The sequence below is a fragment of the Hippoglossus stenolepis genome, chromosome 9 (assembly GCF_022539355.2).
Source record: "Hippoglossus stenolepis isolate QCI-W04-F060 chromosome 9, HSTE1.2, whole genome shotgun sequence".
NCBI classification, from domain to species: Eukaryota; Metazoa; Chordata; class Actinopteri; order Pleuronectiformes; family Pleuronectidae; genus Hippoglossus; species Hippoglossus stenolepis.
Genome location: NC_061491.1, coordinates 15,802,571 through 16,342,045, shown reverse-complemented (window position 1 = coordinate 16,342,045; position 539,475 = coordinate 15,802,571). Strand labels below are relative to the sequence as shown.

At 42.4% G+C, this 539,475-nt stretch overlaps 29 protein-coding genes and 1 pseudogene across 58 annotated transcripts; 11 read left to right on the top strand and 19 right to left on the bottom strand.

Moving 5' to 3' along the window:
* The first annotated feature begins 2,892 nt into the window (after positions 1 to 2,892).
* Positions 2,893 to 21,086, top strand: inpp5jb (inositol polyphosphate-5-phosphatase Jb). Of its 3 annotated transcripts, none has more exons than XM_035165799.2 (13): positions 2,893 to 3,381; positions 8,207 to 8,736; positions 10,858 to 10,965; positions 11,231 to 11,339; positions 13,899 to 14,015; positions 14,932 to 15,107; positions 15,649 to 15,760; positions 16,319 to 16,428; positions 16,627 to 16,834; positions 17,515 to 17,652; positions 17,757 to 17,840; positions 17,919 to 18,023; positions 18,185 to 21,086. In XM_035165799.2, the coding sequence occupies exons 2-13, from the start codon at positions 8,219 to 8,221 to the stop codon at positions 18,527 to 18,529; spliced, it is 2,130 nt and encodes a 709-aa protein (XP_035021690.1). In that variant the 5' UTR covers positions 2,893 to 3,381; positions 8,207 to 8,218; the 3' UTR covers positions 18,530 to 21,086. The 3 variants fall into 3 exon arrangements, with proteins under 3 accessions (XP_035021690.1, XP_035021693.1, XP_035021691.1); XM_035165802.2 differs by having other exon boundaries at positions 2,893 to 3,500; XM_035165800.2 differs by lacking the exon at positions 2,893 to 3,381 and adding an exon at positions 4,933 to 6,380.
* Positions 21,087 to 23,775: 2,689 nt separating this feature from the next.
* Positions 23,776 to 28,646, top strand: mat2ab (methionine adenosyltransferase II, alpha b). Of its 2 annotated transcripts, XM_035165806.2 has the most exons (9): positions 23,776 to 24,029; positions 24,701 to 24,778; positions 24,884 to 25,006; positions 25,102 to 25,214; positions 25,310 to 25,453; positions 25,539 to 25,757; positions 25,840 to 26,022; positions 26,147 to 26,280; positions 26,864 to 28,646. In XM_035165806.2, the coding sequence occupies exons 1-9, from the start codon at positions 23,936 to 23,938 to the stop codon at positions 26,964 to 26,966; spliced, it is 1,191 nt and encodes a 396-aa protein (XP_035021697.1). In that variant the 5' UTR covers positions 23,776 to 23,935; the 3' UTR covers positions 26,967 to 28,646. The 2 variants fall into 2 exon arrangements, with proteins under 2 accessions (XP_035021697.1, XP_047197357.1); XM_047341401.1 differs by having other exon boundaries at positions 26,147 to 28,646.
* A 7,076-nt stretch (positions 28,647 to 35,722) lies between these two features.
* Positions 35,723 to 37,751, bottom strand: c9h2orf68 (chromosome 9 C2orf68 homolog). The gene is made up of 5 exons (XM_035165808.2): positions 37,561 to 37,751; positions 36,810 to 36,933; positions 36,283 to 36,398; positions 36,042 to 36,187; positions 35,723 to 35,933 (listed from the first exon to the last, which is right to left on the bottom strand). The coding sequence occupies exons 1-5, from the start codon at positions 37,565 to 37,567 to the stop codon at positions 35,811 to 35,813; spliced, it is 516 nt and encodes a 171-aa protein (XP_035021699.1). The 5' UTR covers positions 37,568 to 37,751; the 3' UTR covers positions 35,723 to 35,810.
* usp39 (ubiquitin specific peptidase 39) lies at positions 36,434 to 43,030 on the top strand. The gene is made up of 13 exons (XM_035165805.1): positions 36,434 to 37,458; positions 37,755 to 37,833; positions 37,949 to 38,043; positions 38,127 to 38,263; positions 39,132 to 39,284; positions 39,376 to 39,601; positions 39,683 to 39,757; positions 40,744 to 40,811; positions 41,131 to 41,319; positions 41,460 to 41,602; positions 41,792 to 41,927; positions 42,057 to 42,143; positions 42,744 to 43,030. The coding sequence occupies exons 1-13, from the start codon at positions 37,383 to 37,385 to the stop codon at positions 42,795 to 42,797; spliced, it is 1,518 nt and encodes a 505-aa protein (XP_035021696.1). The 5' UTR covers positions 36,434 to 37,382; the 3' UTR covers positions 42,798 to 43,030.
* A 522-nt stretch (positions 43,031 to 43,552) lies between these two features.
* Positions 43,553 to 47,287, bottom strand: sftpbb (surfactant protein Bb). Its single transcript, XM_035165807.1, has 11 exons — positions 47,129 to 47,287; positions 46,928 to 46,980; positions 46,261 to 46,335; positions 46,010 to 46,132; positions 45,756 to 45,887; positions 45,584 to 45,664; positions 45,299 to 45,482; positions 45,047 to 45,189; positions 44,747 to 44,827; positions 44,080 to 44,182; positions 43,553 to 43,896 (listed from the first exon to the last, which is right to left on the bottom strand). Exons 1-10 carry the CDS (start codon positions 47,178 to 47,180, stop codon positions 44,105 to 44,107), a joined length of 1,002 nt encoding a protein of 333 aa, XP_035021698.1. The 5' UTR covers positions 47,181 to 47,287; the 3' UTR covers positions 43,553 to 43,896; positions 44,080 to 44,104.
* Positions 47,288 to 52,041: 4,754 nt separating this feature from the next.
* LOC118114982 (eosinophil peroxidase) lies at positions 52,042 to 64,246 on the top strand. The gene is made up of 17 exons (XM_035165798.1): positions 52,042 to 52,056; positions 53,221 to 53,312; positions 53,805 to 53,952; positions 57,969 to 58,192; positions 58,435 to 58,501; positions 58,779 to 58,866; positions 58,987 to 59,162; positions 59,255 to 59,387; positions 59,688 to 59,817; positions 60,018 to 60,224; positions 60,454 to 60,814; positions 60,917 to 61,077; positions 61,336 to 61,594; positions 61,799 to 61,969; positions 62,053 to 62,290; positions 62,405 to 62,604; positions 62,837 to 64,246. Exons 4-17 carry the CDS (start codon positions 58,145 to 58,147, stop codon positions 63,286 to 63,288), a joined length of 2,691 nt encoding a protein of 896 aa, XP_035021689.1. The 5' UTR covers positions 52,042 to 52,056; positions 53,221 to 53,312; positions 53,805 to 53,952; positions 57,969 to 58,144; the 3' UTR covers positions 63,289 to 64,246.
* A 4,281-nt stretch (positions 64,247 to 68,527) lies between these two features.
* On the top strand, positions 68,528 to 100,007 carry ebf2 (EBF transcription factor 2). 2 transcript variants are annotated; one of them, XM_035165804.2, is made up of 16 exons: positions 68,528 to 69,161; positions 70,903 to 71,059; positions 72,755 to 72,818; positions 74,343 to 74,398; positions 74,515 to 74,588; positions 75,909 to 75,977; positions 92,320 to 92,401; positions 93,879 to 94,020; positions 95,103 to 95,233; positions 95,466 to 95,592; positions 95,707 to 95,795; positions 95,914 to 95,979; positions 97,225 to 97,393; positions 97,485 to 97,664; positions 98,100 to 98,267; positions 98,454 to 100,007. In XM_035165804.2, the coding sequence occupies exons 1-16, from the start codon at positions 69,028 to 69,030 to the stop codon at positions 98,483 to 98,485; spliced, it is 1,740 nt and encodes a 579-aa protein (XP_035021695.1). In that variant the 5' UTR covers positions 68,528 to 69,027; the 3' UTR covers positions 98,486 to 100,007. The 2 variants fall into 2 exon arrangements, with proteins under 2 accessions (XP_035021695.1, XP_035021694.1); XM_035165803.2 differs by having other exon boundaries at positions 98,100 to 100,007.
* Positions 100,008 to 116,936: 16,929 nt separating this feature from the next.
* Positions 116,937 to 202,412, top strand: ank1a (ankyrin 1, erythrocytic a). Of its 5 annotated transcripts, none has more exons than XM_035165860.2 (44): positions 116,937 to 117,488; positions 167,287 to 167,388; positions 170,042 to 170,140; positions 170,358 to 170,456; positions 170,711 to 170,809; positions 170,985 to 171,170; positions 171,291 to 171,389; positions 171,466 to 171,564; positions 171,664 to 171,762; positions 172,204 to 172,401; positions 172,490 to 172,588; positions 172,721 to 172,819; positions 172,932 to 173,030; positions 173,596 to 173,793; positions 173,896 to 173,994; positions 174,081 to 174,179; positions 174,269 to 174,466; positions 174,562 to 174,660; positions 175,713 to 175,811; positions 176,150 to 176,248; positions 176,341 to 176,433; positions 176,592 to 176,664; positions 176,775 to 176,795; positions 178,981 to 179,101; positions 179,301 to 179,379; positions 180,306 to 180,418; positions 180,523 to 180,747; positions 180,895 to 181,049; positions 181,141 to 181,352; positions 183,531 to 183,735; positions 183,989 to 184,085; positions 184,239 to 184,467; positions 185,077 to 185,205; positions 185,343 to 185,462; positions 185,572 to 185,656; positions 185,796 to 185,870; positions 186,312 to 186,443; positions 186,897 to 187,052; positions 192,488 to 193,127; positions 193,321 to 193,663; positions 195,765 to 195,848; positions 196,101 to 196,253; positions 197,313 to 197,411; positions 198,688 to 202,412. In XM_035165860.2, exons 1-43 carry the CDS (start codon positions 117,363 to 117,365, stop codon positions 197,382 to 197,384), a joined length of 6,006 nt encoding a protein of 2,001 aa, XP_035021751.1. In that variant the 5' UTR covers positions 116,937 to 117,362; the 3' UTR covers positions 197,385 to 197,411; positions 198,688 to 202,412. The 5 variants fall into 5 exon arrangements, with proteins under 5 accessions (XP_035021751.1, XP_047197261.1, XP_035021752.1 ...); XM_047341305.1 differs by having other exon boundaries at positions 116,939 to 117,488; positions 180,303 to 180,418; XM_035165861.2 differs by lacking the exon at positions 116,937 to 117,488 and adding an exon at positions 160,659 to 160,861 and having other exon boundaries at positions 180,303 to 180,418.
* A 694-nt stretch (positions 202,413 to 203,106) lies between these two features.
* Positions 203,107 to 206,040, top strand: LOC118115008 (eukaryotic translation initiation factor 4E-binding protein 2). Its single transcript, XM_035165864.2, has 3 exons — positions 203,107 to 203,511; positions 204,885 to 205,061; positions 205,398 to 206,040. Exons 1-3 carry the CDS (start codon positions 203,376 to 203,378, stop codon positions 205,427 to 205,429), a joined length of 345 nt encoding a protein of 114 aa, XP_035021755.1. The 5' UTR covers positions 203,107 to 203,375; the 3' UTR covers positions 205,430 to 206,040.
* A 3,247-nt stretch (positions 206,041 to 209,287) lies between these two features.
* spaw (southpaw) lies at positions 209,288 to 211,641 on the bottom strand. The gene is made up of 3 exons (XM_035166066.2): positions 211,065 to 211,641; positions 209,859 to 210,655; positions 209,288 to 209,755 (listed from the first exon to the last, which is right to left on the bottom strand). Exons 1-3 carry the CDS (start codon positions 211,348 to 211,350, stop codon positions 209,603 to 209,605), a joined length of 1,236 nt encoding a protein of 411 aa, XP_035021957.1. The 5' UTR covers positions 211,351 to 211,641; the 3' UTR covers positions 209,288 to 209,602.
* A 134-nt stretch (positions 211,642 to 211,775) lies between these two features.
* On the bottom strand, positions 211,776 to 215,730 carry LOC118115108 (deoxycytidine kinase 2). The gene is made up of 7 exons (XM_047341344.1): positions 215,130 to 215,730; positions 214,433 to 214,542; positions 214,148 to 214,347; positions 213,668 to 213,815; positions 213,052 to 213,167; positions 212,510 to 212,609; positions 211,776 to 212,331 (listed from the first exon to the last, which is right to left on the bottom strand). The coding sequence occupies exons 1-7, from the start codon at positions 215,431 to 215,433 to the stop codon at positions 212,305 to 212,307; spliced, it is 1,005 nt and encodes a 334-aa protein (XP_047197300.1). The 5' UTR covers positions 215,434 to 215,730; the 3' UTR covers positions 211,776 to 212,304.
* ccdc117 (coiled-coil domain containing 117) lies at positions 215,294 to 224,168 on the top strand. 8 transcript variants are annotated; one of them, XM_035166069.2, is made up of 7 exons: positions 215,294 to 215,441; positions 218,629 to 218,788; positions 221,558 to 221,677; positions 221,767 to 221,817; positions 221,902 to 222,168; positions 222,942 to 223,082; positions 223,163 to 224,168. In XM_035166069.2, the coding sequence occupies exons 3-7, from the start codon at positions 221,583 to 221,585 to the stop codon at positions 223,404 to 223,406; spliced, it is 798 nt and encodes a 265-aa protein (XP_035021960.1). In that variant the 5' UTR covers positions 215,294 to 215,441; positions 218,629 to 218,788; positions 221,558 to 221,582; the 3' UTR covers positions 223,407 to 224,168. The 8 variants fall into 8 exon arrangements, with proteins under 8 accessions (XP_035021960.1, XP_035021965.1, XP_035021964.1 ...); XM_035166074.2 differs by lacking the exons at positions 215,294 to 215,441; positions 218,629 to 218,788 and adding an exon at positions 221,014 to 221,271 and having other exon boundaries at positions 221,561 to 221,677; positions 221,770 to 221,817; XM_035166073.2 differs by lacking the exons at positions 215,294 to 215,441; positions 218,629 to 218,788 and adding an exon at positions 221,014 to 221,271 and having other exon boundaries at positions 221,770 to 221,817.
* tcn2 (transcobalamin II) lies at positions 216,331 to 220,052 on the bottom strand. Of its 2 annotated transcripts, none has more exons than XM_035166064.2 (10): positions 219,910 to 220,052; positions 219,524 to 219,597; positions 218,861 to 219,050; positions 218,589 to 218,758; positions 218,065 to 218,217; positions 217,526 to 217,698; positions 217,239 to 217,413; positions 216,977 to 217,157; positions 216,773 to 216,891; positions 216,331 to 216,620 (listed from the first exon to the last, which is right to left on the bottom strand). In XM_035166064.2, exons 1-10 carry the CDS (start codon positions 219,915 to 219,917, stop codon positions 216,559 to 216,561), a joined length of 1,305 nt encoding a protein of 434 aa, XP_035021955.1. In that variant the 5' UTR covers positions 219,918 to 220,052; the 3' UTR covers positions 216,331 to 216,558. The 2 variants fall into 2 exon arrangements, with proteins under 2 accessions (XP_035021955.1, XP_035021956.1); XM_035166065.2 differs by having other exon boundaries at positions 219,524 to 219,594; positions 219,910 to 219,987.
* Positions 224,169 to 224,343: 175 nt separating the features above from the next.
* On the bottom strand, positions 224,344 to 230,819 carry LOC118115102 (rootletin). Of its 2 annotated transcripts, XM_035166063.2 has the most exons (21): positions 230,681 to 230,819; positions 230,492 to 230,567; positions 230,263 to 230,377; positions 230,043 to 230,135; positions 229,845 to 229,957; positions 229,582 to 229,699; positions 229,353 to 229,472; positions 228,813 to 228,926; positions 228,349 to 228,579; positions 228,098 to 228,193; positions 227,791 to 227,892; positions 227,527 to 227,709; positions 227,296 to 227,427; positions 226,971 to 227,203; positions 226,734 to 226,860; positions 226,573 to 226,656; positions 226,282 to 226,493; positions 226,073 to 226,099; positions 225,792 to 225,867; positions 225,496 to 225,684; positions 224,344 to 224,857 (listed from the first exon to the last, which is right to left on the bottom strand). In XM_035166063.2, the coding sequence occupies exons 3-21, from the start codon at positions 230,305 to 230,307 to the stop codon at positions 224,792 to 224,794; spliced, it is 2,361 nt and encodes a 786-aa protein (XP_035021954.2). In that variant the 5' UTR covers positions 230,308 to 230,377; positions 230,492 to 230,567; positions 230,681 to 230,819; the 3' UTR covers positions 224,344 to 224,791. The 2 variants fall into 2 exon arrangements, with proteins under 2 accessions (XP_035021954.2, XP_047197299.1); XM_047341343.1 differs by lacking the exon at positions 226,073 to 226,099.
* A 343-nt stretch (positions 230,820 to 231,162) lies between these two features.
* LOC124852384 lies at positions 231,163 to 234,471 on the bottom strand. The gene is made up of 8 exons (XM_047341265.1): positions 234,385 to 234,471; positions 233,719 to 233,786; positions 233,537 to 233,643; positions 233,393 to 233,447; positions 233,191 to 233,313; positions 232,395 to 232,916; positions 231,384 to 231,467; positions 231,163 to 231,281 (listed from the first exon to the last, which is right to left on the bottom strand). The coding sequence occupies exons 2-8, from the start codon at positions 233,783 to 233,785 to the stop codon at positions 231,163 to 231,165; spliced, it is 1,077 nt and encodes a 358-aa protein (XP_047197221.1). The 5' UTR covers position 233,786; positions 234,385 to 234,471.
* A 2,053-nt stretch (positions 234,472 to 236,524) lies between these two features.
* osbp2b (oxysterol binding protein 2b) lies at positions 236,525 to 280,381 on the bottom strand. 3 transcript variants are annotated; one of them, XM_035165721.2, is made up of 15 exons: positions 279,950 to 280,381; positions 273,364 to 273,572; positions 252,310 to 252,560; positions 248,624 to 248,822; positions 247,351 to 247,471; positions 246,155 to 246,221; positions 245,417 to 245,569; positions 245,085 to 245,330; positions 244,827 to 244,947; positions 244,163 to 244,266; positions 243,507 to 243,602; positions 242,941 to 243,125; positions 242,588 to 242,808; positions 241,445 to 241,462; positions 236,525 to 240,858 (listed from the first exon to the last, which is right to left on the bottom strand). In XM_035165721.2, exons 1-15 carry the CDS (start codon positions 280,108 to 280,110, stop codon positions 240,716 to 240,718), a joined length of 2,295 nt encoding a protein of 764 aa, XP_035021612.1. In that variant the 5' UTR covers positions 280,111 to 280,381; the 3' UTR covers positions 236,525 to 240,715. The 3 variants fall into 3 exon arrangements, with proteins under 3 accessions (XP_035021612.1, XP_035021613.1, XP_035021614.1); XM_035165722.2 differs by lacking the exon at positions 241,445 to 241,462 and having other exon boundaries at positions 279,950 to 280,376; XM_035165723.2 differs by lacking the exons at positions 273,364 to 273,572; positions 279,950 to 280,381 and adding an exon at positions 262,632 to 262,866.
* A 2,310-nt stretch (positions 280,382 to 282,691) lies between these two features.
* Positions 282,692 to 296,842, bottom strand: rasl10a (RAS-like, family 10, member A). Its single transcript, XM_035165119.2, has 3 exons — positions 295,693 to 296,842; positions 285,957 to 286,081; positions 282,692 to 283,861 (listed from the first exon to the last, which is right to left on the bottom strand). The coding sequence occupies exons 1-3, from the start codon at positions 295,906 to 295,908 to the stop codon at positions 283,591 to 283,593; spliced, it is 612 nt and encodes a 203-aa protein (XP_035021010.1). The 5' UTR covers positions 295,909 to 296,842; the 3' UTR covers positions 282,692 to 283,590.
* Positions 296,843 to 299,312: 2,470 nt separating this feature from the next.
* Positions 299,313 to 323,665, bottom strand: ap1b1 (adaptor related protein complex 1 subunit beta 1). 4 transcript variants are annotated; one of them, XM_035165824.2, is made up of 24 exons: positions 323,530 to 323,665; positions 321,035 to 321,095; positions 319,848 to 319,953; positions 319,627 to 319,762; positions 318,988 to 319,233; positions 318,571 to 318,761; positions 318,241 to 318,462; positions 317,947 to 318,067; positions 317,739 to 317,834; positions 317,114 to 317,229; positions 315,887 to 316,052; positions 314,935 to 315,033; positions 313,444 to 313,703; positions 312,892 to 313,090; positions 312,667 to 312,687; positions 312,352 to 312,438; positions 311,803 to 311,832; positions 311,574 to 311,714; positions 311,327 to 311,472; positions 311,108 to 311,237; positions 309,256 to 309,340; positions 308,667 to 308,753; positions 307,885 to 308,039; positions 299,313 to 300,800 (listed from the first exon to the last, which is right to left on the bottom strand). In XM_035165824.2, exons 2-24 carry the CDS (start codon positions 321,069 to 321,071, stop codon positions 300,726 to 300,728), a joined length of 2,952 nt encoding a protein of 983 aa, XP_035021715.1. In that variant the 5' UTR covers positions 321,072 to 321,095; positions 323,530 to 323,665; the 3' UTR covers positions 299,313 to 300,725. The 4 variants fall into 4 exon arrangements, with proteins under 4 accessions (XP_035021715.1, XP_035021714.1, XP_035021716.1 ...); XM_035165823.2 differs by lacking the exon at positions 323,530 to 323,665 and adding an exon at positions 323,220 to 323,475; XM_035165825.2 differs by lacking the exons at positions 312,352 to 312,438; positions 323,530 to 323,665 and adding an exon at positions 323,220 to 323,474.
* Positions 323,666 to 324,800: 1,135 nt separating this feature from the next.
* On the bottom strand, positions 324,801 to 348,712 carry gas2l1 (growth arrest-specific 2 like 1). The gene is made up of 5 exons (XM_047341396.1): positions 347,426 to 348,712; positions 337,494 to 337,601; positions 333,682 to 333,778; positions 332,075 to 332,381; positions 324,801 to 329,654 (listed from the first exon to the last, which is right to left on the bottom strand). The coding sequence occupies exons 1-5, from the start codon at positions 348,131 to 348,133 to the stop codon at positions 327,557 to 327,559; spliced, it is 3,318 nt and encodes a 1,105-aa protein (XP_047197352.1). The 5' UTR covers positions 348,134 to 348,712; the 3' UTR covers positions 324,801 to 327,556.
* A 3,862-nt stretch (positions 348,713 to 352,574) lies between these two features.
* Positions 352,575 to 361,396, bottom strand: ewsr1b (EWS RNA-binding protein 1b). Of its 5 annotated transcripts, none has more exons than XM_035165935.2 (15): positions 361,299 to 361,396; positions 360,830 to 360,866; positions 360,106 to 360,157; positions 359,662 to 359,806; positions 359,076 to 359,271; positions 358,718 to 358,977; positions 358,442 to 358,598; positions 355,208 to 355,245; positions 354,610 to 354,639; positions 354,367 to 354,482; positions 354,151 to 354,280; positions 353,918 to 354,028; positions 353,656 to 353,782; positions 353,204 to 353,560; positions 352,575 to 353,008 (listed from the first exon to the last, which is right to left on the bottom strand). In XM_035165935.2, the coding sequence occupies exons 1-15, from the start codon at positions 361,312 to 361,314 to the stop codon at positions 352,972 to 352,974; spliced, it is 1,809 nt and encodes a 602-aa protein (XP_035021826.1). In that variant the 5' UTR covers positions 361,315 to 361,396; the 3' UTR covers positions 352,575 to 352,971. The 5 variants fall into 5 exon arrangements, with proteins under 5 accessions (XP_035021826.1, XP_035021828.1, XP_035021823.1 ...); XM_035165937.2 differs by having other exon boundaries at positions 359,662 to 359,803; XM_035165932.2 differs by lacking the exon at positions 361,299 to 361,396 and having other exon boundaries at positions 360,830 to 360,900.
* Positions 361,397 to 362,202: 806 nt separating this feature from the next.
* Positions 362,203 to 364,742, top strand: rhbdd3 (rhomboid domain containing 3). Its single transcript, XM_035166743.2, has 5 exons — positions 362,203 to 362,714; positions 362,803 to 363,186; positions 363,572 to 363,698; positions 363,791 to 364,045; positions 364,207 to 364,742. Exons 1-5 carry the CDS (start codon positions 362,564 to 362,566, stop codon positions 364,373 to 364,375), a joined length of 1,086 nt encoding a protein of 361 aa, XP_035022634.2. The 5' UTR covers positions 362,203 to 362,563; the 3' UTR covers positions 364,376 to 364,742.
* emid1 (EMI domain containing 1) lies at positions 364,734 to 416,197 on the bottom strand. 3 transcript variants are annotated; one of them, XM_035166739.1, is made up of 17 exons: positions 415,461 to 416,191; positions 407,783 to 407,896; positions 406,798 to 406,901; positions 377,295 to 377,384; positions 377,117 to 377,178; positions 376,869 to 377,001; positions 375,538 to 375,582; positions 375,330 to 375,437; positions 373,156 to 373,263; positions 370,572 to 370,661; positions 370,170 to 370,222; positions 369,993 to 370,055; positions 369,852 to 369,896; positions 369,572 to 369,616; positions 369,405 to 369,416; positions 367,385 to 367,469; positions 364,734 to 365,981 (listed from the first exon to the last, which is right to left on the bottom strand). In XM_035166739.1, exons 1-17 carry the CDS (start codon positions 415,619 to 415,621, stop codon positions 365,848 to 365,850), a joined length of 1,452 nt encoding a protein of 483 aa, XP_035022630.1. In that variant the 5' UTR covers positions 415,622 to 416,191; the 3' UTR covers positions 364,734 to 365,847. The 3 variants fall into 3 exon arrangements, with proteins under 3 accessions (XP_035022630.1, XP_035022631.1, XP_035022633.1); XM_035166740.1 differs by lacking the exons at positions 367,385 to 367,469; positions 369,405 to 369,416 and adding an exon at positions 367,098 to 367,188 and having other exon boundaries at positions 415,461 to 416,197; XM_035166742.1 differs by lacking the exon at positions 369,405 to 369,416.
* A 5,829-nt stretch (positions 416,198 to 422,026) lies between these two features.
* Positions 422,027 to 442,960, bottom strand: LOC124852383 (annotated as a pseudogene).
* Positions 442,961 to 446,375: 3,415 nt separating this feature from the next.
* On the bottom strand, positions 446,376 to 447,110 carry LOC124852472 (V-type proton ATPase 116 kDa subunit a 2-like). Its single transcript, XM_047341450.1, has 3 exons — positions 446,997 to 447,110; positions 446,699 to 446,908; positions 446,376 to 446,557 (listed from the first exon to the last, which is right to left on the bottom strand). Exons 1-3 carry the CDS (start codon positions 447,065 to 447,067, stop codon positions 446,446 to 446,448), a joined length of 393 nt encoding a protein of 130 aa, XP_047197406.1. The 5' UTR covers positions 447,068 to 447,110; the 3' UTR covers positions 446,376 to 446,445.
* A 2,673-nt stretch (positions 447,111 to 449,783) lies between these two features.
* dnah10 (dynein axonemal heavy chain 10) lies at positions 449,784 to 476,421 on the bottom strand. Its single transcript, XM_047341263.1, has 78 exons — positions 476,193 to 476,421; positions 475,540 to 475,649; positions 475,301 to 475,409; positions 475,125 to 475,216; positions 474,845 to 474,968; positions 474,420 to 474,577; positions 473,875 to 474,105; positions 473,511 to 473,701; positions 473,210 to 473,408; positions 472,905 to 473,099; positions 472,563 to 472,733; positions 472,031 to 472,207; positions 471,790 to 471,948; positions 471,490 to 471,641; positions 471,002 to 471,153; positions 470,728 to 470,892; positions 470,435 to 470,642; positions 470,159 to 470,315; positions 469,572 to 470,051; positions 469,318 to 469,476; positions 469,118 to 469,234; positions 468,934 to 469,036; positions 468,633 to 468,811; positions 468,320 to 468,531; positions 468,070 to 468,226; positions 467,719 to 467,952; positions 467,517 to 467,639; positions 467,191 to 467,424; positions 466,855 to 467,078; positions 465,676 to 465,945; positions 465,410 to 465,593; positions 465,150 to 465,284; positions 464,645 to 464,797; positions 464,329 to 464,517; positions 463,856 to 464,002; positions 463,443 to 463,634; positions 463,194 to 463,312; positions 462,939 to 463,097; positions 462,679 to 462,814; positions 462,454 to 462,592; positions 462,254 to 462,375; positions 461,906 to 462,122; positions 461,447 to 461,566; positions 461,202 to 461,347; positions 460,973 to 461,125; positions 460,608 to 460,868; positions 460,338 to 460,510; positions 460,154 to 460,247; positions 459,857 to 460,024; positions 459,319 to 459,507; positions 458,757 to 458,928; positions 458,468 to 458,671; positions 458,304 to 458,384; positions 458,005 to 458,202; positions 457,745 to 457,906; positions 457,454 to 457,628; positions 457,005 to 457,186; positions 456,764 to 456,900; positions 456,455 to 456,672; positions 456,063 to 456,284; positions 455,763 to 455,910; positions 455,325 to 455,604; positions 455,003 to 455,232; positions 454,632 to 454,905; positions 454,431 to 454,535; positions 454,177 to 454,331; positions 453,932 to 454,086; positions 453,535 to 453,718; positions 453,200 to 453,400; positions 452,553 to 452,762; positions 452,344 to 452,439; positions 452,078 to 452,249; positions 451,853 to 451,984; positions 451,447 to 451,658; positions 451,185 to 451,352; positions 450,540 to 450,720; positions 450,321 to 450,466; positions 449,784 to 450,215 (listed from the first exon to the last, which is right to left on the bottom strand). Exons 1-78 carry the CDS (start codon positions 476,419 to 476,421, stop codon positions 450,069 to 450,071), a joined length of 13,614 nt encoding a protein of 4,537 aa, XP_047197219.1. The 3' UTR covers positions 449,784 to 450,068.
* Positions 476,422 to 477,308: 887 nt separating this feature from the next.
* LOC118115414 (V-type proton ATPase 116 kDa subunit a 2) lies at positions 477,309 to 489,084 on the bottom strand. The gene is made up of 20 exons (XM_035166543.2): positions 488,495 to 489,084; positions 488,137 to 488,215; positions 487,531 to 487,628; positions 487,191 to 487,328; positions 486,974 to 487,071; positions 485,862 to 485,988; positions 484,798 to 484,880; positions 484,565 to 484,658; positions 483,586 to 483,798; positions 483,068 to 483,218; positions 482,555 to 482,694; positions 482,271 to 482,428; positions 482,000 to 482,090; positions 480,501 to 480,619; positions 480,199 to 480,409; positions 479,949 to 480,068; positions 479,717 to 479,836; positions 479,491 to 479,608; positions 479,101 to 479,272; positions 477,309 to 478,986 (listed from the first exon to the last, which is right to left on the bottom strand). Exons 1-20 carry the CDS (start codon positions 488,609 to 488,611, stop codon positions 478,884 to 478,886), a joined length of 2,550 nt encoding a protein of 849 aa, XP_035022434.1. The 5' UTR covers positions 488,612 to 489,084; the 3' UTR covers positions 477,309 to 478,883.
* Positions 489,085 to 490,476: 1,392 nt separating this feature from the next.
* On the bottom strand, positions 490,477 to 495,553 carry tctn2 (tectonic family member 2). Of its 2 annotated transcripts, none has more exons than XM_035164885.2 (18): positions 495,411 to 495,553; positions 495,148 to 495,261; positions 494,533 to 494,603; positions 493,906 to 494,107; positions 493,710 to 493,813; positions 493,412 to 493,611; positions 493,193 to 493,313; positions 492,934 to 493,087; positions 492,758 to 492,841; positions 492,547 to 492,669; positions 492,361 to 492,435; positions 492,143 to 492,241; positions 491,911 to 492,028; positions 491,730 to 491,833; positions 491,448 to 491,595; positions 491,174 to 491,317; positions 490,972 to 491,060; positions 490,477 to 490,805 (listed from the first exon to the last, which is right to left on the bottom strand). In XM_035164885.2, the coding sequence occupies exons 1-18, from the start codon at positions 495,496 to 495,498 to the stop codon at positions 490,690 to 490,692; spliced, it is 2,154 nt and encodes a 717-aa protein (XP_035020776.2). In that variant the 5' UTR covers positions 495,499 to 495,553; the 3' UTR covers positions 490,477 to 490,689. The 2 variants fall into 2 exon arrangements, with proteins under 2 accessions (XP_035020776.2, XP_035020777.2); XM_035164886.2 differs by having other exon boundaries at positions 492,547 to 492,666.
* Positions 495,554 to 495,877: 324 nt separating this feature from the next.
* si:ch211-225b11.4 (thyroid adenoma-associated protein homolog) lies at positions 495,878 to 509,774 on the top strand. The gene is made up of 31 exons (XM_035165154.2): positions 495,878 to 496,056; positions 496,151 to 496,328; positions 496,412 to 496,498; positions 497,208 to 497,235; positions 497,317 to 497,465; positions 497,558 to 497,680; positions 497,771 to 497,891; positions 498,088 to 498,233; positions 498,318 to 498,402; positions 498,478 to 498,614; positions 499,388 to 499,585; positions 499,674 to 500,385; positions 500,684 to 500,836; positions 500,951 to 501,060; positions 501,152 to 501,312; positions 501,398 to 501,561; positions 501,643 to 501,807; positions 501,891 to 502,039; positions 502,646 to 502,783; positions 502,883 to 502,987; positions 503,061 to 503,261; positions 503,348 to 503,498; positions 503,940 to 504,192; positions 504,446 to 504,685; positions 504,810 to 505,014; positions 505,307 to 505,495; positions 506,312 to 506,574; positions 506,673 to 506,834; positions 507,099 to 507,365; positions 507,454 to 507,656; positions 508,040 to 509,774. Exons 1-31 carry the CDS (start codon positions 495,935 to 495,937, stop codon positions 508,285 to 508,287), a joined length of 5,613 nt encoding a protein of 1,870 aa, XP_035021045.1. The 5' UTR covers positions 495,878 to 495,934; the 3' UTR covers positions 508,288 to 509,774.
* A 1,270-nt stretch (positions 509,775 to 511,044) lies between these two features.
* On the top strand, positions 511,045 to 518,026 carry pik3ip1 (phosphoinositide-3-kinase interacting protein 1). The gene is made up of 6 exons (XM_035165157.2): positions 511,045 to 511,324; positions 511,514 to 511,642; positions 512,152 to 512,268; positions 513,824 to 514,012; positions 514,169 to 514,247; positions 516,303 to 518,026. Exons 1-6 carry the CDS (start codon positions 511,213 to 511,215, stop codon positions 516,544 to 516,546), a joined length of 870 nt encoding a protein of 289 aa, XP_035021048.1. The 5' UTR covers positions 511,045 to 511,212; the 3' UTR covers positions 516,547 to 518,026.
* Positions 518,027 to 519,053: 1,027 nt separating this feature from the next.
* Positions 519,054 to 537,413, bottom strand: limk2 (LIM domain kinase 2). The gene is made up of 16 exons (XM_035165156.2): positions 537,273 to 537,413; positions 536,939 to 537,035; positions 530,652 to 530,787; positions 525,715 to 525,824; positions 525,288 to 525,473; positions 524,858 to 524,963; positions 523,863 to 524,077; positions 523,555 to 523,741; positions 523,376 to 523,462; positions 522,983 to 523,114; positions 522,406 to 522,462; positions 521,950 to 522,015; positions 521,410 to 521,584; positions 521,270 to 521,325; positions 520,833 to 520,990; positions 519,054 to 520,277 (listed from the first exon to the last, which is right to left on the bottom strand). The coding sequence occupies exons 1-16, from the start codon at positions 537,286 to 537,288 to the stop codon at positions 520,064 to 520,066; spliced, it is 1,998 nt and encodes a 665-aa protein (XP_035021047.1). The 5' UTR covers positions 537,289 to 537,413; the 3' UTR covers positions 519,054 to 520,063.
* Between the last annotated feature and the right edge of the window lie 2,062 nt (positions 537,414 to 539,475).

Below are 539,475 nucleotides of genomic sequence, written 5' to 3'. Positions count from 1 at the left end.
AGGTATCATACTCAGAGGAGACATGGCACAGCTTTTACTGTCCTTTGTGCCAATGAAGAAAATTGCCTGCCTGAGTTCGATGATCTGGGACAAGTCCCTTTGTAATCTGGGACACTTGTATCAGACTTTTTAAAAAGCCTGAATCACCCTGCTCTATTCATGTCAAGCTCAATGTGGCCAATTTTTAAAAAGCATTATACAAAAAGGACAGAAAGCTGAATAAGAAAATGTATATTATTCATGTAAATATCATTAATTCATATAAATAATACATATAAAAGTCCTATTTTAAAGAAAATGTTAATTAATTTAAAACATTCTATTAAAGGGCTATCACATTTTTTTTTAAATCAATTAAAATTCAATCAACAGTAAGAATAACAGTTAATTAATTTGGTAATTTGCCATTCTATTGGGGTGACAAATTAACTACCATTAACTTCTGACTGACAACTGCAGATCATATGCTACATCTCTTTAGTCTATCTTTTTTTTTACTTCAGGAAGTCCCTTGATGTGTATTTCCCCCATTTAGAGAGAACCTAAATGACTGTCTCCTGAGACAAAACATGCTGTCCCACATTAACAATCATATGAAGTGGGACAACTAAATTTTGTATGAACAGGGAATAAACAGACTGAAGCTTGAGGTGTCCCACATTCCCCAATGTCCCAGATTGCCCAAAATTCACCCGATAAGCTACTTCTTACCAGTAATTGGATAAAAACAGCATCTTTGGAAGTTGCGCATATGCATTTGTTCCCTATTTGCTTTCTATATATTATATACATTCACTTTATTATATACCAGTTTTGGAAAAGTCTCACTGTTGTTTATAAATTAAAAAAAACTAACTATAAATATATAGTTGGTTCCAGTCATTGTACACTACATATACTACAGATATGCATGTAAGGGAACAGTGTGAATGTATTTTCATCACTTACTTCATATTGTTCATTTATTCCAATGTGCATCTTGAGATTAGTTAATAGATCTTCTTTTATGTTGACCCAGTTGTTGCCTGTATGTTCCTTTCGGGGTCGAGAGCAGAGATCCTTAGAATCAGAATTAGCAGTTTTCTTGTTTCTAACCGATCAATATAACTAATTTATGATCTAAGGTCGTGTAGCAGCTGGTGCTCCTTTTTTCTTTAACACGTGCAAATCTGTCAGCTACAGGGTGTGTGTGCACTGTGCAGTAAACATTCACAGCATCCTGCAGTATTTCATTTACTTCTGTGTATCACCAGTAGCTTCAGGAAACCCTCTTTTTCATCACATTTGCTGTAATACACAGCGAAGGGCACACACACACACACACACACAGGGATACAGTTTTGTCTCATTCATTTTAGAAAAGGCCGTAGGCATTAAAGAGGTCATGGAGAGTGACGAGGTGCCCTCAGGTGTTGCCACGGCAACATGCTTTGGCTCAGTGTAGAGGTGCTTTAGCTTCTGGACATAAAGTGGTGTCAAAGAACAACAAAGATTTTAAATTGCTATGTTTTTCATTTGATATTTATAAGTGTGCTGAAAATATAACAACTGGGATATAAATAATCTGCTTTTATCAGCTATATTACATTTAGTAATGGACCCCAGACACATAATAATGTAGTAGGTTTTTTTGTGTCTCTTTAGGGTTGTTCGTGTCTCCTTTGGATCATTTTGCTTCTCTTTGTGTTCTGACCTTTAACTGAGCTCTATGGCTTCCAAACAAGAATCATTAACAGTCACTTCATAGAGAGGCCCAGGAAGCTGAGAGCTCAGGGGGCCACTTGCATTTATGGCAGTAGTTAACCCACTTGGTCATTCATCCGTGGGATGGTTGACTAAATTTCATTTGTGTACTACATTAAGTAAATGTTACTAAAAAGGGTTATTCAATAGATGCAGGTGCTTCTATTTATTTATTTTTGGTTGGCAGGGTTTGGTTATGACCGATTACATGTTCTTGGGATTACATAATCAGATTAGAAATAAATATACAATCAACCCAGATTATATCTACCTGTAATCTGCATTAGCCAGCATACATAGCAAAAGTAAAACAAAAGTATTCAGATGCGATTATATTTTTGTAATCCAGTGGATTACGTTACTAATTACAAATACATTGCCACGTGATTTATATTCTGTAGCTGTACAAATGAAAATAAGTCTTTATTAAAATATTAAATATACATATAAATTAAGGTTAACTTAATAATATAAAAATATAACCCATATATACACGCACATACAGGTTTGCAGCTATCCTTATTCGGACTTTGTGTTGACTCTTATTCATTGTGGACACCCCCGACCAAAACCTTCTCCCTAACCTTAACCAATACAAGCCTAACCCAAATCTTAACCTAACCACAATCCATATCTTACCCCTAACCTTGACCAGGAGCCCAGGAATGAGGTTTTGCCTCAATAGGGCCAGGCTTTGGTCCCCATGAGGTCAACTGGAAAAGGCAACAAAGACGACCACACACACACACACACACACACACACACACACACACACACACACACACACACACACACACACACACACACACACACACACACACACACGTATATAATATTTAAAGTCCTCTATGTAATTAGGTGAGGCCATTTAACCCTGGCAGCTGTTCTCTAATTATACCACGTACTTCACCCTACTAACCACTAGGCGGCAGTAGTGTTTCGTCATAGCTTTAAACCACATAGAACAGCTGTTCACTTTGAAATCTACAGTTTAATTCATTCAGTCTTATGCTTGATGAAGACACATAATTTGATAAAATCGTGTAGAAAAAAAAATGTAAGCAATTGTGGAGTGTGGAGCTTTGATCTGTGCTTTGATCGCAGTGAACGGCCGCCATGTTCGTGTGTCATGGTGTGCGGTGTCTATGTGTTTCAGCTCTGCCTGCTGAGTGTAATCAGCAGCACAGCCTCTCGCTGTCAGTCCTGGCTTCTCGCTTCACGGAAGGGCAGTGGACGCGGCGTTAAATCCGAAGGACCCGCTGCAGCCCGTGTCTTTGAACGCACCAGGAGACGTTTGGTGTTTCACTGAGATGTAGACGTCTGCCCGGTGCATCTGTCTCCTGCTTCCCTGCTGAAGCAACCTGCCCCGGATCTCTGTCACATCTCCCCGCTGAGGAAGGAAGGGAGCAAGGAAGGGAGGGGGAGAAGGAAGGAGGGAGGGAGAGAGGGAGGACGGAAGGAAGGCGCTGGGATGCCGATGGTTTCAACTGGGAGGCGACTGGAGAGGAAAGTTGCGCGTGTTTTTAGTTAATGGTACAGTCCCATCGTGCACCGAGGCTCCGCGCTGACCGAGCTCTACCTCTGCAGAAACCAGATCCACCTGCTGTTCACATCCCCAGCACTGACCAACCAACCCAGGTACAGGTGATCACTCTTCTGCTGCACGCATGCGTTATTCTTAGCATTTATCGGTGTGTGAATCAGGACAGCTCCTGTCAATCCTCGTTACAGCTTCAGCACAACACATCACCAAAAAGGTAAATCACGTTGTTGTTTACTGTTGTTGCCACAGCTGTAAACATCCCTGACACACGATCCTCCTGCTGTGGATGGGTTTACACGAGCAGGGATGTTTATACAGTGTGTTACAGTGTTCATTTGTAACGTGAAACCACCATGATTAGACCGTTTCTCACCTTTTTGTCTTTGCCAGAAACCATGCTGATGATTCATTTTCACATAGTCACACATTAGAAATGCACACACACGCACACACAACCACATGCAACTGTGTGTGTGTGTGTGTGTGTGTGTGTGTGTGTGTGTGTGTGTGTGTGTGTGTGTGTGTGTGTGCATAGTATCTGATGAAAACGACCTTCATCCTCTCTTTTTCAGGACAAAAATGATTGTCCTTGAAGAAGCTGGAGTGTAATTAGCCCATATATATATATCAATAAATACTGGTGTCTACTGCCCCAACTTGTATGCCACTGTTTACATAACAGACCGGGTCAGATATCGTAGGACACATCCTGTCAAAAAGCCTCCCCTTGGTTGTCAGAGGCGGCTTCAGGCTCACTAGCTCATGCTGTAAATTTGTCATCTAACATATAGTGCAGAATAAATAACCATAAGAGCTTTACCCTCACAGTGCCATACATGTCATTGCTCGGCAGTATTCCGATTCTCTGCTCATACAATGTAGCATGATAGATGCACAGTGAGAGGATTTAGCATCTCGTAGCGTTTACGTTGAATTCACAAATGAATCTTGTAAATTGTAATTTCATTTTCTTGCAGAAACATTGATGTTCACTCCCCTAACAGGTTTTCTCTGTTGTTACTGGAGTCACAACCTCTTCTGCTTTTGCAACTTGTGGCAGCTCTGTGGCGGACACACAGCATTGTGGGTATTTCTTAAGTCTAATTTCGATGTGAAAACCGGTAACAGGGCAGGAAGGAACATGTGGACGATTAACTGACTCTTCACTACAGGGAGTCTACAGTACACAACTGGGCACTGGGCCTGTTTTCGTTTAGTCCAAGCTCTGTGAGTTTTTAAATTCACTTCTGCTTCCTACAAATAACGTTGGACTGAAAGTGTTTATCTTCATAACATGACACTGTGCAGTGTGTATGCATGTGAATTATTTGCTAAACTAGATGCTGCTCTCGCATCTGATAACCACAGGGCGACTGTTTTCCTCCACGAATGTTTCTGTTTGGCCGATTTATGTAATCGTTAATTGACAGAATCTGAAATTGCAACTTGCTGCATAATGTTGCAGCGCCGACATTACGCTGTGGGTTGTCAGCACATGTTGAGACTGTAAAGCAGAATCATTTTAACGTCCTCTAGCCTCGGCTGTGACCTGATCAGAAAGATGAGGGCCTCTGGACACGGGGAGAGACGGGCGGTGGCACTAGGACCTGGAGGAGCCATTTACAGCTGTGGCAGCAGTGGCATTTCTGTCCGGGTCATCATTAGTATCCCTGTCACAGGGGCATATGGCCCTGGAGGCCTCGGACACCAACACTCTGCGGGGCTGTAATTTTAACATTAAACACTGAAGAGGTGAAGAGACTGTGATCAACACTGTGGCTGGAATCTCAACAGAATGCAGCTGTGCAGAGCTGTTGGTTTGAGATGAAAGAAAATCCAGTTTGAGGATGTGGACGACTTTTCTTTATGGCGTCCCCTAAAGAGATGAGACATGAAATATGTCCGACTCAGTAATCTGTGTTGTTAAACGCCTCCATCACAGGATCCAAGAAGGTTGGCTCCTGTCTGCTGCTGTTTGGGTTAAACTACATCCTCCCTGGCTCTCTCGGCTCTCACCCCTCAGGAGGGTGCATGTAAACACCATGACACACTAGTTATTATCAAATCATTCCACTCTGTCCTCTGCGGACGTGAGAGGAATAAGAAGAGGTTGTCGGCTTTAACGGTTCCCGGAAAGGCTAATTTTTGGCTCTTGCTCAGTCATATATAAAAAAACTGAACTTTTATCCAATTAACTGCACTTTGCTTAGGTTTCGGCATTCATGTGTGTTGTCACGCTCACAAAATCCTTCACACTGAATCTCCCTGTTCACAGCTATTGTGCATTTTCTCTTACAAGATGATGCTCTCATGTTCACATCCTATTTAATTGTCACGTTTGTTCCATGTTACTGAGCACGGAGGCAGCATATTATGTGGCTGATCATGATCCACGTCTGGTTGTTGTGATGGAGGCACGTTGACGTCATCGACTGTGAGGTGGTTGGCTGAAGGAAACAATACCCTGCATGTCGGAGGAGGAGTGTCACCTCAGAGCGCAGGGGGAATAACTGAGGCAAGGAGAGGAGAAAATTTGAGGTCAGCTTAACGTGAAAGGAAAAATGCACGAGAGGGGAAAACTGCACTGGAGGAGGGATGAGCGCTTCAATTGGCGTGCAGTGGAGGTGGGTTTGATGGAACAACAGAGTCTGGGAGAAGATGGGGAGAGAGGGAGGATTATAGAAATGGGACGATGTGAGAGAGAGAGAGAGAGAAAGAGAAAGACAGAGGAGACGGATTAAAGCTTGGAAAAATAGATAGTGCCAGAGGGAAGTGTGAGAGGATCAATTTAGAGACGTTCTGCGGAGAGACAGTGTTGTCACTGAATGGGCTGTCTCACTCAGCTCCCTCTCAGCTCATTTTGCACCAACACAATCCCATGTGTGGCCAAACCCAGTCCACACACACACACACACACATATACACTCTAAATACTAAGTGCTATATATGGACCCCAGGAACACATTATGCCCAGCCAGGGTATTGGTGGCCTGAGAGACGAGCATGTTTCATGGCACATGTGAAGCACGGATGCAGCTATCGTCTCCGCGTGAAAGTCATGGTCTCCGTCTCTTCAAGGTCATGAGAAATAATGGTGAGAGAGCTCTGTTGTTTCTCTGTCCCTAACGTGTTAACCCAGTCTCCTCACCGACTAAATATATGTCCATATTGTACAGGACATGATTTCAGCTATAAAATATGATAAAGATTGGTGACTGTGCACAAGGTTAGTTTTACTCTTACTCAAAAAAAAAATAAGACATTGACATTTCTGGTCATCGCTCACATCTTCAGCCACTGACTGATTAGATTGATGGGTCAGGCTGCCACAGTTTTCTGCCTAAAATCTGCTCTTTTAAGGATCAGACAAATGTACACAAGCAACATAGATTGTGAGGTGTGGCATTTTTTTCATTTTGGAGATTTAACATCTGAGAAATCTTTGTTTGTTACCAACTGCAGCCGATTAAGTCCTGTCCGTGGACTCAATCAAGTGTGTAGTTGAGGTCAAAGTCGAGCAGAGATTGTAGATGGGTGTGGTGTGTAGTCCTGTAATGATGTTATAAAGACGTCTGAGTTCTCGCCTTGTCAGCATGTTGACGAGTGAGACAGTTTTTGTCTTGGTGAACTACAGTGATCCAAATATGTTCTTTCATTTGATTTGTGACTCGGTATTTTAGCAGTTTGAATTTCTAGTTTTCTATTTAGCTCTGTTAGATCTCACCATAACCACTCAGCCGCGTATTAGACAACAAATACAGATTTTGGGGATTTATGCCAATACTGATATTAGGAAGTAGAAAATGTCAAAAACCCGATATATGGCCAAACTGAGGATTGATATTTTACATTTTAACTATAAACTTTACCATGAATAACTATAAATAAAAAGAAAACACAAATACGGCAAAATACATAGAACTTGAATCTTTTCTGCACTGACAAACGCTGATACAAATGTTTGTCAAAGGCTCATATCCAAGTTTTAATCTACTATGGATAAAGTTTTCATCCAGTCACTGAAGCAGTTGCCTTTGATGTAAAACGTTTCACGCATTTTGCTTTTCAAAATCCTCAGCTTGATCTCTGTTGTGTTATCAGTCAGTCATAGGGGAACGTAAAGTAGATATTTATTCACGAGGTAGTTAAATGGATATTGAATCAGTCGGTTTATCTTCCTCCTCTATTCTCGCTGCTGTTGCTCTGATCTCTGCCGCTCCCTCTCTCTCTGCGTTGTTGTTTATTCTGTGTGTTGCTGCTCTGGACCGTGCAGCGGTTCCTCATTTCAGTGTATGGCAGGTGCTCTGAGCTGATATGAACTGACTGAGCATCTCCCTGGTAACTGGAGGAAGGCTCAGGCGGAACTAGAGGAGATGATCAACCGTGTTCCAGGATTATTATTTTTTTTCGTCTCCACCAAAGCTCCATTCAAAAGCTCTATGAGTTGAGGACAGCAGGAGAATATGTCTCTTCTTGTCTCGTCCTCCTCTCTCAGTTGTTTGTATGTTGTTTCTTTTTTTCCAAATGTCTTCTCCTGTCAGTACATGCAGCTGCGTTCAAGGCCGAGAGAAGACAGGTTAATTGAACAGTCACGATGGTGGGAGCCTGACTCACTCGGTTTTTCTGCTGGGTCGCACGACAGTCCGACACTCATCGGCTCTGTTGACTCGTCATTTTGTGACAGAGGCTGCATGTTTTGCAGTTTCAGTGGTAGAAATCCTCACTGTGCCTTTTTTTTTTTTTATTATTTGTTATCTTTATCACATTTTATCATCATATCAGAGACTGTGCTTCAGCTGTAGTTGTTATATAAATGCCTCCATGTGATGCTTCACTAGAGTATGAGTTAAAAATCCTGAAATACAAGTGTGCCTCTTGCAAGTGGAACCATTCCAACATTTTTCCTTTCCTTTATCACAGAAATCTTAAAAAATGGACCAAGATAATCAGAGCCAATGTCCGACTCAAGACGAAAACCCAAATGTAGGAGCAGAAGCTTCAACGACAAAAACAACAACAACTCCAGCTCCGGCATCAAATCCAGCGGCTCCACCCTCAGATCTGCCTACCGGCCCGCCCCGGGCCCCGGCCCCGGCCGCTGCCCGCCCTCGGCGACCCCAGAGAAGTGCCAGAGTGGAGGGCTCTGTTGACATCGCCGAGCCTAAAGCTGAGCCCAAAGCTGAACCCGCTCCCGAGGCTCAACAGGACGAGAGCACCCCTGACGGCGCTGTGCAGAGTCGCCCGAAACCCTTCCGCTCTGCAGCAGTCAAACCCTTAGGAGAGCGCAAAACTGGCCCCAAAGGCCCAGGGCACCACCCAGTCAGGGCCGTCTCTGTCCCCCACCCACCTGTGAGCAGGCCTGTGCCTCCTCACATGAACCCTCATGCACAGAGAGCCTTCTCTGTCGCAGGTACAGCTGACACTCAGGCCCAGACTCTGGAAGACTTCAGGCAAGTGTCCTGATGTGTGTGTGTGTGACGTTCATGTCTCAGCATGTCTCATTGGGCGTCTTGTTTCCAGAGAGCTGAGGAAGATTAGCCCTGGCACATGTAGTACTTATTCATATGTATCACACCATTGAGAGCACGGCTGCATGATTACTGCAAACATGTAGCACAGTTATTTGTTTTAGTGTCAGGAATATTTATGTTTTTAACTTCAAAGTTTACACAACCCAACATTTATCAATTAATATAATTTAGTTTATAACAGACTATAATATAGCCAATGTAACAAGTGTAACTCCTGACCCATAAGCGATCAAGCTGCACCAAATTTCACACACTCATAGATATCAATTGCCTAAACATAGTTTATATAGAGTTTATATTTAAGATCCAAGAATTATACCCTGTGAAAATGTCAAAAACACCCAATCTCACAATGTTAATGAAATTGAAAAACAATTAAAATCCCCTGATCTGGATCTGCACCAAAATTGAATGGCTCCTTCCCTTACCCTTACCACATCCGCCCACCACAGTTTGTGGAAATCCATCCTGTGGTTTTTGCGTAAACTTGCTAAATATCATTAAAACACAGAGGAAAACCTAACCTACTTGGCAGGGGTAATAAAAAATAGTTAAGCACAGTTGTACGAATATAAAATGTCTTCAAACAGACATCATAAATATTGACAAATACTCACATTAACATCCATTAAAAATCCCTCAGAGCTATTAACAGCTACATTTTAGTGTGTTATAAATTATGTATGAAATGTTTGTGTACTGCTTATAAATGATGAGGAAGTAAAGTGTTACCTTTACTCTTCCAGGTTCAAATTTATTTTTGTTTCCTGTTCAGCTGGTAGTGGATCCTTGTACACTGACTTTCAACACAATTTTGGGCCAGAATATTATCATGATGTCTTCTCTCCAAAATACAAACTCAGATACAAAAAAATAAGACATTAAACATAAAGAGATATAAATGATATGGGCAAATTAAAATATTGTGCTGGTATATACAGATTATATAGATTTGGTTCTGACGGAATCATTTTCAAAGTCAGGGCCCCGTCATAGAAAATTACAGTGTATTAGTAATAAAATGGTTTAAAAACTGATTTAAATCATTTACTGAATAAGACAACTAGCTGCTCACAACTTAAATAAACCTCATGCTTCTCTAATTATAGTATCTACTGTGAGGTGGGTCTGTTGGATGTTCAAACAAGGGAATGTTTAATCTTTACACAGCCCGTAAGTGAGCATAGTGAGCGCTCCATGTTTTATACAACATTCTTGGAATTTACTCGGGAGCTGAATATTTACAGCAAAACTTTGAAAATAGCTGACAGACACATGAGAGACATTTGATGCAGCCTAAATGTCCTAAATAATCCTGTGTTATCATGATTTGTGTCGTAAATGTTCATTCTCCATGGAAAATATAATTACACTGGCTTTTTAATTTGACACAGCAAATACTGTATTAATTTTGTGTTATGTGTGACATATTCATTGGACAGGCTGGGATGTAATGTTGTTTTAATAATTGTCTAAACTGCTTGGTTTCTCTTTGGATTGGATCGGCACATTGTGAACAACTGAGCTTTCAGGCTGTTTAATACACCTCACCTCACCTCACCTCACCTTCACCACGGCCCAACAGTCTCCTTATGAAACCACATTTAAATTCACGAGATCTTCATTTTTATTTGGATCTGCACCAAATGACACACACTCATAAATATCAGTCCCTTAAACATGTCTGATTTTATTCATCACGATCCATCAATTATTCTCTGAGAAATAAAGGAAGATATTGAAAAATGCTCCATCTCACGATGTTAAAGAAAGTGAAAAAAGAAAACACTGCATCTACCCCCTCATCCTGATCTTCACAAAAACGTAAAGGCTTATTCCATCGCTCATGTCTCACCCCTCCACAAAATTCCATGGAAACCAGTTTTTTTTTTGCATAATCCTTCTTACAAACAAACACACCAACAAACTAAACAAACTGACAGGGGCGAAAAACATAATCTCTTCAATGAAAACATAGAGGTCTGGAGGTTTTGTCTCTGAGGTGTGAAGGAGACATTATATAACGCCTTGTTCCAACAGGGTGCACATCATCACTTGGAACGTGGGTTCGGCCACTCCACCTGATGACATCACCGCCTTGCTGGGGCTGAACGTGGGCGACGGAAACACAGACATGTACATTATCGGGTGAGTGTGTTCTTGCGGTGCGGTAGTCATCCAGTTTCTTCCACAGAAAGGCTGAAGTGTCCCATTATGCTCTCTCCTCTCACATTAACGCTGCACACAATATCACTAATGAGCCGTCCGTGCTCGGCTTTGAATGTTTCCCCCTCCCTATGCCGACGATTGTCGTTTCATTTATTAACCCACCATTACATTTCCCGAGCTCCTCTTCACATCTGTGTCTGCTGTTGACCCGTGTGCCTCGTTGTGTGTCATCTTTTTCTTCAAGGCTGCAGGAAGTGAACTCTATGATTAACAAAAGGCTGAAAGATGTCCTCTTCACAGACCAGTGGAGCGAGGTCTGCATGGAGAGACTCAGCCCCTTTGGTTATGTGCTGGTCAGTAATGGCTCTTATTATAAACACATATGCACGCACTCAGTAAAATGCTAAACAACTCAGATTCATTGGGATTACGTGATCGCTGATGATTCTCTGCTTCCTGCCGCTGTTTCGTCTCTTCTTGTTCCCTGAGCAACGGATGGGGTGATAATTTATAACAGGCGTGTAATGTCGGCGTATCTGCTTTCCTCTGCTGCCAAGTTTATAATGCAAAGTCAAGCAAAGCACACACTTATAGTCTCCCTCTGTGTGGCTTCACGCCCGCAATGTCGTCCCCTTTTTCTCCATCTTTCTATTTCACAACGCCTACACACATACCCAGTGTGGAGAGGTAGTACACCAAGAAATCAGAGAGGATACATTCAAAAACAGCAGATAAATATCCCTTCAAATAAGACATTTGAAGCACGCCATACAAAATGTTTGTTTTCTTAATAAACTGCGTGGTGTGAATGGTTGCATGTGAAAACGATGCTTGGCTCGGTCGGCATGGTGAGCCAGAGAGCGTGAATCAGCTGTCGAGCTGAGGGAGCTAGACAAATGTCTCCCAGGGTGCTGTTTTATTTTTGGATGGCGTTGTTGTCAGTGTTGATGGGCCTCTGACAGTGAGACTGATGCTGTCCCCCGGTTATCTTGCGGTCTGCTACGCTAGCTGAAGTCCTCGTTAAAATCATCTCAATGTGACCTTTCAGTGGACTTCATGTGGATATGGATGCGGTGAGCATGTTGGGGGGGAATGTGTTGGTCGGAGTGGGTGTCAAGAGCTGAAGTAGAAGGAGATAGACGCTGGTGTCAGTGAGAATCTGAGCAGACATGACATGGTGGACGGACACGTAGTTAAAAGACACGACGCGCTTTCTTTCCGCTCAGAGATACTCGTCAGATTCATTCTGTAACATGCTGCTTTCTCAAATCAGCGCTTCACTCTAGCAACATATTGTAGCTGACACATTTTCTGGCTAATCACCCCACACTTCCTGATTGTCACCTTAATTTATGTTGGAGTAAGCTACAGCTTTAGATGCACAAATTATCCTTTCATAAAGGTTGGTCCGATGTCACCTATGTTAAAGGAGATAAGTTAGGAAGCATTGAAGCTCCTTTCCTAATCTCCTTCTCCTTTTGAGAATTCGAACAAGTCTCATAATGGCAGCCACTGAAATACTTCAAGGTCATTTCATTTAGTTAGGAAGGTTCCTAAGCAAACTGGACTATTCGACCGCACCCCCAATCTTTTATTAGGATTTTGATTGAGAGACCCCTAGTGGGCAGAGTTAAGTATGTTTCGTTTAAATACATTCTGTATGTCAATAAATCAATTGATCCAGAAAACGATGTCCCATATACATGCTGTGTCATAAGAAGAAGAGGATGTTGGTGTTTTTGTGTTTTTCAGTATCAGAGACTTGAATAAATAAGCTGTGGTTTTGCCCTGAACTCTAAAATCCATGGCTGCTTTAGTAACATCACACTTGTTACTCACAGCTTATTTCCTCAGTTGTGTGTACCACGAGGTCAAATATACACTGCTGCACACATACTCTCTCACACACACACACACACACACACACACACACACACACACACACACACACACACACACACACACACACACACACACACACACACACACACTTGTCTAGAGCTTAAATGTCTTTTTTCGTTCCCAGCCTAAATGTAGCTCGGCAGCCTTCAGGATCTCTTCCCGTGTTCACTCATGTTGATAAGAAATGCTTTTCGACCACAGGACACAGGCCAAGGTACATTCTCTCAGACTTCAGCCGAGCGCTCACACAGAAACGAATTGCTTCCGCACACGTACCACAAATATACTCGGTCCACTTCACGGTTCAGTAGAATCTATTACGCAACAAACTGGTTTAAATACCAATTTAGTATACAAGCAAGAGGGTCTATTGTCACGTGCAGACGTGTGCCTCCATTACTGCCCTCAGGACATTTCAGGCAGGGTGTTATCGTGCTTCTTCGGCCTGCGGTTGGGGGTTGGGATGTGTGGCCCAGTGGAGAGAGGGAGGGGTGAACATAAATATCTGGTGAGGGGCTTGATACGGCATGCAAATGCCTCGTCTTTCTCCACTCACAAATGCACTTCACGTTCCTGCTCCTCTTGTGAAGTACAAAAATAGTCCACAGTTGTCACAATCAGCTTGTTGTTAAGTAACATCACAAGCAGCATGATGGCGGAGGTCGCAGGGAAGGGAAAAGTCTGAGCATGAAGGTTTCCACTATAAAGCGGTTTGTTTCCACTGTGAGGGCAGACCACGAGCTTTGACCTCTTTAATGTGCAGTGCTTCATGTAAAGTAGTGGCAGAGCTGAGCCACAGGGCAGAGTGAAAATGTTAGGAGGTAGAAAGATGAAGAGTGAAAGAGGAGGAGGAGAGGAAGCAGAGCAGAGCAGCAGAAATTAATGCAGCAAAGCCAGACTTATATGGTCTTTCTTTCTCCTCATTTGTTTAATCTATTAATGTTTCCCTATCTTGATCTTTTCTATCTTCTGCCTTCGTCCTCTTGTCCCTTTCTCCTCACCTGTCTCAGGTGACCTCCCAGCGGATGCAGGGATTGCTACTGCTGGTCTTCGCCAAGTATTTCCATCTGCCGTTCCTCCGCGGCGTCCAGACCGAGACCACCCGCACTGGCCTGGGGGGATACTGGGTGAGACGGCCATGACACCCGCTCTGTGATCAGCACTGTGTTGTGGAAGCTTCGCTGTACCTCTCTGTGGGAGTGTCCAGGTGTACTGTTGCATGACTTTAACAGACGACCTGACAGAGCTTTTACACAATGCTTGGTTTGTGAACAGTTGATGATGTGGCGGTTGTTGAATATGCAAACTGTATTTTAGATATCTAGTGCGTGTTATCAGCTTTTCTTATTCAAATGATGTTCCATCTGGTTTTATGATAAAGAGATGGATTTTTGCATCTCTCAGCGAGCGGTTAGTAATGCTTGGAAAGTCAAGCATAACAAAAGTGAACCAGGGGCAACCTGCAGACTGAGGGGAAATTCTCATATTCACTTATTTTAACTCATTTTAACTCCAACATTCACATGTTGGAAATAGCTCAAATTGCAACATGTTAAAATGTCGGGATTCAAGAGAGAAGTAAGACGACAGAGGGGGATTTCTGAAAGGTTCTGTGGTTCCATGTTTTAAGGGAAATCCTGCTTCTATCCTCCCTGAAGAATATCGAGACATAAACACACATTCTTCATATTTTACACACAAGAGATTGTGTTTTAGTGGGTCACAGCTGTCGTGAGAAGAGTGGGAAGAAATCCACAGACATCCTGTCCCCCCCACTGTGCACTTGTCTTTTACCATTAAATATTGATGGTGTTTTTTTCATTGGTCCTTAATGAGTAAACTTCCTGTCTGTGGCAGAAACACAGCACTCAACACAGTGAGACCTGACATACCACTGACGCTCTCCATCACAGACCATATTTTATTCATTCCTTCATTTGTCCAGTTCTGCTTCAGAGAAAATGTCACCTTTCCCTCTCTTCACAGCAGTTAGTGCCTCCGTCGCTCTCATAATGTTTAACTTGGTTTTGGTCTGTGTCACAGGGGAATAAAGGTGGAGTGAGCGCCCGCATGTCAGTGTTCGGTCACACCATCTGCTTCCTGAACTGCCACCTGCCGGCTCACATGGAAAACTCTGAGCAGCGCATGGAGGACTTCGAGAGCATCCTGCAGCAGCAGCAGTTTGAGGGCCAGGCTGCCACCGGGGTTCTCGACCACGAGTATGTCAGCAGTTTATAAACACACGCACAGTGGCACACATATAGTTTGTATCTGCTGGATAAGAAGAAAAATATGCGACTGTACACACAGATGGACGACATGTCTCCACTTCCACCAACTATCCAGAAATGAAGCCAAAATACCACGTAAACTAACCTGCAATCTTGTGCCGATGACGACTGTTAAAGTAGTGATTGGGGAGGGAGTCGACTTTTCAACCTGTTTTTATAGCGTCAAATAACTAATCAAAACCAAACGTACTGGGAAAAAAAGAGGCCTTGAATAATGATGAATGATGTCCCATCCACTAACTTAGAGGAGGTGAGGTTAATGACCTATACTGCAGTCAGCCACCAGGGTCGGCTCAAGACGCTTTGGCTTCACTTTTGGGGAGCTGTCATGTCACCCATCTTTACAAACAGTCTGTGTTTCACTGTGAGAAGACTTATATTTTGTATTTCTGGTTTCTCAGGTAAATTCTGTCTGAACATTGAATTGAGAAAGTACTTAGAGTTCATGAAGTTACTCCTTTGTGTACAGTGTGGTGTTCTGGTTGGGAGATCTCAATTTCCGCATTAATGACCTGGATATGCAAGTGGTGAAATCAGCCATTGACAACAACAAGTATTCCATGCTGTTGGAAAAGGATCAGGTAAGAATAATGGTTGTGTATCAATATGGAGGACTGTGAAAATGAATGTGATTCCTCTGCGTACGGTTACAAATCCTCTGTCACCTCATCCATTTCCATAACAGTTTGGTTAATTTTCAATCGAGGTTTAAAATTTTCCCAAAACCCCTAAAATTTAGGTCAGAATGGTTGTGAAATCTTGTCAATTCTCTATGATATATATATATATATATATATATATATATATATATATATATATATATATATATATATATATATATATATATATATATATATATATATATATATATATATATATATATATATATATATATATATATATATATATATATATATATATATATATATATATATATATATATATATATATATATATATATATATATATATATATATATATATATATATATATATATATATATATGTCTTTTCCTCTGGTGGACCATGCACTGTGTCGGTGTGTGCACTAGAGGGCATAAGAGAAACCTCCTCACAAGAGCTGTTAGTCCTTTTCAAACCAAACTCCTCAGTGATGTGTGTTGATTGTTATTGTTTCAGCTGAACATGGCCAAAGACAGTGAGACGGTGTTGGAGGGTTTCCAGGAGGGGCCGCTGAAATTCCCTCCCACATACAAGTTCGATGTTGGAACAAACACATACGACACAAGGTTGGTGTTGCCAAGGGTGATGTTGTGAATTCTAGGCCAGATATCTCAGTGCTCAGTAAACTTGACTCTCTGAAAGGTCCTCACTTGCCCAGGGACACATGAAAGGGCCTCTTTTTTTCATTTTATTTTTTTAAACGAAATGTTTTTCAGGGAATTTCTCTCTCTTGCTCCATCTCTGTCTTTCTGTCCATGTCCCAGTGGAAAGAAACGCAAGCCGGCTTGGACTGATCGGATTCTGTGGCGTCTGAGAGCCACCGCGCCTGCCATTGCCGCACCTGGCGAGGGGAAGCGCGCCTCCATTTCAGGGCTGAGCAGCGGGGCCAAAGTGATGCAGCACTGCTACCGAAGTCACATGGAATTCACCGTCAGCGACCACAAACCAGTCTCTTCCATTTTTACTCTGCAGGTGAGAAACCAGAGTACAACGTGAAGACGACTGAGACCCATCAACCATAACGAGGGCTTCCATCTCTGTACTAATGTGATAATATCATATGTAGTAAAGTCAATAAGATATTGTTAAAGGTCTTTGTCTGTAGAGTTAATCTAAACTTCTAGTTTTATGTCTTGATTTATTAAGTATTTTATTGCACTCAGTGGAGCGCACATCTCCACCAAGGCCCAACACCTCCTTTATGAAACCACATTTAAACTCACTAGATCCAGATTTTTATCTGGAAATTGAGCAGATTGCACCAACTCAAAAACATCAGCCTCCTAAACATGTCAGATTGTTTCATCAAAAACCACAAATTATTCTCAAAGAAAATATAAAAAAAACTGCTGTAATAAATACCCGGACCCACCCCTTGATTCTGATCTGCACCTAAATTAATTGGCTCCTACCCAGACCCCTACCGCATCTTTCCACCAAGTTTTGTAGTAATTCATATTTCAGTAATCCTGCTAATTTACAAGCCGATTCGACCAAACTTATGTGCCAACTTTCCATACTTCAGTTCGGGTTTTGATGATCGACACTCTGGACACATTTTACTCAAAGACTCTGAGGTCCGATACCAAGCCCTCGTCATTTTTGCAATATTTTTGCACTTTGTGAATGTTTATGAGAAATGTTCTGTGCAGTTCCCTTACAAGGTGGATGTTCCCCTGGTCACGCTCTTTGTGGAGGATGAGTGGAATTGCATTGCTGATGCAATAGTCAAATTCAAGCTGACGGCCAACTTCGCACGCAGCTCCTGGGACTGGATCGGACTGTACAAGGTAACGTCTACCGTGTAAAACCATGAGGTGTAACAAATATTTCTGTGCATTAACAAGTTTTAATCAAGTAGTTACAGTTAGTAATTTTGCTGCTGCCTTCACAGGTGGGTTTCAAACACCACAAGGACTATGTGGGATACGTGTGGGCCAAGCAAGAGGAGACTGATTTCCAACGACAGGAACAACAGGTAACCTGGATACGTGCTGAATTCTCCTCAGATGACTTTATTTCACATTTAATCAATGTCGGACAAACTGTTTTCCAGGTAACCTTTACCGAGGAGGAACTGCCCAAAGGCTCAGGGGATTTTATCATAGGTTACTATAGCAACAACATGAGCACCATTGTGGGTGTGACAGAACCATTTCAGGTAATCAAAACTGTGACGACATTAAAAGCGTTGAATGCTGTTATTTCTGATGTTCCCATCTGCATCTTCACACTTTCTTTCTTTCCTTCTCCTGACGTTTTGCTGCTCTACTTCCTCATTTCCTTCCCACTCTTATCCTCTTTTTTTCCATCTCTCCTCAGATCCAGCTTCCCACTTCAGGCCTTGACGCCAGCTCTTCAGACAGCTCTGACTTCAGCTCAGAAGAAGACGGCACTGTCGTCCACATGAAGACGAGGTCCCGCAGTCCCAGTCCACGCAAGGGCAAACACCGCCGGCATCGCAGCGGCGCCCACAGCGGCGCCCACAGCCGCAGCCGCTCTGGCAGTCCTGCACAGGTCAAAGTGAAAGAGCGACACACCAAGAGTGGTCCAAAGTCCGGCACCAAAGCTGAGAGTGAGTCCGCAGGGCGTCCAGCAGAGGGCAGCAGCAGCCCGGCGTCCGCTCCTGCTGAGAAAGACCAAAACCCAGTGGATTCAGGAGTGTGATGCACCAGGTCCTTCTGTTGTCACAGGTCACATAACCAACTGTTGTGTGTTTTATTTGATACATCCACTTCGCCGTATGTTTTCTGTCGTGAAAATATACAGTTTGTGATGCCATCCTTTTTCAGGAACGGCCCTCTGGCTCGTCCAGAAGGCTCACTTTGCCTTCAGTTGTTTTATTAAGCTGTGCACATATTGTATGTATATTTTTTTATTTTTGAAACCTTTCACTTTGTTCTGTGTTTCTTGTATCTTTGTCCGTTCTCAGGTGTGGACAGTACAGGGAGCTGACACCTTGCTTTAGGAACTACTCAAGGAGTTCTGGTTATGTAAAATATAAGAGTGGTTACATCATACTCTTTAGAAACCTTCCTCCCTTTATTTCAACAGTGGATTTCAATTCTGCACTTACCTTTGCAGTCATGTCAGCAGGCTGCAAACAAGCAACAGAAGATAAACATATTTGATGCAGAGATAACTCACGGATAACTCAGTTTGCTTCAGTTGCAGAACAAATATTTTTAAGAAACAAATCTGCTCAAACCCGAAAGGACCACAAAGAAAGAGGGAAAGATCAGCATCACCAATCACTTGTATTGTTAGTTTGTATAAATCTGCATATGGGCATGCAGTTTGACTCTTGTGTATATTCACTATTTTGGAAATTCTGCATGATATTACATACGGGGAGCATTACAAATGATCCACCAATGGGATAGAAGTGGCTCTGGCCTGTATCTAAACAGAGGAGAGCCAATGTAGGTGGAGAACGAGTCTCGGGGGCTCGGCCACCAGCCTCAGCAGCAGATCACATGTCAGCATCCAGAGGGAGTGTGGGCGTAAGCGCCTTAAAGTGGATGTGGTTTGGTGTGAGAAGCTCGCTGTCAGCTGACAGAACGGTGCTGTCTCGTCAGAATCAGTTGATAAATTATTGGCCACTAACTCTGCTGGGCCTGCTCCAGTGATAATTATAGCAATATCTGCTCCAACATGTATTGCTTTTGACAACAATACCTTTTCTGTGAGTTAGTGGGCCTCATCCAAGGCAGGGAGGAGGTTAAGTTACTTTGTTTAGATGAGTTTACCCACGACACCAAAATCATTTTAGTAGTTTTTTCTTTTGATACCATTTCGCATATTTAATCATATTTTTGACTTTGTCTGTGATGATTTCAACATGAGGAAGACTTGATTTTCAATCTGGATGTCTCTGACAAATGTGAACATGAACTCTACTATGTAGAGCTACCACAGGGCTTTGTATTATACTGTGAGTAGTATAATACAAAACTGACATGTTCCACTATCATGAAATATCACAAGTTTATGAAATGGTCCTTACTTCTTTTACTTTTTGTATAATTTTGACTTTTTAGTTCTTCGTCTCTCTTGCTCAGATCCTTTCTTATGGATCCTGGTGATTAGCTGACAGCGACAACAGTCACAACAGTTGTGTTGATATGTTACCGTGTGACCTCTTATACACCATCGTAGACACTTCGTACCTTTGGGCTGTTAGCGTAGGACAGTGTTTACTGTTGTAGCTGTAACCTCAGTGTGTGTATGTGTTTTTATGGATGTGCGTGTGCGTGTGCGCGTGTGTGTAGCCTTGGCAGTGAATGGGGTGCGACTGTGTTGGCATGGTTTGCTGCTGGACATACTGTACATTCCGGTACTGTGATTTTTGTGCCGTAAAGTGCTGTTTTTGACTCCTCTTTGTTATAAACGTGGCTGTGACACTTGTTAGAGAAACATGTTAAGGACAGTATAAACATTTAACATCAGTGTAAATGTAGGTAAAAGAAAATGCAGGATAGTTAATGCTCCCATAAATCTGAAGCTGTTTGAATCATTTCATGGTGCATTCATGTATTTTATTAATTTTGAATAGGGATAATCTACGTTTGTTTAGAGTAAAGTTTTAAAAAGATTAAGATTGTAAGAACCTTGTCCTACTTAAGGTCATTTAGATAAGTATGATCAGTCCTGCAGCTCTGACCCGTGATTATATATTGTGAAACGTTTATGAAAAAAAAGCTCTGTCAACAGAATGTTATTGTTATGTAATTATGTGGCTAGAGGAATAGAGGAAAACATATATGAACATATGAAGTATGGTAAAAAAAACATTATATAGGAGACAATCTATGCCACAAAGTTTATTTTTACTTAAATTATGTATTTATTTTCTTATTTAACTGTTCAATGAGCCTGAATTCTGCTGGCCAGTGAGGGAGCATTATTTCAACGGAAATGTCAAAATGATATTACAAAAATATTGATTAATTTTGTATTTGGAACTATGAAGAGTTTAGATCAAATGTTGCTTTTAATGTCTGAAATGTAGATTGTTAAGTCTACAGGTGTTTGTATCGTGAATACATTTTTAAAAAATACAGCAAGCGAGGTGTGAGGTATCGATTGTTGGCACATGAGGATGGTTCATCTCTGTGAAATCATCTGATCGGTGAGGAGGATTTTTAAGGGTTGCTTGCTTTGTTCTTCAACCCCTGAAGTAGTGCAACACTGTCCAAAGAAAAAATATATACTCCCCTTCAAACTGTGGTCTGTCTGTTTCTTGAGTCTCTTCTGTTTCCTGTGTGTGTGTGTGTGTGTGTGTGTGTGTGTGTGTGTGTGTGTGTGTGTGTGTGTGTGTGTGTGTGTGTGTGTGTGTGTGTGTGGTGTGTGTGTGTGTGTGTGTGTGTGTGTGTGTGTGTGTGTGTGTGTGTGTGTTCCTTGACACAGAGACGGAAACTGTGAGTGTCTTTTGTATAATGTGGGTTTGTGAGGTAATATTTCATCAGCCACAGTATTATTTAATTATTTTTAATTTGACTTCACTCATATATTACCTGTATTCGATTGTCCCTCTAGTCTATTATCAGTCAGATTGGTGTGCTACATTATTGCATACAGTGGATGCAGTTTGCTATTTTGTGAATAAATGTGGGCAGTGAACATGACAAAACCTCCTATAGAAGGCAACAGCAGGTGCATCTTGCATCATGCTTTTGCCCTTTGAAAAGAAATTGTCCACCATGCAAATTCAAGCTGACTGTACCATTCTGAGGCAACACTGGTCAGGGATTGAGTTGCTTGGTTAACTGACACTAAACACCATGAGCCCAAGAATACAAACTGGTGAGTGAAGTGACTATAATGGTGCAGGTTGATAATATAAATGAGCTGTTAGTGTGAACAGTCATGTTTATTTTTCCATCAAAATTACAAAACAAAGTCAAAATTGACTGTTTTCTGAGGGCAACCTTTGATTTTTGACCTATGCGCTGTGTGTGTACGTGTTTGATATCAATGCCGCCTTTGCTTTTTATCTTATATGAAGACTATAAACATTCCCCTTAAAGCCTCTGTTGGGTACAGTATCAGACCTTTGTATTCTGTCTCCTCCCTCGGGGTCACACTGAACCTCAGGTCCTTGTGCCTCATGATGTAACATTGCACTTTGATTTTAACCCCATAAATGCAGATTAGAGATAATTTCAAAAAGTGTTATAATTAATAGATGTTGGATGTCAGATATTCTAACGCAGAAAAGCTGTGTTGGTGGAGCAGTGTGAGTCACACACGCTCTAAGTTTTGGAGAAATCTATATTTATTGACTAATACACAGCCAACGTGTGCTTTTAGTGAAAACAGCATTCCTAAGCTGAAGATAGAAAAATAAAATATATAAAATAAAAATAATCATCTTACTTTCAGACGTTAAGTCTTCTTAGATGTTTAAAATGGTCCTAAAACCCAGGTAGACCAGTACTTGTAGTGACATAAATTAAACCCATCTGCAGCCTACAAAGGAACAACATGTTCACAATCAGAGATTTTGATTATATTGCACAACAGGGCTTGAAGCAGAAGAGGAGGATTCAAGCTTTTTGAGTAAAGTGTAATCAAATTCATATCCCCAGCCCCTGCTCCTACTCTCAACTCTCTGCATTTCACTTTGTTGCAAATGTATCTCCAGGTCTATCTGCTTGTTTCACCAGGGGAGCACATGTTCTGATGTTCCTGTGATAGCTCAAATTAATACAACTGATCAGATTAGTTTTACCGGTATTGGCTTATAACAAACTCTAACGATGGTTTCAGGGAAACATTTATTTGTAGTCTGGTACTTAGACCTGTGATACAAAAACACATCACACACAAATACATTAGGTGTTTGTCATATGACGTTGTAAAGAGCAATGAAACATTAAAGCTACAGAATGAAGAAATACAAGACGGATGAGTGTGGACGTCTGATGCCATCGAGGAAAATGAAAATCATTCATAACAACTTTTATGATTTAAGAATGGTAGGGTTTATAGCCTGGGCATCAGATGATAAATCACAACACAGCACAAGGTCCAAACACCTTTACTGATTTATGACAATATTATTCAATTCCACCGTCAAACACTGACATACTCTTCAGAGGCGGTGAGGTAATTGCTAAGATAAAAGATGCAGATTGAACAACAGGAGTGTCAAGTCAGCGCAATATTGTAAGCGCATAAGGTCACCACTCTGCACTGTAGCACACTCCTGGGGGGTCTTTCTCAATGTATTGATTCTGATAATACTACATCTGATTGACATTCTTCCAGCTGGAGCCAATCCTAGTGGACTTTGGGCGAGAGGTGGGGTACAGCCTGGACAGGTCGCCTGTGTATCGCAGGGCCAACATGCAGTCCACCTCATTTTTGAAGATCAATATTAGTGTCACTGGGATTGAAGTTAGTGTCCTCCACTATTTCATCAAAGAGTTGAACTGTTGGTCCAAACTATGTGTTCTGTGGTCATTAAACACAGTGATGGCAGAAGGAAGTATCACGTGGATCTAATATCAGTAAATAAGAAGGATGTTCACGACTGTGGCAACAAAACCATCCTCTCCCCTCCTTATAATAATACTATAATAACACGTACTTTGGGCACAACATGGTCATTAGAATGTATTAAAATGTAGCCTGTTGATAAAGCACATATCTCAGTACATAAATCCAAATACACAAATTGCTTTTTATCAATATTAATAGAGCTGGTTGTAAAGCCCTTTGTCACTTGTAATGAATAGTGCTACACAAATTAATTATTATTATTCATCGCCCAATCTTTCCCTCTGGGTTACAGTTTTTTTTTGTATATACAGTCTATGGTTACAGTATTTTAGCTCCCCCCCCGATGGACTCGATGGTACGGGCCACCTTGCCGTGACGTCAGAGCAGTGTTATAAATACAGGGGCTCTGCGCCATGAGGCACAGGCACCAGGATCAACGCGGTGAGGTCGTTGTGCGTCTAGTGAGGAAAGAAAAACACACTCGTCCGTATTAAACTTGAACCAAAGCAGCTGCATATCAGCGTCATATCACTATTCACACTACGCGCCCAGAAGCCGCCGTCAACCATGATGAACGGACAGATGAACGGTTTCCACAACTCCCTCATTGACGAGGACTGCTTCTTGTTCACCTCAGAGTCGGTCGGGGAAGGACACCCCGGTAAGTCGCCGGCCTCACGCGAGCCTGTCCGGGCGAAATGTGCCGCGTTCACCGCTGTTTGTCCCTCGTGTTATTTCACTGCAGGCTGAGGGAAACGCTGTTCACGCTATTCACAGTCGAGAGTTACGGCCTTTCCCGCTACGTAAAATGTAGCTGGCTCGGTCCGAGGAGCACGCGCCGCTTGCTAACGTAAGCTAGCTAATCTTGGATGATGCTACCGCGTGTCCGGTCCACCGGTGATAAACACACCACCGTGTGTGTGTGTGTGTGTTCCCGACATTTACTGCTTTGTCACATCGCGTTATATTTGATTGCTTAATGAACGTAATCTTAAAAGTGTCGTATCCAGCCCGGTGACTGGCGAGACATCATCCTGCACATGGAACTCGGTGACTTAATGTTTTAACATCGCTTTATGTGATTAATTCAACGTAATGACGTTTCACGTTTCCGTCCTGTTTCCCGGTTAGTTGCCCGCGCTCCCTCCGTCCTCCACACACGTGCACATGCCGAAATGGCGACTGTGGAGGGGCTCGGGCCACTCCCACCGAGCTCGAACCGAGCCGGTGGCGCTAATCTGCCGTAGTTCATCTCCACACCTCGTGATCGGGTCTTTTGTGGCCGTCTGTTATTGACGCCGGTGTTCAGTCATGTGTGTTCGCTCTTTTCAGACAAGATCTGCGATCAGATCAGCGATGCGGTTCTGGACGCCCACCTCAAGCAGGATCCTGATGCCAAAGTTGCATGTGGTAAGTTCGATTCTGTCCGTCCTGTGTTTGTTGGCTCACCTCGGGTGTTTACATGTGGGGGTTTGTCTCTTGCTTATGTTTTCTCACATTTTTCTCTTCTGGCAGAGACTGTTGCCAAGACTGGGATGATCCTTTTGGCTGGTGAGGTGACATCTCGTGCCACTGTAGACTATCAGAAAGTTGTCCGGGACACCATCCGCCAAATTGGATATGATGACTCATCCAAAGGTATGGCATGTTTTCTGTTTTTTTTAAGATTTAAAGATGCATAATTATTTATCTTAATGACTGGTGTCTTGATCGGCTGCTGTCTCTTTGCACAGGCTTTGACTATAAGACCTGCAATGTTCTTGTGGCTTTGGAGCAGCAGTCTCCTGACATCGCTCAGGGTGTCCACGTTGACCGCAATGAGGAGGACATTGGAGCTGGTGACCAGGTCAGCGGAGACATAAACATCTTGATCTGCCGTGTTTGTTCTTGAGTTAACTGTCTTGTTCATTAAACACTGGGTATTTGATGCTTGCTCTACAGGGCTTGATGTTTGGATATGCCACTGATGAGACTGAGGAGTGCATGCCTCTCACAATTGTCCTTGCCCACAAGCTGAACGCTAAGATGGCTGAACTGCGCCGTGATGGCACTCTTCCGTGGCTCCGGCCAGACTCAAAGACACAGGTGGAGCTGTCACTCTTGTGCTGAACTACTGCAAATTATCTTGTCTGGGAAATTTTGCTCATTTCCATTTTTGCATCCTTCCCAGGTTACTGTGCAGTACCGCCAGGACCGCGGCGCCATGCTCCCGGTGCGTGTGCATACGGTTGTTGTCTCTGTGCAGCACGATGAGGACATTTGCCTGGAGGAGATGAGAGATGCCCTGAAGGAGAAAGTCGTCAAAGCTGTTGTGCCCTGCATCTATTTGGATGACGACACCATCTATCACCTGCAGCCTAGTGGACGATTTGTCATAGGGGGTCCGCAGGTAAATGTCAGAGGGGTGTGTCTTTCAGAAAGTGCTTATACTCTGTTAGTTACCTGCTTAACCCCCGTTCCCTCCATTACAGGGTGATGCTGGCCTCACTGGACGTAAAATCATTGTTGACACTTATGGAGGCTGGGGAGCTCATGGTGGTGGAGCCTTCTCTGGGAAGGATTACACTAAGGTTGACCGCTCTGCTGCTTATGCCGCACGCTGGGTGGCCAAGTCTCTAGTGAAGGCTGAGCTCTGCAGAAGAGTTTTGGTCCAGGTAAGAGGTTGTCACCGTTCACCTGTCTTCATATTAGAGAGTTGGGCTGCAAGAGTTTCTGTCTGAGTTCTTCAATTTTTGTATAGGCTTGATATATATATATAATAAATATGTGCTGTATTAGGTGTCCTATGCCATTGGAGTTGCCCATCCCCTCTCCATTTCTATCTTTCACTACGGGACATCCAACAAGAGTGAGAGGGAGCTGCTTGACATTGTGAAGAAGAACTTTGATCTCCGTCCTGGAGTCATCGTCAGGTAATGTATAACCCCCCGACACCAGCTGCTACCTCAGCTTCTGGCTCGCTACTTTCTCCCGTTCCTTGAATTTGCCTTTTTTATGTAGTTTTACTTAGGTAGTTGATTTAAAATTCAGATAGATTTATTGTGAAAAACTGCCCAGCTGATGTTTTCCTTTGCTACAGCCGGTGCTTTCACCTCTGATTGAAAGCTGAGTTTGCCATATTCCTTTCTACTTAAATACATGGCAAAGTAGGTTACTCACATGGGTATTAGTTTGGGCTAAAGTCTAATTATTTGGGGCAGATACAAATGTTGCCTGACTTAAAGAAGCCTTCTAGCTTCTAGTTAAATAAGCATTTTCTCCGTTGAGGGCGGTTTCCATCTGCAAGCTACAGTGTCCAGTTTGGTTGGCAGGGTAAGTGTCGAAGCTTCACATGTTTCCCACTTTACCAGCCGCTTTAGTAAACCCTGGTTTTTGTTTTGGTGGCTCTTGACACTCCCCACTGGCTAATGTGAGTGTAATGCCTGTGTGAGTATGAACGTGTGCATCTGCTGTTTCCCACTGACTGCTGCTAAATATGTTGATTATGTATTCCAGGGAGCTGGATCTGAAGAAGCCCTTGTATCAGAAGACCGCAGCGTATGGCCACTTTGGCCGAGACTCCTTCCCATGGGAGGTGCCCAAAAAACTAAAATGCTAAACCTGTTAAGCTTTTCCCCCCCAGGCTTGTTGGTGTATACTACAGAGAAGCCTCCAAGGTTCCAGGGGGTGAAAAGCCCTTATCTCTCATAATAATGGTATCATTTAACACATGACTCCTTCCTCTCACTCCACTTCCCTCCCTCCCTTGTCTTGTTTCTGTTTTCTGCTGGTCGCAGTATCTTGCTGGGTCCTAGGAGGCATGCCTCAGAATCTGTTAAACTATTGGATGGGTTCCATGAACCCATGCACTGTAGTACTTAATGTTCTCCCACGTCTTGAGGTTCCCTCGCTTCTCGTTGTGATAGGCCCTGAATAGCTGTGTTCTTTTGCTCTTTTGGCATTCCACACTCGTCAATAGTGTCAGCCTTTTAATCAGTGTCACGGCGGGAGCATATTGGGCAATATGCAACACCCCATGTAATATACTGGTGCTACAAAATTAATCTGCATCTTAAAATGTTCTCGTCCATTTAGAAGCAGAATTTGAAAGTTGGAGATCCTGTTATTTGGCATCTTCCCAAACAAGTTTAGCTTTTTTCTAAACATTCCTCCTCGTCAGTCTGATACAATAATTTCCTGACCCACTATTCGTTTTCCTTTTTTTTTGTTGGCTTTATTCCCTCGTCTTTGTGGAGGATGTTAGAATGGCACAATTAAAATTAAAGGGTTGTTGCTTGTTGTCACTAAAAATGCTATGCATTGCAGGCTATGGGGTGCGCCAAATTGTAATTATATAAGCTCTTACATGAGCCTAAAACCTCAGATGCCCCTACAGACCGTTGCTGTTTTCTGACGTAATACAGAAAAGTCAGAAGCTGCTATGTCACTGCTCTGGTCTGCAGAGGTATTGATTATACTTGACGATGGTAAAATTGGATTGTTTATGCATTGAAATTCAATTTTAAGTGAGCCCTTTTTAAAATGTAGTTTCACAAGCTTTTTTTATGGTTTGACTGAAAGCCCCTTTTACCCCTCTATGTATATAGATGGCAGGTGTAGCTACAGAGAAACCTGGCTCCCATCTGTATCCTTAAAGGGGTGTGTTGTTATTGATCTTATTGGCTAGGAATCAAACCTCGTCTATTTATTTGTTCTCTGAAACGCGGCGTGGATACAGAGAAGCCGATATTTCAGAAGGCAGCTTTAAAAACATTGAATCTTGAATTCCTCCTGACTTGATCAATTTTCAGTGTTTTGCTTGAGGCCCCAGAGTGTACTACAGAAAAGCTTTGGTCTGCCTCAAGAGAAAGGGTCACTGGCTACCATTGATGACGATTTTACAACCATTTTATTTTTTAGACTACAGATGTTGTTTTTAGGTGGGTTAGTTTAAAATCCCCTGAATGTCTGGTGCAATTCTCTGGCTCTGGCCTATCCTCACGAACGGGATGGCAACATTTGGTTGGTGTAGTACAGAGAAACCAGCCTTGTTTACATGGCCATCCCCGTGTGTTGGATAGAGTTGGTTTTTTGTTCCCTCTTACCACTCGAGAGCATCCTGTTGGCTACAGTAAGTTAAGAGTGCCTTTTCTATTTCCTCTACTCCTTATTTGCTTTTTTTCTCCTCCCACCAACATGCGTTAAACTTCCAGAGGAACAAGTAGCTCATACTGTTATGCTTCATGTCAAATGGGTAGTTTCTTTATGCTCTGTAATAAACAACTACTCCTTAAAAGTGTCTGTGGCTCCGTATATTTTCTTGTGAATAACTGGTATTGTCGTGATGAGTCTGTTTTTAACCAATTCTTATCACCATAGTCAAATACCACTATAAATAAATCCTATTTGCGTTTTTTTTACTAAATATATTTTGACATGTAACAGTAGAAAAGTGCTGGGAGGCATTGAATACAACAAAGCCACTGCAAGTCTACTTTGAAATGATTGTGCTTCTAAAAGTCAGTCAAAACATTTATTTCCCCTGTGCTGGATGTAAGACAATTGAAGTATCTGAAGATTTTGCAGGATGTAGGTGGGTTGAACATCTTCCTCAATCTGCTGCAGTTTTAAGCAATGCTGACGTCAAGAGTTTAACCTTCGACAGCTGCCTGCACCTAATAAAAGGGTCTGTTTAATTCTGGTTTGACAGGTGTCATGGCTCTGGGATGACTGGCACAGACAACTGTCCCGGGCAGCAGCCTGAAAACAGGTCAAATCTGCTGGTGCAAGGAATGAAATTTGTCATGGTGCTGGCATTGTGAAAGTTGTAGGTGTTCAACCTGATCCCAGCAACAGCCCAGAGGCCAAAACACCCTCGATCAACACACGCCATTTGGCTCACACATTATTTATTTATTCATTGAAAAAAAAATGTTGTTACACAGGAAAAACTACTCCGCTGCTCCATGACATTGTGGAGTGATTAAGATTATGAGATAGGATTGTTTTTCAACATGTTCCTTAATTAAACGATCTCAATGTAGAAAAACAGACTTATGGAATTTATATTTGTGTGTGTGCGCAATTTGATGCAGATCCAACTAAAAAAAGACACATTTAGTGAATTTAAATGTGGCTTCATAAGGGGACTGTTGGGCCTGGGTGGAGGTAAATGCATTTTACTTAGTGTCATTCTGGTTTTACTTTTTATTGAGCTCATTGTAAAGTTAGGTTTTAAGTACTTGTTTTTTTCTTCTGTGTCATGTCAATAACACGGACCTTGGGTGAGGTTATAGCAGAACTGTAAGTATTTAATCATCATGCATTTACATCAATGATCATTCTTTTCTTCAATAATCAGAGTCCAGTGTTTAAAAAGTTAGTAAATGGAGAATCCTGAAGCCCAAGTTAACAAAAGCATTTATTTTAAAAGCGGTGAAAGGGTTTTCAGATAGTAACAGCAGTTAATAGTAACAGCACCTACATTCTGTGTCTTTTAACAAGAGCTTTAACTTACTGTTTGTCAATAAGACCGTCATGTTCAAAAGGTTACTCTGACAGCATCTGAATGACCTTTTTAGATTACCAGAGGAATTCGCATGTCAGAGCGGACCTTGGATCAGTAGCAGAGGTTAGACATTACAGAATAAACACGCTCGCTCTTTGACTGGTCATTTGCAGCTCGCGTTGAACTTTGACATATTGGCATTGTAACCCAAGCACAAAGAGATGGTGAATCTCCAAGGCCTTGGTTTGGCTGTAAGCAAGCGTTCATGTATCAAAACAATAACAATGTAAATGTAGATGCGGTTTAAGGATCAAATAGCGAGGGATGAAAATGTTTCCTTTTAAGGTGCATTTCAAAGTGCTTTCATGTTTTATTGTGCTTTTGTTATTAGGTGTTTGACGTTCTGTATCATGTTGGTTTGGTAATGCTACAAAAGCCCAGGTAGAGAGTGTAAGATAAACAGTTACAACAGCCAGTAACCATTACATTACCCAGTACGGAATATATATACAGAGACAGTCAGGAATAGGGCAATGATCAATTTCATCTGAGGACGTGCAAGAATTTCATTATCACGACACGGTTATTACCAGTTAACACAGCATAATTCAGTAATTAAATGATAACCACCAAACAACTTCAACTATTAATAAAAATGAGTCTAAAATGTAATATAGAAGTAAATAATATTTGTGAAGGTCTCCCAACACAGTGGCTACAAAAACACATGATAGCAATGCTTCTGATGTTGACACAGTGATTGGAAAGTGTGACGATAGAAAACCAAACATGGAGGACTTCACTAGAATATTCTATCTGTGTGTGTAAACCTTGAACTGATGTATTCCATGTCCTTAAGGGACAAAATTTGTCACGGACAATATGAACAAAGACGTGTCTAATCCATGGGAATCACATGGAGTGAAGCCTCATGTCACCTTGGCTCATTTATCACAAAGATCAATAACTTATTCATCTTTTCCTGCTCATTCACATAGTGAGTCCAGTTTTGAATCATTATCTCTGAGCCTGGAATCATCTTTGGGAAAATGTCTTCGGGTTAAAATCTCACTTCACGACTCACTCTTAAATCCGTCATTCAGGCTCAACACCGAATTGATAATATTCAAGTTGAAGAACATGAATGAAGTTGTTTTCTGCGGGAGCTTTCTGATGCTTCAGGGTAACTGGTAATTTACAAAGAAATCTTCTCGTTAAATAAAACCTCAAAACAAAAATTATCAAAACCGACATGACTGGTATGATTGAACATCTTTTTAGATAATGTGTCATTGCCTAACTTTTTGTTAAGTTATTATTATTTTTTCCTATTATCTTTTATTGGGTTTTATTTTGGCAAATTTTCCATTAGATTTCGATGAGTTATACTAATTTATTTTCTTTACATTATACTTCCCCTGTTGTGATGCCCTCACGTTTCTATTTTTGTTGTATTCTATGTTTGTCAGCTATTCAGTGTTGAATAATGAAAAAAACAAAACCTTACAACAATGACGGATATTGTGTCTTAATGGATTTTTTTTAAAGTGACAAGAAGAAGAGACATGATGTGTAAATCAGAACAAATCTCTGTATGAGCATGGTAAATTAGACCAGTAGAGTTACAGATGTATTTCTTGGCATTTGTGGGCTTCGTGGAACTGTGAAAACGAATCAAACCTTATTCTGTCTTTTACAGTGGAATATCGGTGAACTGCTTTGTTCCTGAATTATCTTTACTTTAGATCTTGACTGAAACTCCTCAAGTTTCAGAGTTTCTCGCATCAAATCCTGTTGTTGCAGAGAATCTGTGGAGGCAGCTCAGGGCTGAAGTGCGAACCCAACAAACCTTTTCTGTATAACTGGATTTGCCACATTGACTCAGACAGCTTTGTGAGTGAATGAGTTGATTTGTGGGTTGTTCATGTGATCGTTGCACTAGGATTGCGGAAAATGAAATAACTGCATTGGAGATAATACCATCAAACCTGAGCAGTCTGTGGTGTTGCCCACCACTTTCAGTTTTTTATCATTATGCACAAGAAATACATGTCAAGAAAGAGTAAAAATAAAGTGCTCTGTGGATTTCTAGAATTATTATATCACAAATATCAAAATACACATCCATGATCTACACTGCCCATCCTCTGAGGGTCATGAGAGTTTACTTTTTAAGATCTCTCTCTCCTTGAAGCTGGTATTATATGACCTTAATGTCTGGAAGCAGTCCTTGTCTCTGAAAGCTCGTCTCATGTACCTCATGTAACTAATTACGTAACCGTAATTAGAACCTGTAAATCACGATATGGATACTCATTTCTACTAAGTCATCATATTTGGACCTTAAGTCAGTTGAAGTGACACAGCAGCTGTGCGTTTCCTCTGCCACACTGGCTCAGTCCAACATCTATATTTATCTCTGAATGGTGGGATCAGGTTGTGCTGAGGATTATGTCCCACAGCCTTGAATGGGCAAGATCCCTCACCCCTGCACCACTACTGCTGGATACTGAAGGGCACTGGGCAGCAATAATATAAGTGTGAGACTGTGCCTCGACAGCATAGCAACACATTCCCTGCACATTTCTGAGGCACCTCGAGCACTGCATCACTGCGGTCTTTTAGCTTTTTGGAGCATTTGGGCTCTGGGCTGATTCTTCAGACTACAACGATCTCCGAGGTCACCAACTGTGCAGCAGCTCACACACGAGACCAAACAATGCACGAGGGATTTCTTAAACAAAATGTCAAGACCAAATATTATTGGTCGACTGTCAGATAAGGTCTTTCTCACAGTGAGGGCAGTGGGATTTCTTCTTTGGATTGGGTGGCAGCTGATGCAATATATGTACGAGCTTGCTGTTGCACTCTTGCAGGAAGGGAAATCCACGAATTGCTCCTTCAGCATTTTGCTCATGTGATAATCGACTCCATTTCCTTTCAAAATGTTAGTGCACTTCAAACTGATTCGGATTCACAAGGAGAGTGAACAATCTGAATCTCACCATACAGAAAGAAACTAAAGATGTTTTTGCTTCAAATGTTTCCCACTATTTGTCTTGCAGTGCATTGTATTTATATGTAGGATATAAGCCGTGCATATATTAGTTTTTTTTTCACAATTATTTGAGTACATTGATACCACAGCAGAATGGAATGCAAGTGTGTTGTTTTTGTGTGGATGGTAGTTGTGAGTTTCTTTGCAATGTATATGTGTGTTTTGGGTTTGCGGAGTAATAAAAGGCCTTATCCTTATAACAATCTGCCATATTATGAAGGTCACAAATGTGCATCCAAGGACACACATACCTTTTTGTCTACCTGCGTCTCGATTACCATCACTGTTATGCAACATCGTTCTCAGTAGCTCTGGAGATGGGCCAAAATTCTATCCTAACTTTTGACAAAGCTGTATAAGACCCAATTTGTCAATATGCCCAACCCTGTCTAGATTCCACAGCAGGTTATGTAACAGCCGTCTCTGAAATCACTTTCAAAGGTTGAGAAAAGTCAAAGCAGGTGAAACATTCAAAAACAGGAGTGTGAAAAAGAAGTAGACGTGCTGATACTATTGGAAACTACGAAATGATTTGAATATCATGAGCATGTCAAGGGGCAGTAGGTTACTGATGCATTTAAGAAAGAAAATAATCACACAAGCAAGTAAAAAAAAAGAGAGAATTCAAGAGACAATAGAAGACAATGCAGGAAGCCTGGAGCCTCATTTAAATAACCTTAATAAATAAAAGAGAAAACAATGGATAAATATAAATATTTTTCTGCCATCAAAGTAACCAGAATGCCACAAACCAAACAGACAGAGGGGTGGCCGATATTTTGCACTTCTGTGTTTAACAATGGAACTTTGTTTGCAACATTTACATAAGTACTGAAAAGTTAAGTACCTCAATAAATAAAAAGGGCAGACTTTGTGAATGGAATTTCAAACGGTGAAGACTTGTGGTGAGTCGAATACGATTTTCGAAAGTTCTATTCTATTCTATCCTGTTCTATACGAGTATATGATTATCTACAAATGTGAGACACAGTTTTAATACAAATGCACAGCAATAGATGCTTAACAATGGTAACACACTTTTTAAGATGCAGTTTGGCAGAAAATGATAAAAAATCTGTCTTTCTAATTAAACAGTAACTGAAATACTCCCAGTCACAAAAGGTACTTCATTAAACTGCACATTTAAATCATACAAAACATTTGTTGTGTGACTGACAGAAGTACAGTTTCAGATTATGTAATTCGTTAATGTGATACTACAGTAAAGGGGGTAAAGGGGAAGGTGTGGGCTGTGATTGGTTCACACTGAGCCAATTGAGAGCTGGTGAAACAGCCGAGTAGGTGACCGTGTATTTCTCTGCTCATAAACGTCAGTCACATGCAGATTGGGGAATGTAAAGTGAGCTGGAGCAAGGCGTTGACAATCTGCTGGGGAGTGTCTCTGCTCCACCAATAGGCCGGCAGAACCTGCTCCTCCTTGACAAGCCTTTGCATAACACTGGGGATTTGGCCTGCCATGTGGCCAGAGGGTGATGTGTGCAAACTGTTTATGCATTTACGAAAACAATGAACTAATCTCTTACTAAAGACTGGATCAACAGCTAATCCGTCCAAATGTCAAGTCAACCTTTTTTTCCACAGCCAGGAGAGAGGTGTGACGTATCTACCTTTCGACACAGGCATGAAAACATGTTTGATGCAACAAACACCGTCATGTAAAAACTTAGAGAAGTTTTGAAGGGGAATGTGACCCTTTCACCACTTTTATCTCTGTTAATTAACTGATGGTGGAGAAATGACAGGAAATAAGGGGGCAGATGAGAACTGACATGCAACAAATGCGCAGATCAGGGATGTAATGGTTCATGTTCAGCACCAGACCATCAGAGCTCCTCAGATCTGGAGTCTTTTCCTTACATTCTTAACAAGAAAAAGTTTGAAGTTATATTTTATGAACTGCCTTCTTTCACAAAATAACATGGAAATGACATTGTATAGTCATGTTTATACAGATAAAGTGCTACTATGCACCTAGAGACAATACAATCTAATCTGAAAGTATGAGAACAGCAGGTCAGGCTCATGTAAAATACAGGCTATACAGGAATGTGCAGTTGAAAATGGATTCATAGCGCCACCTGCTGAAAACGTGGTGTGTAATATCAGTGTTTTACAATGTGTTGCTCTGTTATTTTTCCTTCTAACATTAAATATGCCAGCGATACATTGAGAAAAAGACACAGTCACATTTAGACAGTAAATAATGATTTTTATGTCACTGTACATTTAAAGATTTGTTGTCAAATATATTACAGTATCAAAAATAAGTCTTTCAACAACCCTGAATAAATTATAATACTGAAAACAACAAAACACAGTTGCCACACAAACACAGCATCATGGCAACATCCACTAAACTCTTCAACTCAATACGAACCAAAACTGAACTCTCACATTCACAACATAGGATCGGTGACAGGCTGCTATTCTGATCTTAACTTTTTACCAGAAACAGTTTCAATACAAAACCTAGATTTTTGTAAACAGAGGAAACACAAACATGTTCAGTGGAGGATCAAGGTTAACAGTGTTCTGTCAAAGTCCTTTCTGAAACAAACATGTATAGGTCCAGTCAACAATGTGTTCAGTCCTTGTATGAGGTAACGGTATAAGATGTGTAAAATGCAGTGAACGTGACCTCTCCACACCTCACTGTCTGTACCAACTGTGGTTCCTTCTCCTTTAATAACAGAAAACTTTGTTGGAGAACACATTGGGATCTCTGCTGACAGCGGCTGCACAGGACCCAGTTCCTCATTATTCCTCCAACAATGTGAACAGCGCTCACGGAAGAGCACAGAACTGTGAACGAAATATTATTCCACAGGGCTTTGCCTGTAGTGCCTTTGACATCACATTCTTGCTTTTGATATCACTCAGCGTTTGTCCCGTCTTTTGTCCATTTCCTTTCGAATCCGAGCCACCAGAGCTGCCCTCATGGCTGAATCCAAGCTGTTCTTTTCCGCAACACTTTCCACTACCATCTCAGGCTTATCATCCTTAACAAACAGAAAAAAACAGGGAAAAATGTTGAACCAACAAAACTTTAGAGGAAGAAATCACACAAAAGGCAAGAAACAATAGATAAAAAGGGGATGTGTGGGTACCTTGTGCACAAGGAAGGACGTAATGGCACCGGAGTCTGCCTGATAGTCGAGCCAGAAGAGTTCAGTCCCGTGCGTTTCAGTCTCTGTGCTCGACCCACTCTCGTTCCACTCCTCAGCCTCAGCACCAGCCCCTGGTTCTGATCCATCTGCAAAACAAGCACACACAAACCCTCTCTTCACTCGTATTCAGTGGCTGCACCATCAACAGCAGGAACCCAGGTCATGGGCAGCTGGATCTTACGTCTTCGCCGTGGATGGTACACTTGGATGTCAGGTCGACGGGGTCGTCTGGGGGTTGTGGTGTGCCTCCGCAGCTGCAGCTCTTTGGCTTCCTTCACCTTCTTATCATAGTCATCCCTGGAAGAGGCAGGGGATCAACATTTTGTTATTGCTCTGAGAAAGACACATGTCACCTTCTAACCTGGTTAAACACGAGCAGGTCATGCTCTAGTGTTACATTACATAATGATAACTGTTTTAAAAACAAGCTGCTCTTCAAGTTAAACTGTTTCATGTTGTTTTAACTTCAGAATTTTAAACTAAACATAACTTGGATCAATAGGCCTGTGCGACCTTTGCATGCACTTTCACTTTTGACGTGTTTTAACAATGATGCAACTTAAACATATGAATCTTTCTTCGCGATCACATCAACTTCTATTTAAAATCCGATAAAAGTAGCTTCAGCTCCAGATACTGTGGCTGGATGCTGTGAGCTGGCTAGCATGCTCTCTGCTAACACAAGCTAACAGCAGGTAAGGAAATCACCTAGCAATCTGGTTCCTCCGGATATGGTGCAGGAAGCCGTGGCTCATGTCCAAGCGCCCCGCGCGTTTGTATTTCAGCTCATCCTCTTCGTCGTCTCTCAGAATATCCATTTCAACCAGCAGCCCTGAGACGGGGACAGTATTTAGGAGCTAATGGCGCTAATGTTTGCTTCAAGTCTCAATCAGAGCACTGACAAAAAGCTACATGCTAGCCAACGGTAATTCGTTGGCCGACCGCAACACTCCCGGAGTTTGTAAATCTAGCCTAACCAAAAACATTGTTTTACATTGAATTTTACAAACGCATCACAACATTAAAACATTGAAATTGGTTCTAATAAAAACGAATACTACATATTTAACATTATACGAGTTGTCACGTTGGTTTTGGCCCCTGAGCAGCTCAAAGATCGATGTAGCTCTAAACTCCGGGATAGTTAATTTTGTTATTTTCGAACGGCGACGCACAAACACCGCGAGCGTCGACGCACACGTTGTGCGACTCATTCATCTGACCCACTCAAAGTTGAGCCTTTCTCTGTTAGTTTGACTTTACATTCGCAAGATTACAGTGATGATGGTTTCTCTGAAACGAGAAAGAGAAGCTGAGGTGGACGACGACGACGAAGAAGACGACAGCGATGACGGAGGTAAATATATTTACTGCTAACGTCTGCACGTCGTTTGATTAGCAGGTGGCTACTTTACGCACAGTTAGCTAAACATGCGTTGGATTTTTAACACTCGCTCACCCAGCATCAGAGACGGCTCGCTTGATATCTCTTCGTTGTCGTTTTTAACACCGCCCTTTCAGTGCACCCCGTGTATCAAAAGCACCATACCCATAAATATTACACGCTCTCCTGGGTTAGCTTAGCATGTTTAGCTAGCGTTCACCCAGCTGATTGGGCATTAACTGTATTGACTGTTTGCTTTTGTGTTGCAGCGGCAGTTAAAATAGGCCGAACACGTGTAGCAGAAGACCGGAGAAGTCGCCACTGCCCGTATCTCGACACCATAAACAGGCAAGAGAAAGTTCACTTGACTGTTCACTGTTTATGTTAGTGCTAAATGCTAGTTAGCTCAGTCCTGCTCCATTGCCCTGCAGCTGATCTCCCCTTCTGCCTGTTGATCCTACAGGAGCGTGTTGGACTTTGACTTTGAGAAGCTCTGCTCCATCTCTCTGTCCCACATCAACGTCTACGCCTGCCTCATATGTGGGAAATACTTCCAGGGTGAGTGAATGATCTGAGAGTCCACCACATTGAAACGCTTGGTTGTGCGGGGACTGACTTAACTCATGTGTGCTTCACTGCAGGTAGAGGACTGAAGTCCCATGCCTACACTCACAGCGTCCAGTTTACCCACCATGTGTTCCTCAATCTGCACACACTCAAGTTTTACTGTCTGCCAGACAACTATGAGATCATTGACTCTTCACTGGAGGACATCACTGTAAGTACAACCACAAGTGATGATGCTTTCTTTACTTGAACTTGAATTGCATTTATGATTGAGCACATTTTTTAGTTAAAGCAAACTTTGCAGTGAAAAAGACTGACTGTGGAGTGGAGAAATGAAATAGTGCATTGCTGATATTATGCTATGAATGGGTATATTTGTGAGATTGGGTATGTATACATTATATATTTGGATACAGCTTAAATATTGCCATTGTCTCGTGTGAAAGGTTACATCACATCAAGGTCACACCAAAATGAATCTCTGTAAACAGAGTCTGCATGTGAATATGCAGAATCTGTAGGTGAGGGACACGATTTGGGGGTTAGAAGCCTTCAGGTTCCTGTTTCTTGTCTGACCAATCACGTTTAAGCAGGCTTTGGTTGTCTGCAAGTTTGTGTGGAGAGCAAAAGAGGCGAAACACATTGACCAAAATGCACTGGCTATCAGCTTTTTATTTCATCTGCATAATGTAGATAGCTGTTTGCTAAACAGTGTTTAGCAAATGGAAGATGAAGTCTTGGTCCAGATATCTACTGTCTTCTCCGGAAGTCCCAAAATATCGGCCGTTGCCCCCAGAGGGGGGCAATTTTTCGTCAGATGAAGGCAGATTCCACTGAAATCAGTCGAGCGTCTTTTGTCAAATGAGTTCACCTGATTGGTATATGTATGTAATGCTGTGACACTCATGCTTTAATATCTGTTAGAGCATTGATCAAAGATTATTTTAAAGCACTATTAATGTTACTGTAACATGTCTCTCTCAAAATATAACATTGTCAATACTGGCACGTTTTATCATTTTATCGTTTTCAAACTTCAGTTTTGTGTCACTAATTTGTTGGCACGTCTTTTTCTACAGTATGTGCTCAAGCCTACTTTCACCAAGCAGCACATTTCAGGACTGGACAAGCAAGGAAAACTGTACCGAGCCTATGATGGTACGACGTACCTACCAGGCATTGTTGGGCTCAACAACATCAAAGCTAATGACTATGCCAACGTGGTGTTACAGGTATGACAAAACTGCCACAGTGGACATTATCTGGGCATAGTCATAAACTTAAAAATAACCCATCCTTTTTTTATGTGCTTCTTCTTCTTAGGCTTTTTCCAACGTTCCACCTTTGCGAAACTACTTCCTGGAGGAGGAGAACTACAAAGGAATCCGCAGGCCACCGGGGGACATCATGTTCCTCTTGGTGCAGAGGTTCGGGGAGCTGATGCGCAAACTTTGGAATCCGAGAAACTTCAAGGCCCACGTGTCTCCCCATGAGATGCTGCAGGCCGTGGTGCTGTGCAGCAAGAAGAACTTCCAAATTACCAAGCAAGGTAAGATTTGTGTCACAACGCATCCCAGTACAGTGAAGTACGGTAGGTTGTGGCTCTGATTGTTTGTTTTCGTTTCTGCAGGAGATGCTGTGGACTTTATGACGTGGTTCTTGAATGCTCTGCATGGGGCTCTTGGAGGCACAAAGAAAAAGCCATGTGAGTAGGAGAATTAAAGACGTTTCATGTACATGAACTGTTTTTTGTCATGTTAATAGTAAATTGTTAGGAGTGGAAGAACAAACTCAAATACAATTTTCTATTGAATTAGTTTATTTCTTTTTTTGCTATGGGAGCTAATTTGTCCTCATGTAGTGTTTCCAATTTATTATCTACACTTTGTGTACATACATATTCTAATTGGTCCAGCCACAGTTTCATAATGTGCCAAAACATGTTCTACATCTCTCATAATAACATTAGAGATCTCTAAGTTGGTGTGTGTAGCGCTATTTGCTGTGTGCTTGGTCGTGCTGTTCTGCTGCTGTGTTCGGCGATCGCTGCAGATGTGGCATCAATGCATTTATTTCTCTTACACGTGAACTTGTCGGTGCCCCTTGTAGTGGAAAAATTAACTAAGTATGGTTGACAAACTATTTGTATTTAGAAAGTAAGTTTTTGCAGCCTTGTCTAAAGACTTTTATGACCTGAGCTGTTTTATGGTCTGAACTGTTGATGACCTGAAAACTGCCAGACCCTTTTGCCACTTATTTACCCTCCAAAGAACGGAATGTATGTCTGCTTATCTCCTTAGGAAACACATGTAAATCAGTTGTTTATGTTTAGATTCCTCTCTCTCCTGCGCCTACAGAACCAGTCTGAACTGGTTCAGAGAGACAGCCCTTAGTTCTCCTATATAAGATGCTTGCATTTGAGTGTCCTGCATCTTCACTCTGAGATCCTTGTGACTCTCTGTGTTGATCCTTTCTGCAGAAAGCCCCTATTAAAATACACGTGGATAACTCTGGTGTTTCCAGCCTCTTGTATATCCAGATTTCCATCACACCCTTTTGTCTGTGTACCTGTTACTTGGAATCTATTGCACGTGAGAGCAACCTTTGGGCACGTATGCGTGCACCCCATTTCCATCATAAATGTAATTAATTCTGTGGAAAACGCTGCCTTTTGTCTTTCTTCCTTCATAGCAATCATTACGCAAGCATTTCAAGGCTCCATGAGGATCTTCTCCAAGAAACTTCCACACCCAGATTTAGTAAGTTTGCTATTATTTGAACTAATTAACTGTCATATGAATCATGTTATCAATGAAGTCAGATTATTTATATATGTGTGTGTGTGTGTGTGTGTAATGTATATACTACTTAAACAAAGTGCTTGACCAAAATTAAAAAGATTTATTTCTCTTATTGTCAAAATTAGAGGCCCAGTCAAAATTGTTCTTCAGTTTTGAAGCGCAGATATAAGACATGGGGCAGAGAGAATATTCTTTTTCACCTGCCACCTTCCTGTGAATATTTAATTTATATATATTTTTTTGATACAATTTAATTGTAACTGTAATTATTTCCCAGCCACCCGAGGAGAAAGAGGCATTACTTGTGACGGAGGAATACCAGGAACAGATGTCTGAGTCCACCTTCCTGTTTCTGACACTTGACCTCCCAACAGCTCCACTGTACAAGGATGAGAAAGAGCAGCTTATCATCCCCCAGGTCCCCCTCTTCCACATCTTGGGCAAGTTCACTGGCAGCACAGAGAAGGTACAGACTATTGTAAATGCTACAATGTGACCATGCAGTTGTCTTTACTAAAAGATATTCTGAGCTAAGACTGGATTGTAATTTAGATATTACACCTATAAATTATAATCTACACACGTTCCTTTCTTCTTTATATTCAGGAATACAAAACCTACAAAGAGAATTTTCTCAAAAGGTTCCAGTTGACCAAACTTCCTCCGTACCTCATTTTCTGCATCAAAAGATTCACCAAGAACAACTTCTTTGTGGAAAAGAACCCAACAATTGTCAACTTCCCCATCACGTAAGTGCTGCACATATACTGTCAGGTGGTGTTTGTAGGCTCTAATTAAAAGTGACTGCTGTAACTATGATGTACAGCGGTTGTCTTTGAATAAACTCTTGTAAAAAGTGATGTATAGGTTGTGTGTATTTTGTCTTCATGTATAAATATGCACTTGTTTATGTTATCACTTTTCAATTTCTTCAACAGGAATGTAGACCTTCGTGAGTACTTGACAGAAGAAGCTCAAGTTACAGAGAAGTGCACAACTTATGACCTCGTCGCCAACGTAGTGCATGATGGGAAACCCACTGAGGGAGCCTACAGAATACATGTTCTGCATCATGTAGGTCGCAAGGAGATATATTATAATTTTTTTCTTTGTTACAATAACCACAAACAATCTAAGAAAAGCATTAGATTTGATCATCGTTTTGCTGATCATCTGTTCTGAAGTGTCTTTTTGTTTAATCAGGGAACTGGGAAGTGGTACGAGATGCAGGACCTTCAGGTGATCGACATTCTCCCCCAGATGATCACGTTGTCGGAAGCCTACATCCAGGCAAGTCCTCCCACTCATTGTGGTTTTGTGTTGGAGAATGTAAATGGTACAGTGCCGTGACTCCATAATTCTCTATGCAACAGGTATCCCCTTTAATCCGATGGCATTCACAGTATCACACTTGTATGTCTTTCAATTTGTAGAGAACAGACGGTTGCAGAATATAGTTTTGGCTATTTAGGATGTAATTCTATGTAATATGAAAAATAAGGCCTTTACTCATTCATCCTCATCTGTATGAATTTACTGTTGTGAAATCATCCCTTTTGTAAAGATACAAATAAAAAATGTATACATAAACAATAGAATTTATTTAATCTGGTGTTTCAGCCATGAACTTGGTGATTTCAGAGCCTCTGACAACAATAAAGTTAGTGTGGGGAGAAATACTTAGAATTTCTTGGTGAAACTTGTGATGATGCATTTTGTTAGTGTCACTAGAAAGATGTTGATAGCAACTGGTTTTTATCTGAATCTTATTTCAAAGTTTTTAAATGATTATGAATCAAAAATAGTCTTTGAATTTAACAAGGAAGCTTAGATTGCAGATTTGTTTTGTGCTCCTTTTGGTACTAATTGTTTAATTTTAACCGTTTCTAGATCTGGAAGAGACAAGAGTGTGCCGATGACACAAACAACCACAAAGAGGCGTAAGCGAGCCAGGATTTTCTTTTTCACTGTGATTGGCCTGAAGTGATGTCACCATTATGAGATGAACTGGGTATTTAAGTGATTGAATTTAACAAAATAGAAAAAGAGTGGCAAGAGAGCATCAAGACTTTGTGTTTATAGTCACAAAAAAGCGAATACATGTAAATGTTTCCATGTTTTTTTCACTGTTTTATCTTTTTACTATGTGGAAGTTTCTAAATAAACAAGCTCCAGAACATGCGTCTCTGTCTTTTGAATTTTAAAAACTAAATTTGAAGAAAAACGTGGCTCCTTTGTTGTTAGTGGTGGCAGTCGCTGGCCAAGAGATTCAGACATAAGTGTTTACAGGACAAGAGTTTATAATAATGACTCTGAACAGCAATACTTCTTCAGGGAAGCCTGGAAGCTAGTGACTCACTATTGGAAAGTGACGCGTTGGGAATGTCCAAACTGGTTTTAGTTCGCATGGAAGCATGCTTACTTCAGCAGAAACAAAACAGGTTAGCATTGGTTTGTTTTCCACCGCTGGAGACCGCTCTTAGCGAGTGAAGACATGAAGTTCGATCTCTAACTTGCAATTAATGATTATAGGTTAAGTAAGCGGCTGATTAATGCTAAGCTGGCCATTTAGCAGCAGCCAACAAATAATACACGCAGCCCCTTTAATGACAAACCTTTGCTTTAATTTAAGGAGTATGTATTTGGACATTTGCACCAGGCGTCATGGAACAGCAGTGAGAGAAAAGGATAAGTAGAAATCAATTGTCCAAACTGTCTTTAATACATATTGAGGGTTCAGCTTACAGCTAAGCATTTTCACATTCATAGTGACATACATATTGTACTGTGCATTACATTTGACTAAACTGCCGTTTCAGACTGAATCCCGGCCCTGGTCTCACGACACAAGCATGCAAACCAGAATAGTTCATGATGAATATTTATGGCTGATTGAAATAGTGGGATGAATAATTTACCCAAAAGTAATAAAAAGTAAAGTGCAAAACTTTTAAGTGGAATCATTTGATACAAGAAAGTGATTCTTTGTGTACATGTAACTACAGTTTGGTTTAATCATCTTTCATGTGTTGTCACAGAAAACCTGTAAAGACAAAAGTACACAGACATAAAATATGGGAAACAAATTATTCACAAAATCCCAATTCTACTTAAAACTGCATCAGGTAGTGCAGTTGTATGTGTGACCAGTGCAGCTTCTGGCTGCTGAACAACATGCATGTGTTTCAGCTGTATTTCACTGCAATTTTCAGAAAATGGGACTGACCTGTGCATCACTGTTATCGGTTAAACTAACAATATGGTCCTTCAGTGCAACGACGCTTCCCCAGCGGCTCCGTCTTCTTCAAGGCAACACACAGATCAGCTCTCTGCAGATCAGAAGAGACAATTTGAGTGTGTGAGCATTTAAGAGGTTACACTCTTTGTGACTAGTGTTGCGTGGATGTGGGCTCATCATTCTGTGACACATTAAGTTAGTAAGTCAAATAAAGATTGTTCATAGTCATTTCACCTCTGGCGAAGAAGTCTCTTATACTATTACAAAACCACATCAATAATACTTCTTTGGCCATGTTTCATTTTCTTCCCTTCATTGACGTAGGCCATTGTACATATCCGTCCTGTCCCCTGGCCGCCACCTGTTTGACCCTCTGCCCTCAGGGAGGCGCTTTTTAAAACTTAGTAATCATTTCCCCCCCCAACAGCTATTCAAACTCTAAATAAATATGAAAAAACACTACAACTATTCTGGACTGAGCAATCTGCTGACGATTTTTTAATCTAATTTATATCTATATCTTTTTTACTTTATTGACTTGTTTATTATTTTTTAAATTGTATGCACTAACCAGGTATAGCACTGTCGGTAACGGCTTTCAATTTTATTCCATTCTATTCTATTTTATTCTATCCTTACAAAAGCTTGTTCTTACTTCACAAGCATGTGGAGCCTCCTTCTGGTTTCCCAAAACCTTCTGCAGTCGGGAGCCATAGATTTGGGTGAAAGCTTGGCACTGAAAAGAGCACGAGAGGAAATCGTTTTTATTGCAGAAAGACAAAAGAAGAAGTAACAGGATATGTAGAGGCACTATAGGCTGGGTAACTACATAAGATACCAGTGTGGACACAGATAAAACATGTTGACTGGCTGAACCTGTTTTAATGTTGTAGTGATTTGTGAATTTTGTTGTTAGAGTATAAAGAGTATTGGGAGTATAAGTTAAGGGCCAAACCTTTTGGATGGCATTGGGGTGAAGGACACACACAGACTGCAGGAAAGACGAGGTCTGAGGTTCGGTGGAGTTAGGAGCCAGGTGCAGTCGGCTCAGCACAGCCAGCGTGCGGCACGACTCGCAGTCCGAGGGGAGGAACGTCCCTGTGAAACCAGTAGAGTGTTAAATTAGTGACAGTGAGGAAGTGTATGGTTCCACACACATTAACCTGTAAACAAACTATGAGTGAGTGTGTTTTTTTTGGGGACTGACCTGGAGGAAGCTGCTCCTCAAACAAACACAGGTGCAGAAGAGTACATATAGTCTGAGGGGCAGCAGACGACAGGAGGAACTCTACTATCTCTACGCCGTATTTACTGATGAACTCATCACATTGGTCCTTGTAGCTCTCAGGTAGAAGGTCACAGACCTCTCCCATCAGCTTCATTAAAGCTTCCTGCAGGGCGAGACAGGTCAGACAGTGACATTTACATCATGTGATGCATAGTGAGGGACACGCGCCGTAGTCAATACACTGCAACATGGGGAAAAAGTCACCTCAGTCATGTTTTTAGGCAAAAGGGTCTCCAGTTTCTTGATGACAAACAGACACAGGGAGCAAGCTGGGTTGAACTGCTCCTAGAGAGAGAGGATTAGCTGGTGAGTGGGCCATTTACACACGTTTCACTTTTATACTTTTTGTGTCCCACTTCTACTGACTCATACTGACATAGCTGCTGATGGCTGTGCCAAGCGCAGAGCTGGAAATGTCTTTATCAGCGGCATGGTGGGGAAGTTTCAGCAGCTCCTCCTCCTTGTGGGCAGCACAAAGTCCAAGAGCCACACAAGTCTCGACTGGCTTCTACAAAAACACACACACACACAATATGACATTCAAAAAGTCATAGTCGTATCACTGAAGGCATTTGTGGTTGTTGTTTTTCCATGTATCTAAAAAGAAGCGTGACTAGAGGCTAAACTCACCAGGTGACCAGGTGTTTGATGCAGCACTTTGGGCAAATACGTCTTCACCTGTGAGTCGCACTGTGATGCCTGTTCACGCGGGAAGCGCTGGCAGAGAGCATGCAAGCCTTCATACACAGTTTCCTGCAAAAGCACAGTAGATAGGATACAGGACATTACAGGGACCCCAGCTGCTGGATGTGGCTGCCATTCTTTCAAATCAAACGCATGTGATCATCAGTAAAGTTAAAGTGAATCACAGACGTCCTCACCTTAGTGTCCCTGCTGGAGATCATGTTAGCGGACAGCTGGACGACCTGTCTGCATTCTGAACATGTGTCCAGTGTCTGGTGAGGAGAGGCCACAGGGAGAAGATTGTTCAGGCCAAGTACAGTCATGTTAAAACAATTAAATTCCAAACAAAGCATGAGATTGTCCGTGTCACCGCGTGCACATTTTAATAGGAGCCCACCAAAATATTTGCTGCTAAAGCAGACAGACTGTAAATATAAAAAAACCCCATCTCTAACAGTTTTGCTATTTAAAAAGAAATAAACACATACATGCAAAACAGGAGAATGTAGTGAGACTGACATTTTTCTGTTTCAGAGGACTGTAATAGTAGAAATACACTTTATTTATACTGCACCTTTCATAACACAGTCACAAGGTGCTTTACAAGTTAAAAATTCTAAATATAAAATGGAAACGGTTACAAAAAACAAACAATAAGAAAACAGAAATACAAAATTCAACACACGAGAAAAGAGTAAAATCAAGACAAAATAAAACATAATAAGATCAAAGTAGATTGTAAGATCAGAGCTATGAGCAAGCCCACCTATAAAAATATGTCTTTGAGAGAGATTGTAAGAGGAGGAGCCTGTATGTATTATTTTGAAATTAATGTTGAGAGATACGGGAAATAAGGAAGATTACCAGAGCTTCCTGTCTGATGAGAGACAAAGTGTCTGTGATGAACCTGCAGTCTCCTTTAAAACACACACACAGAGAAATCAGGACAAACAGTCACATATCTCAGCATCAATCAGAAAATGCGATACGAATCTGATCATGACCGAAGAATGTGAGCGGAGGCCGCTCCTCTGATGATGCGGGACGATGACGTAAATATCTTACCTGGACAAAGAGACAGCGCGAGTATCACCAGCACGAGCCCAGGTGAGGTCATTGTGAACGGGAGCAAGACACGATTGACAGTTTCTGGTCACGGTAAAAACATCAGTGCGGCTGTGTGGGTGGTACCGGAAATACAGGTCCATCGTCTCAGCCAATCAGAGCCGGAGCTGTGAAGCGCAGGCGCCATGGAGCAAACAAAACAACAACTAAATAAATAAATAAACAAATACATATACATTTATCAGGTGATCAGGTGAGGTTTGTCCCATTCTAAATAAAACAAACAAACAAACAAAAAATACTAACAAAGATTTCAATGAATGAATAAATAAATATACATTTAAACTAATCCTCACTGTGATCTGATGATATTCATACTATTCTAAATATAAAAAAAATACAAATAAAAAACATAAAAACTGAAATGACACATGGACATTAAACATGACAGAGACAAGATTCAAAAGAAATTATTTAAATTCAGACGCCCAGTTTGAAACACAAGCAAAATAAAAGAGAATAAAAGAGGTAAAGAGATTAAAAGTGGTTAAAGAATTATAACAGGGTACATCTGTATAAGGATTTAACTATAAGTTGAGGGTGAAAGTTAAAACAAATAAAGTAGATAGAAATGTGCAAAATTAAAAAATACAATGAAATTCAATAATGGCATGACCTTGTAAAATAAGTTGAAGGCACTTGTGAATAAAAAAGCTTTCTATCCAGTTGTATAATTGCAAAGGATGGAACATTCCAAAGATCACCAGGCGGGAATTTGGTAAGACCTGTGCTGTATGTCTAAACCAACCATTACACGTTGTCTATATGATAACTAATTTGTAATAAATACTGAATTCGAGTCCACAACTCATATGTGAAGTGAAAATAACATTTCACGCAGACCTCTGACCAGTAGAGGGCAGCAGAGCAGAGGTCACACACAGGGCATTAACCTAGTTTGCTCCCTACATCACTGACGCATGCTTTTATGTGGAGCAGGTTTCACTGGGATGCTCTACAATCTGGTCCACCCAACAACCTGATGGATCAGCTGACTCTGAGCTCTGGAGCCTGAATGCTGACAGGACCAGAAAAACACCTCACTCAGGCCTGGATCTAGACCACTCAGGTTTGGGGGGCCAATTAGAAATTTGGGGTGGGCAACATTTCACACAGTGAACTTGGTGTTGAGCGTTTTTTCTAATTTTAAGGATCGCGTCACATTAGTAAATTCAACCAGGCCTTGGTATAATAATAATAACAATAATAATAATAATCATTAATATTAATTATTTTTTATTTTTTAGATGTGCCATGCACAGACTAGCGCCACTGCACATTTTTAACGCCTGCACAGAAGCACACATGCAGGTGATGAGTTCCAGTAAGCAAGCTACAATGAAACCGCACTGAATATTGTTTTGATGACACAGGTGACTTTGATTTAAAATATGTTAAAACAAACATGTTGAACTGCCCGGTTTGCTTTGGTAAAAGAACAAACTGTGAACACCTGGACACTCTGACTTGGTTTTCCTCTGTGTAGTGTTTTTTTTATTTGACAGCACCTGAAGGCAGCACCAAAAACAAGACTTATTCGATACACGATTCAAATGGCACAGAATAAAGCGGACCATTGGGTGGGCAGAGTAGAAATTTGGGTGGGCATTGCCCACAAAAACGTTCAGTGGTGCTAGTCTGTGTGTGGCATGTGTAAAAAATAATAATTAAATATTATTATCGTTATTTTTGTAATTATCATTACACCACGGCTTGGTTGAATTTCCTTTTGCGACGCATTCTTTGAAACTTGGAAAAACTCTCAACTCTAAGTTCACTGTGGGAAAAGGTGCCCACATCAAATTTCTTATTGCCCCCCCAATCTGAGCAGTCTAGATCCGGGCCTGAACATGACGCTACTGCACTCTGCCCTTTTTACACTTTTTTGAGATACCCTTTCAACTTAGTGAAAAGGACATTTTTCCAATATAATTTCAACCATTTGATTCTTGTATGCAGGTGTTTATATGTCAATGCACTGTCTTTGACATGTAAGACCAACAGTTCAGGAGTCTCTCTTCACCAAGTGCTCAAAATCTTTTCAAACTCAAAGAGGCAGAATACAGTAAATAATAATAAGCATTACAGTAAAGAAAAAAAATGAACCGCATGGATTGAAATATAAATAATGAATAAAAGAAAGCGTCTTTGATCCATGCTTGCCAAGGGCAAAATGGAGGTTGCACATTTTATGACAAAGACTTTAACCCTAACCCCCAATTTCTGATGGAAGATTTGTGCAAGGAGCGTTCACCCAGGTGTATTAGAGATTTATACTAATGCAATAAATTTTGTAAAGAAGTTTGTATTTGAATTGAGTTGAGTTTTTGGTCTTAATCTGATTATGAGTGAAATATTATATAACCAAACACGACCTGAAAAAAGTCTCATATCCTCTCTGATTGGTCACTCATGCTTTCTCCTGACTGCTACAATATATCTCTGATATAAGGGCAGCATTAGCCACAAGAAGCTGTAAGTTGGTAAGCCGCTATCACAGCAGACTTTTTGAGTTGGTGTGACATCAACAGCACCGATGTCTGACACTCATCAATGTTTCCTTATCTGGGATTTGTTCTTAGGTAAGAACAGAATCTATGCACACTCCAAATAATCTGTTTTCTTTAATCTACAGTTTTATGATGAGTTTTTAATCAGGCTACAATAATATTGGATAATTTTTATACTAAAAGCGACAGGCCGGTTTCAATGCATATTTCTATTTCTGCAAGTTTTTATTAATTTCTTTAACTGTCAGAGATTTTATATACATGAATATGTTGAAAAAGAGAACACTCATTCACAAAAGTAGTCAGCCATCATTAGGTTTTACACGCTGGTTGTGTTAAATGTGTTAAACGTGTCACATGTTCCACAGTTTTCCTTAAAATGTTCTGTCCAATTGTAGCCTGTTAATTCTGAAAAACAAATTAATTTTTTACTTCAACTTTGTGACTCTCTCCTGATACAGCTTTCACTTGTTGTTTAACTGTATCCTATGTATGTTTCTTTTTGTTATTTTGTTTCCACTTCATTTTCTTAAAACGTCGTAGTTTCACATCAGTCGTAGTTTCACAGATGTTTTTGAGCTGTGGGACAGGAGACCTGTCTGTAAGTGCTCTGAGTTTAAGTCCTGTGCTCGACCCATTTATACCCACCTTTGCTTCCTACCAGCAAACAGAGCTGGGTGTGCCTCTTTGAAAATAAAAAAGTATTGCATGAGATAAGTCTGAGTCCGAGGAATCTGACAGCACAATGAGGAACTCCCATGTTTGATAAACAAGCAAGCTGTCGATCTGATCACTAACTTCCAGTAAAGAAAACCAGAGAGGTCACATGCAAGGTTCCACCCATTGGTTTTGAGGAAACTTGTACTTGTAATAATACTCTTATGCAGAGTTTGGAAATTACCAAGAATTACTTGAAACAAAGAAGGGTAAGAACATTTAAGGAACAGAAAGGTATGAAGCACAAGCCAGAAAGACAGCGATAGGTCAAATTTAAATGTAAAGATGTCGACATCAGGATCCTCGGGCAGGTTGTTCAAACAGCTTAGAGCAAAAGAACTAAAAGCTGCTTCACTTCAGGAGAACTGAAGTGGCCTTCTCCCATAGTTTAAAACAAGGCAGTGAGAAAATTAAGTGTGCAGGAAAGATTAGGGCCCTGGCAAAACTCTACCCTCACTGGGACGGAGAGAGACTCTACCAGGAGGCCCGCAAGATCATGGGAGCATACTTTCAGGTAAGAGATAAGCTTTGCCGTATGAACAGCACAAGTCTTGGATAACGGTTGAAAGAGTAGTATCCTGTGTGGTTCAGTTTTCCGTTTTGTTTTTCAGGTTCTCACCTACAGAGACTACTTGCTCCCTATTGTCGGTCCAGACTTAATTGCGAAGCAGCTGTCCACCTACCCTGGTTATGATGAACAAGTGGACCCCAGCATCTCCAATGTGTTTGCCACAGCTGCCTACAGATTTGCTCACCTGATGGTTCAGCCATTTATTTACCGTCTTGATGAGAAATACCAGGAGCACCGTGATTATCCCAGCCCGCTACTGCACAAAGCCTTCTTCACACCATGGAGGCTGATCTTTGAAGGTATGGCCACGATCCTTCATTTTTATTATTCAGCTCAATGGAAAATCAGCCTTTAACCACTTTACTGCCTTTGTGGAAACAATCGGCTTCAACTGCTGCAACCAGTCATCTACAGTGCACTACTCATGGATCATGACTTCCAAGAATTAAGTGCTCATTAAGTTCCTTGATGGAAGTATTGAAAAAAACAACAAACTAAAAAAACAACCTGTAATGACATGCGGCCAAGATTCTCAAATATTTATCACAAATGTAACTAAAGCTTTAAAATAGTCCATATTAAATTGTTCCTATCTCTTGTGTTCCTTAGGGGGTTTGGACCCAATCCTGAGGGGACTGGTGGGTCGCCAGGCCAAGCTGAACACATAGGATCACATGATGACTGATGAGCTGAGGGACCGGTTGTTTAAATTCTCCACTGAGCTGGCGTTCGATCTGGCCGCTCTCAACATGCAGAGAGGCAGAGACCATGGAGTGCCTGGTGCTTGTATCTCCAGGATGTTGTTCCATCTGAGCATTTTCTGGCTTTTGACAACAAGAACATTGTCCTACTTTTCACACTGCGTGCTTCCTTTTAGGTTACAACACATGCCGTAAGTTGTGGGCTGTCCCAACCTGGAAATCAGAAACAACTGGCAGGAATGCTGAAAAACAAAAAAAACATCGACGTGTGGATGGGAGGGAGTGGCTGAGCCATTGGTCAAAGGAGGGAGAGTGGGACCCCTGTTTGCCTGCCTGGTTTCCTCTCAGTTCCAAAGGATTTGCCAGGGGGTAAGCAGACCTGAATGACAATACAACATCACTTGCTCGCATCATCTGTGACAACACTGGTATCACTGAACTACCAGAGCAGCCCTTCCAGTCCCGGCCCACAGGGTCCGGTTACACTAAATGCAGGAACATCCCTGCCTTTGACCTCAGTCCATGGAGAAATTCTTGACATACCGTAGATCTGCAATGTCTAAACTCTGAAATAATATATTCAGTCATCATCATCATGTTTTCAGTAAAAGTAAAATCTAAATAAGTTGACTGATAACCTGTTGGATCTTGTTCTGCCAGAGCTCGAGCTATTGCAAATCTTATGTGTACATATGTGGATCTTCAAATTAGGATAAAATATGTTAAGAAGGCAAATTTATGCTACAGTATATGTCCAGTTTTTCCCTAGACATATACTGTAGCATCGCTCATAAGGAAGGGTTAAGAGACAAAAAAGCAGCACCCAACAGTTCCTCATAGTTTACATTGCACCCTGGCTGTGCAACCTTAAAATCACACAGAGTCACGCACATTTCAAACATTTTTCAGTGATGGATGGGACTACTAACTATAGACTTACCGTATCAGAGCTGAAAGGTTTCCAAACCATATAATCACAAACAATGTAGTCACATAACTGCCTTCCAAGCAAACCTTGCTTTGTTTACTGTCATACAAATGTGGAGAAGAATTCAAAAAGGCAAAAATACTTGTACATCCTGTAAATGCTGCTTTCAAATTCAAAATGTTGTCCAACATCATCAAAAAAGGAGCAACAAGGCGAAGTCACTTAAGATTGTAGGGTAACACGCTACACCACAGAATGTAGGCCTACAGTGTAAATATTCTGGATTCATGGAATAGTTTTTGTACTAATACTAATACAGTATGTTACAGTACTTCTATGTAGTTTCTGGGGAAAGAGTTGTGGAATAAGGGGGTAACAGTAAGGATCTTACAAAGATCTTACGGTATACTGTAGTGAGGATACCTATTCCATTATTCCAGTGTCCATTTGTATTTATTTCCTGGGACGACAGGAGGCTGTGGGCAGAGCTGTAATAAGTTAAGCTTGCACCTTGAGGAACTGTATGGTCAAATATAATATCCTGGGAGAAAACGTTCAACGTTTGACTTCAAAATTGTCAACATGTGATTTACACTGACACACAGGTGAGGCACTTCACTTCCAGATTTGGTGAACTCTGTCTGCTGACGGCCGGAAGAGCCACAAGGCCATAAAAGATCGTCCAAAAGCCGGTGAGGTGAGACAGTCTTTGGAGACCAACAGTATGCATGACAACCTGGGCTCTGTAGTCATTTTAAGCAGCCCTTCCCCAAAATTATATAGCAATACAGCATTTTGGCTGTTTAGAGCCAAGAAGAGAAAACACATTAGTCCAGTTCTAGCTGCTCTGCACTGGTTGCGTGAAACACACAGGACTGACTTTAAGGTTCTCCTCCTTACACATAAGGCTCTGAATGGGCTGGGCCTACACAGCTGACTCTCTAGTTAACTACAGTATGTTCCCTCAAGAACACTGAGATCATCTGCAGCAAGTTGTTAGAAAGAAAATTTAAGATTCAGCTTTTGTAGATTACTCTCTAAAGATGTGGAACAGACTGACACTACATATCAGAGAAGCTAGTTCAGTGAATGTCTTAAAAAGAAAACTTACAACACTTCTCTTTGCTTCAGCCTTTAACTAGATCTTGTACTTGCCCACAGTCCTGCACACTGATCATTTTCTTTTTAGATTTAATTGTTTAGGAGCAAGACCGGGTGACTCCCCTCTGGAATGTGATCAGACCAAGCTCATTTCTGATCAGGGTGGAGTCAGAAGAATGGCGAGTCAATGGCGCAGACACCCAGGGAGCCATGCAGGAGTTATTCTTAGCAACCAAGTAAGTTTCGTTTTTGGTGCTGCCTACAGGTGTTGTCCGAAAGCCAAAGTCACCAGGTGTTCTGTTTGTTATTCTACCAAAGCAAACCGGGTTGTTGAACTTGTTTTAAAAAATATTTTACATTGATGGCACATGTACGTATCATTAAAAAGTATCTTCAGCATCGTCTGGTTACAGCTTCTGTGTGCGCTGGTCTGTGTGTGGCACGTTTAGAATATAAAAATAAACGATTGTTATTATTAATATTATACCAGGGCTTGGTTGAATTTGTACTTGGCGAAACTCTCAACACTAAGGCCCAATCCCATTTCACCCTTAGCCAGTCCCCTCCTCTTAGTGGGTAGGGGCAGGGTATGGCTCTCCCATTCTCATGCGCACTGCCAACCGAATCGAGTCAGTGTGTGTGTGGTGCATTTCCTAAGCCACACTCAAACCAATAAACTATATTCAACTGAACTAATACAATTTTATGAAGTTCATGTCTCCTGCAACGCCATGCCACTAAGAGGAGGAAACTGAACATCTAGTATTCATATTAACATCATCTAGGCTGAAAATTCATTTCAGCACTTTATGACAAATAAAGACACTGGTGAGATGTGAACAGCTTTAAGCGGCACTCTATATCTCCACTCAGATTTCCATGGCTGTGTCCACATGAAGCTCTTTGAGTATGTGTGCGTGTGTGAAAGGCAGAAAGTCCTGGGCTAATTCTCGGGAGTTCCTTGGCATGACAAGTCTGAACAGCTGCGATGTCAGCTTGGCCTCCTGCCTGCAAATTCATTTTGTTATTTGAAAACGAGTCCTTTCAATGAAAATACCACAGCAGGGCATTTGGCAATTGGCAGGTCGGTCTACGTATAAGTGGACACTGCAAAGCTCCCATTCCATCTATTGTGTTTAAGATTGAAGCAAGACAATAGAAGAAAGTACAATGAGGGAAAGGTGTGACAGAGTCAACCGGTTAACAAACAGGATGCATGAGAGCATTCACGCTGAAAAAGCACATAACCATAGTGCAAAAATGATCTCCAAATCTACAAGTATAAAATGCTCCAATGACTTTATAAGGTTTACGACCTTTTTTTTTTTTTAGATGTAACACATTTTTTAAACACACACTTTTTGTCACACCAATGTCTGGTCCAAGCAGCCTTTCCCCCTTTGAAATCTCCTAAACTAAATGTATTTCACTGCGAACAGGCAACGTAGATTGTAGTTTTTGGTCAATATTAATATTGAAAAGTTTTAACACAGGATTATTTCTTTCAACAATCATCATATCATTGGTGTCACATTAAAAGCTTTGGCCCCACCAAATTGCACAAACCCTGCAGCAAGGCGACGCGCACCGTTTGCCACATTCGATCAGATGAGGCCCTCATTTGATGGCATTTGTGGAATGTTTTTGCTCCTGTAATCTGGATGCAGATCAAGCCACATTTGCAGTTTGGAATTTCTGCAATCTTTTCTATTGAATGGTCGATCATTTACAAGAATGACTAATTAGCTTTCTGGGAAATATTATTCAAAGCCACTTCCTGGGCAAGGCAACGTGATGAAAACAAAGAAGCAAAAGCTGATGTCCCCTTTCACCCTCTGTGGCCTTATACGAGCTCAGATTGATTAAAATATTATTTGAATTGAATACGTCTTTTGATGCCTATAATATTGTGTTTGACAAACCTTAAAAATTGTAATGCATGACATTAGGATGTTTTACCTTGAAACAGTCTTCATTCTTTTCTCTCTCTCTCTCTTCTCTCCACCCGAGGGGCAGAACTGAGATGTTTCTATTTTACTTCACGGTTTTTTTTTTGACTGTTTGAATGAATGTCGGACCAAGAATCTTCTGTCCACAGATCTACTGTATGTTGCAATAAGCTCAAATTTTCCAGCAGGGAAAGCTGAGGCTCCTCGAGTGAATAATTGTATTCACCGGTGTGAACACCAATTCGAAATTCAGCCATATTTCATCATCTGTGCAAAAGATATGTCGTCATAATTTAGCAACATAAAACAATCACAGTAACAATTCTTCATAGAAATGATAGTAGGTGGTGGTAGGTGTACACAGGTAGGTGTAAATAGTACAGACTCAGCTGACATGTGCTATTGAGAGTGAGAAGGTTCTGCAGTGTTGGAGCTAAACCCCTGTTTGTCTTTGGCGAGAACCGGGGAACCTTTAAATTATTTTGTTGCCAGACCTGAGAAGTCTTGATGCAGAATGAAATATGAAGAGAACCATAACATACATTATATAAGTAATTAAGCTGATGTAATACAAGACATCATATGCTAAATTCTACAATTATATGAATGTTGCATTGAATACGTAAGGAGGAGCTGCTGGTTATTGTCATTATTTGATGTCTCATTATTATATTCAATGAGAAATTCAATATTTCAGACCCAGGGGCATGTGAAATCAATTGGAATGTTAAACTATGCAGGGGAAATATTACAGCATGTTGTATTCAATTTTTATTTTCCAGGGATAATGTGCATGTCCAATTTTAATCCACAAAGTATTTAATGCTCAACAACTTTTAAGGAGCTGTCAATAGCACACATTTTCACCTACATACTTCACTGTCTTATTTACACCCTGTAATTATTACACGTGGAAACCACTCGTCACAAAATTTTGTTCTCATATTACTAATCTTTGTGACAGACAATGGCACAATATCATCTTAACACTGTAAACAATCACTGACAAGACAACAGCATTTTAATTGAATTAAGAAGGTTATCTGAACAAATTTATGGGAATGAAATCTGTTAATAATAATAATTATATATTATTACCACTGACAATCATTATTCTGCATTAGTTTTTCTGAGCCTAAACAACAACAATACTTTTTACATGAAGATACACTGTTCATCTAAGTTTGGGAACCTCCCGTCCAATGTTTTTATGTCTGATGTTTAATAAACACGCAAGCTGTCAATCTAATCACTAACTTCCAGTAAAGAAAACCAGAGAGGCCACATACCAGGTTCTACCCACTGGGTTTAATGAAAGGCTGGAGGAACAAGGTAACTTGTAATGAAACTCATATGCAGAGTTTGGAAATTACCAAGAGTAAAAGGTCAAATTTAAAGATGTTGACGTCTGGATCCTTGGGCAGGTTGTTCAAACAGCTCAGAGCAGAAGAACTAAAAGCTGCTTCACTTTAGGTTTTAGTCTTGACCTATAGAAAAGTCAAAAAAGTAATTTCATAGAACTGAAGTGGCATTCTCCCATAGTTCAAATTTTTTTTTATAGGAACAATTATTAAAAAAAATATATGGCTATACTTTTTTCTCTCAGACTGCTGTATCAACTCTGCCCTTTTGGGTGGGGAGCATTAAAGTGCTCCATGCTTTATTGAGAAGTCCTCCAACCAAAATTTCTTTTTTTAGCTTCTGTGATTAAAAGATGCCCTTCAACCGCATGCATTCAGCAGCCCTGTGTATATTTCATCAGCAAAGACTTACGGAAAACAAATAAAAATGACTAAATTGGATGAAATTAAGTGTATTGTGATGTGAACTGAGGACTTTGGTTAATAGGCCCCAGCAACAGCATACAGGTGATTGGCTCACGGCAAGCATGTCAAATTGTGATATGATAAAAAAACTGAGAACAAGATTGGTGGAACCTAGAAATAGTGGGAACTGTGCATGTGACTATGGAGGCCTGCTCATGAAGACAGGGTTCCTGACTGATCTTTGACTTAGCTTCATTAGTCTGATTCTAGGCCTTTTCCTGACATGAGGTTTTAGAGAACAAAAACAGATTTCCTGGTACAATATGGCTCAGGGTACAGGTAAAGGGTACACAGGTCGTCGACTAATCAAAAGCTCTGTGGTTCCATTCCCATTTTCTTCATAATAATTAACATAAAAGATTTAGTGTAACATAAGAAACAAGTGCTCCTTATGAAAAGCTTTGTGCAACACAATGGAGTCGTGCTTGCTTGGTGTAATTATCATTGATGTATTAATAACTTTGATGTTTTTTACAGCCACAACCACAGCCCTGTTCCCGTAATGAACACATTACTCAATTGAACTGCAGTCTCTTCTCCAGAGGAGGAATGAGGAAGAAGAAAAGGATTTCAGGAGGAGGAACCTGAGATGTCACGTCAAACTCAGCCACTATAAAGAAACAGACACCTCTGACATCTGACACTCAAGCTGGATGATACACACACCATTAGAGGACCCAAGCTTCAACTTGACTACAAAGGTTATTATTTATTTGTTTTTACATATGTTGTTTATTTTCATAGCCTACAGTAAATGTGCTGTAATTTATTAGATTGAATTAAACGTGTTTTCCATTATATTTTTCAAGCTGTTTAACGTTAATTCTGAAAATTATACTTATATATAAACATATGTATATAACTGAATAATTATTTTTTATAATTTGACGAGTGACTGCATAATGTGGTGAATACTTTTGCTTTTTATTTTCTTTTTCTTCAGATGAATCACTTTCTGTGTGTGCTGGCTGCGGGTCTTTACCTGTACATGCAATGTCACGTAAATGCAGGTGAGTTTTACCTCTATTATCACAGAACAGCTAAAAAAATGCATTATTGATCTAAATATTCTCAATTTATTCCTTCATTTTTGTCTTGAACACAAATGTTTTGTTCTTCAGTTGTTTCTATAAATGTTTTGTAAAATACTATGACTTTGTGACATGAATGAAATGTTAAAACGCCAGTGATAATGGTAACTAAATCATTATCATTAATATTTAAAATGTATTTTATTTATTTGTTCATTTATTGTTATATTCATTTCTCATCATTATTATTTTGCAGAATCTCGTTTGAGCAGGAGTGTTATTGAGAAAGCTGTGGTTGCGGCCAAGGCCACTGTGGACAATACTTATCTGACCTCCCGAAAAGAGTAGGTGTAAAAACTGGCTGGACTTGTGTATTGTCAATTATTCGCTAATTGAAAAATTAGATAAACATCGATCAGTTTTATAAAATGACACTGACGATATTCTGAATGAAATATATACAGGAGCATCGCACGTGTGAGGAGGAATACAGCAAATCCTTCGGACATACTGCGGTTGCTGAAGCAGCCTGCTGGGCTGACCCGCAATGCTGTGCGGGCTGCAGACTATATGGACATCACTGTGTCACTGCTCAAGGGATCTCTGCAAAGACGCCAAAAACGCTCCATCAACACCACAGGTGTGTAACCTTTCACACATTCTCCAACTTCACCTACAAATATTTGCCATTCGGAGAGAGCTGAGTTGCCATTTCTCTGCCCGTTGAATTAGATCTGATCTCTGAAGAGGATCTGCAGGTCATTGCTAAACTGACAGGCTGCTCTCCCCGGGATCGTGCCCCTTCCTGCAGCACCACTCCAAACTTAGACAAGTTTCGCACTGCGAGCAATGTCTGCAACAACAGGTGAGGCAGCTGCTGAGTAGTTCATGGAGGACCCAGGGAGAGCAAATCACAGACATGTTCTCAGCTAATTGACTGCTTAGTTTCTGCCCCTGGGGCCAATTTGTAACTTTCTTCCCAGTTCTGTCCTTTTCTTCAATTCATTTACCAAATCCAGATATTAAAATGATTGTGTATAATTGGAGCAGTAACATTCCTTTTGAAAAATAGCACCAGTAATGTCAAAGACCGGTAGCCTACATGTCAAATATGGTACAATCATGTAAAAGACAAAAAGACAACGAAGGATTTATTTTTTCTCAGAAAACACCCTCGCTGGGGGTCTGCTAACACACCTTTCACCCGCTGGCTTCCTGCTGAGTACCAGGATAATATCTCTCTGCCCAAAGGATGGGACCCTAAGCAGAAGATCAACAATCATTTGCTGCCATTGGTACTGTGGTTAAATATATATTTTAAATGTAAATAAATAGTAAGTAGTAGAAAGTACAGAGATGACCAGTGCTCCTGTAAAGAAAGGAAGCAGAAACTGAAAATGTAATCACATCTGTAGTGATGCTTAATGTATTTTCAAAAATGAGAGGTTGTCACAAATTTTCACCAAGGTGCTGATTGTCTGCATCAAATCCGCAGGTGAGGGACGTGTCCAACCGTATTATTAGCACAGCTAATGCTGATGTGGAGAGTGACCCATTGTACACTTTCATGGTGACAATGTACGGCCAATGGATCGACCACGACCTGACCTTCACTCCTCATTCTCCTGCCATCAGCTCATTCAGTAATGGTATCAACTGTGACAAGAGCTGCGAACGCACAGAACCCTGTTTCCCCATCAAGGTCAGTATCATTACAGTACAGAACAAGAGACAAGTTATCCCAAAAGTACACACACACACACACACACACACACACACACACACACACACACACACACACACACACACACACACACACACACACACACACACACACACACACACACACACACACACACACACACACACACACACACACACACACACACACACACACACTAAATGATAGCGGCCTCTTGTCATCAAAACAGATCCCCAGTGGAGACCAACGCTTCGTCAATCACTCAGAAGAATGCATGCCCTTCTTCCGCTCAGCAGCCGGTTGTGGTTCTGGCAACACAGGTCACCTCTTCGGTGCCAGCAATGTTCGTCAGCAAATGAACGCTATCACAGCTGTCATTGACGTGGGCCAGGTGTACGGTTCAGATCATACCAAAGCTCGCTTCCTCCGTAACCTTTCCAAAAAGAGCGGCCTTTTAAGGGTCAACACAAAGTACAAAGACAATGGCCGCGAGCTCCTGCCGTTCTTCGTCACAGGTGCCAACATCTGCGCGACACGAGCCCGCATTACTCAAAACGTCAATGCTGAGGAGGTGCCCTGCTTTGTGGCTGGTGAGTGGAAGCAAAAACGTTGACATACAAAGTGCATTGCAAGCTTCAATCACACATTGTGGTTGTAATTATTAAAACATTTTCCTATGCTTTGTCTCCCAGGCGATGAACGCACCAATGAGAACATCGCTCTGACCTCTCTGCACACACTGTTCATGCGTGAGCACAACCGTCTGGTACGTGCCCTGGCAAAACCCAACCCTCACTGGGACGGAGAGAGACTCTACCAGGAGGCCCGCAAGATCATGGGAGCATACTTTCAGGTGCTTAGTCACAACCCAGCACAAGGCTGCACAAAGGAGGGAAGACCACACATGAATTGTTACTAAAAAATAATTTTATTTTAAAGAAATGAAAAAGGAAATTTAAATAGTGACTACAATTACCAATATCAATATCAAAATGTAATGCTGCTGACTGCCACCAGCTTAGAGAGGGTTGTCACAGCTTAGCGGCATGAGCAGCACAAGTCTTGCATTTATGTCTGCTTCAACTGACTCAGTTTCTCTTTTGTTTTTCAGGTTCTCACCTACAGAGACTACTTGCTCCACATTGTCGGTCCAGACTTAATTGCGAAGCAGCTGTCCACCTACCCTGGTTATGATGAACAAGTGGACCCCAGCATCTCCAATGTGTTTGCCACAGCTGCCTACAGATTTGCTCACCTGATGATTCAGCCATTTATTTACCGTTTTGATGAGAAATACCAGGAGCACCGTGATTATCCCAGCCCGCTACTGCACAAAGCCTTCTTCACACCATGGAGGCTGATCTTTGAAGGTATGGCCACGATCCCTAATTTTTATGATTCAGCTCAATGGAAAATCAGCCTTTAACCACTTTACTGCCTTTGTGGAAACAATCGGCTTCAACTGCTGCAACCAGTCATCTACAGTGCACTACTCATGGATCATGACTTCTTAGTTGTTCCCTGAAGAGAGGTGAGATTCAACTGATCATGAAATGATTGTCCACGTTCCTTAGGTGGTTTGGACCCAATCCTGCGGGGGCTAATAGGCCACCAGGCCAAGCTGTCTTCACAGAAACACATGATGCCTGAGGAGCTCAGGAACAAGTTGTTCAAGTTCTCCAGTGATTTGGCGCTTGATCTGGCCGCTCTTAATTTGCAGAGAGGCAGAGACCATGGACTCCCAGGTATTTATTGTTTTTTTATACAGTTTGTATCCTTCATCTTTGTAAAGGCTTATGTGTCAAATTGAACATGTGGCTCTTTTTAGGATACAACAAATGGCGCAAGCACTGCGGGCTCTCGCAACCCAAAAATCTGACAGAGCTGGCAAGTGTTTTGAACAACACAGATATGGCCAAGAAACTTCTGGATCTCTATCACACACCTGACAACATCGACGTGTGGATGGGAGGAGTGGCTGAGCCGTTTGTCCGTGGTGGTAGAGTGGGACCCCTCTTTGCCTGCCTAATTGCCACTCAGTTCCAGAAGATCCGCCAGGGAGACCGGTATATTATCTAACTCATGTTTCTAATTATGTAGACATAACTTCACCTAACTGCACCTTTATAGTCATTTATACAACCAGAGACTCAAAATGATAACAAAGTGTCCAATTTCAGACTTTGGTGGGAGAACAACGGAGTCTTCACTGACGCTCAGAGGGCGTCCCTGAGGGAAACATCACTTGCCCGCATCATCTGTGACAACACTGGTATCACTGAGGTACCTAAAAGACCCTTCCAGTACCGACCTCGTGGGTCAGGATACACTCAGTGTAAGGACATCCCTGCCTTTGACCTCAGCCCATGGAATGAGGATGGTGAGTTGAGTCCTCTCTGTCACAGTTGACAGAGGATCATCGAAGGCAACATGAAGTATTTTGGAGATAACAGATTTCTTCCCTTGAATTTTCTTTAGATTCACATTGATTACCAAATAAATCTGCCACTCCCTGTTTGATAATCCAAAAATATTGAAATTGATATACTAGATGCCTTATTTTAAAATGGAATAGTTCTGTGGTTTGATTGTACCCATTTCTTTATTCACAGGAGTCCCAGCCACCCCGAAACCCACTAAACACCCTCACATTGACAACAAAGTTGCCTTCTCTGTGCGACTGGGCAACAATTTTCCTGAAGCTGGCATGCCAATTTCATTTCATGAGGTAATCTACAATGGACAGAATAGCTATGATGTATCGACAGGGTATTTCACCTGTGCGCAACCAGGTGTCTATGAGTTCCAGTTCCACTGCACAATCTTCCAGAAAGCTGCGAGCGTGGATCTGATTCATAACGGAAAACTGATTGTGCACTCATTCACCACCCGGCATAGCGGCTACATCACAGCAAGTGGCAACGCGTATATTAAGCTTCAGAAGGGAGACAAGGTCTGTCTGTTGGCCAACCATGATGGCAATGGTCTGACCAGTGACAGCTTCTTTTCAGGGCATCTGCTGTTCACCGAGTCAGAGACTGCTGACACAACTGCTTCTCCTTGACATCCTCAAAAGACTGCACCTTCGAGTGTAGTAGAGCAACGCTGAGTTTGTTGAAGTCGCAAATTTCTGTTCGGAACTTTGTTGACAGAAAGCAAAGTGTCTAAAAAAGCTTAAGTTTAAGACAGTTTAAAAGCTTTATATGGAATGGTCAAATGTAAAAAAAAAAGAGGTCAGTAGTTATCACACATTTGTTTATGTGTGATAACTACTTTGTTTATTTGTCTGTGGAAAAATGTGAAAAAAGACAGGACATTATCTGACTTGATATGTGTTACATCTGAAAAGTGAATCTAATAAGTTAATTAAGCTAAAACTGCAAAAGGCTGTATTTTTTGCTGATCTTTCGGGGCACTCTTTTATTTCTTCCAAAAGTAAGTGTATGACTTTGAGTCACTTTATTCCGGACATTATTCATTCTTGTTGTAGAGATTAACTTCTGCATCTGAAAGACAATTATGATGATACAGAACAAATGGAAGATCATGTTTGTAAGCAGGCCCAGCTGACGATGTCTGTAGGCAGACCAGCAGATGGCAGTGGCGTACAACTTAACAAGGACAGCAAGGCTGGCACAAGCATCATTTAAAGCTGCACTGTATACAAATGGTCAAGAAGAACTGTTTTACGGATTTACTGTATTTGCCAGCCAGAAAGTGGGTGAAAAGTTTAGCAAAATGATAATGATAATGAGTATAGGTGGATTTGACCTGCAGTACATCTGTGTTGCTACAAACTAGGATATGAATTAATTACAAAATAATTAGTAGGAAATACCAATTCTGAAGGAACTGCAGTGGGTTTGTTGCCTTTTGTAAAACCTGAAGCTAAACTTTGATGATGTCCTGGATATGTGTGAAGAGGCAGTTGAAGTTGTTTTAAGAGTTTGAATGTATGTAAACTGTAGTGTAAGCACTGTTGAATATCAAATAAAGGTAATATTTTGTGCATGTGTGAAAAAGTCTTCTGCATACTTGAGAGATATAATAGAGAATCTATAACAGAGAAATAATTGCACATGCGTAAAAGGCTTTTGCAGGTGTAGAAATGAATACTTTGTGAATGTGTATTTAAAGGTTCAGTGTTTCTCTCCTTCCAAGTGTGTAGAAGAATCTACAGTGGCCTTTAGGTAACGTAAAAATGCAATAGGGTCTCTCCAGACAAACTCCACACACTGGCTTTTCCTCTTAAAACAAATGCTCACTTCACAACGCAGACTGATTTACATGGAGTCACTTGTTGTTTTGGACAACAAAGACCAGAACGTAACAGGGCAAAATCTCAAAATGATTATTGTTAGACTTAAATCTGACCGTCAATCCAAACTATTGATATCTGCCACAGAAAAATGCTGAAATGTAAAAAACCAGACCATTGTGTGCACCCAAACCCTGGTAATAAAAAACCTGCATAAGGACGATAAACCCATTTGTTGCTGCTTCACTCACAAGCAACAGCACTACTCATCTCTTGAATCACATCAAGTAAAATCAAGATGACACGCAGCCTAGTAGCAAAACACTGCCTTGGTATTAACTGGGACACTATGTAGACAATAACATTACGCTTATTGGTAAGAAGTTCGTTTCCTGTCAGACAAATGCTGAACCACCTCTCGACAGTACTTCTGGAGTCTTGCACATTCAAGTGGGCACTTGCATGACACAATGAATAACTTAACTCACTTCAGTAAAAGGGGAAACATCATAAATGTCTTTAACTGCACATGTGCTTTTAATGTTATGTGATGAGACGGAGTGTGTGGTGTGAGAGGTTCAGCATATCAAAGTTTGGAATAATGTGCCGAGCAGATGCTAGAGGTAAAAAATATGTTCACCCAATTCTCCAGAAAACCAAAAATGTCTCACTTTATAAAACTTAAAAATCATTACACACTTGTAATAGTAATGCAGGTCTTACAGCGTGTGATATTCAGAAGTACAACAGTGAAAGTTTTATCATACATCAATAACTCTGACCAAATCCTCTTCAGGCTCCTCTCATGTAGCTGCCTTGTGTATTTCCCTTGGAGGAATTGATTTAAGTGCAGCTCTTGTATTGAGATGGATCCAAATGTGTGTTAAGAGTTTTGTGGATTTTAGTTTTTTTGGTATTGAGGAATGAGGCTAAATGTGGTCGCTCCCCCAGGGGATCCGAATCCCTTGCCTAAGTAAGTAAACAAAACAAAAACAAGAGCAATATATGGCGATCGATTGGGAGGGTGGTGGGCCGCAGCAGCTCTGTTGTATTCAGCGGAGGAGAGGAGGGACGGGGACCAGCTGCTGCGCCCCCAGAGCATCCCCCTGCAAGCACAGACACACACACACACACACACACACACACACACACACACACACACACACACACACACACACACACACACACACACACACACACACACACACACACACACACACACACACGCCACGCCCCCCTCTGACCTCCGTGGACACCGTGCCATCCTCAGAGAGTGGCTCCGGGTGTCCCATGGGAGCAGGGGAATGCTGGAGAGGACGAGCGGCACACGATACCCCATTGTTTGGTTAAGCAGTCACTGATCCTCTCCCTCCCTCCTCCACCTCCTCCACCCTGAAGCGCACGGGCTGACCGACTCAACGGGTTAAATTGATTAGAAAGACGTTTGTGGTTTGACTAATCCCCCCCCCCCTAATTTTCGCCCCTTGCTGCTCACAGCTTCGCCAAATGAGACAAAACCACACACTTTTATTGGACAGGTCCTGGCGGGTTGTGTGGATGATCAGGGCGCACGCATCCTCTCTGTGTCTCCCTCGCACCTGTGGAGAGACACGTGGACTGCCCACAGACTGTCATCCACTGCAAATCACACAACACTGTAGAGGAGAGAAGGATTTCTTCTGTTCACTTTTGCTGCACGACCAGTTTTTTCTGCCAAATCTAAAACTTTCTGTGAGTCTGAGCTTGAGATGGATTGCAGCCATAATGCTATAACCCTCTCTTTGTCTTTAGACAAATTAAATTATAATTATAATTTATTTAATTCATAGCCTGGTTAATACAAATAAATAACCAAAGTGGATATATGGATGAATACACCTTTTCTGAAATGGGATAAGTCCAAATGGCTTCTTGATAGAAAACAATCTCAGAAACCTTTCTTATCGACTTATTAATGACTTATTTCAAACTGACTCAGGATTTCACCACCATGACCTCACTAATATCAGTTGTGTTTTACACGCTGGAAAAACTGTTTCTAAAGCCTCCACCGCTGCGCAATGGTGCATTCCGCTCAATTCCAGCTTTAAATCTATTCTCTTCAATTTCTGCAACTTTTATTTTGCAGGGGAAGCTTCAATTTTGCGCACACGTCCGTCCACTCTGCGTCAATTGATGAGTGTTTTTCAACAAGGCATTAAACGAACCTTGCGCTGTCTGCACCGTTCAAGAGGTGCTCCTCCTGTTAAAGAACCAACACATCCATGTGCGCAATTTGAGAGCGCACGCCCGACCGGCAGAAGATTAGCAGCGTCTGGAGGAATTTCATATTTAAGTGTGTGTCATCATATTTAGATTTTTCACGGTTAAATGGAGCTGTCAATCATGTTTTTGGGGAAGTGTGTGAGGGACGGAGACAGGGCGGGGACTCGGGAGCATGGATTCCCCAAGACTGCTCTCATAATTGGGGGAACATCTGACTTTGTCCCGAGCTGGCAGATGGTGGGTTGGGGCGGGATCCAAAGGGGGGAGATTTACATTCATTGTCCGGGAGCACAAACTCCACACAGAGACAATGGTCTCGGTGAGGGGCGAGGAACCAAGGATGGAGAAGAAAAAAAACTTTCCTTTTCAACACCAAACGAACGGGAGCGGAAATTAATTTCTGGGCAGCAAAAAAATGCTCCAGAACATGGTGGAGCTTTAATTTCGTTTTGTTGAGGCTGAAAAGAAACCACAGAAAGTTAGAGAACAAAAGTCTGAAATTGAGTTTTTATTTATTTACATTATTGAAAAAAGAAAACATTGAGGTTGTGTAGCAAACACTTTTAGTTAGTTAGTGCAGTTTATTTTATTATTTTTCCAAGACCTTTTCCATGAAATGATCCAAATCAGCAGCTCGATTAACTTTGTCACAAATGATTACTTTTATATCCAAATACAGCACTTCCCATAAATATATATATATATATTACATTTTATATGTGGCCCCTTGACTGAATTCATGAGCAGTGTGGATTTGAGGAGACGCTTCTCCTGTATTGATTAAGAGCTCATTTCGGGCCCACTGTCAGGCTGCGCTCCGGACGCCAATCAGAGCGGGGCCCTGCGCGCTGCTGGCGGAGATTGATGGAGCAACCAGACGTCCATTGTTGCCGCTGACACTGATGCGATGCCTCCTCAGCGGAATCAGTGCGTTCAAAGCGGCAGACGGCAGGGCTGCTGAATGCGCGCCCGTCGAGAGCGCACTTGTGTTGAATGCTTGACTGGAGTGAAAAGACCAAACAGGATCTGCTGCTGCTGCGGACACTGTTCGGAGCCGAGGACAATTCAGTTCAATTTTATGTGCATATAAGCGCCAAATCATAACGTACATTATGTCAAGGCACTTTATATGTAGTGAGGCTGAGACCTTAAAAGTTATAGAGCAACGTTTCCACCAATGGGCAAACACATAGAGAAAAAAGACTTCTTCTTAACTGGAGGAAACCTTTATTAGAGCCAGACTCAAAGTGGGCGGCCACCTGCCTCGACCGGTTGGGTGAGCAATGAATGAAAACCACAATTAACAAGTGGCTTTGGGATTAATAAATAGATGTAAATACAAAACAATTAGTGATTGAAATACACACGTTATGAGCTTTACGCATTGATTGTGATGTTGAATAATGAGAATATTATTGATCTCAGAGGCTTAACCCATCTCTTGACATGCACACCCATTATTCACATTTAAATTTCAATAATAACAATAACAATAATAGTTGTACTTTTAATATATATTTCTTCCTTAAATGACTATCTGGGGTTTACACTTTCTCTATATAAACGTCAACAATTGTTTTCCCCCTGCCTGGTCACCCTGCTCGAAGTTAACGTGTGTGAAAAGTTTGCAGAAGGAGTCACCGGTTGGATGCTGAATGTGGCAAAAGTCCAAACAACGGATGCACTTTACACCAATGAGAGCATCCATTTCAACAATCGGTTCCCCATATGGCACTAAGGCCCCTCCTCCACGCTCTATCCCGGCAGAGGGTCTCATTCATGCTTCAAGACAGCGGTTCACTGCGAAGCTTCCTGGCCCTCGGATCAACTGTTTTGATCCGGTCCGGCCTCTTGACAAAGGGAGACTTTCTGCACACTGATATTTAAACATTATCCTGAGACGGAGCTGGAGACTGTGCGAGGAGTTCATCCAACCGAGCAGGTGATCGTTTGCGCTCCAACTGACGCAGGAGATTTGCGCGTGGACAATGCTCGCAATCAGTGGGGGAGTGTATTTATTATCATTGTTTGAGCCTTAAAAGAAACTCTGTGTGGATTCTTTTTTCTTTGAGACGCCCTGTGAAACATCCCACAGCACCGGTCATTTATCCCTCAAAGCTGCGTGCACTCTCTGTTTTTGTTGTGGCGCTCTGGAGGAGCGCAGATTCTTGGGGTGGACCTTCTGTTGTTTGCCAAAGTGCTTCAGCTCTCCAAACACAGTTTTTACATTTCCCCCTATAAGTTCATAAAAAGTGCACCACGCCATCGGACGGGGTTTAAATGTTCGGGATTCAGGAGCATCTGATACGAGAAGTGAGCGGATTAAAAGAGAGAAGTCTTGGAGAGGAGATGGATCCGATCCGGTCGTGGGTGCGTAATGTCGGGGTTGTGGACGCGAACGTCGCGGCGCAAAGGTACAGTACAAACCAGCTCATCTGTTGACATGTCAGCGGCTCATCATTTAGACTCAAGCTCTTCACAAACCTGACAAGCGTTATTTTCATCATCACAATATAGTTCATATTATTTGAATATTTAACGTGTGAACATGCGTCAGAAAAGAACCGTAAACTACTTGTTGCAAAAGATGACACGAGTCCTCTTTAATTAAACTGCTTGATATTGAATGGAAGAACATGTCTCTATTATTGTTATTATTATTTAAATTTTTTAAAGAAAGCTCTGGTTTTGTGAACATAAAGAAAGTTGACCCATGTTGCAAAACGTAAAACTAATAATCAGAACTTTTGACTTTGATTTAAAGTCATGGGATCTGTGAATCTCCTGATGTGCAAAAGCTCAGTTTAACACTTTTAGTTTATACAATTACATTTAAGATAATTCCCAATGTCTCGGTATATGTGACAGCATCACAGTATATTTTCCTAGGAGCAGCGATCTCAGCTGATGTTGCTGATGTTTTCCAGCTAAAATAAAACATCGGCCACTTAACATCTCTTCTCATCAGCAGATGTGAATCAATCTTCTTCTTCATCCTGTTTCTCACATTTCACTCGATGTTCGATCATCCTCTTCACATTTTTAATTTCTACAGCAAACATTCATCAGTGTTTTCATTCTACAAACCGAAGTGTAGAAATCGGCCATAAAAACGCTGCATGATGAGGAGAAATAAAAATGGCAACAAGTTAATCATAATAAATACTAATGATAATAAAATAGCAATTAATGACAGAACGTTATTATGGCGTAATTCGCACTGTAAGACGTTTATTTGATATAAACGATTCTACTTAACGTTATAATTTAAGGTAATTTGACAAAGGTAAATTGTTGCAGTTTCTATATGAAAAAATAAAATCCATGCGTTTTTTTTTCTTAAAAGAAATGTGGCTGTCTCAACAAAATCAATAATGTACTCAACTATGAATGATCTAAAAAATATAAAACCCTAAATTATATTTACAGAAAGACTCTCCTTTAGATTTAATCATGTTCTTTCATGTTAATCTGACGTAAAACACTGATTAAATGTGTTTTTTTTAATTCAACAGTCAGTGTCCCACTTTTCAAACAAGATGCTGCAACATCTGTCTCAATCCAAAGAGCTAATTCAACCTTCAACCTTTCTTCTTCTTTTTTTAGCTAAATCTTTAGTTTTGCTTTTCCTTATTTTTTCCCCTTTTTCCTCCTGGTCTTTGTGTAATTTCCTGGTTCATATTAAGCTGTTATATAGATGGGATAAAAAGGCCTTCAAGTTATAAGAAAACAAAGTATTCATAAATAATGTATTTTTTAAGTACAATATTGCATGGATAAATGTTTTAATAATTAGTTTGAGAGAGAAAACTTTGGAATTAATTAGAAACAATGTGATTTTAAAATCATTTATATATTTCAATAAGTGGCTTTACAGTGCCAGTAAATCAAACATAATTGAAATGCATGTTAATTTAGTTTTAATCATTTAATGCAGAAGAGGAAAATGTCTGGTCTTCAGTTAAATTAGTTTAATCTAGATTAAATATATTCAACCGCCAACAGATTGCAGGCCTCTGCATTGATAGATGCTAATTTAGTCAAAGACATCCTTTATATTCAGCAGTGTAGTTTATATAAGACTACATGAATGGTTTTTGATATCATGAAGGTGCATGTGAGCTGACTGTCTTTCTCTCTCTGTTGTGTTTTCAGTGGAGTGGCTCTGTCCAGAGCTCACTTTGAGAAGCAGCCACCCTCCAATCTGCGCAAGTCCAACTTCTTCCACTTTGTGCTGGCGCTCTACGACAGGCACGGCCAACCTGTGGAGGTGGAGAGGACCGCGTTTGTGGACTTTGTTGAGCATGACAAGGTGTGTGAATGTGTCTCTCAGTGTTTACCTCAGGATCTTATTAGCCCACTACACAGCTGTCATCTCCACAGTTTTAAACATGATGAGGAAAAACTGTGAATAACAACGGGACGTGTTGGTGATAGACGCGATATTTCAGCTGCACCCAGGTGCTCGACTTGTTCTTCCCCATCCCCAGAAAAGCCAAGCATATCGAACAGCTGACGGCTACATGTTTACACAAGCTTTACCCTCGATGAGCTGATGATGTGGGATTGAAAAAGAATATCTAATGACTAATTAGCAGCTTGCCTCATTAGGAGGACATCACTACTTTTTAAAATGCAAATTGTGCTCGCTCCTGTTTAGTTATACAGTGAACTAATCATCAAAGTGTCTTTTCCTCCCCCCCCCTCCCGTACTCTAAATACTGCTGTGGGGGGAACTGGATTCCTCAGGTTGGACAAGACTAAAATAAGGAAGGGGTGAAGTGTTGAGGTAGAAAGAGAGTGGAGAGGGGAGGCAGCCTGGAGAGGGAGCCTTATGCCCAGTGTTGATGGATGTTTTTGCCTTGTGGTGAGCGGAGAGGACCCCTCCTAAAGCGGCAACATCTCTCCCCCGTGAGAAAGACAAGAGTTCGCCAACCCCGAAAGTTCAAATATAGTTCCACTCTGAAGGAGGGTAAATGGAAGTGCTAATGCCAGGCCTGAAAGCTGTCAGTGGGCTCCCCTCAGTGCCACACAGGCCAGAGCAGAGTGATATGGCGGCAGCGGAGGAGTTCATTTTCTGCATGGTTACCCTGGCATCTGTTTTTGCTTTGTAATTATGGCGAGGTAGAGTGATGGCAAGGCGAAATAAATGTTCCTCTGTGTATATTTACAAAAACTTATGAAGCCAGGCATCCATTTATCTCCTGATGTGTCTCACTCTCGCTTCTGATATTAAGTTTTGAGCTCTGCTACTTTCCAACTCCTTGCATCTTAATTCCCTCACGCCTTCCCCTTCGTCTTGCAACTGTCTCCTTCTCCTGGTTCCTCCTCCTCCTCCACCAACATACTCGTTCTCGCTGCTGCTCTCTCGCTCTCGTCTCTGCGATGCCAGCCTCCTGGGTTATTGGACCAGAGAGCATTCCTTTGAGACCACTTAGAAAGACCAGGAGAGGTAGAGGAGGAGAAAGAAAGAGGGGGAACAAGAGACAGAGAGGGGGGAGAGAAGGAAGAAGCGAATGGCTAGTGGAGAGCCTGCGGGGAAGGAGGGATAGCAGAAAGGAAGTTTTTCTGTCAAGCTCGACTGCTGCTCAGTCTCACATACAGTACTTTCCACACTAGAACACACTTGGCACTCACACACACACACACATACACTCACATGCACATGTAACCCTGCCTATACTACCTTGTTGCTCTGAGGACCCCTGAATTTAAACACAAGGTTTTAGGAGTTCTTGTGAGACATGATAGTTCAACCTCTACAAAGAACATCCCACTCAAGGTTAAACACGCAGCTTGTGAGCACAACGCAGCGTCCCACACAGGCTTTGAGCCGACAACCCTCTGATCTCGATGCTGCTCCCGGGGAAGGGACGAGCTGCAGGATTAGGAGAGACTCAATGTGCTTAACACTGCATGGGGATGCCCAGCTGTACTTATCTGTGCCACAGATGTGCCTAACTGTATGCCCTGCGTTTTGTCTGTCCGCCCCATTCTCTCTATCAAGGAGCAGACAGGAGAGAAGACAAACAACGGTACGCACTACAAGCTGCAGCTCCTCTACAGCAACGGTGAGTAGAGTCAATCACGAGCTCATGGGTTGCAGGTCGATTCTTTGGCCTCTGAAGTGTCTAAATTCATACATATACATACAGTTCACCAATGACCCTGGTGCGCCAACCCAACACACATCGTTCCGAAGTAATCTTCCTCTGCATCCTCTCCTTCCTTAACTATTTTCTCCGAGCTCCTTCCGCTCATGATCACTGGGGTTTGTACAATTCAATGCTCAGCTGTGCGAGGAGCCGCTTCCAGGCTCGCACGTACACGGAGAAATGAGGTACATGTTGCTACCCCGCTCCCCTCCTCAGCCGCCCAACTCCTCCAACCCCCCATGGTGCTTCAACATCAGATCGGGGGGGATACACAGAGAAATTTGGTTCCCATGAGCCACTGCTGCCCCTACTCTGCCATCGCATTGGCACCCATGGGAGAGAAGATAAAAGACATGTTCTAGAGCAACCCCCTCATACACTCTCCATACACATACATACACACACATGCCCGTACATACAAGCACATGCACCAAAAGCACTTTCTCTACATCCCCTCCTCTCATCCCCTTCCCCCAAGCAATATCAAAGGCATCTCAATCGAGACTTTGATGAGGAGAACACATTTTTAAAAGCAATACTCTACAAAGTCTCTATAAAAATTCCTTGAGTAATGCGCTCCTCTCTCAAGAAGCAATTCATTACATGTCGTTTCCCTCTCCGGTGTGATTTACGTTGGAAGTTCCAGAGCATCCAGAGGTTCAGGTGATTCTAGGAATCTCACTCACTGATCACATAGACGTCAGAAACAAGCATAAAAAGTATAAATTAAGAAATGTAATCCCTCAACACACTGCTCGTTTGCTATTTTACCTGTTGGTGCACAACTGGTCTCACATCGGTCAATGGAACCTGACAATAAAGCAAACGTTTACACAGAAATAACCACAAAAATAACAAGTCTGACAAATCGTGAGAATCTGGTTGTAAATTCTGTCCTCAAAGCAGAACATGAGTAATAATCATCAAACATCAAATAACTCTCAATCCCCTCAGAAACCATCAGAGAGAAAATATGAACTGCATGCCAATCTTATTCCTCCATGTTTGCTGGACAGAGTTCAGTGCTTTTTCTGAGCGCTTGTCCTAAAAAATTTTTTATATCATAAATCTTTCCACTTCATTTTGAGAATATTCAGCGCATTGGACTTCTCTTTATTTGAGTGGGTTAACAAGTTTAGACACAAATACGTCTGCTTCTTTTATGGTGATACTTTATCATGACTGAAACAACTTGTGTTTTGCAGATTGGATTTAAGCCACTCAGCATTAATTTACTATGGTTCAATGATGTGAAGCTTATCTGCACAATAAAAATGTCTTTTTTTAACTTGAATTCACATCTACTCACTGAGTGCATATATTACATTTCTTTGGAAAATTAATTAAAGATAATAATTTGACATTAAAAAACGTACTCGTGCCCATACTAAACAGTTTGAGCCCTTATTAGCAACTCATTTCTGTGTTTTCTTTGTGCAGGGGTTCGAACGGAGCAAGATCTTTATGCACGACTCATCGACTCTGTCACTAAACAGGTTAGTAAACTTTCCTTAAGTCTTCTTGACGTGGACTCCACCTCCAGCTACATAAATAGACGTGTTATCGTCTCTACATGAAATTGAATCTGTCCCATTGCTCCCTCTCTTCTCAGCCTATAGCGTACGAGGGACAAAACAAGAATCCAGAAATGTGCCGAGTTCTGCTCACACACGAGGTTATGTGCAGGTGAGTGTTACACACGCAGAGGAAACACACGCACACTCATTGAAACTTCAACCCTGAGGGACCAAATCCAAATATCCATTACTCTCCTTCACTCTGCTCTGTCTCAGTCAGCTTGAAATGTGGTTTTGGGATGACGCTTGGGGCTCTGTAGGTTTTTGAAAACTAGACTGTGGTTGAACCTTAAGTCAAGGCTGTCCGTCATCATCCTTGTTACAGTGGTGGGCCCCTGCTGGTTTCTGCTGTAACGCAGCGTGTTCCCATCCAGCTCCTGTTTCTTCCCAGACCATCTTTCTCTTTCTCTTTGGCTTTTCAGAGTTTTTCAGATAGACCTCAGCTGACTGGCAGCAGACACACTTAAGAGGAATAATCCACCTTTTCCTCATCAATTCTGTAGCACCTCTCTCCAGTCGAGGCTGCATCTTTTGAACAAGTGTGTTGGTGCAGCCATTGTCAGAAAGTCCCTTTATTAGCAGAGCAAATTTAAGAAGTGTAATCATGGTTTAAGGACCAAAGGGGTTTTGGGTTAGAATATGGGTCTAATTTTGCCAATATGGATGGAGAAGAAGTTGAGGAGAGTGGTGTGGAAGTGGGGCAGTGACCCAGGATTCGGGGGCAGCAGGGGGAAAGGATAGGGGGCTGGGACGGGGCGAAATGGGCTTAGACGGAGTGGGCCTTGCCATTGTGTAGCCAGCAGATGCCCGAATGTGACTCACAGCTGGCTAATAACAGAGCCGAGGAGGCAGAGGGCAAGCGTCACAGCTGGGGAGTGAGGCCGTCTGACAGGGGGGCGGAGGGGGGCAGGGCAGGGCCAAGCTGGGACACGAGAGGGTGAGGCGAGGTGTAGGGGTGGCAGATGGTTAGGGGTGGGGGCACTTTTGTTATGCAGTGAAGGGGACTTTGGGGAGGGCGGCCAGCAGGCTCCTCGGACAGGACTGCTGACGAATGGTAGGATGTTGTGTGTGTGTGTGTGTGTGTGTATCTGTGCGCACGCAATAAGGCTGTGTGGGGGTTGAGTTTGATTTTGAAATCAATGTGACAGATTGCCTGGCTGGCTTTTCACTTTTGAATGGTCTCTCACTGTTTGTAGGGTGTGTTGTTGTACCTTTTCTTCCTCTTCTATTCTTTTGTCTCTCCTTCCCCTCCCCTCTCATGCCTCCTTTGTGTGCTGCTGGATCTTGGCCGACTGCGAGGCACAGTGCAGTCTGGGCCCGAGGATGTGGATGGGCCAGACAAATGATGGCTCCTCTTGTTTAATTTGTTTGTTTCTCCAACACTAACTTATTTCATTCCTCTTTTGTGTCTCTTTATCTGTCCACTCAGCCGCTGTTGTGAGAAAAAAAGCTGCGGCAACCGAAACGAGACGCCCTCCGACCCCGTCATCATTGACAGGTAATGAGATCAAACCCATGCCCCCTCACAGTGGCCGTCACCTCAAACATCATTGTCCTTCCTTTGTGTATATGCACCCACACACTCACTCACACACAGTGCCAGTGATCATGAAGCCTCTTGTGCTGAGATCTTACCAATCACTGAGAACAGCGTCAGGCTGTAACATAAAACATTTTCAGATATCACCTCCGGGTAAAATCTGGAGAATTTGCTATGGATTTTACCCGCCAGGTGCAGTACACAGAGACAGGAAGTGACCTATTAACTCTGCTGCGGAGATCACATGATCATGTTTACAGCACCCTGACACCGTTGTCACCTCTTATCACCACAAACTCTCTAGACATCTTCATGGGTGTCTTTTACATGTGTACAGATGCTTTTTCACTGGGAAATTTTTGTTTTGTTTTTGTTTTTTCATTTTTGCGTCCCCTGCTGTGTTCTCACATCGACTTCTCCTGGACATTATACTAGGAGGCCAGGTGGATAAAGTCCGCGAAAACTGCAGAGCCTCTCACTCAGACATTTGCGTTCACACAGACTGTGGAGTTCAGTGCTTGTCTGAAAGCAGCTTTACAGTATGTGTCTGTCTCCCATGTGTTCCTCTCTCTTCAGCTTTATGTTTATCTGTTGATCTATCCTCGGCCTTCAGGGATCTGTCTCAGTTTGGCCTCTCATTACGTTTAACAGCCGACATTGCACCTGAAACCTGTCAGGGGCATATATTTTCTTTTTATCCGAAGCATGTGGATCTTTCATACCATCAGACAGGCTCACACATGTAGTGAATGTTCACCCTGAAAGCCAGTTATCTGGCTTAAAGGCGGATGACCACCGCCATAATCAGCGTGTGTGAGGGCCTTCACGTCCGAGGGATTTCGGAGGTCTCGCGTGTCTGCCTGGCATTAACTAGTGTGATGAATGCTCATAAGCGGACCGCATGTGAAATACTTTCTCTGTGATGTCATGGATGCAACCTTCTTCACCTTTCCCTCCCTCAATCCCTGCTTTCCTCTCCCCCTTTACTTCCTTCTGTCTTTCCCTATGATTGTCTGTCTAGAAAACATTCACTTCATATACGTCAAGGACCCTTTTCTTTCCCCTCCTCAGTTCAAGCTGGCTGGCCGTTGACAGTGTGTCTCAGAGGATCTCAGCTGAAGATAGTTTTCATATAATGGAAAAATCGGGCTGTTGTCTTCTGAATTTTCCCAGAATACCTTCGGAGCAGCTGCTTTTCTCGTTTACTGTAGCACATTTCTCATCCAATAACCCCTCTGCGCTCTTTTTATACTTCCTCCTAACATGGCTAAACCTCTATGAAATGTGTTTGTAAGTGGCTGGGCAGCGTGCTGGTGTGGAAAGAACGATGTCAATCTTGGTTTGACTCTGTTTGTGTGTGTGTGTGAGAGAGAGAGAGAGAGAGAGAGAGGATTGATATAACTGGAATCATTGACCTACTGTACTCTCTAATCACACCAGGCATATCCCGATAGGGGCTTCTGTCCTGATGGGGGTTCTCCCTCTTGACTGGACTGCGAAATCCTCTCCTCAGGGAGCAGCCTATTAGCAGCCAGTTAATTTCTGATAAGCCAATGGAATTTTGCATGGCCCTGTGCCCTTTTATCCCACCTTATGTGCACTCTCTCATTTGTGTGTGTGTTTGTGTGTGTGTGTGTGTGTACATACAACATACACTGAAAACAAGAGCGAGAGCAGAAAGATTGACAGGCCAAGATGTGTGTGTATGTTCTGAGTATGTTTTTCAATGCTTGTGTGCATACAAACGGATGTATATTTTCGTGTGTGTGTGTGTGTGTGTTAGCATCCTTGCACGTTTATTTATGTATGTATATGGATGTATGTGCAATTGTCTGTGTGTCTGCATGACCCCTACTCTGACCTTTTTCCCTAGTCACTGTTTGGCTCTTAAATAATTCATGTGTATGCGTGGATATATGTGTGTGTGTGCAGCCTATGTCCAATTGTGTGTTTGGTGTTGTGTGTGTGTGTGTGTGTGTGTGTGTGTGTGTGTGTGTGTGTGTGTGTGTGTGTGTGTGTGTGTGTGTGTGTGTGTGTGTGGAGGAGACGGTCTGTTTCTGTGGCTCCAATAATCAGCCTCCTGCTCCCAGCCCCAACACCTGTTCTCCAATTAACATGCAGCGTGCTGGGGCCCACCCGCCCCAGTCGCCCAGCCGCCGCTTTCTACTCCTTTTTCTTCCTCTTTTCCTCCTTTTTTTCTCTCACTCTCAGCCCCATGCTCCCTTCCTCCCCCCCGCCTCAACTTGTGTCTGTACTTCTGCGCACCTCTCTCGCTCTTTTACATTTGCTCCCACATGCTCCTCCTGTGCACTTCTCCGCTCCCCGTTTCTTAATTCCCTTGCTCTGCTTCTTTTTCCTTCACGTTTACCATCTCCTCCACCGCCGCCCCCCAGCTTCCCTTTAGCCTGTCTAATTTTGCCATAATTAGGCGGTGTCATTAGGACACCTACCCAAGCACAAGGGAGTTTGCAATTCCCCAAACGGCCCAAACCCCCTCTTTTCTAATCTCCTTTCCATATTGTTTCAGTTTTCTCTACCCCCCCCCGCTCCTGCTGCTGCTGCTGTGAGCCCCTCCCTCATCTCCCCTTCTCCCTAATCCTGATTTGAGTGCAAGGAGAGAGAGGAGATCACAGCTGATCCACAGGGAGGGGAGAAGCGGTAAAGGGTGGAGGGACCGAGGGATGAAGAGGGCAAGGGCAGCCGTTGACAAAGATATCTAAAGTTGGGAGAGAATTGTCTGCCTCTCTATCCGCCCGCTGTGTCTAATAGCTTTAAGGTTGTAACACTGGTGAAGCGTTTCCCTCGCGGTCCTGATGTGACTCCTCTGTGTGGAGAACGTCACTTATCTTTGACTGATGGACTGGCCTGTGCACTGATTGGTTAGATGATTGATCAACAGACAGATAGGTGGATTGATTCCTCCCGGCTCACTACTATAAATCTTCACTAACTCTTCAAACTCATGCTGTGTTTCATGTTTCAGCCACAAGATTTTCTAATTGTGTGATGTTTTTTCACAGGAATGATCAGTTGATCAGTTGGTTAGTTGCTTATAAATGACAAAAATCTTGATTTGCTGCTTCCCTCAGTTTCACACATCTGGGTTTAGTCCTTGTTCCCTATCAGAAATCAACATAATGAAATATATATATATATATATATATCTAACCACCCCCATGTACAATACTGATATGCTGCTTTCACTGTGACTCTGAGTGTTCTCAGTATTAACCCAGGCAGATCTTTTAATGGCAGCATTATTGCCACGCTGACCTCCGACCTCTGAGAAACTATATTGGTTCTGGGCCAAAGCTGGCCTCTGCATTTATGAGTGAACCATGGGTTTACAATGGAGACAAGCAGATGTCAGTATTAGTATTAGACTATGTGGTTTGGATGTGAGGGGGTCAACTCTCAGTGTGTGAGCGTATATGTGTGCTTTTATATTTGGCTGGGAAGCTGAGATCAATAGTTGGTCATAAGGCATGTTGTGGAGGGATCCATCGTAAGGCCTGAGCCTTATGAGGCGGTGGGTGGGGGTTGGGGTGATCAATGGCAAGCACTATCTTGCTAATTGATTGTGTTTCCAAGAGGGGTCTTTTTTAACAAGCCGACGCTCAGAGAAAAGAAGAATAATCAATAGGAATTTTCCAATCTTGTCAATATGGCTCTTCCCTCCCCCAGACTCAAAAGAACAACTCGCAAAGACTCAGGCACACTCAGCTTTTATTTTGTTAAAAAACAAGATTCTATCTATCACAAATGCACATCCTTTTATGTGTTTTGCTTTTATTTTTAAAGAGTTAATTCTGCTTCTTGAGTTTCACTATCTAAACAATGATTAGTTGTCCCGGCCAATTGCTTGACTTCAGATGCTTGGCTCCAAGTGGAATCCATTACTCTTAATCTTAGGTTGTGGGTTGTATTGATCTGTTTGTAGTCTTGGTTCTAGTTATGTGCATGTATCACAGGTTTGTTCTCAACAAGTCAGTGCAGCGGTTTGTTTGTTTCTTATATTTGAAAATTATTATTCCTCTTTTTTGGGATATTGTAATAGATTTATAAGAAAAAACTGTCATATAATGCAGTCATTAGTTTTTAGTTCTTTATGCTGATATCAATTCTAAATCCTATTTTCCTGTGAAATGACATAAACAGACTCAATTCTGCAGTGCAGTAAAACTCCTTTTTAATAGTTCTTTACGGTTTAACTGTCTGGACAGCTTGACAAGAAACTATTCAGATATCATTTGTTTCTGCATGTATGTCTGGTCTGAGCCACTGTGATGTCTCTGAGAAGCAGTCCGACCATCTGTTACATGTTAGTCCATACACCTGCTTATTCCTGCTCATTTTCAACTAACTCAAAACATTACAAGAAATGACGAGTGAGGCCGTTTCCCTAGACGCTTCCTGAACGACATGTTTCACTGCTGTCAACCTGTTCTTATACAGCGGGAAAAAAACGTTTTTCCTTGCATTTGGGGAATGTCAGCCCCCTCATTCTTCAGCCCCAACTGAAAAAAAGTCTTTGGGAAAAGAACATTAAACTATCAGCCAAAGAATAAATGCAGCAACATTTTTTGTATTGTGTCAGGGGTCGAATTCCTCCCCTCTCCCAGATGCATACTCAAACTCTGCCGCCAACGCGCTCTACTGGGTCGTCATATATGAACTTGAGAGTTTTATGTGTGAGACAACATTGTCATTTTAGGAGATTGTTGCTCATTCTCTCCATATTATATTCTCCTGTAGCTGTGAGGTAGATTCCTCTCTCTCTCTCTCTCTGTTGATACTGGTGTGTTGTACTGCAGTTACCTTTTCTGTCACATTATTTCAAGATAGATTTTCTGAAGGTTAGTCAAGAGGTAAAAATCCTAAGGAGCAGTGCTGTGATTGGAGGATTTCTCATTTACACAATTACACTTTAATTATATATCATAAGACCAGCCCTTGTCAATAAATAAAAATCCAGCTTTAGTCTTTCTTCCTGAAACAAATGATCAGCAAGGACTTGATGTTCGACCCCAAACGGAACTGGCAGCAAAAGGGTCTCTGTAAATTGTGTATCACTCCTCTCCTTTATTATTCAACTTAACAAAGATGTGAAGGATAACATTTTCTTCCCTTGGTTTGGCTGCAGAATGATCTGCCGATGATTTTGGCAAAGTTGATGCAGACTGAAGAGCTGGTCTGTTGCAGGGAAGCCTCCAAATCAAATAGAGATGGATATAAATGGATATATGCTTTTACTTGAGAAGGGACTGAAAATAAACTGTGTGGCCCAAAAAATTAAAAAGGTTAAGGTCACCAAAAACTGAAAACTTATTTAATAGAAAACAGACTTATTCATGGATTGGGATGTTGCTTAACTCAGTTTTCCTGCGTCAATGGAAATAAATGAAGCTTTGAAAGTTAACGCACACAATTTCTACAGGTGCCCTAACTTCTGTTAATGACTTTAAATCCCTCTGTCTGTATGAGGGCAGTGTCTGTTGCATTGTTACGGCAATACTATACTGCAGAAGTAGTTCTGTAGGTCCTACTGTAGTAGGAAGTAATACAAAATGTTGAGAAAAGCTAAATAACCAAAGAAGACGACTGGTTGGCGAGGGTCTCATCTCCACAGAGAGATATAGACCAAAACCATTAGAGTTAGATAGATCTTTAAATAATCCTTATGATCAGGAACCCAGACATTAAAGAAAGTAAAGTGGTTAACTTTTGCATATCTTTGCAAAAGGAAAACAACACACACAGTGATGTTTGGGGGAAGAAATGTCTCAGAATGTGTGACTGTTTGTGAAGTACATACTAAAGCTTTTCAACATGTGCTGATATATATGTATTCTGTGTAATATAGTGTAATATACTCACTTTGTTTCAAACATCAGAAATGTATATTGGGTTTTGTGTACACTTATCCATATCATTAGCTAACTCTAAAGACACTGATCAGTTCAACTCAGTTTCATTTGTAGAGCACCGAACCACAACAAGGCACTTTACATCGTAAGGTTGAGAGAAACCCAACAGTTCCCACAATGATCACTCAGCGACGGCGGAGAGAAAAACACGGCACAGGTCGGAGAGTTGCTGGTTCACACTCACAATGATCCACATCACATTGATGCAGATATTAATATGCAAAAATTACCTGTCTGTCACACACATACATACATGCGACAAACTCAGAGACACTGGTCCCCTCAGTCTGCTGTCACAGGTCTCTCCCTGGTGGGCGAGCAATGTCCAGTCCCTCCAGACCCCCTGTCAGTGAGCCCCTCAGGCAGGGGGCCAGGCAGCGTGGCGACACAGCCCTGAGGCTCCAGTGCACACCACCTCACACAGGCTGGACCACTGAGCAGCTGGCACAGGACTGTAGGGATGGCTCCTCCCTTGGGGCGATGCGAGCGGGAAAATGACACAAAGACAGACAGGGAGAGACAATGCTATGTCTCGAATATCAAATTCACTGACAGGTACTGCTTTAAACAGCGAGAGCCACACTCAGGAGTTGGACTGGTGAAAATGAGTTCATGGGACCTTTTGGTGAGCCTCGAGCTCCCAGTGATGTGGTCTCATGTGAACTGGGAAGATCCAGGACTCTGTAGTTTGCACAGGAAGTGTATAATGAGTGGTGGGTTATGAGTCGAGTTTGTGTTTGGTCACCTTTGCTCCGCTTCGGCCGGTGTTGGCTGTTGTGGCTTGAACCCTTGACACCAGAAGTAGGCCTGGTTTGTTTTCTTTGAGAGCCTATGGAGGGGGCAGTCGGAAACGGAGTAAAGCAAAGAAATGTTTTGACAGGAAATGGGAACGGACTACCAATGGGCTAATGTGGAGGAACAGCAGGGGGACTTGTGTGAGTGGGTGGGATGCAGAGGGGATGGGGAGGGGGTAAAAGTTTTGAGTTGCAGCTCAATGGCGCACTGAAAGGCCTCGCACTCCCAGAGTATAGCCGGGGCAAACCCTCTCATTTGTCCAGCCGCTAATAGGGTTCACCTTTGGTTGAGCAGTTTAGAGATTAAGTAGGGCCACTCAGAGGATCAGGAGGGGGCAGATTAGTGTGATTTAGAGCCACTTCAAATTGCAAGCAAGTGAGAGATGTGTGGTTTTTGGGTGTGTGACTTTGTGTTTGCTTGTATGATTTGTTTTCCATGTGAAATTCATTTGGCATTTATATTTGGGAAGAGGATCTTGTATCAGTGTAATCAGGGTCCTGTGTGTATGTGTGTGTGGGTTGTGCGGAGTCAGAGGCCAGTTAGCATTATTGGTATTCAGGAACTGGGACTGTTTTCCTTGGCTGGGTGCTGCTGCCGTGGATCTGGGTGTGTGTGACTGTGTTTGTGTGTGTGTGTGTGTGTGTGTGTGTGAGACTGGTCCTGGTCATCCTCCCCTGTTAAGGTCTTAAATTTCACTAATGACTTAACAATGCCCCCTGGTGCTGGGTCGGCCCCAGGAGCCACCTTGTTTGTTTGTCTGTCTGTTTATCTGGAATCTGGACACACACAGTACTAATGTGTAGTACTTTTTCCCAGGAGTTAGATTTCTCTTAAAGTTCTTTCACTTTCTGAGAACATTTCCTATCACTAATATTTACACATTTGTGGTATTAAGTTAAATTTGATGATATATCCCCACTGGCTTACGCTTGAGGCAATCCTTCTTCCTCCTGCGGCCTAAAAGAAACATATCTATAACATTGTGTAGATATATTTTTTACGGTTTAATTACTAACAGAGGTATATGTACTGAACTGCAATATATATTAATAACAATAATACTATTAATGCTAATATTCATATAATGTATTTATGGCTTAGGGTTAGACCTTTCAATATAAAGTTACATAGTATTTAACAATAAAACAGATGATGCAAGTAATTAAATCCAAAACACAAGTTGAGACAAGATAAATTACTAGTTTCAATACATTTCTTTAATTTGTATAGCGTCCAATCACAACATACATTTTCTTAAGGCACTTTACATATAAGTTCTAGACCTTACCATTTTACAGTGAAACCCAAGCGCACCAGAAATTACCAGCCAATAGTTAAGAATATGCCACAAAAAAGAGATTTAAAGAAGATACTGAGCTTGCCTGTCTGAGATCTCCAGGCAGGAAGTAGGAGTATATATAGGATCTCAGGCAGTAATCAGGTAAAATCTTAGAATCAATTCTAAATCTCACACGTAGCCAGTGAAGGATTGGTGTGATGCGGTCACTTCTCTTAGCGCGTGAAAGCCTGGCAGCGGCGTTTTGTATAAGTCATAATCTTTGCATGTTTCTCTTGCTGATACCAGAGTAAAGTGCAGTGCAGTAGTTGAGCCTGGACAAGATAAAAGCAGGGATAACCAAGTGTGTAAGAGAAAGGGATGATCTTCTGTAATGAGCTGTCTCAGTTGGACTGCACCACTTTGGTCACTTAAGCATCAGAACGCTGCTCAGATATAAACTTCAAGAGAAGCGGAAATCATGGCTGTCTCTGTGGTGTTCTGCTGCCTGAATCGTTGTTTTCTTTCCTTCATGGTGGAAGTAAAGAAAAATGGGAGCAGCAATTTAACAATTTTAGTGTCACCATATTGTGTGTTTGTGTGAGTGAGTGTGTATGAGTGTGTGTAATGGTCCTGATGAATCTGTCAGGGCTGAGGGCAGGGGGTGATGTGACTGCTGACAGGCTCCCAGCATGCCTGCTGAGAGCCCCAACCGTCTGCGTGCCCTCCCCTCGGCCCCCTATCAACCCGGCTCCCCTTCTCCTCTCCCAGTCCTCAGCTCCGCACATTTGCTGTGTATTAGCCATGGATAGTAAATTACAGCACCCTGGACCTCTGAGCAATTCCATTCTCATCCCTTCGCACGTTCCACGTTCCTCTCCCTCTCCCTCTCTCCCTGCAGCACCATTATCCAGCTCACCTTCTCTGCGTCTGTCTGTCTCCCTCCTTTCTCTCATTTTGATCCGCTCTCCTCCCTCCTCTGTCTGTCATATCCGTCCTGGCTCTTCGACTCCCTCAACCCTGTCAGATTTCTCTCCCCTGTCTGTCTTTCTCTCACTTCTGTTATACTTCTCATCCTCCGTTCCTCCATTGTGTCACGCTACACAGCGTTCCCTCCCTTACACATCCCCTTCACTCCCCCTTTACTTTCTTACACGCAGGTCCCTGTAGTCTAGGCTTCACAGGTTTCTCAGCGGCATCTCCCTCTCTCTCTCTCTCTCTCTCTCTCTCTCTCTCTCTCTCTCTCTCTCTCTCTCTCTCGTCCTCCTTCTCATCCCTCTATCTCGCCCTCTTCTCTCCCCCTTTCTGCGCCCCCCTCTTCTCTGCCTTTCTGGAAACAGATGTTGTTTGTCAGATCTTATCATTACTGGCTAATTAAGAAGATATCTCTTCTCCTTCTGTTGTTGCTTCTCTTCCCTCTCCCTGCCTCTCCGTGGCATCCATCCCAGATTCATTGTTCTTCTCTGAGAAAAGGTTCAAGTTCTAAAGCTTTGATATTCGCTACGTTATTGATAATTCTGATTCGTGGCTGATTGATTGAAGAGTTTTGAAACCCGGGGATGTTGTATTGCAGATGACCTCCTGGTATGTTTGAAATCTATTCGGTTGTAGAGGGTGCTTTGCGTCTCCATTTGACAGTTATGAGAGTATATTTTGAATCCTCGTCCCTCAGGACACACCGAGCATGCTGGGAGAGGTCAGGCCACTGATGGGACTTCTATTCCCTGTCCTGGTTGTGAATTCATGCTCTCCAGCCTCTGAATATCTCTCCATATCCATCTATTTGGCAGGCTGACCACCGTCCCATGTGGCCCAGCTTTGTATGCATGTATCTATGGCTGAGCTAAGCTTGGGAGACTGAAACATTCATTCATTCTAAATAGTTGGAATACACATTTAGCAGCTAAAGCAAGAGGTTATGCAGTAAAACCCTTCAGCACCCAGGAGAAACCTCGCCGAAACACTCAAGGGCCTCTGGTGTACCCTTCCCATCATTCCCCTCTCCTCCGCCCAGCACCTCCTCTCCTCAGTCCCTGTTTTTGCGGTGGCAAGCCTGGAGGGTTTTACAGCACGACCAAGCTCTATAAATCAGCACTAGTGGTTTAAATGTTTGGCTTTGTCACAGTTCTCAAGTTTAGAGGCGGGACGGGCCAGGGCCGAGGTTGCAGGGGTGAAGCCAGCCTGGGAGGCAATGAACACGGGGCCAAGAGGGGCACGGCCAATTCACCAGGCAAATCCATAAAGAGCCCAGTCCCCCCCCATGTGTTTACTGTCTCCCTGAAATTACCTGGAGATGATTGACTCACTGATTCTCTCACCACTGATCGATTCGATGTAGGTGTTGGATTTCTTTCTTCTCAAATGTTATTTTTTCTACAAACAAACCACAATAAAATAACTTTACCTGATTATAATGAAGTTTAAAATAAGGTAAAAATATATTATGTAAATCAGAAATGATCTGATTTAAGAATGAGAGAACAAGAAAGTGTTCAGAGAAGTAAAAGGTGACCAGAGATATCTCAATAGTGGGGTAAAGTAACTCATTTACTAGGCTGCTTAAGGACTTAATTTGAAAGCGAGAGTTACACATAGTTTTACATTCAAAATACAAAATCACTTGATAAAACTTTTTCAGCTTTTATAGATTAAAAGTCACATATGCTGCAGATTTGCTTCGCCTCAGGAAGTGAATGTTTTATTAACCTCCGTGCTTGTACAGATTAGAAGTGAACGGAAAGTACACTTGCTTATTTGTGACTGTGCCTGAATCAACATTATAGAAAGTAATTCAGATGAACTGAACATGAAATTGGTTATTGCACATGTATCTAAAATTATAATCTAATAATTTGACGCATGTTATCTTTGTAACTTTGCAAGAGTGCTTGGTCTGATAATACTTCTGTGCTTTTGAGGGAGATTTTGAATGAAGGATTTTTACTTGTAGTGGAGTATTACTAGTGTAGTAGTGCTACGCTTGCGTTTGTACTTTTACTCAAGTAAACTATATGAATACTATAAACTTGGTTGTTTTGAGGTGCATGCTTGCATGTGGGATGTTTAAACTTTTACTACCCAGATTACAAGTGCTGATATAACTGAGAGACGTTCAGACATCAGGGTAATGTGATGACCAGTCACTTGCTGATAGTGGAGACAGCGGAGGTTTAAAATGTAATATAAACGTGTAGAGATCTAGCAAACCGGAGGTTTTTATTGACTGGAGTATTTTAAAAGCTGTTACAAAAATACACAGTCAGTTTGCCTCCGTGACGTTTGTTATAGTGAAAGGCGAGTGCAGCTGATGCCAGAGATTTCCCTGTATTTTAGGATGGGGGGGTCGTACAGGGAAGGCTGGTGTGAAAGGTCCTGTGGTGGTATGCGACAAAGGGGGTATCAGTTCGTGGAGGGTTTTCTGTGCCCCATTAGCAGTGTCAAAGGTCATGTGCCCCGGGTGTTAACCCTGGTGACCAGTCTAGCTTCCAGTCTGCCAGGGGACCCAGGTCCGGGGGTATTTATTACCAACCCCCCCTCACATCCCCACTCCATCCCCCAAACACGGCGCTCCCCATGGAGGAAAACAAAACACCTCCATCCCTCCCCCCCAGCCGCTCCTCGGCCCGAGTACATGTACTAATTGGATGCATATCCATACATTGATGCATGATGACCCATCTGTAGATCTCTGCCTTGGCGTGAAGCATTCTTAGGTCAACAGTGGTTTATCCGAATCCTTGTCCATAGCCATGAGCTACAGCGTGTTTTTGGCCAATTACCTTAATGTTTTATTAAAAATCAGCTCTCGCTTACATTCGTGTGACTTTCAGTCGTTTGTCTTTAAGGCGTCGTTTTTGCTAATGTGTATGATTTTGCATGATTGATTGTGCACACATGGTTGCTCGCAAGTCGCTGTTGGTCTTTGTGTATTTTCCTGTGAAGTCATGCATGTGTGTGTGGCCTGCACGGCCTGTGTGTGAGTCACATGCACGCATACGTGCATGAATCTGGGCCTGCTGTATGAGTTAGTGCTCTCAGTGTGTGAGTGTGGCAGAGGAAGGCCCTCAGCATGTCAGTATGTTTTAATGCTTCACATCTGGTTTCCTAATTTTCCTCCCTGCTTCCCTCCCTCCCTCAACCCCTGCCCTCCCCTCCGCTCCCCTCGGCTGCGATGTCAGGACACTGTTTTGTTTTTTCAGGGGTGATGGTGGTGGAGGGGAGGCGGGTGATGGAGGGGATGTCTGATGAGTGATGGCCGTGAATACAGGACGACAACATTCCCCGTCTCCTTCTCTGTCTCTGTTGTGCAGTCTCTCAGTATTTCCTACACCCACCAGCTATTAGGCTTCACAGAATAGATCAGGGGTTACATGTATTAAGAGGATGAAGAAGAGAAGCTCTTTTCTCTGTCTCCACCTCTTCGTCTTCACTCCTCCTCACGTCTCTCTGAGCAGCAGGGCATCTCCGTCTAGTGAAAAACGATGACAATCTCCTACTCCATATTTCTTTTTTCTTCCATATTTTTCTATCAAAGAATACATTTGTCTTCTGTGATGCACTAACTCAAAATTGGAAGGCCGAAGGCAACTCCAGAGGAGGAGAGGAGCAGTGAAAGTTTTTCTAGCTGCGCAACTGAATGACTTGAAATCTGGTTTTAAACCTTTCGCTCACTTGCTTCAAGAGCTGCTGCTACCAGTAAACCTTCATTTACAATGAGCACAGAGGGCGATGTGTTTTATGTCTATGTGAAAATGCAATTTATGTCAACAGTGATTAGTGCTGATGAATGCCTATGAACATTTTTGTTAGAGGGCCTGTGCTGCTTAGGTGCTCGCTCCATGATTAAATCCATATGTAAAACATAGTGAGTAACACTTATGTGTAACAGATGCCCCGTGGACGGAGAAATGTGAAACTGAGCATCCACCGTGAGGAGTAAAAATTGAGCAAAGCAAACAAATTAAATAAATCCATAACTTTTATTGTTTTTAGCGCCATGACTTGCGGTTTGGCTGCTGAACCAATTTTAGTTAAGCAAGTTGTCACCACTGGGACGGCCGCCTCGTGTTGTGAGGCCTGTGTTTAGTCTTGGGAACTGAAGCAGATGCAGACAAAAGGGATCGGAGGCCTTGACAGAGATGCAGAAGTGAAGACAGAAAAGGGGGAAAAAAAACAGACTCCCCGCGGTGCCGGAGTGGAAAATGATCCCGAGGTTTAAGACCTGGGTCTATGTTTTGTTTGTGTTTCCTGTTTTAAGTGCGTCTGTGAAGTTTCAGTGTTCGAAAGCTTGGTGTCTGGGGCTGACCTTAACAGATGTATTTTAAATTTAATTATTTCATTTATATTCAATATGGAGAAAAAAAATCACAACTAAATTGCTCTTATTAAGTTTTAATCTAATATTTATTAGAAATCAATGCCACTTCTCTTTTTCTTTTTAAGAGAATAAAACCTTTTTAATTCTTGTCCAGTTTTACAAAATGTACTTGCTAGCAATTATAAACAAAAGTTGAAACGCGTCTCCTGTTAGTTTTATTCCACTTCTAATCAAACAGAAAGGCCCTTTTACACCTGCCTCACAGAATGTAACATCTTGTCAATGCACAGAACAAGGCACACATCAAGGATAAACGTATAAAAAGCTGCCGGAGCTCTTTGAAAATAGCCTTTCTCTGCGATTTCCCCATGACATGAAGATCACCTCCGATTCTTTGCGTGTTCTCCTCATCTCTTCCCTGTGGGTGGGGAGGCGTGTGGGTGTATTACATTACCAAAACAAAAACAAACAACAGCAATATTAAACTTTTGCAACCACAATAGAGGAGGGGATAAAAAACAGAGGGCCCTCGACTTCTTATTAATTATGCAAGATTAGTCTAATTATAATTCAGCAAATGAATGTGTGGCAGAAGGTGCGAGGCGACGGGGCTGGGAGATTTGCATGTTAAGTGGGCAGGGGGAAGCGGCTAATGCATGCTAATATATGCGTCAATGTCTCGCTTTAATTTCAGCATTTGCAGCTGTGTGCGTCCGAACTGAGGGGGGTGAAAAGTTGACTCAATGGGTTTTTGGGAGGGGGCAAAGGTGGGGGTGTCAGTGTATTAGAGTGTGCATGCATGCATGTGAATGTGTGTTTCTGCGCGTGTGTGTGTGTGTGTGTGTGTGTGTGAGGCATCTGGTGTCATACAAACAGGGAGTGATGAGGAGAAGTCAACAAACAAGGTCAAGAACCCTCAGAAAGTGCTGCATGGATGTAGTCAATCTCTCAATTAGGGTTGTGATTTCACTATCGGAGGCGTCGTCACCGCTTAGATTCATCGTGTCTGTCAGTCAAATGAGTGATGACGGCTGGGTATATGAACTCTGAGTGGCCAAAAATGCAAATGGAAAGGAAAGTGGAGTCACCAAACCACAGCCAAACTGCAGAGTGCATGGTTATTAAACCAAAAATATGCTTCCCGTGTTGTTATGAGTTAGTCCCTTATGTACGACTGCTACATATGTCCCATAATATAAAAAATCATTGCCCAGGATATAATTTACATATTGTATCACCCTCAAAGGAGGCAGTAAAATGAAACTGAACACTTTTGATTTCTTATTTCAGACTCAAGTAACAAACTGTAACTTTCACTTTTACCGAATATATAGCGATTTAAATCCTGCTCAACTTCTGGACAAAGTCAGACGTCGATGAGGAAAGAAATGGAAGGAGGAAGTGGGAGAGGCGCAGATGTGCTAGTCTACATGTTTCCACTCCGCCCTGAGGTCTAGTGCAGCTTCGAGGTTGAAGGTCCATAAGCTCTCGCTGATAAATTATAATCACTCACTGCCAACAACAATATTGATTGTCCAAGTGACGAAACGGCTCAAATCAAGAAATATTGGACGCACTGTTGGAACCGAGAGCTGCTCGTGTAGGCCAGGTCCTTTTCGCCAGGGAGGAAGCTGGAGCGAGTGATGGAAGAACGGCGAGCAGAGGCTGACAGAATGAGGGAGAGGTTAACGTTTGATGGGAGGGTTCGGGGCTTTGGAGGCCAATATGAAGTTCCTCTCCACGCAACAGCTCTCTATTAAGTTGACTTATATGCGCAGGGATCACAGTGTGGGTGGGATTGGAGCGACACATGCAGCCCACCGCCTCCCTCTGCAGCATTTTTCTTCAGCACTATTGTTGTTTGTTTAATCAGTTAGTGATGTTTTTCATGTTGGACAGAGTTGTGTCGACTGTGAAGAAGTGGACATCTGGTTTGCGTCCTGAATATTCGCCATGATCAAATCCCAACCCTGCACCATTCTCATGCTCATTTTTTTTCTTTTCTTTCGCTTTATCACATGTCCTCTGTCCAAATTCTCTCCTCCGTGAGATTTGTGTGGATCCTCTCGCCCGCGTCCTGCACCTGCACTCTTGATATACTTTCCTGCATCTCACCTCGCCAAGTCTCCCTCCTCCCTCCTCGCTGTATTTCAGTGATGGAATGTGTTCTTGTTGTTGCCTTCTCTTTCCCATCGCTGTCTTTGCCTCTCAGCATGGGGACTTTGGGATTGCGGCAGAGCTTTGTTGCCATGGCAGCGGGCCGTGTTGCCGAACTGCGTACACCTGGGATTTGGAGTCTCTCTCCATAGTCTCCCTCACTCCTATTTATTCCACCTTTCTCTCAGATTTTCTTTGGTGTGGCAGGGGCTATCAGCACCCCTCTCTCCCTCTCTCTCTCCATCTCCTCCAAAGTCTATCACATTCAAAAGTATAAGCACACATACGTAATGAGACACATACACTTGAAAACAAAATTCATGTCCATACCAACGCCTGTGCCTCTGTCACTACCTTCCTCTTTCCACCTCCTCATTTCACTTTCTCTGTAGTTGTCTCTACTTCGTTTCCCACTCCATTCCCATGTGGGGGTTCAAATACAGCATTGCGGGATACCGTGCTCCCCTGAGTCCTCTGGCATACATCACTGTCTCCAGTTTACTTTGAAACACAGAAGCGCTTTTCACTGGACTGTGCTTCATATTCTCATCACTTGATTTAAAGTGTAATAACATTGACTTTAATGCTAAGCTAAACAGCTGGGATTGATGTCAGAGCTGTAATCATATCGCCATGCTGACACACACACGTACACACGTACACACGTACACACACATTCACCATCCAAAAGACCTGTCTCTGAAAAATAATGAATGTCCTCCTCGCCGACTAGTGTGATGAAGGGTTGCAAATAATCAGATACGTGTTTCTTTCATGTGATTTCAGTTGCTGATGTACAAACACGTGTCCTCTTATTTACCTTTGCAGGTTTTTCTTGAAGTTCTTCCTGAAATGTAACCAGAATTGTCTGAAGACGGCAGGAAACCCGAGGGATATGAGGAGATTTCAGGTATGAAGATGTAGAAAAAATGTGTTTGTGAGCAGAAGGTGGGAAACTGGCATTGTAAACTAAAATTATTTTACAGTCATGCAAACACCTTCTCTTCATGCCCCCCACCCTCCTAACAGATTAATTTAACAATTAGTTCCTTATAGCCTTATAGTCACAAATTCTCATATAGTGACGCTCTGGAAAAAAAGTTTATTCAAATGGAAGACATAGTGGAAGGAGTCAGAGGTGAAAGTAAAAAATCCATGAGAAGTCAGAGAGATGGAAAGACAAACGCAAGGAGTCAGATATGTGGGAGCCCCGGCCGTTGGGGTGCAGGAAATAGGTTGAGGTGTTTCAGGAAGTTGTCAAGAATTGAGTGATTGGCTCCAGATGGAGGAGGTCATGCTCCGTGACCCAGGAAGTGGTCACAGGGGACGCTCCCGCCTCACTTCCTCTGCCGTCTTTCAGCACCAGCGGCCCCTGTCTGGCATTCGCCTTCTCCCTGAGAACCCCTCTGTCCTTCTCCTCGTCTTTGTGCTCCCCCGGCCTTCAGCCGTGTTTGCTTTAACTCTTGCGCTCTGACACATGCTGAGAAGTTATGAGCACGCAGGACTCTCATCTCTGGGTTAAAAGGTGATCAGAGCTGGACAGGAATCTGCTGCTTGATCGATAATTTACAGTTATCTTCCCTGAGGTTCCCCCTTTTCTTTCCACCACCTATAGCACATGTGCTTTTTTCCCTCCATGAAGTTCCTTCACCTGCAAAAATTACTGCCAGGTGTTTATGGATTATTAGGAGTTCAAGATCTTTACTGCCTGATTTCCAAAAGAGACACATTATGAGATATTTATGGCTTACTATTTAATTTAAAATACTTTTTCTCCCTGACTTATTCCCACACACACACACACACACACACACACACACACACACACACACACACACACTTTAAATCATTATCATGTTCAGAAATTTTATCACATCAACAATCATAAATATCCGCAGCGAAGAACCTACACGTTTCCTCTCGTTAATTATCTGTGTGTCATCCATGTGAGGCAGATGTGGGAAGGGACACACACATGCTGCGGCCAGAAAATCAAATTAGGGTCACCATATATCATCCGCTACTTTAACGGGCGGCTAAAATGGGAGATTTGGTCCATATGTTTGGTGTCATTGAAGGATCAGGAGGAGACAACAATGAGCCTGCTGCATGCCGTATGAATCAAAAAGTTAGGCAAGAGGCAGTGGAGAGGCCATATGGAGACCTGATGGAGGAGTGGAGGGGTGCAGGAGCAGTGTCATCACCACAATGCAGACGTATTATGGAGATCCCAGAGATGTCACATTACATATTGAAAAATAGGACCGTCACCTGGGCGCTGAAGCAAATTGTAGCCCAGGGATTTGGGCGTTGTAACCAGATATTGTGACACGCGGCGTGCTGTCCAAGTCGTGCATCTTCACTCATGTATCTTCCCTCTCTGTTAGGTGGTCTTGTCCAGCACCGTGTGCGTAGACGGCCACGTCCTGGCAGTGTCTGACAACATGTTTGTGCACAACAACTCAAAACACGGTCGGAGAGCCCGCAGGCTGGAGCCGGGCGAGTCTGCGGAGAACACTATGGAATATGGTAAGACACAGACACTGTTACACCATGTCACTCCACATATATCTTTTTATTTTATACTACATGTCTGCTTCGTCATTCACAATCAGAAATATAGGACATCCTCATCCAGCACTAAACAGCAGGTACTCGAGTCGTCTAACTTCCATTTCTAATCACCATGATACAGCAAACATTATTGGTGATGGTACTGAGTTCATTAACTGAGCTAATTAATGCATTAATAAATAATTGTAATAATATATAATCTTAAATCTGATTTAAAACTAAACATAACCAATTATAGGTCAATAACTTGTGTTTATTTCTAAAATAAGAAATACAAATTACATTTACCTGTTTACCTGTTTTCTCGAGTATTCCCATTTTGTGGAGCATTTTGGTTTGCAATACATTTTTAGGGAAATTTAGTGCTTGTCATTTATCTGACAGCTGTAGTTACATTTCATGATATTTTATATAAATAACAAGTTGGATTGGAATTTTAGTTGTTTGCTTTATTTGCTTTCTCTTTTTTCTTTTATTGTCTTTGAGCATTGTTAAAAGCGCTATATAAAAAAGATAAATAATAATAATTATTATTACTCAATATAGGAATATAAAGTAGTTCAAAATAACTCCATACTGGGTTGCTACATCATTAAATCTTTGCATGCACTATTAACACTTATAATCCCATAATATGATCTACACAGAATATAACACTTTCCTCCTGTTTAACTTCTAATACCTTTATTTTCACTTAAGTAAGACTGCTTTTATTTTTACCCTTTTTAACTGTGTTGTTACTTTTACCAAATTAAATGATTAATGCTTCTTTCAACACCAATTTAACTGCCTTCAGGTTATGTGACTTCTTGACACTTTGTACAGACCTTTATGGACCTCATCCAACACCTTGTTCCTCATGTTTTGAGTTAATGTAGCTGTGAAGAACATTTGTCTTTAAACTGATCAGCACCTACAACACACTCCTCCTGCGACACTCATTACCACCATGTTTTATCGTCACTTTTTTTCTTTTTATTCCTGAACATCCTGTGTTGAAACCCTGTGAGTAACTCTCGCCTTGCTCCCTCTTGTAGCCACTCCGTGTATCAAAGCCATCAGTCCCAGTGAGGGCTGGACCACCGGCGGGGCCATGGTCATCGTCATCGGGGAGAACTTCTTTGACGGGCTGCAGGTGGTGTTTGGCAGCATGCTGGTGTGGAGCGAGGTGAGAATTCTCTTCAAAACATCTCACTAAAGATACCATCTTAAGCATATTTACAAATATAGCATATCCATATATATATAGCACATGGCTTGTCTCATTATGTAGATGATTTATGAGAAGGCTATATAAATCAATCTTTCCGCTGTACTGTGTTAGCCTAAATATTTACAAGGTACAGGGAGGAAGTGTTTGTTGCTGTTTTCAAGACACGATTTCTGTGCTGCGTCCTCAGCTCATCACACCGCACGCTATCCGCGTCCAGACGCCTCCTCGACACATCCCCGGAGTTGTGGAGGTCACACTGTCTTATAAATCCAAACAGTTCTGCAAGGGAGCTCCCGGACGCTTCATCTACACAGGTATGGAGACAATGCGTTGTCGCCATTTTAAGTGCAAATAGACTTTGAGGAGTTTTTAATGAACTGTGAATTAGATTTAATGTGCTGTATTCCTCTTTTTATTTATTTTTTTAGCCCTTAATGAGCCGACCATAGACTATGGCTTCCAGCGTCTTCAGAAGGTCATCCCCCGACATCCCGGTGACCCAGAGAAACTGGCCAAGGTGAGATACTTCAATATTTTTATTGATTTGACCATTCTCATCATTATTTTTCTAGAAACTGTGCACACACCACTCTTGATGTTATTGATGTTAAGGTAATAAATTGTGTTCTTTGCAGGAGATTCTCCTCAAAAGAGCAGCAGATCTTGTGGAGGCGCTGTATGGAAATCCACACAGCAATCAGGTAAACAGAACCAAATACTTGATACATGATACTGATGACATTTTTACCACCTTAAACGACACATACAACATGAAGATGTCTAAAAGGCTACATCTGTGATTTGGTTTGTTCCTATTAAATGTAAATTGTGCATACTTTATTATCTCGACCAATTACCAAACTATACCAAATTTATTGTCATGAGATTAAACCCTTTGAGATGTATCATCTCATTTTCAAGGGGGCCCAAACACTAACAAACAAAACAGTACAAGCGACAATAATATGGAACATAACAGTTACAAAACAAACCATAACAACAAACAAGAGAACAAAGTTTAGGACTAAAGACGAAAGTCATAACCTAAGACCGGACACAATCAGTAGAGAGAAAAAAAGATCAATCTATAAATAAATCAGGAATGAAGGAAATATAGGAAGTCATGAAAATCACAGAACGGTGACCTAGTTTCTAAAAACATAAGCAATTTGTTTTAAGATGAGAAAAAAAAACATCTTTGAATAAGCTAAATTATATTTAAAGGTAAACTTATTACAATCGGAAGGATCATGAAGCATGAAAACCTTTTAACCAACCTCCTTTAATGCAAAGGGGACAATAACAATGCTCTGATCAGAGCCTCTCAGTCGTTAGTTAGTTAGTTTGGTGTATAAAAATGGTTTAAACAATAAGGAAAGTTTTAACTAATGCATTTGAAAATAAATTGAAACCGATAAAAATTGATGTCTTATTTCTGGGGAGCCACCTGAGTGTTTCCAGCACTGAGCAATGGTTTATAGATTGATTGATGGCCTTCTATTAATTTCAGTCGAGTATGAAAATGAATCAAATCGACCAGATTTGAAAAGTCCACTCTGAGCAGTTAAATATTTGCAGCTTCGCCATCTGAGGTTTGACTCAGCTGCTGCTGAACACTCACAAGCTCATAAGATAAAACAATATGAAAACATTGTATGTAAACACTGTGCCGCACTGGTAGTTTGTAGCAGCCAAATGACTTTGGCAGCTGACGCTCAGTTCTCAGATGTTGGATTCTATAACAAACACTTTAATGCACCAGCCTGACTTGGAATAATGTCAGCAGTATCATAGTTCATATTTATATATATATTATAGGGTATAGCTTGTTCATTCCCTTCTAACGGGCCAAAGATCTAGTGTGTGAGTTAACCGTGGTAACATCTAACCACACTGCATAATCTTTCGTTGAGCCATCGCTGACTGCTGCATCTCCTCTCCTGCAGGACATGCTGCTGAAACGTGCAGCTGACATCGCCGAGGCTCTCTACAGCGTTCCTCGCCCTCACAGTCAGCTGCAGGCGCTGCCAAGTTCCCCGGCCCACGGCAGTGTCATGGGTCTGGGCTCCTACCCCTCTCAGCTAGGCGTTAGCATCGGGGAGCAGAGCAGCCAAGGTGAGCAGAAAGAGACAGAAGGTCATCACTGCTTCTGTTTATGTCACTGATGAAACTCAAGTCTCACTCAGCACTTTCATTTCCCCTCCAGGTTACATTCGAAACTCCAGCAGTTTGTCTCCCAGGGGTTACCCATCAGCCTCCACTCCTCAGCAGTCAGGCTACGGCAGCGGCGGGATGACCGGAGGCTACGGGACAGTTCCCATGACCAGCCTAGGAGTTCCTGGTTCTCCTGGCTTCAGCAGTGCCTCCCCCACAGGCTCTCCATATAGTAAGTCTCTCAATTCAGTTGTGAAGTTGCGACGTGTGACATCTGTTTCTGGGTCCAAGCTCAGGCTTATTCAGGATGCTGCAGTGCTGTGTCTCAGATAGTGGAATAGATTAAATACGACGCAAAACAAAGTTAGTTTTTTGCCGGCGTAGGCAAACGTAAACTTAGCTGGGCAGCACAGAAGCAAGTTTGAAGTGTGAAATAAAGTAGATTAATTTAAGTTCCTTTTTCATCGAACTGATGCCTCACTAAAAATGACGTGATGGATAAATTCAAAGCTTCTGCCATTGTTGTTTGCTTGAGACCTGAAGGTTTGGACCCAGATGTGGATGTTACGTCATGTGCAAAGTCACATTAAACAGGCGGATATTTCACCTCATAGTGCAGGTTGTGTTGTGACTGTCTCGAGACTGACTGTTGCTCTCTGTTCCACAGTCATGCCCTCCAGCCCAACCATCCCAGGAAGCTCCAGCTCCTCATCGTCTCTCTTGCCTTTCTCCTCCTTCCCGTCTGCTGCTAAACAGAAGAGTGCTTTTGCTCCCGTGCTCAGACCCCAGGGCTCTCCCTCCCCTGCCTGCCCTGCCTCAGGGGGGAGCTTCAGAGGTAGCCACCCATCTCACTATCTGACCCCGCTGTCTGAACTCACGAATGCAGTCTAACCCCCCCCTCCTCGTACTAACCCCTCGAAAAGCTATGACTGAACAAGAGAGAGAGCGGTTGCTGGATGTACATTAAATGCAAGAGCTGAGTGATTAGAATCATAGACTTTGTATATTTTTTTCTCTCCAGCGATGGCGGGCCTGGTTGTCCCCCCGATGTAGCAAAGCACCCGCCCCAATCTACCCCAGACCACTGCTTCACTTAGCCCCTCTTTTGGCACTGAGAGGGCGGGGGGGGAATGGAAAATTGATCACTACCATGTATAACTTCCCTCCCCAAGTCCCCCGTTCCCCCCCAACGCCATTTCTTAGTCCCTTTCTCATCCATGTGGATGAACAGGACGGGGTATGAAAATGTCCAAAGACCAGCCATCTTCTCCAGAGGCGGAGGAGTTTACTCCACCCACAGCTACAGACAGACAGACAGACCGTGCTCCTTAGCTACCAGCACCAGACTGGACCATATATACTGCACTGTGTTCAATGAAGGAAAACTGGTCCCACGTTCACCTCAAGCTTCTAAAGTGTCCGTGTCGACCTCTGGCCTGCTGCCACGTGCAGTGTTCGATCCTTCTAACACCTGCCCGAACCTCGGCCAAGAGACGTGCGTTGTGCGAGCGCTGTTGGACGACGGACAACTCTGACATGACGTGGCAGCTCTAAAAAAAGCAGGGTGCTATCTTGTCTGTGTATGGACACCTTTAATGGCATGTGTGTGTACACTGTCTGTGAGTTAGCGAGAGGTTGTTTTGTAGTAGACTTTTTTGAAGACAATTTACATTCCAGATAAAATAGACCCTTTATTTTTTGTTCTGATCTCTACGGTTTTACAAGGGAGAACTCTTTGTCTTAAGGGTTATTACTAAAGGAATTCATATATTGATTTATTTAAAAAAAAACAAGCAATTTAACTTATTATAGTTAGTTTAGGGAATAATATAAATGTGTTTTTATAAAGTGGTCCTTTTTCCAACTGTTACTGAAATGAAGTTATCTCAGCAATTGCTAGTTAATTCGGTAAATGATCCGAGGTTATGGGTTTTGTTTTATGGGAGAAGATAAAACTCTCCTGCAGGTTCTTTCATGACAAAATCCAAATGTTATGCCCACAGTTAAAGAAGGTTATTGTCCTTGTGTAAAGGAAAAATGTTAGTTAGCCTTATCCTTTTTGATTTCACTTATAATGCATGCTTTGTCACACCAATGCCCTGTTATTATTTCATTCCATGTTGCAAATTTAAATGTATATGACAACACCTTACCTATGTAACAGTTTCATTTTAAATGTCTCAGCCCAGTACAGGTCTCTAGTCACTATGCAGTAAACGGTAAACAAAAGCACAACTGCTCAGTAGTAAAGAACGTGGGCGTGTTCGGTGATCAGTAATTCATATCACGCTGTTCTTATTCCATGATTTCTGTCATTACAACACAAACTTCATACTCAGGACGTGAAAACAAAGAACACAAAGAGTAGGTGACATTTGCAAATTGTATTTTTTCTTATTTTTTTTGAGTTTGGTTTATTATATTTATTTAAAAAAATATTAGCAATTTTAATAATATGTTTTTTGAAGCCATTTTTCTTTGAAACAGTACAAAAAAATGGTGCAAATGTGGTTTGAATATCTCGAGTTGTAATTATATTTTGTCCTCCAAATAAAACAAGTGAGAAAAAGAAAAACCCCTGACGCTGATTTCAGTTGTTCTAATTGTAACGATGCATTAAATTCTGAAGTGTCACGGTGGCTTTTCTGTTTTGACATGTGTGCAGAAAAGTAAGTACTTTCCAACAGATTGTATTATCTAACAATTTCCAGGACATTTTCTTATAAAGCTCCACATTTCAGGGTTCTGCCGGATCTATTTCTGACTGCGCCCATCACCTGTGTGCTCGTGCAGTTTGCTACATTTCTTTTTTTTTGTATACATAGCTGATGAGCCGCAGCATCTTAATTGTGATGCAAGCGTTAAAGACTGAGCAGAGCATGTCAAGATAAACAACAACACTCCCCTCCCCAGCCTCCCAACACACACACACACACACACACACACACACACACACACACACACACACACACACACACACACACACACACACACACACACACACACAAACACACACACATCTCTCTCCTCTCCAATAAGCCTACTTTTCTCTGAGGACCAAGCCTCCAGGGGCCCGAGTGAGAACCACATGAGTCTCCCGCCAACGTGGTCTCCTTTACTCTGTCTCTCTCTCTCTCTCTCTCTCTCTCTCTCTCTCTCTCTCTCTCTCTCTCTCTCACGTAGGCATGAGCCTCACTATACTGCCTTGTTTTTCAGTCTTTGTTTGTTACCGCTTCATCCCGTCTTTCTCTCTCTCCTTTGCTCCCCTGAAATGCCCCTTCTCTGCTAATGTAATTAGCACTGGTAAAGAAGGGCAGTTAATTACCCACTCTATTTTGATCGGGTAATTAATGTAATGCCAGGAAACGGCAACCGTTTCATTAACATGGCGCTCAAAGCTGTGAGCGGGCAGGGTATGGCGCCCAGTGGCTGCATGTCTTCTGTGTGGATTTGTACATGTATGGACAAACGGTGAATCAACAACTCTGCTCGGTGACAGTGAGCGACACGGGGACTTCCAACGTGTGACAGTGTCCGTCTGTGACCTGACCTCAACAGGAAGTCACTGTTTCTGTCTGTGCCGTCTTTGTAGTTGTATTATCCAGTAGCACTTAAAAAAAAAAAAAAGAGGCTGCTGCCTCTTCCTCTTCACCCCCTCCCCCTCCCTCAACCTCTTTTTTGATACGCCGTTAATTTGACAAGTTAAAGTCAGCTTTGTTGCCGGCACCTCAGCATTCATCTTGCTGCAGTGCTCCTTCTGCCCAGTGGTGCCGGAGCCATATGCTCCTCTTCCACATGACTGTTCTGTTGTTGCTGTAGTGGTTTGCGGCGGCGCCATTTACTGTCTACTTGATCACAGTTTAGATAAAGACAGGATGAGATGGTGCCACCTGCCACCGAGCCGTTCCACATCATCACTTCAATAGAGCATGTAGCTGCTGGGCACACGAGAGCAAAAACCTTGTCATTCTTCATTATCGACGCGGCTGAAGTGCTGATGAGCCTTCGTGTTTAAGTTACAATACGGACTTCCTTACAATAGGGTGAGCGTGGACCACAAAATGCACCCTTCCCCTCTCACCTCTCCAGGGATGTGTTTGTGTTTATATACCCAATTAGCCCTCCGGCCACAGCATGGACATGCATTAGGCTGACATTAGCCCCGGGTGTATGTAACGTCTGTGTGTGTGTGTGTGTGTGTGTGTGTGTGTGTGTGTGTGTGTGTGTGTGTGTATAGTGGATGCCTTTCTCATCCGAGGAATAATTTCAGGGGTGTGCGTGCGTTATTAGGCAGACAGAGGCAGGGCTTGACAGGGGTGGCCCACTGTTTGTCAGATAGATTGGTAGGTTGGTTTCCTCACACCCAGCCGGTGTCCTGTGCCTTTGGCCCGTCAGTAAAACCTGCATTGTTGCCCATTAGACCACTGGACCCCGATTCCTCTTTTCAAAATGAATCCCAACCCCTTCTGCCGTTCCCTTGGGTGTCAGTAGAGTGGGGTGGCAGATGGGACAGACACAGAGCTGCCCCATGAGACCACCCCCCAACAAAACACACGCGCACACACACACACACACACACACACACACACACATAGACACATGCAAACACACACATTCACATATAGGTGCACACACACATACTCAGACATGCATGCATGCACAAATGCATAAGCAGCAACACACACACACAGACACACACACACACACACACTGTGCACAGCAGCAGCAGCAACACATAGCTCCCCCTGCCCCCAAACACAAACCTCATCTGTCAGCCTGCTGCTTTTGTCCGAACCTCAGGAGTATGTTCCGTGAACACGGAGTGATGTCTCTGTCCCTGCCTCTCAATCTGTGCTTTGTGTACCTGTGTGTGTGTGTGTGTGTGTGAGTGTTTGTGTGTGAAAGAGAGAGAGGGACAAAACTGCACAGCTTTAGTAGAGAGGTGTAACTAGAATGACGCCTCTGAGACAAATTACCCTGTAAAAGTGATTATGTTCCTCTCACAACATTCAGATCTTGATTTTGATCTTACATTGAAAACTTTATAAAACCTGACAAGATTTACAATGACAAATATTTCAGTTTTTCATTATTTATGTCACCTTAGATCAAACATTTATATCTTAATAATCTAAGTCAAGCAAATGCAGATAAAAACTCAATGTGTTTCTGATTATAACTTAACATAGCACTGGTATATATGCATATGTGAAACAAATATTAAAGCAATAGAAAACATTATACACTAAGATAGATAGATAAAATACACAATGCACAATGCAATACAATGGTGCAACATACAGCAGTGCAATGGACCGGTTAAACTAAAAGTAATGATTAAATAAATAATACCATAGAACAAATGTTAAGTGTACATGATGAAATGAAATAATCATGAATCAGTATTAATCATGTTCATATTATTTTGGTTTTATGTGGTGGTGCTGAGGTCATAACTCCGGGCCTAACTGTGGCCTGTTGGGTTCAAAATAAACATTAAGTAAAGCAAGTTAGTGGCATCCAATTACTAATTTAGAGTTTTATACATTTTTCTTCACTCTCTTTCTTATGCTTCCACTCTTATTTTGTATATTAGGTCTGGCCTTGATAGGAAGTCAGTGACACCAAACTATTAATCTAGACTTTTATCACTTTACTCACCTGTCTCTCATGGTATCATTCTTTATTTCTGTGTCAGAGGCACCCACTTATTAATTTAGACTTTTAAAATTGTACATAACTCTCATTCTTATGCTTTCACTCTTTATTTATTTTGTATATTAGGTCTGGCCTTATTAAGTCATTTGTTTTGGATTTTATCATTTTACTTTTCTCTCTCTCTCATGGTTTCACTCTTTATTTCTTTCTATCTTTGGTCAGTGGCTCCCAATTATGAATTTAGACATTTATAATTCTCCTTCCCTCTTTCTCATGGTTTCACTCTTTATTTATCTCCATCTCACTTTTGTTTTATCTCCATCTACTGTGGAGTGTACCTGCGGACGGGTCTCTCTGCTGGTGGAGTTTCTCTCCATCCTGATCCCTCTCCTCCTCCTCCTCCTCTGGGTACAATATTGACAATTAGCCAGATTAGAGGAGCGGGGGGATGTAATTTGGGCCAAACGCGCGTGTGTTGGCGGCTCGTGCGCGCGCGGCGGTGTGAGGTGAGGAGGCCCACGCTGGTGATTAATTACAGCCCGGGCCCCGGTGACAGAGGAGGGGGCTCTCCCACTGCTGTCTGCGGCCGGCACGCAGGGAGACCCGGCCCGGCTAATTGACCCGGCTTCTGTAAGGCCATCCATCAAGCGTGGCCCGAGTGGCCCCGTAAGAAACACATTATTCTGAGGTAAGTTAGTTAGTTAAGCAACTAGCGCTCCACAGACTCATTAATGCTATTAGCTGCCCCGCTGTGTCCCTCCTGCAGCCGGCGCGTCCCGAGCCGTGCGCCTGGCCGCGTGGAGGCAGCGGGCAGCCTCTCCACAGCCGGGCTTTTGAGTTTGGGTTTCACGGTCCTTTTGGTTGTGATGATTTCATAACTTAAACCCCGCCCGTGGCCTGGTAGTTGTGCAGCTAACCGCAGCTTCCAGGCCCAGTCACCAACAAACACACCCACTCTTGAGTCACGTGGAGCAACACCGAGCCCTGAAATCCTTCTCCCCACAGGTTCTGGGCTCGGAAATCCCACCGACATTCTTTGTGCAGGTAGATTTACAACTGTTGAAGAGAAAAACAAATAGTTTGAACAGCAGGAAAGCTTTGATTTCCACATTAGAGAAGTCTGTTTTCTTTTTATGGACGTCCACTTTAAAGGTTCAGTGTGTAAGATGTAGGTGAAAAGTATCTATTGGCAGAAATTGAATATGAAATAATCCAAGTGAAGTTTTCACTAGTGTGTAATCATCTAAATTGTATGAATAGTTTTCCTAAATACTTTATATTTACATCAGGAGCGGGTCCTCCATCTTTAAGGAGGCCGCCATGTTTTTTACAGTAGCCCAAACTGGACAAACTAAACACCTTTTGAGTTTTTATGACAACTGAAGCCTGCCACAGGTTCTCTTTTTTTTATGTGGAAGGGGAGGGGGAGGTGAGGGGTATTCAGCTGCACGGTCACGGTCAACTTTATTGTCCGTTCTGCCTCATGCACAGGACATAGACAGGATTGAAATGCTGTTTCTCTCTGATACCCTGTGTAAACATATAAGTAGACTCAACATATAAGTAACACAACATGTACAGGTGTTACATTGTAGTACACAACATAAGTCAACGTGTAGCTGTGACAAGTAATGTTTATCTACAGGATGTAAATTAGCAGCAGATGAAATTACGACAAATGTTTAGATTGAACCCCAGGTACTGTAGCCTCCTCATGACGTTTAAGTTGTGGTGAGATGTATTGAAGTGCGTGTTTCATGTATTTGTACTTATAGGTAGATTTATTTTCAGGAACTTTTCACTCTTCCACTACTACATATATTGCTTCACTAGTTGCAACATCCTCTGCCCCTAACGCTTGACTAGAGAGGAAAAACATTTTTTTTTTTTACAGGGGAAATGTATATATTTAAAAGGATTTAAAAGTAATCAATAGTGAGCATCGATCCATTGATCCAATCAGAGCAAGCAGGTAACAGTAGAGCCCACCTCCTGAAGATGAGAAAGATGTGGAAGAGACTCCGCTATAATGATGCAGTTGCATTAGGGAATAGGCCACACTTTTAAAACTTTAAGTTTATTTAAAGGCAACTCACCTTTTACTAAAGCTGAAAAGTAAATGTGGTACTTTTACCTTTTCTTGAATAGATTTTTGCTTATTTGTACTTTTACTTCAGTTAAATGTTTGAGTACTTCCTCCACCACTGTATTTAGGAGTTGTACAATTGATTGATTAGTCCAACATACGTAAATTGTCTCCTAAATGTGCCAAATAACACTTTATTTTCTAATGGACTGCTGTTACTTCGAGGAGGGACAGGTAGTGTCCAGTCCAGCTGTCAGAGCAGTGTCTGGGTGGTGTGGTTGCTGCTAAAGGTGAGCGATGGACAGGCCTGTAGGTCTGTGCTCCACACACACGGTCACAGGGCCCACATGTGCTTTCACTTGCCCTCCCAACAAAAAACGTCCCTCCACAAGGGGAGAAGACATATGGAGACGTGCAGTGAGCGGTGGGGATGCTACGGTGTGAGCACGGGGGAAAATGATTTCTCATCCCAGGAAGGGGACTTGTCATACTGGGTTCCCCCAAATAACTACCGCCCTCTTCCCTCCCTGCGAGTGTTGCAGGGCCAGAGAATAATTGCAGTTGGGTCACATCTAGTTGTCACAGTTGACCTTTTGCCAGTGATGAAGTTACAGCTCAGTATGTGCAGTGTGATGGTGCATGTGTTCGTGGGTGCGTGTGTGTGTGTGGGGGGTGAGTGTGCATGTGTTCTTCAAACCAAAACATCTTCAGACTCATAATGATGATCTAAAAGAATACATATTTTTCAAAAGCCGAGAGGATCAGCTTCATTCAGCAAACTGTGGCTCCTTGTGTGTGTGTGAGGCAGCCCCATAGCGCCACCTACCTGTGAGCTTATGCTTATGTTTCTTCTCCCTCAATCGGCTGGGTTTCTTCTACCAGAATCATTTCTCTGAAGTTGAAGCATTTCTTGTCATGATCTGTTGCGAGCAGCTTCTCGTGTATTTAAGTAACGCGTGACTTGATCAAACAGTTACGGTGCTGCCCTAGAGTCTGAGACCACATGGGAACCTCTGGGACGTCACTGGACGCGTTCGATTCTGTCACATGCCGTGTTGTAGCTGTGACATGCCAGCAGTAGCAACACTGTGATAACAACCACAAACAACCTTTTTTTTTTAATGTCTCGCAGTCCTCTGTATAGCAGCATGCATAAATATGCAGGACGAAATCTAATCAAATAAATCCATTCATTAGTAGAGCTGCTGGTATTTCTGCTTTTGCATTAATTACTTAGTCATTACCATATCAATTAGAGAAATCAGAGATCATGTAATTAAGGTTTAACCAAAAGCACCTGCTGCCTCGGAGCTGTGTGTGTGTGTGTGTGTTTGTGTGTGTGTGTGTGAGAGCTTCAGTCCTGATCTAATCTCCGTCCTTTGACAGGACTCCCCCTCATCAATCCCGAGCTGACGGAATTCAGCTTCTCTTTTTTTTGTGTGTTTTGTTTTTGTTTATAAGAGTGGGTGGCGACAGCGACAGCGGCGGCGGCGGTTGTGTTTGGAAGGGGGGGGTGTCGCGCTAAATGTTGTCATGGCGATCAAATTGATTGGCAGGGACGCCTGATTAGAAAGGAAGAATAGGAGACAGGTGGAAGGAGGCGGGGCTGTACATCTAAAGGAACAGATTGGGACAAAGTGAGGAGTCGCTGGGTGTCACGAGGGGAGACACTGGCTGCTTGGCTCCGGTTACACCTTGTAGAAGATAACCAGTAATTACTCCAACGGTCCACGGAGGCTATTCTCTACTCTGATGCTCCTGGGTTTGAAAACAACGACACCAGATGTTCTTGTTTTTGCCTTTTTTAAATGTATTTAAAGTGAATTGGATATTTCAGAAATTTGCTATATTGACAGATTCTTACCAACAAGTTTCAGAGAAGTGGTGTCTGTGATCTCAGGAGAATGGAGGGGAGTATTTTATTTTGTTTGTTCACCTGTGAGGAAAAGATGAATGGTGCTGAGAAGAGGATGGAATCGTTCTTTCATTAAGGAGTTAATGGAAGAACATATGAAAGGAAGAAAAAAAACACATAGGAAAAGAGAGAGGGCAGGAGAGGAGACGAAGAGTGAGAGGAGTGAGGAGTGAGAGGAAGGGAATGGGACTCAGGGGGATGGACAACAACCTCCGGCCTTCTCCTCCACCTCCTCCCCAGCACTTCCTGTTCCATTTCCTTTCTTCTCTTAAGTCTCCCTCTTCCCTCCTTTCACACTTAGTTACATCTTGGCTTTTTTTTAAATTGAGGTCAATCCCGTTAATCCATAAATACAAGATATACTGTATGATCATCTAGGTTTTTGCAGGTTTTAACCCTTAAAGTTTTTATTACGTTTCATATTAATAATATAAAATGATTACTACTGACCGTTTTTCTTTATTACGTCCACCATGGAGGTTATGTTTTCGTCTGTGATTGTTGGACTGGTTACTTAAAGACTTCTGGACAGATTACCATGTAACTTGTTTGAAGGATGTAGTGCAGGTCACCGAAGAACCCAATTCCTTTTAGGTCAGATCCAGGAATTATTTTCTCCTTCTTTAACATTGCATAGTCTTTAACATTTTTCCACATTTTTGTTGATTTCTCAGAAGAATTTATGGATCCGGAGTTGTTGTAGTTTGGTGCAGATGCTCCAAAGATATGGATGTAATGAATTTAAATGTGGTTTTATAAACTGACTGTGGGACATAGTTTAAATCCTACTTTGTGCATTTTATTTCCTTCAATCCGGGGAGCCATTGATTTATAAAGCTTGCAGAGACATAAAACATGAACATTTAGTTCAATTTCCTTTTATTTTCAAAATACATTACCAGCATTTAGCTACGCAGATTACAGACAGTTTCACAAACTTCTCCATGGTTGGTGCATTTAGTAGCTGATGTTAAGTGCCACATCCAGCACTGTTACTTAACACTCATTAAGTTTGTTTTTTAGATGCAAGAAATACAAGTTATCTGTCTCAAGCTGGTCTCAAATCTGTGCAAGTTAATTATGCCATAGGAAAAGTTCATATTGAAAGTACATAAGTTTACACATATTATTTCTGTGTCTTGGCAATGCGTTTGTGGGTATTACAAGACATACCTCCAGTATTACTCTTTTATTATGACTCTCAGTAGAGAGCATACCTCTGCTAACCTCAATAGTCCCACACAATTTTACACACTCATAGATATCAGTTCCTTAAATATGCATAAATTCTTTTCATCAAGGTTCATAAATCATATCCTGGGAAAATGTTGAAAAACACCCTGTATCAAAATGTGAAAGAAAGTGGAAAAAAAATTCCTGGATCCACACTAAAAGTTTATGGGTACTTCCCTGACCCTATACCACATCCTTCCACCAAGTTTCAAGGAAACCAGCTCTGTTGGTTTTGTGTTATCCTTCTATTAAACATACAAACCAACCCACAAACGGACAGAGGTGGAGACATAATCTAAAAAAGAAAACATTTTTAGTAAATGGCTCGAAATCCCCACCAATTTGCTGCATAAAGCAGAAGTTGTCTCCTTGATTTTCCACTGAACTGATGACAGTGATTTATCCCTCAAACACATAAACCTGTCCACCTGATAATCTGCAGTGATTCTGAGCAGCCGACCTTCAGGTTCTCGTTGTCTTTCCCTTTCGGTGCCAGCCGAGCGTTCGGGTAGTAAATCTTTTACCCCTCGTGTTCTCCTCTCACCGTCCTCATTACATTCCTGCATCCTCAAATCCCATGGACTTTGTGGCTCAGTTAGGAAATTTCAGTTTCAGAAATATGTTTTTACTGTAAAAATCTTGAAACACTTATGAACATTTTTGTATTGCATAAATCCGCTCTTTTTTAACAATGGGGCTTTTGAGTTTGAATTGAGGGCTTTTCTTTTATACAGTACCACTTAAAGACAACAGCCTAGTAAAGTATTGTTTACATGACAGATCACATTTAGTATTTTACCCATGAGTCAACGACTGTTTAAATCAGAGGGAAGACGTTATCCCTCAGCACTTCAGTGTCATCGGTTGCTGTTGAATTCATGTGCACTGTGACACCACTAGATGGCAGAAGAGAACTGGATAAATGTTGCCTTGCTATAGCTTCATTTGTCTCAGGACTCTACCTTCCTTTTTGTAATGTTCATTCGTCGGTCAGAGACTTTAGTGAGAGAACCAGGGAGTGAGCAAGGTGTTGTGGGTGTTACAGACTGAGTCTCTTTGTAGATCTGTCTCCAGAGGTTTTTATTCATTGACTGGAATGTATTGATATTAGACAACAGTGTAAGAGATAAAACAGCGTCACTGTTCCCATCTGACTACACTGGGAGAGCTGAGTATTTCCTGTGTTGCTGAACCTGCAGTTCTGCTTTCGTATTTCACTGATGGCAGCGTATACTGAATGAACCTGAATGATTTACAAAAACAAGGGATTTCACTCTGAGCTGTTTTTAAAGTTCCATCAACAGACTGTATATGGATGACATGAAAGTGAAGCCAAAAGCGTCTTTTTCGCCGCCTAGTGACTCCTCCATGTTAGAGCATGGGACATGGGCCAAACTAAAAAATCAAAGCACGTCGAATACATTTTTCTCAAAGATGGTTTTACTTTAGGCAGTTCTTATATCACAATGATTTATGTTCGAGTGCTCTTTCTTCCAGTAACTTTGGTTCTTATATGATGCCACTAAAAAACGTGGTGAAATGTCATGATTTAGAACTGACTGGTTCAGCGCGTTTATCGCTGGGACTTCATTAGGCGCCGTCCCCCGAATACAACTGCACAGGCTCCAAATGTGCGAGATAGCAGCGTTCATATATGAGAGGTATTGAGGTCATTTCTGTATAGTGGGAGGATGTGGAAATGCGTCATTAATTGTTTTTATAGGCTAAACAGATGTTGCAGTTATGTAATGTTATGATAACTAGGTAAGCCCATTTTTAACAACCAATACAGTTTTTTTATACACACTGCTGTGTTGTGCTTTTGTAAAGCAGTTATCATCAATCTGCCTGAAGCCATTGTCATTCCCAGCTGGTGTGACGGTGTTATTCACTGCTGACTCTGCAGATATGACACTACGCTGAACTGCTGTTCACACCAGCGAGCTGGTGGTGGTGGTGGTGCACCGTCACCAGCGCTGGTGTCATGTCTACACCGAGCTGTGTTCCACATACTTCCGTGGAACACAAAGCCAAATCAGATGAGCTCTTTAGATGAGGTGGCAGGGTGCCTGGGCCGCGGCACAGTGTGGACACGAAGCCTGCGCTTGGTTTGTTATCTGCCATATGGCTTTCCCAATCAGGGCTCTCTCTCTGGTGGTGCAGTGCCAGCACAGAGGGGGAGAGAGAGGGGGAGGTTTCTAAAGGAGCATTTCAGGTCTCAGAGCCAAACCTGTGCTGTCGTCCCTTTATTCACAACTAGTCAGATGTCAGTAGAGGAAGAATGACAGCAGTAACACCTGAAAATACACTTTACCTGAAGTGGACATCCAACAAACAGTAGTTTATCTAACTTGGTGTGATGTGGTCCTGCTTATCAAGACAGACTGGGTTGACATTTGTGAACAGAAATACACACTTTTAGTTTTATCTATACATTACATTGCATTCAACGCATTTTCAAGTTTTTGATTAATTGTTTAGTTACCTTCGGGGTAACTGAAGGTTTTATTTTTTACCTCTGTCTGTTTGCTCATAAGCAAAACCTCCAGGAAGGATTAACACATAACTTGGAGGGTTCTGTCTGGGTCAGGAAGGAACATATTAAATATTGGTGTAGATCTGGATCAGGGGGTGGATCAAGGAATTGTTTTCCACCGTCAGATACAAATACAAATTCAGATCTAGTCAATTTAAATGTGGTTTCTTAAAGGAATTGTTGGGCATTGGCTGATAAGATAAGATAATATAAGAAGTCCTTTATTAGTCCCGCAATGGGGAAATTTGCAATGTTACAGCAGCAGAAGACAACACATAAGTAGCATGCACTACTTTGGTGAGGGAATATAAATCACTCGGTGCCAGAGATCAAAGATACTCATAAAAAACCATCCCATAAATTTCCTGTAGCCCAGTTCTTTTTCTACTCTGTCTGACAAACAGTCTGAAACTCAAATGTTCCATTTATACCATTTAACCAATTATAGGCTACAAATCTGATCATGTGATAAGCTGGAACCTGTGAATCTCAGTTTTTATTGCCTTTTATAAATAACATTAAACATAGTTTCAGCCCTAATGATAATATTGATATCAGAGCTTATGTTCTCTATTAGTTTCATCCTGTCCATTTGGGCCTGTGATGATATATGAGCGGTGTGTTCTTATCAGAGCAGCTCTGTGCTGCAGTGCAGTTGGAGCTTTACTGTCTGTACGCTCACTTCAAATGCTGTGAGAGTTACCTAGGGGGGGCGCTATGAATATGCCCTTTTTATTCAGACATCAATCAAATTTGTGCCTGTAAGAAGACACATTTTTATGTCTGCTTCAGTTGTTTGCATTGATCCGAACAGGCCGACCTAAAGGTGTGATCTTACAAAGCATGCTCTGGAATCAACGTCACGTGTAACATGACTGCATCTAACATGTCTGTCCTGCCGTGACTGCTCTCGCTTTTATAAAGGCATTCATTCGGCTCTGACTACCTCTGTTGCCGGCCTTAAGACAGAACAACCCCCACCCCTTGTCCATGTTTGTACCTTTTTTAACAGGCAAAATAAAGGAGAAACTTGATGTCAAAGGAGCTAGTATTAGTCTCTATCTATCCTGATCCTGTCACACTTGTTGTCTCAGCTTTAACCTTCTGTGTTTGAAGAGTAATGTCTTTTTGTCCTTAAGCTGGTTGTTCATGACCAAAAGCTTCTGAATGAGCTAATTCCACTCACAGGTTATTACCAAGACCTTTCGTGTTTGACTGTAGACCCCCATGCATCCTATGTTCCCATACTTGTTTGTCGCAGTATATCCTACTCATCAATAGAGGGTGCTGTCTGACCTCTGTTTTTCCCTGCTCGGCATTTCTTGCCTTTCCAATTGATCTTCTGTGACGACCGACCATAATCTGTTTCACGTGGTTATAAGGGCAGTATTATTATCCTCTGAACTCCACTTGATGGTTCACAGTATTTATCCACACTGTAGTGGCACAAATGGAGCCAAATGTTTTCCTTCAACCCATCATCTCATTTTGGCTGACACTAACTAACGCTGCTGCTGAAATCACTGCTGTGAGCCCCAGTTGATGGTGCAGAGGATGACACAGGCCTGCAGAATACTGTATCTCACTTTAGACTGTGGACGTGTGCCAGCTTACACACTGGAGACTCACTGTATTAGAGCTGCTGAAGTTATTCAATATGAGCTCCTGTTGGCTGTATCAGTGCATGAGCCACTGCTGCTGCTGCTGGTGTGTGAATGCCATTGATGCAAAGCAATAAGGTGCATTATTAGCTTTCCTGTCATTATGACTAACTCTGTTTAACGAAGTGTTTGTGTTTTGGATATTCTCCAGACCTGTGCGCCCATGTGATGTGTCCCCGATGAGGCGAATGACTAAATTAGAGATGGGAATGAGAATATTGTCCCAGGAGTGTCACCTGTAGTGTGGGTGTAAATGAGGTGTAAAACCAATATTTGCCTTTATGAATGACTGGAAATGTCCTGTAACTCCTCACCCGTTAAAACACAATAGACGTGCAGGATGTGACATTTCAAGACACTAGTGCTGTGTCGGTTCTAAACATGCATGTTTGGAATGGGCTGTTTGACCTGGGGTGATGCTCGTTGCATCTTTCTCTCTGTAAAAGTGACCAGTAGTTAGTGAGCAGCTAAAGAGTGAATGCAGGTCTCAATTTACAGAACTCTGAATCTGCACCACTGCTGCTGCACAAAGAGCTGTTCACCTGTTCAGAATCAGTTGTCGATGTCGCACGTCATGATCGGCAACGCCATTTGTTTGAGTCCCAGCCGAAGCTGCCACAGAGCACTGGTGGTCCGTTTATTGAAAGTTTATAAATATTGAACGCATATTGTATACAAATTACACTACTGCACTACTTGGGCCAAGTGTGAAGCCGATAGGATGAACAATTCCGGAAATATGCCAGCCACATACAGAGATTTTTGGAATTGGATAATTGAAACCAGCATGTTTCACTTTAAGTTTCAGTCCGAGACATCTCACAGATTCCGGCTGCACTTACAAGACTTGAGTGACTGTGATGCTATCCTGAGGCTTTCGATTTGATAGTGTGGTTATGCTTCCAAGTGTTGAAGGTCTCTGCCTCTATTCAGTGTGTGTGTGTGTGTGTGTGTGTGTGTGTGTGTGTGTGTGTGTGTGTGTGTGTGTGTGTGTGTGTGTGTGTGTGTGTGTGTGTGTGTGTGTGTGTGTGTGTGTGCGCGCGCGCGCGCTTTCGTGTCCTCTCCACTGTTTTTAGAGGGGCAGCGGAGCGGTTAATGTGCTGGCTGTTATGCTAAAGAGAGCTCCGTCAGTAGCAGTGTGTTTCTTTCTCTCCTCAGGTCCACACAACCTGTCCCTTTTGTGTCCCAGGCAGGACCACCCCAGGGTCCGTCTATATACAGGACACTGGGTGCACTCTGAATCACAAAAACAGACTTACATGTGGTCTTTAGCGATGATTCCAGTGTTTTCACTTGCTATCGCAAAAACGTGCAGGACTATTGCCACCATTTGAGTTCTACTCTACATACACACAGTGCTCACAAATAATCTTTGGAGCTTGATCATATGATATCACATGATCCTAATTAGCAGATGTTGTTTGCTTGCTTGTCATGGAGTTATAGATGTTCTAATTGTGTTGAAGATGTTCATTAAGAAGTCCTCAAAGCAGTAAACCTATATAGTTGATGTAATGTCACAGTAATAGACCCATAAAATGGAAATTCTAACATCCAAAATATTAGTTTGAGGCCTGTTGCAACAAAACAAATGTGATTACTGTTTACATTCAGATCTCTAATGGTGTCGAAGGCACGTTGCACAAAGATAGATGCTCATAAATTAGTAATACATTAGTTATAATGCGATTTTTTGGGGGGGGATTAGTGAAATGAGTCAAAATGGACATTGAGAGGAATCAATCTCTTCTTTGAATTTTGCAATCAGATGAAACAGATCAGCGACTAAATTAGTGATTTCCAAAGTCTCCAGTTTTAACTAACTTCTTACACATTTGTCCAGTTAAACTATAGTCTAACAAGTTAAATATACCTGAGTCATTGGTTGGTTCATCTTCTGGTGTGATATCGCTATTTTAAAGTTACTTACATTATGTACCTCTGCCAAGGACATTCTTGTTTTCACCCGTAACCGGCGGTAAGTTTGTTTATTTGTTAGTTAGCAGGATTGTACAAAAACTGAGGCTCGGTTTTCCACGAAACTGGAAGGATGTGGTATGGGTCAGGGACGACCCCTGTCAAATTTAGTTGCTGATAGAAATCAGGGGGCAGATCTAGGGGCAGATTTTTTTCCCCACTTTCTTTAACATTGTGAGATTGGGGCATTTTTCAACATTTCACCATTTTCGCAGAGAATAATTCATGGATGTTGATAAATGGAATCGGGCACATTTAGAGGACTGATATCTATGATTTTGAGTAACTTGGTGACGGAACTGTTGAGCCTTGCTCTACTGTGTGCCATTCTAGTTGAAATAGTTTTGGTAAACTTTTTGTGGCTGCTCTCCTTTTCCAAACCAAAACAAATGTTTTCACATCGTTTTACCAGCCACTGGCTTTCATTAAATGGGTATGGAGCAGTAAGAAGCATCACAATACAACAGAAGTTACATCACAAATACATGGTAACAGTTACGTACTGATACTGTGAATACTTCTTCCAAGTAAACTCATGTCTTACAGGTGTTTGAACCTTGTTGTTCTGGTAAAATGTCTCTTTACTTGAACCGCCGGTGAATCTGTAGGTTTGTCAGTGATGTGAAGGTGGTGGGACGTCCTCTCCCCACAGGGTCTCTCCAGGCTCAGCCCCAGATGATCTTGCTACAATAAGTGGTCCCACTGGCTGTGTTAAAATCCATTGTATAACTACCCCCCTCCATTAGCTCAGCAAGAGTGTATCTTAACAAGACCAATGCAGTTGGCTAAGCAAAAAGCCTCCTTATTACCAGTGCAGTCAGTACCGCTGGTGATTCATTCAGGCACATTCCCCAGGAGCTCGATATTGTGATGGATCTCTTGCCACAAAGCTGTCAGCCCATCAGTATTTGTGTTTGTTTGTGTCATAGCTGGGGCCACATGAGCAAGGGATTTTTTGCAGTAACGTTGCAGACAGACGGCAGTATCACCAGTCCTATTCATTATGATGCAGCACAGACAGAAAAGGGTTGCCATCAGATGAAGGGAATTCTCGCCAGGAGAAACGGAGAGAGACGGACAGACATACAGCGATATGGACATAAAGCCGCGGCAGATGATGATGGAAATGAGGATATAGCTCAAAAGATGGAAATAATAATTTGGTGGTGTTTTTTTTTCATATTAAATAATAAATAAAAAAGCCTAGAATTCATCTAATTGCATTTTTTCATTCAAATTGGGTTCAATATCAAAATTTGTCCAACATAACTGTCAGAAACGACTTTACAGATTCTGATAATACGCTGCCTGTTCTTGCACGTTTCGTAAATTGGCCATCTGAAATAACTAATGGATGAAAAATGAGGCACAAATTAAGCTATTCAACAACTGTCGCTGTGTGTGTATATGTGTGTGAGTGTTTGTGTGTGTGTGTAAGACCGGCCATGCGTGTGGACTATATCTGTATGTGTATGTTTGAGTCTCGGTGTGAACTGTACGTGTGATGTATAGTGAGCCAAGCAAAGAGAGATGTTACAGGATCTTTTTTGCCTGCGTCAGCAGCATTGCAGGGAGGAGGAGAGAGAGAGGGAGGGAGGGGAGGAGAGAGAGGGAAAGAGAGTGAGTATACAGGAGAGAAATACCAGTAAACAGGTGCCAGCTCCATCAGCATCTCCCTTATTATAGATCATCCATAGAGTACATGAGCACAAGACATACAAATCATTCATACATTTATGTTTATAGCATCCGTTGTATTTTTATTGTATCCACAGCTGTAAGGAGAGATGAAGGAACGGAAGGGACCAAACCAGAAGAAGTCAATTAAGCAAAGCTTTTGTTGACGTTACTCTATCACACTTTATAATAGATGTTCAGGGAGTGCTGTGGACCAGCCTTATTGCTCACAGCCTCACTCTAATATACACCAGCACACTGCACCAACATCCTTGCACGGGTACCAATCCTGTGTGCTGCAGCGCCTGAACAGTAAAAAGGGAGGAGGGAGAGAGAGGGAGAGAGAGTAAACGAGTAAGAGGCAGTATTGTTTTATTTTTTTCCCTCATGCATGTTTTAGATTTTTTTTTATTTCCTCTCGTGCGTGTGTGTATGTGCATGTGTGTGAGATGGCGTGATTGGCTGTGGTGATGTCGGGTTCCCTGTGCAGCCTAGAGATCCTCCACAGATGGACACGCAGCAGGGATGTGAGATACTGAGAAATTAAATACAGGAAAACGAAACAAAATCAATAGAATGTGAGGATGGAGAGCTGACTTTGATTTAAAGCTGCTCGGGCTATTCCTCAACTCACTGTCAGTTCATTCCTTTTTAATTTTTGTTGATGGGGAGGCAGGGGGCTGGATGCAGATTTTCGGCTTTTTAAAGCAGTGGAGAGGAGGGTGATGTAAAGAGGAGAAACAACTTAAGAATAAGAAGGGAAACCTGTTTGTTGGGTTGTTTATCCATTTTCTTCCGCACAGGAGGAGGAGGAGGGAGGGAGACCAGAGTGGAGAGCAGTAACTGAGCGAAGTGTACATGAGCGATGGAGAGAGGGAGCCTGTGTGAGCATGGGGGAGAGAGAGAGAGAGGGAGAGAGAGAGTTGCGCTGCAGTAGCATCCCACAGCAGACGGCTGAGGACTGCCGATGTGTGTGTGACTGCACTGCTGAAGAGGAGGAGGAGGAGTAGGAGGCAGAGGTTGAGCACGCTCGCAGACTCCGCAGGAACACACGGCAGAGGCAGCAGCAGCGGCAGCGGCAGCGCTACTGTTGGCCCGAACCAGGTAGCCCCCCGCAGTCCCACCGCCGTTCAGGATCTGCACACGCCAACAACGACGCCGGCCCGACCCACGCCGCCACCAGCGCCATGGCACAGGCGGCCAAACATCTCCGCAAGAACAAGGATTTAGAAGCCCAGCTAGAGCAGGAGCGCAAAGAGAAGGAGGAGGAGAGGTTTAAAAAGAGGAGTCGCTCGCGGGATAAAAAGCGCAAGGTACTGGGACCCTTTCACAGGTGGGGTACAGTCAGGGGTGTGGGTAAGGTGATTTGGGGGGATGGGTTGGGGGGGGCAGGACGGTTGAGATGCCCCCCCTCCCTTCTGGTCTTTCTCTGTCATGCTAAGCTGTGGTCAGGGGGTTTGGCGGCACACATGGAAAGCCCAGTCTTGAGCGTGTTTCCACTGTGTGTACTCACAGTCTCCCTGCACACATGTATGTCCCGCACATACAGAACACAGGGAGACGGTACAACACACTGCATGCTCTCCTTCTCCCCCTCGACTGCTTTGTACCTGCTTTATTGACTGTCCTGTCCGAGTCGTCTGATAAGGCAGCGTTGTACTTTACCTCTCACCGTGTCTCTGTCCCTCCTCACATCTCTGTCTCTGTCTCGTCTCCTCTCTCTCTCTCTTTGTTTTCACTCTGCGGTATCGTGTCAAGCGATATAAATTTTCACCACAGCAGTAATCTTCCACGAGGAACGGTGAGCTTTTTTGCCTCTGCGTGGCATTGTAATGACCGCAGAGCAGCACCTGCAGCCCTCTCTCTGTCTGACCAGTCCCAGGCAGAGCTGAGCTGTGCTGGAGCGACTGGTTGTAAACAATAAATCTCTGTTCCGCCAGTCACAGACTGCGGGGACGTTGTCATCAAGTCTACTTTATCCCTTTTGGCCCTGCTTGTCGCATTTCACTCCAACTCATTAATGACAATGAGTCATCTGCAGATTGTGCTGTTGTGTATTGGCGGCAAATTGGTCCTCAGCAAGCGAGCACGAGTCCAGTCGCCCTGTGAGGCTGCGCTGTGCCAGGCTGGCTGTAAACCAATCTGATGCTGATGCAGTGGAGACACTGTTATGGACAGACGCACACAGTACCACTTCCACTTCCACCGGAGAGCAGAGGCAGGACAGAGAGGGCTGGTGCAGGGATTAGATTTTTCTTTATCTGTTGTACTTGTACAAAATGGAGTAAGAAGGTCAGAAGGTGTGTTGGAGCAAAAATCAAAGAGAGGAGAGAAAGAGGAGGAGGTGGAAAGGTGGTATGACTCAGATGTACCCGGGTGGTTGTCGCTCAGCAGGGATTTTCTCCTCGGCTCATTTTTGTTTTGTTTTGGCGTGTCAGACTCCTTTCAACACATTCACCTACATGCTTCCAGTCTCTGTGATGACTGACAACTCCTGAGTTTACATTTCTCCATATTTTTACTCAATGTTACATTTTAGCTTGAATCAAAACCAGTACATAGATGCCTGTGTGTAAAATGTGCAAGATCATAATTGAGTGGGGGAAGACCTGCAGCTCCTAACAGTATGGACGAGGCAGGGGATGAGATTTCTGGGGAGGGTACTTGCGCGGCAACTTAGACTGGAAGTGTGTGGTTTCAGAGGATCCCATATCACTTACGTAACCATGCAGCTTAAGTCTTTCAAATAAGCTTCCTGACTCCCCTCCAGCTCCCCCCCCTCCCAACCCCTCTCCTTTTTTTTAAACACCGGCTTACAGCCATTCCTGGTTTCTGGAGCAGATGTTAATACAGGGGGGATTCTCTCGTCTTTATCTCTCTGGTGCCCTCTTTGTTTCCTCTGCGGTGCCTGCAGCTACAAAATACAAATTCTACACACTGTAATTCATAACTGGTTAACCTGATTTTAGCTAGTTCCTCCATCCCATGTCTGGTGTATCGGCCTGTCTTCATTCTCGTAGTGTTGTCCAGGTCCACCTTCTACGACAGCCACATTTATTGTTTTAACAAACTATACATTTTTCTCAAACACACATTCATAAACTCATCAGTTTTGTGATTGGTCACAGGGAAACCAGGCTGTTGTTATTTAAGCTTCATTTCCCATGTTCACTGGAGGCATTTCAATCATTCATTGTGTACATCTGATGTGTTTTGTGTTATTACCTCTGCTGAGGAGGTTTGTCTGTCTGTGAGTTGGCAGCATTACACCAAAAGTACCGGACGGTTTACCACAGAACTTGGTGGAAGGATGTGGTATGGGTCAAGAGAGAATCCAATACATTTTGCTGCGGATCCAGGAATTTCTTTCACTTTTAACATTGCAATTTTCAATATCTTCTGAGATTTGTCAGGGAATAATTCTTGGATCTTGATGAAAAAGAAAAGTCAGACATGTTTAGGGCACTGATATTTCTGAGTGTGTGCAATTTGGTGCAGATCAAAAAATTTAATGTGGTTTCATAAGGGGACTGTTGGGCGTCAGCTGAGTTATGCAGTCTCTAAGTGCCATTCTCGTTATGTGAAGAATCACTGAGGCTTCATTTATTAATCTTCAAATTACTTTTGCAAACAAATATTTCAACTTCTAGTGCTTGATTTATTGTTGCTCAGGTCCCAGCAGTAGTCCCTTAAATGGATGGCTGTGTCTTTCGGTCAGCCGGCTACTTAAACCTTTGTCTGATTAATCTCCTCTGGTTGACTTCGGTCTAATGAGTATTACGGCCTCTAGGGGATGCTAGCTGCTGTTTTAGAGTCAAAAGCCTGATTCATATTCCAGTAATTATTTTTAATTTCGTCTTTTTTGAAGACATTTCTTGATTTGCTGATCCTCTTAATTGTTTTAATCCCTTTAATCTGCGGTTTGTGTTTTACATGATTATTTCCATCCCTGTGGGACATGAATCAGTGGCCGCTGATGAGCGTCCAGAGTCATAAAGCTAACAATTCGTCATCAAAGGTTGAGAGTGCCAGTTTAATTGGCTTCATGGTGTAGTGGTATTATACGGCACAGATGCTGAGCAGTGGATAATGTTGTCCTCAAATTACTTTTATTGATGAGTGGGCTCATCTTGAAAAATGAGCATTGTCAGGATGTGAAGAAAGACCTTTTTTTTCAGAGTCAGCAGCTATTTTCACCTTTGGTTTGTGTCCACATCTGAAGCTGCTTCAGAGTCAAGTGGTTAAAATGACAACAGTGGCTCTGAAGTATGAAGTGGTGATTTGTTTGGTCCATTGTTGGTCTCATATCGTTTGCTTTATCAAAGATTGTTCCAAGGTCACAGGAAATGTACATCTACCAAGAAAGAAGATGTATTAACACTCCACGGATACATGATTTCGTTTTTTCTGTTGTACTTGTGTCGTTGTTGTCCGTGCATTCTTAAGATAATCATCTGCTTAAAATCGAATGTATAAAGACAGAAAACTAGGCCAATATGATCAAACTCTTTTGTTTCTCATTATGATGAAAAAAAGACCTTTCCCAGTTTTCAAGAAAAGAAATTAAAAACCGTACAACTCAAAGTTTAATATCTAATTCCAATTCTTTAATAATAAACTAAATATGTCTGGGAGCTGATATTAAAAGCCATAAAACTATTTCAGTTTGACTCTTTATGATCGTATAGAGATCTGCTTCCTCTTGTTACCGGTTGTGTTAGTGCGACAATAGGGGATCGTTATTTGGTGAGGCCCCAGGCTGTTTTACAAATCCAATAGTCCCGGGTCAGGACGTATGTACAGAGCTGTATTTTTCTGTGCAATAATATGGATTTCTCCATGGTGTCATTTGACTTTTGCTCATTTGGTTGAATGGTTATGTTTTCTGTTACAGAGCACACTAAGCTTGGAACTATGGGGTTAGAAGAACTACTAGTGGTTCTCTCAGTAGAAATATTAAATCATTTAAAAGTTGTTGCATATTGATTTTTAGTTGATCAAATAATTGAAAATCACCCAAATGACTTCAAATTGTTCCGGCTCTGAAGATGCTGCTTCTCCCATTGCACACATTACAATTATGGTTTTTATCCTTCAATGAATAGTAAATATTAATGTAGAACTGGATTCTTTTTTATTACTACTTAACTTGACTGTTTGTTTGTTTTTTGATTAACCAGTCGATAATTTGATCTATGAAACAAAACCTATCAATACATTTGGGCTATTAAAGAACAAAGCACAATATAAATACCCTTCACAACTTACTGGAGTCCAGAGTGACCAAGGGATATTAAATTCCAGTAAAACAAAAAACTTATGACATAGTTTTTTGTTTTACTGGAATTTAATATTCTCCTGTGAGAAGCCGAAAACATCAGATGTTTGGTGATTGTTCTTAAAAATGACTTAATTGAAATCTGAAACCCTGACTTTCTGACAGTTAACTAATGTTTAATCCTATAGCTGCTTTCCCATTGAAGTGAATGGGTGTGTGGCCTTAAGAACCCCAATATATATAATTTGGTATCAATAAATGTAAGTCTGTATTTGCTGTGGCCAGAAGATCATTATTAGTTTTTGACTTGTCATGGCAGCTGAGGTCTGACCGGTCTGTGGCTCTGATTTTCAGACTCGTCAAACAATAGGTCGGGATCAGGATGCACTGCATGTCTCCCTTGTTGCTGTTTATTGTCTGGCCCTCGGTGCTGCTGTCTGCAGACCACAGTCCACCAGGCATCTTTTCTAAAACTTAAAAAACTGTCCTATAGATGCTCAGGCAATTAATCAGCCATGGTGCAGAACTGTGGAGCTAATATGGCTGCCGTTGAATATTGCGATGTTAAAAGTACTATCAGAAGTGCGATCTCCGTTTTCACATAAAGCAGAAGTGGCAGCACTGGATCAGCATTCCAGCCTCGTCTCCGTCTGCCCTCCAAAATCTCTTACCCTCCCCGCCTGAACAAGAAGTGGAGCCTGCACTGGGGCTAATGTGTCGATGTCTGAGACAGATTGGTACTGTAGTGCTGTCGAGGTGTTGATGCTGTGTGTGTGTGTGTGTGTGTGTGTGTTTCGGTGTGTGTGCTCAGGTTTGGTGCAGTGGATTAAGGGTGATGCGGCAGTGATTAAGCCCATTCGGAGCCAGCACTAGTTAGCCTCCTCATTGGCTGTGATCAGAGAGATGCATTTTAAATGAACCGTTCTCCAGGTCAAACCACTGGCAGATGATGATTGGTTTTATCATTGGCTGCTACAACATGTAAATATTTAGTTTTTAAAAGGGCCGTTATCATTCTGTTCCACGCTCAAGATAAATAAACAGTGGCAGCAGGTTTGCATTGTTTTTCTAATTGTGGGTTTGGCACATGGATTTTCAGTAAGTCTGACTTTTCTTGTTTTGTCTGAGCAACAATTAAAATCCAGAATTTTGTGTGATTTCAAAGTGACATAAAATGGAGAAAAGCCGAAAGGAGGAAATGTTTAAATGCAAATGCTTCATCAATTAATCAATAATCAAAAGTGTTGACTCTACACTTTTCGTCTGACCAATCAATAAGTCAACAAATCATCCAAATCCAGCAGCGTAGGTTTGGTCTTGGTTGGTTTCAGCTCTGTGTTTGTAAGATGAGGTTTTGATGGATGGAGGATAGAGCTGACTCAAAAACATTAATGTGTGAGCATGATGGCCCAAACCAACTTTCAGTGATGGAACTCTAAATGCTCTAAACATTAAGAGCCCGACCAATTCATGGATTGGCCCTTAAAAAACAGCCGATGCGAGCCTTGTATGGACATAACTGTATCTGCATAGGTGATTGCTGTTATGAAAACTTTTAAATGTTTACCTAAAGAGTTTTGTTGTATTTTTTCCCCCTTTTTTATTTAGTTATTTGTAAAAAGGTTTATAGTTTAACTTTAAAACATCAAGCCTCAATTTAATTAATTTCTCAATAGGGCTTTATATTGATATTGTTTAATATATTTAGGTATTGGAAATGTTTTCCTCCCTAATATTGATGTCTGTATTGTTTGAGTCTTTTTCAAAGCCACGTTACACAAAAGAAATGGGATTTGGTGTTTTTATGCTAAGCTAGTCTAACTAGTAAGCCCAACTTCACACCTTTGTGAAATTGGGGTTTTATTAGGCCAAAATGTGGCAACTGTATTATGTTATTTTATAGCACTTCCATAAAGATCTTGGGTTAAAGATTGGTATAGAGAGTTGGGATTGTGTGTGTGTGTGTGTGTGTGTGTGTGTTTGTATTTGTGTGTTTTTGTGTATGGGCCCAGGTGGCCCTGTGGAACCCCTCAGACAGATGACTCAGCAGCCTGGCTGAGGCACTCACTCATGCTGATGGAGCTTGAGAAAGAGTCTCAGTGAGTCCGGCCCCCGGCTCTACAGTAAGTGCTGCTGGGGCAGGTTGGCCGGGAGCTGCATCTCCTGTAATTAAAATGGGAATGGAAGGTGCACGTGAGGCCAGTCCGCCAACCCCCACCTTTCTCTCCTCCATTTACCAGGGCAACAGCATTTATTTATGAGCGAGCAGAGACTGAGTGATATTTTTTTTCAGAGCAGATACCCCACCCATTTAGGATTTGAGAGGAAAAGTCCATAATTTGTTAAGATATAAAAAGCAATGAAATAAACAAGCAGCATAGCAACAAGCATCCAGCAGACACTCCTTCTCTGCGGGGGTTCGGCTTCCCCCAAAACTCCAAAGCCTGAGGATATTTTTACATTGTGATGAAGACGTGGTGATTCATTCTTCCTTTGCTCTAAACACACGCGCCCGCTTATTTTCTGCTAATGTATCTGTAATGAAAGAAAGATCCATTGTTTTGCTTCTGCTCGTAAGCCTGCGAGACAGAGACGGTGATTGTAAATGAAGCTGAACCGACACGTAGGACTGCAGTGCTTCAAGCAAAGCATTCATCTCCGAGACAGGTTTGTGAAAACCTCCCAAAAAAAAGGAAGACCGTGACAGTAGCAGCATCTGTCTGAGCCGGTCCCTCCACTGCACGGTTAAAACGGCACATGAAATGATGTGTCACATTGAGAGGGGCTTCCTCAGATTTTCCTCCCAGTGCCTCCCTCCCTCCCTCGCTTCATCATCCTCCTCCGTCTCTCTCCTTGGCTGCTTGTGCTAATCTCTCCTCCCAATTGTTATTCTGATAGTGCAGCTGTTACGTAACTCCCTGAAACAAGAATTGAGAGATCAGGCTTATTGAAATGGATCCTCATCATGCCCAAATAAGAGAGAAAAGAGAGAGAGGGGGGGAGAGAGAGAGACAGAGTGAAAGAAAATGAGAAAGAACGAGGCGATACCTTCCTAGAGGAATTTGATAGGTCATTGCTGGACAGCTTGTTGTGAGAGAAGGATGGCTTTTGGTGTCCGTCCCCCAACCTGAGCTCTTTCCCTTAAAGAGTCTTATGGCTGATGAGAGAGGAGAGGACATACAGTGAAGGTGGGATGGGGGGGCTTGGTGCGGTTTGATGTCCAGGTACTCGGAGTCCTGCCTTGATATCATTGGACTCTGCAGCACCCCCCCCCCCCCACTGGTCCATACGATCGTTGTGTAGCCTACCAATTAAAATATTGATTTGCTACAGTAAAATGAAATATAAAATTACTTTTACTGACCTTATGAATTTGTCACTGTCATATGTTTTCTTTTCATTCATGCTTGCAAAGACCTTTGCTGTTTTTCTGAGCCTGCTACAGCTGCATGGTTCTGGGTATGGCAGTACCAGTCAGTCAGACGGTCCAGACTAGTTGAACATTTAATGCTCAATAACAGACCATGCTTCAAACTATAATAATTGTTACTAATTTCTATAAAATAAATGTTTCCTCAGTCAAAAAGGGAGTAATGTGGACACCATGTGTATCCGAAGCAGAGTGGATGCATTTTGGAATGAAATTGTAGGAGTGTGGATGTAGCACAAGTTCAGTCTCACAGTGTTGTTTGCATGGTGGAACACTCTTAAGGCTCATCAATGCTACGAAAAGAGACATGTCCATATCAAACGCATACTTCCACAGGTCCTTTACTTTGGCATGGTTGTTAAACAAAACATCCTCTAGAGGGCAGCGCAGAGTCGAGAGTTTCTGATAACAGTAAACATGGCGTCGGTGGAGGAGGTTGTGATAACCTGAAAGAGGAAAAAGTGTCCGCGGGCAAAGTCAAATCATATCGATGCCTGTAGTTTCTCACCAGCTTGCAAAGTCTTGTCTCAAAAAATGTGACATTGATCACATTTCCACCGTGTGTAATATGGTCATCTTGCCTAAACTGTCGGCTACACTGCCCCCTCTGGATTCCTGGTGGTACTGCTCCATTTTGTCTGTTTCGCCCATATCCGTAATAGTTTAGAAGACATACAGGAAATGAAGTATGGACAGAAGGAAGTGTCCGTTTTCGTAAACGTATCTAATGTTAAGCATAAATCTTAAGTTCTGTTTTCTTCGGTGGGCAACCTTTGCTCTTCAGGTGCAATTCTATATTTTTGCAAATGTGTGTGTCTGTGTGTTGAGCGAGTATTTAAGTAGGACTGCATGTGTGTGTGTGTGTGTGTGTGTCAGTGATTGTATGAGAGTGTTTGGTGTGAGGATGATTGCACAGGCTTAAGGAATGTAGCCCAGGGGTAGAGCCAGAGAAGAGGAGAGTGACGTCAAAAAGCACTGCAATATCAGGAGAGAGTGAGTGACCCCAGGGGGACTCTGCACCCTTCCCATTTGTATTGGGTGACGGGTGTCTTATTTACCTGATTGATGCCATGATTTCTTTTCTTTTGTGTCTACCGGAGGGAAGGGGAATAATTCAGTTCCAAACCCAGCATTACAGTAGAACAATCCTGCAGCACAGTGCCTTCCCGACTGTAACTCTCAGTTCCAGTTCTCCGAGTACGGACAATAGAGAGAACGTCTGATTCGTTTAATGCGATGGGCTGGAGAAGATTGAGTTCATGATTGGGGTCGGAATTTCCTGACTGAATTAAACCTGCATAGTTCAAAGTGGTGTCCAGAAATGCGTGTGTATATATGTTGCACCCGTTTACTGGAGCTTTTGAATAGGAGATTCAGATCGGAACAGTCCTTTACAGATGATAATATTGAATTAAAGCCTGGGCGATATGGCCAGAAATCTTAAGATAAAAAAATTATCTGTTATTCCTCTTCACTGCACTTACAATCCAGAAGCATTATATTGATAAATAGTGGACTTTAAATGTATTGCTATTGATGTCAATTATATAACAATAATTATTGATAAAGTTATATCGCAGAGTCCTAGTTTGGCCTTCGTCTGTGCCTCTGAGTTGCTCTCTGTTATCCCTCATGACAAATCACACTTAGTGCAGTGCGGATTTCTTGAGTCATCTAATCCTTGTGTCAAGTGTCATCACAGCGTCGTAGCATCATGGACCCGTTATTAAAAGCTTATAGCCATTTGTGAACCCGTTCATCTGAATCCCCTGGAGCCAGAGGTGGTGTCACTTTGATTTGATCCTCTTCACTTCTCATCCCACCCAGGACGAGATGCTCGGCTCTCCGGGAAGGCGGCCAATGAAATGTTGATCAGAGGATAAAAAACATGGCACCGGACATATTAAAGCCTTCAGTCATTCATCCGTTCCTCTGATCAACACGCCACATCTTGTGTAAACGTTGCTGTTGACATACCTGGGCTGGAATATTACCATGCTTTTAAAAATTCTTATATTTTCCTTCTGTAGACTTCAGTGTCAGTTGTTTCTGAGTCTCAACTTGGTAATGATTTGTTTAAACAACATAAGTACAACACCACTCAGAGCTCGGCTTAAGTACAATGGAGGTAAATAGAAATTAATTTGTGATGCTCTCAACATCGAAAACTACATTTATTTCTATAAACGATATTCTGGATAATCCAGATAAATATCCCAAAACATCACAAGGTCCACTCAGCAGTCATTCTGAAGCTTTTGATCATATTCAATTCAATACCTTGAAATGTCACTGCACAGTGTACAATGAAAAGTGTCCCGGTGATACATACATAAAGAGAAGCAGTCACGTTATAGTTTAATAAATAATTATAAAAACATACTATAAATGTGTATGCACTCAGCTATGTTGCACATAGTATAATTGCACCTTGCACAGTTTGGATAATCAAAGCTGATTATTGTATTTTTTAAAATTGTATATTTGTCACTGAGGAAATATTTATTTGATAGAAATTAGTTAAATTATTTGATTTAAAAACACAGTCTGTTATTGAGCAACATGGGCAATTCTTATTTCACTTCGGACTACTACAAATAAAATGCATAACAGCACAATACGTGTTGTCCGTTGTTGTGGAGGCAGAAAGAGATGTGGATCTCAAGACCTAAAAAAGATAAAACCAAAATGTTCTTCTTACATGACTGCGTGTGGGCAGATGTGTGTGTGTGTGTGTATAGTATAGTAGTAGTAGGTGTGTAGTAGTTTTGACTGAATACAGCCACGATGCAGCATACGACCATTTACCTCTTTGCCATTAAAGCAGGTGACCCTGGTACTTAAACCCTAAACTGTCCCTGTTTTAAAAATCGCCAGTCTCACAGTGTAATTACATTTTCTTCTGTGTGTGTGTCTTTACAATTCCCCGTGTGTCTGAGTATGAGCTCACACGTTCATTGAACAGAGGCACGTGGCTTGTCTTGTGGCGCAGGATTTACTAGCTATAGCTTAGAGGATAGTGGTGTCACCCAGCCTTTAATTGGCTGACCCCAGAGATTTTTCTCGATGCGGAGCCAGGTGCCCAACCCCTTCCTCCCTCTCCCTTTCCCTCTCCCTGCGTACATTCCTCCATTCGTCCGATAATCAATTCTGCTGCTTTAATATAGACCAGAACTCCTACCCGACCACCCACCCCCCCCCTCTCTCGCTGCCGCAGTTACTTGCAGCACATTGCAACACTGCAAGATCATGCCTTCAATTCTTAACACCTCCCTCGTTTCTCTCTCAGCACCAAACGTTATGGATCCACATTTAGCGAGCGAAAGAGCGAGAGAGAGAAACTAGAGAGATTAAGTGAGCAACAGAGAGAGACAGGAGGGGGGGGATGGAGCGTCAGTCATTTTTACTGTTCCACAAGCCCAATGTTTTCATTTGGCAGGGAAAGAAAACAAAATGGGAGTTCTGAGGAGTTAGATATGAAATCATCAACTTCCACCTTTTGTAAAAACATCTTTTGATGAATGTAACAGATATTTGGCCAGATACTGTTTCAGCTGCATTTCCACCCCCTCCCCTCCACATTATATCAGTTTCGATCGAAGAGGAGGGGGTCGGTCCTTGAGGACTGGGGCTGTATTGGCTCAGGATGTACAGTATGAGAATCCACATGTATGCAGCAGCTTCACAAGGTCAACCCTACCTAGCACTCCATCACATGTAAGCACACATGTATGTAGAGTGGGCACACACACACATCTCACTCAGCCAGTCCTTAGTCAGCACAGTGCTGCTTTGTGGGAGAGTTGGATGTCGCCACCTAGTGTTGACATAGAGGATCTTTAACACTGACATCATCTCGTTTACTCTCTCGTGTGTGTCCTCTCTCCCACAGTCAGATTCTCCGCTAATAATATTAGTCTCTATATATAATGTCATCTTTTTACTTACAGAAACATTCATACGAGTGTGTGTGTGTGTGTGTGTGTGTGTGTGTGTGTGTGTGTGTGAGTGAGTGATACACACGACCCTGACCCTGCGTAGCCCCTGACAGCTGGCCCAGCACCAGCTCTAATTATCTCCCCTCAAAAACACTGTCCTTTAACTGTTGCCTATACACAAACGGTATATATGCCCACACACACACACCCTTATTTGATTTCCTGTATGACCACATGCTGCACTAAAAATCCATTTGAAGCTCATTTACATTAGGTCACCACATTTGAGCGCTGCATCCTCTTTTAAAACAATCTTTTTCCAATCCAGTTTTGTCAGAGGGATCATAGAGAGATTGACAGTTTCAGAAAGATCCCCTGGTAAATTATTCATTTTTATTGACGGCCGGAGTTGGATCCTTTTTGCATTTGGCCGCGTTGCATCATGTCCTCATCTGTTTTTCTGCTCTTTTTCCAACTCTTGCATAAAGTAGCACCTCCTCCACCTCCTCCCTTCGCTCCTGCCGCCACTCTCCTTTACACCGCTGCCTCCCTACAGAGACTAAGTGACGGAGAATAGATAGTAGAGCTAGAGGCGGTGCGGGACAGATAGTCTGCTGGTAATGAAGAAAATGTTTGTCAGAGCATAGAGCACAGTGACTTTGGGCTCTGCAGCCCTGTAGGCACAGACCATCACACACACACACACACCCCACAACGCACACACTGGTGGAACGCTTCTGCATCTGACATAAATAGACGTGTGTTTGTGTTCAATCAATTAATGTAATTTGGATAAGATTTAATGGATGAAGATATCTGCATATCAGAATAGGCTTCAGTGATCTGAACATGGTGTCACATCTTCTGTCCTTACCCCTCGACTAGTGAGGAAATACCTTTTTTCTTAAAATTTTAAGAATGAATTTAAAGCAAATCAAGATTCTTTGAGTTGCAGACAAAAGAGGACATTAAAAGACATCACTGTTGTGTCTGAGAATGATGAAGATAATCAGGATATTAATAGATGATAAATCATTAGTTGCAGCCTTAAACATGTTGATGTTCTGTTAAATGCTCTGTCTCAATCATCTTTCTGTATCCATGGAGAAAATATCACTCATGTTTTACACTTTACAGCCTTATGGGCATTTCTTCCCTTCAACCATGTAAATTTTCTTTAGCGGAGTAAAACCCATATTATAAAATGTAAAACATCATCATCCACGCTCAGATCACACACACAATCTCTTCTGTCTCTTCAAGCAAACAGGGTTGTAGGGGATCAGTTTCTACCTGGTCAGGAGGCAACTAAAGCAACTTTCCTTGAAAAATGTTTCCCATCATTCATCAGTTTTCCTGCGCCACTTCCTCCTGTCAATCCGTTTCAGTCCTTTTTGCATTATTCTTGCTTCCTGCTGAGTCGGTGAAACTGAATACACTTAAACACTTAACTCACAGTTTTTATTTCCACCTATCTGTGAGCCCTCATGCTCACTTAGTCCATCTTCAATTCTTCACGTCATCTTCATCAGGATTAACTAAACCATATTTAACAGGAGCTGTGTGTATCATGATTTTAATGTAAGTTACACGCAGAGTTGGGTGATGTAATCATATAAACAATCTTTATTGCATACAGTCCACAACACCAGTAAATGTTTGAAAGGTTTATTTTGCAGCTTTCACCTCTCGTACAATTTGAACTTATTGTTTGAATGTAAACACATTTATTTCATCTAGTTGTGCACGTTATCGTTCCAGGAAACATTCTTCTAATATGCTTTCTTTGTTATTCATTTTTTTCAGGGTTATTTCTGTGTTTCACTTGCCTGGTTTTACACACTTGTGGTTGTTATGTAATATGCTCAGAATATCCTGATACTGAGCAGAGGTGCATGTGTGAGTGAGACATTTTGGCACGTTCGACCAACAGCATTCTGTTGAGTGAAAATCTTCCTTATTTCATCCAACAGATTTAATCCACTCTGTTAGTTTAGATGTGTCCTGTTGAGTGTCCTGTTGCAGCCATAAAACAAGTTTAAACATTTACGGCCTCATTGCCCCTCGTCACCTGTGTCAGCAAACTGAAACTGATGTGGATGCAAAATTGAGAGTAAGAAAAACATTTTACTGTCAGTATTAGTTGTACGAATTGGAAGAAGCATTCATGTCTTGGGTATCCAGACATGTGTTTCCCTGAACCGGAATATTATAGAGAAATGCTTAAAAGCTGGGATGAGCGAGGATGAGAGTGGAACAGTAGAAGTTGGAAAGAGTAAGTAGAGGAATGTGATGTCAAAACAAAAATGTCCTCTGAGAGACTGGTAACAATCAGTCTTTACTCTTGCATGTCTCTAAAAATGGTGTTTAAAACAGGTAAATATCAGAATGAATGTATTTCTTTCCTTTAAAGATGGATTGTTTGATAGATGCCTGATGAGGTGGTCTTGGCTCCCTCTGCTGGTCAGAGCAGGGTGTGATCTCATCTGTATTTGACTTGACTGGGACTTCGCTGACAGCACAGCATGATGCAGTCAGCGGGCTGACAGTTGGTGCAAAGGTCATCCACAGACACGGTCCTCGAGAGAGTCGGAGGGGAGAGGACAGGAAATGTAGAGGACAGAGCTTCACACTGCCTTCACAGGGAGCTGCTTGTGTTGTGTAGTGCTGTTTTGTGTGCGATGCCTGGAGGACTCCGTCTTTCTCCGACACACAGTCGCACAGTGCCCCAGATAGCAGCCGAGTGTGCAGTACACACACAGGCTGTGTTCACACCCGCCTCTCCCTGTGATCTAGTGCAGCAATTCAACACTGTTCTGCAATACTGTTACGCAGAGTCATCAATTATTCATTAAGGATATCTGCACTTGTTCAGTCATCGCCTTCATAGACCGAGAGATGGAATTCAGGGGTGACGAGGTTAAAAAAACTGATTTCGTTTTGCCAAAACCTCAATGAAACAGTGTATGTAGCCCATTACTCTTAAAAAAAGAATTCTGATCGTACTGTTATCCTAATGAAACACTTAGAGGGTGGGCAGATAGATGATGGTGCAACATATAATGATTTATTTGTCATGTGGGAAACATCTGTCGGGCCAATGAAGCATGGACATCTCTGCGCCTGCCTCATAAAACCAACAAATAGCTCCATCATCTCTGCACAGATAACATGGGTCAGGGGTGATTCTCAAGCTGGCTGCTTGTTAGAGGACACAATTCAACAAAGTCATCGAGCAGATCTTTGAGGAGCAACAGGAATTTGCAGGTTCATTAGCTCCTAATAAGTGGAGGAACATTTGGGCCAGGAGGGGGACGACCTTACAGGAGACGGGAGGACGATGGACGAGGGAACCCCCCTCTGCAGAGGCAAGGTCCTGTCATGACCCTCTGCGCAGCTCATGAATATGGACACGTGGCTGATCTATGGTGCAGGGAAAGAGGGACTGTCAGTGGAGGAGGAGATTTAGACATATTTCATGGATTGATGCTGCCACTGAGGGCAGCGGAGGATACAGGTGCACAGAGACACAAATAAACGCTGAGTGTTTGTGAGTGTGCGTGCCCGCTTGGATGAACATCTGTAATTGCTGTCTGCAGAGGCTGATTTTAGTGTAGAGCTTAAAACAGTGTGTCCAGTGATGTGTGTGTACTGTCAGAGCGGAGACACAGATTGGTGGAGGCAGGTCTGGCACGGTGTGGTCCACAGCACTGCAGGGTCATGAATGATTTAATGGCACAAGAGGTGAGCGCCGTCCTCCAGCTCTCAAGATGCAGAGGCATTTATGTGCCGCAGAACAGATTCATTTTCATGACCGAGCCAACCGTTGTATCGATACTCTGAATAAATTTCTATCAGTTATATTTATGATGATATGTGTTCAGCTGGGCTCCGCACACTGTGCTGTTGCTGCAGTTTATCAAGTTCACTCCTACAGTCTTGTGTCGATGTTATTCTCGCTCATTTTTGGTTGAAACTTATGTAAGTTACAAAAAACGTGGCGGAGGAGGATCTGCAGGCACACAATCTTAAGTAGTATGTTACAGAAATACTCCTCGTATCAATATTTTCCTACAGTACAAACCACACACACACAGTATCATTCTCACATGATAAGAATATTATATTACCCGGAGCTTATGTTGTAGGTAATACGACCCCAACATGGACCATTATGGTCATGTTACTTATGGACTGCACCCAGTGAGCGTGTTCATATACATTCATGAACACGGCTTTGTTCAATTCAGCCTCTTAGTCCGTTTAGTAAAAGTGTTGATGCTATTGTTCACTCACTGAAAGGTTAGAGGTTAAAACATCTCTTCACCTCCTTCTTTCTACTCTCATTTTCCAATTCTTTAGATCTTTTGGCTTTTCCTCTTCTCTCGTTTCTAATGGTTCAGTTTTACTGTGATATAGGTTTGAAAGGTCATTGCAAACGTTTAACCAAATGCATATCTAAATGTTGCAAAGAGATTAACCCCCCCCCCCACACTAAATATTTACAATCTCCAAGTGAGGCATGTAGATAGAAACTGAATTACGACACTACCTGCTAATAGATCATGTCCGTTTGTAGTTTAGTCCAATTTTCATCCCTTTCTGGTTTACTAGATGGAAAAAAGAGAACTCATCTGTAGAATTTGAGTTTCCAGATATTCTGTATTTTAGATAGTCCAAAATCAACAGTTAGTCTCTACTGAATGAAGGCTTCAGTCTCACAAAATGATTCACTAATAAAGAAAGTAATGGCAAATAAAATAGTTTTCTTAAAGAGCTGGGAAATGGTTGCATTTGTTTATTGACACATTAGATGCTCCTCCGGCAGCAGGAGAGTGAATGTGAGATGGTCTCAGAATAAACTACAGTGCCCACGTGCATGATAATGAAGGAGGATGTCACGGAGTGAAACAGCGTATTATTTGTGGTTTTAATAAAACAATGGAGCTTGGACGAATAACTGCATTATGCTTTGGCCACACACACACACACACACACACACACACACACACACACACACACACACACACACACACACACACACACACTTGTTAGTGCGAACAATCAATTGTTACTTTTGCCTGTTTGATGAGATCAGCTGGAAAACCCCCGCAAAAATATAAAGAAAATGACAGACTTGACCTTTTAAGTTGGATTTTTACATTCGATATATTTTTGCATGTACTGTATAAAGAGGTTGGTTTGTGGTGAGCTGGGACAGTGTGTAACCTGAAACCGAAAACGGAGGTATTGAAACGTGAAGAGCACCTGTGAGAGAGAACACGTGTCCAGCATCACTGGCAGAAGGACGAGTGTGGCAGAGATTAATAACACAGCATGACGGAGTGGCCATTTGAATAAGAGAATGAAATAAACAGAGAGAGGGATGATGGCACTGAAGTGGGCTCAGGACGGTGGGGATGCAGCTCTGCACTTTTTTTTGGCTCTTCATCCCTTTGTTATGCTCCATTTACTCAAAATGGGAGCCAATGTGCTGTCTGAGGTTGAACCTATTTTGAGGCATTGCTTCTGGTTATAGACTTTGTTTTCTTACATGCTGATAAAGCCGTTTCTCTGAGGCGGTTCTATACATTCAGCACTCTTCAAGCCGTGTGTGTCCCCTTGTCCTTTGTGGTAAGAATAGAGCAGTCAATACTTTACACAATGGGTTGTCCTTCATGTTGTTGGACTGTTGAAACACTGTACAGTAAGAGGGCGGTATTATGTTTTCAGGTTTTCCGTCCATCCGTCTGATTCTTGTGAACACAGTATTTCAAGAACTCCTTGAGGGAATTGTTCACTTGATATCAAGAATGAACTGAATCGATTTTAGTGGCTGAAGGTTAAAGGTCAAGGTGTCCGATGTTCTTGTGAATGTGACACATCAGGAACACCCATCTGGCAAAGACATTCACTTGGCCTCAAGGGTGTTTTGAATTGAATTGGTCAAAGGTCAAGGTCACTCTGGCCTCACAGAACTTTTGTGTTTGCCTGAGTGTGTTATCTTAAGAACGCCATTAAGAGAGAATTCTTTCAAATTTGGCAAAAACCTTCACTTAGCCTCATGGATCAACAGATTGGAATTTGGGTGGTCAAAGATTATGATAACTCAAATCTGCCTGAAGGGAATATCTTCAAATATTGACCAGTGGTCATTTAGAACTGATTAGATTTCAGATATCAAAGGTAACAATGACTTTACATGAGTCTGGAAGAAAATGTACATTGACTGAAAAAGCACTGGTCTATGGAGGCGTACAACTGTAGGGCTGTAATTATAGTTTTAGTGAATTGTAACATGTCGACTGCTGGAGAAATTATAGTGTTACTTTCATTCAGTAGTTTTATTGAGTGGGACTCTCCTGCTTTGATTATCACACTAAAGTGATGCTTGAGTTGTTCCACTGTGCTTTAATCAGAGCAGAGAAACTACTGAGCAGATCCTTGATATGTCCGTCCCTCTCACTTCAATCCAAAATATTTGTTCTTTTGCTCACCTCTCTCTGGTGATAATATATTCAGATTCTTTTCCCACACATTGTCCCTCCCAGAACAAACATGTTCCTTCAGCAGGACCAACAGTGTGTCACCTTTTCACTTTCTGCTTTTTCTCCCTCTTGACCCGCTCATCGTGCACAGCTTCAGATACAATGTTCGCTCTCATCACATCCAAACCTTTCCGCTCTCTCCACTCCTCTCTCTTTTGTGCTTCTTTTCTCTGTTCCTCTCCGGCTCTCTACTTTCATACAACGCTCACATTTTTGTACTCTCCCCTGCTTTTGATTTCTCTTAGTCCTTGAACTGACCCCGAGCCTCTCCATGTGCGCGTCTTTGTTTGTTCTCGGCTTTGACAACCCCCTTGAGCCACTCTCTCCCAAATCCCAGCTCGAGTGCTCTCTTCCTGTTTCTGAGGGCTTTGCCAAGGGTTAGGGACTTGTCTGTGGTTGGTATGTGTCTCTCTCGGAAAGGAGGAGGGGGGCTGTGCTTGCATTGTGAGAACAGGAGTGTGTTTTTCTCAGGCCACAGGTGTGCAGCAGTGGGGAGGTCTTATTGTATGTGTCTCCTCTTGTTTGAATGATGTGAGAGGAAAGTTAATTTAGATGTTGAGTGATATTGGGGGGGGGGTTAAGGGTTTGGAGGATTTATCCCAAATGGTCACTACAGAGATAAAGCAATCAGCAGGTCAACGCGGAATGTTCATAAACTGCACGACACAGTTTTCTGGAACATTTTTTCCACCTAGACTTCCCTCTCAGCTTCCAGCTCCGGGGGCATTAAATGGGTGCTCTTCATTTTTTGTGGAAGTAAACTTGCTCAAAAGGGCAAAAACAGCCTATTCTTTTTTTGTCAGTTCATTTTTCATCATTAGGGTTCACCAGCCTACTTTTAGAGCCCATTCACATGTAGAGCCAGCACGATGTCTTACTTCTGGATATTATAAAGTCACAAAAACTTATTTTCCTTGCTTCTGTGTAGGTGTGTGTACATAGTATGTTGTCATTATAACCTGTGTTTAACAAACTATAGATCTCACTTAATTACCACATCAGTCTGATTTATGATCCTTTTTAAAGAAAAAGTCATCCCAACAAGTCATGCATGAATCGTAGGACTATCAAGTCTCTGTGGCCGTTGTGCTTCCTTTTCAGGTGTAGAGCTGAAAGGATTCATCCATTAATGCCTTAGTCAACTGACATTTTCTTTAATTAGCAATTACTGCTCGGGGCTGCCCTGTGCTACTGTGGTTAGCACTGTTGCCTCACAGCAAGAAGGTTACTGGTTCTAACCATCGATGGGATCCTGAAATCCAGAGGGGCTGCATGTGAGAACACAAATATCTGAGTCACTTGTTCCAGACATTCTCTAGTGTTTTTCCTTCAAGCCCTGAGTAAAATGTTTAGAACATGAGGAATTCACAGCGACTGAGTGTGTTGATTTCTAACACCCCATGGACAAAACAAAAATAATACAAATATCTCAGGACGTAGAAGAGGTGTCACATGTGGATAAGAAACAATGCTGATGTTGATGTGCTGCCTCCTGCTCACTCTACCCAGAAGCTACCTCTCACCTGAATGCTCCGGACATTTTCCTGTTGTTGTGAACACGCTGCAAAGGCAAAGTCAGAAGAAAGTCCGGACCCAGACATTTTCTGGAGTTCATGGCTGAAAAATGGTTATAATTGCGACCTGTTGAGGATGTACCCCACCTCTTGATGGATGGATGACATAGTTTTGGCTTCTCAGTGGTGATAATATGCTGCTTTTCTTTGTTCTTTCTGAAAATAATCAGAATGTGCTTGGGTCTGGACCCAAAACAAACGAATGTCACACGAATGTCCCTATTTTCACTATTGTATGATTAATCTCTGACTTAAAGATTAAGTGTTAAAGTAAGAAATCAATGAGCACATTAATCGATGATGGAAATAAGTGTTCTGATTAAGGTTGCTGCCAATAGCAGGCTTTACAGATGACATACTGTAGTGATGCAGACGTTATTATTACAGGTTTCAACTGCAGCGTGTTCCAGATGAGCACTGTGGGGATTCACCTCTTACTTCTGTTCTTCCTTTTGTTGTTTCATCATCTCATCTCTGCACTTTGTTCATCTTGTTTCATCTTGTTTCATCTGCTGTTAGTTGTGGTTGATGTCATTACATCTTCTGTATCAGTGGGTCCTCCTTCATCTCTCTCTCTCTCCACACTGCAGTGGCTGTCACTCATCGGTGCTTCCCGCTAAGCAGAGAGCAAAAAGGGGGGGAGGAAGGGACCTAGGGATTCGAGATGGAAATTTCAGAGAGGAGAGATGGAGGACAAGAATTGAAAGGGGGGGGGATGTCAATGTCTATGGGGAGGTGAGGAAAGCTCCATGAAAGCGGCTTGACTGTCCACCAACTGAATGAGCCCATGCTGCCGATAAGGACGATGAAAGGAATAATGATGGCAGTGGGGGTGCCAGAGTGGGGTGCTATTTTTAGATGCATTCAGCTTGGCTGCTTTGTATGACTGTGCATGAGAGAGTAAAACTCTCTTTACTTAGACCCCTCTATGCGTGTTTGTGTGTGTAGGTCATATGTGCAGGCATGTGCAGCGGTGAATTAATGCAAGGTGTATGTAAAGGCATGGCCGGGGTGTGTGTGTGTGTGTGTGTGTGTGTGTGTGTGTGTGTGTGTGTGAGAGAGAGAACGTGTTCACAAACGTGTTCGTGAACGTGTTTATCTTAGCTGCCGTCCTGTAGTGCACATGGGTATAGGTTTAAGCCACGTGCCGTTAGTGCTGACTACAGAATAAGGGAAGAGCTGCAGTAAGGAACTCAATGTGCCCTCTTCATGAATGTGCAGAAAATGGCTTTTGAACAACACTGTGTGTGTGTGTTGCCTCCTAAGGACCTTCTCCAGCATAAACACTAAGACTGGTCCTAAAAGTAATTTCTGAGTGCCTGGTTAATATTAGTGGTGAGATGTGAATAGTGACTATAGTTTAAGGTCATGGTTAAGACTAGGGATAAGGTTTACTTTAGGCTGTTCACAATGAATGGAAGTCAATGAAAGTCCTAATAAGGATAGTTGTGCAAACCTTTGTGTGTGAGATTGAGTGTCAGTGCTGTGTTTGTCAATACTGCGGACAAGTGAAAGAGGGGTGTATTGGCTTGTAATGGCTTTTCACTGTGTGTGTGTGTGTGTGTGTGTCAGTGTGTCAGTGCTGTGTGTCAGTGCTGTGTGTCAATACTGTGGTTAAGTGAAAAAGATGGGTAATGGTGAATGTGTAAATGTAAAAATGTCTGGCCTTTAAAATGTAAACTTATTGCAAATGTCGTCACAGCTGTGTTATTGTCTGGTCTATAAAAGGTGGCACAGTAAAGATGTGGAGGCAGTCCACAGTTTTCATATTTACATCCTCTCTCACACTGCACAGTGTGACAAACTGATAAAACATGTATGTGTGCTTTTTTGTAAAGTAATCTCGTCGCACTACAGCACATTTGCATATCCATGTAGTGTGTATATTCCGACACACACACACACACACACACACACACACACACACACACACACACACACACAAATCTTTACCATTGGCAACAGTACTTCAGCCTCACTGAAACCAAGCCAGGGCTGGATGGGGGAGTCTCTTGGGGACTGAGTCAGCAACAACAGGAGGGAAGGAATCAAGGAATCAATCTGAACATCAGCGACAGCAGATTTTACGCCTTTCCTGGCCTCTGCTATAAATAGCACTTTATATGTGTTTTCTTAATAGTCTGCTGCCATCTTTCATCCTCAATACTTTCTGATAACAATCATATCCAGATTCTGTATTTATTCAGGTAAGTCATCAGCTTACTTTGAATCCAGTGTAGCTCTAGTAAGTAAAAAGCAAACACTGAGGTAAACACTGACACTTTGTGAAGGTTCAACATTGCTAAATAAAAATACTTCATTATCTTGCAAATTAGCAAATCAGAAGGCAACTACAGTGCAAACGTTAATTACTTCACACCACCATGCCTGTACATTTAAGATCTTCAGATGTAATTTCCTCTGCTCATCATCGTTTCTCAGAGCAGGTGTCGTGGCCTTTCTCTGCCTAAAGAAATAAATGTGCGATGGGACAGCCTCTCTCCTCCCCGTCGCACCCTCACAGCTCACTGGCTGCTGTCTTCACCTCCAGAGAATATTACCCTTCAGTTTCAATATCTCTGCTATGAATCTAATCAAGGATCAAGGCGTTTTCTCTTAATAGCTGTGCAGCAGCCATTTATTTTATTGCCCATCCACATAATGGCACTGCAGTGTGAACGGTCACGGGGCTGCCTCTTAAAAATTCCACGCTAATTGGGTTAGGGTTCACTTCAGGTACATTAACTCCAACCCTCATACACATCACGGTATGTTTTTTATTTATATGAATATTGTTGTGATGCGTCAGTGTTGGTTGCAGCTGAAGAGCTTACGTGTGAAAATAAAACAGATATGTGGGTGTGGAGTCAGAAAGACCTCTGTAGCCACTGTCGCCATGGTAATAACTTAATATGATCTGCCTGATGTACGTTCAATAATATGTGATCATTTGGTGATTTTGTGCCAGCTAGTATTAGAAGTTGTAATCAGTCTATGGTGTCTCATTTAAATAGTTTCCTGACATCATAGTAAAATAGAGGTATACTACGATATGGATCCTACGTCTGTGCTCGTGACGTTATTACAGCCATCAAGGCTACTCACTGCATACTCTTTACAAATCTGACACAAGGGTTTTACAGGAAATTCAGTAGCTAATTTGACAAGAAGAATATATTTGAATTTCCCCCCAACCCGTCCAATGTCCTCCATTTTGTTGCAAAATACCATTTCAGACTTACTTTGCTGGTCAAGAGGGCTTGAAATAATATGTCAAGCTGACAGTGGGCGCCTTCTACTGGATCGTGGATCACACTACTTCAGACGTTCTAATACACTTTATATTTTAAATTTGAACCAACTCGAGTATTAACCCGACGTGTGTGTGTGCACGTGCTTGTGCTTGAGCATTTAAATAACTGCATACAGGTGAGATTGGAGGACCAATTTCCTACCACAGCATATATAGGGCTTTAATGGGCACTACATGAAGCAGTGAGAGAGGTGGCATCAGTCTTTCTGTCCCATGGGAGCTGGAGAACGTGAGGATGCAGCTCTGATGGATGACCACCAGACCCTGCAGCGCTGTTCTGCCAACTGCTGAGCACAGACACACACACTGTATACAGTTGTGCACACATGAACATTACACTCATACATACTAGAGTAATACTAGTAATAATAAATGAAACCTTACAATCACGTACTGTGATACAGGATCACAGAAATGTGACATCCCAACCTACTGCCATTGCTGCAGCCTGTTGAACTCATTACTTAATGGGGTTAAAGTAATTAACACTATAACACATGTTAACCACAAAATTATGAATATAAGCAGAGTTTGGCAGTAAATATTCTATGTTGTATACTGCAGTAATAAGCGACTTTAATTAGCTCAAGGTCACCCGCTTTTTTTAACCGTTGCATTTTATAGAAAAATAAATGTAAATTTGTACAATCTCCACCAGATGTGTTTGTCCCGCGTTTGTCAGAATAATTTCTTAGACCTCTGAATACATGCAGACCTTTTGTACCGACATGCATTGTTTGAAGGCTTATTTTTTACAGGTCTAATGTTAAGCAGCGACACTACATGTTGCGTTTTTGTTTCCAAAGCAGACGATGACCTCAGGCTTTTCTATGTCAAAACAATTACTTGTATCACTTCTGAACGTCTAATCTTATTGGCGTTCGGTTTTGAGACATGATGCTCTGCGGCTAGACTACACACTGCATGCTGATTACCAGTGGGCAGCAATATATTTTGTCCAGAGCTATGATAGCGGTGCCCTGGTTTAAAGACCTAGATGTATTGTCTACGCTGATATTTGCAGCACAGCAGCTGTTCCTGTTGGTTTAGTCCTGGCATGGCTCTTTGGCTACACTTATTAAAGCATGTAACGTTCATGCTACACTTGGCAGGGTCGATGGCTGGACTGGTTGGTGGCTCTGTCGTGGGTGTTGACGTGAGTGTGGGTAATCCACCGGCTGCTCTGTTATGCCCGTGCACAGCTCAGGGCTGGCCCCATACAAAGGAGCAGACCTGAAAAGCACCATAATGAGGCAGGGGCTGAAAGAAAAGGCATGTCTCTTTCCATTTCTCTGAGCGAAAAGAAAAGAGCAACATAAAAGAATAGGAGACAAGAAAGAAAGATGAAAATAAGCCTCTCAAATCCAGGTTCTTGGCTGTGCTGTCTCTTTGAGTTTATCTTTTTTTCATGCATGTGTTTTATTATGGTAATGCAATGTTGGATAAAAATAGTCTGGTGTGGAAGAGCAACGCTTTTCAATGGAAAAAGGAGAAAAACAGGAGGGAGGGGCAGGGGCTACAGCTAAATGTCATTGATAAAACACATAAAGAAATTTCAACTGGCTCCCCTCTCCCTTATACTGTTCATTTATATGCCGTCTCTTTCTTTTCATCTCGTCTTTATTATACAGAGCTTTACTCCAAACGTTACACGTCCCAGGGGTTCTCAAAAAACATTGTTCGCTCCATGTTGTGTTATAGTTAAACGTCACAGAGCTCCAACTACAGTAAACACTGAAATTTCATTGTTGCAGTTTCAATTAATCAAAAAAAATCCCTTTGTTGGTTTGTCTCAGTTTCATCTCATTGACTGGTCTTTTTTAATCAAGGCTAACCGATAATGACTTGTGATTACTTACAGTAACTTTTCTGCAGCCATATAAACATGAAGTGCACCTCTGTCAGTAGAAACTCGTACCCAGCCTCTGAAAAGCTTCTTGAGTTGAAACACGCTCCTCAACAAACCTTCACTATCCTCTGAGGAAAACAAAGAAAGCTGCAAACAGAGCTGAGGATCAGAAGAGGTTGTGCTTTGTCTGCACTGCAGTGAACATCAAAGTGGGGTGTCCTCTGTGCGCCGTGATGTTAATCTTTCTGCTTTAATGACCTCTGACCTCCACAGACTCTGAGCGCAGTATGGGAACAGGGGGAATAGGGAAGGGATTGAGTACAGTTCAATCCATTGACCCCTGTGTAATCTATTGTTGTTGAAATACAGGAGATTGTAACTTGTGGTTTTGTTAAGCAAATATCCTGCTGAGGGTCGACATGCTCTCCACTTTTCTAATGAGCTCTTTGTCTTTTTTGTTCGGAAGTTAATTTGACTCGTCTGACTTTGTGTGCATTAGTCTTTTCCATGTTGTTTCTCTTATCACAAATGCAAATGAACTTACGAAAGTGAGCGAGAGGAATGAGTTAGGTTTAATAGAGGAATTTAAAGAGATTTGGTGAAGTCTAATGGTCTAAAATCATGGTGCATCTTTTTAATACAAAATTACATGGCTGGAAAACTGAAAACTTGAAATGGAACAGAGGTCTAAATCACAAGACCCTAAATATACAAAATAAATGTAAATCGTACCTGGATTTTGCTTAAACCTGCATTAAGAGGGTTTTCTGCCTCTTGCAAAGCAGCAGACACAATATTTTAACAGTTTAAAGCTTATATGATGAATGTGATAGCAAGTGTGCTTAACATCCCAACAGATCTGAAGCAACTTTATCATTATAATCGAGTTATGCATGTGCATGTCCACTTGACAAATGGTCTCTACCAACTCCTGAGTGCAAATATCTGGCTCTTTAGCTGCCAAATGCTACATTATGTGTTTACATGCTTGTTGCTAACTGGGTCTTGCTGCTGTTTGGAGCTGGGAAATTGGCGTACCTTGTGTTATAAGAGGTTTTTGACTGAATACAGCTTCCTGATGTGGCTAAAACACAGTGAGAGAAGTAAGAGTGAATCGAAATGTTAAAATCGTGTGGCAGAAAACCAAAAACACAATCAGCTGAATGTTGCGCTAACCTTCCATAGGGCAGTGAGGAATTAAAGTCGGGTGGGTTTGTCACTATAACCTTATTGTGATGTGATACACATCCTTTTTTAATATGTATTTCAGAGTTTTCATAGAGTGAATGAGTGGAGAATGCAAAGTGTTCTTGTAAAGGATGGAGAGCTTGGCTGCACGTGCTCCCACAGAGTGACTGTGAACCCAGATGGGGAGTTGGACAGATAAAGGAAGACAAACGGAGGCTGTAGAGGTGATAGGTGGAGGTGGCTGCACCGTCCTTCTCTTTCATCCCAGCTGGCGGCTCCACCTGTGCCACCTCTACTCTGCTGACGGAGCTCAGGCTGGTTGCTCCTGGGCACAGAGCTGGCAGCTCTCTGCCATGTATTATTATACAGGCTGTGATCTCCTCATCTCCGCTCTGTTGTCTCTTTACTCTCCTTGTCTATATGTGCACTTAGTTACACCTGCTTGCTTACATGTAAAACCTGCCAACCAATTTCTTGTGTTGGGTTATGGGATTTCTCTGTAATCATTATCAGCATTCATACGTGTATTGTTCAAGTGTCAATATGACAATAGTATTGAATGAAATAATTGACAATACAACACACACAAGACAGTGCACACTTACTGATTTACTGTTACACAATACACCAGACAACCTTTCAATCAACAAAAATGAACAATTGATTATTGATTTTTAAATTGAATCAATGATACAGTTTGATAGTAAAGGAATTTTACAAAAATACATAAATACTGCATTTAACATATAATAGGAGAAGGGCTTCTTTATTTCTCAGTTGAGTAGTAGCCATAGTCCTCGCACATGTAAATACTCCAGAATACAGTTCTATACCTGTTTAACCTCCATGATTCCTGTTTAACTCATCGAACTCCATGCTGGAGTTGCTTTTTACGTTTCTTTTTTCCATCACTCTCACATTCAGTGAATGTCTCCTGTTCACGTTGAAATCGGAACTGCAGACCAGATAAATCAGGTGTGATCTGAAGAAGCGTTCTCTCTGTGCCCTGGCACCTTAGTGAAGTTTCTATCTTGCCGTGTTTTTTTTCCCCCCTCTCTCAGGAGTTGAATAATTTAGTAGAGGTCCATTTAGTTTATATACTGTGTCAGCCTTTCACAAAGTATAGCCAGGCATTGGCCTAGTTTGAGTCATGACATCAGAGCATCATTACTTGATGTTTGTGCTGCACTTGATGATTATGGACAGGGAGCTGGAGGGAGACGTGGATGCAGTGCAGGACTAAAATACACTGGACTGATTGAGAGAGGTGCTTGGTTGTTAATGCTGCAGTCATTTGTGTATCGCGGCTCCTCGGTTCCTTATTGTTTCTCACAGAGCGAGTGTGAGTTATGGAGACAGTGCAGGTCCATTGGTCCCTCCCTGTGGAGCACTTACTCTAATGAAAGCTCTGTGCACAACGCTTCTCAGTTTAGTGAAACCCAGTCGCTCAACCAATTATATATTGGTGTTCCACAAATAATAATGATGATAATCATAATGTCAATAACACAGACAACCTATGGGCCATTTTTAAATGGATGATCAATAAGCATTAACTATCAAATTGAGTATTAATTCAGGCCACTGGGATTTGTCATTTTCTTTCTGTCCTCACAAAATGTTTTACAGGTTCGTATTTCTCTTCCTTAATGTTCAGGATTTAAGGATCACGCTAAAACATACTTAAAATGTATGTGACTGAAACATGAAATTACTGGTTTTACATCTGCTTGGTAGAGGATCATGTTATGTATCTTACGGTGGGTGTATAACCTCTGTGCCATCAGTAGCCGGAGCCATTATGGTTTGACTGTCTGTCCTATTACTGTGATAGTTTCTTCAAATTTGTTACAAACGTTAAGTTGGACTCAGAAATGAACTGATTAGATTTTGGTGGTCAATGGTCAAAGATCGCTATGACCTCACAAACCACATTTTAAACCTTGTGAACACAATATCCAAGGGACACCTCCATGGATTCCTTTCAAAGTAGGAACAAACATTCTCATGGTCTCATCGTTACATTTAAAGGTCAAACGTTAAGGTCACGGTGACCTCATTTGAGTCTGGAAGAAAACATGTAGACTAAACTGCACTGGTTGACGGAGGAATACAACAACAGGGCGGTAATTGTAGTTGAGTCTTGCCATGTGATGTGATATATTATTAGCCTGGCATCTTGCAGTTGATCACTGATGAGCAAACATGTCTGATTAACTGTTTACAAACGTCTGCTTGATGGTGGCACTATAACAAGCACCTGTACGCATTGTGTAGTGAATAAACACTTGTCTCTTAATGGGTAACTGAGGGACGGCTAATTAATGCGGACACGTGTTTTTATGGTGTTGTATTGTTTTTTCAGGGGCTGATTATTGTGTTGACTGTAACCATCTGTGATGAGCCGGCTTTGAATACACCTACAAACCTGTTGTAGATGTAACACACTGTCTTTGTCGTGACTGATCAAGAAAAATAAAGTTTGTTTATAAACAGCATTACACATAAACAACTGAACAGATATGATATCCATGAAATTGTTGTGGAGAAGGAAGGAACGACCCATTGACTTTTGGTGCAGATCTGGATCTAGGGGTTCATTCATATTTCTAGGGGCTAATTCAACATTTTTGTCGATTTCACAGATAATAATTAATGGATCTAATATTTGAGTGTTTGCAGTTTGGTGCAGATCCTAAGGGTTGTGTTGGGCCTTGGTGGAGGTATATGTGCTCTACTGAGTTCCATTCTAGTGTGATAAAACGTTCTATGGTTTCATCCAGTAAAACCACTTTATTGAGTTCCAGTACTTTTGTGATTGTAACTTTCTTACTCTGATCATTTTCTCTGGTCCCCTTGAAGTCATCGTGCATAGAACAAATGATGCTTGTGACAAATAAAGCGTCATGAAATTGCAATGTGACGTTTCACCAGTGCCACTTTCTCAGTGGGTTACTCTTTGACCATTCCTTTCTCTCTCCCAGTCCCCCTACTTTCACATTCCTTGACTTCTTCTCTCTTTCGCCTCCTGTCCTCACTCCTCTCCACCTGACACTGTGAAGGATAATCTGCAAATGTGGCGCGATAACGGCCTCCAAAGTGGCCCTATACTCCGGAGGCCATCGGGAAGGTTTAAAAGCCCATAAAGCAAGCAGGGACAAAATGAGGTGGCGTTTTTTTTCCTTTCTGCTGTACATGACTCATACTGGTTGTCTCGTGCTTGTCTTGGAGTTTGATGTAGAGTGTGCCGGGATGCCAAGAGTCTGCTGGTTAGTTGTCCAGAGAGGTCGGGTGTTATCCTTTTATCCCTCTAATCTACAGCGTAACCATTCGAGTTCCCTCGGCTTCTCTGTTCACTGCCCAGAGGCTCCAACAGGCTCCGCACAACATGGCCTGTTACCCCTAATCAGCACCTCTCTCCCCCCTCTGCCTTACCCTGCTCCTACCCCTCCTCCTCCTCCACCAACTCTTCATCCCTCTCTCCCTGTCATCACTAGCCGTCTGCTACTTAATCCAATTATTCTTTTAAGCTGACACGCTCTGTAACTCACCACAAACTCTTTTGGATTGACGCTGCTGTGCATCATGCGCACACACACACACACACACACACACACACACACACACACACACACACACACACACACACACACACACACACACACACACACACACATTCCTCACACACAGCCACATGCACAGACAGTATTACTACAAATACCTCTCACAGATAAAGGTCGTGCAAAGTGCAAATTTATGCTTAGAAAGTTTAAAAAAGGATCAAATGCAATACAGTGCTTTCTGGTTCTGCATTTAGTCGCCCCCTTCTGCTTGTGTTATCTATTTTCGGGCGTCCTAACAGAGGCTTCGGCCTCTGCTGTCACCAACAGATTCACTCTACCCTTGAGGTGACTCGTTCTCTTTCTGTGTGTTGCCCTCCAATTCCCTGCAATGTGTTCACCATCGAATGCATTTGTCTTTGCCGACACACACCGCCGGACCCACAAGCCCCTTCTCCCTCTTTGTGTGTGATCCTGTGTCTCTGTCCTTCTGGGGATCAGATGTGTTGAAAAATGAGGAAAATCTCATGATCTGTTCCTCACCTCGTTGAAATCATTTTTCAGGTTAGGCTTTAGGATCACGTGTGAAATTAACACTTTTATTTGGTTTACATTAGGATACAGTTTAAAGGAGCCAATATATGTGGTTGGACTGTATGTCGTTATTCATCAGCTGACCCTAAGGTTGGGTACGCAGTAGCTTTGTAATATCCATACTCTCTACTGATGTTCTGTGTAAAAGAAGCCGATCTGCAGTTTTCTCCTTCCCTCCTTCCCTCATGTGCTAAATGGTCCTTCAGTGTGAAATAAATGTTGTTCTGCAGTGTGAACGTTTGACAGCCCGCATCGCTGCATCTTAAAAATATAACACGAGAGCGGAAATTGATGCCGTAAAGTAATAGTAAATAGTGCAGTCGTGGCCATGACAGGGTAATTAATCCTGTGATGCTGTGATTTTTTTTATTTTTTACCCCTGTGCAAATTCTGACACGTATTTCTGCCGCAGCGGGGCAGCGAGTGTCACGAAAAGGAGCTGTGTTTGGTCGTTTTTCGGTGCTGACACAACAACAGTCAAAGAGTAACAGATGGTTGTGTGTGTGTACGCACACTCGTGTGTGTTCAGGGTGACTGGGACCAGAGTTGGCTGCTGTGTATATATTTTATCTGAATCTCAGCTGAGGGAGTCGAAGCAGACTTGATCTGCCTGACTGTCTGTCTGTCTGTCTGGAGGGTGACATCTGTGTGTTGTGTTGTCTGTGATTCGCTGATCTGGGGAAAAAATACGTGTACACTGGTTATTTTCTGGCGCTCACAGACTTTTGTTGTCCTTTTTTTATTGTTCCAACAAGTCCTGCTGCCTTTCGTGCCTTTTGTATATTCATCACTGTCCATCTGTACACTGTATATGTTATGAGCAAAATTGCTACGTTTCTTTGCAATGAAACTCTTCTGAATACAGAAGCACATACATCGGTTCTCAATTTCTCCCTGTCAGAGGTCAGATGTGGCCTCGCTGTATGTTTTTCTTCTGTCTGTGTTATTGACTTAAAGATGTGATTGTGTCGTGTGTTTTGTACTGCACACATGTGGTTTGCACATTTCAGTTGTGGGTAAGTACACTACACAGTGTGTCCGGATGCCACTCGCACCGACGCGTCATGAAGGACTCCATCCACTAGGTCGCGGCTCTCCACAGAGACACGGCTGATTCATCCGTGAGCCACAAACCATCCACACCTCCAACAGATCTTCCTCCATCACCATCAGTGTGGCGCCGCCCGGCGATCCCCACTGTATGCGTGATGCTCTCGTGTCTCATGCCCCACCATTGCTCCCACACTCATGCCACTCATCCTAACCCGACCCGTTTCCTGCAGAGAGAGAGTTTATTTCTCGGGGAGGGTGGGAAGGAGGGAGGGAGGGGTTGTTAAAGCAGGGTGGGACGGGACAGGGTGGGATGGGATGGCTCCTCTTCCTCCTCTCCTTCCCTCTTCCACCTTGTTTTCTACCTATTTCTCTAAAATAATGTGTACCCTGTTCCTCTTTGAACCTTCTCATTTCCTTGCCATTGTTTTCTGTTTGTCCTCTTTCTTTCCTGCCCCACCGCTCCTCACGCTCTTTCTCTCTCTCTCTCTGTGCTGTCTCTCCATCCCTCTGTCTCTCACTGTTGCGATTAACCGGGCTCTGTCTTTATGTCGTATGTCCTTTTAGGCCCACGCCGTGCATCGCTGGCTAATCGATCAGGACAGTAGTGTGAGCTCTGAGATGCCGGATGGCCAAGGAGTATGGCACTTTGATGATGAAGTAAATATCTGCAACACGTATATCTGGCTTTTCCTATTTCTATATATCTATATGTATATATATATATATCTTCTGTATTTATGACCATCCTGTACCTGTCACTTACAGTTTGTGTTACTGTTGTTGCTCTGCTGTTGTTGTTTTTTATCTTTATCTCTCTTGTTTTCGTTGTGTGTTGCTTATGGTATCGTAGTTCTGGTTCCTTTGACTTTCTAGTGTTGCTGTTGTGCTGTGAGCTGACTCAGTCAGGTGTCGTGGGATCAGGCTGGAGCTTTTTCTTTGTTCCTGTCCCTGCTCGATGTATCGTACTAACGTGCTGATTTTAATTTCTTCATTTGGTGGATTATTTTTTGTTTTGCGTACCACACATTTCTATATGACATGAGTGTGTATCTGTATCTATATTCACATCTATATCGGTGTCTGTGATTTTCTCTGAACTTAATGTTGACAAGCAGCATATTACACGGCAAGAGTCCACGGGCAAAATATAGCTTTGATGTAATTTCCATAGACTCGAGTTTCAAGTTTCAAGTACGTCTGCGTTTTTCCTGCTTCACCAAGTATTTCTTGCAACACAGGTTCATAGTAGTGATAATATACAATACTAATAGTAGTTGTACAAGTATTTTTCCTGTGGGTTCTTCAGATTTATAGAATATGCTTGTGTCACGTGTACCACTGTGTTCGTGTTTAGGACAAAATCAAGGTGTGTGAGTGTTTGAGAAAGTGATTGAAAGTGAAACTGTGTGTGTGTGTGTGTGTGTGTGTGTGTGTGTGTGTTGGTTCTGGTGGGACCTCTATATTATCGGTGTGTTTGTGTGCATGCTCTCTCTCCGTCCTTGCATGGCTTTACCACAAAATATGATTTAAGTGTCCGTCTGTGTTGTGTCTGTGCTTCAGTCTGTTTGTGTGTGGATTTCCTGTGGAGTGCTCTACATGTTGTGGTTCTGCCTCGTCTTTGCCCGACCCTTTTGAAGTGTGCAGTGTTGTGTATTGTGGCCGTTTTGTGTATTTGCCGTGTATGTCAGTGTTTGTCTTGTTCTGTGCCTGTGTTTCCTCTGGTGTTATCAGTTGAAACAGTCTGGGATACGTTTGCCAAAGGTTTTATTGCACCTCTATCTAACAGATGATCTTGAATCCAGTGTTGCTCGATGGAGGGGAGATCATCTAAGCTGCAATACAGCTGCTGGGAAACTTATTCTAGACGACCCGAGCCCCTGATGATATCCTCCCCTCAGATCCTAGCTCTCCCTTTGCGCTCATGTTAAATTCCTCAACCTACTCTCCCGATCTCCATATTGCTCCCAATCACTCCGGAGCATCATTGGGTTAACCTCTGGTAAAATATTTCAAAGAGGAAAAGAACACATGACTTTAAAAAGATGGGTTGAACACTAAATGAATAGAACACATAGAAGGCAAGTGGATAAGTACGTAAACCGCCATTGGCCACACACAACAATATGGAGGACCGTCTTTCCCTCAGTGATGCTCATGACGCTGTGTGCATTGGGCAATTGTATTCTTTTGTTCTGAATTTTCTTTTCCCTTTTGGATGAATGGATGAAAGATGATATTTTAATTTCTTTATTAGTCAGGAATTTAAACATAATCCTGTTATAACTGCAGAACCAGTCTAGTAGACGTCCATGGAGGTCAGCAAGAAGGTCGTAGATAGAGTAAGGTGATCCTGTGTCATTTTAGGAAGGAAATATGGCGATCGCTGGGCGGGAGCAGAGACGCACACTTTGCATGTGTCCAGAGACAGAGGGGGAAAAAGTGGTGCAGTGATAGATCGTCCTGAAGAGCCCGATCCCCCTCACTGGCCCTGAGCCAACACAGCAGTGGAAAACAACAGCAGTATAATCCAGATCCGACAACAGGGTGTCTGCTTCTCTAACTAGCGTTTACTAGAGACTGACACTGAATCCTAATCCCTCTCAACCTTATCATGCACTGCCCCAGTGCTGCCGTCTAACAGTTCATTATAAGGTTTTCATTTTAACTAGTCTAACATAAAACGTTGTACTCTCTACGTTATTTAAATCTGAGAATGCAGCAAAATTGAAAAAAACTAGGTACACAAAGCCAACAAACATGAAAGGTCAAATGATCAGAGAGTTTGTAAACAAGCTAACAGAGTAGCCTGATAATCTAAACATCTTAAAGATGGGGTTGGCGGGTTGTATCTGAAACACTTGTTTATCTTATCTGTTGAAATCCTCTTCACATACTGATAGCCATCAATAAATGGTTGTATAGAAAAAATAAATATCTGGTGTCTCTGGCCCTTGCAGGACAAGGGTATTCTAACGTCAGAGGGGCATACATCACTATAGCTAAGACGCTAGCCAGAAGTTAACTAGTCAAGGTAAAAGGCGTCTTCTAGCAGTTGCCAGGCAGTGCACATTCACATGTTTTGGGGGCCTAGCTTCGACGACAGGGCCGATGGGAGGAGGTGGGATGAATCGATTAGAGTTTCAAAAGTGTAGCCTGCCCTTGCTAGTTTTTCAGGGATTACCAACCCTTTCTTTAAAACGGAAGTAAAGCCATAGATTACAGTGCTCGTAGTGCCGCTAAACAGCAAAACTGTATTTACAACTCACAACTAAAGCATTTACCATAAATCGGGGGGGAACCAGTTGGAAGTTGGCTGTATGCTTGGATTAATAAACAAAGCCGCGTGCAGTGCCACTGGTGAAGCTTAAACTCCACTTTGTTCTAGTGCTCAACCACAGAAAATATCCCCCATTAACTTTCATTTCCAAGATTATACCTGTAAAGCTAGTGACGAGTGAAAACTAAATGTGAGCAATAACTAGTCAACAAATGTTTGTGTTCTGAATTTTTAAACCATAAATATATAATCTATTGTAAACAATTATGTTTTTAACAGACACTTTAGGTAATGATTCTTCCAACAGCCTTTGTTTTGGTGACTGACCAGGAAGTTTGTTTACAACCTGTTTTGTTATACACTTGAATCTGGTTTGAGAAAGATGGAGTTAAGAGATCTTAGCAACCAATGAATGAATATCAACTAAAGCTGTATAAATAAAAACCTAAGTTGTAATACGCCATAAGTTCCCTCCAGCTTAGTTTTATTGTTCTCAGCTTTGGGAACGGGATTTAGTCCTCAAGCATTTAGTATCATGCAGATTGTCCACTCAGCATCTTAGCCATTGAAACTCTCACCAGCTCTTAAACTGGTCACACAAACCACGACTCTCTCCCCGAGGGCTGATTTTAATTTACACAAAAATCAAACGCTTCATCAAGCGCCCCATCCTACCCCACCCCCTCCTGTAACAGAATTGTGAGATGTCAGAGGTCTGTGTAAAGGCTCCGTCCCCTTTGCCACCATTAATAGTCAGTGGGCCTGGTGAATATCCCTTATCATCCCATAGCTCTAATTACCCCTCAGTGAGTCCTCGGAGACAGATGCTGTGGGAGCCAAGCCCCATTCGTCACAGTACGGCTGCGTGGCAGTCTCAATATGAAAAAAAAACAAACTGTCACACTCTGCACTGTCACATAAATTCTCCCCCGTCTCAGTTTGTCTGCCCCAGCTGCTCCCCGGCCCACTGTAGATGCAGACTACATTAGGAAGCCCATTCATGTCCAGCCACCAGCAGTTGGCTGTAATTTGTTTCGGCTAGGGGGGCAGAGTTTAATTTACATGTGAAAGGCCACGGCGTATTCAGATATTGTAACTCTCATTTTTGTCCCAGGGTTATTGATACCAGCTTCACAGAATTCAGATTAGAGGTTGAAGGGGGCTTCGCTGCCATTGTTCAACACCGCAAAAGTCGTGTAATAATGTCTCAGTTGGCCAGATACCAAGTTTAGGAGGGAGACGGGAGAGCAGGATTCTCCTCGTCTTGCTGACCCACAAGAAACTGATGTTTTCTGGCTTTTTGCAAAAGAGAGATGCCTCAAGGGAACAATATGGCCTACAAAGAACACTTTCAATGGAGCCATCCAAAGTAACTAAAACCTAAATGGCTTTATAAATGTAGACCACACCCACTGAGTACAGCACTTGCTCACTTTGCTGGGTTTACTTCTAAATAAGTAGTCATTAAAGTTGCAAATGTCAAACTCAAGAAGTCGCAGGGGATGAAAAACTGAGTGAATATAGTTACGGCAAGTTCAATGAAATGTTTATTTATACCTCCAACTTCAAGTACATGTGAAATTGTGCGGCTTTTGTCACATGAACAAACGTCGTACGGATATTACAAGGTCAAACTCAACAGCAACATCCAATCAACTGACTTTAGGTTAGAGATTAGAAAATAAAAAGTATTTGTATTGTCACAAATCAACGTGACGATGCATTGAACCCTCCAGTCAGTGTGGAGCTGCTAGCTCAGGATTAATGGAAGCCATGTCCAGACTTTCTCACTTTCCTAGTATCAGGTTATACCTTCTTTTTTCTTCACCTTACTCATAATTTTATTTCACATTTCTAATATTATTTCAATTTTCATTTAACTCAGCTTTGACTTCAGGTCATTCATGACTTATGTTAGTTTACCGACATTATAAACTTCTAAACCAGATAACATGACAGCTTTACATTGATTAATCTTCAAACAGCACCATTTGTTTTTACACTTCCATTGCATTTTAGTTATCAGTTTTTGTGTGATTATTTGACAAAAAGAGAGCGAGAGAGAAACTGACCGAAACTGTGAATGCATGCGTGCATGTGCATGTGTTGAAGGTGAATGCGCAGAGTGCATGACAAAGGTGAATGTATACTCCAAAAGAAGTGCTGGTCGGAAAGTCTGAAAGCTGCAGGTTGGTCAGGTGTGTAAAGTAGATGCGTCCAGATCCAAATTCTCTAGAATATTCTCCACATTCCTGCTCCCACACCGTCTGCATTAGCAGTGATGAAGACCCGACTGACTGGCGAGGTGGATCGAGACAGAAGCGTCTAAAAGAAACTCTAACAATGACCAGGACGAATCTGCTTTGTGGAACAGACTGAGAATCTGTGAAGTAAAACCTTCATGTTCAGCACAGACCAGAACAGGAACATGAAGTATTTTTGCTCCCTGCACCTGCGACACTGTGACATTTTTATGTTTTAAATAGATTATAGGATTTAAGAAGGATTTACATTTAGCACTTTAAAAAATAACGTGTTAAGGGTTTACATTTACATTTAGCTCTCCATGATAACCTGCCAACACTAGTATGAACTATGTTTTTACTTTATTATTTTAAATGTCATGTCCAGTTTTCTCATGTTTGAACTAAAAATTTCCAAAGCATCATAGTATTTTATTGTCTAACAGTCGAACACCATTAAACCTCAAACAAAAGGTTTATGTTGGTTAATACTGGTGGATTGTGGTGTGGCTATGAAAAAGCTATTGATAGAGAGTAATTATAAGGTGTATAAAGCCCATATACTGTATATAAAGATGGACAATGTGTCTCCACTTCCTCCCACAGTCCAGAAGTAAAGCCATAATCTCCCGGATATGTACGCTGTGATTGGACTATTTAGTTTGGCCCAAGTCCCATCCACTAACACGGAGGAGAAGGGTTTATTTCTATGTACTATTCTGCAGCTAGCCCCTAGTGGATGATCAAGATAATTAGGCTTTACTTTTTGTCAGTCCCATGTCACCCATCTTTATATACAGTGTATGATGCATCGCAACCAGGGCTTATGAGTAGATAGTGTTAGTGTGACAAAAATAGGTCTCTGTTAAAGAAAACATTGTTTAGATGATACAAAAGCAGGACTTTGTAAATTATGTATAATTAAATCTTTGATTGCAATTTCCAGTGTCTAACAGAAACATTCATATCTTAGCCCCCTGCCTCTCTTTGACGACCAGCGTCTCACAGCAGCATCATGTGTCCTAAACAGCAAACTTCAAACATTAACTCAGCCACATGGTCGGACTTGCTCGTTCAGTTTGAGTATACCGCTGCCTCGACTGAATGCCTGCATATGGAAGGCTGCTGTGAGCTGCATATCAGTGTGTTGACCATGAGTGAGTGTGTGTTATGCATCTGCATGTATTGCACTGTAGATGATAGGATGTGTGCGTGTTGATGCGTACGTGAGTGTGCATTTGTGAGCGTGTGTTTGAATCTGTGGGTCTGTGCAAGGCAGCACTGGAATAGAGGCAGTTGATTATTTGGCGTCAGTTTTATCATCTTGCTTTTGACTTCCCTCGCCCTGATTGATCACTTAATTGCATATATTCAGTATTTATTAACGTGTCAATCTCAGATTCAGCAGGCAGCTCTGCATCTGGCCCCCAAGGCAACAAATAGTAACTGTTCAAGTGGAGAGCAGCATGGTAGACACATCAAATATGTATTTGTTAATTAAGTGGTTTCCGTACACCGTAGTCTGAATGGCTGCCTCTTTGCTGCAGATAACATTGTGATAGTGTGCTTGTGTGAGAGAGAGAGAGAGATCAGAATCTGACTCAGCTAAACTGTGCCGATGATGCTGCCATCATACTGTCGACAAGACTGGGGAAGAAGATGCCGCACACACACACACACCCACTGTGGCACACACACACCCATAAAGCTCCCATGTATTTATTATCATTCACCTCTGCGCCCAGAACGTCCACCCTTCTCTCTCCGCTGAGCCATGCACCTCCTGCTCTTTCCATCCATCTTCTCTTTCATCTGTTCCTCCCCAGCTTGTTTACCTCCCTTGTCCATGGTGAGAAATGAGGCTGGTGACGTCCACACCAATGTTTGGAAATACCACTGTCACTATAGAAATGAACACACTGTTAGCTGACAGACTCAAAAGCAGCTGCTCTGTAAACAATGTGATGCAGAAAGGCAAAGGACTGTGGGTCCAACATTAAAGGTCCAGTGTGTAAGATTTAGGTGAAAAGATCTATTGGCCGAAATTGAATATAAAATAATCCTAGTGATGTGTTCACTAGTGTGTAATAACCTAAATTGTACAAATGGTTGTTTTCTCTACCATAGAATGGGGCCTTTATATTTATATACTTTATATTTACATTAAGAGTGGGTCCTCTCTACGGAGGCCGCCATGTTTATTATTTTTTTTTACAGTAGCCCTGACTGGACAAACACCTTTTGATTTTTTGTGACAACTGAAGGCTACCACAGGTTCTCTTTCATGGAAGGGGAGGGTGATATGAGGGGTATTTAGCTGCAACATGCAACTTTACCAATAGATGTCACTAAATTCTACACACTGAACCTTTAAGTTCTTGTTTAGTTAGACTCTGCGATATTTTTTCCCCTCACAGATGACGGGTGTCGTCTGATTGGATATTACATTGAGGTGTTGGCACCAGAGTCGAACCAATACATCAGCTATAGGCTGATATTACAGACTGATTTGATTACTGATCACTGATACTTTCATATCAATTGTTTCAACGTTTTGAGTGAGGGGTTTTAACCTCATCTTTATTTTAAAGCTGGATACATCAACAATATTGATAGAGACCCAAAAGTGTCAGATGTCAGAGATAATTCCTCAAAGGAAAAAGTACAGTTGAGATTCTTGAGTAACTTCTAGTAGAATATCTGTCCAGGTTAACGGAGTCATGCAGTCAGTGGCAGGTTGAAACTCATAGTTTGAGGACAGTAAATTAAGTCTGAATGGAGTCTGAATACTTCAGCTCCGCGTATATTAACCAGACTGATTGAATTATGGTCTGGCGTCTCGGATCCTGTCTGACGTTGATTCAAGCCCAGTTGGTCCGAGCCTTTGTTTTAAAGTCTGTGTTCAGGCATACAAATACGATAGAGCGATGCTTTCTCTCCTCCAATCTTGCACATCTTCACTCTGTGTTTCCCCATCTCTACCTCTCCCACTTATGAAGATGAATGGGAGCCTGACCCTGCACAGACATATTGCCGCTGTCATTCTCCTCTATTGCCTTCATCTTTTCAGCGCTTCTCCCTCGTCCGAGCATTTCTAACACCCTGTTTTTGTCTCCCACAGGTCAGTCTGCCTTTGTCATGCTGAGGCGCATGTGCTTTTGTTGACGCTGCTTAATATACCGTATGTATGATGATATACTGTAAGTGGCTGAGAAGCAGTTCTCTGACGTGTGATATGTAAACTGTATGCAAAGTGAATGCAGTTTTTCCACCAGCAGCTTGAAAAACTGTACCTCTGACTGTTCACATGCATGCATCTGTGCGTGTGGGTGTGTTTTAACACCGGCTGCTTTTAAAACTATGCCTCTGACTGTTCAGGGACCAGACATGAGTGTGTGTATGCGTGTGTGTGTTTGTGTGTGTGTGTGAGAGAGAGAGAGAGAGAGAGGGAGTTTTGTGCCAGGGCTGCAGTAATCAGTCCGGCCCAGCCCATACTTCCCTTGGCAGCTGCTGCAGGCTAAAACTGCAGAGTATCACACTGCCACTAGATGGCCATTTGGCCAATCTCACATTTAGAAACATCATTAACACATTTGAATTCAAAACTAGGAATATTGTACAGAATATTTAGTTTTGAAGTTAATAATCCTACACCGGTTTTCTGCTTTATGAACCTGCATCTTTAAATGAGTTGTTAATACGTCTGTTTACACAATACACTGGACATTTTCCCCCTTTTTGTCCAAATGAATCAAATCCAGTTCCATGTGCGTTATGTTCCCTGCTCTGCCTGTTTCTCATTCCCTCTGTTGCCTTGGAGAGTGTGTAGAATATTGCATTCCTGCCATTCACATGTCCTTAGCCACTTCTCTTCACCTGGCAGTGAGGATGTTAACCAGCAGGATGAATGGCACAATAAGGTTCATGCATTCCTCCCTTAACTTTTCCATCACTGAAGAGTGATGAACTGACCAACCTGCGTCATTATCTCAGCCAGGAACTTTGTTATATTGGTTTCCTGAAGCGTCAAACACGGCATGAAATATTGCAGCCTGAGCTCAGACCTGCTGCACACTCTGAGGTGCAGGTGTTGGACGAGTGATTTTCATCTGTGCCACCCAGATGTCCCTTTGATTTTTGATGCTTAAACCTTAAATTTATAACTGCCTCATCTGTGCAGTGTTAGGCATCATGTGAGCGTGTTAGAGGCAAAGAGAATAGAGGCCAGAGGAGGACAAAGAATGTGACAGGTTGAAGAAAGACAGCCGACAGACTGTCAGTGTTTATGTCGATCCCTCCCCCCCGCCACCACCACCGTCAGGACATGGGCAATAAACCGCCACAAGCGGCACACGTGGAAAGCTGGAGCCCTTTATCCTGCCAACAAGAGGGGCTCGACACCGGGTGCAGAGGGCACGTCTGTACCAAAACTAAATCAACCCTGTTACAAAAAGACAGGAGTGTGGCCTGCACTTTATAATGACTTGAAACAACACTGGGCCACAGAATGACAGTGAGACTCCCGTCTATTCAAGAGAATATATTAGACTCCATGCTGGCACCGAGCTACAGCTGAGGTGCTGTGATGATGCTGTGAGCAGCCAGTCTGCATCATATGCAACCCTGGTTTCTTTCTTCATGCCAATAGATATCAGTACACTGACCTATAATGGTTTATACACATGTTTTTCTGTGAAAGATATGTTATGCTTGATATTTTTACCTTAAAAATGTGCAATTAGTCGCCTAAAAATGTCTTAGAACGTCATCTACTCCTCTCGCCATGAAAAATCATAAATTTAGGAATATAGAAAAAGAATAATCTCAAAAGTTTAAAGGTTAGTTTTGTGTTTGCACTTCTTGCTTGTTATAATCATCCCTCCTGTCTACACTCACCTTAAAAATATCCCTTCCTAACAAACTAACATAATACACAGTCCATGTTCTGTACAACAATGGATTCCAGTGTCTGAAGTTAGTTTGGTCGTTGGCACTTTAAGTTGATCAAAAGAGTTTATTCCAAAGTCTATTAGTATCAATTTCATGCTTAATCTATCTACAAATTGTGTTTCTGTGCTGAGTTCAGACAAGTCAAGTATCTTCTTTAGTACATTTGCCAAACACTTATCTTAGCCTCAGACAAACTGAATAAAGAGTCTGAACACAGGGAATACAACAAGAATAAACCTCTTCAATGTGCTAATGTGCACTTGACTCTTGACACATATCCCTACCCAGCCAAGATGTCTTTCACTACAAAACTGATTTGCAGTGAAGACCAGTCCCCAAATAGTTGTTGTCGCACACTCATGCCTGTGCAAACACAATTTAAACTCAGATTCAAGGTGAGCATAGAGAAACCTTGGGGAAATCTCCCTCCTTTTACAGATGGATGTGAAAACAACATTTTAGAGCCCATCTGTACATTTGCGTCATCGCGGTGAAGTAACACATTTTTGATTGGAGGAGGACTTTTAGTCAGACCTCCAGAGAAAACCTCCATCATCGCTCACTCGATTGTGCCACACCTTAAGAAGGTCTTATCATTTGGGACCTGATAAGGTCTCCTCAGAGGAGTCGAGAAGAAGGCTGAGCCAGAGGAGGTTCATGTCACAGGGGAAGACATGCAGTCCCTCACCACAGAGGACCGCGGGATAATTTGTCATGTCTTCATGGACATTAGTGCCTGTAAACCCATGCCTCACATTCTTTGGCAGCGGAGCTCTCATCACTGTCCAAACTCAATGCTGTGGACAGGAGAGATGTCCCACGTGATGTTTTTGCCCAGGTCACGGTCCAATGGCACTAAGTAGTGCGTAGCCTCCTTTCCACACACCTCCCCTCCTCCCCCTCCCCAACGAGCATTTATCTCTCTGCATGGTTTTGGCATCGATGTGCTTTTCCCAGCATTTAGCCAGGAGAGGGAGAGAGGAGGGGAGAGGTAGAGAAAAGGAGGCCTTTTCAACCGGGGAATGACGGACGCTTTATTAAAAGAGGCAGGGCCTTTTCAGAGGCTGGCCCCTCCGTTCTCCCCCCGCCCTGCGTGTCTGGCCCATTGTCACGGGGCAGTGGCAGCACCCCCACCCGCCCCCACCCCCTCCACCAGGCGCTTTGTCACTGTAAGTCACCTCACAGACCGAAACAGACCCACTCAAAAAAAACAAACCCATTCTCCACAGTAACTCTGGGTTATTCTGGTATTGCCTGGTCCGTGAAGAAAAAAATGATTGTGTGAGTGTCACAAAACATACAGGGGACGCAGAGACGGGTGTGACAAGTGGGGGAAGAAGGGACGGGAGAAAGGAGGGATAAAGTTGGGGTGACACGGAGTGTTGGGGTGTAACAAAACGTGAAGAGGACAGATGAGGTGGAGAGTGTGGTGGAGAATGGAAGGAAAGAAAGATGGAGATGGAGGAGGGAAAAATAAAAGGACTTTGAGGTAGAAGGCGACTAAGGACCAGGGAAAACGGAAAAAAGTAACCAGGATGTTGGCAGGGAACCTGTGGTGCGAGTGTGGGGCACCCATTTGTTTTTGGCTGTGTGTGAAATGTGTGTCTTTAGATACAGACAGCATTCCTCCAGAGATAAACCCATGGGCCCCTCCACCCCCACCCTCCCCGGTCTCTCCACCCACCATGCTTACTCAAGTGTGTGTGTCTGGGCGTGTGTGCATGTGTGTGTTGGTGTTTACGTTGGACGGGGGGTCTGCGTGCCCGGTCCCGCATGCAGCACTCGCAGGGGGCAACAGAAAAGACAGCTGTGTGTTTGAGAGAAACAGAAAACGTAAGAAAGAGAGAGTGGAGGGCCGACAGGCATGCCAGTCAAGACCGTCACTTTTGGAGTGAGTACCACAAACTCTGCTGTTCTCCTGCTGTCCGTCTCCTCTTCACCTTCCTCCGTCTACACTCTCATTCTTTCCCTTTTCACTTTCTCTCTCTCTCTTTTCATATACCTTTCTCTACCAATCAGCTTCTCCATCACTCTTGTTGTGTTGATGTCTTTTTTTGTTTTTGTTAAAGTCTAAAAAAAAATCCATGGTTGCATTTTTTTCTGATGTAAAGCACCTGCAAGTGCTTCCTGTCTCTACCACATCAGACAGTGATGAACCAAGACTTCCATCACTTGATTTCTCTCTCGTACATGAATGTATTGATATTTCTCTTTTTTTCTTATTCAGTGTGTCTCTCTGTTTGCCATCTGTTTACCAAGTAGTACTCTTGTTTTTCGTCCCTTCACGTCCACTGTTTTAGAGACTATTTGTTCTGAATTTACCGTCATTTCTCAGATTGACACTGGCAAAGATAAATGAAAGACAGGAAAAAAGAGATGCAGGTCATGGACGCAGACATTGGTCCTGCTTAATTCGAAAGTGATGTGTCACTTTCTTATTGCAGACTAACGTACTATTTAAAAAAACACAAAAAATTGACTGAGCATTAAAAACACAAAGCGAGCCATAGTGTACAGACGCAAACAGAAACTTGATCGAACTCTTCAGTCGGCGTCTCCCACAGGGAGGGAGCTCAATTTCTTTGAGAGTATCTCTGAAAGTTGTGATGTGTGCACGTCCAAGATTAGTGTTTTGTGCGTGTTGGTGTGGGTGTGTATCATGTTCTGTTTTCCTCCTTAATCTTGTTTTTGACTTTATTCATTCCACTGTTTGACGTTCAGATTGTACCATGTCAACCAGGATTAGCTGTGGTAAGTAAACCAGAGGTCAGTAAACTGATTAGCGGGTCAATTAATGAGATGCTTTTCAGCGTGGCTTCACCAAAGACTATAGACTTCTTAATCTACTGAACCAGCCGAGGTAATGGCAGCACAGGGCACGAGATCACAAGGCCCCGCTACGTGGATTTGAACATGAGCTAATTTTTTTGTCAACGGGAGTTTACCTGAGGTGATGGAAGACGCCGTTTGTTTGAGGTTTTAGTGTCGATGCAACTCGTAGAAATGTCTCTGTCGTGTTTATAGTGAAGCAGTGTGTGGATGTACTACAGTCAATTTACAATACTGTCAGAAAACTTTATTCAAAACTCTTAATTTCTTGCATTTTATAGCATTTTATAGTTTTTTTTAGTTCCCTTTTTTAGTTCCATCAGTATTCATGACTCAGAAGAACAACGGGAAGTGTCTTGAAACCAAGTCTTGGTATTTAATTTAAAGTTTTACTCCAGTATCTTAAAATTCTTAATGAGATGGTCAGAGTAATTGTCAGTACCAGCCCTGTTTTACATTCACTAATGCTTTAACGGGGTAGGTGGCACTAATTTCAACTACTTTTAGTTTTACTGTTAAGTGATGACATTTATAATAGACCATATTTTATGAACAAATTGAATGTTATATAGGTAAATTCATAAACTGAAAAAGTAGTGAGCCTTTATAGCAGTCAAATGAATAGATCTGATGTCTTTAAAATGTGATAAAGAAGCATTTAAGCAAAGTACAAGATCTCAAAATGTTAGTTGCTTTCCTCGTGTGTGTGTAAAACTTACTTAGTTCAGAGCTAGACATTAAGTTTTACAGATTTAAGAGCAGTCCATTATTTTGACAGAAGTTATATTCTTATTTATTCTCTATGACCCCACAAATGCTTTTATTCTGTATGACTATACTGTTGTGCAGTAAAACAGCATGTTTACAATTTGTTGGTCCCATGCTCCATAGGTTTCAAACTATCGCCACCTTATGGCTTTCACCCTCTTTGTCATCCCCACAAGAGATCACAGTAACCATGACAATCTCATCTACAGGCGCCGAGGCTGCAGCAGGGCCAGATATAAAGAGACAATGAGTATGGCAGGGACAAACAGTGGGATACAGAGGGGGGGAGGCCGGGAGTGTGAGAAAGTAAATAGTAAAAATAGGATGCTTCATACAGGGAATAGAGGCAGACGGACTAATGGTGGCATGAACAGACAGATTTACATACAGATAGTGTTTAGTAGGAGGAATGTAACAGTTTCATCCCAGTGGCCTCGCTCGCTCGCTTCCTGTAAATGTGTCCAGGGTTGAGCAGTCCCACGGGGTCTCAGTCGGACTGACTCTACACTTACTAGATCTCCGTATCCGGCAACAGCCCCAGCCCGCTCTACCTCTTCAAACAGCCGCAGAGATGAATGCGGTGATGGAGGCCTAAGGAAAGAAAAGGACAGAGAAGCAGAAAATCAATTTCCAGAGAAAATGCAAGTCAGCAGAAATGGGTGATGAAATAGCTGTTTAAGCACTCTGCAGGAAATTTCCATATCCGTTGTTAGGTGTTCCCCTAAAATGTCTATAAACCGTCAAATCACGCCGTTTAGTTCAAACACATTAGTACATAAGGTTTAGGAGAGAAAAACAGCAGGCAGAGGGTTGTGCATTTTCTCATTTACTGTTATTTAAAGTTCAGGACATTTTTGCAAGTCAAGCAGGATTTGTGACATGCTGAACACACGTATACGCACCTTACTTTCACCTTTGTGTTGGCTGCACAAAGAGCTGTGGTGGCACTTAAAGTATTTATGATTTGCACCTGGTGCTGCGTCTGCAACATCACGTGTGTGTACATGTGCGTGTGTGTGTCAGAGAGAGAGAGATTCTGTGTTTTGCGGATTTGTGTTCATTTTAATAGAAACACTGAGATTCTCTGAAGCAGAACGTAGATCCATATCCCAGAAACACCGCCCTGGTCTTTGGCTGACAGATTCCTTCATCGACATTCGGTAGCAGAGCTCCAGGCTTTATGTCTCGATTGCATCGTCTATTGGAAGTAGACCTGGTGCAGATTTAGACTATGATGTGACCTGTCTAGACTGTGAGGACACATTAAAACAGTAGATCCTATAAGTCTTAGTGGTTAAATGATTACAACTTTTCTCTCTTTCTGCTTGTTTCAGAGATTTCTGTTGGGCAAAGCTTCCATGTCTTGAAAAATTACTTAAATTCAAGCTGCAAGTGGGGAACAGCTTCTTCTTGATCCATATGAATATAGTCATAGGCTTGAGTAAATAACCCTCATATATGTAATATATAACCCTAACCCTTTTTACATATTATATCTCATACAGATGGAGAGATAGCAAACTGCAGTTCTAACATCCATTTTCAGTCCCACTGTGGACATAGAACAGCTTGTCCTCAAATCCGGATCTTTACAGTCCGATCACAGAATCTGTTTTAAGATCGTCAGTCTGGTTTCTGCAATCCAGTATCACTCGCTTCCCCCTTTACACACACAAACACACACATTCAATCTGGTTTCATTCAGAGTCATCACAAACACGCAATCGACCCTCTGGTGACAATAATGATCTTTCGGGTCTAGCTGTACGTTGCAGTGGATCCTCGTGGCCTGGACGTAGATCTCAGACGTCCCTCCTCACACGCTGTATGTACACATTGAGTTTTCAAACACTGCAGTCCACCAGCGAGGCGGTGACGTCATTCTCTCTGCTGCAGCACCAGCAGAGGAGACAAGCGAGGGGGGAGAGAGAGAGAAACGTAAGAGGCACGGGATGGAGAAGGGAAAGAAGGCAACAGGGAAGGAAAACTGAGATAAGGATGAAAATAGAGGGAGAGTTCAGAAGAGAGGGTTTTCTGTGAGGAGATGAGGGGAATAACATTACTTGGTAATTGTTAGCGCATCATGATGAGGAGCCTGGTGCTGTCTCACCCTGAGGACAGTTGCATGCAAATCGTTGGACAGTCTGTGTTGATATTGCTATTATTAACCGTATAGCTGCTTAACAGGTTATTGTGTTGTTTCCATTGTTGCAAACAGTATGATTAATGTGCTCGCTCGTTTCATGCTCAGCCCCCAGAGCCTGAAGCTTGTCTGCTCTCTATGGCAATAATCAGAGAGGGGCTCATTCATCTAAATCATACCAGAGTCCGACAAAACACAGCAGAGCGGTTACCACAGGACTTTTCTACACTGCTCTGTATGTGTTTTTCCACTGGTATGTTCCGTTTGCACTGTACCTGTTTACGTCTGAGTTAGTGAGGGTGTGGTTCCCCTGCATCTTTATCTCACCACACCACACATACTTAATGACGCAAGCACACGCACGCGCACACACACACAGAAACATGCACACACACAAAAACATGCAGGTTTGACGAGTGGGGACGCCTCATCATGATGAGAAAGAAAATCTGCTGTAACCAGCAACCTCCCCCCGGAGTCTTTTCTGGGGGATTAGAGTCGTCTTGTAAACTACAGCAGGTTGCAGTGGTCTGAGTGCAGAGGGGGTGGGACGCCTGTAGAGGGGCCTCTGTCGGGGTCAGTGCGGTGTTACCATGCCACCATGCTGAGAGCATGTATGTAATGTGAAGTTGTGGGTGTCTCTGCGTCAGCTGTATTTGCTCCTGCTTTGATGATGGGGTTTTTCCTTGTCTCACCATGGCAGAGTGTGCAAACATCCCATGCAACAATCTGCTGCAGTGTGCATAGCTTGTGCCCTTTAATATTCCTACTTAGCTTTAACAAACACAAGTGAGTTAACAGTGTGAAAAAGGTCAAATGTTTCAATTATGAAACATAAAATCTATTCATGTATTGTATTTATAGAATATTTTTTATTGACTACGTGCATATAGCCCAACTTATATAGGCTACTGCAGAACATACAAATCTTATGGAATAGATTTTTTTTTTCATGTGGGTCCCCCTTGTAATGCTATATGGACTCACACACACACACACACACACACACACACACACACACACACACACACCTATCAAAAGAGTTGCAGTCACCATCTGTAAAGAGTGTTTTGTCATTCAAATCTTTATTCAGTGCATAACTTAAAGTGTGTGTGTTTGTGTGTGTTTGTGTTATACTGCAGAATGACATGCTTCTCAATTGTCTGTGACTAGAAGCTAAAAACAAACGTTTACTGGAGACAATGACTCCGAGGCTCCACATGAGTCAATGTTCTCACACAAAAGCTCAGGATTTATGACTTTGCACACGAGATGTTCCGTGTTCTACTATATCTGATAAGTGGGAACACTTTATAAATGTATAGCCATCCCAGATACGAAGAAAAAAACTGTCAGAGGTTGTTTTGCTACTTCAGTCAGCTGGAGGAAACTTTTCCTTTTAAAATTCAGATCCTGCCATCGCCTCCTACTTTTATTCTTCTTTTTTTTAAGTGACCTCTCTCTTTGCCCGGCGCTCTGCCACTGGTGTCATGCTGAGTGTGTGTTGTGTCATTTGTTGCTATGCCTTTACTCCAGGCATGTGGATCTTTTCTCTCTCTTTTTCATTCCCTCTCTGTCAAAGGACGACCAACAACCCCGTCACAATAGACAGCACAGCTTAAAGCTCTGTGTTATGAAGCTGAGAAAAGCGGTTTCTTTGGCGTGTGTGTGTGTGTCTCTGTGTGTGTGATGACAGCATTTGTTGTTTTTCATTTGAATCAGAAAACCATTCATTAATGTCTGCAGTCGTGCATAAAAGCATCCGCTGAATGACTGGATGGGTGTTTGAGTTTTCCTGACCAGCATTCTGAGATAGCTGGTTAGATGAAGGGCAGGGATGGAGACGAGGAGTGAGGAGATTATGCAGATGAAATTAAAAGGTGCAGGGTTTGCCGCAGTCGAGTTTCTCCCTGTGGTTCTCCCTCGGCAGATCCCGCTCTCCCTCCTCTTCTCTCCCCCCCTTGTGCCGCATGAGTGATCCTGTTTCAGCAGCACCCCTCCTGGCTGCCTGTGAGAGGCATGAAGCGCTCAGACACTAACAGAACGCTGGGAAAAAAATGTGCCATGTGCCGGCCCGTGAGCCAGGACTCACCAAACTCTCTCTCTCTCTCTCTCTTTTCTCCATTCACCTTGTGTGTCTCTTTCATTCAGACCGACACACCAGGGACTGTCGGTATTATCACACTTGCCTGAATAAAGAGCATCAAATAAACCTAGGAACAATTTTATGGAGGTTTTATGGAAACAAGAGACCAGTTTACATTCTGAGTGCTATTTCTACATCACTGGCGTGCCCACCAAACCCCACAACATGCAAAACTCAAGGTACAAATGCAGATTCTCAAATTGCGCCTACCAAAAATACCAGGGAGGAATGAAATGAGAGGAAAACTGATGGTTAACTGCTCGCTACTGAACGTTTTCAGTCTTAAAATGCTGTTTTTAATAAGAAAAATAATAACCTAACTCTGTCTCCCTCTCCATTTTCCCTCTCTATTCCTCTACTTTATGTGCCTCTCACTTTCTCTTACACCCCTTATCCCCCCTCTCGTTCCCTCTCTCCGTTTCACTTATAGGCAGATGCTGGCAACAGTTTTCTCAGAGCGGCCCGTTCTGGCAACCTGGACAAGGCCCTGGACCATATCAAAAACGGCATTGATATAAATACAGCCAATCAGGTGAGAGAGCTGCACACTCCCCAGAGTGAAATGGGTGGAAAGTTATAACCTGTGACTGGAAAACTCATCAGCCAGTGAACCACTCTTTTTAATTCACATATTCATTTTTTGCCTATCTGCAAAAATGATCTTCAGTTGTACTCGTGCATAGCGGAAATAGAAACAGAAATATTCAGTATTCTTTTGCCCACAATTGAATCCTGCCAGGATCTAGTCTTCTTTCTCACTATCTGCCAATCTGAGTAAATCAAAATTCAGGAGGCGGCTGGGCTGCCCACTTTTTATTGAAAAAAAGAACAGCAATGTGTGAAAGGAAAGAGGAGTTAATTTATTTACAGTGAAATGATGAGCCATTTTACACTGTTGTGATCAGATGTAATCAGAAAAATGACCTGAAGTACGCTTCCACATCTGTTCCACATGGAAAAGTTATACAACAAATATATAATTTATTTAAGGGTTTAGTTAATAACAGTTTTCTATTGCTCATATACTGTAACGTATATTACCATTTGTTGTAACAGTATTTCTATATAAATGTGCCTTGAGTGTCCAGTGTGCATGATGTGTCTGAGTTGACCACTGTGCCCATTCATCTGCCTGTGCACTCAGTCATGCACTGTACTACATGAGCATGCTCAGGTAGACTTAATCAGTGGCTGGAGGTGACGGGTGGAGTGTACATAGTCTCCGGGGGAGGTGTTAAATGGAGCAGGATCTTCTCCTTCGCCCCGTCTCCTCCATCCTGCCTCTTTTACTCTGACACTTGTTCCCAGAGTGTCCAGGAGGAGGCAGCGCCAGTGGGCTAGGACCACCGCCTTCAGGCTACTGAAACAAGTCCTAACACTGTGTGTGACAGAGATTCATGTAGCTCATTAATCTAACTTAGTCATGGTTTCCCTTGCATTCACTAATGCTGTCCCCAACATTTTGTTATTATTGCTGCTAATGATTCTGTCAGGTTTTCTCTGAGGTCTATTCATAAGCCTCATAACAGACCCCACAATGCAATGGTGTCACAATTCATTTGTAGTGACTCTACAGTGGCCATTGTTGGGAAATGTGATGGGAGACACCTCATGGATTAAAAATGGAATTACATGCATAAAGTATGATTCCAGAATATGCAAGATGAATTCTCTTGGTTTCATTGTTTTGATGATATCCATCATATTAAATTGAGTGTTTGGGTTAAAGTGATGGTCTACAACACACATACACATTTGCACACATATTGTTTTACAGTTTTGCACTTCAAGCCCCTATAATTGAAATATTAGCTGGCTTTTTGTTCATAGAAAAATATAACTGTGAAAACTGGTGCAGTGTACTGTTTGTGTTGCTGTCAGTCAAACTACAGTCTTTTGATTTCACCACCAGATGGCAGCAGAATTTGGATTTTACAAATTTTGCCCCGGCTCACTGCAGCATAAGGACAGTAAATGTCGGCTATACTATTTTATATATCTCCACGTTCTTACTTTATAATTAAAAACACAGGTTCAATACCCACATGCTGCAACTATTGATTTCCATTATCATTAAGGTTTAGATGAATTTCTCAATGAATCATAAAAAAAATCTAATAATAAGGTGGCCATCAAGTCCAGGCCAAAAATATTTTGTTCAGTTTAATTTCGAGACAAAAAAATTATCAAACATCTTTACATCTGAAAATATAGAACCAGCTAAACTAAAAACTACTGAAACAATAGTTGTAGAATTATTTTCTGTCTACAGACTTTTGCTCTACACTTATCGCTGTCCACATTTTGTTTGGTGACACAGAGCAACATGATAATCACATGAAAACAGTTGCAGACCGTCACTTTAGCACTGGTTTGTGTTTGTCCTGATGCTGGTGTACAGAGTGGTGTGTGGATTTGACTGTGGCGGTCGTGTTGCTGTTCACATGTCTGACCTCTGCCATGGTTCACTCACCAGCACGCTGCCTTTTCTCCTCCTCCCCTGACTGTGTTTTCTCTCTTCCTCTAAACCCTCACAACTTCCCTCTCTCTTCCGATCGGGTCACTGGTTTACTAACTCACCTTCCGTTCTATTTTTTTTTGTTCTATTTTTTTGCCTTCCCCTCCTCCATCTCCTCCCTCTCTCCCCTCCCTCCTTCTCTCCTCTGTCTGCAGTAGAGTGATGGTGTGCTGTGGTCTCCCCCCACTCAGAGGAATAATATCAGTGGTGTGGGAAAGGTCCAACCTCACATGTCCTGTGCGGCTGAAGGAAGGCTGTGTGAGGTCAGACCTATTCCACACGGCTTGTATTCTTCCCAGCCACGAGACCAGCGGCCTGCCATCCCCCTCCCGTCCTCCTCTTCCTCTTCCACCTCCTCCTCCTCCTCTCCCCATCATTAATCAAATGAAAATGTTCACATCCTGATTTTCATCCCCGTAGATGTCGTTTTTGCTAATGACCACTTTGATTCTGAGAGTGCTGCATGCCTGGTGCCTGGTGTAAGTATTTGCCTGCCATGTTTTGTGAGTTCTTCAGTCTCTGTGATAACAAGCCCAGTTGTTTCGTTTGGCATGGCCTACATGCGTTTGTGTATACATGTGGTTGTTTCTTTGAGTTGAGAGAATATTTGTATTCCAAGTGTGTTTCGGACCCTTCAGTGTGAGGTCTGCTCTGCTCTCTCACTCAGAATGGGCTCAACGGGCTGCATCTGGCCTCTAAAGAAGGCCACGTCAAAATGGTGCTGGAGCTACTCCACAATGGAATCGTTCTGGAGACAACCACAAAGGTAAAATCCCCTGGAGAAGAAAATACTACCCACCTGTTTTGTAGCAAGCACAATTTGTCTGAGAATCAAAATCTGTGAAACACTGAAACTTGCTCAACCTGCTCAAATATGGCCCTCTATTCATCCATCCATTCATTATCTACACATCAAGTTTGCATGTTCTTTTTTTTTTTAATACTTTCAATTTATGGTTGTGCTCATCCCTGTGTTTGAACAGAAAGGGAACACGGCCCTGCACATTGCGGCCCTGGCGGGGCAGGAGCAGGTGGTCGCAGAGCTGGTTAACTACGGGGCCAATGTCAATGCTCAGTCCCAGGTGAGATTGAGCGCTGCTCTCGTGGCGGTGTTCACAGGACACACTGAGGCCATGCGTCAATACTATGTCAACTTTACTGTGAAGCAATTCCATCAGTTAACATTGGTCTTTGTTCCTATATTTCTGTTTGTTTCTTTTCTCTGTTCATCCTTGTGCGTGGATCTGTGACCGTCCTCCTATCTTTCTCTTGCTGTGCTTGTGTCCCCTCTGCTGCTGTTTGTGTGCGTGCGTGTGTCTGTGTCTTTCTGAGACAGAAGGGTTTCACTCCACTCTACATGGCTGCGCAAGAAAACCATCTAGAGGTTGTGAAGTTTCTTCTGGAGAACGGAGCCAATCAGAGCATTCCAACTGAGGTATCAAAGAATTGAGAGAAGAGCAATCTTCTAAACCCCTCAACCCCATCCTCGCTGATCCGGTCTTGCTGTGTTCTCATTCTGTTTTGTGCTCAAAAGCCTCTTTCCTCACATCTCTCCAATTTTCTCTCCCTGGGTGAACCTGTCTTCTAACCTCCTCTCCTGTGTGCTTCAGGATGGATTTACTCCTCTCGCCGTGGCTCTGCAGCAGGGACATGAAAATGTTGTAGCCCTGCTCATCAACTATGGCACCAAGGGAAAGGTCCGCCTCCCCGCGCTGCACATTGCGGCACGCAACGATGACACGCGCACGGCCGCGGTGCTTCTGCAGAACGACCCCAATGCTGATGTGCTCAGCAAGGTGTGTGGGTGAACAGAACCCATCGCTGCACGTTTGGTGTCCTTGTTTGGTTTGTCTTTGTGTTTCTAAAGTGCAAAGGTAATGAGAGTGACGTGCACTCACCCTGACGTGTCCTTGCAGACTGGATTCACACCCCTCCACATTGCTGCACACTATGAAAACCTGAATGTAGCTCAACTGCTGCTCAACAGAGGAGCCAATGTCAACTTCACCCCAAAGGTAGAGAATAACTGACAGAATGTGAATCTCTTGTCCTTGGTCTCGTGTGTCTAAGTGCATGTGCATCTCTGTGCAGAACGGAATCACGCCTCTGCACATTGCAGCCAGACGGGGGAATGTGATCATGGTCCGTCTCCTGCTGGACAGAGGGGCGCAGATAGATGCCAAAACCAAGGTACAGCAGACACCTATCCCACTGTTTCCTAAACTCTTTGATTCACTTAATGCCTTCGATGCATCATTAACTTAATTACGGACATTCGTCTCTTTCCAGGATGAGCTGACTCCTCTGCATTGTGCGGCCAGAAACGGTCATGTCAGGATTATAGAGATCCTGCTGGACCATGGGGCCCCCATCCAGGCAAAGACCAAGGTAAACCATCTGTTGTAGATACATGAAGAAAAGGATTCACTCCTTCACTGTTTTTTTTACTCTTTAAGTAATGAAGATATAATATGTTAACAATTCTTTGTTAACGTGTCTTAAAAAAAAACTAGACATACGGAGGAAAAACCCATTGCTAGCCAGTTAGTCAGCTGGCTATTTTTTCCTTCCACTGTTTTAATTGGTGACTTGTAATGGATCACGATTAATATTCATCACCTTCTACTACACAGGAGGATTATGGGACAAAAAATTGTTGTCTTTAGTTATTGTTTTGATTCAGAGACCCTTACCGACTGAGGTTACATATTGTACGTTTAAGTTAAAGTTATGGTTTGTTAAGGCTGTTGTTTGTTTTCACTACAAGATAAATTACTTCCTGTTTTACCAAGGATGAGAGAGTCAACACGCTTTCCTTTTTTTTTGCAGAACGGCCTGTCTCCAATCCACATGTCAGCGCAGGGCGACCACATGGACTGCGTCAAGCAGCTCCTGCAGTACAATGCAGAGATTGATGACGTCACACTGGACCACCTCACTCCTCTGCATGTGGCTGCACACTGTGGCCACCACCGCATGGCTAAAGTACTTCTGGACAAAGGGGCCAAACCCAACTCTCGGGCACTGGTCAGTGACAGACACTGAGGTTAACACACAGTTAATGCACAGTTCTTTATTGTCTTAGTGGTGATAACTGCTCCTTTTGTTTTTACAGAATGGTTTCACTCCTCTGCACATTGCTTGTAAAAAGAACCACATGCGTGTGATGGATCTCCTGCTCAAACACTCTGCATCATTAGAGGCTGTGACTGAGGTGAGGGATCAGGAGGAAGAAAAGGAATGAGGATCATTTATCTAAAAAAGGGTTCAAAGTAAAAGCACCTCAATGTGTGGTGGTGCTTTAATAAATCTAAAATTCTTCTAATGCTGCTCTCTTTCTGAACAGTCGGGCCTGACCCCTCTGCACGTGGCATCATTTATGGGTCATCTCAACGTTGTGAAGATCCTGCTGCAGAAAGGAGCTTCCCCCAGCGTCTCCAACGTGGTCAGTTCCCATCTGAATTTCCAAGAGCCACACAAATGACCAAATGACATTGTAGTGTTGCTGTTTGTGTGGACTCTGACTGTGTGGTTTGTCTGTGTGTGTGTGTGAGCAGAAAGTGGAGACTCCTCTCCATATGGCATCTCGGGCAGGACACCATGAGGTGGCAGAGTTTTTACTGCAGAATGCTGCACCGGTGGACGCCAAGGCCAAGGTAGAGCTTTCACACAGCACCATCTGTGTATCCATGGACACGTGCAAAAGATTCCTCACTGACATATCATAAATGTGCTGAAAGCCTAGTTTTGATAAATGGAAAATGGACAATATTTATGTGCCACTTTGTCAGTCTTGTTGACCACTCAAAGTGCTTTACGGTACAAGATGCATTCCCCTATTTACACATACATTTATACTTCTATGTGCAGTGATTTTTCTATTACACACCAGTCACACACTGTCCGCACAGCCGTCAGGAGCAATTAAAGGCTCAGTGTCTTGCCCAAAGCAGACTGGAGCAGGGATCAAACCAGCGCCTTTCTGGTTAGTGGTCGACCCTCTCTAACTCCTGAGCCACAGCCATGAAAACTTACCTTTGCTCTCCTGAAGATTTATGCGGCAGAGCTTTGTTTCAACACAGCCTCAATTTGACTGGTAGTGGAGATGACAGTGAAGACACTAAGAAAATTTAAGCAGGATGATAGAAGACCGTTTTTCAGGTGTCTAATACACTAGGCTATGTTACATTGCATCTCAAGTCCTCTCTCCTCCTCCTCCAGGACGACCAAACCCCTCTGCATTGCGCTGCTCGGATGGGCCACAAGGAGATAGTGAAGCTGCTGCTGGAGCACAAAGCCAATCCCAACTCCACCACCACAGCAGGACACACCCCCCTACACATCACTGCCCGGGAAGGTCATGTACAAACCGTCCGCATCCTATTGGACATGGAGGCTCAGCAGACCAAGATGACCAAGGTAAGGCCTCCATTCTGCATATTCCACACACCCAAAGCAATATCTTCCAAAGTCAGAACCTAAGTCATCCATAACGTTGTGTTCCCTTTGCTGCCTCTACAGAAAGGCTTCACTCCGCTGCACGTGGCCTCCAAGTACGGCAAGGTGGATGTAGCAGAGCTGCTGCTGGAGAGAGGAGCCAACGCTAATGCTGCAGGGAAGGTAAATAAAACAAAACGGTCTTGGATGTGTGGGAGGAAGGATGTAATGTAACACATGCTGATGAAGGTTTCATTCTGTTTTCACAGAACGGTCTGACTCCGCTGCACGTTGCTGTACATCACAACAACCTCGATGTGGTCAACCTGCTTGTCAGCAAGGGAGGATCACCGCACAGTGCCGCCAGGGTAAAAGAATAAAAACACAAATGCAAACACAATCCGGAATGTTTAGTGCTTGTTTCTATTTCTGACCACTCGTCATGTGTGCGCTCCAGAACGGCTACACTGCCCTGCACATTGCATCCAAGCAGAACCAGGTGGAGGTCGCCAACAGCCTGCTGCAGTATGGAGCTTCAGCCAATGCTGAGTCACTGCAGGGGGTCACACCTCTCCACCTGGCCTCGCAGGAGGGACGGCCCGACATGGTCTCCCTGCTCATCTCCAAACAGGCCAATGTCAACCTCGGCAACAAGGCAAGAACAATGAAAGAATGATTGAAACGGGTATTTATTTTAATTTGTACTGTTATAATGTCTGACATTTGTCCTCTGACTCCTCTCGCCTATAGAGTGGATTGACCCCTCTCCACCTGGTGTCTCAGGAAGGACATGTTGGCATCGCTGATATCTTGGTGAAGCAGGGAGCGTCAGTCTGCGCTGCCACACGGGTAAAACCCCTTTCATGGCCCTATAATCAAAACAAAAGAAAGAAGAACTAGAAGAGGTCTCAGAAGTGAACTCTACTAAGGCCCAACAGTCCCCTTATATCCAATCAAGCTGCACAAAATTGTAGGCTACACACATAGATATCATATAGAGTTTTTTCATCTAGATCCATACATTATTCCTTGGCAAATTTGTGAAAACATAAAAAAACACAATGTTAAAAAGTAAAAAAAAATATTCCTGGATCTGCCCCCTGATCCAGGTCTGCACCAAAATTGAATGGGTTCTTTCCTGACCGCTAACACATCCTTCCAATAATTGTCCTGGTAATCCGCCCAGTATTCTTTGTGTAATTCTGCAACTAACAGACAAACAAACAAATAAACACATAACCTATAACATAACCTCCTTTGTGGTGTTAAAGGGTTTTGACCTATTACGGTTCCGGTTTTCACCTTAAACTGAGGTCAGGGTTATCAGTGTAGAAAATACTTCAGTAGCGGATAGCGTCTTAGTTCCGGTAGCACAAATAGCCTGATGATGTCACGGCAGAGGGTCGTGTTACCATCAATACAAGGCAGACCCTAGTGAGACTCAGATCATTCACACCCCTGGTGCATTGGTTTTACAGCTGTGTATTGACATAGAGTTGAGATTAGTAGTTTGTAATGATTAATTTATGTCTTAAATTATATAATGTTATCAGAAGAACAGATCCACAAACTACAGCATTAAAGAATGACACCTATTGGACAGTATAGGGTTTTTATAGGATTTTAAGTGGTAGTATTTGCTGTAGGGCTCTTGTATTGCACTTTATTATATACTGTAAATGTGAAACAATTTGATCCACTCTTTCTGAATGTTATTTTTATTATTGCTTTCTTTTCAAATTTAATCAGTTGATGTAATATTTAAGACGCGTGACCACAAATAGGATCAAATCTACATAATGGGATCAAAATGTGGTTAAGATAATAAAAATCCATAATGACAATAATGCTGTATGACATTGATGATTTTCTGTTTCTATTATTTCTCTTTCTACTCTCAGATGGGTTACACCCCTCTCCATGTAGGGTGTCACTATGGCAACATCAAGATGGTTAAGTTCCTCCTGCAGCAACAGGCCAATGTCAACAGCAAAACAAGGGTGAGTGCCACCTTCTGGTTTTGAACAAAACTGCAACAGAATTGGCACAGAGCAACACCGCGTCAATGCATCGGGTCAGAGTAACATGATCTGCTGTTTGTTTCAGAAACATTTCAAAAACAGTTGTGGTTATAAACTGTTGTTTTTTACTAATATCTATATGATGATAAATGTGTTGTGATTAGAAATAGTCTATTCTAGAAAGTCTGGCCCGAAAGATAATTTCTGCTCATCTCAGAAAGTTGTGAAAAAGCATCCATCATAAGTTCCTGCAGCCCGGTCGACAAGTGGACATTTACATTTTGCTTGTTTTGCATTGTCTTTGGTCGCTCGTCCAGCTGGGTTACACTCCTCTGCACCAGGCGGCCCAGCAGGGACACACAGACATTGTGACGCTGTTGCTGAAGCACGGAGCTCAGCCCAACGAGATCACTACAGTGAGCATGAACACAACATCTCTGCCCTCAAGCTCTTTAATAAGTTTGGTTGCCAGTGATCTGATCAGTCTGCCTCTCTCTCTTTTTGTTAGAATGGCACTTCGGCCCTCTCCATTGCTAAGAGGTTGGGCTACATCTCTGTGATTGACGTCTTGAAGCTCGTCACAGAGGAGACGGTTTCCATGGTGAGAAGTTTAGAATTGCTATTACCGTCTCTCGGTTCAGTCCTAGCATTATGTGACCATGATAATCACATGGAAATACTACATTTTTTCTCTTTAGAAATCAAATCTAGAAATCAAGTCGTATGTGTAACTGGTTCTTTCTCTTCTGTTCCCTGCAGACGACCACAGAGAAACATCGCATGAGTTTCCCTGAAACTGTGGATGAGATACTAGACGTTTCTGAGGATGAAGGTAGAGCAACAAAATTGTCATTATATTACTAGTCTGATTTTATTATGTTTAAACTCGTCAGATACATTATGTGTATTTCTTCAACTCTTTTGCCCTTTACCCTTTTTTAGGAATTGCACAGCTAACATTAGGTATGAATGTCTCTTTCTCTCTTCGTGCGGCATTCATAGGTTGTTGTAATAAAGTGTTTGGCTCCATTTCAAGCGCACTCTCTCCATCTTTACCTCTCTGCCTCTCTCTCGCGTCCCCTCTGTGGTGGTGCTCACTGTGATGGTGGCTCTGGTTTCTCATTGGCATGCTCCCATAGCACCCATGTCTGTAACCTCTAAACGCCCCTTTGATAACACCCTCATCCTCTGACTCTCCAGGTTATATAACAGCAGTTCTTGTTTTTACAGTCATAGCTTTATTCAGTATCAGCCCTATAATCATTGTTACCGATATCACATTTAAATCAATTGAATATTTTACTGCTTTGTGAGCATTATTAGTTCATAGTGGATTCTTCAGTCATTCTTTTTTTTAATGTCTAAAGTAGAGTTTACCTTTAAATCTGTCTCCATTGTGCATCAGTGTGATTTGTGTTTGTTGACATTAGGGAGGAATCGTAATTTAATATATTGCTATAATCAGTATTTTTATATAAACAATATATGTGACTACTTGTATATAAAAGGAGTTTCTCGGATCACCCAGTGCCAGTTACCCTCAGCACTGCAGAATGAGGCTTTCAGCGACTTTCAGTCATTTTTGTGGGTTTTCGAACCTGTAATGTAGGAGTTGTTTTTTAAGAAAAAAATGTGAACAATCAAATGTATTCTACTTTCCCAGCAGTCAGACACGGTTTACAGTTACTTTGTGAACATATAGCATGTAGCATTTAGTAGCTCAACAGCCAGATATTTTCCCCCATGAGTTGGTAGAGACCAAAAGCAGCTGAAAGGAGACTGATTGTTGTTCGTAGTTCTTGCTGTAAACATGCAACCATCTTCAGAGAAGACAATCTGCTTCCTTTTTATACCGGCACACACATGATCTACATGTACAGGTGTGTTAGTACTGACAGGGATCATTACTGATGCGGAGCTAAAACGCTCATGCCGACAGAGATTGTTATACTTCAGAGACCCCAGTTTAAAACGAAAACGTATTAGTATGGATGTTGCCATAATGTCTGCTCATGGTTAACGACTTGTTTCTGTTGCCCCCACATGGTCAAAAAGATCAATAATTGTAAGTTTAATTAAGTAATGCCTGAAGTTAACAACGCCACAGGCAATGATGTCGGAGGACTTTACAGTGTGTCTTGATATTTTTAGACCCCCTGATAATTCAGCTGACAGATTGTCACTGTTACTCTAAATATAGAAAGTAGCTAAGTTGCCTTCTAAAAGACACATCTCACATCCGGAATGGTAAAATGATATATAGCATATTGCAATGCTTCGCCTACCCGACGTTGCACACATACCTGGTACACAAAACCGAACCTGTGGGAAGTGCACTCACACTCATAGTGTAATGACACCTACAGTATCACGTTGGCGCTGCAGCTCATACGGACGCCCACTCACACAGGCTGAGCTGATACAGTCACATTTACAAACACACAGGGGAGACTGACTTTCGTTGCTGGTGAATTTCTGAAAATCACAACCATTTTCGGGGGGTAAGTAACCAAAACCCACCTCAGCTCACATCAGGATAATACTGTGCTGTGCGTTCAAAGTGGAGTAAGGAACAGATTGTGCTCCTGTCGTGTGCGTTGTAGTGTCCTGATGCTGTTGTGATTGTGCCTGTGTTTGTAGTCATGTGTTTTTTTTAGAGCAAATCTCCCCACACATCACTCTGAGCCAGACGATACCTCTGAAACCTAAAGCTCAATAACTGTTTGTTCTCTAGACAGCAGATTTCTGGAATGATATTATGTTGCTCTGTGCACAGCTACCCAGACTACGTTTACCAGGAGTCCTCTCCTGTTTCAATGTAGTGATGTTTAGATGTGTTGAAGTGCCAGATTCAGCAGCCTGAAACAGTGACCTGCTGGACTGTTGAAGTGTTTTAGGTGATCTGTAGAAGTGAATGTATATCAGTTTTTGCTTTGGTAAGAGCAGTAAGGTCAGTGTACAGATCATCATCACTAATGGCTCATTTCACCAGTCCACACCACAGAGCCATCACCTAAATCCTGGGTCATCATGTTTTCTAACCCGTCTAACCAGCGGTTAACCATCTTGTTCTTTTCTTTCTCTTTCCCTTTGCTGTTTTACCCACCTGACCACGGTCTGTTCGCTCTCTTTGGCATGTTCTCTGAAGGAGAGGAGCTCTTGGGGACAGAAGGGGCCAGGTACATGAAGATGGATGACATGAAAGACCATGATGACGATTTCCTCTCCCCCAAGAAATCACTGGAGTACGAGAGAGGGCTGGGCACAGCGTAAGGGGGGCTGGGTGGGGAAGTAGGGGAGAGAGCTGAGCTGGTAGCCACAGGCTAATAAGTGGATGGATGGATGGATGGATAGAGGGGGGCACACCATCGACAATCACTGAACACCAGGGATGAGCTCTTGGGAGGAGGTGAAACGTAGACAAACTTCTTTTATCTGACTTGTTTTTTTTCTCTTTTCATACAACAGAAATTACTCGCCAGCGATTCCCAGGATCCCACGAGTCTCTCCAGAGACTGTTAACCTGAAAGAACATGAGATGGATCAGGTACTGTACTGACCAGCATGATGAATATACAGCAACATGGCAATATTAAAGGAGTAACAATTTACTATTGCTCCTCTGTAATTGTGGGTGACTGAAAAGACAGATTTAAAAATAAAAATGAATTTTTCACATTAAAGCAGCACAGGCCAACACTGGATCCTTCATTTGCCATAAAATAATGAAAAGTAGCATCTTTCATTAGACCTTCCTTAAGTGTTATATGCCAACATTTTGCCATATACCAACTTGTCAACTCGTTTGCAAAGCAGAATTTCTGGTATAAAAGTGTCCAAGCCCAAGATGAAAAGACTCAAATCAGCCGAGTGCCCTTTATACTAAAGGTCCACTTACTACGTCAAAGTTTAACAAATCTCCATCTTCTTCAGTGGAAAAAGTTTGCTTAAGTCTCAATCACTATGAAAACTAATAGACAAGGATCGTGAGATGCAGTTGAAAGCCCAGAAACAAGGGAGTGAGTGGACCTTGAGTAAACATCCACTTCTTGCATTTTATCTAAAGTCAAGAATACAATTTCACAGCATGCATGGATTTAATGTTTTTTTAATATATATTGAGGGTTGTGATTTTGTGGAGAGGTTTTAATCTAAAAACATATTTTTGATATTCAAACTAAAGAGGATACTTACTTACCGTGATCCAGTCATTTACAAATTCTATATTTTGTAACATGACATCATTGCGGATGAGGATCCCTCATCGACAGTCATTTGAAGATAAAAGATGTTTCATCTTCACTATCCACTGTCAAAATGATCACTTCAAAGATACATCCTTTATCATATCCCTCTCCATATCCTCTCCTATACACAGATGATAGTGTAAGTAATACAGTTCGGGTTCCTATAAAAGATGATGCTGAACTGTGTTCCTTTGAGAATTAATAGATTTTCTTTCTGTTGTAGCAGCACACTCCACTTCCACTGCCCAAAGAATATGATGATGACTCACTGATTCCCAGCAGCCCAGCGACTGAGACGTCGGATAATGTCAGCCCGGTCGCCAGTCCCATACACACAGGGTCAGCACAGCAGTACTGCAGAAAAATAAAACATTTCATTTCACTTAATCTCTGTTTGATATCTGATCTGGCAGCTGATTATCACAACCCACGTCTGATGGCAGGTTCCTAGTCAGTTTCATGGTGGATGCTCGGGGTGGCTCCATGCGAGGCAGCAGGCATAATGGTCTGCGTGTCATCATACCTCCGCGGACCTGTGCGGCCCCCACCCGCATCACCTGCCGCCTGGTGAAGCCACAGAAGCTGACCAGCCCCCCTCCACTGGTGGAGGGAGAGGGGCTGGCCAGCAGGATCATCTCCCTGGGTCCAGCTGGGATGCAGTTCCTGGGGTGAGGAAGCGTCTATATCTACGTGTTCCTTTTCTTACGTGTAAATACTGCCTATAAAGGGGGGGGGGGCAGTGACAAAAACTTTCTTCTCTTTATCTTCCTTGGAAAAGTCCTGATTATTACAATAATTTCATTTGTGTTGTTCAGACCAGTGATCGTGGAGATCCCCCACTTTGCCGCTCTGGGCCGTGGCGACCGAGAGCTCGTGGTGCTGAGGAGCGAGAACGGTTCTGTCTGGAAAGAACATCGCAATCGCTACGGTGATGAGGTGCTAGAAACAATCCTCAACGGGATGGATGAAGGTAAGAGTTCAAACGCGTCATGCTTGATTTCAAACTGACGGTGCTTGGTATCGATTCTGAAGAACTACAACCTCCTCTCTTCTCTCCCCAGACTTAGAAAGTCAAGAGGAGCTCGGGAAGAAGCGAATTCGCAGAATCATCTCCACCGACTTCCCCCTTTACTTTGCTGTCGTATCACGCGTCCAGCAAGAGAGCGATCTGATTGGTCCGGAGGGAGGTTCTCTGACAAGTAAATTGGTGCCGCTGGTCCAGGCCACGTTTCCAGAGACGGCAGTCACCAAGCGAGTGCGACTGGGGCTGCAGGTGAGATGGGACGATGTGGCAAAGGATGGAGAAGAGAGACAGAATCGTTAATGCCTGTGTTGCCTGAAAAGAAAAAGCATGTTGGATGGATTTTTGATTGATTTTGGAATGAACCGATCATATCAGCCGAGTTTTCCTGATATGACGTTCTATTTCTGTTTGCTTATTTTACTTTTGGTATTTCTAGAGGACCTATTTTCCTTTTATTTCACACAGTGCATGCACTCGGCACCTTTATATGACACAGACTGCTCATTTAGTGCTGATATGTTATTGTTATCTTCAGCGATGTCTTTCTTACTAATGCATTTATGTCACTGGTGAAGTCCTGTATTTAGTATATTTAACAGATTAATTTGAGATGCCTGTCTCAAACATGACCTAATGGGAAAGCATCTGCATTCATGGTACAACCAGTACAACAACTGTTTGTGTTTATACTTATACTGTCCAATGGTTTTGTTATCATGAATGTCTGAAAATGTACTAAAGAGCCTTTTTATAAGAACTGAAGTGTTTCCCACACCCGAGCACCTTCTCTGTTTGTACAGCAAACACTATTCAAGTGTCAAGTTCAGGTTCCCTCAAATATACACACCAAAGATAAGAGAATTCACTTTTTTAGTAAACTTTATCACACTTATATACAGCAAATATTTGTTAATAAGAGGACATATTTACAAGGAACCTATGAAATGAGCACTTTTCAACAATCTCACCGTTCTGCCTATCCTGTCACATGAAACCAGTTTTCTTTGCACAAGCATCCATCCAACAGGACCCAGCCACACATACACAAACGTTTCAGTGGCGAACCTTCCCCCCCCCTCCTCTTCACTTCCAGTCCATAAGAGCGAGGGGGTGAATAAAACCATTGCTTCCTGAGGCAAGGCAAATCACACAGTGGCTTCACATAGAGTTCAACTTTGGTGAACTGTGACCCGCGGTATTAGCTACCCTTGTGTGACCGTGCCTAGCTGTTGGTGCTAGCTGTCTAATGTCTTGTCCCCACATTCAAAACATAAAATAATAGACTTTCATTGGACTGTCAGCTGTAAATTCAAAATCAGAACATTTGGAATCTGATTTTTTTTTTAACAGGGTTAAATTGCAGATTGTACAAACGAAAATCAAGTATTTTGTCATTTTAGACTCAGTGATACCTTTCACTTTTACCATTGTCAGTTTGAAATAATTTCAAATCTTTATTAAGGTTTAAAAGTGAAAGGGTCCGTAAATATCACATATTTTCCGCTGTCAAAATAATTTGCAGTCTGGAAATGTTTGCTACTTAAATACGCACCATTTTCACAGATTTGCTGATTTGGGATCTCAAGGTTCCATTTGTGTTCACTTGAGTTCTGTTTGACAGTTTAAAAATCCACAAAATCCAAATTCTAAATCCCTTATGAATATGCAGATGTGCAAATTATTAATATTAATCAGCAGGAATCATAGAAACTTTAAATTCCAAAGTCAGAATATTTTTCTCTAAACCAAAACGACAGTATGGTATAGTTTGAATGTTCCTTCTACAGCTGTACTTTAGACATACAGATGAATTCATTAAAAGTGAAATATTTCTTGGAAACTAACACAGAAGATACCACACATGTTATTACCTCTAAGCTGAAAATAGTTAATATAACCAAATGTAAGTAAAATAGACGCAATTGTATCCTGCAGTTTTATTTTAACCATTTCGTCATTTTCAGAATCACATTATACTGAACTTAAATCTTGCTGTAGTTTAATCATGTGGCCTTATGAAACACCACAGAGCCTTTTTCTTTGATGTCCTTTTTGTATTAATGATTGTAAAAGCTTCTTGTTAACACACGCTGATACTTTTCACAATAAAAGATGATGATTAAGTTCTACAACCAATGTGTGTTGCTATTGTCTTTCCAAATGTATTTATTAAAACCTTGAGGAATATTATTCACTCTTCACTTCTCTCTCTCTCTCTCTCTCTCTTCATCTTTAATTTTTCCCCATTCGGTTGTCCTCTCTTTGACCCCATTTTGCTCGTCCATCTCTCGTTCTACGTTATCCCCAAAACATCTCAATTACTTGCTCATATCTTTTATTTTATTTTATCACTTCTTTCTTCCACATCATCAAACCTGTGCCCTTGTTACGTTTCCCCCTTTCCCCATCGTTTACTCTCAACCTCAGGCCCAGCCAGTTCCAGATGAATTGGTTGCAAAGCTTCTAGGTAGCCAGGCAAACTTCAGCCCTGTGGTCACTGTGGAGCCTCGGCGGCGCAAATTCCACCGACCCATTGGCCTGCGTATACCCCTGCCCCCATCCTGGAAGGAGAGCCCCCGAGATGCCGGGGAGGGTGACACCACCAGTCTGCGTCTGCTTTGCTCCGTCATAGGTACTGCATGCAATGACTGGGAGTTTTGTGGGTGGATGAGTAAGTGTGTGTGTCTCTGTTTTGACGGGCAGTTTCTTTCGATTACGAGGAAAGTTGAGAGGTAACATTGCTGATTCGCAGTAGTGATGTCAGTGCCATCGTTAGATAAAAAAGTTTCTGTTCTATCTTAGAACAACCATTAGACTTTCTCTTTATTGTTTGTGTTGAAGCTAGATTAACCAGTTTGACCTTCCTCACCCTGCCTGTTTCCCAGGTGGCACAGCGCCGGCCCAATGGGAGGACATCACTGGCACGACCAAACTTGTCTATGCTAATGACTGTGCCGGTTTCACAACCAATGTATCAGCACGGTAAGTTCAGTTGGCACAACGCATTCAAAATATCAGCCGTTATGTATCAAGTTTAAATGTCCCTGTGCCATCTCAAGTTATCCGGTCAATCTGATGATGAAAGACAAAGATATATGTTGAATGCTGTGATTACATTTCATTATTTCCTCTCAGGTTCTGGCTGGCAGACTGTCCTCGGACAGCCGAGGCCATCTCCTTTTCCAACCTGCTCTACAGAGAGCTGTCAGCTGTACCCTACATGGCCAAGTTTGTGGTGTTTGCAAAGATGAATGAGCTGCGCGAGGGTCGCCTGCGCTGCTACTGCATGACCGACGACAAGATGGATAAAACCCTGGAGCAGCACGAGAACTTCACAGAGGTGGCCCGCAGCAGAGACATAGAGGTCAGTCCAGAGACGAGTTTTCAAAACCACTGTCAAACACATGAGACGTCATTGAGTATGTTGAACTCAATGACGGTGAACATAGGTACTGCTCTGCCATGCATTTCTACCATAGACTGTGTATACAAAATGGACGACGCGTTTCAACTTCCTCCAACTATCCAGAATTAAAGCCAAAATTTTCCAGATACGAACTCTGGCATCTTGCACATGTCATTTGGAGCCAGAGTCTGTGCAGTAGCGATCAGGGGATGGAGCCACGGTCCCGCTGACATACACACGCTCGACCAATCACAAGTCATTTTAAGCTGTCAATCATTTATAACATCCCATAACTACGTAAAGCCGAACTTATCAGAAACATGAGCACTTGAAGATGTATCAATGTGAGAAGAACTTCCTAAAATGGAAGAAAACATCTTAAGAAAAGCTTTTTGTTTGGCCAATGTCCCATCCACTAACATGGAGGAGGCCAATTTTATGACCTACACTGCAGCCAGCCACAAAGGGGTTGGTTTCACCTTTGGCAAGCTGTCGTTTCGGCTATCTTTATATGCAGTCTATGGTTTCTATTGGCACTTTGGCTAATGTCTGCGTCACATGTTGCAGGTGATGGAGGGAATGCCGCTTCATCTGGAGTGTTCAGGAAATCTGGTGCCGGTGAGGAAGGCCACCCAGCAGCCTCGCTGCTTCAGCTTCCAGGCCTTCAGAGATAACAGACTTCCTGTGTCTGTTAAGGTACTTCCATTTTCTCTCACAAATCTTTCCTGGATTTTATTTTCCTTTGTTACTAACCATTACACCACCAGCTCAATCTCCCAATCTATCTCTCTCGCTGTGTCTTCATTGATCTCTCCCGTGTCTGTGATTCTAAGGTGCGAGACAGCAGTAAAGAGCCCACTGGATTTTTGTCCTTCCTGCGCAAGACCACCAAGTATGAGGACAGTCAACATGTGCTCTGTAACCTCAACATCACCATGCCTCCATGCATCAAGGTAAAGCTCTGCAGTTTAGCTCACATTAACACAACATGTTAGGCATCTTTATTTACAGTCTTTTCCCCTGAGATGTCTGACCTCTGTGGGGTTTGCATGTGACTGACAGATTGTGGGAAGTGAAGACCGGAGGAGAACTCTGACCCCGCTGGCTTTAAGAGAAAGATACAGCGCCCTGAATGAGCCTGCAATGGGTATGAGACTTCAATTGTCCCACGGCATCATTCTACCCCATTCACAGCACTATACTCTGTGTAGTATACACGGATAATCTCAACTTTACATTTAATTGACAGGGATGTTTAACTTTCTGTTGTGTTTTAATTTCTGCAGCATCAATGAGTGCCATGGAGAGGACTGAGCTGAAAATGGCTGTGATTGCAGAACAGTTGGGACTGAGCTGGGCTGGTAATATACAGCAGACGTGTGTGTGTGTGTGTGTGTGTGTGTGTGTGTGTGTGTGTGTGTGTGTGTGTGTGTGTGTGTGTGTGTGTGTGTGTGTGTGTGTGTGTGTGTGTGTGTGTGTGTGTGTGTGTGTGTGCGTGTGCGTGGCTGCCTGCTGTAAACTGTCCATGTTTACCTTATGTCTGACAAGCTTTCCTCGCTCGTTGCTGATTAAACAAAGTTATAACATGGCAACCGGCCATTCAAACTAATTACTGTCTGTTTTCCAGCCGTGGCTTTTTAACAGACAGAATATTTGTTCTCGTCTGGTCAGAGCTCCTGTGAAGCAGGGTTCTATTTCGAGAACAGCACAGTGAATGCTGCGACAGCATGTCACACAGGATATATTATACAAATATTGCCCCTGCTTGATCCAGATCTTCTCCTTCACTTTTTTAAAAACAGAGTTGGCACGTGAGCTTCAGCTCAGCGTGGACGACATCAATAAGATCCGTGTGGAGAATCCCAACTCGCTGCTGGAGCAGAGCTCTGCACTGCTCAACGTGTGGGCCACCCGCGAGGGCAAGAGGGCCAAGAGTGAGTTCATGAGTTTTAAATTTTGATAGAGCTCAACAGCGTGGATCCGGAAGTAAAAATCCCATTCATTTAAAAAAAGAAAAGAAAAAAAGAAAAGAGATTTTGATGATCAGCCATAATATTGTTACCATCCAAGGTAGAATTTCCACAAACTATGAAACTATGAAAAAATCCTGTAGAAGACACAAGTCTGTATGATATCAACTGCATTTTCTGAAAACTTATTTTATTCACAATGTCAAGGAAGTTTAAAGTTTACTTCCGGAACCAGATCCACTCTAAAAGTGGGCTGTCATGGTTACGCTCTATATTCTTTAAGGTTCTGCCTTTTTAATCCAGTCAAAGTTCAGATTGGTGTTGTAATTTTGTTGCTGTTTTTCCCGGGAACCCCTCTCCTCCTTCCCCTTCTTCCTTGCTTTGCTTGTGTGTCTCCGGCATGTGTCGTTACTGCAGTGGAGAGCTTGTACACGGCTCTGAAGAGCATTGACCGCATGGACATCGTCAGCATGTTGGAGGGCCAGCCGCCTCAGCCTGCGAGACGAGGCTCCCGTGATCTGAGCCGACGCCGAAACAACGAAAGAGAACACCTCTCCCCTGGTATGACCAATGGTAAGGTCCTTCCCCAGTGCAGCCTCGTCCCTGTGTCCCTTTTTGCCTCAACCCCGAGCCACCTTTCCAATAAAAACAAATCCTCTTTCCCTAAAATCCCCTGAAGGTAAAGTGAAGTTTGATTTCTCCTGTGTTGTCCCCTTGTCGTTCTTATTTATTCCCCATGATGCTGTTGGGTATGAAAGCTTCCACAAACGTCAAACTTTTGCAGGACTTTACCTCCAGCAACATGCAGAGGGACTCAGGACACTCCTACTACAACCTCTCTAGTTCTTCTGCTTATACATTTGACACTGCATTTATTTATTATGATGAAGGGTTATAGTGAATGGAGGTGAAACGTAAATGGTGAATGCCTGGGTGTCATCCAGCACTCCATCGCCATTGATCATAACACTCGAGATCTAAGTTATTCCTCATAGAAATCAATAAATTATTTTATAAACCTAAAACTTTGACTAGTTATAGTTTTATTAGTGTTTTTATTAGTATTACCATTGTTGAGGTAAAGATGTGTGTTCCTTTTGAATAGCAAGATAAGTCCGCTGATAGTTTAGTTTTTAAGCATCGTTTTAATTTAGATGGACTTAACTTTAGTTTGGATGTTTTGTCTAGAAAACCACACTTTGTCATACATGATCAGTCCACGTTGATCATAAGTATAGCTTAGCATTACTGAGCTTCTTACCAACTGTCAGTCCTCAGTCTTTTACTCCTTTTCCTCATGGTTTCCTTCACACATGCATAACCTACATCTTTATTGACTCCATTTTCACCTCTGGACTGGTGTGAGCAGCTTCTGGTGCAGGCGACGAGTCCGTCCGACAGGTGAAAGGTCCTCTCTGTGAAAACTGGAGCAATAGTCCGAGATGTAACCATGCATACCGATATGACCATGAGTGTCAAAGGGAGAAAAAAGGGAGACGTTCAGATCACAGCTGCAGTGAATCTGATAAGCGTGTATCTGTGTTGTCTGTCTATCTGTCCGCCTATCTGCCTCCCAAAGGCCGTTCCCGCTTTGACATTTAATGTAAAAACGCTGTGCCGCTCTGAATACTAGGATATTGTGTCTTCTGTTTATTTCAGAGTGACGGGTTTTCAGAGATTCGTAACTTACAGTTCCAGTTTAGTTTGTTTACCAAGCAGGAGTCCGAACCTGATTTTTAAGGCCATAAATTAATAAATAAATAAATCGATAAATAATTAGTCCGATGAATGAGATATCTTAAAATAGATAAATAAAACACGCAAAGAAATGAAAAATAAATCATAAATGCTCAAAGAAATTGAAAGTAACTCTCCTTAAAATACATAAAAATGTGAAATTATTCTTGATTTCCTTGTGCATTAGATTTATTCTGACATTTTTTTATAGTTTTCTTATTTCTCAATTTGTCTCACGAGTTAATTTATTCACTTTATATTAAAGGAATAGATTTGAAAATATGCTAATTTTCTCTCTTGCCGAAAAATGACGAATATGAAGCCACAGACAGCAGCTAGCTAGCTTAGCTTAGCATTAAGACTGGAAACTGCGAGCCTAGCTCTGTCCAGGAGACTGTTCAAGAATATATGGAGGACTGAGCCTGACTTAAAGTAATAATCGTTTGTTTAATCCGATAACAAGTTGTGGTTTTAGGGAGGTTATGTACTTTTAGTATTTCTTGACATGTTAACTTCTTGGCAAAAAAATGGAGGTACAGTACCTGTCCAAAAAAGAGGTTCTTTTCAAAAAAAGGACAGAGCTTGGTCTTTATGCTAAGCTAAGCTAACTAGCTGCTAGCGGTGGCTTCATATTTACCGTACAGAGATGACAGTGGTGTCCATCTTCTCTGCATTTGAACTCTTTGGCATGAAAGGAAATAGGTAAATTTTCACCGATTTTAAATTATATATATACTATATATTTATTTTTTAATTAAGTCAGGTTCAGTCCTCCATACATCTAGAGGTGCTGAAGAAGTAACCTGAATATTTGCTAATAGAGTGGAGAAGTAAATTATACTGCAGACTTGATTCTATCTTTACATGTCTTTTTTTCTATAGTTCTAGTGCACCTCTATTATAGGTAAGCACATTTCTATGGTTTGTTCAAGACCATTTCCAGGTTAACAGATAAAAATACATGATATAAAACAGTAAGAAGCTTTCTTTCAGGCTTCTGTAATAGGAGATTAAAGTGCTGTCTGCCTGTGGTTGCATGGGGAGTAGTGTGAGACTCTTTAGGGCTAATGTTGGTGCACTGAATGTCCTTTTGGGAGCCCTGTTTTCATTCCCTGTGAATCTGTCCCTCTCTCTGTGTTTTTCTGGACATGTCATCTGCAGCCTAGCCGCCCTACTCTTCCTCCTTCTCACTCCTCTCCGAACTCTGACCTCATGCCGACCTCATGTTGACCTCTGACCCACATATTTATCTCTTTTTTTTCCCTTTTTTTTGCGACCAGTCGTGCATTTTCTTTATTTCTTGTATTCTTGAAAACCCCACCTTTTTAAGTGTCTGCTCTGTGACCCCCTCACACAGACTGTGTACTCAGCACCCACTGGGAGGGGGGAGGTGACCCTCTCTGTCTCTCACCGTTTCTGTGTTCATCCCCCTATTTTATATTTCTCTCTCTCTCTCTGTCTCCCTCTCTCCCTCTCTCTCTCTTTTGCTACCTTTCTTTTCTCTCTTTCCGACTCTGTCCTCTCCCTTCTTTCCCTCCCCTCCTGCCTGACTGCATGTGCATGGAGTCTGACTTCCATCGCTCATTTCACCCTGTGTTTGCATGGTGACACTGGGATGAGGAGTATCACTGGCATGTTGGACAACTCAAACACTGCATTGGAACCTAATGCTGCTTGACCGACAGACGTGTGTTGTTGCATGGCATGAACACAGATAATGATCCTACAGTCTGTCTCTGTTCCTCCTCAGGGCTCTGGTCTGTTGGGGTTAAAAAAGGCCACAAACCTTTTTTGTGAGCTGCGTCTGCTCTGTTCATGTATGAATGTTGCGGTTGTTTCTATGTAAACTTTGTCCATCTGATGGGTTATTTAAAATATATGTTTTTAATGTCTTTGTGAGTGTTGTACAAGAGTGGGTTTATTGTAAACGTGCTCATTGTTTGATGTGAAACTCATCAACAGTCCGTGTGAGTTTATCAGTGTGAGCATCTTTATTTTAAATTGTAAGTGTTTGTGTCTTTCATTCACATATGTGGCCAGTGTTTAAGTCTATGTGCAAAAGGATTATATTTACTTTATATGTATTTTATGTGAGCTTCACTGCTTTGTTGTTGTATTTATTTATTTCAATCGATGGGGTCGCAAAAAGCCACATTTTTTCATATTTCACACTTCCATTAATTTCTTCCTCTCCGAAGGTCTTTCTTTTCTGACTGTTGCCTCGTCAGAAAACAACTGAAAAAACTGACTACAAGTCATTCAAAATATAGAGAATAGGTTTGTATAAGGATATCTTCATGAAATATACAGTGAAAACTGATTTTAAATCAACTCTTTCAACCTTCTAAATCCCTTTTGGGAAAATGCACTTTGCAAAAAAACGATATTTAAAAGTAACAGTTTCTATAGACAAATGACAGTAGTTGAGAGGCTGAGAGACACAACAGAAAGTAGGACAAGACGTCTTCTTGGCCGCTTGGTGTCACAAATATCTCCTGCACTCTCAGCAGTGCTCAACAGCAGTGGTGCTAAACATGAGTCAAGTTACACCCGGCACAGCTTTCTCCTCAGTGGAAACTGTACACATACAGTCACTCTCTCTCAACACCTCTCTCTCTCTCTCTCTCTCTCTCTCTCTCTCTCTCTCTCTCTCTCTCTCTCTCTCTCTCTCTCTCTCTCTCTTCATCTCTCTCGTGAAGGGGAGTAGCCTCTACTTCCTCTTCTTGTCCTGCACCATATCTCCTGTTTCATTTTCTGGTTAATATATTTCTATACTGTAACAGTACCACTCACACTTTGATTTTTCTACATTGCCAAAAGTATTAAAAGTTTCAAATAAACTATGTGCAGGTTAGTCAGTAATTTTCAGCATAATTAACTCAGTAAGAAAAATACAAGGCAGATTATTTGTTCGCTTAAAGAGTAAAAGCACACTCTTCATAGACTTCAACTGGAGTTAATGTAAAATATTAAAATATTACAAAACAATAATCCAGGCTGCTGTGACATTGAGCTATATCACATCAGATCTGCCTCTCCAAACAGGAGGAGTTATGAACGTGTGTTCAAGAAACACATGTAGGAGTGACCTGAGTCCACAGCACATTAACAGTTTGCAGTTTTGATGAGTGACATGGCTTCATTTGAAATAAATGTTCAAAAACATTTTTGAGACAGCAACCATGAGGCTACTTTAGCCTATGTGTGTTAATTATATGTTAATACACTCAGTTGGCAGTTTATTGGGTACATATACCTCAAACTGATACAGTCTAATACAAAAAGTCCTGCTATTAATCCTAAATGGTCATTTTGGAGGCGGCAGTTTGACTTGTTTTGTGATGCATGGACATGATTTTGTCATTGTCCACCCATTGTATCAATGACAGAAGCACATCTAAATATTTAATGAAATACAATTCAACAGCACAACGTTCTTCAGCCTATGTAATTATCATAGCTGCTGAATCAACAACCCTCTGAAATAACTTCTATCAAAGGAGGGATGTACACAGGACTGTTTGTGTAAGACTGCATTAGGTTTTGGTAAGTTCACTTTATAAACTGTTGTTGGTGTTTTCCTTACAATTTTGCCAAAGAGAGAGTCAGCAGCTGTGTGGCGTGAGCTGATGTGTGTGACAACGTGTGTGAGGACAGAATGAGATTGCCTGCATGCATGCTATCCAGCCTGGCAACGATATCAACCTGCCTGTTTTTGAGAGGGTTTGAATGCATGCATACATGAGAGTCAGGGTGTGTGTGAGAAAGAATGAGACAGTGAGAGAGTGTGTTTACGGCATGTGTACGTGTGACAAAGTGTGTGTGTCACTGTTGGACAGGTGTGTGTCCCAGCCTCAGGCAGAGGCAGTAATTCCTGTCCGTCTCCCTGTAGGTGGCAGACAGCAGAGCAGCACCAGTCATTGCTGGGTTTGAACCTCGGTTTCTGTCTCGGTCCATCTGGCCGTGTCTGCTGCTGCTGCCGCTGCTGTCCTCACCGTCAGCGCTGGCTGATCGAGCTTGACACCCCCTCTTCCTCTTTTGTCCTAAGCTCCTTGCACCTTTATTTCAGCTCCTATTGTCTTGGCCCTCCCCCTCTCTCCCTCCCCTCTTCTCTCCCATTTGTCCCTTCAGCCTCCTCTACTCCTCCCCTAGATGCCCAGCTCCTGGGCAGGGGTACCTATCCCCTCCCAGGGTCCCGGTGCTGTGGGGTTGAAGTGGGGAGCGAGGTAGGGGGGCCGGGTGTCAGTATGCCTCTCTCTGTCTCGCTCCAGGTTATGGGCTCGCGCAGGATGAGCTTCTCTCGCCGGCCTCCATGCAGTACAGTCTGCCCTCCCCGCTGGGCGCTGAGCCTTACTGGCAGGAAGTCTCCAGTCTGGACTGTGCACCCATTGCTACCACAGAAGAAGACACCCTCATGGAGATGTCTGATGTGCAGGTGTGGCCCTCAGGCAACAGTCCCTCCCTGGTGCCTGTGGAGGACTCCTCCCTGGAGTGCAGCAATGCGGACGATTCAGAAGGTCTGCTGGGGCTGCCGTATGGAAGTCTGGGTCGGCCGGCCAGTCAGGCCAGCGCAGCCAGTGGAGGGGGTGGGGTGCTGAGTGGTTCCATTGAGCTGCCCGAAGACGATTCAGAGATGGGCGTTGATTCGCTCAGCACAGCCACGCCAGCCTCGCTTGGGGGCACCATCGCTGGAATCAATCTTAACGGTCTGAACAATGGTCAGGGGTCAGAGGCAAGCTCGGAGGTATCGGGAGTCACCAGCACAACTGGTGGTGGAGGAGCTGGAGGAGGAGGAGGAGGAGGGACGGGCTCAGACGAAGGGATTTCTCTTGTTGCAGGACAACAAAGGGTGTATGCTCGGCTGAGTGAGTCACCTGGTCTGAGCTGTGTTGCAGATCGAAATGGAGACAGGTGAGTAAGACCCCTGTCTGCCCCTCAGGTGCCCCTGCAAATTCACAATCTGTCCTTATTATCCCTTCATAATGTCCCGATGATACCGTGAAGAGAAAGTGAATCCCCAAAGTTGATGCGAGTTGTCTTACTTTCCATGCAGTGAGTAGCAGTGCATGCACGATGTCCTCACTGATCTGTTCTCTCGTTCCAGGTCAGGTAATGGTGGAAACGGAGGCGGTGGAAGCTCTTTCATTTCCTACCTGCAGGAACAGGCAGGCCCGGGTTGGATCCCTGCTACTGACCCTACTCAGGCCTGGGTGGGCAGTCAGCCCAGGCAGGCCATGGACACCATGATGGCATCTGTACGTAACGCTGTGGATGGAGACCAATCTCCTATGTCCCAGGAGTCCTTGCTTCAGCCTGTGAGGGACATGGGTCACTCTGAGATCCTACGGGGTCACTTCAGAGGTACCCAGCCGTTCGAGAAGGGGTTGGGCTTCCCACACAGGGTACCAGAGCTGAGGGCCTGGGACGACGTCCGCCTGAAGGGCCAGGTGAGTGTGGTGCTCCTTCGACGCAAAGTAAGAGGAATGTTTGTTCTGCCTTTAGAAATAAACTGCTGCAAAGTACTGAATCAGCTGAACACATATTTTCAAGGTTGTTTTTGCAGATACAATAAAGATAATGGATAGAAAGATACTAGAACTGGACAGTAAACACACACACACACACACACACACACACACACACACACACACACACACAGTCTCGGGCCCAAGATGGGCACAAACAGTAGGTCCAGCCAAATATAGCGCGTATTCTCACTGTCCCACCCATGTTACATGATCCCCACCACACTCATTCCCACGTGTTGACTTTCTGGGACAACACAGACACCTCACACTGTAAAATACAAACTCTACCATGAAACTCTAAATAAAACTAAAAATAGAGTGTTGTGTTTAGGGCCTCCGTGGTCTTGATAAACCTTAAACCAGCTCATACAGCTGATTAAAAAGTCCACAAAGGCTGTACTGTGTGCTCCATTGTTGTGTTTGCGTAGAGTTATGATTGATTTTGGAGAAATGTACCTTCAAGGCTGTGAGGATCATGGGGAAAGACAACTAAGTAACCAGTGTATGCTTAAAGTGAGGGGGCAAGTTTGTCAGTGCTCCTACCCCAGCATACAGAGCCCTACTGGAGCAGCCAGAGGTATTTAAAGCCCAAAGGTCACATGGTCAGAAAGAGAGAGAGAGAGGTGGGAATAGAAGCCTCCCAAGGTTAGATTTGTTATTGAGTGGTTACTTCTCACCGGACAGTGGGACGGTCAGGGAATAGAGACTAGGGGAAAGGGTCCACAGTCCCAGCAAGAGGAGGACGGATACGAACTAAAGGACACGAAACCAAAGTGACAAGAGGCCGAGCACTGCAGCTGTTACCCTCTCTCTCAGCTGAGAGACGTACTGCGTGGGTATACAGCAGCCGTGGAAGGGTGAGGTGGCGTGAAGTCGTGCATTGTCGTGTGCAGGCCGTGATTGATTTGCTGGGAATCAAAGTGGGGCGATGTGGGCCCTGGTGACTGAGCTCCTCTTCAGCTTCGTGCTGCTGGCTTTCCTGGTGATCAGCTGCCAGAACGTCCTCCACATAGCCAGCGGCTCGGTGCGGTCCGTGCTCACCTACATACACGCTCAGCTGGACCGGGAACTCGGGGAGGTCGAGGGGGTTGCAGACGAAGAGGAGAACGTCACCACCAGGGTGGTGCGCCGCAGGGTCATCCTCAAGGTACACAGAGGGGGGGCAGAGGAGAGTCAAGCTGAGACTCGGAGAAAAAGCTAACGGGCAGGAAAACAAGGAAAGAGAGGGAGGAAAATATCTGTTGTGTGGAAGGTTGAGGGATGCAGGACGTAAAGGATTTTACTGTAGTGATGTAGGCATGGTGAGCAAGATGGCTGTCAGGATTAAAAAAGGACACTGTAAATAAGGGCATGTAAATGTACTGGGAAATAACTTATAAGTCAAATCATTATCAATCTAATTTTGATCTTTGAAAATACCATCAAACTACTATGAGAATGGGACTTAATTGATTCCTCTGCTGTAACAGATGTCAATTTGTTTTGGGCTCAACGGGACATGTCTAAAAAATCTTTTCTTAAAAGATGTATCTTAAACATCATCGGTGTCGGTACAGTTTGAATTTTAACTTCACCAGCGCAGTTGACTCTTGTTCACTTCACTTGCTGCAGGAATTAGTTTGAGCTTAAAAATAGCTGTGCACACATGCTGCAAATTATCATGTTCTATAACTGCATTGTCATGAACTTCACGAACTGTAATTATAAATGTTACAAAAAAACATCCATGAGCCCCATATGTTCCCAGCTGTTGGAACTGACATGCTTTTCTAAAACAATGCTCACACCCCTCACCCATCTGTCGTTCATCTCCTCCTCTGGGTTTCTGATTAGTGGGTGCTTGGATTTACGGTGTGCACACAATTACACTGCTGTGGCAACTATTTCAACACACTGTAGGCCCATAATTTAGTGCTAATTTTCTTTCTGCCACTAAGATCGGGACTTTGCTGAGGAGGGAAGTGTATTCTTGGATTATTTAAAGCAACAATATTATTAAATGGTCCAAATGTTTCCACAGGGCGATGAGGTTGAAGATCTTCCAGGGGAGCAAGTAAGCGAGGAACAGTTCGAGGATGAACATGGAAACATTGTCACAAAAAAGGTCAGTTAGTCTGTTAGTTTGAACATAACCAAACATACATGTTTTCCTTGTGTCAGTGTCACAATACTCTCATAGCATCTCACCACACAATGATTATTACCTTAATAATCATTACTTTCAGTTCAGCCTTCATCAGTGGATTTATTCCCCAAAATAAATTGTATTTCACCAACACTCTCTTTTTCCCACTCTCCTTTCATCCATCTCTTTCTTCCACCCTCCTGTGTGCTGCTGTGTGTGTGTACGTGATAGATTGTGCGTAAGGTCGTGCGCAGAGGGAAGGGCTCGGGTGAGGAAGGGGTTCAGGAGGTGTGCATGGAGGGTTCTCTGCAGGACGCCAATGAGCTGGAGGTCGATGCTGAGCAGTTCATGAGCTACGCCATCCTGGGCCGGGACAGCAGCAAGGTGGGATTCTGATCTGCCGGCCGCTCTCTGTCGGCCGCAATGGCCTCACAACACCCGAGGCTTCTGTTATGTAGCTAAAGAAATGCGCAGGGAGCGATGGACTGAGGCCCCGTTTGATTTAGTCGTCTCTTTGAACAGGGGACTCTGTGCTGCAGTGAGCTTCATAGTTTCACCTCGTCATGGTTTCCCCCCCCCCATTAGTCCCTCTGTAGATTAACCTGCATGAGCCTGACAGACGGAGAAATGTTTGTGTTCAAGAGCCTTGTTTCATTATGTGAAGAAGATGGTGAGATGTGTGTTTGGTCGCTGACCTTCTGTAACATTAAGCTACACTTAAATATCCATGTCTTGCTTTGGTTGAGGTGCTCACACTCATCATCAGTGTCATCATTCTTGTCATCACTAAGCTGCACCTGTTTGTTTTCCTGAACTGACTGTGGCTCCTTGCAGTGGTTTTTATTTTCCATCCATCAGCTTTCTCACCTTTTCTGTCTTTGTTTTGTTTTGCCTTCATTAAAGTTCATAGTCCCTCAACTATGACTGTGTGCTGTGTCACTCAAACCTACTAGAGCTGGGTCCAATATGATATACAGACAGTGGTTTTGTATTTAACGTTCAGGAAGGAGCAGAGGATTGGGCTTTAACAAATCAAGATCATTCAGACAGTGTGAAACCTAACACTTTGGAACTAAATCAAAAATGTCTGTGCAAATATTTTTGACTCCCAAATACTGTAGATGTTTCTGATGCCATCTTATCTTCAACTGCCATCCATCTCTTCTGTCCTTGCCTCATTGTTTATACATGATTTCTTTCTTTTCTTCCCTCTTTCTTCTCCCTTGATGCATTTCTCTCTTATTTTACTGTCCTCTCTTTCCCTGTGGCACTATTTTCTCTGTCTGCTTTCCTCTCTCCTCTGTCTTTTTCTATCCCCTCTACTTGATCTAACTATCCTGTACTAACATCCCTTCACCCTCTTCTTCTGCTCCTGTCATCCCACCTCTCCTCGATCCTCCTCCGCACCTTTTCTGTCGTCACCCTCCTCTCCCCCCGATGTAGCCCGATACTGTGGATGTGAAGAAAGGTGCTCAGATAGTGAAATGCGCCAGTCTGCGGAGAGTTAAGCAGTGAGGCAGACTGAGCGCTGCGTCCCCTCAGGTACGGGACCGAGCCACGGTGCATCGTCTGACCTTTGGGCTAGACCATTTAATCCAGTCTCCTTGGATTAAATGCATCTGAATGTACCTTTAATTCAATACTAATGATATGTTATGTGAGACTGGCACAGCAAAATGACTATTACATAGTTCTTTTAAGTAATAATTAAAATAGAATTGACACAAAGAAAGATAAATGTATCATTCTCAAAATATAAAAACATCAGAAAACCCTACTTGCCTGAAAAAGAACCTGCTAACTCATGACCAATGTTGAGTTTGAAATTGATTTTGATATTGTTATCTTTTAGTCAGTATTACTACAGGCAATATGAAGATAAATCCATAGAAACCTGATATGGTACTTTATGTATTAAGATCAGTCTATTTCAGTCTTTATGAATCTAATAATTTGGATAAGCAATACAAATTCAGGCTGCTTTATGTTTACTTCATATGTATGGAGATATATATGTGAATATCTAAATGTGTTGGCGTCAGAATTTGATTGCTCCAATAAATCATTTGTTGAATTCTCTTTAGGTGAATACAAAATTTCTGTTGAAATGGTCACATTTTGCAAACAGAAATTAGACACAAATATAATTCCATACAGATGTATGATAGAGATTGAGTTTGATGCAAATAGATAAATAATATTGCAATAAATGGTACCAGGTCACTTCGGTGTCTTCATGCATGTCGTAACAAGCTGGAAAAGGGTTGGCACAACGTGCACTCAGCAAAACAACCGACCAAGAAGGATCTCAAGGTCACAGCTGCACAGCCAGTTTCCCTACGCTGGAGCCACTGTGTGTGTGTGTGTGTGTGTGTGTGTGTGTGTGTGTGTGTGTGTGTGTGTGTGTGTGTGTGTGTGTGTGTGTGTGTGTGTGTGTGTGTGTGTGTGTGTGTGTGTGTGTGTGTGTGTGTGTGTGTGTGAGACTTGCCCTTTCTAACGTGAAGGCCGTGACATTACTGATATTTCTGGCGACTCACTTGTGAATGTTAAAACACTTCTGCCAACCATTTTGCTTGAATGGCTTTTGCAGAACTAATGTGCTGTGTTGTAGTTCTACAGTGAGTGATACAAATTTGGATCAACTTCAGATGGACCTTTTTAAATAATGCACATAGCTGTTAAAATCTGCTAAACATGTTCACTTTTGCACCGACTCACTGCAGCTTGCATGCCACCTGCCTTGTATGAAGTTTTTCTCTGATCTGTTGAGACAAACGTTTCTCTCGTTCTGACTCAGCCTGTCTCTCCTTCCCCACAGACTTCTTCGCAGGATTCAACCCCTTCACCAAACCCATCCTATATGGACACATGACCAGAAGCAGCTGGCAAGAGGAAGAACACGTAAAAAAAAAAGCAGACAGGCAGAAACGAACAGCTACAGACAACAACTTACTGACAACCACAGTGGCTCTGCCGACTATCAGCACGTACCAGAAGAGAAGGATACAGATTTACCTGTAGTTTTTATTACTTTTTTTTCCTTTTTTTTAAGAAACTGTGGGTAAAAAAAACATCTATTACTAGACTAGAAGCATGATTTCGTATAAAACAAAAAACAAACAAACAAAAAAAAACTAGCAACCAAAACGTGCTTCCTGTTATCTGTATCAGCATGAGTGACTGCTGCCGCATGGCCTGTCTTAAACTACAAATACTGAGGGAACGCAGGGGTGGGTGTAAGGGTGGGGTGGGACGGGGAGGAGACACTGCTGTATATGGGACAGGCATGCATTGTAGGGTATGGTCAATCACTGACCCGTTTTCTAAACCAACAGGGGAAAATTTAGAAAAAAAAAGGGAGATGAATAAAATAATGAAGATTACATAATCTCTAGGCAACAGGTTCCTCCCCCTCCGACCTGCCATACTCCTCTGAGCATCACAAACCTGTCCCAGTGCTCTCAAAGTCCAGTAAAGCTACAATTATCACAAGGATATTGGTGTTGTACATAATATCTTATGCACTAAAATGCTCTGCGTGACTGTGTTACGTGTGTTGTTTATGTTAAGATCCCTAAGCGACGCCACTGATGCTGCTGTTTCAGGTACATAAGAAATTCCTCCCTGTTTTGTTTTTTTTGTTCGTTCGTTTCTCGTTTGGTTCGTTTGGTCTGAACCTATGTATTATTCTATATATCTCGAGATCTTTGTGGGTACAAGAACATACAAATGTTGTGTCGCTCTGCCTGTTTTTAAACGTCAAGATTTCTGTGTGTCCGGCTGTTTGTTTCTTTGTGCTTCTCATGTGCGTTCACCCTTTTGCTTTGGACGTGTCAAACTGTTGAGGGAAGAGTGTAGATCATGACTCTCAGTAATGTTGGTTTTTGAGCGTTTGGAGGCAGGTTTCTGCAGCGAACCTGTCTGATAGTGACAGATGACAGATTATGAGAGATTAACCTACCATCCCAACCCTCCACCCTTTTTGGTCCACAGTTCGCTGTATCCTTGTGAGGTCTGCGTTAATCCGACGTCTGTCTAAAGTCCCAATACCTCTCTTCACTCCATGTTGCCCTACCTCCACCTCTCACCCCCTCGCCCCTTCAGTCAGCCTCTCAGAGTAGATGTAGCAGTCCTGCCCCCCTCCAGCAGGGGGCAGGATCCCACCTTCGGCTCGTAGCAGTGTCTGTTTGACCTCATCGTGCAGAATCTGACGCCAACACCCATCAGGTGCACTCACAGACCATCTTACCACCACCAGAAGGTGTGACTTGATGAGGGTGCAGCAGCTGAGATGATGGTTGATAATGTAATAATAATAATGTAGCACTGGTTTGACTGGGTAGAAGACAAGGAGTGACGCGTGTCAAGGGGTCACAGACGTGTTGAGCTGTGGTGTTTGTCTCCTTGGTAGTGTAGCAAAGACAGTCAGTCAACGATCACTGTGATGAGAAACTGTAATACTGACCCGCAACTGTGAGCCTGACCCCTCCTGAAGCGTGTCTCACCCCTTCCCCTCCTCTTACGTCTTTTATTTTTTCATGGTTTACTGTCTTAACTGTACTTCAGCAGAAGCAATAACTGCTTGGAAAAGGAGAGGATTGTTTGTGCGAGTGTGTTCGAGTGTGTTTTCGTGTGACAGACGAAGAGACGGAGAGAAAGAGGATTTTAGGATCATAGCTTCTGATAGCTTACGATCTGTTCACTACAGCTTTAGCCTTCTCCTCACTACACTCAGAAATGATGTCAGTACATTAGTATCCTGCATTTCATCACTCTTCCTCTTTAGATAAGAAAACTATTATGCTTGAGTTTTACACTTAAGAAGTATCGGTATGACTTATGTACCAGCCATCCCATTTGCAAAGTGCCCGGCGTCTGTCTGGTCATGGTTTTTAAACCTTAATAACATTCATATGCACCTTGAAAGGAATCCGTGTGTGTGTGCATGTGTGTGTGCGTGCGTGCGCGTGTGTGTGGTTTTAATATCATGTATTCAATCCTGGATATTGGGACATGTCAATGTTGTGATAATATCACAGGAAGTAATATTGCAAATGGACAAAGAGCAGCAGCTCTCAGATTATATATAAATAGACGTGTAATTCTAATTCACATATTTTTTAAACATTAATTTACCTCAATAAGCACATCATCTCACATGATATTGATTACATGCATTCATTTTCTGTAGACATCAAACAATATATTAAGGGAAAAGTTGCAAGTCACAAAACCGTTGCAATAAGGACCCATCAATAATAAGTGTTTAGTTTGGCATCACAGCCAGAGATGATGAATGTAAAGTCTTGGTAAACTGTAAGTCTTGTTATAAAGTAGACATCTGTGTTGGCTCTGTACTTTAGTAGATGATAGAGTATTTCACTCTGTTGTTTCAACTCAGTATCTGCTCATGTCAGTTCATTGTCATCTCATTGCAAACACGCACACAGATCATGTAAGAAGAGAGATTTTAAGAGAAGCCTCTGTTTTTTTTTTTGACATTTTAACAAAATATCCCTTCATCAGATATAATTTATATTTTGTTATATTTTCTATGAACCACAAAAGGTTTGATGTCAGTGAAGATTACACTGCAGTGTAATGGTGTTGCACCCCTCATGTCTTATGGTTTGCTCTCTAAGGGCTCATGATTATGGTATGCTTGGTTTCTGAAGCAGGGGGCTGTTTTTTAAATGCACAACTGATGTCAGGGTTGGAGTGAGGGGGTGGGGGGGGCAGCTGCATGGAATTGTGGGAAAACTTGGTGGCTTCGATGGCTAGTCTTTCGAGATGACAAGCATTTTTACTCAACACAGCCCACTCCTGATCTATTTCTGCCCCCTTATCAAACACGAGACTGAGCCCATTCTAAGGCCTCCATGTGGTGACAGTTTGAACACAGTCTGAACGGAGGAGTCGGACTAAGTGCAAGCAGAGGGAGGAGTGGTCACATCGGAGGAAACGAACAATGGAGAGCCCTGCACTGAGGGACGACTGAGACGATGCCATGCACCAAGTTCATGCAAAAATATTAACTGTTGCAAAAACTAGAGAACACATGTATATTCCCTTAGAATGGATTGAAGACATTATTAACGCAATAGCATATTACTCAATACTAAGGAATGCAACTGCGCACATGCACAGAAAATGTTTTTAACATAAAAGGCTATATATATATATACATATATATATATGAAATATATTAAAATATATATATATATTTACTTAGAATGCTATGCACCCTTATTCGTCAACTGGGATTCTAGTTATGTTATGGATGTACTTTTAGCATCATACAGCTGTAGCTACCAAGAGACTGTTGAGTTCTGGGTAATGCCTGTAACCTGGGGAGAAATTGGGGTCTTGTGGGTATTTTAACCTGTTTTGTTTGCTTTTTTTTATTGTTCTGGAGAGTCCAACATGAATTTAAAATACACATGTTAAAAGCCTTTTAATCCAATCAAATCCGAGGACATCTATTGACAATTTACTCTGTACACCAGCTCAACATTTACAAAATTAATAAAGAAATGAAATGTCCTTGTGTACAGCGTGTATGTGTATTGTGTGAGACACTTAAATCCACGTGCACCCAGCTACTGATGATCATACTGTAGCTTTGAATGGACCAATTGTTATAAACACACTGAGCTGCCCACAGGCTTTGTCCCGTGCATCGTGTGGAGAACTTCTACTTTTCATCCAACGTTAAACATGATATGGTCTCAAGCAGAGTTACTCTTTCAAACTCTGCATAAGCATGAGTGTCTACTACAAGTCATATAAACATACGACTTGTAGTATAGTATGTAATCTAGTATATACATAGCCTGACTTTCTGAAAAACAGTCAAATGAGAAATGCACCATTTTCAGAATAAATTTAAGAAATGCATTTTTACAAAAACAGCAGGTATTGCTTGTGTTTACTGGAGGTTACAGCTCCTGACAAGGAGGTTATGTTTTTATTTGGATTTATTTATTTGTTTGTCTGTTGGCAGGATTAAGCAAAAACTTCTGGACGGGATACCTAGAAAATTGGTGGAGGAATGCAGCAGGGGAAGAATGTATTAAAGTTTGGTGCAGATCAGGATCAGGGGATTCATTTATTTTTTACTTTCTTCAACATTGGAACAATTTTCTAAATATTTTCAGTGATATGTGGCTGATAAGGGAACCATCCCTTTAATGTGCCAGTAGGGGGCGCAGTAAGCCCACCGTGTGCAGCTGAGTGTGTTGTTTTGTTTGCACGCAGCAGTGAGTGCAGGAGGAAGAGGAGGAACGTGTGCTCAGCTCCTGCTTAACAAAGAGCCTGGACGCTGTGTGTGTGTCTGTGCGAGTGTGTGTTGTGATGTGTGATACAAGCTTTCCTCGTTTGCACTTATGATAAAAAGACGTATTTATTTTTCTTAGCGTTGAAGTGGCCGCACATCAGACACAGACTCGGAGCCTGTGAGGTGTTTGTACATTTCCACTAGTTTGAGTCAGTCGCCGCAGAGAGAAGATGTCCACTGACTGTCAGAAGACCACTGCCAAGGCCATCCCGTCCACCAGGAGGGTGACGGTCAACGACGCGGAGCACATGCCCCACGACTACTGCACTACTCCGGGAGGAACCCTGTTCAGCACGACCCCTGGAGGTGGGTGCCCTTCATCGTGTTTACGTGTGTGTGTCGGTGTGTGTTGTTAAACTTTAGACACGCATGGGTTATAATCTCAAACTACTGCAGTGTGTTTGTGTGTGGTGTGCGTGTGTGCGCGCGCGCGCTGCAGTGGCTCAAGCTAACTCCATGAGGTCCGCTCCTGTCAAACCACACAGGGCTAGCTCCGCCTCAGCTAACTGCTAACAGCTAACTGTGGCTAGCAAGTGTCAGGTTGTCAATAAACACGATGAAGTTCAGACTCTGAGGCAATAAAGTACTGACGGTCACAGTCATGTGAGTAATACATACTTATACCACTGTGATATGTACTTGTATCACTGATTTCTCATTTTAAAGGGACGCGTGTTTAGTTTTTAATTGTGGCTTTCGTCAGCTGATCCTGGCACTTTTTTCTCTGATACAACTTTATTTACAAAATTGTACGTGTACAGACATGGCGGAAAATACCCAGCTACACTTAAACAGTCATGTCGACAAATTAATATTTCGTATTGCTCATTGATAACTTCATTGTACACTTGGACAGTTACGTTTTAGTGTCTACAAGTTGTAGAGTTTTCATATATATATATATATATATATTTTTTTTCCTGTAAAGTTGGGGGTATTGTTTGCCTTTCTGCAGTTATGGATATGAACTTAACTGTACAGGATCATCAAGTTTTCAAAGAACTCAATGTTATACAACTCATCTTTACAATGTGTAATGACATTTTTGCTGTCAAAGTTCACACCAAGATTAAATTTACACAATATATCTTCATTCAATGGAGTCTAAGAAGTTACCGAATGGATATATTAGTGAAATATGTGTGTAAAAGATTCTTACTGTCCACCTCTGTCTCCGACAACAAAATTACTTAATTATGTATAAATACATATAATATATAAATACAACACATTGATGCTATAATATATTATCTTATGCTATAATATATTATCTCATTACTGCCCTCACCTATTTGTCCTTTCAGTGTTTCATAGTCAGACTTCATTAATTGATTGGATAGATTTTAGTGACTAGAGCAGCACTAGTGTCAGAAAATCAAAAGCAACTGTTTTGATTAATTGTGATGCCCTATGATTTTAAATTATTTTCCTGATGTCTATCATTATGATAATTTTATTTAATTATTATCATTAATCAATAAGTAATTGGTAGATTGATTTCCCAATTAATTGCAGTTATTGGGGACAATTGTCAAAAAAAGACTGGACACCTGCATACATATGTAGCATGGCTGTAGATGTCAGTAGATGTGCCTGTGATCTCAGTGCTCCATCTAAGTGAATACAGTGCTCTGTTTCTGGTGGTCATCCTTCACATTTCCTGCCTCCTCATACAAAAGGTACCAGGATCATCTATGACCGGAAGTTCCTGCTGGAGCGTCGCAGCTCTCCGGCGGCCAAGACGCCTCCGCGAGGTCTGCCCAACATTCCAGGGGTGACCAGTCCTACCACCAAAGACCCCAAAAACAGAGAACTACTGAACAACAATGTTGCTTCACCTGAGAGCAGCAACACTGGTATGTTTACACGTCAGACACACACCACAGGGTGACATACAGACGGAGGGATTCAGTCCTATTGTCGTGTGAATCAACCATCAGATCATACAATGCCGCTCTTTGCTGTCTAAAATAAGATGAGAAATAAAGATCATTTGTGTAGTTTCACATTATTGAGCTTTTTCCTCATAAACCATTTACACACTGGCACAGCCGTCAGGAGCAATTAGGGGTTCAGTGCCGTGCCCCACGACACTTTGGCATACTGACTGGAGGAACTGGGAATCAAACCACCATCCTTCTGGTGAATGGACGGCCCACAATTTTTCATATGTTTTTATCTTTCTTTTTAAGGTGACGACGCGCAGTTTGAAATGGACATCTAGGTGGAATGAGTATTAAGATGTCAGACTAACCATCGTGATGCTGTGAAGAAAGGTTCCAGAGCACCTTTCCCATCATCCATTCCAGGAAGACAGAGGTTCACCTTCAGTATCCACAGCATCTTATGGTCTTCAAGTCTTCGTCAGTCTCGTTTACTCGTTTTGCCCAAAACAAATGTGTAATGAAACCAGGCCTCAAAGCTCAAACCTGATTTACGTGTGACAACAAGTGTGCCTTCCTGTAGTGGCTACGAGTTTGAAATCAACACTGGGAAGTACTTAACACCAACAAAGCCTCATCATTTGTTACAGAGAGAAAATAATAATAAGATTTTTCAGAATTTATGTGCATTCCAGAAGGAGAAGTCCGTCACTTGATGTGCTTTTATTTCCACACATTTCTAGACACCTCTCCTCAGATGTTGCCTTGATCATGTTGAAGTTTCTGTATAAGTTTAGGTACAGTTGGATCATGCTCTTAAAAATTTGAAAAAGTACTTCACCTGAAGTGTCATACAGAGAATGTAAAATAGATTTTTGTTAAGGACATTTTGAAACAGATTTTCACACGGTTTGAAGAGTGATTAAAAGCATTAAAGGAAAAGCAAACAACACTTTGTGTGTGTGTGTGTGTGTGTTCAGTGTGTGCTACTAATGAGTCTCGTACTATCATGTTGGATTTGAAAAATACTTTCCACTGACATAATTTGAACAATGTCTTCAGTGTTTCACTGGTTTGAATACACATTTATGTTGCTTGGTGCCATCCAAGAGACTAAAAAGACACATTAGGTTATTTCATGAATAAAATGAATAGAAAAGATTTGGTGAAAACTGAATTATTAGCTTTTCAATTATCAAAGTGAGTGAAAACCTAATATACATTTTCAAGTGATGATTCTTGACTTGGGCTTGCATTGCAGCCTGTAGCACTTCCTGTGCTCCCCTGATTCAGCACAAGTTAGGAATCAGGAATTCCTCAAGCGGCTCCCTGATAACCTCAGTCAGTGGACTGTATAAAGAGAGGTCAATATACAACTCTGCATAACTGGGAGAAACTCCTTCTTTTCCTTCCATTCAACATTTTGACCTCCATGTATGCGGCTTGCCCTTTGTTGATTTACCGTATACATGTTATTAAAACCTTCACCAGGCCAAACAGTCTAATTAAACTCAATCAAGCTGCACCAGATTTCACACACATCACTTCCCTAAATGTACCTGATTTTTTTTCCATCAAGATCCATGAATTATTCTCTGGGACTGGACACCAATTTTTCCCAATGTATGAAGGTGAGGAGTTATATTGAGCCTGTGATGGACTAGTGATGTTTCCAGGGTATCTCCCTTTCACACATGTTGTTAGAGGCTTCAGATGTCTATGACTCCAATAAAAGTAAACAAAACAATAAAATAATGTTCAATGATTTAATGTGATCATCAAATGTTTTGGGTGACGGTAGTGAGCCATTGCCATGGTCTGACCATCACGTTTGTTCAGGATGAGCAGGACCGGACATGATTTGGAGGCGATGACGCCAAGCTCAATCTACTGTGTTGTATAAGAAGAAGAAGAATATTTCTATTGCACCTTTCAAAAGTAGAGTTACAAGGTGCTTCACAAAATAGAAATACAAATGCGAGGATATAAAGCCAGATTATACTCAGCACTGCAGTGAAACAAAACAGATAAAAGATCAACATTAAAACTTTAAGAAAATAAAAGCTATAAAACTGCCAGTCTATAGGTTAGTGTTCAACTGCTTTTTAAGATGAGATTTGGGACCATTATTCTTTCTTTCTTTTCTTATTCAATGTCCTGCTGGTCTGGACTGTGTAACTACTGTTATTTAATTAAGAAATAGAAAACTCATAGTTCCATTTGTGATGGTGTAACCTTTCTAAAGTGGTGGAAATCTTACAGGCAAGGACAGAAAAGGAAACAATGCCAGAGGGAGCTGAGTCGGGACGTGTCTCGTCTCTCAGTGTGGATTGAACAGTTTCAGATGATCAGTTCCAGTCTGCCCTGTCCTTCCTCCACAGTAGCCTCAGCATCCAGACGTTGACTCTCTCCGTTCCCCTCACACTGCTGTCTGTTTGTTTGGGGTCCGCTTGTCACCTCTGCTTCCTGATACCCACCCACCACCACCCCGCCTCTCCAAAACAAACAAGTGCTACTGCTTCTTCTCTCCCCCCATTGATCCGTGCTTCAGTGTACTTTGTGAGTGGCTCCACTCAGTGCGCCTGTTTGATCACAATCAACAAAAGAAGCCTGGCCAGAGAGCAGCTAATGACCTCTGATGATGATGATGATGTGTGTGTTTGCACTGTGAGGACCAGAGATGTGGATTGGAGGTGAGGAAGGCAAATACACTAAACTGTTTGATGGTAAACCAGGGAGAGAAGACAAGTGGGATTAAGATGTGAATGAATATCTACGAGCAGGTTGAGGGTCTGAGGAGTTTGTTAATACAGAGGGATTCTTTATAACAAGGTGTGTGGACGCACAGTAGCTAGAGTTGAGAGGTTGAATGGACATTGCTCCAAATGAAACTGACAGAAGACATTTTTCAACAAATAAATTGTGTATGGAAGAAAATAGTAAGTTTTTAAATCTTGCAGATTAAGCAAATTAATACCTTTCTATTTTTGTTGAAACTTAGATGCCACAAGATTTTACTTTGAAAATCGTCTTTTTCATTTATGTGGTCTGTTAATCTTTTGAATATTTATAAAATGTGCAATTTCCCAAACTATTCCCAGTATAGGTATATGTTTTTGATCATCCCCTTTCTCCACTTTTTTAATAGAGTTCAAGCAGCCTGACGGAATCCTGACATCCTGTGACAAACACTAAAAGATACAAAAATATATATTTGTCAAAAAACTGATAATCATCTACATTTCATAAAAAAACAGGCCTTTTTCACAGATTAAGATTTGGCTGAATTTAAAGTTTTCTGCAGCAGTGGAAGAAAATGAAGATATTTCTACAGGTGCCCAGACTTCTGTTGGTGACAACAAACTAACAAACTCTCCCTGTCCAAAGGCAGTGTCTGATGTATCATTGGAACAACACTGTACTGCAGGAGGTAATATTGTGTATTGATATCAGAATGGCAAGAAAAAGACCAATAAATAAAGTTGGGCAGACAGGTTGTTCAGGGCCTCAACCTACAGACAGACAAACAACACAATCTCCAGACACGAGACCCACCGAGCTGGTTTGAGATGACAGGAGGTGAAAGTGAAGCTTAAGGTTTTTGTCAGGAAAAACAATTCTTACTTTACATTGCAGAGAAAACACCATAAATGTGTTTGTCTTAGAAGTAAATCAAATTCAAATTTATTTATTTTATTTATATATTTTTACCTCCACCAAGGAGATTATCTTTTCACCCCTGTCCATTTGTTTGTTGGTTGATTTGTATGCAAGATTAAACAAAAACTACAGGAGGGATTATCATGAAACTTGGTAGAAGGATGCGATATGGGGCAGAAAGGAACTTTTCATTGGACCTAATGAAAAATATCTGGCATGTTCAAGGAACTGATATCTATGAATGTGAAATTTGGTGCAGCTTGATTGAATTGAATTTACAGGGACTGTAAAGGGACCTTGGTGGAGGTTTGTGCTCTGCTGACTGCTCTTATAGTTTTCTATGTTTTATTTTCAGAAACATTGGGACATTACACTGTACAAACTTCAGCAACAATGGAGGTGTTCTCAAACATTTGACTTGTAGTTTCCATGTTTGTAATTGCACCAAATTCATTCAAACCTAAAATAAGAGTATCCATTTTTTTAAAATGAGTCAAGTTCTCAATAGCCGAGTGTTTGAAAAGACAGAAAACTCCATGTTTGTCAAAATAAAATGTTTATTATTTATTATTATGTACAAAATATACATTACAATGTATAAATAGATACAACATATAATACTTGTATAATGGAGCTTACTCCACACCAAAGATAGAAAATACATTTGTGCACCACCCAGTATGGATGAAATATACTTTGAGTCATTCAGCCATGGAAAAGGCCATGAAACGGAAGTCTCACTTTAATATTTGAACATTAAGGTTGTCATGAAAACAGTAAAGAAACATATTTATGCTCTGTCAGAAGTCGCTCTTGTGACTCAGGGAAACACACAGTGATGGGGGGGGGGGCCTTCAGTGACAGCCACACTCCTCAACAATCATTTCCTCGTGATGACGCAGCATCAAGTCGTCGTTCTCATAGTAGAGCATGGAGAGTGGGCTGAGCCGCGTTGGCACGCAGGACGGACAAGACACTCTCTCTGGATGGCGATGACGCAAGAGGCTCTGAAAGATAGAAGAAGAATTCACATAAACAAACAAACAACTTCAGAAAAACCTGAAGTTTCTAAAGAACTCAATTGGAGTAAAACCAGAGCTTCCATCTTACCTGCATGTATGCATGGTTGGTGGGCTGGAAGGACTCATCCAGGGGTGTCGGGCAGTCTCCCTCACAGCGATATGCGTTGAACCGCTTGGGATGCACAATCCACTCGTCCCAGCCAATTTGGTCAAAGTCCACCCACATGTCTACCTTGCGACACAGCGGCCTCTGCACCGGCTCCGCTGTCGGTGCAGCTCCACCAGCCACTCTCATCCTTTCCAGTCGGTTCCTTTTGTGCCGTCGACTTTGGCTGTCACTGCTGACTCTGTCCACGGTCACATACTTGGAGTTCTCCACAGTGTGAATGAGACTGTATGCAGCGTGGGCTTCCTGAGGCAGGTTGTGTTTGGAGAAGATGACCATCATGACCCGGTTTGTTATTGAATGGTTTATTTTTCTTTGCCTCAATCCCAAATTCTTGAAGAGGGACTTGTCAGTTGTCTGCCTCTCCTCCCCTGCACCGCTCCCACTGCCTGCCTCTCCGGAGGCCTCCTGGCTTGACACTCTGTCTCCTTGGTACAGCCAGAATTTCAACAGAGCGGTCACATTAAAAACCTTCCAGGAAGACTTTGTGCTGCTGGGCGACGTGCCAAAGCTCCCCAGGAAAAGGTGATTGTCCTGGCATGATGTGCTGCCCGGGTCACAGCTCTGCTCCCGGGAGTGATATAAATCCACAGTGGCTCGCTCGGAGGCAGAGAACGCTGGTAGACTGATCCGAAGCTCTGCCAGCTGGACGAGCTCGCTGGCAGAGATGGCTGACATGTCAAATGTTACTGTCCATCTGTCACCCACTTGGTGGCAACCTAAGAAAAAAAGAGACGTGTAAATGAGAACTCAAACTCACACACAAACAGTCAGCAGTTTGGGGGATTCTGGGAAAACCAGATCCCTGGACAAATGTCAAAACAGTGGAGTGGGAGGGTGAACAGAACAGGATGTGTATTGAACCCCCCTGTGCAAAGATCGTCTGAGGGCTAATATACACACCCTGTCACATAAAACAGAGAAAGCCTTTAAAGTGGAATAAGCATTTTGACACTTGCTGGGTTGTAAAAAGGGAGGGTCTGACAACACAGAGAGTGCAGCAGCCAAAGAGCTGCTGGACAACAGAGACTACACAAACAGAAACAGACACATACACATACACTGTCTAACTAGTTCATGCCCAGAATAAAGCTTTATTCGAAAAATAATAATAAAGTGTTTACTCACTTTTAGCCTTCAGACTTAGGACAGAGTCAGAGCTGTACGCTGATGGGTTGTCAGCTGGCGTGTTGACGGCGTTGACAGCTACTGGCGACGAGGAATCGACGGTCCTGAAGGAGCGGTACAGCTGCATCATGTACAGAGGGTATCTGCTGCGATGATTAACTGAGAGGTTTCTGAATGATAGACTTCTCTCAAGGCCGTCGCGAGACCTGTGGGCCCGACCGGAGAAAATATTTCCCAAAGAGCCGAGGAGGAGTGTGCAGAAAACTGTCAGCACTCTTGTTTCCATTTTGACTGAAACTCACAGAGCGAGAGAGAGAGAGAGAGAGAGAGAGAGAGAGAGGTGAGAGCTCCTTCCTTCCTTCCTCCAGCTGGTCTCAGGCTGAACTGACGCTGGCTGCAGACGGGGCTCCAGACAGGCCCCTTTATAGTGGACAGCTGCCCTTTGATGACCCCTGACCACGCCAGGCATCTCAGCAGACCCTCTGATCACCGGAGCACATCAGAGGGCCACAGACAAGAAAACATTTAGCCAAGGTCATTGTCCTGTCAAGCTAACCCGGCCTTTTTTTATTCAGCCTCCTCCCTTTCAAATGTAAAAACCCATTAACAAATAACACTTTAAATCTCGTATATCCATTAGCACCTATCTGTTTCGTATCAGTGGCACAAGTTCCGTGAAGTTTCAATGGATGATACATGACAACAAAAAAATGAACAAATTGATAAATCTTTATTTAATAATGAAGAATAAATACAACACTTGTCGCGTTCACTAGTTCCTGTGAGTCAGGAAGGAATAAAACTGTAACATGCTCAAAAACTGTGTGATGTTCAGTAAACTGTATTTCCATATGGTCCCAGTGGTGATCACACAGATTTAGTTTATAATTTACACTGGCTCCAAAACAAATTTGCCGATCTGTGTTTTAATCACAGGAATATGTGAATTATTGTGTCAAGGAGAAAAATGGTTCTCGAGACTCTAACTAACAAACAAGTTATCAAATAAACAATAAAAAGCTGAAAAATGTAACAGTAAAAGTCTCTACAACAAACATTCATATACAGACAAAACGTTCATATGTCATGTAGAGATGGAGGTTTATAAGGTCTGCTTTATAATAGTATTATATCATAATATAATAAAATTGCTTCACTCTGATTGGCTCGTATGCGTTTATGTGTCACTTAACTAAATGACTGACGGCTGGTCTGTTGATGTTGTCTGGAGACTGTTCCCTCACAAAGAGCTGAAGAAGTTCTTCACCTGTGTATAAAAACATCACAATAGATCAGAACCGGGAAACACATCAAACATCCAATCAGAAAACAAATGCACCAGCGCAATGAGCTCTCACTAAACCAAAGGCACATGAAAAATGACAGTGACCCCATGTGGTTAACGATGGCACAGCACATATAAGATCCACTAAACGAATACATACCTTTGTAATAAGCTGCTGCCGCACCTCAGGGTCCCTCTGAAACTCCACATTGGCATCGAGTCGTAACACAGGTATCTGTTTTAACTTCTCAAAGTGTATTCTGAAAAGACAGAGCCGAGCCAGTTAGACAGTTCACCACAGCAGCAGACCACACACTGCTGACCGTCATCTGTTTACAGCTGAGCAGCAAACAGCTGCGAGGACAGCCATGTAGAACACAGACTGTCAAACAGGAATCTGAGCAGAGCATCCTGTAATACAATGACTGCGCCACTGCTGGTGTCTTTGATTTCAGTTTTAAATTTCATTTCATTTGAGCATTTCAAACCAGATTGCGGAGGGAGGATTTGCAGTCTGCATTCATAGGAAGCAACAAATAATAAAGTTGACTGAACATTGTTGAGCTCAGCTCCATAATAGTAACTTTAAATGTTGCACCTCAGAGGTTATGATTAGATTATTCAAAAACACATTTCAGCGGTCGATGGAAAATATTCAAAACGTAAGGGTCTGGAAACGACAGCCACGTGATCATTACTCACTCAGTACTTTTCTCAACCAGCCACCGCTCGTGTTGGACATGTAGCTTCTCCAGGTAGTCCAGCTCCACTCCCTTCTCCTCGGACCTTCCCCGACTCGCCAGGCGCTCCATACATATCTGAGAGATGCACAACTGCTGTGTTTGTATTGTTTTCATGATGAAACTGAATATTGTTTTTACATAATTGTCAATTATGTACATTTAAATTACAACATATACAAAAGTGAATTGACGGAAATTTTAACCGTATAATTCTGTTTGGAACAATGAATATTTAAGGCATCAGCAACCTGTTAAGTTTGGCTGTCACAACAATAATGGTTTTATAGTTCCAAACGCATGTTGCGCTCGAGTCGAACGGAGGCCCCCTGTCCCCCCTGCGTGGGGGTGTTCAACTCGGTTGCGTACACTGGATGCATGTCTTCAGCCCCTTCTTGGTGCTTGTAGGATGGAGGATGATTGGAATTAAACCCAGGACACAGGGGATGCATATTGATAATATATTAAATTAATTTTAAAATCAGGGAGAGGGATTGCATTTAAACAAAACATTTATACGTATCCTGTTTTGTTACGACATTTAGCGATCCTAAAGGGCTGGTCTTTAATGTTCATACCTCTGGTGGAGCTGCGAGGTAGATGATGCCCTCCAGCTCCACCTGGTGTCCAAACTGCTCCACCAGCAGGGAGTGCCAGTCCTGGTAAACGGCCCATTCTGTCGAGTTGATGCAACCCAACTCAAACATGTTCAGGGCAAAGATGTATCTGACAGGACAGAGAGTCAGGGTTCATTTATAAACACAAAATAAAAAAGAATGTATTCTCTAGGTGAAATAGTTCATATATACATTTCCTACTAGTTCTATCCTAATTATTAAAGACAATAATAATATGGTAATATAGTTTGAATTCGGGACAGCGGAGTGAGTGTATTGCTGCCAAACTCAGCCAGGTTGATCTAGTTTGGGTTAAAGAGGACATTAACCCCTTCACACCCATAATGAATGATAATGTGTTGTCTAACTGAAAGACCCAGAACTATAATTCCACCAACAGGATCAAACTTACACTTTTCTGTCCTGCTCGGTCTCACTCACCTGTCGCTGTAGACTGAGCGCTCGTACACCTGGACAGGCGTTCCCTCCGAGCTAAGCAGGCGAGCTGGAGGAGGCTGCAGCTGTGTCCTCAGTCGGCTCATACACGAATATGTCTGAAATGTGTAGGACCAGCGCTGGGGGTCCTGGTACATCATCTGCAGCAGGTTGCTGACTGTCGTCTGGGGGGACGAGTCTGCCCCCTGTCAAACACACAGGCAGAGATGGTTGGCCTCCTTTGGTTCTTTTGTTTTGAACAGATAAGGATTTCAGGGAGAGTGCGCCCACCTTTGACGTCCCACTCTCTATGTTCTGCCACTTGCTGACGGGTTCTGCCATCACCTCCCAGTCCGGACAAGCTGACTGCAGGAGTCCGGCAAAAGTCGACTTTCCAACAGCTGATAAATGACATCACATAAAGCAAGGATCTTAAACAGCCAAGCCACAAACTGTGTGTGTGTTCCAGGTATTACTCACGACACACACACATTATGTCACCCTTATAGGCACAAAATGCAACGTAAACCATTGCATTTTAAGGTGAAGGTTAGTTTAGGGTTAGGATTATGTAACTAGTAACTATGGTTAGAGTAAGTCTCCAGGAAATTAATGTAATGTCCTCTGAAGTCATGGAGACTCAACTGTGTGTGTGTAAGATTATAGTGAGTTTATAGTTTAGTTTTTTCTCATTTGCTTCAGCAGGACCTTTTCTTCTTGGGGTCCACAAAAGCTTTACGTGTGACAATTCTTTCTACGTCGGAACTTACATCATAAAATAAAATATTATGAAATAAACAGGACAGGACTAGAAGACACACACAAACCTGCCTGACAATAAAACAATCAGATATATGAAACCATTACTCGATTCCCTGGTCCTAACTATGAGCAACAGAATACCTATGTATATACAGAACTATCTAAAGTCATTTCATAAAAACATAACTAAAGCACACGTGTTTGGTTTTATGGTGTGTGATCTTACCTATGTTGCCTTCAATAGAAACTCTCTTCACTTTGGATTTTGCATCTGGAGTTGAGGTTGTACTCAGACTCCTGGAACAAGAAGCACTGATCATGTCCGCTTTCCTCGCCACAGAACGTGTGTTGGTAGTTGTCTGTGTGTTTCCAGCTCGTAACAAGCTGCCAGGTGTTTTCCACTGAAGAGGAGGAGGAGGAGGAGGAGGAGGAAGAAGAACACTGAACCTCCTCACCTGTGTCAAACCGATGTGTTTGTTAAACTTGGACACAGGGTTGAACAGGACGCATCGACACAGGCCGGCAGCCATGATCACAGGTACAGACACACAGGGACACTCCTCGCCATGCTGCTCTGTTACTGTTAGTGAGCAGTTACCGCTGAGTTGCTCCTGGCAGCTTCCTCTCTATGGTCCAACACAAACTGAGAGAGTCATGTGACTGCTGTTTATGTGAATATAACTTATTTACACGTAACGATCGGATGGTTAAATTGTTCCTGTGGCGTCCACTTTATGTTGTTTCGTATATTTGCTGTTAGCAGGTAGAATTGGTCAAGTTAAGCTAATCAGGAAGTGAGCTCAAATGCTACAAACAGTAGCGAACACATGCACTTCCGGTTCACGCGTTCTTCACTTTCACAATAAAAGCCGCCTGACAAACACAGAATTAACTATATAGGTCAAATTCATAGTTTTTTTTATTTGACACACTAAACATAGTGATACAATGACTGTGTTGTGTATTATGTGTTTGTACACAATCAGTGGTGTAAAGAGATTAAGGTGGTTACCCGTGGTTACAGTTTTACAGTATGCGTTTGTTTGACAAACCGGAAGTTAATTATCTTCGCCAAAACATTTGGTTTTACAGATGGATAACAAGGTTAAGCGTTTTTATTTAGTCTATGCAGAGAATAAGATTTACAGGAGACAAAATCAAAAAAATATTTTCTTATCTTCACAAAATTAGATGATATCAATTTCCCCTCTATTTATTTATTATGTATTGTCGATATATATACTGGCCATTACATCTCGTCACAGATTCATCTGGATCATTTTTCTTATTTACAAGATATAGATGTGTTTTTATAAAAAAATTACATATTTAAAGAAGTTTGTAAAGAAGTTTAAGGTGAGTTAATAATTAAACTTTCACTTGTATATATAATTTGTTTATTTTTAAAAACTAAAAAGTCCACAAACCTCCAGAAACTCTTTATTTAAAAAGCCATCACTACTTAAAAAAAAAAAAAAGCTAAATTATGTAAGAACAACATTTGACAAATTACATACAGAAGTTTGTTCAGTCTAAATTACACGACAGTTTTATTCAAGGTTAATTGAAATGCAGCACATCTGAGACAGTTGAAGTATTATCACTGGTTGAAATGACAAATGATGGAAAGAAACCTAAGAGTGAATAGATTTTTCTCAGTAGCTGGTGTTTTTGATGGTGATCTTCTGAGCCTCCTCAATCTTGAAGTCATTGATACCTGAAGGAGCAAACCAGCATTTTTCAACCAAAGTGAACTTAAAGCAACAGATCAAATGAACAAAGAGACTGAATATTAATGAGTCACAGTATAATATATACAGTGTGTGTGTGTGTGTGTGTGTGTGTGTGTGTGCGTGTGCGTGACCTTACCCTGACTGTGTGTGGTGCCATCAGAGGAGAGGTGCCAGTATCTGCGGTCACTCTGTCGGGCCTGCTCTCCGTTCACCATACTTAAGAAAGCTCCCCACAGGCTGGGCTCAATCTCAAATCTGCCAACAGCATCAGATAATACTAGATATAGACAATCATATAAAAAAAATCTGAAATCCATAGAGTTACATTAAATTAACTCACATGAAGCCAACTTCTCTCCCTTGGAGAAGTTCCAGGGCCTCCAACAGAGAGCTGCCCTTCGCCACATTGACAGAGTAAAGAGCTGCTTCCCCGCTGGACGTCACCACTTCCACTATCACAGTCACTTTGGTCTCACTTGGTAAAACCGCCACAGGGTCTATGGGCTCCAGCACCAGAGTGTCTGTAGGAGGGCACATGCCATTACAAAACAATGATGGAACACAACAGTGACCACAGAGGGTGGAAATAATGCTGCACATACCATCCTCGTTGAGACACTCCTTGCTTTTTACTGTCAGGTAGGATTTCTGCTGGAGAGCTGGCAGGATCTGAGATATGGCCATGGGGTTGTTGTAGGTGTTGCTTCTGGCGTCTGTCCTCATGGCCTCCATTGAGGCTGCACACTCTGCAACCGGGATGCCCATTGCCAACAAGGCCTGGATCACATTGAATAAGTAGATTTAAGGTACAAAGAGTTCTTTCTGCAGGATTTCATGCAGTGAAAGAGACAAAGTGAGCTGAATAAATAATACGGGAAAAGATTCTTACTTGGACTGCAAGACCTGTGCTGAACTCATTCCCAATATGGCCATCGGCCCGCCTAGAGGCCAAAAGCTTCTGCTTGGTTTTGTCGAGGGCTGTGTTTAGCTCAGCAGCGTTTCGCACATGGAAGCCAGCGTCCTTCACACACTGAAGTGCCATCCCAGCCATTGCATAGGTATCTAGAGAGAGAGAGAGAGAGATTCACATAAAACGTGAATGTGGCCGACATAGGAAGATTTAAAGCATGAGAATCTAAGCTGTTACAGGTAAGGTTTCTAGATTTCTTTCACAAAACATTTAAAAATGTTTACATTTTTTCCCAGAACTGAACACTAAACCTTCACTCTGTGTGATGACCTAACAGAAAAAAAGAATCTTACACAACTTCATGGAATTTATCCATCTAAAATATGACTTAAAATATAGTATCTCAAACTAATTCTAAACAGAGAAAACACGATTCTTATCATAAGATTTGAGACACATCCCTGCCTGTATATACAGTCATTTATACAACCTATAAAATATAGGCCAGTTTCACTCACCGATGCACTCAGCCTCTCCATGTTCTAAGTACTGGTGTTCCACCGCCTGGATGAGTTTGTTGCTGACATGGTTGTTGACCCTGATGCCACTCGTGCACAGAGCGAGCACACCCAGAGAGTACTGGTAATAGTTGGTCAAAGGGCGGTGGCTGACTGTGTAAAGGAGTGATCAAATAAAAGAAAACAAATTATATTAAATCACGACTTCCCACTTACGTTTAGGTCCTCTATTTTCTCCAGTGCCATTACAACATTTTCTTATTTCACTTAGAATAGAATTTGTCAATAGTTTCTCCAATTGCTCTGTTGATTTACTGTTGATGTATTACTGGAGACACAGGAGCCATTACAGCTAACAAGCTAAATTACAGCCATTAATAAATAGCCTACATAACAATAAATGCTGAGTGGATTTTCTTTTTCAAGAAATATCTTACAGAGGATTGTGTGGCCCAGTGTAAAACATTATGGTAGGAACCTTTTATGAAAATTGTTCACTTCCCAAAAAATCTAAGGAAACTTACAGGCAAGGTGCTCTTTTTCTTTTTCCATCTGCTTCTTCAGGTGTGCCAGCAGCGTCTCACTCGTGTCGCTGACGGTGAAGGTAACTGTGTTGAGGTCGTAGCAGGAGGCTTTCAAAGCCAGAGTGTACAGCGCCAAGAGGCCGACCACAGACGGACTGCTAGAGAGAGAGCTGAGGAAGGCACAGGAGGCATAGGGTCAGGTGAGAACATCAAGAGAAGAATATATGAAATAGTTTAATGACTAATTAAAGAATTTGGAAATGTTGAATTACTTTTGTATGTCATTGTGCAAATGGGTGTTCAGTCTAATTAGGTGCTCGCTCTCCTTGGCAAGGTTGTGGTAGCTAGAAATGCGTAGAGCCAAGTGCACACTGGGGTTGGGGAGTCCTTCCTGCCTCTCCAGAGAGCGGAGCAGATCCTTGTTGAGTGACAAGTACAGCTCATTGTTGGATCCTTCATTATCTGGATTAACATTTTTCAAAAAGAAAGAAAATGTTTCTCAGACATTGTGATAACAAGCGTGAAAGTGCTCAGTGACTCTCGCTTCTCGCTGACACCAACTTGAACTTTTGTATCCTTGCAAAACCAGAAGTGCAGCATCAGCAGACACACGAGGAAATAAAGGCCGTGGAGACTTAACAGTGAAAATAACTTTCAAATCCGTGTTCAACATCCAAATATCTTAATGTTGCTCAATATTTCTCCTCAGCACTGAAGACCGAACAGACATCATGATTCTCCGCATTTTGACAATTTCACAACTTGTGTCGACAAACAAGCAACATGAAAGACATTGTGTCCAGTGTCCAGACCAGTGAGTCAGTGTATTTGGGAATCTAGGTTTTCCCCAGTGTAGACACAGATTGAGAAAGGACAGTGAGTTTTTTTTTTTGAATGACTGGTGATAGCTGTATTTATTTTAAAACGTTACGTACCACATGGTTTGCTAGAGGCAAAGGCCAGCAGGCATATTGTAATGACCCAGGACAGCATTGTGGTGGATAACCTGCTGGATAACACAAACAGAGGAAATAAATCAATATGTTTGAGTAAAGAGATAAAGCAACAACACGCATACACTATAAAATGAAGAGATTCAAAAATGTATTAAAGTTTTTATGTAGTTGAGAAAGAAACATAGATGTCAAACAGTAAATATGAAAATAATTTCAATAAACTTTTGGATTAGACACATAATCTCGTCACCCGTGTTATGTACATATTACTGGATCTGTATTACATTACAATTACAAATAATGTAGCATTACAGGGATTTAGCTCGTATATATATTGAATTCTTGAGTGAAGAGCAGCTCCTTACCTCTTCATGGAGATTCCAGTATGAGAAATCTGAGCCGAGTTAGAAAACAACAGCTTCGAGTATTTCACTGTCACATGACTCGTCACATGATATAAAGCGAAGGAGGAAAAAAAAGCAACGGGAGCCTTTAATCCAGCTGTGGCTCAGGCTAGGAGCAGGAAGTGGGAGAGAACTATCTTGTTGGCAGTTTGTAGTCTTTGGTAAGAAGAGGAAGGCAGGGGTCTATCTTGTTTGACGCATGTTATTGTTTATATTTTCAAACTAAACTGAGGACACATGCGCACAGACTTCACTCTGCTTCACTCTCTCTTTTTTTCCTTTTATTATTTCCAAAAGTTTACAATAGCCAGGATTAATAGGTGAACAGGTTACAAGCATGCAAGTACACTGAGTCAATTATAGCCCCTCCATACACCCCAACAACCCAGGTACACAACACAAAGAAAGAGGAAAATAATAATAAATAATAATAATAATAACAATAATGAGCGAACAAATATAAATAAATGCAATTTGCAATAATGCATCTATAATTTATGGTGTGCAATACCCATAGTGGCTTAGGGTCCAAAAATTAATTTATCAACTCTAGAAAAGTTTTCAAAGTAAGATAACATTCTGATATTTGATCCCAAAACAGCTTAAAGGTTTGAGGGGATTCATTACATAGTAAAAGTTAGCATTTCTTCACAAAATTTGTCATTGTAATCAATAATCTGCATTTTGTTTCTCATCTAAATGGAGACCAGGCATCACATCTAATACATATACACAAGGGTTTAAGTCAAATTCTATCTCCAAAACGGATTTGGTGAAAGAATGAATCGAAATCCTAAATTATCTTTCTATCCATCCATCCATCCATCCGTCCATCCATCCATCCATTCATTCATTCATTTATTCATTTATTCATTCATTCATTCGTTCATTTCAACAGGTTGCATTTCCAAACCAGATGCATAAATGTTCTTTCTGTTGTTTTACATCTCGTACAAGTAGGTGAATTATCTTTGGAAAACTTTAAGCATCTTTACTCTAAACGAGTTTTGACTTAACAAGACGTTTACGTACTGGAACTACAACTCCCATGATCCCCCTCGCACTTCTACAATTTCGACGACTCTTCTGGCGCGACTCGTCCCCCAGAATAGTTCGTTCACGTCATCTTAACCCGGCTCCCCTCGAACCTGTCTCACCTGCAGCTGAGAGGGATGTCTGTGTTCGCAGGAGGTGTCATGGTGTCAATGCTGCTGCGTGCTAATGCTAACAGCTCAATGGAAACCAATGGGAAGTGAGCGGAGTGAAGCTAGCCACACATCCATAACAACAACAGACACAGAGAGGGGCGGGACGGCTGCACAGGTCGGTCTGCAACACCAACTTTAGAAGTTCCCCTCGTGTCATTCGCCACAGACACGACGGGCAGCGTGCGTTGTGTGTTTGTTCGTGTTACGTTATATTTGTAGTTTTAATCACATTTACGTGCTGTGCGCTGTGGCTAGCTAAACAAGCAGCGAGTTAGCCCAGTGTGAACAGACGTGTAACTTGTGTGGCGTCATGTAGCACATCCAGTTTATCAGCTGAGTCCTGTCGATCTCCCAGTGTTTTCAATTCCAATGACCAGCATGCATCCCTCTGCTCCCTCCAGCAGTGAACCGGGCTTTCTGGCGGCCATGTATTCGTTTTCAGGCCCCACCAGCCTCCCCGAGTTTGACCTCGGACCTCCAAGCACGTCCGGTCACCTGCAGAGAGCATCAGCCTCTAACAAGTAGGTAGCTGGTGGTTGTGGTTTGCTAACCCCTTGTGTTTGGCCTTAGCCTGACACGTGTTTTCTGTTTGGACACATCTGTCTCACAGCAGCTGGGAGACACGGTGCCTCAGGAAGCACAGGAGGAGAGTGGATGATGAGTAAGTGAGAGAGAGAGAGAGGCACAGTTTGACCTTTCACCCAATGCCTGGATCACTCACTACAGGAGTGTGTGTTTTGTTCAGGGGATGCAGTGCCAAAAGGAGAAGGCTAATGGTGGAGGCTGAAGTGGATATTGTAGAGGATTCAAACAGGAGCGCCCGCTGTGACTGGCCCACAGCAAACAGCTGCCCGCCCCTGTCTGCGGAGCGAGCACCTCCACAGCCCTGTTCGGAGCCTGAGCCGCGGACCCCACCTTCGCATCCCTCCGCTGCCCTGTCCCGACCGGAGGCCGAGAGCTCCTGCATGGAGGTAGAGGCCGCTCAGAGGAAGCTTCAGGAGATCGAAGACAGGTATGCAGTTGGGAAATTCTCAGTCGTCCGGGTCACGGTGTCGTCGTAAGTAAGTTGTAAATGTGTACAAAGGCCTCCCGGGATTAGACTTTGGATGGACACCTCCTTAAGAGAGATCCCAATTCCACCTACCCTGTTGTTTATGGGTATAATATATATAAAGATATTACTTGTCCCAGTAATTCCAGACTATATAGACCTCCTGTGTCAGCAGAGGGTATGAATGTAGCATCATTGTACGTAGAAGTCGCTACAGTCACTCCACCGACTGGCCAACACAAACAGTGTCAGTATCTGTCAGTAATGTGCTTACATGGAATGAAAACCATATAATACACTGCTGGAATAAGTAACGACTGTCTTTTACATCTGTCTTAAATATTGGAGAGCATCGTTTAATTGTAGGATTTAGTTTTAAAGACATTGATCATTTCTGATTATGAATTCTTAACTTTAATCACAAGCAAATCCAGTGCATCTACAGTATGTGTTGATCATGAAACATTGTTCTATATACAGTTTAAAGACCTGGTATATTATACATTGTCAAGACATCTGCTGGTTTCAGCTCAACCCATTTATCTGCTAAATTCTGTTGTACAGCTGTGCAGTGACAATAAAGGCTTCTATTCTATTCTCAGCCACAGTGGGTTTGATTTTCCTCTCAGGGATCATGATTAGTTTGGGAATGTGTGTCACATTGAAAGCTGACATCAACACATACTGTCCCCTCTTTACCTCTCAGTGAATACTGTGATATTGATGTGTCACAGAATAACGCTGGAAGATGATGACGAGGATCTGGACGTGGAGCCTGCCCCAAGACGGCCAGTGCTGGTGATGTCAGACAGTTTGAAAGAGGACCTGCAGCGCGGCATCAGCGACATCCTCCCCCACAAAGTAGCCCAGTCTGTGTATGTAATCTTTATTTTGCACTTAAAAATTAAATTTTCTTGGTTCTATTTGTCTCACCGGCACCTCCTCATACTTTTAGGAGCCATTCCTGCATGGAGCTGGTGCTGTGGCGGCCACCGGACGACCCCTTTTGTCGGAGGCTAAAAGGCTCTTTACAAAAACAGCGTAAACAACAGACAGTATCCCGGCAACCCCCAACTCCGTGTCCGTCTCCTGTGCCTCACAGTCCTCTGAGTCCCCCCAGTGCTCCTGCAGACTCACACTCTCTCATGTACAGCTTTCCTGTGGCCCACAGCTCTGGAGAGGAGGACATGGAAATGTGATTCTGTTTAATGACTTTAAAAGCCACACCAAAGTAAAAGAGGGGACTTGTAGTAACACAAAAGACATAAAGGACCCAGAACCACTTTGAGTTGGTCACTTTGGCAAAGTATGTTGGGCTTTACATGAATATTGTGCTGTTTTGGACAGTTTGTGCAACACGTACAGTATTTTCATTTTCAGTATCATGACTCATTTTCAGTTTTCTGACTAGAATCCCAGGCAATCATATGTAACATGTAAGAATAGCACTTACCTAAGGAATTAGTGAATTTATATCTCCAAGGTAAGTTTGGTCAAGTCCCAATGACAGCCTTACATGACCAGTTTCTTATTACTGAGAGAATTGCCCTTTACCCTTACAAATAAGATAATTTGTATAGGATATTGCCAAAGCTTGGCCATTGTCCACTGATGTATTATGAGTATGAGTTTGTTCTGAGTGACACATCAGTGTGCAGCACCTGAATTTGTACAGTTTTTACATTCAGCTCGTGGGCTTTATTAACGAGACATTAAAATGTGTTGTTGTGAGCTCGCTGCATGGCTTGCAGTTGTACTTGTGGTAGAAAGATGATCTTCCTACAGTGTTTAGCGAGTACGCTATCCGTGAGCCTTCAGAGTTTTGTAAAGAAGTCGTGGAAATGCACCTTTTTATGATTCAATTGTATTTTCCAATATGCGTTACCAGAATTGCAGCCAGCCATTAAGTATTATCACTTTATATTTGTTTATATTAAATAAACTTAAATTGTCATTGTAAAGATTATGTATCGTTTTTTATGGGAAGACATTAAGCTTGAATTTAGTGAAAGTTTCTTTTTTCATTGTTAAATACAGCATATTAGGTAAAGTAATTTTCAACAAATTGAAAATTAAATACTGTACATTTGATAGCGAATGTCAAGGAGAAACTATATTTTAAAGTTTATTGTCCATCACAGTTTTACATCAAGATTTAACATTTTCATGTAAATTAGGCATAGTAGATGCTACAGACAATTTTCGTACCAGAAACCTACTGAACTTTATTGTGCAGTTAAACTTCACATGAGGTTTATGGTTACACAAGGGATTCCTCGAGAAAGCTCTGTCAGCTTTATGAGGTTATTTGACATAACTCACATGATCTTCACGTCTCTAGTAAAATGTCAGTTCATCACTCATTCACAGTTCACTGTAACCGTCAACCATAAAATGTGGACTTTCTTAATACAGAAGGAGGTGAATGTCATGACTCTTCAGTTGTGTCATTTGTCAACGTGACCTGCTTGTTAATCTGCAATCTTAAGCACGTGTGACAGTAAATGTTTCACCTCTGTGGTCCGCAGATTTTAATCATGTTTCATAAATGGCGTTCATTGACACATTCTGTAAAGCATTTTCTTTAACTTGGGACGGTCCTGATTGCTGCCTGGCTCAGAGCTCCAGCACTGTCTTGTCCATGAGCGATCTGTGAAGGAGAGACCAATATTAACTGATATTATTATGACAAGCACAGAAATGATAATGAAATGCTGATGTAGTATTTCCCTGGTCTTGAACAGTTTTATATTCTATACTCTAGAATCTAGAGCATTCCAAACACTTTGTTAGAGGAACAGCACTTCTCGAAACTTGCTGGAAGAACTCCTCCAATTCTGGTGCAGATCCAGATCATTTCCCCATGGAATAATTCATGGATATTGATGAAAGAAATCAGGCATATTTAGGGGTCTTATATCTATGACTTGTGAATTTGGTGCAGCTTGATTGAATTTAATTGGACTGGTGGACCTTGGCAGAGGTATGCACTCTTCTAGTTTTACCTCTAATCTTGTGACAGTGGTTTTAATTGGCTGCTCTTTGTGACCACACTTGTAACTTGAGTTCTGAAAAGTGCTCTACAAATAAAGATTATTATTATTGCAACTGCTGGAACACATCTTCGAGGATTACCGATCTGAACAGAAATGGCTCATATGGCCTTAAGGTACATGTACTAATGTTTGCAGTTCACTTGTTTAGCACCTCTTCACACAGAGCAAGTGGTTACCCTGAAAGGACAAGTCAAGAACCAATGGTACTCTGCCAGTAGAAGAATGTACTCACTGCCCTAAGATAGGATCCTGAGTCAGGAGGAGAGGAGTTCCAGGTGTAGGCCTGGTTTTCTAGACGGAGCTGCTTCACTCTGCTCTGGAGGTAACGTAGGAGCTTAAATGAAGCCACGTCTGAGGGGCTGTGGGAGGCTGCAGAGTCCCCCACAGGGAGGGAGGGAGAGCAAACCAAAGTTTGGGCATCCTGGTGGTAGGGACACACAGGCAGAGATGTAACATTAGAGCACTAAGTACCTACAGTGTAAGATATTATTTACGTTAATGCTCACATGGGAACAGTCAAACATTTACCTTTACACTAAGAGCCTTCCCTCCTTCAGGCCTCTCTGACTTTCTCTGGTCCTCCCCCCGAGCCACTGATATCTTTCTGTAAAACACACAAACCTACATTTGAAAGGTCCTGAACTCACAGGTGAGGAATGGTAGCATGAGATGGGTTGGGATGGGTTTATGTTTAGTTACTGTTAAATCTACAGTCTAAATAGCATATCACAGTGAGTCGAGGTGAGATCATGCTCTTGTGGAGCTAGTTAGTATGTCAGCCATGTTTCACACACACAGAAACCAGTTACCTTCCTCTTAACAACTTTGCCTTGCACCTGTGGGACGGCAAAAATTAGAGCACTGTTTGATTTCTATTGTGTGGACCAATAGGATTCTGAATGTCAAAATGAAGAGAAAACAAAGTATCGACAATTATTGCTTCAAACTTTAAATTGTCCAACATGATGTGGCTGTTATTTGACACAGTAGAAGGTTGTTTTTATTTTTAGCTTGTTACCTTTCCAGTTCAGCGGTCAGCTCCTCTTCAAATTTGCATGCCAGACGAGCTGCAGTCTGTTGCTTCCACTGAGCCATGCTCCTCTGAACCTGCCTGAGCTCCACGTCTTTGGCCTTCAACTGCTTGCGCAGAGATACAGCTGCTCCTCCTCCTTCAGCTCCTCCATCAGTCAGCTGAGTCCTGTTCAGGCTGCTCAACTCCTCAATGTGCTCCTGCACAAATGTCACGAGGCACAACATTGCTGTGACGCTTTAACTGTTGTGTTTTCGACCAAACATAGAATAGCGTTACCTGAATGAGACGCTCCTTCACAGAGTCTACGGCTCTATCTCTCTCCAGCCTGAGCTGCTGCCTCTGGGCGCTCAATTCTCGCTCCTGAAAACAAATGCACATTTAAAAAGCTGTATTTGCAAACACCGGGCCCTTTGCAGTATGTAAAGCCCAAACTGTACCTTGTCTTTTCTCAGCTGCTCGGTAGTTTGCTTCTGTGAACCCAGCTCCTGGTGTAGATGGATAATCAAGTGCTCCAGCTGCTCTCTCAGTGCTCTCAGGGTTGTAAGAGCCTCAGCTACTGTAGGACTGCACAATACAAAGGCATCAGCAGCAGAAGCTAATGCAGCATGTGGCCTACAAAGTATCCACTTCTGTCTAAACCAGATAGAGATGTAAGCAGGAGCAGGACATTATACCAGGCAGGCAGCGTCACAGCTCTCTGTTTGGCTCCACTCTGTTCCACTAAGAGTTGCATATGCTGGCACTCTGCTCCCAGCTCCTGGGCCCAGTGTCTGTGCTGCCGGTCCAGCTCAGCAGTGATTCTGTTGTAACCTCGCTCCCTTTCTTCCAGCGTCACCCGGAGCCTGTCAGCCTCTTTCTTTGCCAGCTGAACAGCCTTCTCAAGCTGCAGCGCCGTCCTCTGGTTCTCCTGTGACCACAGACAACACCATGATAACCCTTTTTATAACAGCGTCTCCTTTTATTTGCCCACAATTGATTCATTTTTGTGGTTTCCTTCACCTGTGCCATCTGTTTCTTCAACCTCTGCAGCTCAGCCTGGTGCTCCTCTTTCAGCGATCTACAAATAACAGCCAGCAAAGACTCCTGCTCTCTCTGCTGTGCACAACGTTCACTCTCCAACTCCTGCATCCTCTTGCAGAGAGAAAGCAAATCATGCAAAAACAGACTGAAAATGTATTCTGATTTATTTAAGATGGTAATGTTGCATTTCATGTTTGCGAATCCCCTTACTGTTTTTAGTTCCAACACTTTATGTTGAAGAGCTTGTGCTCTACTCTTCTCTCGCTGCATCTTACTCCTCATGCTTTCCTGGCTCTTTTTGTTCTGCTCCTCCAGTATCCCACAGTGCACCTGCACAGCTTCCACTCTTTGTGCCTCCCACTTCCTCCTCTCCTCGTCTATTGCTTTGTTCACCTAAATGAGAGCATGCCGTCCATATCATGTAATCGTACTGAAAAAGATTGCATATTTCAGGCACATGGATTATCAGAATACCTTTTCAGAGGCGTCTTTATGCAGCTCCTCTTCGCGGTTCTTTGCCTCCTCCCTCTGCTGCTCCAGAGAGATCCTTAGCTGCTTTGCCTCTTCTTCTTTTATCTGCCAGAACAGAGGAGGACTTTGAAAGTAACCATGTGTACTGTTTTTACTCACTTTGTATTTAGAGTATAACACAAATGAAAACAACACAGAAAAAAATTTGGTTTAACCGCCAGTAGAGGATTCCAAGTATATGTAGATTCCTGACAGAGTAATGTACTGTAGTGCCGTAGAAAATTGTACATGTTCCCGGTGACGCACTGACCTGAATGGAGCTTTGCATTGCCTCAACGCATCGCGTGAGAACCAGTGTGTGCTCTTTCAAAGCACTTGCTTTCTCTTCCTCGGCCTGCTGATCAACCTGGGGAGGAATTAGTTGAATCAGGATTTTAACTTTTCAGACTAATTTGTCACCTTTTAGATTTGCTGCTGAAGTTGAAGATGATATATTGGAAATTATACGTTAGAAAAGTGACTTGTAGAATTAATAAAACCTCAGAAAGCCTCAGCACTCACCATTGATCTGTAGGCTTGTTCCTGGGCTTCCTTCACTGCTTTGTCGTGCTGGGTTTTCAGGTGCTGTAGCTCCCCCTTCAGTCCGTCTCTTTCTGTTTGTAAGGCCCCATGTTGTTCGTGGAAATCCAGCAGCTGCAGCTCCTTCTGGGCCAACTTCTTCTCCAGAGCACCCACCCTGATCTTACCTTCTCCCAGTTCAACCTGCAGCTCGCTTACCTGAACCTCAAGTGCCTAAGAATAAGAGAGACAACGATCATTAATGGCATAAAGGATCTGTTCCGTTCAGGTAACATCAGTGTTTACCTACTATTTCATGTCAAAATGTCTGGCACTGAAATACTGAAATATCTATATTAAGGAGAGTAATAGAGGAGAATAAGAAGTACAGGATAGCAGAGGCCTACAAATAACTATGGGCTTGACAGATTAAAATTTATAATTAGTCTGATGAAAGAAGGCGTCACCTCAATTTGCTCCTTTTTCTGGATCTGTTTCTCTTCCAGAAAAACACATCTGTTCCTCAGTGAGCTCTCTGCCTCTGTGGCCCTCTGGAGTTCCTCACGAGTCTGCTCTAACTTCTGCTCCAATTACATACATGAAAACACAAAGACATTTTAAAACACAGAATCCAGATTTTTTAAAAGTTTGCTATTGCACTTGAATTGATTGACAGGTCTTTTGATACAAAAACATTTATTTTTTCTGATGCTGCATGATTGTGAAGAGGAATTTAGTTTGTTCACACCTTCAAAGTCTTTAAATACATAAATGAGTTTATTATCATCGCTACTGCAAAGAAAACCATGACTGTTATTTCTAACATTATTTCTAATTATTTCTAACGTTTACTAACATCAAACCAAAATGTTATAACTAGAAATTTGGATGTATTATAACATGTTTATGTTGTTATTTACATTATAAGCAATGGTTTAATTACTTCAATAATATTAAAATAGTTATGGATTACAATTTACATCGTTGACTGGGCCTTGATACTTCACCTCTTGCATGGACTCTAGCTTCTCTCGTGCACGTCTCTGCTCAGCAAACAGTTGAGTTTTTGCACCGTCCAGCTGTCTTTCCATCTCCTCCCTCTCCAGCACTGACATGATGACGTTGTTCTGTTTGAGGAACAGTGGGGCATCGAGAAGAACAATAAATCTGACATATTATAACATGTGACTTGACCAAAGAACCAGTTGATCCATTGGTTTGGACAGGTTTCATTACCTTCGAGCAGGATCCATCCTTTAGAGTCTTCTGACTCAGAGTTTCAAGTTCTTCCTCCATGTCTCTGATCTCATGGAGACAAGAATCTCTTTGTCTCTGCAACTTTTCCACTTGGCAACTACAACACATTCATCGTTGTGTTACTCTTTGACAGAACTAAGATTGATTTAAGACCAGAATCCTGTTGGTGCAGTGTGACGTTGTCCATCTCAACGCACACTGCCTCTGTTTATTAAAATTAGAAGTATAAAGTATTGGGATACCTGAGAGAGTCTCTCTCTATCCTGCTGTCTCTCAGACTGGACTCCATAGTCTTCTTCTCCTTCTCCACCTGTGCTCTCTGTGCAGTCACTCGCTCTAATTCCTGCAAGGCATGCTGGGGGAAAAAAACATAGCCTATGAGTATGTTTTTATTAGTGAGACTTCTATGCAGAGTTTCTATTGAAGGTGCTGCACGTTACCTTTCTTCTCTGCCGCAGTTCAGAAAGGCAGAGCTCAACGTCTTTTAACTGAGTCCTCTTCAACCTGAGTGTCTCCTCCTCGTTCTCACATTTCTAAACCACACACACACACAAACATGATGTCAACTCTCATGCACATGTTCATGGAAGAATTTAGAAAGCTGATCGGAAATATTTTTTTAAAACTTACACTAAATAATATAATAAAGTAAATTCTTACTTGTCGGAGATTAGTGAGTTGCTCTTTCATTTTTGTCCACTGCATTTTCTCGGATGTCCTCTCAGAACTTTCCTCATCTGTGTCTTTGTCGTCGTCTCCCAAAGAAAACTTGAGTCTGGGAGATGTAAAAATACTCAGTGTATGAGACTGAAAAACTGTGTAAGTAATTCTTTGAATGAAAAGACTGCAGAGAAGACACAGTTTTAAAATGTTGCTCCCTTTGCTTTACCTGCAACTTTCTCTCTTTTTATGCTGAGTTTTCCGAAGTTTTCTTTTTTGACAACTGCCAAATGAGGATCTGTGGACTTTGCAAAACAAAGAATACAATGTTGATTTTAAGAAAATTCAGAGATGAAGTTATTCTTATGTCTCCACGGCCTCTTTGAATGAAAGAATAAACAGAGAACTCTTGCTTTACCTGATGTAGACTGAGGGTCACTTTCTTCCAGTGTGGGTGTGTCATCGTCACTCTGGTTAGTAAAGTAATCATCCACGCCCGTGACAGACTGAATGAGAGAGCGCCATCCTGGGGGGGTGGGGTGACACTAACAATGTTAACTACAATTTAATACATATCTTTTTCTCTCATGTTCTAAATATTTTCTACATATCATTGTTAGCTCTTAGTAGTTTGTACAGGTGATATTTTGTATATAATGTGGCAACAAATAAGAAAACACAACAGAAAATCACAAAACATGTATTGTCAACTTTTCCTATTGGAGGGAAATTGATTGGACGGACAGTGCCTCCATCCAATCAGCGACAAGCCTTGTTGATGGCGGGTACCATCGTTTTTTTAAAGCTGTTGTGTTTGTTTACTTGCTGTTGTGTTTTGTGATTTGTTCTTGTGTTTTCACATTGTGATTTGCACTCCAGGGCCCCTGTAATGTTTAGTTTTCACAGGTTCTGCAGTCTCTCACCCGGCCGTGTGTGGATGTGCTGTCTGACTCGCTCTGTGCTGACTGAGTCCAGGTCACTTGCAATGGACACAGAATCAGAACTCCTCACAGGTACTCCTGTAAAACACATGCAACCTCCAGTCACTGTTTGCAGTGAACAGATGTACAAGATGATCAGTTGGACTGTGCAGCAGATGCAGTGTAATCTGTGTGTAGTACCTGCCAGGCACCTGGCCTCAGGAGAACAGCCCCTGTTGTGCTGTTTGTTTTCACGTTCTGTTACAACCTCTGTTCTGTGAGACACTGAGAGGGAAGTGAGAGAATCAAAAGGTGTAACTGGGTCGTAATGGGATCATGAGCAAGAGTCAAGAGCCAAGTTAGCAGAGCCCAGAGGCAACGATAACAACAAACATGCTGGAACAAACAGTCCCCTTGAATTCAATCAGGCTGCATCAAATTGCACATCTCATAAATATCAGTCCCCGAAATTTGCCTGAAAAAAATCCACATCCATGAATTCTTGCCGGAAAAAAATATATTTAAAGAAAGAGAAAAAAAAATTGGATCCTTCCTCTGATTCAGATTAGCACCAACATGTATTCTTTCCTGGACCATTGTGCATACTTCGACTGGGTTTAGTGGAAATCTGTTTTTGTGTAATCTTGCGCACAAAAAAACAAATAAACATAACAACAAATGGACAGCGGTATAAACATAACCTCCGTGGAGGAGGTGATTACACCAATTAGCTTTTGTGTTTCTTGATGAAATCGCCACGTGAGGTAAACAAGCTCATGTACAAAATGGAAAGCTTTAATCCTCTGGGGATAATGAATGTGTTCAGTGATTTTCAGTTAGTTGTAGGAAGAGAAATTCTGTGTGCATTAGATTTAATGTTCTAGTTACAATTAAGATTTATTTTTTAAATGCCTGGTTAATGTTGGTGGAGGGGAATTTTGACATACATTTTGTTCTAAAGACAATTTAGAGTTGACGAAGTGGGTGAGAAACATCCCTGGAGCATTAATACTAGTATTAGTACATGTTTAATGGCAGCCTGTCAAGTAATGGTTGAGTTAACCTGCTCTGGATCAAAATGTGGGACACACACATACAGACAGATGGATGAATGTACGAGTAGACAGATGAATCATTTTCTCTTAATCCTAACAGACATCTCAAATTGGAGCTCTTTTATTGTCTTCCAAAGAGATGGAAGGTTTTACTTACAGCTGCTATTGTGACCAAGCCTCTGTGGAGCCTTCTCACTATGTGATGTGTTCACTCCAAAGTTATTTGAAAAACACTTCTCCACTTCCTTTCGTTGAACTGGGTTGTTTAACAGGGAATAGTGAGCAGTCACTGCTTCTTTACTGCTTTTCCCCTGTGTTGCAGAACCTCGTCTTTTAACATGAAGAACACTTTGTCCTTTTTGTTCACTGTCAGATGTCTCTGTCCTCCCAGCCTCTTCTCCTATGTCTTGATTTTGAAAATAACTCTCTGGCAATGCCACTTCAACCATTTCTTCACCGAAGCGCATGACAAAGTCCTCAGTGCAGACACTGTCTGAAAGAGGGTGTGCTTCCCCTGTCATTGTATCCTCCTCACAAGTGTCCCCAAGCAGCCTCCCGAGTCTCCAGATGACCTCCTCTCTCCGAGACTCCATTTCCTCTTTGTCTCTTGTTCTTCTGTCCAACCTCTTCTGAGTGTCCTCATGAGTGTCAGGACTTCCCCGGCAGCCTGTGTTCCTCTCTGGGTTACAGGAGTGGAAAGATGTGTTGTTTTATTGTGGAGGGAAAACTTTTCTCTTTTGCAGTAAGGAGAGAAGCCTTAAATATAAACATATATATATATATATATATATATGTATATACATGTATACATCTCACTCATTTCACTTCACTTGTTTTGTCTTTGCAGATTCAACCAGATAAAAAAAAGTTATTTCCCGATAAATCCTTTTAGACGAATTTGGCTCTTAACTATTAAAAGAACAGTTTTTCCTGCAACAATATTGAAATATTACCTAATGTTTGCTTCATTGTCGGAGTGTGTAATAAATCAAGACAAGACATGGGTGTGTCATGTGTCTGAGTTGTACTTCCAAGGCCTGTGTCTTTGCTCAGAGATCGACTCCACTGAAGAGGAGCTAGAAAAAAAGCAAAACACAGATTATTATAAAGATTCAAAATAAAAATCATATTAAGTTTTATAATGACATGAATTACCGGTATCGCGGCAGTCATGGTTCCTGAAAATGTCCTGATGTTTGTGGGGCTGGACCTGGAATTGGAGGTAATCCCATTATTGCTTAAAAGCTGTATTCCTGAACACACATGCAGAGAAGCAGACAGACTGTGACAGTCACAAACCTGCAGTTGACCGAGCTGAGCATCGATGGCATCCATCAGGAGGTCACAGTGATCCAGTCTGAGAGGCCGAGGCTCCAGGTCCAACACCCTGCTGCTGACATCCAGATCTGTGGGGTCAGACATCAGGGTTAAACTCACATTAGTGTGAAGTAGATGTTACAACAATGTATAAAAGATCAGACCAGTGTAGAGAAGCTCATCAGTGTCCTCTGCATCCGCCTCTGCTCTGTCATGGTGTTTGTCCGCCATGCTGCATTAAGACAAATGTGCAGACGTTCAGCAGTCACACAGACAACACGACCAGTATCCACCAGTGGTGACAGCTGACTGGGCGGTCAGAAAGAGCGGGGGAGGTTTATGTTGCTCAGTTGTCCAGGAAACCAAGACCATTTAGCTTGTTAGCAGGACAAACTGACTTCTTTTCACTGAGAGCACCATAAATTCCTGAGTCTGTTCCTCTTCCACCGGGATGAACATCAAGTGCAGGAGAGGCGCAGGTCAATGAAGGATCTCTCTTCTCAGATGTTTAGCTAACGTCAGCCACAATGACTTTAAATAACCACGGAAAAAAGCATTTTACACATATCTTCTTCACAGACGTCACTCAGAAGATTGTTTCACACTGTTCAACTCTATAATCAGTGGATTTTAAAAACACAGTAAAGTTTCACACGAGCATGTAGCTTCACCATAAACACACAGTTAACCTGAATTCAGAGGCTTTTCTGTGTCAAACTAGCTTCACTCACTTATATAGCTGTGATATATTCAGACACAAACACATACATCACATTTAAAATCTAAATCCCTCCTCCATAGCTGCTCTGGAACAAACTTATCAAACTTACTCTGAGGAAACAAACCAGGAGACTCGATTCTGCGGATCAGCTGCTGCTCTGATTCCTGATTGACAGACGCTTCCCTCCGTTGTCCTGGAAACCGTCAAACAGCTCGCGACGCCGAGTGGAGGCGCGGTGGCGCGCGCACTGCGGCAAGTTCAGCGCCAATGGCTGCGTCATATTAGATCTTTTTATTTATCATGATCACATTTAAAGAGAGTTAGATAAATAGTCAATGTTTTCTGTGTAACCGCAGCCTCTTATCAACACTGAGAGCAACACAGGGGCCGTAAAATGATAAAAATATTAATATAAAAAATATAAAAAATACTAGGGCTACGTTGTAGCACTGAACGGGCCCGAGCACACGCAACTCGGGACCTGTTGCTGTTGGTGGAGAGAGGAAATCCGTCCGTTTGTCTGTCCCCCAAAAAAAATAATTTATACGGACAGACAGACGGACAAAAAAAAAAATTTAAATTCCGTCAGTCTGTCCCCAAAAATTTTTAATTTATACGGACAGACAGACGGACGAAAAATCCGTCCGTCTGTCCGTCCCAAAAAATAATAATTTATACGGACAGACAGACGGACGGAAATCCGTCCGTTTGTCTGTCCCCAAAAATTTTTAATGTATACGTACAGACAGACGGACAAAAAAAAAAATTTAAATTCCGTCCGTCTGTCCATCCTAAAAAAATTCAATTTATACCGACAAACAGACGGACAAAAAAAAAAATTTAAATTCCGTCAGTCTGTCCATCCAAAAAAAATAAAATTTATACGGACAGACAGACGGACGAAATTTTTTTTTAAATTCCGTCCGTCTGTCTGTCCAAAAAAAAAAATATTTATACGGACAGACAGACGGACAAAAAAAAAATTTAAATTGTGTCCGTTTGTCTGTCCCAAAAAAAAATAATTTATACGGACAGACAGACGGACGGAAATCCGTCCGTTTGTCTGTCCCCCAAAAAAAAATTTATACGGACAGACAGACGGACAAAAAAAAAAATGTAAATTCCGTCCGTCCGTCCGTCCAAAAAAATTATAATTTATACAGGGCGTGTTTCATAATGCCCCTTGAGACTTTTCTGTTTGTCATGATACACCTGGGCTACGATTTTTGTGAAGATCGGTCAAAGGGAAACCTAGGGGCTGCGTTCCAGGTGGCGCTGTTGAGCCATTTCGCCACGCCCATTTCAAATTACTACAGAATACATACATTTTCACCACATTTTCTGCAAAGTTTGGTAAGACTTTGAGCATGTTAAACCCCTCAAAAAGCCAATTCATTTCGGTCATATTAATAATAAGAATAATCCTTACAATTTCAATAGGGCCTCCCACCGTTCGGTGCTCGGCCCTAATTAAAGTGAACAAATGGTTGATAAATAGAAAAGAAATTATTGTGACGATTGCCCTATAGTTCTTGTATTTGTGTAATTATTTTTCCACCTCAAATGTAAATGTGGATGCTTAAACTATTAAATACCTGGGCAATAGAATACAAAAAACATATATTATGTAAATACAAAATTATAATAAAGATTGCACTTAAAATAAATTGCAGGAATATATATAGAACTCCCTTAAACTACCGAAGTAAAAATTGTGTTGAAAAAAAGTATATTTTGCATAATCTTTTCTTTTCTTTTTGATGAAAAAATATTGATTATAAAGATATAAAGATATAAAAGATATAAAGATTGTTAACCCCTGCTAAGAATACAGAAGACACAGCCAGTGCTGCCCTTACTAGTAAGCCCTGACAATATATATAACATAAGATAGTAAGATAAAAAACATGGCCATCATAGAGTCCTGAGTTTTCCCTCAATTTAAAGAAATTGAGTTTGCCATTGCATGTAACTGAATGTTTTTTCTATAGGGCTGAGATATAAAAACACTAATATAAGGACAACATTCATTTAAAACCTGTCACAGCTCCTTCAACAAATGTATGCAAGCCTTTTGTAATATGCTGTTTTTATTTTTGAGTCATCCCATTAAAGGTGTACAGTAGTTGTAGTTCTGGGAGTTGTGCTGTTACAGTGAGAGACCGTTTTTCATTCTAAATTCTCACATACACCAAATATATTGATCCCATCTTCACACTTCCACTGAAAGAAAACCAAGCAGACAGATATTCAGTGTCAACAATAACAACTTTATTATCCTCATTTTCCATTATTGTGTCTTTGCTGTTTAAAGACGATGTTACGAGTATAAATGAAGGGAGAAAATGCACAATAAAAAAAAAAAAGGAAAAACCTCAGTTGAATCAGCTGTTTCACCTGAATACACTGTCGTGTATTTGGAGATAGTGAGTAGTAGTCAAGGCAGGTCAGTCACCTTGGACCTCCTGTGCCAGGCCGCTGTTGTGACGCGTTTCATAACTTTCATACAGATTTTTTAACCCCAGTCTCACCACAAAGCTGTGAGTCACAGTCTGAGAAGAAACAGGGTTCAGTTTAGACGCCGTGAGGAAAATCTCCCTCGTCTTCATCAGTGAACGTCTGCCTCGAAACTGAGCTTGAATGAGAAGATGTGTGCGGCATGTGCACACAAATCTTACTCATTATCCATACAAACAGTATGAAACATAAGAAAAATGGCACCCATGAGAAGATAGAAAACATGGCAGAAAAAGAAAGCATAAAAATTAAAGCTAAAAATAAAAAAGATCACACCACAGTGAATTAAGAGTCGGGTGGGATGAAATGTGAAAAACATTGAGGGAGTGTTTACATTAGATCCCTCTGAGATAGGGAAGGCAGATGAAGAGCTTTTTTTAGTCTCAGTACACTCTCCATTTACACTTTGGTTGTTTTTCCCCATTCTGCATGAGGGAGACAACTGTCTGAAGCAACAACAGCCATTATCTAACAAATCTACACCTCACTGCATTATTGCTACAGCTGTCCGAGACTGTACAGGCCTCAGTGGGGCAACTTCAACAGGCGAGTCACCGTCACGCACTGAGGTCAAGTTATTTGAAAATATATTGACTAAAACGTATGATGAGCTCTCGGTTATCATTCAAAATATAATATGTATTCTCAAGTATAAAATCATCTCAAACACAATATATTAAAGTAAATCTCTAGTGAACTTCATATCGATCGCTGAAGAAAAAGGAAAATCACAAACCAACTCTCCAGTTGTACAGTTTCCTCGGCACCACTCAGCAGTGATAAGATGTCATGACTGTGCCCGATGATACAGAATTAACTGCACGATGATGATTTCTCAAGATAGCAAAAATAAAACATCTCGCTTGATATGATTTAAAGTGTGAACAACCTCGACATTTTGGGAAATAAGCTCAATTGTCTTTTTCTGCTAAACGTTACATGAGAGGATTAATACCACGCTCATGACTATTTAACATACAGAAAAGACAGCAGCTACTTAGCCTAGCAACTGGAAACTAATCTGGTATAGTCCAAAGGTTTAAAAAAAACTAAATCCAGCTTTATTCAGGTCTAAATCTGACAAATTAACATCTCATCTTTGTTCAAAACACAAAGTGTGAGACTTCCAGTGATGTGAGTGGTACGAAGGCCCTCTGCTCCGATGCACTTTGATACTTTCTGCCGCTAAAGCAAACCTAAGGCATTAGCCGACAGTCTTTCTGAACTCCTTAATGTGCCGAAAAAAGGCCGAGATTCTCAGTGAGCTCCAAACACAACGTGTAATATGTGAAAATATAACGTGTTTGTGAGCTTGAGAGATGCTGGTGGGTAGATTCTTTAACTTCAGACAGTACCTGGGTAGCTGTTTCCCCCTGTTTCCAGTCTTAATGCTAAGCTAAGCTAAGCTAACCAGCTGCTGGTTGTAGCATCAGAAATGACAGAGGTGAAAATCTTTTCATGAAAAAATCCCAAACATATTTCCTATAAATGCTAAATTACTTCTTTTAGCAGGATGTTTCAGACAAGAGATTTAGTGATTGAGCATCAAACTGGGCTCTTGACAACCACAAATCAAAAATGCATTAAAACCGTTTATGTCAATGGGTAAAGAAGCATCTATTGTGCAAAAAAAAAGCATCAATCATCTCATCAAATCATTAACATCAGTGAACATTGTAAGAGCTCATAACATCACTCTTTCAGCCCACACGGAGGGGCACTCTATTATGAATGAATCTCTTTTCCACATCAGAGGAAATGATAACTGAGCCACAGTTACTAATGTGCTAGCATAAAGGACTCTATTAAAATGATTTTCAGTGTGTTAAGACAGTTTATGGAAATATAAAAGATGAATCGCCACACGATTAACTTCCATCTTCACGGAATTAATCTGGTTTAAAAATTAATATTTCAGGAAACCCTTCAGGCTTATTCAGTCAATTATGTCAGATTTGAAATATTCTGTACAGAACTTAATACTCAGATTAGTATAGTTATTCTTAAATTTACATTACAGTATCATTCTTTTATCACAAAATATTCACAGAAATAGACAAACAATAGATACAATACCTCCAGCCTTGAAGTCTACATTCCTAACAATAATTACAAAAAATACTAACTGGTTTTCAAAACTCTTGTCACTGTAGACATGTAGTGCACAGGTCAGAGGACTCTTTCCCTTGTTCAGTCGATTTAAGGCAAAAGACTGAGGGTACGCTTGTGAGCTGATCCCAGATCAGCATGTCCACAAACACTGAACGAGAGGACGACATGTAAGCTGTGGTGAGTCTGGAGCAGCAACTGGGGGAGTCCTCTGTGGCTAAAGCTGACAGACACAGTGGTGTGCTACAGGAACCAGCCCTGACCTCCCGTCAGCTGAAGCCACTCGGGACCCCTGAGAGAAACCCCTCCAGTCTCAGGTAGAGTAGTCCTGCTGGAACCACTGGTTAGTGACTGATGGGAGGCTGTGGAGCTAGTGCAACGTACACTATAGAAACCAACAGGATGCCCTGGGTGGCAATGACTGAATGCCTCATTGGTGATTTGGCGCAGAGTTAATACTTTGTACAATCACTGAGAATGATGTCACTCAAAATGGTCACCAAGGATACAGTATGTGTTGCTATGGGAGAGCACCAGAGGACGAGGTAAAGTACATGTACGAAGTGAGATCTTTTAAAACATCAACACAGAGATATGTTCTAATCTATGGCCAATCACAGTGAAACGTGCATGTTCAGGTCTTTGATGGTGATTCCTTTAGTGATATGAATGTTTTACTGTTGCGTTACAATTAAAGGACTGACTACTGTAGAAATCTGACTCCAGAATTACAGATGGACGATGTCTAAAGCATGTTTGTACGACTGAAATGAAGCATTAGACATGTTTCATATTCAAAGTGTGAAATGGGCCAGCAGCTATATTACCACTACACGGACTACAGTCTAACTGACTAGGGAACAGAATAACTACGTATTTGTTTGGCGCTGGAAGGAAACCCCAACATTCACACCAAGTAAAACACAATTCTACATTGCTGCATGTTTTATCAGTTAGGATGAACCAGCCTCTAGTGTATAAGAACAAGATCATTTTCTCAGGCAAATATTAGCTGTTGATTATGGAGAACCAAACTGCTGAAAATTAAATATATATAAAACTAGCAATCATATAAATGAACACAGATATAACCACAGATATATATCTATAATTTTAATTATTTCCAAATTTTATGGTTATATTTCATTATTGTTTTGTAATTATTAATATGATGTCTTTATTTATTTGATTTGACACTTTGGGTCTCCATAATAAATCTTTTAGACAGAAATCTTTTAGACACCATGTTCAGGCGTTAACTTCCCTCTTTAAGAGAAAATGAGCACTTGAATTCAATCCTGCGAAGGAAAAAGTTAACTAACTTATAAAGTAGCTTAATATCAAATGTGTTTTGAAAAATAACTGACTGACGTGTATTCAACACTTGTGTTTCTATGATTTTGTCCCTGTTTATATTCGATAGTTGTGAGCTGCTTTGATATGAGTTTCTATCCAATTGGTAAAACTCTGTGATAGGGTGATCACAAAAAAGTGCATTGTGGGTAGCATTTAGGGAGCACCTGATTTCAGGAGTGTGCAGGTGCCTTCATTGTGTGATGTCACAACCACACTTTACCTCACTGCTGTTTCAGTATGATGTCAAAGAGGAGGACTCAGGGAATGCCCCTTCTTCTCCTCCAGTGTAAGAACAGAGCGAGTGTATACATTTGGAGGTACAGTGTTATCCGAGAGCGTGTGAAACAAACACGTTTGCATCATCACAGAATGTCCAAATAGTGCTCATGAGCCAGGAGCAGAGGCTGAGCCGTTTCCTGTCTGCTGAGGTTGGCTGTGATCTGGGGTCAGTTCCTGGGTTAGAAGATGTCAGGGCTCATGTTCCAGTCCTGTCTCTCCTTGGTCTCCCAGTAACCTCCCTTGTACACAAAGTTTGTCTCTCCAGTTATCGAGTTCCTCCTCTGGTGAAACCACAGCGGCTGGTAGCCTTCGTATTCTCGACCTGTGGGAACAAACTCAGGTGTCAATTCAACCAACAACATTTAAATCGCACCCTATAGTAGAGAAGCCACACTTGCAGGCAATTCACTGAGAAATCAATTCACCTTCATGCAGCTCTGAACTTGGGATAACTAAAAAAGTGAGCTTAACGCTTAAAACAATAAAGAAATAAGTATGTGTAAGTGCAATGCAAAACCTAGATCACTGGCATCATGTCACTAGCATCAAGCATAATGTTAACTTGGTTTAAAGTAACTTCTGCTGGTAAGTATATCAAAGTATAAAGTAAATAATAGCGTTGCAGAACAAATTAATCACCTGCCAATGTGGCTTCACACTGAGAACGTTTGTAGATTTTAAAGTTTAAATGTGACATGTAATATATTATTGAGGCCGGATCTAATGTGCAGGAAAAAGTATTTTTTCCTTTTCCTCCAGGATCTGGAGAAGTTGACATGAGAGGGGCATCATGCAGTTCCCACACAGAAGCAGACCACACAGGGGACATACAGAGGATGGAGTGTAGTGTATGTGTGTGTGTGTGGGAGTGATACACAACAGAGGGGCATAGGGCAACCCCCACTCACCAGAGTCATAATCACACTCTGATCACCAATAGAGGGAGGAAAAGAGAGACATGTCATGGGTACATTGAATACAGTCTAGCCTACACACACACACACACACACACACACACACACACACACACACACACACACACACACACACACACACACACACACACACACACACACACACACACACACACACACACACACACACACACACACACACACACACACACACACGTTTCTGCTGAGTTCTCTAAGTTCAGTCTGGCTTCTTTTACACCAGACTCCTCTGAGCTCATCTCTGCCTTCTGACCTGCAGGAACTGTGGTACTAATAGGAATCAGTAGGGCTTCCTGAATTTTGTGAAAAAAATTATAATATTACCAAAATTGAGTCATAATTTTAGACAATTAAGTCGTTTTCTTACACCAAAAAGTCATGATTCATGGGGAGAACAGAGTCGTAATTTTAGGCTACGTGTCATTTTACAGGGGGCATATTAGAAGATCAGTCTGTTGTCTGAGGAATATGGAGCAGTAATAAAGTAATAATTTGCAAAAATTATGACTATTCTCTGAATATTCTGACTATATACTTTATACTATGAGTTTCATCTAAATTATTACTTTTTTCTCATAATATTACAAGTTTCTCCCCTTCCGTTTAAAGTCTTCCAACTTCTTTCTTGAAGATTATTTCCCGCCATAGCTGCAGAAAATGTTTTTGTTGCAAACAAAACACTGCATCATAGTTGCAGAATTTGTATACCCAGAATCTAAAAGCAAACTGATTATAACTACCTGATGTATTATTATGTCTGTTGAAAGAATAATATTTAGCTTCCACCCAAAATAATTTCAGGTACATGACTGGTGAACCAAATGCTCTTTGTTTGATGGTTAATTCTCTCCTACTGTTTATTACAGATTCTTTTATCTTTGGCTTTTCAAACCACAAACCAGGTATTTTAGGATTATGTCACAGCCAGTTATTGTTTTGTTCTGATATAAACATTAATTAAAACGCCTAAGCATAAACTGAATTTAAATTTGACTCTGCGCCCTTTGCCTCACTTCTTTCTTTCTACTAACTCTGCTCGTCTCTGTCTTTTTTACTCTTTGCTTATCAGATATCGCACTTGTGTTTTCAATTTCATACCGTCATCCAGAGCGTCTGAGGCCTCTGCTTCCCTCCTCCTCCTCACAGCTCTTTGCTTCTCCTCTAGCCTCTGTTTTTCTGAGTTTGCTTCATCCCATCGCCCTTCCTCCATCAGCCTCTGGTCAGGTCTCAGGCGGCTATCAGTTAGTCCCACTCCGTCCTCCAGCTCATTCAGGGTCAATGCCAGAGCAGAGAAGTAGTACATGTTCTCTGCGTTCTCCCTGAGATAGCAAGAAGTAGACTTAGTGTGTGATGATCAATAATATTGACTGAACATTGAAGCTGTTATACAACCACAATGACTCATATATTGCACTGTTTTCCCTTATGAAGCTGTTGAGGTAAGCGCTTACGGGAGAGGGTATTTCTTCCACAGCAGTTTGGGGGACAACGTCTGATAGACGGTCTTCTGCTTGCCCTCTGATCCACTGCCCCCTCGGCTACTCTGAACGATCTTGGCACTCTCCATCTTATCATCCCACGTACCAGAGAGGATGTAGTGGGCCTGGCCCCCGCTGTCTGACACCACACCTGTCACCTGAAAACAGCAAAAAGAAATCAGAAAATAGGCTTATTCAGACACTAAAGCCAGTCATCTTACTGAGTGTATAGGTAGAACCATGGTCTTTAGTCCTAATGCTTAGCTCCACAGTCCCCCTGGGTCAGACATAGGTACATTTTCAATAGCTTATCTCAAATCAGTCACTACCACGTTCCCAATTTTAGGAGACTGCATGTCTCCAAAATGTGTAACTGCACTGAGATGTAATATGTTCCTCTGGATAACAAATAAACTCAATATAATAAAGAAACAATATTTGGATAACAATATATTTCACGGTACTGTCCAGCAGGAGGCAGCATTTCACAAAGTAACTATGCACTGTATGACATCATACCAAGGTCAGAAATCATTTACCTTGCGTGGGACGTCCCTGGAGAAATAACTGTAGGGAGAGAACTTGAGTTGGCAGGTCTCCTTGGTCCTGTGATTCACAATCTCAATGTCCCCCGACTGCACAAATACAAAAATGTTTCACGAGTGAGAGAGACAAATACACACACACACACACACAGAATGATATTTGATTGAGTGTTAATAGGAGAGGAAAACATTCCTGAGCAAGAATAAGAATGAGACTGACGGGTGCCGAGACTGACAGATAACCTGAAAATATAATACAATGCCTCTGGACATGGCCGTCGTGGACGCATTAAAAACTTAAATACAAGGTAGAGGAAAAAAGAAGAATCACATTCTGAGGAGACAGAGAGATGTGAAGCCTTCCCCTCCTCCCCATGAATAACTGGGCCATCACAGAAAGAGGAAGCTGTTATTTTAGGGTGTTATTGGAGATCAAAGCTACAGATAAATCCTTGGAAATTGTGAAGCTCCTTATTCGTGTGCTGGAAGGCTTTGCTCTGATTCCCCTCTTCACTGAGGGGAATGAGAGCTCCCCTGGACTGTACCACTAAGCTTGTCACACAGGGTAAAGGCCAGACGTATTAAAGTAGGGCTGCGGGTTTGGAGCTGTGGCTGAATAGTAACCAATGAGGAGTCTCTTGAAAACAAACCTGGTCAATCCACAGCTTGCCCACGATGATGTTGTGCACTGTGGAGGTGACCTTTCTCCAAACATAGTGGTTCCCACTGGAGTGGAAGTGCAGGTGAATGGCACCTGGCGAACAACAGGAACAAAAGGGTGTAAGAGAAATGAAATATCACATCTGCCATTGTTCCCAGTCTGTCACTGCAGACCTGAAGGTGATGTGTTGGACTGTGGGTTTGTTTTTGTGATTGTAAATCTGTTTGTGAACATGGTCAATTCTACCTGCAGCTTTATTGATAACATGTATTCCACCATTGAGACTTTCCACTTAACTTTATTACAGCTGTGTGACAAAAAGTGAGTTATAGTCAGAATACTATCCCTGTGTCCCTTGGTGGGCCTGTATGTATCAAATCTCTCATTTATCTAAACCAACAGACCACTGCTTGCTACTGTCCCACAGCTACAGAGACGTCCATTTATACCCATATTTTATGTGCACGTCAAAGGGATCATAAAACCCTCCTGATTCATTCTCACACGCTGTTCTCTGACGTGAGATTGTGTGGGAGGCAGATCAGTGGTCCACTTCTCTCAGGTCTGAGACTGTGGCTTTTCAGTTTGTATGATAGAGCCTCTATTTACAAACGTAGTTTGCTAGCTTCCCATCTGAATGTGAAATGTCTTACCTAGAGGCATAATAGAGAGGTATTTTCCACGGAACTTGCTGGCAATGGTGATTTCCTGCCACAGGGTCCAGCCTTGTTTGGAAATCACATGATGTGCAGCAGCAGGGGGGTGATGGCTCACCTTAGAAGATAGAGAGACAAAAAAGATAAAGTAGAAAATAAGGAATAGGTTCATATAAGCATGGAGAACACAGTCAGACCTTGTGCATGCACATCAGTGCCTGTGCTAACAAAAACTCCCTGTGGCCGCGCCGTTACCTGCTCACACAGCGAGCGGTAGCCGAACTCTTCCAGGCGATCGAGCTCGTAGGTCTCGCCCAGGAGGGGGTTGAAGGGCTTCGCTGTCCGATGGACCGTGGTGGAGTAGGAGGAGACGGAGAAGGCAGCGACCAGGCACATCTGCTCCAGAGAGGAGTCGCAGCGCGCCGCCTTGTCCAGGAGCTCGTGATACTCCAGGTCCTCGGTGAGTCGCTGCAGCATTGACAGCGGCTCATTGAAGTTCACCTGAATGGAAGAGAAAGAAGTGAAGATGTAATAAACAATTTCTGTCAAGCTGTCAGCAAGAGGAGCACCGTGCCTCAATCACTTACAGGCATGGGGATTTTAGAGAGCTCCTTGCCAATGCAGTTCTTCATAATGCTCCATAAATTGAGGGAGTAGTTGGGTTTGTCTGGGATGTGAGTCCGCCTCTGTCTGCGGGGCTGCAGCTCCTTCCCTGACACATCGTTACAGCCTGGAGACATCTGGGATTAGGTGTGGGGGGGGGGGATGAGGAAGGTGGGATTGTAACTTTGTGTAAAAAGAATATTTGATGTATAACAGTTAGAAGAAAGGCTTTCAACTTCTGCTTGGCAGCACATCACCAGACACAGTGACAGAGCGAGTGAAAGACAGGAGGAGAGGGAACAGAAGACATGTGTTTGAGAGAGAGAGAGCGAAGCAGCGAACAAGGGCCGAGGGAACAGGAGAGCAGATGTTTGACTGGTAATTAAGATTTAGTGGAAAGATGCAGCTGTGTATCTTTGGCACCGCAGGGATGACAATGAGACAACAGGAAACACAATCAAAGGCTGTGTGCATGTGTGTGTGTGTGTGTGTGTGTGTGTGTGTGTGTGTGTGTGTGTGTGTGTGTGTGTGTGTGTGTGTGTGTGTGTGTGTGTGTGTGTGTGTGTGTGTATGGATAAATGTAGGGTAGGGTGAGAACAGCAAGTAAAGATGGCTGCATGAATAAAGCAACGGAGAATGAGTCTATGTGAGATCAGAAAAGTCAGCAGTGTTCACAAATGTCAGTCCTATTGGTCAGATTTGTTAGGAGGAGAGATGCTTACATGGTCGTCCTGGATCCAGTCACTGGGGTGACCGCCGCTCGCTCCGCTCAAATTACTCTGAGATCGCCTGGAACAGAGTGAAAATGTTTTCTTCCGTGGCTACTGGTCACGTACACATTCACACATACATAGAGATACAGTACATTTCTCTACATCCTTTACCACTTCCATACAGACCCAATACACACACAGTGCACACAAGGGAGCTGAGGGTTATGTTACAAGAGAGGAGCCATACTAATGAGTTGCCAGAACAAGACTGAGTCCAATGCAGTAAATAAATATGCTCGAGAGCAGAAACAAGAATAGGAAATTGTTTTTCTTTGCTACAGGAAAGCAGAAGCTCTTTTCATCTATCTACTAATTCCAGAAATCTCTGTCTGTCTGTATCTCGAGAACCTTTCACCTGCGTGACACTTGTCATGTTTGTTGTTAAGGACCCAATGATGCAGTGTCGAAATTGGTGCTAATTGGACAAGTGATATGTGTAATATTAATAAACTCTGAATAACAAAGCAGAGTAGCAGCGGCGGCTGGGAATCATAAAGTAATATTGTCAATCTCGACAACAGCACTTTCAGGACAACGGCAAACACTTCTGGATTCTGCTGAAACGAGCTTCACGGAACTTTGAATATACAGGTGAACAGATCTTTGTGCAGCAGCGGTGAAACAGCTTCAGGGTTCTGTGCACTGAGTCCTGCAGTCTGTCGTTACAGTTTCAGAAAGGAAGCTGCAACCAGCATCATCACAAGCCAAGCAAACAGCCCATTTTGGCATGAACTGGTCCTTTGTTTAAAGACTGAAGCTCGGCAGAAACAAGTAGAGTTGCCAGCAAGAGACAGACTCCAATACAATAAAGAAACATGCTACATTTGAGAGCAAAAACTAAAATAGGGAATTGGTTTTCACTGCTTTAGGAAAGCAGAGGCTCTTCTTTATCTGTAAAACAGAGTAAACACATCTACCAAAATCCCAAAGTCAAGGGGACACCAGTATATGATGTGTGTGTGTGTGTAAGTTGTCACATCATGAGCCATCAATAGAGCCTTGTTCAGCTGTCAGCCACAGTCAGATTCACTACGATGACAAATTAGACCACACACAGAAATAATTTATAGCAACTTTCTTCCCTGTGTTTGTCAGTTGTCCTTGTCCTTCAGGAAACAAAGAGCATTGACCAGACGAAGACTGACCTGTGCTGTGTGTTGTCAGTGGCAGTCACTGTGATAAACGCAGGGGAATCCTCCATGGCATCAAAGTACTCAGTATCCTCATCTTCATCACTTGCCTCTTCTTTGAGCGGCCTCTCGCTTCCTTCATTCAGGACATATGCATTGAGTGAGTACATGCAGTCATACAGAGAAAATGCAGCACCAGGAGAACCATCACATGTTGTTGACTTTCTAATCTATAGAGATGAGGAGGGAGCAGCATATAATCACATACCCGTGGCAATTAATTAAAGGAATAATAAGCTTAGTGAAATTGGTAATGTGCCTGCTGGTTAACGAGCCTGAATGATGCAGGTTCCTCAGGGTGCTCTTCTCATATTCTGTATCCAACATTCAATATTCAGGGACCGGTCTAAAAGTGGAGCTTCCAACAGAGCAGCACAAATCCTTATATAAGCTTATTTATATTGTTTCTAATGAAAAGTGATTGTTTTAAAAAAGGAGGGTAAACTATGACCTTCATAAACACAAATTTGCATTCCTTTCCATCAACCATGAAAGTTACACTATTTCCTATTTTGGCACTAGATGCCGAACCACGCCCACTAATCACGCATTACGCTCCACGCCATCAAGTGCAGACAACACGGTGAAAATGTTATGTAAATTGAAATAAAGTTGTAAAACGAGGCTTACTCTCTGTTGCCAGTAGGTTGGGCTATATCACTACATACAGACGAATCGATCTGTTCAGGTCGGGCCTCCGATGAAGTGTGAACAATTTAGGGCCGATTGGACAATGTACAGTGGAATCACAACAACTTCATGTTCACTCTGATCAGTAGGTGGTGCTATCACTATCACTACATACAGACAAATATATTTGTTCAGGTCGGGACTCTGATCATAGGTCAGAATTTTGGGGCGGGTTGGACAATGCACAGTGGAGTTAAAAAACGTCCTGTTTCATGGCGAATCAGTAGGTGGCGCTATGACCCTGAGGTAATATTGACACATGGAGCTGTTCAAGGCGGGATTCGTAAGTAAGAGAAAGAACTTGATGAATAGACTGACTACAGAGACCGCAGAGACCAGATGACCTACAGCTCTGAAGATAATTACTATCTCTAACATAAGTATAATCTAATTTATTCCTTCCTACTTAAATTTTCCTTCCTCCACACGAGGAATACCCACAGTATTGACCCTGAGCCACACATGACTTTTAGCCGATAGTGTGAGGCCCACACTGAGGCCCTTTAGGAGTATGCAACACACAGACAGACATTCTCACCCTTGTTGGTGGTCGGGGCACTGGGCTTGTTGGAAACAAGCGTGGGTGCTTCTCTCCACGCTCGCTCCAGGCTGTTATGCTGCTTGGCTAACTGCTCAATGGTCTCCTCTAGGTGAGTGCGCTGCTCTCGCTCATACTGCAGCGCCCGTTGCCATCTCCTACTGTGAGTCTCTGCTAGGTCCAAGAAGTCTCGACACGCCTGAGGGATCACATTCACACAAGTAAGTATTGTCTCTAAAGGCAGGGAAAGTTTTTAAAAATAAATAATAAAAAATAAAATAATAAAAAGATTCACAACCTGGGGAAAGAATCCTTATTTCTTATCAAGTTTTAAGTTACTTTTCATTTGTAATGACAAACAGCTCAGATTTTTGCAAAATACTTCTCTCAGAATTTTTAAATACGTTGGTCAAGGGAAGTTCTTTTTTATTTTGGTTCATGTTCAAGTCTAAGATTCCTTATTTGCAATAAAAATATAATTATAAAACCTTTATCAATATTTAAGTCAACAAATAATGCTATACTGAAAAATATCATCAAGATGTAACTTTTACAGACAGCTGACAACTAGAGAGGGGACATAGGGATAGAAAGGTTTAAATATATCTCTGTCAATCATTGTAATCAAGGCTCTTAATTAAATCGTTCACCACAATCATCATTATATTAATTAGCTTTCTGTGGCACATTGACTGGGTCTCCCTGCAGTGACAAATGTTTCCTCAGAGCAAAGTGAAAACACAGAAAACAACTGTGAGCAATGAGCTGATTACATAGCAGATTATATTGGAGTCAAGAGGGGGCATCATTGTTGCTGCTTTGGTTTTACTGCTGAGACTAGGAGGTTACTTCAGATCAAACATATATGTGGGTGTATCAAGTTTCAACTCAAAGGTCAATGAACCTAAATAACATAGATGACTCCATGCATGACGGAAGTGTCATGGTACAGCCACTGAACTGTCAACAAGTGGACTTCCAGGGGAGGTTTTTTTTAAATAATCATTACTATCAAGTATTTTGGGAACAAAAATGTGTGGGAACAGCACATGATTACATAGTGTCCACTATCTGCTGCAATTATCTCTTTGGTCCCAGAGCCAGAGGGGCTGTTCAGCGTTAGTTCAAGCTAACTGGAGCTAACACAGCTAGATAAAGCTGTGACTGCAGGCGGGGAGCTGGAGGGATTTAAGTGCCGCACAGCTCAAATAATCTCTGTTCTCTGTTGAGAGAGCAGTCACGAAGTACGACAGCATCTGCAGGCAGCCGGAAGAGAAATAAGGATGAGGTAACATCAGGAAACAGGATATCTATCTGTCGGCTGAAGAAAGTCCTCACTCACTCACTCACTCACTCACTCACTCACTCACTCACTCACTCACACACACACACTAAATGATACTCTATTCTCAAAAGTGATATTCTTTTGGTGAAATTTGAAAGCAATTTCCCCAAATTACACTATGATAAATAATAAATGTTTTATAAATATTTAATCTTATTAAGCAATTAAATGAATGCTTTAATTCTAAAAAATGTCTAATTCATTGATCAATTTCATGATAGCTACGATTTATATTTTACTTTATTGATAGTATTAGTTAATATATGAAACCTTGATAAATTTGCTTGGGATTCTGTGGAAAAGTATATCAAAGAGAACATCTTTTATCTCTTACACCATTAAAATGAAAAGTGACTATCTCAAAATCTCATGTAAGGTAAAGATTTTAAGGCAAAGCATCATGTCCCCGATGTTCACGTTGTATTTTCAAATAAAAAATAAAAAAATGGAATAAAACAGATTAATCTAATTGTTCTAGTTTGGCAAATACAAAAAATTCAAAATGAAAAAATTACTCAATTTCACTGAAGATACTTAGTGGAGCAAAGGATTTTAATTCTACAAAATATTTCAAGTTAAGTCAAGTTGGATTTTAGCATAATAAACTTAGAATATCAATTCCTTACCCTTTATCAAAGTAATATTTCAATAGCTTTAGGTGTTTTTGGACCAGAAAACTCCACTGAAACTGCATTTTGTTTAAGACAAGAGAAAGAAATCTCTAACACGGAAAAATGTCTCCAATCAATCCCTTACCTTCAGCTGTCTTTGATGAGGGGTCTAAACACCAGTGTCTGTGCATTAGTTTAAATGTTTGCTGTGCACGTGACATTGCCGTCAACTTCCTCAGACATAATCATGATATGAAACTCAACACCCACTTGAAAAACTATGACAGTTCCACTTTTTTTGTGCTGACTCTCCGGCACAAACTCAGACTGCATGTGATGTCCGGCCGGGGGGGGTGAGAAAAAAAGTTAGTGGGCCTCCAGGAGTGGACGTGTAAGTCAGTAAGAGGTGGCAGCTACAGATGTCAGCATCAGATTAACTGTGCGTGTAAAAGTATGCAGAATGACTGAATGAAATAAATGTGCATGCAGACACAAACGAGCAAGCGCTTGGATTCTTGTGAAAAGTTACATCACCACTAAATGAACGAGAGCAACCTTCTCATCAGGCTGAGAGCATGCAGTTGCCATTATGACCTCCTCTCCGCACCTTACAAGTAATAACCCATAAAAATGTAATTTATATTATAGAGCAAAGAACATGTCTTTATAGTGGCTAAACATGGCCAGTGCTGCTCTACACCTATCAACCTGACAAGCAACAGAAAAAACAATCACATGCACTTTCGGCAAAAAGGCATTCTGAACTCAAAAATACACAAAGCTATCAACTGTTTAAAGTCAACGACAAAAGCAAGAAGGAAAACAAACCTTGTCTGGTTTTAGTCAGAGCAGGTCTGTGTGTCTGTGTCCCTGTTTGACTGTTGGAAGGCTCTGACATTCCTCACCAAGCAGGGAGGGTCAAGGGTTTGAGAGGAGGTGGGGGGAGCAGGGGCTATTCCTGTACCCCCCCACCCACTATCATATCTCGTATCACTGCCGCAGGACCTCAACCCTCCATGAACTCTCATCCACTACTGACATACTGCAAAGCCCATGGTATTTACCATTGAGGAGGATGGAACGGGGCCAGATACACTAGAGGATTTCATATTATGATGCTTGTACTCTTGGAAACCTAAAACCTGGTCCTGTGGGTTGTTGTGTTTGTTAAATGTTGATAAGAAAGTGACTCGACCAAACAGCAGTATCTCTGTTTGGGGGACGAGTAGTCTTCGTGTCGTATATTCGGCTGTATTACTAAAATACCTTTACTTGACTCATTCTGACAGAGATGTTAGTATTCTTAATAGAGCCTGACTGATATTGATCTTTGCTGATACGATATTAGGGAGTAAAAAATGTTCTATACCAATATATCAGCCAATTCATTTGTCAGGCTCTAATGCTTATCAATAATGATATGCAAGCACCGGGAACCACCATCACCTCTGCAGTTGTAGATTTTAAACATTACATTATAGACAGTAATGTTTAACAGGATCTGGTGTGAAACGGCTTCTTTAAGCCTGTAGTCTTTGAGCCTGCAGCTCAGTGGCTCTGCTTCAACATACCAAAGTGTGAAGTGATCTCATCTCACATCACTCCCTAACCAGAACATTATAGATGTCTGACATTCCTGTCATATTAATCATGGAACACCATGCAGAATACATATTACTCTCTGCTCACTGCTGATGTGTCTCACGCCCTGGTCTATACGAGCTACTTACATTGATCATAGCATTGGAAGTGATTCGGAAGAGTGTGGCTCGCTCGTTGACTGCCTTGATCTTCTCCCCTCCCTCCACAGGGACCTTCAGCCCCTCGAGTTCACTCAGGGATCGCTGCAGGGCCGCGCCATGCTTTGCGATCAGGTCATTACACGTGCTGAGGTCATCAAGCTTGCTGACGAGTATTTTCAGTGTTCCCTGAATCTCGCTGCGGTCTGATTGGGAAGTGGGTTCCTCGTCTCCTGAGTCATCTGGAAGGAAGAGGTCAAAGGTCACACAAATGATCTTTAAAAGGAGAGGATTATGGGGACAAATGCAAAGTGCATGGCTGCGGAATCACAAAATACATGAACACACCTTGCTTTTTTAAAGCAGACATCTCAGGGTCCATTTCTCAGTTACCCCCACTGACCATTAAAGTAGCAAACTGCAATGAATAATCATGATCCATTATGAGTGACTAATACAAACAGTGGAAGGAAAAAATAGCCGGCTGGCTAACTGGCTAGAACTGTTTTTTTCTTCGTCATATGTCGTTTGCCCTGGAAGTTATTGCAGAGACGGGCAAATGAACTGTAAGTACACAAGTCAACAAAATATATAACATAGGTCTAGTTGTTTTTAGACATTTTAATGAAGAAGTGTGACATATTATATCTTGAACTTGACAACGATGGGAAGCCACAGTATTTTGTGTTTCTGCATTGTGTTAATAAAAGGATAAAAAGACTCCAAAAAAAGATAAAGAGAAACTCTTTAGTCGCCATGACAACAAACCATTTAACAGCGATGAATTCAAATGATGAAGTTATTGTTAATACAACAGCTTCTAAAGTCAGATTTTACAGATGGCTTCTTTGACACACATCAATTTGCCCACAACAGCAGTGACACACCAACCACACTTTGAATGCAAAAATCTTTGAAAGCTCATCAAACACAAATGTGAGCGGTGTGAGGACGTTTGGATTCAGGCAGCTCATCCATTCCCTCTGAGCATTTGCAGTAGCAGCTGTCTTTCTGTGTGATGTCATACTTACAGTATTTCTCAAACTTTTTCAGGCATGATCTCCTTCAAAAGCCTCAAAAAGTTACCCCCACCACACACTCACACACAGTAGTTATCTAATAAAAGCGAGCGACTAATAAAATAGGATCCAGGTTGGATTTTAGTAAAATTAGAGTCTGCATAATAACATCGGCAAACTCTCATTCATTTGTTTTCTCTGCATAAATGATTCATTCACTAAACTCTGCTGAATGGTCATCTGTGCCCCCCCACATATGGTGGCTCTATGCCCCTCTCCCCAGGAGGGCCCGCCTCCCAGTGCGAGAACCACTGCACTAAGCAGAGGTTACTCAAGGTTGACAGAACACACGAGAACAGTGTTGCAGCGTCAGCTCTAGATTACATGCGCAGACACACACACACACACACACACACACACACACTGCAAGCACGTAGGCCAGTGACACACAGAAGGACATAAATATAGAGAGAGCAAGACCCAGGTCCATAAACTGCCAAAAAATAAAGCAGAACTACTCATTTTCTGAACTTAAGGGGATACACAAACTTTCTAGAAGAAAATAATACTCTAATATAATTTTGTATCCTAACACATGCTCAAACAACCACATGTTGAATTTTGAACTCAAGAAATACTTGCACACCAGTGTATCAAATCTGAACTGACACAAAATAATATTTTCCCAAATATAAGCATTTGCGTTTCTATTTTAACTATGGAAAACAGTGAAAATGTCTAAAACCTTCTATCTACCAATGTTGACTGTCTGATGCTTGAATGACTAGAAAGGGCTGTTTTCTGTCTTGTACTCTGAAGCGTGAGGATCATGCTCTGTCAAGGTGAAAACGTGTGTTATGTAGCCAATAGAAGACATTGTCACAATTGTTGTGAGAGGGAGCTCCGTAGCAACACTTCCCACTAAGAACATGGCAGATGGCCGTGACCTTACAGTGGAAGAGACTATCACCTCTGTCAAGCCTATTTACACCATGCAAGTATAACATTGACATATCCGCCTGGGGATGCTGGTAGAGCTTGGAATACATCATGTAACAGCAATATACTGAGGTCAAACTTAGAGGTAGGTCCAGCTCCACTGAGAAACAAGCAGCACACACACATTCACACAGGACTAATCCTTAAGTTCCAAAGTTGGTGGAATACGTTTTCAGCACAGACGTTGCAAGACTCGGTGCGTAGTGTCAGCAGCAGCACTTTATGTCAGAGTTGATTTGCGTACATGTATGAAAGCAAAACACATTACTGTACTTCAACATCACAGTCATTGAGGATGGAGTTAATTTAGATAAGGGGACCCAGGAAAGGTGAGCAAATAGAAGGTAAGAGAAGGGAAGAAAGAAAACAACCTCTCACCATATTTGCATTCCTGGTCATTCATTTCCCCCAAAGGTAACCACAGTTCAGCCAGGAAGCAGCAGCAGCACACACACACGAACAGAGGCCACTGAGCTCTATCCTGCCAGGTACCGTGTGAACATGTTGAACGGGCTTTCCGAGAAAACGCACGCGTCTGACTATTAGAAGAGACAAAAACAAAACCGTCCAAGCAAAGGTCAACCCAGCAGCCTAACAGCGATGCTTAAGAAAACCTATAGATCAGAAAACAACACCACTCAGCACCTAATACCAGCCAGCATTAGGGAAAGACTCAGAATACACAGAATTTCAATTAAGTCTGTGCAGAGAGGGAAAGGTAGAGGAGGTGAAACCGCTGACGACGTAAAGACAGGAAATTGACTGGAGTGTGTGTCATGAGACAAGCAGCTGGAAGAGAGTTAAAGAGGTGAGGGAGGAAACCAAAGAGTGAGTTCAGAGGGAGCCGCTAATGGCATAAGCCTTAAATTGGCAAAGTATGACAGATAAGTTAGTTGGCAAGTTGGGAGGTTTTGAGCTTCCTCCCACAAGGCAACAATGAGCCACATTTGATTGGATGAATTTAAGTTGATGCCCCCAAACTAAAAAGAAGTCACCAAAATATTTCAATAATTAACAGTAAGAGAAAAGTGGAGATTCTTTTGGCATTTGAACAGTTTTATCTAATTTGAGCATGCAGCTGCGGATATGACCAATTATTTTTTTTTTTTAAATATTTTCTGTGCTTGTCAGATGGAGCCAATTAGTTCCAGTTTTCAAAGCCAGAACACAGTGGTGGAATGTACCATAGTAACAAGTTTCATCAAGGTCTAGTCAATGTTTACAGATTATGGATCAGACAAAAAACTAATCAGTGTATATTTAATCTAAAATGACAGAAACCTGCAAGTTGCTTTCTCTTCAGATAGCAGATCTGTGCAATAATAGACCAAAGTCATGAGAGTGAAAGTTATGACACATGACCTGTGCTGTGGTTCAACTTGCCAACCTTTTAATAACTAGTTTACTTTTCCACAGGCTAGAGTCCCCGTAGAGCCACATTACTTCACAGGTAACAGCGCTAACTCAAGCACAACATCAACAGTGGCAGACTTTTCTGAGCCTCGCTTTGCAAACTTACATTGGCATTGATGACCACAGAACAAGGAGCGGTCCATTTCCTCCACGGGACACTGATGCTTCACTTTGGCAACCTTAGTTAAAAACATTCAATCTTCTTTGCAGGCTACACACAACAAGAGGTCTGTTTTTTGGGGATTTTTTTTAATGGTGGTCACACCATTTTGGTTGGTCTCATTGGTCATGATAATCTCACACCCAGCCCTGAACATAAGCGGTTCTTTCTTCTAGACCAGGGGTCGGCAACCTTTTTGACAATCAGTGCCAATGTAAAATTTTCTTGTGAATTAGTGTGCCATATCAACATTTTTTTATATTAAGTTTTATTATTGAACCACATTAATATTTCCAACAGACATGTCATTTTATTCCATCCATATTGGCTATATATAGAACAACACTTTAAAGAAACGTGTTTATCTCATTGCAATAATAAGTTTGTCATTAACCCCACCAACCACACTCATATTCAGAATTGCAAAAGCTTGCTTCAAAGACTTTGAAACTTCTTTCGTGCCTTGTTTCAAAGTGGCGCTTAACACTGGACGTTCGGCACACAACATTTTCAAAACATAACGTGCACACAGCACGGTCCTTATGAAAAACAAAGCCATAGTCTTCTGCCCATGAGGGCTGAAATGCCCGTGTCTTCGTTTTTTTAGCTAGCGGGCATGACATCACCAATACACCTGAACGGCTGCACTTCACGGAGATTCATGTGGGGAAACGTGAGCAGCGCCGGCTGGGAGGCTTCTTATTATTATTATTTAATGGCGATTGGCATCGAGCCTATGGCGCATTGCTGGCACCTAGTGGCTGGGAGGTGTTAACATCAATCAAGCTAAATAATACAGGCTGCGTGACGGCAAAACCTTTGAACATTTCTTTAACAAGTGTGCCAATGATTATGGCGCCGCGTGCCATAGGTTGCCGACCCCTGTTCTAGACCAACATAGTGTTGGTTTCAGGGTCAAACCAGTTATCTTTAGCTGTCGAAACACAAAGAACTGGTTTGAGATTAGGCACTGGCTCAGAACTGGCTCTTGAACTACCATGGTGGAAATGGGACAGTTATCTGTTAAAGTTACAGTAGGTCTTTCATGGACTTCAGGGTCGAGTGGAGAGCAAAGACCATGTTAGAATATAGGAAATAACGTATCCTGCCCTCAAGTCTCTTAATGTGTATTTTTAGTGTAATCCATGGCCCATCCACTAACATGGAGGAGGCAGGATTCATGAGTTAAACTGCAGCCAGCCATGCTTTGGCTTCACTTTTGGGGGCAGTCGTGTTGTCTGTCTCTATATACAGTCTATGATTAGAACCAATTAACGCTATTAATGTGGCTGATCGTGGTATTCTCTTTCCATAACCTCAGAGAATGGATTTTGCTGATGGATTCTCCTGAGTAGACGATTTGAAATTTCAGGGAGACACCAGGACACTTTCTTCACTATGTCAAAGGCAAGTATGTCATAAATGTCCTTCCTGCTCTGATATTTCAGTTCACTGAGACAGATCCATACGGCATCGACAAAGTGTCAAGGACTCCCCAACAAGTTTGAATAGTGGAGGTGAAAACCCCTCACAACATCCAAACACGTTCTGTCAACGGTATATCCGTCAGACCTTCAATAAAATGTGGATGAAGGTGGATTTCACACCTGTAAGCCTGTGACGATAAATAACCTTTTCATGGCATCTGCATCAGCGTCACTGCCTAGATCGCCCCCTCACAACCCCAACCCACAGCAGATGTGGATGAATGGGTTTCCGTAGCAAAGTCAACATCACGAGGCAAGGCCAGGAGCCCATTACCACCCAAGTCATGCCTCAAGGGTGGATTACCTCCCCCCCATCCCCTACATTTGAAGAACACTCTGCATCGACACAGATGCAAGTGTGTTTTCAGCTCCTGCCGTGTCTCTGCTGCACTCTCCTCCCGAGATGATAACATTTTCAACAAATACACATCTGTGTCTGAGGCAAACAGAGATACAAGCTTTGAGGTTGCAGCTATACGAATCAATACATATTCTCAACACATAAACGCTTCATCCAAAGCATGTTCACAGCTTCCCTCCTTCCTTATTGTCCATCTCAGCGTTGAGCAGTAAAGAGTGAGTAAAGGATGGAGACAGCAGGAAAATAGGCAGTGGGAGACTGTAATTGGGAAAGCAGTACCCTGCTATCCCACTGTCAGGGCTCGTCTCTTTGCCCGTCCCTGAGGACAGGCTGTCAGATCAGGGGAGCCGGGCCTCTGGCTGACAAGACGTCACCCTGTGGTAGAGAGAGACGTGCATGCCCAGCAGCCGAGCACAAGGGAGAAATGTACCAACCCTCTGGATTAAAGATGTTATTTAAACACAGTAAAAGGCTAAGATATGAAAACACTGTCAGAAGAATTTTCAGCAGAGAGGTTACTTCATTTCTAATATCATTACAGTAACTTTTTAAAGGTCAGAGTCAACATGGCGCTGTAAACTGTGAAGCAAATTCATATGTCAGCAGCTGTGAGGCAGTTTAATGCTGTTAAATCTTGTTATGATTTACAACATAATTTCTATTTATTATATCTCTGCTCTTTGTTAATTTACTGGAATACATATCAGCACTAAAGCAATAAAACAGATGCATATACCTTGTTATCCTTTGTCTGTAACCAAATGAAAACCTAAGAGACATGATTACAACATATCGATTACAATGAGCCTGCCTTAATGCACATGTAATCTGAGATCATTCTAGTGTGTCTATAACTACAGCTGGAAAATGATTCTTTCAGCATTGATGGCAAAAGACAGAAGGAGATAATTATTCTGCAGCTCACTGTTTTGATATTGTGCAAGAGAAGGGGAATATATGAGAAGTTTATCAGAGAAAGAAGCCTGAACAAGCTAGGTGTGTCCCAAAGGAACATGAGTGTAATCCAGGCCAGTAATTGCTAACTGGCTCCATACCTCCCCTGAGATACATCACGAGGAGACAAACACAGGAGACAGCAGGTTAAACCCAGTAACAGGGCGCTCCGCTCCACACAAGTAAATGAGGAACTGTGCAGTGCAACTCATCACTGTCCCCAAAGCTCTGCAGCACAGCTCCGGCAGTGTTTCCAATCGAACGCTCTCTGTAAGCAGCAAACAACAAAAGAAAAGATTAACAGAAAACTGAGCGATGGCTTTTAACTCAGAAACATTTTATAATGTGCTGGGATAGACAAAGAGAGAAAAACTATCAGCAGGCTGTCTGCTAAACTGCAGATTTATATTCTGCTGTATGCTGAATAAATTTTTATAAACTCCCAACTGATGCATCAAACCTGTGAAAGGAAAATGGCTCTTGCTTAGTGCATAACTCCTGCAGTCTGAAGGCTGAGGTCATAAATCATCTGACAACCTCAGAAAACAGACTGAGCTCATGTACAAACAAGTCTGGTCACTGGGACAGGATTTCAATAAGAATTGTGTGAAGAAGTGTGAAGACAGTATCAGTGTATCTAAAACCATCTGCAGTGATCTCTCCATTGTCTAATTTGCACTATATTCATCAGAGGTTTGTTAATAATATGAAAAACTATACGTTTAATTAAATCACACTTACACAAGGCTGGTAAGCATTCAATAAATGCCTGCTGACATGCATACATTTATCTTTTACATGCAACATCTGTTCAGGCTGTGACGTCGAGGCTCTGCTGACGGAGCCTGTTGAGGTTCATGTAGAATGAAAACATGAATATAATAATATTTATGCTACTGACAGACTGGTCGCACACATTAGGTGTAATTCCACAACATATATGCAACATTTCCAGACTTATAATCTGCTTGAGTGTCACAATTCTAAAAAGTGACACATGCGTACAACAAACAAATATGGTAGGCATGGTATGATAAATATTCAGCAACACATGTTTAAGTTGCAGTGTAATAACTTGTTCTCTTAGGTTTTCATGATACCAGACCCTGTTTTTGATTTAATTTGTGTTTGTCATTTCGTCATAAATAGCCATTCAATGTATTGACGATATGTGATTGCTTATCTTTATGACAGTTTTCACTTTCGGTTACAGTCTGCAAATTCCGTGCTCGATTCAAACTGCCTTCATAACACATTGAATTCTCAAGAATCAACAGCAACATGCACAATAATAAATACCTTTAATCTCCCAAAGTGAGTTCAAGGCATCCAGATGATTTCAAAATACCAAGGTTTCAAAGTATCAACCAACCAACTAACCAAGCCACCAAGAGACTTCAGCCCTATACTTTCTTGATCTCAATAATCCCAATATAATAACTTCTCAACATGAAATTAGAGTAATATTTTATATGTGTTGCCTTTTCAAACTCAACAAACTTTGTAAATTAGAATTAAAAAGGTTGACAAGCATCTTTTGATCGAAATGCATAGTAACTCACTACTGAATTACTGTTACCATGTCTCATTGAAGAACCTGATAAAGTAGAAAGATTTAGCAAGATCCTAATCCATGAGTCAGTAACCTCAGAACACAGCCAGATTGAAATCCATTGGGCTAATTGTCCAGGTGCCAGCTCCGCAAGACAATGAGCCATGAAGGCGACCGAGCTGAGGTTACTGCACCTCAGAGCTGTGGAGGTGTCTCTAAAGTACTCTTTAAGTTATGTGCATTAATATTTGAAAATTTAAACATGACGAGCGCTCTGCAGGAGCTCCAGGGGCTGACCCTGCACTCTGACCCCTCTTAAAAATGAATGCAGTATTTTCAGGGGATATGTGCATTTATAACCAAGTAGAGGTAAGAGCTTAGTGTCAACTGTCTGTGCACACTGACAGTTTCTACTCTATTCTTCTCCGGAAACCGTCTCAGAGCAGAGACTCAGAGTTCAGTGGGAGGTGATTATCAAGGTGATGTAGAATCTCACGTGGTGGTGCAGCTTTAGAAGAGGTTGCACATGCCAACAAACCAAAGTACTTCTGTTCATCATGGCAGCCTCCATATACACCAAGCGTTTTCTACTGGGAACTGACCACATCTCATTGTCCCAATGTGCTTATGCCACTGACTATCAATGACTGCAAATTCATAACTATAGTGTGTCCATGGTCCATACATGGCTATAAGAGTTGACTGAAAATTAGATATGAATGAAGTGCTGTAGGCCTGTGAGATCTGCAAAATGGGCAAAACTGCAGAAGGAAATTCTGTATAATATATTACAAGAGGCCGACAGTGACTGTAGTGCAGACATAGGATTTTAACAACGGCATGATCATTTACATTTAATTAGACAGAAGTCCCAAAATGTTTCAGAGGCTTGTCAAGTGCAGCCAGGTTTGGTATCCTCCTTACATTAAGGAATTATTGAGGACATTTTTGTACTACCCTCACACGGCCTTCTTAAATTGCTTTCTATTTTTGATAAATCCCAATGCCTGCCTCAATCTGCAGCACTGCCTCCATGACAGTGAAAATGACATAACCAGATATGACTATCTGGCATGTGTGTTTTTTTCAGAGTTGAGTTGTGACACTGTGGGGCATCTTAATATTTCAGGAGCATAGTTGAAACAGTGATTCTCCAGTTTACTGAGTTCAAGTGGTTTATACATCATTTAACTATTGTTATTGAACTCTGCTCTACTCAGAACTAGTCTTTTTCATTGGTACATATAATATATTAGCCATAACTTTCTCATTATTGTTTTTATGATAAGAGAACCAGCTTTCAGGCGTTTGCTTATTGGATAGAAGTTGTGATGATTTGGGTTGAAGTAACTTCAACACATCCCAACATTCATATTGCAGGAGCCTGCTCTGAACAAGCTAAAAACAACATGTCCTATAATACCTTTGCCAAACTCATTTCACTGAGCAAACAGCAAAGTGAGGAGACTGGGAGCTCGGGGCTTCAGAGCACAGCTGTTCAACTCAACATTGTCCAAGTCTGCCACCGGCGACAAAGTGATAGATGACGTGAGAGAGGTGGGAAAATAGAACAGGATGCACAGAGACAGTGAGGGGAAAACACAAACACATTTTTCATTGTTCCTCTGATGGTGGCATAAGAATATACAGAAAACAACAAGTACACTGTTTTCGACGCAATTAACCTGCCACAAGCAGTAATAGAATATAGACTTTTTGTCTGTGCAAAATTCTTTATCATCCGAACTACATATTATGCAGGCTGCTATCACTCGTGAGAGGACAATGTAAAAATCCTATTAATCTGTACTCCTTTCCGTCCTCACCGCTCCATTTTATGAAGAAATTAAAATTGTCCTGTCCTCACTAAGACAGGTTCTAGGACCCTGGGATACACAGCTGACCTCACTCTACAGTTTCTAATAGTGCAATAAGCTCTCCACACATAATTTGCATACACAGATGCATGATGCCAACATAACACGTAGGCCTGGCAGGCTCCGACTCACCCATATGCAAATGTGAAGTGGAGCAGGCGCACAGGAGAGAGAGAGGGGAAAGGAGTCTGGGTGAGAACTGCACAGGAGACCGAAGGAAAAGAGGGAAGGTGATTGCATGCAGTGAAGAGCGCAGGAGAGGAGAGACGCTGGCACTGCATTGTTAAAGGAGGGTGCAGAAATGTGAGCGTCCACAGCGACAGACGACAGACGCCACAGGGAGAGAGATGGATGGAGGAATGACAGCTACCTCTCAGGCGTAGGATTAGGAGGAGATGGCATGATGAGGGAGGTTTTGTCATGGGACAGATGGACAGGAGTGTGACAGCTCCGTGCTACTGTGCTGTAGCTTTCGCCATCGTGGTACTGACCCTGGTTGAGTTTACTCAGGCAGCCCGAGTTGCAGAGGGAGCGCACCGTCCCTGGGTCCCAGCAGCTCCGGCCCTTCATCCCACTCTCTGTGGGCCAGATCCCACTCCACGCTCCCTGAGACACAACGCTGCCCCTGGGCCGCTACATCATCCTGGCGAGGGGGGGGCTGAGGCAGCGACTTTCTCCACTCAGCAATGCAGCGTGCACACACAGACATGCATACTCACACACATACTTACAGCACATACATACAGTGATGTTGAGAGCACTGCAGGTGCATCTGCATCTCCTCTCCTGCATTGCTTCCCTAACACACCCACACACATTCACAGAGCTCGGCACATTTACGATTCTCCGCCACATGCTTCTCTCAGTGCAGTGCAGATTGGAGAGAGAGGAAGTGAGTGAGCGAAGCAGAAAAGACACAGGACTCAGCAGCCAGCAGTCATCCACACAACTGACTGCTGGCTGCACCGAAATGCACCGAAATGCACCGATTCCACCTTTTTACCTCGCATCGGATTCTTTCATAGCTGGATGGCAAAAGTCAAATATTTCATGATGGTTAAAAGGCAGAGATTGACTATGTCTCCTCAGAAATGACACCATGAGGTGACATGAGGGATGAAAAGATTTAACATTTATTTATTACATCTTAACTCAGAGTAGTGGCACTTCACAAAGGGCGAAAGGTCATTTCTTTTTTGTTTCCTTTCACACTGATTGATGTATCCTTCCTCTGTCATCCTCTCTCTCAACTCTGATCACCAGACTCTGACGTCATTTCAGATCCCACCCCCCACAGTGAGGTCAGGGTCACTGTACCACACACCTCAAGCTGTATCAGCCCTGGGCAACAATAACAAGCCTCACTGCCTCACTTTTCTCATTTCAAAATTACTGCCAAAGTACATATCACAATGTACCACACTGTACTCTCAAGGTCACCCTGGCAACCTGAAGCCATGCTCCTCCTCTTAGCAATGACGCTACGGCCTCTAGGTCGGACTGGAAAATGATTCAATATATACGTCATTCAGTTTCATGAAGATCACATTGGGATTTACAGTATGACAATATTCTGCTATCCCCATTATGATTCAGAGCTAACCTTTATGAAAATGATAAATTACTGTTCTTTTTGTTTGACACATGAAAGACTGGTTTCCTCTGATGCAGGGCAGTTAATTACCCAGGCTAAGTTTCATTGGTTCCTGTCTGTCAACAGGATTTCTGATTCCATGAAATCTTGTGGAGGGCTGAGGCATGATGCAGAAGAAGAATTGTTATCCCTTTCTTTTAACATGGCGAATTAGGGTGTTAGCCTTAGTGGAAGTAGACACTCTCTGAGCAGTGAGCACCCCCATAGTTTTATATGCGATTGTATGTCAGTTTCATGCCATACTGCTATCTGAAAATGTCCATATTATTATAATTTTGGCAATGTATATGAATAAGTATATAACACAGACATGAGGTTTGATGACAAACTGAATGCTCTATGAATCTCTTATCAACCTCAATGTTCTCATTGCAGTTTTCATAAGTAATAGATAAATAAATAATCGGATTCTCACATGATTGAAATGAGAATAACTACAACAAACATCTAATTTCATCTGACAAACTTAGAGCTGATCAACTAATCAACTAGTCTCGATATAATAACTCCATAATCTCACTGTTCTTTCTGTAATAAGCAATACATGTGGCCATTTACCGTTTTTGATTGTTTTTTATTTATCTCTTAAATGTGTTTGAATATGTCATGAGCCAGGGTTCTGTCCATGGCTGTTATCAAAGTGTCTCTTTTTTTAATTACCTGTAGTAATAAAACATTTTGCTTTCTAAACATGGTCTCCATAAACTATACAGATATGTTTAAATAATCTAATAATGTGATGTCAGTGGCCTTGAGTGTATTTAAAAAGCACCAACTGTTTATTAGTGTTTCATGATGCAACACTAATTCCTTCTTTCATAGGTCATAGCATGGATAAAATACACAAAAACACATATATACATATACATATCGCAGTGATTCTGTATTTAAGAAAACAAAGGCGGGTACCAGAGGAGGGTCTCTGTGGATTGTATGCAAGGTTAGACAAGTGCTGACAGGGACAGATTGTGGAACGTTTAATAAATAACACTGTCTTAATGCCCTGGGGCATGTTCGAGGGGGGAATGAAGCATGAAACTTCAATTAATTTCATATACTTGACCTTCATTATTTCTTTTCTTCACTGCAGTCGGAGTAACCATACAAAGAGAGAGGTGGAAAACACCAGGCTTTGTGTCATACAACTGTTCATTTTGTCATCTCTATAATATTTTTGTAGGTATTTCCATATTATTTAAACAGTCCTTCACCTCCATGAGATACAGCCAGCAAGCTTAAGAAAAGCTGAGTGAAAGACTGACTTTTTGTCAATGAAGTGATTGAAAAAAACAAGTGTAGACAAGTTCAGTGACACGTAAAAAGCCAAGAGAGAATTTAGAATTTAAGACAAAAACAAACAGGAATACAATATGAATCTAAATAAAACGTCCAGCAAAAAACCAGGATGCAGATGGATGTGTGTGCGTGTGTGCCTGTGTGTGAGCATGAGAGCCACAAAAAGCTGTGTCCCCAAATGGAAAAAATCCGAATTTTGTGTCAGTGGTTAAGGTTGGTCCCAAACTGGTGAGCGGAGAAATGATGGTGCCGCTGTGGAGTTTTCAATTGCCAGTTGATATTCAAAAGTTGGGGCTATTAATCCGCCCTGGGAAAGTTTAGAGTTTGGGGTAGGGTTAGGAAAAAACTATAATAAAATACAGAAAAGAAAAGAAAAAATAAGAGGGATAGGACATGCAGTATATGGTCCCTGCTCATGGCGTTTGTGTCCATGTGTTATGTGTTGTAACCACTCAGCTTTCAGGTCAACACTCACGTTCTAACTCTGGGACCATTTAAATGATTAGGCTGTGTCATTTCCTACAGCAATAGCCATATACATGTTAATGATCCATGTCAAAAGACCTCAATATGCAAGACACTGTGCTTTTTCCATGGAAGAAGCAGAAAGACAAACATCGACTGCAGTGAAACACAAGCTGAAAATGAGGAATCCTAATGGACCCCGTCTGTGGTGATAATAACCCACTTATCCAAAAGTATGTGGAAGAATGTTCATTAACCACAAATGCAAGAGTTCAGAGTTACTGCTTCCTGCCTCAGACTGCGCTGGTGAAGCATAACATTCGCACAACATTCACTAAGTCATTACTGACAATGACTGACAGTTTCAAGTTCAGGTAGAATCTTTACAAGGCAGCCGATAAAGATGGAACCGTAATTACCTCAGTTAAATGTGTCTTTATAGGGGAATGGCTGTGTTTATTAATGTGGGCTCAAACAAGTACCGATGGATTTGGGAAGCTGCCTTTCCAGATTTTAGTCCCAGTTTGCATTCAGAACCTCCACACTCGTGAGAGGATGAGGAGTCTTAATATAGAAATGCATTGGTCCCCTTGACAGTTTCGACGTTTGAAGAGTCTATTGCTGCACATGCTTTGAAGCATGTAGAAGTAATGGTAGTTAAAAAATATATTTTCTCATTCATATGGAAATGAAGACACTCTATTTGAACTGACAATCTGCTGCACATAACAAAAAGATCAAATCACAGATAGAAAGACTTCATGGAAATATAATGTCTGACAAACCATGCATCTCTGAAAAATGTTTTATATGCCAGCAGCCATGGAGACCACAAGTACAATGGTCTTTTCCAAACCTATGACCGATGCCACCTAAAGCAGACTGTTACCAACCACGATATAAGCAAAGACTAATGTTAAAACAACTTAAATACAAGGAAAATAAATAACTACAAAATAAAGCAGTTACATAATGTTCTAACCCTCCCCCCTTTTCTTATATTGTAATAATCACCGTCACTATATTTACCTCTTTCACACCAAAATAAGCAGGTATGCGCAGGTTTTTTGAACGTGGGTAAACCCACAAAAAAAAAGCAGATTGACTCCTTTCCCGTTGCAAACTCCTCTACTCTCCCATAGTAGAGGAGTTTGCCTTTCTTTCTTTTTTTCCCCCGGTGCTTCATGTTTGACGTCAGAAATGCACAAACAACTGCTGTCTTGCCAAATTAGCCTTTCACCTTTCAAGAGTCAAGTTCCAACACGGCCGATTAGAGCCGTAGCCGATAAAAACCTGTGTCTACTCCAGAGTCATTTGACCCGGGAGTGAATGCTGATTGAATCCATTTCCATTGTAGACATACAAGTGAAAGAGCCACAGACCAGACGACTCTATTGAAATGGCAGCAAATGAAAAATGAAGGCATTCAGACCCACAGATTGTGGGTGAAGCTGAGCTTCACCCACAGTCATTACAGACTGTAATGAAGCTGAGCTGAGATGAATACTTCATTGGAAAAATTAAAACTGAGAACTGGGCCTTAAACAGTGGTGGCCTTTAAACAACAGCAAAATAATATCACATCCAAGTCATAGTGTGAGATTGCAGCTGAGAGTAAACACTCTTGGCGGACTGTGGAGAAAAGACCAGAATTTGGCACAAACACATTCACCTGACCAGGCGAGAAATAAGCGGGGTTACAACACAGAAACCCACTAAGCGGATGAAAAAGGAGGAAAATGAATAACTGAGCCTGAGAAATGAACCACTATTGTCCTAGCTGACCGCCTCGCACAATGTTCGACTAATTTATATTTTAATAGCCTGCCTGTATCTGCGCTCTCTATTTCTCGACTTCTCCTCGCTGCTGATAAAGCAGAAAAGTGACAGGAAGAAAATGTGCGTGTCAACTGGGACACAATGTGAGGTTATTAATGAATTCAGCTTTCACGCCGCATATAGCAGGTTACTGTAAACACTCAGAGCTGCACACAGCAGACAAACCCTAGTAGGACAAAGACAGTACAATACAACACCAGTGATGTAGTGGGCTTGAACAATAACACGGTCCATTGACTGGAGTCGCTATCATTTATAGATACATTAGACTGAGTTAACTAGGGTCTAACACAAAAACACCCAAGTCAGACACAAACCCCCCAACCACACACACACACACACACACACACACACACACACACACACACACACACACACACACACACACACACACACACACACACACACACACACACACACACACACACACAAATCAAGCTGCACCAAAATTCAGATACTTAAAGATATCAGTTCCTTAAATATGTCAAAGAACAAAGAAACTAATAAACCAACAAATAAATAAACGGACAGTGGAGAAAATATAATGTACTTGGCAGAGGTAACAATCACATAAACTTTCATCTAATCAACCTTTCGACGCTCAGATGCTTTCCCTCTTATATTTTCAGCAGACGTTAATGTATATGGAACATTTTATTCCTTGACTGGTTCTTTTAAAGAAAATAATGTGGCTGTGGTCAAAATATCCATCCCGACTTTTCAAACCACCTCTGCAGCATTATAACAGTACTCCAAGATCGATATGTGCACATTGTCAACAAGGACGTGCATTTCATGGAAGGTACAGTAAAATCCAATCCACTGTGACACAGCAAAGAGACACTTTCCCTTTATATTCACACATGAAACACATGATTTTGAAGAGCATCCAAATTATCATTTTTAGTAGGTTGATTACTTCAGCAGCCTCAGTATCTGTGATCTCTGTTAGGAGCTTGGCTTCATCCAGCAGTGACGTTTTATATGTGACAACTCTGAATCTGACCCTGATAGCTTTGTCTCCATCTCACTTGTCAGTGGGAACCGGGCTGATCGAGCAAATTAACCTCTGCCGGCAAACGCTTTTACATCCGAGACAAACAAGGACAATTGATTCGATACACGGCCGCTGCAGAACTAATTGATGAGGATGATAATCAAGCCATTCATGAAAGGATGTCATTTCATAACATCCTTTCATGAATTCAGAGATGGGTGCTATGGATTAAAACTGCATAAATATTAATAAAGTATGCTTGTTTGCATTTGTTAAAAAAAACTTTAAGATGCAGCTTTTGGTTCTACTTTGATTAACAGAGTATACATGAATATTTTCCATAACAGTTATGTGCATTTTTTTTCCCTTTACTGGTAAATCATCGAAATACTTTGTGAGCCATGAATGTATTGATTCAAAGGAAGCTACAGATACTGTTCACATTACCTGAATTTATCGCCACGTAAACACATGTGTAGTATAACTAGCACAGGCATTATAAACTTTGTCTTACAGTCAGAGTCCCCTGCCCTGCACAGAAAGATCCAATCACCCTCTCACAATACAAACAAAAGAGCAAAAAATATATATACACAGTACTAAATGAATGCATAACAAATATTTTCTATTTTCTATTTTCTGCTGATTGTGAAAAAAGTCTCTTCTCAATTTGCTCTAATAGTTTCAGTGGCAAACGTCAACTGTACACCATCTCTGAAATGTTAAAAGTACAGATCCACTTGTTTTATCCACTATAACTAAGCCAACACACACATATATGATAAAAAACAAATATACAGCAGCATCTAATCATTTTAGCAAGGTACACATGTATGCATGCAAACACACACACACACACACATTCCTGAGCACAACACAACTGGAAGAAAAGCCCCGTACTTACAAGGAGACTGTAGCTTATCTTTCTTCTATTTTTTTCCACAGACTATACAGGACAATGTTAGAAGCCAAAGAAAACGGTTGAAGAGAAGAGGAGAGTTGGACAAAGCAGAAGGTCAGTACATTCAGAGCTAAAGCCCTGGCAGAAGAAAAGCGGAGTAAACGGTTTACTGCGAGAGAGAAGGGGAAAGAGAGGGAGAAAGAGGGAGGGGGGTAGGAGAATCAGAGAGCGAGTGAGTGTTAGAGGGATCCTGGAAGAGAGAGGAAGAGCAAGTGCCCGAGTGAACATAGGGAGGGGGAAAAAAACATGGAGACAGTCGGGACTAAGAGATGGGGAGACAGAAGGAAGGGTGGAAACGAATGGTGCGTGTTTAAGGAGGCAATCCCAATCTGTTCTCACGTCATCCTCTTCCCTCTTATATATCCCTACTGCTTCAGGACCATGGACAGAGCAATACCTGTCAATGTAAATAGGGAGCAGCAGCTGAGATGTCAAAATAAAAGTCAAAATAATACAAAACAACAATAGCACAAAAGAATAACACAAGGAGATGATTGTAAATACAGTATCTATAATAACTGAGCTGTGACTTCCAGTTTACTCACATAATCGACCAGAATCATTTCAGGAAAAAATCTCACCCCCTCAGTGTCTGATTCACTTACTGTCAAATGGGGATGCTGATTAATGCGCTATTGTTCAAGGAACTCAAGATAACATCAGCTTCCATACTGCGCACATCAAGGTCAGGCACTGTTACTCTCCTGCCTGCCTCAGCTGTATCTGCATGAACTCAGCTCGACCCAGACAAACCACTGATTGGATGATTGGTTCCAGCATCTATGAATAACTCATATTTGTCACACAAATTTCCACTAAATCTTCACAGTTTCCAAAAGAAATCACCTTTAAGGCAAATATTCACTTGAGTTAAATTCAAACAGGAGAGCGTCTCATGCTGGCAAATTCAAGCCACCACTGAAAAAAGCAATTCAACGGGCTATGATCACACTTTCACAAGCACTGGAAAAAAAAGGCAGGCACAACCACAGAAGAAAGGTCATGTTGAAGTGAGGGGAAACACTGCCACCTGCTGTTTTTATATGAATCAGACTACAACGACTAGCTTCAGTGAACTGTCACAAATCCAATCTGAGCCTAAATTGATACAAGATGCACTCATGGAAGGACAGGTAATTTACAAGAGAGGGCTTAGAAAGGCTGCAGATGTGACAACACTACTAATGAGAAATTCAAGTAAGTGATTCAAGGCTCTGGTCAGTTGTACACAAAGAATCTCATGGCTGTGGAGGCAGTAGGTGTATCATCCTTTGTCTTTCCTCTGCCTCTTTTGTTTAATTCTTTGTTTTATTGGGTTTTTCCATAAACAATGAAAATTATCATACAGGACTTAGAGTGGAAGACAAATCTCTCTGAGCTGAGTTTCTGTAAGATTCTTTCTAGCAGAAAACAGTCATCTCAAATTAGAATAAAAAGTATGCCGCACATTTGGACCGATAGAATAAATAAAATATGCAAAAATTTGTATCTAAGATACAAACATAGAAAACCTAATCTGTCCAATAGATTAACAATGCATTTCAAGACTCTACAAATATCAATGTGTTCTGAATTTAAATGGCACCAACATAAGGTCACAAGTGATAAGTTTGAACAGTATCGATAGACATGATGTGTCCACAGTTTGCACAGTGCTCTCCTGAGGAGATCAATCAAAGCTCTTTGTTCCACTGACGGAGAGAGGAGTGGATGGGTTACTGAATGGACGCACCCTGTCACTGTTTGTCGAGCCCTGTGCTAAAAGAGTGAGATGCTCTGAAGGAGCCGGATGGTAAAATTATCCTTAAAATTAAATTTTATAAGCACAGTGACCTATTCACTGACATATTAGAGCCCCAGTGGCCCCTTAGTGGCAGGTGCATTAACAGATATATGATTTTCTCTCGACAGACTCACACTGTGTCCCTTTCTCACATTCTCCTAAATCCTCCTCCCACAGACCAGTGAAAGGAAATGTTAGGAAAATACAAAGACTCGTTCTTTCTCTAAGCTTTAAAGGTTTTACTAACTCAGAGCTTAAACAAAGAATTTACTGCTTCATAAAATTAAAGTCTAACTTATAGCTGGTAATTAAAGCAATAATGCAGTAAATACTGGACTATTTATGAAACAGTTTGAGAGGTTCTGACTTTCAGACTTACTTTAGACTCAGATACTATAACAGAAAGTTTAGTGGAAGTGAGGGTCTAAGGAAAGATGCTATTGAGGTGCAATGTGGGAATTGTAGGATCCAACATGATCCAAAATGTAAAATATCATGGCCTCTGCTGTCTCCAGCTTTACTGACAAAAGACCCACAACAAATGTCAGCTGTTTAATGAGAACTGTGGGATACAGAAATACTTTGACCTCGTTCAAAAAGGACAAGCACCAATTTTTCATCCAAACATGCTTATCACACATGTAAAGGTCAGAGCGACTGGGGAAGCAAACTTTTCTCAGCAATGAGCAAACATACAAATGGAAATTGAGCTTGAGAAATGAAAATAAATCAAACCTGTAACTGAGATTCTTTACTTTAATGGAAAGATAAAACGTGGTTATACTGAAGCTTACATACCGATATTTTTTAATATGACATTTATGTTCTACTATAATGGAAAATCTAGCCAACTTTTACCTAATACCCTATCTTAATAGCATCTGATTTGAAAATCAATCATGTTGTAACTTCTGCAAACTTAGTTAAGATGTAAAAACTATTGCAACTGAGGTTGCTCTGGACTTCACTATGTTTCAAACAGATACACTTTTATAATTATCTTTGCACAAACCGTGAAGGGAGCATTTCTGCCAAACAAAAAAAAAGATACATATATTAGATTTTTGTATTTTCCTTACTCTGAATTGTGAACTACTTCTCATGTAACATATCAGGCAAAAGTTAAAGTTCTGAAAATTATAAGTTGAATACACAAAGAAAGCTATGTTTTAGCAAGAGACATTAAATAATGCAGAACATCTAATTGTAGTGACACAAAAGCTGAACCTGACAACAGACTGTGCTGCTGAAAATATGCACAAATACAACACACACACACACACACACACACACACACACACACACACACACACACACACACACACACACACACACACACACACACACACACACACACACACACACACACACACACACACACACTCAATCCTGCGGGCAGCTCAATAGTCTAACCTTTTCAAAATAAAAATATACCAGCATTCCTCTCCCACTTACTGGAAAAGGCGAAGGTAAAATGCACCTAGATTCCCTATCAGTCTATATTTAGTGATCTGACGTTCAAATGGAGGCCAGAGGAATATTTAGCCTGTCCCCGTCTCTGTGCTTCCTCTCTGCAAAAAGACTGGGGCAGAGAGGCTTTGGGTGAGTGAAACGTGAAGAAAACGGCTCTCCCAGGCTTTTCCCACAGCCTTTGACCAGCATCACCTCATACAACCATACAAGAATAAGTCCCCCTTGGACAGGAGAGTGTTATGTTGTTAGGGGGAGGATGAATAGAAGCTCAGTTCTCACGGTACCATTAGCATACTCTTTCTCCAACTGGACTGACCAGACAGCGCTGCCCTCTCCTGGCTCGAACTGGAATCTAAATAACATGAAAGCAGGAGGGCGTGAGCTGAAAACACCAGCTGTGCTGAATATCAAATGCCAGGCGACACTGGAGCCCAGTGGCTGGAGGAGAATCAAATGTTTGCCTGTTCTGAGAAGTATGGTGAACTTGTTGAATCAGCCCTGAGCACACCTTTCATACACACAACACAGGGATCGTAATCTTTCACTATCTTAATAGCTGCACTCACAATTCAGTCCAGAAGGTAAACACACTCAGCCAAGCCTTTATTTAAAGATAGATTATGATCTTTAACATCTTGCAGCAGTGCCTCAATGTTTGCATGATGTTCTTGCAGCTTGAACTAAATAAGTAAAATAAAAGGGATCTCATGCAGCTTATATTGTCCATATAGTTTCCTTGCTTCATCTGCCCTTACCAGACTGATCGTTCATCATGCGGATGGCTTTAGCTTTGGCCAGCTCCAGCGCCGTGACCCATCTCTGCCGCTCCACTTCTGTGCTCGCCTTCAGGTGGTACGTGCGACCGCCACTGCTCAGGACAATGTTGCAGGCGTCCTCTGTGTCGATGTGCGCTGTGGCCAAGTTTATTGTTCCGCGACACGTATGGGCCATCTCCGCCTGCGTCCTGCAACAAAATACCAGGCAGAAAGAGAGACAGAGACCATTGCTCACAGTGTCCGTCCAATAAAAACTGTCTATTCATAAAAATATGATTGTAAATTACTAGCATAATTCAGCAAGGTGGTTGTAGGATAATGCAGCTGACATTCCTATGGCTCATAAGCACAAGCAGGGAGGCAAGGAGGGACAGAGGACTTCCTCAGTGGTCATGTCACAGTCTCCTTGAAAGCCAAGCAATGGAGAAAGTACATGTGTCTTTTGACTAAACACACACTTTATCTGAAGCGTATTGATTAATACAGCCCGGAAAAACTAATTCGCTCAGTGTGACCCGCCTGCCCTGCTGTGGGTGTGCAGAATTGTGGGTATTCTATATGGCCTCCACTAAGACCAACTGTTGCACATTCAGTGGGCCACAGTAGTCTAGATAACAAGGCCATTGTCTGGCTCCAGGCCTGTTTAGTGAACAAAACCAAACAATGAATAACAGCCTTAACAAAGAGAGAACAGAGTGTGAGAGGTGGTAAAAAATGAGAGAGAGAGAGAGAGAGAGAGAGAGAGAGAGAGAGAGAGAGAGAGAGAGAGAGAGAGAGAGAGAGAGAGAGAGAGAGAGAGAGAGCCAAAGCAGCCAAGCACTGTGTAGGTCTTAAACAAATATATGTATTAATGTGTATCCACTGACAATATATTTTCAAATAAATTAGACAAGTACAGTGGAATTTATTATTTGCTGACGAGACAGTCTACAGCCTGACGTGTTTTAGAAAAAGGCTCTTGTTAGAACAGCATTACTGCTTCTAATTTGATTAACTGGATTCAAGAAGAGTCAAGAGAAGGATTATATTACAGTTCTGTGGTGGAAAGCTGGAGGTCTGATGTCCAGTCACAGTTAGGAAAGCTAAGCCGCAGGGCAGGGATGGACCATTACGTCCTTCAGAGAGCTGAGAGTATGCAGGTTTTCAGTCTAGCCACAGACAGCTGATTTTGGCAGCAATTAATCAGCAAAAATCATGTGCTGTAGTGGCTGCTTCAGATAAAACATCCACATCCTCAGCACCGCCATGTCACAATTTCCAGTTCATACCCTTGGAAGCAACCACTTTGAAGCATGCAGCCATGCAATCATGTGGATGCTAAACTCCATTCATTCATTGTCAGTTAGCCCTCACTGCCACATGCAGCTGTCCCTCAGCGGCACTAAGCTCTACACCAGCTCCAGTCTATGTTGACACTGACATGGTGGGTGCCACCCTGTTTACTGAGAAGCATATTTATGAGCTCTGCCAAGCATTGTCTTGCCTCTAACTGCCTCCATTGGCTGAAGTTGAGTCTTGTTGTGGTGTCCAGAACAACACTTAAGTGTACCTTCTGCTGGCACTCGATGCACATCGGCTGTGCAGACGAGATTGCACTGGGCCCATGCAAAGCCGTGAGGCAGGTGTTCGGAGATCCTGTCCGGCCCAGTAAGCAGCCTCGCCTAGCAGAGCTGAGCTGCGGTGTCCTGGCTGTAACTGGGTCAACAAACTAAATGTGCTGATGATGAGTGAGATGAGATCCATGCGGGGAGGCGAGGCCATGCAAAGGCCACGATATTACACAGTCAAGGAAATTACAAAAGCTGGCAAAGAGAGATAAGGACAACAGGGGCATTAAGGCTCTAGCAGGAGATGGTGGGGAAGGAGAAGGGGGGCAGCTGAGGGCATGAGAGAGGGTCCTGCGTGTTGCACTGAGCCAGGAAAGAATGGCACTGCTTTTACCTGTCAGTCCCCTGTGAACATATCCTCACAAAACACAAATCCACCGATCTGGAGCATGTAATGACAGAACAACAACCAGTGAATAACACAGAACGGACAGCCATGCATGAGGACACATACACACACACGCAGGCAGGCAGGCAGAGGAAATAGGCACTCAGAGGAGGAGAGTGTTTGGTTGTGGCTGGGAGCTGAAATATCACAAGAGATGGAGAGAGAGAGGGCCGGAGAAACAGAGTTGACGACAAAAAGGAAACATAAGACAAGAAAACCAAAGCAATGATTGTGCAACATGGACAGCATGACATGACCTGCTCAAAGACTGAGGCAACGGGAGGCTGAGAATGGGGCCTGACTCCCCGCTCTCTATAACGTCAGTCAGCTGCTCTCACCTTCACATAAAAACACTGGACCACACGGACATACTCAACAGACACACACGGTAGCCTGGTGCTAAGACCAACAAAGCGCCCATTAACAAGATTAGATCAGAGCATTCACACTTCTTGCCCCTGTCACTCTGCTGATGTGCCAGACTAGTAAACAGGGTTCAGGCTTTACCCTGCAGTTGGGCCCAGGGTTGGCCAACTCACCACTCTCCTTCACCCCCCCACCCCTCACTCTACCCAGGAGCTGCTGGCAGTAACACCATAACCTGACGTTCCAGAGGGACACGAACTGTGAAAACCCCCCCACTGATTGAGCACTTAAATTGATACCATCTACTTACTCTGCTGCAGAAAACCTGGCAGATCTATTCTACTGTGAAAGACAAGGCCGGATTCACTGATACAGCAGCTCCAATAGCACTCAAAGCTTTAATGTCCTGTAATCTTCCCAGCAGCAAAGCCGCATTTACTTTAGGAGGTGAACAAGTAGTGCTGAGAGCATTAAAACTGGGAGGAAAAGTCAATTAAGAAATTAGAAATGAGAGCCGTTCAGTGACAGAGGAAGATCTTGTCACATGTCCTGGTGCATGGGAACGGCACAATGGAGCTCTTCAGGTGATTTAAACTCAAAATAAAAGACATAGGGCCGACATGGGATAAAAGACAGTCATCCTTGCAGCCTCAGAGCCAGAAGTGATCAATAACAAGTGCACTGTTCCATCACTATAAAACTCATTACATTTTAACAGGCGTAGGTGCTGAGTGTGAGAGTTTGACCACAGAGCATTGATTATAGTCCACTGCCCTTTTCCAGCTGCAAGTTAGAGTTGGTCCTGTAGGTGTTTGCTTGTGGGCCGTTGCCATTGAATCATATCATACACTGAGTTTTCAAGGGAGCCGGCACGTTTCTTACAATACCTCAACTTTGATTGAAACAAACACAACCCTAACCCATAGATATCATTCCCCTTAATCAATGTCCATGAATTATTTCCTGGGAAAACAGTGAAAATGTTGAAAGAAATTTAAAAAAAAATCCTGGATCTGCCAAACAATCCAGATCAGTAACAATATGTAATGGGTTCTTTCCTGACCCGTACCACATCCTTCCACCAGGTTCCGTGGAAATCAAACAAATGGACAGGGGTGAAAACAAACAACCTCTTTGGTGGTAAAAATGTGCAAAGGAGGTATACATCCGAAATGCTACATAATTATCGCTTGTCACACAATGAAGATACATTAATTAACATGCAGTCACACATGACACACGTTTCCACTCTTCTTCGTTCACTATAGAAGTGCAGACAGTCGGCCAGACAAGGCAAAGTCAGACAGACAGCGTGTTGTGCCAGGAAGACATCGGTGGAGGGGGTACACCTCACTGCCTCTGTGCTCAGGTGTCGCCGGGCTACCTTTACCTCGGGGACAGCAGGCACCTTACAACATAATGGACTATTAATAGAGGGTATAGAGGCAACAGGCATCTTTCCTTTCACCGGTAGTGTAGGCAGGAGTAGAGGGCCTTGGCTATCATACCCCTGTGTCAAATAACACTTTGCTGACAACCAGGCTGCTTTAAAAAAAGTGTGGCAGTGTTCCTGCAGGTTTCAACAAGTTAAGACCTTTAAAAGATCATAATAAAAGATATTTAAGACTTGTGTCAAGTGCGACAGATACAAAGGAATGTCAGAGTCTCGGTTTTACTTACACTTCCCCATCTTTGAAGATAAGGTGAAGTAGCAGATTAGAGAATTAACCTCTCAAAAGCCACATCATCTCTCAAACTACAGACAGAGGCAGTAGTCTTTCCAACAGACAAGCTGAGTCTACTGAGATAAATGCTGACCGGGTTGTTTGCCAATGTGCATGCCGTTAAAATCTTTTTCTAAAAGAAATGTATTCAAAGCTCAACAGAAGTATCATTTTTAACACATACAAGACTTTTTAAAGCCTAAAATTCAGATTATTAAATCATAGACGTTTTTTTTTAGACTTCTTAAGACCCGGCGTAAACCCTGGGATGAGATGAGCTCCTGATGTGGGTTTCTACAAACACAGTCAGTAAAATATGTCCTCTATCCAATCAGAAAATTCCATGTATGACTTTCAGAGATAATGGGAAACATCATGAGTCAAAGTTCTGCCTTGCAGTCAAAGGGCACAGACTCAAACCCTCATACTGATAAAAATTCTCCCTGCAGAGGAGCCTTTAAACAAGGCACTAAATCCCTTCCTGCGTCATCGCCAATTTTTGCCCTCTAACCTCGCAGTTAAAGATGACATTGGAGAAGATAATTTTCCTGAAGGGATCCGCTTAGTGTCACATTAATCATTTTCATTACTCTAAGCATTTATACTTTGCATTAACACATTGAGATGGTTGTTAGAGGCTTGTTTAATGACATCTTGTGAAGTCATTGACACTTCAGTGTCTCAGCGTTGACTAATAGTGCTGTTGTGTGTGCACCTTCATTCTGCTGTGAGCAATAAAAAAAAACTGGGTCAGTCCGGGTGAACAACTGTCGCAACTAATATTCCAGGTGGTTCAGGGGCTGAGCCATCATTAATTGCTTCCGGTGAAAAAGGTCCAAATGTTGAGTCTATTTATTAATAGGTTTTCTTGACAGGAGGGACCTGTCGGAACATAACAGGAAGTTTAAAGTGAGTTTAAATTAGTAAATGTGCACCAAGGGCAGTGTGACCTAGAAGGCGACAGAGCACAGTATTTCAATGTGGACAAAAGCAGTCAAGCGGCAGTGAGCAAGCTGGTTAAACATGCATGAGCGACGCAATGAAACCCGAGGAAAAGAATCCAGATCTTGTAAGAGAAAAACGGTCACAACTCAAAGGTCCACTTTTTTAACAGCTTTTAGCTGAGTCTCAGCCTCTTCTTCAGTGAATTAATCTGGCTATGTGAATGGTAGAAGTAAATGGTAAGAGTTGAGCTCATTTTTTCACCATAAACTGTGAAAAGGTCACAAGTGAAAGTCCTTCGACCGGTCCATGTAACAGTTAATTCACTCGTTAGCAGGGTTTTGATGAAACAGTTAAGTGACAATGAGAGAAGATGTACTAGACTATAAATAACTACCTGTTAAACTATTTTAATGAATAAAGCTAAGCTGTATTTATGACCTTTGACAACTCTGTGACACGTTAAAACCTCTGTGTTGGAGTAAACTGGATATCTGCATGAAGGACTTAATATTTGTCATGCAAGAACAATAATTATAATAAATAATAGTATTTATTTAGCAGCTGTTACCAAGTGCTTTACAAAAAGGACAAATAAAAACAAAAAATACAAAACATCAAGAGCAAATTAATAAAATATCATTCAAAATCAAAGACAGAAAACTAAATAATACTATATCTAAAAACAAAGACAGTGGATAAAATAATACATCAACAAACAAACAATCAAGTAATGATTTGGACATTGTTTCCGTGTTGTGCCTGCGCGCGCGCACGCACACACACACACACACACACACACACACACACACACCTGTGGAAACATGACTCCCTTGGAAGGAGCACCTGAGCCACAGGTGTGAGTCTCACAGCCTCCACCTGTGTGATCCCACTGAGGACAGACTGGGGACAGACTGAGGACAGGCTGGGGACAGACTGAGGACAGAGAATATATCTGGAAACATGATCTCCTCACAGAGATCAACCTGAGCAACTTTTGCTAAAGTGATGAATCAATGAGTTTCTTGGTTTGTGTGATATGACGCTCAATCACTCTGAATAATATTTTGAAAACAATGACATTGAGATATTAAAAAGGCCAAAACTGCCACGGTGACTAAATTGAGATCCTGCTGTGTCTGTCAGTGAGGAGCAGCTGGATCTTCAGCTGTCACTCCACTCTACGGAGGCTAGCTTAGTTTGCTAGCTAACACTTGCTGTGGCCACATTTCTGTCACTTAACTGAGTCAGGAGACTTAAAGCTGTGGCTGTTGTCAACCAGTCTGTCTGTTGCCTGTTTGTTGTCTGTCTGTTGCCTGTCTGTTGTCTGCCTGTCCACGTGTCTGGGTGTGTTGGTACCTCTCCTCAACCCTCAGCCAGCCACAGGGAAGCGGACCCGTCCTGTCCCTGTCAGCCCGAGGTAAACACGCATCGTTAGCCTGCCGCTGTTAGCTGAGGCTGAGGCTGAGGCAGCTGTGGTGATGCACCGTCACTGAAATAAAGGTAAAATGCTCCCGCTCTCCGTCAGTAGAATGTACCTGTAATACGAGAGCAGGCCGTTGCTGAGGACGAACCACCGCCGCTGGTACCCTTTCAGGTAGTTGGTCCATTTAAAGAGCCAGCCTTTGTAAGTGTCCGAGCCCGGAGCCGCCGGGGCCGCGGCAGAGGCGGATGCCGAGCCCTTCCCTTGCTCGCTCATCCTCCACCGCTGCGCCGCACGACCGGAGAGAAACCGCGGGGCTCGGGGGCGGGGGACAGAGACACTACCCCTGCGCGGAGAGCCACCGGGCGGGTGCGAGGACGTCAGCGCTGACGAATGGGAGTGACGGAGGGACGGAGGAGGGTCCGGTCTGGTCTACGGAGAGAGACAGCACCGTTCACATGGCTCCGGAGTGGACAGCGGAGGAAGGAGGAGAAGTGACTGGGAGCTGATGATGCGGAGGAGCCACAGCACAGAGCTGCGCTGCATAGACACGAACTCCCTGTGCCAGGCCTCCATGTAATGTGACAGGGCTGTCACCAAACCGACCGTGGTCTCCATGACGACAGAGAGGTGTGTCTGTGCGTCCGTGCGCGCGCGCGCGTGTGTGTGTGTGTGTGTGCGGGTGTGTGTGGAAATTGCTTCTCTATCATTTCAAGTCTATGATCCAGACCTGAACCACGTGATGTTGTTATCTCAACATTCCCAAACATTGGACATGCGGTGTGACTGCTGATTGTAGACCTGACACACACACACACGTCTCTCTATAGTTGTGAGGACACTCATCGACATAATACTTTCCCTAGCCCTTTACCCTAACCTTAACCATCACAACTAAATTCCTAACCTTAACCATCACAACTAAATTCCTAACCCTAACCCTAACCCTAATCGTTAACCCTAACCCTTAATCGAACGTCCCATTGAATTTGTGAGGACCAGCCAAAATGTCCTCACGTCAAAATGTCCTCACAATGATGGTATTTAACCAAAATTGGCCTTTATAACTATAGATAGACATGCACACACACGTCTGTACTTCTATCTTAGTGAGGACATAATACATTCTCTAGCCCCTTACCCTAACTTAACCATTCAAACTAAATGCCTAAACCTTACCCTAACCTTTCACCTACACCTAAACCTAAACTAAACCTATCCAAAATTCATGTCTTCACATAAAAAAATTCTTGATTTATGCAATGGGGACTTACTTTTTGTCCCCATTAGAAAGACAAGTCCCCACAATGTAACAGGTTTAGGTCCCCACAACATGAGTAATACCTGGACCATATAACAGGGCAAAGTGCTGATAAGCTTCTGGCTCCCTGTCACTTTCATCTTATCATTAAGTGAAAGGAAACCTGAATTCGTTGTGGGGTCACTTCAGTGTCAGGTTATGTTTGATCACTGTGATCCATGTCTGGATTACCCACAAGGCTGGATTACCAAGCAGGGCCCCAGACCTCCAGGGGCCCATGTGCCACTTGGCCATTGCTTGTTGATTAATTTTTAGTAGGTTCATGTGTAATTCATAAGGCTCTGTCTTGTAGAAGAGATTATTTTGGTTTATAATCTGCACATATGATGCAATATCTGAAGTGAAAGTTTGCTACATTAATCCATAGTATATCTAGAATTGTCATCACCACAATGCCACCTTTAATTGAAAGTAGATAAGTTATTATTTAAAATTACTAGATGATCATCTAAATTTGTTGCATATACTGAGCATTTTAAGCAAGACCAATAACTGTAGGAGGTTCATGTGTGATGCCTGATTCATTGTCTGCCTCTGATTTGGCTCCTGATAACATCATGTTACCACAGGGTGGCAATGTTGCCAAATGGTCTTAATGTGGAGTGTTTGTTGCACAGCATTGAAAAGTGACCAGAGAAATGTTGCAGTTCTCAAATGCATTTAATAATTCAAAAATACTCACATATACTAGCACAGTAAAAATAAATACAAGTAATGTCTCTGTTAAAAAACTGTAGCCCTTTTTATTTGGAAATGCGCACACAAACAAACCGATGAGAACTCATGCTACACACAGTTGCTTTCTAGTGTATCTCTGCTACATATTTCATTTTTTTAAAGTAACCCAAATAAAAAAATAACACATCCATCTGCCCTGATTGAAGGGTTCAACACTACATCTCGGAGAGAATCATGAGCTTGTGCTCTCACATGCCAGTGAAAAACGGCCACATTCACTCCACAAAGCTGGTGGTTACGGTGTCAGAAAACCATGTATTACAAAAAAAATAAACACAATATCACATTTTCACATCAGTGCAATTAAACCCTGACCCGCAGCCTCTACCAACAAAAGCATGCAAGCCACTTACTCTATAAATCACTCTTATGTACAATGGGTCTGCTCACTGCCAGTGCAGCTATTCACAGAGTACCTATAGGTTTAATCAAATGAAGAAGCTCACAACATTACCAATTAAATACTATTTAGATACTGATATGAATCTTTATTAAGGTTCCCTGTGTCTGTGGTGCACTCATGGGGTGTTTAATGGAAGTAGTCAAGCTATGCTTCCTTATGTCTGCAGGATGTCTGAGTACATGTAGATTACATCTACTGTGTTTGAGGCATTTTCTGACATAATATGGTGGAACATGTAGTCAGGACATCCCTGTGGGGTTCTATTGCTCCTTCCTAATCCAAAGCTTCAACACCTGTCTGTTCTTATCTTGCTGTGTCTGTCCTTTGCTTCCCTGAATGTCAGCTACTAAACCTGCCCCCCCTCCGCCTGCCCCACCCACCCACCCCTCTCCCTCTCTCTCTCACGCACACACACACAGAGATCCACATTGCGTGCACAGGTTCTCGTGTCAGGCTCTGCAGCCTCCTGCAGGTCCCCAGTTCTCTGGATTTAATGTATTCATCAGAATCAGACACTGAGTGAGGGGAGGGATCAGATTAAAAGTCCTACAGTACATCATGATAAGGGACTGCAGTATTTTCTGCTGCAAGACAACCTTAAAACACCCTTCGCCTGCACAATCCACATTTACCCATGGGCCAGGTTTGGAATGGGGACAGGAAAAGAAGAAAAAACATGGGCTACGTCTCACAATCTAAATTTAAACACCATCTAATCATATTTGTACATTTCCAGATATAATCTCCCCACAGATTAATATTGTTTGCTATTTTGTCGATCCTTACTCTTAGATAAATCCAAACATGTCAGCTATGAGCGTCTGCTGTTGATTCAAAGGAAGACTCGATGATATTGCTGCCTCTCCATTTTGAGTCTCACAAACACAGCTTCCATCATTTCAGGCCCTGCTACAGTCACAAGACAACCGGCAGTGAGACCTGCTGCATCCTTTTTGGGGCAGCACAGCCTCAAATGCCTAACTGGCTCGTTAATGTGAGAGAAAAAATAACTGTGCTATGCTAAATGTATTGGTTTTCACCTATACTCCCTCTCACACCTCTCTCCTTGCATTTACACATTTAGGCAGAATTTGACGAGGAAGTGGTTGGATGACCATGTGTGAATTTAAGTGTCTTTTACAGCGCAAGAGTCTAATAAACCTCATTTTGAAAAATCAGCTCAGTAAAGCAGGAGGCCACGGGGTAGGTTTATCCAGCCATTTTGATAAAAAGTCCTTTTTCTCCATTGCTGCTCCACTCCTGAGGTGATCGGGGGTGGAGGGAGCTCTTGGGGTCACATGATGGTGCAGCGATTCCTCTGTAGTGCCCCCTGCAGACGGATGGAGGTGTGGTTGTGGCGCATGCCCCGTGCCACTGCGATGCCCAGCAGCTCTTTGAAGAGCAGCACGACGTGCCAGTTGAACTTGGCAGAGCACTCGACATAACCGCACTTCCAGGTTTTCTTCACCAGGACGGAAACTGCCCTGCGAGGCATGAAGCGCTGGCGCTGCAGATCTCTTTTGTTGCCCACCACCAGGATTGGCACCTCACTGCTGCTGCCTTCCCTGCAGGTAAAAAATGGTGAAAAAAAGATGAATTTCAACATGCACAGTTTAATCATCTTGATGTTTGTCACATGGTGGTTGGCTGGGCTTGTGCAAGATGTCTGCATGCAGTATTCCCTTCCTTCTGAGGTGTGCGGGGGTGGACTGGAGGATTAGAGCTCACAGGCTCAAGGGGCCTCCCACCACACTCACTCTGCAGTAGCTGGTTTACAGCATTATGAGGTGTGAAACTGTATGGCAAGCCAGTGGTATAGGCGTAAATTAGTGGCCCAAGACCGCTGTTTGTAATTCTTACTCCCACTGTGTTAATAGTAAACATCAACATTGAAGAGGAAATCGAGTCCAAGCTTTTTCCAATGACACATGATTGGGTGTGGCTTGGAATTCGGATCATAAAAAAAGAGAAAATGATGGTTTACTACCACACTCGAGAAGAAAGTAGTTACCAGAGGAAATCAAATTGGATTGTTATGAAAGTACTATGCAGGAAAACAGGCTGATTATATATATTTTTAACAAGTAGATATTCTTTTACGATTTAGTAGGAAGCCAAAGCCACTGGAACTGGAAGCTGTTATTATGTTTTTTAAGAAAAATAATAACATTAGCATATGAGCTGTATAATAACAATGTGGCAAGTCAAGTTGAATTCACTGAGGGCGGATAAATCAAGTGCATTATGAAACTTGAAGGAGCAGTGATGTGTGCAAGCACAAGACATCTGCTCAGTGTCGGCTCAGGTATAAATTGTTAAAGCTGCTGCGTTAACTATTCATCTCTTTCTCTCATAATGAATAAAGTTTTCTTTTAGTTACAGTCGTGTCTCATCTTCTGACGAGGAAATTTTCTCGTCTGCCTCCACAGATGGACAGAAAGCTCAACAGAGGAGACACACACACACACACACACACACACACACACACACACACACACACACACACACACACACACACACACACACACACACACACACACAGACAGACAGATGTGTACGGTATTTCCTCCAGGTTCAGTGTTTCAGCAGAACAACATGTACTGTATGTGTGAGAGTGTGTGTGTGCATCTGTTGGGGGGAAACTATCCGGAAGTAATGAAGGGACACAACACTGTCCCAGACTTCACTGAGCTGAAGGGCTAAAACAAAATAGAGCAGAAAAAACGAGATTATTCTGTTTTTATGTATTTTGTCGGAGGAACTTTAAGGATACATTTTATAGTGTAAAGACTAAGAGTAAAATAAACAGCTTAATTCTTATACTTGACATTTACACTACAGCCACCCCCGTTCTTCAATGCCCTCTATTATTTATGAATTCAGTTTATATACAATATCTGTTGTTTTACCGGTTATTCCTCTCCTCCTCCATCCCGGGAACAGATCCCCCCCCCTCTATGATTACAAATATCTCCTCTTTTCCATTCTTCTTGCAATCACCCTTCCTTCCCCCTGCTGCTGGTGGTAATGGTTTTTCTGTCATGGGTCATAAATATTTGTGGGAACACATTCAGAGCTTCAGGATGGTGGGGATGAACTGTGCAGTGGAAGCTTGGTCATGTACAACACAGCAGAGCACATGAAGCCATGCACTGTATCTTTCATGTAAATATGTATAGGTATGCCAACAGTGAAGATGACAGAGCGTGTGGAGCCTTTTAAATGTTTATGACAGTTGTGTTTGTTAAAATGCAGCCAGGAGTCTTCTGTGTTATCTCCCTCTGGTCCTCAAGCCTCCTGTCTTCTACGTCTGTTCTCCGTCCAATAAAAGCTGAAACGTGACGACTCTCTCTGGGCAGCTCTCATTCAGCGATGCCAGAATTAAATGTCATCCTAAACTGTCAGGATGCAGGGAGTAGTGTGCGGAATTAAAAGATATCACCACAAGCAGACGATCCATCACTGTCGCGCTGTCACAGACGTGTAATTGTGCAGCTTTCAGGACCGGCTGAGAAATTGCTATTCATCTCCAGATGGGTGACAAGGGTGGGGGGGGGGGTTGTCGTTAGGAATCACCAGCGAAGGTTAACAAGCTGTGATGTCAGCACATGTGTGTTCAGGAAGTGTTTGCTCGGCTGAGAGTGAGAGGCCCGACTCTACCTGTGCTCCACTATCTGCTGTCTGATCATCTTGACGTATTCGAAGCTCTCCACGCAGCAGATGTCATACACCAGGATGTAGGCGTTGGCGTTGCGGACGCCTCTGCAGCGCAGGTCCAGCCACTCCTTAAGAACAGACACAGAAAGATAAAAACATGAGTAAATAATAAATACTGTATGGACAAGACTATTTTAGGCTCCAGGGACAGAATCCGTCCGTCCAATTCATGGTGCCCAGCAGTGGTGGGATGTAACATCCCTAACATCTTGTGGCTCAGCTGGGATCTTTCCTCCTGATCCAGAGCCATTGGCTGAAGCTTTCTGCAGTGTAGTAGTGACACATGTAAAGCGTCCTTGGGTCTCTTGAAAGGCACCAAATAAATTCAAGTTCTTCTTCTTCTTCTTCTTCTTCTTCTTCTTCTTATTATTATTATTATTATTATTATTATTAGCGTGTGATGTTTCTTAAATGGTCTGGGCTGGGATTGTCCGTGGATTCCTGACATACATATTTTTACTTTTAATTTGAATCATTTTAAATGTATTTACTTCTTTTACTCAAGTACATCTTTTTGTTGGACTGCATTCTCCCCCACTTGTGTCGAGAGGATGAATACCAATGACTTTGGTGATAATTTGACATTTTCATGAGAGTAACTATGAGGTTATTTATGGTTTTGAGTGAAGTGTCTCAACAGGTCGTAGGTGGATCGTCAATAAATTTGTCGACCTCCCGCTGCACAGTCACAGGCAGCTGTGTTCTGGCGGTACAGCCTCTGGGATGGCTGGATCATCCAGAAACTGGAAGGTTGTTATGTCAATCCCCTATTCTGCAGTGTCTTGGGCTAGATACTGAACACTAAATGGCCATGTAATTAGTGTGTGAATGTGATAGAAAAACACTGCATTAAGAGCTAAATGTGTGTGTGAATGGCTGAATGTGTGCTGTAAAGCGTTTTGACTGGTTGTTAAGACAGGAAAAGCACTGTATAAATGCGGTGCGTTTAATCGTGCTAGAGGATGTTGGCTCAATGTCGTCAATTTGCTGCTTATCCTCTGAGAGAAAGTGCAGAGTCAACATCGTCCTGGAGCTTGTATGACTCTGGGTCTCACAGCCCAGAACAAAGTCATAAAATACAGTGACTTCCCAGCAGAAAGCACTACACTGTGTCTTAGCTACACATGTTCAAGGACTGCGACAGAGGTTACAGCTTCTACTGTGGGAGATAAGCAAACACAGACGTCTCTGTGAGGACAGAATAAAGGAACACACACAAGGCTACTTTGACACTTTTAATGCTTCTCTGCGAAGTGATGTGAAGCACGTGCAGCAGTGCAAACAGCAGCATTTGTTTGATGGCACCGAGTTCGGAAATGTAATAAAATTACATGGCAGAAATGGGTAAAATTGCACCTCACTGGGGGACAGTAGCTCCAATAGAAACACAGTGAACCATGCTCCTGTTCATGCTGTGTTTATCCCCAAGGTCTCACTAACCCACCACCACCCTCACCACCTCGAACAGCATGCAATGGATTTATGAGCATTTGATCTGACAAAAAAGAGCGAGAGGAAGATGGAGGAACTTAAGGGGTTGGGAAGACAAGATGTGTCCATGGAGGGAAATGAGAAAACAACCACGGCCCAGAGGGAAAGTCAAAGAGATGAAAAAAAGGGAGCAGCGGGTCAAGGAAATGTTGACGTGGTGCGTCTGCTGTACCCGCTCAATGCTAATGAACGGTCTGGAGACGGGGGCTGTCAAGAACTGAACTCTATTCTATTCTATTGTGGTTCAGTCGATGCAATGTGACTGATTTGATTCAATTCAATTCATTCCATTTACTTTCAGCTCCATTCAATACAATATCAGTTATCAGGCACCGTGGACACGAAGCTCTGTCCAAGAAGCAGTTATGTAAGATGAATGTAGCTCTAAATGCTGTAATGCACAAACTATATGGCAGCAGCACTGAGTTATACAGCGTGACAGACAATATAACATAATCCTTTCATCACAGGAGGAGGAGGAGTTCAACGGTTTGAGAAACGAGTCTGTTCACTTCCGTTGCCAAGACTCGACTTCATCCATACTATTTAGTCTTTGTTTAAAATGAATTGAAACTAAAATTATATCTGTCAACAAATGCGTTCTGGCTCTGCATCCACACGCCTGAAAACCCGTATCACGAGACCAATCACGTACGCTGGGCTTGCACGTGCCGGTGTAAACAGGAGGCACCTGGTTGAATTGTCGAACAAAAGCTCATCTCCTACACATGTCAGCAGTTGTATCATTGTAAAATACTGAATTTAACTGTACAACAGCTGTGCTTGTAAGGGATTATCCATGTTGCGTTCTACACTGTAGCCGAAGCTAATGCTGTTTCTTCCCAAAAGAGGGTCATGTGATAGGAGCCTGACGAATCAGCGAAAGCTACATTACTAAAAGACCCAGTCAGCAAGCGGTTGTTCGTGTCTATGTCATTGTTTTCAAACATTTCCATTTTTTCTGACTAAAATGCAGTTTTCAAACTAAAACGGGTCCAGCAGCATCTCAAAGGTTTTTTCATTTTAGCAATTTTAAAACTCCGGAGTAACGTGTGGATGCCAGGTGAATCCATAGCAGGTAGGAAAACGTATAGTACAGATGAAGCCTAAGAGGAGAAGATCAATTCCAGACGGCTATAACGCTGCAGCCAGCCAGCTAGTTAGCTTAGCCGAGCATAAAAACAGGAAACGATGGGAAACAGCTGTCAGGGGTCTGCCAGCACCTTTAAAGCTCACTTAACAAAATGGTATATGTCAGTTATTTAATCCGTTCCACAAAGGTGTTACATTGCAGCCACAGGAAACCAGCAAAGGGAGCTGAGGAGCGGAGTAGTGTGAGTAAGTGTTAAAAGTGAGATTATGTGCTATTTCTAAGCCGGAAGCAGTCGCTTCGTCACATGTTGTCAGGATCTTCAAAGATGTTCTGCTTGATTCAGAAAATAATGTTGTCTTTTTATTTTTGACTGATGCACCTGTGCTTCAGGGACAGATTATGTTTGTTACATCGCGTTACTTTGAAAACTCAGCCTTATAAATTCTGTCTTATAAATCCAAACTAATATGACCCTGGTTTGTAGAAGCTGTTTGCAACGTTGATTATGTGTCAAAGTCATTTTCTATGTGGAAATGCTTCTACTTCTGTGCAAATAAAACCAAGTGATGAGGGAGCAGGCGATGATCAGTGTAACTTCTAATGATTATGACATTACCACGTCTGCGTCTGTGAGAAATAATTTCATTCAATATGGAAAATGACATTTGTGTCTACAGGTGAGTTGTGAGGAAGAAACATTAGCCTCACACATCAGCGGGGACATAATGAGGCCGATCAGGCGTGGACGCAAACATGTTGCCCCGAAGATCGCTGCCATCCGAAGTGAGAGGGAAGGCAGATGAAGGGGGGAGGTGTGTTTTGTGAAAACTGGAAGAAAGTGTGATTATTTTCTTTCTCTCCAGGTTGAAATTCCAAAAATAAAATGTCACAGATGTTATGATTTCTGCTTTTTCATCTCTGTTGTCAAGTGTCCAATAAAATTTGAAGACAGGCCAAGCAAGACTCAAAAAAAAAAAAACCTGCACCTATTTTCATCACCAAACAGATAAGACATATCTCCTGTCACAGCAGCTCATCAAGACGGCTCACTCTTCTCTGATAATTGAGGCAACTGGTGACGTGAAATGCACCGTGGCTTCACTTGCAGCCTCATGTCCCTGGAGCTAAAAATAGCAGCTTGTTCTCATCTCATATCTCTTTGTCATCCGAGTCCTGTTTGTAAATGTGGAGGAGGGGATTAAAAACACTATTTCTCCAAAAAAACACAAACAAAAAGCACAGGCACAACAAGCGAACGAAGTACACCGAGGCCTGGGCAGACAAGAGAAACTGAAATCAAATGAATTTAAAATGTATGTGTGGGCATGTTTATTTGTGTGTGTGCGCTGGCAGGATGTGAGAGTGTGCTTGTGGGAGCGTGACTGTGAAGTGTGGTGCCACTGTCTGTGTCCTCCAGTCGGTCTTCGTAACACGGCACACAGGGAACAAAAAAAGAGCATCTCATCCTTCGCTCCTCAAGAGCCAAACAGAACACGTTTCCCTGACAACGGCAGGCTGCGGTCAGTTTTTAACAAAGCTGTCGTGAATACTGACATGGGGGGGGGGGCTATCTTAATGTTAATGAGAGCAGGTTGTGATGGATCAATACTCAACTACAGGATGCAGTGTGATGAGTAATTAGAAATATATCACACGTAGGCCACGCTGGTTGATTTGCAATTAAAATCTATTACATTCCCGGGGGTATTACCATAAGTCAATGATGGCGTGAAACATTTGAGGTGACATGGTGACTGATGGTCTAACGCTGGTTTCTCATACTCAAGAAGTAGTCATGAACTATTCATTTCTAACATGAATTTTATACAAGTTGAAGCAGCTTAAAAAAACGTTTGGCATTTTAAATACGCTTATTCACTTTTAGCTGAGAGTTACATGAGGAGATTAATGCCACTGCTCATAAATACAATGTAAAAGGGGGCAGTGGCAGGTTATCCAAGCTTAGCTTAGCCTACAAAGACTGGAAGCAGCAAGTGTCTGAAATTCACCCACCTCCATCTCTTGCTCACTATATAATTATCAAATAGAATCAATTATATGATATCATATCTTCTTTTTATTCATTTGAATCTGGACTAAAGATTGTAAAACTATATGTCACAATATCCACACTGACCTATGAATTGGTTATAATTAATATTAATATGTAAAATTTTCTATTCTACCAACACAGAATTATTTATAACACTTTAAAACAAGTGTCTAACTACCTCCACCAAGGAGGTTATGTTTTCACCCCTGTCCATCTGTTTGTTGGTTGGTTGGTTTGTAAGCAAGATAACTGCAAAACTTGGTGGAAGGATGTGGTATGGGTCAGGGAGGAAACCACAACATTTTGGTGTGGATCCGTATCAGCGGGTAGATCCAAGAAGTTTGTGTCACTTAGATAACGTTGTGAGACGATCAGCTTGGTTCTACTGAATGCTATTCTAATTCATATGTGGTTTACTTTAAAAGACAGGAGCAAAACTTTGCCTCACAAACCCCTAAATGTCTTGTAAACCTCATGCGGACACACACTTCTTATTTCCACCACGTCTGCGAAAGCCAAAATTACACAATGTGTGACATGGAAAACAATCATTTCCAGCCTGTTATCACAGACTCTATCGACAGAGATAACTGTGAAAAATGTCCATAGAGCAGGAGGAGAGAGAGGGAGGAGGAGAGAGTGAGAGAGGCGAGAGAGAAGGGGGAGAGAGAGAGAGAGAGAGAGAGAGAGAGAGAGAGAGAGAGAGAGAGAGAGAGAGAGAGAGAGAGAGAGAGAGAGAGAGCATTCTGTGTGGGAGGAAGTCATGGAGATACATTATGGCAACAAAAAAAAGATGGAACAAGACAAACTGTTGCAGAATCCACTGTCAGGCTTAAAATCATCTGTCATCGCATCCTATTGACACTCTGTGACAGATGCTCTCTAAATGCCATACTATCAGCATCCGACAGATATACTGCGAAGCAAAGAAATCATTACACCATCACAGCCTCGCAGTAAAATAACAGAAATCGTTCCTGTCTCCAATGCTGGAAAATGTAAAAATGGCCGTGGTTGAAATGGGGTCACGAGTAGCCTGCCAGAACATCCCTGTTCTCCTTTCAAATATAATCTGAACTGATGAGAAATGGCCACGCTGCACAAGCATGGAGGCGGACTGACTCACTGCGCTCTGCAGCTTGTTCATCATAAATTTCAGTGGACTTTATAAAAAGCTCATTTGGTAAACCTTCCTTCGACAGTGTCCATTAAACTTTGCGTAACCTTTCTAATTGACTGAAGCAAATTCCTACTGTCTCCTCTTTATTCCCAATTGTATTCATGGAGGGAACTGTGCTGTAATTCAATCTGCTCTGTGCTGCAAGTAAGAAAGACGGTTTCTCTGAGCTGGCAATGCATTGTGTCCACTGCCCCTCACCCAGGTTTCCTTTCTCTGCCCACTAAGCCCCATGTCTCATGGACATTGGGGATTTTACTAGTTAACTGGTAAGCCGCAACATGCTGCCACTAGTGTCACTAGTTGCAGTTTGTCATGCCTCCAAATAAAGCAGTCGGGAGAATGACAAAATCCTGAGTCCTGATTGGTGGACATTTGTTTTTTTTTAACTGGAGAGTGAAAACACTTCTACTAGTGGAACCAGCAGACACTTTAGCCTCTACCAGTTAAAAAGTAGTTAACTGGTAAGACCAAAACACCTTCGATAGTTAACTAGCAGACCCCTTGAATCTTTATAGTTAACTTGTGACACTTTTGAGCCCTAGTAGTTAACTGATGAGGCTCATAACACCCTCACTAGTGGACATTGTGGCTTTTACTAGTTAACAAGTAAATATTATCCTCTGACGTGCCGGGTCAGTGTGCTCGGCTCATTTCCCCACAGACTCTCAACCTACAGCAACTCCTCATGGATACAGCTGTTACACACTGCTCACCGCATGCCTACACGGTGCGCCATGCTCGACATCACAAATGCACTGAAAACTGACACACTCCCTCACTTTGTGTCCTGCCAAATTAGCACATTGTTTCCAACACTGCTGATTGGAGCTGCAGCCGATAAAAACCTGTGTCTGCTGTGGAGTCATTTGACGCGGGAGTGAATGCTGATTGTATCTATTCCCATCAGAGACAAAACCCGGATCTTAGTGGGTTCTTTGACCAGCGCAAAAGGAGCTAAAGACAAAATTCCAAACTAGTGCGACCAAGACTCCGACAAAGACTGAACTAGTTAAAGAAACCGCCGTCTGATGTCGAGGTTATATATTAGGTCTCAAACGGCTTCACATGCATGTGAGCAAGCTGCAGAACAAGCAGGACATGACAGGGAAGGAGAGGGGGAGAAGTACAGCCGGCCTCGCAGGGTCGTGCCTCAGCAAATGAGCGACCATAAACCTGTCTGGTAGAAATGTTGTGTTAGCACTCAGCTGATGGTTTTCCTTCCACAAAGAACCTGGAAACACTTGCCTCCTCACTGCTCCGCCACTAGAAAATGAGTATGAAATGTTCTCACAATATGGTACAACATGATATCCAATGAAAGCTGTGCGAGCTTAGTAGCTTTTTCATGTAACTCAACCTCAGGGACATCCGACACTCGTAAACTCATGAGACACGTCCTGTCTTATTCTTGCTTTCTGCTCACACCTACCAGCTCATTCCCTAGTGGGGGTTAAGCACCATTTAGCAGAAGAAGGGGGGGGGGAGAGGGAGAGAGAGAGAGAGATGGGGTCTTTAGAGAGGGTCTTAGTGGGCAGGAAACAATGAATCACTCTGACATGATGGAGCAAAATCTTAAATCTCTGGTAGAACAGCTACATGTTTTTCCGCGGAAGCCTGACAAGATGATGGCTCCGGCGTCTCAGCTCGCCTGTCAGATGTTTTCTGTGTTAACGCCGGGGTTTCAGAGCGTACAGCAAACCAGTGCTGCTCTGCCTCCTCCCCGGCCTGATCCTTATTTTTCTCGGTGGCACCTTGTCTGTGTAGATAACCACAGCTGTTCTTGGGGAGGGCTACATGTGACACCAAAGGGGGAGAAGGAGGGAAATGTTCAGCTGCAGCAGTCAGCTCAGTGTTGTGACCTTGGAGATTTCCATCTTGAAAGCGTCACATCCTGGCTGAACGGGTGGAAGTCAAAAGCACAACAGAGACTTGGGGGTCAGGCATTTTTCTTTCAATACCTAAGGACCTTTCACACTCAAACAGACACCAAATCCAGACTTTCTTCTGCTGCTGAAGAGAAGAAGAAGAGTTTCACTGAGAGGTGTTTTTGACTTCACTTTTAGGTTCATATTTTTTTCAAGTCTATTTTGAGAACAATACTCAGTCATGTTGTCAATGTAATATCATAAGGGATTTCTTCTTAGAGCAATTTCAACAGAAGTGTTTATTGATCTCCATTATATGAAATGTCTGTTAAAAATCCAGAACGGTTCTGGTGCACCGATGATGACAGAATCGAACGGTTGTTTAATTTTAATGACTAAAGTTTGTTTCTAAACCTTGGTTTATTATTATACATTTTTTAATACATTTTTTCTCCCATCTCTGATTGCAAAATGCAATAGGGAATCTCTCTGGGGACAGTATGGTTATGAGGAGCAATTATAGCTTCGGATCCAGCATTTAATTAGTATTTTATAACCTGTTCTTTACAGAAAAAACTTTCAGAGAGGAAAAAGCTGCAGGGACGTCTGAGATAATTCCTCAATATCCTAGATTCTTGGCAAGAGAGAAGCCAAAGCTGCAGATCTGCTTCACGAAGTGACTACAAACCAGGGACGTTCTGAGCTGAAGTGCATTTGTGCCATGATCCTGCAGAAAATCTGATGTTTCTCGAACTAATGAGGAGTGGCATATGACCTGTGGCCATGAATAAAAGGGCAGTCTGTTCTATTTTTAAACTGGGACTTTAACCAGGTGGCGTGGTAAAAGCCCGCAGCACAATCCTGCGATTATTTTCTGTGCGTGTGAGCCAGATTCAACACAACCGCCACTAGCAGCAGCAGAATCTCGTGTAATGTGATAATGTGATCAACTCACTCACACTATTTGATGCTTTGCTGTTAGTCAAGGAGTCTGAAGAAAACATGTTTATGATGATTTTATAAGAAGGAATGCGTAATTGGCTGCAGTGGGACACATAAACCTGAAAATGTATATCATAACATCATCAACTTCATGCCACCATCCTACTTTGCTTACTTTATATGTTGTTCTTATTAACTATTGTTGCAGATGGAGATTTTTTTTTTTTACATTGTTATTTCTTCTATGATATTGTGATTGTCTAGGCCTATATCTTAGGTTGTTGCTTTGGCCACACACAGTAATGTTGTGACAATAAAGCTTACTGAAATAAAAAATTAAAAAAATGTAGAGAAGGAAGCGAGATAGATAGAAAATTCAACTAATAAAAATATTAGGAAGGAATTCTACATCAAATGTGAAAAATATTACCCTGAATATTTAAGTTTTCATAAGTTTGACACAAAGGGAGAAATGACCGTGACATTAATACCTGTCATAACTGGGGACACCAGAGGGACACATACATTTGTAAATATGTTTTATAACATTATCAACTCCATGCCACCATCTCCATTTTATATGTTGCTATTGTTGTTGTTGTTTTTCTTTGATATTGTTGTTTAAATATGATTCAGTGATTGTCTTCAGTATTGTATTTGTGCCAATAAAGCTGACTGAATTAAAGAAAATGAACTTAAGAGAGTGAGTGAGAGAGCGAGAGAGAAAGGTAGAGAAAGAGAGGGGGAGAGAGAAAGGTAAAGAAAGAGAGGGAGAGGGGGGAGAGAGGGGAGTTTACAACGTCAAAGTGAGGCTCTCCATGGCTTTAAATCAGTCGGGTCTCCATAGCAACTAGTAGACTAGGGACATCTGATAGTGATAGAAGAATAAATACAATTGATGGGTTCGTCTTTGAGGGACGCCATTGGCTTTGAACAGAGGGACACTAGTAACATGAAGTATGAGATTTAATAAACGAGATTTGATCTGAGAATGAATCACCACACATGTTGAATAAAACCTCCTATATAAGTTAGACGGTCTATGAGCAGGATACCTGGCTTGAGCTGGATGGAAAAGAGGAGATTGGCGGGACGTCCAGAACCTTCAGCTCATACATGTTCCCGTTGAGGATGACGGAGGGTCTGTACACATATCGGCTCCTGGTCGGCGTGTACACCTCCGAGAAATCGTTATAGATGAACTGGCGGATTATAGAAGTTTTGCCCACTCCGGGAGCGCCTATGACCGCGATACTCAGAGTCTCCACCATTCCTGGAGCGCGAGTTCAGCACCATGGACAGCGGCGCCAGATGTGACCGTCCAGAAAGCACAGCTGGCCGCCGCTGTTGTGCCGCAGCTCTGATGGAATTCAGTCCCGCCGCTGCCCCTTTAACCAGCCGCCTCCGAGTCACCTCAGCCGGGTTCAACTGTGCGCAAATGAAACCAAGTCAGTGGCTGAACAAATGATCCGGCCCTCGAGCACAGAGGATGAAACTTTATCTCCAGGTCTGGAAGGTGGGGAGAGAAGAAGAAGAAGAAGAAGAATACGCCACGCAGCTTGGAGAGCGCGTCAAAAACAAAGCTGGATGCAGACGGGGGGGATTTGTTTTCTGCTGCCTCCGCAATCCAGCACACACACACGGAGAGACTCCGGGTTTTCAGGGGACATCCCCGGGCGACCTCGTCCCCGAAGAGGAAGCGTAAAAGTCCGTCCTTGTCGTCCCCACATGGATATAATCTCATCCAGGCTAGACTCTGACCTTGCCCGAATAACGCACGGGAGCCCTCGGTGTCTTCATTGATTGTCTCCTCTGCACCTCTCACCGCACATTTCCACCGATGCACCACCACGGCGCGCCTCCATCACAGGGAGGACGGGCGCGCAGCAAATAAGCTTTCCACGTGTTCCGAGGTGTGATACAAACCCAAAATCTCCTTTTGTCCTCCGATGGCAGAAAGATCAGTTTACATCTGCGTGATTCGGGAGAGAGGAGGAGATCCACGCAGCCCGCAGACGTGCGTTTCCACTGAAGGCATCTGGAGCCTATTAACGCGCACTGTGTGTCTGCTCTCTCTCTCTCTATCTCTCTCTCTCTCTCTCTCATCACTTGCAATATCCCTTGCTCATCCAATAGGATCGTCTGAAAGGCTGCGCGCTCTCCCAATGCGCCGCGAATAAATGGCAAAGGAAGAGGCCACACACACGCCACCATCATCATGCATCATCTCACGGAGACGCGGGCGCACATAAGACCATAAGACATCATAAGACAGGGTCCCCGGGCGGGTCAAGGGCGACGCGCGCCATCAACCACACGGTGGATGGCAGCAGGTTCCACATGTGGCCACAGGTCACCCTCAGTGACAAAGCTGAGGACCATCACACTCACTCTACGGCCCCTGAGAAAAGTGGCGATGAGCTGATGACCTCTGGAGCTGCTCAGCAAGAAGAAAGTGTCTTATAAAAGGGTTTAGACTTAAATTGTTTGTGTATGTATTAATACTGTATATAAGCAATTCATAACAATCACAGTTGGGAGTCCAGACTGTGAACAGTTCTTTTAGCATCTGTCCTGGGGTCTCTCACCCTCAGGAGCCCCCCCCCCCCAAGGATTCAGTGTGAGGCAGCTACTTTCTGGTGGTTTAATCAAGTGCATTGATTTGGTAACTTGCACCATTGAAGCAGAAAGTAAACATTGAACAGGGGTGCACAGCCCAACAAAGGGTTTATCCAGACGGGATTTTTCCCCCCGCTATGTGTTTGGTGATAATTTGGATATAAATGTTGTTTCCCAGCTTCCATAAGCCGTCAGGTTTTCCCTTATGAATGTTAGTCTGATGTTAATAATTGTTTTTTTTTACAGTAATCCTGAAATTCTGCGGTTGTAAATGTTCAATTTGGTTTTAATCATTAATTTTTGACTGGATTCTCGGCAGCACTTCTCCAGGGAGGTGATCAAATAGAGGAGAGGTCATTTTGATGAGTCATTTGCTATCCATCAAGCATTAATAAATGTGTGATTGACTGTTTAAAAAGCAATTGGTTCCAATGTATAAACCTATTAATGATGGATGCCTTATTGAAACATGACCCCATCTAAATGTTCGCTCGAGAACAAACATGAGAAGCCTCATAATGAAAATCTCTATGTGTCAAAGTAAGAAAAATGTATTTGATTTCTTCTGATGTCAAATCTGGTGAGAATTTATGAGCTAACTTGTCTGTTCCTTCATGCATTTGGGTTTCCTTGAAGTACTTGGCAGCATCATAATGTCTTGATCTAAAACTAATTGAGTCCTGAGTAACACTGGAGGCCATAAAAGACACTGAGGTCATTTTCTTAATAACTCTAATAAAAATGTGTTGTTTAACAACCTGGAGGGAATTTACAGTGCTTTACTATAGTGGGTCAGGTGTTACTGTAAATGTGTTTACTTTTAGGCCAATAAATAAACGTTAGTAATTATATAAGACCCTGAATGGTTTTTTACCCCCGTACATCCCCTCACCGCTGTCTTTTAATGTGGGCTCTCAAATGACTGGATCACACTGCAGGTTTTTTCTCACTGTTCTTTACTGAGCTTTGTAAATCCTGTTTTTTCTCATCATGCACCAGCAACATCGAAACTTACAAGTCTAACAATCTAAAGCTCAACTCATTTTTATCCTCAGGGCAATTTAAGTTTTTTTAAACTCAACCTTATTTTCCTCCAGCTGTTCTTCTTTATTTGTTTTAATTGATTAATTTGCTTTAAATACATTGTTTTCTTTTTCTGTTGTAAATATCACTGCTTTTTGTCTTTTTTTGGTGTGTTGAAGTATTTTGTTTATTTTCTATACTCGGCCACATTGTAAATGGTCTTGACCTCAATGTATTCAAGTTAAAAGAAAGGTTTAATGAATAAAACAGTTGCTCTTCGTATTATACAATTATTAAACTGTATTTATATACTTGAATGACTAAATAAAATATGTTTGGTGAAATATTTTTGGGATTCATGGCTTTTTTGTGACCTTGGTTATAATATTGTAAATCTATATTACAGTACAAGGCAACAATTACTTTCCTCTGAACAACAAGTGTTCCTCGGGGCATAGCCTTCACATTAGTGCAATGTAGTAGCGCCCCCTATTGGAATGCATTTATCACAGGATCAGTATCATAGATCATTCATTAGAAGACTAGTCTCTTGTCATTAAGTCTGGATGTTTGATCATTGCGGACCTTTGTAATGCACCGTGGAACAGAGCCGAGGTGTTTGTGTTCCACGTTAAGGTCACGCAGCTGAAATCCTGGTTAAGCTTTGACGAGCAGGTGGGACTTTAAAAAGCTGCTCTGACTTAAAGATGCACTGGACTGTGGAGGAACCTCAGACTTCAGTCGAGGGTCACGGCTAAATGACAGAGACGCTGCTGTGACGGCTGTTGGATCTATAACACGGAGCAGAGTGAACAATTAGAGAACACGTGAAAACCTAAGAGCTCATCAGTGGATAGAAAGTCTAGTGTGTGGACTCAAGGCCCACTGGGTAACAGGGACTTTGGGCGTGTGGACTTTAGACAGCAAATAAAACTGAGATAAGGTTTTGAATCCAGTGACACTGAGACTTTGGAATCAGCAGAATGTGCCACCCGAAAAAATCTCTAAATACTAACGAAAAAACCTAAACATGTGAATTTATCAAGTCTTTTAATAGTTGTTTTTTCAAATGATGCACACAGAATGAACAAAATCATATCAATCAAAAAAAACAACATCTGATTAAACACTTCACTTTTTTTTTTAAAACAGCATTTCATATGAATCAGCCGTCACCACACACAAAGACACACACTCAGAACATACAGCCACCTCTGTTGTAATCTGCGTGAGGTGTTACCGTAGGTGCATACATCCCGCAGAGTCGATAAAAAGGGCTTGGGTGTAATGACTCGAGAAGGAATACAATAAATCTTTAGAGTCTGTGGGTACAACAGGGTTACTGGATGTTGTTCTAGCCTGGTTTCAGCTAAGCCAGTGTGCGCTACCTACATGTGCACTCACAAGTGTTACAAACCAGGACGTCATAAGTTCTCACCTGAGCCTTCATCTCAGGCTGCCATGGTGCTTGAAAAGCTGCGATGAGGATAAAGCGATAGCAAAGTGGCAGAGAGAGCTCGAGTGGCTGCCACTGATGCAGGCGAAAGCCGCAAATACAAAATCCTTTACGCCCAAGGCTCTCTCCCAGTTTGCCGCACTAACAAGACTATAAACACAACGAGAATACGGACACAAATCAAACCATGGAATGACTAAGTAAGAGAGCAGTGAGTGGACAACTGCTGCTTGTCTATAAACTGTGCAGATATTGATGTAAAAATTAAAAAAAATGGCCACACATCGACAGCTTCCATGCACACAGCACATCAGTCGTTCTGCTTTCAGGGGACAGCAGAAAAGAAGGAATCTGATCCAAACACGGATACTAAAGAAAACTGTAAAATGACAAAGACGAGGATAGTGTAGTTTGTAAATATTTGGCCCTGACAGCCACCTTCCACGTCACACACGCAGAGGGATGAGGAGAGTTAAAGCTTTGTGTTATGCTGTGTTTAAATAGAAAGTACCCAAAAATAAATATGCCCACAGTGTTGATTCACCTGCTGATTGCAGATGCTAAAAATAGACTGCAGTTTGCAGAGAAGTGGGCCTAGATCATGATTGAAGAGCCTCATGCAGAGAAAACAGTCACGGGAATACAAGTGTCACAGCCGTCTGTCTGCAAATGAATTAAGGTTGGGTGGGGAAGAGTCTCAAATATGTTCCTTCACACAATTCATCACAACATAATGTTGTGTAATTTATGGTGTGAACAAAGTGAACCAGACATCTCTATAGAAAAAAAACAACATGGTTCAAAATGAGACAGTAGGTCATTAACCAGCTGAATGAAGCAAAGAGTGCAGTCTCCAGGCCCGACGTGGCAGGAGCTGGCTCCTGCACTGCGGCAATGGTAATATGGTCCGGGGGTCAGGTGAGGGCGAGCAGGAGGAGGTGACATGGAGTCTGCTGAGGGCGGCGGCCGGGTCAAACGTACTGGGGTTCTTCAGTTCTTCAGCGCGGCCTCGTAAGTCTGGAACACACACTGGGAAACTTCTGGAGCTCTGCACTTCAGAGAGACCTGGAGGAGGAGAAGAGGTTTAGAGGGACACGTACAGACAGGGCAGGTTTAAGAACGTACAGTACACACGTTACCACAGGCAACACACACAAACCATTAACAGCAAACAAGCTGATATATTGAATTTTAAATAGCCATATTACAAAAATCTATATGAACAAACCCCCACCAACATGTACAACAAACATGTTAACATGTCCCACTTGAATCTACCACTATGTATGAAAGGTGCTTTACAAATAAAATTGCCTTGCCCCTTTATACGATAAGAGAAACGTTTTGAGCAAAATAAGCAGTCAGCACCATTTTCCCCCTTATAGCAACACTAGGTAGATTTTATACCTTAAAATAACACCTTTAAAATCATGTTGATGGTACACAAACTCATGATAGGGAGAATGGCACATCGGTCATTGTTACAGCGCTGTTACATGCTGGAACATTAATGCCTGCTTTGTGGCATACATCACACATCAACAATCAGAGGTGGAGCTCATCAATCATCATGGCAGAGCCACTGAAGAAACCAAAGAGGACATTGTTGGAGGGAACGAAAAAAATGGAAACGAAAAAGTGACAGAGTAAGAAACCAATCATTAGTGACATATCAGGTTTTCACGTTTCACGGGGGAGAGACAGGGCACAAGGGCAGGCCTATGCATAGATTGCAGTCAGGAAATGAAGGAAGGACACAGTATTCACGAGAGACCTTATGAATACGTAATTCTGAGGAAAATAATAGTTTTAGGAGGTGTAATAAGCTCCTGAAGTGAGACTTTCATAATAGTATGAAGAAGTAATAACAGGCCTTTTTTTTTTTATTTATTCAAAACCTTACTGGGCTTTATGACTGAGAAAGACTGGCACAATGAAAAAGAGAAGCAGATTGCACCCTTTAATCTGCAAACCTCCACAAATGTAATGATTCTACATTTAACAGCTGCAAGATCTTCAGACATGAGTAACATCTGCAATATTGCATTAGATTGATGGTACAAATGAGATCACAGTGAGTAAATAAATCGGAATAACCTCCCTCGTTTCCAGGAGACAAAATTCATTATTTTTCCCAGACATGAAGAAAGAATCTCTTCTTAATTGAGTCTTATCAGATAGAGACAGAAATACAGACACACAAATTCACTTGAGAAATAGAGAAAGCCTCTTCGCTCTTTGATGTTAGTCCCAGCTGGAGCCGGTTTAGGATTTGATACAGAGTCTTAAACCGAGTTTTCCTCCATCACACTGCAGTGGTTATTTCCAAAAGGAAGGTAACACACGGCTAACTGTATCATTGATGCTTAATGCTTAATCAGAATTAATATCCTTTATATTAAGTCATATTTCAAAACGTTAGATAAAATAATTGCTGTATAACAGGCTGTGCATTCTGCTGCGAGAAATGGAAACCACTTGTCTGCAATTACAGACCATCCATGACTGGTTTTCACTGACAAGTACAGACAACGCAGCAAGATGCTAAATCCACAAATATGTGGCGTTTGTTAAAGTTGTGTAATTACCTGTCAAGTTTGATATAGCTCTACTTTCACTGAGTGATTTCTCTTTTATTTCCTCGACTTTCCAGCGAACATTTTCTGCCAATTATCAGACGGCAGAGAGTTGACAGGAGGAGAAAGAAGCTCCCTGGTCAGTGCCTTAACCCCAGTGTCCCCAGAGAAGCTTTAATTTCTTCCCGTTTTCATTTGAATTAACTTATTTGTGAATTTGTGTTTTCTTCCTTTGCACCCTTACAATTTATTTTCTTTAATTCAAATTCAAATTGTTTTTTATTATACATGAAATTGAATTTAATATCAATATATTTCAACATACATTAGAACTATAATTAGAGCTCCAACAATGTATATGTTGGCCCCAAAAAAAACCCAGCTCATTTCTTTTATCTTCGCCAATACGAAAACTTAGTTTACAGAACAATATAGAAAAGATGTGCATTTTAATTTCTTAATTTAAGTTATATATATTTGGATGTAGAAGTTTTTTCTTTTTATTCATAGCTTTTTATAACAGTTTATGGTTAAACTGTTATACTATTTAATATAAACCCTCAATTACATTTATTTGTCATAAGGGTTTGATAGCATCATCTTAGGAATCATTGCCAAATGTCAATGAAGAGATATATATATATATATCTTCTGATATTATCCATATTGGTTATCCATATCAAAAGATCAATATCGGTCTGGCTCTTGACCAGCTGACCGGTTATTCAGCAGAAATGCAGTGAGTCATTGATGTGAATGTCCCACTGGCCTCAGTGAGGAACAAGGGAAGGTCAGGGATTGTGCTGTGGTGGATATCACGGAGCTGCAGTGAAATACAGCACTAACATCGCAGCTCCTTCAGTGTTTCCTCTCTACACTCGGGGCTCTTTACTAATGCAGACGGCTGATGGCAACATTTTAGGCAGCCACGCTCCTGTCAGCAGGGGGTTAGATGTGAGGAAATGCAGATGCTACCGCCGGAAATGCGGATGCCTGAGCTGCACTGAGTGCAACCTGCTATCAAGAAAGCTAGAAACTAGAAAACAAGAAAAAGGGAGCTACATTAATGATGGAGGAGAGTCCCCTGAAGGTGTGTAGGAACATAGAGACTAAATCTTATCAGTCTTTGTTCCTTCATCCCATGACAATGAACTGCAAAGGTTATAAAAATGAGACAGGTACGTGGGGGACAAATATCTCTCATCTTGCAAGAAATGAAGAAGCCTGACAACACTGCATGAGTCAGAGTCCGTGGAAATGTTCTTTTGTGATGCGCAACGCAACTTTGCAACAGGGTCAAGCAAATATAGATGCATCTTAATCATGAATATAAAATACTTAAACTCAACTGTGTTTACAAGGCAAAAGCTGTTGATCAATTCAAGAATGAGTCATGGTTAGGGCTTGCCCCTTTGTTAGATTAATTTTTGTTTGGCTCATCAACTTTATGTGTTAACAAGAGATAACATTTGACTTTTTATGAATAGAATGAACAAACAGTTAGTTTAAGATCTGACAAATTAAGTTAATTCATTAAAAACCCTGTAATAGTTTACAACAGGGCTTCTCAATAACATGCAACACTACCAACAAAGGTCTAACTGAGAAATTCACCAATCTATAAACTGTCTCATAGAAAATACAGTATGTTCCATATTTTCACCCCAAAATAGAACTTGTGAAGGAGTGTGTGAGATATCTATGTTTGAATTCACTTTTACCAAAACCATCAGAATTAACAGCACAAGATATGGGAAGAGAAAACAAGGCAACACCACTGGTCACACAGTTGCCATGGGGACAGGAGATGGCAGATGAGCACTCCATGCTACATATCAAAAGGATAAGAGATCTCCCCATTTTCAGATAAAATTACTTTAACGTATAGATGAGTTAAGTGCAGGGAAATGAAACGTTTTAATAGAACAGAATTTTTACATGATACCAGCTAGAGGCAGACATAGGTCGCTTTACTTAACCACAAGAAAGTGTTTGTGACAACATGGAGAACACAAAAACGCATTCAGCAGCTAACAACATATCCCTCAGGAGTTTGTTGAGACCAAAACCAGAGCAACACAATGACTGCTCGATAAAAACTCGGAGGGGATGATATATCATTTTGTGTTCACAAATTGTTAACAAAGCCTTTTCTCTGCATTGGATTAGCAATGTTAGGCCTAGTTACAAGTTTGCAGCTAAATGTCGCTTTACTGCACCACATTATCTGCATTCACAGGCGTCTGCCTCGCCCAATATTATTTGGATTATCTACAGGCCCGGCATGCGTTTGTAGAAGGTTTTTTGTCTCGTCTGGATGGATATCATTTGTAATATGAAGGACATTTTTATTTTATTATTTTTAAGTGGAGGAGAATTATTTGGCCAAAAAATATCTGCAGTAGTGTAGACAAGGCAATAGTCGGACCAGGCTGACAGCAGTATGGAGTGTGTAATTGGGGCACTGCTATAATTCTCTAATATAAAGTAGTGAGGCATCAAGGGAGAGCTGAGGTCAATCAAGTTCGGGAAATATAAGAAAAATAGGCCAAGTCATGTTTACACCTTAAAACAGGTGCTGAAAAAATATAATCTTTTTTTAATGTTTCGTCTTCTGAAGCGAATTAAAACCCCAGAAAACGAGCGCTGGCAGGGCTTTACTTCTTCATGTCTAAAAATAGCTGCCAACAAAGGGCTACGGCAGCTTGGCTTTAATGTGCCAGGAGAGTGCAGGGACCACGCAGCAGCCAGCAGCTCACAGAGACGAGCGTCAGAATACACACCGGGCATGCAGCACACAGCTAACTTTAAAGTCGAGCTGTGTCTTCACTAAACAATTTATGACCCGTCTGCAAAAAGTAGGGGAGCCTTCTCAGCCACAGTGAGGAATCATTTGGACTTAAATATCAAAAGGGAGGAGCAAGTACAGTATCAGCTGATGGTAGCAGAGAACGACCTCCTGAATTAATGTTACATCACAAACAGACGCACAAGGGAAATATATAACAAATCTAGAGCAAGGGATAAAACAAATGTACCAAACCTCCAGCAGAGTAAAATGGTACACAATAAATACTGTACCAATAATTCTTACTTAAAAAACAGTGCCAGGTCAGGCTAGGTGACTAAACTGATGAAGGTCAGTGAAACGATTTAAAATTCAGAAGATTTAATGAGCGAGGGCTGGGAGACTGACAAATTGCCTTGTCTAGACGAGAGAATACAAGAAGACAGTTAATAGCACCTTATGAATAAAAACATGATCTGAAGCAGTGTGTGAGTGATGAGCGGGAAGGAGAGACCCGCCAAGGTCACCGTTCTGGACTGGTCAGGCAGAAATTCCCCGCCAAACAATCCGTGACCGTGGCACCCTGACAAAGAGGAGTGACGGACGACAAAACCATGGAGACGCAAACAAATACATGTGCACGCACACACACACTTCAATCACTGCACAATCAACCAGCCTGGCCCCTCCAGCACACTCATCACTCAATACTTCACAGTAATCTCTGTCTCTGCTGGTTCAAATCAGTCACTGTGATGTCATGTATCTCCAGAACGACAGCGGCGTGTGTTGTAAAACTGCCTTCTCTTGTAACGCTAATATGATGCAGAGGTCTTAAAAAAAGTAGGAAACACAAACAAGGTGTTCTGTCAAATTAAATATGGGGATATGTAATTAATTAGCCAGAAAAATGGAAATTTTAAAGGGGACATAGCATGCCCATTTTACCACAAGTTGATATGGTTCCTTGGGGTCTTAATGAAATGTCTGTAACATACTTTGGTCAAAATACCACAAGGATCATTTAAAACAGCACCCTTTTTACCCTGTATAAAACAGCCCTCCACAGAGTGACCTGTTTTGAGTGCCTGTTCCTTTAAATGCTAATGAGCCAGCTCCCCCCTCCCCCCTCATGATTTTAAACGATATAAATTACATATTTTATATGATATAAATTATCAAATATGCATCCCATACTTTGTATTCCCCTTCTGTTGTCCTGGAGTTTTAATTTTCCCAATCACATAATTAAATGTCCCCCTCTGCCCATCCACTACAAGCACACAAGCAGACAGACAGAGAGAGAAAGAGAGGGGGGGGGGGCTATGAAGACCATCATTTACCCCCGAACCCCGACATTCAACGGGTACAACAACAAGCGGAGAAAGCAGAATCGCAGGCTGACCTTATATATACAGTCTATGGGGCTGACCAGCGGAGAAATGCACGTCCCGTGTGACCAGCCAGGCTGCGTGCTTGAGAACGGCTGCGCTGCCTGCGCTGCCTCGCTCGTCCGTGTAAACCCGGCGTAGCAGTGGGGGCTCTGTGTGTTTGTGCCAGTGTTACAGTAGCGCTGAACACTGCAGAAGTCTTCCACACTGCTGGCTGTGTGGCACTGACACAAATTCCAGCTCACGCATGGGAGAGCGAGCGGTCGCGCCCGAGCAACTGCTGCAGCCTCCCAGTCCCAACGATCCAGACAAATGCCACATGTGAGTGAATCGCGGGCTGACCAGCGCGGAGAAATGCTCGTCCCGTGTGAACAGCCAGGCGGCTGCGTGCTTGGGAACGGCGCTGCGCTGCCTCGCAGCCTCGCTGCCTCCGGTGTAAACCCGGCGTAACGAGTGTGGGGACGGGGCGGGGGGATGAGGTGGGGGGTGGGCCAAGGCCATGTAGGGAGACTTCCAGTGCCTTGTTACGACACAAAACCCAGGAAGCTCAATCGAGTCACTCAAGCATGACGTTTCTGACTTAGAGGAACCATAACAAAACGCGCGAGTGTTTTTTTCCCAGAGTTTTTGGGTTGGTAGACATGCCAGATACCCACATTAACCTGTAGAAGCACTAACAAAGTGGAATTTGCATGCTATGTCCCCTTTAAAATATTAAAAAACATCTCTTCTTATCATATAAAAGCATCATGTAACCAGACAGAAATCCGCCTGCTTACTACCTTTAAGATTCAGATTCATTAATCAGCCCAGGACAGGTAAAATCAAGTTTCACAACTTCTAGTTTTTATAATATTGTCAACACTAACAATGGTAACAGATCATATTCCCAGTGGTGTCCACAGGTCTTTGACCACTTTCCCTGAATCGGATCGATTAACACCAGAGTGCTGCTCGGGCAATAAATTTCCCTCCGAACCTTTCAGAGCCTGGAAAAAAAACGAACCGGCCGACCCGAACCCGAACCCGACAGACATTCTGTTTTCATGTACAAACCAGACCCCGAGGCTTTCAGGATAAACTGTTCTGAGTTTGTGTTACACTGACACACATTACTATTGATAAGTTTCCCTGATTGTGCATGTGCAGTGTAAAAACAGTCAAGTAACCTTGCCCAGCCAATGTACCAAATATGACCAGAATGTTCAAACACAGACAGTCACATATGGCATATTACAACTCCCTTCATCAGTTTTATTGAGCAACTTAAGTGTTGCTCAATAAAACTAAATGTTGTTTCCATCTCTCAGCTTTTGTTTATTTTGGCAGCTAATAGTTAATACAGCAACTACAACAGTGACAGGACTGATGAATTCAGCTCATGCAGTACTCACCGTGTAGTTTGGGTTTCCTGCCTGCACCCTCAGCTCGGCCAGCACCCAGATGCCATTGCTGAGTTTCATGGACTGATACAGCATGTCCTGACCCTCCACTGTACGCTTGGCTATGGTGAAGATGTTACTGCCCTGCAGTTTGTTAGAGGCTGCGTCTGTTGAGAGGATAAAAAAAGTTATTCATTTTAATTGTAGAAAAATGAACCTATCCTGTCTTATCTGAATGAGCTGCTCATTTTTAGTATTCAGTTTCTGTGAATAAACATTGTTATTATCCAGTATGAAGTGTCACTTACTGACTCCTGTCATGCTACCATTAAATGTACAATAAACCATGAAGGATTTATTTTTCCACTATCATCCCCTAAAATGTCCCTGCAGGCTGTCTGTGCACTTACAATACAGTCGCTAATTTGGAATGAACTTTTCTCCTCAGCGTCTGTCTTACTGCTGCGCTCCAGTAGGATGGGAAACGTTCGCTCTCTCTGTTCATGAAGAAATTTAATCTGTGGGGGGAAATCTCCATTAAGCTGTCATTAGGAATTCTTCTCCAGTTCAGCTGCACTCACGCTTGTGTAAAACTAGATTATCACACGTAAATAGGGACTACAGCTGATGAGTTCTCATCAAATGCAATTTGCATCCGTAACGAGGGCCTGAGTTTGCCCTCTCTGCTGCTCTGCTCGTCTGTCTTCACATCTAAAAGATGCTGTGGGAAATGGTGTGTTGTGCAGGATGTGTTCTTCAGCTCAATCACCCTCTGTTCTCTGTGGCATTCTCACCTGAGTTGAGATGGCAGTCTTTGATCTGAAACTGGGACTCATTGTCATTAGGAATGTCTTTCCAGGTGGCGAGGAACACCTGTCGCTCTGTAGATGAACAGACAGTCATGAGATTAGTCCAAATACAGAGCACATGCTGAAATGTACACAGTAAATTAATAGGATTTATGCTAAAGATAAATGTAAACTGTGGTGTATTCGTGTTTGTGAGTTTTTCTGATTCCACACTAGAACACAAGGCTTCCTGCTGTGGCTCTGGAGCATTAGTTTGCAGCTTTTGGCAGCAATCCTGCTGCTAGCCCCATTAGGAAGCTCTGCAGGGTGAACTGCCAACACGTTTTCACAGAATAAATCAAACAGCAACATGAAAAAAAAGGAGAAAAATAAACAGCACAGAAATGGCATTGTGTACAAAAGAGCAAGTGTGCAGCCCCCCCCCCACACACACAACACCCTACGTCAGACCTCTTCACAGGCTCAGATCAGACACAATGATGTACACTCATGGAAAGACTGACGTATGAGTGTCATTCACGTCAGACGAGTTTTCAGGCTTTTAAATGAAGAGATCTAGCCGAGACCCACTCACCCATCTTCCCGTCCTCTACAAACAGCATGTTGATGGGGTACTGGCAGCTGAAGTAGAATACGTCAATGTTGTTCTTAACAGCCACCTGCGAGAGTAAACATATCCAAGATGAGTAAGGAGGAGGAAAACGACAGCGGGAGAAACAAAAAGCAATTCACGGGTAATTACTTTTCAAGTGCCCTTCAAGGATGGGCACTGATGGTTTAGATTTGCTGTTCACTGAACGAGAGGGCTCCGGGCAATTGGGAATCTTACTCTCTAAAGCAGTTTTCAGATATGATATGACCTGTGTGTAAAATACGTAGAATTGGCTACGGAGTTTACCCAGGGTTTGCCTTTCACACGTGGACAACACAGTGGGAGGTTCTCTGCACAGACGCTTTAACAACAGCATCAAATCCTTGGCATTATTCAGGCGAGAGGTGGATCAGCAGGGTGCAGCAGGCAGAGGCAGGAAGAGACAAATTAACTCCGCTGCGAATATCACGTGATTTTCTTGACATCACACGGTCACAACTGTCGACTCTTATCACCACACACTCTCTTGACACATTGGTGGGTGTCTTCTACTTGTAGGACACCACTTTTTCACTGGGAGATATTGGTTTTTTTCATTTTTGCGTCTGTCGCACGTGAAGCGTTATCAAGCAAGTTGCACTTGTTGCAAGTGGCAGGCAGTAATATTGATCAGGCTACTGAACAAAGAGGAGCTGAGAGAGGGACAGTGAGTCCAGCCAGAGAAGAAGTCAGACTTATAAATTATTAATTAGGGCATCTTATTCCTCGGTGCAATGCGGGACTACACAAACTATAATAGAGAATCTATTTTTTTTCAAAACATATATAAAATTATAAATTAAGAGGGAACAAATCCTAGGTTTTCCAAATTTTCATTGGCAAAAAAAACCTTTTGATAAGAAATTATTTGTTTCCAGTTTCCAATTGCCTGAGTATCCTATGATAGTAAATTAAACGTGTCGATTTTGGACTGCTCGTCAACTTAATTAAGCCAGTGTTTTCCAGAGTATTAATTCAATCTATGGCAGTAACACAGGATATGCATGTGCACATATTAGATGATACACTGATCAATCAAATCAAAATCAAAACTGCAACCATGAATTACTTGTTAGAAGAGCACTCACACTGACAATGTGGAATATTATGCTCCAACAAGACAAAAATAACATGGACCCTTTCAAAGTAGAGTAAAAAGGTACGCAGGGCTGCCGAGGCCAGGGGAAACAAAGGCGTCATGTGCTGCGAGACCACTAATGACCGCCCCCACCTCCATCATCCCTCGACACTCTTATCTTCTCTCTCCAGCTGCACAGAGCAGCCGACAACCATACTGCCCAGTTAAAAGAACCACCCTGATCAAAAACGAGCCCGCCTCTGCCTCTCTTTATTTACAACTTATCAAAACCGCTCTGACGGCTGTTTCATGTTTTAATTCCGTTTTATTCACTGCCTGAAAATTCAGCAGTATTGGTGAATAGTGGGGAGGATGAGAAATTCAGTCATATTTTCAAGACAACACATGAGATGCAGTCAGGTCCAATAATATTGAAATATAGGAAACATTTTGGTTTATTTATTATTTTAGTTTTAGTTCTGTAAATTGTTGATATGCAAAGACAAATTAAATGAGTTAAAACACTGTCAACTTGAATTAAGACTTACACAAATTAAGCAAAGTTAAGTTTTTAATTTAATTATTAAAAACTTAACACAGCCACATCTCACAGCTAACTTATACTCTGACTGAGAGCTGTCCTGGTTTTCAAGGCCCTGGGCTCAGCAGGAAGCCATGAAAGATATAACATATGAAGGGAAACAAACAGTGTGTTACCTGCAGGTTATTCAGAGGCTCCATCTTCATAACAGGGCCCACAGTACTGAGGGGAAGGGCAACTTCAATACTCTGGTTTGGGCCGAGAGGAGTGAGAATCTGGAGTGGACCAGCTGGAGCAAGACCAAAGCTGCAGAGAAACACACAGGGGGAAAAAGTGTCAAAAACTTTCTAAAAATATAAAAATCTCAGCTTCCATTGCATCCAGGTGGTTTTTACCTGTTTCTGTTGAACTGGATGGCAAAATCAGTCATGATACTCATTGCTTTGTTATTGAGGGTCATCTCCATTTGGATGACCCCGGCACGGCGGGCAAAAGTGCCTGTTATCTCCAGACCTTTGGCCTTCATGGCAGGAAGCCAAATCTGAAGAGGAATAGAATCAGTTTTTTAATTATGGATACATCATGGACACATATGGTTAGATCATTCTGTCATATGTCTAATCCTAGCTTTTCAGAACTCACTGTTTTAGGTGCGCTGTTCACCCCCGTAGGAATACCAACTCCTCCACCGAGATCAAACAGGTCATCCAGACCACCGCTAACCGGGGCATTGAAAGAGGCAGGCATTGCAGCTGGAGCTGGAGTGCCGAAACCACCCCCCATCTGTGAGTAACAAAGCAACACGTTATCCTAACACGTTCAATTTCACAGTGAGTTGCCCAACAAAACCTTTGTAGAAGAAATTACTTACAGCAGGACTTCCTCCAAGGTCTCCGCCAAGCTGGGTAGAAGGTTGAAGCAGAAAAAAAGTTATGTTGTTGCAACATTAAATCATCTTTGGGAAGGTTGGAAGTGGATGGAGGGGGGGGGGAGTGAGGGTCTAAAACGCTGTTCAGTGATTGATGACATCTATGGGGTTTATACTATTAATAACAAGGACGCACCATTACAGGAATGTTTCTCATTTTAGGTGTCTATTGTAATACAGTATTTTTTTTTCAAGTGCTATTCACTACATTCATCTCTTGTGATGTTGAAAAGGTTGGGGTACGGTGGAAAAAGAATGTATTTATATCCGCAACTGCTGAACTACTGTGTATGAAGGACAATTTCTTACAAATAAATAAATCACACATAAATGGAGCAGGAAACGTAAACTGTGTAATACAAAGTGCAAACAGGCACAGATAAACTGCTAGGGGGAGGACTACTCAGAGGACAAGGTGGTACACCAGGGGACAAGAAAGGGATCTAGGCTGATGCTGGCCTTTACTGGTCCAGTGTGGTCTCCTGGACCAACCTCAGTGGGGCTGTAATCTGGGGGCGATGGGGACTGATGTGGGAGCTGAGGTGACTGAGGAGTGTCCGTCCGCTGGGGAATGGGCGGCTGATTGAAAGACGAAAACACATCGCAGAGCCCAGAGATAAGAGACGGACTCCAGGATTTAACAGCATGCTTACTCTACATGTCACTGTAACAACTGACGTTAAATGATGAATGAACATGTCAGACTGATGCATGAGAACTACAGTAAAACAGCAGTGGGTAAATTAATCCTCTAAAATGGTCTGACATGGTTTATAAATGTGGTGCCCTCTCCCTCCACGTAGTTACCGGCTCAGACTCATCGCCCATCTGCAGGTGCAGCGTTGAACAAAGAAAGGAAAACACACAGGGGTCAAGAGAGAAAAGAAAAGAAAAAGCACCAAGAGTAAAGAAAACACGAAAGAGACATATTACCGTCACCAGGTCCCACTGATAAAATCAAGTAGGATGTGTTGTAGCAGCTTTTCAGCACCGGGAAGTTTATCTCAAACTGTTAGTGTGTGGAACACCTACCAAGCTGTCCAATCCTCCTCCAAGTAGGTCCATAGCACCCATTTGCATGCCAGAGGAGGGGGGTGGTGGTCCTGTGGTAGGAGGCGTCAGGTCCAGATTAAGCAGATCTCCAAGGAGGTCTCCCTGGGATGGGATGACAGCAGGAGGTGCCTCAGAAACTCCGGCAGCAGAACCTGTGTCTGGGCTCTCACTCTCACCACTAGTAGAAATAAACAAAGACAGGAACAAATAAAGTAACGTTAATTTTAATTATGTATTTAAATGGTGATGTCGTGCCTGATATCTGCTGACTGTGATTCAAACTAAATGTATGCCTAATGTGTTGTTAAACTGCTGTCATAGCTCCATCTAGTCAACTCAGTCTGAACAATGGAAGTAAATGTAATGAGCTGAAGGCACAAAGCAGCACGACATGACCCTGCTGGAAAGTGAGTTGCTCAGCAGATCTAAAAGGGAAACAGCAGAGTCAAGAAGCTAGGTCAACTTAAGTAAACACAGCCCTTTTCCTGCAGTGTTAAAAAAAAAAAAAGAAAAGAAAAGAGCATGACTCACGATCCAACACTGCCAGTGATCCTCTTGTGCTGAACGCCACGGCTGCCCTCCACGAAAGCACTCGGTGGCTTGTGGTAGACAGAGGCCAGAGTACCGATGTGGCAGATGAGCTCCTCCAGCAACGTGGGCTCGATCAGATCCGTCTCCTCTGAGATCAGGGGCTTCTCAGCCAGCACCACCTCCTTGGCGGCCACAGGGTCTGTGGAGAGCAGACGCCAGTAGATGTAGCCGCGGTCCCTGAGGTCTGGGTTATCAGAATCCTGCAGTAAGAGACGGAGGCATGAGGATGAGGGATTGTTATTTATGGAGCATATTTAATACATTCTTAATGTTAGACTCTTTTCTGTCTTGGCCTCGATATGAGAGACTGAACAGTGATTCAAAAGCCGAGCCTTGGGGTAGATCTTGAATTTGGATGATGTGTGAGACAACCTGAAACTATACATTGTATAAAGGGTGTTTCCTTCCTGTTGTTGCTTTTTGCCTGCAGGAGCAAAATGTTTTTACATCTGTTGTAGCTAATGCTGTTGCACAAATATAATATATCTACACACATAAATTAAACACCACAGAAAAGCCTGTATGTGGGAAGCTTATGATGGCTGTTTTTTTCGATATCAATCTCTAAGAGAAACTCTGCCTCAACCACAAGTCATTTTTGAAGCCACAGTTGTCGGTGCCGTATCAGACTGCAGCATAATGAGGTGTTCCTCATGTTCCATCATCCTTGTATAATTAATGATGAAAAACAAACACTTCAACATCCTTTCCATGATGATATTTCTCGTTAAAGCTCTACAGGATATGAGACAACAAACAGGGATAATTCACAGCATTACACTTTTTACTCAATTATGTTGTTTTATGTTACTGATTAAAGCATGCACATGGTTGAGTAGTTCATATATCATTATGCAGTTTATTCTAATTTGTCTGCTGAACCTCACTTAAAAAATGGTAACTGTTAAAATGCTGGTTGGACCACCTAGAGAATCAAGCGTAGTCTTTAAACAATCACACATACAATTTACAGCGATGCTGCACATGTTTTGGAATCTTTAGTTTGGTAACTATTGACAGACTGAAACATACCAATATTATTGTGGCTGAAATACGAGATGGACTTTTTTTTCTATCTAAAACAATTAAAATGCAGTCTTTGTACCTGCAGAGTAAGCCAAGACCACTGCAGTCATTACTGTGGTAAGTGCAGGGTTTGGTTTCATAAAACCATTACAATACTCCTGTGTCTCTAGAATGATAAAGTAATGAAAAAGTCTTTGGAATAGATACAAAAGTAAAAGCTAAGAAGTAAATTCAGAATCCATGTTGATGAGAGAGCATTACTCAGACCTCAGGAAGAGGACATGGATGGTGTGTTCAGATTAGGATAAAGCAAAGTGAGGGCTGTCACACATCTGTACACAGAGGTGATGACAGGAATGGGAAATGTATGCATCAAACTATGTGTAGACATATTTGTTCCCTCACCTGTGTGGCCAGACTTAGAACCTGCTGCACCAGCTCCTGGGTCTCAGTGGGCTTTTTCAAGAACAACTTGACGATTGCCGTCAGTAGCTGCAACTGCACCTAGAGGGTTGAGTGAACACATACAGAATGTTAAGACTAATCACATGCTCATTTTAAATACAGCTAGTGCAAATCAATTGTGGCTAAAAACAAGGGTTAAACTTATTTTAATTCTCAGGGTTTAGGTTTCCCATGGGTGCCACACCCTGCTAAAAACTAAAACCCCGGCACAAAGGGACCATTTGATGCAAATGCTTCTCCTTATACCCACAAACATCACTTAATATAAATCTGCTAAACCTCTTCAAAGCAATAACATGAATCTATTACTTAGGTTGAGCCTACACAAGCAGTTTGGTTTAAACCAATAAATGACTCAGGAAAGATGCTCTTCAGTGTAAAGGTTTGTGCTTCTGAGCCACATATCCTGTGGTGGCTGTGGCTCGGGAAGCAGAGCAGGTTGCCAACCAATCGCAATGTCGGTGGTTTGATCCCCAGCTGCTCCGGTTGGCACTTGAAAATCTGCAAGATACTGAACCCAAACTGGTTGTACCCTCAGTGAGTGAGAATGTGTATAAATTAATGAATGGCAAGTAGCTTTAGGGGGCAATCAATTAGACTAGAAAAGCATCCATTAAGCATAGTAAAAAAAGATTTAATCATCTAGGATTTCATTTATCCTGGTTACCAAAAATTTTGTCCGTTAAATTAAACCAGTTCTCTGTAGTACTCGGTGTTTCTGTGTGGCATGTCACTTCCATATTCAGAGCTTAGCAGCAGCCACCCGGTGGCTTTAATTATTTCCAGCTCCAGAAACCAAAGTGAGCTACTAACTGCCAGCACCGACTTCAAATAATTGGGGCCACCTCAATAGAAGGCACTTTTATGTTTTCGAAAGAACACCTTAACACACCTGAGTGCTTTCATCGTGGAATCCCTCCAAGAAGCTCTCAAGCAGCTCATCAGCATTGTCAATGCGCTCAGCGTACTCTCCCACGATCCAGATCATGGCAGCACGGGCCTCCGGCTCATCCAGGGAGTCCAGGTTTTCACACAGAGTGGCAATCACACTCTCATACCTGGAGAGAGACACATGTGACGATTTTGCAAATGTTATCGTAGAAAAAACATTACATAGTAAGTAAGTAATTGATTTAAGGCTACATGAATATATTTTTGACCACTAGAGACAGCAAAAGCATGAAGAGCAGCAGACAGAGAACAACATTAGCATCACTCTGTAGATCTGTTTTCTGGAAGCCTGACAAATCTAAATCCAATATTTACTGTCGTTTTACAACAGATCTGGTGCTTTGGGTCCTTTGCTTGTGAGATGCTCAACCAGCTGCTGTTTCTGAATAAAACGCTTGATAAGAGCCAGTTCCTTTGACATAATGCACTTCTTACACGACATGTCACAGAGGAAAGATTTAGTTGGAGTCTAATTACCAGAAAAGACAGAAGTTTGACTGGGCAGTGAATTGTGTAGCTTAAGGCCTAAGGCATGGTGTGGAGTAAGCTTTGCAAAGCCGCTGCCTTAGAGACTCATGACTGCGGGGTGATGGTGCACTGCTGTGTGGCAGAGGTGTCTGTCTGGCACATGAATCCACTCTGTTGGAGTCGCTCCAGTGTAATGTGCCTGACGTTTCACCAGGTGCAATCACAAAAAAAAGTTAAGTGGTGTCCACTGCAAATCCCACACTGTGCTAGTAAAGACATTTTCGTCTCTGAAAACTCTCCTGCAAGTCATTTAGGATAAAGGCCAATCTGAAAACACTTTGTCTGTATAATGAGCTTTGCCATTTTAAAGAATATAATCTGAGAAGGGAATATAATCTGAGAGGCGGTGAAGTGGAACAGTTGGGGCGACTGCTTGTGAATAAAACTATGCTTGGGTAAGTAAGTCTAAAATGTCAACATCAGACAGCTATGCAAAGCATTTAATAGGTCTTACAATGTCATATATCTAAAACTGTCTCTATGTGAATGGCCAGCCTATTAACAAAGTGCCACACTTTAATGAAGGTGCCCAATTCTATGGCATTTACATAATAAAGCACTCACATTATACATTTTTAGGACTGAAATCAGACAAAATACATCAGGTGCTGATAAATGTAATGTCAAGGAGGGAACCTACTTGTTGGGGTACTTGCGGAAGATGTCCTTGATGACCACGATGGCCTCCTGCACCACATAGTTGACCTTAGTCTGGATGAGGTCTAACAGGGTGCTGACACAACGCTCCGCTGATTGCTAATGAATGGAGGGAAAAAACAAGTTGTCATTATAGGTCTATATAACCAGAATAGACATATAATAATAATCTAGACATATGTAAAATCTAAAACACTCTAATGAACAAGATATAGCCGATTATTATGTACTTGTGTTATGACTAGAGGAACTGACAAAGTTGTCTGAATGTCATTTAACTGCAGTGTTTAACAGTCACTTAGGTCCAGGTTTTAAAAGCAAAGAAAAGAGGAAAAAAGTAAACCTTAGTAGTACACTTTAAGGTTTACTTTTTTTCTAAGCATTTTTTGATAAATCTATTGCAACGAAGTCATAAAATCATGATATACAACTGTAATTCATTGAGGCAGTATCAAAAAAGCCCTGACATGATGACAGAGCCACCTTTGGTTCATCATATAAACACTAACTAGAAACACTAACTGTTGCTTTAACGTTGACCTACATAGTTGCCACATGGATGTAAACAACAAACCATCTGATGACAGTATTACATCATGTGCACGCACCTCTACTTTGATGGCACAGCGGCCAATGGCTCTGACCGCTTTACGGACAAAGTCCACATCCACCTCGGTGGCGTACTCCTTCAGCTCAGCCAGAACCTACAGCGAAGCAGACACGTATCCATGTAACGCAGATTATCTTTTCAACATTATATTTTCTTTCTTAAAAAGCGCCATAAACAACAGTGTATTACAGCTGTGGATGTGTTACCTGAGCGATGTTGGCTTGAGATGCTAGACGAATCATGATGTCCAGCTTCTCCAGTTTCACATAGATTGGGTCATTGTACTTTACAAAGAAAACCTTCATCTCGTGCTTCAGGATCTCTGGGCTAAAAAGGGACATGAACATTTGTTATTATCTGTGGCAACTGACTTAGATAACTAAGCATGGCAACTGAAATGTGCCATGCTACAGTAATGCAACTTTTCCTCAGGCTAGCAATAACCAAAGTTTTAGGAGTAGTGAGGACACCTTCTCCCCAGGTTATCTCCCCGCACTTACCGTCTCTGCACGATGAGATTGATGTTTCTTAGTGCCACATACTGCAACTCGGGCTCCGCAGAAAGGAGAGTGACCAGAGGAGGAGCCAGTTTCTTCAGCAGGGTGCCATAGTAGTCCAAGTCCTTGGGTAGCATCTCCATGAACTTCATTAAAACCTTTACTGCTGACAACACCACTGCCGAGTTGGCATGCGAGAGCCGTGGGGTCACACGTTCACAGATGCTAGTAGATGTTAATGATATGAGGGAGATAGCAGAAAGTTAAATGGAGTTTACTGGGAATAGGTTTTAAATGATATGCAGTGTTAATGAAGCCAGCGTTTGCTTTTACCTTTGGGACTCACGGTCATCACGAGGTGTGTAATTGGCCAGGCAGTCAAGGATGAATATCTGTCCCCACTCTGTGCACTCATTTAAAGCTGTCAGCAACTTGTTGATGGTCTGGGGGTTCAGGTCCAATAGATTACTGTTGGGATGAGACTCTGCTATCTCCGACAGAGCCGCCACTGCGTTTGCTACAACCTTAAGATGAAGACAAGAGAACAGATAAATGCTGACAGGAAAAGTAAGAGCCAACAGCTATAAATAAAGACACAAAAGAGACGTCACTGTACAAACTCCAGTCTGGCATCAGGTTGGAACATTTGTATGCCAGCACAGAGCAGAGTTTGTAGCCAGCTCGGTCCCCCTGAGTGAGAAATCTGGCGAGCTCAATGGCAAGTAAGCAGGATGCCTGAAGAAATCATACCATGGGGTTGGAGTCAGAGATGAGGTCTTTGAGGGTGTCCAGGAAACCTTGGTCCTCCACCAACTGGGCGTTGATATCATGGAGCTTCGCCACACACACAGCGGCTGTCTTCCTCACGTATGGGTCTTCGTCCTTCAGACATTTTCTCAGCGGCTCACAGAGGTACTCCGTGATCTTGTCCACGCGGATGCAGCCCATTGTGCGAACAGCGAGGGCTCGGATGAGAGGGTTGGGGTCTTCACAGTCCTGGAATAAGTGGATCAGAGAGGTGATAGCTTATTTCACAATCCTTAATTTATTTCTTCATCATCCGACAGATATTTTGATTTTCATTCTGCATTGATATTCCGTAAAGAATACAATGTTTAACCTAAACTGACACTTTGAGGTTTGGTTATTATATCATTGATGTCAGAGATTCAAGAAGAAATGTACAGCTGCACAAAAAAGCATGCATGAGTTGATTCTAATTAGTGAGGACAAAATTTGTCCTTCAAATTATTCAATAAAAAGATATATATATATTCCTGATACATTTCAAGTAAAACTTACTATTCCTATTGAGTTCACATTTTGCACATGTTTTACAACATTGTACTACAAAAAGTTATTGCACAATTATGGCAGACTGAGCTTTACCTTCACAAACGTGTTTACAGCCATGATAGCCATGTCTGGCTGACTCTTGGCATAGTTCATCAGGTAGAGATAGACCAGCTTTTTCAGTTCAAGGTTGTCCGTCTGCATGCAGTTCACAACATCTGGGAACAGAGCGCTGAGGGAAGGACAGGGTGGAAGGTGTTGAGTCATAGTACATAATTACACTGTGGATATTCCTGAAATTATTTCTCCTTTCTCACCTTACATCCTTGCCAACTGTCATGGACGCTATGACCTTCTTTACAGCCTCTTTCTTCTTCTCTTTCTTATCACTGTTCAGCTCTGCCTTGAGCTCAAAGATCTCTCCTGCATACACAAGAGGAAAGAGGAATCATTCATCATGTAGCCTGTTTGGCTTGGAAAGGAGTACTGTACAGTACAAATACTTCAAGACAGTTAATACTGGGAAAAAATATTACCTGAGATTTGTCAACATTTAATAGATTCTTTCTGACTTTGTACTGTCAGTAGAGATACTGAATAAAGTGTCATGTTATGATGTGAACTTCTCGTGAAAAATGACAGAGGATTTTCTGTTGTTTATTTATCAATGATTGTGTTTTATAATAAACTGAGCGAGATCATCTTCATTTGGTTTATTCCTGTGTTGCTATAGTGTTTCTGCATGAACTACACCATAAAGACCTACACTGTCAATTTTAAATCTAGCTACTTAGAGTTTCCCAGGCACCGTGAGCCGTTAATCACCCCCAATCTCCTACAAGATTTTAGCAACACTGAGCAAAGCCACAGGAAAGGCAGACACTGAAAGAAACATGCTCCTACACTTGAGTCTCAAGAAATCCTAAATAAACAGAGTGTAGACACCATCACTCATAAGTATCTGTGTGTGGGAACTTGCTTCAAGGATGTGTGAAGAAATCAAAAATACAGCAGTGGGGCCCAGCAGGACAGTTAAACCTCTGAGAAGTAGTGCTCCATATGTTTAATCTGATCTTAAATAACCAGAGCTGTTAAGTTAGAGGCAATAATGTTGGCATAAAGCAGGGTACTAACATTTTTCTTTGTATTTTTTTCCAAGCTGTAGTTGAGTCAATTCAACAACAGTGTTTATTAAAGGATACATTTTTAACCATTCAGCTTGAGCTAAAAAAAGCATCTCCAATTTAATTGACTGGATGATTGTGATTGTGTAACACACTGTGGTGCTTCCATCACAAATTTATTTTTCTGAAACCCCTGAACAGCTTTCAGTTAATTGGACACTATCAATGTGAATCTAAGAAAAAAAATCCAGGTCCCTCTTTGCAGAGATAATAATTCAGCAGAATCCAGTTGAGCATGCCACAAAATACAGAAAGCACTGTTACGTTAAACATGTTAAAACCATTTATCGAACAAATTGACAAAGAGTAAGCTATCAGACCTTTCTTGGTGGTGGTGAAGTACTTGGAGTCCGTCATCTTGGATCCAAATTGTCGATTCTCCTGCAGCGTACAGAAAGAGAGAAAACGATGATTGTGTATTTTTCTGAAGCTTGGGGCAATCACAGGAGCAACAGGAAACACTAGAAGTGCAAGCATAGGGAAATAAAAGGAATTCCTGTCTTCTCTTGGACAAATGACACTCATCTATCAAAATACATAACAATGGATTCTGGTGAGAAAACGGACGCTCACATCTCCTCTTTCTGGGTCAGCAATATCTCTTTTACTGAGCAGTTTCCTGTTGATCCAGTGCCTCTCTTTAAACAAAGTTCTACAACAGTGACTGGTCTCTCTCTCTCTCTCTCTCTCCTCTTTAAGAATTGTGAAACTTTTTTACAGGAACACCTCATGTATTATCAGAATCTATACACTAATTTGGCAGTTTATTCAAGTACACAGGAGGTCAACGTAATACAAGAAAATCCTACCTTTGTGAGGGTTATACTTATATTTTAAAACTGTTTAGGAGTGGGTTTGATAATTACATTATACAGAAAGGTGTTTATGTTATATAACCAACCCTCATAGATAAAAATGAAGTTAAGAAAATAGTATAAACACCTATACATTCAACAACACCACAATTTGCATCCTCCGTTAAGTTGGATTTCATGCCTCTCTGCCACTGTTTCTGGGAAAACCTGAATATTATAACCCTTTATGAAAGTAGGGTTTAGTGCTAGGAGTGTTGTTTTAGTTTGTGTACCGAATAAACTGCTCACTGAGATCATATGAATGAGTATGATACTTTGGTAGGATAGTAGAAATACTGATGTAGTCCCTGGAATTTGTCTGTACTGAATGTAACAGATGGCTGATAATTGAATTCATTTAAATGACTTTCCATTCAATCATATGACACTGTACTGTTTGTCAGAGGGGATTTCCCTTGACCAATATACACATCTCTATACAACATGAGCTGTGTTTTACTGATAGTATTATTAATGAACATTGCCTTAAATAGTCCGGATGTTCGTTAACATTACAGCATTTACAGTAATCAAATGGGATTTATTTATAAAGAAATAACTTGGAGGAATAATGATGCCAGCAGATCGTAATGTTAACTGATATTTTATATCAAATGTATGTGTGGCTGAGGCTTGTCAATGTTACATCACCAGTAGTAACACTGAAATTAAACGATAACGTCTCAATAACTTAATCGTGTTAGTTTCAGTTACTGTTGAGCTTCAGGCAGCTGCAAACATCAGACAGGTTTTTAGACTCAAGTCAAAAAGACACAACTTTCAAAGCAGCAAGTATCGACACAGAAGACAAACACTGATTAGAGAGCTGAGCAAAACTAAAAGTATTGATCTGCACTTTAGGCAGTTTTCAAATGGGTTAAGACGTAGTAGTTAGAGACTGTTTGGAACCCAGTGAAAAGTCAAAACTTTATAACAAGAAAATAGCATTTTATTGTCCACATAGGACCTGGTCTAGATCATAAACCACTGTGCACTGGTCAGATCTGGATTACATTCTCTCAGACAAACCAGAGACTGTTTAAAACACTGTTTTCGATTTAAGAAACGTTTTACTCCATTTGTGACATTAAACAAAAACAAGACTCCAGCACTTTTTCACCTCTAGGCCACAAGATCTCGAGACTAATTCAAACCCCTGTGCTTGGACTTCGTGTCCAACATCCTTCCACAACATTAAGAGAAGCAGGAAACTGTCAGTGTCTGATTCTCTTATCTTCAACTCAATCCATCCGAACATTATTCAACTATTCACTATTATCACCAGTGGATCAGCATTTAAGTCAAGTTACAGGTAACCGAATGGGAAGCTAACTTCAGCTTCCTTTAGCAACAATATAGCCGATTACAATGTGTTACGACAATTCGCGCTGCTGCCAGGCCACCGTGAACATGATGTGCTCTCATATAGTTTATAAACCAACAATATGAGTGAGTCACAGCAGCTGACTGTAACTTAACACTGCTAACTTAGCCACAGGGTACAGCAACGTTAGCTGGTTAGCATCAGGCTACATCGACGTTAACGCTAGCATAGCTGGAGGTGCATTAAAATACGTGACGATAACGTAAGTTCAGGCCGTTTAGAGTCGATAGTGATATCGTTAACAGCGCTGCTCGATCGGTTACTCACGCAGAGCTGATTCGCCCATTCCTGCATGTTGGCAGTGGGGTGGTTTTATGAATGAAGCTGGTGCTAAATGCTAGCGCAGCGGTGCAGGCTGCCTGTCAGTGTCAGCTAGCGCCCCGGCCACTTCTCCAGCTAGCGCCGCTGAGGCATGACCTTCTGAGCAGCGGCTTAGGGAAGCCTCTGCCGGGCTAGTTAAGCTCTTAATCTGTCTGCCAAGTTTAAACCTTCCCCCGTGAATTAGCGTACCTTCTGCGGTTAAATTTAGACGCGCCACACCATGAATTTGCAGAGAAAATGTCCACAGACATCTTACCGTGACAGGCGAAGCAGGAGCTGTGATGGCCTTCGTCCCCTCCCACTTGATTTACTTCCGTCTTCTCCTCTAAATATCGTTTGCAAACAGACGGAGCAACGTCAGCTTTCATTCAGAGACCGAAGAGAGGGAAGTGGTTCAACAGCTCCATCAACTACATGCTGCTTTAAATACTGTCCACGAGACAAACATAAACACAACTTAACATAAACATTAACATTAACATTAACATTAACATTAACATTAACACAACATAACACAAACACAACACAACATAACATAAACATCAACATCAACATCAAAATATACATATACATATACATATACATATACATATACATAAACATAACACAACATAACAACATAACACAACTTAACATAAACATTAACATAAACACAACATAATACAAACATTAACATAACATAACATAAACACAAAATAAACATAAACACAACATAACATAAGCACAACTTAACATAAACATAACACAAACATACACATGAACATAACACAACATAACATAACACAACATAACACATCATAACATAAAAACAACCTAACCTAACCTAACAATAAATAACATAACATAACACATAACATAAAAACAATCTAACCAACCTAACATAACATAACATAACATAACATAACATAACATAACATAACATAACATAACATAACATAACATAAACATGAACATACTGTAAATAGACATTGCACTATAGAGCTTTATCAATATCGATTTTTGGGGGGGATGATGTTGAATCTGATATAAGGGAGTAAAAAAGAGGTAATGTATATATATATATATATATAAATTATATAATGATTTTTTGGTAAGTTTTTGTATCTGCAAACAACAGGGATACCGATGTGTCTGTGACAGCCTCATATCAGCCAATGCGTGAATTGGTTGGGCTTTGGTTCAAAGCCACTGCAGAGCAAACCCTGAGAATCTAATGTCGACTTAAATGTGTTTCCATCATTTACTCTATGCTTTGTTTTTCAGTTTATTGTGTTAAGAGTAGGTGTCTCTTCTTAGGACAGAAAAATCTAAACAAAGAGATCAGCGTACTACACAAACTGGAGGATTACGCTCAGTATGTTACATCTTAAGTAAAAAATGTTGGTAAATCACATTGTGCAGGAGGAATAATATTATTATTTATATTCAGACGATGCAGGACTTTCCCAAAATCCAACTCCAGTCTGCTTTCCACACTCCTGTGACCAAAGGCCCACACAAAAAATTGACGAGAGCTCAGTCATGAACTGCAGAGGAAAATATTTATTACAAGAACAACTTGACAGCGTTTTCAACTTCCAAAAACAGTGAAATCTTTCAGTATTGCTATAATCATACTGTACAAATTCAAAAAAATGTCAAGCAACCTGTACATTTAACTGAACGTTTTAGTGAAAGTAAGATTAGCAAACAAGAAACTATCTGATCGTGAACATTCAGATTTTGTTGACTGGGGATAGCAACTGAGAGAGTTTCATGAAAGTTGTGCAGAACAAAGAACAGACAATGTGAGGACAATCTTCCAATCACAGTTTTTGTAATCGGTTTACAAATGTAATGTCATGTTTGTATGAAGTCACAGTTTATATAATTGGTAGAATTGAAAACCAATTCATCAAAATGCAAATTTAGGTTTAGGCCCAAAATAAATTTTAACTTAGCGCAGAATACATGTAAATATCAGTTAATACAGAGGAAACAAGCTACATATTGGATCAATGCAGCTCCATCAATACTGATACATCATAAGTTATGTGTTGCAACAAGGAGCCAGTATTAAAGCAAATTACTGCATCTCTGAATATTGCAAAAGAGCCAAAATAAAAATGTATAGTTTGTGTGTGGGATCAGTTTTGAAACGGCCGTTTTAAAGAATCGTGTCTGTTTACATTATACTGTTGAGAAAATTGAAAAACAAACTTGTCCCCCTCCTCATTTGGATCACCCTAAACACTTTGCCACTTACAGTACTCGGGACACAGATGTCACTTGAGCCCACTAACACTCGATTTCATAAATAAATAAATTAGACCAACATCACTCCCCTCTTCACTCTGTACATATTCTCAAACAGTATGTACACAAACATAAGCACACGCTTTACTTTTTTTTAACTCATTCAGTGTCACTGCCCTGCAAAAAAAAAATTCCCCCCACAAATGTTTTTTATTCGCCGCCACAATATCTACTACAAATATTTCACCTCTGTAAAAGTTTAGTATTATTCCCGTGAATCACTTTGCAAAACTGTTTTTAAAAGATGCAACATAAATAAAGATTAGTTTTAAAATTCACGATTTCTCTTAAATTGAGAAAAAGATGTTGGTTTTGGTGGTTGTGGCATTTCTGCAGGGCATTGACACAGTTCCAACTTTTCCACTTACAAATATATTTTACAAACTCCAAACCTGATAAATACCAAATACAGAAGAGCTGGAGCTGAAGCCTCTCATACTGATGCCAACTGTGTGAGAGCCTAACAGGAGAACCTTGATATCCAGTTACAGTATCTATTATTCATGCACTGTTGCACTCATGCAGTCACTCAAGTCCAAATCATTCTTCATCCATCAAACTTCACCTTAACGTATCATTGTTACTGGTTCTAATCAGCATCAGTTCACTTTATTCTACAAGAAACTGTCTTTTTTTTTACTGAGTAAAATATGTCTTTCTTTAGCCACTAGATGTCCCCATACATTGTGTCATGTCTTTGAAATCCTTCTGCTAAGGTCATGTGGCTTCTCGAGTTTCAAAACAACCGGTAGGATTCAGAGGCAATAAATGATATATCTTTATAATGAATTACACACCTACATCAAGTATAATTTAGAATAAAAATTGGCAATATCCCTCATTTTTTTTTCCACATTCACACTCTCCAATTCCTATTATTATAAAGAGATAATGACGGCGCTGGCAAGTGTTACCAAATAGATCTGTGTGATGTGGAGCAAGAACATTCAAAACCTAACCTGCGAATAACATTTAAGGCAAAGGGGGAATTGTCAAGGCATTTCCAACACCCATATTGCATAGCTAAGGCAGCACAGAACTTAATACAGTGAATATGTACATTAAACTGTATATCCAATGCCTTTTTATATACACAAAACACCCACACCTCTCACCAACACCTTATTTACACATTCATTCTTCTTAGCGTTTCTATGCTCATTTCTATGTTAAGCATCGTTTTCCAGAGTACAGTTTGGTCGGAGGAAGAACTCTCAACATATCAGTTTCAGTGACAATGACACAAAGTGATATACCCCTCACTGCTGCTCAAATTAATTCTTACACTCAATCCACTTAAAAGCAGAACGTAAAACATTTTACTGCATTAAACAAAAATCTTAAAAACCTGTAACACATTTGAATTCATTTAGAGATCGGTAGTGCGTGTTGTGTTTATAAAGTCACGAGGAGGACGGGGGGTACCATTGTCTATGTGACCTACTGGCGAGTATATTGAGTCGTAAATGAAGACCACTAGCGTGTAAGGGACTGGAAACGTCTCAGTCATCTTATCAGCAATCAAGGCAGGCGGAGATTCTATGGCAAACCACAAGAGGGAGCTAATGGATCTGACTAAAGGTTTAGTGTTTACACTGTGTGTTCGGTTGCAGCTTTGAATCTCTGGCACTTGACCATGCCCCACAGTGGGGCACATGGCAGCACATATGCTCGCTCTCTCTCTAATTCCGGGTACCAACCATGGGAATTTCTTTTCGGGTGTTTTGCTGAAAAAACACCTCCTGATTGGCAAAAGCATCCCAATGCACACATTAAAACAACAGTTAAAGTATTAAAGACCATTCCTTTGGTAATAAATAATTTGGCTTGAGTGCAAAATAAAAAGCAATGTGAACCCCCCCTGCAGTTATTCAGGCGATAGACTAAATGTAAAAGGAGTGTTTGACATGCAATGAAAACAGTCTATAGCCCAGTCTTATTTTACACAGTAGTCAAAATCCTCCACGTCATACCCATCAGTTCATGTGCTACATCCAAGCTTCATTATCGAGGCTTCCTGACTGTCCAGGGAAGGAGCAATCTTTGTTACCCATGGCTGGGGATCGCGGCTGAGGATGGATCATGTCCGCAAAAGCGTGGTGCAGGCTCTTGCATGTAGCAGGATGACCAGTGGAACGGGAGGTCTGAGGGGACAGCGGTGGGGTGTGGCAGGGTGAGAGCGGGTTGTGAGCCTGCAGATCTCTGTAGCTGACCGGGGTGGGGATACGCGAGGGGCTGTTCTCCGGCCTGTTGTCAGTGCGAGGCCTGATTCTGGTTTTCAGTTTGTGCTTTGAGATAAGGGCTGCCCTGTCCGCCTTCCTCTGCCCTTTCTTAGTCTGCAGCACTTCTCCGTCCGTGTCCCCGTTGGCCAGCGGGGAAGTCGGTGGGGGGGAATCGGAGCGAGATTCGCTCAAACTAAAGCACATGGAGGAGCTTTCACTGGAGGAATCCTGGAAGGAGCAGTCTTCAGAAGGGGGAAGGTGCACGGGTGATGGACAAGCCTCTGGAGGTGGTAGGTCATCACTCCCTTCACCATTTTCAAGGTTATTAGAAAAGTTTGGCTGGTGATTCTCCAGAGGGACACCTCCCTCAGGCCCTGTGCCCCAGCCAAGCTGACCCTGCTGACCTGTCAGCCCCCCTGTAGGAGGACCACGTCCAGGGTCTCCATTCAAATTCCTACAGTGGAAAGCTGGTTGTGAGGGGGGCTGAATAATTAAACTGTCGGACTCTGGCAGGGATGATGAGAGTTCCCTCTCCTCCATGGAGCTAGAGATGGCCGGGAGCTTCCTGAGACCCCCTCCCCGCTCCCCCCAGTGTTCAGGCTCTCCCTGACAAAAGTTGTGTGGTCCTCTAAAGTTGTGTCCGTGAAGTAAATGTAAGGGGTCCTCTAGAGAGAAATGACTGGGATTTGTTCTCTTGGATTCCCTAAGGTCAGGCAGAGTTCCAATCTTTGACCCCACATTCACAGAGGAGGAGGAGGAGTTAGAGGAGGAATAGGCAGAGTCAGTCACATTAGGATCAGCGAGCGTTGGCACCAAATGTGTCACAGCTCCCTGCAGAGTCGCTCCTCCTGGAGCTTTACTCGACACTCCTCTAGCCTGCTGCGTGTTGGCCAGAAACTCGGCCTCAAAGCTGCGATACAGGTCCTGCTCCTTCTGGGGGTCGAGCACTGGAAGGATCTGGAAGCCAAAGCCTATTCCTTCCTCCTCAGGATCCTGCTGCTCCAGGCCTGAGCTGTTCTTGTAGTGGCCACGACCAACAGAGCGAGGGCCCTGTGACACCCGAGGGGAGCGAGCAGAATGATGGTGAGAGTTTCGCGGAGATGAGTGTGGTGAACGCCGACCTCCTGAGGTTACTGGCGGCAGTAGTCTGCCTTTCCCTGTGGAGGGTGAGCGAGGGGCAGGGGGTCTGGGGGTAGTTATAGTCTTCTTGTGGGGGCTGCTGTTGTTGCTCTGAATCCCTTTAATAGGTGAGTTTGAGCATGAGGACGATTGCCTCTTGGAGAACCCACCGCCCACTCTAGGAGAGGAAGGGGGCATTTGTTTGGCCCGAAGTTCCTCTCGTCTGTCAGACGGTGGGGGCTGAGGGTCTCTGTAGCAGTGAGCGGGACTCGGGCTGGCATCACTGGCCCGAGTACGGCTCTGTACCTTACTCTGGCTTTGGGAGCGTGGAGCGTTGAGCCTTCTGGCGCCATCGTTTCCGAGGGAGCGTCCCCTCTCTGTGCGAGATGTCCGAGTTCCATCAGAGGATCCTTGTGGTGGGTTGGGTTTGAGTATTGGAGCGAGTGCAGCTCGTTCCCGAGATTGACTGCGTGCTCGGGGCAGTGAGGGACGGAGGGACGGGGTCTTATTTCCTGCTCCGGGCCTCTCGATCATGTGCTTCCCCTCTTTGCGATTGACAAGCAGGATGACCTCTTCACCAGAGCGCCGTGACGCACCACCAAGAGAGTACCGCCCCCCCCCTCCTCCTCCACCTCCTCCTCCTCCCCCTCCTCCTCCACCTCCTCCTCCTCCCTTAGATGATGCTGTGGAGGAGTCACTGTCTCCAGACAGACGTCTTGTTACTGGCAACATTGTCTCCTTATTCCTACAATGTGGAAGAGACAAAACGTCATTAATATATTCATTTATATGAACATCTCATGGTCAGTTTTCTCATGGATAGAAAATGTACATTTATTGGAATCCTCTGTGTCATTGTCCATGTACAATGCTCTGCTGTTTAAACATTGGATTTGTAATGAAAATGAGCTATTTTAGATTCTATTATTGATACTGTATTTATAGCATATATTCTCCCCTCTCTGTATTTCTATTCACCTTTACTAATAACCTATATTGAAGATTTTGTATGTTTTGTATTTCATCTTTTTGTTATTTTTGGCTGTGGTTTTCATATGAGCCATTACTGGTTTTTACCACACCCCACATTTCATTTTTGCATTTCATTTATTTTGAATATTTTGTATTTATGTTGTGTGAAATAAACTAAACTAAGCTAAACTATAAAATAATACCAGAAAGAGCATACTGAGCTTATCCCAGTATGCCCTCTTTAGTCATATTACTACACCAGGGACAGGATGCTACCTCTGACTCAGCTCTGACAGATATATATATATAGTAAATATTCTCTTCCTTCGAACCATGAGATGACATGTAATGTGCAACGCTGAGTATTTCTGAGTATTTCCCAAGCAGCTACTGAGGCACCCAGACAGTGTTTGTGACCTGAGGCTCTGTGCTTCTTGGAACAGTGGACAGTGACAGCCAGGGGGATTACAGGGAAGTTAAGAACAAGTGGGAGCAGGATTAGAGGTCTTGAAGATTTTCTAACCCAACACACAGCCGCACTGCCCTTTCTCAACCAGACTGTCACTGCACTGTCACGCACCAGAGGGACCATCAGGTTTAACTGTATAATCAAGTTCCCTTACAGGGGGAAGAAAACCTAGATATCTTTTTATGAGGACAGATCGATCGATTGTGTCCTGTAAAAAACATCAGGTGTGTTGAAATATATAATCTTATGTGTAAAAGATAACTTGATGCAGATATTATATATTAAAACAGTATATCTACAATGGCAGATTCAGTAGAGCACACACCTCAACAGAGGCCAGAATGTCCCCTTAAATTCAATCAAGCCGCACCGAATTTCACACATTCAGTCCGTTAAATATGTATAATTCTTTGTCATCAAGATCCATGAATTATTCTCTGGGAAAAATGTTGAAGATGTAAAGATTGCCTGATCTCACAATGGAAGGTGGAAAACAAAATTTCTGGTCCCACAACCTGATCCAAATTCGCACCAAAACCTTCCTGTATCACACATCTGTTTGGGATTTTTTGTGCATGTAATCTTGCTCATAAACAAACCAACCAGCATACAAATAGACAGGAGTGACGCTAATAACAATAGAACATATTGACCAGTTTTACACAATGGTTCTGTTGTAACTTAAACTTTAAAGCGTAAGAAAACTGTCTTGCTGTCTGGAATCCGTGTCTTCATCATGTCAGTCAAATTAGAACTAACGGCATCCTTCAGTCCTGTGTTTTGTTTTCATTTAATCGCAGGTTGTGACTTTAATTAGTGTTTTAATTAAACTGGACTTCTGAAGTTATCCTCAGAAATTAGATTTGCACATATTCAGACGAGGTAAGTCACCCACCTGTTGACCTACTTCCCCAGTTAGCTGTAAACAGTTGTCTGTGAGATTAGTCCTTATCTAGTCTGGCGCGCTTGTTAAGGGATGCCGCACCCACACAGGGTTAATTCAAATGAGCCGCTGCCTTGACGTCTGGTCCGAGCCATCACTCAATAAAGAAATGAGCCACCCGTTGGCTGATGGCCAAAGTAAACCAACATTCTGCTCCTAATTATGCTCAACAATGGTGCTTTCACAATTTGGCATAGAGGGAAAAGTATGTGACCAACTAAACCTTTTCCAGGCTTCATGGAGAGTGGACGTAGTTTTGAATTGTCCTTTAAATCCCATAGAAACAGTTCCTGATAAAGATCTCAACATGCTTCCTCTCTGGCTCTGATTCATCCAGCCTGCTCACAACCTGATCACTGATTTACCACTTTAGAAGCACGTCAGAGAAAAAGGATGTTCAGACCATGTAAAGAAAGACTTGCCCTCACAGAATCCCAGCCACGATCAATAGTCAATAGTCTAATTAATTAAATGAAAGTAGAGAAGAGTGTGGCGAGCTGAGGAAACATGTTTGGTGTCTTTCTTGTAGCCACTAGGGGGTGCTGTAGGGTGACTGTGTGAGACGGATTTGACAGAGCAATGTCACCTGAGATTAGTTCAAATCTGCTCTGATCTAATCTGTGGTTTCCTGGCATGTGTGTGTGTGTGTGTGTCCTGTCTGTCTGCTGCCTGGGCATGAAAGAGCAAGTGGCAAAAAACTAAGCTCACCCTGCCAGTCTACTTGTGAGGGATTAATTTCATCCTCACACATCCGCACACCTGCATAGGAACACACACTCGCCTGAGAGGATTAAAGTGTCGGGGTTCTGAACGGTCCCGTGGCGGCCGTGGAAGCAGATTCCGGGCTCCGCCAGAGTCAGGCTCAGTGTGGCCCAAAGTGTTCTGGGTTCGGCTCTGCCGTGTGGAGGAGGTGGCACAGGGAGCAGAGGGGGGCTCCGTGGGCCGCCTGTCTGGGGGCTTGTAAGGTGCAATGCCATCGTTTCGCCAGTGTGGTCCTGGGCTGGTGGAGCGAGAGGAGTGGGCACTGGAGGACTTGCTGTGGGTCCCCTGACCTTGGCCACTGGCTTTAGCCTGGTGGTAACGGTGGGCTGTGGAGACAGAGTGATAACAAGCGGTTAAGACCCAATGAGTCTGTTTAAGGTTCATAAATGCATCATAACTAACCACATCGATGCCATCAAGTATAGCAGCAGTCGAATAAATACACTTGCTGCTTCCTTTAGAGACGAAGCTTTACTTTTCAAACAAGTGTATAAGAGAACTGCCGATGATCCCACCATTTAGGGAGACCATTTATAGAACACATATTTCCATAAACACTGTGTGATCTTCAGCGTGGCCTATTGTGGCTTGAAATGTAACACCAATTATGATTTCAGCCTGTGTCAGCTGTCCAGAGTTCACCCAGACGTCACCGCCTCAGCAGCAGTTTGGATAAGGAGGGGCCGTCTCACCCAGCATAGTTATGAAGATGTGTCACTGCGCTGCTTATCAGAGGGACTGTAAAGATTGAGTGGTTCCGTTTATGAGCGGGGGTAAAAAAGGTTGTGTGAGTTGAAATGAGCTGCTACACTTATGTGTTCAGGTCGGGGTCGAGGAATTGTCACAGTGACCACACATCATTTCAATATCTTATATGTGCAAACCTGTTCACGCTGTCTATATTGTGCTAAAACTGTAGTATTGCAATTTTTTTTTATTTCCTTGCATTTATATCTGTTAACTTGTTTATCCATATGTTCTTACTGATGTTTCTATTTTACTGCCCCCCTCGCTGCTGTAATGTGACAATTTTCCCTGTAATGCGACTAACTATGGAATTTCTTATCTTCTATTGGTTTAGGATTTAGTAATAAAGACTGATTGTTGCTATCATCCATCCATACATCCATTATCTATACTGTTTATCCTTAAAGGGCTGTGGGAAGAGTTGGAGCCAATCCCAGCTGACGTGAGAGGCTGGGTACACCGTGGACAGGTGTCCAGCCCATCACAGGGCCAATATACAGAGACTAGCATTCCCTCTCGGATTCACACTTACGGTTCAAGTCTCCAATTAACCTGACCCAAATCTGCATGACTCTGGACTGTGGGAGGCAGCCGGAGAAAACCCACACAGACAAAGGGAGAACATGCAAACTCCTCCCTGAAAGACCCCTGGCCCAATAAAATCATGTCACCAGCAAACATTGGGTAAAAAAACAGAGTTTATAATTGTATAAATCATAGCTACATGTCTATTCCTCGAGGACTGACTGAGAAACACACTTTAGTCTGGAGCTGCTCCTGGCCCCGAATCCAACACACAAGACCTGAATCTTTTATTAAGAGACACAACAACACACGTTGTTGTGTAAGGGCCTGACGAGGAATAGTAAGTGAACTCACCAAAAGCAGCACAGCGACACGGGTCATGCTTGTCCAAATAGTGCTCTAATGTGTCCCAGCCCCCTCCGACGCGCACCATCACATGAGTGCGCAGGACCTGAGGCAGAGAAAAGGGAAAACAAGGCTTCAATAGATAAACAAGAGGGTGACGTACGAATTCATGCACAAAAAAAATGTGGCTCCACACAACCACACATGTTGCACAAGTCAATAGATATTCAAATTCCAGCAGCGGGGCAGCCTGCCGAAGGCCGGCTATGGCCCTCAGTGTTACATAACATCTAGATGCACCCCTGCCTGTACCCCTTCCCCTTCTCCCTCCCCCATCCTACCCTTTCTCCCACATCACCCCCCAGCTGCTGCCATTATGAGGGCTGTCCATTGCCATGCCAACTCATTAAACAAGAGTACGGTAGCATAATAAAGAGCCAAAGTGCTGTGAAAGACTTTTTTAGGCCTCTCTCTCTCATGCCTCTCAGCTGGCTTCCCTGTTTTCAGAGGGCAGCAGGGTGAATTAGCATGGTAACAACTCCCCCCCCCGCTCCCTGCTCCTCAGCTGAGATTTCAGTCATCTGTGAGAGGAGCAGAGAGGAGGGGGGGGTAGCCACAACAGAGGGGGGTTGGTGGATATGTCACTTCTTCCTCTCCTCTGCTTTCTGAGGCACACACATCCACAAGATCACACCGAGGAACCTCGCTCCCTCCAGGCAGAAGCTGCCGTCACCGAGGCAGCACACTTGGCCTGACGTGACAGCCCCGTGGATGTATCCCCTGCCTCGGGTTGTGTAACAGGGTCTGTCGGCCACATGTTTTAAAGGTTGTTGCCGTGTCTCTGAAGGGCGTGCAAGGCAGAGCAATAATGGTACATCCGAGTGGGCTGGCACAGTTGTTTTCCACTAAATCACACGTGGCATTGCGACTCATCCCTCATCTGTTGAGGTCCCAGACTCGCCCTGTGTCTGACCTCCATCTTTCCTCTAAGAAGAATCCACTGTGAGTCTCTTCATTGACCTTTCTCCTCTATTACATCAAATTCTTAAAAACAGCTGATCTGCTTATCTCTACCAGACCTGAGAGTATAAACTGCTGATCCTCTCCACTGCTCTGGTGTTATGTCAGTGGCAGGTTTGTGTTTTACTGTCTGTGTGAGGGTCATAAGGCAGCAGTGAGAAGCAGGGCTCATATTTGTAGCATCAAGAAGCAACAGGGGGAAGTGATTCGATCTACTGACTCTAATTGTGACTGCTAATTTATCAGTTGTATCTGTAGTGTTTACCACGACTGAGGTGTTGCTGTGACATAAAAAGACTCACATCCCCCTATAATTAAATTTTGACAGTAGAGGAGCAGTAGGTTCCATAAAAACAGCCACTGGGAATCCAAATAGTCAAATGTCTTATTGCAGTGTGATAATTGCATGACTATAAAGATAATTATCAAGGGTCATAAAATGCTACTTGCACAGTGTGAATTTCCAGACAGTCAGCTCATATAACCCCTTGCAGTCATATAACAACAGACATTCTTTGTTAATGATTTTTAGCCCCTGTTTCATTGCAACACATTTATTATAACGCATTTCATATATTATGCATGATGCTGCGGCACATCTGTTGAGGCTGAACATGTTTTGGGACCATTTCTCCCTTTTGAATCTGTGGCTAAGCTTCCAGATTTCCAAAACCTCTGAAGGGGTATCACAGTCTTCACCAGTGTAATAGCGAGAGAGACCCAGTCCCTGTTTCTATGGCAACAGTGAACAGAGAGACTTCTTGTGATCATTGCGTGGGCGTGTTGAACAAATTTCTCCTTGAACCTTGCTGGTTCAAAAATTAAGCTCATGGTTCATTTCAGCTGTTGTGCCCCACGACTGAAGGCATCTCTCCCCTTTAGCAGAGATGCCTCCCTGGGGACAAAGACGCCTTATTAACTCCCTCCCTCTGTTCGCATGGCGCCTTCGACCATTTGCTTTCTCCACTTCATCCCCTCGATCAGCCTGAGCTCCTTGTAGCAGCTTTGGCAGCTGAATAGGGGTTTGTCGGCTTTCAAAAGCGGCTGCCCGCTTCCTGCCCTTTGGAGGAATAAAGGAAATGTGTTGGGTGCACTTGTAGCGGCTCAGGCATATGGATGGCCATCGTCATCCCCCAGTGAGGCATCAGGAGAGGGCGGAGACAGAATGAAGAGAGCTAATCTGACAAGTCAAATGCTCCCTGACACAGACACACGCACACACACATATACAAACACTGAGTCCTGCCCCAGACGGGCACATTCAAAACAGTCTGTGACAAACATGTTTGGCTGCTCCAACACACACTCCTCACTCCATTTTATGGCTGGCATGAGATTTCTAAAGGGTGGAGGGAGGATTATGTATTTTTATAATATAATGAATGCTTATTTATTTATTTCCTTACTCTGGCAGGATGAATCTTTTAAGAGGGAACAATTAATGGCTTTTTTTGTGGGGGGGAGGCTCCTAAAGGACAACAATCCTGTCTCTGTCTCAGGACTTTATTTCTCCCATGGCAGTTACAATAAAGATCAATATTAATCTTTCATAGAGAAAGGTTTAGAGAAACACACTACATGTATCTCTTAATAGGGACTTATGTCTAACATAGTGATGGACTGTATTTCTTTAATTAGTCTGCATCTTAAAACAAAATAAGTTAAATGAGTCAAAAGAGTTGATCTACTTTACAAATCAGGTTTAATCTATTACTTTATTATAAATTATACATTTTCTTGGATTTGCCATAAATTTGGAAATTCCACTTTAAGTCTAATGGCGGCTAATGTGAAAATGATTGTTCTACTAATGGTTAGATACCGGCATCTTAAATTATTGATGCTTTTGGAGAAGACAGTCAAATAGTGCAAAAACTGGGTATGACTTCCCATTTTAAACTACAAAATGGAGAATGTTATTTTTTCTATGTCAAAGGGAAGTTTCCAAAAAAATTTATAAAATTCCCACTACAATAATTTTCAAACTGTCCCTTACCATTAGTCATACTAAATTCAGTTCATGTGACTTTAGCTTTTGGAATAAATGTGCAGTTCCCTATGAAAAAGAAGTAGAAAAATACACGTGTGCCGTATACTTTAGCATGTTGAACGTATCACGTCTCCCTGTCTGGGGAAAGTGGCGCTGCTCAAAGTGAAGAAATATTGACATTACTGGCCGGTCATGCAGCCCAGTCCTGTCCATGAAACTTGGACAGCCACGCAAAGAGTCCATTAATCTGGCTGTGGTACATTTTCGGTAATTGAGACCAAATCGATCCCTGGTATCATCCAGCCTCCCCTCCCAGTCCTCTGAGGCCTTCTGTGGGTACGGTGGCGGCTCTCAACCTGAAACTGAGACAAGCAGTCTCGCCAAAACAGGCTAGAGGCAAGATAAGGGCCGAGTCAGGAAATGACCTAAAGCTCTATTTGTGTCTCAGTGGAAAAAAAGTCCAGTCCTGGGATCGAGCCATGAGAGAGAGAGAGAAATTATAATGTTGTTCCATACACTGTTGAGTTCTCTAGGTTGTGATGCAGCAGAGTGGTTCATCTGTTGATACCGTATATAACCTTGCCCCTGTTGAAACATATGATGCCATATGTCTGCACCATATGGTTCCATACAATTACAGGCTTCACGCTCTTATGCTATTGACCAAAGTAGCCTGTGTATATAGAGCTGAACAGTAATAACTGACTTAAAGGATCATTAAGGATTGTATCAAAATAAAAAGTAAAGCATACACAGACATGTAACACAGTGACGGGTAATCAGCTTGATGTTTGTGGTGATGACAGCTCACCCTAATGAAGATCAGTGCACTGGAGTCTCCCACTTTGTACTTCCCCTCTGACACCTTGATCATGGGAAACTGAGCCGGACAGGAACATCGGCCCAGGATCTCTCTCACCTAAAGAGGACAAAACATTTCATCAGTCAGAGCTCACAAACATGACTCACACATCTGTAAGGAACCTAACAGCATTTCCTGTTCCTGAGGTCAGTGCCCCCATTTGAAATCATGAAATCATGTATAGACACAGAAAGCCCTATGGTCCTGAGCCCTATGTGTCAGCAACACAATGACTCGGTTGTATGGTTTGAGAAACGAGCAGTTAAATGGGATATATGAGGTCGATGCAGTGAGTGTGCGTCATCTTCCTGTCAACTCCTCTGCTCTCTCCAAGCACCTACCCAGTGCTGAAAGGCCCCACCCCACTCTCTGACCACATTAAAAGCCCTCATCTCATCCCTCCAGAACATTTTGGTAGTTTAGTTCACCGCAAAGTGCCACAAAAGCACAAAAATACATATGTGCACGTGCTAATGAAACCCCTCCCTCTGCAGCTCCCTGCACTGTTACATGACGACGTTTATGCTGCTGACATCACAAACTGAGGAGAGGAAGAGAGAGAGAGAGAGAGCTCATAAACCAGACCGGCGGTGCTGATGATGTCAGCAGGCCCCCGTGCTGCCAGCTGGGTTTTGAATCGAGGGCCCCATGCCCTTGCTGTGGTCGCGGGTGCTTATTAGCCAACTGGAGTCAGACACAACTGCAGGGTGGAGCGAGACCCGCCTGTGCAGCGCAGGGCCCAGCTCATGCAGGACTGGACAACTTTCATGTTGTTCTTGGCGTCTCTCTCTCTCAGACAAAAGCGTGTGAGTACTTGTCGGGCCGGGGAGGGAGAGAAAGTCAAGCAGCACAGTGACGGAGGAAAAAAGAGGAGGATGAGAGCGGCTACCTGTGTGTGTGTGTGTGTGTGTGTGAAAGGGTGGCCATTACAAAGGGAGGGAGTGCATGTTATTACTGTAACAGCCATCACATGCCGTGTTAGAGAAGTATTTCAGGTTATGAGCTGCCTCCCTTAGATGTAGAGCATCTTTCAGGCTGCCAATACAGCTAAAGGGATGTAGCTTGTTTGTAGTGTGTGTGTGTGTGTGTGTGTGTGTGTGTGTGTGTGTGTGTGTGTTTGGCCTACAACACCTACATTAAAGTGAGCTCAGAAGATTAGGGAGGCACCGTGTTATTTTCTTGAAATAGCACCCCTCTTCTCTGCCGTGTAAATTAAAGGGGCAGGAATCAGTGATAAGCCTCAGCAGCATCTCACCTGCCTCTCTGTTCTCCCCCTCACCTGCCTCACCCACCTCTTTCCCCCCCCTCTCCTCTCTCAGCTGCTTTTTGTTGCCTTTCAGTTTTTTTATTTTTAGCCGAGTGCACGAGCTGACCAGCCCTATATTTGTCTTTTCTTTGTTTTGCTTACATTTCTACATCTGCTTGCTCGCTCTGCCCTTCTCTCTCCGCTCTGTCAGTCCGTCTGTCGTTGTGTCAGTGGGTGGACTACAGCCCTGTTTGGAAAAACCCCAGCCTGTGACTTCATGGAAAGATTGCTATGGCAACAGACACACACACACACACACACACACACATAGCCGTACCCTTCCCTTTTTACCCGTGCAGTTTTCCTTCTTTTTTCATTCTTAGTATAGTGAAGCTATTCTCTCCGCACCAGAACACCAACTCCCCCCAAGAGCTGAGGTCATAAGTTTTCCTCCAGAGAGGAGGTGTAGCGCTCACACACCGTCTCTCACATGAAAGACTGAGCGGGAGACATAGTCGAGCCATGAGGTGTTTTAATAAAAACTTAATCAATAGCAGACCTGACATTTGATCTATTTACTCTGTCGAACATCTCACATGAAATGTGTGCACTTCCCATGTCGTTACTGTGTCAACAATGGATACACACACTGAAACTAGAATACACACATGAACTCTCTCTCTCACACGCACACACATGCTTATACATACACACAGTGGTGGGATGTAAACAAAGTACATTCACTTTGTTACAGTACTTGAGTACATTTTCCATGTATCTGTACTTAATTGAGATTTATTTTTGGATACTTTTCACTTTTACTCCACAAAATATATCAGCTACTATCTGTACTTTCTTTACAATGCACTGCATTACGTGTTCACATGGTTTTTGCATATTTTTAAAAGTAACCAATGACGAGACCGGAATTGGTCCATTGATCCAATCAGAGCGGGCTGGTAACCTTAGAGCCCGCCTCCTTTAGAAGAGGCCACTGCTGAGACTCATTCATAAGAGAGTCTGCATTATTCTTACATTAAACAGAATGTGCAGTAAAGGCACAGTTGATGATGTCCTAGAGCATTGCATAAGGAAACATACTACACTCTGCAAGTATTTTTACTCTTAATACGTCGTAATGTGGCACTTTTACTTGAGTACATTTTTGTTAAGTAAAATGTTTAACTACGTCCTCCAGTGCTTGCATACACACAGTGCAGAGAGAGATAGGCCGGGAGGAGCGAGACAAGGTCACGCAGGAAACATGCGGAAGTGGAGCCAGAACAGTGAGAAAAACTGCAGGATGAATTATAGATGCGTGCAGGTCACAAGAGAGACACTTTCAGACCGAGCTGCAGATGTTTGAGAAGGAAAAGAGGGAGAGAGAGAGAAAAGAACAGTGACTGAACAATCCACAGCGTGCCCCTATACTGGGAATGTGCTGCATCTGTCTTCAGAGTGGAATGCAGAGATGCTTGTGCAAGAGCAGCAAGAGAAACATTTTCATTATTAAGAGACCGCTGTGACGTTCCCCATGAAACTGAGAAGGTGGGTTTGTCTCCGTGCGGGTTAATGCACAAGAAAATACACAGAACATATTCCTTTAATGCCCCCCCCCTGCTCAGATCGCGTCATGTGCTCAGTGTAAGTCAACAATCTCTTCAGTCTTTTCCTTCCTGACCTACAAACATCTTAAAGGACTTTCGTGGAGGAGATAGGCTGAGACGGAGGGCTGCCCAAACCCTGGGGATGTACAGAGGAAATGGGAGGAGGAGAGAGATAAAGATGTTTAGGTCCACATTTTCTTTACTGTTAAGTGATGTGGACTCCCATGTCACACTGTACAAGACTGTGTACTGTAACAATGATATCATAAAACAGTGAATGTAAAACAAATAGTTCTGAGTTTCACTTCCTCATTCAGAAAGTGATTTTAACTTCATAAATGTACACACAACTATATAAATATCTGTCTGTTCTCCTTGTGACTCAACAAGCCGTGTACAACTAGTGCTCTCGTCAAACAGAGGTGTGCTGGCCTGCAGTGACTGGTTCGGCTGTGCTACAATTGTTGCAAAAAAACTCCAACAATAAAAAGCTGATGATTACAACATCTCACTCCGCAGGAATTTACACGAGGGTGGTTTCAGCACTTACTCCTGCGCATTTCTGTGAGAAAATTGGAAAGAGGAAGAGGTTTATGACGGGAAACAAAGTGCTTTCAAAGAAAAGAAAAATGTGAGGAATATCAGCACAGGCGGCATAATCATTGGGACTTTAAAAAAGTTACCCTGTTCTTTGATGACAGAGGATCTTCTGTCATTACTGGCAACTTCCCATGTTGAAACAACCTCACCATCAGATAAGCACAGAGGGATATGAAAACTAGGCCACAGGGGGCGACTACTTGGCGGGGTGGAGATTTTTTGAATCTTGGAGAGGTTACAGCTCCACCACCCACACGTAAACATTCCTAGATCCTGTGAACACACACTGAAAACAGCCACATATAAGACTCGATGCTCCTATAACCGCTGGTCTGACAGCCCGGATAAACATCTCCTCTGTGGACGACCATGCTACATCTCATAAACATGAAACTGCCTCCTTTGCACAAATGATCTCTTTAGACAACCTGAGGGGTGAAGGGAGGATATGAACGACTGAACGTACGATAATTATGTTTTCTAATTAGGTTGGACCTGCAGCCTGAGGGGAGGAGCTGGAGAGAAACTGAAGTATTTAGAGGCTGTTAGCAGCTCGACCAACAGGCCGGACGAGCTGAGACAAGATGGATAAACAGAGTATGATCAAGGTTGGGTTAGTCAGTTAATGCTGGTAACAGAGGAGAAACAGAATAATAACAATATACTTTGGAAATTAAGATAAATGAAGAATGCATTAAAGCTGTAGTTTGACATTTTGGCAAATACTTTTCTTGCAGAGTTTGATAAGAACGTTGAAATCTATCTGATAAATTAAACATAGTTAAGTTAAAACGAGTCTTATAGCTGAGGCCACATTAGGTTCTCAGCTACACATTGGTGCTAGTTATAGGTTTCTATCCTCATTTGTTACTGTACAGCGGCGGAAAAAGCTGACACCCCTCATGAAACCACATTAAAATCCATTAGATCCCGGTTGGTTTTTCATCTGCACAAAATAAAAATCGATATAATCGAGGTGGATTATATTATGATGGATTATGTTACCTTCATATTACCCATAAACTGAGCTTGGGCTGCATGTTTTCCCTTGTTTCCAGTCTTTATGCTAAGCTAAAATAAGCAGAGGCTGGCTCTCTAAATATTTACCAAACAGATATGGGTGTGGTGACGATCTTCTCGTCTAACTCTCTGCAAGATGTCGTCTTTCCAAAATGTTGAATTATTCATCCAAAATAACTGTTTGATCAGGGTGAAAAAAAGCAAATCATACTGGGCCAGACATCATCGGAGAGAACCATGCTCTAAAAAAATCAATGTCTGTCTTCTGGCCACATGACAAACAGCCCATCAGGGGCTGGGAGGATATCTATAATCTAATGGACATCAAGTGCTGTAAGGTGAATAATTCCATCATTCATCTCTTTCAGTCAGAGAGCAGTGTAATCAGTGGGTGCAGGGAGCTGGATATCACGCCGGCGTCTAACTCATTTGCCGCTTTGTTTTGATGAGGCTCCACAACACTCAGCACTCTCCTCCTGACATGCAAGGTTAGAGGAATGGATGTCCGTCTGAGGACTCTCTGTCATCCTGACAGTCTCTGCCTGAGACCAGCTGAGAGTCCGAGGCAGGTAGGAAACAGACAGATCGCTCACACAGACAGTGGCCTGCTCAGATACACACCAACTTCACTGATAATCATGCAAAAGATAAGTAAATGGCACCAAAACACTGCAAATAAAGATATGAAGACAAAGCGTGCAAAGCGTGGAGTCAGCTGTTTCCCCCCATGGAAAACAGTGACGCGAGATCTGCTCTCTGCTGTCACTGAGAAAATAACCTGTAAAACACTAAAGCCACACAATTGCTTGTGACATGTGACACAAGAGAGAGAAACAGTGAAGGATGCCACGCTCTCTCAGCAAAGCGTGTAAGTGTGACCCAATGCAGAGCTTGATGACCTACTTTTCCCCTCCACTCTCTCTACTGTAGCTCTGCCTCCCACAGCCACATTCATAGCAGTCAGGTTTAACAGAGTGTACAGTAAAGTCACTCTAGGCACACTATCTTTCCTCCACTCCCCTTTTCTATTCCATGAATGCATGTATTGGACCATAAGGTTAATGGCCGAGAGTGGCCACACACACATAATACACACATTCTTTGCTTTATCCCCTCTGCTCCGCTGGTGTTTCCATCCAAAGACGGAGATGTCAGCCTTTGGTTACCTCGCTGCCAACGGTGTCAGTCTATTCATTTCCTCTCCTCCACGCCACCAACAAGACATATTGTTCTGCTCCTTGCTATCATCTCCAGTGGAGACAGGAGTGGGGGATGGTGGGGGGAAAACAGGACTCGCGCATTTATGAACTAAACAAGCACTGAATGTTGAGGCCTCGGGTGAGAAGAGACGTGAAGCAGTTAAAATGAGTGAGCAGGAAGAAGGAAAAGATGATGAACGAAGGGAGACGACAAAGGCTGTGAAGCTCTTCTGGTCTGTTGTTTATGAGCTCAAGTATTGTTCTCTATAGATGCCGATATGCATGGAGTAAACATGTGAACAATTAGAGTATGCATTAAGGGGTCAGTGGGTTGAGTTTTAATTATTATATATATATGTCAGTTTGCCCAAGGCCTAATTGCAAGACCTAGAAAATACACAAAAAGGTTTGTGTAGTTAGCTAACCATGCTCCTTTCCCAAAGGCTCAAAGCAGCATATAGGAAAATACTGCTTCAATCAAAGTCACTGTTATAATCCCTCTCCAATGGAAATATTATAGAAAATCCCCTAATGCACAGGATAAATGTATATGTGGAGTATACAGTGATGTGGACCAGCTGCTGTCTGTGCCACTCATGAGGAGAACAGATTGCATGAAATGGGGGGGGGGAACCTTTAGACTCACAACAAATCACCGACTCAAACTACGTTGAAGGAAATGAGATGCCGGCCACTTCCTTAACTCTGGAGCGGAAAGCCGTCCCACTGTGAGATGAGTAAGAACATACGCAGAGGCAGATCAGAGGGAGACAGGAGGTGAGTATTTACATGAGGGTGTGTTTCAACCAGGAAAGTAAACCTGACAGACAACGGCTTTGAGGCAGTGTAAGATTAAAACCTATTATATCCAGCGGGTAGTTGATATGACACACCACAGAGTTTAATGAGTCACTATAATGTTACATAAGTGGTCTGGGTGAGGGATTATCATCATGTTCATTATTGTGAAATTAACCCCAACAGGGTGATGCAGCCCCACGACGAGAAGCAGACGAATAACTGGTGATAATTGGTGATTATTGTGATTCTTAAAGAGTCACATATCCTGAGAGCGAGTTGCACTATGACCGATCACCGTCTGTTAGTTTATACTCATTAGAATAACGACACATAATCCTGTTATCATTACGCTTGTATTGTCTCAACAGGAAGATTAATGTGATCACCCAACCCAACAATGTCTAGAATAATGCAGAGTTGGTAAATGTACAAATCTCATTGAGATGTTTTGAACAGCAAAGGAATCAAGTGCCAGACTCTTCACTCACTTTTCTCAGTGGAGCACTTGGGGGGATTAGCACCAGAATTAACACACTCATAAATATCAGTGGCCTTAACATGTCTGGTTGATTCCATCAAGATCCATGAATTATTCTCTGAGAAATCAAGGAAAATGTAAAAAAAAAAAAAACTCCTATCTGGAGATATTAAATAAAGTGAAAGTAAATTCCTAGATCTGCCCACTGATCCTGATGCACACCAAAATTGAATGGATGCTTTCTTGACCCATACTGTATCCTTCCGCCAAGTTTTGTGGTAATCTGTCCAAATTGTTTTAGCGTAATCCTACTAAATAACAGAAAAACTCGGACGAAAACATAACCTCCTTGGTTGAGGTAATAACACACCAGAATTTAACGTACTGTTCATATGTGTTTCTGAATATTTATACATAAATATGATCCTACAAAGTGTAGCTTGTCAGACTAAATTGTATTACTCCTACTAGTTGATACACTGCGCCATAAAACTATTTGGCGGTCACGCATACACTATATAATTCACATTTACGACGTGAGGTTGGATATATTGGATGTGAGCATCCTTGGGGTGCACACATGTAATCACAATGTACTGGGTTCACGTCTAAAAAAATCCAAAGTACAAATGGAATCTCAACACTTGCAGCATTTCAGCTTGTGCAGGCATGTGAGACACACCTCAGTGGGAGGTGATGGCCTGATAAGTAATTGATGGCATTTGATCAATAATGGCAGTGGATATGAAAAGGCAAGCAGATCATGAATAAGTGAACAAATTATGTTTTTTTTTTATTTTTAAAGCAGCTCCAAAACTAAGCCATCATGTCTCTAATCTCTTGCCTAATGCACCAGACAGAAATACACAGAAACATGTGCAGGTTTTCTGCAGGTTAAACTTGACACTGATGCTATGGGAGACAGACGCCTGGTGTTCTGCAGCAGGAGATGAGCGGGCAGCTGATTGAGCAGATATTGATCAAACTGTTTAAAAAGAAAAAGGAATTCATTATGAGTATTTTTTCTGGTAAATACACACATCAGGCCAGGATTCAGTGGAATTATGTCTCAGACAGTCTCAGCCACAAAATGGGAACTGGACCACAGAGCTGGAGTCATTAGACAGGATGTCTTAGTACAAGTAGAAAAACTGCGAAACACTCATAATAATAATACTGCCCTATTTTACCACTGCAGCCATTCATCTTAGTGCCACTGTGGTGTCTAGTGTGAAGAGCCTCATGTTGCTGATAAACATGCAGCCATTTCCTAAGGTTTGACATGGAGGATGGAGACTTTTATTCACCAGACGCATGACGACTGGAAGTGCCACATCCTAAATCAGTCAAAGTCTGCCATCATGCAACAGCTGAGGGATCTATGTGTTAGCGTGAACGACAGAGAACATCACAGACATACGCTCTGTGGCTCTCCTGTGATCTTTCCTGTCCTGAAACTCAGTCAGGTTGTATAATCCTCAGCAGTCAGTCATATGAGTGAGTGTGTTGGACGCATGTCTGAGTACGGACAGCGCACATCCTCCGCCACATGCTCTCCTATTCCTGTCTGCGGAGGTCACACTTAGAAGCTCCTCGCTCCAGTGTGACTGTCAACTGTCTTCCACCCAACTCCCTCTCTGCTGTCCCTCACATCTTCAGTGTCAAAGACAGACATTGTTCTTCTCACCAGCATGAAAATATTAACTCCCCCCCCCCGCCTCCCGCTCACAACCCAAGCATGTGTTCTTCTGCTGGTCTGTCTATCTGTCTGTCTCCTCTTGTAAACTCATGTCCGGCGGGGCCTATAGCTGAGGTCAACCAGTTCAACAGGGCCAATGGCAAGAGTTGATGGTTTGAATTCCACAGGACAGGACACGTAAACGAGGCAAAATGCCAAAGGACATTTTTGGAAGTGCTTCAGAGGACAGCACACAATTATTTAATAATTCATTAATCCATCTCTTCTTGTTTGATGTTGTATTGATTATTCCTGGTGGACAAAGTCAACTAAGAGGCTGAAGATGTCCATCAACAGAAAAACATGTCTCATGCAACCTTGTGTAGAGGCAGTGCTGACCTTTGTTACTCAGAGCAAGCAGGTCATGTTCTTTTAGCACGATTATGCAAAAGCTTCTCAACTGATGTCCATGAAATTTTGAGGAGGTATGAGACATGACCCAAAGAAGAAGCCATCATTTTCCTTGATTTCTCAGAGGATAATTCATGGATCTTAAGTAGGCATGTTTAGGGACTGATATTTATGAGTGTGCACAATTTGGTGCAGATCCAAAATGAAAAAATCCGGACCTAGTGAATGTTGTTTCATAGGGGGGCTGTATTGGTGGAGGTATAAACTCTACCTTGTGCCTTTCTAGTTCAAGAATGCAGGTAAAATGTCACAGAGTTGACCTGTGACATTTCAGAGCTCCGAGAGAGAAACAAGAACTCAGGTGTCAAACACACACCGGCCCTGACAGGTGGGCAGGAATCTAACAGCACAGCTTAAAAACTGAGTTATGTGTATAGATGCATGTACACACCCACACCACAGGGAATCTATAATGTGCCTGTGTTCGTCATAGCATCGACATGATGTTTTCAGAGAGGGTGTTTGACTTTTGACACAGTGTCTGTGTTTTAGAGTATTTGAGTTTGATGTGCTTCTATCAGCTGATCCTGATACTGTTTACCCCACTGGTTCTGTGGAACCAAGGCCTGGGGGTGAGAAGCCTGTGGGAAAGTGGATTCATCCTGCAGGGACCTTGACATTCCAGTACATCTGTTGTATGAAAACTGAGCTGGAGGATCATAGCACTCGTCTAGGTTGACTTTCATGAATCATAATGTAGTTATGAAACATTTTGGGTAGCAGCTGGGGTCAGAGTATTAAATCACAGGCTAATACGTGGCTCTATTCAGACGGAACTCACCAGCTCATCCAAATTTCGCATGTCACATAACACTCTCTTCGGCTGCCAGACGAAGGGCTCTGGTTCGGGTTCAACTTCGTCCTCCTCCGCACTGTGGTGGCTGCTCTCCTTCCGACTGAAGCCCCTGGTGGGCGCGCTCTGCTCGGCCGGCTGCACCGCTTCGATCCGCAGGCTCTCCTGGTCCCGGATCTCCTCCTCGATCTCCTCCTCCAGCTGGATCAACATGGGGGCCAACATGCCAAACTTGGAGCCGCGGCGCGCCACCTCGAGGAGGCACAGGATGAAATTCTTCTCGTTGCACCTCTCCACCAGGTCGTTGGTCTCGAACATGAGCACGTCCTTGATCCAGAGCTCCTGCCGGCACCAGCTGATGAAGTTGGACACGTTATCCCGGGCCAGGAACGAGCCGGGCACGACGTTGCGCGACTGGAAGCCCACATCCTTGGACGGCACCTTCATGGACCGCGCAGCCTCCGGGCACTCCAGCTGGAAGTCCTGCGCGGCGCGGTTCACGTTGTTGGCGTGCCGGCACAGGGCACAGCCGCTCTCCAGCCCGTCCATGAAGGTGTCCGCGGTGACATCCAGGTCGTACAGGGTGTTGAGCCACTCAGCCAGGTCCTCCTTCATGGCGTACAGGTACTCCTCGCTGGATTTAAAAGGCCGGATGCTCTTGGAGGCGGAGGACTGGATGTTGCTCTGATCAGCCATATTGTCGGATTATGTATCGATAAAGTCTACTTGATGATTCCGGATTGTCTCATTGCACGACTGCGCTCCAAAGCCTCGCCCGCGGGATGCAGCGAAATAACCGTGTTGACGCACCCATGCCGATGTGCATGTGTGGTTTCTTATCGCAGCTCCTTGAAGCCTGGCTTTGTGCTGCCACGAGCATTTCTGGATGCGGACTGGCCCACTGGCCCTGGCGCATGGATGCGTTTTCCGGATGTCTCTGCGCAGCCAGTTTCCTTTAGAGAGCGCATTGCCGGGAGCCGGAGTGGGAATGAAACGTGTGCGCTCCCGGACGGTGACACACGCCCATGCGTCGAGCGCGGCGAATCCACCCGGTGTCCGGTGGGTCGTCTCGCCCGCTATCAAAATCCACGTGTCACCACCATGTCTGCGGGCGGTCGGATCCTTCTCTTCCCTCAGCGGTGAAATCACGACCAGTGTGCAGCAGCAGCAGCACCGACTCCACAGCTCATCCTCCCCTGCAAATAGGCTCAGCCCATGTTGCGCCGCCTCTCGCTGAATATGTTGACCCGCTGTAGCTTAGAGCAGCAGAGCGACTCGGTGGCACATCCCATTATGAGGGATCAACGCTCCGCACAGAGGAGGGGAACTTAACCCCATGTTCTCCAACTCAGCATATGCCATAATACTCCCCCCTAAACCTGTGTTGGTTATCAGGGAACAACATGAATACATAAAGTTCAAGTACTCATCATTTAAAGTAGACCCTATTCGTTTTTAAATTTAATATTACCTTAACCCCATGTTCTCCAACTCATCATATGCTCTTATACAACCAACGAAGCTGACATCATAACCCACATTTTATCACTGCAGGCCTCAAAATACCTAACGTTAAATTAAAATACTAAACTATTCAAAACCATCATACAGAAATTCACAGAAGTTCACTAAGCACATGCTCTTATTTCCAGTGAACCTGATATGTTTGATACCATAACCCACTGTTATCACTGCAGGCCAGCAAATAGTTAACAATAAATTCAAAAACTACACATATAGTATTGTTTTGAATTGTTATGTTAAACTTAACCCCACCTTCACCAACTCAGCACAGGCTCTCTTATACCTGCTGAACCTGATATGTTGGTTATCATTACCCACATTTACCACTGCAGACCCACAAATACTTTACATTGAATCCAAAAACGAAACATTTGAAACTCGTTTCTAAACTCCAACTGTACTCTTAATAATTAAACTAGAATATCACTCAGTAGAGCGCTTACCTCCGCCAAGGCTCAACAGTTTAATTTAAATTCACTAGATCCAGATTTCTCTCTGGATCTGCATCAAAGTTTCATGGATTCAACCTTGGGTCAAATATAATTAAGGTAACAAAAGTAAAAGTACTCATAATTCAGAAAGGTCTTTATCAGGTTGTCTTTTACATTATTGGACTATAACTCTTTGCATTAATGTGTAATTGTATCTTGGAGGTGGAGAAATGATTAATTTAACACACTCCTTTTTAAAATATTGATCAAACTTTTCATGTAACCAATGCTGTCAAATAAGTGTAACACAGTAAGTAAATAAAAGTACACGATTTCGCAAATGTAGAAGTGAAATTGAAGTACTCCGCAAAGAAGAAAAAATACAATGTGTGTACCTCCAACAAGCATACATTTTTTGAAGTTTATTTCGATTGCTGAGACTTTTACATTTTTGTATTTTGAGTTCATAACGTTGTTGATTATATATTCATGCAGTTTTTTACACCCTGTTTTCACACCATTTTTTAATTTACTAGGACTTCGCTCACTGAGGACGTCTTTGTGTGGCCTCTTTATACCAAGTAGCCTCAAGTGATAAAAAGCATTTACAGCTGCATCTCAGTATCACGAGACAGCCACTGTGATCAGTGCAAGAATTTCCATTCCCACTCTATAATCTCACCAATGATTAAAGGATAAAATGAAGAGGGAACGGTGGTACGTTAGTTAAGCTTGAAAAGCTTTGTTTCTAAAACTTTTGCAACTTTGTAATTGATTTGTAAAAGACACTGAACAAATCAAGGATCTCAGACCTGGGAGACAGAGCCTGTAAACCCTGAGACAGCAAAAGATTAAGGATTCAAAGGGGAGATAGTGAGATAAACAAGAGATGGACAGTGTTACCCAGTCCACTCAAACAGTAGTCTGCAGCACAAGACAGTAACTAACTCATGATAAGAGAATCTAATGATAACAAAGAGAAATATGTGTTTGTCACAGTGCACAGGTCTGTTGCTAGAGCGAGGGAGAAGCAGGATCTTTCTATAACAACTTGAATGTTGCATTAACGTGGGAAAAGTTGATTCCTCTTCTTATTCTATACATCTGAAAAACTATTAATAACCAGCATGAGAACATAACCTACACCAAGTCACATAAATGATACAAGAGACTTGTCTTGATGTGAGACATATTGACTCCTCTGGAACAAACGTCAGTCAAATGTTGATGTTGAAACCTGATTTTCAGGTTTTTATGGTAAAACATCAGCAAAACTTGCCTGATGGCCTGATGCACAGTCAGTGAGCTAAATTCCAAACAAGATGGAAGCCTTACAAGTCATATCTGAAGCACATGATTAAAAACTAATGAATCCTATTGGCTATTTGAATACAAACTTAACCAAACCTAAGCTTTTTTAGGACTATATGATTATCTCTAGAGGCTTTAATTCTGAGAATAGTTTGAAAAGCACTGAAATACACATTCTCTTCAATTATATGCGGGTATACCTGTAATTTCTATCTTGAAAAACTTCTGGTTGTGCCTTTAAATAAATCTTTCCACCTTCTCATTTCCCTCTTTCAACGATCCTCCGTTGGAGCGGCTCATGTACTCCCCTAATGTGCTATTGTTTGAATTAAAGCGAAGCCGGCTGCCAAGAGGGTGGTCTTGTTTTCATTTAAAAAGAGTCATGTGTCTGTTTAAGAGAGAAAGAAAGAGCATAAGGGAGAAAGAAAGAGCGAAAGAGAGGAAGGAAGGGAGGCAGCAGAGAGAGATAGAGAGAAAAAAAAGAAAAGGGGGCGAGAGGGAGAAGGTGGGGGCTGATGAGATCATTTTCTGGGCCGCGATGAATCAGCTTTTCTGTCGGTAAAGAGAGAGGGAGAGAATTCAGGGCTCTGTTAATCCACACGAGCAACTGGCCGCAGTGAATGAGAGGCACTTCAAGATCTCAGCTGTGGCAAAAGTAAGTTACAAATAAAAAACAAACCACACATGGGCATGAACCATGATGACTGTGTCTCATCGGTCTGAGGATTGTAAGGTGAGATGCTGATGTACATACACGAGCTGTTACAGAGCAACCTCTCTGTTTTTTAAATGTTCCCCCTGTGCTCTGACAGGGAGGTCAGCGTTCATCAACCCTGGAGTTGGAAAAGGTTTTGGGTCCTAACTTAAAAACCTTCAGGAGATTAAATTGAGGTGCTCAGCTGCTGTATCCTATATTTTTCCACACACACCTATAGAATCTCACAAGCATATTCACTATCTGTAACTTTGCCACAGGAAAGTCAAAGCTAACGTGTTCAACTGAAGCAACAAACAAGTGTCTCAACTCAGTCTTCATCAGGTCACGCAGCATTTTTGGACAGAATCCTGACGGCTAAACAGAATGCTGCAGAAGACGTTGCACAAAGACGTGATGTAAATGCTATAGGTAACCAAAAGAAAACAGCAAAGAGCTGTAGGATGGTCTTAGTCACATGTTCGACAGATGTTTAAAAAAAAAATGCCATCTGTGATTAATAACAGCACTTAATGCAACTTGATTACCTTATAGGGCCATACGGCTCAATGTAAGAGGGGAATGAGAGCCATACCTGAAGGAAAGTAAAATTAAAGATAAATCTTCAAGGCATTTGTGATAGCTGGGATTCCCACAAGGTCATTTTGTTGTTGTCGTCTCAGCTTATGACGAGTCTATTGGTTATAAATAAATCATGGAAGGCAGAAAATATCAGTGCCCATGTTATTTAAATCCAAAGGGTAAAATCTAAAGATTCTTTAGAAACATTTGAAGTCCTTTATGTTACTGCTGTTTTGTTACGTCACTCACTTCAGTGTTTTGTATGAACAAGGTCAACAGTGTCACTGAGGCAAAGCTCCTGTCGAGTACCAATCTGATTCCTGAGCTGCAGCCGCACAAGTTTCAGTCAAACCGGCACCACCTACTGGCAGGAAGAGCAACTGCAGCAGCTGTGCTCCACCTAAGTCAGTACCTACACACCAAGTATTCAACTGATCGAATCATGTGAATGGGACAGAGGAGACTGCTTCCATCATCTCTTATAGTGAGATTCAAGGTATGTGACACATGGCAGCATGTAACTGTAATGACATTTACACACAACTGCTTTTTGCACAACTTCCAAAGAGACTGATTAAACAAACCCATTCAGGCATTTTCCTTTATGAATTTATTTTGTAAACTTGAGTATATCTAACATCACAAAGACGTCAAAATCGGTAAAATTTTATTTCCCAAATTTGCCATAATACAATTGTCACTTATGGGAAAGGGGAGGCAATTATGTAAATGAATGAAAAATATTGCATTTTACAATACAAAGTGAAAACTAATATGCATTTTTAAAAAAGCAACAACAAAAAAAACATGCACAATACAAGATGCAGCATAAACATGGAATACTAAACTTAGAAAAAAATATATGGAAACAATTTGAAACTGCACAGGATGTTTGACAGCAGTTCTATAACCATTGGAATATGGAATCATAAATTAAAAATCTGCGCCTTAAAAATCAAATTCCACAAGAGGAACGGTCATGAAGTTGTCCTTCAGTAGGGTCGTTCTCTGCGCTCCGGGCGATGGTCCCTTTAACAAAGTAAAGACAAGTGGTCAATGACAGACCTGAGCAACTTGCATGACTGGTTTGAACTCGGTTTTGGTCAGACATTTTCATTCTGGCTCTCTATTCCAATTGCATCTAAAATTATAATTGTGGCCAGTCATCTTGGCATTACTAAATACTGACAATTATTGAGTAGTTTAAAAGGAACATAAATCTACCTCATTTCCATCTTGCCACCTGGTGGGCCCATTCCTCTTCCACCTCTGCCACCCATTCGGTCCATGGGTGGTCCTCCACGCCCAGCCCCACGAAAGCCTCCCCTATCCATTCCACCGCGTCCTCTGAATCCACCACGGTCGCCTCCCCAGCCTCCACGGAAACCTCCGGGGCCACCTGGGCCCCCTGCTCCTGCTGGCCCACCGCGGTCCATACCTCTGCCTCCACGCATTCCCATTCCACCTCTGCCACGGTCTCCACCAGGGGGAAATGGAGGTCCACCGCCTAACCCTTCTGGTTTGGGAGCTTTGCACTGGTTACATTCCATTCTCCAGGCAAAGTTCTGGTTACTACAACCCCTGAAGACACAAAAAAATTACATTACAAACTTATCTTTGTAACAGGGGAGGAAAAAGGTTTAAAGTGGACTTTGAACCATGAAAGGAATACATACGGGTTTGGACACTCCCAGTCGCCAGCTCTTTGCTGCATGTTGCCTCCTGTGGGTCCACCTCTGCCCATTCCACGTGGACCACCTCGTACCCCGAACCCTCCACGGTCTCCTCCGCGGCCCATCATACCTAATCAGATGAGGAAATATTATTGCTGTATTGACACTTGCTACAAACTAGTAACTGAAAGTTGTTTCCAGCAGCGAGAATATCCCCCTAAATAATCCAAAACCCGAAAAACTAAATGAAACAAAAGACAAGTACCTCCACGGCCCATCATGCCGTCTCGCATGGGCATGCCCCCTCTCATTCCACCCATCATGGGTTTCCTGCGTGCCATGGATACCTTGAGCCTTCTGCCTTGGAACTCCTTTCCTAAAATTAAGAATATGAAGATAAAAAAATAAACAACCCTTCATAAATCATATTTTTGGTGCAATCACATTTATGTATACTCTGTTTTTTAAAAAGTTTGATGTACAGTCATTCAAACATACCATCAAAGTGCTCCACTGCCGCTTTAGCACAGACCGGCTCCTCATAGGACAGAGTGGCATCTCCCTTGGGCTTTCCCGAGTCCTTGTCTGTGTATATGTTAATGGCTGGCTGGCCGAGTCTGCGGTTCATCTAACACACAATGACAATTTGGTTTTAGTTTCCACATTATTTTGCTTCCATCAACATTCAGGGTGAATGTGTGTGAATAATCTTACCCTGATCGGACCGACGTGTTTGAAGAATTCGGCCATTTCCTCCAGGTTTGCCTTCTCAGACAACCCTGTGATGTAGATGGTGCTGTTCTCAGAGTCATCCTGCTCTTCAGGGCGTCCTACATCATATACAAAACAAAACAAAACACAATGCAACCGTTTCCTAATATCACTTCAACAAATGTGTTTCAGTGTGTGAAACACTAACGTCAAGAGCAACAAGAGGTTAAGTGAGAGACAACTCACCCATTTCACGCTCGTCGCCGCTCATTGGTCCTGTAGTCCATCAATTCAGGGGAGAGAAACAAATTGAAAGAAGTCAGTGTGTGCGCATCTTCAGTCAACACCTCAGTACTACAACAGATAATCCAGACACCTTCTTATAGACTCCATCAGACGTATTGGGAAGTTGATCATGGCTCCTTATGGTACACCACAATTCCCAGTGATATATTGAATCGAAAAAGAGAACACCTCAGACCCTTTGGCAAATAATTGTGTGTCATTTGAAAAGCCTCTAAGACCAGTACGAAATCCTCAAAAAAGAAGAACAAAACTCAGGCTTGAGATTTGTCAAAAGCAGTAACGGACATGTTTGAGCGAAAATTTCTCATTAACCTGTCAAAAACTTGCTGTCAGACCATAAGCAGTGATTGAATTATACCAAGTACCCCAGAGAAAATGGTCACAGGCTTTGAAATAAAAAAAATTGCCCCAATATTTTCAGACGTGTTCATAAATTTTGAATACCACAATGTAAAAGACACATCAATACTTGAAGCATATTTGCTCAAAAAGTGTAAGGCTTTTAAAGGACTAACCAGTGTGATACTCGTTAACTTACCACCAGGCTTACTGAAGCCACCTCTGTCTCCAGCGCCGCTATGGGGGAATAAATGGAGATATGAAGGCGTTTTCCCCTTTTACAGCCACTTCCATGGCTCGAGCAAAGTGGCTTGATTGAGGGAGTAATCATAACATTCTAGCTAATCGAACAGCAGCTAAAACCCCCCCAAAATCATAAATACACAGTTTAATTGAGGGTATATGTATTACGTATGTGCCATTCCTTTACAAGCTTAGTACAATCTAAGTGACAGTATATTAGTGGATACATCTGTGCAAAAAATATATATTAATGGCTAACATTGTTTTTTACTACCTTTGAAAATGTAACAAAACCCAAACATTTGTACAGAGAAATGATTTCAGATGCATTGATATTTGTAGTCGTGCCCAGACCCAAGCAAACACCCCAATAACATTAGCTCTGACAAATGTTACACCTCATTCAGAAATGTATACAAAAAAAAAAAGAGGTAAAAATACAATGCATCTGAAATTTCACAACAATGTCAGGTGATCACATTCACCAGGTAATTAAATAAAAAATTACAATTATACAAAGTTCAAGAAAAAAACACCAAAAAATAATTTTTACTGCGTTTACCAAGGTTATGTTAAATAAAAGAAAAACAAACACTGGCAAACCAATGAATATCACCATCATGCTAATAAAAACCACCATCCTCAGTTCTTGAAAAAAGGCAGACCCCCGAATCTTTGTTTAAGCTCCCTCCTGTTGCTTAAGCGGGCGGCTCTGTACTCAGTACAGATACTTTTTAGAGAAAAGATGGTTTTAAATGGCTCTCAGTGTTACCTGTACGGTATAAATGTGACAAAGCATGTTAAAAAAGTGCTCAAAGAATGTGATCAAACATTTGTATTCCAAACCACAAAAAACAATTTTAAACATTTCAAAATGACATGTGCACCCCCCCCCCCAGAAAACAAATACACCTGTGCAAATCTAAAACTTTGCTAAAATGCTAAAGTATAAAAGCTTCTATGCTACAGCTGCATTTGTTTATTAATTCCTATTCATGCCATTTGTTTTTATGTATTCTGGTTTACAACTGCTTTAGTAAGTTAGTTAGTAACTAGTTACTTCGTTTGAGTACTGTATTGTATAAAATTTCCGGCAGTGACTAAAAACGGCCTACCTGTGTGTTCACTGTACCAAAAACCATAAGATACAAGTCATCTCTGCGCCACCAAGAAACCGTTGAACCAGAAAAGAACGTGAGGAACCGATGATTCAAGGACCCTTTCTGACCAAAATCTCAGCCAAGACTTAAAAAAAACAACCTTTCCCAGTAACAAATCTTAAAAGATGTAAACTTATGTCCCAAAGATTTATGAGGTCAAGTGCTTCTGTACACTTTGAGATGTCAAAGTTCCTTTTTCAACCATATAAAATGTTTTCATGTTTTACATAAGTCCTTACAAATATAAACCAAAGCAAATGCCCAATACATTCTGATCACCTTAATACGTCTGGACTGTTACGCAATAATTAAAATCCTGTTTATTGAGTTGAATGTAAGTCAATCTGATTTGGGGTTGGGTCAAACCTTTGTTTAAACAAACTATTAAAATACACGATATATCAATTTGACTGGCATCTCAATAAGGGCACCCGAGTGTCAAGGACCATCTCAATTGAGTTCTAATTTCATTGTCATGAGGGATACACATCTACATAAAATACAAAAAAGGTGCTATACACCTGAAAACCAGTTTGGTAGCCAGTGTGAGATTAGATTGGGTCACACTACACCCAGTGTGGAGGTCTCTTCACCAATAAAACCGCTAAGATATTGTGACAGTAAACATATTCTCTGTCAAGTCACGTATTTTCCCATGTTGTTTGGCATCACTATAACCGTTTTTACCTTTGAATTTTGTCATGGAGGTGATACACCACAAAACACTGCCAGTACATGGTTGGCAAATATAGAAACGGAATGTGTTAGAAAGACAAATGTGATTTATATCAAATTTGCTTTCGATTTCTATTGACCTGAATGTTACATTTACAGTTTCCACTTGAGAATTTTAGCTTGGCTGAATGTTGAAACTTCGACCACAAAAACACATTTAAGGGTTAGGGATTTCACAACGTCTTTTAGTACAATAGATGGTATAAATTGATGTCTTGATATCTTCTAAGACCAAGGTTGATGCAACAGGCACAAAATTCGTTGAGAAACTTAAAAACGGGCTAGTTCCTCATTATCTTTGCCTCTTTGTAGTTGATGTGCTGTAATAGTGAGGTCTATTAGCACATCCGATTCCACCATTTCCATGGTGCCATTATTCCTTGTTGTGCTTCTTCCTTGGGCCACTCAACCAAGAACAAATGCTTATTGCCTGTGACAGCCTCCCAAAAACCAGACAAAACAAGTGAAGGTGTCTGTAAGTAAAGAAAAACCTTATCACAGGGAAATAATTTGACCCAAATATTGCACTTGAGTAAAGATGCAACAAAAACGCCCTGTATGAGGTCTAACAATAAATTATTTTGAATCCAAATGCTGTATGGTTTCGTTTTTCACGACAAACTAAAATTAAAGGACTTTAGCACCACAATAATTGAAAAAAGTCTGCAGAACTTCTGCAACACCTGGTTTCATTCTCCTTTAACCATTGGTTTGTGAATAACGCAACACGGTGAAAAACTGACCTGAGGGGGTATTGTTGAATGTTTGAACCTTCCTTAGTAAAAACCCATCATAATTTTGATTTAATAGGATACACTTCCCTTGTAAACACAATTCTATCACATTTCCTGACCAACCATGGATCCTTCTCAGTAACCCAGAAACTATTTAAATTATGTTCTAGGAAATAAGCTATTCAATCTAAATGTTTATGCACAGGAATCTGATAAGATTTACAAAGAGAGACAGACCTTGATCTTACCTTCGGCCAAATGAGAGGCAGGGTTGAGAGAAACTGAACGACAACAGCTACAATTTCTGCCATCGACAGCATGTACTACATCTCTCAGTCCTTGGACATTATAGGAGAGACCCATCATTTACCAGCACTGACTGCTGACAAATCATTATTACCTTTCCATTTTTAGAAGAATGAAGTATAATACATTGAATGTTTATTATTTTGATTATTCCAACTGTTTTCATTGGGAATTGTCTCAACCCTGCCCCAAATGGCCACAGCACCTGTAGAGTTAAAATACATTTGAGGTTAGGTGCTAAGGAAATACACTTACCCCATGCCACGACCCATGCCGCGCCCACGGTGCATCATTCCACCACGATCAAAGCCTTCCCTGCCGGGGCCCCTGCTCTCCCCTGAACCTGAGTACCTTGAAGACTCAGAGCCAGAGTAACCAGAACCACTACCCTGGCCATCCTGTCTGTAATTATCTAAAAAGAAGAGCACAAAAGCATTAAAACTAAGTCAATGATTGTCTACAGTGAGATATTAATGTATGAATGCCCATTATAAAACCACAGTTCAGCCAGGTGTGAAAAGCAAGGCGTACTGTAATGGTTGGACTGGTTGTAACTCGGTGGTCCACCTTGTTGGCCATACTGATTGGCTGGAGGTTGTCCGTAGGAGCCAGCAGCCTGCGGGGGGTAAGCAGGAGGAGCCTGTGACTGCTGCTGGGTCTGCTGCTGGTACCCTGGCTGCTGGCTGTAGCTTGCCTGCTGGGCCTGGTAACCAGCCTGTTGCTGCCCATATCCTGCTGGCGCGGTGTAGCTACTTTGGCTGTAACTAGCCGGCTGGCCATTAGCATTGTAACTGGTAGAGACAAAGCAAGACAGATCATATGTTTAAGAGCTATGGCCATACTTGTGGAATGTCTGTTGTAATTTAGTTCATAAATGGGGAGTTCATACCTCTGTGGTGTAGTGGGAGCGGCCTGCTGGCCATAACCTGGGTAAGCAGACTGGGCAGTATAGCCTGGCTGAGAACCATAAGATTGGGAAGCAGCTGGAGCAGCAGCAGCTGGAGTGCTGTCATAACCACTTGCTCCATAACCCTGGGCGGACGATGAGTAGCTGTGAGTGGTAGACTGAGCAGCAGGATAGCCAGCTGTGGAAAACACAATCAGAAAAAGATTGTTAAGATTTCTGGGGTGTGACAAACCGATGAACCCAAAACCTGCTCACATCGCAGAGAATCATGATGGCGAAAGAGAATTTACTGTTCACAGGTTAGACCGGCTTGTTCAGATAAATATACAAATGCTGGTCAGTTAAGCAACCTGTTTTACATACAAAACTATGTATAGCAGCCACACAATAAAAACCCATTAGTAGCATATGACTTTGTTTTAATAACTTCTTGTATGCTTAATCAATCTATACTTGCTTAAATAAATAAAGAACTCATGAATGGGCCTGCGACCTATTTGTCATGTCCAACACAATCCATACCATGTATTTCTAAGCAGAGCCACGTCTCTCTGCTTTAATAACTGACCTGAAGCTGGTTGGCCATATGAGGATCCATACTGCTGTTGCTGCTGCTGAGGGTAGCCTCCAGCAGCAGGAGTTGTCTGGGTGTAGCTGCTGTCAGCCGCTGCAGGTTGGGCATATGATCCATAATTCTGCTGGCCATAGCTCTGCTGAAAAGATAATTAGAGTATGTTAGCTGACAGGTAGACTAAAGATCTTAAAGACAAAGACTGATACACAATACATTTCACATTTGTACACACTGTACAACTTGAACATTGTAGATGGTTGTGTAAACTTATTTTATCCACCCCCTTAAATATGAGCACAGCGTCAATTTATATATACATACATACATATACTTTTAAATTATTTTGTGTTTTAAACAAATATCACAATATTAACAAATTCACTTGACACATAAAATCCAGCTACAGTCAAACAACTACTTAGGCATGTAGAATCTCACCTGTGCAGACTGTCCATAAGTCTGTGAGGGCTGCGCAGCATAAGACGCATACCTGTAAAAACACAAACCACAGAGTTAACTCACCTGCAGTAGTGGTGGAGGAAGTACTTAGGAGTAAAAATACCACTACAACTCAAAGTGATGTACACAAAAACTCAGTGTCTGAGCTACTTTTAACTACTTTATATATAGTTAGCTAGTGGTTCCTTATCATATGGGATATAGGTCACTGTGAAAGGTCAACACACCGACTCAATGGTAGAATTTAGAGCAGTGCGATAAGGCTAAAAGCTTTATCGAGATTAAACTTTACATATCAGTCAATGTTAATTATTATCACAATCAATGTCATCCAGTTTTTTTCTGTTAAACATTTTTACAAATCTGAGGATGATCACATGTGTTATAGATCCTCACTGCCCATGTACAATAAACCTTTATTACTATTGATAAACTTGCCCAGCTCTAGCTTAGATTCATAAATCTGTTTTCAGTTTGACCTTCTGGTGAAATATTGGGATTAGTCACTAGAGGCCACCACCCAAAAATGTTAGGAACGAATATTGAAATCTTAACCTATGGAGCTCTTTTCCTAGTAAAATCTTACTCTGATAAGTAACTAGTATATAAAATGTATATTATGTAGTGGAGTGAAAAGGACAACATGCATCTTAATTGTACTTAAATCCGTGTAACGTGTAGTGAGTGAACGTGGTGATCTTACCCCTGCTGGGCGCTGGTCTGGTTGTACGAGCTGTAATCTGGAACAACAGAGGACATGTTTGTTAGCTCACCACATTCAAACAAAGCGCTCTGAGCGCGCCACACACACACACATACCGGTAGTGAGGTCGCCATTCAACCACAGCACCGCGACGCTCACCAAAACAACACGACGCTTCGAAACCGACTATAATGTGCGGTTAACAGATACATTTGCTCAAATCTGAAAATAGTCCGCGTCTGTTTGCAGAAATAAACCGACAGAAAATAACCGCGACGACGCGAGGAGCTAGCACGACTAGGCCCCTGTGCCTGGCGCTAGCTAAGCCTCGCGATGTCCCATTTTACATCATCAAAAACCCGGATTACACACATTATGTCTTTAAATTAACCAAATCATTTCTTTAAAAATACATCGAAGCACATGATTTCTTTAAACTCCGTGTAAAATTGCGCAATTGTTCCCTCACCTGGAGCCGACGCCATTTCAGTGTATCTGCGCAGGACGACTGGACAGAGCTGAGTGCCGGGAGGAGAGCTTCTCTTCACGAGCACCGCGAGATATCGCGAGAGTTGGGAAGCGATGTGGCGTCACAGGGGCAGGGAGCCGGAAGTGTTTCCAGTGGTGATGGAACTTCAACCATTACACAACTTCAGCCATTCGTAATAATTGTTTTAAAAATTATTGTTATTATTTTCATTATCATTATTATTTTATTTTATTTCATTTGTGCATAATGTGCCTTGTTATTGGGTTTATTTGTCATGATTTCAACGCCTTGATATTTGTACGATTCAGGTTTTCAAAAAAAAACAACCCGCCAGGTTCGTCACTTTTTTGGGTCCCCTTAAAACATAAGAAATTAAATCAAAATAATTTGCATATTTATCGAATACAAAGAACCCCCAAATCCTCATGACGTATACCCAACTTTGAGTTTGATTTTATCGTATTTTTAAATCCTTGGTACAGAGTTTTAATTATTTTTTTTCTACCAGCACAAACTTTGAAGTGAAATTATTAAGTGGTAGTTATGCCATTATATGGTATATTACAATGTTAATTATTGGTAATTATTATAATTTTCCGATTATAATAAAAATAACTCCTAGGCAAACTTGAAGGTAAAGGGTGATCAGTGTAGATTCAGGGTGATGAAATTAATTTCTTGTATCTATTAAATTATAAACATGACATCCTGTCTCCTTGCTCTCATTCTGCAGGTATCAGAGTTGTACGGCCACTCTACTATTATTATTGTTGTTGTTGTTGTTAACGAACAGATTTAACAACAAATGGTTACAGCACAAATAACAAAGTGTTGACCTACCTGCAGTGTGTCCAGTAGGTGGCAGTAATGCGCCTTTACGCTAAATTGCCAGCTGCTACACAAAGAAGAAACGTAACATAGTCAGGAAGTGAATGTGTGTAAACATTTCCACACTGGGAGGTTTCTTATTTAAAACATTTATTGCCTAGTTTCAAGGATTTTATCATCGCAGAACACAGTTGTTGAACTCGGAGACTCTTCTTAGGGGTTCAGTACCGTTGGCAGAGAAGATGTGACGAGACATAGACTTTTCATCCAGTTGTAGTTTAATGAATGTTACTGAAGAATACAGCTCTTCACCTATAGCTAGCCTTTCCATTTCTGTATGAGCAGCTACAGATGTTTGTTCAGCCCAGTTGTACCGAGGACCAGTGAGAGGACAAACCCCAGCTGATCTTTAAACCATGTGGTCAGTGTGGTTCTGGTTTGGATCAGATCGTCCTGGTTTCTGTGTGGGAACCTGCTCATGGATAATCCTCATGCTGCTGCTGTATGCTGGGGGCATCCAGGGGAGTCTCAGCCCAGGTCCCAACGGAGACTTCCCGAGGCTCAGAGGTAAATGTCCTGGCTGGTTTTTAATCATAATGCAGACCTGATGCTTCAGTGTTGATGAAATCACGACACATTCTCTCTTTCTCCTCAGATGTTTTCCTGTACGCCCTGAGTCATGATGAGCTGCCCTCTCTGCTGGTCAGTGTTGCTCTCCTGCTGCTGTGTGGACCCAGTCAGGAGCGTCGATGGGGAACAGTCACCTTCCTCGCCCTCTCCATCCTGACCATGACCATATTACCTCTTCTCTACACCCTGGTCCTCTTCGTCGGTGGCGGAGAAGCGAGTAGGATCTGTGGTTACTCCGCCGTCCAGTTGACCCTGTTCACAGCTCAGTGTCGTCAGGTGAAGCAGAGGAGGGTGCTGAGGTTTTTTCCAGTCTGGTTTCTTCCCTGGATCATTCTGCTGGCTGGGTTACTGCTGCTGCCGTCAACACCTGCCCTGCTCCACTTCTGTGCAATATGCATCGGACATAACTGTATCCTTTCCTTTTCAGACAAAGTTAACCTCACTAAACCAGATATAATAGCCTTTTCTTTCCCTTGATGGATGCCGAAACAATTAACGATTTACAACTTTATCATTGTTATTGGGAAACAGAAATAAATGTTTAGGGGACTGGTGTTTGAGTGTGTGCAATTTGGTGCAGATCCAAATAAAAGTCTGGATCTAGTGAATTTCAATGTAGTTTCATAAGGGGACTGTTGGGCCTTGGCAGAGGTATAGACTCTACTGAATGACAGTCTAGTTGATATGTTGTAATTGATTAAATAACCCATATATAGGTGTCATTTGTTATTAAGGGTTTGAGCCAACGTGTGCACTTATTCACCAAATCTATGATTACTTAATACACCTCTCAGATCGTCAGCCCTTCATTGGGACGTTACAGGAGCTGGAGGAGGCCCTGGTCTTGGACTTCATTCCTGATTGGGCCTATGTTTCCACATCAGCGAGGTTCAGATTACCCACCTACACTTCCTCACCGAGGTGCGATTCATCTCATCCATAGCAAAGTCTCACTGAACATCAGCAGTTGCAGATTTTTAAGATTTCATCATCCTCTGTTATCACGGATCTAGATCCCCGTCTCGGATCCCACCTGTAGATCAGGCTGCTGCTGCTTCTCCCCCCAGGAGGGACCCCGCCGCTCTGAACCACCACCCCTGGAGCCAGCCGTTGCCTCCCTGGATAATAGAGGAGTCTGCGGCACTGTCTGAAGCAGAGGTTGTGGAGGAGCAGATGCTGAGAGCAGGGATACTGGCCTCCTTACAGGATGCTCCTGATGACCCTGATGCTAAAGTGGAAGTTCCTAAATCATCCGTCTCCTCGTTGCGGTGAGTAAGAATTTAATATCCTCATGTATATCATGTTAAATGTTCTGTGAATTGGCAGGTTTATCTGTTTTTACACTTTAAACCGCTCACATAACATTGGAAATACATTTTTAATTTGTGGATTAATCCTCATTCACTAAAACACCAGTGTTTCCTCTCAGACTCCAGCAGCTGGAGAAGATGGGCTTCCCCACAGAGAAAGCTGTTGTTGCATTAGCAGCTTCAAAACAGCTAGATGGCGCCATCTCTTTGCTTATTGATGACAGAGTCGGGGAACAAGCCGTGATGGTTTCCAAGGGGAAGAGTCCTCTGCCTCCACAGAGCACCTAGACGACCTCACACTCCCGGACTGAGTCTGTGACACTATTTGCACATATGCAGTGAACTTTACATAATAATGCTTGGGTTTTGCTGAGCTTCAACATTGTTTAATTTTCCCTGTGGGCCTCTTGTTGAACTGTTTTAATGATCGGATCTCCAGTGGATCTGTTTTAGTGGAGTTGTTCTTCCTCCACAACTGTGAGTTTAATTTAGTGTGAATGCAAATGTGATGATTGGACAGAACTTCTGTATTTACACATAAAATGCACATTGGAGAGAGTGGATGTAATTTATCAACATTGTGATGGTGTGTGAAAAAAACATTGTTGAAACACAAATGAAGATGTGACCCAATTAAAAAAAAAACAACAATGAACATTATTTTATTACACCGATCATCTAGACAGGATTATCTTAACACAATAACACATTTGCATGAAAATAAAGTTCAAAAATATGAAATGGTTACACAACAGTATACAAAATAAACTACAAATGATCATTATTTAAATAGTTTCACAATAAGTTTGATATAAGATGAAAAAACAATTATCAAGTCTTTTCATCAGGACAGTTTAAGCAGTTTACCAACACAGTAGTGGTAAAAACAGGTTCAAGTTCCAGTAACAGATTTGCTATTTTCTTGTGTGTGTTAAAAGATGGTGAAATGGACAGTCAGAATGCAACATCATGATCGTTTCAATTGATATGCAGCCAAATTCAAATGCTAACATTTGTGCATTTGCAAAGATTAAATGCAAATATATTATTGTTTATTGATCCACTTCATCAGTGTGGACTTCAAGGGGGAAAAACACTCACACCAGAAAACCACAAATCACTGTCAGCAACATGTATCTCAGTTAGAGTAGAGATGACTTCATTTTTTAGTGCACTACATAACATTGAGTTAAACAATATGATAGAAGTATAACAAAAACTAATACTAGAAGAAGAGGTTTGTTTATGTAATTGTGTCCTGCAAACTGCACATGCTCAATACACTTAAATAATGGAATCTCGTCAGGTTGCAGTTACATAGAGAAAGCATTAGAAACTCAAATCCAGTCTCTTTGCTCACATCTGATTCCTCCTTCAAATTATTACTCTAAATGACCCTTATTGTCCAGAACTGTGTACTCGAGGAGCACATCAGATTTTCCTTTTCAAACATGATCTGAGGCTTCAGTTCTGTAGCCAAAGAAAATGAGACACCGAGAGGGGGCTGCTGGGTGTATTTTGTATAGATAAAGAGTGTAGTTATGGCAACAGGTGGGTGGGTGGGGGGTCAAGCTAGTTCTCCAGTTCCCGATAGAGGAGGAGTATTGTGGAGTATCAGTGGAGTTTCCCTGAGGTGTCCCCCCCCCATCCTAAATCTGACGGTATCAGATACGGTCTAAATCTGTTGAGTGCCGATGAGACCTATAGGAGGGGGAATTCAACCCAGCCCGTGATCCTCAGGGTGAGCGGGGGGGTGGGGGCTACTTCCCTCGAACCTTGGTGTCGGAGGACAGAGGAGAAGCGAGTCGATATGGAAGCGCACCTGCTCGTTTATCTCTGTAGAAACTAGGGGAGGCTGTGCCAAACGGTCCATCCCCAGACCCTAGATCAGGCTCTGTTGAAGAAAGACAGCAGTTGGAACGGGGCCTCCCTGTCTATCAGTGTGTGTGTGTGTGTGTGTGTGAACATGTGCACTGTGTCGTCCTGAGTCAAGTCTGCTCTAAAGTATCTACAGTGCGTCATGAGTGGGTGCTTTGAGATGCCAAGATGATTGATATTTCTTTCTTGATAAATGACAATTAATTGATCATCAAAATTCTGAATTATTTTCTACAGTTTGATTTCATTGACTAATCACTACAGCAGTACTGCTTCGACTAACATACTTTACATCTATTGGTACATGTAAACCTACAAAACATGATTACGCAAGATTTATCTTGATCTTAACATTAAAGCCTGTAAAACTTGGTTTAAAATCTTAAAAACATTCACGACGATATAACAAAGTTAAAAACAGTCTTAGGTTTAATTAATTTAAGGAGTTGAGTTTATTTAGTGTTGATCCTCTTCAGCAGGTCTGTTTGTGTTTTGTTTGATCACATTGAATGGATGGTGTTGGTCATGTAAGCAACCAAACAACACTGAAAAACGAAAATGATTTGTCAACTTGAAAAACTGTTAGTAACACACAAAATAATTAATTAATTTGATCAACCTAAAATTAACAAGTTATATTAACACAGTTAGTAAATAAACCTTTGTTGTTTTTTAAGGCGGTTCTTTTCAGTGAAGTCAACTATCATCTGATTTTAGCTCAAAATCTTGCCATGGCCTAATTTACTGCTTGGAAGCAAGTTTGTGATATCATCTTTTCCCAGCGGAGCCTCCTCCACTGTAAACTAGTGAGAAGAGCAAAGAAAAATGCAAAAATACAGAAATAGCTCATGTGAAATCACCAAAGATGTTCCGACTTTGGCAGGAAGCCTGTTCATGTTCGGGACCTTTGGAGTCATATCTGTGCTGCCATGACATTGAAGGATCATCACAACCAAAACAATTCAGACATAAAACATATTTCTAAAAATTCATCTATTTTTCAGCAACCAGATCAGCATTCAACAATCAGAAATGTTGCGCTTCTAACGCTCGATCAACATTCTTTAAATCTTGTCAAAAATAAAGTCAGTGAGGGCCGGCAGAGCTGTGGGTGGGGATGTGTCAGCGTTACCTGGCCAGATGATAGCCTCCAGCAGTGTCACCCTGCGAGCCAGAAGCTCAAGGTCTGCCTGCAAGTCGTGGAACATCTGCAAGCTAACGTCCTATCAGAGAGCAGTGACAGGGGGGACTGTGTGAGGGGGTGGAAACACCAGCCCGAGTCCTGGGGCTGCTCGTGACTGTTGCCACTCCCTGTCCCAGTGCAGTGAGGTGCGGTGGGAGTTTGAGCACCACCACCCCACAGCCCCCTCACATTTGACCCCTGCTTAAAGCTGACCCCGCCTCAGGCCTCCTACTCACCATGAATACCGATCATAGTCTCGAGGATTAAAACCCTCTCGGCTAAGATCTTCAGCGCCTCTCTGATCTGATGTATTCCGTCCCCCTGTGAAGATAGATACAGCCGTCAAGGTAAAGAGCACAAGCCGAAGAACTGCTCGCCAAGATGCAAGGCATTTGTCTCAATACAGTTCAGCAGTTAGAAGGTTAAAACAGTCCACACATCTGCCCAGCTCTTCAGACACAATCTGCTCCCTGGATTTCTCTGTATCTCCCTCATTCTCTGGCCATGCTGCTGTATGAAGTCACTCTCTGTCATGCTGGGCTGGGCAGCGTCAGCATGCACATTACACACCAGCCTCACTTTGGTGACATAACACAGGTGTATTACACTCTCCCAGGATTTAGACTCCATCATGCCATCTACATTCCTTTATGTCTGGTATTGCAGTTAAGCCAGGCAAGTATTTTTCAGTTCATTCTTAAGGCTGTGGTCACAAATGCTAACCAGTCTTTATCTGACAGAAGGAGCAGCATAGATTCACATTGAATTCTGTTTGATGTTAAAGGATAAGGCATTGGCTTCAGGAGTCACACCTTCAAAAGCAACACAAGTAGTAGAACAAGAGAAGTAAAGCAGACGACGGAATTGGAAAATATTAACTTTACAAAACAAAGCATGCAGAGAAAAAGCTATTGGTGCCCAGGTGAGTGATTCCACTAGGAAATGCTCTGATTAGTAAGACAAGGACATAAAGAGAAAAGGCAAAGTTTCACTGACTCACAGCTACATTTTTATTTTAATGCTGCAGGGATGACAATGGCCTAAAATTACATCAAGAATTATTTTTTGACATCAGCAGATGTTGATAATTGTCAGATTAAGTTTAAAGGCAGATTTTTGCTCCTGAGCGAAGGTTGTGGTTTTAAACTCTTCATTATGAGCCAAGGATGACACACACTATAAATCTGAGGTAGATCACTGCTTTACACCTCTTCACTGTGCTTGCACAATGCATATTGAACTTTTGTTCTATTGCTGTTGATGAAAATTACATTGATATTGTTTTATTACCCAGCCCTTTGACAAAGTCAGGGCAGGTATGGTTTGCCTGTATTAGGCCTTGTAGCTCTGTATAAAAGGTATGAACATGGTTTTGGATACCTGCCAGATTAATGACATTCCAGATTAATGACATTCTCATAGGGAGTTAGGAGAAACTTTTCCTTTTTTCCTTTTTAACAGAACAATGTTATTATACGAATTACATTCACATTGTAGTTGACTTTCACATCCAGAGAATAAATGAAATGGTGCAGCACAGAAAGATAAAGTCATGCAAGGTTGCATTGTGGGATTAAAGAGGATAGCTGTATCCACTCACATCAGAGCACAACACCTCTAAGCCCAAACTGGACCCACCACTGACACATATGGAGTGATTTGGCATATACAATTGTGGATCATAGAAACTTTGTGAATCTTAAAAGTCAATCAAACTGATTAGATGTAAGACAGAATAGCTGAGGTTAATTTAGACGTTTAGGGTTATAGTTTATTTTTCATTTGACTATATTCCACATTCTTTCACTCCATCAGAGTTGGTGCATGGTGTTGTTGCACGATTGTTTTTTTGTATTTTTGTATATTTCTATGTATATGCCAAGGTCAGATGCTGAAAAGGTGACTGTGAAAGGTAGCCATGGGGACAGCAGCTTGCAGAGGGAGTCAGACAGCTTTAGGGTCAAGAGGACAGTGTCGTGACAGGGGACAGCAGTCCAGAGCACACCCCAAGGACCAACAAAAACAAGAACACATTAACAGCACAACATTTCACACGTAAAACCACACGGATCAACACAAATCACATATAATCAAACAAAAATCACCAGTGAATAACAGACACTATACGACTATCAACAGGTCGGAAAGTATGGACTGGAGAGAAACTATCCTGCGATGAATGTCATGGTTAGATTCATTAATAGATTCATTGCATCGCAGAGTGAACACATGATTACATGAATAAAAATATCTTACATTTAGATTGCTCTTGTTAAATGCGAAAGAGATAAAAGGAAAGTAAGGGTTAGAAAGACACAGAGAAAATATTAAAAACACAGCAGAGGAATCTTAAAACCTTTTGTTTAACTAAGGGGTAGTTACCCAGTCACCATCATGTGAACTATCACCAACTACTTTCTTACCGGCAAGCCCTTCTCTCCTGGCTCTCCTTTAGGACCTGGTGTTCCCTGTGAAGAGATTTTAACATAATTTTTAAAAAAAAGTTTCAAGTTTACTGTGACTTCAAACCATTAATAATTGCAGTGCAGCAGTTTACACCAACAGAACGAGCTCTGATTCTGTGGTGTCTCTGTGTGGCGCTGCTGGGTAGTGTAGTTTACAGAAGTATAACCAGCTGTGACATGTGTTGATGTTTCACCCGTTTACTCAGGCAATAATCTTAACAGGGTGGAGGTATCTTACCGACTCGCCTCTGAAGCCCCTCTCTCCTGGGTAACCTAAAGGACCCTGAAAAACCAGAGGCATGTCTCAGAGATTTGTTTAAGGATGTGGAGTGAAATGCAGAAAACCTACTACATGTTATCAAGCTCTGAGTGCACTCACTCTCTCCCCACGCTCTCCTTTTGGCCCCACGGGGCCCTGTGTTCCAGCAGCTCCAGATTTACCCTGCATCGAGTCAGGTTAGAAATTCAAAATGACAAGGACAGATTTGTAATAATTCTGGCAGTGTTAGAGTCAGTATGTGACTTCAGTGCACAACTGTAATGTGAGGGAGCTTACATTCTGTCCTGATGGACCAGGAGGTCCTACTGGGCCTTTGGGACCTGAGGGACCTGCAGAATAGACAGAAATATACGTAGTAGCACAAAGTACCTTTACCCACTGAGAGGAGGTGCTGCTACTTTTAACAGTTTTTTTTTTTGCCAGGTTACAGGTTACAACTTTATGGCTTTCAACTTTGAGCTTTGATTTGTGTTTGGTGCCCTGGTTTAAAATCAAACTGAACCTAAAACCCTCTGACAGAGTAAAATGAGACTTTAAGTCCAAATAGCGCTTAAAACATTGAACGAAAAGTGATGCAAAACAGTATTCACGAGATAAAACTGGACTATCAACACTGACTCACGTCCTGTGTGCAGTTATAGGTAAACACAATAAAGAGTCAGATAAATAAACACTCACCGACAGGACCGGGGGGGCCCTGAGGTCCTGGAACGGGCGACCCTTGTGAGTCATGAAACGTGTTGGTGTAGAAGAGGTCTTTTCTGCGAGCTGGGGGGGAAACAAAATGTGTTATTTTTATGGGATGTAGAAGCAACAGTTAAGGAAAGTATTTGCAAACAGGATCTAAACTGACGACTGTAATTTTGTGGTAATAAAATTGGATCTAGAATAGTAATCAGTCTTTACACAGCATGGGGCTGCTTCATTGACAGGAAATGTAGATTCACTATCCATAAAAATGTTCAATTACTGCACGAGGTATTGTTATGTTATGTTATTGTCCTTCAGGGAATCACTGGGACTTAAACCTCCGTGTGCCACAACAATCAAATGGGTCCATTTTGGTTAGGTCCATGTTGCCGTTTGGAGAGACACATTTCTCCAGCAGGAAGGCTTGATTTGTATGTGGCCTGAGAGAACGTGGTGTCTGAGACGTGAACCTTTTGTGGCAAAATGCATTGTTCTCTATGAACTACTGTTTCACTTTCGTGTTTGTTGCTGTGTGCTCACTGCTGCCTGAAGCAACTGGTGAACTTGCCTTGTTGACGTAAAAGATCCTCTCAGGTTCCTAATTCACAAATTAGATTTACCACTAGAGTGCAGTGTTTTCCATCAAATACTCAAATTCATCCCACAAGTTCAACAGAGGAGGAAACTCTAATACTACTTTTTACTAAAGAGTAAAATCTAAATCACTATTACAAGTAGATCAAACTTTTCCCCCAAAAAGTTGTGAATCATTGCATTAAAACACTTGCATTACATATCCACCATGTAACAATACTGACCAGGCATACCTGACTACCTGACTAGAGAGAAAACACAAGAGGAAGAGGGTGGTGAGCGTGCGAGCCGTAGAGGAAGTGTGCGGTCATTGGGTCATTTTATACTGACAGGATACGCAGATCCAATCACAGCGTAACGCTTCAGGAGACACAGGGAGGAGGAGCCAGTAACATCCTCCAGCTGCCAGATCGCAGCACACCGCCAACAGATCAGGACCAGAGGTGACATCCAAACCTCTGTGTCTGTGTCTATTTCTACACGCTCTCTTCATTTCCTGGCCACGTGCGTGACATGAAAACGTGTGGAGGCACTAAAATCATACTTTTTACACAACTGCACAGTCTCTTCACAGCTTCAAGTCCTGGCTGCTGCTGCTGCTGCTGGTTACGAGGAGCCTCTCCTGATCTGCAGAGGAGAATTCCATCCCCCTGATGCAGATGTAAAAGCCAAATAATCCTGTGTTTTCCAAAGGAAGCTCGGCACAGGACCCCCCCAACCCCCCACCCCAGCCTCTGGTGCTCCCTGGTGTTACTTTGATGTGAAAGAAATGGCCCACTATCGCCATGTCTACGCACCCACAGCACCTCTCCACACAGGAACCCGGGGCTTACAAACCTGCGCACCACATACTTTGTTTCACCACTGAATCCACCTATAAAACCCCAGCGATGTGTTGACCTTGTACGAGCCGGTGCAGGCCCCCATCTGTCTCTCACCCCCCCAAGCTGTCTGAGCGGCCTACATCTGGAAGTTGTTGAGTGACATCAGTGGTGGACAGGTTCTCATCCCAGCATGTGAAGTCTGTGTCAATCTCTAAACGTCTCTGCCTCCCTTTAATGCTCTTCGACTCTGTTCTAGTTGGCCGATAAACAATACGGAGCAAGTAGCAGTTAAAGGATTACCGTCATCCTGTCTGTTTCTCGTTTATCTTGTTTACCATTAGTCCTAAACCCTGTGAGAGCTCTCACGCAGCACGAGAGACCAAAATGCTGAGGCTGCAGGCATATAAATATCAGTGGTGTCAAGCTAGAAGTCAGTAAAAAACCTACGTCACGCTGCCTCAGAACAAAGGCTTTGATTGAATTTGTGTACAAGTACTCATGCTGGGTTCATGGAAAGCTGTTTTTGTTTGAACATGAGATCACATTGTCTGGTTTTAGCCATGAGGGAAACTTTTCCGTACATGCATGAGGTGGTGAAGTGATTGTCTGACATGGGTGTACTCTCCATCCGAGATTGTGACCTTTGGGACACGTCCAGGTCCATAAAACTAATTGTCAGAATTCACAAGCTGTACAAAAGCGGCCTTCCAGGAAAAAAAACTAAACATACAGCCAAATATAAAGATCAAAAGCTGCTTACAGTTCTTGAGGAATACTACTGTTTATATGAAAACACGTAAATATTCACAGTGTTGGATGGGGGTGAGGACAACAAGATCTGCAGATGTGGATTTAGAGAGAAGTGAGTTTACAAGACCTCTAAGTGTGAATGTAAGTGTGGATGGTTGTTTGTCTCTGTTTGGCCCTGCAATACGCTGACAACCTGTCCAGGTTGCACCTCGCCACTCGCACAATGTGGTTTGGATAAATGGACAGATGGATGGATGGAAAGCTCAAAACACCTGGATCTCTGACTACACTGGTTGCATTATAGGGTGTATGGACTACTTTCAAGACCAATGCAAAGAGTGCTTTTAACTATTTGGTGTGGAGTGTGTGTCTGTATAAAGTCTGTTGGTTGTCCAGGGTCTTACCGTTGTCTGGCTCTGGGATGTGGGCACTGGCTGGTGCTGGAGGCCCCGGAGGCCCAGGCGGCCCTGGTAGACCCCTGTCTCCTGGGAATCCTGATGGACCACGGGGACCTGAGGGAACGGATGACAGACACATCACTGCAGTGACAGACACACAGTGACTACATCTTCTGGAGAGGAAAAGCAAAATGTCAGAGTAATAATAAATGACCGTGGGAGATGTGAGGATGTGGAGGATAAACTATGACGAAGAGCAGAGAGGAAACAGATTTAAAAAAGTGCTGATTGATACATTATTATAGTGTGTGGCAGGAGTGAGTGTCTTTGTATGTGCATGTGCACATGTGGAGTAAAATCAGCAGCTGGACCGAGGAGGAGAAGTGAACTGGCCAACTCCTCTCTGTAATTAACAGGAGGAGGGTCTTTATTGGCCTGGTGCTGGGAACTTACTCAGGGACACGGGAAAACTCAAATAAACACCATTACGCTCTGCAAAGTGTTACTGGCACCGTTTCATGGTAAATGAAATACTCCCTGCATACACGCTGCTAGCTTTAGTACGTCTGTGAACCAGTAACAGTCTGCGGCTGGTCCGTGTGGGCCGATCACTGAAAGTGCCTCTCCTCCTCCGGCAGACAGGGTTTTTTTGGAGGTGGGAAAAAAAGCATCACCACGACTGCACCTGACCTCATTGTGTGGGTGCTGCCCCCTGACCACCCCTCCGACAGACCAACACTCACCAACTTTCTGTTTATACATGGATGCAACTGACAATGGTGGTCTGCTAATTATTACTCAGCAAGGTAATGTTATTACAGCTCTGATTTGACACCTCCGTGGGCCGTTTTCACTTAGCCTCGATAAACACTGCAGCGTGACCAGCTGTGTTTTGGCTGCGCTGGAGAGATTGTAAGCGGCAATCTGCAGCAGAGCGGCTCAAATGGCCTGTTAAAGTGGCCTTTTAGAGTATATGTGACATATTTGAGAAAACAGTTTTGTGTTTTTTTTCCTGCAGAGTAATGGTTCCCTAGAGCAGCTGGGGGGATACCCCGTCAAAATATGAATCACAGTTTGTAATTCAACTCTGCTGTAACTTATCAGGACTTATCATAATGTACAGTGTCACTTCTCCTAACATCACAAGTTATTCCCCCCCCCCCTTCAATCTTTCTCATGACCCCAGGCTAAAACCACATTTGTCTACATTTTGCTCTGACGTTGGACACGTTCCAATTCTGTGTTTATCTTTGTCTTTAAAATTAAATTAAAAAAAATCTGCACAATAAGGAAAACACAGCTTTGGATGCGAGACGTAGCTCTGGCTTTGGGTACTTATGAAGTAATGGAGATAGAAAAAACAATAACACCACAGGCATATGGAAATCATAAGAACCTGGGATTTGTGTATATATAACTCATGTTCATTTCAGATTGAAGTCACATGGCGTGGGTTTGCAGTTAAACTCTTTTGCTAAATCTCGTCTTTACCCAGCAGCAGGCACCGAGCAGGGGTCATATGTTGGCCTGAAAGGAGAGGCACTCCCTTCATGATCCTGAGCAGAGGAATAACAGCCGATAGCGAGAGCAGATGTTGTGACAAACTTATACCGCCATTTACTTTATTATCATTCAAGTCACAGCTGCGTGTGGATTTACTTTATTACCCAACAGGTCATTTATTATTAGTACGTCGAGGGGTGAGCTCTAAATACATATACATGCGTCTGTTTCTGTTCTGGTTGGTGGCCATGAGCGGCAGTGAGCACATGTTGGGGAGTTTAAAAACAAATGTTTTTACTGCCCACCGAGATGGCACTTTTAGAAACATATGATTTTAAAAGCCAACCAGCACAATGGCCACATTCCAGTAAGTTACCAGCGCCGACATTTGCCGCAGGAGGGTCTGTGGGTTGTGCTTTTCAGAAAAAGACAAACACTCTGCAGCAGGACGGCTCAGGCTTTTGTGAGAGATCTCTCAGATTTTTTCCACAAGTGTTTGGTCAATATTGTCCCATTGAAATGTCTTGTTCTACAGACAATCAGCTAAGTGGATTGGCAAGTATCCAACTGTCCTGCAGTGACACACACACATCTTTATGGACAAACTATGCCAACATCCAGACTCAGCTGTTGGCCACCAGTCGTCTGTCTGGATTTTACTTTCCATCCACTCTTACCTGCTGCTCCGTGGGATCCCTTTGATCCAGGGGCTCCAGATGGGCCCCTTGCCCCGGCCTCCCCCCGAGGCCCACTGGGACCTGGCAGCCCCCGAGACCCTAACTTCCCTAAGAGGAGGAAACAGTCATGAGTAATCACGGAGCCTTAACTGGTTTACATCTTAAATGGTTTTACATCGACTGAAAGGCAACTACGATTACAACTTACCATCTCTGCCAGGAAACCCATCTCTCCCCTTTTCACCCTGAGGACCTGGAATGAAAGCAGAGATGACTTAATTGAGAGATATAGCTCTGTGAACAACATCTGGACTCAAACCACTTGGAGGAGAGGGAAAGTAAAATCCACTGAGGGATGAGCTGCAACTCTCTGAATCCAAGTAATAGAGCGTATTGTGTTTATACTTCATTAAGTCTAATTTAAAGCTCTGTTCCAAATTGATAAATTAACTTTGACTCAGCCAATAAATTCCTGAAAATGAAAATGTTTGTTTAGTGATTTCAGTTGAATCAGGCCTTAGTTGGACCTTTAATAAAAAGTTCATCAGAGAGCTCCGGCTACAGTGATGTGAGGAAGCCTCTCTTTGTTAAAGTGGAACACCAGCAGTTGTACACATTGAATTCTGTTTGTAGGACCTGGGAAATACCACTACACAACTTTGTTGAAAAGAAGGAACGTGGCGTTAGAAAGAAATGATCTTCGCATGCTTCTTACCGAGGCTCAAGGCTACATTAGCCTCTACAGGCATAGCATAGCCGAATCTCCAACTTAACTGACGACAGTCAAGTTGCATTTTGGGTATTATTCCAAAATGCAACTTGACTGTATTTGTAAGTTAACAGAGTGATTCAAATCCAAAGGGTGTGATTCCCTGGGGACCATGAATACACTCTTGTGTGCACAGCTGCACTTTGGCCTGAAGGTGGCACTAGTGGAATAATCATATAGTGGCAAAAATGGAAAAAAGTTTATCCTCAGGGGAGAGTGAATGCATCAGGAAATTTTCTTTTTCTTATTTACACGTGTAACTTTTGGCAGAACTCAGTCATGATTAATGGTAAACAGAACTTAAAGCCACTTTGTAAGATTACACACATTTGCACGGAGTGAAAGATTGTACAAAGATAATATTAGAACAAGAATCCTTCTCATAGTGGCTACGTTTTGGTGGGACAGGTACTTTTGAATGCGTCTGACAACGCAGCAGCGTTGATTAACCTTTTAGCTGCAGAGAGTTCATCAACTTCTCTGCTGCTCAGCTTGACGTCAGGGAACGAAAGGACGCTCATGCTCTAAAGCGTTCACTTTTCACACAGCCACAGAGAGCTCACGGAGAGCAAAGTGCTAAAGGAAACGAAATGTGGGTGCAGAGGAAGAAAGTAGAGCAGAAGTGAGCAGGTGGAGGGGAAACGGAGTTGCTGCTCGCAGAGGGAAGCTGCGAGAAGGGATTTCTAACTTAATTATCAAAACCTTGGACTCCCTCAATGGAAGCATACAGTATTTTTACTTATTCATACAAGACAGCAAAATGTATCTACCTGCAGGTCCCTGCTCACCAGGAGCCCCCTGAGCGGGCACAACCCCAATTAGGGATGAGGCCTCTGGTGCAGTTTCTCCTTTACCCTGAGGGTGGCGATGCGATATGGAGGATGGGGCAGTGAGTAATTGGACCTGGTACAAGGAGAAACAAGGGTGGCCACATAAACATACAATCGTGTTAAATGCAGGACTGTGGTGTTTGTCAGTGGTTAAGAAACTGTGGCTGACGTCAGACATCAACTGTTACCTTCGCTTCCACTGAGTTCAGCCTGTCACTCAGAGCTGTGATTCTGCTGCAGTTCAGACAGCCTAAGAAAAACAGAAAGTTTCTTGATTCACCTTCAGGATTCAGACACATAAACGTGATCATTTATAAAATTGTTTATAGAATCAAAGTACAGTAGTATCATGTCCACAGTTCTTACTAGAGGTTGGTTCTGCTGTGCGTGCAGGCGGCCGGCGTAGCGTCGATGGTTTCCTCACAGCCTCCTGAGCAACAAGCTGGTTCCCTGCATCTGTAACAGAAGATAAAGTGAAACATTTTTTTATTTCTGTACTTAGAATTTTAACTTTTATATAATTTAGGAAATGTAATTTTCTGTTATTAATAAATTAAATTTAACATTGTAGGGGTTCGGAATATGTGTCAGACAAAACAGGAACTTTGAAGACATCAACCTTGGTTCTAAAAATTATAATGTTTCACTCTGATGTTTTATAGACAGAAATAAGTAATGGAAGTACTGAGGTGAAGCAAATTAAATCTATCATCTAAAATACCCCAGGAAGACTCTGGATATTAGTTTGAAGTGACATGAACGGAAAGAAAGAGACAAGAAAAAAATAATGCTTCTGATCAAACTTTTTAACAGTCATTGACCATTGAAAGGCCGCAGGTGTATTATTACTGTTAATGTCATCACTACAGAGGCTGTGGGTTGTATGAAGAATTTTCACAAGAAATCTCTCTGTCTGTCAATGGGTTGTCGTCCTCCAGGATAGCTTCTTATTATCAGGCAGAAAGAGCTGATAAAAGGTTAACGGCGAATAGAGAAGACAGAAATGGAGATCAACAGTTGCACATTTTGTCTCGCGCACACGTCCAAGAGAGAAAACACTGCGCACGCTGCGTCTTTGCCAAGTTGCCTTCCTTTCACCTTGTTTCTTTATGGAGTATAAAATCGCAAGGCCTGGGAGAGAGGGCGTGTAAAAGACAAACAATAGTTTCCTTGTGTGGAGAGAATGGGCAGCCTCGGCTCACATTCTGTCTTGCCTTCACTTTATGAAGTGTGGGAGTTTGTGTCTCTGGACTGTGGATGTTTTGAATGGGCAGACTTTGGTGGAAATGCGAGACTGACTCCTTTGTCTGGCCCGGTCTGGCTCTGCTCGGCCCAGGTGCTCCTGGTACAAACGAGGGGCCGGGTTCAGCACCTCATTAGCCACCAGGACGCACGCCTTTCCATACAGTGGCCAGCGGCCACGGCCAACGCCAAGTGCTGCACTAAAAAGAAGCCGTGAAACAGCACCTGCAGCACCGAGGCCGGAGCAGGAGAGAGGTGTTCTTCTTAAACAGCCTCATTTGTTTTAACATCACATGTCACGATCCGCCTCTACTCACTGCAAAGGAAAAGAGCTTACTGTCACCAAGGAAAATAAACGATTGGGAATTTAAGACAGGAGAGCATAGCGGGTCGAGTGATTACCCAGGGAGCAGGGAGAGTGAGAGAGGGCAGAGGAGGAGAATGAAAAGTGCAAAGAACACATGGTTATGGGTAAATTGAGACCGCTCCAATAATTCCTCCTCCTCAACCTCTGTGCTCATGATTTCACTGTTTTGGGTTGAGGGCATTTCTCAGAGGATTAAAAGTGTAGATGGAATCAAACCATGTAAGACCTGACAGGGAAATGTTATGGCATGAGCTGGAGGTTGTAGAAAACTCTGATAACAACATAAACCTGGCACGAGGACGAGGAGAACACACACTTTGAACCTGCTCGTCTGTACCGCTCTACTGTCCACTCTGGGAGGACGGCAGAGACAAAGAGAGAGAAGTGCATGTGTGCGTGTGCATGTAGTATGTGCACACGCTGGAGTTCGATGGCTGCATTCAATTACTAAAAGGGGCTCTGGATAGGAAATCTAGCTCTCGCCACTCCCGGCCCGACGGCACCTCTTCTCCCTCAAGAGAAAAGAACGTCTAAGTGCCAAGATCCCCTCACCCACACATGAGCTATTGTACGAAGCTTTAAGCCAGCGCTGGCGCAAGGACAACTGTCTCCCACACACACCTCATACACACTCCCTCTGTCTGTCTTCCAACAACAAATTTCAAATCCTGCAGGGCCCCACTGATATTCTGCTTTCTCCAGTGACAGTGTCTGTTAATTACAAGGCCTATGGTGTGTGTGTGTGTGTGTGTGTGTGTGTGTGTGTGTGTGTGTGTGTGTGTGTGTGTGTGTGTGTGTGGGTGTGGATCCAGGCCGTGCTGAGGTAAAGACTGAGGATGACTTTGATGCCTCAAGTGTGATGCATTGGTCCCGCGGCCAACAACAACATCATCACAGCTAACGAACGCCCCCTGATGGACACGGTTCACTGTGTCCCATTCTTTGTTCTCAGTGGGCTAATTGCCCCAGTGGGGGAGTGAGGAGGGTGAGGAAGGTGAGTGTCAAAGCAATGTGTGAATGTATTTGACCTGCTGGCCCCGTGTTGCACTGGGCCCTAATCAGTGAGTCAGAGCTCTTCATTAGAGAAATCTCCCCACAGAGACTCCAGCCAGCCAGAGGCCGTCCTGACATCAGCTCTGTCTCTCGTTCCATTTTTCTCTGTCTCTCTCTCACACACACACACACACACACACACACACACACACACACACACACACACACACACACACACACACACACACACACACACACACACACACACACACACACACACACACACACACACGTACGAAGTTTAATTATCTGTATATAAACACTCTTTGACCAATATTTGCCCCTGCTGGTGCCAAAATCTCACGGGAATACGAGGAAGATATGGGCGAAGGTCACGAGAGTATCTTTTTCTGATCTTTGTGTGTTTGGGGGCCGGGGCATGAAGGATTGTTTTTGCTCCATATATTGTATGTAAAGGTGTTTTGTAGCAGGAGGACTTGGGGGTTAGGACTCTAAAAAGGATTTACATTTTGCAGAAAATCTATTTTAGACTGAATTTATCATATTAAAGTTTATTACAGAGCTCTGAAGCCTTCCAAACATCTTTGTAAGCATGTAGCTGGTGGCTTTGGTTAAACACCAATGAAACTGCTTCCTGAAATCTGGGCAATAGCTGTGCCAACCCAGGCAGGACTTTCTCTCTGACCACTAGCCTGTAAAACAAAAATAGATAAAATAAATATAAAAACTTCTGAGACACCACAATTCAGTCAACAGCAGATTGAATGTGAGCCAACATCAGAGTTTTATTTTTTACCAAGAGTGAACTGTGCAGAAGTGGGACACCCTTAACAACTGAACTGACTGCTCTCGACGGAATGCCGCATTTTCATTTTGGATTCCACAAAAGATTACGAAACTGCTACTATCGATAAATTATGTTATTATAGTAGCGGCTTTATTCCAAAGCTGCTATTATTGGCCTTAAACCCCACTTGGAGCAGTGCTGGTACCATCAGAGTGAGAGCCAAGCGCACAATGACCAGGACTGCAGCTGCACCGCTCACTCTACATAAGGTATATGTGCTCCAGTAGGGTTTTGCCTGTGCATTTGTGATAAATACACACTCGCACTGGTTGTATTATAAATGGGCCAAGGTCATTCCATCAGTGATTCTCTCCTAGTGAAAATAAACCTCATGCCAAAAGCCCAGTTACCTCTGCCAACCAGAGGCCTCTAAACACACAGCTCACACTCAGCGGCCTGATCCACCAAGCTCATCACCTATTGTTGTTTATTTATTCTCTACTTCTGCAGAATGATCCAGCAGCATGCAGACTGGCCGGACTAAGAGAGCTTTGTGAATGTACCAGTGAGAGTTTTGTTGTCCTGTCATATTGTCTGCAGCAGAGTGGATGGATATGTGAAGACAGGGCCGAGGCAGACATTTGCTACACGTCCTCTAAAAGCTCACCCGGACAGTTTTCTAGAGTGTAACTATGTTATGTCAAAGTTTGAAGTTCTTGTGGGGAAGTACAGTGCGAGGCCTGGCATAAGCTGCACGCAAAACACACACATACACACACACACACACACACACACAGTAGCAAGCAGACACAGCAGAGTGCGAGGTCCTGATCCATCTCTGTCTGGTCAATGAGCTGAGCTCAGCACTGCAGCATCATTAGTGACCAGGTGCTGACAGCCAACCAGAGGAGGTGTTTGTCTCCGTCTGCGCTGCCTCGGACAGACTGAAGACTGCTGCCTTTAGATGAACACACACACACACACACACACACACACACACACACACACACACACACACACACACACACACACACACACACACACACACACACACACACACACACACACACACACACACACACACACACACACACACACACACACACACACACTCAAAATAAACCAAGCCAAGCAGAACAAGGTGGCTACTCGGAACATGTGTTTGCTGAGCTAATCATTTCTTGTGTCTACTTTTGATTCAGAGGGAGACATATTGAGGTGATGTGAACCTGGTCTGGTTTCATTCTGCTCTTCTCCCTCTCACGCTCTCTTTCTCTCTCTTTCCTCTTCTTAAACTTAGTTTCCAGAAAAGAACTGCATTGAACCCAGTTATTGTGCAGAGCTGCAAAAGTACAGATGTCAAGAAAGACAGTGAGGTGCAGTGAGGTGTGAAGATTTACAATTTGGGGAAAATAAAGTGCTGGTATCAGAGCTGAGGTATTTCAATTGGTATCAGGGCTGAAAGGGGGCAGATCTATGCATCCCTGTCTTCGACACAAAAAACGTTCCCCTGATCTACTAAAATCAATCATAACAAAGCAGGATCATAAGCAGTTTCCACTTCCCATGCAGCTGATGGGTCTCAGTCTGGTCAGTGCCCTGCCCAGTTCAAACCTGCATCTGAACCCCAGTGTTTATTGTGCTTTCCCAGGGTTGCAGGTTTCCTTTATTAGGTGACTGACTTAAAGCGTGGGACACACTTCATCATTTCCTTCCTTTGGAAATTCCACTCTGCCTCCCTGCCTCTCAGCCTGGAGAGCGGGGCAGCCCACACATTGCACAGGTTCAACTGTAATTACAGGTGAGCGGGAAGTGCGCTGTAGCAATTGGTCAGATAATTGATCCCAGAGGAAAAGCGATACCGAATCCTCCCCTTCATACTGTGTTTAAGTTGAAAACAAGTGCACTGAGGCAGCCGGTCTACAGCTGCTCTGGTTTATAAGTCTTGCTGAGGTGTCGGAAAGACCTGCTGCAAATGAAACCACGCTGCAGCCTCCGGGACCCTGAGGTGAGAGCACGAAGGGTCAGAGAGGTTCTCGCTTAATGCACACACATCTCACCTCATCAATCAGAGCAGACACTTGAGCCAAGGCAGCGTAGGGCAGAGCGCACACTCGCTACAACAACACCCTGACCACACTCTCCACAGAGCGAGACCTCCATCAGTGATGACCAAGGTGACAGTAATGAATCACATTTAGTCTGGTTACTGCACCGGAGGAGATGATTTATATACTTGTACTTTCTGGAATAGTTTTTAAGTCAGTGATTTGACTTCTAGTAAGCTTACGTGAAGTTAGGGCAGAAAACGTTAAGTTAATTTTAGCCGATATGAAGTTGAAATGTTGTGTTATATTGCTATTAAATAAACTTGTAATGCAACAATTATTACCTCTGCAGGGGAGGTAATGTTTTAATCTATGTTTGTTTGTTTGATATATAGCAGGGTTACGCAAAACCTGCCTAACGGATTTCAGTTTTGTGGAATTCATTACATTTTGGTGTGGATCTGGATCAGGGGGCCGAGCCAGGATTTCTTTTTCTTTAACATTGCAACACAGGATTTCTCAGAGAAGAATTAATGGATCTTGATGTAACTAAATGTTTAGGGGACTGATATTTTTGAGTGTGTGCAATTTGGTATAATCTTGGTGCACAGACACTATTCACACACACACACACACACACACACACACACACACACACACACACACACACACACACACACACACACACACACACACACACACACACACACACACACACACACACACACACACACACACACACACACACACACACACACACACACACAGATAAATGCTTCAGAGGCCAGTCCAGTGTCATGAGCAGTGCTGCATCACTAATCTTCTTCAGTTTGGCTCTGGCTCTGCAGATTCTCACACAGTCCTTTCAGCTCCTCCAGCCCGTCCAGATGCGCTCACGCACACAGCCTCTAATCTTCCACAGGAAGAAGGAGGGTCTCCCGCCTCTCAGTCCCAGACAGGGCTGTCTTTACCTCACCGTCCCTCTCACTCACTCTTCCTATCTCTCACTCTCTGTTTTTCCAGCACATGCCTGTAGTGATGCTGAGGGGAGTGACAGGGTCTGCACCTCAGTCAGGCTGCCCCCCCCCCCACAGCAGGAGGTGGTGTGTAATTACAGAGCAGCGCCGGGCTGAATGGTCGGACCTGTGGGGTGACTGCGGTCTGCTGACAGAGGTGTTTGTCTGGCCTAAAGACATGTGCTCTCCCATTGGCATTCTGGGACGGGAGACTGGCCTCACTGGGTACAGACATCTGTGTGGTAGACCTCTGTGCACAGGATGCAGCACTCACCTTCCATAACCTCCCTGCTGTCAGGCTTCCTGCCTATTGTCTTTTCCAGAAGGTTTCATGAGAGACCCACAACTATCAACCCCACAGAGGCCGGGTCCAGACTGACGAGAATACCTGGGAGGCACTCATATATAATAATGACAGGAAAATTGACCTCTGCTTCACAATCACTCAGCACCTTCGCTGCTAATTACTGAGCAGAGCAGGTCTGCTTCTACTGTTTGTTATCCGTGGAGCACAGTGAAGCCAGTGGGACTGATGGACATCTACGCTCTCTGTCCACAACAGCGAGGGAGGCAGTTTGTGATGGAAGAGAGAGCCACAGAACAGAAAGAGAATGTGGTGTTTACTCAACCTTGAGAGAAGAAGAAAAACAAGTATTTTAAGTAAATTTAAAAATGTAATGACTCCAACATGGTGATTGTCCCAGGATCATCCAAGAAACCCTCCAAGTATATGGAAAATAATTTTCTCTTTTCCATGTAAGCAAAAAATGCTGCGGTCTGCGTAAAGTGGCTAAAATTAGCAGCGGGCACATCTGTCGAATTGCAGCGCTCTGATTTGAGATAGTATGTGGTCGGTACTGGCTGCACAGCAAATCCAGCCATCAGTCTTTAAACATTTCCACCACTTGAAAGCAGCAGATGCCTAATAAAATAGCGGCAGAGGCTGACGATCCTGCTCACACCCTTCACTTTTATTAAGAGAGACACAATAACACGGAGGCCCGATGAGACACGGCTCCTCCCTGATGACCCCGGTCGACCCGAATAAAAGCTGCTTTGTAAACTTTTCCTTGGCGACGCTCTCCCTTCCAATGCACTCGGCTGGCAGCCGATCCTGTGATGTGCAAACGTCGTCCCTGTCTCTCGGTCCCTGTCTCGACTGGTGTCGCCAAGGAAACAAGTAAAAACAGGACGGTGGAGCTGCAGTCCAGGACTGACTGGATGAAACCCCACTCTCCTCGGTCACTGCTTTAGTGCGGCAGGGAGGGTCCCATCTTGTCTTTGACCTCTGCATATAAAACACTCCCCACACACTGCAGGAATTGAACCCCACCGCTCTCAGCCAACACGCTGCCACAAGTGGCTAACAAACAATAGTTCTAAAAACAACCAGCAGCAGAATTAGATCTCCATGCGCACACATACGACAACATACTAACTGAAAGTTATTGCTGCTGACTACACAAGTTTTAAATATCGCACGCTGAGCTGTTTTACAGTTTGCACTTTATAAGCGTTTGGGACTAAAACTGGCAGATTCTCCGGACTTTACGTGCAGTTTGCCTTTCACACATGCACATCGCAGCGGAAGGTTTCTTTGCACAGACGTGTTCACAACAGCAACAAATCTGCCGCATTATTCAGGCGAGAGGTGGAGCAGCTGGGTGCAGCAGACAGAGGCAGGAAGTAACGTATTTATTCTGCTGCAGAGATCACGTGATCGTGCATTAGAAGCTTCATCAACCCCAATATCTAAGGCCATATCCCTTTGTGGAGGTTAGCTTCATTCCCCCACCTTGGGCGGCTGTGGCTCAGGAAGTAGAGTGGGTCGTTCACAAACCAGAAGGTCGGTGGTTTGATCCCCTGCGCCGCCAGTCCACATGCTGAAGTGACTTTGGACAAGACACTGAAACTCACATTACCTCTGATGGCTCCATTTAATGCATTAACTCCATCCTTCTCCTGATGAGACTGCAGACAAGCAGACCTCTAATATCTCCAACTCATGCTGTATTACTGGGATTATTAGATTTCAAATTGCAATTCTTTACTTATTAGTATAAAGTTCCCACATTCTGCCTAAGAATGAATAAGACGACAGTTATTAAGTTTTAAAGTGGAAGATGAGATGTTACAAAAAGAAAGCTGTTGGGAGGATCAGACATATCCAAACAATAGGTTGCAGAGACTAAACAATAAAAAAATATGTTGAACCGGCCAACTGTAATAGGAACAGCAGTGGAGAGGTAGAGTTAACACACTGCTGCTCTGTGCAAAAACATTGCAGCTGAATTCCTGGTCAGCGGGCCCTGGACTCTGACCCCGTTCCAACCATACAGAGGCTGTCGAGCGCTCCAGCTCTGCCCAAAGCTACAGCCAAGCAGAGCTGCAGGCCAATCCACAAATCTTCAGCGAAACATCCTGCCCCATGTTCTCACTACACACACTCAGTGCTTGGTGAGTAAATCCTTTTCCCTCAGTGTTTGAAGGACAAGGTTATTGGTCCGACCGCTCACTTATGACGTCTGAGAGGCCTGTTGACACACCAGCCTAATGTCATTTCCGTACTGTGTGAGCACACGTGACACTTCTTGAGAGGGTTTAAATCACATATGTTTTTCCATAACCACCGATGTAAACAATAAAAACAACCGAGTCCCCTCTAACAACCGTGCAGCAGGATCCATAACAACCAAACAAAAAAAGCTCCAGTCCAACACAATGACTGTGTGATAGTGACTGCACTCGTTCGCCCAGAGCCAAGACTTGATTGCCAGACTGCAGCCATTCCAGCTCCCCTTAGGACAATATTTTTGCTCCAATATCAAACCATAAACCTGCCTCACTCTCCCCAGCTATAAATGAACTGAGAACAGCAGACATGTGTGGTAATAAGGAGGCCAAATCTTTCTTCACCATTGTTTCAATTTTCCTCATGATTCAGTTTCTCTCGCAGAGCATTGTCCATTTCCTCCACCATAACAAATCATTTGATTTGTCACTATCCTCCGGGACCTCTCATATAACACCCTAATCTCCATTGCGCCTTCATAAGCTTGGATCATTTTACCTCAGAGTATTTGTCCCTGCTCAGAGGGTTGTCAGGGAGAAAAACGCTGGATAGTGAAACAGCGGAAACCAAGTGTTTCAGTACACACTGTTAAATGGGACCGGGTCAGAGAATTCTGTGAGGAGACATTTTATCCGTAACCTCTTCTCATCACATATTCCCCTTGTCGTTGTAAATATGCTCGACTGCCAATATAAACGGTCTGTGGAAGAATGAGAAAAAATTCACAGTTTGAGTGTCAATGTTTCATGAGCCATTTATTGTCTTTTTAAAGTGTTGATGTAGAAGGAATTGTGTTGATCTGAATTTATAGAAACTCAAAGGTGAACGTATAAGATTTCCGGTTTATAGGTAAAGTGAAACTTCTCCGCTAAGGCTCAGCAGTTCCCTGAATTGACACAGACACAAATAGATATCAGTCCCCTAAATATGTCTGTGACATGTGTGAAAATGTCCCAAAAATCCCCCATCTCGACATGTTACAATCAGGCCCTTTGTCCTAATCCAAGCCCAAATATAATTTATTCTTTCTTGGCCCAAGTCCCATCCTTCCCAGATGAGTGAAATTATGGAAACGGAATTTTAAGTCCTCAGTCTGCTTATGTTTCTTGTTTATAAAATTGACAAAGAATTGACGCCCTCAAGTACAGATTGTCCCAAAATTTGCAATGTCATAACCATTTGAACCCAAAACTGTGGAATTGATCCATGGTAACGAGGCCCTGCTGATACAAACACTGTTCCAATCCTGAGTCAGTCTTAGTTGCCACCAAAAAACATCAAAACATCAAACTTGCTGAAAAAATTAGCACTTGGTCTTACACCAGTATGATACGAAAAAGTGTTTATTTTATGTTTAGTTTGGTCCATGTCCCTTCCACTAACATGGAGGAGGTGGGATCCATGATCTATACTGTAGCCAGCCACCAGCAGCCGATTGAGACACTTTGGCTTCACTTTTGGGAGCTGTCATGTCGTCCACCTTTACAAAAAGTCTTTACATGCTCACCGACTCTCAGATTCCCCCCCCCACCATCCTGAACAGCCTTGAACAGCGCTCAGATGACATATTGTACAAACTGGTTTGTTTTAAACATATGGAGGCCTTCAGAGTTCATAAGCTCTTGCAGTATATCCCTGCAGACACACTGCACCGTATCTTACTTACACTCAGTCCCCATGATAGGTTCCCTGACAGCAGATATGTTCATGCATGAAAGAGAAGCAGACATGGAAGTCTGGCTGATAAAGGTGCAGCCGGCTGTGTCTGTGTGTCCGTCATGCTGCTTGTTTGAAGAAGTTCTTTGTTGTGGACCTGGCTGTCTCATACAGTCTCTGAGCGTGGACGCGGAGGTGACTCGACAGCAGGGTTTCTAAGCCCCTGAATTAGACGTCTCATGTTCTCTCCTTCAATTAAAAACTTTGCTCTGAGTGCAGAACACAAAAAACTGCAGGATGGAGCAGTTACTAAGAATAGTCAAGGTAACAGATATCACATGCACATCCCCCCCCCCCGATCATATGGAATATGGACCTACTGATGCTCTATCACGTACAGCACCGTCACATATGGGTAAGCTCTCACAGCAGTGGCAGCGGGCCAGGTTAAACATCACTCCCTCCACACTCCAGGTTCAGTGTGAGATTGATGAGTCTGCTGCACACTGCTGCCTCATTGTCTTCACCATCAGCGTAGTGCCAAACCTGAGCATCACTCCGAGCATCATTACACATTTTGTGCAACTGTGCACCTGTTAAAACACACACGTACAGGACAGGGACTGACCACGGTGCTGTGCATCTGAGACACGAGTATGAATAACATTGTCGTCCACCTGATACGACTGCATCCCGCCTCGCTGCGCGTTGACAGACGTGGCCTCCGCACTCCGTGCTCTGTATTTCTTGCAGACACACACGATCCCATTAAACTTTAACAAAAGGCAGAACGCTGGTGCTTTCTGTTCTGAGCTTCCTCCTGCAAGGACGAATAGAGTTTTCAGAGATTCTGTTCAGAGGAGTGTCGGTTTGATCAAACCAGATGGTGACTTGCTGCTGTTGATTTCTGGGTTAGAGATGTTTATAAAACTGCTTCAAGTTCCAGAATGACAAATTAAGAGACACTTGTTTGATTACTGGGGGAATAGGGAACATGAACTAGAAACAAATTCTGTAATGTTCTCATTGCTCCTTGTAAATATTTGGCTATTTTGTCATCATCTGTTACAGAGCTGCACTATAATTCAATGACATTGTACTATACCAGCTTTCAGTGGACGCTCATGACGTTTATCATTTATTATTCGTGCAAAGTCGTTGGTATTTTTGGAATTTTTGGAAAAAAATCTTATTAAGAGGATACAAACAGTTCTTTTGTCACCAAACCCCAGTTTAAAGGCAGGTTTACTTTAATATGTATTTTAGAGCAAAGTATCAAAGAGCTGATTGCAAATGCTGCTAATTAGCATTTAGCCTGATATGACCTCAATTTCTGGCAGCGTTAGCAAAGTCCTCTAGAGGTTTTGAGATCGTTTTGTCCACATTGTTTGCATGCACGCACGCAGAATTTGCATACATGCACATACGCACGCACACACCACAAACCCACACGTATGTATATAAACTCCCACACAGTGAGTGGAGTAAATGTCTGTGTGAAGCTGAGCTCCTTTCAGTCTAATCCCTGGGTGAATGGTGTGCTGTGTGCCAGGCATTCCTGTGTGTCTTTCTGAGGCTTTCTGGGGATTAGACCCCACTTACTTCCAGGGGCCGCAGGGCAGGATCAAAGCTGATTGGGCTTTTTGGGTTCGTGGGTGATAGCATGTGGAACAGCAAGCCTTGACTCAGGTGGAGTCGCAGGGAGGCATCGGGGAACACAACACCTCGGGTGAGACGCGAGACGCTGACACAGGTCGCACACACCTGGTAGGGTCAAACCTGTACTAATCCAGCGCAGGGCTAACCCGCACTGTGCTGATTGATGGCTGGCCTGCAGGAGGTGAGGCTTTAACTCCAGCATTAATGCAGATATGCCGCACCCCGGCTCACCGAGGTTACAAAAACACAAAATGCAAATCACACAATGAAGCACATATTAACTATGGGTTTCCCCTGTCATGCCTATACAGTTTACACAGCATAAGGAACCTTTCATGAGGAAGACATCAATGAAACATGCATGTGCAGCAATCTGGACTTCATTTTTCTCATCACATGCTCGGCACTGAAGGCTTTACACCGGCTAAACTTACATCCAGCTAAACAGAGGACAGTCAAAACAAACATGACGACTGATCTGCAGTGACCTCCACAGACGCACACAGCGTCTGACCTTTACCCTGGAAGGAGAAACAGGAGGTATTCTATAATCCAGAGGAAGTGCAGAGAGACTTCCATCGTGACACTACAATGTGTAAAGTATTTGAATTACCAAAATAGCTCAGAGCAAGACAAATACACAGAGATTGTAAAAGAGCTCTGAGCTCTGCTCCTCTGTCAGAGATACAGCGGCAGGATTAACATGGCGAGATCCTCTGGGTGCACGAAGAATAAACAGAGCAGATCCTCAAATATACACAGATAATAATGAGAAATGTGTGTGTCTGTGCGTGTGCAGGATTCAGGGAGAAAACTCACACCAACACACAGATCAGGCACTGAATGACACTAAAAATAGCTCGTAGGAATTCCAAAGGCTAATCTGCGTGCAGCAAAACTATCTTCAGCATCTCAATCCTGATCACAAACACTGACGTACGCCATGTTTTGGAAACTTCCTAGGAAATAAACAAAAATGACCTTCAGAGGATTTGAGCACCCGGCAGATAAACATAATCATGACAGGAATGGTCTGGAAAACAAAACAAAAAATAATAGATTGTGCGGGCACGCCACTTAAGCTGCAGTGCGTTATCTTGATGTCATATTCCCGCTCTTTGTTCTGTCAGTACAGATGGAAGGTTATTACCCATGAAGGACCTTTGTGCATGTCATGGGTGTCTTTTTTGCATCTACGTTTTCTATCTCAGCCCTGTCTGGAGCAACGGCAGCCCCCACACCTACACACCCAAACCCAGTGACGACACCTCGGGTCTGGGCAGCGTTACTCCAACATGTGGTTCTGTCTCACGTCTGCTTCCTCTGACAGACAGAAATGAAGTGGGCCCCCCTGCACATGGGGGCTTTGTTTGTGTTTTGCACCATTGGAGATAATCACACATGCTCTGTGTGCTCCACAAAGGGATGATAAACTAAAGAGGGGCATCCAGAGCAGAGGAGCAGACGATAAAATCACAGACAATGTGGAGAGTGGGTGTTTTTCTACAACTCAGTCTCCAAATCGGGGTCCTGGAGTGTTTGGTACAAGAGCAAAAGACAAGACAGGAAAAGAAAAGAGAAGAAAAGAGAAGAAAAGAAAGTTGTCTGGAACAACTTCACCGATACTTCCAAAGTAGACATTATGGCTTGCGGTGTTCATTGTGGTCATCATACATCATACACACTACAAAGAACATTGACATCGGGTGCCATGAAAGAAAGAATTTAAAAAAGTTAAACAAATATAAAAGAACATACCAAGCAAAGGGCATTCACACAAGGTTGCGTAAGAATGAGAAGTATATGACAGAGGCCGTTCCCCAAAAATACATGAATGAAAAGCATAGGAGGGGTGATAGATACCCTGCTGGTGGGCTGTATATACCCTATTCATAATGACAACATCTAGATGTCATTCATACATACGATTAAAAATGATGGGTTGATCTAAATAAGATGTAGATTAAGGCTCTAATCTTATTTGTTGCAAAAGATGCATCATTTTCTGACTTGATTGTTCCTAACAAATTTGTTTTCCCGATCTATATAAGCTTTCAGTAGTGTCTCTAGTTCTATAAGATGCAGAGATAACTCAAAAAATGAATTTTTGAACGATGCAATGACGTCATTTTCTGACTGTGACGTCTTTATGACATCATATGATGGGGAATAATGCTGTGATCAATATAATGCAACTCTGTTAATTGCTGGGGGAAAATATAAATCACATTGACAATTTTTTTTCTAAATACAAAGACTGCTGATAAAATTTCAATATAATCCTAATAGTTTGAATGTATTTTGTATCATTAAAATGTTTTTATATTTTTTTCAAACCAGCATCAATATACCTTCATACTGCGATTAACCCAAAAAATTGTACTTTTAATTCTATATGATACAAGTTCAGCAGCACTGATTGATGTAAAAGTTGTTTGTGTTTTACCTGAAGTTATTGTAAGTTTCATCTGCAGAGTGAATGCTCTGTGTTGAAGAGCAGATGTGGGATTTCTCTTGTTTTTTGGCCACAACACTGGATGATTCAGTTGAGGGAAGCTTTCTGTTATTCTGTGTCCAGCTCATGTCTCTGCCAAGGCAGAGATGCTGATGGAGTGCTCCAGTGTTAATATGACATCCATTCACCATCGCTCTCTGGCTGAATATCGTGATGGGGACACAGAAAACTCTCCCACAGTGCAATTTACTGCCCTGTGCTACAGATCACTCAGAGAGGAAGATGAGCAAACTGCTGGCACACATGAAAAAGGAATAAAGATGAGAACAGGAGATGAAAAGGGGAAACACAGGGAGATAGAAGCAAACACTTCTATTCACAGCATTTTTTAACTCCCTCATCCTCTACCCCTGCTGCAAGTCACAAGCGAATGAGGGTCTTATCTCTGAAAGGTACTTGAACACAACACGCCCGCAGATGGAGCTGACTGTGTGAATACACTCACACGAGGATGAAAGCACACACATGCAGGGGAGTGGAAGCAGATTACAGGATCAGAGGAGTTGGGAAACACATCAAAACGTAGCAGAACCGTCAATGCCTTTACAGCACGGAGAAACAACAGGCCAAACGAGAAGCTAACAATGCAGAGCCATCAATCATGTCGCTCCTGTCGGCCAATAAAACAGACCGTGTGATCACAGTTTGGGGTCGACAGGGGTCGGCCGACCCTGCGGGGCTCCAGCAGGGGCTGACGTGGTGGATGTGGCCCTAATCTCAGCGCCGCATTACAAAGGAACACAGGCTCGCCTTCAAACTCCTCCCCGCTGGCATTCAGAAAGTTTCTCAATAACGGCCTTGCCTGCACTCCCTCACTCCCACACTGTAAGAAAGTGCTGATCGACCAAAGGGAAAACTTCAAGAAGTCCACAGTAGACACTTCAGTAAGAGCAATGTTTTCTTAGGCCAAACCTCTAAAAGACTGAGGCTGTAAATAATTACTTTTCATGGTTGGCTGAGCAAAGAATTGTTTTGTCAATAAAATGAAAAGAGCAAAGAAATGTCCATCTGAAGTTTACAGAGCACAAGTGTCACTGTCTTAGTCTTAGAAATAACACAGATATTCACACACGCAAGGTAAAGTAACTGGATTTAGCTTAATGATTCATCCAAGAAAAACAACACGTTTTTTAATTTGATTGATTTGGAGGACATTTACAGTATCGTTCACATGTTGTGACCCATTTAAAAAGTCTGAAGAAGGAATAAAATGATGTTTAGATGTTGACACTACAGCATCACTAAATTAATTAAACGTATTAAAATTAATTAATTAAAACGTATTTCTGAATTATGATTAATGTGTGATTTCATTATTTGGCCTTTTAATCTCCTACTGTAGCACCACAGTAATAATCATCATATCAATGTATTTTTTTTCTATTTCAGTAACTATATAAACATTACACCAGTATTACAGTGATTTAGGGATGAGTGGTCATGTGTCGACCAGCAGAGAAGCTGAAGATAAAGTTTTGTTATCGCATTTCAGAAAGTGTCTCACAAGAGAGAAGAGAGAAAGTCTTATCCTGTTCGGGGTCTCGTATGCTGTTTCTGCTCTAAATCATGTGCAGGTGAGACCCCCCATGGTCAGTGTGGTGTCTTTTATCTGAGCGGCCCCGGTCACAGCGGCCGTGGCAGCGGGCCGAGCCCCGGACATTAACACCCCTCCGTCAGAGTGAGTGCAGCGCTCTGACACATACACACCCAGATAAAACATCTGGCCTGTCTCAACTAAACACATCCCCCATGTGTATGTGTGCAGTGTCTGTATCTGTTGAGAGTTTACATGCATGTGTGTGTGTGTGTGTGTGTGTGTGTGTGTGTGTGTGTGTGTGTGTGTGTGTGTGTGTGTGTGTGTGTGTGAGTCCAAACGTGATGCGTGTATCTTCTCTGTCCTCCCTCGTCATCGCTGATGTCTGGCAGTGTGAGTTGTGCTTCGGAGCAGACGTGGAGGTCTTGGCTGAGATTGACCTGATCTCTCCAGACATTTAATGCTGTAGTAAAAACTGGATGGATGTGTCCCACTGTCTGACTCGGAGCCCAAACACGTCTAAAGCACAGTATATCAACCTGCTTGGTATGGAGAAAGAGAGAGAGAAGGAGTGTGCTCCCTCTTTATCTCCTCCTCTCATAGTAGCAGAAAACAGACAGAGGTTAAAAGTACAGAGCAGCAGCTTCTTGAGGACTTCAAGATGCAGCGGTCGACCAAAACCATCGACGGCACCTCTGAAGAGCCCCTTATCCTCTCATCCACCCTCTCTGCATTGTGTTTTAATTGATTCATAAAGTCACTACTGAGACATCAAGTTTTACCACCGACACATGAAACACGGAGGATAATTGTGCTGACTTAGGAGACTGTTTTCTGTTTCATCTGCCAAATGTTTAACTACTTATGAGAGCTGTAAATATCACAAGTGACAATTTAGAGCGATTCAGCCTTTAAAACTCATTATACACCCATCTACATAAAACTATACACCAGACCGCTATAAAAATAAAAGTATTTAAATTTAAAGCTCGATGAAAGCTTCAGAATTACACATGACGTCATTCGGCAGTGAGATGTAAAGACTCTGTAAAGACAAGCGGAAAATTTATTTGATGCTGTTTTAGCACTTAAGTCGCTATTTCTGTGAAGTTACGAGGGTGAAAACCCGGAGAGAGCTACTAGTTATCGTAAACCAATCATCACCCACTCACTCACACTGCACAGCCAGAAAAAAACCAAGCAACAACTCCGGGAAGTTCTTCATCTTGGAATATGGAAGATAAGGTATTCACTCTATGACCTGAACCTGGACCTCCAAGCCGAGCATTCCTTGGCCTATCAGTGCGTCTCTCTTCCCACGCCCTGTGCAGAGTGAACTGTACCACATTACACCTCTTTCAACATCCACAAAGAAATTCAAAAGAAATTTTATGATTTTATGAGTAAATATGTCACAGTCTGTAGATGGTTGATGACAAGATAAGTTTGACATATGCACATTTGCATTTGTGTAATGTGTAGTTAACTTTGTATGTTCCATAGACTGGATACAAAGATGGACGACATAAGAGTTCCCCTAATGTAAAGCTATAGTGTCTCAATCACCCTCTAGTGGCTGGCTGCAGTATAGGTTATAAACGCTGCCTCCTCAATGTTAGTGGATGGGACATAGACAATCTAAAAAGTCAAAGTTCAGATTGTTCCCATCCTTTAGGTAGTTCTTATGTATTAACTGTTTTAAGCAGTTTGGTTTTAACTAGATATTTGCTGCTTTAAAAACTGGCTGAAACGTCATGATTGACAGCTGAGACTGGATCACGATTGGTATCAGCAGGACTACCTTCTGTATAGTGGGAGGAAGTGGAGATGCAACATCCATCTTTATATACAGTCTATGGTGTGGACTAACATGTGTAATTTGTGTGTTTGTTTCACTAAATGTTTTTTTCTGGTACATGAATATTTCCTCCATGTGTTTTCTCTTGTAGACTGCTATTTGTTTTTAAAAAAAATCAATAAAACTGAATGAAAAACCATCTCTATTCAGTGAGTAGAGTCAAATTGCTGTTGATCAATGCTCCGCCCGTGCCCGGGCTCTCAGATGGATCCTTCAGGCTCTTCCAGAGAGGAGGCCCCGGCTGACGGCTGCTGACAGAAAACTGCCTCGTACTTGACTGAAAACCTCCTGAAAAGTTCCAGCAAACTCAGCTGCACTTCTGGAACAAAAAGCGAACTGGCGGCGGCTCGGGCTAAGGTTTCTGCACTGTCAGGTGCAGCCAGGGGAAAGGAATTCCAGCTTGGCCAGAGGAGCTGCTCTGATGGATGAATGATCCTGAGCAGTGTTTGTAATTCATCTCCCAGCGTGCCCTCTCCTGTCCCGATGAGGATCAGGGAGTGTGTGAGGCCCCACACATCACAATCACACATCTACAGTGAAAGTCTTGGTGTGAGGCTGAGACTCCAGAGGTCATCATGAGTGGACCTGGCAGGTCGGTGTGTCTCTGGCAGGTCAGTTTTCAGTCCAATAGTGTAGATGAAGAGACACCAGGGGGACAGATGACAGTTACACCACAAAACTACAGAAAAAAGAGCGAAACACAAATTGCTCTCAATTATCCTCTTTTGATTTACTGATACTCGGGCGCTAAAAGGAACACATTGTGCTGCCTTAGCATGACCAGCTCGCAACATGCAGCTCTGAAGTGTCCCTGAAATTTAAGACCGACGCCGAACAAGTGTGTCAGGAAATTTCCTATGATAGCCTTGATACAGTGCTGCCACTTAAGGAACAATACTTGCCATTCTTCTGCAGCAAAGCACAAACCCTGCGCCCCTCAATTCTCTGCCCTTTCACCCCTTTGGCGTCCCTATGGCTACCCACCCAAACCCAGGGGGTAGCGGTGCGCGGACTGTGAGAGCGCCAGGCAGAGCATACAAAACCGTAGCAGCCTCAAATCTAATTTTATTTCAAAAATTCAGTTACATTGTGAGAAGATAAATTACTTCAAAAAGAACATTGTGGTTATGGCTCACGGAGAAAGTATGAGCGATGCTCATCATGATTATTGCTTCAATCTGTTCTTTGTCCTTTTCACAGTAACATGAACAGACCTTTCCAGTTAAGAAAACCCCTCCATTTCTCCCGCTCTCTATTTCCCTTGTAATATATTTCCTCGCTCTGGCTTAAAACAACAGTACCATCTCATTTCTTTGCAACTGTCAGCTTATGACAACAGGAGAGGAAGAGAAACTACTCCTCTTCTCATTCTCGCTCTTGTTGTCTTTCCTGCCGGCAGCACTTGGGGGAAACGTGTCCCACTGGAGCCGTGCCACAGTTTCACTAGTGCAGCCGTTCTCGTTTTACACGCTCATCTCTCCCTCCATCTATGAGCGAGCCACATAGATTATCCCTGCCTCCGAGCCAGGCCAGAGGGATGAAAGGGGGCGAGAGCCGAGCTCGGACTTTCAGGACAAACTGTAATTCTCCACTTTGTCTCGGGGACGAGAATCCATCTGCTCGCAGATTTAGTATCTCTGCTTTAAAGGGGCTCTGTTTACTCGAGTAGCTAGGTTTACACAGGCAAAGTGAAGAGTTCATATAAAACGCATTAACTGAGAATAATCCTTTTGGTCTTTTGTAAATAGGATGTAATGATGGGGGGATGTCCAGAGAGGGTAACCATTCTGAAAGAGGCTCAGAGAGGCCAATTTGTGTGCAGGCAGTGATTTGGATACTCTGAGGAGTAGGACTGTGGTTTCTGACATATCAGTATCAGTATTTACCTAATCTCAGACAGATACTGATGTAAGTACTGTTCTTTCATTCATGAGAAAAACTACAAACCTATACTTTCCTCCTCTGTTTTTTTTTAGCTCTATAATGTGTGAAACATGTCATTTATCTAAAATAGCAGTTGTGTGTTGTTTGTAGTACACTACCTGCCTGGTATAGAGCATTTTACAATTTCCTAAAACCAAAGCTCATATCTTCAAAGAGCTGTTTTGTCCCATCAATAGACTGAAAGCAATCGAGAAGCTTTGGCTTCACTTAAACTGTCATGTCGTCCATCTTTATACACAGTCTACGACTGCAGCCCCTTGTGACCCTCAAAAAACAAGCTGTATAGACAAAGGAATGGAACGATTACATGGGGGGAAATAGAGCAAAATAATATAAATCCACACTAACAGAGTACACTGAAGTACACGATAGCAGAACAGAACTTTAAAAGTTTGGAGTTTGGATTGTGGAATCATGGCTTATAGCCCCAGTGTCTCCACAGAGCTGAGCAGACATGGCCTCATGGGGCCACGTGCCGGCCCCATAAGGTGAGACAGAGCTTTAGGAAGACAACGTGGAGGGCAGCCAACAGAAATAAACGCTCCATGACATCATCCTCTGTCCTTCGACCTGCAGTCAATGACGGCAGCAGATAGAGCTCTGACTCTGGCACAGTAGTGAGTTACTGCCCTGTCAGTCTGTCTGTCATAAAGGCACACATGTAACTGATACACAGTATGAGCGGACACAGAGACAGTGAGCAGGCGTCTTTGTCCTTCATCAAGTCTACTAATTAAAGCGACTCAGCAAATTCAGCTCACTGGTTCTGTCGAATCATGTCTGGTGCAGAAATATAAACTTTATTGTCTGTCTGTACAAACTTGATATATGTGTCTGTGCTTTGTGGCGGCAGGTGTTTTTGGTGTGCGAGCGTGCGTGTTTGTTTGCTGCCAGGCTCCGGCTGTGAGCTCGGCATGAATGAGTGAGAGAGCCATAAACACCTGAGGAAACAGGAACACACAGACACTCTCTCTGGACTTTGGGGGGGTGGGGGGGGAGTCGTCATGCACAGCTCAGCTCTGGTTGTGGCGAGGCTCCAACCACAACACCGGGGCTGTTAAAGCCCCCCCCGGACAAGTCCCAGGGGGCACTGGAGCGGACGGAATGCAGGCCTGGGTTTAGAGGTTCAGGGGTACGTCCTGTTGTTAATGAGCCCACCTCGCTGGGCCTCTCTGGCTCTGAGCCCCCGACACTGCCTCACCAGCCACACCAGCGCTGCCACAACCACACTGGACCTGGGCCGCTGATGCATGCTACACTTCCTGCTCCCACTCCGACTCTGTGCCCCTCAGATGATCTCAATGAGCTGTGCGTCTCCAGCAAACAAGAAGAGTGTGAAGGAAAGTGCCTCGCCACGCTGAGATGGTCTCTAGAGCGCTGCAGGTGAGTGGATGAGACGTCACCCCAGACGATGCAGGGATAAAGGTGTTTTCTAAATGATGCTCGTCTTACACGCTCGACTAGTGCAAAGTAAACATCTGCACACATACACAGTCTTTCTGTGAAACACAGCCCTGGTCTCCATGCCCTTGTCTCCTGCTTTGTTTTGCTGACTTCCTGGTTACTTAATTTTGTTATTCTTTTGAATCCATTAAAAAATTAAATCAAGCTTTCTACCAGATCAGATGAATAACAACTGGATGACTGAATTTCCATGACTAGGTCAAAAAGTAATTACGGAAAAGCCGATGTTGCCACTCAAAGCTTTCTATAAACTCTTGTGTGACTTATTTTACAACTTTTTATTCATATGCTTCACTATTAGCTTACATGCCATTCAGGAATCCGTTTTTGGACCACAGACTGTATCTAAAAATGGACGATGCATCTCCACTTCCTCCCACTAATGAAGCTAAAATATCCTGGATACAAACGCTGCCATCGTGCACATTTGGAGCCAGAGTCTGTGCAGCAGTGATCAGGTGATGGAGCCTCGGTTGTGAGGTCTCTTCCATACACACGCTCGACCAATTGTGAGAGAGTCTCAGCGTCAATCATGAGGTTTTCACCCCATTTTAGCTGGGGCTCAATGCAGTCTAGGCTCTAGGTCCTGGGCCTAACTGAAGGAAGAAGTATGAACCACTCAAACTCAATTCTGGTTACCTGCTGTTTGGATTTGAATGTACGACTTTGACTTGAAGTTTGATAACTATGGAGTCTTGTAATCTCTGCTCGTCTGTGACACTAAGATCTCTTCAGCTTAAGGTGCCAGCTGTGTATGGCTTCGGCTTTACATATCATTTCATCTCCAGAGGCCAGCTCCATTATCCTCCTCTGTTTTCCTCTTCCAGCCAGTCAAGTGAGGTCATTTCTCTTTGGTCAAGGTGATCAGCTCCTTGAGGGAAATGCCTGCTCCTCTGTCAGGTTTGAGCTCTTAAAGCCGACCAGGCATGTCTCTAATTAGACCGAGTGCCGGTCCCGTTCATCCAAACCTCCTCTCCACTCTCGTCTTCAGTCCAGAACTAATCACAACCATCAGCACCACTCCCCTCATGCCCGCCGAGCACGGTATCAACTACATGAGCAAATGGAAATATATGCAAAGACCAGCTCAAAGTGGAGCTCAAGAGTCAGACAGGGGCAACGACTTTTAAATCCTGCACCTTATCCAAAAGTGCAGCCTTTAATGGCGGGGAAACTGAGACTGAAGGATGTTTGGGAGGTCTGTGATATGTGAGGCCGTAAATGATGTCACCACAACACACCACAGTAAGATCTCTGTGATGTGGTGGTCTGTTTGTGGTTTGGTGTACATGGGAGTGGAGGAGGGTCGATGCTCCAAGCTCCATGAAATCCCCACCCACGGAGCCACAACACTGGAGCGCCTTTTATGTGGTGTTGTATATATTTATGAACTCATAACAGAGACAAATGAGCAGCTCGATCATCAGGACTACTGGGAGGGTGCAGAAACCACGGTCTGATACAGTGTCACAGAAGAACTTCTGACCTAAAAGCAACAGTTTTCATTGTGTGTTGATGCGTTTGTGGTTCTGAATGTGGATAGAACTGGGAATGAGTTGGCGTCAAGAAGGAGACATGAGGGGTTTTACAGGGGACTCTCATGACTGGAGTTATTTTTTGGAGAAGAAGGCGCCAGCCCCCCGCAGGATAAGCGATAGAGATAATGGATGGATGGATTTCTGAAGAGTTTAACTTCTTCTTAACCAAATGAGGGAAAATCAGTCAGCAACAACTGATAATCACTTCATTATTAACATGTGACGGGTTCAACTTCTCCTGTTTGATAATTTGCAGTTTCTCTTTGTTTCAAATGAGACTAAATGGAACATCTTTGGGTTTTGGATATTTGGTTGCAGAAAACAAGACACGTTAATCCATCACCATTGCATTGACATAACGATTCATCAAATAGTCTTCCGAACACATTTTTCACTTGTGGCCTGGTTTATGAAGACAACTTGGACAATGTAGGCCGTGTCCCACTGCCATTGTAAGATGTTGTGTCTCAGCTGGTGTTACAGTATTCTTTGTTGTGTTGCTTGTTGTAGCTTAGAGGCTGAAAGTGGAGACAAGCCTTTATGCTTTAATGTGTTTTACGTCCATGATGATGTTACATGTGCTCCAACACTACTGTCTTTGAAAACTAAACTAAAAACATACATTTTTAGCTGTGCTTGTCTGGTTGACCGGTCTAAATGATTTTCATTTTTTTATCGTTAATTTCTTTTATTATTAAAATGTATATTATTATTAATTCCCGATCTATTTTTTTATTGTATTTTATCTTTCATTACAACTAATTTTAATAGTTTTGTATTGTTAACCCTATTTTTTGTCTTACTATTTGTTCCACATGGTTTTGTGGCTGCTGCTTCTGTGGTAGCTCACAATCTGTGCAGCACATTGCGCGTCCACCTGGAATGAAATGTGCCATATAAAGATGTGCTTGCGTACATTGTCTTTTAAACCATCAATAAAATAAAAAAATCAATCAGTTCATCAATACAATAGTTCTCAAGTTAAAACTAATGAAAATAATCTGTAGTTGCATCTCTATGTATTAGGATGAGGCTGAGTTGCTAAAGAAAAACACACTGTACAGTTGTATGAAGCTAAATAAAGAAGTAAGAATAAGAATAAAAGTGTGCAGGTGAGTGGATTTCTGATAAATTATTGAGATGGAGACTTGCATTAGATGAGGCCTTCAACTGGCAGCAACTGGGTCCATTGAACTCATCACAGCAGTATGGAACCTACAGGATCCAGGGCGCACCAGCTCCATCAATGCTGCCATTGTCTCTGCACTGACGTCACAACACCAAATATGCTTCATTACCTTCTACCTTGAGACACTGGCGCTGTGTTGTACCCCATAGTGCCTCCCTCCTGCCACTCTATACCTGCGAGCTGAGAGATGGTGATACGCTGAAGGGCAGGGAGCAGACAGGTTAAAGCAGCTTCAGTCGCTGAGTGGATCAGAGATGAGAGAGAGGAGATAGTGCCCACACCTCTGCTCGTGAGGAGGATTTAAAAAAGGTCAGGATTTTAACGGCTCGTCTTTATCTCTCTACATGATAAAAGCACTGTTACCAGTTCACTTGGCCTTATCTTGTCTTTCTTCCCTCTGCTCATGATTGCGTGACCTGTCGGGCTGTGAAGAGCCTGTCTGTTTGTGGGTCACGCAGTCAGCGCAGCAGTCCACTTAGTCCAGCACTGGGTGAAGGGAAAGGCCTCAGCTTTATTGGGGACAGAAGAACACTCCAGCTGCCAGGGCTCGGGTGTGTGTGTGTGTCTATTTTCAGGCTTTAAAGTTGTTGTTGCACTGCGCAGCTGGCACACTTCATTTCTCTCAGACTGCAGGAAAAATTGTTTTCAATGCTCTCCCCGGGGGAAGTTTGGGGAAATGATAAATAAATCAGTAAGCAGAAGAGGCATTTCCAGTCCAGGAGCCAGAAACATAAAATTTAACTCAGATTCAAGGTTAAGCATGTATGAAACTTGAAAAAAAGAGAAAGAAAAAGGTTCAGCGAAAGAATATGCATCTGTGTTTCTTGACGTCCACGTCCATTTATTTCAGATTTAACAGACGAAACACCAGAAGGTACAGGTCGAGAAATGGAGCGTAAAGCATTAAACCAAATGTGGCTCCTTATGTATAGGCTCAATAGCACAGAAATAAAAAGGAACTTATGATAAATAAAATTTACAATCGTATAAATAGGTACGTATGACTGAACTTGGCTGTGCTGGAGAAACATGAACTATAAAGACGCAGGGAGTTATAATTATAATCCTTGTGACCCCATAATTTTTATTCCACAGTCTGAAAGGCTTCTGCTGCTCAGTGTGCCCTGTATGTGGTTTGAATGGAACATTTCAAAATAATGTCATAATAATATTATCATAATTATTAGTATATATTCCAATTTAAATACCTGAACCCCTCTACGAAGTATAATTTGGGGATTTTTCATAATCCTGATGCACATACCAGCACATGCTTACATAAGAGCAAGACAGTACGAAGGAGAGGCAGACAGGAGGAGAAGAAGAAGAAGAAGAAGAAAGCTCTCCTCCATTGTTTGGTTTAGATAATTTTAGGTTGGCTACAGTCGGTATTTTCAGTGGTGTTGTTTGTTAATTAATGACTATTATGACAGTTCCCCTGAGAGGAACAGCGTGGGCTGCAAAGGCCTGGGCGCTCCCATGTCTAATCTCATCTGGGGCCCTCTGCCCAGTTCGCCTTAACTTCATCTGCTTCCAATTTGGGCTCAGCATTTGTGCATGAATATCAGCTGCTGTGGCCTTTTCTGCACGCTGGCTGCAGCTCGCCACCCTGCAGCCCGCCTCCCTGCATGTATGCATGCATTTTCTGTGTCTTTGCAGCTCTCGTCTCGTGAATGCATAAAAGCAGTGGGTGTGTGGATGCCGCTACATCAAATCCGTTTTTTGTGAATGAGCTAGAGCAAGAGAGACTCGCATTTTTTACATCTGCCAATGCAAACACAGGGGAAACCAGAAATGCTGCTGAAAGAAAAGAGGTGGGCTGAATGTAAAGGTGACTGTGATGTGTGCGGCTCCGTCTAAGAGGAGTGGGAGTGGAGGTCACCTGCTCCGGTTCAGCCCCATCCTCTCTGACCTCAGGCTGGGGTCCCTCCACTCACAGCTAAAGCTGTGCCGCCATTAAAGCAGCTAATCACAGTGAACAGCTGCATCCTTCACTATACAAATTCTCAACACCTCTCTCTCCCACCCACACGTTCATTCTGGCAGTCAGACAGACACATGCACCGACGTCCGTGCACTCCCACTCTTCCTTCGCTAATGGCAAGCTGCAGCCGACTGATGTTTAAAGCGTGGGGTTTAGCGTGTAGGCCTGTGATAAGCTGCGCTGAGCTGTGAAAACACAGATTACATTTCTGCGGCTTATTACAGACAGCGCGCCTCTGCCTCCCAGCCATACCGTAATTGCAGCCCAAAAACCGCAGCCTCCGCTTGGCTGCGAGATATGGCTTGATGGGACCCCCCGCGGCAGAGTTTTGACAGCCGTGCTAATTCAAGTCTACGTCCCCCCCCCACATGTTTTGCTGCACAGCGGCCCCCCTCCTGTGATAAGCCCCAGCCGTATTTTCTTTTAAGTGCCTTCCTCCGTAAATAAAATCAGGGCCGTGATGTCAACTGTCAACTAGTGTCATCGTCATACGTTTAAGACGCCGTCAAAATTAGAAGATAGAGGGCGAGGGTCCAAAATGCAAATGAATGTTATAGATTTCCAAGACTGCTGAGTGTGCAATCACATTTCACTGCGGTACTATATGTGGATGCTGATGCAGCCTGTATGGGACAGCTCTAATGTAATAATCTAATATTTAAATGTTACATTCGATATTCTCATGTCAAAGAATTACCTCCAAATGATATATAATTTTGATATCTGTGTTTAATGTAACGTAAGTTGGGATATCCCATCTGAAAACAAGCATTTACTTACTTGGAAATGCCAAAGCCAACCAAGCATACATTAAATCCCTGTTTCTGGCAGCCAATGAAAGTGCCTACATCTGCAAATACTTAGCCCTTTTTTTTTTCTCAGGCTCAATCAGAGATAAAGCCCATTGTGTTCCAGGTCCAGAAGTAAGACAATATCTCCCAAACCTCATAGAAAACAATTAGGACTCAGTAATTACACCATTGGCCTGGAATTCCAGCCAAAAAGAGAGCGAATGTGAAAGGTGCCTGTCTGATGCAGTGTTATCTTACTCCGCTTGGACTCTGATGGAGAACGTTTGTTTATAAGCCTGGGTGTGATGTCATGTTTTGCTTTTGAAGCCTTAAGTTTGAACAAGAGAGGCCAAAAAAATCCTCACAGGAGTGCGACTGGATGACAGAACGGCCTGATCTCTTCCCATAAAGTTCTCTCATTTATATCTGCTGCTTTGTGTCTGGAAACGCATGATTCCAAAATTTAAACAGAGGTTATCTTAGGTTTAGACTGGACCTGTTGATTTACAGATGTTGACCTGTCGGCTGGCAGGCGGAGGGGTGAGGACAGAGGGACACAAGAGAAAACAACTCTCTCATCTCCATTTAAAATGTAAGCGCACCAATAAACATGCTCTGGGTTTATAACGCACTTCCTTTCCCTCCCTTGCACCTTAACGCAGCCTCAGCCCCAGAGTCCTGCTGGAAATGGATGTTATTGAGATCTGCTGTAAAGCACAGCGGCCTTGGGAGTCAGACATGGCCAGGGGCTTTGGAGGTGGCCTGGTGAGAGAACCGTGGAAGTTAAAGTGGAGCCACATAAGTAAATGAACGGATCATACACATTTTCCACAGTCTGAGCAGAGGAAAAAGGAAACGGTGAGAGCGAAGGTATATGACCAACACCGGAAGTCTTAAAGGGCATATGTATCTGGCTCTGGCTTTTATGAGATTTATGAGATTAAAAGCAATACTTTATTAATGTCAGATCTAGACAGTAGATTTCAAACAGTGCAGGAGGATGAGAGCCGCTTTTATATAACAGAGATGCTTCATTTACCATGCCTTTGTAATAAAGCCATACTCAAGGTCAAACAAGTGCTTAGAGCTGTCTGAAAATCTGCAAAGAAATGTGTAGAGATTTGCAGATGGAGCCACACACAGGTATTAAGACCCTGGATTTAAAACTTGCACCCACTGAACCGTGAACGCAGCTTTAACTTCACTTTGCAACACTACAGCAGCAGATTTATGCACAATCCTGTTTCCAACTTTGCCCGTGTGGCAAGATTTTACTTCTCCTTAAAGCGCCGAATGAGGCCGACAGCAGCGGGATATCAGGTTCTGAGCTGGCAAGAGGTTCCGCTCACACGGCAGCCACAGAACAAAGCGCTGGTGGCCCTGGATAGCATCCATGGTGCCGGAGAGTAAAGGCCCCCGTGAATGGGACCTGTCACTTCCACTCAGCGCCGCCTGTGATCTGAGCCACCCGTAACGACGCTCAGATAAGTGGCTAATCCAAGCATCCCTGTCGGCCCGTCAGCCCCCCAATGCCATGACAACCGGAGGGGAATCTCCTCCAGCAACAACTTAATTGGATAATTTCCTCCCATGTTTGACTGTGTGTTCCTCTGTCTTTGTTAAGCAAAGTCTGGTTTGTGCTTGACTGTGAATGAGTTTCTTGACTTTGAGAGAGAGGAAGGTCTAAGACAACCACCATATTCATGCAGTCCTGATGTGTGTCATGTGAAAACAAGCCGGAGAATTGGAGCCATTTCTCCAGTCGAGGCCACAGTGAAGCACACGACAGACGGCTGAGAGTTGTTCTCAGCTCACCGAGGAGGGAGAGCATTAAAGAGAAGAACGGCCTCTGCTTTCAGCACCACAGAAAGTTGACCACTCGTAACTACTGTAAACATTTATTGTCCTTTGTGTCGCAAAGCCCGGTGATTTATGTTACACCCAGTCAAGTCCTGGGTCCCGGCATAAACAGACGCTCCACCCTTCTCCCCAGACTGCTGAGACCCAGGGGCCAGTGCCAGGGGAAGTCATTACACACTGTGTGTGTGTGTGTGTGTGTGTGTGTGTGTGTGTGTGTGTGTGTGTGTGTGTGTGTGTGTGTGTGTGTGTGTGTGTGTGTGTGTGTGTGCGTGTGTGGTGGGCAGCTACTGTAGTTGAAAAATGAAAACAACAGTCGGTACGAGCAAGGGATGAGAGCCGGGTTGCAGCTGGACCATAAAACTCCAAACCAACCACACAAAAGAATCAACCCTCACACTGACTCTTAGAAGGAACACATTAAAACTGATTAATAAAGTGAAGGGAAGCTGACTCACCCCGAAGACGCTGAGGGATCTTGTTTCTTAACTTCATTTTAAAGACAGAGGCAGCCTTATGTAAACCTAATGGGAATCACTCCTGTTTGTAAGTATTACTTGTACACGTGTATTGGAAGGCACAGCGGCAGGCTATAAGACGGCAACGCAAAAGAGAGCGATGCAGATGGTGGTAAATGAATAAACTGAAAGATGTAAAGAGTGATAAAATGAGGTAATGGAAAGACAGGAAGTGGAGGGAGGACAGAAGACTGAACAATTTTGAGGTAACTTCTTCCTCTGAACAATTTCTTGGTCATAGATTACAATGTTAGCCCCCTGTGAGAGTCCAACGTGTCTGTAAATCCATGAAAACCCTGCTTCTCTCCTGACTTACCTTCTTCACAGGCAGCGCCGCTGAATCCTGGACAGCATTTCCACTCCAGAGAGGTCACTGTGCGGTACACAACTTTGTAGGAAGGTCTGACAACGGTCCTGTAGCTGCAAAAAGAGACACAAACTCTCAGGTTAGCTGTCGGATGATGATGCGAATGATTTTTCGGACTCACTCGCCCTTATATTCGGTCTTAACAATATGACTTGACTGTGGCATGAACTGGAGTCACTTCAGCTGCTTTCAGACATGCACTGAATTCCGGATAACCTCCTGATATTATCCGCAGAGGTGCTGTAGGTGAGAACGCGACTGTCCGACGCCGAGGGATCCTCCTTAGTTTTTCCTGCCAGCCCCCAAGTGAAAACGTTGGATATTGTCTGAGTGAGTCCATGTGAGAATGCAGCAGAAGATTATTGGGAGGATTCATAGAGAGCGGAGGATTCAACGTGAGCAAGTGGGACTGTAGAAGAATACAAATAGCTTAGTAGAAAAAAGAGATGTAATACAAGACAAATATGTCAACTTGTAAAGACTTTTACAAGTTGACATATTAGTCTTGTATTACATCTCGTGTATTACAACAAAGATTTGGGGAATAAAGGCTGACGATGTTGTAAACTAAATTTCTAGAGCTGAATTTATAAGTAATGTTCTGCCTCAACGCTCTGGAGATTTCCTGATAGTGTGAACATGTCAGAAGTGTTATTCTCTATTATTTCCAGAGTTCATGTCTGAAAACGGTGATACAGTGAAGCTAAGAGAACACACTTCAAGTCACAGAACAAATATTTTTTTTTCTAGAACATTGGTTTGGTTATTAATGTCCTCTTTGGTTAAAGTTTTTTACAGGTGCAAAATATAAAACCCCAAAGGTCGTACTCGCACATAATGTTTTAGGTGTTTTAAAGTTGTTTCCCCTCGTTTGAGTGTTCACATCTCAGTGGTATGTCAATGCATTAGTGGTACATTCCGTTGGCCTCCTCACCTCCCTCCTGTACATCCCTGTGGCCAGCGGCATGTCTGGTAGACTCGCTGGAGAATTGTCCCGTTCTGCACCTGGCACGTCACTGTCTTGGTGACCGTATGAGGACACCAGTTCCTGACGGGAGAAATAAAGGGAGAGGAAGTCAGTAATCCAGAGTTGAGAATAAAACAACAGCAGCAGCGTCAATTTGTTATTCTTAGACACAGAGGGAATAAAAGCCCATTTTCAAAGTAAATAATTCAAGGAAGAGCCGTGTATATTTTATAAACACCTTCAGACAAGTGCACTCACACTACAGCACTCTCATAAAAGTAAATTATCCATGCAGTCACAGTCAATGCTCTGTTGTCTCCTTGTGGGATCTGATTCTTCTCTCCCGTTTCCCCACCCTTTTGTTTTGAAACTTCTTTATGGTGTTTACACAGTTTTTTATCAGCCGCGAGATTTGCAGGAGTGCATTGTGGGCAGTATTTACATTGCAGCATCTCCTCGGTCAATACACATCCGTTTGCACTTGGCTCTCAGGGGAGGTAAAGTCTCGCTGGAGGGAGCACAGAGGAAGACGAGGTCTCGTAGGGGGATTAAAGCTTTTTATCACCGGTTAATGTTGGGTCATGAGTCCACTCGCTTTCCACAGAGGACCTGCGAGACATTATGAGGATTCACTGAGGCTGTTAAGAGCCTGACCTGCTTATGTAAAGGTCAGAGATCTGATAGTGAGGATATAAACACTTAGAGCAGGCAGAGTCATGTGTGCTCACCTATGGCCACAAACTCTAGAAGAAGAATTTGATATATTCTCCTCCTTTTTCCACATTTGTGAAACCATGAGGCTAAAAGCACCACAAATGAGTAAGGGAGGAGATGACCAAAGTTTAGCACCAGAGGCAGGTTTCATCTCATCCCTCTGAACGGCTTTAATACATGGAAAACAAAATATACCCTTATTAGTATTAATTTGTATGGATATGTTGGAGGAGAAACAAGGAGAACCATTACTATAGGCTGTGTTTACACAATCAATAAGATGTATGGAAAGGGGGCTCTAAGTCGAAACTACAAAGGAGGCTTGTTGTGGCTTGTAGCACAAAACTGCACTTTGTGTGTTCCAATGCCAATGTGTGTGCAAGAGAGGGAGGGCTGTTTGTCAATATGTGAGACCATGTGTGTGTGTGTGTGTGTGTGTGTGTGTGTGTGTGTGTGTGTGTGTGTGTGTGTGTGTGTGAGCAGTTTACAATAAAGGAAAGTGCCAAAGGCGGAGGATGCGGAGCAGCCCAGAACCACCTCACATTAACAATCTGCACATGTTGCAGTGGCCGCACACACACAAACCTGAAGCTCTGAGAAATGTCTGTGTATGACTGCACTTACTAGTACTTTTTGACAAAGGTCTCTGTCCCAGATAAGATACAGATAAATAAATAAAGACCACTTGATTCTATCAGTGGCTTCAGAACTCCCTTCTTTGTTCTGCACCTTCGCCCTGAGTCCTGGGTTATTTTGGCCATTTTTTAAATTCTATCAATTTTGCTTTGTATTTCACAATGTAAAATGTTTAGCGTGCCAATTTATTTCAGCACAACATTGCCTACATTTTTCACTTTAACAAAATACATCAACATATTCAACAAAAAACACAAGACACATCACGTGATTTGATCACGCTGGCGTACACAGCATGTATGAAATGTGTCTCAGACCGTGATCGGGACAAAAGGACCAAGGTTTGGTCCGTTCAAAAGAGGGGGTCTTGGTCGGAATCAAACTGAATCATTACTAGTTTGTTTGCAGTGAAAACACTTTTTAGGATGGTTCAGACGTTTCACTTGAAGTTGACGAAAGCTTGTTACCCATTAAAGAATAAAAGGAGAAAAATAATGACAAGAAAAGTAAGAATTAGTTGCTGTAGAACATCTGGAGAAGAGGATATGAACTATTGCTTTGTAATTTGGTTAAATGGGCCAACTTGAAAAACACTCTCTGAAACTGAGAGAGTGAGAGGATCAATGTCAAGTGAAGGGAGACGCAGCACATGAACATGATGATGACAGGACGTAGGTGTGTCATGCTAAGAGTTCACGAAATTGCAATGTGAAACCAAAACTGAGTGAACATGATGTAACAATAACATGAACCTTGGTTCAGTCATTGGTTCTTTCAGGTGTGAAAACAGCCTGAGACAATATATCCCACTAACAAGTCAAAGGAACTCTGCAGACACAGTTTGAATTACTCAAATATTTGTCTATAAAAGTGAGCGGGCAATTCCTCTGCCACACATGCTATCTAAATATATATATATGTATATTTATTCATCAGCCATAAGGCAACAAACACAGATTTATATGATCTGGTTTCTGTCCCTTGTCCAGAAAGACCTGCTCTGATTGGTGTAAGGTTTCAAACACTGAAGGAGCTGTGGTCAGGTGGAGCTGGACACTGGGTACCCCCACCACCCAGCAGACTAATATCGGAGGTTCCCAGGCTGAGAGGACGTTTCACCTGGGAACAGCTAAGACAGTCACCAGGGGGTACGAGGAGGGAAGTGAATTGAGTTTTATGGTCTCCCCCTCTCTCTTTGCATTGTACTTATGCAATTACCAAAGAGGAAATGCCAACCACTGCTACTGCTGCAGTGAATAAAAGAACTAAAGCAGCTGGCATTACAGACTTCACCGTTTCCCAGATGGCTTTGCAACCAATACCTGCATTACCTACATAACTTGCTAAAGCTGAGTCAAAATAATTACAAGGCAGCTAAAACAATACTTTCTTTCACTGCAAAGGGGACGGAGATGATGATGTATTCCTGGTATTACCTGCAGGCACAGGTCACACCATTATCACCTCTGGGATGTAAAAGACTGAATATTAAATATCTGTCTTATTACAGAGCCCTGAAGCAACAATCCCACTCATATTGTTCCTGAGAACTGCTACACAATGGACTATTGAGTATTGAAATGATAATAAAGCAACGCAGGTGCATGGTGCGCCCAGTCTTTAACTGTCAAAGGTTTCCTAGTCAACACCTTCTTCTTACTGCAGGCGCCCCAGTGTTATGAAGTGTGAAACCCAGCGGCACCGTGCTGTTTCACTGGCAAAGGCACCAACGCGGGCCCTCGGTGAGTATCAGGTCTCTAAGCACACATGGCACACACTGAATTGCCAGACCCAAGCTAAATAAATCTTCAACCATCTCTCAGAGTCACACATATCCACAGCCAACAGTTAAGACAGAAATCCACGATTTTAAAGGGACGGAAAAATCACAGCTTTGGCCCATCTGTTCCTCAACGCCACGGACGCCAAGACAGTAAAAACGCTGGAGAGCAACAAAAAAACTTTGCTGAAGAGTAAATGATTGCAAATGCTGACAGAGAGCTTGTGAACTTGTCAAAAGGGTTATGTGGTGTATTCTGGTTACTGAGCATGCCCTCATCGTGCCCTGCTTTCTGTGCAGTCATTCATGATCACACTACTGAGTTGGTGCACTTTCAGCAGCAGACTGTGTGGGGAGGAAGGAGCTGGGAGTTGAGCCGTGTGAACTCACAAGAGGGCTGACGAGGGTAAAAAAAAAAAAAATGAAAATCTCAGTAACTCCCTTTCCTTCCACCCATCCATTCATGTTCTGTGGGAGGAGGGACCTACAGTCAGAGAAATGTTTGAAATGCAGGATGGATATGAATCTAGAGGAATTTCTGTAGATCTCTGTCTGTTGGAAAAATACTTGGGGGGAACAAAGGACAAAAGAGATGTGGCACACGACCAGAGGAGAGGAGAGGAGAGGAGAGGAGAGGAGAGGAGGGGTAGGAGGAGAGAAGAGGAGAGAAGAGGAGAGGAGAGGAGAGGAGAGGAGAGGAGTGGAGAGGAGAGGAGAGGAGAGGTAATTTTATCATAAAGGTCAGATAAGGGAGCTTCCCATGGGAAAAGGGAAGAGAAAAGAAAGACAATTATGAAGCAGTGTTGGTCCCGCGGGGGAAAGAAGAGGCGTAAGATAAATGTGCTGCAACAACAAAAGACAAAGCGGGAAAAAAGACAGAGAGTAGAGTCCCTGTGAAATTAATGACGAGAGGGGGATACGACATTCCTGGAGTCCTAATCTGCAGCTTTTAGGGAGAGCAGAAAGAACCAGAGGAGCCTATGAGAGAGCAGCGTGAAATGAAGTGTGACAGAAGATGAATAATCTATCTGACAAGAGTTATGTTCAGTTTGCATTTGAAGAATTATGAAGTAAGACAATAGAGAAGATTAGTGCTGGTGGGATACGGAGCTGCGTGTTCAACGCTGTGCTGTGTTTTCCTTCATCGGAGGACACTGAAGACCATGAAAGCACCTCGGTGAGGCCTTGAAGGTCAGGGCTAAGTGACTCTTCACAGCAGCCGCACAGGAGCAGGACAAAAACTCTCATTTGTCTTTGTCTGTTTTGAGCTTTCAGGCCTGGACACCTGTGAGCTTTAAGTGCGTCACTGTGTGTAACGGGTACGTGCATCTTTAAGTGTCTGAGGCAGTAAACACCTGCTCTGCTCATCATGAATGAGATTCTGCAAAACGTGTCACTCGCAGAGTGTGAGTGAGACACTGGTGCAGGACTGAAACTGACGGTTCATTTCTCGATTCATCCTTTATTTAATGAAATTTGAGAAAAGAAAATCCTAAAATATCCATCACAATTTCCCAAAACCAAAGGTGACGTTTTCAAATGTCTTGTTTCATCCAGCCAACAGTCTTAAACCTGAGTGAAACCTTTTACAATTAGAATGTCACTCAGTCAAGCGCATACCTCCTTCAAGGCCCAACTAATTTCCCACACTCACAGATATCAGTTCCCTAAATGTGCTCTGGGAAACCTGTAAAATGTCGAAAAACATCTTTAAACTTTAAAGAAAGTGATAAAAGAATTCCTGGATCCCTGACCCCTGACCCAGATCTGTGCCAATTGCCAATTCCCTGATTCGTACCACATCCTTCCACCAAGTTTTGTGGAAATCCATTAGTTGTTTTTGTGTAATCCTGCTGATAAACAAACAAACAAATCAATTTAATTAACAGTTTGGTGTATAAAACATCAGAAAATAAACAAAGAAAAGAGTGCAAGGTGTTGTCTTACAAGGTCTTATTCCCTCAGTCAATGTATTCACCGCTGTCCATTTGTTTGTTTGTTTGTTTGTCAGCATAATTACTCAAAAACTAAGACTTGCAGGAAACTTGGTGGAAGATCCTTTTAAATTTTGTTTAAAAAAAATAATTGTAATCTCTTTCTTCAACATTGTGAGAGCATTGTAGGCATTTGTTTCCGAGATTTGTATTGATTTCTCAGAGAACAATTCATTGAATCTTAATCAAAACAAATCAGGCATGTTTAGGAGACTTAGAGAGAAGGTATATTAGCTCTACTGAGTGCCATTCTAGTTTTGTCCTGCCACTCAGTCAAAAATCAAACCTATGTTACCATCATGTAAAATCATATTTGAAATTTGTTTCGCTTTAACAGCGACTCAAATTAATCTATCAATGAAATAGTTGCAGATTATTTTGGGTTTCTAATCAATTAATCGTTGCAGCTCCTCACTGGTGTATGGTCTCGCTGTGTACGAATAATCCCAATGCTGGAAATCACCCATCTCTAATCATGTATCTGTACAACTGGGAGCTCATACCCTGCATGAACAAGTTACCTGAACAAACATAAAGTGAAGTTGCCTAAGCAGTCAAATCCAAAGCCAGTTTTAAGCCACTCAGGACCCAGCAGAGTGGAATTGTCCGTCTTCATTCCCATGCTTAGAGAAAATGTGGATATGGTTAAGATGGGTGAGGAATGAGGGCGGCCACAGGGCTCAGACTGCCTGTCAGACCATGACAAGTCCTCTGAGGGAGGATAAAGAAGTGGGCGAGACAAAAAGTAAAGAAGCAGCTCCCTCAGTAACCCCTCAGCGTACTGAGCTCATATAGTCATTAAGAACACCAAGGGTGAACGAACACTTTATCAGCTCCTCCACAGAGCGAGCGCTACAGTCCAGAAATTACTCAGGAGCTGTTAATCCCCTTTGATTTGGGTAATCACTGTGTGAAGACAGGCAGGTATGGGAGGATGTTCACAGTGATGTTTTTTTGTGACAGAATCCTTTCCCCCAGTTTGCTAAAATGAATATTTATTTCCTTTCAAGTGCCTGAGCCACAATGACAAGTTAAGTCTCTGTCATTGAATGTCAAGTTGTTAATGCCGATGAGAGCCTTCTGTTGTCTGAAGTCCCTCGGCCACCGGCTTTGTTGACACACCATAAACTGATGCTCTCACAGATCGGGCCACACAGCAGGTGGATCGAGACTTCCAGCTCCTCTGGTGTCACCTCAAACCCGCTGACCTCTCCGCCTCCGGACATGGCGGTTGACTCACAACCAACAACAGCTTCTTCTCTGTCCCATCCCTGCCATTCCTCCTCTGCCGCACACAAACAGCGGCGAGCCGACTGTAAACTCACATTCCCTTCCCAAAACAAGCCCAGATGCAGCGGAGTCCCAGCTGCCTGTGTTTAGTAAACACGTTCCACAAACCTCTGGCCGTGAGTGACAGGGGGAGCTGAGTGGTTGAGGTGATGTGAGCCGGTGGAGCGAGGCTGCGGGGAGCTCTGAAAGCCACCTGGACACACCCAGGAGAGAGGGGCCTCCTCAGAGGGGTAGGGGGTCTCATGCAGGCTCCAGGACCAGGCTTAGCCCACACACACACACACACACACACACACACACACACACACACACACACACACACAGGGCCTGACAGCATAAATATTTGCACGAAGGTAAACCTCCTCTCATCACTAAGCACTGGCTGGTCTCCGAGCTAAACACTGGCCCTGTGCAGGAGGGAAGCAGAGCTGGGTGATGCTCTCGTCTGTGTTTAGTCTCACGATTGTCTCCTTCAACATACGTTTTTTTGAGTCTGTCTGAACCCCCTTTCATTCAGTGACCTTTCCTGTGCACTATAGTAGAGGCGCATGAAAAACTCATTGACAAATTCAGGATGCACCCTGGGATCCACACAGGTTCTCAGAGGAGCAGCAGATGTTGATGCTGCTGCTGCTGCTGCTGCTGCTGCTGGGTTAAGAGACAGAGGCAGAGGTGCTCTCGGGAGCCTCACAGAGAAACGTGGGTGAGCTGGGACGACAATGGAAGTCAGCAGAGCTATGTGTACTGCCAGCACAGGAAAAAGGAAACAAAGTGTCGGGAAGACAATAGGAGCTGCTAGATGGATGGAGATGGGAGTAACTCTGCAGAGTCATGCATTAAAGGGCTGCTGGGGTCAAATACACACTGTTAGAACAGATAAAAGCAAAACATGATGCCCTACTACTTACTTCAGGATACTCTCTGATCCAAACTTGATACACTTATATTTCATTTATTCATTTCATTTCTTTATTTCTTTATTTTCATTAATTGTTATTAATTAAGGATGATGGGACTGTGATGGGATGTGGAGATTCAGTGAAGTAATTTTTCTATCTCTCCTTTGGAAGAGTAACTTCTGTAAAGGATGATATTCTAAGAAATAAAGAGCATAAAAACATAAAGAAGCAATAAAGACGGTTTGTGTGCATGTAACAGGACACGAGTCAGGATTAACATACAAAGCAGTGTGTAGGTATATGGCAGTACGATGACTGGATGCTTTCTTTACCTTTTCTGGTAGACGGAGGTGTGGGAGGCTGCTGAGTAGGTCTTGTAAAGTCCCGTCTTCCAGGTCCCGTCCACGGCCGCGCTGAGCCAGAGCAGCAGCACCGTGCACAGCAAACTTTTCCTGCAAAGCGCGGACACGCTCTCCCGTTGGCGCGGTCCCATTCCCGTGGCATCCACGGCCAAACGGCCAGAAGAAAAAAGTTTTTTCTATGACGAGCCCAACTTCCCCCGGTGAGAAAACAGACCGGTGAACGGATCCAGCTATCGGGGGGAATCTGTCAAACAGCACCGGGTCGGCAGGAGAAGACACGCATCCTATTCACCACAGAGGCAAACGCGCAGTTAAGTTGAAACACGATTTCTGGCACTAGTTCGTGCGTAAAAATTTGCTTTGGTTAAATCCTGAGTGCGCCAGAGGAAAATGCCACCCCTGAAACCCCCGCCTCCCGTTCGCCTAACACAGATCTGCAGTTTGTAAAGCTTGCGCACAGTGAGTGTGTGAGTGTGCGTGTGCGTCCTCGTCCTCCTCTCCCTGCTCTGCCTGCCTCCGTCTCTGTGAGCGCGTAACGAGCCGAGCCTCTGCAGCAGCGGGCATGACACCACTTTTATAGTCTCCTCGGGTCCTTTGAAAAGCGCAGCCTGCTGGGTCTTCTCTCCTTTTTTCCACCCTCCCCAGTTTCTACCTCTCGCTGAGGACAATGCGCGCTTAAGGCGACGGCACGTTACGCACGGCATTTGTTCTAAACGAATTATGAGCTGCAGCTTCTCAGAGGTTCTTATGAAATCCCTGGAACTGAGCCCGAGATGAGGAACTGCTTTTTAACATGAGAGGATATAAAACAAATCTATCCATCTATCTACCCATCCATCCTTCTATCCACCCATTCATCCATCCATCCATCATCCATCTCTAAGTGTCAGGTTACAGTGACCTCTCTCTACCTGTGCATTGGGGACATGTAGGTTTGCATTCATTAACCACAGAGCTGCTCCTGCTCCAAACTAAATATCTGGCCCTGCAGCTGAGAACTCAGGCCCAACATGTTGATCTGTGGTTTGGGGATGACTACAGCTCTCAGGGCCCACGAGCTGAGCTGCAGGTTTCACCAGCTGTGATGCTGTGGACTGCAGAGAGAACTGGTTGGCTGGTGAGGTTCTCAGCTGGTGAGAGATGGTGTTAACATTCAGACTGGCACAAAATCGCCACCTCACTTGGGGAATGGGGGAGCAAATGTGTGACTGAGTGAGCCCACCTGCTCTCAATCACAATAAAAGGAAACTAGGATTGGGGGGGTGGGTGTGGAAAAAGATGTGCCAGAGTTTTTTGTTTCAGGGCACCCTTGGCATTTTATGAGGCCGTTCGGTGCAGAGCAGGAACTGGAGCAGTGTAGGGTTCATGTAAATCCCACAAGCAGCTGAAAATAATTTGACCTCTGAGGAGGGAGACGGGGTTGGTTCCATTGAGAGGATTTCTTTCTCCCCTCATGTCTCTCCTTTCTCTCCTACTTCCATGAGTCCCTTCCCTTTTATAGTTCAGACAAAAAGAGCAGCATTGCCTATTGTCTGTGTAGTTTAGTGATCTGTTCACTCATATAAAGTGGTAGTGACTTAAGCAACACACCACTTTCCCTTTTTTCAGCAGGGGAACATAAGTCACCCCCTGCTGTGTTTGGTTGTAAACATGCTGCAATCCTCACTCTTTATGATTGTCATGCTACTACTCTACCACTGGGCTCTTTTGGCCTGCACAATACTGTAATGAGAAGCATGATGATGATCTCAAATGAGGGCAGCGACCTTTAAGAAAGAGACTTGAGTAAATTTAACATATTTTCATGTTGCTGGTTGTTTAGTCAAACCTGCAGATCCCTGTTTACAGCTGCACGACTACATGATGTATGTTGTCGACGTTACGCCACACCAGTTCTCCAGAGGCTGTTTGATTAGTTTTTTAGAATAAACATCACCTGCTTTAACATGCTGACCTCAGCAGCCTCTGTTACTCAGTGCTGCACTAGATCTGCTACCTATTCTGCAGAGAAGACTTGAAAAAGCTACTTGGGCAAAGTGGAAAACTTTAGCAACCTTTGCTCGTGTTGTATTTTCCACTGTAGGCAGAAGCTTATGTTTCCCATACAACCTCAGCTGAAATGTTCAGCCTCGGCTGTCCTTTCAAACAATGGACAGAATTATGAAAGATTTTCTGTAGAAAGAGAAAAATCAGATGTGATTGAACAGAGTTGAAAACATTTATTCTTAACCAAACAATAGAAGACGTTTAGACCTGAAAAATCCCAACTCACTGTAGAAAACTGACACTTAGCCCATTAACGCCAAAGAGAAATCCCTAGAGCTACTGCCCAGAGTGGGAAGCGAAGTACTGTTGTATGCTGCCATCTAGTGAGGAGATAATGAAAGGTTTGAAAAAGGCAATAACTCGAAATATTTAGTTTTCAAATAACCGTATGAATTAATAAAAAAAAACACATCAACTGTTGGAAGCTCAGTGAGGCTGTGAACTGCCTTTAGTCTGCATTGAGGGTATAAACAGACACCTTGGAGCACCGAATGGGAGATGTCAATGGTGGTGAATAGGTCTGCTCAAAACCAACCTCACACCATCGCATTCTCCGCAAGGACGTGGTGTACACTGTGTTCGAGTGCACTCCTGTAAAAACATACAAAATAACTACAACTTTCGAGAAATGATCAAAAAGTTTAGAATGGATCGGTGAAGTTCCCAGAACCACACCTGTAACCTGAGCTGGCGTGCCTAAGGTGTTGACTTTGAGAATGGGCAGTTAGCAACTAGAACTCTTGGTTTACTCTCACCAGGCAGCTCCTTCTGCATGTCCCAGTCTGTTCTCTCCAGATACAGGCCGGACAAAACAGCCTGCAGGGAAAAAGGTTAATGGGGTCTTAACTCAATCTCTAATCACGCTAAAAAGGATAAAGCATCATTACCTGTCCAGATCTGTCACTGACTTTCTTCCCGCTGCGGTACTGAGTCACTTGTGTGTACAGGGTGAAAGATCCAGAGGCCAACCATTTGTCCTGGTGCTTAGCCTGACCATGGCAGTCAGACTCTGGGATATGTCCTGATAGCCACATTACCTTGGGCCTCCTCATCCACCTACGGACACAAAGACACACCTGACTTTAAATAACTATTCTCAACTTGTTCCTTAAATATTCAGTTTTTATCACTTCAAATGAGGTTATGATTTGAAGTTGATTTTTTTGCAGTAGGATTAAGCACAAATAACTGGATGGTTTACCAAAAAAATTGGTGAAGGATGCGGTATTGGTCAAAGGAAAGAACCTACTGAAATTTGGCAGATCAAGGATTTGTTTTTCACCTTTTTGACAGTTTTACTGTTTTCCCTGGAAACACCCAGATCTCTGTAAAAATCAGGTGATTGATATCTATGAGTCTGTGCAATTTGGCATCTTGGATTGAACTGAGGGACTGTTGGGGCCATGGTGGAGTATGTGCCTGACTGAGTGCCATTCTGAGTTCAAGCAATAAAACAGAAAGCCACATGTGATTATCTGTACAGGGAGGTCGGATCCTCACCCAGTGGCTGTACTGTTCATAACGCTCTTGGCTGGCCTCCATCCAGTTGCCATGACTGAGTGCTGGTGCCAACTTCTTCCATGCAGAATGTGTCCATTAAAAAGGGACTGAGCGACTTATCCAACTCACTGCTCATACTCACCCTGCCAGCCAAAGCCTGTGGGATAGAAGCGAATTAGAGTGTAAATACTAACCTGTGTGGAAGCACAATGATCCAACACCTGTCTGCTCTGTGTTCTACACATCTTGTCTCACCCTCTGCAGCTCAGCCAGGAGCGCTGCATGCGGACTCACCAGTTTGTTGAAGCGTTCTAGTTCCTGGAGAAGCAGCACTACTGATGTCGGGGAAATGTCCATGCTAATCTTTTTAATAATCACGCCCATGTCGAAAGAATTGTAGTTTACTCTGAATGTCCTGCTACCTGGCTGATGTATTGATCCCGACTGGATGCCTCCACCAGATTCACTCTGAGGCATGAGAGTGAGTAAAGACAGTAAGAGAGACAGCAAACAGCTCTTTTAACAGTATGGGAACAACTCTTCTGAAAATAATTGACATATGACAAGGGACTCAGAGTTGATGTTGAGTTGAGAAAAATCTTCCTTGAATCAATTAAGAGATTTAGAGAGATGACAGATGCCAAATCATACAATACCTGGCCTGAGGCTGCAGTGTGTATATTAGGTAGTCCACATGTCTTTAGCTGTTTGGGTGTGTGTATCCTATCTCTGCATTAGAATGAAGGCCCAACACCTCTGGGTGTATTTGGGCGAATATAAAGGCTCAATCTCATCTGTAACACAACAGTGTAAATCTGTGAGTGGTGGCACAATATCTACTTCACCTTAAAGCAAGGGAAATGAAATAGTGTTGAAAATAACAACTGACCAACATATATTGTCTTGGGCCCACTTGGAGGGATCTTGTAATCCACATCCTTGTTTCTGTAAGAAGTGGAAGTGGCGGAAGGTGTAGAAGAGGAAACTTCCAAGGTACTCATCCACACGCTGTGGATCCTGGGCGGTCAAAGCTATCTATGGCCTGCCCACCACATGACTCCATAAAAGATTACACACGCATACTGAATTTACAGCACTGAAGCAGCAGGATGATACAGATACAATCTATTAAAACAAAAGTAATTTGACTAACCTCTCCAATGAGGCATTTGGATTTCCCTAGGGAATGTTGCTGTCTCCTGGCTGTGAGACTTGGGTCAGGTAGGTCTGTGGATCTCCATATACACCTGTTGAGCAAAGTTACAATGTTAAGGAATGATACTACTTAAGCAGAACAACAAAAGTACATGAATAATCCATTTTTTTTCATATCGTAAATTAATCTGCACTTACAGTGAAATCAGAATCGTTGAATTCAGAGGAGACGCCCACAATCTTGCTGACTTCTGCGCTCTCTTGCACCACAGCATGGAAGAAGGCCAGCACATACAATAAGCCACGAAGGCAGGTGGGCATTCAAGCCGAAGGTCCTATGAGATTTTGGAGTACGTGGCTCTCAAGTTGAGCTTCTGAGTCCATTGGGAGGCTCCCCACATGCATGATTAAATTACATGTAAACACAGTGATTCATCTCTTGAAATCTGTCTCTTTAATGATAGTATTTTCTGGATTAGATACCATGAGAATAGCAGTTTGAACAAATTATGTGATCTCATATACAGCTTTAGTAAAACTCTTTATACAAAAATATTCTATATTGACAACTAATGTGTTCCTAGTACATTTCCTTTTAAAAAATATTATTTACGTGTCTATTTGTTCAAATAAACAGGTTAAAGGAGAGTATCACATTATTGTATAGAAAATCAGTCTTTCCATTACATAGAGTAAAACTATTTAAATTCAGCGCCTATATGTGAAAATCCTAGGCCAACTCATTAGATCCCTTTGTAGTTAACTCCAACTGCCTACAAACACTCTGAAGAAAACACTACTAAAGGCAAAAGGGACACTTTAGTTTTAATTTTTAGTGACTTTTTTGCAGCATGCCAAATGGGGAAATCCTGAATGGGGTTGGTGGTGATCCAAGGAAGCTGGCTGGGATTGGGCCTGGTGATCCTCTCTTAGGGACTTCTAGATCCTTCAAATGGCTCACCAGCAGGTGGCACCTGTAGCATCAACTACTGACCACGGGAGGCTGCATTCTCCAGCAGCTGCAGCAACCTTGCTAGAGGAACAGAAGACGGATTACCCTTGAACATCTTTACTTTATACTTCTCTTATTGGGACTACTCCAGTATATATATTTAATTTGGCCACTGTTTCATAGCAGGATATGTAAAGAGTGATTCAGTACCTCTCTTGGCCTTGGCCTATAGCAAGGAACTTGAACTTGCTGCCTTCCAAAGCCTGACTCTCAGCTTAGTTCTTGAGGTCACCACACAGACAGGACTCAGGTGAAGATAATGGGGGAGGAAGGTGTACTGGTTCATAGATTGCATCGTGCTGATCAGTATTGAACATACCTGAGCAGAAACACAAGATAACATGGAAATCCTTGACAAGTCTTTCTGTATTAACTGGCATGTTCTGTTAACTTCATAAAATAATTGTGCCTGGTCAAATGCAATCACAGTGATAATTGTGGTGTATAAACATACAATGTATATACGTATATAGACACATATATACTGTGTGTGTTTATACAGAGAGAGAGAAACAGACTCACTTCTCTGCCCAGTGACAGTGACAAATGGTCACAGCCCTGTAGACTCTGTCAATATTTAAGCAGCGATAACAGCAGCTTCTGAAATACTGACAGGTTCCGATATTCAGAACGGAGCCTGTTCTGGTCCATCTGCTGCTCACTGAGGTGGGGGAAAAAGAACGAAGTTTTGAAATATTTAAACAATTAATCAAAACACCTGCAGTGAGACTCTGTGTCATCATGTTCACTTACAGACTTCCAGTCAAAGTGATTTTTTCTCCTACGTCATCAGCAGAGAACCAAACTGTTCAGGAAAGTAGCTTCAAGTAGTTTCATAATGTCTTCTCCAGCCCTGGTCTTGGAGCCAGTCACAGGGCTTTCTTTGTAGTTGTTTTTCTAGGGATAGATTACCTTATACAGGAGGTGGAAAAACGTCAAACATTGTCTTTGAACATTGGGTGCATTCAACTCTCTCTGGATATCTCACCCTTGATGAAGAACTCCAGCTCTTCCCATGCTCTCTTCTGCCTGCCTGGGATCTTGATGGTCATGTGAAAGAAAATAGCAGCTTAGGCCCTAATGTGACCTAAGGATGCGGTCAGTCTGTAAGAAATAATAACAAACCGTGTGCTTTATCAATTGTTTCTGAAATTTTGTATCATTTCGGTAATTATTTTACCAGTAGGCCATAGTTATAAACACTGGGCATGTCAGAGTGTTTATGATGTTCTTCTGCCTCGGGGCAGGACAGAGTCTGGCAGAGATTTGCGCAGTAAAACAAACAGTTCCAGGTAGGAGGCCAGGGGAGAGCATTTGGTAAGCATGCTGTCTACCAGAGCCATTTGCCAGCACAAAGAACAGATAGCACCACGCTTGGCTGCTGGGTCGGTAGCCAAATTTCTGAGTTTATCAACGCCCACAGATGTCTTCACAGCAATTTGAGTTTCTCAAAATACCTGATAATCACAACATCAAACAAAGAAATTAAATAAGATGAATGAACTCAGTGAATTTGCTGTTCTTCATCTCCATTGTTTGCTGCATGAACTTGACTCCTCACTGGCTTGACTTTGTTTTCTCCAGTGTGGAAACCAGCCTCAGTGTTATCCAGCATGTTGCCTGTAATATGCGTCAGCTCTCTGAGCAGGAGTCCCCAAGGTTCTTCAGCAGCTTCATTGCTGCTGGTTTCCTGATCAAACTCCTACGCCTGCTCCTCCAGCTCCTTTCCTTCTCAAAGCCCATGATAACACTTCCAGCAGTTTAAGTCCCCTCTAGACCTTCCAGGGTCACATGAAACACAGACAGAACAAGGGACTTTTATACCTGCTGTTCACATCTTACAGACAAAAACTATGGCTACTATGCCAAAGGATCTTTACCAGTATAGTTAATGACTATAGCTTTTCCAAACACTGATGGGTTATATTTGGGGTTTCACAGTTTGGTGTTGGGAGATAAAGTTTTAAAGTTGGGATTATAGTCCACCTCCTTGTCACTCAGCATGATGACTCCGTCCGCCCTGCCCTTTGATATCTCTTCTCCAGGATAATAATCACAGGGTCAATGTAATCGTCCACATCTTGAAAAGGAATGGGAAACCAGTATTTGACGGCCATCTCTAGCTGCTTCAGGGGAGTCTGGACTATTAAAGATGAGATCTGGGGAAAAGAGATCACAGTGCCAGGGACTCATATGGGATTCTTCCAAAATGCTGACTTGGGGCTGTCAGCTGCGGGAAACCTGTCTAAAGTGCAGTCCTCTCAGGGACTTGTCAGTAGTAATAAGACAAATTTGCATTTGCAGTAAATATTTTGTACCTTGAGTTTGTTGTTTTCTTTCTTCTTGATTCCAGGAGAGGGCTTGCTGTTGAGGATCAATACACATGGAAAACTGCCCTCTGGTTGTGAGGATCCCATTCTGCACTGACAGCTCATCTGGAGGCAAGCCCTCAGATCCCCATCTGCAGTAGCATACAGGGTTTATATGAAACATATACACTTAAACCTACAGCACCGGTAGTTGGAGTCAAGTATAGTTAAAATAAAGACAAAAACACCCCAAAACAATTCAAGTTTCAAGTTGCAAAACCTGAGCACACAATCTAATTGTCACCTGCTGATTTCTACTTCATCAGTAAGAAGGCTTTCCACTTTGAAAGGCTGGCTCAAGGGATGCCCTCTTCCACATCCTTAACCCATAATTTGGTAACTGATCTATCCTGAAGTCCCAGCTGAAGGCTCCCTTCACAGCCTAGGAAAGCAGCAGAGATCAGATGAAGTCGCTTGAGATGAGACGTACGCGCCTCTGCTTCAACTCCTCCCAAATCTTGTGTCCACCTGGAGGGGGGATAGAGAAGAGTGCTGTAATGAGAGATAGGCAGAGACACAAAGATACAGTGAGAGGGACACTTGAACTAATCCAGACAAGCAACTCTTAGCAGGCTGCTAGTCCTTATATGGCAAGTGTTGTAAACTTCCTGTTTGCATCTTTATGTCCCCACCGCTCATCTCCAGAGCTCAGGCCGGTGATGAGTTTGTCAGCTGATATCAGCCTCCTCTCCATGACTTCAGCCTCCTCCTGAAGCAACTGTTTCTCCTCAATAGCAGCTTGATACTTATCTCCCAGAGCCTGCAACTCTTTCTGGATATTGCTGAGCTCACTCTGAATGCTTTCCAGCTCCTTCTTACTCTGAAAGAAGTTCTTCTCTAGAAGTGCTACGAAAAGCAGCAATGGAAGAATCCACTTTACAGATTACTGTGTTCCTCCTTATGCAGCATGATGGAATACCCCTTTTAAACTTCGCATTACCTTCTCTCTCTTAGGTTTTATCTCCCTGGCAACCTCACAGAAACCCATGATGGCCTCAACAAACTTGAGCATTCCTGAGCCAGCTCTACTGATAGCCTGCATCTCCTCAAGGGTCGTATGGAGGTTCTTCAGGAAGCCTGGTCAAACAAAATGGCAAAGATGTCGCAAAAAGTCACGAGTATTTGTTATTATTTGCAGTTTTTAGGGTAGTTTTCCATTGATCATGAAACTGACTTACCTTTGACAGTCCTAACCTGACCGTTACTTATGGAATCACAGTCCATCTCCATCAGTGAACGCAGGAAGTTAGCCTCTGACATCATCCCCTTAGCTGCTTGCCAACTGATCTCCTTGTGGCCACGCAGCACCAAGATGCACTCACAAACCATCTGCACCTGTTTGGGAGGCTTGGCAAAAGATCTGCACGAGGAACCAGTGACAAGGGCAGACAAAAAGAGATATAAATAGATGGTGTACATTTCTTGTCAGATATGTTTTGCAAAATTGATTAGTCTGCAATTAAAGATCCTAAAATAATAATCAACTCCCTATACAGCATATTTTGGGTTATCATCTATCTTCTTGACAAAGTTTTAGTATGAGTTACAGAGGCCACTGTCTATCTATTCATTTATGATTATTGGTAGCTTTTTCCTCTATAGAATGAAACCAAGGAGAAGAGTTTACCTGATCTCTGTGACATCAGATTTTCGAGGTCCTGAAGGGCGCTACAGGGTCAGCTTAACGCTGGCAGAGCTTCATAAGGGAACTTTCAGCTTTTCTTCTCAAACAGCGATCACTTTGTTCTGGCTCTTCAACTTTCGGCTTTGTCTCTGCCAACTTCTTTTCTCCTCAGCTAAAATGAGAAGTGCTTACAAGGGTTTTGACCAGCTGTTTCTACTTTTGGTAGTTTATAATGCACTGTTGTTCCGTTCAAACCACGCAGAGCAAGAGGGGGACAGCAGTCAGTCACTGGACCTACAGTGGTGTTAGTGACGATCCCATTCCAGCAGGGTTTCACAAGTCATTGACTCTCAGCAAGGACAACCTCTTCTGCACTGCTAGCTTGATATCCAGCCCAGCTAGCTGCTCACTGTATTCCTTTTAGTTTATCCAGACTTCCCTCTATGGCTTGCACTGACTCTAAATGGAGGAGAAAGCAATAAAATAAAAAGTCTCTCAAATGATCACAAACATACATGAGGAACAAATTGTTTGACGTATTCCATCCCTTCCTTACCCAGGAGAGTATCATTGTTTTTCTCTGAAGAGTTTAGAGTAGGTAAGTTAATGAAGTCCAGGTAGTTCTTTGGAGTAACGTAGTTACTACGCCTGAGTTTCTGCAGGAACAGCTTGCTGTAGTCACCCACAGAAGAATGGACCATGCATACATGATCTATCACGTCTGCAGAGTGCGCCTGAGGAATCATGGGACTCTCACCTGTAGAAAGAAAAAAAAAGTGTCTGAAAAGACTGAAAATAAATATATCCACAACAAATGTATTTTTAAAAAGATGTGAGTATTATTACACACCAAGGAAAGACTGAGCAACTGCAAGTAATGCCTGTGGAGGCCATGGCAGGAACCAGTCTATCACAGTGTTGTTCATCAGTCCTGAGAAAGAAAGGTAAATATAGTTGGCGAAATAAAATCTGAAATTATATTACAATTAAAAGATTACTGACAATATATTTCACCTGGGAAGTTCCTGCAGCGTGTCCTCAGGGTGTCTCCCACTGGGGACATGCCTAAAACAATGTGCAGGTTGTTGGCACTCTTGTTGACAAAGTACTGCCACAAACTTTCTTTCGAAGGACCTGTTCCCATCTTAAGAGCCTCGTCGCGAAGCTGGTTGACAATTGAATCCTTCTCATCATCAGGGAACAATGCAGGAACGATGCCTGTTAGGACAGAGAATGTACTACAGCTGAAGCTTTTAAGAAAGACTAATGTACTGTGAGCCAGACATACAGCTTAAGCAACCAACCTGAAGCTGGGGCATGCTGTTGATGAGTTCCAAGAAGCCCTCCTCAGCAACATGGGAACTGTAAAGAGGAAACACTATCTCTTCTTATTTCAATGCCGAGCTTCATGCAGCAGTGTTTTCAGGTCTTCAATGGGCGCTCTGACTACTGTATCCTCTGGGTTTAATATTATCTCAAATACCTGTGGAGTTAACTTCATTATGGACTGCTTCAGATTACTTTATAGATATAGTTTAATGCTGCTTAACCTTCAAACCCAAATCTTCCCATTGAGTTTCTTTTGCTGCATTAAATAGATTTAATTGTTGTTTCCATATCTTTCAAGCTTCACTGGTTTTTATTGGCAGTACTAAGATAAATATTCTGAATTGAGATGTGAGCATTCTTATGGCAGTGAATGGAAACAAGGTACTTTTATGTTCTGTGTATATTTCTCCTATTGTGTGGTGTAAAAACGATTGGTGGGTAGGTGTTGATAAATATGTTTTTTTACTGTGTAACTTCATCATTAGAATCATTCAGCCTTTACTACACTCTATCATAGATTTTTCTACCACATCCAGCAGTGAAAGCAGCAAGCTGGTGAGGACTGTTTGCCAGAGCCCCCTACGACAAGCAGTGCATGGCCTAAATCGACACGATAATGTGTGCACCGGTCAGATGTTCCAGAGCGTCATCAAAAACAGTACCAGATTCATCCTCGACTTGTTCTCATTGTATTCTCTAAAATTTCCAGAGAGACAGAGAATAAAAAACAGAGTGGTCTTTCAGTACATCAATCAATTATACTAGTCAGCCTCAAAGGGCTGGAGCTAATCACTTACAGAGACTCCAATGCCCTTGCCTCTTGCCCTATTACTTGTTTTTGCAACTATATTTTGATGACCTGTTCCTTGACCTTTGATCAGATCAGCTCCATCCATGTGTTGTTGAGTTATTTTGTAAACACATGAAAGCAGTAAAACAATATTCTTGTTTGTGTGAATATGCTTCGCTTCAGGGTAAATATGGAAACATAAATAAATGTCAAAATGTACTGTTGTAGTAGTTATTACAAGTTGGCACACGAAAGCAGGGGGCTTGGCTGACTTTCAGTCATGACAATATCCCTACAGACTCTGGTTCAGTCTCACTGAGGGCTGTCTGTAGTCTCCAAAGAATTGGGTCCTGATTACGAATTTCAAAATCGCTGACTCTAAAAATGCCTCAACCAGCTTCTTTATGGCCTTGTACCTGATGCAGCAAAACACACATTTGATACATTAAACAGAAATACTAACACTATTTTATACAGTAGAATTTAAAACTAGGAGGAACAGTTATACACGTTATACCTAGTAATTATGATATATTATCAATTATTACTAAGGCTTTGTCAGTCTCATCAATGAGTCTGTCATGAAGATTCTCAGTACCTGCCTTCCTCCAGACTCTCGCACAAACTGAGTGACAGTCAAAACCTGTAAAGCACAGACATTTTGAAACACAGCCCTTTAGTGCAAAGTGTTAATTCCACTAAGGAGGAATGTTCTTGATCAGACTCTGTCTGGTTTGGTGAGCTAGTCCATTGTAGACCGTGACAGGTCCCCCCAGGTTGGAAGATGAGGAACTGACGGAGTGGGAGGCAAATTTTTTGATGATGCTACAGGTTCCAGTGTGCAGAATGTGACTTTATCACACACCTTCCTTCTGTATGGCCTCTCAAATGGCTAAAATATTAATCAAGTTTATTAATTTGAGTGATTATGTCTTTTGCTGACTGAGATTCAGATTTTGTATGGTCTATGTGGCGTGAGACTCTACCTGGTGGCCTTGATAATAGAAGCGTATATAAGGTTGGAGGACTTGACTGCAGGAAGGGATGCTGAAGACACTGAAGAGCGAGATGAAGCGAGGATCCACCTCGTTCCTCCCACCTCCTGCTTTTCCCATGGAAGCAACAAAGCCGAGGTCTTTCAGGAGTTTGTAGTTCAGCCTTTCCTCGGTCATACATGCCTCCTCGATCCAATAACAGCTTGTATGCAATTGGCTGCTGTGTGTTATAACTATCCACCTGGATGAGCATATAGAGTATTAGAATAATGTTGATCATGAGAGTGCTGTCATTCTGCAAAGCACAGGAGATAAAAGACTTGGTTGAATGCTTAAAGCAGGAACCTTTGGCATATTCATGTCATCCATAAAGATCAGCAGTCTCTTTCCCATAGGAGGCCCGTAGATCTCTTTGGTCCTTTTCTCCACACTGGCCTCTAGGTTCCTCTGCACGTCCATTGAAGTCGTTCTGGATGAGAAGTTGATGATCAGAGTAATCTAGAAACACAAAGGAAGATAAGAGTTTAACCTCAAATATGATGACCTTGGATGAAAAGTTGGACAGCAAACGTACCTTTTTGTCTGAATTGAGGTTCTTGAGGAAGTTATGAATGGTGGCAGTCTTAGAAGTGCCAGACTCGCCGACCAGAAGCACTGGCTTTTTATTTTCACTCATCTGTTCCAGGATCCAGCTGGCCTCGTGGTGTCGGTAAGAAGCTGTACTAAAGCAAAGGTAGAGAGGAGGAATCAAAGGGAGGAATTTAAATCAATACGCAATGCACGCTGAAGCTTGATTTGTCCTCAGAATTTATCTTTACCTAGTATATCAGAAAATTTACTTCAGGTTAGGAATGTATTTGGTGACTAGAACCCCAGGGAACCCACTTCTCCTGTGTGCCATCAAATGGAAAATCACAGAGTCTGCAGGTATCCCATGGATGGAGATACTTTCTTAGAAATAATAGGACAATAGAACCCAAATGCAGAGAATCTGTCATAAAGTTTTATTTTCATCATGATATTAATTGATTGAACTCTAAAACCATTAATCAATCATGTCCATTTGATCCTTCAACATGGAGTACTTTATGACAGGCAAGGATATTTGTATAATCCTACATTATATGTACTCAACCTTAACCCTGTTCTCAAGATAAAATAAGACATGTAACCTACAATCAAACGGTTCCTAAAAAGGGAGTATTTAAACTACAATCTTGATGATGCCTACAACTTCATAATCATCTACACATAAATCCTTCTTCTTACCTGGATCCTTCACCAGGTCCAGCCAGGGTTTTCTGTCAGTGGCATCGACAGTTAAGCAGGAACTTGTCTTGATTAACCTATCACCTTCATCCATACTTCCAGCAATGTGGCCCCAGTGAGCAGTACAGAGCTTCCAGGAAGCTAACACTCCAGGACTTCACCACTGCTGCTTTCACCCTGAAGCAGTGCATCCAGTGTCAAGCACAGCTGAGTCACCTGGACATACTCACCAACACAGGCACAATCAATATACAGTCTGGAAGATGAATATACTGATCTTCATTCGATTATTTGGTGTATAATTACAACACAGGTACTGGAGTGAGATAGAAGGAGATTAACCCACCATGTTTAGATCTGTCTGTGGGACAATAGTCTTCAGTTTCTGGCCTTGTTTCCCATCAACAATACCATCCACAATCATTTCAATACAGCCGTGCACATATTTCTCAAACAGTTTGTTTAGAACTTCTTGTTCCTAGAAAAGAAAAAAGGACAGTGTGAGATTTTATCAAATTTCAAACAAGTAAAATTATTACATAGTGCTAATTTGTTCCCAAACCTTTTCAGGTCTGTTGTTCAGCCATCTCTGCCAGTATGGGGTGTATCGCAGGTTTTTAGGGTCAACATAAACCATTCCACAGCGGAATATAGAGGAAGGGATGGCAAATCTCCCACCTGTAATGGTAGAGTTTTCTTTACAATTCTAAACACTGACATTTGGGAGAGGCACTCTGCTGACAGCATGTCTTGAATTTTAGACAAACTCTCGAAGAGCAGAGTGCCAGTGATTCGGTAAACGTGATCTGTTCTCCCATTGGCCATGAGAGCTTGTTGTCATCCATCACTGAGTTCATATTCCTCGGGACCCACAGAGCATCCATCACTGTCAAACAGGATGTACCTGTGAGTCACACAGGCTAGTTTGTTATGTTGAAGCGACTGTGACCTTTCCTCAATTTATGCAATAGAAAAAATAATATCAGATCATTATGAATAAGCATCTCTAATCAGGCAGTTTTTACCTTCGCTTCTCTTTTGTCAGGGGTTTACATGTCATTTAAAGATGTTGGATAAGATCCCACCTGTCCAGCTCCCAGTTTCAGGATCCAGAATGTGAAAGTCTAATGACACTATGGCTTCTAGGGTTCAGTGATACATCTTTGTTTGTAATCCCAGTCTAGTGATGAGATATAATAAAGGTTAAGATGATATTTTCCAGATGAAATATCAGGAAGGTGGTACAAATGGTGGATGTAAAATTGATACTGACTTGGTCTGAGCTTTCGATAATGTGCTGATGATAATAGATTTTTCCTGACGTTGGTCCTACAATCATAGTAGTGTGTCTGGTCATCATTGTCTCATAGATCTGCACCACTTTATCCACCTGAAAGCATAAAGAATAGGGCATAACGACATCTAATACCTCATAGGCTGGAACTAAATATGTGTTACTGAAATGTAGAAGTCTAACTTGTATCTCGTTGAGAATTAAATATAAAACTCAGATCAGACACCTGGTTAGGCATTATGACGTATTTGCTTTCATGCAGAATGTGTTCCATAGTCAGTTTCAAGCTGATAGTAAACACGAGGGCAATCCAGGTTGAGGGACAGGTCTGAGATCAGCCCGAGAAAGAGGTGCACGTCTCAAACATAAACTTGAAGGTTCATGTCCCGAGAGTACGTGATCAATACCTTACATCCTTGCAGAGTGGATATGGAATCTTCGCTTATAAAATATCATCAAAAATATTGCAGTCGGTAATTCTAAACAAATGTCCAGCATTCTCCCAACATCAAACATCATTCTATATCTGTAGACCATAAACACCCTGTTTTCATTATGAATTTAAATCCAAGTATAAGTTTTCTTTTCACTCTATGAAAATGAATGTAAAATTGTTCCCTTGGTCTCTACCTTCATTGATTTCTTGCCAGTCTCTTCAGCTCTCCTGCCATCACTTAGGACAGACTTCAGAGCTCGGAAGACCAAAGTCATAATGAGATCGCTTGGAAAGCTGTCTGCACGAGCTAGATCCTGCGCAGTACTGTCATCTTCTTTGCCAGCACTCTGAATCAAAAAGTGAAGAGATAAAATCCTTAAAGAAATGTATGTGTAGCTAAACAGTTAATTCATTGCAGTGTAGGAGTTGGGAAGATGTATCCATGTTTCATGTAAATGAAAAATTGCTGATTTATCAAAGTATCAAAAGAATCTTCCAGAAATTCATTATATATTATCCTTGTATATCCAATTTACTCAAGAATACATATATAAATATTTTATGTATTATAGTTAATATTGCTTACATTGGAGGAATACTTTGTACATAACTGAGGATGAGTATCACATAAATAGTAAGAATTTCAGATGTGTTTTGTGTGTGTCTAATACCTTGGCTAATAGGAAGCTCTCAGAGAAGAGTATGATCTCACAGGGATCAGCTGCAGGTCAGCACAATGACCACCACAGGCCTGAAGAGGGCTTCTACCGATTCTGGCAGCTCTGGTGCGTCCTGCATAACTCCGGCCCATGGTGATGAAAATCCTAAGTGCCATCCAGGCTGATCTCCTGCCCTTCAAACTGATGTGAGGGAGAAATGTGAGTAAAGAAGGTGTAAAAATGAATCCCTCTTAATCTTTATATGCTTCAACTATAGAAAAATTTAATAATGCATTACTGGCTCTGTGTATACAAATAGCCTTTTACATGTAAAGCATTTTAAGGTGAAGAAATGAGAGCATTATGGATGGTCTGATTTGGGAGGAGATGACTTGACAACACAGAGGCATCGGGAGCACGATTGAACCCACGGCTATCCCGCCCACACTGGGCAAGGCCAGACAAGATCTTACCCACAGCCTGCATGCAAAGACAGAGATGAAGGAAAACATTTAAAAAGAGTCACAAATTATAATATATGTGTGGGTTTGTTTATATTTAAACAGTATTTTTCCAGACCTCACTGAGAAGTGCAGGTAGAAGCCACATGTCTGCTTCTAGCTTAGATACCTACCATTAATCAGGGAGTGGTTGCATTTTCACAAGGAGAGCACAATATGAGAGTATGTCTTGATGATCACTGTGAAGAGATTACCATCATTTGCATAAAGCTATGTGTTAAAGGTAAATTAGAATGTAAACAATTTGTTGTCCTTTGTCACAGAAGGAATAAATGTACTTATTAGATATCATTAGATAAGTGGTGGCTTCTTACCATGTAGAAACTATGCCTCACTACAGCTCTGTTACCACAGAGCAGACCTAGAGCCTGGCTAGATCTTTGGTGGACTTGTCTTCCCTACCAGCTGGGTCCAGCAGGAGCCCTGTACCCAGGCACATGGAGAGCCTGCATCACAAACACACACAGACATCCCCAAGGCCAAAAACAGCTGACAGTGAACAATTTAAGGCTCGCTTGTTCATTATATATTATCGGTTTCGGTTGGTACAAACATGGCAGTTCTCAGACCTGGGTGAGGGGGTGAGGTGATCCTGTCTGTCACAAGTGATAATCGACTGACCATTCAGTCCATGTATTCGCATCGCAGGAGAGAAAGGGAAGATTGCACTGACGCACAAACAGGTCAGCCTTGTTCCCTGCACCAGACCTTAGCTGGCTTTCCACTCAAACTCTTTGCATCCATTATACTGTAAAGAATTTTATTAATACATTGTTTATATTGTCATATACAAATAAATAAAGTAAAAAGTGGGAAAGGTTTACCTAGCAGAAATAAAGCTGTCTACAATGTCTCTTGTATGTTAATGCTGATGATGAGCACAGAGTTGAACTGCCGCTCTCATTTTTATTCATAGGTTGTGTGATGCGTGTTAGCTAGCCTGCCAATCTGCTGGTGCATTTCTTGCATAGTTCTTCAGTGCACGCTTTCCTTTCTTTGACATTTTAAAGACGCCCTACCTCCTCCCAGGTTCACTACACTTGATTGATAGCCAGTACCACTATGCCCTGTACAGCAGCATCCAATCCACTCCTGAGAAACACGAGAATGACAGATCTTACTCGAAGGTCATTCACATACAGAACTTATCACAGCACAACAACAAAATAGACTGGTAATGATTTAACTAATACACATTAATACAGTAATTTGCGCTTTCTCAAGTATACAGCCTTCTCTATTATTCATACATCCCATTCACACACTGCAGGCCATTGTCAGGGGAAATTGGGATTTCAGAGTTTTAGCCAAGGACACCTGGGCATGCAGACTGGAAGAGGCAGGGATCTAACCTGAAACCCTCTGATTAGGGGATAACCAAATCTCACCCACCCTTCTGAGCCACAGTCTCCTATACACACACCTGCTCGTGTCTACACAGTAGTAGAAGATTGCTTCTTTTGTAATCAGTCTATTGGTCCTCCTCATCTCCAGTAGTACGCCTGTCATCCATTCCTCCACTCTGCCCTCCACTGGGACAGGTGGTCAGCTCCATCACCTCCCCTCAGCAGACACTCAGGCTCCAGCCACTGTCTCACCGTGGCTGTCCACGTCGGCAACCGCAGGATGCTATGTTGTCATACATCTTGTGACCAAAGAAAAGAAAAATTGAGGAAGGCCTCTACACATGGAAAGCATTATTCTACTTCCTACTTTGAAAAAGAATAGGTTAAGTGTCTCGAGGATAATACCTTGATAATGTGCCTTCTGGACACATATGTCATTTTCATTACTCCCAGAATGCTGAGCAGTTCATCATCAGAGATGAAGAAGAAGGAGGAAACACGCCCGGCCTGGAGTCCAGGTGCAGTCACTGAGACTCTTCACCTCTCCAGACCTTCACTAGCCTGCAGGTCTGTTAGCCGGTTAAACCAGGCAACACCAAGCTAATGTCAGCTCTTCACTGCATCACCATTATCTAGACAAGAAATGAAGAAAATCATATTATTTTGAGATGGTTAGTAACAGATCACTGTGCTTTACCAGGCTAATATCTGACAACACTCACTTCTTTAAACTTTGGTCAATGCTGCTTTAAATCTCGCTTCTTCGGGGTAACTGGCAGCAAACATCTCCCTCCAATGAATATGCTCTAGGTACATCCATTTCAAGGTACCAGCAACAATACCAGGAAAGAACATTGTTTGAGTTTGAATTTATGGCTAGCTAAAGAGTGAAGAGAGATTTGGTCGCTCTACTGACCTCTATGGTCTCATCAATGAGGGACAGGTCTTTTTCCCATTGCTGGCGGTGCCAAGGAAGTGTCCAACAAATCGGCGCCTGCCATGCTCTGTAAGTTCATGGCATCGCTTTCCACTCCAGCAGGATCTCGTCGACTGCACCCAGAATAGACCGCACGTTCCTGGGGGTCCCTTTGAAATAGGGCAGAATACTGAACTCATATGGGGCTTCCCAGGCTCCACCACCTCCTCTACCCCTGGAAGCACACACACAACAGATGGAGAATAAGTCTTAATGGATTTTACTGATAAACTGATAACAACTGATCCTCTGACTCCTGACTGCTAGAAGTCATTCACTGAAGACAAATGATTACCTTTCTCAATACTGAGCTTCACAGCAGAGGTGAGCAATGTCACTTATTACATTTATATGTTTATAACTCCATAGCAACATGTTCTCCAAAGTGAAAGTGCCAGGGTTCATCTCAGCTAGTGCTATCCTTTCCATCAGTTCCTTCCCAGTGTCTGTGGTCCGAAATATAAACACATTTGTTTATATCCTGTGAAAATATATCATCAATATTTCAAATGGCAGTTTGTTTTCTGAGGACCGACCTGTCTCTGATGGCCTCATTCTTCAAATCCAGCAGAAGAGGCAGAGACTCTCTGAACTCCTTCATGTGTCCTTCGAGGAAAGAGGCCACAGATAACGCCCTCACATCTTTGGGCAGCTGCATCAGGTTTTTGATGAAACCCTCAATGCCCTCCTGGAGCAGCTGGATGTTTAAATCCACCCACAAGGTCTGAGACCACTCTGTCTTTGCATCCTGGAAGATTTCAGGACAAACATTTTGTGAGTCACCAGAATTGTGACCCAATACGAAACTTGAATTTCTAAAAGCCAACACATCCCACCTTCTGAGCTTTATACACATCATATATTTGTCTCAAGCCTTTCATATCCTTCTGCATGGTGATAACCTCTGGGTATACAGTGATTGGTAGGTCCAACAGTTTCTCAGCATTAGTTAGCTCCTGGCGTCCTCCCAATATCTTCGCAAGCTCTGCCTCATATATTACCATAACGCTCAATCCTGCAAGGACAAAAGGAGAGAGACTGGGGTAAATACCCTGCACTTCAGATAAATCTGGGGAATCACACAAACAAACAATTTATATAGTTTTTTCTTGATATAAACTATAACTGCAATCTTTAAGTACCTTTGTCCAAATCAACTCCCACAGCTTGAGGACCATGCATATTGAAGCTCTCAGTAAAGACGGACAAGTCCTGTGTAAACTCTTCCATCTTCTCCTTTGTAGTCTTTGGAGAAAAATAGGAAGATAACCATACATGCAAATCTCTATTAATTTAAATGTTCTATTCAAGTAGAATGTGTCTTACCTGAGTAAATGATTTCTTGACATCTGCCAAATTGATCCACTCTTGTCTGGATTCTTTAAAAGGTCACTCCACATCTGGTCAATACTGACTTCCAGCTCAAGTCTACTGCCTCCAACCTATGCAGAATATAGCGATGAGACGCTCAGCAAGGGAAACCACTTGTGTTTAGGGATAATAATTTAAATATACAGTACCTCCCACTTTGCATTGCCAGTGTTCTGTATCTTCCGATATCCCTGAATCTCAGCCTGACCTCCAGAGATACGTCCCTGATGCCTGAGATTGTAGCAAGGACAGACTTCAGGTCTTCAAAGGTTTCAGGACTTTGTTTCAGCTTCGCAGAGAGTTGCTTGTAGAAAATAACAATAAAGATTGCTGACATCAAAATCAAAGAATATTTAAGAATATCTAAAACACATGCATAAACTGTGAAGGGCAATTCAGTACCATGAGTTCATCTCTCAAGTTGAAGAGATCCTCTTTGGCAGTATTGTTGAGCTGGCTCCCAAGTGAACTGATCCTGGACTCAACAGTCTTCTGCACAGTGTGAACCAGAGGCTCTAGGTTTAGATGGATGACGTGCTCAGTCTTAAAAAGTGGTTCCAACATAACCTCCTGACTGATATGAGAAAGGAACTGCAGCTTGTCATCATACATGACAAAAGGAGGGCTTTCTCACAAGCAAATGTTCTTACTGACCATGATTTTCTTCTCTTTCCCAAAGAGGCCGATAGCGATTCCAGTGGCTCAGGTACTGATCCATAGAGCGGAGCAGCTGCTGGACATTCTGGGAGACTGTCATGGCACTTTCATTTATCTGAGGATGCTGACACACATCGCTGTAGAAGCTAAATGTCAGCAGTTCATCTTCACCTTCCACACGTTGCGGAGGACACCTACTGCAGGTCCTATGTATCCAAACCTTGGGTAAAACTGCTAAAATAATAGACCTGGCTGTGAATTAAGTCTAGCTGTCAGTATTAAAGCATCACAAATTATTTTTTTATCAAAACGTGACACACTAGAGAATCATGATGATCACACCTTGGTGCTCTCTACACAGTCTCTGATGCTTTGCATGATCATCGTGTGGATTATTTTGCTTTGGGGCTGCAACACGATCTTTGGGGCATACAGGATGGCATCAATTTGGAACAGGGTGGTACTTCCCATCAGTGCAATGTTGAAGGCCTGAATGCTCCTGAATGTGAAGGTTATCAAGAGGGATGTTACAGGGGATGAGAGATAATGTACTGCAATTCAAAGGAGCATTGATAAAAACTGCTCACTAAATAATGACTTCAAAAACATTGACTATTTGTATTTACCTCATCACCATCTTTACAAGGGAGTCGAACACTTTGTCTTCCCAGTGCGTGTAATAATCTGCCATACTTGTGGCTTTGCCACTGCTGCTTTGCATGATCAAGTGTTCTGTTTTAGTGATGAGGGGTCCAATGGCAGCATACTTCCTACTCAGCAAATGCACAGTTTTTACTCGCTCTTGCTCAATACGTTCACAGAACTCCTTGATGCCTTGGAAAACATGCATTAAATAATGGTATTGTTTGAATTATTTGACCAAAAGATAATATTCAGTTTTTTTACCTGGCAAATTGTTAGATTTATCTTGGGACTTGGACATTTTAGCAGGTTAGCTATCACTATAGACTGCAGCTTGGAATCAATGTCTCTCTCATTGTTCTGAATCTGACTGACAACAGACTCAAATTTAGTGACAGCCTGGAGAGCTTGTTTGATGAATTCAGGAACACCTAAAAGCAAATAACACAGTTCATCTGAATTATTCATTTCATCTGACCACAAGTGTGCATAAATAAGCATTAAAGGGATTAAACATTTCAGGCTCTGTGTGAACGTACCCAAGGAACTCCACTTGAGTCTTTTGCACCTAAAATCTTATCACTTGTTTGACTCTCTCTGATCTGTTGAGCTAGCATGGTGGAATCAGGCCTCATCTAGGCTGTCCATCACAGGAGTGGGCAGCAGTTGGATAATTTCCTTTCAGATCATCAACATACCTAGGCATGTAAGGGATGAAAAGGCAATTGATTGTTTTTGTTGTTTGGAAATAAATTCTGCTCTCAGCTACAGAGAGTTTGTCTTTCTTTTACCAGGATTACACAAAAAAGTACTGAGCTTATTTCTTAAGTTTGGTGGAAGAGTGGGTATGGGCAAAGGAAGAACCCAGTAACTTCTGGAGTACACACACACTTTTTGAGAGATTTTTTTCAACATTTTTGTGAATTTCTCCTGATGGAGGACTATTATCAACGAGTGCTAGCAATTGTGTTGCTTTATTTAAGTGGTGTTGGGACCTGGTATTTGTTCGGCCTACATGTGCCGTCAAAAGCCTGAAGCCGCATGTCCCTTTGTCCTGGAGAAAACCAGACCCTCCAGGACTCAGTCTCCCAGGGGCCATCAACGTCACACAGAGGTGTGAAAACCCCCCAGGGACACAGGTTTCAACTCCTATTGGTCACTTTGGGCCCCATGACCTGTGAGGTCACCGGGCCAATATAAGGCCTGTTCCCCCTTTCTTCTCTCTCTTTCTACAATCCTTCCGAGGGGAGAAGGCTGCCCAGCCTGTTTCCATCCAACTCTTCGAGAGGAGCACAAAGGTGCAGCTTCCAGCTCATCTCACCAAGGAAACCTCCTCGCAAGCTCTACCAACCTCCTAGCAGCAACGCGATGTCCTGCAGGAGAACTTCAACCAGCAACTGAGCTGCACAGCTCAACAGACCCACAAAGGCAGGAGCCACACCACCAGCAAGACGATTTCACCGAACTGCGAACTGCACAGCAACCTCTTTTCCCTTTCCAAGGACGGGTAACACAACTGGGCTTAATAATTATACTAGGCTAAGCAAGACTGTTTATGCGATTCTGTGGGATGTTTATAAGTTTGATTTGTGTTGTGATATTTTGGTTATAAGTGATTCGAAAGTAATGTTAGTTTGTTATGCTCTTCACAGTCTTTTGTTGCATCCACTCTACACTCTTTCTCTAACTTGGAATCAACATACACAGACACACGCATGTCTCTTCACCTAATTATCTCTACATGTTGTAAACATTCCAATAGGGGGGGGAAGGGTGTTATCTCTTTGGCCAGCCGCCATTTTGGAAGCACGCTGACTCACACAGACACACACACATGCATACTCACATACCTATCTTTGTTTAGTAAGTACACCGTTAGTAATTTGTGTTTTTATACTTTATTATATTCATAATAAATGTTTTCCTTTCACAAATGTTTTTTCATTAATGTTGCATAAGTGAATTTTGCCAACCTCTACACTGTCAAGAACTCCATATCCTTCAATTTAGCTAACTATCTATATGGTAATTTTGGTTATAGTTATTAATTTAATTGTTAATCAGAGTTCCAAATTTGTAGTTAGTACTTTTATGAGACTTAATCAATAAATTGGCTATCTTTTCCCTTCCTTTGAAAGGTGGTGCCCCGAGGTAACTTTAATCAATTAAAGTTATTATTTAATATTAATAATAAAATATTAATATTTAATATTTTATTTTGATAACCAAATTTATTGAATGCCGAAAGGCACACCATTTTATGGTATCACGTTTAATGCATTATTGCACAACAGGGGACTGTAAGGTATGCACTACATTGAGTGCCATTCTAGTTACCTGAATAATTTGTGCCACTGTAGAGTGACATTTTGAGCTAGATTAGGTAAAGAGAAGCCCATTAACTCCAGGTGTTTTGTCTCAGAAATGATTTCCCTGATCTCTGGAGCAAAGTTCACACGGTATTGCACATCCCTCTGTAATCTTCCTTCCTTTGGGGGGACATCCTTAGAGACAGCCTGAGAATGAGAAAAATCAAAGCAAACGGTGAGAATTAGAAACGAGGAGTGTGAGACGTTAGTGTATATGTATTTTTCAAAATACAGAGCATGAGTCAAAAGTGATGAGAGAGATAAATACCAATTCGGCTGGGATTTGGTTTGGAGAGGTAATCATGACCAACAGGGCTTTTTTCATTAGCAATGGCAATCTGTGTTCCGTCTCTGCCAGCCAGTGCTCATACTTCTTCAGCTCATAGTCCCTGAACTGCATTGCCATTTCCACATACTTGTCCTTGGCCTGAGCAGAATGCAGCAAAAGTCAAAGAAAGGGTTTCAATAATATTTTGGTGTTTGTCACCTTGCAACAGTCAAGTAACTCACCACTTTGCTCTGCTTACTCTCCCGCGTCTCTGGCACCTCCAGGAAGGTAAGGATGGTGTGTTTGATGCGGTACAAAAGAGATCGGACCCAGCTGATGGCTCCTGCCACAGGAGGCTCATCCATATTTAGCGGTGGTTTATCCTTGTTTGCCTTAAAGATTTCATGTATGTTGTCCACCTACAACAAAGACAAAAAGACTTAGGCACTCTGCATGTGGCAGACATTGATTAATCTCTTCGAAATTATACCAATAGTATATTTTTAGTTGCACTGTAACTTCCAGGTTTTATTTTCATTAATAAACTGAACCTGGATCTATCACAGGTATATAAGACACATGCCATAGTTAATAACTAAATTTTGTTTGTTGCAATGCAGTGTAACGTTGCAGGTAATTAAGGTTTGAATCATTCCTTGGTTTTGTCACTTTACACAACACCTGCATGGACTAACTGCTCCTCCTTTCTAATGATCTGATATTATCACATGTTATCACATGCAAGTTATTCAATCGCAACTTCATGGCAAAATACCTCTTTGCAATACTGAGCCAGTATGTCATTGAACTTTCTCATCAAATGTTTACTGATGACCTCTCTGGAGCGGATGTGCTTGAATTTCAGGAGCATGTCAAAGCCGGCAGCTGAAGAACGAAGTGTCTTAAAAGACTGATCAATAAAGTTGATGGCCTCTCCCTCGATAGCCTGTGCAGACATATGCAAAAAGTAAATCAGCTTGATAACTAAGGGACAGCATACAGAAAATTATGCAATGTTATTGGTGCAAAATGACAAGTGCATTGATCCTGCTGTGTTTAATTACACTTTTGATTCAGAACATTTTCATGGCTTCTGCATAGTAGATGCTAAACTCACATGAGCTGTAGTGTCGAAGTCTTTCATGATGGTTTTCCAGCTGCTCTTCTTAGACATGTTGAAAGGATTAAAATTGACCCCCTCAATGGGCAAAACTAGACCATCCACTCCGCATACCAGTTCATCGATTCGTTTGTTGTCACCGGTCACATTTTTCAGCTCTGGACCAAAGATGTTATAGAACTCCTCCAAAACCTGCACCAAATAAATCCAGGAGAACCATCAAAACTAAGGCGCTTTTTACACATTCAGCCGTTCAGTTACTGAGTGAGGGGTAAGTATTTATAAAGTTTATGTTCACTCACCTGCAAAACATTGTTCAGATCCTGGCAGATGGAAGCCATGTAATCAGTCCTCTCAAACAGTCTCTTGCGGTCAAACTCCCAGCGTGGATCTCTTGCAGATTCTTCAATTTCAGCGCGCACCTCAAAGTAGGTCGACTTCCATCGGTCCAGAACCTGTTTAGCATCACGCACCTTGGATTTGGCCACTTCCCTCTTATCTCTGTCCAGGGCACAGCACATTGTTGAGTTATACTCCAACTACTAAACAAACTATTTGAATAAAGGATTCTCCCTGAAATCTCAATGATATTGAAATTATGAAATATTGTATTGTAAAATGTATCTAAGATTCCATGTAAATTTAGTCGTATCCGTACATACCTGAACAACGTGTTGACATCAATTACTTGAGACACAAGTTCGCACAGCTGCCAGGCAATACGCTCCATCAGAGGGACCATACCTTCATTTGTGTTATAGTGGGAAGAGATTATCCACACAATTTTCAGGCTGTCCATCAGATGAGGGATTGTCTCTAGGATCAAAGCAAAATTTGCTCCAAAGGCCAGATTCTACAAAAGACAATGGTAAAATAAGATGAAAAGTTAAGGTGAGGATAGAAGATTTTTGTCATCAATATTTTTTTATTTCAAAACATTCTTGGCAATTGTGTTTAATGTAACTACCATTAATGATAGTACACTGTCAATGTAAAAAAAAAATGTAATAGTATATTTCTAAAATGTGCAGCTCACCATGAAGTGTCTTTCCAGCGTGCTGAGGAAACGTAAATTATCGTCTGACTCCACACGGTATTTATTAAGATCAGCAACTGTTCCTTCCAGGGTCTGAACGATGCCTGCATCTGCTTTGGTTATGACCTCCAAGATTTTCTCTACCATCGGCTGTTTGAGCTGCTTGAACAGAGCACTCAGGATGGAGGCACGCTCCTGCCAAAAAGTTATCTCAGACATAGGGCCCGGTGCCTGGAGGAAAAAGGAAAGACATAGATTCTTCAGACTCAGGTTCCAGATAAAAGACAAACCCAAATACACAGAATAAAATTCATATAGAGGCATAAAAAACAGATTTCACATTGGTATATATTTTCCTTGACCTAATAATTTAATTTTGAGCTGAAAGGGATTTAATCCTGTAGGTAATATATTAAACATTTGCGTAGCACCTGTAGATGTCTTGACCTCAGGGTTCTTAACTTTGATACCACCAAATCCGCGGATGAGATCAGAATACAAGAGGAGTCTCAAACCTGTGGCTTTTTGTCTTGCTGCTCCTCAATAACAATGGTAATCTGAGTGTGCCAGTTCAGTACACACTGCTCCAACTTCTCCACCATCTCTGGATTAGAAAGAAGCACATCCACCTCTGGCTGTAGGTCAAGCTCCGGAATGTCCAGTGTGACCTCATCCGCGACAAACATGGTGATCTTTAGATGTAATTATTAGTGAATGGTATGAAAAAAGTTTTGAAACTGAGCAGGTGTAGTATGGCTGTAGTATATCTAAGGCATCCTAGAATATGTTCCACAGGATCAAGCTGGAGTTGTGGGTGTGTCTTGGACTCCAGCTCTCCTAAATGAAAAGGATCCTTTGATCACATGAATGCTGACATAGAAGATGTAACATAGAAGAGGTTATGTCATCAAAGGAGACATATCAAGTTGGAACTTGATCATGTGGAACATAGTCTAGGTCAGTGGTGCTCAACCTTTTTTCAGTGATGTACCCCCTGTGAAATATTTTTTCAGCCAAGTACGCCTTAACCAGCGCAAAGTATTTTTAGTTGAAAAAAAGATGCAATACACAGCGCTGTGCCATCAGTGTCTGATTTATTAAACACTTATATTTTATTGAATATTTATTAAATAACAATTTTTGAAGGATTTATGAATGGATGCTAATTTAAAATATATATTTTTAAATCTCACGTACCCCCTGGAGTACCTTCACGTACCCCCAGGGGTACTAGTACCCCCATTTGAGAACCACTGGTCTAGGTCATCAGCATCTGAGATTTCAGACTCGGTATCAATTTCCTCCTTATCTTCCTCATCCTGTTCTTCATGCAGCATCTCTATGACCAAACTTGACTCCAGTCCCACAATATAAGATTTGTCAATGACCTACATGTGTTGACTTTTCTTTGGACTACTATTAATGTCCATGGGTTTAATTTATTCTAAAAGATACATCAACTCCAAGGCCCTTTCAATTCAAATTCAACTCAAAACAACCATATTTGTCCCCGGAGGACTAAGACACATCTCACTCTGAAATGATATGTCAATTTAAAATTTCAGAGTTAAGCTTGCCAGGTACATTTTCCTGTATGAGTCATGTATGTAATCTGACAAGATAGAACCTTTTGAGAATACTGCAACACACTTCCGAAATCATGGCTCAACAACTGGAAGTCATATCAACAGATGTACAACAGCGCAAACGCAGCGTCGTATAAGATATGAAATGGCAGTTTGATTCTCCCTTCTTAAAACTGCCATGTAATAAATTTTCCACTTAATTTCAATTTGTCATGCTAAATTAATTACATTAAGTTAAATACGTGATATACTGTGCACAAGGACATTTCAATATGTTCTCTCATTGCATCAAAATGTGCTTTTATTCATATGGATTTTTCAAGATCCCAATTTTTAATTGTGCTGTAGCAAAGGAAAGAAAAACCTTTAAAAAATATACTTTGACATGAACTGTCAGACAATCACATTGTGCGAAAGGGAAGGTGGCTTATTGATTTGGAACAAAACCTGGTTTATGCATAAGTTTATAAATTCACTTTGTGCTCAGTCTGTGGTTGACAGGTTTGAAGGAGGGACAAACTCCCTGTGTGTTGTAATGCAAACCCCAAAACTCACGGGCATGCTTTCCCACTCCCTGTGTTCTGTTTCCTGTTTTATTTTGTAGGCTCTGCTCCTAGTGTGTTTTCTTTCTTCACTTCCTTTCTTTGTGATTGTCTGCACCAGTCCTCATGTGTTCCACCTGTGTTCAATTGCCCCTGCCTTCCCTGTGTGTATATAAATCTCTGTGCTTCCCTTTGTCCTTGTCGTTTCGTTGTTGTAATCTCCTGTGCTTGTCGTAATGCCTGTCGTAAATGCCTTGTCTCCTGTGCTCCCGTCCTCTGCATCATAAGCTTCCAGTGTTTTCCCCTGTGTGCTTTTTGTTTTTTCAGTTTTTACTTTTTGAGATTCTCTCTGTTTATTGTTTTCACCTGTTAAAGACATTTATCATTAAAAGGACACTTTTTGTTTAAAACTCTGCTTCTGGGTCCACCTGTTTAAGCAAACCTGACAATAGGCGGCTGTGTTTGAGATGTGTTGGGACATGGTTTTTGTGAGACCAAAGTTCGGCCTATATGTGCAGTCAAAAGCCTGAAGCCGCATGTCCCTTTGTCTGGAGAAAACCAGACCCTCCGGAACTCAGTCTCCCAGGGGGCATCAACATCACACAGAGGTGTGAAAAACCCCCAGGAACACAAGTATCAACTCCTATTGGTCACTCTGGGCCCCATGACCTGTGAGGTCACCGGGCCAATATAAGGCCTGTTCCCCCTATCTTCTTTCTCTTTCTACAATCCCTCCAAGGAGAGAAGGCTGTCCAGCCTCTTTCCCTGCATCGCCGAGGGAAGAAGCCTGGCTTCTACAGCTCACATCTTCTCTTTCCATCCAACTCTTCAAGAGGAGCACAAAGGTGCAGCTTCCAGCTCATCTCACCAAGGAAACCTCCTCGCAACCCAAGCTCTACCAACCTCCTAGCAGCGACGCGATGTCCTGCAGGAAAACTTCAACCAGCAACTGAGCTGCCCAGCTCAACAGAACCACAAAGGCAGGAGCCACAAACCAGCAAGACGACTTCACAAAACTGCGAACTGCACAGCAACTCTTTTTCCCCTTTCCACGGACGGGTAACACAACTGGGCTTAATAATTATACTAGGCTAAGCAAAGACTGTTTATTCGATTCTGTGTGATGTTTATAAGTTTGATTTTATGTTGCTGTGATATTGTGGTTACAAGTTATTTTGAAAGTTAATGTTAGTTATGCTCTTCAGTCCTTCCTTGCATGCATCTAGTAACTTTCTCTAATTTGGCACACACACAGACACACGCATAACTCTTCACCTAATTATCTCTACATGTCGTAAACATTCCAATAGGGGGGGAAGGGTGTTATCTTCAAAGGGGCCAGCCGCCATTTTGGAAGCACACAGACACACAGACACACACACGTATACTCATATACACATCTTTGTTTAGTAATTACACCGTTAGTAATTTGTGTTTTTATACTTTATTATATTCATAATAAATGTTTTCCTTTCACAAATGTTTTTTCATTAATGTTGCATAAGTGAATTTTGCCAACCTCTACACTGTCAAGAACTCCATATCCTTCAACTTAGCTAACTATCTATATGGTAATTTTGGTTATAGTTATTAATTTAATTGTTAATCAGAGTTCCAAATTTGTAGTTAATACTTTTATGAGACTTAATCAATAAATTGTCTATCTTTTCCCTTCCTTTGAAGGGTGGTGCCCCGAGGGAACTTTAATCAATTAAAGTTATTATTAAATATTAATAATAAAATATTAATATTTAATATTTTAATAACGAAATTTATTGAATGCCGAAAGGCACACCATTTTATGGTATCACGTTTAATGCATTATTGCACAACAGATGCATCCCAGGCAATACTCTATAGTGTGGTTGGCCTGATGCAGGAACTCATCTGTAAGGCCAAATTTCACAACAAAAGTAAAACTCGGCATGACTGACAGAAACCAGTGGAAGAAGAACAACATTGGTTGCTTTTAATTAAATGGTTATAATGCAGTTTTTTGCTGTGCTGACCTCTTCTGTCTTGTGCTTTACACTTGTGGAGAGATTACGGTGACTGCTGCCCTCTTGTGAAGCCAATAAAGGAAGATGGGTTTGCCCAGGAGTAGGACAGGCACTGAGAGAACAGCAATGACCACTCGAAATACCTGCAGGCCAGCCTGAGGAAGAAGCAGCAAAAAACACTGCATTAGTCAGTGTGAGTAAGTGTATTTCACTTGACATTTGATTAAATCTGTTCAGCAAGAACAAGGACATAAATTACTCTGATGCAGGAGTGGAGCTTTCCATTGGATTCTCACCTGTCCTGGGTAGATGGCGACACTGTGTCACCCTGCATGAGGAACATATTAATGAAGTGGATGAGGATGCTCGGGGCCTCTCTGGAGTCCTTTGCAGAGAATACCAGCCACTTGTAGAAAATCATGAACACCAGATAGCCAAACAGACACAGCAGGAACAGCAGTTCAGGCAGAAATACCAAGTACAGGTTGTGCTTTTTCCTAAAGTGCCTGTTTTTGTTGACAAAAAGAAGGCAGGTTATTAAAAACTAACATCTAAAGAAAAAGATAAAGAAATAAGAAACAAACTGGTACTTACAAGTGATTGTAAGTGCTGAGAATGATCCCAAAGCTCATGTGTATGACGCCCAATATCACTGACATCTTCATCTTGTAGGAGTTCAGAAATGTTAGACGGTTGGAGGCCAAGTTCCAGATCTTTGCAACAGAAACATGACATAATCTATTATACAATGAGTAGTTTTGATTGGCAAAAGACGTAAAAAACAAACGTTGAGTATAAATAAAACAATCAATGAAACCTAACCTAATAACCTTATTTAATCTTATAAAGAATAGCTATGTAACTGTTGTATTATTGTTCCTGAGGTAATCTAATGTTATTTTTATCAAGAGGATCCAATCTTTTCTATTCCAGGAACTCAACCTAGTTTATTTTTAATCACACAATGTGTGTTCCTGGAACATTACCACTAATCAAACAAATAAATATAAGTGACGAGTTCGACAAACTGATCCAATTTACTCTTTTGGTACAGAACCTATGTCTGCACGATATTAGGAAAACTGAAACACTGAATGTTGTGATGACGATATGATATAAATGAACAAATGCTTAAGTGTTACAAAGAGAGAGATAAAAGTTTAACATTTATTATCTAGGGCAGTAAGGCTTCATCTGATTGGCCAATATTTTTGACATGCAGAGCGTGAATGCATGGGCATGGAACACCATTTATCGCAGTTCAAGCAGTCTTTTGCGATACACATGTTGATATCGCGATGACAGTACATTTTCGATACATTGTGCAGCCCTTTATGCTAGGGCACCCTTGGCATTTTATGAGGCCGTTTGGTGCAGATCATGAAACTGGAGCAGTGTAGGTATTGGTGAGGACTTATTTAAGGACTTATGTTAGAAACGTATACTGTTTAGCCGATTCTGCTGCTTCTCTCTCTTTAAGTTCCTGAGCAATAGCACAGTACAAACGTATGCCTAAGAAAGGATGGGCGGAATATGCGTGGTGTGCGTGTGGTTCTACAAGAAGAAATGATAAGATTTATTTAAGTGGTTAAACAGTGCCACTATATAACCAAAAGAGCACACTGTACACGTGCAGGCTAAACCTACACAAATACGTATATACACACACACATGTACATTACACACATATAGATATGCACAATATACAATATACATATATACCATGTATTCAAATTTAGATGGAAACCACCTTAACCTGTAATATTAGCACAGTGAAACTACTTAACCCACTGCAATTAGTTATATAAACAGAAAACAGTAAAAAAAAAAATAGGCACCCAGATGACGCAGACAATTAAGTGCGCTGGAGCTGACCGTGTAGCACCTAGCAGCGCATGCTAACTAATTAAGAACTTGAACCAACTTAAATAACTAATAACACAAAGTGCGCAACTCACAGGTCTCAGGGACGCACGCGCACAACCGACAGCAGTCTCTCTCCTCCCCGTGTCTCCGTTCCTCCCCCTCACGCGTCGCTCCATGTTTCTCCTGCGTCACTCACTAGCTGCTCGCGCTCCACCCGCGAATCAGCGTTCCCGCTGCAGGTGTGCAGCGCGCGCTCCCGTCCACGCTCTGCGCGCACCTTCGCAGTCCGCTGCTGATGGACAGCTTATGTACAGGAGGAGGGTTCATGTTCATCATTTGACCTCTGAGGAGGGAGACAGGGTTGGTTCCATTGAGAGGATTTCTGTCTCCCCTCATGTCTCTCCTTTCTCTCCTACTTCCATGAGTCCCTTCCCTTTTATAGTTCAAACAAAAAGAGCAGCATTGCCTATTGTCTGTGTAGTTTAGTGATCTGTTCACTCATATAAAGTGGTAGTGACTTAAGCAACACCATTCTTTCCCTCTTTTCAGCAGGGGAACATAAGTCATGTTGTAAACATGCTGCAATCCTCACTCTTTATGATTGTCATACTAATGAGGGCAGCGACCTTTAAGAAATAGACTTTCTGTTTTCCTGATGATATTTTTGTTTCACAAGTTTAGTCAAACCTGCAGATCCCTGTTTACAGCTGCATGACTCAGGCTACATGATGTATGTTGTCGACGGTACGCCACACCAGTTCTCCAGAGGCTGTCTGATTAGTTTTTTAGAATAAACATCACCTGCTTTAACATGCTGACCTCAGCAGCCTCTGTTACTCAGTGCTGCACTAGATCTGCTACCTATTCTGCAGAGAAGACTTGAAAAAGCTACTTGGGCAAAGTGGAAAACTTGAGCAGCCTTTCGTCGTGTTGTATTTTCCACTGTAGGCAGCAGCTTATGTTTCCCATACAACCTCAGCTGAAATGTTCAGCCTCGGCTGTCCTTTCAAACAATGGACAGAATTATGAAAGATTTTCTTTAAGAAAGAGAAAAATCAAATGTGATTGAACAGAGTTGAAAACATTTATTCTTAACCAAACAGAAGCAGACGTTTAGACCTGAAATCCCGACCCACTGTAGAAAACTGGCACTTTAACGCCAAAGAGAAATCCCTAGAGCAGGGGTCTTCAATGTTTTTCAGGCCAAGGACCCCCAAACTGATGGAGAGATGGAGCAGGGACCCCCTACTATATATATTGTATAAAATTGTGTTTTATATTAAACTGGACCTAGTTCCATGTATAAACATAGCTACCCTGTTATTGTGCATTCAATACTAAGCTATTCAAATAATACACAGGTTCATATATTCATGTTTTTATTATTGTGTTTCGCTGAATGTGTGCATTGCTGACTGAAAGATAAAGTCTTCTGCCTCCATTTATCCGTTCGCTACAATATGTTGGATTCATGTTAATGTGTATTTAAAGACATTTTTATTTGTGGAAAAAAAATTGGTTGAAAAAAAAAATTAAAAATTAAAAAAATTGTCTAATCAACCAAAAATTTCGCGACCCCCCCTGCAGTACCTCCGCGGACCCCCTGTTGAAGACCTCTGCCCTAGAGCTACTGCCCAGAGTGGGAAGCTAAGTACTGTTGTATGCTGCCATCTAGTGAGGAGATAATGAAAGGTTTGAAAAAGGCAATAACTCGAAATATTTAGTTTTCAAATAACCTTATGAATTAATAAAAAAACAAAACATCAACTGTTGGAAGCTCAGTGAGGCTGTGAACTGCCTTTAGTCTGCATTGAGGTATAAACAGACACCCTGGAGCACCCAGTGGGAGATGTCAATGGTGGTGAACAGGTCTGCCTCAAAAACCAACCCCACACCCATCGCATTCCTCCGCAAGGACGTGGTGTACACTGGGGTTCGTAGCGTATCCTGTGGTAAAAAAACATACAAAAAAATAATCACAACTTTTAGAGAAAAGATCAAAATAGTGAACTTAAGTTTAGAATGGAAGCAAGAAGTTCCTGTAGTCCACACCTGTAACCTGAGTTGGCGTGCCTCTATGGGTATGACTTTGAGAATGGGCAGTTCAGCAACCAGAACCTTTGGTTTACTCCTCACCATGCAGCCCTTCTCCATGTCCCAGTCTGCTCCCTCCAGATACAGGCCGGACACAAAACAGCCTGCAGGGAAAAAGGCAATCAGTCTTAACTCAATTCTAATCACGCTGCAAAAGGATAAAAGTAATTTCATTACCTTGTCCAGATCTGTCACTGACTTCTTCCTCGCTGCGGTACTGAGTCACTTGTGTGTACAGGGTGGAAAGATCCAGAGGCCAACCATTTGTCCTGCATGAAGCTTGGACCATGGCAGTCAGGTAGGACTCTGGGATATGAAGTCCTGATAGCCACATTACCTTGGGCTCTCCCTCATCCACCTGATGGACACAAAGACACAATTTTACTTAAATAACTATTCTCAACTTGTTCCTTAAATATTCAGTTTTTATCACTTCAAATGAGGTTATGATTTCATTAGTTGATTTTTTTTGTAGTAGGATTAAGCACAAACAACTGGATGGTTTACCACAAAAATTGGTGGAAGGATGCGGTATTGGTCAGGAAAGAACCCACTGAAATTTGGTGCAGATCAAGGATTTGTTTTTTCACCTTTTTTGACAGTTTTACTGTTTTCCCCAGAAATAATTCATAGATCTTCTTGTAAAAAATCTGGTGATTGATATCTATGAGTCTGTGCAATTTGGTGCAGCTTGATTGAATTTAAGGGGACTGTTGGGCCATGGTGGAGTAAGGTGCTCAACTGAGTGCCATTCGAGTTCCACAATAAAACAGAAAGCTACATGTAAGAGATTATCTGTAATAGGGAGTGTCGGATCCTCACCCAGTGGCTGTACTGTTCATAACGCCTCTTGAAGTGGCTCATCCAGTTGCCAAGTGACTTGAGTGTGTCAGGTGCCAACTTCTTCCACATGGCAGGAATGTGTCCATTAAAAAGGGACTGAGCGACTTCATCCAACTCACTGCTCATACCCACCTCGCCAGCCAAAGCCTGTGGGACAGAAGCGAATTAGAGCAAATACTAACCTGTGTGAAGCACAATGATTCAACACCTGTCTGTTTGTGTTCTACACATCTTGTCTCACCCTCTGCAGCTCAGCCAGGGAGCGCTGCATGCGGACCACCAGTTTGTTGAAGCGTTCTAGTTCCTGAAGCAGCACCACTGACGTCGGGGAAATGTCCATGCCAATCTTTTTACGAATCACGTCCATGTCGAATAATTGTGGAAGCTTACTCTGAATGTCCTGGGCCACCTGGCTGATGTATTGATCCCGACTGATGCCTCCACCAGATTCACCTGAGGCATACGAGAGTGAGTAAAGACAGTAAGAGAGACAGCAAACAGCCTTTAACAGTATGGAACAACTTCTTCTGAAAAATAATTGATGTTATGACAAGGGACTCAGAGTTGGATGTTGAGTTGAGAAAAAAATCTTCTCCTTGAATCAATTAAGAGACGAGAGAGATGACAGATGCCAAATCATACAATACCCGTCTGAGGCTGCAGGTATATTAGGTGGGTCCACATGTCTTTAGCTGCTTGTGTGTAGTATCCTATCTCTGCATTAGAATGAAGGCCCAACACCTCTGGCGTATTTGCCAATGGCAGCGTCTCAATCTCATCTGTAACACAACAGTGTAAATCTGTGAGTGGTGGCACAATATTCACTTCACCTTAAAGTAAGGGAATGAAATGAAGTGAAAATAACAACTGACCAACATATATTGTCTTGGGCCCGTTTGGAGGGATCTTGTAATCCACATCCTTGTTTTCAAAGAAGTGGAAGCGGCGGAAGGTGTAGAAGAGGAAATCTCCAAGGTACTCATCCATGTACACGCTCAGGATCCTGCGGTCAAAGCTATCTATGGCTCGTCCACCATACATGACCTATAAAAGATTACACACGCATATTGAATTTACAGCATCAGCTAGCAGGATGATACAGATACAATCTATTAAAACAAAAGTAATTTAGACTAACCTCTCCAATGAGGTATTTAAGACTTCCCCAGGGAATGTTGCTGTCTCCCTGGTTGTGAGACTTGGTCAGGTAGGTATTCAGGATCTCCATACACACCTGTGGAGCAAAGTTACAATGTTAATAGAATGATATCACTTAAGCAGAAACAAAAAAGAATCTAAACAAATCTATTTTTTCCAGCACATTGTAAATTAATCTGTGGCACTTACAGTGAAATCAGAATCGTTGAATTCGTAGGAGACGTTCCAGCCAATCTTGCCGTACTTGCGTCTCTCTTGCACCACAGCATGGAAGAAGGCCAGCACATACAACAAGCTACGGAAGGCAGGGTGTGGGCATTCGGTCAAGGTCTCATGGGAGATTTTGGAGTACGTGGCTCTCAAGTTGAGCTTGAGTCCATTGGGAGGCTCCGTCACCACCTACATGCATGATTAAATTACATGTAAACACAGTGATTCATCTTTGAAATCTGTCTCTTTAATGATAGTATTTTCTGGATTAGATGTACCATGAGAACAGCAGTTTGAACAAATTATGTGATCTCATATACAGCTTTAAAACTCTTCATACAAAAATATCTATATTGACAACTTCACTAATATGTTCCTAGTGACGTTTCCTTTAAAAAAATATTATTTACGTGTCTATTTGTTCAAATAAAACAGGTTAAAGGAGAGTATCGCTATTGCTGTATAGAAAATCAGTCTTTCCCATTACATAGAGTAAAACTATTTAAATTCAGCGCCTATATGTGAAAATCCTAGGGCCAACTAATAGATCCCTAGAAGTTAACTCCACCGTCTACAAACACTCTGAAGAAAACACTACTGAAGGCAAAGGGACACTTTAGTTTTACCTTTAGTGACTTTTGCAGTATGCCAATGGGGAAATCCTGAATGGGGTTGGTGGTGATCCACAAGCGGAAGTTGGGATTGGGCTTGGTGATCCTCTCTAGGGACTTCTCTAGATCCTTCAGCCATTTCACCAGCAGGTGGCAATTCTGTAGCATCAACCACTGACCACGGGAGGCTGCATTCTCCAGCAGCTGCAGTGCAACCTTTGTTAGAGGAACAGAAGACGATTACCCTCAACATCTTTACTTTCTATACTTTCTTATTGGGACTACTCCATATACATATTTAATTTGGCCACTGTTTCATAGCAGTGATATGTAAAAGAGTGATTCAGTACCTTCTCTTGGCCTTGGCCCATAGCAAGGAACTTGAACTTGCTGCCTCCAAAGCCTGACCTCTCAGCTAGTTTCATGAGGTCACCGGCTGGGTCAGAGCCAGGACTCAGGGTGAAGATAATGGGGGAGGAAGGTGTACTCTGTTCATAGATTGCATCAAAGTTGATCACAGGCGGCTGAACATACCTGAGCAGAAACACAAGATAACATGTGGAAACTCTTGATAAGTCTTTCTGTTAAAATAATCACATGTTCTGTTAACTCCATAAAATAATTGTGCCTGGTCAGCCGCAACCACAGTGATGTAATTGTGGTGTATAAACATACAATGTATATACGTATATAGACACATATATACTGTGTGTGTGTTTATACAGAGAGAGAGAGAAACAGACTCACTTCTTGCCCATAGTGACAGTGACATAGTCGGTCACAGCCCTGTAGACTCTGTCAACACGGAAGCAGCGCAGCAACAGCAGCTTCTGAAAGGCTGACAGGTTCTCCTGATATTTCATAGGGAACGGAGCCTGTTCTGGTCCATCCAAGTCATACCACTGAGGTGGGGGAAAAAAGAACGAGTTTTAAACACGTAACCAATTAATCAAAACACCCGCAGTGAGACCTGTGTCACTATGTTCACTTACAGACTTCCAGTCAGCAGATTTTTTCTCCACGTCATCAGGCAGAGAACCAAACTGTTCAGGAAAGAGCTCTGCGAGTTTCACAATGTCTTCCCAGCCCTGGTCTTGGAGCCAGTCACAGGGCTTTTTGCAGTTGCTCTTTTCCAGGGATAGATTACCTTTACACAGGAGGTGGAAAAACGTCAAAACATTGTCTTTGAACATTGGGTGCATACACATTTTTGTGTATCTGAGTTCAACTTCTCTGGATATCTCACCCTTGATGAAGAACTCCAGCTCTTCCTGAAGTGCTCTCCCTTCAGCCTGTTCGATCTTGATGGTCATGTTGAAGGAAAATAGCAGCTTGTGTCTCTCGAACAGACCTAAGGATGTGCGGTCAGTTCAGGTTATAAAATAATAACAAACCGTGTGCTTTATCAATTGTTTCTGTAATTTTGTATCATTTCTAATTACTTTACCTGTGCAGCCATAGTTATAAACACTGTATGTCAGAGTGTTTATGATGTTCTTCAGTCTCTGGGGCAGGACAGAGTCTGGCAGAGATTTGCGCAGTGAAAAGTCAAACAGTTCCAGGTAGGAGGCCAGAGAGTACTGGTACATGCTGTTCACCAGAGCCATTTCTGTCAGCACAAAGAACAGGATAGCACCACGCTTGGCTGCTGGTCGGTAGCCGTCTCTGAGTTTATCAACGTCCACAGATGTCTTCACAGCCAACTTGAGTTTCTCAAATACCTGATAATCACAACATCAAATAAAGAAATTAAATAAGATGAATGAACTCAGTGAATTTGCTGTTCTTCATTCCATTGTTTGCTGCGGCCGAACTGACCTCACTGGCTTTTGACTTTGTTTTCTCCAGTGTGGAAACCAGCTCAGTGTTATCCAGTATGTTGCCTGTACACGAGGCCAGCTCTCTGAGCAGGGAGTCCCCAAGGTTCTTCAGCAGCTTCTTATTGTTGCTGGTTTCCTGGATCAAACTCTCACGCTGCTCCTCCAGCTCCTTCTTCTCAAAGCCCATGATAACACTCAGCAGCTGGTCCTCCAGACCCTTCAGGGTCACTACATGAAACACAGACAGAACAAGGGACTTTTATACCTGCTGTTCACATCTTACAGACAAAAACTATGGTTACTATGCCAAAGGATCTTACCAGTATAGTTAATGACCATAGCTTTTCCAAACACTGATGGGTTATATTTGGGGTTTGCCAGTTTGGTGTTGAGATAAAGTTTAAAGTTGGGATCATAGTCCACCTCCTTGTCACCCAGCATGATGACCTGTCTGCCCTCTGCTCCTTTGACATTCTTCTCCAGGACATTGTCAATCACAGGGTCAATGTACTCGTCCACATCTTGGAAAAGGAATGGGAAACCATATTTGACGGCCATCTCTAGCTGCTTCAGGAAGTCTGGATCATTGAAAGATGAGATCTGTGGAAAATATGATCACAGTGTCAGGACCACATGCTGGGATTCGTTCCAAAATGCTGACTCTGGGGCTGTCAGCTGTGGAAACCTGTCTAAAGCAGTCCCTCTGGGACTTGTCAGTAGTAATAAGACAACTTGTATTTGCAGTAAATATTTTGTACCTTGAGTTTGTTGTTTTCTTCTTTCTTCTTGATCCAGGAGAGGGCTTGCTGTTGAGGATCAATACACATGGGAAATCGGCTCCCTCTGGTTGTGAGGATCCCATTCTGCACTGACAGCTCATCTGGAGGCAAGCCCTCAGATCCCCATCTGCAGTAGCATACAGGGTTTATATGAAACATATACACTTAAACCCACAGCACCGGTAGTTGGAGTCAAGTATAGTTAAAATAAAGACAAAAACACCACAAAACAAGTTTCAAGTTGCAAAACGTATAATGAGCACACAATCTAATTGTCACCTGCTGATTTCTACTTCATCAGTAAGAAGGCTTTCCACTTTGAAAGGCTGGCTCAAGGGGATGCCTCTCTCTTCCACATCCTTAACCCATACTTGGTAAACCATCTCATTCCTGAAGTCCCAGCTGAAGGCCCCTTCATAGCTCAGGAAAGCAGCAGAGATCAGACAGTCGCCAAGGAGACGCACGCGCCTCTGCTTCAACTCCTCCAAATCTTGTGTCCACCTGAGTGGGGATAGTAGAGAAGAGTGGGTTGTAATGAGAGATAGGTAGAGACACAAAGATACAGTGAGAGGGACATTTGAACGAACCAGACAAGCAACTCTTAGCAGGCTAAGTTAGTCTCATAGAGGCAAGTGTTGTAACTTCCTTTGTTGCATCTTTTACAGTCTCACCGTTCATTCTCAGAGCTCAGGCCGGTGATGAGTTTGTCAGCTGATATCAGCCTCCTCTCCATGACTTCAGCCTCCTCCTGAAGCAACTGTTTCTCCTCAATAGCAGCTTGATACTTATCTCCCAGAGCCTGCAACTCTTTCTGGATATTGCTGAGCTCACTCTGAATGCTTTCCAGCTCCTTCTTACTCTGAAAGAAGTTCTTCTCTAGAAGTGCCACCTAGAAAAGTAATGGAAGAACCACTGTTTACAGATTACTGTGTTCCTCCTTATGGAGCATGATGGAATACCCGTTTCAAACTTCGCATTACCTTCTCTCTCTTAGGTTTTATCTCCCTGGCAACCTCACAGAAACCCATGATGGCCTCAACAAACTTGAGCATTCCTGAGCCAGCTCTACTGATAGCCTGCATCTCCTCAAAGCTCGTATGGAGGTTCTTCAGGAAGCCTGGTCAAACAAAATGACAAAGATGGCGCAAAAAGTCACGAGTATTTGTTATTATTTGCATTTGTTTTTAGGGTAGTTTTCCATTGATCATGAAACTGACTTACCTTTGACAGTCCTAACCTGACCGTTACTTATGGAATCACAGTCCATCTCCATCAGTGAACGCAGGAAGTTAGCCTCTGACATCATCCCCTTAGCTGCTTGCCAACTGATCTCCTTGTGGCCACGCAGCACCAAGATGCACTCACAAACCATCTGCACCTGTTTGGGAGGCTTGGCAAAAGATCTGCACAAGGAACCAGTGACAAGGGCAGACAAAAAGAGATATAAATAGATGGTGTACATTTCTTGTCAGATATGTTTTGCAAAATTGATTAGTCTGCAATTAAAGATCCTAGAATAATAATCAACTCCCTATACAGCATATTTTGGGTTATCATCTATCTTCTTCACAAAGTTTTAGAATGAGTTACAGAGGTCATTGTCTTTCTATTCATTTATGATTATTGGTAGCTTTTTCCTCTGTAGAATGAAACCAAGGAGGAGAGTTTACCTGATCTCTGTGACATCAGATTTTTCGAGGTCCTGAAGGGCGTTGCGGGCCGCCGCTAATGCTGGCAGAGCTTCAGCAAGGGAACTTTCAGCTTCTTTCTTCTCAACAGCGATCACTTTGTTCTGCTCTTCAATCTCTTCGGCTTTGTCTTCTGCCAACTTCTTTTTCTCCTCAGCTAAAAGGAGAAGTTATTGATAAGTGGTTTGTACCAGCTGTTTCTACTTTTGGTAGTTTACAATGCACTGTTGTTCTGTTCAAACCACGAGATAAGAGATGCAGTCAGTCACTGACCTACAGTGGTGTTAGTGACGATCTCATTCAGCAGGGTTTCACAAGCTATTGACTTCTCAGCAAGGACCACCTTCTGCACTGCTAGCTTGACATTCAGCTCAGCTAGCTGCTCACTGGCCTCTTTTAGTTTATCCAGACCTCCCTCTAAGTGCTTGCACTGACCTAAAATGGAGAGAAAAAGTTAACAAAATAAAAGTCTCTCAAATGATCACAAACATGCACATGAGGAACAAATTGTTTGACGTATTCCATCCTCTCACCCAGGATATACTGGTCGTTTTCCTCCAAGAGTTTAGAGTAGGTGTTAATGAAGTCCAGGTAGTTCTTTGGAGTAACGTAGTTACTACGCCTGAGTTTCTGCAGGAACAGCTTGCTATAGTCACCCACAGAAGAATGGACCATGCATACATGATCTATCACGTCTGCAGAGTGCGCCTGAGGAATCATGGGACTCTCACCTGTAGAAAGAAATTTTTTTTTTTTAAAAACATGTCTTAAAAGACTGCAAACAAATCAACAACAAACGCATTTTTAAAAAGATGTGAGTATTATTACACACCAAGGAAAGACTGAGCAACTGCAAGTAATGCCTGTGGAGGCCATGGCAGGAACCAGTCTATCACAGTGTTGTTCATCAGTCCTGAGAAAGAAAGGTAAACATAGTTGGCAAAATAAAATCAGAAATTATATTACAATTCAAAGATTACTGACAATATATTTCACCTGGGAAGTTCCTGCAGCGTGTCCTCAGGGTGTCTCCCACTGGGGACATGCCTAAAACAATGTGCAGGTTGTTGGCACTCTTGTTGACAAAGTACTGCCACAAACTTTCTTTCGAAGGACCTGATCCCATCTTAAGAGCCTCGTCGCGAAGCTGGTTGACAATTGAATCCTTCTCATCATCAGGGAACAATGCAGGAACAATGCCTGTTTGGACAGAGAATGTACTGCAGATGAAGCTTTTAAGAAAGACTAATGTACTGTGAGCCAGGACATAACAGCGACAACCAACCTGAAGTCAGCATGTTGTTGATGAGTTCCAAGAAGACCTCCTCAGCAACATGGGAATCAGTAAAGAGGAACACTATCTTCTTATTTTCAATGCCGAGCTTCAAGTACAGTGTTTTCAGGTCTTCACGGAGGTTTGACTCACTGTATCCTCTGCTTAATATTATCTCAAACACCTGGGGAAAGCAAATTTCTATTATGGACTGCTTCAGATTACTTCACAGATATAGTTTAATGCTGCTTAACCCTTCAAACCCAAATCTTCCCATTGAGTTTCTCTTTTAGCTGCATTAAATAGACGACTGTTGTTTCCACACTTTCTCAAGCTTCACTGAAGCTATCACAATACTAAGATAAATATTCGGAACTAAGATGTGACATTCTTATGGCAGTGAATGGAAATACAAGACTTTTTATGTCTTGTGTACATTTCTCCCATTGCATGGTGTAAAACATTTGGTGGGTAGGTGTTGATAAATATGTTTTTTTGCTTTTCTATAACTTTGTAACTCTCCATCATTAGGAATCATTCAGCCTTTACCACACCCATCATAGATTAGTTCTACCTCACATCCAGCAGTGAAAGCAGCAAGCTTGGTGAGGGACTGCTTGCCAGAGCCCCCCACGCCGACAAGCAGTGCATGGGCCCCTAGGACACGGATAATGCGGTGCACCCGGGTCAGATGTTCCAGAGCGTCATCAAACAGTACTAGATTCATCCTCGACTTGTTCTCATTGTATTCCTCTAAAATTTCCTGCAGAGACAGAGAATAAAAAACAGAGTGGTCTTTCAGTACATCAATCCATCAATTATACCAGTCAGCCCTCAAAGGGCTGGAGCCAATCTCCGCTTACAGAGACCCAATGCCTCGGTTTCTTGCCCTATTACTTGTTTTTGCAACCATATTTTTGATGACCTTGTCTTTGACCTTTGATCGATCAGCTCCATCCATGTGTTGTTGAGTTATTTTGTAAACACACAGAAAGTAGTAAAACAATACCTTGTTTGTGTGAATATGCCTGCTCTCAGGGTAAATATGGGAGTAAATGACAAATAAATGTCAAAATGTACTGTTGTAGTATGCTATTACAAGTTGGCAATACCTGAAACAGGGCTTTTGAAGCATCATAGTCATGAATATCCTCATAGACTCTTGGTTCAGTCTCACTGAGGGCTGTCTTGTAGTCTCCAAAAAGAATTGGGTCCTTGATTACGACCTCAAAATCGGACTTAAAATGCTCCTCAACCAGCTTCTTTATGTGGCCTTGTACCTGATAGCAAAAACACACATTTGATACATTAAATGAAACACTACACTATTTTTATACAGTAGAATTTAAACCAGGAGGAACAGTTACACACGTTATACTCAGTAATTATGATATATTATCAATTATTACCAAGGCTTTGTCAGTCTCATCAATGAGTCTGTCATGGAAGATTCTCAGGCACTCGTTCCTCCAGACTCGCACAAACTGAGTGACAGTCAAAAACCTGTAAAGCACAGACATTTTGAAACACAGCCCTTTTAGTGCAAAGTGTTAATCTATTAAGTGTTAAGTGAGTGAATGTTCTTGATCAGACCTGTCTGGTTTGGTGAGCGTTAGTCCATTGTAGACCCGTGACAGGTCCCTCAGGTTGAAGATGTAGTGGAACTTGGACGGAGTGGGAGGCAAATCTTTGATGATGCATTTGTAAAGTTCCAGTGTGCAGAACGTGACTTTATCACACACCTTCTGTATGGCCTCCTCAAACGGCTAAAATATCAAATCAAGTTTATTAAATTTGAGTGATTATGTTTTTACGACTGAGATTCAGATTTTGTATTGATCCATGTGGGAAAGAGAGACTTACTCTGGTGTGGCCTTTGATAATAGAAGCGTATATAAGGTTGAGTGACTCCACTGCAGGGAAGGGGATGCTGAAGACACTGAAGAGCGAGATGAAGCGAGGATCCACCTCGTTCCTCCCACCTCCTGCTTTTCCCATGGAAGCAACAAAGCCGAGGTCTTTCAGGAGTTTGTAGTTCAGCTCCTTCCCTCGGTCATACATGCCTCCTCGATCCAATAACAGCTTCAGAAGTGCAATTGGCTGCTGTGTGTTATAACTATCCACCTGGATGAGCATATAGAGTATTAGAATAATGTTGATCATGAGAGTGCTGTCATTCTGCAAAGCATAGGAGATAAAAGACTTGGTTGAATGCTTAAAGCAGGAACCTTTGGCATATTCATGTCATCCATAAAGATCAGCAGTCTCTTTCCCATAGGAGGCCCGTAGATCTCTTTGGTCCTTTTCTCCACACTGGCCTCTAGGTTCCTCTGCACGTCCATTGAAGTCGTTCTGGATGAGAAGTTGATGATCAGAGTAATCTAGAAACAGAAAGGAAGATAAGAGTTTAACCTCAAATATGATGACATTGGATGAAAAGTTGGACAGCAAACGTACCATTTTGTCTGAATTGAGGTTCTTGAGGAAGTTATGAATGGTGGCAGTCTTAGAAGTGCCAGACTCGCCAACCAGAAGCACTGGCCTTTTTATTTTCACCATCTGTTCCAGGATCCAGCTGGCCCTCGTGGTGTCGACAGTTGGCACTAAAGCAAAGGTGGAGAGGGAGGAAATCTAAGTGGAGGAATTTAAATCAATACGCACGTACGCTGGAAGCTAGATTTGTCCTCAGAATTTATCTTTACCTAGTATATCAGAAAATTTCATTTCAGGGTTGTGAATGTATTTGGTGACCAGGGAACTCCAGGGAACCCACTTCTCCTGTGTGCCATCAAAATGGAAATCATACAGAGTCTGCAGGTATCCTGTATGGATGGAGACATTTTCTTATTAATAATAGGACACAATAGAACCCAAATGCAGAGTAAATCTGTCATAAAGTTTTACTTTCATCATATTGATTGATTGAACCTAAAACCATAAATCAATCATGTCCATTGACTTTCAACAGTGACATTTATGACAGGCAAGGATATTTGTATAATCTCATATTATATGTACTCAACTCTTAACCCTGTTCTCTCGTATAAAATAAGACATGTAACCCACAATCAAACGGTTCCTAAAAGGGTATATTTAAATTCATAATCTTGATGATGCCTGCTAACTTCATAATCATCTACACATAAATCCTTTCTTCTTACCTGGGATCTCACCAGGTCCAGCCAGGGTTTTCTCATCGTGTACGACAGTTAAGCAGGAAATTGTCTTGATTAACTCATCAAACTTGATCCTGCCACTCTCCAGCAATGTGGCCCCGAGTGAGCAGTACAGAGCTTCCAGGAAGTAACACTCCAGGACTTCACCACTGCTGCTTTCACCCTCAAGCAGTGCATCCAGTGTCAAGCACAGCTGAGTCACCTGGACATACCACCAACACAGGCACAATCAATATAAGTAGTCTGAAGATGTGAATATACTGATCTTCATTCGATTATTTATGTATAATTACAACACAGGTACTGGAGTGAGATAGAAGGAGATTAACCCACCATGTTTAGATCTGTCTGTGGGACAATAGTCTTCAGTTTCTGGCCTTGTTTCCCATCAACAATACCATCCACAATCATTTCAATACAGCTGTGCACATATTTCTCAAACAGTTTGTTTAAAACTTTGTGTTCCTAGAAAAGAAAAAAGGACAGTGTGAGATTTTATCAAATTTCAAACAAGTAAAATTATTACATAGTGCTAATTTGTTCCCAAACCTTTTCAGGTCTGTTGTTCAGCCATCTCTGCCAGTATGGGGTGTATCGCAGGTTTTTAGGGTCAACATAAACCATTCCACAGCGGGAAACAGTAGCAGGGGAAGCGTATTGCAAATCTCCCACCTGTAATGGTAGAGTTTTCTTATAATTTAAACATTGACATTTGGGAGAGGTACTCTGCTGACAGCAGTCTTGAATTTTAGACAAACCTCGAAGAGCAGAGCACAGTGATTCTGTAAACGGATCCGTTCTCCATTGGCCAGCGTGAGGAGCTTGTTGTCATCCATCACTGAGTTCATATTCTCGACCCACAGAGCATCCACATCACCGTCAAACAGGATGTACCTGTGAGTCAAAGGTTATGTCAGTTTGTTATGTTGAAGGACTTATCTCTTTCCTCAATTTATGCATGAAAAAATGATATCAGATCATTATGAATAAGTGCATTTCTTAATCAGCAGTTTTTTACCTTCGCTCTTCTTTGTCAGTGGGTTTGTTGATGTCACGAAAGATGTTGGATAAGATCCCATCTGTCCAGTCTCGAGTGTCAGGATCCAGAACACCGTAAAGTTCAATGACACTCATGGCTTTAGGGTTCAGTGGATACATCTTTGTTTGTAATCCCAGTCTAGTGATGAGATATAATAAAGGTTAAAACATGATATTTTCCACATGAAATATCAGGAAGGTGGCACAAATGTAGGTGATGTAAATTGACACTGACTTGGTCTGAGCTTGACATAATGTGCTGATGACAACTGATTTCCCTCCACCCGTTGGTCCCACAATCATAGTAGTGTGTCTAGTCATCATTGTCTCATAGATCTGCACCACTTTATCCACCTGAAACCATACAGAATAGGGCATGACGACATCTAATAACTCATAGGCTGGAAGTAAATATTCGTTACTGAAATGTAAAAGTCTAACTTGTGTATCTGAAAGAATTAAATATAAAACTCAGATCAGACACCTGGTTAGGCATTATGACGTATTTGCTTTCATGCAGAATGTGTTCCACAGCGTCGTTCAAGCTGGGATAGCAAACACGAGAGCAATCCAGCTGAGGGAACAGGTCTGAGATCAGCCCGAGAAAAAGAGGCACGTCCTCAAACACAAACTTTGGAAGGTTCATGTCCCGGAGAGCACGCATCAACACCACATCCTGCAGAGTGGACATGGAATCTTCGTCATAAAATATCATCAAAACATATTGCAGTCGGTAATCTTAACAAATGTCCAGTATTCTCCCAACATCAGTCAAACATCATTCTATATCTGTAGAATTACAAATAATTCCCTGTTTTCATTATGAATTTAAATCCAAAGTATAAGTTTTCTTTTCACTCTATGAAAATGAAATATAAAATTGTCTTTGGTCTCTACCTCATTGATTTCTGGCGAGTCTCTCTTCAGCTCTCCTGCCATCACTAGGACAGACTTCAGAGCTCGAAGACCAAAGTCATAATGAGACTGCTTGGAAAGCTGTTCACGAGCCAACTTATACAGTACTGTCATCTTCTTTGCCAGCACCTGAATCGAAAAAAGTGAAGAGATAAAATCCTTGTAAGAAATGTGCATGTGTAGCTAAACAGTTAACCATTATAGTGTAGAGTTAAAGATGTATCCATGTTTGCTGTAAATGAAAAATTGTTGATTTATCAAAGTATCAAAGAATCTTCCCAGAAATTCATTATATATTATCCTTGTATATCCAATTTACCCAAGAACACATATATAAATATTTTATATTATATTAACATTGCTTACATTGGAGGAATACTTTGTACATAACTGAGGATGAGAGCATCACATAAATAGTAAGAATTTCAGATGTGTTTTTTGTGTGTGTCCATCACCTTGGCCATTAGGAAGCCCTCAGAGAAGAGCATGATCTCACAGATCAGCTGCAGGTCAGGCACAATGACCACCACAGGCCTGAAGAGGGCTTTCACTGATTCTGGCAGCTCTGTGCGTCCTGCATAACCCGGGTTCATGGTGATGAAAATCCCCATGCGGCCATCCAGGCTGATCTCCTGCCCTTCAAACTGATGTGCAGAGGGAGAATGTGAGAAGAAGGTGGTGAAATGAATCCCTCTAATCTCTTATATGTTTAAATTTATAGGAAAAATGTAATAATGCATTACTGGCTCTGTGTAGCTACAACAGCCTTACATGAAATCTTTTAAGGTGAAGAATGAGAGCATTGCGGATGGTCTGGATTTGGGAGGAGATGACTGACAACACAGAGGCATCGATACGATTGAACTCATCGAAGCAGCCCCACGCTCCACACTGGGCAAGGCCAGACAAGATCTTACCCACAGCCTGCATGCAAAGACAGAGATGAAGGAAAAAAATAAAAGAGTGAGAACTTAAAATATATGTGTGGGTTTTCTTCATGTGATTTGTTTGTTTTTTTACAGTATTTTTCCAGCCCAGTGCATAAGAACACATGTCTGCTCATTATAGATACCCACTATTAATCAGGGAGTGTGGTTGCATTTTCACATGAGACATAAATAGGAGAGTATGTTTTATAATTTAAGATATTGGCTCATCATTTGGTATAAAGCTATGTGTTAAAGGTAAATTAGAATGTAAACAATTTGTTGTCCTTTGTCACAGAACAGGTTAAATGTACTTATTAGATATCATTAGATAAGTGGTGGCTTCTTACCATGTAGTCCATGCCCTCACCACAGTTTGTTACCACACAGAGCAGACCTAGAGCCTTGGCCAGATCTTTGGTGGACTCTGTCTTCCCTGTACCAGCTGGTCCAGCAGGAGCTCCACCCAGGTACATGGAGAGAGCCTGCATCACAAACACACACAGACATCCTGGCGTCAAAAAACAGCTGACAGAACAATTTACATATGTCTGCTTGTTCATTATATATTATTTGTTTTGTTGGTACAAACATGCAGAAGTTCTCAGACCTGGGTGAGGGTGAGGTAGATCCTGTCTGTCAGCGGGGTTATAACCAATCGACCATTCAGTCCCATGTATTCGTACCCGTAGGAGAAAGAAGCACTGCACTGACGCACAAACAGGTCGTCTTGTTCCTGCACCCAGTAGAATCTTAGCTGGCTTTCCCACTCAAACTCTCTTGCATCCATTATACTGTAAAGACATTTTTTTATTATTAACACATTATATATTTTTTCATAAACAATTAATAAAGTTAAAACTGGGAAAGGTTTACCTGTTAAGAACAAAGCTGTCCACAATGTCTCTTGCATGTACGTTGATGATGAGCACAGAGTTGAACTTACGTCTGTCATTTTTATTCATAGGTTGTGTGATGCGTGTTACTAGCTCGTCAATCTGCTGGTGCATTTTCTTTGCATAGTTCTTCAGTGCACGCTTCTCTCCTTTCTTGACATTTTTAAAGACGTCCTCTACCTCCCAGGTCCACCACACTTGATTGACAGCCAGCACCACCATGCCCTGGTACAGCAGCATCCAATCCACCCTGAGAAACACGAGAATGACAGATTCACTGAAGGTCATTCGCACACAGAACTTATCACAGCACAACAATGTAAATAGAATGGTAAATGGACTTCAACTAATACACATTAATACAGTACTTCTATGCTTTCTAAGTATACAGCTCTTCTCTATTATTCATACATCCCATTCACACACTGCAGGCCATTGTCAGGGGAAATTGGGATTTCAGAGTTTTAGCCAAGGACACCTGGGCATGCAGACTGGAAGAGGCAGGGATCTAACCTGAAACCCTCTGATTAGGGGATAACCCAATGTTATGGCTCATGCAAGTTTCAGAGCCTTATAATATATATTAAAGAAAGTGATTGTTTTTACTATGTTGACCTGTGATGTGACAGGAAGTTGAAGTTTAAAGAGGAAGTTGAAGAGTAAGCAAGAAGTAGGAAGTCCACTTGTTGAGCCATGCATCCCAGCCATGTTGAAGCCCCCAGCCCTGTATGCTAATGCTGAGCACAGCCTGTAAGTTGTCTAAGTAACATATGACTTTTAGAACATCATTTGGTGCATAAAAACACTACATTTAAGCATACTTAGTTGTTAGCATAATGGCGCTAGCATTTGCGCGCTCGCTCGGTAGTGTAAGCATTAGCATGTATGCTTGTTAGCATGTCTTGTGTGTTAGCCTGGTGCTCTAGCTTAGCGGGTTAGCTTATTTTGTGACATGGGGAATGAACAGTTAATTTTCTTTATGGGGAATGGGATAATTTGTACCCTACTGATGGTGGTTTGTATTTTATCTTGCCATTTTCAATCTGTCTAATGAGTGGCAAATGCGAACAAAGTTCAGAGAAGGAGAACTACTTCAACGTGTTCTTAATTGGACGCAGTCCCACTTTACCTCCTGAGCCACCATCCCCTTTAAACACACCTGCTCTTGTCTACACAGTAGTAGAAGATTGCTTCTTTTGTAATCAGTCTATTGGTCCTCCTCATCTCCAGTAGTACGCCTGTCATCCATTCCTCCACTCTGCCCTCCACTGGGACAGGTTTCCTCAGCTCCATCACCTCCCCCTCAGCAGACACCAGGGCTCCAGCCACTGTCTCACCGTGGCTGTCCACGTCAAACCGCAGAGATGCTATGTTGTCATACATCTTGTGGACCAAAGAAAAGAAAAATTGAGGAAGGCCTTTCACACACATGGAAAGCATTATTCTACTTCCTACTTTGAAAAAAAGAATAGGTTAAGTGTCTTGAGGATAATACCTTGATAATATGCTCCTGGACACAGGCATGGTCACTACTCCCCAGAATGCTGAGCAGTTCATCATCAGAGATGAAGAAGAAGCGAGGAAACACGTTCCGCTTGGAGTCCAGGTAGTCACTGAGACTCTTCTGGCACCTCTCCAGACCTTCACTCAGGGCCTGCAGGTCTGTTAGCCGGTTGGGAACCAGGCAACACCGTTTAATGTTTGGGCTCTTCACCGTGTCACTCATTATCTAGACAAGAAATGAAGAAAATCATATTATTTTGAGATGGTTAGTAACAGACTACTGTGCTTTCATCAGGCTAATATTCTGACAACACTCACTTCTTTAAACTTTTTGTCAATGTTGTCAAATTTCTTGGCTTCTTCGGGTAACTGCGAGCAAATATCTCCTCCAATGAATATGCTCTCCAGGTACATCCATTTCCGTTGTACCAGCAACAATACCTGTGAAAGAAATATTGTTTGAGTCGGAATTTTATGTATTAGCTAAAGAGTGAAGAGAGATTTGGTCGCTCTCACTGACCTCTATGGTCTCACTAATGAGGGACAGGTCTTTTTCCCATTGTTGTATGGTGCCAAGGAAGTGTCCAACAAATCGGCTGCCTGCCATGCTCTGTAAGTTCATGGCATCGTTTTCCACACTCAGCAGGATCTCGTCGACTGCACCCAGAATAGACCCACGTTCCTCAGTCCCTTTGAAATAGGGCAGAACACTGAACTTCATGCTTTCCCAGGTCTCCACCACCTCCTTCACTCCCTGGAAGCACACACACAACAGATGGAGAATAAGTCTTAATGATTTTACTGATAAACTGATAACAACTGATCCCTGACTCCTGACTGTTAGAAGTCATTCACCAAGACAAATGATTACCTTCTCAATACTGAGCTCTTTCACAGCAGAGGTGGCAATGTCACCTATTACATTTACATGTTTATGCAACTCCATAGCAAACATGTTCTCCAAAGTGAAAGTGCCAGGGTTCATCTCAAAGCTAGTGCTGGTCCTTTCCATCAGTTCCTTCCAGTGTCTGTGGTCCGAAATATAAAAACACATTCGTTTATATCCTGGTCAAAATATATCATCAATATTTCAAATGGCAGTTTGTTTTCTGAAGACCGACCTGTCTCTGATGGCCTCATTCTTCAAATCCAGCAGAAGAGGCAGAGACTCTCTGAACTCCTTCATATGTCCTTCGAGGAAAGAGGCCACAGATAACGCCCTCACATCTTTGGGCAGCTGCATCAGGTTTTTGATGAAACCCTCAATGCCCTCCTGGAGCAGCTGGATGTTTAAATCCACCCACAAGGTCTGAGACCACTCTGTCTTTGCATCCTGGAAGATTTCAGGACAAACATTTTACACTTGAAAAGAAATGTTGACCAGAATTGTGATCCAATATGTAAATTGAATTTCTAAAAGCCAACACATCCCACCTTCTGAGCTTTATACACATCATATATTTGTCTCAAGCCTTTCATCTCCTTCTGCATGGTGATAACCTCTGGGTATACAGTGATTGGTAGGTCCAACAGTTTCTCAGCATTAGTTAGCTCCTGGCGTCCTCCCAATATCTTGGCAAGCTCTGCCTCATATATTACCATAACGCTCAATCCTGCAAGGACAAAAGGAGAGAGACTGGGGTAAATACCCTGCACTTCAGATAAATCTGGGGAATCACACAAACAAACATATTGTTTTTTCTTGATATAAACTATAACTGCAATCTTTAAGTACCTTTGTCCAAATCAACTCCCACAGCTTGAGGACCATGCATATTGAAGCTCTCTGCAAAGATAGACAAGTCCTGTGTAAACTCTTCCATCTTCTCCTTTGTAGTCTTTGGAGAAAAATAGGAAGTTAACCATACATGCAAATCTGTATTAATTTAAATTTTCTATTCAAGTAGAATATGTCTTACCTGAGTAAATAATTTCTTGACATCTGTCAAACTTCGATCCACTTGTCTGGATTCTTTAAAAAGGTCACTCCACATCTGGTCAATACCGACCTCCAGCTCAAGTTCATCGTCTCCAACCTATGCACAGAATATAGCGTATGAGACGTTCAGCAAGGGAAACCACTTGTGTTTTTAGGGGATAATAATTTAACATACAGTACCTCCACTTTGTACATTGCCAGTGTTCTGTATCTTTCCTTGATATCCCTGAATCTCAGCTCGACCTCCAGAGACATGTCCCTGATGCCTGAGATTGTAGCAAGGACAGACTTCAGGTCTTCAAAGGTTTCAGGACTTTGTTTCAGCTTCGCAGAGAGTTGCTATAAAAAAAATAACAATAAAGATTGCTGACATCAAAATCAAAGAATATTTACATTAAAAACACATTCATAAACTGTGAAGGGCAATTCAGTACCATGAGTTCATCTCTCAAGTTGAAGAGATCCTCTTTGGCAGTATTGTTGAGCTGGCTCCCAAGTGAACTGATCCTGGACTCAACAGTCTTCTGCACAGTTTGAACCAGAGGCTCCAGGTTTAGATGGATGACGTGGTCAGTCTTAAAAAGTGGTTCCAACATAACCTCCTGACTGATATGAGAAAGGAACTGCAGCTTGTCATCATACATGACAAAGGAGGGTTTTCTTGCTGCAAATGTTTCATTGACCATGATTTTCTTCTTTTCCCAAAGAGGCCGATAGCGTTTCCAGTGACTCAGGTAGCGATCCATAGAGAGGAGCAGCTGCTGGACATTCTGGGAGACTGTCATGGCACTTTCATTTATCTGAGGATGCTGACACACATCGCTGTAGAAGCTAAATGTCAGCAGTTCATCTTCACGTTCCACACGTTGCGGAGGACACTCAATGCAGGTCCCGCGCATCCAACGCACAAATTGCTGAAAGACCAAATTTGGCCAGAATTAAGTTTAGCTGTCAGTATGAAAGCATCACAAATACATTTTTTATCAAAACGTGACACACTAGAGAATCATGATGATCACACCTTGGTGCTCTCTACACAGTCTCTGATGCTTTGCATGATCAGCCAGTAGATCTCATTGCTTTGGGGCTGCAACACGATCTTTGGGGCAGACAGGATGGCATCAATTTGGAACAGGGTGGTACTTCCCATCAGTGCAATGTTGAAGGCCTGAATGCTCCTGAATGTGAAGGTTATCAAGAGGGATGTTACAGGGGATGAGAGATAATGTACTGCAATTCAAAGGAGCGTTGATAAAAACTGCTCACTAAATAGATGACATTGACTATTTGTATTTACCTCATCACCATCTTTACAAGGGAGTCGAACACTTTGCCTTCCCAGTGGGTGTAATAATCTGCCATACTTGTGGCTTTGCCACTGCTGCTTTGCATGATCAAGTGTTCTGTTTTAGTGATGAGGGGTCCAATGTCAGCATACTTCCTACTCAGCAAATGCACAGTTTTTACTCGCTCTTGCTCAATATGTTCACAGAACTCCTTGATGCCTTGGAAAAAAACAAACATGCATTATGTCAATGAAAATAAGTTTGAATGATTTTAATCAAAAGATAATATTCAGGTTTTTTTTACCTGGCAAATTGTTAGATTTATCTGGGACTGGACATTTTAGCAGGTTAGTCATCACCATAGACTGCAGCTTGGAATCAATGTCTCTCTCATTGTTCTGAATCTGACTGACAACAGACTCAAATTTAGTGACAGCCTGGAGAGCTTGTTTGATGAATTCAGGAACACCTAAAAGCAAATAACACAGATGAACTGAATTATTCATTTCATCTGACCACAAGTGTGCATAAATAAGCGTTAAAGGGATTAAACATTTCAGGCTCTGTATGCAGTGTACCCAAGGAACTCCACTTGAGTCTTTTGCACCCAAAATCCATCACTTGTTTGACCTCTCTGATCTGTTGAGCCAGCATGGTGAACTGTGCCTCACTCAGGCTGTCCATCACAGAGTGGTAGCAGTTGACAAGTTTGTTCAGATCATCAACATACCTAGGTACAAGGATGAAAAAGGCAAGGGATTGTTTTTGTTGTTTTGAATTAAAATTCTGCTCTCAGGTACAGAGAGTTTGTCTTTCTTTTACCAGGATTACACAAAAAAGTACTGAGCTTATTTTTTAAGTTTGGTGGAAGGGTGGGTATGGGCAAAGGAAGAACCCAGTAACTTCTGGAGCAGATTTGACTTTTTATGAGAGATTTTTTTCAACCTTTTTGCAAATTTCTCCTGATGAAAAAAAGGAGAACTAATATCAACGAGTGCTAGCAATTGTGTTGCTTTATTTAAGGGGACTGTAAGGTATGCACTACATTGAGTGCCATTCTAGTTACCTGAATAATTTGTGCCACTGTAGAGTGACATTTAGAGCTAGATTAGGTAAAGAGAAGCCCATTAACTCCATGTGTTTTGTCTCGGAAATGATTTCCCTGATCTCTGGAGCAAAGTTCACATGGTATTGCACATCCCTCTGTAATCTTCCTTCCTTTGGGGGGACATCCTTAGAGACAGCCTGAGAATGAGAAAAATCAAAGCAAACGGTGAGAATTAGAAACGAGGAGTGTGAGACGTTAGTGTATATGTATTTTTCAAAATACAGAGCATGAGTCAAAAGTGATGAGAGAGATAAATACCAATTCGGCTGGGATTTGGTTTGGAGAGGTAATCATGACCAACAGGGCTTTTTTCATTAGCAATGGCAATCTGTGTTCCGTCTCTGCCAGCCAGTGCTCATACTTCTTCAGCTCATAGTCCCTGAACTGCATTGCCATTTCCACATACTTGTCCTTGGCCTGAGCAGAATGCAGCAAAAGTCAAAGATGGGTTTCAATAATATTTTGGTGTTTGTCACCTTGCAACAGTCAAGTAACTCACCACTTTGCTCTGCTTACTCTCCCGCGTCTCTGGCACCTCCAGGAAGGTAAGGATGGTGTGTTTGATGCGGTACAAAAGAGATCGGACCCAGCTGATGGCTCCTGCCACAGGAGGCTCATCCATATTTAGCGGTGGTTTATCCTTGTTTGCCTTAAAGATTTCATGTATGTTGTCCACCTACAACAAAGACAAAAAGACTTAGGCACTCTGCATGTGGCAGACATTGATTATCTCTTCGAAATTATACCAATAGTATATTTTTAGTTGCACTGTAACTTCCAGGTTTTATTTTCATTAATAAACTGAACCTGGATCTATCACAGGTATATAAGACACATGCCATAGTTAATAACTAAATTTTGTTTGTTGCAATGCAGTGTAACGTTGCAGGTAATTAAGGTTTGAATCATTCCTTGGTTTTGTCACTTTACACAACACCTGCATGGACTAACTGCTCCTCCTTTCTAATGATCTGATATTATCACAAGTTATCACATGCAAGTTATTCAATCGCAACTTCACGGCAGAATACCTCTTTGCAATACTGAGCCAGTATGTCATTGAACTTGCTCATCAAATGTTTACTGATGGTCTCTCTGGAGCGGATGTGCTTGAATTTCAGGAGCATGTCAAAGCCGGCAGCTGAAGAGCGAAGTGTCTTAAAAGACTGATCAATGAAGTTGATGGCCTCTCCCTCGATAGCCTGTGCAGACATATGCAAAAAGTAAATCAGCTTGATAACTAAGGGACAGCATACAGAAAATTATGCAATGTTATTGGTGCAAAATGACAAGTGCATTGATCCTGCTGTGTTTAATTACACTTTTGATTCAGAACATTTTCATGGCTTCTGCATAGTAGATGCTAAACTTACATGAGCTGTAGTGTCGAAGTCTTTCATGATGGTTTTCCAGCTGCTCTTCTTACACATGTTGAAAGGATTAAAATTGACCCCCTCAATGGGCAAAACTAGACCATCCACTCTGCACAGCACCTCATCGATGCGTTTGTAGTCGCCGGTCACACTTTTCAGCTCTGGACCAAAGATGTTATAGAACTCCTCCAAAACCTGCACCAAACAAATCCAGGAGAACCATCAAAACTGAGGCGCTTTTTACACATTCAGCCGTTCAGTTACTGAGTGAGGGGTAAGTATTTATAAAGTTTATGTTCACTCACCTGCAAAACATTGTTCAGATCCTGGCAGATGGAAGCCATGTAATCAGTCCTCTCAAACAGTCTCTTGCGGTCAAACTCCCAGCGTGGATCTCTTGCAGATTCTTCAATTTCAGCGCGCACCTCAAAGTAGGTCGACTTCCATCGGTCCAGAAGCTGTTTAGCATCACGCACCTTGGATTTGGCCACTTCCCTCTTATCTCTGTCCAGGGCACAGCACATTGTTGAGTTATACTCCGATGAAATATAGTTTATGTCAAATTTATCTAAGATTATATGTAAATTTAGACATATTTGTACATACCTGAATAACATGTTGACATCAATCACTTGAGACACACGTTCGCACAGCTGCCAGGCAATACGCTCCATCAGAGGGACCATACGTTCATTTGTGTTATAGTGGGAAGAGATTATCCACACAATTTGCAGGCTGTCCATCAGATGAGGGATTGTCTCCAGGATCACAGCAAAATTCGCTCCAGAGGCCAGATTCTACAAAAGACAATGGTAAAATAAAATAAAAGGTTAAAGTGAGGATAGAAGAACCATTCTGTCATCAATATTTTCATTTCCAAAAAGTGTGTTTCATGTAACTGCCAATAATTGGTAGTTACACTGTCAATAAAAAAATATGTAATAGTATATTTCTAAAATGTGCAGCTCACCATGAAGTGTCTTTCCAGCGTGCTGAGGAAACGTAAATTATCGTCTGACTCCACACGGTATTTATTAAGTTCAGCAACTGTTCCTTCCAGGGTCTGAACGATGCCTGCATCTGCTTTGGTTATCACCTCCAGGATTTTCTGTACCATCGGCTGTTTGAGCTGCTTGAACAGAGCACTCAGGATGGAGGCACGCTCCTGCCAAAAAGTTATCTCAGCCATAGGGCCCGGTGCCTGGAGGAAAAAGGACAGACATTGATTATTCAGACTCAGGTTCCAGATAAAAGACAAACACAAATACACAGAATAAAATTCATATAGAGGCACAAAATCAAACAGATTTCACATTGGTATATGGATATTACCATTTATGCTTTCGTGATCTAATAATTTCATTTGGAGCTGACAGGGATTTAATCCTGTAGGTATTAAATTAAACATTTCAGCAGCAACTATACATGTAAACTCTGGTCTTGAGCTCAAGTTCCTTAACTTCGATACCACCAAACCCGCCTGAGTTGAAAATCAGAATACAAGGAGTCTCAAACCTGTGGCTTTTTGTCTTGCTGCTCCTCAATAACAATGGTAATCTGAGTGTGCCAGTTCATTACACACTGCTCCAACTTCTCCACCATCTCTGGATTAGAAAGAAGCACATCCACCTCTGGCCGTAGGTCAAGCTCCGGCATGTCCAGTGTGACCTCATCTGTGACAAACATGGTGATCTTTAGATGTAATTATTATTAAATGGTATGAAAATAGTTTTCAAACTGAGCAGGTGTAGTATATCTAAGGCTTCCTTAATATTCTACAGATGTGAATAACCTTTTAACTTTTGTTGTGTTTTCTTGATGACGATTTTCTGATAAATAAAACAAACCTAGAATCTGAAGGTGTTGGAGAGTCGTGTTGATTAGTCCCAAAAACTTGTGTGTCCTGTTGAGCAACTCGTCCCTGATCATGACTTGCTCACTTGACTTTGCTAAATTCTCCTCTTCTCCCTCTCCACTGCCCTCCTTGTGAGAAGAAACAGCCTCACTGTGATAACCCGCACTAGTTACCTCCATCCGTTTCACAGTAAGCAAAGGTATGTACATCTGAGAAGAAACAGACACACAGTTATCATCCTGTACTAATTATACAAAAAACAGTGAGACTTTTGGGAAATATGTGGATTTTCTGTTGGATTTGGAATTGAGTGGTTGTGTTTGGCTGTTGAGGAATTTTACATTTTCAAGTTTGTTCCGCAGTACAAGAAGGGGGTGTCCTCTGTGCATGCCGATGTCAAACAGCCTGGGCATCAGGATATTGGCTTCAGTCATGTCCAGTGGTTCAACAATGGTCTCTAAAACACAAATAAGAATCTCTTGGTTCAGACTTTTTTAAAAATGGAATAGACTTCAACATGCTCTGTTGGATTCATTCTCACCCTTTGTGTTCCTGATGAAGTAGAAGACACTGGATTTCAAAAATCTCTCCAAGTAATTGTTGACTGCTACATGAAGCTCAATGTGATAAACCACTTGAGCCTCAGTCCTCTGAAAACTCAAAAACAGACACAAGTTAAAACTTTGTTTTTATCTCTTTTCTCCTCGTTTTTATTACAATTAAAATGAATTACATGTTCACACAAAACTTTATTACATTTAATTGAAAGTTTAATCTCACATGGCTGGGACTCTCTTCATCTGTCTCCTCTGCGCCTGTGGTTATCTCTGTGCCACTTTGAATCCCGGTGTTATTGCCACCATCTGAAGGGTCGGTGTCTTTCCTCCTCTCTGAGGTAATAAATGTTTCACTTATTTTTTTCGTATTTAAAATACAGTACAAAAATCTTCTTTCTGCAATCAATATTTTACAACATAGGACTAGATGGTGAATATCTCGCGTACGTTTGAAGGTCTTCTGCACAATTTAAGTTACCAACAACCAGTAGATGTTAGCAGGTGTTAGCGGCCACCAGCAGATGTTAGGAACATAACTTCAGTTGAGCACCTTAGCGTCATCAAGTGTTTTGCCCTTGTAATCAACGATACAGGCCGAACTTGAGGAAACGCTGAGGCTAAAGGTAAATCTGACTGGCTACTGGCTTGTATGGCAGCACAACAAAATGTATTTAATTTGCTGCAATGTATTATTATTATTATTTTATTTATAAATTGCTTTATCTTGTAGACTACATAGATATAATTTGTATTAGATTATGCTGGGGCAGTGTTTGAAAATCTTGTTCCGTGTGCCCCCTTGGTAACACATGACCCTCCAACAGCCTCTGCACGGCCCTGCACCAGTGAAGGCTAATAACACTGGAGCTAAGTTACCTGCTGGAATTTGAACTTCCACTTCCTCCTCTCGAATAGTTTTGAAAAACAGGAGACATGAGGGCGAGTCTTCCTCGGAGAGCACGTTCAAGTAGCGGATGATGTTCTGCTCCTCCTCTCCGTCTCCTCGGCTCAGCAGCTCGTCGAAACACTCGGGACACTTGTACAAGTTGAAGCCGGCGGACACTCGCTGTCGGATCCACTCCACTCGTAAATCGTCGTGGGCCATGTTTCTCTCTCTCTCAACAGCCAGACGTGAACATATAGAGAGTCAACCCCCCTTACACCTGTCTGGCTCACAGGTCGTCCACAAACTTTACCAACGTCAACTACAAACTACAAACCATCACTGCGACGCTGTTGTAGTTTAGCGGATACACGTTGCCTTGGTGACCATCAAACCTCCACCTGGAGTTTGGTTCCCAGAGAAGAGACTGGAAGGCATCTGCCTGCCTGAGGTGCCTGACCAGTCTTTTTAACTGAACACAGCTTTAGTGGCGTTTTTGTTTTTTATGTTTATTATTTATTACTTGCTTTTTCTGACTCTTGCTGCTGTAATATTGCGAATTTTCCCATTGCGGGACAAATAAAAGGATTATCTTATCTTATTTACAAATGTCTGTATTTATTTATATGCCTTGTAAGGTGACCTTGAGTGCTGTGAAAGGTGCCTATACATAAAATGTATTATTATTATCAAATGCAAGCTGTGTCAATATCTCAATCTTTTTTCACTGGCATGTCTCTGTAGCTGCATTTTGACCATGAAGACAGTCACACCATTAATGGAATAATGGAAAAACTTAACAATCTGATTATCATTCACAATCAAAATAAGTTAGCACAAAAAAAGGGTAAAATATTCAATTAATACATAATGAAAACAGTTTATATAATTTGCAATTTAAAACAAATCATATTAGAATTAGGCAATATTAATAATAACAATATTAATTATTACAATGGGCATCTCCCCAGAAATGGAATTTGTGGGTTTGTAGACACAAGATTTAAGTGAGTTAATTTGGTCATATTTAAGATGTAAAATGCTGCAGCATGAAGTGGTTAAAATGTCTTGTGTGAACAAGTAACTGCAGTTATGGTCTCAACACGAAAAACAATTCAAACAAACAGATTTTATTATTGACATGATGATGAAAATAGGATTTTCTCAAAACAACTGGATCATGGAGTGCTTGGAAAATTTTGACTGAATTAGAGGAAATAATCACAAAACGCCTTCAACCCACCCACAACACCTCAGCGTTAATTAAGGCAAACATCTCTTGGCCCAATAATTGAGACACCATATTGTATCCATTTTAGAACGTGCTACTAAAGGTCATGACCTTCAAACACGTGGCAGCACTTTACTAAAGCAAACTTTGTTGCCATTGAAAAAGTGCAGGTCAACAATTAAACAATGATAACATTTAGTCTCCCTCGCTTAGGAAAAATCCCAATACCAGTTCTATATAATACTTACAAATTCACAAAATTAGAAAATACCAGTCTGTTATTGGTATATCATTCAATCTTCTAATAACCAATCACCGTGTTGATTATGTATAGAAGATCCTTCAAAGTAGGGGCTTCTAACAAGCAGAGCTGAGTCAAATAATCAATGATTTTAGTTTTTCATGCATGGAATGTTAAAATATACAGGAAGTGGACGCGTAGGCAACACTGTGAATGCATAAAAGTAAAAATCTCTTGACATTAATAATCATCTTTAATTCTGATGCAACATTTTAAAATAAATTAAAAAAGACATTCTGCAAAAGTATATACACCTCAGCACTTTTCAATACTAAAAAGTCAAAAATACTTTGCAGTGTTTTGGTACCACAAAGTAGGAATACGAGAGGAATCTGAAGAATGATACAGTCATTTGGTTGTACTTAGATAAGGCAATCAGTGCACCTAAGAGTTGAATAAGAACTATGTGTCTGTTAGGAGGCTCTCTGCCTAGTGTAACGAAACCAGATCAGCCAAAACTAGATTGAAAATACTAGAATTAAGATACAAAATCATGCTGAAATTAATTATCAAAAATAACAAGATGTAAAAGAAATTGAAGAACCCAGAAATAAATAAAGACAAGATATTCTTTTATCTTGGTTAATCAGCAAATCCTATGAGAGGACCAAAAGAGTATCCTGACAAGTGTTGTCTGGGTAGCCAAACCTCGGGGCCAACCATTTACCCATTACTGTTATCTTAACTAAGTTATCTCATACTAAAATCACATGTTTTTGATCATTAATTCTACGTTTGGGGGATGTGTTTCTCCATACAACTGATGTGAACAACTGTTGATGAAAAACCAATACTACCTCAAAAGAAAACTGATGGTTTTCAAAATACCAATTGCATTATATATTTGACACTCGCGCTTCAACAGTGACGCATACTGATCCAGGACCAAAGTGCCCCCGTTATATACATTTGTAATAGGAAAACTGTATTTTCTCAACAGTACATTCTGCACAGGCTGTCCGTTTTTAAACAGTTTGGGAAATCCACAGTTTGTGAGGCTCAACACAAGATGTCTTTACTAACTAATTAAAGAAGAACAGAAAAGTCTAAATCACTTCATGACATCGCTGGAACATGTCTGTATGAGCACAGAACCTGGTTTGCTTGTTTTGGTTCTGTTTACCAAATCCACAGTATTACAAGGTAGTCCTTTCACAGTAAGCCCTCATGCTCAAAGCTGGAGGGCAGCAGAGAGAAGGTGAAGGGGCAAAACTTGACTCCAGTCCCACCGTAGAACTTATTCTGAAACTCCACCCTGAGGAAGAAAAACAGATGCTATCAAAATAAATAAATAAATAAATAAAACAAAAACACTCAGGTAATTTAAATGACACATGTGGGCAACTTTAGGAGTTAGGGTTATTCTTACCAGTGCAGCCGGAGTGCATGAAGGAACGCAGACAGACTCTCCATTATCAGGAGGATGGACACAGTGAGAACGGCGAACAGGCCGAACACAGGCACCAGGAATAAAACTCCAATACGGGTGTCCGTTCGAAGTCCTACTCGCATCACCATGGCCCACAGCACATCTGACAGCTCTGTGAAAGCAGCATCCATTTAGAGAATTGCAAAACAGACAACAGGTGTATGATAACTACTATTATTCATGATATATATAATATAAGATCTACATGTGTTGGGTGTCCATTGGACTCCTCTTAATGTTTTTTAATTCACTTTGTGCTCAGTGAGTGGTTGACAGGTTTGAAGGAGGGACTAACTACCCGTGTGTTGTAATGCAAACCCCAATACTCACGGGCATGTGCCAGGCTCAGAGCCCAGAGTCTTAGATAGGAGGCTGTGTTTGAGATGCATCCCAGGCAATACTCTATAGTGTGGATGGCCTGATGCAGGAACTCATCTGCAAAGTCAAACTATCACAACAAAAGTAAAACTCAGCATGACTGACAGAAACCAGTGAAAGAAGAACAACATTGGTTGCTTTTAATTAAATGGTTAGAATGGTTTTTTGCTGTGCTGACCTCTTCTTTCTTGTGCTCTGCACTTGTGGAGAGATCACTGTTACTGCTGCCCTCCTCCATGTCATGATCCCTCATCAGGTATAGCTCCTCCTCACTGTTACGCCGCACACGCTCGTATCCCTGAGCACACACAGGCACAAACTAATCAGATGTGCATATTTACAGTCAAAGAACAAATATTTGGAGACGTTTTTTTTTCACTCATTCATAGACATGCATTTCAAACCCTCACCCTGTACATTCCTAGTCGGTGGCTTCCCTTGTGAAGCCAATAAAGGTAGATGGGTTTGCCCAGGAGTAGGACAGGCACTGAGAGAACAGCAATGACCACTAGAAATATCTGCAGGCCAGTCTGAGGAAGAAGCAGCAAAAAGTCAGTGTGAGTAAGTGTATTTCACTTGACATTTGATTAAATCTGTTCAGCAAGAACAAGGACATAATTTACTCTGATGCAGGAGTGGAGCTTTCCATTGGATTCTCACCTGTCCTGGGTAGAGGGGCGACACTGTGTCACCCTGCATGAGGAACATATTAATGAAGTGGATGAGGATGCTCGGGGCCTCTCTGGAGTCCTTTGCAGAGAATACCAGCCACTTGTAGAAAATCATGAACACCAGGTAGCCAAACAGACACAGCAGGAACAGCAGCTCAGGCAGAAATACCAAGTACAGGTTGTGCTTTTTCCTAAAGTGCCTGTTTTTGTTGACAAAAAGAAGACAGGTTATTCAAAACTGTAACATCTAAAGAAAAAGATAAAGAAATAAAAAAACAAACTGGTACTTACAAGTGATTGTAAGTGCTGAGAATGACCCCAAAGCTCATGTGTATGACGCCCAATATCACTGACATCTTCATCTTGTAGGAGTTCAGAAATGTTAGACGGTTGGAGGCCAAGTTCCAGATCTTTGCAACAGAAACATGACAATCTATTATACAATAAGTAGTTTTGAGTGGTAAAAGATAACACAGTCAACATTGTTGTAAACGAGGGCAACCTCAACGAACGTTGAGTATAAATCAATCAATCAATCAATCAATCAATCAATCAATCAATCAGTCAGTCAGACAGACAGACAATCAGACAGACAGACAGACAGACAGAGAGACAGAGAGACAGAGAGACAGAGAGAGAGGTTACCTTTCCCGTTCTGGGACTAAAATAAAGAAGCTACGCAATTCTTTTATAGTAATCAACAGCTTATAGACATCAATTTGGCTCAGAACAAAAATGATCACTAGCAGTTTATGTTTATTTTAACATTTATTATCTAGGGCAGTAGGGCTTCATCTTGGCCAAATACGTTGAAATGCAGAGCGTGAATGCATGGCACATGTAACACCATTTATCGTTGAGGATTGTTGAGGAGATTTTTGAGCATCCTCACACATTACTGTAAATGCCTCTGTATATTCTGTATATTCTGTATATTACACTATATCTGTACAGGAGAATAGTGCCTGTCTAATTCCACACACACTCCCTTCTCTCTCCAAGCAGTACCCAAGGTCAGGTTATAGATAAAGGGCCAACCAACAGCACATTGTAGTGTCTACACTTCATATCTAACTCAGATGCCCCACACAGAGAGGCACCAACTCCAATTCTTTTCTAAATTACACCAGTGGCAAGACGTAAGGACACAATGTGATTTAGGAATGTATACTTAACTATTCAATAGGATGTGAACACCTACATGTAACATATAGAGAGTGACAGCAATTCTAGCCATTCATGGACGTGCTGTTGGAATGGGTGACGCAAGTAGAGGGAGATATATGCGAATGCTGTGGGAGACATCTTCAGTCTTGCTCATGTTACTCTGTTAGAGTTTGTATATTGTTTAACCTTCTGGTCTCCTTGATGCATCAAGTCTACATTAAAATATTCTGCATAACACATCAGCTGCTGCCTGAGTTCTCCTTTCACCAGCTTCCAGAAAACTTCCATAACAGCGACGACGGTCAATATTTGAAATATCGTGCAGCCCTACTCCATATCACTGGCATAGTACTCAAAGAAACACAGTCTGATGCACCTTTTCAAACAGTTTACAAGCCTACCAAAAAAGTTTTAGTGGGAATGCCCGAACTCTTAGTTAAGAACTTTCATTTAAAACACATGTTGCCTTGCACACCATAGGATGATCCTAATTAGTTGCACACAGTGACATAAAAGATTTTAAATTCCACAGAGTATCCAATCATTAATTGGGATTAACCAATATCCTGTCTTTGGGAATCAGTGTGATGTATGATGACTCCTCATCAATACTCTCTACTCACCGGGTCGATTCCCAGAGGATATGGTCCTTTGAAAACTCCTGTAATATTTGGATCCAGAGTAAGAAAACGGTTCCCAGTGAGATCACCTTTCCTGTTTGTCACAAATAAAGCCACCAGTTTGTTCAATGAATGTGATGACAAATCAAACAAACATCTCATCTGTAAATATTTAAACATGTATAACAGGTTGTTCATTACATGTCATAGCTGTAAGAAAGCTGGAGCAGGGTTTACTATAATGATAGAGTCCTTTTTGTAATGAATTACTTACTTCCACACCTCCGCTGTGAACATGGCCTTCACACTCCATCCAGAACCAAAGATGTTCAGGGACTTTGAGAAGCAGTCATTGTATATCAGACCAGTGTAGATGGAGAACAGGCCCATCATCAGGATGATATAACGGCCCTCAAAGAATGTGTTCCAGATCTGTACATACACACATCCAATCACTCACTTACACATCAGACCTGCTGTTCAACACACACTCTGGTTATACCCTGGTTAAATGAGTATTAGGTAAAACATTTTCTCAGCTTTGGAGAACTCACTCACCTCATTCCTGGTGTTTTTAAGTTTGCGGTTGTTCTCGTACAGCACCATCCAGAAAGCAAAGAGAGCCATGATGAGTCCGTGACCCAGATCCCCGAACATCACAGCGAACAGGAATGGGAACGTGATGATTGTGAACGGAGCTAGAAATGAGCAAGAGAGAAAAAAAATACTTCTAAACTGCAGCACTACTAAAATCAAAAAATAAAAGTATAAAAAGAACTTGATATTAAAATCTAGCAAAAGAGCAAAACACAAAAAACAACAATAACAAAATATTTAATTGCAAGTTAGCATTCATTTGGATTTTTGGTTATATCAATAATCCGATGCCACTTTTTGGGACTTTTTCTTTTTCAAATACATATGCATGTTACTGTCACATCTCAGACTTCTGATACACTGCAGAGAGACCTTGTAAAATGTTTAAACTGATAAATAAAGTGCCCATGCACATTTTTACTTTCTAATCTCATTTGATGATAGATATGTAAACATACAGAGGGAAACACTCACCAGGGTTAACCTCCCGGTAAGTTCCCACTCCGTAGGCATCTACAATGTTCTGGAAGCCAGAGGTAAATTTGTTGGTCCTAATAAGGGTGGGGGGAGTGTCGCTGGTGGGGATGCGATTGACAAAGGAAGGAACTGTCGCTCCACTTTTTCTCTGAAATATCAACGTTAACAAATCACAATCTCAGTATATTAATACATTTTAATATCTGACAATCACCACAAAAAGTAGGGGAAAGGGACAGTGGATTGTAACATCAGCAAATGTGGCATAATGCAATCCTTTAAGTGCTAGCTAAAAAAAAAAACACTGTAGGGACACTTCAGTTCACCCATTAGTGTTTTTTGTCATCCCAAATACAGGGTGGTCTTTCAGTACCCTAACCGGGGCAAAATAAAAGCAATGCCTAAATACAATACTTGCTTTTATGACAACAGTATCCCAATTCATGAAGTGACTGCCCCAGTTAAATAAACACAAAAGCAAAGCCTGCAGTGAGTCAAAAATAGAATTTCCTCACCGATCCTTCTTCCAGGGCCCTCCGCAGGGTGGGAATGTCGTTGACAGGACACCACACCTCAGCAATCAGACACTTGTTCGTAACATCAAAACTACACAGGTTCAGAATGTAGTAGATGGCTTTAATCTTCTTGACCTGGATGACCCAGGTGTACACAGATTCTGAAGCCTTCATCGAGACCTGTCTCAGGTAGTCCTCTGTCCTATGAAGTACCTGCACACAGGAAGAGATAACGCAGTGTTTTAAAAATATATTCAAGACTTCCAAGAGAAAATAAAAAAACATTTTTGGAATTTCTATGATTGTCAATGGAACATTACCAAAGAAAAATATTTATCATTTTAAACAAGAAGCATTTCAGTGTTTGTGAGTGAATAAGATACTAAGACATAGGAAAGACATGAGAATTTGCAGGACAAAGGAGAGGATGAAAACAAGAATGCATGAACGAGAGAAAGAACATCCTGCTGAGGCCTCGTGTTGATCATGTGCTCCAGGGAGTGAGTGGGTGCAATCCTACTTTTCAGTTACAGTGGGTTATAGCTTCCAAAAGATTCACGGTGCACTGCCCCACACCAGAACCTCACCTGACCCCATGACTGCGAGGTCTGGCTCGCAAGAACAACAGTTGGGTTAATCTTTTAGAAAATAAATCAGCCATTTAATTTTGCTCTTTTTACACAAGAAGACTGGCTCAAAAGAAAAACTCTTGCTGTACGTAATGTGACTCACTGAGCACAAGATTTTCTGCCAACTTGTTTTAGAAAATGTTAAAAGTATTGTTGTCCTTTATCCTAAAAATCTATCCCCGAGGGAAAAGAACACCCAGACAACTCGTGTTCTAAAATCATCCAGGTTGCATTTTAACAAGAGACAAACAGAGAAAGTTAATTTTTAGTGAATGGCAAACAGAGTAATTTCATTTTCTGTCACTAATTAAAAAGGCATATTTAGACACTAAAAGAAATATTTCACATACTGTGTGTAGGTCCTGAATGCGAGTTTTAAGTCCTTCTACAACATCATTCCTCTCGTCATTGCTCGTGGGATAGGGATACAGGTGACAGTGGTAGCTATGGAAAGGAAAAGATAATATTATTCACAACTACAAGTACAGGCGAGTTAAAAAAAAAAAAGCAAACCTAATCAAACCATTTTATGCCATAAATACGTGTAGAGCAGCCACGTGATCGTGTGTTGCAGAATAGTTACCAGTCACAGATCTTCTTTACTTTCTGGCCAATTTGGTCTCCCCAGTAAGAGATCAGAAACACCATCCTTTTGGTTGGCTCCCCCTGCAAATAAGAAGAAAACAAAGGGGGATGTGTTGTATATCAAAGATAAGACCGGTTTCCTCTATTAACAACAAAAAGAAGTGTCACTTAAAGTCCAGAGTTCATTTTATGTTCAAAATCTATATTTAATTAAAAATTGACTTATTTGTACGAACCTGTTTGTTGCCAAAACAAAACAAAAACAATAACAACAAAACAGAAAAGTACTTGTGATTGAAAGTTAATTCTTGACTTTGGAAATAGCAGCATTGCTCTCTATGTGGTTTTTGAAAAGCATGACTGGTGCTTCTAGCTTGAAGTCAAGCCTCCTCTTTTCCAACCATTCAGAGACACATGTTAACATGGTTGTACATTTTCCAGTAAAGTATGTCCTGACATTCCACCAGTGATCAGTTTCAGCCCTGCATGCCTGCCTTCTGGTCAAGCAGAGGAAAAGGATAACTGGATTAGTGCTGTCACTCAGTATGAAAGAACACGATCACAGCACTCATTGTGTATGTGATCAGCAAGGGGGATGAGAACAGACTTCACAGCAGCTTCACTGGTTTCATTTTCAATGTTGTCACTTTGTATTGATCACTGTTTCAGGACTGTCTTTTGCTTTATGTCATTTTCACTGCGCTACAATACTCTGCCCTCTGCACTGCTGCTACTTCACTATATCTGTTATCAGAGATGACCTGTTGCACAACACAGTGGGAGGTTCTCCGCTCAGATGCGTTCTCAATAGAAACAAATCCAGAAAGTCCAGAGGCTCTGACTCAGACATTTGCCTTCACACATACACCTCCTCCAGAGAAACTGCAGAGAATCTCTGAAGTTCTGTGCATGTCTGAAAGCAGCTTATGAAAACAAAAACAAAAAGTAAATAGGGGAGTGAGTATATGTGCTGATATCTTAATCTCATGGTGTAATGCAGGGAAGACATCAAAAAATGCAACCTCAGCACAAATGGTGGACAGTTTTCCTTGAGAAACCTACTGTTTCAGGATCTTCCAGATATTCCTCGACCTCAGCGTAGCTGAGGATGGTGTAGCCTTTACAGACTCTCCACAGCATCCGCTCAAAGGCTGCGATCTTTACCCTCTGAATAAGCCCAGAGATGAAACTGCAAGAGAATGATGTAAACATTTACTATCAGCCTAAGGTATACACACGCGCCTATTAGGGAATATAAACTTTTATCCTAAAGCTTATTAACAGTATATGAGATTTTAAACATTAATATAGCAGCCAATGATTATTTTCTATGTAAAATATATGGTGCAAATGAGAATGAAGTTTGTGTGTGTCTGGTCCATGTCTCAATGGTACTGTTGCTTTTCAGAGTTGATACGGTCACAAGTGATCAGCTCCACGTACAGGTGTTACTGCACTCAAGATGCATTGAGATACGATCACTCATTACCACACTAGGAAGTGGTACTAGGTCACATGTGAAGGACGCCTACTCAGCTGACATCCTCTGACACGCTACAGTTTCACAATTAACTAAAATAATTTTAACATGTCTAGGTTTTTCACATAGGGTTTCATCTAAACAATCTTCATCGTTAATGTTGCAGTTTTCTCAACTTAACATAATTCCGGCTGCCTGCTGTAGCTGTGATACTCTCTGAGTTGTGACTGCAGAAACATGCAGCTGTGAGCTCAGCTGTCTTTCTTTTGAGACTTCACTCTTGCTGCTTATTCACAATCAACAAAAACTTGCATTCAGCTAAATAGCTGTCCCCTTCACTAAATACAGACTATTCCCACAAAACTGGTTCTCTGAGCAACAATATCTTGTCTGTTTGGGTGTGTGTACAGAGTATATAGATTGTAATGGGAGACAGACAGGACACAGAAAACCATTTAAGAGAAACTAAAAGTGCAACTTGTCGAAACTTTCTTTAAATGTGTATCAGAGGCTGCTCACCTCATTTACTTTTTCCTCATTATCACATGATATTACGATTTCACACTTTAAAATGCCATGAGGATTTTGACAGAGCCAGGGTCTACTGTCAACTCTAAAATAAACCACACTCCATGTCGAAAAAACACTAACATAAACATAACGCTGATATGGCCAACCGGATTTCATTCCTCACCCCAGTTTGGCTCCTAGCCTCTGCATGCTATTGTAATCCATCAATGTGTCTTTTTCTAGGAAGGGGAACTCCTCATACTGCACTTGCAGGGGCTCTCGCTAAAAAGTAAACACAAGACACACGAGGGTTAAAATGAAACTCAAATCAACAGATTCCACTTGAAACGGTGTGAATGTAGAAAATCTGGCCACATTGTGGCACAAGTCGACCCACTGACCTCGCACGTTCTCTGTACAAAGCTGCGGGTGACGTGCAGCATGTGTGTGTACTCCGTCAGCTCCAGCAGATTCTTCTGCAGCTTCTCTTTATTCCTAGTGACTTCCCCCAGCTCCACTTCTAGTCTCTGTAGCTGCTCCTGTGAACACACACAGACAACCAGTGATCAGCAGCATGACTACAACAATTATTTTATTTATTTGTTTAAAAATATATTTGGTGTCATCTTCCAAATTTATACAGACTGGAGGAGAATATAAATAATTAGATCAATTAATTTAGTTTCGGTGGCAATAACTCAACACAATAAATTCAAAATGATATGTGAACAAGTTACTAACCGTTATAGCCATGATGTGCTTCGGTAAGGGAGCCAATGGGTTCACGTCTCGTTCTGGCAGTGAAATGTCTGCTTTCTTAATTTCCCTCAGAAGGTATCCTGTTAAAAAACATAAAAAGCAGTTGTTTCTGAGACCTTTACAGCGTTTCCAAATTCCACAACCAGCCTTTGAACAGCACTGGATTCCAAGTGGAGTCCAGCACTGTGGTGTTCTCTTCTCTTAATCTAATAAGAAAATAGTTTAGTTAGCTAAGGGTGGCATTTCATTCAAGTCAATACAGAACCAGCTGACAATTCTCATGACTGCAGGGTCACTGGCTGTCAATTCAATGAGAAAGGCCCTCTGCGGCTTCATGGACTCACAGCACATTGTTTTGATCCTGTCCAATGCTCGACTACAACTAACTAGACAGAGTAGGCACTTCATAGAGGGCCCTATTGTTAATTTGTAAATTAGCTATAAATGTGATCTCACCAAGAATGCTCTCCACTTATTAATGACAGCTTTGTTTTGATCCTGTCTAACGCTCGACCACACATACCACTCAGTGACTAGATAGGGGGCCTGATTGTTAAAGTGCGTATTAGAAAATCAATGTGATCTTACCAAGAATTCTCTCCATTTCTTCACATTTTTTGATCTCGTTGACATGTCTTCGCTGGAATGTGTTCACACTGGGATTGAGCTGAAAAGGGTATAAGACAAAGTCAAATATTTAATGATTAACAATCATTGTGGAAGCAGCAAAGATCCTCGGGACAAACACATCATAAACCCTTGTGTAAGCACCTGTAAGGCCACATTACAGGAGGATTAAACCACTTATAGCTGGTGGAAGAAACCCCAGATCTGCTGTGTTAGGAATGGTAACAGACTCTAAGAAGACAGATGCGTGCACTTTGTCCACTCAGCAGTGACTTTCACAGTGAGAGATGAGTGGTTATCAGGATGTGTCTGTACTCACGTCTCTGAACTCCACCAGTCCCAGCTCCCCCAGCTCACTGATGCAGTCGTATGCGGACCCGGACTGCAGGAAGAGCTGGGCCAGACACATCTCCTCCCCTCGCAGCAGGGAGCTCATCGTGACACTTGGCTGTGCAGTCTCCCTGCTCAGCCGGCGGGCTAATGCTAACAAGCGAACTACTGCGGTTTGAGTAAAGTCAACGTCAGCGGCGGCCAGTTGAGTCTTTCTTGGTCTTTTTCATGTTTAGCCTCCGGTGACGGTGTCTGACTTCACACAGCCAGAGTTCACAGGCTGCTCCTGGAAGCTAACGTGGGAGCTAACCAGCCGAAGAAGCGCCGCCGTCACCTGGATGAGAAACTCCTGCTCGTCACGGCCGGAGGTGGAAACGGGAGGTCGCCGCCGCTACAGCCGCCGGGGTCGCATGTCCACAGGTGTGCTCGCCGCTCTGCTCCGGGTCTGTGAACTTTGACAAATCGTCCTCTTGTTGTGTCTCCACTGCTCCACGTCACTTCACCTCACACTGTTGAATACGATCAACTTCCCCAGCACGGAACGAGCCCTGCACCAATGAGCGCAGCCCGCTGGAGTCTGCGCACTGCGGACTGGCTCCCAGCCCTCAGCGCTGTCTGAAGGCTGCAGGTGGAGGCCTGACTTTCAGGGAAATCAAACTCCCAGAGAAAACTATTTTTTTTTTTACCAAACATTATCTTAAAGAAATACCAACTTGTGATGCAGATATTTAACACCCCCCATCCATCCATCCAGTGACTTGTTAAATGGGAGAGTTGACCCAAAAATGTTAATTCACTCAGTATCCACTCACTACTGGAGGGGCAAGTGAAGTGTTGGAGTCCACAAAACACTTTTGGAGTTTCAGGGGTAAACAGTGTTGCAGCCAAATCAAATACAGTTGAAAAAATGGTGAGCACTTCTTCAGACATATAAAAACAACAGAAAAATGAACATAAAATGCCTGTGGTGTCACCCGACATTCAAATTCGACTAGAAAAAGCCTCCTTCACTCCATGTTTTTAGCCTAAATATCCTCTGTTATCCTCCTCTGGGCCACATCCGCCTGTGGATCACAGTGGACACTTAGGCTAAAAACATGGTGTAAATATACTGGTTTCGAGTCCAATATGAATGTTGGGCCTTGCAGACACTTGGCTGACACCACAGGAGCAGTATGGAGGCACTTTATGGGTTTTTTTCTGTTGTTTTTTTTACATTTGAAGAATCGGTCACCATTTTCTTCAACTGTATTGGATTTGGCTTCAACGCTGTTTACCCCTGAAACTCAAAACACTTCAAACACTTCACCGACCCCTCCATCGGCATAGTCGGTGAACTGTCCCTTTAATGCTAAAGTAGGAGAGCCCCAGGCAAGTGACCAGCACATTTTACTTTTTAAAATGAGTACTAAACACAAGTCCTGCAGCAAAAAGTCGTTAAAAACAAACCATCGTCAAATATTGTTCAAAGCAGAGAAAAAATAAAGTCGCTGTTTCCTCAAACATTTACACAACTACCATACAAAGGGAAAAGACAAATTAGATTTATTTTACTTAACTCTAACCTCTAGGACTGAAACTTCCAAAATAAAAAATAAATAAATGTAAACATTTATATATAAATAAATGTAGAATTACAATCTCGACATAAAAGGATCTTTAAAGGATTATGTTATCTTAACTTATGATTGAGGTAGTACAGGGGTCCAGAAACTTAAGGAGCACCAACAGCTTTGTTTTGTTTGTTGTCATCTGCACAATAGTGAATCAATATTGTGCTTGTGGATGATAACCCCCCGTGGAGCGTCTACAACCTGAATAAACAATGACTCACAGTTGAACCCTGAGGCAGGAAACTAACTGATGGGTGGGACTGAATCAGATTAGAAGTTCTAACCACCTTTCAAACCATGTCTGACAAGGTTGTCCTCAAAAATATGATGGAAACAAATATTGTGATTGAGCCTGAAATAAATAATAGAAAAATATTTTATTACAAAATAGTGTAGCAATACAACTATTTACATTCCCACAAACATATAAAACCTGTATTATAATTAACAATATCTAATGGGGAAAAAAGGTGAAATTACATTTTATTGACCTTAAAATAGATACTATAGTTTAGCTGGACATTCTCTTGTTATTCCGCCAAATATTTTTCTTCCTCTACATTTTTCTCTTTCAGAGAGCGTTCCATGCCTGTCGGATTTGTCTCCATGGATTCCCAAGAATCGAGGCGGCGATGAAGAAGAAAACCAAGATAAGGCCCTTAGCCAGTGACTGAGAATATGGCTCACCTGGGGAGGAGAAAGGTAAAACAAATCAGAGGTGGTACAATCAGTATCCATTTTCCTACTTTGTGTTTTTTGCACGTTGTACTTATTCACAGTATTTAAAAAAAATTCTAGCAGTTTATTATTTACTAAAGTAAACAATAAAATACAAAATTAGACAGATTCCTACCTGTGTAATACCTGGTGAGTGGAAAGGCAAGCTCAGGCCAACACACATCATTCCTGTTACAATCATACTCTGTGAAGTTGATCTGAAACCTAGGAGAGGGAAGTCAAAATGCTCTCAGTTAGGATCAGTCAGGCAGCCGATACAAAAAATAATAATTAAACGTCTCTCCTTATAAGGGGAGTCTCAGTGTTTCGGGAAGCACCTGGTTTTTGGTGGTTCTGTGTTGACAGGGATGTCTGTAAAGGTGACGGAGGACGTGATGGGGAGTAACCAAGTTTCCTGAGGGTCCAGGCATGGAGAGATGTCACCGCCTCCACAATCCAGAGACCAGGTGGACATGCTGTAGCTACAAATGATCAAAATAAGATACACATGTTGGTTTACAATGACATTTTTCATTGGACTCAGGACATTTGGTGACTTATACTGACTGTGAATACAATTTATTTTTCATTGCGGTGATCCACCTGACACACCTGACTTGCAAAGCGCGGATTTCCCTCTGAGGTCTGCCCTCTATCGTGCCATCGATAAGACTCCAGACATGGATATGCTGGTGGGATTGAATCCCATAGCAGGAACTTGTGGCGTCTTCTATGGTTGTGCTTGAGTTCAGCATCACAACTGGAATTTAGATGTTACATGTCAAATTTAGCTAAACCGAAAAGATATCATTTGTTGAATGTGCTTTACAAGTTAAAATAAAAATGTATCAAAGGTTGATTTGAATTAATTGTTTCTATACAACATTCACTTACAGCTTATGTTGATCCAGTCTGTCCCAGTTAGTGGATCTGGGTTTCCAGTCCTTGCTACATATGTGGCTGTAGTCAGAGCAGCTTGGAGAGAAGCAACTGTCTCTCTAAAGGAAAAAAAAAACTTACATTTTATCTCAGGGCAAATTCAGACATAGACATCAATCAAACATGAGCTACTGACCTCAAGAGATCACACTGAGTCAGATTCTGTCGGCTGACTGGCAGCAAACATCCGGATGTAGAATTCTCCCCAAATAGAACTGGTTTCTTCTCAATGTTGAAACAGTGTCCATCCCCCACTGTCAGTTGGATCAGAAAATGGCAGTGTCTTTAAATCAAGTTGCTTTTATTTAAAAATGGATAATTAACTGTTATACGCTTGCAGTGAGCCAGTAATCAACATCACTTTTTACCTGATTTCCAAAGATTGATTGACGTCCTCTGTATTGACCCTGTATTGTTGTCGAAAATGTCCATGATTCCACCAATAACAGGCCTTCCCACCTGGTAACCTGTCAATGAAAATGTCAGCGTTACTCACTACAGTTGTCACAGTGTGCACTATTTTCTACTAAACAGTTCACTACTATCACAACCGCTCTGTGGATTAGGGGGTTTATGTCGCTCTCACCTGGGTTCCCTGAATTGGGCTCACTCATGAAGTCCCCATTGAGAAACATAGCAGAGTACCTTGTAGTTAACACCACTGTTCAGAGGACAAATGCAAATGTTAGTCCAAACTCCATTTGACATATCTCTGAACTTGCACCTGGTGATAAGTCAAATCATGGGCGAGATACAGTATGTGTACACTTACCACTACCATTCAAAGGGACGGTCCCAACAGTGCGTATGAGTGTGATATTTGTGATGCTATTTTCTTTCCAGTAGAATTGATAATCTAGTGCTAAGGTCACATTCTCACACCACAGGCTTTCTGCTTGAGAGACATGTTAACACATTAACATTCAAATTAATGGACAATTAAAGTTGTTGATTGTAGTAATGATATGTTGTTATCCACATACCCGAAGTCGCTGCACCATTTGTGCTTAAAATACTCTGACTCGGGTCGGTGGCCACTTCATCAGTTACCTCCACTATAACGTCACCTTGAAGGACAAAATAAACAGCATTTTAAAAACACACAGATTCAAAGATGTTCAGGATGTACCAAAACATGTTTAGCAGATAAAACATATACCCCCTTCGCCATTCTTCACTTCAATCCTGAAATCCCCTGGTAGTGTCTGTAAAGGAGGTTCAGTTGGACAGGTGCGCAGTCGAGTTACACACTCGACTTTGAAATTCTTCAAAAATGCCACAGGTGCATTATTTACACACTGGCCGAACAACTTCTGCGAAAGACGAATAGACAAAATGTTAGTTGCTACATAGAATAAAAAATATAATCTAAAAACACTGTACTGTATTATGGTGTAAACAACATACACACAACTAACCTGGGGAATAGTTAAATATTGATCATTTAATGATAAAATGGGACTTCCTTCAACATAAACATTAACTGACACTGGGGCTGACAACACGGGCCTTTGGAAGGTTGGACCAGGCTCGGATTTACTAGACAAGAAAAACAGCAAAAGATAAATAATAACGTGAAACAAACATTAATAAAGGACACTAAAAAACATATATTTAGATTCACATTAATAACTCACACTACATTTCCTTGGTAAAAGAGCCCAAGGAAAGGGTTGTTTTTAGGTGGTGAATGGACACACAAAAATGGAAACCAATCTGGGGAGTTTTCAGCAGACTGCACAGAGCACTGATAATCTGGAGGAGGAGAGACTTGTCCACCAAAGGGACCAGCGAGACAGTGGGATGCAAACAGTGTCAAATCTTCTTTGGAGCAGTCCTGATAGAATGAAAAACATATCAATCATTGGTAATCAATGGAGAAAGAATTACATCTGCCAAAGTGAAGTGTTGTCGAAAGACTACAGCAACAAATACCTTGTCACAGCAGCAGCGTACATCACATGCTCTGAATGTGAGATCACAGGGACAAGGGCCCAGTGGTTGGTACACCTGGTTTGGAATGCTTGTTTTGTTATCAGCTGTGGACAGGAGATTTATAGTTATTAGAAATGTAACCCTCTCTAAGTGCTTACATCCCATAATGAATAGAAATTCTTTCATTTAAAATGACCTGGTCCAGCATTAGCAGGAACCAGCAGTGCATGTATCTTGGCCTGGATCAGCAGTGATGCCTGAGGTGTGTCGCCCACACAAGCAGAAACCTGAAGCGTCTCCAGCACACACAGTGGATTAGAGCAGCAGTCTGGGTCCGTCTCATTCTCACCACACAAATGCAGACTTCTTTCCAAACTCAGCTGAACTCGTACCGCAGTCTGGGGCAAGAAATAAAGAAACATTAGGAATATTGTTTGCATATTCTCCCCGTGTCTGTGTGGTTATTCTCTGGGTACTTCAACTTCCTCCCACAGTCCAGAGATGTGAAGAATGGGGTTAGATTAATCGAAAACTCTAAATGAAATGTGTGAATTTAAGAGTGAATGATTTTGGCCCTGTGATACGCTGGAGTGTATCCCGCTTCTTGCCAAATGTCATCTGGGATTGGCTCCAGCTCCCTTTGCTACCCTCAAGGGATATGTGGTAATGATAATGGATGGATGGATGGAGTCACACCATAATATCCGCTCTGGTAAATGAATTGCGGTGTGTATTAATACTATAAACCCTGTTTAAGTGCCGTATTTAAACATCATTGGTAAATATGATTAAATTAGTGTGTGGTGTAAGGTTTGATTCTCACCTTTCCCACCTGCTCTCTGGTGAGCACCCACTGCGTTACCTCAGCCGCACATGATGGAGGACCGATGCTTCCTGTGAAAGAAAACAAACCAAATCTGTCCAACATGACCACAGACTGCAGAATCACAAGGTAGACACGTGGCTGCCTCTGTTTGTGACCCTAGGGTTTATCCGAGCAACAAAACACCACTCATTTCAATTCGTAATAACTAGATAGATCAATCTGAACAGTAATTCCCATTTTCCTCCTAATAAAAATTTGCACATCTATCCAAAAAAATACGAGTAAACAAGTGGTCTTCAGGTCAATCTGAGGGATCAGGAGAGGATTAACGGGAGAGAAGAGAAGAGAAGAACAAAAACAAGGTTTTGTAAATTCTATTTTAAGGACCATAAATACCCCTATCTACTTTTAAAGGATGGAAAGTCCTTATGTTCAAATGTTAAATCCATCTGTCCATAAAGCTAAGACTAAATAAAGGCTGCTAGTTAGTAGTCCAAGTCAAATAGGGAGTTACTATGAATTTGGGTAATTTCAAGTAATGTGTTATATTAAATGTGATCATATTCTGGTCAAATAAGCTGCTACGGAGGCAGAGTCTCCTCTGGCTGGTACCTGTGGTGTTGGACGGAGACACTGTCCTCACACTCAGGGACATGTCCGACGAGTTCCCGAGCAGCAGAGCAGAGACCACTGGGCCAGAAGCGGTGAGATATGAAGGCTGGAAAACTGTTGAACATCATTTGTTAGCCGAAGCTGTACAGTTGATTCAAAACGACCATTACTGCCCCAACTTGAAAAGGTTAGCTGCTTCCTAGCTAAGGAAGCATCTTTAAAGTACAACCGGAAGAATGTGCGAACATGTACCAGTGACTTACCGACGACATTTCGAGTGTGAGCCAAGGTGAAGAGCATGAAAACACATAAGAGCTGATGGGAGGTGGACACACGCAGCACGTTAGCCATTTGCTTCCCTTCAGAGAGTCGCCATGTTTGTAAACTGTGTCCTGGCAACGCACCTCAGTCTTTTACAAAATTAGTCTCAAATGAACCACAGCGACCTCATCTGGTCTGGATGGTAGAAATGTCATCATATCAGATCAGCAATTAGGGTCATTTCATTTTTCAAACCCAGCTTTTAATCAAATGCTGATTTTTTTTGTTTAATTTTGTTGTTTTACTTATGTTAGTTCTTTTTTTTATTTTGGTTCATCAAGTCTTGAACAAATGTTTTATATTATATATGATCTGTTTTTCTGATCCATGTTAAACCTGCACACTCCGGCCTCTAGGTGGCAGCGTGTCGCTATGATTCCACAGTGACCACCGAGTAAGAGTCATGTGGTCACGTGACCAGCAGCAGTATGAACGTGTCTGACAGCATCTGAAGTTTTATTCAACAATGTTGTCGTGTGAAGATCTGATGCAAAGTCTGCAGGAGTGTGTGATCAGCGGGGATCGAACTCCCGAACATGTCCGTCACACACTCAGGCTCTTCACTGACAAACTGTCTCAATCCTCCAGGTGGGTGAATAGACATCAGGGTGTGTGACAACTTACAGTGACTCTCTCTCTGCTCTGTGTGTGTGGTGATGGATAACGGTGCCTTCATGAACAGGAGCGGTGTGAAGAGATGCAAGGAGCGCTGTTTGGAGGAGGCTGCTCAGCTGCTCAGAGCCCCGGAGGCTCAGCTCGGGGGTTTAGAGGAGAGCCACCTCCTGCTCCTGGTCAAACTGCTCCTCTCCATGCAGCTGCAGACGGCCAACATCTCCTCAGCCTGTCGCAAAGTGGACCAGGTCAGTCCCTCTCTGGGCTTCTTCACTGTGCAAGTCTCATTATGAGGTGGGGAGGTCACTCAAACCGCATGTTTGCTTTGCAGATGCTGCAACATCTGGCCAAGGTGGACCACCAACTGGTGTTTAGAGAAACTCGCCACTGTTTGCTCTCCATAGTCCACACTGACCAGGTACAGAGATCAGTCGTTGTCAGGGAATTTGTATACATTTTGATACCTTTTAATTGTATAAAAGATTTAGGTGAAAGGGATTCGTTTGCAGAAATTGAATATAGAATGATGGGCTACTTGTACAGTAACCCAGACTGGACAAACTAAACACCTTTTGGGTTTTTATGACAACTGAAGGCTGCCACAGGTTCTCTTTCATGTTTGGAAGAGGTGGGTGAGGCGAGGGGTATTCAGCATATTTGTACTTGATTGTACATCAAGTTTTTTGGTTTGACCGTTCAAAGTGTATACCTCCACCAAGGCCCAGCAGTCCCTTATAAAATCATTTGGATTTTTATTTGGATTTTATCTGCACCAAATTGCACCCTCTCATAAATATGTCACAATGTTAAAGAAATTGAAAATCCACAGCCAAATTGAATGGGTTCTTCCTTGGGTCACACCCCACCCCTTCACAAAAGTTTGTGGAGACTGGTTGAGTATGTTTTGCGTTATCCTGCTAACAAACAAACAGACGAAAACATAAATATTAATGTACAAGTGAGGCTCATCGAGTAAATAATTTTATAATAACACCAGTTAGAAGTTTGTCCATCTTTCATCAAACATCTGTGTAGATCACTTTAATTATAATCATATATTATTATTTATATGATATCATATTTGCAAAAAGACACTGCAGATAACTTTGAACTCGTCTTTGTTTCAGATAATGTCCATTGAGGATTTACAGAGAGGTAAGTGCTGGTAAAACATGATGCATTATTACAGTACGGGACTCATTTCATATATACGTTTTTTATCAATCTGTTTTTCAGCCTGCATGTTCCTGGAGGACAGCAGTGTTGGTCGTGAGGTTTGGCGAGAGTCGTATCTGTCCTTGCTGAACAAAGTGTCCGAGTTATTTCCTGTTGTATTGCTACAAGAGTCCCTGAGAGATGGACCGCTGTGTTACACTGCTGTGAAGGTACATGCAGAGCAGTGTCCTTCCTCCCTCACATTCATTTAAGACTTTCTGTGTGATCTCTGTTACTGACCTGAGAACTGTGATCTCTGCAGTTGTGCCTGCAGATATTCCAGCTGCTGTCCAGTGAGCTGGCTCCTCTAGTGTGGGAGAAGACACACAGCAGCTCAGCGGTGCAGACGATCCTGCAGGCGCTCGTGGACATTATGCTTGGACAGGTTTCTTATTAACTGACAATCTCAAAGAACACGTATCAGTTGAGTTATTGCCTTTGTTTTCATCTCATCAGCCAGTGTGGTGTCTTGCAGTGCTGCAACAGGGACATTCGTCTTTTGGCCGGCTCTGCTGTGGCCATGCTGATCAACACAGCACCAGAGAGCAGAGCTGGGGGAGCTGCTGCCTGGAGTCTGCTGCAGGTCTCTGCCTCAGGTAGGTGACCAACAACACTGCTGGACTAATACCTTGAGCTCGTCAAATCTCCATGTGGCAAAATGTAAATAGATTTAGTCTTTTTCATCCCATTTCTTTCTCCGTTGTATCAAATACTCAAAAAAGCTATAAGCTACAAATTCAAGAGTGTGAACAGTTTCCTGACAGATGAGCTGTTATTCCTGTTGCTACTCAGAGCCCTGGCTGCTGACTGTTGGCGCTCTCCAGATACAGTGCACCCTGACAGGAAATGAGGCAGTGGCGAGGCTGGCTGTGAGCAGGGGCCTCCTGACCTGCTGTCGACCTCACATCTTGCTCAGTTCACGCGTGGATGCCACAGAAGTAAATCTACCTGAAGCTCACATCAAAAACACGTTTCACTTTAGTTCTTCTTCCTTTAAGCCCATCACTTCCTTTTCCCCCCAGATGTGTTTACTGCTGAATGGTTTGTTTCCTCTGGTCTACACTTTGTGTGAGGAGAAGCTGGATTGTCACCACTTTGCCTTCGAAGGTGAGTAATGTCCAGGTCTCATATTCACGTGCTTAACTGCTGATGTCAACCTGCATATCTGACATGTTGTTGCAGTTTTGGCACTGTGGCTGAAGAGGGTTAAAGAATGTCTGTCTGAGATCTGGAGGATGACGGGTGTCTCCCTTCTGCCGGACAACAGCAGACTGCAGCAACAGCTGGTTCACACCATCTGGACCAATGCAGAAAGCCCAGTGAGTCGAGTTAACATCATTATATTATTGCAATTCAAAAAACGTAAGAATACAAGTATGTACAAGGAGATTATTTGACTTTGTAAACTGAGTGGACGACCGAATACTGCAGGGTATTCTATACAGTATGCTGAGAGTTGTTGCTTGACATCGTTCTAATCGGAACCATAGACTGTATATAAAGATGGACGACATGACAGGTCACCAAAAGTGAAGCCAAAGTGCCTCAGTTGCCGCCGCCCCCAAAAATATCCAAAGATGGTTTCTGTCATTTGAGGTAGTTTCTATTTATCCAAGTGTTCAAATTTAGTAGTTTAGTTTTAATTAGTTATTTGATTATATAAAAACAGAGTGAAACATCATGATTGACAGCTGAGACTCATGATTGGTGGAACGCGTCCCCAATCGCTACTCCGCTTTTGTATACGGGATATTTGGGCCTACTTTCTGGATAGTAGGAGGAAGTGGAGAAGTGTCCTCCATCTTTATATACAGTCTAGGACCCAAACACATACCATGACTAAATAATCACAATGCAATGTTAGATAAAATAGTAAACATTTTACTCTCAAAAGAAGTATAATATTCATTCCTTGTGTGTAGTTTTGCTCTTTTCTATCATTAAGACATATTCAGTACCACCTACATTAACAGCCATACTCTGAAAGGATCTGCCAAGGATCCAGATATTGGTAATGCCACAGAGTGGACCTCATATTAGCTGCTTAATTAATTCGAAGACGTATAAGATATCTGTTACTTTTCGTCGGCAGGTGGAAGGCGTGTCTGAATTCGTCCGCGGTGCCTTCTGTCTGCTGCTGGACGTCTACGAGAAGGACTGTGAACACTTCTGTGACACAAAGAAGATTCTTTATTCTACTTTACTTCAGCGAATAATTGAACTGCCTTGGGAAACAAAAGCCAAATATCATCGCCTTTGTGCCCTGCTGCCATATCTGGGTACTGACACGGTGAGGGTCGAGTGGTATTCCAGTGTTGATGATGTTATAAGGTCAGGAGAGGATCGTCATGACTTTGCCTGTTTCTTTAATTAATCAGGTGCTGGATCAATATGCTGCAATACCCAATCATCTCCTGAAGTGCCTGTCAGCCAATCACCTCTCACCGTGTGGATCGGAGCTTTACAAGTGTCTGATCCAGCAGCAGAGACGGGAGCTGTGTGATGGCTCTGAATCACGCTCCGAGCTTTATCTGGCAGATCAGTGGGCGAGGCGTTGGCGGCCCATCCTTCACGAGGCGATGACTTCTGATGTGCCTCTTCTACAGAACAACAGCTCGTCGCACTTACTCCCCTCCACCTTTCAAGTCTTCCCCTCTGCTGTGGATCATCTGCTGGCCGCTCTGGACCCGTTCGCCCCCGGCCACCTCCACGCCTGGGCCTGCGTCATGAGCTCCTACCGAGCCTCGACTGGAGGTTCTCCCTGGGCTCTGCAGGGCAGCTCAACCCTGGAAACCCTCCGGCTGGCTCTAGGATCTGCAGAAGACAAAGTCCGTCTCGCTGCTCTGAACCTCCTGTGCTGCAGCCCAAAGACCAAAGAGACTCCAACCACAGAGGAGATGTCGCTAATGAGGATGTTTATTCCTCAGAACCTGAACTGTGAGTCTTCGCCGTTTCGCCAGCATTTTCAGGCTGGAGTCAAGAGGTTTGTGGTTCGTATCAGAGACAGCTGCTTAGCACGTGTTAGAGGACAAAAGGGCAAGAAGAAAGAAGAGGCCACCCACTCAGAGGATATACTGGAGCAGGGAATAGGTGAGACCATTGATAGCTGAGTGTTTTTCATCCTTAATGAAATACTGATTTACTATAAACTCCTGAAAACTTTAAACTCTATGTCTGCACTGAGTTTTTCAAGTTTGTGTATTCTCATTCTGATACAAAATAGTTACCCACAGGAAGTATCCACTATTTTGTGGAAAAAGACTTGATTAAAGTGACATATATTGTTTAGATTATTTGCCTTTGTTGCTTTGTTTGTGATGTTACATGTTTCCCGCTCAATCTTTTGTCTAATTTCTGTTCATCAAAATCTTTTTTGTGTGTCATGTAGGGTTTGTGGAATGGCTGGGTCAACTTCCGTACAGTTATCTGGCACCAGGACACAGTTATCAGAGGAAGAAGACTGTGCTGCTGTTGCTGTCTGTGGTGCTGGAAACCTGCACAGACACCTGGAGCCCAGACAAAAAGAAGGGACAACCTCCAGGTAGGTTTAGCAAACCAGTCACTGGAAGAAATATTAAACACTAAAATGTGGTTTCCATGCCAAGCTTCTGTCATATTTCTAATTTTACTACTTCACTTATTCAAATCATTACAGCAAACATTGGGTCTCTTATTGAAAATGCCAGACAAAGAGGACAGTGGGATTTCTTCAGCAGGACCAAGCAGCTGGTGCTTATCAGCTGTTTAGAAGATTCTACCAATGAGGTAGAGCTCCTTTAACTCGCCTCGTATTTCTTTGACATTGCCAAAATAGAAAATCAAAGAACATAGATGATGGATTTCTTTTCTCTTCCAGATCCGGGAGCTCTCAGCTGCGTTACTGTTGAGATTTTTCCCGCCCAGTTTTCCAGACGATATCGCCACAGTGCTGCTCATTCGAACCAAACAGCTCCTGTGCAGTCCTCGGGTGCAGGAGAGTCAGATGGGAGCGCTGACGATGAAGCTCCTCCTTCTGAAGTAAGCCCTGCCTCCTACAGCACATGCGTAATGATGTCTGCTTTCAATGCACAGGATCAGCAGTGATCAGTTGTTCTGCCTGTAGATCACAGCAGCAGCCTGAAGATGGCAGACTGAACGGCGACTTTAGTGTCAGCAGTGGAAGTGACTCCTCCTGCATGATGAGGTTCCTGGTGAAGGAGCTGGAGGAGCACTATCTGACAGCTAAGGCTGATATGATTCTTGCTGCCAGAACTAAGCCCATACATGGTGAGACATAAGATATACAACACTGACGTTTATATAAAGGATGTTACTTGATGTCAATTTCTCATGGATTACTTTCCACAGGTGTTGTTAGTGCCCTACAGAGGTGTTTGGTTGAGGCAGGCAGCAGCGTCCATGACACACTCGACCGCAGTCTGACAGCTGAGCTGCTGGTTCTGCTGGAGAACATCTCCCTGCTGCTGCTGGGCGTTCTGTACGGAGACCAGGAGGCTTGTACCACTGAAAACGGTAATGGAGCAACCTGGAGAAACAACAGTGATTTCTGGATGAAGTGCATCACATTTGACGCTAATCACTCCCTTTTGTCTCAGATGCCCCACCTTCTTTTTGTGAAATGGGAAACGCCATCAGCTCGTTGATAGCCCAAACATCCGAAGGAGGCCAAGTGGATGAAGAGGAGTGTGTCCTGCTGTCTGTAGAGCACAGCCTCGTTCTCACCTGCTGCTGGGTCTCACTCAAGGTAAAACAGAACCAGATGCATAATTTAATATTTAAACATTTGGGAAGACTAGTGCAGTGCCTGTTCTAAACCTGCCTGTTGGCTTGACCTGTGGTAATGCTGGTTTCTGCCTGAAACTGTAAAAGTTACCTGCATTGAGCCACAGAAAGTAAAGACAGAGTGGAGGACTAAGTCCACAGAACCCTGAAGCCGCTGCTGCACAAAGAGCTGTTCAACTGTTTATTCCAAGTTCAGTGAACTCAACTCAGTACGCAGGACACAGAACTGGAGAATCAGTTGTTGTGAAAGGGTTGTTGATGTGAACGACAACATCACTTAGGTTGATGAGTCCCAGCCACCACTGCTACAGAGCACTGGCCAACTGATATTATCAATATTGAACATATCGCATGTCCAAATAGCACCAAATTGAACAGTGCACTTCCATGGACTCTCAACAGTTAGCATGTCAAGTTTGAAGCTGATGAGATGAACGGATTTCAAGATATGCGTTCCACAGACAGAGATTTATAAAACTAGTAGATATATGCCACAACTTGGTTTTTTAATTGAGCATATTTGCGGCTGGTGCATTTTGTCTAAATTTAATTTTATTATATTTATCAGGAAATAGGAATCTTTTTAGGTTTTCTGGTGGATAAACTTCTCACCGAGTTCAAACCCAGCAAACACCTTCTAGAGAAAGAAGATCTGATCAGAGCATCGAAAGTTTTCAAGAATATTCTTCTCAAATGCCGTCACTGGGTAAGTTTTATGAATCTACTTACTTAGAGGTGTATTTTGAATATCCTCAATTGTTATGTTCCTTTTGTTTTTTTAAAAACACACATTTCTTGCCACCAGGGGGCAGTAGAGGGATGCTGTATTGGCTTCACTAAGTTCTGTGCCTCTCTGTTGAGCAGCAGTGACCCAGAGCTCAGAGATATTCCAGCCCACATGTTGAGACAAGTGAGTACAGATACAGACTCATATGACTCGTTTCATTGATAAATGGAGATGCTGGATTATTCTCTCTTGACAGGGATTGCAGGTCGTGCAGTGTCCTCGCTCTACGTCGGTGACTCGGCGGGCTGCAGGGTTGCCTATGCTCATCCTGTGTGTTGTATCTGCAGAGGAGGCCAGTAAAGCAAGGCCACTGTTAGCCCACAGCATGCAGACCTTGCTGGAGACGGCCAAAACGCCTCTGCCGCAAAACTGGGACCAAACTCTGGACCTGCCACAGGTTTGGAGACACAGTGAATAGTAAGATTGAGGGAATTGGTCTTCATAACCAGACACGGTCCCATTATCGTCCTCTTTCTCTTACAGGTGTGTGCGGTTCACACGCTGCAGGCGCTGGTGCGTGGCTCAGGTCTGGGAGTAGCTGTGCTTCAGTTTGCTCCACCTGTAGCCATCGTGTCACTCACTCTGCTCAGCTCTGCGTGCTGGGCCATGAGGAATGCTGCGCTGCAACTCTACAGTAAGGAACAACACATTAAAGAGCTTTACTCTGAGTCTGAATTTGCAATTTGAAGGGTTGCAGTAGGATTAGGGCTCATTGATCAATCTGTCTAGTATATTCGGGATGATTTGTTTAGTTGTTAAGTCACTAAAATGGCATTTATTTACAAATCTAAATTAACTGATTATAATTCCATGGTTTATCTGACTGATCTAAAACTAAATAATGAATTATTATTTATTCACATGTTCAGTTTATTTTTACTCATTTTTGAAAAACACTGCAACTTTTTAACCTCAAAATAGCCATGTGTGGCTGCAGAGGGCGCTGTTGGTCAGTAACAGTGTTGCTTTAAACAATTTGCTGATTTTTGAAATAGTTTCTGTCTTTTTTAAAATCTATTGATCTGCATTGTTCGGTGCCAATTAACACTTCAGTAATTTAAAATCCTGTTTCCAGGTTCTCTGTGCTCGCGAATGCTCGGCCAGAGGCCAAGCAGTGAAGAAAGCGGCCCTACCCAGCACTGCATGTCCCCCGCCGCCTTCTTCCTCCACTACCCCGCTCTCCAGCCCTTCCTCCTCGGCGAGCTGAGGGGGGCAGCACAAGACCTGCAGACTCAGCCCAATGAAGCCAAGCTTCACCTCCAACCCTCGCTCTACCCTGTGCTCACGCTGCTCGCTCAACTCCAGCCTGGAGTGCAAGATTCAACAGAGTGATTACTGTTCATTTATCACTATAGTTTGATCAGGTCAACTACTATACTTTAAAGTCATGGTTTCCCTCCTGTGTGGGTTTTTCTCCAGTCAATGTGAGACCAGTGTTCTCAATAACTTTACCAGTGAAGGAGGAACTGAGCAAAGAAACCAGCTCTCAGTTCAGTAGAATTAACATTAACATGTGTTTTGTCTTCATCTTGTGACTGAAGATGATTAGTTGAAGAAATCTCTGCTTTTCCGTCTTTTCAGAACTTTGTCGGACTTCCTGCCTCCTCTGCTCCAGCTGGCTGCCAGCCCAATTTACAGTGTGAGAGTCATGGCTTCTAAGGCTTTGGTTGCCATGACTCCCCCCTCGGAGTACATGAACATCCTCGTCAAACTGGCAGCTCAACTGCCCGGGCCTCAGGAGCGCTGCTGTCACAACCGGCTCCACGGACAGCTGCTGCAGATCAAAGCTGTTCTAGAGAGAGCTCTGATCTCTGCAGACAGGTGAGACTTAAAGGAGCTGCTCATTCATTCACTCATCACACTCTGAGACTTTTAAAATCCTGTTCATTCATTCATCCATCACCCACGCTCAGACTTTGATGTCTTGCTGTGTTTCTGTTCTCAGTGCTCCTCCTCCCGCTCTGTCCGAGGTGCTGAGTAAAGTAGATGAGTCGCTGTGGCTGGTGACTGAAGCCCAACGCTGCCCCCTAGTGAGAGCGGTCTACCTCGGAGTGGCAGACTCGCTCAGAAGATTCTGCTGTGAGACCTTCCTGTCAAAGATCCGTGACATTCTCATGCACGACCTCCAAACACCCCAAACTGGGCTTCAGGTGTGTTTTACAGTCACATATGATAACAGACCTGTGATTAAAATATGTAAAGGAGAGATGATGTGATGCTTTACATAATGTATTTTACTGCCCATTGTTCTTTCTAAAGGCTGAGCACTGACTGTCTAAACCCACTGTTTGTTGGCATAGCTACAGCTGTGGTGGTACTGTCAGCAAAGGAATTTGAACCCACGGTGCTTCTATCAAATATGTAACTGATACACCACAGGAGCTCAGGAATACAGTCTTTGTCAACAGTTGAGATAATGGTTTATCTACATCATCTCCACAGGTTGGTCTGTCGTCCTTCCATCAGCGAGCCATCCACTTTCTATGTGCGGATCTGAAGTGGGCGTGCCAAATCTGGAACAGCTTCCCTGCAGCGAGCCCTGATCTGAAGCTCTCTCTGGTTACGTGGGTGGCGGATGGGCAGGGTTCGCAGCAGACCAGTTTGAAAGAGGTGATGCAGAGGGTGTTGCAGGTGAGCCATGATATCTTCCAGAGACTTCGGCATAAAGAAAAACTGTTTAACAGCTTTCAGAATAACAAAGTCCCTAGAGAGCACAATATGAGGAAGCAGAGAAAGACTCAAATCTGATGCAGTGGGAGGCTGAAATCTGATTGGAGATCTGTGTCTCTCTTACATAAATAAGAGTGTAAACTTTTATAAGATAGGGACTGCTAATTATGTGGCCTGGCTATTTATTTAACATCACTTGTTTACCTTTATTACGTCATTTAGTTTGACTAGAGCACATGTCTTTATGTATCTAGTTCAATTTATTTTAGTTGTTAGTACTTTTGGGGACACACACTGTACACTGTAATCTTTAAGTAGTGCATGATAAGAGAGATTATCATTTTAACAAGAAAAACAGGTTCTGTTTTGATTTAAACATATGATAGAAAATACAATATACTTGGGCAGATATACATTTTAACATGGTATTTGGGTTATTGGAACTGAACTAATGAAAAACGATCAATCAATCAAACTTCATCTATAAAGCACCTTTCAATTAATTCAAATTTAATTCAAAGTGCGTTACAGGTGATTCACAAAGATGAATTAAAAACATTCAGGTCTAGAGACTAATGCATACCAAAGTAATAAATAATAGAAAAGACAACAATAAAAGAAAGTTCAGATAATTGAACATATATAATCAACATCAAAATCTTAGTGATAAATGAAATAGTCCATTGTGGTACCCGTGTTGTTGCTGATATCCAGTCAGATGGTATGTTTTGGTATGTAAAAGCACGCGGGTCATTTGTCAGTGCTCTGTATCACCAGTCAAACCTGAGGGAGGCATTGTTGAGTCACAGCGTGGAGTACCGCAGGACCTACCTCACCGCCCTGGTGGCAGTGATGGCTGCTGGAGCAGAGTCTTCTTTACCTCAACATCTTCCTCAGTCGGCCTCTCTTCAGGAGCCAGATCTGTCCGAGTGTGTGGATTTGTTGCTCGGGGACCTGGAGGAGCAGCGAGGTGGTCCAGAGTTTCTGTCCCAGGCTCTGTGTGCAGCGAGTCTGCTGCTTCCCCAGCGCTCAGGCTCCAGGTTACCACACGTCTTTTATTACTTCATTACACTGTCACAAACAGGAACACTCCTCCCTGCAGCTCTGACATTATTTTCCCTGCTCTTGTCCACATTAGTCTACAGATATCCACGCTCCAGCGCTGGTGTGGCATCTTGGAATGCCACCGGTGCCCAGACGCCCCTGAGGTGCTCAGGATGGCGTGTGCTGAAGCTCTGTGCGTGGCTGGAGTTTCCCTGATGAGCCACAGCCTGAAAAAACACAGTACTCTCATGATTAGGTATAACTAAAGTCAAATGGTTTTTGATTATGATTTGTATTTTATATTTACCTCCACCTAGATCCAAATAATAATCTGGGTATAGTGAATTAAAATTTAGTAACATAACGGGTGCCATTCTAGTTTAATATGTGATTACAGTGTGTATTTTATATTTTAAGTATTTTTAGAAAATCTATGTAAATAAAATGTATTATATAATTATTATCAAGTGCTAGACTCTGATGGAACAGAAATTCAAAGTGTTGTCTCTTTGTGGTTTAGGTTGATCAACACAGGCCTTTACTTGCTGCAGGACCAAGACCAGCAGGTGAGATTAAAAGCAGCTTGTTTTACCTCCATGCTGCACCATGTGAGAAGGGGAGAGAGCCAGCGGAGAGTGTACGTTATGCAGGTGAACCAGGCCGTGCCGCTCCTGCTGGAGCTGCTGCTGGAGGATTGCTCTGATGCTCCCGGCACACTGGAGGTGCTGCTGTGTCACCTGCCTCAGTCTGACCTCAGACGTGTGCTGACAGAGGCTTCAGAGAAGGGGTACGTCGCCGCCTTGCTGCATCAATACACTATAACAAACAGCGATATTGACTGGGTCCTGTTTAACTGTTCTCCCTCTCTTATTCAGGTGTTTCAGTTTGTATGAGCAGGATCAGGCCAACGTGTTTGCTGAACCCTCTGTGATGTCAGCACATGTGCTGCCTCACCTGCTGCAGGTGGCTGTTAAACACTCTGAATCCTCTGCTTTGGCACAGAGCCTGAGTGCCTGGGTAGAGCAGAGTGTTGAACAGGTCTCTGACAGCCTTGCAGTGTGCAAAGAGCTCCAGCCAGGTACTGCATCAGCATGTCAGTGTGACTGTGAGAACATGTTACTGTATGTTCCTCTTAAACCATTAACAAGCGTAAATCATTTGAAAGGTAATTTATCTCTATTCACAGTTTACATTTAATACTGAATGAAGGCTGGGTCCTTTGTTGGGATGTGGGAAGGAGGACAGAGAGGTTCATGTCAGCTGCAGTTTAAAAGTCCTCTGTTGAGCAATGTTCCAATCCAGAGACCTGTTTAAGCACTAACACACCCTTTCACAGACACACTCACACACAAAGGGCAGGAAAGAGAGATCTGACAGAGGTTCATAACATCAATGAAGTATGCATAAGTAAAATGTTGAATATTTCCTGTGTTACAATGTGATTGTTTATTCTCTCTGCAGCGGAGATATTGACCCCGGCCTGGCTGTCTCTCCTCATGGACCACTGGTTTCACAGCACCCTGTGTAGCCTGTTCACCAGGGCCGCCTTCCTCCTCCGACTGTTGGAAACATGTGATGGTGCACGACGCCTGTGTGATCCTTCGTCCCTGCGTACGAGTTTACAGCAAGTTTTGAGTCTGCTCGGTCAGAACGGTGTCCACTTTCCCTCTGCTCTAACAGCTGCTCTGGCTGGAGAGCGGCCACTGTGACAGAGGGGAGGAGCTGTTTTCGTGCACTCGACGAGCGAAGTCTTTTGGCCGGTGTGGCCCTGGATACAATTACTGTACCTCATGACAGCTACATGTGCAGCTGCAGTCTTGAATGAGTGCTGCAGTTGCTGATGCTGCAGTACACTGGTACTTGGGAGGCTAACTGAGTTATGTAAGAGCTCAGGGGCTGAAGCTACTTGTTTCCATCATCATATCACCTACACAGATAAAGGGAACCAATGGGTGTAATGTGCCATGTGACAGTTTTTCCTCATAACCTCAGGAGGTGTGGTTTTTCTTCAATGAGTTTAAAATATTACATTTTCTGCAGCTTTATTCATTTTGAGAATAAAGTTTTTTATGTCGAATTACAGCCTGGCTCTGTCTTTATGATCTCCATCACCCCACACACTTGCTCATTCTTACTCCCAGAGCAGGGCTCCTGTCCTCTGTTGTTGTGAGTTGTTTGCCATGTCTCAGCAGCAGGAGCCAGGCTCAGTCTGACGCAGTGATGTAATGCAACAGCATCTGGAGATATTGGCTGCTCGGTGCCCAGCAGGGGAATAAAGTGGACGCGTTAATGCTCCATTAGAGGCCTTCTGCCTGGATAAGTGTCCACTTTCCAACCACATGAGGGCTGAGGATGATTGACTGGGTCTGATAGAGAGCAGGCGGTTGCTCCGCAACACACCACACACTAGAGCAGTCTGACATCAGCAGATAGCCCACTGCTTGTGTTTGACATGGGAGGCTCTAGGTGTTGGACAAACATGGCAGAGATTATACATACTACGGTTGATCATATTAGATAATTAACTAAACATACATGGACGTTTTTATTATTGTATCCTCACAATGTAACTTTATGGTTTCATCAGATAATTAAATCCTCAGAATTGTTTCCAAACAACAGTAAACCAACAGTATCTGTATTTTTACTGTTTCACATTCCTCAATGTGAACATAAGGTGGATCTATTTCAGCTAATGTTTCCACTGTGTATGCATGAAGCATTGTTCTTATGAGTTATGCAACAGTTATGACATGAAGCTTATTGATGATTCATGGCAGAATGAACACCCGGTGTGCAGGGCTCTGTGAGATGAACATGTGCCTCAGGTGAAGCGACAGGTGGATCCTGTCAAGAACATGACAAACAAGAAGAAGTTAAAATAAGTGTCCAATATTGAAAATTATAGAAAAAAAAGTGACGTACATCAATATTTTTGGACAAATCTTGAATCAAATAATTTTACTTAAGCATAAACTATAATTTCACACAATTGTGTGTGTGCACACATTCATACAGACGTGCACCGCGTTGGGCACAAAAAAGTAATTTTACACACTTCGTAACTAACATGGTCAAAACTTTTTTATTCTACAAATAGAATCACAGTAAAAATCATGATTGTATTTGTTCAACTGTGCATTTTGATTTTTCTAAAGAATGTTTAACAATATAATTCACTATTGCTATTTCATCAGTGCTGTTGTAGGTTGTTTTATTTTTCAAAGCCTTTGCAAATGTGGAAATTCCCAGATAAGTTTACAGGAATTTAACTATTGTGAAAATGTGAATATTGTCGTCAGGTATGTCCCATATGTGGTCGGCTAAACTATACCTGATAAACTCCGTTCTTCAGCTTCTTCACTCAACTGCAGCTGAGTTTGGCTACATATATAATAGTATAGTATAAACATTTTTAAAAAAGTTTGTCAAATTATCAAAGTTTAGATTCATGGAGTCACACAAGAGACATCTTCACTGAATCATGTGCTATTAAATCAGGTAGTAGTTATAGAAGTCTATTTCTGCCAGGAAAGGAAAAAAATATGAAATCTGAGTTCTCACAGTAATTGGTTTGCTCCGTCCCAAATGTGTTCACCCTTTAATGGTGTAGTGACCTATGATTTCAGCCAGTGCATGCTGGGAGAGGCTCCAGCCCCCTGTAGCCCTGAATAAGCAGAGTGTGGTGGAGAGTACCAGACCAATGCTGCATGGTTGCTCTGGTAATTCCCTGAAAACTGTGTGAGTCACAGGCTGCCCTCTTTACCCATCAGCCCACAATGACACAGGGCCTCACTGCTTTCAGCGTACAGCTCCCTGTCAACTCTCTGCTGACCTTTACCAGCCTCTGCAGAGCCCACATCAGACCACCACCACCAGCACAGATCAGGCCTCATGGAAGCCTGGGAAACAGGAAGAAAAAAGGGGTTTGGACCAAAGCACCAAGCACTTGGAGCCAGATAACGCAGGGGATCATAAACGAAAAAAGTAACGACTCGGTGTGTTTATAAGTGAAAATGAAAGCAGAGAGCAGGGATATTTACAGAAAACCAGAAAACATGGGATAAGTTTGGAAATGTTCAGGGATAAGGAAAAGTAATGAAAAGTTAAGAGGATGAATCATAGAGGAAATTACCTTTTTTAATCTTAAACAAAAATGGGAATGATAATACTTTTATTTTTGTTTTGACTGTTCTGAAGGCTGCAGGGTTGTTTTTCAGCTGATGTTCTATCCTGTGTGTGTGTGTGTGTGTGTGTGTGTGTGTGTGTGTGTGTGTGTGTGTGTGTGTGTGTGTGTGTGTGTGTGTGTGTGTGTGTGTGTGTGTGTGTGTGTGAGTGAGTGAGGGTGTGCGAGGGCGTTTGTGTGTGCGAGGGCGTTTGTGTGGGTGTGTGTGAACCTGGTGAGTCTTTAGGACCTTGAGGTCTGTGCAGCAGCAGCTCCTCCTCCCACTGAGGCTGTTTATGAAGAAAGCTGAGCTGCTCTGGCAAAAACAAGGGCTGTGACTCCAGAGGAGAGGAGCAGTGTGTCTGAAGCCCATTCAGCACAGGCTCTTCAGCCATTTTGCTCAGCCCCTGTGCGTTTTCTTTTCATTTCACTCTTCGGTTCTGACAGAGAGGGAGCTCCTTGACGCAGCATGGTGTCGGTCGGTTCAGCTCGCCAGCTCCGCAGAGTGCTCCTGCCTCTGCACGTTGTTTTCCTCAGCGCGTGGATGGTGGAGAGCAGTGCCTCAAATGGAGACATAAAAGGTAAAATCATAAATTTGTATGCATTTGATTCCTCATAAATACACAAGTTCTGCTGTTTACTTCAAATTACATGCATCACAACAACATTTTGGAATTTCTATTATTGACTTTTTTTTTTCTTCTGATTGCACAATACCTCCTGTTCATGTGTTATGTGGCCACATGATATTTTGTTGCTGTTGTTGTCAGAATGCATCAGATCCAATGGTGTGGAGTACAGAGGAGAGCAGCTGAGCTCCTCCTCAGGTCTGACCTGTCTCAACTGGACCAGCACTGACAGAGACTATGATGTTCAGGTCCATTCGGATTCACTCACAGGTAAAATACTTCTGCTCTCTTTTTCTTTAAAGTTCGGGTCACTGAATATCTTATGAGATAATGAAGGGTAAAATTGTGATTGTTTTCTCTGTTCTTTTGGCATCGCGGTGAAAACAGGAAATGGGGGATTTAAATTTTTAAATGTCCCTGAGGTTGATGAAGAGAAACTCCAAACACATTTGAGGGGGTCGTTTGTAATAATGCACGTTGACACAGACGGATGATTTTTACAGCACACACTGCTGATACCGCACCACTGATTTGTGTGTTTACAGGTATTAATAACAGCCCCTTTTATAGAGCAGCTGCTGTTTCCTGTCTTTGTGCTCATGGCCGCCTGTTCATTGTGGTGTGATGAAGTAGTGTTAATGATTAATGAATCCAGTGGTTTACTCCACAAACAGCAGGGACAGACAGACAGGCAGACGGAGACAGGCCTGCAGTGTTTCCACGAGGCATCAGTGACAGACAGACATGTTGTTTCTTTTTGTTTATCGTCCCTCCTGTAGGTGTTGGAGATCACAATTACTGCAGAAACCCAGACTCCTCTCCGAGGCCCTGGTGCTACATCGTGAGCCCAGACGGGACAATCCAGAGACAGTCCTGTGCAATTGAGACATGCAAAGGTTGGTCAACACTGCACGTAACAGTATTCATTTTCATTTGTCACAGTCGTAGAGAAACTTCAGCTGCGAAAGTCAAACTGGGTTAAGATAAATATGCATGTTCCAAAACAACAAAACTCCCAGAATGCTCTGGAAGTTTTTTTTTAGACAGCATTCTCTCGACGCTGCTGGCAGCTTCCTTTCCTTCCCTGTAGAGCTCTCATTGTTTTTTAAAAAGTGGGCTACGCTCTGGAAAAATAATGAGGTGACATTTTTGTAGCTATGCAAATGTCCTAATTGCTCGACAGAAAATAGAGCCCTCGATTCTGAGAGAGGATGCAGCCAAGTTTGGATCTTTGATGGGCCCAAAAAACTTTAAACAAAGTTTCCTGTTGTCTTTTTCCCACAAATGAACCATGTGCAATTCATCAATAAAGAGTTGGATTACTGACATTTTCCTTTTCCCAGTTGAGAGTATTAGTCTGCAGTAGGTCAGTTGGTCCGTTTTAAGCTTATAGGAGAAGCCTTGCACACTTTGCTCCTTGTTTCCTCTTTGTTTCCCAAGTCTCACAACAACAAAGCCCTGCAGTCACATGTCAGAATGTTCACTTTCTAGACAGACGCTGACCACGCCCTGAAACGGAGCTCATTGGCGGAGACGAAAAGTCTTCCCATGGCGACAGCAGCTAACTGGCTGTTTGAATTTATGACTCCGTGCAGTTAAACTGCAGCCGAGCTGGTAAACAACAACCTGTAGGAAGGAAATGGAAAAAGAAAAAACAAAACAGTTAAAGAGCAGACGTGAGACATCTGCAGCTGAGCCCTGCTGTCTTCTGAGAGAGGCGAGCGTACAGAGCCTGTATGTGTGCGGCACATATGATAGAAGCAATTCGAGCGCAGATACTCTACTAACTGATTAATGTCCCAACAACTTACTGAGAGCAGCGTCAGGGTGCTCGTCCTGCGTCTGAGGAGGTTTCTGTGTCAGTACTAATGGCATTGAACCCACAGTAATTGGAAACCACAAGGTCAACATGATGCATCTCTATTAAAGTCAAATGAGACAAGGTTTACTGTTTTCTGATTATATTAAGTGTCACCACACACACAACAGTAATATATCACCAAAGAAAAGGGCAGATAAAGATAAATCACATTAAGTAGGTGAATGAAAACTTCCACTGTTATCTAATAATGTTTGAGGGTTGAACTGTTTGTATTCATACTTTATATTATTTTAATGTGCTCCAGTTGGCATTCAAGGGAAATCTGTGAGATTTGATTATAGATATGGATAAAATCTGTCATAACATATGGATAAAATCTGTTGATTAACACTTTATCGACAAATTGACTTGAAATAAACAACCTTTATGTCTAATTCAACAAATGTAATCACAGACCAATAAAGACACTTCATTTTATTCATATAAGAAATTATATAAAAAGCCATAAAGTTAATTGCTTTGCAATGTAACCCACATTGGTCTAATACACCGCACAACTATGCAGCTCAGATTTTATAGAAAGAGATGAAAAGTCATTTAACACCAGCATTGTTTTATTGTGTCTTTAGAACAAGCCTCTATTGAGCCAGCAGAGGCCGAATCCCTCGACCCGACAGGAAGCGCCCCCCCCACAGAGAGCTTTCAGCCGGCCAAGTCAGGAGCTTCTCAGGGAGAAGTCGCTGCTGTGAAGCCAGTGATTGGAATCATCCAGCGAGTGCACACAGCACCCAAAAAAAAAAAGGACCTTGGCACAACTGGTATGTTGTAGCTATATTTTCTCTGACAGCATATATGATATTATTTGTGGTACACACTATCCTGCTGTTTGACTTATTGTAGTTTTAAGTCAAAATATCTCTTGTGATGCACTTGTAGGTTCAGTTTTTAACCTTTTATGTTCTTTTTTTTTCCAGGCTACGTCCTGGGCATACTCATGATGGCGATTATAATCATCCTTGGAGTAGGCATCACAGTTGGCTACTTCTACAAGAGGTCAGTATCTAAACCCCACCAAGATTATTTTGTCATGATCAGTTTGGGTCAGAGGAGCCAGTGTGGAGCATTTATCTCGTTTCCAAGGTTGTCATTATCGTGAACATGCAGACATCTTGTGTTTCTGTTTCCATCAGCACATGTTGTGTTGTTAGTAGTTTTGAGATGTGCTGGAAAGTTGCCAGTTTAGTGCGTCAGCTGTCGTTCATATCCCACAACAATGCTCTCTGTTTTTCCAGTTGGATGTAATGCAGCCATTTTTGAATGCCTTCAGCACAACAACCACAACAGAACACCGGCAGGAAATGAAATGCCTGCGGTCTATTTTGAGCGTTTTAGAAAGAGAAGAGATTGTGGAGGAAGACTTGGATTGGACGGAAAAGCCCCCCCACACAATTGCTGCTGTCATGTAATGCGTATAATGACGGCCCTGTGTTGTAAAAGAGGGGAGGACTCTGATTCCTTTTTGGCACTTCACAAAATGCCCGAACAGTTCTGTGATACGCCGTCAGATCTGATTAGCCGTGCCCCTGTCTTTATTTTCTATTTTTAGATGGAGATTATTAATAAGGAGGAGCAGGATGTTATGTCATAGGGTTCATACCTGCGCCCAGCCCTGTGACATCACCCTCAGTAATGTGATACTGTAGATGCATGCGTGACCATAATCTTGGTAATTCAAACGCCCTCCACTGGCCAGGAGTGGTCGTTAAACTACTATATTCCTCCTTGAATATAAATCACTCTATGAACTCTGTAAACCAACCAGTAGGTGTAGGCAACATATCGCAGGGAACCCTAATCCCCTGCAGGCGTCCCCTCCATCTGAGCATGTGTGACCGGTGGTGTCTATCGTTGTGATTCGATGAAAAGGGCCGGACTATGAATATCTTCAAATATCAAGTACCTCTCGTACAACAGCAAAAAAGGGAAAGACACCTTTTTAAGGATGGGTCCTCCAAAAGTGAACGTAGGGGTAACGAAAACTAAAACATTCCACGATTGACTATGGAGGCCTTTACATGTCATCATTAAATATTACAAATTTACAACTCTTTTACATATACAACTGCTGTATAATGTGTATTTTTACACATGTAGAACCGTGAAAAGCCAGAGGCTCTGGAGTATTTTCCCCCTGATTTCATCTCCCTTTAACTCATCACTGAGACTGGAAATGGCGAACTGTAGTCCTGTAGCTCCAGGAAGTTTCTGGTTCTGGCCACGAACTAAATAATGTAAAACGTTAAGTCATCAGGATACGAGGAAGGAGAAAACTTTTGTGGGAAACATGAAAAAGATTTAAAACAACACCAAGAACAGTTTGAGCTGAAATGGACCTGTAACCCTTTTCGGTCAAGGATATACAGAACATTTTCCTGTGTTGGCTCCGGATCAGTCGAAAAGGCTTCATGCTGCCTCCCATCACTGTGTTGCCTTGGAGCAGATAACTCCCTGTTCCCTTTCACCATCTGTCCCTCGACTTTGTCACAGACCAGGCTCTTGTTATAACAGACTCTGTTATCTACATGTACTACAGCTATCAGGAGCTCCTTATCATGAATATTTGGCGTGGGTGTCTCCAAAACAGAGCTGTGCATAGTATCGGCTACAAGGCTACGCAAGGCATCACTATAATCACTGTTTTTATTTTACTACTATCAAATACATTTTCACACTGATTTCTTCATGACAGCTTTTATGTTTAGCTCCGAAATAATGAAAGAATAAAGTATTACTTCATTAACAGGCGCACAACTTTGCTAGTATTGAACTCATAATTTTGAATGCCATTCAGCCCTACAGACTGTTTTGGCTTCTTTCAGCTAATTGTTTTAGTTTTCCACAACTTTCATTCACCCCTCTCAGCTGTTTCTGGAGGGAAATCTCAGATATACACTACATTAACTTTAAATAGCAGACACAGTTAGCTACTTTCTTGTAGTAGCACCTTTCAAGCCGGACATTTCCTTGGTGGAGACCAAAAGAGAGTTAAAATGTGATGATACGTGTTTTGTTCACAGCCTGTTTCCTCTGTTGTGTGTTGTTGTGTAGGGGTCGCGACATAAAGAAACAGCATGACCAGCGGGTGTATGAGCGCGAGATGCAGAGGATCAACCTGCCCCTGGCAGCGTTCTCCAACCCCACCTGTGAGCTGGTAGACGAGAACACCATCGTGATCACAGCCGAGCACGAGACCACCCCGGTCCTGGAGGGTTTGGAGGGCATGGAGGGCATGGAGGGCATGGAGGGCGGTGACCCCCTCATGGGCCAGCAAGCCGTTACCCCTGGAGCCTGAGGAGGAGTGCAGTCATCAAACGGGACTGTGATATGTAATTTTGGACCAAAACACTCCCATCTCCCAGTTTCTCCTTTTCTGCCTCTCTGAGTAACTTCTGCTTCTTAAAAAAGGAGGAAGGGAGCAGTCTTTGCTCCAAAGACTTTAAACTGAATGCTGTGTCCTTTGTGTCCTTTTCCCTTTGGGTTTTATTCAAGAGAAGCTAACACACCATGGACACTATTTTAACAACTAGGAGCCATCAGGGTCCATCTGTTGTTAATGAAAAGGTCTTTAATATTCATATTTGATACATTTGATGGCCAAGAAGAGAAGGTCATGGGCTGCCCCCTTAAACAACAGTATGAATATTGAGGATAATATGTAGTCCAATGGACGTTGATGAGTGTTACTAATGGTGTATAAGGTTTTTTATTCCATATGGAGATTGTGCTCTCCGTGGTAAGCGTGGTTACATGGGGAATATGAAGTTGATTTCCATATGTGTTGACCCACTGGCTGTGTTGGCGGATTTGTGTTAAGACTGGTTTGTTTTTGGGACACACTGGTGACAAGTATCCAAAAATACTCCTCGTCTGAGCGCGATGAGGGATCATGAGGTAAAACAGGCCCACGCAAGACAGGGGAAGGCCTTCAGCTCAAATTGCCTTAGCATGATACTTCTGAATGTATTGGCCTATGTTTGCCCTGGTTATTGTTTTTTTTCTCTTTTTGTACTTGACTGACAGGCCAATGGTGTTATAAAGCATGACATAGACATTGGCAGACATGAAAGAGGACTTGCCCTTTTCTTCCACAGGTTAAGGAGTGACAGGAAACAGAGTGCTCTCAGGAAGCATGAGAGACCGTAGTTAGTCCTAAGGACAAAATAGCACTGCCAAAAACGCAGAATAGACGCAATCAGACAAGGAAAAAGCCTAAAATACTGTCTTTGCAGAGCAGGACTGTGCACGTGTGTGTGTGTGTGTGCGCATGTATGTATGAGTGAGTGTGTGTTGAAGTTCTGAAGAAGCCTGGTGCCTAGATTAGATTCTGACATTTGAGTTATGCACTTGATGCTTCAGGGTAGAGACAGGGATGGAGTAGAAGAGAAAAAAGTCCAAAGTTCGGTGGTGTTCATTGAGAAAGGATGAATGCATGTCCATGTTTACCTGCATGTTTGTAAAAATAACATTTTTAGAGCAATCCTGCCTGAAAACAGAAATCATCGTATGTTTGTTGATGCACAAGATACACTGTTACTCCCCAGGTTGTTTTATCACTCCTGATGATCTTTGCTGTGTGATTATTGCTGGAACTCCATCATCACTGTTTATCTTTGGTTACTGCTCCTCCATTATGGTCACTGTCTGTGAGCTGGCTGATGTTATTTTTCTTCTTCATACATGCAATGGCTCACAATGCAGCGTTTGGATTTAGTACTTGTATTTGTATGGATGCAGAATCTCACTGCCGAGACTGAAATAAAACATCAAACACACATTGTGGAGTGATGTTATCTGTATATTTAAAACAATAAGAGGTCGATGGACCCCATGAACCCCGCTAGATCAACATAACACATCAGGACTGTTCGGGCTGTAGAAAGTCTCCTGGTACTCTAAGGTTTGCTCACAGTAGGGACTTTTGTTTCCACCGACTCCCTCTGTTGGCAGCTCTTAAATAATACACTTTGGTCATTGCCAGAGAAAGCAGCTTAAAGGTTTGTAAGATTTAGGTGAAAGGGATCTATTGGCAGAAATTGAATATAAAATAATCCCAGTGATGTTTTTAATAGTTTGTTTCATCTAAATTGTATGAATTGTTTTTTTTTACCCTAGAATGGGACGTTTATGTTTAAACATGCCATGTTTTTGACAGTAGCCACGACTGGACAAACTAAACACTGCCACAGGTTCTCTCTCATGTTTGGAAGGAGAGGGTGAGGCGAGGGGTATTTAGCTGCAACATGCAACTTCACCACTAGATGTCACAAAATCCTACACACTGAACCTTTAAGAAGAAGTGGAGCAAAGAGATCTGAGGAGGCCTCTGAAGACGCAACACAACTAAGAAAAACTAAAGAAACAAATCAACCTTGGATCTCTGGATTTCAGACTTTAAAGACCCCAAGACCTCATTTGACTATTGACCATTTTCTGCTGATAAACTGTTCTATTACAAGGTTCTAAAAGAAAAGATATAGACTACGGTCAATGAGAGAATCTCCTTCAAGGTTACAGGTGACTTACAATTTAATATTTTGTCATTACACTTATTTATCATTTGTCAAAAATACAAGTATTTATCTATTAATTTGTCAGAATCAGAACTGGGTCATTAATCAATCAATCAATTGAAAATATGATCATTTCAGTTGGTCCTGTGAACTCGTGAATGTCAGATGCCTGCAGTGTGCTTTTTAATGTTAACACAGATCCAAAAATTATTTAACAGTGGTCGTTTTGACAGAAGATGATTCTTCAGTTTTCGTGAAATGCAAAACAGCAATAAAAACAACAATTGGCATCTTTCTGAAGGTTTATTTATGAAACACTAAAGTGATATAAATAATAGTGGTTACAACAGGTCGTAAGTACCTTTCATGATGAGACCAAAAAGGCAAAAATGTTCCATTGTTGACGAAATGTCTAAAAATCTAGAGTTCCCGTTAGAAAATGACATCCAATTAAAGGCATATATACATATTTATACACATTGCTTAAGGAAAAAAAATCCAGTTTTCTGTACAAGTAAAAATTTTCATGGTCATGGTTACGTCTAACAATCATTAATAAAAGCTCTTCTGTTCCAGAGGAGCTTCTGCCCAAAATCTAAATGCTGTTCATACATCATTCTAAGAAAGGATCATTAAAATCATTAGAATACAAAAAAAAACTTGTAACCATTTCGTCAAAACAAAAACAAAGATCTATCAGTTGTGCTAAGTTGTGCCCATAGTCATCTTGTGCCAAACCTCAGAGTGACGAAACTATTCTGGATCAGTGTTATTTTTTGCTTTGACTACAGTCACTCCGGTTTTCATTGAGCCCTGCCCTGACATGTTGATCAGATAAATCGTAACACCTTTATGTTGTCTTTGCTGCTGCGGAGGTGAAGGGAGTTATTTTATTGGCGAGGAATGATCTGGAAAACAACAACTTCCCAGGCTGAAAAACAAAACTGCAGTAACACGAGGACTCATCGTTAATTTCCACCTTACTGCTCGTCCTGTGTCAGAGATAGGGTCACAGAAAGTTGTATTTTGTCTTTATACACAGTAAACATTAGTACAAACCTGCGTGTGTTGAATGGGACAGAGTGGTTAAATAAAAGAATCAGTAACTAACACTCGTCTTTTTGAAATCCATCTTTCCGCTCACACTGCAGTTAACCTCCCACACGGGGAGAAAATTGGTCCAGCTACCTCAGGTTATCCAGTTCCAAAATGGCTCGGGTTCAATTCAGTTTTCCTCTTTTTCACATCCACAGTATTAGTGCAGCATTTCAGAGGGGTTAAACGAGGGAGACACAGGGACTAGGTGCCGTTGTCTGTCACGCTGGAAGATTCTGGAGAGGCAGCTGTCGGGGTTGACGGCTGATCTGTGCTCGGCGATGGAGAGCTGTCTTTAGGCCAGTAGAGTTGTCTCAGACTTTGATGCACTTCCTCAAGTTCGGCTGGCAGGGGGATCCCGAGCTCCTGGTTGAAGAACATCGCACCGAACCAGTCCTCCAACTTCTGGAAAGGTGGACTGAGGGAGGAGGAAACAGAGAGGAGGGCACAGAGGGATTTGAGGTTAAAACCAGACTGACAAGGTTGAGAGAAAACATGAGGGAGGAAGGAATCTGGCAGCAGAGGCGTGAACTTGTCAGACAGACAGGCAGACAGGCAGGCAGACAGAAAAAGAGAGCACACACCAGAGGAGAAAACCTGCCCTTCAACTGATGTTTTCTCATCTTTGTGACATAGTCCACAGAAGTAGACATTTTAACTATTGTTAAAGTTGGACTGCTGCTTGTATGATGTTAAAATGAGCATCAACAGATCCTTTTCATGGTCTACTTTGCTGTGAACTGACCCTGAATCTCTAGAGGAGCAGATACTATGTTTACATGGTACATAGTCGTTAGAGGAGGATTTACAGCCCTAATCTACAACAAAATTATATTAAGTTATTTGCAGACCTGACCCTTCACCACGTTTGATGAAAATATGTTTACTAGTTTTTGTTGTTTGTTTAATTCCTGCTAACAACCTCACTAACTAACAGACAAGGGTGAAAGCTTTGGCAGCAGCTGGAGCTCACCGGTTGTCTGGTGTGAGGTCGCAGCAGGCCGCAGCCAGTGGGAAGAAAGCTGCTGGGCAGTCGTCAGGGAGGAACTTCTCCACAAACTTGCCAACATTCAGGCCAAAGTCCAGCGTCCGGGGGAGGCACTCGGGGTCTGCATAGACTTTTCCAATGATCTGGATCATAAGATAGAGGAGGAAGAAAGGGTCAATCAATTAACAGACATTTTGGAAATAGCAGGGTGGATCGACCCAAACATGAGCACCTCAGCTACAGTGGAGTCTAATATATGTGATGTCCTGTTCTTTTCTAAAATATATAGTTGCACTCTAGATCTGTAACTACTTTGAACTTGCTAAGTGTTGAGTGGCCTTCCAAACAAGCACTGCACAGTTAGAGGCTCTGTAACCAGACAATCAGATCAGATAATCTACGTAAAAGCAGCATGTTCTCACCTCACAAAGCACAATTCCAAAGGAGAAAATGTCCACCTTCTCATCGTAGCGTTTACCTGAAATAACATCAAGTAAAGATGATTAAATACACTTTTTAATCATCCTCAAGTTGGTTTATATGTTTTTTGTAAGCAGCTCACCATTCAGCATCTCTGGGGCCATCCAGTACGGGTTTCCCACAACAGTGTACCGCTTCTTTCTGTCACTACGCCTGAAAATCCTCTTTTTATTGGACGTTTTTTCAGATGGGGGCTTTACTTTGTCCTCTACAATGAGTCGAGAGAGTCCAAAGTCAGCAACGACCACCGTGTTGTCCTGTTGAAAGATACAAAAACGTGTTTATGGTTCTCTCTCAGCTCAATCTGAAGTTAAGAGCCACCTTAGTATAAAAATTGAATTTTGCTGAGAAGTAAATTGATGAACAACCGATAGGAGTGAATTAGTTTCTTGTGGAAGTAGAATAAATGCAGGTAAAGGAATCATTCATATAGAATTAACTTGGAGGCTCTGTTAGTATCTGTTTATATAATATAATATTGTCTTGTGTTCACATATACATTTTACAACTACAATTATATTTATAGACACAAGTGTCTTGGAAAATCACAGGAACAGAAATTTCTTTTTTTTACAAATCGTTCCCACCTCGTATTCTTACTGTTGCACCATGTGTCACTTACCAGTTTAACCAGGCAGTTGTGAGAGTTGAGGTCTCTGTGTATTATGCTCATTGAGTGAAGGTAGGTCTGAAACACAGAGAAAAGTCAATGAGGGTAAATCTCAAACACATGCAAAAAAAAATGTCATCACTTTCCACATATCTATGAATGTAGTGGATGACTTCTTTAATTTTGGTCCTGCAGCGCAATCTCAGAAAGTTTTCCAAGGCCTTAGCATGCATGTTAATACTCTACAGCAGTGCTTCCATAAACTGTTTATATATGAATACTTAATATAAATCCATTTCCACTTAAGAATAACCATAACATAACACCCATTCCAATCTCGGAATCATTTTAAGTGGCCTTTTACAAACAAAGTATTGCATCATTTACTATCCCAGTAGTCATCTGCCATTCCTCAGATCGATCTCAGAACACCTTGTGGTGGTTCTTTAGCTCTAAAGCACAACTCACCATGCCAGAGGCGATGCTCTTTGCAAAGCTCACCCTCTGCTTCCATGTAAATGGGTCCTGTTAGTTCAGAATAAAAAAAAACATGAATAAATGAGAGAAATTAATTGAATGTTGCTCAGAGATTATTCATAACAGTGGTAAAAACAAAATGATATGTACCGAGGTAAAGACAGGGAAGCAGTGGTCAATATTAATAGAAAATAAAATTATAAATTTAACAAAATTTGAAAATCTCCCTGTCCGACATTCTTTAAAGGAAATTAGAGGTAAAAAAGACAAAAAACCCTTGTGCCTCGTGCTGAGTTGAATTTCTTTCCAGAAACAGTTGGCAGTGGGAGAAGGGGAGCACAGCTCTTTTAACTTCACCTGGGAACACTTTCTACAACTTATCTCATTCCACATCGTAGCCAGTTGACATGCCTGCCAGCCCACAGTAAAGCCGTGAGGCCTCTATCAGTGTGGAGTTTAATTCAGGTCAGCCCCCTCCTACACTTTCTGTGGCCACTGAAGGGTTTTTTGTGCTCCGATGTGGAAGAGGAGAGGAAGAGACTTAAGTGAATAAACTAGTTTAACTCACAGTGTCTCCGATGAAATCCTTCAGGGTGCCTCCCTCGATAAACTCAGTTATCAAATTGAGCCTCTTGTCCTTGTACAGCACGCCGATGAACTTCAATACGTGTGGGTGATCGAGGCTCCGCATTACTTTGACCTGGAGATTAGTCGAGTGACAGAAAGAAAGTCGTTCAACATTGTGATTGCCTGCAGATTACCCTGTGAAATTGAATTCATGAGAAAAAGCATTAAATGCAATACAAATCAGGCTGATGTTTCCTCACGAGACTGGGACATATACCACAAAATAACAAGGTACAAAGAGGCAACTGTTGGAACATGTGGTGTGCTTTCAGTTCTGAGGAAAATAAATCACAGCTCCATCCAGAGCCAGAGGATCCGGCTACAGATTACCAACCTCCTTCAGGAACGTTTTCTGCGTCTCCTCATCACAGCGGAGCAGCTCCTTCATCACCATCACCTCTCCTGTGGCTTTATGAGTCACCTGTTAGTGGCACAAAACCAGACATGACTTTAACCCAACTGAAAGAGAAAAAAAAGTTGAATGTGAAAAGGCAATGTGAGATGGAGGCTGACCTTGATGGCCTGTCCGAAGAAACCTTTTCCTAAGATCTCTCCGTGGATGAGGTCACAGGGGCGGAAGATGCGATGAGAGCAGCTATTGTACGATCTCAAGGACTCAGAGCGACTGATGTCTCGAGCAATAAATGACATCTCCTTGGGAGAATTTGGTCCGGGTGACTTACATATGCTGTTGCTCCTCCTGGAGTAGAGAAAAGTGCAGATTTTTAGTGCAGAAAATTACATAAACTCATCTCTTCTTCGTGACTGACGCATATTATGTAAGCTGTATGTTTTTGGCACCTTATTTAGGCCTAACATACCTCAAAGATCTCCTTTTCAGCGTGCCTTCATCAACTACATCCGTTCTCTCCAGGACTGCATCAGAAGGTGAGGACAGACGCATGCGGGCGGTGGCGGGGACTCCCAGTCGGCTCCGGGGTGATTCCAGTCTGAGGCGATCCAAACGCTGCCTGACCGGGTCGTACTCGATAAGCAGCTGCAGAGTTTGACTGGTGCGATGGATAAGATCGTCAACCTATACAGACAAGGAGATTTACTTCCCAAGAATATATGGCGCAACAAAGTTTTGGCTATGTCAACAGACGATGCTTCAAATATGGACGTTACTGCAAATGTTAAAACAGCATTTCACACACATGACCTACACAATCAGCACAGTTTGTCACCAATTCAGTACCTGACCAAAAGGGAAATATGTTCAATATGTCTCCTTCTTTAATGCTGATGAGACATGACCATAAAAGTGTTTTTGTCAAATATTATGATGTAAAAGAGAAATTGAGCTTTGACCTTTTGGATAAACAATGTTATGTTTTGTCAAATTATATTACGTTCGTACGAATTCCATTACGTATGATTATTTGAGTTCTGGCCAAAAACGTGTTGTCTGAGGTTACAGTGAATCAAGTTATCAGGCTAAACTAATTGAACATCATGAGATGGGATGAAAGATTGAAATACTTTGTTGTGAAAACCGGACAGGTGGGAATTTCAAAACAAAACAAAAATCTCAGCAGTGAACTATGACTGCGTTGGAATGCATGTCATTCTGTGAGGGTGAGGTTGTGGGAAAGAGCCCTTAAGTGCAGTCACTCCACATACCATCCCACCCAGCTCAGGTATGCATAAATGATGGAGGAATGTGAGGAATGACAAAAATCACATGTTGTATGTGAACATAGCTTCGCAAATCGCACTCAACTAATTGATTTGCACCTTAATGAGAACAGTAATTAGCTTAATTTGAAAAGCTTCAGATCACACATCTCAGTGATGTACTGAGGCTTGAACCCACCTCCTCCTCCAATAACGTCCCGACTGGAACGCCATTGATCTCCAGGATCCTGTCTCCAACATGGATGGCATTTCGGACCTCTGGACTAATAAGCATCCCTCTGACCCTGGAGCAAAAACAAAGTACCAACACTAGTATGTGAGTATTAGTATTGTAGAATGAATGTACTAATTTGATGTCAGCAGATGAGGGACAGCTTGCTCTGTCTCCAGGGCAGCCGCTAAACCAGGACTGAGGTGAAATTAGTGACTAACCCCCTCTGCATCAATTTTAAATGATCACTAACTACCTTTTTGAACATTGGAACTTAAAACACACACTAGGGCTCTGCTGTGTATCAAGCCTATAATCAGTCTTACGTCAAAGCATTACTCATGTGTCTCCACACGAAACAGGCACAGAGATCAGCCCTCTAACATGTGACACTCACTCTTTGACTACAACGCTCGCCAAACCGTTGACGTCCCTCAGCACTGAGACGGAGAAGCCCCTCTTGCCGTTGGCTGCGGAGGGCATGGAGATTAGAGTCACGGTGTGGGGCAGGGAGTCGAGCACCGAGTCATGTGAACGCTTCTCCAACATTGGCGTGAGGACCACCTGCTTGTAGCACTTTCCACTGCAAACAACAGGAGAGGGAGTGAATGGTTACATGTGAGGGCATGTGCTCTCTGTTCAGTTACAGTTGGAAGAACACAGTGTTGTGTAATAACGAACAATTATTGATGGCTATGAACATTTAGGCTGAACATTGTTGTTACTACTCTTCATGTACATCTTTGAAAAATAAACTGAAAAAAACACATGTCATGCATGAGTGAGATCAGTGAGTGTGGTACAGGGCTGCGCAGGTGACTTACCAGTAGAGTTTCGATCGTTCCACTAAGGCGTAGGTGTCCCGGTCTTCAATCACCACCATGCACCTCAAACATACAAAGCACTCGGGGTGATACTTGTGTTCTCCGGCCACCTGGAAATACAAATAAACTGATCTTCACAGTGCAAAGCACAAAGTGGTGATGTGTTGACGGTGAGGCTGCTCTCCTGCTGCGCTGTGTTTTGCTCTTCAGAGTCGAGTGTGTTGTGCTGCGTTCTTGTTTTCTGCCCTCCTCCCACTGTGAGCGGTGACACAGCCACAACACCTGCAACACCTGCTTTACTCTCAGTCTGTCTGGAATCTGCTATGATGTCACCTCTCCCTGACGTTCTCGCTCTCAGCAATCAACCATGCGCCTCAAGTCTCATCTACATCTCTCGATTTCCCCTTTCCCCTTTCCCCTCGATTTCTGCAATTTGTCACACTAGCGTGTCATCAGGCTTCTTTCCTCTGCTTCTCATGCAAGATGAGATCATATGTCCGGCCTCCAGTGAGCAGGTGATCTAACTTACAAACACCTGAACAAGAAAAACTTTGAGTTCAGGTTCGATCATTAAATTAAAGTAACAAAAATTAAGTCTATTTAATGTGGTTCGGTGGAAAATCTACTTAGGCAACTGAATGATGTGTAGATTACTTCAGGATGCTGGTTCCCACTTCCGTAATACATACCAACAGTGTTCAGTTTTTATATTTACGATACTACATTATCTGGAAAAAAGAGATCACTCAGAAAAGCCTAAATGTGTGCGAGTAGCATCCAGAAATAGTTAAGAAAAGCTTTTACTGTGTAATCACTTTTCAAAGAGTCAGAAGCTGATAAATATCTTTGCAATAGAAGTTATGTCAAAACGTAAGATTACTCTATCTTTGCTCAACTGTTAGCCATCAAAAGGATAAAAAAATAATCATGATTGCATCTCAAAAAATTTAGCGAATCTATGCCAGTAAACTAAGGAGGGGTGCAGAGGTAATTTCCAGTCTCAGACTTTGAAACCTCCCTGTCTGTACTATACAGTAATCTAATAGAAAACTATTTTTGCAGTTTTAACACATTTAACACCAACAGGTAAATATACAATACATATAGTGCTGGACGTCAAAATAAGGTGTTTCTTTAAGAATGCAACTGCCAATTTTAGGTGACAAAGAGAAAGCAAGATGTTGCTTTTTTCACAAATGCAGAGGGTGTTTTTGTTTACTTCATTTTTCCAAAAGCTCTTATACCACCAGTGTTTGTTTAAATGTTTTCCAGCTGTGGGCAGCTACTCCATTTTTTGTGCTTCATTGTTGGAGAATAGGTTTAAAAATCAAGGGTCAAATAAAAATATTTTGAGAGAAAAAAATATATATATATATAAAAAACTACTTTTGTCTTTTGTATTACTTAAATCTATCACTCTTTGGGTATCAATACATGATGCTCATTTTTTCCCCACAGCTGTGAGTCAGTGAGTCAAAGCTGGGGAAAGCTTCCCCCGCTGCTATGGAGAGATTAAAGTGATGTCAGCCAAATGATTGTGACACCTCAGGAGAGTCTGTGTGTAATTCTGCTTCAACGCCAAGAACAGAACAACCTGCCCCAGGCTTAAACAGCAAGACAGAGCTGTAAAAACAAAGTTAAACAGGACTCATTTTGGAGAGGCAGAGAATGTACCAGGACAGCAAAACTGAGAACATAAATTATAAGACAAGGTCATCGATAACAGTTGCTTTCGTACTTTTGAGTGCATTTGTGTGTTCCCCCTGACTAGAAAGGAAACATAGTCACTCAAAATGGTCGAAAGTTGACTGTAAAGGGACGAGTGAGAACTGATTCTCATCCTCAACTGTCACGATATTGAGGGTTCACAAAAGTATTTTTAAAACTTGTGGTAATGGCAGCAGAGGAAAGAGAACATTAAGTCAGAAAAGTAAAACGTGAAATTTGAAAACTTTTAAGCAAAGTTAGCAAAGCAATCAGTGGACATTTTTTGCAAGAAAACAATCGTGGTCACATGTTCGATCCTCATTTCTGGTGAGTGCACGGCAGACTCGGTAATCACGCACTATGCCAGTGAGTACACTGTGTGTACACAGAGTACTATCTGTGAGTGCAGTGACTGATGTGTCCAATCTGAGACACAACAAGTATCTCAAAATACAACAACCATCTTCAGTGAATCAATGCACTGAAAAAAAACCTGGACAAACATAATACTGTTGTGGACTTGAGCGCCTAACAAGAAGCAGCAGTTCTGCATGACCCTCCTCTGCTGATGCACCACAATGATTCTCTTTCTGGCTGAGATGCTGCTATGCCAGTTCAGCTCTGCCAAAAACACTTGGCTTCACAGGCTGATGGAGCTGGATGCCAATACTAAATAGAAGAGTCCATTATGTGTGTTGCTTGGTGGCAAAAAGAAAAAACTTCAGTCTGGCTCCATGTTAGACAAGTGACCCCAGTTGTGACCAGCAAGAGCTGCTGCCACCTGAATTTCATGTTTCAATTTGTAGAGGCTACAATCAAAGATGGCTGCCAGGGAATTAATTGAAATTACCATTAGTCCCTGGTTATTTAAAGCCCATCTTGACTTGTACAAAAACAACTCCTCTAAACTTGGGGGAAGAATGCAGTGTGGGTCATGGAAGAACACCTTACATTTTGTGCATTTTTATTACTTGCCAGATAAGGCACTTTCTTACATTTTCATTGATTTACCACAGATTTATTCATGGTTCTAGGTTTTTTCTTTTTTAAATCAGACATGTTCAGGCAAATGATTTCTATGAGTGTGTGCAATTTGATGTGGCTTGATTGGAATTATTGGCCCTTGGCGAAGGTATACGCTCTATTGGGTGCTATTCTGGTTCATAGTCTGTGTCGGTCTGAAGGCACAGCCAATCTGTGTAAAATGAATAATTAAGTTTGCTATGTACTAAATAGACTGTTCAGTTCGCTGGAACTTTACAAGGACAAAAGTGAGGTGATGGAAATGAGGTAAAACATAAAAACTGGTATTTATTCTATAGCTAGACTATAACTTCTGCTGAACCCCGGGCACAGTTGGCAGGTAGAGGATGTTTTAACAATGGCATACCAGAAGCAGGACTAGAGAGGAGTCATAAAATTGACTGAGCTGACACAGTAAAGTCAGTGACATAATAATATCTAGCTAAAGTTTGTAGCATTAGCCAGTGAGCTAATGGGCAAAAGTGAGCAGTTTTACTGCTTTTCAATTATGCTTTCATTTTGTAGAGTGAAGAATGTGTTATGTCCTCATGCTTTAACAACAGGTCTCTGAGAGCCCGTCAGCACAGACACATAATATGAGTAATAGACTGGATAATAGAGCTACCGCACCACAGACGACTCAACATGATGAGCTCCTAAAAACATGTTCGAGTCTTCCCACCAGATCCTCTGTGTGCTGGAGGAAGTGAGCTGTGGAGCGCGTCAGTACAGAGTGGGAACAGCGAGGGGCCTCAAAGAGGGAAACTAATTCACAAGTGAGGTCTAAGGTTAAATGTGCTATGTTAAACTGCAGCCTATGTAAAGTATCAGTCAGCTGTAACTGCCAAAACACCCCCCCTGCTTTTTTAACGCCTGTTAGTATTAATGTGGAGCAGCAGAGAGAATCGGGTACACACACAGAGCACTGACACGCTCTGTGGGCACTCTGGTATTATTTAAGTACAGGGGGGGGGGGGACTGTTAGCAGTTGTTATGTGAGTCATAACAAGGCAGACTCTGAAACTTGGTAATGACATGTAGAAACAGTGATCTAATCGTCTTAATCCGGTGTTGGATTTAGGGCTGGGAATTAAAACAATATCAATAATTATCGCAATATAATTTTCAATAATGCAATAAAACAAACACTCGATATATATACACCGATATATTGCTTATGCATTGTACAAGCACAGTGAGAAGGAAGAACACATGATGGTTTTAATGTTCTACCTCAAATTTGTAAGTCTTTGTCAATCTCTGCTCATTTAAGATTTAAAACCACAACCTTCACTCAGGGGCTAAAATCTGTCTTTAAATTTAAGAGATTATAATGATGTTTTCCTGATAATTATCGATATTGAATAAAATTATTTTTTTTCTCTTGATATAATTTTTTGCCAAATTGCCTAGCACTAGTAGGATTTTGATGTTCAAAACATAATGTATAAACTATTATAGCCAAGCAAACATGCTGACTGGTTGTGATGCTCAATATACATGTAAACATCAACAACAGAGAGAAATAACACAGACAACTGTTTTCAGAGTTTCACTTGAGGGCAGTGCCAGAGAATGAGCCATAGTTAGCTTGGTGATATTATTTCAACCGTACTCCAGGAAGTTAATATAGCACTTCCATAAAGCAGGAAGACTTGCAAAAATTTGGATGATCATACCCTCAGCAGTGACAGCCGAAATGTCCTGACCTTTAGTTACTTTTAAGGATTAAATACACAAGATTCTACACTTAACAGCTCTTTTTCAGGCATTTTGCCTTTATTGACAGGATAGTAAGTGTGAAATGAGGAGATAGAATAGGGAAAGACACGCAGCAAAGGGCCGGGTTGGAACAGAACCCACGGCCGCTGCAGGACGACTCAAGTCTCTGTATACAGGGCGCTCGCTCTACTAGGTGGAAAACGCTGATGTCTTTGTTCTAACTGCCCCAGCCCCAGTTTGTAACTCTAAATTTCTGTTACAAATATATAATCTTCAAGCTAGAAAAGACACTAAAGAACTTCGAAGAACTGATGGTAAAATGTATCTAAAGTCAAATCCAGTTGCCCTTTTTAAATAACGAATGAACTGGATGACTGAGAAAGAGGTTTATAAGACTGTGTGTTTAACCATGCAAAGAATAGCCCTGCCTCAATCATTTCTTGCCGATGAGTAACAGCATTGAAAAGTGGGAGCAGCAGACGTACCATGGCAGGTCCAGTCATGAGCAGAGAGCAGCCGTGGCAGAGCTCTCCAAACTTCTCCCAGTAGTGTTTGCGACAGTACAGTTTTCCATCCTTCTCGTAGTACCAGTTAGTCAGGTGGTCACAGCACACGGAGCATCTGTGAGGACAAAAAAACAGAGCTGGTCACATTTTTTAACCAAATACACAAACAGAGGAGAAAGAAGAGATGAAGGCTTTCACGGGGGTTGTTAAAATCAAAAGGCATCTTTGAGAAGATGGTGGAAACTAAAAACAAAACTGACGTAATACTTCAAATCCCTTGATGATTTAAAATCCAGTTGCCCTTTTTAAAAGGGTGACGCCTGAAAGATTCTCATGAAGCAATGATTCTACTGCTATCATAATAGTAGCTCTGTGTCAGACACTCATTCTGTCTTCAACAGGTTTAGAGGATCCTCTTCTATATAAAGGATGAAAGTATATTGATCAATTGTAATTGTAATCTATGAATCTTTCATCAAGTTGCCAGAGCTAAACAATATTACCTTCAAATATCTTTTGTCATTAAAATAAATAAATCAAAGAAAAGTGCCTAGTTAGATCACAGTAGAGAAGCTTTGACAAGGACATGTTTAGTATTGTACATAAATTTGATTAAATGTTAAATACCCACTTTAAAACTTTATTAATTTATTATTTGGCAAAAACATAATTAAGAGGCTTGAATTCTTTTTTTAGCGCGTTTCCAGAATATTAGGAACAGAATCAGGGAAAAGCTGAAAGCAGCACAAACACAGAAACAGAAAAATCCAGAGAAGCATTTGCAGTTTGGTAAAAGTTAAACATCAGAACCATCATGCAAAGTAGGTGAAACTCATTCCTCATATTCCATACATCATGTTCCAGTGAACCGTGTGGAATAATGAAAGATAGAGATCACAACGATACCATCAAAGTGATGAGAAACATTTCTTAACTTAATGTTGGATGGGATAGGAAGGAACCTTTGCTGGGGGCATGTTCACAATCACAACAACATGTACTTTTCTATGTGCTTAACAAGGTTTAAATACCTTGTTCGTTTGAGTTGCTGCCAGGTCTTGTGTCTATGTGTGCGGTGTGGTATAAGAAAAGCAGACGGCACAAGTGTTGTTCCACCTATTAGCCTCAGCACATGACCAATAAGGAGACCAAAATACTAATTGGTTTAATAATACTAATTAAAATAAGTTCATTTCTGGCACCTTAAGAAGATCCACAGGTTTGAGAAAAACTGAATCAACATTCTTACCTCTGTTAAAACAGGCTAAAAAATCTCTACAAATTAAGTCCTCATCTGGTTCTTTATTGGGCAGATTTTACTTCTCACTATTTAGGCCACTGTAAATAATAAGGCTTCTCATCAACCTTGTGGTCAAAGGTGCAAAACACATTCAACAATATCCCAAGTTAAGTTAAGTCAGAAACCTGAATTACATGGTATCCTACACTTTCTCTCAATTCTGCAAATACAACAAATAAAATATTTTCAAACTAATTCCCCTTTAAATTCCAATAATACCACTCTGACAGCTGACTGATCCAAGCTGTTACCTGAGAGGATACTTTGTAAATTAAGGGAACTTTATGGCTGCATCTTTGGGACAAAATGTTCAGAGTGAGGAGCATTGAAGTTGCCAGCAGACAGGGAAGCACCTGCAGGCTACGAGTGTTCCTCAAACAAGCTGCACTGGTTATGCAAAATGGTGGCAGCAGGTTCGACTGCCAGAATACAATCAAGGATGAGCCACTCCGACAGAGATTAGGTTTCTGAAATGTCTGCAGCCTAGATTATATTTTAAAGCCGCTGCTGCCATTCAGAGTTTGCAAATGCTCAGACTGTTTCTCAAGCCTTTTTGTTTTTTCGCCTTGGTTTCGAGGTAATTTGAGCAAAGCTGCGGGAGGCTTCAGATTGAGGTGATGAAGTGCAGGCACATGAATTATAATGAATTAGATGTGTCACTACTGTTTGGACATGGTTTTGTCATTGAATAGGAATGCAACACAGTCCCCGTGACTTTTAACTTCACCTTAATACAGAGGTTGAGTTCAGGATTGACTACAGTAACTGACACTTCCTGGTTAACAGCTATTTCCAATTCACAGATATAATTTAATCAAGCGTGACTATGAGAGCTCTGCTGATGCTTTTGCCATTTTGGAAAATACTCTGAAGGATCAAGTTCAATGTCTTTGATGATATCAGGAATATCACATTTACCTCTTACACAACCAGTGTGCATGATGAAATGACATGTTAGACATATTATTTTGAGAGGTAATCTGATTTTAATGCATTTCTAATCTTTCGTTGAAGTGCTGGCAGCAGCCTTCAGCAGAGCCTCATGCATCACGTTGCTCTCTGCACTGCAGGTATAGTTGATCCAGGGTTATTGACTTTGGCAAAGAGTCCAGATATTTCAAAGTTTTCTGGCATAACTTAAGAAGGAGAGAAGACCACATGTCTGTGAGTGAGTCAATGAGCGTGGGGGGAAACAGGCAGGGTGATGTTTCAGTCTTTAACATCAAGTGGCATCTTTGACAATAGACTTATGACAAATATGTGAAAAGACAAACAATGACTCCGGCCTGATTCATCACACGACATGCCGAGATAAAATATTTCATGAGTGATGGTAGCCGACTGTGCTGCTGTGGCCACAGCTGCACTAAAGGCCAAACATCTGATAAAATGTTTGTTTGAAGATACACTTAAGCTTTTAAACATTTATAAAAGACCCTAGACATTTTAATCATTTGTAAAGCTTTGTGAATTTCTACACAACAGTAGAGCCCAACCCAGTAACCGAACCCAGTAGCTGATGTTATTTTAACACAGATATTGGCTTGAAAGCTAACAAGAAATTTCATTTCATTTAATGCATTGGTATCCACCGATTTGCTAAATCCAGATATCATAAAGGGTATCAGTACATCTCTAGCTGTATTGAGTATCTTAATCTCAGTCTCAATCTCAGGAGTGCAAGTGTATTTGCTGTTTTAACAATGTGGGTGCTGGATGGGTAAATAAATGCATTGGTCTGAAATTGTAAAGACGCATGCGATCCACACCAGATATAAGATCAGCCTCAGTATGTTTTAAGTAATTTAGAGGCCGTGTTGGCATTACACAGTTTATCCAGCTGGTAGCACTGGAATGTTTTTATTTCAACAGCGACAATTCCTATTCCACAAATAAAGTAAACTGGTCACAATTCTTTTATAGGCAAATTTTAGGGGATCCTGATAAAAGTAATAAATTATGTTGGTTTATGTCTTTGTCAACTCTCAAAAATGATTGCCTTCAAAAACCGTGCATTAGTTGAGTTACACCATACAACCGTACTGGTAGGAGGAGTATCAGTATTGTCTGGTAGGAAGAGAAATAAAAGTGAAAAGTGCAGCACTTCATCTCATGCGTCATACATGACTATCAGTATCTGTCCAGGTGTGTCATGAAAAACAACTTCCACCTTGTCCGCCTTGTTCTGAACAAAAAGCATTCCTAGACCAAACCAGCTGATAAACTATAATTATTGTCCATTATGTCCCTATAATATGTCCAGATAAAGTGATGCAGGGCTGCTTATAAAAACACCTGACTTCATTCTTTGCACACTGGTGAATGGGGGGCGGGCACGCTACACTCAGGTGGTTCTTCAATGAACAACACAATGGTCCTGCCTGCACAAACACCACAAAGTAAACATTGCTCATTTCCTTAAATCCACATTCCTGCTGGAGTGTATTCTTCTGTCGGACCATGAAGTAGAGATAGTTTGTAGTGGCCTTGAAGAACCGCAGGGTGAGTATTTTACTTTCAGTGAGAGCTTATCTCAGGGTGTTTGACTGTTATGTTCCCAGTGTTCTTCACAACAACCTCTTTTCAAGAGCCACAATTATTTCTTCATTCATATAACAGTTCTGTTGATCAGTTACTTGTTTTAGCGCCATGTATTTGACACAATATTTCACTTATTATGGTCTAGAATGCACAGGTCGTAAGAGGTGCCACTGTAGACTGTCTCTATAAATACAATGCCACCAAAAAGTAGAGTAAGGAAAAAAGAGAGCAATATCAAGCCTCTAGAAATGTATCTAATAGTTTTGTAATATTGGTCTCCATTTGTTTCTGTGGATATTAATGTTCTCATATTTCCACTATATCTGGAATTTAATAATTTCCTGCAGAGAAATGAATTGAGGGAATAGATGAGAAGTACTAAATATCACCTGATCCAGTATTGTAGAAAACAATATGACATACAATACTGTTTTTGTGGCTAAGTTCTACTAGGATATCTGAAGCTCTGCACACCCCCAGTGAAATCCAACATGGGAACCTCTAACTTTGTTTGTCAGTGTCTGACACAGTGTGCTCACGCCTCTGAATCGTTGTCTAGGAATGCAGAACATGGCGGAGTCGAGCGTGCTGTTACCTATAGGAATCATCAACACTGCCAGGTTTACTGGAACAAGAGTGACCTCAGCTTGTAAGAATGCTACACAAGGTGGAGGTACACGGACGCCTGAGTGGCAGCATGTGGACAATGGACAATAGCAACACTTCTGAGGGTACTGCAATAACAAGGACATTTTATTTTCACTGTGGAATTTCTTTAAAGACCTCAGGGATTCAGCTTTTTAAGCAAAATAATTGCCTTGCAAAAAATGCAAGCTGTGTTTAGAGCGTCATAGCTTATAATAAAAAAAGAAATTTGAACTCTCTGAGAGACTAACTGCAGCACAGGTATTAGCAATGGGATCCCATACGCATGGAAAACATCTAACATCTGCAAGATTTTAGGGGTGTCACTGAGGAAGGGAGAGGATCAAGACTGAGTATCGCAGCGACAGCAGAGACTCTGCCTCTGAGATGATTCGAGGAGCTGTATGCGTTCCAGAGGAGTCAGTGCAGGAAAAGAGTGAAATCCAAGGTTATGTAAGGACGCTGCTACTGGCGTAAAACCCAGAAAGAGATCTATTTCAGTTTTCAGAAACAGGCAACATAGTCAGCGTTAGATTTTCTCTATTCTTTGGGCTTTTAGGACTCTGCAGAAAACCTTTAAGAGCCAAACTCCTGTCATGAAAAGAAGAAATATTTGGGAAATAATCCAAAAGTGTGTGCGCTCTGAGAAAGGAACCTGTGCTCCAGTCAGCTGGATTCGGTTTCAGACACTCAGTTCTTACTCATCTAATTTATGATATTAGTGTCTAGTGATTGGCATGGTGACTATTGGACACGCACTCTTTTATTCCCTTCACAAAGTTATGTTTTTGTCTGCATTTATTTGTCTGTTGTTAGTTAGCAGGATTACACAATAACTACTGAACGAATTACCAGGGAAATTCGGTGGAAGGATGTGGTATGGGTTGGGCCGAAGTCAATAAATTTTGGTGACAATCCAGGGAATTTAGTTCACTTTATTTACCATTTCCAGATGAATTCCAACATTTCTGTCACTTGATGGAAAAAAATAGGCTCATTTAGGGGCCTGATATTTATGAGTGTGAGCAATTTGTTGCAGACCCAAATAAAAAAATCTGTGTCTAGTTAGTTTACCTTTGGATTCATAAGGGGACTGTTGGGCCTTGGTAGAGGTACATGCTCTACTGGGTGTAATTGTAGTTATTAATACAGATGTGGTCCTGCAGTCAGGTCAACCCTCACAGACAGTTTGATCAGCAAGTGTTGTCAGCTGAACCATCTTATCTCACATTACATTAAAGTACTGCTGACCAAAGAGAAACCCCTGAGTGTTATATCATGTTCGAATTGCAAAGCCACAGGTTAATTGCCCTCCCCACACAGACATATCTCAGTATGGGAACCTGAGAAAAGCAGAGAGCTCACATCAGCTCCAGTGTGGCAATCACTAAGCCCCCGAGCTGAGGGTCAAAGTCCTGAGGGTCAGGACCACTTCACTGACCAATCTTGTCTCTGGAAACTAGACCCGTCCCCCTGCAGAGGGCCTGTAAAGCAGTGGCAGTGCAGGAATGACACCCTACCTGGTGCATACTGTGCAGGGAGCCTCTAATACAATGAGGAATTGTTTTAAAAAAAAGGAGAAAACACAACCCATGTTCAGGCTACACGGCCGAAGCTTCTGGGATCATCCACCAGGGCCATTTGTAAGTACACACGACTCATCGTAACACAATTGTATCCATGTCCATGCAAAGGGTTTGCCCTCATCTTTCTATGAACACACGTCAGACTGACAGAAGGTGCAGTGTACGGGCAGGCGTGTCTCAGGGCAGACACTTACTGAAAGCAGGCGTTGTGCCAGATGTCCTGGAGCACTTTCATGTGAAAGGAGTCCTGGATTTTTCCTCCACAGCCCACACACAAACCATTATCTGTACCTGCGGACAGAACAACAAGAACACACGGTCATTGATTAAACCTGGAGAAGAACCACCGGGATAAATCACGGTGAAAACACGAGCAAGTGGTCAAACTGAGGAGAAGCGAAGGAACAACGACAGGTATGTTGTAGCCTGCGTAGTAAAGTCCCCGCGTTTAAAAAACACTAAGAAGAGAACATTTCACTACGCAGAAACAACGCAATGCCCCCCCCCCTTTGTAAAGTTTCCCCTCACCTTCTGGTCCCTCCATCTATTTTCTGAGTGTCGTCGATTTTCAGATATCGTCTGAGGCTTCTCGTACTGAGGCAGGAGAGCTGCGACACGGCTTCATTCCTCTCCGCTGTCCGACCGAGACTCACACACTCCCGACAGGAGACCAGAGAAGCAGAGGAAGCACAGAAAGGAGTTAAGAGGCTCCGCAGCGGAGGAGCAGTGGACGGAGGTGCTCTCGGTCCTATGAAAGCCTGAACTGACGTAATGCTCTCCGCACATTCCTGTACGGAGAGCGGGAGGGATCAGAGCAGCACCTGGAAACAGGAGAGGAGCGAAGTCTGCGCCCAAAGCAACAGGGAATAACAGCAGCGCCATCTACTGTCGAGGCGACCACTCTGCTGCTGCTGCTGCTTCTCCTTGTTTTCTCCCTTCTCTTCTTCACATTGTCCTTCTTCATCTTCATCTGCTGTACATTTTAACATCTTCTCCTTCTTAATTTCTCCCGTTTCCTCTTCTCCTTCTTCATATTCTCCTTCTCCTTCATTTCTTCTTCTTCTTTTATCCATTTTCTTCTTCTCCTTGTCCTTCTTCATCTTCTTTACATTTTTTAATTTTTGCATCTTCTCCTTCTTCATGTTCTCCCTTTTCTTCTTCTTCTACTTCTTCTTCTGAAAATAAAGGAACATGAGATAATGTAAAGGGAGCTAAAAATGAACGGTTGTATAGGCTTTTGCCGTTTCATGATGGACTTCAACTTTGTTCATTTTTGTGTTGGGTTTTTTAAAACAATCAAATTCAAATACTGTTTACTGGGTGTGGACAGGAGTGACACCTCGCAGAAATTGTGTTTGTCTCCTTTGTCCCAAAACAGCGGTACCACCTAGCATTCCACTTTATCAGTAACTCTTGATACATTTTGGGGTTTTGAATGTACTGAGTAGTTCGACATAGTGTGAGTAGTTCTTCATTTTCATCGTTTAAACACCAGCATTTTTTATTTCTTTCAAGGAAGGACTGGGACCATGTGTAATTGCGTCCCTGTTAGTCTCTAAAGCCAATTTATTAGCAGCCTGTGACTTTCTTCACACTGAAGGTTTTCATCTGTTAATGGAGATGCAAAATTATGGAATAAGTTTAATAAAAAACAGGTGTTATTAACACATGTCTACTTTTGGTCAATGATGTTTTCCATTATTTTCATGTTTTATGCTCAGTGAAAGGGTCTTTTTCTCTTCTTCTTCTTCTTCTTCTTCTTCTTCTTCTTCTTCTTCTTCTTCTTCTTCTTCTTCTTCTTCTAACGTTTAAGGTGTATTACCGCCACCTACTATGCTGGAGTGTGGGTCAAAGTATTGGGTCTGCCGAAATACATACATTAAAACATCTTTTTAAATAAAAACCTTAAATCCTCTTCATTAATCCAGTTTCTTTTAAAAACTCAAACAAGGCTTTATATTTCCTTTCCTTAATACTGAACAAATTCTTTAGGTTTAACACTTCCACCCCACATTTCCTCAGCTTCTCCTTTGTTCTCTGGTGTTTTTCCCTATTGCTTTCATTCCTCCCACTTTTTGCTTTATTTGATATAGATGGCGTCCTTTTCCTCCCTCATCCCATTGTATTTGCCAGTCATTATGTTACTCCTAATTACTGCTTTAGCTTTGGCCTTACTGAAAGCTACTTCCGTAACTCTCTCCTGTTTTAATGATTGTTTAGCGAGTGAATCGGCCATTTCATTGGGATCCACATGAACCTGAGTTCTGTTTGTGTGTGATGTAGTCTGAATAGTGTCTTGTATATTTCATACAATATATCTGGTCTGCTCTGGGATGACATGGACTGTAGTGATACCAATGCTGATAGTGAATCTGAACATACTATAACCTTTTTAATCTCGTTTTGCTCTGTCCACTGTAATACCATTGATATTGCCAACATTTCTCGACTGTATATACTGTTAGGTGATCGGGTGTTCTTTCCTTTATATTTATGTTAAATGGGATAACAAAAGCAAACCCAGTCTTTCCATTCTTTGGCTCCTTTGATCCATCTGTAACCTTATCTCTTTTGCCATTTTACTTGCTGCCCAAACATAACACTCTATCTTTGCTTTCCCACTTTCCCAGCATGGACTACGGGCCCTCACAGTTCGGAGATCTTCTTCCTTGGGTCCTTGTAGGTTTTTCCAGTAATTTAGTATTAGTTGTTTTTACCTAATATTCAGCTG

What these genes read in the sequence shown, in the direction of transcription:
- inpp5jb (XM_035165799.2), top strand. Translation starts at nt 8,219, where the DNA reads ATGGACCAAGATAATCAGAGCCAATGTCCGACTCAAGACGAAAACCCA. An exon ending in ACAGACATGTACATTATCGG is followed by an intron (nt 10,966 to 11,230) that starts GTGAGTGTGTTC and finishes TTTTTCTTCAAG; the next exon opens with GCTGCAGGAAGTGAACTCTA. An exon ending in TCCAACGACAGGAACAACAG is followed by an intron (nt 17,841 to 17,918) that starts GTAACCTGGATA and finishes ACTGTTTTCCAG; the next exon opens with GTAACCTTTACCGAGGAGGA.
- mat2ab (XM_035165806.2), top strand. Translation starts at nt 23,936, where the DNA reads ATGATGAACGGACAGATGAACGGTTTCCACAACTCCCTCATTGACGAG. An exon ending in GGTCGGGGAAGGACACCCCG is followed by an intron (nt 24,030 to 24,700) that starts GTAAGTCGCCGG and finishes CGCTCTTTTCAG; the next exon opens with ACAAGATCTGCGATCAGATC. An exon ending in GCAGAAGAGTTTTGGTCCAG is followed by an intron (nt 26,023 to 26,146) that starts GTAAGAGGTTGT and finishes GTGCTGTATTAG; the next exon opens with GTGTCCTATGCCATTGGAGT.
- usp39 (XM_035165805.1), top strand. Translation starts at nt 37,383, where the DNA reads ATGATGGTTTCTCTGAAACGAGAAAGAGAAGCTGAGGTGGACGACGAC. An exon ending in AGGCACAAAGAAAAAGCCAT is followed by an intron (nt 39,758 to 40,743) that starts GTGAGTAGGAGA and finishes CTTCCTTCATAG; the next exon opens with CAATCATTACGCAAGCATTT. An exon ending in TGTCGGAAGCCTACATCCAG is followed by an intron (nt 42,144 to 42,743) that starts GCAAGTCCTCCC and finishes AACCGTTTCTAG; the next exon opens with ATCTGGAAGAGACAAGAGTG.
- c9h2orf68 (XM_035165808.2), bottom strand. An exon ending in CGGAGGAACCAGATTGCTAG is followed by an intron (nt 36,399 to 36,809) that starts GTGATTTCCTTA and finishes TGCCTCTTCCAG; the next exon opens with GGATGACTATGATAAGAAGG. An exon ending in CGTCCTTCCTTGTGCACAAG is followed by an intron (nt 35,934 to 36,041) that starts GTACCCACACAT and finishes CTGTTTGTTAAG; the next exon opens with GATGATAAGCCTGAGATGGT.
- sftpbb (XM_035165807.1), bottom strand. Translation starts at nt 47,180, where the DNA reads ATGACCTCACCTGGGCTCGTGCTGGTGATACTCGCGCTGTCTCTTTGT. An exon ending in TCATCAGACAGGAAGCTCTG is followed by an intron (nt 46,336 to 46,927) that starts GTAATCTTCCTT and finishes TCTCCTCACCAG; the next exon opens with ACACTGGACACATGTTCAGA. An exon ending in ACCCCAATGCCATCCAAAAG is followed by an intron (nt 44,828 to 45,046) that starts GTTTGGCCCTTA and finishes TGCTCTTTTCAG; the next exon opens with TGCCAAGCTTTCACCCAAAT.
- LOC118114982 (XM_035165798.1), top strand. Translation starts at nt 58,145, where the DNA reads ATGATACACACACCATTAGAGGACCCAAGCTTCAACTTGACTACAAAG. An exon ending in ACGCTCCATCAACACCACAG is followed by an intron (nt 59,163 to 59,254) that starts GTGTGTAACCTT and finishes CCGTTGAATTAG; the next exon opens with ATCTGATCTCTGAAGAGGAT. An exon ending in CAGCCCATGGAATGAGGATG is followed by an intron (nt 62,605 to 62,836) that starts GTGAGTTGAGTC and finishes CTTTATTCACAG; the next exon opens with GAGTCCCAGCCACCCCGAAA.
- ebf2 (XM_035165803.2), top strand. Translation starts at nt 69,028, where the DNA reads ATGTTCGGGATTCAGGAGCATCTGATACGAGAAGTGAGCGGATTAAAA. An exon ending in GCAGCTCCTCTACAGCAACG is followed by an intron (nt 72,819 to 74,342) that starts GTGAGTAGAGTC and finishes TTCTTTGTGCAG; the next exon opens with GGGTTCGAACGGAGCAAGAT. An exon ending in CGGGGAGCAGAGCAGCCAAG is followed by an intron (nt 97,394 to 97,484) that starts GTGAGCAGAAAG and finishes TTTCCCCTCCAG; the next exon opens with GTTACATTCGAAACTCCAGC.
- ank1a (XM_047341305.1), top strand. Translation starts at nt 117,363, where the DNA reads ATGGCACAGGCGGCCAAACATCTCCGCAAGAACAAGGATTTAGAAGCC. An exon ending in TTCTGGAGACAACCACAAAG is followed by an intron (nt 170,141 to 170,357) that starts GTAAAATCCCCT and finishes GTGTTTGAACAG; the next exon opens with AAAGGGAACACGGCCCTGCA. An exon ending in CGAGGGCAAGAGGGCCAAGA is followed by an intron (nt 186,444 to 186,896) that starts GTGAGTTCATGA and finishes TCGTTACTGCAG; the next exon opens with TGGAGAGCTTGTACACGGCT.
- LOC118115008 (XM_035165864.2), top strand. Translation starts at nt 203,376, where the DNA reads ATGTCCACTGACTGTCAGAAGACCACTGCCAAGGCCATCCCGTCCACC. An exon ending in GTTCAGCACGACCCCTGGAG is followed by an intron (nt 203,512 to 204,884) that starts GTGGGTGCCCTT and finishes CTCATACAAAAG; the next exon opens with GTACCAGGATCATCTATGAC. An exon ending in ACCTGAGAGCAGCAACACTG is followed by an intron (nt 205,062 to 205,397) that starts GTATGTTTACAC and finishes TTTCTTTTTAAG; the next exon opens with GTGACGACGCGCAGTTTGAA.
- spaw (XM_035166066.2), bottom strand. Translation starts at nt 211,350, where the DNA reads ATGGAAACAAGAGTGCTGACAGTTTTCTGCACACTCCTCCTCGGCTCT. An exon ending in CCTAAGTCTGAAGGCTAAAA is followed by an intron (nt 210,656 to 211,064) that starts GTGAGTAAACAC and finishes TTTTTTTCTTAG; the next exon opens with GTTGCCACCAAGTGGGTGAC. An exon ending in CCAACCATGCATACATGCAG is followed by an intron (nt 209,756 to 209,858) that starts GTAAGATGGAAG and finishes TCTATCTTTCAG; the next exon opens with AGCCTCTTGCGTCATCGCCA.
- LOC118115108 (XM_047341344.1), bottom strand. Translation starts at nt 215,433, where the DNA reads ATGGCTGCCGGCCTGTGTCGATGCGTCCTGTTCAACCCTGTGTCCAAG. An exon ending in ACCTCGCAGCTCCACCAGAG is followed by an intron (nt 213,168 to 213,667) that starts GTATGAACATTA and finishes TGCATCTCTCAG; the next exon opens with ATATGTATGGAGCGCCTGGC. An exon ending in CTGGTTGAGAAAAGTACTGA is followed by an intron (nt 212,610 to 213,051) that starts GTGAGTAATGAT and finishes CTGTCTTTTCAG; the next exon opens with AATACACTTTGAGAAGTTAA.
- tcn2 (XM_035166064.2), bottom strand. An exon ending in AGAAAAAGAGCACCTTGCCT is followed by an intron (nt 218,218 to 218,588) that starts GTAAGTTTCCTT and finishes TCCTTTACACAG; the next exon opens with TCAGCCACCGCCCTTTGACC. An exon ending in GGAGTGTCTCAACGAGGATG is followed by an intron (nt 217,158 to 217,238) that starts GTATGTGCAGCA and finishes GCCCTCCTACAG; the next exon opens with ACACTCTGGTGCTGGAGCCC.
- ccdc117 (XM_035166067.1), top strand. Translation starts at nt 221,526, where the DNA reads ATGACCAGCATGCATCCCTCTGCTCCCTCCAGCAGTGAACCGGGCTTT. An exon ending in AGAGCATCAGCCTCTAACAA is followed by an intron (nt 221,678 to 221,766) that starts GTAGGTAGCTGG and finishes TCTGTCTCACAG; the next exon opens with CAGCTGGGAGACACGGTGCC. An exon ending in CTTCAGGAGATCGAAGACAG is followed by an intron (nt 222,169 to 222,941) that starts GTATGCAGTTGG and finishes GATGTGTCACAG; the next exon opens with AATAACGCTGGAAGATGATG.
- LOC118115102 (XM_035166063.2), bottom strand. Translation starts at nt 230,307, where the DNA reads ATGCAGTGGACAAAAATGAAAGAGCAACTCACTAATCTCCGACAA. An exon ending in AGCTAGAGTCCATGCAAGAG is followed by an intron (nt 228,927 to 229,352) that starts GTGAAGTATCAA and finishes TAATTGGAGCAG; the next exon opens with AAGTTAGAGCAGACTCGTGA. An exon ending in TGAAGGAGCGTCTCATTCAG is followed by an intron (nt 226,494 to 226,572) that starts GTAACGCTATTC and finishes ACATTTGTGCAG; the next exon opens with GAGCACATTGAGGAGTTGAG.
- LOC124852384 (XM_047341265.1), bottom strand. Translation starts at nt 233,785, where the DNA reads ATGGCGGACAAACACCATGACAGAGCAGAGGCGGATGCAGAGGACACT. An exon ending in CCATGACTGCCGCGATACCG is followed by an intron (nt 233,314 to 233,392) that starts GTAATTCATGTC and finishes CTTTTTTTCTAG; the next exon opens with CTCCTCTTCAGTGGAGTCGA. An exon ending in GCTTGGTCACAATAGCAGCT is followed by an intron (nt 231,468 to 232,394) that starts GTAAGTAAAACC and finishes CTTCCCTCTCAG; the next exon opens with TGTCTCACAGAACAGAGGTT.
- osbp2b (XM_035165721.2), bottom strand. Translation starts at nt 280,110, where the DNA reads ATGAGCGAGCAAGGGAAGGGCTCGGCATCCGCCTCTGCCGCGGCCCCG. An exon ending in ACTGGATCCAGGACGACCAT is followed by an intron (nt 245,570 to 246,154) that starts GTAAGCATCTCT and finishes ACCTAATCCCAG; the next exon opens with ATGTCTCCAGGCTGTAACGA. An exon ending in TGGAAGAAATACCCTCTCCC is followed by an intron (nt 242,809 to 242,940) that starts GTAAGCGCTTAC and finishes TTGCTATCTCAG; the next exon opens with GGAGAACGCAGAGAACATGT.
- rasl10a (XM_035165119.2), bottom strand. Translation starts at nt 295,908, where the DNA reads ATGGTGGAGACTCTGAGTATCGCGGTCATAGGCGCTCCCGGAGTGGGC. An exon ending in TTCCATCCAGCTCAAGCCAG is followed by an intron (nt 286,082 to 295,692) that starts GTATCCTGCTCA and finishes TCTGTTCTTAAG; the next exon opens with GAGTGGCTGGACCTGCGCTG. An exon ending in CAGCAGATAGTGGAGCACAG is followed by an intron (nt 283,862 to 285,956) that starts GTAGAGTCGGGC and finishes TTTTACCTGCAG; the next exon opens with GGAAGGCAGCAGCAGTGAGG.
- ap1b1 (XM_035165823.2), bottom strand. Translation starts at nt 323,246, where the DNA reads ATGCAGGAATGGGCGAATCAGCTCTGC. An exon ending in TCTCTGACTCCAACCCCATG is followed by an intron (nt 318,762 to 318,987) that starts GTATGATTTCTT and finishes CTTCATCTTAAG; the next exon opens with GTTGTAGCAAACGCAGTGGC. An exon ending in AGACTGCCATCTCAACTCAG is followed by an intron (nt 308,040 to 308,666) that starts GTGAGAATGCCA and finishes TCCTCTCAACAG; the next exon opens with ACGCAGCCTCTAACAAACTG.
- gas2l1 (XM_047341396.1), bottom strand. Translation starts at nt 348,133, where the DNA reads ATGGCTGATCAGAGCAACATCCAGTCCTCCGCCTCCAAGAGCATCCGG. An exon ending in GTGCACTGATCTTCATTAGG is followed by an intron (nt 333,779 to 337,493) that starts GTGAGCTGTCAT and finishes TCTCTGCCTCAG; the next exon opens with GTCCTGCGCACTCATGTGAT. An exon ending in CGACACTTTAATCCTCTCAG is followed by an intron (nt 329,655 to 332,074) that starts GCGAGTGTGTGT and finishes TCCACATTGTAG; the next exon opens with GAATAAGGAGACAATGTTGC.
- ewsr1b (XM_035165932.2), bottom strand. Translation starts at nt 360,885, where the DNA reads ATGTCCTCTGTTGTTCCAGATTACAGCTCGTACAACCAGACCAGCGCC. An exon ending in AACACGTCGGTCCGATCAGG is followed by an intron (nt 354,281 to 354,366) that starts GTAAGATTATTC and finishes ATTGTGTGTTAG; the next exon opens with ATGAACCGCAGACTCGGCCA. An exon ending in CGGCATGATGGGCCGTGGAG is followed by an intron (nt 353,783 to 353,917) that starts GTACTTGTCTTT and finishes TCATCTGATTAG; the next exon opens with GTATGATGGGCCGCGGAGGA.
- rhbdd3 (XM_035166743.2), top strand. Translation starts at nt 362,564, where the DNA reads ATGTGGTCAGTGTGGTTCTGGTTTGGATCAGATCGTCCTGGTTTCTGT. An exon ending in AGACTTCCCGAGGCTCAGAG is followed by an intron (nt 362,715 to 362,802) that starts GTAAATGTCCTG and finishes CTTTCTCCTCAG; the next exon opens with ATGTTTTCCTGTACGCCCTG. An exon ending in ACCTACACTTCCTCACCGAG is followed by an intron (nt 363,699 to 363,790) that starts GTGCGATTCATC and finishes TCACGGATCTAG; the next exon opens with ATCCCCGTCTCGGATCCCAC.
- emid1 (XM_035166739.1), bottom strand. Translation starts at nt 415,621, where the DNA reads ATGGGACCGCGCCAACGGGAGAGCGTGTCCGCGCTTTGCAGGAAAAGT. An exon ending in GGGCCCCCCCGGTCCTGTCG is followed by an intron (nt 370,223 to 370,571) that starts GTGAGTGTTTAT and finishes TCTATTCTGCAG; the next exon opens with GTCCCTCAGGTCCCAAAGGC. An exon ending in GACTATGATCGGTATTCATG is followed by an intron (nt 365,982 to 367,384) that starts GTGAGTAGGAGG and finishes TTTCTTCAACAG; the next exon opens with AGCCTGATCTAGGGTCTGGG.
- LOC124852472 (XM_047341450.1), bottom strand. Translation starts at nt 447,067, where the DNA reads ATGAAGATGTCAGTGATATTGGGCGTCATACACATGAGCTTTGGGATC. An exon ending in CTCAGCACTTACAATCACTT is followed by an intron (nt 446,909 to 446,996) that starts GTAAGTACCAGT and finishes CAACAAAAACAG; the next exon opens with GCACTTTAGGAAAAAGCACA. An exon ending in TCGCCATCTACCCAGGACAG is followed by an intron (nt 446,558 to 446,698) that starts GTGAGAATCCAA and finishes CTTCTTCCTCAG; the next exon opens with GCTGGCCTGCAGGTATTTCG.
- dnah10 (XM_047341263.1), bottom strand. Translation starts at nt 476,421, where the DNA reads ATGGCCCACGACGATTTACGAGTGGAGTGGATCCGACAGCGAGTGTCC. An exon ending in TTATGTCAAGCTCAGACCAA is followed by an intron (nt 463,098 to 463,193) that starts GTCAGTGTCAAT and finishes TCTCATCACTAG; the next exon opens with ACTGGGATTACAAACAAAGA. An exon ending in CTTTCACTGCTGGATGTGAG is followed by an intron (nt 458,929 to 459,318) that starts GTAGAACTAATC and finishes TGCTTTCCCCAG; the next exon opens with GTGTTTGAGATAATATTAAG.
- LOC118115414 (XM_035166543.2), bottom strand. Translation starts at nt 488,611, where the DNA reads ATGAGCTCCCTGCTGCGAGGGGAGGAGATGTGTCTGGCCCAGCTCTTC. An exon ending in GTAAAGAAGATCTGTGACTG is followed by an intron (nt 484,659 to 484,797) that starts GTAACTATTCTG and finishes TCCTTTCCATAG; the next exon opens with CTACCACTGTCACCTGTATC. An exon ending in TTAAAAACACCAGGAATGAG is followed by an intron (nt 482,429 to 482,554) that starts GTGAGTGAGTTC and finishes GTGTATGTACAG; the next exon opens with ATCTGGAACACATTCTTTGA.
- tctn2 (XM_035164885.2), bottom strand. Translation starts at nt 495,498, where the DNA reads ATGGCTAACGTGCTGCGTGTGTCCACCTCCCATCAGCTCTTATGTGTT. An exon ending in CCAGAGAGCAGGTGGGAAAG is followed by an intron (nt 494,108 to 494,532) that starts GTGAGAATCAAA and finishes TTCTTGCCCCAG; the next exon opens with ACTGCGGTACGAGTTCAGCT. An exon ending in ACTCACCAGGTATTACACAG is followed by an intron (nt 490,806 to 490,971) that starts GTAGGAATCTGT and finishes TCTCCTCCCCAG; the next exon opens with GTGAGCCATATTCTCAGTCA.
- si:ch211-225b11.4 (XM_035165154.2), top strand. Translation starts at nt 495,935, where the DNA reads ATGTTGTCGTGTGAAGATCTGATGCAAAGTCTGCAGGAGTGTGTGATC. An exon ending in TCACCACTTTGCCTTCGAAG is followed by an intron (nt 498,403 to 498,477) that starts GTGAGTAATGTC and finishes ATGTTGTTGCAG; the next exon opens with TTTTGGCACTGTGGCTGAAG. An exon ending in CACAGTACTCTCATGATTAG is followed by an intron (nt 506,835 to 507,098) that starts GTATAACTAAAG and finishes TTTGTGGTTTAG; the next exon opens with GTTGATCAACACAGGCCTTT.
- pik3ip1 (XM_035165157.2), top strand. Translation starts at nt 511,213, where the DNA reads ATGGTGTCGGTCGGTTCAGCTCGCCAGCTCCGCAGAGTGCTCCTGCCT. An exon ending in CTCAAATGGAGACATAAAAG is followed by an intron (nt 511,325 to 511,513) that starts GTAAAATCATAA and finishes TGTTGTTGTCAG; the next exon opens with AATGCATCAGATCCAATGGT. An exon ending in AAAGGACCTTGGCACAACTG is followed by an intron (nt 514,013 to 514,168) that starts GTATGTTGTAGC and finishes TTTTTTTTCCAG; the next exon opens with GCTACGTCCTGGGCATACTC.
- limk2 (XM_035165156.2), bottom strand. An exon ending in AGAGCATCGCCTCTGGCATG is followed by an intron (nt 522,016 to 522,405) that starts GTGAGTTGTGCT and finishes TCTGTGTTTCAG; the next exon opens with ACCTACCTTCACTCAATGAG. An exon ending in GACCTCACACCAGACAACCG is followed by an intron (nt 520,278 to 520,832) that starts GTGAGCTCCAGC and finishes CTCCTCCCTCAG; the next exon opens with TCCACCTTTCCAGAAGTTGG.